Source organism: Plectropomus leopardus, chromosome 20, assembly GCF_026936395.1.
Source record: "Plectropomus leopardus strain MGB_pleo_1.0 chromosome 20, ASM2693639v1, whole genome shotgun sequence".
NCBI classification, from domain to species: Eukaryota; Metazoa; Chordata; class Actinopteri; order Perciformes; family Serranidae; genus Plectropomus; species Plectropomus leopardus.
In genome coordinates this window covers 10,098,206-10,674,921 of record NC_142195.1, presented here as the reverse complement: position 1 = coordinate 10,674,921, position 576,716 = coordinate 10,098,206, and the positions used below count along the sequence as shown (strand labels likewise).

Sequence of the window (576,716 nt, the reverse complement as noted above, 5' to 3'; positions counted from 1 at the left end):
TGCAACCACAGCAGTACATGTCTGGTTTCAATGGTGGTCCTCCTGTCTGCTTTTCTAAACTGGGGTCCAGCCAGCCACAATCTGCTGTAGGTAATACACTGTATCACATACAACGCTGCTTAAAAAAACCCAAATTACCCTTTCAACCATAGCACTGTCAAATTTTAAAACCCATTTATTTGTCCAACAGTAATTTGTGACAGTAATGGAAGGCACAGAGAAATGCTGTTCTCCTGCTGATAAAAATCCTACTTTGTTGTTTTATTTTTGGTCACTTGTTGGAAGGAATGTGAAACAAACATTCACCTCCCCTGACTCTAAGATCTTTTTCTGCTCGTGATTCATCAAATTGATCCATTTGGAAAGATTTATTCACAGACATTTAAATTGCTGACATGTCTATGACTTATCCAAAGGAAGAAAAAAAAGATTAGTAATTCATCGTATTTTTCAAAGTATTTAAAATCAGATGGACTATGATTATTAGCTTATCCAACAGCTGACCTCTTTCTGTGCCTTTAGATCCTTTCAATGTTAAACTGTGCGGGAGCTGTCATTAAAGAGCAACGCCAAATGTTCATGTCAACTCCTTGACTTCACAGCAGTCTCTGTAATGCAGCAGTCTACTTCAGTTAACAGGCTACATATCCTCTTTCTGAATATTGATAGAAAACACATGTTGACGTCTTTTCTTTGACAGAACATTATGTATTATTTTGGGGATTTGGTTTATGATGGATTATGGGATACATTAGACCTTATGGTTGTGTAAGTTGTTATTAAATGTATTCATCAGTTTGTAAAAGCAAGAGTTTATTGCCTTTTATCCATAGAGTTTCTTGTGTAATGCAATGGTGTACATTATACTAGCAACACTCGCTCTTACTTTCCTCTTACTACTCAGTATGGAGTATCACAGTGCTGGGGAACAGTGCCATGTACTTTAAATCATTCCAAGCTTTTTTGATTGGCGTGATTTTCAGTGGTGTTATCTCATTATGCATCTACTGAGGTTAATTCCGGTAAATTCTATTTCACTCAAAGGGCTGTTGAGAAACATCTTGGACTTTTTCCATGCTCCTTCCCACACAACTTATTTACTTTATCATGATGCATTTTTCTGTCTTTTCAAATGCTAAACTGCATCAGCTTATAATGTTGTCATTCCTAAAATAAATAATTTGCGGTTTTAACCAAATCTGAAAGTGTTTTGTTAGTAATTCCAGATGTGGTTTCAATAAATCAAAAATGTGCCTGCTCTGGCACTTAGTCCCTGTGTTTTTGGAAACCCTTAAACCACTAGAACAATGTCTACAGCTGAACAACAGCTACAGCACATGTATTACTGGTTTGCTATTTGCTATCTTGCAAAATCCTCTGATGTGAACTGTACTGCTGCCTTTTTTTCAGTGCAAACAAGACAAGACAAGTATACCTATCAACACTACTAACTGGTTCCTGACGCATATGCAGTAGCACACAAGGTTGTTGATAAATGGATTTATAGACAAATAAAAAACACAAATATAGAGAATGCTTGAGAGTAATCATTTTAAATTGCCTAATATTTTCCATCTTCCTCATGTGCAATCATCAGTTTTCCTCCTTTCATTGTGGAATAACCACTGCATTAAATGACTAATTATGCTGTTTCAGTTTATGTGTAATTTCACCTAGAAGCTCAGTATGGGCAGACGTTAAAAAATGTTGGAAAATTTAAGTCTGAAATTTATAAAAGGACCCCAACCAACCTATTAAACAAATACATTATAATAGTGGATGTGTGCCCATGGCTCGGTTGACATTCATTTAGTAATACTATAACATGGGGGCTTTCCTGAGTTACACATTTTTCCGAGAAAAAAAAAAGCTACTTGTATGTTGTCTGTAAATCTAGACTCACTTTCATTCCAGTGCACAACATTTATAGTTGCATCAGAAATATAGTAGCCCAAAAAGACCAAACAAAACTAACTGCTAAACTCCTTAAGCTGTGCCACAAGATATTCCTCATGGAGCTACAAACACTGGAGGGATGACAATATGGCAGCAAAGAATCCCAAGTGTATGTCTCGTGTTGAAAGCTATTTGAATTGGGAGCAGGAACAGAGGTCCAGCAGAGAAGATTATTCCAAGTCACAGAATACATCTAAATTTGATGCGAAAACCAGATTTAAAAAACTAAGGAAACAAGAGAGACTCAAAGCTTTGTAGCCAGGCTGAATAATCAGACTGATGTGATCATTTCTCTGGAACTGAGCAGTGCCCCAGCAGTGTTTGGATCTGACCGGGAATCACAATATAAATCAATTACTCATTTTGCAGTCAATGGAAAATCTATTTTCAGTAATTCCTCATGACAAATTTCTGGGCCATTTGTTTCACTAGGCTACAACGCGTAAAGGAAGTGAGTAAAAATGAGTAATACCTCTAAAGAAACTCTAGTGCATTTCACTGGCATGAATTGACGGGACATTTTAGGACACAAACAATGCTGTCTGGATCGGCAAACTGCATGAGAAGTATCATGACTATCATGTCTCAGGGGGTGGGTGATGAAATGTTATCCCCAGTGTCCTAACTGTGTAAACGAGAGTTTCCCCTGAATTCCTGAGCAAAGGAGGACGGGAACCGAAGAGAGGAGGGGCAGGGAACGCAACAAAATGCTTAGCACTACCAGTATTATTTGGAAAAATAATAAAGCAACAATTAGAAACGCCACACATCAATTATGTCTAACTGTTGCAGCTGTAGAGTAGACAGACTCACTCTCACTGTGTTCTGCTTCTTTTCCAGAGAAGCATTTCCTTTACGGGTAGGTAAGGCCGACATCGTATACACAATAAATCAAGCCAATGTAATCACTGTTTCATGTACCCTCTTGTCACCTGAGAGAATTTATAAACAAAGATTATTAATGTGCCTCGATGCTGTGATGGCAAACACGTAGGATCTGGCTCTCATCTTGGATTTTCAGAGATGACATAAGATACTTGGCTGAAAAAACAGCTTCACTCTGAGTAAACTGCACCACATTTACTGAGTTTGACGGAACAGCAGAAAAACTAGGTATAGGTATAGAGAACCAGATCCAGTTGAGAACCGGTTTCAAATTGTCCATTGGGATCGTATGCCTCCAGGCTGATCAGTTCCTTTTATCAATGCCGGTATGTTAATCTGACAGTTGCATATTGCCAAACTAGAATTACTGCCTCAAGGTTGTATGCCTTCATGCATCAGTCAAGTCTGTGAAAACATGGAAGCTTCCCACACATCTTCCACCCTGTCGGGTCACACAAGGTCACACTATGACCTTGGCCTTGAGTCCAAGTGGACGCAGTATCAAGAAATTCTCTATAGGCATTCTTGAGATACTGCGTTCAAGAGATAGCGACAGATGAAGTCACGGTGACCTTGACCTTTGACCTATAACCACCAAATATAATCGGTTTATCATTAAGTGCAAGTGGACATTTACACTAAAAGTTGAAGAAATTCCCACATGGCGTTCTTGAGATATCTGTTAAGTCTCAATTAAAAACATTTACTTTTTTTACGCTGCCTCCTCCATCTATTAATGACTGCTAATTTATTTTTAAGCTATATTTTTAATCATTTTAAATAATCTTTTTATCTTTGCACCTCTTGTCTGCATTTTTGCTATTTTTAATTATTTTTATTTAATAACTGTAAATTATTTAGTAATTAAAATTACCTTTTATATCTTATCTCTTTACTTTTATTGTAAATATATAATTGTGTTTTTTATTTTCATGCTCTCTAAAACACTTTGAATTGCCCCTTTGTATGAAATGTGTTATATAAATAAAGCTGCCCTGTCTTGCCTGACATCAAACTCAAGCTTCTATACTGCTGGAAATTTCCAAATAAAAGGAGTCGTGGGGGAGAGACAGAAACAGTCCAAAGTGTGCCTTCATTTCACAAGGACACATGAAAACAATGCTGCTTGTAACGTCAGTAAAATGACACTCTATGCACGAGTGCCACTGCTTTCCAGATGAACAGCGTGTCCATTACCAAGGGGAAATATCCTGTTATAATGACATTGGTGCCACACAGACAGTTTTTGCAGATTTTTTCTTTGACTAAGAAAACCTAAATGAAAATAAATGCTGTACAAATATTTTCTCATTTCATCCATTTTATATGATGAAAGGCAGACTGCTGCTACAGTGAACTCTCAGGCTACATCGAGCTCAACTCGCCAATCACAGCTTGCTGTGCTAAGAGGGAAAATAAGCCAGCAACGAGTGAACAAGTGTCACATTGAGTGTGGTTACATGCACACGAGTAACTTGCTTATGAGGCTTTTTACGGTTCTGATCATATTCAGGATATGGATTTACATGAATACAGAGAAATTGGGTTATTCATACTCCCCGTACACATCCCAGTTTTTTTCAGAGTACTCAGCAGGCATATTTGCATTTCTAATGAAGAGAGAGAACACGCTTAATGCAGAAAACCTGTGCAGGCCCGCTTTTTCCACACAATAACTTGAATTGGACTGATAGGCAGAATTGATAATGGCAGAGGTATTAATAAAATCTTATCAATTCCCATCTCTAAAAGACAATAAAACAATCAACCTTTAGTCCACAAACTCGTCATAAATATCACTCCTGTCAATCCCTACATCCAACTGACAAAGTAATTCAACCTCAAGTAGTTTATGAAAGCTCAAAGATTTGCTGTTTGCCAACAGCAGCTGTCAGGTATATTTTCCCCAGGGGGTCCTTCTCACAAAGCAGGATTATGAAGTTAGCTGGATAACTGCTGAGGAAAACCTGGAAGCCTCTCAAATCTCCAACATGTACTCAAATAAAAACCTCTTCTGGGTTATGGCCTGCCCATCGCATTTGTCCAGCTAAGTCAGTAATCGTCCTTTGTGATACAAGCCACAGAGAGAAAATTCTCTGGACACAGAAAGTGGTGGGTTTATGTTTTCTGCAGCAGCAACTGTGGCTTGGATAAAAATACTCTATGAGGATAAAAAGGTTGGTTAGCGTGACCAGTGATAACCACAACAGCCAAACAACCAAAGAGAAAATAACCACAAACAGCAAAGACAGAAAACATAACAAAGATAAGCCATAGCCAAACAGCAGTGACCGCTTAGCACTTAACATGTTGCCAAATAGGAACAAAGAGCACACACCTTATCGTTTTAATCAAATTGTGCTTTGGATTTTAGCAAAGCATTTCTGTTGCAATCACAGGCAGTGGTGTTTTAAATCAAACTTCTGGAGCAAAAACCCTGCACAACCTTTCACATCCTATTATGAGCCAAGCATATTTAACCCTACAGCCTTTGAGAAACTACACACATAATCATGTAACATTTGAATCAGGAAAATACTGAATCCTTACAAAACCAATGTATGATGATCTCCATATAAAACAACCACAAACGACAGTGGCTACAATTAGATGCACATGAATGTGACCATTTGCTAAACTTGATACGGTCATATAAACAGCATATTCCATTAAAATATTCAGTGTCCGGCTGTTTTCTGAGTTTAGCGTTGTCCAGTTAAGACATGTGGGATAGGTCAGTATTATTTGGGCTTTAAGAGCATTATTTGGACATATATAAAGCCATGCAGAATATGCGTCTCAACTGGAGTTTTCACCGCAGTTTGCAACAGACGGCCTCTCATATGTCTGCAGCTTGCACTGTGCATTGTCATGGATATGTTGCGCACAAACCAATTTGCCAACATTTTGCAAAGCTGTGGAGTAGAGATGCATGCAAAAGATATTCCCACATTTCTGGTCAGAGGGAGAAACACACCTTATAAAGCTTATAAACTTTATCTAAGACTTAGACTCAACAAGTTTTTGGAAACGCACAAATATCACAGCACCGACCTTTTCAAGACATTTAAGTTTTTTCTCTTTTTCTTTGGCTGTGAGGGAAAAAAAAAGAGACCCACAAGTCTGCCACCAGTAGAAAACTCTGAAAAACCTTTTTGATGTAAAGATGCAAAATGACAAGTGGTTCTACCTGTATTAATTCTTCACATTTTAACGTGATAAACGGTATGTCGATGGGAGTATGCGCTGCTGCATGAAAACTGAAATGTTAGTGGAAAATTCATTGTCATTAGCCATGTAAACAGCTTAGTAGCAATAATGTCTTTTTCAGAATAAGGGCAAAAAAACAGAGTATTTCGTGCATGTAAACACACTCAGTGGGAGAAGAATGTGGCTGCACTGACAGTGAGACAGATATGGCCCGAGTCAGCTGAGGCCCTGGTACTTCTCTTGTACTATGACATATGCTCTCTGGGTCTCTGGTGTCTCCTCTGATGCTGTTTCACAATTTGATAAATTTCTCCAAGGATGAGTGTTAAACTGTGCACACAGTGGAATGCCATGGTCAAAGGGAGCTTGTTTCAAAATTTCTTCATGTGGTCCTCTCCTCTCCCACTTAAGCTACAAAAGACTTGGATTTGAATGCCTCTAAAATGTTGGACATTTTAGGAAATTAGTTCCTTTGTTTTGTTTTTTTGCCAAGAGTTAGATGACAAGATCCATGTCCCCTTTACATTTAAAGCCCACAGCTTCTTAGCTTCGCTCAGCCTAAAGTCTAGAAACCCAAGAGCTGTAGGCCTGGCTCAGTCCAAGTGTAACAAAATCCAGCTACCAGCACCTCTAAAGCTTGTTAATTGATGTGCTATGTGTTTGTTTACTTCATAAAAAACAAAAACATAAAAACAAGAATTTGGAGGGATTGGGGGGTGTTTATGTGCGTTTCTTGGCCGAGAGGAGTGACTTCCTGGAGCCTTCACTGTTCGCCTAGTAGCAACTACTCCTGCCATATACGTAGATGTGCACTGTGAAATGTAAGGTATATCAACTGTATTGTCAAATGTAACAAGTAAGAGTACGATTTTTAGAAACAAATCCAGGGTGATGATTTTGTTAACTAAGCAGTTCAGTGAGAACTCAAACATCATTACTAAAAGCTTACCATGATCAACATACTTATATCCATTCCCTAAAGAAAATGCATGCCCATTTTCAATTCCCAGGTTTATTGCCATTTTGTCACGCACGTTGGCGTTACATATCGACGCCAAAGGTACCTGACTATATGAGGAGCATCCAGGCTTTCAACCAACTTCAGTGTAAAACCATCCATGACAACACTTGAAGCTGAGAGCAACAGGCGTAGTATAACAAGAAAAAGTGTGCCCTGTGGGATGCTATAAGATGCCTAGGGGCGTGACAAAGTGTCTGTATTTGACATGCTGGGAATGGGAACGGGTTACAAATGCTAATGTGCACTGTAGGCTGTGCGCAAACTGACGCCCATCTGGCATCTGCAGTTCTACAGATTGTTGCTCAAATATGAAACTGATGTATCAAATATGAAAGAATAATATATATCAATAGTATCAAACAGCTGTAGCTCAGCTGTGAGTACATGCAACAACTTTTAAACAAATACTTCTGTGTTAGAAAAAAAGAAGTCTATTACACTAACAATATGTTCAGAGATGTGTAGACTTCCTGATACTCTACAAAGCCCCTAATGAATGCCATAAGCCCATATTTTCCTTTGGCAACTGATTCTTGCCAACTTAAGTCATGCTTGGTTCCCTTTGAACTGCAACTCAGTCATGCCAAGGCCCAATTGCACTGTTATATGACTGCATTTTGAAAACAAAAATGCAGTAGAATCCACACTCATCAAATTCAGATCATTAATCTGAACCTTTGGCACTACAAAAAAAACCCTCTACTAACCATTACAAGGCTGATGGGCAGTCACCAGCTCACGCCGTGCAGGTGAACTAAAAGGCACCCCAGGACACATTATCTTGGCTCTTAGCTGAAACACTTTTTCTTCTTTAAATAAACATTGTGGGAAACAACTGTGGCCGCAGCCAATAACCATAAACCAACATAATTATGTTAAGAATGTGTTTGAGATTGAAGATCAAACAGGATGTCGCTGTGTGCTTGAACCACGGCCAGTCGTTTGTCAAGTGATGCAGAGATGAAACCTTACAAAGTCGACATTTGGGAGACTTCTCAGAGGAGAAACTCAACAATCTGGCATTTAGTTCTCGATATGCTTTCCCAGAAAGGACATACATGAATAGATTTGTTATGAATCAAGATGATTGACAACATGTTTAAAAATTAGCTCCCTAAATAAGTTGCATGATTTTGTCTCAAAAGCAACAATACAAACAACCTCATCAGCCTGAACCACAATGTGTCTGAAAAAAACAAAACAGCATTACATTCCCACAAAGTGGTGTTTGAGCATTAGTCAGCTGTCCATTATATATATCTTAAAGTAGCATTGCAAGGAGTATGTGGGTGTTGGAGAGTAGCACATGTCTAATCTGATTTATTTTATAATATGATAAAATTTTCAGCTTGTATCCATCACAGAGACAGCAGACGTTTGTCAAACTTTGTTGCTATAAACTATATCTACATAGCAAAGTTAATGAAGTGGCCTTTAGGAAAAGACAGAGTGGATATTTGAATTGATGTTTGACTTAACTACCTCTTTTAAGTCAGCACAAGTTTTTTCATTATGCCTTTGAGGTGGCCCCTCACAATGAAGACAGATTAGGGTTCTAACAACTTAATCCATAGCCTCTGACAGGAGTTTGCTGCAAGGAGACGCTGTGTCCACTGTGTCTGTGAACTGTCATAATTAAAGCCAGTGTCAGAACGCTGAAGTCCAGTCTGAGGGCTCCTGGATATTAAGATTGCTAAGATCAGTTCACAAAGGATGATTAAGAGGAAAATCCACCCATGTGTCTCCAGAAATCCCTTCATTTTGTTAGCTATATCATAGAATAACTTAAAAAGGATTGTGGAGTTTTGTAATATCACTAATGATCAACTGCATCCTGCTTAGGAGGCAGGCAGTAGATTTATTGAAAATAAAAATTAAATCACATGCATGGTTGAAAGGAACACTGGAGGATGTTTTATAGCCTATTCATTTTTGTTTTAAAGCTATGAGCAGCCTTAGGCAATAACATTTTGTGATTCTTTCTGTGCCTCATAAGGCTTAAATGTCTCCAGTGTTATACAAAGTATTAATTAGTTTCCATCTCATTCATCTCGTTTCAACCAAGCACCATTTCAAAAAAATTATTGCTCTGTAGGGAGAGTAACTGAATTTGGGCAGCATCCAAACACATGATTCACTCCACTGTACCTGTAACATGTTGTAACTTCTCCAGTCGACTTCAGGCACGGATACTTTGATGTAGAAATGTTATTCTCAGAGCACTCTTCACTGTAAAAAGAAATATTTTAAAATAAGCATTTTCTTTCGTTTCATTCAAGGAGTCCTCGTGTCGTTTTGCTGTTATTTGTCCGATAGTTACCCGTCACTGGCATCCTCTTCTTGATAGGACCAAAGCAAACCTCCTGAGAAGTACATGCAGGTGACGGCGAGCAGAAGAGGACTCCGGTTGGGTTTTAGTATCATCTCATCGGTCCCGTCACCTGGGTGCTGACAGTAATCCACACTTGTAATGATTACCTCCTCACTGCTACAACTTCAGGGAGTAAAGTGGTGTAGCACAACAGCAGACCCTCCCACTCACCCCCGCGGAGCTAAACGTGAATGAACTGTCACTACAGCGGCTAGCTTAACGGTAACTTTCCCTCCTCCGTACTTCTGACAGGTCACGTCAAGACACCGGGACATAATCATTACTTTAACTTTTCTGTCGTTATACATCGTTTCTTTTAGCCAATGAGTCCCCTCACACATAAACACGCCTTTTGTTTCACCCTTTCTCCTCGGTAAAACTTTGAAAATGTATCGAGAAAGAGCTCTAAAGTTTACCCCATCACTCTCCCCAAACAAGCGCGAGCGCGCGTGCACGAACGTACACATGATTAGAGCGCGCTGTGTGCGTCATGACGTCTGCATCTTTGCTACCACCGCGTGGCTGTTACTGAAATAACTGCTAAATAAGGGACTGTTCGTTATTATTGAGGGTGGAGGCGGGGTTGCAAAATGTGGGAGGAATGTCAAATGTGTTTTTAAGCACCAGGACTGGTGTTCTTTACTTGGGTTCAGGGGAAGGACATGCAACTTTAAATGACTGTATTTTGTATTCAATTTAAATAGTCTCTCCACCCTAAATCCCTTTTAACGGGTTAGAAGGGTATATTTTCTTTGAAAACTGCCAAAATTTCACCATCTAACATACTGATTAGTTGATTTTTTTTTATTTTACAGTAAATCTTTTTTTAACCCTATGAAACCTGGACTGACATCATTTTACTTTCCCATTTTTTGTTTGTATGCCTTTATTTTTTTTGTTTCGTTTTTGTTTTTGATTGGGTTTTATTTTTTGTTAATTTGTTGTTTGTTTGTTTTTTAAAGTGGGATGGGGTTGTTTTTGAAAGAATATTATAAAGATTTTTATAATTATATATTATAATAAGAATATTATAAAATATAAAATAATATATTGAAAAAATCGATGGTTATTTACGGTGAAGGGTGATGCATTTCTCTCAGGTCACTAAGAGAGGCTAAAGGAAAAATTGGGAGGGCCAAGATTTGAAAAAAAAAAAAGTGTACATATATATATATATATATATATATCACACCTCAGACACCCTTTACCTGTGATAAACAAAATACAGTTCCTACGCACAATAATTAAAAATAAAAACCACACAACAAATTCAAATGTTCTACTATGACAACTATGTAACAAATCCATAATCAATTGGACAATTTTTTATTCATTTCTGTGTTTCAGTTAAATTGCAATCTGATGTTCAAGAGGGTGCTCATAAAACCAACACATTAAAAATGCATTAGCAATATGAGCACAAACACATTTCAAGTAATTAATTTACTGTACCTCTATTTGAAGTTGTAAGCATTCATTATTCATGAATTGATTTAACCAAATTTCATAAAATATTAAAAGGGGCACGTCTCACATGAAATTCAGAGAACTACTACTCAGCGTACGAAATCAGTTGTTATAATTTCCTCTGTGGCTTTGGGAAGAGGTTTTGCAATAAAAAAAAAATCAGGTCATGTCATCACAGTCACAATATGACAGACAACTGAGATGAACACAGTGTAGGATCCCATATATGTTTCTGGAGCTTGACAGCTCAGTCGCTTCAATTTTAACCAATTAAAAAACAAAAACTGTTTTAGAATAATATCTGATGTGTTTGAGATGCATAAACTTGACAAAATATTTCAAAATAATTTTGAAGGCATCCCGTAACTGATGATATTATCAGCTTGTTATGTCTAAAGGGAAAAAAAATATGCAGGCTTCATTTAAGGTAAACAAACACAGCATTAACTGTAGTTAATGTTAGCATAATGTAAACAAGAAGAACATATTAGTTAAATGAGCGAGTATGGTATTTACTTACATTTAGCTCAGGCTGCTTTAAATCCCCCTTTACAAACCAGAGGGCATCATTTCTGTAAAAGCAAAGCAGATTAATGTCTTTATTTACTGCTGTCAAAACTCTGGGGATTCATGGTGCAAAATATCAGCCAAGTCATCACAAACAAAGCTCAGCAGCATGATGAAAGAGGGAAGCAGTTTGTGAATTAATTGAGCTTCTAGAAAAAAAATATCTGCTAAAGGATTGCAGGACAAACAGGATGTATTTATAGCCTGGGGCCCAGTGGCACAATATGTGCTTCATTATATTATGTCTGAACATTTATAATCTTAAAATCCAAGCAAAAGAACCTGTGGGATTCGAATAACAACCAAATATATTGCCAGATTATGATTTAGGAATTGTTTATTTTGCTCTCACTTGGTAAACCTCATTAATTTCAACAGATAAATATAATGAATGAAAACAATTCTAAACTTGAGTCCTGCACTGTTAGATAAACTTAGCTCCTCCTCTTAAGTACAATAGCAATAATACTGTGTAATATGGCTAAATTACAAGTAAAAGTATAACCAGCAAAAATGTACCTACAACTGTAGAGATGAAAAAAACAATGTTGCACACAGAATGAACCCTGTCTGAAAATATATAATTATTTGTAATTTGAGAATTACCACTGAGGCATTAATATGTGAGCAGCGTTATTGCAAGGTTAAGGCGGAACAAATGTTGACTTGTAGTTTTGGTTGTTTAAATGACAAAGCTTCATATTTTATATGCTCATTATGGGTTTTAAGATCTTAATCTGTCAGATAAAGGTAACAGAGGAAAAAAGTTCAATATTTCCCTCTTCGGCATTAATTATAAAATATTTTTTGGGGTGTTGGTCCCATTTAATACCCACTTAATATTCAGATATGCTCAAAATATCCTCACCAAAACACTGATGAATACATGTGTAAATGATATTTGTGGTATGCTAGACATGTACCCCCAACTGAGAAAATCAAATATAATCATATTCATAAATAAACATAACAAATGCTATTATTATTACTATTACAATGTACTGCAGTTCTGCTTTTGGTTTGTGCAAGTGGTGCAAGCAGGTAAAATTTCAACCACTCTACTGTCTTCTATCTATCTATCTATCTATCTATCTTCCAGACATATTAAAAAGTGAAAAATAGTGTTACATCGGCTACATCACTGTCGACAGTTATAGTTTTTGTGTTAGTACGTTGTAAAAGATGTCGTAAAAAATGTCATGAAAAGTCATAGTATAGTATGTCAATGTTATAGCCCAGTGTACCATTTTCCTGTGCAGCCCTCAATCATATGCTGGCTCCCTAAAATGACCCTCAGTCATCAAAGCTTTAAGATTTTTGTCTCAAAATCCTCTAAAATGGTTCATTTAGCTGTTGAGTTTCTAAAAATTTCTCCTGGGGAGAATCCTCTCAGACCACTTGGAGGTCTAAAGGTGTAGATTAGAATGTTCCCCCTCAATGTTAATAGGTGATTATGACACTGTTTCCCTCTAAAACATGGAGAAGTATGAAGTTACAAAAGGCAAATACTCAAGTGAAGTAAAAGTACTTCAGAACTGCACTCACGCATATGCGTAGTACTAAGTAGTTATTTTCCATGACTGGAAATGAGCACTATTACACGAGGCATGTCAAACAAGCCATGTGCATCAGCAGGAACTAACTTTTCATGCTCTGTTAACCCGAACTGACTTCACTATCTTGCTCGGTCTTTGGGTCAAGTGATCTAAAGGAGGTTGATGAGAAACACTACACCTGTATGCTGGTTACTTTCTTTCTGCATGACCTTGACCTCTGTGTGACTTCTACCAGCCAGCCTGATCCCAGCACAAACATAATTCACCTGCAGAACCCCTGACTTCTTCATTTTCTTACGATCGCAGTGTGGTGTTACAGGGAGATTGATAGCGGAGCGACTGAGGAGCCTGTAAAGGATATCCCAGTGAAACAAGAGGACGGCGGTGTCATTTACAGCCACAATGGCCGCTTTTCAATCTGTGAGGTCAGTCAGGTATGATTTAACGTTATTCAGAAGGTGAAATTAGTCCAAATGTCTGCTCAGGTGAAATGTAATACAATATTTCCTATTACAATCATGCTTTTTTCCCCCTATTGAAAGGGAATCGGGCCTCTTACAGTATCATTTAGCAGAAAATAGCACCTTGAGCCTGCCTCAAAGGGTCTGCTCATGCATGACCACTCCAGTTCAAGAGAAAGCAGTGTGCCCTGCTTCATTACAACTGAGCCTCCACGGCTCAGCAACCAGCCTGAAGCTGCAGTTCAGTTCCCGGCCACTTGATGGCCCTTTCAACCAAGAGATCCCACCCATCCCGCCCCTCTCTCGCCACTATCGTCATCATTGCCCACAAAATGGATGACAGCTTTTAGAAATACCAGGGTGCGTCACGACTCTGAGGTGCACATGCTGTGCCATTTATGTTCCACCTGTTTTGATGCCTCAGCTCAGCAGCCCGAGAGGCAGAGAGTGATCATGCCGAGAACGGCACAAGTAGCCAATTAATGTTGCAGGGCTGATACTGTATCAAAGCTGCAGGCCTAGTAAACTCACTTATAATGTCTGGCAACATCCACTGCTGTAGAGATAGGAAATGATTATCTGTGACTCTTTAGTCATGTCATCAAATTCCAGAAAACAACACCAATCAACAAAGGAAGCATTTTCACACTTTACTCTGTTACAGACTCTCTCAAATGAATAACTTTTGTAATGTTGTCTTAATTTCTGAGTACAAGTGGTTAAAGCTTGCTTGCCAGGACTCTTGGCATCCTTGATTTAATCACTTCTCTCTCTGTCTGCGTCCATCTGCTTGCCACTTTGCAAACTTAAGGACATTCTGCCTAGCCAATCAGTATCAGTGTTGTTGATCAGAGGCGGGTATTTCCTGACCTAGAAGGATTGGTTCAAGCACAGGCAGACCATTTTGTTTCACTTAGCAGCGCCACATCAAGTGAAACTTTATCCTATCTTAACCGCCTTGACGGGGGGAAAAAAATCTGCACCACGAAGGGAACAAATGGACTCAGAATTAAATCAGATGAAAGAAAAGTGATGACACAGTTGGGAGAAGTTTGGGAACAAACAAACAAAAGCTGATAAAAACTGTCTGTGATGGGACTTGGTTGTTGCTCTTGATTTAGGAGCTGTCCTCGAGATCTCTGCAAGAGGCTGAAAACGGCCTGAGTTGAACTGGAGAAAGGTGGAGAAGATCTGCATGATGTTGTATTTTTTGAAGGTATATGATATGCCAATATATAACGATTCATTTGGCCAATTTATCCACCTAATTTTAGCGATTAAGTATTTTCTGTAGTGCAATTAACATCATATTATGCATACTCTTAGCATAATGGCCCACCAGCAGATGGAGACAATGCATTTAAATGTATGTAATTTTCATTGTTCATATTAGAAAAAGTGCGTTGGGCGATTCCAATACTTCTTTTTAAAGCCAATATTGTTCGATACCAATGACATATCGATATTATCATGCATTCCTACTTATCGTGATGGCCCACTAGTGGCAGATGCAGACATAAAATGCAATGCTTTTCAAAATTGGCAAAAGAAGACAGCTACTATAACTTAGGTCACATGTAAAACATGCAATATTTATTCTTAGATAATAAATTCACAACAAAACTGTAAAAATCCTCCACCTTTAATAGGCTTGGATGGCTTGCTTTCCCTGAGACAATCCCGACAATCGCCACAACCAGAGCAAATTTGACCTATTTCAGCTAATTAAAGTTGCATAATTAATACCTCAGCATATCGGCCTTTCATATCGGCAGAAATGTTAATTTCAGACAGATGCTGATATCTTATTTTGAAGCTGTTATCTGCTGATACCCATAACATGTCGATATTATCGTGCATCTCTAAACAAAATGACTCAATTTGGTTGTTTGCAAGAGGAAATCTGACAAGAAACAAGGTCTAGTTACTAGTGAAATGTCCAATAAACACAATTCAATTCCTTATAGGTTGCTTAAATTTACATTAACCTTTTCCTGCTTAATGGATGCTTCATAATGCGGGACTGAAGCAGTGGACGACACACAAATATGGCCTTTTATCCCCTAAATGTTCTCTCAACACATTAGGATGGCAACGAGAATATTGCGGGGCACGAGCACCCCACTGTCAAAACTCCTCTCTCTCTGTCTCTCTCTTTTCACAGTGCAGCACTGCAGTGCCTCTCTGCACATGCCCAGACAGACTGGGAGAGAGCCACAGCAAGTTTGAGCTCACTAGAAATATTAACAGGCTGCATCGCAGATCATGTACGCCTGAAAGCTGCCTTTGCATCAGGAACAAAAGTCTTACTTATTGAAAATGAACGGCATCTTTACTAAGATGATGCATCGACTGGGAGGCTTTCTTCTGTCTCAAGGTCACTATGCCTCCCACAAGCTTTTTATGCAAACTATTATATCGTCGGTGCTGCTTAAATATACAGTCTCGCACCACTGCAATAGAGCCATATTATTTCACTTGTAGTGGTCTTAATTTCCATTTGCATAATTATTACTTTTTAGCTTTGTTCTATATTTACCTCTCTTTATAGTTCCATACTATGTATGTTAATTATCTTTTTTATCAGTTTAGATCTCAGTGTAGTTCCTTTTATGTATTAAACAACTAGTCTGCCCCAGTTACAATAATGCCATAACAAGATACATTAAACCATTACCAATGCAATCCGAGAATATATTTACAGTCTGGTGACTTAACTCTGATAACCAGGTTTCTGTTTCAGTTAGAGAAGTCTTTGTGGTTGCATTTGTTTTCCATAGAAATAAACTGTTATTAATTTTGCTTGTTGAAACAAAAACGATGCAATCAAGGTGGATATGAAAATGTGATTCACAAGTCAGCAAAACACTAAGTAAATAGGAGAATAGAAAAAGAGAAATGACATCAAAGGAGCCCAAATAATGATAATGAGGGAAAACTTTCCCCCAGGGGACAGATGTTCAGAACATGTGAAACCAAGTGAGTCATTTTAAGGTAAATCATAAGGTACCACCTTTCTTTTTTTTAACCTAACCAATGTAACTTAATGTTGAATGTGTAATGTCATTTGTGGGGCACTTATTCATTGGATTTCATATTGTATGTGCATTTTATACAACACCACACTGTTATATGAGAAAAATATGCGTCGTTACAACTAGGAGAGGTATCAATAAATATCACAGGTAGCTGATGTGCAGCATCCCAAACAGGAAAGCCAAGCAGACCAAATGGAGCACAGCCATCATCACTATAGCTCTCAGTCCTCCACTGTTGTGGCAGCAGGTTTATACAGAGTTTTCTTCCTGTCATCTCAGTGAGAACCATTTCCCCCACCACACGTCACTATGACTCTCTCCCTCCTCCTTCACTTGCACCAGCTGTTCAAAGGCTCTGTGGTGACTCACATAAGGTGTAATGTGATGTGTTGCTTTTCAGCTGCTGTGAACATGCCCATCCACACACAAAAGCAATCCTTGAAATGCTACACAGATACAAGGAATATGATGGACATGATGGTTGTCCTAAGCCAAAGGAGCATCTTCAATAACACGTCCAAAATACATTGCATAGTAAAAATAGCATTTAATTTATTCATATATTTTTGTAATCCTACAAGTTCAATCTTACAGATTTACTGTGGAAACAATCAAAATCGGGACTAAGCCGATTGAAAGCCCCCCTATCCTCCACCCACCACCAACCCCCTGGTCGATTACCAAACAAAAACTGTAACAATTAAGGCATGATGGGAATTTACTTCTACTACAGTACATGTCACTGCACATGTCTCCTCAACCGTGCTGCGATCAATAAATCTAACCTCAGTGCAGTGTCCTTGGGATGGCCACATTTCACAGCCCCTCCCTGCCATTATGTCTCTTCCCTTCCTCTGAATCTCCTGGCTCGTTTTTACCGCCCAACCCTGATACACACGCACAGACGCACACGCACACACACACACACACACACACACACACACACACACACACACACACACACACACGTAAAGCGCACTGCGTCCCTCCCTGAATTCATCCTTCCTTTTTATCCTCCTACCAGATCTAGATACTCATTGATAAAGGAATGTATTGGTCTGTTTCCACTGCCCTCTGTAACAAAGTGGGTGTTTGTTTGTTTTGTGTGTGTGTGTGTGTATGTGTGTATAGCATTTGAATAGAAAAAAAAATTAGAAAACAAGTTATGAGTGAAGTGGACATTACTGACTGGCTTAACCTTCATTTAAATGTATAACAGGACTGCTGGCAGTTCCCAAATCAGATGGACTATTTTTTTTCTTTTTTTTTAAATACACAGAGAATGTGCTGCATATTACTTGATCTGGACGCCCTGAAATATAGAGCCAGCGAACAGATGGTTAGACTAAGGCAACCCATGCACGAAAAACACAAATAAAAGAATTATATCTCTCTATATCTAAAAGAATGCTTTAAGATTGCATCAAAATATGACTACAAAACTGCATGTCTGGGCAAAGTTTCCGTTATCCACTCAGGACAATATTTTACTTAAGATGCTGACAAATGGGCCTCCTCTCCATGTCTTTCTGTGGTTTTCTCTACCTCTTCCACTCTTCTCTCTTGCTCCTGCCTTTTCTAAACTCACACTATCTTAAGGTAATAGCTCCTCAGTGCTGTGGTGATCAGGACTAGCGCAGGTCTGGTAATATGGCTCATCATCATTTAAATTAGTTCTGAAGCATTAGGCAGAATTGGCCCCGGGTATCAGTGAATTTATGGCCCAGTTGTGGCAACATGCACCAGTACACCCGGCCATATTGTTAAACTCGGAAGCTATTATCATACCAATCCGCTTCCTCTTGCTGTCACGCGATAGTTGAATTTGCAGCAGCGACAGTCCTCATTGATTTTCCACTCTAGCAGAGTTACTTCAAGATTAAATTCAAGTAGTTTCGTGTGAACTAAGCGAACACAGTGGTTTGTTTCAATTTGTTTACAAGAGTGTGAGGAAGGTCTAAGGTTGACCTGGATGCACACTTCATTGTAGACAATGATATGCTAATCATTCTTGGCAATTTGCAAACACAAAGGTAAGGATATAGCCTCTGGATGGGTGACTTCCCTGTCTGTCTTTGTATTTCATGAAGGCCAATAGCTTTTACTGAACCAGTCACCTACTCTATCAGGGTTCCTATATCATAAGGAAAGTTAGATTTAAGACTTGTTTAATGCCGCTGGGAATGGAATTAAAGACTAATTTTACAACAGCACAAATTTAAGAAAAAAATATATAAGCTGAGTAATGTGTAATGTGCTTTACTTACATGATTTATGTAAAGTACTTAAATTACATACAATACTTAAGTAACATCACAGACGTACTTATTTTAACCCAAACCAGGGTCTTTTTCTAAAAAAAAACATTAAGTTTTGGTGCCTAAACCTAACAAAACACAACTGATGAATATGCACCTTCTGGCCTCTTGGTAGATGCAGTTTGCCCTGCCTAAAGTGTTATTATGATAGTGAACAACTGCTTATTTCTATTAAGAGGGCTGATAACATTCAAAACACATGTTCACAAATAAACAAATGAAGGCATCTTATTCTATTGTGATGTTACCTATGTTTTGGATGAATTAGACCTGTTAGACCTGGTCTGACTGCCATCACTTCGTATACATGTTTATAAGCAATTCTCATTAAATTAGAAAAAGTCATGAAGTATCAAGCTGATAAAACAACAACAACAACAACAATATCAAATATATTTTTGAGCTGCTGAAGAGGGCTCGTGCTCTCTAAACCCCCAAATATAACACTAGAAATTTAACTAAAATTTAGTCAGTACTTATGAAAAGCTGGTAGTACATCTTGTCCTTCCCTGATGTTAGTGTAGCAAGACATCTATATAGCTACTGTCTGCTGGCCCACTACACTTTGGGCACAAGCTAATGGTTGTATGGATGCTTGCCAAATACTTTGATTGCTACATGTCTAACAAATATAAGAGCAACTCCATATTAGTGTCCGTTTTCTGGAAACTTAGAACCTTGTCTGATTTGAAATTGGTAAACTATTATATGTGCACTCTAGCTTTGCTTTTAGGCTTTATTGCTGAGGTACTTTATATTTTCTCCTTTTTCATTACATTTTTGTGGAAGGGATGCTAATAAAAGCTGAAAGTCATCAGTGGACTGCTGGTATAGAAAGCTTGAAATCTCAGCAGTAACTGGCAGCTTTCGTCAATAACACTTCCAAACACCCGATAATATAATTACTGCCAAAACCCTATGACAGGTTTGCACTTTACAGCATCTACTGAATCAGATCTTTCCTCGTCAGATATTTGTCTCTTTGTACAACATTATGTGCAGACTTTCTCATCCTACCAAATAAAACACTCTGTGGTGCTTCAGCTTGTGTATACTGCTGCTATGCTGTCCAACTGACCTGTCTGAGGGGTCACCAGCTCATCGAATCAGCTAACTATTCTTCATGTGAGCTGGCCAAGGTGTCAATCATAGACCACAGCCAGCATAAGCCGGTTCTGTTGTTTTGATTGATTTACCCTTCAGAAATGTCACTAATTGGTTAGTCATACATTTTAAATGTCAGTATGGTGGCAACAGTTGGCAGAGATGCAGACACAAAGTCAGGCTGACTGCGTAGGTAGTGGCTGCAACTCAAAATTACTGTTGGTCTCACACTGTGGGTTTCTGTCCAGCTGTGTCCCAGTCTCATCGAACTCACAATCAGCACAAATGCTCCTTGGATTCAAGTGGGGAGCATCCTCAAGTGCATATCCCCCCTTTTCCATCATAAATAACTGCGGGCTGTTTGATCAAGATCTACCTGCCTTTCTTTGGTATCCCATCACACATACATACCCACACCCACACCCACACACACACACACACACACACACACACACACACACACACACACACACACACACACACCTCCCTGCATCATGCTCATAAGGTTTCACCATCAGCCAGCTGCAAACACAGCACTCTCATTCCTGGGGGATGCGAAATTTCCATCCTTGACTGCAACTAAGATGTAAATAATCTCAGACATCCACATGCAGCACAGATGCACTGATATTTTAGTATCAATTCACAGCAATCTGACCTTGGCCAGTTACAATATGTGGCCTGATATGCATCTTTACATTCACTTTAAGACTACAGATGAGAAATGGGATTAAAATAACAGGTAAACTTGCTTCCACTCACACTGATTTCTCTCCTTAAAATAACTTCTTTCAATATTTTAGAAGTTTATTCATTGTTTTCTCAACACTCAAATCTTAGATGACAATTCTACAATTAAAAGGGTATATGTACTATTGGCTTCTTAAAAACTGGCGTCTTAAAAATTCCAGGAATCCAAGAATTCAAATTTAGACTTTTTTGGCAAGCCTTTTAATGCAAATGCATCAAAAGATTCCCTTAAGTTTAAGTTCTTATAAACAAGCCTCCTGTTTTCCCACGCTGTTGAGTTTTCCACAAGAGAGCCAGAAAAAAGGCAAAAATGCCTTGAGTGGGAGCTCTTTGAATCCAAACAACAAAGCACACTGTAAAAAAATGGCAAGCAAAGTGCCCAAACATCAAAGGTTACTCGCTATATTTCCCTGTTGCAATGTCAATGAGGTCCCCTAGCCAGAGACCTTCATAGCCCTGCATTTTACAAGTTCGAATCAATTTGTGTAACAGTGTTGTGAAGATAATTCCCCCTTGTTTGTAAGAATTGTTATAGGCCTCAAGAGGTAAAATTGCAATTCACAAGAAAAGGGCAAAGACCACAGAGAAGACAAAAAAGACTAAGACCAAGCTAACAGCTCTGTGAGGCTGTTTATATCATGAATGCATAGAGGCCTGGATACAGCAGGGCTGGGCCCCGTTCATTCCTTTGAAACTTGCTTCTTGTCACATGAAGTCAAAGTTTGACTTCCTGGGTCTAAAATTACATCGATTTTCCGCATTGCTGGGCCTACAGAGCAAACACACTAGAGACTTTCGTGTGCAGAGTGGCTAACTTCTGGTTTAGCCCTCTGCTAACTTGAATGGGTTTTCTGTTTCTCATTCTTCATGTTGGATCTCACTGCCTTAATTCCAAAAAGTTTAAAAGAGAAATTTGGTTAGTTTTGTTTGTTTTTTAAATAGATGTTACTAATAATTTTAAGATTCTACAGAATGTCAGAAAAAAAAAACATCCCTTGTATGAGAATTTGTAAGAGTTCTGAAAGTTTGATTTAACCAATTTAACACAATTAAGGCCTTATTTTAAGATTAATGAAATGCCTTTTAAACTTTTTCAGGATCTGCAGGAACCCTAATAAATGATACGTCACACACTGACATATATCAGAGCTATGTTAAATCAACAGCTACAGAAAATAAATGCTGTTATGTTAAATAACATGGCGGGTAATTCAAGGAAGACTACTATAACAATGTCAGTACACACAACAAAAACCCATGACTTTTCCAAAACTTAAAGTGAATTTTCCTAATTCCATGACTTTTCCAGGCCTGGAAAACAAAAAGTACAACTGATTGTTGATAATCTTGCAACCCCTTAGTTTGATCATCCCTTGACCCCTTCAGGGTCCTGCCCCCCAGGGATCCTTTGACATATAGCAAATATAGTAGTACAGCTTTACCTCTAAAGATTAATTTGCCCCATAGCTAACTCACATGAAATTATAATGCACGTAAGTATTAAATAAAATAATAATAATTCATGGTGCAAACTTCAGAGAAGCATGAGATCAGAAAATGCATATGGCATTGTGATTTAAACTAAAAAACACACCTCTGGTCATCTACTTATATATAATTGACTGTTGCAGCAACTGGAGCATAACGACAAAAGCAGTCTCATTAGATTTGCAGCAAAGATGACCAGGACCTACTGTATACTGCCAGTGTTAAAGCCCTCGGGATTGCATACGATTACTGTCAATACTTCTTCTTTCGCAATGAACAAACATTGCCATCTCATGCGGCACTTTACACTTCAACTGCTTATGTACAAGTGGCAGTACTGTGCAGGCCCCAAAAGTAATAATTACCTTCTAAGTCTGATTTGATGTGATGTATTTTGCTACTGAGGAGACACGAACAACACCATTAGCAGAGAGGCACGCAGCATGACACATGGTGAACTAACTGGCTGCTTACTTGATGTGCATAAACAACATTCTGAAACCATTTTCACACTTCACACATGATTCTCCATGGATACTTGTATTGTGCAATACATGCTGTTTCAGCGAGTGTTGGCACTCCCAGCACTCTGCCTCTCTAATGGATGAGCACCTTTAAAAGTACCATTGTTAACGAGGCAGTGAATATGCATGCAAATTTATACTGTATGTTGTTGAAGCATTACATATCAAACTCTTCTCATTCTCTCTATATTGTTCAGAACACTTGACACCCTCAAGCATTTCAATAATGCATTAAACAGTAACTCTCAGGTCAATGCAAGGAGGCGGTGGTTGTAAATAAATACAGCATAAATATGGATAAGTCTCTTGCAGCCTCGTCACTGGAGTCTTGGTCACTTAGTTCCCTCTTTCTCACCTCAGCCACATGGTCATCTCACTCTCTCACACATGCACTGCACACACGCACACACACATTACTGGTAGGGCCTGATTACATAACACTGACGCTCACAGCTGCTGGTTTATCATTTATTAATGCCTCTTTCAGTGGCATAATTTGCTCTGCTCTGTGTAGGACAGTAATAATTCAGGTGATATGCTGAAATATGTGAGATTGACCTAAGAGAATTTTGGGGCAGTACGGTGTTTTCTTTCATTTACTACATATCAAATTGTTCATTTAAAGGAAACCTATTACTGTAAGCTCATTTTCAGGTTCATTCTTATATTTTGGAAAATGTTTATATGCTTTAATGGTCATAAAAAAACACTTATTTTCCTCATACTTACTTTCCCCACACCAGCAGAACAGGCAGGCAGACAGGGAATGGTGATCCTAAATGGACAGGGAGACACTTCAAGTCAAAGCACATCACACAAGGGAAAAAAACTGAATAATACTGAGCTGGCTAGACTGAGACAATACCAACCATAGGAGAAACAACAATCTTGCGAGAAGTGGGTGAAGAGCCAGGGTTGATATATTGAAGAGCTAATGTGCTGGTTGCAGGCAGGTGTGTAGGTAGAGCCGAGAGCCGGGACAGAAGCCACGTCCACGCCAACACACAGACTGGCAGAGACAGACATGGAGGTGCTGGAAACACAGAGGAAAGAAAAATATAAAAAGATCTGCATGGGCACTGCAATACTCTGTCTGAGAGGGCTCCGTTTTAGTGCTCGTCTCTTTAAGCCTTCCCTTCTGAAAAGCCCAGTCTGCTCTGATTGGTTAGCATGTTCTGGTCCTGGAAGTGACTTAAATGGGGAACAGAGGCACTTTTTACTGTGGACAAATCACCAATAAAAGCCTCTAAACAAAACTGGACATCTTCCAGCAAGAATATAATCTGAAATCAGGGAGAAATTAACTAAATCAGCAACTACGTAAGGCCTCATTCCCACTGCACAAAAAACACTAAAACCCGCTGACATCTGGCTTTTTCAATGCAATGGAAGTATGTACAATCTGCATTCACAACTAGGTCAAATGACTCTGCAGTAGTCACAGGTATTTATTGCCTCTGGTTCCGATCGATGACGATCGTACTTTTGGGTGAACGCAGTAATTTCAGCTCCACTCGAAAGTGCCGCCACTTTTTCCGTCTGTCTCCTCCTAAGCAGCTTAAACACTGATCCATATTAGTCTGTACTAACTTTGAAAGATAGACTGAATAAGTCAGAGAAATATAAAGAGAAGTATCCACCGTGAAGTTTTCACAGACCTCTGTCCACCACTGTTGATCTGTTTTCCTGCCTCTGAACAGACACATCAAAACAACTCACACACCCCCATACTCGTCTGCTGCAGAGCCGTGTACACAGTTCTGCTCTCTGTGCAATGTGAGAGTAGTCTATAGCTTATTTTTAGCGGATTTACTCTTGTTTGAAAAAGCCTGTGTGTACGCTATCATTTAGGTGGGAAAGGGGTACAAAATTACATGTGTCCCTGATGTTACCATGTAGCTACATGTAGCTGTCTGCTTTCAGCCAGAGAATTGCTGTAGAGCTACATTTTATACGTTACAAAACAACCAGGCATTCAAAATTGGTAAGATATTAACATCAGCAACCAAAATGACATGTTTCTGTGACATAGCATAGTTATACGTAGCAATGTAGGCTGTATAATGTAAATACTTTTCGTAGTGTACAAGGAGAAGTAACCAGATTAATATAAGAAAAAAAGCATTGAAAACAGAGTATTCAGAACAATCTTACGCCTGAGGTTTTTGCCCACAGGGATTATTATTACATACCTCATCATTTGAAACTTAAATCAGATATAATATGAACATTCAAGATGGTTACATTATAGATATATATATGACAGAAAATCTGGAAAGGAATAATTGTTGTCCTTTAACAATGCAAAGGCATCAGCATGAGGTAATATGAGCTACTTAAACCATATATTGTTAAACAGCTTTCACATGAATAACTATGACACTATAGTGCCTTATCTGTAATGTGCTGTCGCAGTCACAGACAGGAAACATGAAGCTACCATCAGCACGTAGACATGTGGGGCTGTGCATGTTCTGATCTGTGTACAAAGTTGATTAGCAAACAATGTCAGTCAACTAGAGGACTGTTAACTTTGGAAATATATCAATCGGTTGAAGTACCTGCGTATTTCATCCTGCTAATTTAATTACCAGTGAGTCAGGCTCAAGGACAGACGATGGTGGTGACAAACTTGAAATTCAGAACATGACAGAAAGAGACAGAGAGGAGAAAGACAGGGGAGGGGCGCACTACAAGAGATGACAGAACAACTGAGAAATTTGTTCTTCTTTCTTAGTCCTTCATAACACTGGATAAAACAACGTTATAAGGCAGGACAAACAATACACGTGCAAAAATAAAGCTCCGCTGCAGCATAATGCATGAACTACAAGTATGCAATTTGATTTTTAATTGAGGCAATGACAGAGGGAGTGTTGCAGTAAATCAGCCGTTCTGAGATAAATGCATGAATGACTTTCACCAGGTCAGCAAAAAAAACCCTTTTTTCAGCTGTTCATCAGAATTCAATTTGGCATCATATGTTGACTTATGGCATAGATGGACTAAGGGCACACGCTGTCTCAATGTTGCTACGGATGACTGATGTATGAAGAGCAGGAGTTCATGTTCCAGAACATTCAGCCTGAGGGGAATTTCTGTTGATGAGGCTTTTTCTACATTATGTTGGGGATAAATCCTTCAAATGTAGAGACAGTTCTTTTTAGTCATAATACATGAAAATAAGAAAATATTCAATATATTAATAATATATAATCAATTAAAAGACATAAAAGAACAAATATAAAATACATACAGAGTATGAAGGGGAACTACACAGATTTTCCTCATACAAATGCAAATGCAAGAAAGAAAGGTGTATATAGCCTTTAATAGCTTCTTATAAGGCCTGATAGCCATTCATCTCACATGTTGAGAACTGTAATCTGGATATGATACTATAGTTATGTCTGGACTTGAGTGTTGCTGGATTGTGCAACAAATTTTCTTGTTTAATTTATTTATTTATTCAATTGTTTTCTTGTTTTCTTTTGTGTTGGGAATTGAAGGTGGGATGGGTTCATCAGTTATGCATAGTGGAGTACTAAATCACATCTGTATCTGTACTTCACAAACGGTAAGTGAAACACTGGCCTGACATGATAACTGTCAGAATCACACTTTTCATTGATATAAGGCAAAAATAATCTGGGTTGGGTGCTTCAATTATTATGCCTGCAGTGTTCAGCATGACTGAACAGTTCTCAGAAACATCTAAATAGCGCATTTGAGTACTGAAATGAAATCAGCCTGCAGACCAACATCAGCCTGACAACTTAAATGGTGCCTTGTCCTGACCTGCCCATGTCTTGGCTGAATTTGTGCAGTGCCATTACCGACTGGAAAGTCTATTTGAGCTGTCAAATAGAGTTGCTCAATCTTTACTGCTGCCATTTCGTGTGCAATCACACTGCAACAGCTTGCTGCCATCCACCTGTGGATGAATCCCCAGTCAGTTAGTGCTGATTTTCTGCATGCTCAGTTGGCAGAAAGATAGAGCCTGATGCCAAAATTAAATCTGCATTTCTATGTATTCTAAAAAAGACAAAACAACAACAAGGTCTCCAGCTAAAATGCAAATTAGAGCAAAATCAGGGAAAAAAAATAAGACATTAAAATCAAATGCTATTTTTTCATTTGTTTTCTATAAAATGTGCATGTCTTGTAAAAAGAAATAATGTGCTTGCATATAATCAGGATATAAGTGACTTTATCCAGGAGTCCATCATATAAAGGGATTATGTAATTAAGAATTGATGTGTGTGACTGTATATAAAGTCTCATATGCATGATTACATGAGAAATAATAGACAAGGACCAATCTCACTGGTTGTTGCTGTGTTTACTCTGAGCTATTTGACAAAATGTATCTTACTGTTGGAATTGCATGGATAAGAAGCATTATAAACACTGAGTCATAGACACTCGTATTGTCACTTCCGTCATGCTCTGCCTGTGGACACGCAATGCAAACAAAACAAGAACCAATATCACTATAACAACTCACATCACAACACTTTCCTGTTCTATAACAATGTGTCTGTTCTCGATAATGTGAAGATGACAAGAACAAAATGGATATTGTTCTGTGTGAGATGAGAGAGAAGACTTTGCTGAGCCAGCCACTAGCACTGAGCTTGGACGGGCTCTAAATTACTGTATGTTGCATGTGTTGCAGCAGAAAATGTGAAAGATGACTTGCTGGACTCCACATTACGGCAGTACAAGGCCTCAAGCACCTCAAGTGTCTTCATTTTCACCTTTAGTCCAATGTGTCATGATGAAGCATCTAAATCCCAGCCATGATGCTGACTATAAATCGCATGTATGTGTCCCATTTTTCAATATGCAACTGCAACTTTTCGTGACTATGTTTTTCCTTAGTGGCAGTCGGTTGAGTTTGAGTCGCAGGGAAGATAATTAAGGGACAATCGTTCTGATTATCACATTCAAGACCTCCTTTTGATCAGTTGGTTCAAGTATACTACAAGTGAATGAATGTGTGGGAAACCCTGATATAATCGGCCCCGACCTTGTCACCAATTTCTTGGTATAGGACTTTAAAGGAATCAACTGGACACCATTGTCAAGGTAAATAAATGTTGAGCAGCTGGTCAGAGTTAAATAGCATTACAGCAAATCCAGACAATCCTCTCTTTAAGGAATTTGACCTCGCTTCCTCTCTGATAACAGTTGCAGAAAATAAGAAGCCATTTATCCCATCTGCAGTAAAATCTTGATACACCGTAACCTGCCTCTTGGTTCCACATACAGTTAAACTCCATTATACTCCAGGAGCCACTTTTTTAAAGAAGAGAATCAACAACGAGGGACAGAAAGTGATTGAGCTTGATTGGAGTGCTACGGTTTGAAATGTGCAGTATCCTCACAGAGGTCAGTCCTCAATAGAGTAACCTCAGAGCGCAACTAAGACCCTTATCTGTCTTTTAGCTGCACAAAACAAATCACTAACCCAGCACAGTACGCTGGCTTTAGGTGCGGCAAACATTATTTAGAAATAGTGTATAAAAAGAAGAAGAATAGAATTTGTCCTGTTCTCGTAATTAAAATAAGAATTTGGCTTCCATGAAAGAGTCTCACTTGTGTAATATAATCAATGATTTTAACTCTGAGGTTGTCGTGTTCAGGTCACCTGAGGTTTGGCCAATAGTGCATGTTAAGTATGAGCTACCTAAGTTGGAGCCAAAGGCAAACAGGGATCCAAAAATAGCTTTCCTCCAATATAAGGATGACAAAGAGAAACTTTCCAGTGCAACATCTAGGCACAGTATACATGCCAAGACACACTCACATGAGAATGGGAGAGAAAAAGGGAGAGAGAGCACACACCTGGCCGTTATGTAAATTGATTAAATCAATATGACAAATGTACTGTAAAGGAGAGAAAAATACAAGGCCTTTTCATCCCCACCGGCATTCATCCTTAACCACTGGTCTTATCACCACTCCCAGTCGTGGGCGAATACCTGATTAATGGCTGCCACGTGTCAGCTGCGTAAATCGTCATGGCACGCTTGGTTGCATATGAATGGATGAATCGACAGGGTGTGAGCTGGATAGCAACACACAGCAAGGAGAGCTCTGCGTTTCCACTTCTCAATCTAAAGAAGCTCTGAAGCACCATCTCAGATGATTCATTGGCATTTTCACTTTGCAGAATTTCTGTAGAAAAACAAAACGGTTGATTTACAACTAATATAATTTTTTTGTAACAGTTAAAACCTTAAGAAAGATGTTTGAGAATATGTTTATTGTGTGGCTGAACAATGCCCTTCACAAAAATACTAAAGCCCATTTCTCACCCTACAAAAAAAAAACACAGACGCCTGCTAACATCTGGCTTTTGTGTGTAATGGAAAAGGTAACAATTAGCATTCACAACCAGGTCAAATGACTGCAGCAGTCAGAGTAATTTATCAGCTCTTGCTCTGATCAGCAGAGAAATACAACACCCAGGTGAATGCAGTAATTTTAGCCCCTTAACTGCTGAGATTCAGTGACTCACCACCACCACCACAAAATACTGTCCGTCTGCGCCCAAGCAGCACTGAAACAGTGTTCCAATTTAGTCGGCACCAAGTTTCAAACAGAGACTAAGAAGTAGCCACTATAACATTTTCACTGGCCTCCATGCTGCTTTCTATTGTGTACTAACCTGTTTTTCCTCCCATCCATGACGCCAATCATAACACACCAGTGAAAATACAACCAACAAAAACACACAGAAAGGTATACCCGTCTGCTGCAGAGCCGTGTACACAGCTATGTTCTACTGGCAATGACAGGGAGTCTATCACCTATTTTTGCAGGTTTTCCTGTGTTAAAAAAAAAGTGTACACTCACTTCGTGTGGCTGTACTTAAGCACTGTGTTATTTTGAGTTAATGCTCACAATTTAAGTGTTAATATGCTGTTTAACAGGTTCATTATTTACCGAGTTAACTGTTAATTTAGTGTTAGCATGCTAGCATGTGCTAATTTGCACCAAATCTCTTTAAACAAATATCTGGATACATATGCAGAAGGGAAGGTTTCTGGCTTCTGTTTAAAATCTGAACAGTACTGACCAATCACGTTTAATTGGAAGGTAAACAGTGCATGTGGAGAGCAAAGAGGTGGAAAGCATAGGTCAAAATGAAATCTCAGAACCTATCAGCTATCAATGACAATTTAGCTTTTTCTTATTTATCTGCATTTGATTTGCACACATCTGTTTACAGAAATCAGATGAAATGGCCAGTGCGTGAAAGAGGAAGTCTTGTCCATATCTCCCAAAATATTGTCTGTCATTAGATAGATAATCTATAGGTTTCAAGACTGCTTAGCAATAAACACAAAGTGTTTTAGTGTTCTTCGTTATGAAGGTATTTTACAATAAACTTCAGTAAGATCACTAAAGTAATTACGGTTCATCCTTAGGGAAACATCAATTTCTTTAACAATTTCTTGGCAATTATTCAAAAGATGATGAGATATTTTACTAAAATCCACATATTCCAACCTCTTGGGGGAGCTATAAGAAAAATCAAGACATCAGTAAAATTATTAGGACACAATGTTTGGGAATAATGACTGTTTGCGCAAAGCTTCGATGTAATCCATCCAATAGTTGTTGAGATATCGGATGAATTGCATTATGTAAACAAACTGTTACAGCCCTCTTCAGGTTAGAAACAGTGATCATAATGTACTTTTGCTTTGTGTGTTAGTTAAGGCACCTTTGGGTACAAAGTCGTGCAACCTTGCTGCTGTGGACTGACTGACTGCATAACAGCCACATGGCCACTCAGTGTGCCCATTATTACTTCAGGCAGGTCATCAGTGTCTGGTTGGTTACTTTTCCACCACATCTGTACATGTGCATTCACTCTGTGATGTAATACTTCCTCCTGATGACACGGGAAACCATTTGATTATCGCATAGCTTCTGTCAAAGCAGAGAGGGCAGGTCCTGCAACATGAGGGGGGATGTCAGGTCACGCAGATGGCTTTTCTTTTTTTTCTTTTTTTTTTTAAACACGCTTATGTTTAACCCTTAAAAGGGTTTCCTCTCCCTGGTGAGGCTCCAATCTCATTTTATGTATTCAGGATTTTCACAAAAATGAAACCCTTGACACTACAATTTCCTTTATCTTTAGTTCTACAGTCAGAAATCTTATGAATGCATAAAATGCTGCCTAGTGGCCGGTATACAAAACTGTGTGTGAGATAATTTCACAAAACCGTGGAGCTTAAAACAAACAAACAACGCTGCTGTCTGTCCTTAAGAGTAGTTCAGCGTACTTCATATGACATCTGAGGAACTGGGGCACAGTGAAAACACTTCTCAGAATCTAGGACTTGCGTGTAAAAGATACCACAAATATCTACTACTTAAGACAACAACGACGGTACAAAGACAAATAATTCACAAAGTCTCCATCAGTCCAACCTTAATGCCAGATTATATCAGGATTGCATAAGACATCTGTCATGCAAGGGGCTGAGTCAACTGCACAATATGACTTGTGAATGCCACAGATGGGAAAATTAATCTGTTGACCTAAGAAGTGGAGAGGGAGAGTTTAAGATGTGTTGACACGCTGCAACAGAAATTAAAGGGACTGGGAGTTATTGTCAGTGGTAACTTGTTGGAGAGATAGTTGGGAAATTGTAACTAAAATATGAACTATTATTTAGCTAATTCTGATCAGAATTATGTCACAATTACGGATTTCTATATGGAAGTTGATGGTAAAACCATTATTCATTGCACTATTTAATCATCTTCATTCTCACATCGTTTCAATGATGTGTATAACGTACTTTGCAGTAGTATTATCTTAATTATCATATCCTATATTTCCTCCTGTGCTAGGGGAAATACATGCAAAACAAATCCAATTTTTAGACCACAGAAGAAAGCTATAAGAATAGTAAAAAGAGCTTTACCAAGAAACAACCAACAAATCATTTATAAATCCACAGTCTCAAATTTAGAGATTTGGTAAACTTAGAAAACTGCACAATTATTGTAAAGTAAAAATGAAGATGCCTGGAGTGAGTCAGTATGAAATAAGAGGAACTTGTATGTTTACAAAAAAATTATTATTATTATTCTTTTTTTTTTTATTCATCTAGTTTTTTTTTCTCATTTTCATTGTACAAATTTAAAGGGAACAGTACAAAACAGTGATGTAAAAAGAGTGGGCACAATAAGCCAAGGACTACACCTTTTCAGTCAGCAAAAATAACTTTGTAGCTGTGTCACTGCTTCAAAAGAAACGACTTATTATTTTCTTGTGTGTATTTGAGTTGTATAAATTGGAAAACAATAGAAACAAACCAAACTAATTCAACAATCATATTATGTATTGAAAAAAAAGGTATGTAAAACACAAAAGTTTCACACAAGCATAGGTACACATCTCTGGTAACTTATCCACATCAAAATAAAAGAGAAAAATAGACAAATGAGGGGAAAAAAAAGAAAACAGGGCAGACATAGAATGTTTTACTGTGGGCCTGCAGTTTGGTTTGTTCAACCCTTTTTTATTATCTATTTATTTATTTCAATTCATTGCGTCAGTGTTTTTCATCTTTTTCCATCTTAACTTAAAGACTTCATTTAAGTTCCTCATCCAATATGTTATTCAGTACAGTTTAATTTTGCATTTATCTGTCATACTTGTATTACAATGTGTGCAGCTTTCCTTGCATTTTAATGCCGTTGTTTTTTTGCTAACTACAAGTGTAACTCTACCTGCCTTTGTAAATTGTCACCTTGGGGACAAATGAAGTTTGTATAATGGAATCTTGTAAATACTGAGCTTGAAAAGGAAACTGCACAGTGAACAACAGCCCAATGTTCCTCCCACGTGTGACACTGAACTCTGCAGTTAATGCATTAAGGACACAGCACATGAGGAAATAATGGATCACCTGCACTCCGAGTGTAGGCGCCCCCTCTGCAAATGGTCTGCCCTGTAGTTCAGCCTGGAGTCTGACCTCCCTGAAGACAGGGGAAAGAGAAAGTAAAGTATTACACATACACCAGAAAATTCAAATTCAGTCACGATAAAATAGTATAAGTGGTAGTTTTAGTAATTTCCATGATAACAGAAGTAGTAGAAGTGATAGTAAAAGCACTAGCAGAGAACAGCAGTAGCAGGACCATAATAGAATTACATCAGATCCCTTTCATATTTTATTCGGGGGAAAAAAGCTTATGTAGTCTAACAGACGGTTCCGGATTCCACAGCTTAGACTTAACAGGCTGCAGAGGTCATTCACTTCTCAATCCATTAAATTACAAACACACATTTTGTACATCTGAACGTGCTACGTTAGCCAGCTTGGGTTCCATACACTGTTGTTTGTTTCCCTATGGCGCGATGCGCATACGCCTGATGCTGCTCTGTATGCGCCGACCGCAACAGTCCTGCAATCTGTTGACATCCTTGTCTGGATGATCCACAGAATTGAAAACGAAGCAGAGAATCACAATAATATCATTAATATGGTTATGAAAACTACAACAAAAAATTCAATTCATAAGGGATTTGTTTTAATCTGGCTGGGTTTAACGATGGCAGGATTATTTACTGTTACGTAGGAGGCATTAGGTGTCACATGTCCATGGAGTCTAGGATAGGGCTCCACACCAGAGGGAAACCTCTTACATCCTTTTGCCCTCCAACTGACCAGATTACAGTTTACTTTAGTGATGACTAACTGATACTGAATGACCAGGGTTTGAGTCCGTCTAGGCACACGGGGAAACTGAATGCATCAACACAATGTGTTCCTGCAAAACCACAGCAGCCATGTGCAAAAAGTACAATCAGGTACAAAATGCTCACGCTTTCAATTCACGCTTTCAAAAGTAGCATCACTTTGCTGAGATAATGACACTGCTATTTGCACGGGGAGAAGATGAGCAGTTCAGCCTACTACTGTGGAACAAAATGTCCAAAATAAGTGCTGCCATTATATTTGGAGGACGTGTTGCTGTTACATATTGCAAATACAATTTTTTAAAACACAAAAGTCACATCTCACAGTAAAATCTGAAAAGATGATTTTACCAAAAAAAATATCGAGGAAACCAACTACCTTGAAAAATAAAGTAAGTCAATTTTACTGTTATGTTATTGTGTTAATTGTCTGTAATTGTAATTGTTTAGTTTACTTAGAATTAAGTTGTGTCTACTTAATAATCATATTCAATCATATTTATATTTTCTTAAACATGTTAAAAACAGAACTCATAGATCACCTAACTTCATCAATGGCAAAATCCTCTTGGTCATGATCAAGTTAAATCAGACTGACTCTATTTACTGAAGTTGCTCACACTAAGAAAGAACCAGATAATGACGACTGTCATTTTTAAGTTGCAACAACTTCACAAAATGAAGTAAATACAGCTTAATTTCAAGTAATCTTAACACTTACATATCAAGTAAACATTGATTAAGATATATATATATATATTATTATTATCATTATTATTATTGTTGTTGTTGTTATTATTATATATTATTTTTCAAGGCAATTAATTTTCAAGATTATTAAAGTAAGATCAATTTGTCAGATTTTATGGGTGCAGGAAAGAGGGGAAAATGTGTTTGGGTGTCAAGAACATACACGCAGACTATCATACTTTATAGATCATCAACATAAATGTGGTCTTTCATCTGTATAGAGTGTGAAAACCGGATGCCCTCACATGCGAGACTGTCAGACCAGATTCAGGTCAGTCATGCTCAAAGACAAAGCCGACGTCAGTCCCTCAGATCAAATATAATCCGACAATATTGCACTGTAGTTGTTTATTGTTGTAAGCAGTTCCCTGAAAGAAAGTAGTCATCCACAACTGACCTTATCAACCGGCTGCTCTCTTCCTTTGTGAACTGATGATATAACACACGTCATGATCTGTGGTGCACTTATGTAATCATATATCATTTTCTCTCATTACATTAGAATTCAATACTCTCATCACATGCTGGTAAAATGTAAACATCAGATGCAGCATGAGGCCGAAGTAGCAATTTGAGTAAGTGAGATTATGAGGAAGTATGTGTCACTAGTAGACTTCTACATTTCAGAGTAGACTAGGCTACATCGTGCTTTTTACTATTCTACATTTACCTGACAGCTACAGTAGTTATGCAGATTAAAATTTAACTTAACAAGGGCACCCAGTAGCTCACCTGGTGTAGCGGACGCTCCACCTACAAAGGTTGTGTCCTTGCTGCAGTGGCCGCAGGTTCGATTCCAGCCTGAGCCCTTTGCTGCATGTCATCCCCTTTCTCTCCCCCTTTCAGGCTATACCTGTCCTGTAAAAATAAAGGCAAAAAGCCCCCAAAAAGTCTTTAAAAATAAATAAATAACTTAACAATCACGATCACTTGACTTGACCCATTGTTGTAGATTACAGACTGCCCTGCAATAAACAGTGTTTCTAAAATACTAGCAATAATTTACCTTAATTAATTTGCAAAATGCGGCACTTCTACTTGTAACGGAGTTTTTTTTTCATATATTTTTATTTACAAGTAAATGTCTGGATACTTCCACCCAATACTTTAATAAAAAGGCTTACAATGTAAAATGATTGCAGATTATAATCTAAAATGATTAAAATGTAAAATAACTGAGGATTATAATTTAGAGTATAACGCATTTATTTATTTATTTTCTTTGGTATTGCTGATATTCTGAGTTATCGTTTGGTTGATATAGAAAAGGATAAAATAAGCCTTTGGCTTTAGCCTATTTCTTTTTCAGTTATTGACTGTGAGAACATTTGTTTGAGTTAATCTTTGTTTATCAAGATGTATGTGAATGAAATAAAAAATGTTTATTCATATTCATTTATTTGCCCATGTCAGGGAGCAGTCTGTTGCTTGCAGTTGTTCATAGCGTGATATCATTTGAGCTTAGAGGGGAATTATTGCACAACATGACCCATGTAATTAAATGTATGCTTACAGCTATTGGTATAGCTAGAATGATTACTCAATTGACAGAAAATATTAATGTACAACAATTTGCAAAATTAATTTGTCATTCAAGTTTTTATATCTAGCTGCTGTAACAAACATTCTTTATTTCCAGCTTCTAAAATATGAGAATTTGCTGCTTCTTCCTATTATATCTTTTTTGAATGAATCTTGGTAGGACATTAAATATCAGTAGTGGAAAGCCACCAAGTTCAATTAAGAGTAGTTAAATTTTAAGGTATTTTCACCAGTGGCAGATCCAGAATGTGGCTTTTGAGTGAGCCTGGAAAAAGCCTGAATGGGCCTGGGTTTTTTTAAGCTTAGATATGTATTAAAATGATACAAGATGAAAAAAATGGAGGACCAATAATACATTTTGGTATGCCAAGTACTATAGTATCATACTATATTCCAGGCATATCAACGAGCCGGTGGCTGTTTCCACTATCACAGAGCTTTTCATTGTGTTTTCTAAAAGTTTCATCTGTATGAACATGATTCTGACATAAATGTTGAGAGTTTGAAATAAATACTTAAAAAAAAAAAAGGTTTCTGCTTGGCTGACAAGACAAACAATGACAGCAGATGAAAATAGTAGATCAGTGTGGAGCTATGAGGAAACAAACAGAAACACCATATTTCCATCATGTTTTTACATCACTGTTTGAGGTTTGACAGGTGCTTGTTTATCTTATTGCTCCCTCTTCTTCTGCAGTGGAATCATGGCAGCTGACCGGAAAAGAAGCGCCGCCTGCTGCTTATCTCTCAACCTGCTGTCTGACAGATTGACAGCTTTCCCACCCTGTCAGCATCATGAAATTCTACTGTGACTTGACTGAGTTTTCTTAAATCAAATAGGGTGGGCAACTGTCAATCTGGGTGGACCTGTAGATCCATCCCTGACTTGCAATGTACTTGAGTATTCATATTTCTACTTAAAAACCTTGGGTTGGGTCCCGTTGTACTTAAGATGTTCATCTTGTTTATTTATGAAAGACATTCTGAAAAATCTGAGAAGTAACAGCTACCTATGTTTGTCAGATAAACATAATGCAGTAAAATTATCATATTTCCCACTGAAATGAAGTTGAATAAAAGTATAGTGTAGCATGAATTTAAGTACAAGTACCTCAAAACTGTGCTTAAACACAGTGCTTGTTAATTTACTTTGATAAACGCTAATGATTTGCTGGATTTATAATAGCTATAGTGCAGTAGATACACCCTTCACCTTGAAAATAATCAACATCTTGTAATATTTTTGCAGTTTATATTGATACATTTATCCTTTTGCACTGTATTTCAGTGAATGTAGGTACACTGGGCCAAAACTAAAGCAGTCTAAGACAACAGTCCTGTAATAAATCAAACTGTCATGAAAGTCAGTATATTCAGTATTTGTTAAAGTTGTATTATAGAGGTGTTTATTGGATGCATGTTATTATATGTAAACTTCATATCTTCCATTTTCAATTTGTATGGTCCGTCCCTATCAAATTAAATAACTAACTAACTAACTAAATGAATAAACTGATTTAAAAAACCACAGAATCATTTTAGAGGTTGCAGTTTTTGGCGCTGTTGAATAGTACTGCATTATAAAGAGCTTGTTATCTAACCTGCACTCACTTATATAAATAAATAGTTTGGAGACCATAACAGAAACCCCTGTCAGTATATATTGCAATTAAGTTCAAACTACATCTTATGTACAGTTCAATCAATGGGCAGTAACTAGTTACAGAGTTATGGAATTAAAATCACATAATCAAATCACAAAAAATGCTGTAATCAGTTGCAGTAAATGAGAAAAAAACATGGAATAAAATTACAGTTACTTTACAAAATTTTTGTTATTACAACATCCAAATATATAATTGTCAGTAAAAAGCTCATATGTAAGACTATAACATTAATTCTGTAGCTTTACATCTTTTCACAGTGCAGGAATGCCATCTTTTTGGCATGTTTCTGATATACAAAATTGAGTGTTACACTTTTGCACTTATTTTTTTTTAGGTCTTTTTGCCTTCATTGTCTGTTTTACAACTTTTATTGGAAAAGTAATGGAAAAGTAATCAAATCAAATGAGGTAAATAAGTGTCACATTACAGGATAACCTACATCTCATAAGTAATTTCCCAACCTTGTGTAACCTTCATGAAGTTAAGGATTTATTGCAGGACTGCAGTGATGAAAAGTAAAAGTTCATTTACTCAAGTATTGTTTTTAAGAAGATATGGTACTAAGCTTCTAAATGTGGCTACTGTTGCAGCCAGTTCCAGCATTATATAACATTGTGTATGTTACTGCGTAAATAATTATTTTTTACAAAATCAAATGTGGTAATACACAATAATGTAACAATGGCAAAGCTAATTTGCATAGTGTGTTTTAACCTTTAGTAGATTTTCTTGATAACCGTTGTAAGCTACTTGCACTAAAGAGTGAAAAGGTGTTTTTAAATTGCGGTATTACAGGCGAAAAATCTCGTACTAGCATTACTTATGGCAACTCTTGGACTGCTGTAATACATTTTTAACTAGGTTTAGTATGTATACTAGTATGTATAATGTAATGTATAAACGCGGTGTTGATATTACTCTGTTGACACAGCGTTGCTGTTTTGCTAGCTAACCAGCTAGCTTACTACCTGCTAATGTTAGCTTCTTCTACCTTCGCTGCTTAAATAAACAGCATTTTCGCTATAAAGCTCACCTGTGAACATGCGACTCCAGGCAGAATATCGGTCAATGTGTGCTCCACAGCCGCTCTTCATATCAATTTTTTGGTAACTGTCCTCCCAGCACTTGGCCGTGTTAGCTCCTACCGACCACAAACTTGAAGTTGGGAAAAGTAATCCTGCTGTTGACTTCCGCTTTGACTTCCGGCGTCGTTCCATAAAGTTGTTTTGAGATCACCGCTTCACCAATTTAGGGATTGGACATTATTATTTCACTTGTTGGCTGTGTTCAGTCCAGTTAGTGGATGATTTCATGAGTCTGCAGACCTCCTGGTTTTGGCAGAGTAATTATTGTTTGGTAGTTAACTTTTGCAAAATGATCATATTATGCAGTTGGTTTAGAAAGTGGTGTTAAAATGTGAAAAGTCACACTCTTTTTTTTTCTAGAGATGAGATTGCTCCAAAACATTTTGTGATATCAAAATCTGTAGCTTATACTAATTATCTGTCTCTCTTTAAATAAGTGGCAGATTAATCAGTGATGAAAATAATTATTAGCAGCTCTTTTTTATTCCCAAACATCTAAATTGTGACAACCAAGGAGCAATAAAGACAAACAAACCTGCAATGTATTAGGGGAGAGAAACATTATTATAAAATCCACATCAAGGTTTTACGAGACTGTTGTGCCAGTAAAAGCCCTGGAAACATATTTTCTCACTCAGCTCCTTACTGTAAGTTCAAGAGCTGCAGTTATTCATTATTTTTCTTGTACACTCATGAGTTTGATTATTTTGTCAGTTGATTGATTGCTCTGTAAAACATGAGGAAATTGGCAGACAAGCAAAATCAGCAAATTTTCTTATCTAAGAATTTGGAATTATCCCATTATTTTTAACTCTTTTTTTGACCGAAAATTAACTTAAACAATTAATTTACAAACAAAATAGGTGCATTTTCTATCACCTAAATAAAGCCAGTTTGTTACAGTTTTGCCTATTTCATGTAAGAGATTTCTGTACTTCCTTTTCACTGTCAATCAAGTCTGATCAAATCACATCATCACGGTTTCAGTGAAGCATATTAACTGAGTTTTTGGCTTTCTAAATAAATAATACTTTTTCTATACATTGACTGTTATTAGATCAATCATGAAAATGCAGTGTTGTAGAGCAGTGCCACCACTAGGGGGCAGCCAGGGGATCCATAGCCCCCCCTGGCGAAAATAATTAGAGGCCATTATTAGTCTTTAGGAGGCTGGGAGTTTTTAAGCTACCTTATAAAACTAGACAACTTAAGGCATGCGTTTCTAACAACAATGCCGACACAAGTTGTTGGCGGGGGGGGGGCTAAATAAAGCTCCAAATTTAGGTTAGATTTTGGCAAGGGAACAACTGACATGGCCATTTTCAAAGGGATCCCTTGAACTCTCATCTCAGGATATCTGAATGAAAATGGGTCGAGTATTCATGAGTCTCTGCTAAACTTGAAAGGACTTGTTCTCAGTGAATGTTTTGTTCCTTAGAATCAATGAACTCTTTCAAATTAAAGCTGCATATTTATCTTTTTTTTAAAGTACAACCAGCCTGTTATAAGGAAAAGGTATCACCTAACACATTTATACAGATACATCACTCATTTTAAGACTGTTGTGGAACCCTAAATGTTAACTGTGCTGGTATAAGTCCATACACATCAGACAATCAAAACTGCCTTCTTCAACATGGGAAGAAGGCAATGAGCAACAAAGGAAGAAATAACCCCAAAATAAAGAAATAATTACAAAAGTTCAAGAAATTACCTTAGAATTAGATGAAAGTCTAACCAAAAATTAATCAATAAAATGACCTAGGAAAAAGCACTGAAAAAATATAACAATTCAGTAACATAATTTTAAATATGTAGTATGATCATTATAAATATAGTTTTGAACTAGCATTTTTCTTTTTTCCCTAGACATTTTCCCCTAGCTTTCAAAAAAAGAATTTATGAGCTCAAAACTAGTTTGTTACATCCCCTGTGAACTTGCTGTTGTTTGACATAAAAGCCTGTGGATCAGTTCAGGACTGATTCAGACTTACTGTGTACGAGGTCTTGACCTTCAGAGGATCAGAAGGTGGATGTCAGTTTTCCTTTTGCCCCTACACATTGTAGGCTGGCATTTCTGGGAAAGTATTAATCCTGTCTCATTCAGACAGATTAACGTTAGAGTGGAAGAGTTGGTCTGGTTAAAGGATATTCTATGTCGTCCTTGATGTAGTTATAAGATAATCTGCCGATCGAGACCCCCCTAGAGACCCCCTGCTGCATGTGTGTGGGATCAAAGCCGTGAGTCAGTCAGAGGGAGGGATTCAGATGAGAGGCTAAAGATATGAAGCTTCTCGTGGGGTGGTTTATTCATCCACAGCTAAGCGTGTCATATGTTAGATATCATAGGAAATGTAGCCCAAGACAAGGATGTCTGCATGAAGCGCGTACATTTATAGTGTTTACCCACAGTAACAAATGAATCCTTGTCAAAAACTTGAGAGAAGAAGTCTAAATCACACTTGTGCCTGAAAACGATTATTGGCGAGGCCACAAATTGAACTTTTTATGATAAATTTAATGACATCCCCCACTTACTGTATCTGATCTAATACGCCTCTCCCTGCAGTTAATCAGCAGTTTACGCAGCAATTATCTCTAAGTTGTGAAGTTCAATTGGATTGAGGCAAACCTGTGGTGCTCTGTGCCTTTCTAATCATGTTAGTCCCCTATTGTGTGCGTACTTTACATTGTGCAGATGTTGGGGGAATTTTAATCTTGTTGTTTATTTTGTTGTGTATAGGAACACACAGGAAAAGATCCTACTGATAAATTAATCAGGGCTGTAAAATGTTTGAAAAATCAATTAGCTTCGTTCTACTGCATATTCCCATTGAGATATACATACAGGTTTTGTCTAATTATCAAATAACTCTACGGATCTTCACAATATTATGGTCTCGAAAGGGAGTTAAAGGAATACTTCAACCCCAGATGACCTTTTGTATATCATTTGCTCACTCCTTGTTATGTTCAAATCATGAAGAAAACTTTCTCTCATTACTCCAGTGTGAACAAAGGATGAGCATAGAGAATTATTGTTAAATCAAAGTCATTGGGGTCCACATCAAATAACAGCAAAACTATATCAAAACATCAGTTTGCAAACTCTGAAAACTTGTTCAGTATAATCCAAGAATCATTTATCCAGTCGTATGCTCAGTATTTCCCAAACAGGCAGCTCTATGAAGAAGATGATGAACACCATCTGCTGACAGTTCATCAATAAAAGGGTGTGTGAGTTGTGAAGAGCTGGGAGATGGCAAGGTGGCTAATACACTGATATTCACATTTCATTTTATCTAGTGACACCCTCATGCTGCTCAATTTATCTTTCATTTCTTCGTGTTTGTCCCCCTATTTCTGGGAACGCTCTCGAAATGCTTTTGCTGATAATCAGAATTCAGCTTTTGCTAATACAGGAGATAGAAAGGCTTTTTGCCAAGGGAGAAACAAAATATATATGAGCGTGTGTGTGTGTGTGTGTGTGAGAAAGAAAGAGAGTGCGAGTAACAAGATAACAAGAAGCCTCGAACCTCTACCGCAGGGTCAGCGGAGACGTCCAGCAGTCATATCTGAGGTTAAATGCTATGTGAAGGCAAGGTGCTCGGGAAAGGTTAAAGTGACTCACAGCACATCTGGGTACCACACGCAAGAAACAAGACAGAAAAAGAAAAAAAATATCCAGCTCGGCAGAGGAAATGTCTCTCGTCTTCAGTGTGATCCCTGTGGGAGCAGAGACAAACTGCTGCATGCAGCCTGCACAGAATAACGGTCCACGCGACCCTGCAAGGATCAACTGTCTAATCAACTGAAAGTGAATCGATAACAGGTTTAATAATTACCTAGCACTTGCTGATTACTAGATATTTTCTTGAATGTGAGGAAGATTTGCAGCTTTTACCTGTTTCATATCATCACTGTATGTCAGTTGCATTATTGTGCATATCTATACACGACTGTAATGTGAATATTAGAAATCGGTTCCCTGAGATAAGCAGTGACACTGATTTACCAGTCAGATGAAGATGCACATAATAACAGAGTCAAACCCCAAAGGTGGAGAACAATGTACAAAACATGATGAAGAGTTGGCATTTCTGTTTGTTTCACATATTAAAGGTGCAGATTCTAATCTAATACACTTTATGTCAAATTTCAGCAAAGATCTCCTCATTGTCCACAAGCTGTCAACATGCTAATATAATGAAATATAATAGAACTGTTGATATTACCAGGAGGAATGTATTTGTTTAAGTGTTGAGGTCAAATATCAAAAGTCTTTCCTCAAAATCGCCTTCACTGAAAATTTAAAGGTTTTAATCAGTCCACAAAAATCTAATGTTTTCTTGTCTTTGGTGGGGCAGCACCCATTCCCCAGGATAACTGTTGGCGTTGTGTGTTTCTGTAAACTATAGATACGTTACTTTTGTACATTATTATGCATTGTAGTGGATATATTTATGTTTCTTTATGTTTCAACAATACTGTGGTTAATGTGTGGTTATGTTTAGGCACAAAACCACCTGGTTACAGTTAGGGATAGATGAATTTTTGGCTTAAAATGCCCACAACAAATGCAGTGCAAAAAGCAGCTACAGATCGCTAAAAATAAACCAGTCAGTGATTGGCTACTTTGCAGCTGTCCAGGTGTTTCACCATTCATCATCCCCTTCATCTTCCCATGGTAAAGTCAGCTCATACACATATAATCAGAACTATACCACTTCAGAAACCTTGAACTGTTACATTTGAAACATGCAAAAGTAACGTACCTGTGGTTTGCATTTTCTTCTGGTGACTGAGCTGGGAGCGGAAGCTGCAGTCTGACATTTAAGTAAAACGCTTTTAGTACATCATCGTTTCTTTGGCGAGTATGTTTCCATTGCACGCTGTCACATTCTGCTTTTATCAATACACCAATGTTTCCACATCAGGATTTTGCGATATATTTCATTTTAACAGCTTTCAGCTTCTTTTATATGCAAATCAAAAAATGTGCATAAAACAGGTGGATGAAAAAACACTTACTGAAAAGATCACTTTGGGCTCCAAGATAGAGATAAACACTAACACTGAGTTACCATCCCACACTGAAACTGGCCCCCTGTGAAGCACAGACAGAGACCTCACAGAGCTAATCTCAATCGACTTTTCTGTTGCTGTACAGACTTCAATATTGAGCTCAGCTCATAGAGGCAGCGCTCCTGCTGTGCCCTCTTTGAAGAAGATGGGTAATGAGATGACTCCATTTCCACTGCAATGCATAATAACCTCTGACCTTTTGCTGTCGACTTCAGTGTTTGTAAATAAACAAAGCTTGATCTAAATCAAGTCGAGTATACCTTTACAGAAGACTGTGAAATTCATGTTTAAAAGAAGTATGTAATGAGTACTCTACCTATGGTCTACATCATATCTCAGCATAATATTTATTGATATTACAGTTTGTGGATACAATATCAAAGTGGAATATAATGTGTGTGTGTGTGTGTGTGTGTGTGTGTGTGTGTGTGTGCGCGCAGAGACAAAACCGCAGAGAAAGGCTGGTCTTGCATTCTAATCAGAGTCCACTGTTTTGGCTCCCAGGAAACTCTCGCCCAACAGGCCAGGACATCGTGCATCTCTTGCACAGATGAACAACACAAACACACACTGACCAAGCGAAATGAATCAGACTCAGGACAGTGGGGAGATATCGGATGTGAAAGGCGGAGTGTGACTGTGGGACAAACCAGAAAATAAGGTGACCCCTCTAAATACAGTCCACAATCAATCTGTGGACTGCTGTCGAAATGAAAAGCTGCATAAATATGGAGAATTTCAGAGCAGACCCCGTCAGGTATCACCTTGTGGATTACCACAGTTGTTTCTCTTTGTGGGTGTGACCTTTACGTGGGCATCTGAGGACGGTCGCTCGGTTCTTTAATGTTACAAAATGTCTTGGGGTGATTGCTTGAAATGAAATGCGATGAAGGGAAAGAAGTTAAGCTGACATTGATTTGACTGGCCTGATGAAATTCGATCATGGGGGACAAACAGGACACAAACTGAAGGGGCTGCCTTTTGGTAAACTGACAAGTGTTGCTGTGCATGCAGTGATGCATTGCATGGAAAATGAGAAAAAAGAGGAGCATTTGGGCAGTTTGGGCCTACTTCAACCACAAAATTGTTGTTTGTATATAAATGACTCACTTCATGTTACATCAAATTCATGGAGAAAACTTGTTTTTGTCGCATGTCTCTGGTGAATGAAGAATGCAAAAAAGAGAAAATTCTTGATCAACTCGTGCAGTACAATCCACATCTCATTTATAGTCCAGGCTTACAGTCCAATGCTCAGTACTTTTCAAATGGACAGTACCATATGATGTTTGGTGATTTAAAGGGATAGTTCATATTCACCGAAGTCATACAAAAACACAAAATAACTGATTGAGGCAGTGGTAGACCAGCTCCCACTTTCAGAGACGTAAAATTACTAATAAAAAAAACAAGAACAACCTGCATATGCAGTTTTAGGGTTGCAGTGCTACACAAATTTTTAAATATTATACTTTATTCTTGCAATATGTTTTATTTATTGTGCTCTAAGCCAACATGTAGTTTACATTTTGCAAAATAATAACTGAATATGTGGTAATTTATCTTATGTGTGAACCCTGAACCAATGACCAAAGAGAAATCTGGACACAGTGGCTGGACCAGTTGTCTTAGAGCACGGCACAGAGATGCCACCGAACTCATTAAAGTCCTTGGTGTGGGGTAAGCAGAGTAGCTCATTAAGCCTTTGATAAATGGTAAACTGTTGCCATATAAATCATCAGTTATTTGTTCTACAGATCCATTAGAAACGATGTCCATTATTTCTCAGCAGAACTCCCCACAGTGCATTTTTTATTCCAATGTGACTCTACAGCTCTTCTCTATCATACCGTCCTTGGTATAATTTAACATACATGTTTGTTGACCCCGGTGCTGCAGGTCAAATAAAATGCTTTGATGTGCAATCCTAAATAATTGAATCTGCAGTGTCGGATAACATCATTCTAAAGGACAAGCAAATTTAGTTGTAAGTCATTTTAGTGGTCATACCAAGGTTAAAGCACATGTTCTTTAAACGTGATGGCGAAATTAAAACATCACACAACTGCCACACAAATGTTATCACACAGGGACCTCGAAATGTGTCTGACAGACTATATTTCAGCACAGAAACATGAAACTAACACGCATTATGGCTCCTTCTCTGGTAACGTAAGGGTGGAAATAAAACAGGTCTGGAAACAGTCAAAACGTGATGTCCAAGTAATGGAAGAGTGATTGGGACATGAGGTCTAAAAGGAGAGTATAAGGGGTTATTTTCTCGCCCAATGAGTGAAAAAATAAAATAAAATTCTGAGTCCTAATTTTGAAACAACATATTCCTAAAGCTTACCCTGCAAAGTCTAACCCCCAGAATAGCACCAGGGTTTCAACAAAACTAAAATCTGCAACAAAATCTGTAAAAATGTTAATACATATTTTGAGTTTCTGAATTAGAGAACAATTTTTGTATGCTCTTGGTTTTTCTCAATTGCATCGACACACTTTAATGAATCTGGGTAACATCATCTATGGAGGAAAGAGTTCGAAGCATGCTGGGATATGGCTGCCTTTTGGGCACATATTATATTAATGTATCAGCTAATAGCATGGGCATATAGTACAAATTAAGGTTTAAATTCATACCAATAGCTGGAGATGGGTGGGGGGTTGTATTACTGTTTTCCATTGTGTAACAATTGATTTTTCTTTTAAAATTTAGATACATCTTGGTAATAATTTGTGAATGTTGGCCAGCATTTTTTCAGTTTTGGCCTGATTGTGAACTGTCCTTGTCAAGGAAAAACTGTCATCGTTTTTTATCCTGTTCACGTGTGCGGCCCCTAATCCGCCACAAAATGTTCATAGATGAGTTGCATTTTGCTCGGTGTGTTTTGCTATTTTTGCCATAGCTGCAGTAGCTGGCTTACAAAAATAGCTAAAACCCAAAACTAAGTTTAGAGTTGACCTCTTAACCCGTCCCGTACTAATCCTGATTAATCTACCACTGGATGGAGTGGCTCCAGTGACCCCTCACTAACCCTTAACCCTTGGACTTGAAGTAAGTTAAAACCAATTAAATGTGTTCAATGAAATTTAGGGAGAAAGAATAAAGGCAGGGAGTGTGTTGTTGTGGCAGTGAGTAGAAATGCTTTATACTGTTTAAATTATGGAAAGGTTTTTACTTTTTTCCTTCTTACATGGACAGGTAGCAGCTTCAGGAGCCTATTACAGACATGTCCCATGTGTTGGGTTGTTTCTTTTAATGGTAATTTAAAAACTGGGGATTTTAGAGACTTTACATATTAATGATAATAATATTTTCCACAAATATAATGCCTTCACTCAAGCACATTTGTCAACCTTGAGTTACTGCTGGATCAGTGAGGGTCAAGCTTAAGCCTGTAACCCTATTTTAGTCTTATTTCAAAGGAGATAACCTCGCTAATCCCTACTGTATACGTGGAGGCGTCTATGAGAGGGCAACTAGGCAACAATGTATGACGGGAGTGACAGATGAAGGGATGCTGGGATGAGGGACTTCTTGTTTTAATGATGTTGACAGGTGCACCCTGGGAGTTAAGACCTACTAATGCATTCATAACAACCTGTTTGGAGACCACAGTTCCCTGGAAAGAACCTGAACAGGCCATGGACTGCATGGTGGTGCAAGAAACAAACATGACTGTACTGCAGTTAATGAGTAAAAGTTTTAGTTTCTGTTGAGCGCACAGCTGGCTGCTTTAATTTTCTTGAATAAAATAAATATAAAGGTAGCAAACACATGAAAATGACTGGTGGAAATGATTACAAATTACTTTGACAACTATGTCCTGATTGAAGGTCATGACCTGCAACTAGATATCAGCTTGTTGTGGTTTAAACCAATAAAATAAAGTGAGTTATGGACTTCACTCACCCTGTTCGGCTCTTCTCTCTTCCCCTCGGTTTAACTTGGAAAACTTGTGTTGGTCCTGGATTTTGGTGCCCTGAGCGAGGTATCATTTTAGAGCGCTCTCCCAACCTCGCAACCCCCTCTGTTGCAAAGCAATGCAAGGCAAACTCATTTATATGACATATTTCATACCCACATGCCACCCAAAGTGCTTTACAGGTTAATAAAGTCAAAGCCCAATCACAAAGCATGTCCCAAATGGCTGTGCAAATAGTAATTTCAATTCACTTTCAATCTGATCTACAAAGCCCAATATCACAAATCATAATCAGCCTCAGCCAGCTCACAAATGCCATAAACTGTCGGTACGTCAGCGGTCAAAGACGTACGATTTGTTTCAAAACTGGGAGGAACACATATGCCATTACCTTACACATAATTTCCGGCATTCTGGTGAGATTTTGTGCACCAATTTGTGTTTTTAAATAGTCCTAACAATTTTTGGAAGCTCCAGTTTTTATTGTAGTATTGATTACTAAAGAAAAAGTATTAACATTGGTACATCCTGGTCCAGAGATTAAGGATATGTTTTTTGTCTCCATTAAAAAAAATAAATAAAAAATCCTGTTTTGTTTTGGTACTTACCTTTGTCTCTCATTTCACAATCCTCGTCATTATGCCAGCTCATGCTACTTCACTCCCTGCCCTCTTGATAATGTCCACCTGTCCCTCATTACCTGCCTCCCTTGTCTATTTAGTCTGTGTGATTCCCTTTGTTGGTGCTATTTCAACTTCACTGTTCCTCATCAGCCTTAGGCCGACATTTCAGGGTGGGACACAAGAGGCATGTCTGCCTCAGTGTTTACAACATTTTAGTTTGTCTCCTCCAATAAAACATGAAAGTAGCCAAAAACTTTGTCTTGACAAAACTTTGAGGTAGAAAAGGCACAAACTGGTGCATAAAAATCCATGGCAGAGCACCCCCAGCCATATGTGTGTCCCCTAATGTTAAATTTTTGGGTTGCCTTTGCCTATACTTTTGGACTGATACCTGCAAACTCTACGCACTTAAAGTAAAGACTGTAACTTTAATACCTCGTCTGTAAGCCATGCCTTTGAGTCTAATCTCTGTTGTTTGCCACTGTAAGATAAAAGTAATAGTGGCTATTATATGAAGTTGCAAGGAAGTTTTTCCACAATGGGTGACATTATGGGAGATATAACAAATCTTGATTCTGGCAAAACTGAAAGTGAAGAACAGCATGAACTACTTACTCATGCACACTAAGAGGTCATTCAGCACAGGTAGGGCTGAGCGTTCAGAAAATCACATCAGTTTACTGTAACGCAGCTTTTAAAATCAGGAAAAGACAACACTTTGTCTAATGTCACAGTATCCATATAACGTGGATGTATTGCCCAGCCTTGGGTACAGGGATGAGTACAGTCATATAGTCAAACTGTGTGCACATAAAGTAGGCCTACAGTTTAATTACAGTACCGTCCTCAGTGTTCACAAAAAATGAAGGACAGATGCAGAAATAACAAGAGGGGGGAACTATGAGGAGAATGTTACGTAACAGTAGGTATTTGGTAGACATTAAAAAATCATGTCTCAAAAACAAAAACAGACTCTGGGTCAGGTTGTTATTTTTGTCATAGGGGGTAATAATGTTGGCTGTAGTTCCATTACCAGTGTTTAAGCATGCTAATCAGGCCATTCATTCATCCCATTAAGCCGAGCTATCTCTATAATTAAACACAAGTTGAACAGTTTTACCCGCTGAATGGAAGATGAATGGATGTGCTTTGTTCCTTGTAGAGCCCCATCATTCGCAGAACAGTAACACAGATTTAGAAAGGTCTTTTTTTTCCAGAGCTTTCAATCACATCCCATCAGAGCCATGAGATAATCTTTCAACAGAGAAGCATTCATTAAGAAGTACAAAATGTAAGTTTCATGCTTCAGTCAGTGATGACAAATAAGGAAACTATATTGATGAAGATTATAAAATGATATTGAAAGTTATGTTTGTTTTCTAAGCTAGTAAATTGATTGTTTTTGTCAATGGAGCCTGGCTTTGAAGAGAGCATAGATTGATTTAATAAACTTTACCCATCAGAAAGGATCGGTGTTTGGGAAGTACTGAGTATACGAGTGGATAAATGAGACTTAGGTTATACTGCATGAGCTGTGTGAGAATTTGTAAATGGATGTTTAAATATAGTTTTGCTGTTGTTAAACATGGACCCCTATGACTTCAATCATCAAGAATTCTCCCTGTTTTTGTATTCTTTGCTTGTGTTATCTTGAATTTGAGGAGAAAATGTGAAAAATTCAAGATAACACGAGGTGAGCAACTGATATACAAATGATCATTTGGGTTTGGAGGTCTTCATTTAAGATTATTTGTCAAACCATATGGAATTATTATCAGCTGGGCAAATGAAGCACGTAGACCAAAAAATGCACCAAATAATTGCTTCTTTTCAGCCTAGAAACAGCACATAGAACAATATATGTTTTTATATAAATCATCAGTATCTATTAATGTTACATGACTGTGAATGTGATGGCTCTGGAATCAATACTCCTGTAGCGATGGCTTTGTTAAACAAACTTTGGTTGCATCCTAAGTCATATGAACACATGCTAAAAAATTAATTTCCCTCTGAATACAGTTACTCAGGTTTAATGAAGCATAAATGTCTAATTGAGGGCAGTGTGTCTAATAACGGAGCTGCAGATCAGCTGAAGCGTGTGTCACCCTGCTGTAACCCTCGTGAGCCCGGCTTTCAAAAGGTAACCGCAAACCACCTCTGCAATTTGAGCCGCGCTCAGTTTTAAATTGGGAGGGAAGAGGCGAACAGAACTCAGAGTTCATTTGGAGATTTAATTAACAGTGATAAAATTTGCTGGCAATTATTTGTCAATGTACAGTATTGAACACTGGGGCGCAAGTAATTTTTTTATTTATTTTTTTGCGATTAATTTTAAAATTATTTGGTCAAATGATTAATCAGTCCTTTGAAATGTCAGATGTAGTGAAAAAATGATCATTATATTTTACCAGAGTCAAAGGTGACATCTGGAAATGTTTTGTTTTGTCCAACTAACAGCAGAAAACTCAAATATATTCAGTTTACTAACTAACACGACAAAGAAAATCAGCAAATTCAGATATTTGAGAGGTTAGAACCAGCAAATGTTTGACATTTGGGGTTAAAAAATGGCTAAGACAATTCTCAAGATAGTTGCAGATTAATTTTCTGTCATATGAATAATCAGATAATTGACTTATTGTTGTAGTTCTATTGAACATGCAATAAAAAAAACAAAACACTGCGGCTTTAATAAGAGCAAGGTTCTGCTTTTTTTATGTATAAAAACAACATTAGCATTCAGTAACTGCTCCCATCTATGAATACACAGTCATGCAGAGAAATCTCTTTTGTATGATGACTTTAGGACTGATAACTGGATTTGTGGGTAATGAATGGAAATCCCTGGTGGCCACATGGAGCGATTTTTCACCTCAGCTGTAACTGCTGACAGACACTATTTCTGAATACTCTACGACCCTCTCCATCACCGCTGCATCTCTCAGAGCATTTCTCCTCTTTCTCCCTCCATTAAATTGTAAATGAGTAAAAGCGCCTGTCTGCATCACACGAGGTGAGACCAGGTCACTGTTTTGAATTAAGTTGCAAGTCTTTGCAGTCAAATCACCAGTCAAGACTGACAAGTCCCAGGTCTTAAATTTAAGTTTATAAAAATCACGAGCGCTTTTTAAATTTTGTATTTATTTGTCAAAACAAGTCATCATTAGCTCATAGCATAGGCTGTATAAGAAAAATGGATGACACGACAGCTCCTAAAAAGTGTAGCCAAATCACCCCGATCACCCCCCTGGCGACCGGCTGCAGTACAGGTCATAGTCTCCGCCCCCCCTTCATGTTCGTGGGTGAGACATGGGCCAAACTAAAAACCGTCATGTATGTCAAATACATTTGTTTTTCCAAATATGGTTTCTGTCATTTAGATAAATCTTATCAAGCTGGTGTTTGTGGAAGTAGATTTGATGCATGATTGACAGCTGCGCGCTAACAGAACGCTCAGACGAGTGTATGTGCAGGAAATAGTGTGTGAGGTCGCTACTGTGCAGGCTGTGGCTCAGAACGACATCACCGTGGCAGGATGGCAGTGACGGTATCCGGGATATTTTGGTGTCATTTTTGTACAAGCGGAAGCGGAAACGCATCGTCCATCTTTATCATTAATGGCTCAGTTGAATGAGCTGGAAGCTGTTGTGTCTCTTAATTTTCAACCCGCACATTTTGCACACTGTAATTCGTTTTTTGCTGACATCCACATTAACAAAATCTTTTTTGTATTGAATTTTCTTCCAGCTAGAGCTCAGTAATGTTAAGTTAGTTCTTGTCCTGAGACTTGACTGGACGCCGTTGGAGCAGTTTAAAGCAGATCTGGGGAATTACGTGTCGACCTGCTGGTCGTGTATTGCATGAATTTGTTTGTTGTTTGTTGATTCAGTGAAAGAGGTGAAATCAATTCATTCTTGGCACAAATAAACAACATACTTCTTAATCTGGGGGCTTGAGGAAAGGCAACAAGTATTTTCAAGTCAAAAAGCTCAAGTCTAAGTGACATCACGAGTCATTGTTGTTGAAGTCCAAGTCGAGTTGCCAGTCTTTTCTGATTATGTCAGGTCATCAAATTTGTGACAAGTCTGACTCAAGTCCAAGTCCGAGTCTGCACAACGCACACTGTTGACACCGACAATAGAACGACACACACTCTCGTTTTTAAATGACAATATGTCTTTTATTTTCTATATTTTAAAGGTTTATTATTTACAAACAAAATAAACAAAAAAAAATCAAAAAGATTTTTTGACAAACACTGTTTGTCTGCATATTGTTGTAAGAAAGTTTACATTTACCTTTCTTTCGTCTGTATCAAGTAACCAACTGACAGTTTTTCTCTAAGCCTTGGATTACAGAAATGAGCTGAACAATGACCATGTGAGTGGCGTTTAAGGGGACCGAGCAGCTCGCCGTAGCTTCCGCCCCTCTCTCCACTGCGCATATCATCAGTAAACATATGAAACCTGTGGTCATCCAAACCAAATAAACATTTGGTTTGTCCTCGCTGGGCGTTGTTATTATTCTCAGTTCCTTTTTGCATCTCTTCTTGTTTTTCTTCTTCTCAAACCAACAAAACAACAAACAAAAAGAAATATACAAATATATGTGCTGGTTTGTTGAGTCTCTATACTGCTAATATGTAAGCTCGTTAGTTTGTGTTGTACATCACCATTAATGCCCATTCCAGTATGTTAGTTGTGATAGTGAAAAAAGCACATAGTTGGGAAGCTCTCCCTCCAAAGGCAAGTATCAAAAACAGCACAAAGCAACAGTGCTGCTGCTATCCATCTTGACTGTGTACTAGTTCCTATACACTATGGCATATTCACGATTAAGCGCTCTTCGTTGCAAACAGAACATCCCTCCTGCAGGATCAGGGCAGCGCAGCTTCTCAGGGATGTTGCTCCCTAACCAACTCCTTCAACATCTAACCTAGCTGAAAGAATCTGTACCTTTCCTCTTTTATTTATTATTAAATCAGAAAGTGCAATTCAAAAACAAAGACAATGAATGTTTCGCTTTGGCCAGTTTCTGTCCACACATCAATATTCAACCCAAACATCAGTGGCTAGCTACAAAGAAAGGTATAAAGGTGCTCCAATTTTACACAATGTCTCACTGAGCATGATATTACTGCTAAAGATTGCACTTTTTCCTTTTATTTTTTTAAACTGTACATGACCTCTTTAAATATTCTATATAGCTTGACCGAGAATGTTAAAAAAAAAAAAAAAACAACCTGCCTCTAGAAGTTCACATTGCAAGTAAAGATACCAATTGGATAAAGTTGAGACATTTGGCCATCGTCGCGTACTCCCTTCCTGTCTAAAAACACTGAGACATAGAACACATAGAGTATAGTAAGAATGAATGCGCAGTTGTGTGCAGAAGTGCCCCACCCCCCACCCCACCCCCACCCCCATACGCACCGAGCTCACACTCATAACAAAGGATGGAACATGGCTATAGTTTAGGCACAAATACTTAAGAATGTCCATGTGAAAAAGTCAATGCTTCTGTTCACACACAGAGAAACGTCTAGGCAGACAGACAATGAACAAAACATAATCTAACATTACATTTAACGTCAACATTTTTGAGATAGTATCTTTTTAAGTATTTGTGACAGTGCATGCTTTCATGACATTTGGTGGGTTGACTGTATTGGTACACTATCGACACAATCTGTAGCGGAGACTTGTAATCTTTTTAAAACGGCATCGTGGAGGGCTTAGTCACTTTGAACTGATGGGATGTTTCGGTGCCGCGAAAACGATGACTCCGCACGACTTGCGGCAAAGCGCTTTGTCAGGTTCGACTCGCCGTATGAAGGCCTCGTGCACAGGTCTGCTGTATGTGCAGGGAAATGGCCTATTAGCCGTGATGGCAGGCTTAGTTTAGTTGAGTCATCAAATACTTTTATTACCGTAAGATTAAAATATTCGACAAAGCTCTTACCCTTTTTGACAGAGTCACAATATTCTGGCTTGACCTTGCTTTCCTGCCTTAACATCAGTCCAGGTCAGTTTAGAGTGCCTGAGCCCACAGAATGGATTTACATGAGACAGAAACCTTAATGCAAACCAGCAATTCTTCATCCGACTTGCAGCAGCACAAATAAACCTCTCTGAAAGTGTCCCCACCTTCACACCTGAGCGCCTGGATACCTGAACCTAAAACGTGAGTTGAAAATGTCGTGCTGGGCTCTTCAGCTACAGTAATTGTGATATGACAGCGTACGGTACAGTTATACTCAAGAAGCATTTGGAAAGAAAAAAAAGGGTCTGATGAAAAAAAACGTAGGCCATATTCCCATATTTAAATGATAGATTTTAAAAATGATCAGTCCCTCCAGGATGTTGCAATCACACCAATTAATGCAAATTCAGCAAATCCCCATGAATCCTGCGTCCAATCACTGAACTGTATTGCAAATTTTACTATTAAAACAGGTAAAATCTAATTTCACTGTACAGCTGCACGCAGTGTATTGATTCACTCCGCTTCTCCTTGTCCCACTTTCTCTATAGCCGCATTTACATCGCCTTTTCAAGGTGGGAATATCAAGCCATAATGCTGCCTCGCCGCTCCGTATATAACATCCGACTGCGGAAAGGGGGGACAGAGTGGCCTCACCTTTGAGCTGGGAATGGACAGCAATGGTAGCAGTGCCATAATGAGGTCTGTGTGAGACAGAAAGCTGGAAAAAAAGGACCACGGGCAGCACAGGTGTGACATTTTAACAATGAGTTGATGTGTGCGACCCACCGTGGGAGGTTTAAAAAGAAGCTGTAGCAATTAACAGCTAACTCAAAGAGGAAGAACAGTGGCCACAATGTGTGCAAACTGGGAAAACAATGAGATTAAGAAGCTCTCCGAGCAGAGCACGAGATCAGCCGCCATAAAATAGAGAAGTTAACTGATTGTGTCTGACATGTTACGCCTTTGTTATTGTATAGAAAGTGCTGTCGTTGTGTATATTAGATGCCACTCGAGAGGCGGATGCTCGTGTGTTAAATGTTACGCCGTCACGCTCTTTTTGATCGCGGGATGCTGTGATGCAGTTTATAATCACACATAGAAGCAGAATGATGCACGTTTGGTCCCGTGTGAACCAAAAATGAAAAATGAAAGGGTGGTATAAAGGTGGGACTGCGGCCGTATAGTGTGATCTCTGTGTTCTTGCTGCAGGAGTGTGAGTTCCGCTTCTGGACGTTACACATGTAAAGAGACTGTGCTAAGTGTTAGCATCGCTTTAACACCAAACGATTATCAATGGGTCAAGCATTTTTGGTGTCGGTTTGGATTGTTGGGAGAAGCGCTGTGATGAATGGTAGCCGTAATTGCCCCTGCAATTACACTGACAAAAAGAAATAAAAACACCTGAAAACACTGCAACGTGCATTGTAATTTTTTTTTTTTAAAAGCTGCCTTAAAATCAGGCATTTCAGGATGCAGCGATGCCCCCAAAACCCACGAATTCCTGGAGGGACTGAATCCATTTGAGTGTAAACCAAAGAATCAACCTTAAATGATCCTCGGTAGTTTTTGGGAAATGAGGTGATTAGAAAAGACACATTTACCTATGATAGGATGACTGAAATAAATTTGTGTATCGTCTGCAAATATAATGACGTGAAATGAAAAACGACACCAGACCTAGGAACGGTATACAGAAACGGAGAGAGAGAGAGATTTTCTTGAATGTCCTCCGATCAGACATTTCCCAGCATCACGCAGTGCTAGCTATTGCATTAAGGTTTGCTCATCTCGTATGAAACATATGCAATTTGTCACTAAACCTTTTTCGCGTATAGATGATATCCAGGTTCCTGATAGAAGTAAGACATTGTTATGATAGAGAATGCACCACACAGTATCTGTAAATACTAGATCTACAAAACTATTTACAGCACACATATAGGTAATCTTTATGTCACAGTCTATTGCATAATGGTGATAATCTTTAGTTTATAAATATTATAAATATACACAGAATTTTTAAGCAACATTACGTAACATCTCAGCCATCTGAAATTAGAAATAGAAAACAATAGCATCCATCCATATCTTGCTCCACACTCCATTCTCCTCGGAAAGAAAAAACAAAAACAAAACAAAGAAAGCAGCATTTCTATTATCTATTCCCTTTGGACCCATAACACTGTCATGGTTTGTATGTGAGCCGCTGTGGGGATATAGTGGCTCAGCATACTGTATTTTTTGTTGCGGAGAGCAACATAACACTTAGTTACAGTATCTGTGTTTGTGTCTGAAATGAGGATTCAGGAAACTGGTGTGAGATTCATTTCAGGAGTGTGTGCTTTTTGAGATTATTTGTCAGAGTTGCTTGCATGTATAATTCCACAGTGGTGCCTAAAGCTGCTTAATAGGAGAGGACAATTTTTCTCTTTCTCAGTGGTAAAAACAAACAAAAAAAAAAAAGAAATATGAGTCATTGTCAGAATTCACAATGCATTCCAGCTTAAAAAAACAAAACAAAAAGCAAACAGAAAAGAAATAAATTAAAAAAAAACTTCATACATTGTATATAATTCTTAATATTTCTTTGAAAGGAAGACTCATGTTTATACTACAGCTTTTAAATTGCCATTGCCAAATATTTTAGTTGGATTTTACACACACAGTCACATGCACGCACCCTCTCACACACCCATACATACAGCTGTATATATATATATCTATATATATATACACACACACACACACACATATATATATATATGTATATATATATATATATATATATATACACACACACACACACACCACACACACACACACACACACACACACACACACACACATACATATATATATATGGCGTCAAAGAAAAGAGAGATGTATCTGTATAATATACATTCTTAAGTTTAGGGAGACAATGTGTCTAAAATATAATACAAGGGCTTGTATGTACAGGATTTCTATGAGGTTATTTTAGAAGAAAATTGGAGAGAAACAAAAAATGCTGAAGTTCCTCATCTTTATCTCTTTTGTTGTATCTCCATTTTTAAAAATGAATTGAAACATATTTTAGTTTAAAAAATGAAAAGGGAAAAATGGGATCATAAATTTGATGCAAAACGCATTTTGTCTTGCTCAGTCTCCGTACTGCTCAGGACAGAATCTCTCCTAGATCCGGGGGATTCCCTGTGCTGGGTCGAGGATGATGACGCTGCTGCCACCGCCGCTGCTGCTGCTGCCGCTGCGGCCGAGCGCACCGGGGGCAAGGCTCCTGACGACATCTGCCGGAATAAATTGACACGCTGGGGCACTGTGGTGCGGATGCCGCTCTGCAGATTCATTCCCTGGATCGCCGCCGCCGTCGGTGGCACAATGGAGGCCAGAGAGTCTCCTGAGGCTGGGTGCACTCTGGGCCCCAGAGATGTGTCATGTGGCAGTGATGGTTGGGAGGCCGATAAATGTCTGACATCTCGACTCAAGCTTCCCGACTGCAGAGCCTGTGTGCTCTTGTGGATGTCTCCCCGCTGAGGCGAGGGGACCTGCTGCTGCTGAGGTGAGGGCTGCTGCTGCTGCTGTGCTGCAGAGGCTGCGGCTGCAGAAGCTGCGGCTGCAGAGGCTGCGGCTGCAGAGGCTGCAGTTGACACAGCAGGCTGCTGGGCGAGCGGCGGCTGTGTGGGTAGAGATGGTTGAGCCATTGGCTGCTGGATAAGTGACAGCTGGGAGGCTGTGCGTGAGCCGTACTGGAAGCTCCGGCTAGCCAGAGGGGTCTGCACTGGTGGACTGCACATAGCAGCCGTGAAGGAGCAGGGTGACATGATCGCTCCTTGCTGCTGGAGCGGGGTCTGTGGGTTGACTAAGGAGGAATTGAGGTTGCCGTGGGAAAGACTGGGGGCGGGGTAAACCCCCTGCGCTGCAGCGGCGGCGGCGGCGGCGGCTGGCAGCATGCGGGCAGCAGAGGCATTGGCAATAGCTGAAGCACTGTAGGTCATGGGGACAGAGGACTGCTGGAGCTGATTGGTGCTGAAGGCAGTGGGGAAAGGAGGTTGGGCAGGCGAGTTAATGATGGAGTTTCCTGACATTGGTGTTGAGTTCATCCCGGTGACTGACTGCTTGCGGTCCACCATCATCACCATCTCCCGGTCCTGACGGATAATCTGCTTCAATATCTCGTTCTCCTGCGTGTTGAAAACGCCGGCGTTCAGATCCTTCTGGAACTTCTGCAGCAGCAATGAGTTCTTCTTCCCTGTTGGGGTGCAGTCAGGAGAGGTGAGCACATACAGCCATGGCAAACTTTGGTAGTCCTGAACCACAGGAAGAGGGCAGGAATAATAAAGATGCAGCTTGTATGTTTTAGAAGGAAAAACCTTTTGTCACCGCAAAATCAACAGAGGAGCTTCATCCTCTTGATTCCACGAAATTTAACAAATCCCTAATTTCATCTCTTACAAGCTGCATCCTTTCACGTCCACTCATGTTTGTCATATTGAATATAAATTGTGAAGGACACTGAATGGTAATGACTATGGGAAATATTCAGTCTGAGAGGTGTGGAGGACACATAAGGAGACAAAGATTACTGAAAGTGTGACGTTGTAGCGTCGACAGTGAGGGTGCTGATGTGGACAATGAGACACAGAAGATGAGTTGTACCCACACGTCACATTACTGGACAGCTTTTGTCAAAGAAAAGACAAAAAAAAAGTCTACACTCTAAGAATCAATTTAAAAGCCACAACACTTCTTAAATCACAAAAACAGCTCTGCTCAAACACACCACAAGGACAATTATTAAATCTATAAACAGGGTAACAATTAAAACAAGCAAAGAAAGAGATAAAGATGTATTCCTAACACACTACTACAGTGGGTACAGATTGTGAGTATAACTATACATTAAAAACCTTTATGTAAACTCATTTTACCACAGAATGCTGTTATCTTTATCATTCAAATCTGCATTGAATTCTCTCGAGATTTTCGTGATAAAATATACTTTAGAATTCATTTGTCTGCAAAATTAAATACGCTTTTCTTCAAAACAGTGAATTGCTTTAAAAGATGCTTTATTTCTGCCTTTTAAAGGGCATTTTGAGCCCACAGGCCTGTAAATCTTTCCCGGCCTGTCACAAGTCATAGCTCTTGATAATAAAAGCTTGACAGATGGCTTCTTTAAACACCGACCGTTTCTGTGGCTTTGGGAGCAAAACTGTGGTAAAATGCTGAGTGGTACTACAAGCATGATATATGTTCTTGAAACTGGTCTTTTGTAGAAAGAACAGCCACATTTGACCGTAATAATAATAACGCAGAATTTCATCTATTTAACATCTTTACTTTGAATGACTGCGTCCAAATCTATCTAGAGGATGTGTTTCCTGTAATTACCGCTGACCTCGTCTATCGACAGGCTGTGAAGCGTTACTTGTCCGTAAAGAAGACAGAGTTGACTTTAAGTGCGCTGAAGGCTTTAGCCACAGTCAATCAATCATTAAGCCTCGTCCTTGAGGGCAGAAGAGTTCTGCAGCAAATTTACAGTTGAGCAGCGTTTTCTGGATGGCTTTCTCCTCTCAAGGCTGCCAACAAGCCGTGCATTCAGCTATAAGACAGGATTGATGTTACGTTTTGCAGCCATCTCGACTGCAACAGTCACTACAGGGTCGGGTTCAGAGCTATTGCTAGCACCACGCATGTACTATGAGACTACAGTTAACTTACAATGCTGTTTTGATTGCATTTTTAAAGGTGACAGGGTCAAACTCTGTAGATCGGAAGGACAACACATATTTATTATTCCTCCAAATATAGCCTGTGAGGATCTCAGTGTTAGACACAGGGGTATTCTTAGGATTTGCTGTTCCCGCTGCCCTCCTGGCCTTTTCTTATTTCTCTCCTCCTCTAATCTCCCTTTGACATTTTATCCTCTTTTCTTCTCTTTCAGTTAAGTATGTGCAAAAGATAAGTAGACACTTACCAAATACTATAACAGACCTTTAGAGATATGTATATACAATCACATTTAAGTTATTTTAAGAAGCAAATCAGTCCACGTCACATCCTCTCCTACAAAGCTGTGATTTTCCATGCTACATTATGGCTACAACAACAACAAAAAATTATCTGAATGGTTGTGAAAGTCTATTGCACATTGGTAGAATATGTATGTATGTACTGTAACAATTTAAAGTCAAGATAAACTTTTATGAATTTAATCTTCAGCAGCACAGAGCTGAAGACTGACCTTGAAAAATACAATATTACTTAAACTATATCTCAGTAAATGTCCCTCTGTGTAATACTGTACACACACACACTTTTACAGTGATGTGTGAGTTTGATTTTTGCTGTAACACACACCCTTTTCTTATAAAAACACTGGCCTGCTCTGATCATTAATTTTTTTTTCTTACAGTGAAAATCTCTACAAAGGGATCTCTTGATAAACAGACCATTTATTATGGAGGCCGAAAAGTGACCAAAGTATCAATAGATAAATAAATGTATAAAAATTAATAAATACAAGAATAAATACATGAATATGGAAATAAATAAGCATGTGAATAAAACATAATAAATAAAAGAATAAATGAATAATAAATGCTGAAATAAATACATAAATGCTTAAAAAAGTAGGGCCACCTTCTTAATTTAGTATAAATGTAAATGTAAATAAATAAATGCATTTGTAGAAGTGTAGAAATAAATCTAAGATATTTTATATGTCCTGTTTGATTATCAATTTTTATTCATTTATTCTTTATTTATTTCACATTTTATTTTTTTATTCCTGTATTTATTTTATACATTTATTTATTTCCTGTTTTTATTCATATATTTATGTATTTACTTAAGTCATTTTTCGTCCTCCATACTTTCAACTTTGCCTTGTACTTTATCAGCAGTATTTTTGGTTCTCAATATTCTGGACTGATTTTCTAATGAAGTAGAACTTTCTGAACATGTCTGCAGCATACATTTTACCTGACCTATAAGCTAACTTTGAAACATTATGAGAAGATTGTAAAAAAAGTTATCTCTTACAATCAAAATGAAAACAAACAAACAAACAAAAACATAAACAAAATGTAAACACCACTTATGGGTAAAGAAATGCTTCATTGTTTTACATACAAAACTTGTGAATTTGAAATAAAAATTGATCAGCTATGGGTCAAATCACCAAAATAACATTATTACGTTACTGTGTAACTTATTTCTCTTTACTGGCACAATAGAACCAGTAAGATTAGTTTAATATAGAAACTTCACCAAACAATATAATTAAAAATAAAATTGAATATAATACATTAATTAACCCATATCTGACATCAAAAACATAACCGTTATAAAACAGTCTAAAAGCCAACTAACACACCAAACAAACAAAGAAAGAAACAAACAAGCAAAACACAAACATCATAATTTTCACAAACATCATATAAATAATGAAGGCTGTATTTGTTTAAAATAAAATACACAAATTTTGAGATTACAGAGATGCATTCAAGGCTTTACAGAGACACATTTTTTTCATTCTGACTCACAATGCAATTTTTTAAAAGTAATTTCACCAATAATTTGTAAAAAAAAAAAAAAAGAAAAAAAAAAAAGTGGTTTATTTTATTTTATGAGTCACTGCAGGAAATGTTTTTGTCTCCAGTTTCTTTAAAGGGATATTTTAATAATTATTTTAGAAAGAATAACTAATGAAAATGTGTGTGAGAAAATGATTCCTTGAGGATTAAATAAACTTTTGCTCAGCACATGTAGTTAACATGACATTACTGCAGCTCTGAGTCGAAATACAGTCAAAGACTTTTGATGAATTTCAGAAAAGCTTATCATATTTTCCCAAATTATTTACACAAAAGACAGAATTCATATTTCAAGCCAGACAATCAGAAACAAACTTTTGTTTTTCTATTGGTGAAAACATGAATAAATAATGAAATGGGATTTCTGCATGTAACAAAAAGAGTGTGTGGCATTGCATTAGTAAAGTTTTTACTAATCTGCAGACATGGTTTCGTTTGTGAATACACTTTGAACAAAGGGTTCAAAGATTAAATCAAAATAAATGTCACACCAATAGAGCTCAGCATGTGTTCGCTAATAATTATTCTGTGAAAACTCTTGAAAAATAAACATGAGCATGTGACACTGAATGAGATATCTTTTGTTTCTTTGATTGTCTTAGTTGTTGACATTTTGAATGTGTCCATCAAAACATCTGCAGGACTGGTGTGGGTGACTTGAGTTATGTGTCACTGATGCAGGAATTAAACAGTTAATGTAACCTCCAGTAAGAGGTCAAACTCTTGGAGGATGACTTTGAGACCGGATCCATTTAGCAAGCCTCTACAGGTCAATTTGTCCCTGTTCGAATATTGGAATTGGAATAAAGTGTTTACCTGATGCCTACTCGTCGGCCAGGACACTCTTGAAAACGAGATGTGCTCGTCTCAAGACGGACTCCTGGTCAAATAATTTTTAGATAGATAAAAGATAATGTCAAATGTGCAACACGTTATTGGTTTCAAAGCATGGTTACTTTTCTTCTTTCCTTTTTAGAGCAAGACAAGCATGTAACCAAATGCAGTTCATATATAGAAACGATACAACCAGCACGGATCATGACAAAGTATCTTCCCTCGTATGAGACAAAACCCCCTTCATGGTTAGTCTGAAAGGATGGATCGAATCTATATCACTCTGAGGAGTGTCAGTCAGAGTGGGCAGCTTTTTGTTTTGTCACATTTGGTGAAAACCTATCTCAGCTGGTAGCTCTCATAAAAAGGGCAAATGTAGATTTGGACAGTTGAGGCCAAAATGGCGTTCGGTGTGTTGTGATGGGACTTCAGTACAGGGCAAAGAAAGCTTTTTTATTTTTATAATGCTAGTCCAAAAAAACCCGCAACCTCGTCTCCTGTGAATTACACTCATATGCAGCTATTTCACAATTAGTTATTTGTGTTGAGTTCATGTGGAAGAAGTGGGAGGACGTTTGTTTAGCACAGGGGAAAAATGTGGGTGTTGACGTACACGTAGATAAAAGTCAAAAGCAAGAGATGGACGTTTGTGTCCTGCATCAGTTGGATAGAGACTGATGATGGACATTTAGTAGATTTGTTTAATATTAAAGGGACAGTTCACCCCAAAATCAAAAAATACATATTTTTCCTCCTTTTTGTCGTGCTATTAATCAGTCTAGATAGTTTTGGTGTGAGTTGCTGAGTGTTGGAGATATCAGCTGTAGAGATGTCTGACTTCTCTCCAGTATAATGGAACGAGATGGCATTCGGCTTGTGGTGCTCAAAATACCAAAAATAAATAAATTTAAAAGACTCAACAGCGATGTCTCTTCCCAGAAATCATGACCTGGTTACTCAAGGTAATCCACAGACCTTATTTTAAGCAGTTTCATGTAGGAATATTTTGTTTCTACGGAACCACACCCACCAACCGAATCACCACACTGAAGGAAGTGTGCATCTACTGCTAACTCACCTAGCATCACGGAGCTAGCTAACACTGCAGCTCAGCCGAGGGGGCCGAAATGAATGTTTACATCTAAAATATGACTCACTAGGTACCCTCCTCCAGCAGTTTAGGACGCCAGGGACGGTGTGCCAACTTATGCTTGTTACATGCATTGCGTCTTTTTAAAATACACTTCCGTTTTTACAGGAACTGTACAGTTTCTGCTCGCAAAATGCATAGTATTTTTCAAAATAAACTTACAATGCAGCTAAAAGAAAACTTTGGTTTTATGTTTACTTCATTAGGTTTGGGAACAAAAGTACATTGATAAGTTTAGAAAAAAAAACACTATGGATAATAACATCATGTTGCTAATACTTGTTGCTAACGTTATATATATCTCTTCTAGTGTAGCATGCAACATATACTTGCACACTTTGTTGTTAATAAAATAACTGAAATGACTTTTGGTTTCACACAGGAAACGAACAGCGGGCTCCCAGATGAAAGTCCTGAGTTTGTTTTACAAATCCTATCCCCACTTTCTCGCTCTTTATAATATGGTCACTGCGACAGAAAGTGCTGCCACTTGGTGTATTTCATACCGCCACTAAGGGTGCCTCTGTGCAATGCTATTCAAAGTCGCAGGCCACTGATCAAACATCAAGATCTGACAGGCTGGGAATGAGCCTGAGCTGGAGTGTCATATTCAAGAGAAGGCAGACGTCTCTACAGCCGATTTCTCCACCACTCATAGAAAAACACTTTAGATTGATAAACAGCACTACAGGTAAGAGGAAAAATATGTACTTTTGATTTTGGCTTGGTATGTCCCTTTAACTTTTGCAGACAGGGTATGAACTTTAGTTTAAACATTTTGCTTTTTTTGTGAGATATTTAGATAAATGCAGTCATCCAGCCACCATTTTGTCCCCCCCCAAAAACAGTTTACATATGAACGTAATTCTGAGGAGAAAAGGTTGTCTCAACAGAGCGGTCTTGTTCCAAATCTTTTGTTCGTCGCTGACTTGCCTGACACAATGTTATTTCAATGTCGAGTCAACACTCGGGTTGTAAAGCAATTCAATATCGATGTGCCTGTGTCAGGCAAAGTAATACACAAATAGAAAGCCATGACAAAGAAAAACAACAATAACAGATAGAAAAGTAGATACAGACTTCAAGCTTTAACCACTGATATGAGACATTAGCACGCTGTCATAATGCAAATTCAATTTAACTTATGTAGTTCAGGTAATATTGTGTTTTGGTTAATGTAAAAGGAAAACAAGTCACCAAATATAATGGTTTCTGATGTTATCGGCAGGGAAAAAGTTTGTTGTTTGTCTTATCGTTTTTAACGATGAGCTGCTTAGCTTGAACATGTGGCAGCCATAAAAACAAATGATAAAAATCATTTCTCAAGTAGTTCATTTAACTAATTCCACTTCTTCCAACATGAAAAAATAATGATTGATTAGCAGTAAAAGATTATTAATTTTTGTATTTCTGTGTGACAAAAGCCAAAAGCAGAATTCTATGAAACAGCAGGATTGATGTTTTCACCACCGATAATGTGTCGCCTTAATAGCAAATATTTGTTTACGTAGAGGGTAGGGATGTCAGTTTAGTTTAATTTGACTTTCAATACGCTGACACCCATTAAACAGTAACTAACCAGTTAATTAAAAAGAAAAACAAACAAAAAGAAAAGCCTTTCAGGTGCTGCATTGCCACAGTGAGCTTTAGCACCTGCATTTAAAATGTCTATCTATGTAGAGGTGGTCTCCCTGTCTCCAGCTCACCCGTGTGAGTATGCAGGTTTTTGACTGAAAAACGTGATGACATAGTCAACAATGCTAAAGGGGTTTAACGGCTTAAAATCATACTCACCAGGTTGGGTGAGACGGAAGGGTGGGCACAATGTTTCCATAACAACGCTGTTGGGTCAAACTGTCACTAGCTGATGTCACTAGCGCCAAATGAGTAGCTCTGCTAGCTAGCTGGTTCCTATTTGTCGACTGACATATGTAACAGGTCAAAAATATTCTCAGCGGTTGACCGGTTAATGGTTAACCGTTGACATCCCCATCAGAGAAAATCCGTCTGCTATTAAAAAATTAAGTTTTGTGTTTGCTTGGTGTCACAGGTGGAAATGAATTAGTCAAACTGTTGTCAGAATTTTCAAAAATATCTTTGCTCACTGCCTCGCTGACAGCATACAGTAGCTGAGTAAAAAGAAAACCATAATGTACTGTAAGGATTGAACGTGTGCTATTTACGTGTGTTTATACATTAGTGTGTTTTCAATCTGAACCTGCCTTTTCCAAGTTTTGACATATTGTCATTTTATGTTTTTATTAAATGGGGATAAGGTACTAGATCTTCAGTTATGTCTGAGATCTCAATACATGCTGAAAATAATCCTCATTATACACTTTAGGCATACTGAATAAATCCATCTTTTCCTTGAATGTGACACTGAGATGTCCATGAAAACGGATTCATATAAAAATGTTGATAAAAGGAGCAAATTATCATTTCAAAAATATATTTCTAATGCAGCAGAACATAAGCGAAGACAAAGTCAGTCAGGTTAAACAAAAATGATCCTTTTAGAAAACACTTTCATATTATCATATTCTACATGTTTAATTTATCAGTGTTTCAGTTCCAATCAAAGTATGAGAGCAGACTGAAGGATAAGGAGTGGGAGAATTTGCAACATAAGGGTCAATGCAACCAATTATTGCCCTGTTTGTACTCCATACATGTGCCCCTTTTTTAAACTCTAACAAATATAAGTGTGTCTGAAACATTATCAGTCTATTTCAGCTATAATCTGTCATGGCCAGGTTCTTCTAGAAATCAAACAGTGAAAATAAGGAAGCGTTGTAGATGAGGAGCTGAATGAAACTATACAGGGTCCTGCCTGATGGATGGACCGGATATCTAGAGCCTCCCTGATGTCACCTGGCCCTGCTCTTTGTTTCTTTTACAGGTTGATTTTTGAGGACTCTGATATGGGGTGGGGTGCTGCTCATACCCAGGAGTGCAGATGAGTGGAAAGAGGGCCAGACACACATGCATGTGAGGTTAGCTTCCATCCACTCGCTGACATCCAGTGGGGGGGTCAACACCAAGCCAACGAGGGGGCGAACTGACTCCCTCCCGGACAGCGACATGCACTGCCTTCCAGTTAATCCAACCACAAAACTCTACTTTGGTTCTTTAGAAGGATTAATGCTGGTTACAACAAATTTTCTTAATGTTATTTGAGACAAAGAAAGAGACGAAAAAAACATCAACAAAAAACAAACAAACAAAAAAAAAAAAATAGCATACAGGTCATGCAGCACAAGATGGCAGACACAATGCTTTTATGAAGAAAGAAGGCAAACAAATACTGATAAAGACAAGACAACAAGGCACGATGACAGGCAAGAGATTCGACCAATCAGACAGGACAGGGATTATATGTAAGCAGGTCTTACCGATGCGGTCCAATCGGTCGATGGCGACGGTTTCGAAAGCGCGTCGCATCATGGGGTACTCTTCTAGCACCTCATTGAAATGATCAACAGAGAGGGAGAAGAGTCGACAGTAGGTGTCTGCACGCACGCTCGCAGTTCGTCTACCCTTGGTGAGCAGACAGATCTCTGCAAGGCAGCAACACAAAGGAGAACAGACAGTGAGAGCATAAAAATGTGACACATAAAGAAACAGTAACAAAAGTGGAGAGTGCAGAGGAACATTAAAGGAAATCATTGCAGTAATTGCAATACAGATTACCATAAAGATGAACCTTGAGTACAAAAGGTAGAGCAGCAGGAGCTAATGTGAATGTAAATAAAACGAGAAGCCCATCAGTGCTGCTGTCACTTGCATTATACCAACATAATTCATCATCCTGCAGAGAGCTAATGGTCCCATAATGCAGTACAGTAGCCAGCTTTACAAGAATACAAAAAGAAAGCCCGTCAGGCGTTACTGCATCACCTCATCAATGCACTGCATCAGCTCTCAAATGTAATGCATGACTAAACAGGGGTTTGGTTAGCTAGGATTCCTGTATTCCTGTTCAATCTCTGCAGGTTCTTACATGCAAAAGATGTGACGAGAACACTAGCTTTGTGTTGTGTTTAGAAAAACAGACCAATGCATTAAAACACTTGACCCTGCAGCTCTTCTCACACCTGATAATAACATAGCATACATCTTGTTTCCTGTTTGTGTGTGTGTGTGTGTGTGTGTGTTTTTTTTCATGTTGCTATGTTTTCCTCTAAAAATTAAAGGAATACTCTGCTTTTCAACCAGCTTTGTGTCAAGACAATATATGTAAAAGTAAAATGCGCTCCATTTTAGAAGCAACGTGGTGTGCCTGTCAAAAATGTCATATGGCTTTTTGCTTGCTCTAGTGCCGCCGCTCGAACTACAGATTGTACTTCCTCTCTGTCACAGTGCATTCTGGTAGTTGTAGGTTTTCTACCTCTTGAACAAAAGCGAATGTCACAGTCCTTTTTTTGTTTTTTCTGGTCATGTAGCACCACTTTCAAAAGTATTCACATCTTCCCACACAGCCCAGTTTTATGAAAACACCATATTTTCAGTGGCGAAATATTTCTTTAGATGTAGTAAGATTAATACAATTTTATAATCAATTTTAAGTACTTTACTGTGTATGATCCAAATACTCACTAACACACTAATATTGCTTACTGTGGTTCAAATTTCACTCTCCAAGGGCCCGCTTAACCACAAGTGCTTTCTTTGTGTACAGTCATTTTCTGTCTCCATCACTTGCAGCCATAACTGTTTCTCGCTGTTTGAGTAGACAACACAACCTAGCCCGAGGAACACCAGTTTTGCTGCTGCATTTTGTTGTTTTGACATTTTGTCATAAGCATCGAGGAGACTATGTTTTTCACTGAGAGGCCATGAATTTCTTCATCCCATCTCAGCAGCAGCCTAAGGTGACCAGCTGGAGTAAAAAAAAATAGTATTTTCAAAATGTTTTTCCATATGTTGTCATGTAAGAAAAAGACCAAAAATGGACACTGTTAGCAGAATACCTATTTACCATGAGTGAATAATTTAAACAGCATTTGTATAGGAATGATTCTGTGCCCAGCTTTTTAATCCATATATGCAGTTTCCACTGTAATCCTTTCCTGCAAGGGCGAAAAATCCAGAGAGGTTCAGGACTTCTTTAACAGTGGTTTCATTCTTAATATTGTTATCATATTTTCTATGTAAATCTCCAAAAAGTAGTTAATCAGAGGTACAAAAAGTGAACACAAAATGTAGTATCTCAAAGTTTATCTTATGTATAATAATAATAATAATAATAATAATAATAATAATAATAATAATAATAATGATAATGTACTTAGTTACTGTCCAATACAGATTGTCATTCTCAAAATTCCACACAAACACATAGTGGTCTGTTCGGGTTCGTCTGTCTAAATTAATCTGCTACAAAGGATAATAAAAAAAACTAGTCACCTCTTTGACTGTTACTTTGGATGAAACTCTGGCTCTCAGATTGTGATGCCAAAATTATTTTGTCATTTATAGTCATTTTCATAGTCATTTTCTCTCTGTAGGATACTTATTATTGCTGCTAATAGCTATTCAAGTACGAAGGTCTTTTAAAGAGCAATTCGATGATTGCAACCAGAAATCATGTTGAGAGAAAAAGGTCATGCTGTTGATTCAGCCTAAAGTATTGGGACCTAAAATGTTAATGACCAAAAGAAATGTTTCACTAATGATGTCAATAACACCAGGCTAAAATCCAGGTTCTATGACAAAATGATTAGTCAATAAGATTTCATACAGTGTCTTTAGGAGACTATATCTCAGTAGAGCTGCTGGAAAATTAGCTGCCTGAAAAGGACGTGCAAACCACTCTGCATCTCCTTATCTCATTTAGCTAGCTGTAAATAAATGTGTGTGCGGCTGTAGATGATATGTGATGGTGTGCTTGATCTCCTCAGTGTTTTCATGAATCAGTGACATGAGGCGGAAAGTTCACAATCTATCTATCCGCATCCCCCAGCAGCCTACATTTTTTCCTTCCCCTGATAAGCTTGTAAAACATTACCCGCCTTCTAAGTCTCAACTTCCCTTGGCTTCTGTTCAATCCCGTTCACCCACCGACAGCGCTCCACCTCCGCCCACATTTGCACTTCTGTCCAACCCACAGCACAACTTCCATCTTCGTTAAGTCGTTAAATGTTAACTTGTCGTGATGACTTGGCTACGCCATGAGTGTGCACAAGATGTGAGAGCAACACTCAAGCTGTGGGTGTGAAGGTGTTAGTACTGTTGTGATGGAAAAGCTCCCTTTAAGTGGTACCTCTGTTAACAAGGGAAGATTCACAGAGAGACAGAAAATCCTCCATCGTTTTAAATGTAGTTTCACAAAGATTGGAGAAGCAGACAGACACAGATAGTGAGGGGCCCAAACGCACGGCTGCATGCTGCACTGTGTGGTTACATCCAGAGGTACATGTGTTGCTTGAAAGCTCAGAAGGTGATAACAAGTGAGCTGTGGTGCTGGTAGGTAGAGCAGGGCGCAGGCTGTTCTCATGCACTGTTCATATGTTTACCTAAAGACACCCCCCATACAAAAAGATACAAAAAATAAACCACAATTCATGTATAATCCATATAATCATGTGTTGTGTTTTACCCCTTAAAACCTGGAGCGACATCACTTTTTTGCTTTCCTTTCATTAGTATTTTAAACCTTTGACTTCTGAGCAAACTGGTGGGATTTCATTCAAAAACATGGGTAAAAGGCAGTGATAAGAAATGTTCCACAAATTGCATAAAATTAGTAGTTTAAGAAAATGATTTTTAAAAAAGCTAGGGGAAAATGTCAAGGGATAAAAGAAAAGGTCAGGGAAAACTACTTACATGTTCAGAATTATGTTGCAGAATTATTTTTAATTTCTAAGCACTTTTTTTCCAGGAATGGAACTACTGTCCAATGTGACGGTGACTGAGGATTTTGTATTTCATCCATGTTGTTATCTGCTTATTCTCACTAACATCAGTGAGGTGGACAATTTGCTCTACCTGGTTTTGCTTTGATTGTGTTTTCAGGAGGCCACAGCACCCTAAAAGTGAATATTACCAGCAGTAGAATAAATACTGAAATAAACAACAGCGGGACACTAAACTTTCTTGTCCTTTTTTCTCCATTTTCCCCCTGTTAAAATAGTACCCTCAGACTGTGCTAATTCACTAAGTCAGACTGCACTGAACTCCAGTTGTGAGTGATTGTTTGAGAACATGAGCGCTGACGATTAGCTGACAGAGAGTGGGAAAAGTCTGTATTTTTAGACTGCTCTTACTGCGTTCACTGCTTTAACGCTTCTTCATACATACATTATACATCAGAAATATGCAGCTACACTCCTGATTTCTCTCAAAATACTTATATAATGTTTGGATTTGTGTGGCTACTGTAAAGGGCTGACTCTTACTGATGATTTAGAGTAACTCCCAATTCAGGTTGTCTTCTCTCTTCATATTTTATACAATTTAAACTACCTCTTTTTTAAAATTTTAAGCAACCCCCATTCAATATTGTAACCCTAAAAAATTGCTTTGTCAACCACTGTTTTGAAAAACAAAAATGTATATTTTTGGTTTTTTATATTTGTAAAATTTATCTTGGCATTCTTTCAAAATGTAGGCCCAACAACAAAAATATAGCTGCTTTTAATCTCTTTTTTTGGATTTTTGTACAACTTACAAATATCTCTCAAATTGTATTTTCTCTCCTGTACTTGTACAGGAGAGAAAATACAATTCTCTCCTGTAGAACTTTTGTAAATAGTCTGAGATTGTCTCTGTTTTTGCTTTCAACATTATTTGCATAATTTTAAAATATATTAATTCATTAAATTTTATAGTTTGGAAATTTAAAAACTGTGAACAAAATTACTAACATTGCAAATAGCGTTTATGTATATAACTACTTTTAATGAACTTATTTCATGTAAAAAGTAATAATCAACACCACATAAGCACTTTTTTTTTTCACTATTTCACTGTGCTCTGTCCTTTGCTTGTGGCAAAATTGTCATGATTTAAGAATAAGAATATGCAGACATTTTAAAACTTGTTCTGATAAAAACATTAACACTGACACCTGATAGACCTTTGTGTGTGCACAGGTGTATTGCAAGCTGTGTGTGTGTAAGGCCAGGCCCTGTTAACCCTTTGACTTGAGCAAATTGGTTTCATTTCTTTCAGTAACATGAGGATTATTATAAATATAGATTTCAAAGACATTTTTTGGACAGTTAAAAAAAATTGCCTGTTTCAGAAAGAAATCAAACCAGTTTGCTCTAGTTTCAAAAGGTCAAAAAGCTTGTGGTGCAAGGCATCTGAAAGCAGCTCAAAAAAACTGCTGTCAATCCAGGTTTCAAAGGGTTAACCCTTCACATGATTCAGTTTGACATGTGTCTGTTGCCTAGCCACGAAGCGTCACAGTTGACCCCAGGAGCATTTGTGGAAATTTGCCATCACTTCATGTGTCATATACACTCACAGCAACCTGCTTTTCTTCCCCTTCTCCCTCCACGGCTGTGAGCAAACACAGAGGGAGTCCCACATGACTAAGACATTGAAGCCCAATCAGGATTTTCACTGTCTGTCTGTCATTGTCCTAGCATTACACTCTATTAGTCCCTTAGCCTCAGAGTGACTTCACTACAGAGCTGTGTGGTACCAGTATGTAATCCCATTCAAGGAGGCCCAGGAGTGATTACTATGATACCTTTTTAGCATGCAGGCGCAGCATTGACCATGGTTGGAGGTGCTTTGTGACCTACTGTCCTCATAGATGTCCTGCTCATTACTATGCTAATAGTTTCCTGTGGCCGGGCTCGGTTTTGTTACTCGCTCTGCCTCCCTGTGCGTCTGTCTCCCTCGATGATTTCTCATGCTGGCCACGGTTTGGCCTGGTTGTAAGGGGAGTGTGAATCATCGGAGGAGGAAAGGGGGAAGAGTGAGGTGCCTGGTACAGCCAGCTGCTCCCAACTCGGGGCTCATCCACTAATGCCATAACAAACGGGTAAAAATACCAGCTGGGCAGAAGGCAACAGCAGGTGGCCCCGGCACGCACAGAACACAGCAAAACGAACAGAGCGCCCTTTATTATTTGGACAGATACAATGCATATCTTTTAATTAAAAGATTAAACAGGGACATCTACTCTATGTTCTCAATTTCTCTGTATGCTTTGTCTTTTTTTCATTAAACTGAATATATATGCTGATCTTTCACTGCAAAGTCTTTCACAGTCTGAACTCCTTTTGTATTCTTCTACATCAATCTGCAGTGAGCGGTTATTTGTGAGCACAGGATGAGAGCACAACAGACAGCGAACAAAACAAAACGAGTTTATATTTTGTGGTGCAGAATAACCTTCAAAATGTTTTTAGACAAAGCTTGAAAACCATAATCCAAAAATCCCTGACAAGTACTAACTGCCAAGCTGCCTCAACACATTTCCTGGATTTTTGAATTTGGTCTCCGGAGGTCAATTTTCAGCAGAGCAGTTTGAGAGACTCCTGTTAGTGAACAGTTTGGCGCTTCATCTCCTGCAGGATGCCTAGACGTTCGCCTTTTTGAAAAAAGTATACTCTGTGGGATTTTTCTAAAAAACAACGTACAGTATCGACTCATACAAAAACAGTCCCTCTCGATCATCGCTTATGACCCTCTTGACGTGTGCGGCGCGGCAGTGTATGGGACATTTCTGGGCAAAGTACAGGTGAGGTCGGACTCTATTAAAGGGTAGTGAACAGGTAGTAGCATCCAAAAGGAAGCTATGACAATCATGAACAGCGCCAAAAGGAGTGCAAATATTGTGTGGCGAAACGTCAACAAATGAATGACAAAGGTTGTTCCAAAACGAGAGGGCTTTAGCTTTCATTTTTACTTTACTGGTGGAAGAGCAACGCAGAGTTTTGTTGGACAAGGAGGAGCATAGTTTACCTTTATTCTTCTGTTATGCTCCAGTTTGAAGATGTCACTCAATGAATCAATTAAAAATCAACTAGTTGGAGTCCATTTTCAAGCTAAATCGCCAAACAGGTGATGTTCTAATATGTGAAGATTTATTTGGGTTACATGATAGTACCCTAAAGTAATTTTTTTGGGGAGGGATTCAAATAATTTGAATCATTTTTTAAAGCTTGGGAGATTTCTCGCCATATTCTGACATTTGTTACACAAAATAATTAACTCAATTAGGTGAAAAAATACGTTGCAGATAAATGATCCCTTCATCTGGATTAACTGATTTTGTTTTTGGCCACTTGGATTAGTGAAAACAAGTTATGAACACATAATTTACATATCATCACTTTTTCAATCAATATAGTAGACTTGTTAACAAATAGTTGCTGATTTCCACATCCAGCCTTAAAAAAGCAACACGATCATTTATTTGAGGTTGTATTACTGACCACTTGATAAATATAAGTCCAACTTTCATTCTATTTTAGCTCTAAGGGAAACTTTTACTCTTTAGCAGCTAAATGCTCGCCTAAATGTGTTCGCCTGCTACTCACTGATATTGTCTCTTTGCTATTTGGCACTGAGCACATTACGTACAGTGGGCTTTTAGAGCTCCTTTTCCCGAAAACGAGCAACCCCTTTCACATTATCATATTGTCATTTGATGCATATTTATGACAAAATATTGATTACGGCTGCTTTAACTTCATGAAATATTAGAGCCAACAGAAATACCACCTAGGGGAACATAAGAATAAAAAAACAGTATAGCTGCTATACCAAAGATCTTAAACAGTTGAATTTAAAAGATAATATACAAAAAAAATCCATCTATGAAATTGCAGCATCACCCACCACTGTTCAGTCAACTTAAAACTACCATTAATCATTTTCATCCTCTAACTGCAAACAACAGCCAGTTAAACTGCCAGGCTTTCCTTTTCTTTTGTCTGAAATTGTTTGATAAATGCATTCACACTCACCACCATTAAGATTCATTTGTGAGAGCCTTGTTGGCCGAAGGTTTTACCCTGACATTTCAGCTTAGTTTAAACAAGATCCACTTGTTCTGTGCCACAATGATTCTTTAGCAGAATATCTGTTGAGCTGCAGCCCCAGAGGATTAATTGTTTGAACAGTACTGCAACTGCTACATATTTTACCATATGACATGTCCACTCTGTGCAGAATGTAAAAATGCAACCCCCCCTCCAGCAATCCCATATTTAAAGCAAGTAGCTGTGCACATTTAGTAGCATGACAGCAATCCTGTGGTTTGAACAAGCAGCGAAAAAACCTGACTCGTTTCTTTTTTTTTTTTGATTCACTGCCTTCCTTGGCTCGCCTGCGAGACATGAACTGCATGCAGCAAACACACACCAAAGCGAAGGTATTCTTAGACTCCTCAGCCTCCTTCCATAGTGGGGATGAACTCATGAGATAAAATATGCAAGAACCTCTAAAACAGGAAACTTTGCTTTGCTTTCACATCGACAAAATCCGCAGGCAGACGTTGTCGTGTCCAAGTAAACAACGTGCAATGAAATTACATTTGAAATTTAAAACATTTATGATATCTGTAATGTTTCGGGGAGGCAATGGGACAGAAGCCGAGAGAAAAAGAGAGGAACGCAGAGAACAGAATGAGGGAATAGCTCCTGATTTCACACTAGCTGCTCTTGTTAGTGCCAAGTATATGCAGCAGGAACGTATGGAGGGGGAGAGGAGTTCATGTGTGTGTGTGTGTGTGTGTGTGTGTGTGTGTGTGTGTGTGTGTGTATGAGGGTGTGTGTGTGTATGAGGGTGGGGGAGGATCCTGTGTGTGTCCTAAGGGATGCCTGATCCACGCCTTGGCCTACTCCAACAACCAGATGAGTGGTTACGTAACTGCAGAAGCTGACTAACGTCCAACACTGGTTAATGAGAATCTACATCCACAATAACTTAACTTCAAACAGCATCAAACGCACGACCTCAGGCCAGAGTCGTGTCTCAGTATATAACCGTGCTGTAGGAATGCATGCGTGACTTTTTCTTGCATAGCAGAGCCCACGTATATAATCCATGTTTGCATTTTCATGTGGTAAATATATAAAGGATTATTTTAAATTGTGGCGTTTTGGTTCTAACCTCCAAAGTAGGATCCATCAGTCAGCTTCATCTCCTTGTTGAACTTGGTGATCACACTCGCAACGCCGTGTTGAATGAAGTACATCTTCTTCCCGACAGTGCCTTCACGGATGATGTAGTCATTCGGTTGAAAGACCTCAAACTTCAACTTGCTCAGCATCCCCGTCACGAAGTTGGGGTCCGCGTTGGCAAACAAAGGCATTGTGGCCACCAGCTTTCGGCAATTGAAGTTGACAATTTCCTGATGGATAAAGGAAAAAGAAATTGATGGTCAAACAGATGAGATCATGCCATAAATAATTCAATAATTTCCACCCACAGCTTGAAAAATGAGCATCGGTTAGGTAGTCTGACACAAAACACCAGCGCAAATCCTTCATCTGCTGCTTTTATCTGCAGGCATAAGTGAATTCGATTGCTGCTTTATCCCTAATACTTCTAAAGCACTTCCCATCACTCCTGAGAAGAAACTTTTTGGCACGCGCATCAGATCCTGATGAGTTTGCCCTCTGGTGCCGGCTGCAGGCCATCTCTCTGGTCTCATCCTGTCCCCTCAGACCCAGCAGGAGATTAGGAGCTTGTTGTCTGTTTACCCACACATCTCTGTTGCTGTGCAGATGGAAAGCCGGGGCACTTGGCATCTGCAGCGGTGTGTTGTTGACCCCCCATGAGGGATAACTCTCCTCCAGTGACAACAGGACATTAACAGAAAGATAACCAATCTCTGGGACGCTCGCAAAAAGATGTTAGCTCAGCCCTAGATGCCGGTGTCAGCTAATGCCATGGGGCTCTGACCTCAATCATGCACCAGAACTAATGAATTAGATAGTAAGCAATTTTCATGCCCAGCCAGGAGTCCTCTTGGGGAAACAATCTTTGGCTATGCCTATTTAAAGATTTGTCATATGGTGGAGAATAAGAGGCAGTGAGACAGCGGAAAGGAAAGGGGAGGTGGAGATAGAGAGGACACCAAAACAGTCTGGCTGTTATGTTATATTGTAGCCCAAAAAAAGCAGAACTGTGTATGCTAACCCTTTGAAACCTGAGGAAATTGGTTTGAAAAAGAAAAAAAAAAAAATCACACAGAAAAATGCTGAAAATAAGAAATATCTACGTATTCATTTTATTATTATTTTCCTGTGGTGCAATTTGAAATATAAAATTATTTTACTTATAAAGACAATTTTTTAGACCTTTTCCTTATTTTTTTCATATTATTCCCAATAATGCTCCCCTCTTTTTAAAGTAAGTATTTTTTTATGTCACCTTTTAGTAATTTCTTGCAATTTGTGGATCATTTCTTATCAAGTTGGTCATTGCCCCCCCCCCCGTTTTCAAAAGAAATCAAACAATTTTGCATTTTGTATCAAAGGGTCAAATATTATCGTTACTTTTTTATTAGTTTTACTCAATTGAAAATCAAGTTGCAGAAATATCTAACTTTTTGTGGTAATAAAGTTAAAGCACAGTAAAATTATTCCTTGTTGGTGTATTAATGAACATGTAAAATCTGAGACAAAGCTCCTGCACAGCAAACCTTTTAACGTAAAGCATATTTTCCTTTTCCTTTTCTCAGTTCATCTCTGCTGCTCCGTCGTTGACCAGATTTTGCAATAGCACAGTGTATCAATTAAATGCTTTTGGGCAGCAAACAATCAATCGTTGGATGTTAGAGCGTCCTTGAAAGCAACACCAAGGAGAGTTTTTAAAGTGGTTTCTGCCCACAGCTGCAGCACAGCAACAAAGCAACGTTCAATGTGATGGATTACCCGGGTCAAACAAATGTGAATTAACTGCATTTTCATAGTGGACCAACACAAGCACAAAACAGTACAGGGTACTTGGAAAAGAACTAATGATTGACTGTCTATTTACTACTTTTATGGTGTCTTGTTTGCATGACACAATATAAAATGAATAAGTTATTTAATGAATTATAAAACACTGATTTTAAAGGAGCATTGTGTAGAATTTATTAGTATCTAGCTATGAGGACTGCAGATTGCAACCAGCTGAAACATCTGGCGCTAATTCCTTCAGTGTTCATTGTTCAGGAGATTTTTACCTGGAGCCGAGTTATTCATAGAGGTCTCCTCCTCTCCGAAACAAACAGACCAGGTGATTTAAACTAGTAAAAACGCTAAACAAAGTAATCTCAGTAGTCTCTCGTTTAATATGAGTGTTTTTTTCCGACAGTGTTTGATGGTCAAACTTAAGATAACAACGTTCAGGAGTTTTTTACCAGAAGCCACATTATACACAGAGGTCTCATCATCTCCAAAACAAAAAAGACCCGGTCATTAAAAACAGTAAAACTCTGAATAATGCAGTTCAGTGTTCCATAAATCTGTGAATGTTTGTGAAGCCTTTTGGCTCATCAAGGAGGGGGTGCTAACGGTGGTTGGCATGTAAACACAAATGGCCCTATCTAGAGCTAGTGTTTGATTTGTTCGTTCTGGGTTCGGCTCATTATAAGGTATCAAAAATGCACAGATTCTTATTTTTAGATAATTATACACTAAAGAAAGCATACTTGTGGTATTATATTCCATTTCTGCCAATATATCCCCCTAAATCCTACACACTGGACTTCTTAGTCTCACATCTTTGCAGATGGACTCTAAATTAATTCTACCATTGTCCGTAGTTGCACGCCAGGATGATTAACTGAGGACTTTTCTGTAAGCCTCATTACCTTTGAACTACACATCAAACCCATATCTGTTTTATACACTGAATATGAGTTTTTTGTGAAGTTCAGGTAGTCCTATTGCTTGAGCAGCCTCAATTTGCACACCTGGTTGACAGACTCATTCAAGACTTGTGATGAATGACATGCCAGAATCAGTTAAAGTACACTTGGGCTGATTTCACAGCCCTCCTTCAGTCCAAAGCGAGTCTGAGTGCTTCTAAGTGGAGCTGATTCTGATTCCAAATTGACCTATAAGTCAGCAACCCCAAAATTGTGCTGGACACTCCAGCAGCAATCAGCGCAGCTCAGCTAGTCCTCAGTGAGTCCACCTGGAATGGGTCCGGCATGGAGCTGCATTAAGTGATTTCTGGTTGCTAAATGGTTAGGGACTGGGGTACAGACGAGGGATGCAGAGATTGAAAAACAAACCCCACTGCTCCCTTCCTTTATCCTTAAAAACAAAACATATGGCCACTTTCTTACAGAGGCCAAGTCGACCGAGCCTCGCACAACAGAAAAGGTGCCATTAGTTACGCTGCACTGACAAATCAAGACGTATCTAACCGAGTGAGCTTAAATTTATCACTGTTTGTAAATTGTACGGCTGCTTTTAGTCTGATATGATTCAAATAGGAGTTGGCAAAAGCAAACTCATTTAGAAAGGTGCCACAGGCTTAGAGCAGAGGAGGTGAGGGCAAGGGGTAGGTGGGTAATACTGAAAATTATCAAGCTAAAACCTGTAATTAATGGTTGGATACAGCATTCAGTAATCTTTTAAAGCCAAGTATTTTCCTCACTTTGATTCACTGTTCTGACCTGTTCTTGTAAGCTGCTTCTGATTTTGTTTTTCTTTTCATTGCTTTATTGAAATATATCACAAAATTAGATAATAACACGTGCTCCCACCATCGTTATTATGGACATATTACACAATCATCCCTCAAAGTGACCTAATTCCCCGATGGATGATCAGATAAGAATCTTCCTTTTAAGAGACTGGTAATAAACAAGCATACCTGGAAACAATATATTGTACTACACAGAGTTAGTAGTACAGTAGTAGTAAGGGATGCATCAATCTGACTTTTTCATTCCTGATACCTGAGATTTGGATATTGGCCGATACTAAGTATCGATCTGATCCTGTTGTTTTAATAATAAGCTTCATGTCTCACTGTCTGGAAGTGACTGCCATCATTCTTTTATGCCTATCAGCATCATCAGGCTTGACTGAAATGCTGCTTTCTTGATTTTGTAAAACAAAATGTAACAATCAAATACACTGATATAAATTTGAAATTCCTCCAGACAGATGACATGCTTGTTGTTACAGAAGCTTCAAGCCACACGAACATGGCGCTTTTGCCTTAATTCACCTTTCTATATTAACCTGCTTTGTCGCCCTTCTCTGGGAGGAAACTTGAAGTAATCCATAACTGACACATTTTAAGAAGTGTTATTCAGTGAAATGATGACGCAAGCTACTTTATGTGTCCTGCTTTGCTCTGGCGCGACTCAGTTTGTTTTTACCCGTCTGTCCCATGGGCATAGCTTTCATTGTGCGATGCTGTCTCTATGCAGATTTTAACTTTGCTTGCTGTGCACGGTGAATTTAGCCTGTAGGATTCTCTGTGTAGTAAGTCATACCTTTATATCCCTGCACCTCCCTGGTGGAGTGTCTGGGATAATTCAGCAGCTGCCCACACCGCTGCACGGTGACTTAATGGGGCTACATGAGAGATAGTCCCGATTCCTCCGTGTGCTTTGCTATTTAGTCCTCTCCTGTCCCATCCGCCCCTGCTTAATTACCCATGTAATCTGCTGATACAAAGGGCAAGCATGGAACTTAAAAACTGGTCACTGACTCCACAAATATTCCTTCTCTTTGTGAATAATGTACAGGATGCTCAGCTGATCCTCTAGGCTAATCTGACGACTTGTAAATATTTTAAATAAAAGGGCGACTGTTTATCAGCTCTGGAGCCCAGGTTGTTTATCACAAATGAAGCTCAGGTTTTTGTGCAGAATATTTTCACATCTCTGATAGATGCTGGATTCACCCAGGATGCTGAGGAGAATCCGTTTCACTGATATTTCCTCCTTTGACCTTGTTAGATGAGATGACAGGTGTCGGTATTTCAGTTTTAGGTCCTGAACACATAAAGGTGCCAAATGATGATTCGCTCTTTATCTTGAGGGAATAAACTCATTCATGTTCTTAAAGTAAAACCACTGTTTGACAGCTTACCTGTCAAGATTTTCTTTTTTTTTTTTTTTTTAGATTTGAGGTGTATTTTTTACCTGTTCCTAAAATAAAACCTTCAAATGAACGCTCTCGAAAAAATTTCTAAATGTTGCCGAGTGAAGAAGCCAATGCTTTAGTTCAGTTTCTGGTCTTAATGGAGAAGTTGTCTCACCTCTTTGAGAGGGTCGTTGAGTTCACTCAGGATGTTGTCCTCATCAAAGATTTTGCCTTGGTAGCGATGTTCATAGTAGTCGTGGATTTTCTGCCGCATGTCTGCTGGAAGCTTGTGGAAAGACATGTATTGCTCCACTTGCTTGTACTGGGAAGACAAAGAAAGCAGATGCAAATCAGTCGCTGCATGTGCACCATATGTACACCAAATATTCAACTACTAATATGTCATACAGACAAGTAAGAGTACACCTTGAATAAACAACAAAGCTCAACAAAAGTGTGGTCTTCACCGAGCGTGTACTTGTGTCTCTTTATTGAGGACAAGCCGTGCTCTCACATAGTCACAGTGCCATGCCCTGGTTCTGTGTGTGGGGAGGGAGAGAGAGACAGAACGAGAGAGGCAGGTGGTGGAGGAGAAAGTAGGAACAAGTACAGGCCCGGGGCTATGTCAGGCCAAGGTAGCAGTTCCGATTATCTCACCCATGCAGGAAGCCCAGTCCTAATGGGCAACCACGCTATGATCTGATGTGAACTAGCAAGGTATACCTGATATCCTGGAGAGGTTTAAGAGCTGCACACACAACAAAGCAGATAGAACAGATTGCATGACTGATAATTATTTGCATGATTCCACCTCATTTTTTTGTTGTGGTATCTTTCATTCCAAGCACACGAGCAGCACCGAGTACAGTATTGATTTTTAGTGCCTGCCAAGGCGAAGGGATTTTATTTACTTTTTTGTCTCTCCTGTCAATTGTGCAATTAAGTATGAGTGCTGATAAAGCTGTTAATGAAGCATCATATCTTAAATCTGTGCATTTCTAGGTCTGTATTTTAGTGTATTCTATTTTATATTTTAGAACTTAAGTAAAGTGTCTTTGAGCACCTTGAAAAGCGCTCTATAAATAAAATGTATTATTATTATATTTCATTGATTTCAAATGCGCCACTCAACTTCATATATCAGCAAAACATGAAGAAAAATGATAAATTTCTAGGAACTAGCAGTAATCACTGGATTTGAAAAAAATAAAAGTGGCAAAAAATATTAGTATAAAATAAATAAAATAAAAATTATATATTATATTATATTTTACACATATTATAATTTATATAAATAAGCATGTAATATAAACTATTTTTATGTCCTTTCTATGTCCAATTTAAAATCATATTTCAAGGACACAAAACTTACCATTTTATGTTAAAATATTAAATGTAGGAGAACTATAGTTCCCATTGTGAAAACATGGTACATTCCCCTAAATCCTACACATTGGACTTTTAAATAATTAACTGTTTAATAAGCCACTAGTTGTGCGTTACGTATTTTTCACCAAGCGCAATATATTTCAGTTTTCTTGATTTAGCGGGATGTATCTCCCAAAGAGATGATGAAAATTTGAAAAAAATACATGATGATATTAAAACATTGCTGTTATTGTAGTACTCAAAGTACAGAGGACCAGGGGGAGAAAATAGATAGACTTAAGGATGAAATACTTTGTGGCCTCTCTATCAGAAAGCCAGATGGCCTGTGACTCTACATTTCGTTCTTACTGCACATGCATGGCTGGAAACAGGACCTTTCCATTTGTGCAATACCGCCAGTGCCGAGATGCGAGAATCGTCCTGTTTCTGGCTCATTAATTTCATCTTAGTGGGAGTTAAAATTCAGTCCACATTAACCTGAAGGCAGGTATTGACCCACAGGAGAAGGAAAGAGACAGAAAATACTTCAGCGCATCTATTTTGATCAGTCTCAGTTTCCTCACACAGACAGGGCCAGGGTCACAAAAACAATCTTCCCAGCCAGTCCAAGGCCCTGACACCTGAAAATAAACACGCTCTCCCACACTGCCTCTGGTGATCACAACAGAGCAGTGGGTGAGAGCCAACTGCAGCTGTGAGTCCACCGGCCACCTCTACGGCTCACAAAATGAGACTTGTTAGCGAAAGAGGACTTTTGAGTCACAACGCCTCCTTCATTAGTCCCCCTCTCGGCTGCGGGGAGGTGATACTGTGATTTGAGTGCACAGTAGAAGCTGCAGAGTGTTGCACAGAGTTAGACACTGACATGATGTCCCCAATACATCAGGTCTGATATGTGGCCTTCAGCTTTAGGTCATGTCAAGTTCTTGTGATGATGACTCAATTCCAAAATCTATAATTTTATTGGTTAAGTATAAGGTTGTAGTTTTTAGATAAATGCTGACTACATTTGTCATCATCCAGGTCTCTCTTTGTGCCCCCCCCCCCCCAACTCCCTCTCTCTCCCTAGAGATATTCAGTCCTACACTCACATTGGGATGAACTATTCGGTTCAAGATTAACCCACTTCTGCTCTCGCCAGTGGCACTGTCGGGCATTCCTGTTGATATAATACAGTCTGAGGGAGACTTTGTTATCTGCCAAAGTCAGTATCCCATAGAAATATGTGTTTTCATGTACTTTAAAATGTGGCATATGCCAATGAAATCTGACTTCTATTCAGTTTCAGTTTGTCTAAAAAGGTATGTGCTATCTATGAATGTTTTCTAAGACAAAAAAACACAAAGCAGTGCTTCACAGGATACAGATGCATAAAAGTACGAAATCTACATTTATAGAAAGGATGCAGACAAATATAGAGGTCACACATAAAGTCAGTTGGATGTTTTTTTTAGAAATCTTTTGAAGTAGTTTACAGACTCAGCTCATCTAACAGAGCTGGGGAGACAGTTTCAGAGAGATGGAGCCCTAATAGTAAAAGCGGCATTACCCTTGGACTTGCAGAGGGAACGGGGTCTAAGAGACCTTAATTGAATGATATAAGGAGTGGGTACAGGGATGTAAGAGTTTGGAGATGTATAAATGGGTAAGACCATGTAGGTCCTTGTATGTGATAAGCAATATCTTGAAGTCTATTTTGTACTTTGCAGGGCGCCAATGAAAGGATGTGAGGATTGGTGTGCTGTGAGATCTACAGTTGGATTTTAGTTACCAGCCTGGCTGCAGCATTTTGCACGAGTTGCGTGTGGGACAGCGTGTCTTCACTGAGACAAGAGGATTGATGCCATTCTCATATCTGTGTAAAATATGAAATTAGAGCCTGCTGACAATAGTTTTAGCTCAGCAAAAAAGATTGCAAACAGGGGGAAGCAGATGGCCTGGTTCTTCCAAAAGCTAATGTAAAAACAAACAATGTGTTTTTTATGGGGAGTTGTGTGCTGGATTAGAATATTTCCAGGCCCAGAATGAAGTAGCTAGACCAAATAACTCAACCTGTCATTCTTACACTGTTTGGGGTTTTTAAAGGAGATATAACATGTTAATGCGTGAGCTGTAGAGGTGCTGATGGGCTAATTTTTTTACTTTCTGACTGGCAGAGCAAGGCAAATGCCAGAAATAAGCATACAGTATTTACAATATTCATACATGGTTGCAAACAGGTTTCAGTGTCTTTACTGGACTCTTTGACACTGATTACTGTTGTGATTGGACATTCGACATGTCAAATCACAGGTTAGTGTTTTAAACCTTGTTTAACCAGCACAGTATACCAGGACAGACAGTTAGCATTACGCTAAATAAGGCGTAGATTTATAGATTATATATGTCTTAGAGCCCTTCAGATACTGGTTGACACACAGCAGTCTGCTGCCTTAAAGTGATTCAGCATCAGGAGATCACAGCAGGGACACCATGAGACCATGCATGCTCTGCACCATCATTTCCTTCCACCCCCTCCTGTGATTCCTCTGAGTCCTCTCTATTTTTCCATCTCTTTCCTTCACCTTTGATCATGCATTTTTTTTCATTTCTCTGACTCTAAACACAAGAGAGCACAAAAAGAGTTATATAATTTAAGGAAAACATATTGACAAAAACAATAACTCACATCATTCTTTCTCTTCCTTCCTCATCTTCTCATAAACATCTTCTGTCCTTCACTAACGTCTAACACCAACATCCATCTCTCCATGTTTCCAACCCCCCAGCTGTGGCAGTGATAGATGTATTGACTACAGGCTGAGCACCCTGAACCCATCCCTGCTGCTCCTCAGCCTGCTCCGCTGATATGCACAGCCATGCAGCAAATCAGCCCGAGCTGAATCTGGCTCCACACTGGGGCTCCGTTACAACGAAACACAGCGTTCACAGCCTCAGAGTCGTCAGTTCGATGCCCGGAGGGATGTTGAGAGGCTAAAGTGGAATGTAGATTAAGCAGATTTGCTGTGACGCAGATGTACATCACATACTGAGCAGGACATATGTCACTAATTCAAACGGTGACTTTAAAACGGCTGACTTGTTTGCTGAGGGCGACCCTCTGTCATTAATTTTTGGAGGAATGTGCTGTGACATCTGTGTATCTGGCTCTGATCAATCATATGATTATGTTTTGAATTATAATAAATACAAGTTTATGACTTTTTTAAAATGCTCATCTGATCTATTTGTTCTTTGTCAATCAATATCTCAATTGAGGCTGGGCATCATTTTGATATATATTACTATTACAGGCAACTCTGCACTGCTGTCTGAAATAATCATTCATAAACCTGATCATATTCATAAATAAAGGTAACAATTTGCCAATTTGGTTCTAATGTACTGGTGTAGTGCACTTCTATGGTTTGTTCGAGTGATGTTGCCGTACTCCAGCAGAAGCTTGTGCACGACTGCTGTGAGCAGATATAATTAATGTCGTACACTGTACTATCTCTAGTTCATGCTTTTAAATGCATTAAAGGAATACTTCACACACAAATAACCATTTGTAAATCAATTAGTCATGCTGCTTCAGGTGAATTCGTTAAAAAAACATTGGGGTTCGTTTTTTGGAGCTTTATTTTTTGGCATGCCTCCATGGAAAACAATGAACATATTGATTTATTGATTGATTGGGGTTCATGTTAAACAACAGAGAACTTTATCAAAACATCCATTTACAAAGTCTCCCATAGTATAATTCAAGTCTCATTCATCAAGTTGTATGCTCAGTACTTCCCAAACACGTGCATTTTCTCAAAAAAAGTCTGGCTTTAAGGAGAGCATAGATAAGGGTCACTTTCAATCAGTTTATAAATATTAAGGTTTTTTAGAGAAAATGCATGAGTTTACGACTGGGTAAATGACACTTGGATTATACTGCACGAGTTGTGTGAGAGTTTGTAAACTGATGTTTTGATGTAGTTTTCTGTTGTTAAATGTGGACCCCAATCAATCAATAAATCAATATGTTCATTGTTTTCCATGGAGGCAAGCAAGAAACAGAGTTTTCTTCACAAATTTAAAGTAACACAGCATGACTAATTGATATACAAACTGTCATTTAGTGGGTGACGTATTCCTTTAAAAAGTGGAAAACTAGAATGTAATATAAATGTTACTTAGGCTAAATCACTGTTGATTGTAATAGTTTTTGTGAAGTGTTAGCATGTCGTAAGAAGTCATGTTTGATAATTTTTACTTCATGTTTATGCTCTCAGTCATCAAGACTTTGAGAGCCCCTGATCTGAGATTTTTGCTGTTAAACTGCAACAAAATTCTCCTGGTTGGAATTCCCTCAGACCTGGCAGGGTTTGGTCACAGAAGGTAAAGACTGAACATGGCCCCCTTCAATGTTATAAAGGTGATTACGGCCCTGCAATGATAATATTTTCTTACTCTTAGAGGGTGATAAAACTGATTCCCCTTATGTGGATTTCACCATTTCCACCCTTTTTGTTAATATCTGAGTTGTGGGTGGCTTTGTGCCATAATGATACTGCAGCAATTAGTTTAGTGTTTTGCATAAAGGCATAAAAGCTTGTGTTCCTAATGGTGATTTTTAAGTGCCATGCATAACAACACTGCACTGCACCAAAAACCCCAGACCAAACACAGAGGGGGTGTTTCTTTGGATTTTCATTGACGTAGGAGCAGCTGGCAAGGTCAGGCTGTCTTTTGAGAATGAATTGATAACACCTAAATGCTTTTATGTGCAAGGTGTAAATTAATGAACTGGTATTTTAGCATGTCCTGTTATAGTCGCAGCCAAGGTGACTCTGCTGACACTCTGATAAGAATCATGGCAACAGCCCCCTGCAGGATAATTAATGTGTACTTTGTGTATCAGTCCCTTCCAGTCTGTGTATATGCTAACATGAATATAGGTGGGCTGCCACTAGCAATCCCTGTTTTTCAATCATCATGTCATTTGCTGAAAGAATTAGTGGATTCATTGATTAGTTGACTGATGAAAAATAATAGTTTTTAAAGCCAAAATGTTTTAACATTCACTCAAATGTGAGTATTAACTATTTTGCTACAGTGCTTCAACTGAATATTTTAGGATTTTAGACTTTTGGCCAAATAAAACTCTTGGGAATTTTTTTCATCATTTTTGGACATTTTACAGACAGTCATATCTTTTTCTGTAAAATGTCCATGGCCATTATAAGTCACTTTAAATAAAAATGGTGCTTAACAGTACCCAGAAGCAGTTGGTTCCTAAACTTTAGGAAACCTGTTTTGGTGCTATATGACAGCCATCTTTTAAAGGTGCTGTACCACCCCTTTGCCAAATATTGCTTTATAGAGGTGCCATATAGCATTAAATTGATCTTAATTTTTCGTGCCTGGGGGCCGTTGAATGATGCCAGATAATCCCATAGATAAGTTGATATGCTTCTAAATTATATTTCTATTTTAAGTTTCAATGATCAATAATCTTTCTTTATACATTGTTGGCTTAATGGATTTGCAATCCTGTACAAAATGCTTATTAAGAAAGTCGATAGGTTACATATTCAGTCAATCATAAACAATCAGGAGCTTCTACTTTGTCACAAAATTAAGTAAAAGAAAAAGTATGCATTTTGGAACACAGCAAAGTTGAGCTTGCCAGACACAGAGGCAAACCTGGAGAGCTCTGCTGGTGTTACTTTGCACTGCATGTAGTTAAAGCTCTATACACTGTAGATTCTAGCATCCAGTATATATACGAGACAGTAAAATTACACATGCATTTCTCTGTCACTGCAAAATGTTATCAGATGCAGTGGGCCATCCCAGTATTTTTATCACATTGCATATGCATTAGGACACATTTAATCTTTTTCTGGCATACCTAATGGTATGATTGTATGCTTCCAAACAGACCACGCATAATAAATAAAATCTACATACATGGCTGATGAATCATCTTGTCTGTGCTTACATCATCTATGTTACCACATAAGCTAAAGGTCAACTCTTTATTTAATCCCAATCATGAATTTAAGTAGATCAAGACATACAAAAAAGGACTATAATCTCCTGAATTATATGTGTGTATGTACAGTGCATGGCATTCTGCAGCGTAAGTGCAGACAAAGTTTGGAAGTTAAACTCAGGTTTGTTGCGTGCGAGCACAGGGCGCATCAGTCATGGCCGTGTGTTCTGGGAATTGCCCAGGCCCCTCAGCGGGATCACAGATGGTGACTCGGCTGAAATGCTGGATAATCACCCTCCATGCAAAAAAAAAAAAAAAGAAAAAGAAAAAAAAAACCTGATGTAATTGGGACTCAAATGAAAGTGAAGAATAAAATGTGTTCCCTGGCAGCGTACAGACAATGAGGTTGCTGGTCGTGTCATAGACCTCTTCACCCTGTTGGCCTTATGTGATCTGCTTGAGGGAAGAAAATCCTCTTTCCTAGTCATCGCCCCGGATATTGTGATCTGTGAGAGCTCAACCCATTGGTCCATGGGGCCACTGAGAGAAGACCTAATTTATTTAAGTCTAGCTCCAATGAGCCGGATTTTATGGCAGTCGGAAAGAGCAAAAACCCTTAGATTAATACTTTAAGACCCATCCCTCTGGTTATTAGCATTACTTACCTTAAAACAACAAAACATGAGAGATTTGCACTTCATACCGTGCAGTTTCTTAATTGAAATAACAGGAGCAGAGAGTATCAAGTGAAACGCAGCAGTGCAATGTGTGAACAGCTGAGGCCATTTGTCAGTAAATAAATACTACAACTCTTCCAGATCCCAGCCAGCTCCTGTGTTTTGCTAGTTAGCTGGCGAAGTTAGCTTCACATTGACACTGACCAGGTATTTTTAAGGTGGACTATTAATGTGGATCAGTTATGATCTCAGCTGCTCCTAATCAGATGGTGGAGGAATCTCTGGCTGCTGATCTGAGTTATGGAGACAATAACTGATCCCAGCTTAAAATTTATTTTGGTTATATTAGAACTGTAACTATAAGTGTTAAATTATTGTTGTCGGGTTAAGTTTTGTAGAATTTGTGAATGTGTTATGTGGATTTGCTAATAGTGTTTTGTATCAATTCATATTTATATATCAAAGTGTACTTCAAACTGTGAAGAGGTAATACATTAAATTTCCAGTTCAAATATGCCTTTGCAATAAAAAAAAGCCATTTTTTCATATTGTCTACTGTTGTTTTGTGCTTTATTTTGAAAAAAAACGTATCCGTACTGTTAAGGCACTGGTAAATTTTTAAAAGTATCATTTTGGATTGGAAATAAAAACCCAAATGATAACCAAACCCATTCTTCATAATCTCAGGTATTTCTCATTATAACTTCAGAATGCTTACCTTCTCTTGGTATTGCCTGCGCGAGGAGTCCAGGGACTGAATTAGAGCTGTGGCGTGGCCCACAAACATGGCGTAGCACGTGGCTCCTACAATCATACTCAGCATGGTGATCCACAGGTCAGACATGCTGACAGGTGCCCGGGCGCCGTACCCGATGCACAGCATGTGGCTCATGGCTTTGAAGAGGGCATACGAGTATTGCTTACCCCAGGAAACATTCTGCAAGGACAAAGAGAGAGAGAGCGAGAGAGAGGGGGAAGATAGAGAGAGACAGAGAGGGGTTGGGGGGAGTTACTGCGAGGCAAGGCAGGGAGGGAAGGCTCTCCAGCAGGCAAGATAGAAAGACAGGCTTTCCTTTGATGGATCACTGAATCTCCACCAAACACTCTGCCAGCACGCTCTTCATGCCTCACAGAGTAATGCCCTTACTGAGTGGCTGAACTCTCTACCTGTCTCTTTTTCTCTCTTTTCTTACAGTCTTTCACTCCCTCTCTGTCTGGCTTTATTCGTTTCATTGTTTGCCAAGGGGGGGAAGGGTTAATGTTTGCTAGTGTTCCAACAACAAAAAAACTTGCATTTTTTACAGAAGTCTGTGGAATTGTTTCCTGACATGCCCGAGGCAACTTTCACAGCTAATATTCTATGTATAATGCACCGAGTATGTAAAGTGTGTAAAAATTTTAAACTTTGTACCTTTTGCTACAATGCAAAATATAAAACTAGTATATAAAGTTAGAAATATATAATATGTGTGTGATGCTACAATGTACAACATATATATAGATATACAATAAGAATATATACAGTATGTGTAACATGTTAAACATAGCTCCTAGTTGAAAATGTAGTGAGTCAGTCATGAACAACAATCTTCAGCCACACTTTGCTACAAATGCAGGGAAGTGATTTGCGCGGGGCGAGAGTCATTCCTTTCATCGTTCACTGCATGTGTTCTCATAAAAGTAACGTCGTCCTGTGTGCCTTCAACTATATAATAATATCTCGAGTGGAGTTCATGAGGCCCTTATTATCCAGTAAGGTGTCCAGCTGGGTTTATGTGCAGCCATTTCATTGTCGACTCGTCATTACTCAGACTAAGTTGTTTGAAAACGACCTGATCGGTTGCTGCCCACGGGGAAACAACAGACTGGAAGACGTGCAATTCTGCCACTTGAGATCAGCTCCTATGACTCATCTGGTCTATCATTAGTTTTTGACAATACGTACTGAAGACTAAGGTATTATGAGGCATGGATGGATCATTACAAGATTAGTATGGCTGAACCTGTAATAATAGCACACTAAGGGAAACTAGAATTACTGCCTGACAGGTGTACTGCAACCTTGAACCAGTCAAGCTGCGGTTACAGTGTACGTCCATGTCTGTCCAGAGTTATGTGTAGCCATGACAGTAGACAATGCTTCAAAAACTTCGAATGTGGATAATGCGGCAAAAAAGCTACATATTCTAAATAATAAACACTTCACACACATCTTCAGCCCCGCAGCAAACAGAAGAGCTATACAACCATCACAGTTTCAAGGTGGGAACCAATTCAGAATCCAACCAAATGTCTCCCCTTCTGTTACTGAGATATGACGCTGAATAAAGTTTAAAAAAGTTTTTTTGCAGAACATTATAATGCCAGAGTGAAGTTGACCTTTGACCATTAAATGTCATAATTTCATCATTTCATTTTTAGCAGACATTTGTGTGAAATTTTGTCAGAATTAGTGTACAAATTATTGAGTTATGGCCACGAATGGGGTGGACAGAAAACTCAAAAAACATAATTCCTCTAGCCACAGGTGTTGCTCTGGGTTGTTTCTATTTCTTTAAACCAATCAAAGTTTTCTTAGGCGGCACTAAGCTCAGGAAGTAGCAACTGTGCCTTTTGCAAAATAGTGTCAAGAGGGAACTTGTTATGGTGCAGCATTTGCTTGTGGTGAGGCGAGCAATGGTATTAAAAATCACTGAATCTCTGCAAAAGAAAACATCACATAAGACACTGAGCAATTAGGTTGCTAACTCAAAAGTTATTTTTCAATCACAGCGCCAAAACACAGTGTGGAGATAGGTTTGGCTATGCAAGACCGGCTGCATGTAGCAAGGCTAATTTTGGACGGGGATTTCAGACGCGGCCAGATGACACACTGTACAAACTAGTTTGTTCTTGAACATACACTGGCCTTTGGGCAGCTGTTTCAGATTTTTAAAAGAACTTTGTGCTTATATACTAAGCATTAAGAAATCTTATAAACAGTCTTGCTTCCTCTACTTACTATTACTATGCAATACATAAAAATGAACTATAGCTTTATAGCTGCATTCCAGATTTCAGAAATGTCTTTTTTTGTCACTACTTGTAGGTTTTAAGTCTCAAGAGAAGTAATGTCTCAGATCAGGGTTTAGACTCCTCATTAATAAAGTCCATGTCAAATGTGTGTCTTTTTGCCTGGAGACATGCAAAATCTCTACTGAGTTCCCAAACAGGCCCACTGAGGCTACATAGTAAGTTACTGTCTGGAGACAAATGGGAAGCTTTCCAGTTCAGGTCATGTAGCCAATTTGCTGACTCCTCCAATACATCACCTCCAGTGAAAAATAAATGCTGAGGAGGCGCTCCAAATAGAAAACCTATCTCACCCAAAACAGAATTGCGAATGAAAGAAATATGAAACCTCCGGAATATATGTTTACTCTCTGTCCTTTTTCACTGGCTGACATGCCACACTGTAATAGAGCACATCCCATCATGTTCACACGCTGGTGCCCCCTTTTGTCACGGCATTCCCTGTTCTGCTCGACTCCACGCTGTTCGTCGACTGGGATTTAGTAAATGAGTAAATCTACAGCTAATCAACTGCCCTGGATGACTCACCAATACTCATCTCCATGCTGATTAGTTTATTTTTCCAAAGACTGATTAGAAATTTTGTCCAGTTTGTTGGTTTTGGAAGTTTCAAATTTTTTGTTTTTCGTTAAACAAAATAATGTATTCAAGTTCCATACAAATAGCCACCATTTTTCCTTCAATACACACTGTAATAGAGATATTTGTGGCAGAAATACTTCATATTTTGGGTAGTATTTCACAGTGGCACACAACACAAAAACGATCACTACCTGACCATGTAACGGTTTGTAAGGCCATGAGCCTTTGGTGCCCTTTCTCATCTGTGCACTTAACATGTAACCTGCAGAAACTTTGTGGAAAAGCAAAGAAATCTCATTCTGACAGATGAAAAACAATAAGCTTGTGGTGACTGACCACATCTTTTGCTATTTTTCCTTGTCCATGTGTTTGGTGCACTCAAACAGTTCTACCGGGGATGTCTGCACTGCATGAGCGTGTCATATAATCCTTTGGTATTACAGGTTATATAGGGATTGAAACTGACGTCACATCTTGTTGTACTATATGTCACATTTCTGAGCGTTTGTTTTTGAATAGATGCAGGCATTACTTTGAGGCACATTTCAGTATAGACTGAATAGGTGAACTGTGAAATCTAAGAGGAGTGAGGAAATGCTGTGACCAGTTTTCATCAGCCATCGTAACTTGCTCACTTAGAGTTTCCTAACAGCAGTTGCCAACAATTAGGAATTAGCTTTGGATGATTATTTATCAAAGGAATTTTGAATTTTCATTTGTGTATAGCAAAGGAAAGTGTTGGTGTTAGTATGTACCGGAGTTGGGAATGTTTATGATTTGTAGTGTCAATATGAAATTTGATAACCAGTGCCTGTTTGTTGTGTAGTATGTCACACAGAATGCATATACAAATGACATGACAGCTCCCAAAAAATGATACTAAAAACTGCTGTATTCAAAATTCAGGTCCAAGCTTTGATATTTAAAAGCCCTTATAATACTGTTAACAGCTCTGAACTGTAGCTGTTTGATATAAAATATGCAACATAACTTAGTGCATGTTGCAGGGGCTATAAGACCCCAAAACAGGGGAGGTGGGACATCTATGACAAATTAAATACTGTCTGATTCAACATCTTGGAGACAAATGTGTAAAATGTCCAAAACTTTCAGTTTTAAAAGACAGAAACTCAATGAAAAAGAAAGACTCTTGTTAACATAGACTATAGCAGCAATAACATCTGTATTATTTCAGGTTTCAGTCCTTACGGTTTGTATTTTTCCTTCGATTACAGTAAGTGACTCACAGCAGATCTGGTGAAGTGCAAGCCGCCAATCTTACACTACATACAGTATTGGATTTTTTTGTCTGTTGATAGTAGTAATCAAAGGACAGACATAAACATGTATTTTCTTGCAGTATGTTCAAAGTGTCAAGAAAAGCCAGAATGACAGGATTATTTAACTGTTATTTCCTGCATTGTAGCCTCCTGTCCTTTGGGAAGAGTGAGTCACTGCAGTATTAATACCAGAAAATACATTTTCTACTTTCTACAATCCCCTTGATTTTAATGAATGTGGCTAACACAGCAGATGTATTCAGTTCCTCCAGAGTTCTAAATATAATTGAGCTCTGGATGCAGCAAAACAAGTGACATCAGATGTTGCATATTCATCCCTCAGCAGCTCTGCCTTTTGTTTCCAAGCACAACAGTAAAGTGAGTTCACAGACGTCATTATCACATGCATAAAAACTAATCTCAATGATTCAAATCACTTAAAAGTTTCTATAATCAGCCTGGGCAAACTGTTTGTCTGCGATTGTATGTTTAACAACTTGCCAGCATTTGGATTCATTAGTCACAACGTGGTGCCTCCAACAGCCCCGTCACACAAGATGTCACTGGTTATGTGAGCGGGAAGGCAATCGATGCTTCACCATCGTCCCAGTGTTGAGTGTGACCCAGAGGCTTTGGTTGTTGTCGATACCAGTGAGTTACTATGAGACTAACAGGATGTAATGCACTGCTGCAAAGGACAGAATTTGACCCCTCAGCAGCATCAGCGCTCGTAGAGCAAACAACAAAAATTAAAGTGGTTACTCATCTGTACTCCCACTGATGCACACTGCTTCAATAGCTGTCCCACTTTCAATGCAGCGTTAGTTTTTAGTAAAAGGCAATTAAAAAAACATTTCCTTTGTGCCTAATTTCATCAGTTTTATCTTTCATATTTTATTCCAGGTACGTAAATGCCTCCCTCTTGTGTTTTCTTGTTATCCATATTTGAAAAGAACCAGCACAAAAACATCTGCATTAACTGGTTGGAATTACTCAATCATACCACTCTCTAAAACCCGGCAAGCTGTCCCATGGACAGGAGGGGGAAAAAAAGTGATACACAATATTCTTTTTTTTTTTTTTCAATTACGTAATCAAACTACAAGCTGTTCGCCCTGGGAGTGCACAGAAGGCGCAACAGTCTTTGAACACATAAGCGAGGAAGTGCAGAGGTCTGCTGTCCTGCATGAGTACCAAACTGGAACTTGGCAAGGAGAGCGCAGACAGTGATGTGTCTCAGTGTGAACAAACCTGGACTTGGCCTGACTAAAATTTCTAGGTTTAAACTACACAAGGAAGCAACCTGTTTTATGTGTGGTATCGAGAAACTGCATGCACTCTCTAGATGATTAACAAGAGTGATCTCGTCAAATATCCTGCAACAGCCCCTTAAAAATTAAGCATCACTGTTGTAGTGTTGTTCTTAGCAGCCATGCTTAACATCTTGACAATTCAGGTGGAAAGACTCCTGTATTTCCAAAACAAAGATGCTTCCAGGTCGGATAAGCCTGACAAAAAGAAACACAATGACAACGGATCCTTTTTAGCCAAGCCACTTCAAAAAGCCAAAAGCAAGAACTACAGTATGCAATAGAAGAATATATAGATAACCCCAGTACTGAGACCTCAATCCCAGAATATGAACTAGCATTTCAGCACCTCCGGTTCCCTTGTCTTAAGGTCAATGGGTTTTTAGTTGGATGCCTGTAATAAGGTCTGTGGTTAACACTCGTTTAAGAGACTTTCACGTTTTGTTCTATGAAATAAAATGCCAGTACATGCCCCACTCACAAACTTTTAAGCTTTTATGTCTTAAAAAAGGTGGTTGCAAACAAATGGCCAAATGAGACTACAGAACGTCATCACATCGAGCTACGCCGAACACAGCGTTACAGCCTCGTAGCAGTGGCGATGCAACCATGTAGTAGTTCCTTGTAGCCTAGTGTTAGCTTTTTATTTCTGGCAACTACATTTAGGCTTAAAAAATCTTTAAAGTGGTGTTCATTTTGAATGAAAGCAACGATCTTGCTGAACAAAACGTGTAAGTATCATAAACACTTGTTTACCACAGAGCTTATTTGCTGCAATGATCCAAAATCCAATAGAAAAACCTCATAGGCTTTTTGACAAGGGAACCAGGGCGATGTTAGCTGTTGAGTTGGCCTGCAGAAAAACACTTAATAACAGGAAAGGGGAAACCTGACTGAAGTTCTGCTGAAGCTTGCTTAACAGTCATTGGAGCACAGTGCATAAAGGGGCGGGTCAACTTCATCCAAACAATTGTTCTCTGCAGCAAATAATTAGCCAAAACAGCCAGATTTGTTAACATCTGCAGAGTTAGTTCTGCAAAAATAAAACCAATACGTCCTCATGTTGAGGAAAGTGCCATGAGAGAGGAGAGATATTAAAAAAAACAAGATTTGATTAATTCATAAACTCTGACTCTGGCTGTTGAGAGTGACTCATTCAGGGGTTGGGGAAGAAAGAGATGGGAAAGCAGTGGGTGGTCCAGGGATAAAAGAGGCTGAAGGGGTGTTATGTGCGGTTAGGCTAAGCCTTTCTGTTTTGTTTTTGTCTCATCTACCTACACTATCTGTCTGTCCGTCGGCCCTTAAATCTCTCTGAGACATGAATCCTCAACAGGCTACTGCTCAGCTGTCTCTATCCTTAACATGAGACCCAGGCAGGAACAGTACACACAAAAAACACTAACAAAACTCACATGTTCCTCCACACTCCTAAACACAAATCTATACACTGTACATGCAGACAAAAGCAACATCCCACCACCCTCTCACCCGAGCCAACACAGGGACAGCAGCATTATCTTGCCTGGTGATTAAGTAAATGCAGCCTCTAAAGAGTAAGAAGCTACTCTCAGGCCATTAGTCAAGAAGATAACAGTCCTACACCCTGTACTGCAACACTCAGCAGTATCTGCAGTCCTCGTTGGCCCCACTCTTCTTCTCACAGCTGGAGACAGAAAGTACCAAGCCAACAACAGAAAAAAACATATAAAAAAATGATGCAATCTGAATTTAAAGCAGTCACTCCTTAAGCAACTCAAAGACACGACCTCTGACAGTCCCTCCCCTGACTGGCCGGAGGGATCACATTATGTATTTATATCTGCAGTAAACAGAAGGAAGGAGATATCTTATCAAGATTTTGAGCTTATGAACACTAATGCATCGCGATGGTGTGAGAAGAGGAATCTCACATGTGGGCAGGGCTTTTCACTTTGGATTTGGCAGACCGCAGTCAGCACACAGGCCTCTACTTCTGAGGATCCGCAGGGACCAGATTCCACAAATTGCTCATTCTACCACATTACAGTCAGTAACACTATGTTAGCTGCTGACATCCTACAGAACCAATCACATTCACAAAAAAATCACTTTCAATATTTCTTATGGAGGGCTGCAACTAACGGTTATTTCCATCAATTATGTTTTGCATTCGTTTTGTTCTGCACGCTAAGGTCCAATGCAAGTTTTCAGTCGTCACAAAAAACTGAGAATAAATCAATACAGAAAGCCTTCTGGAAAGTGAAACATATTGACATTGAATTCTTTTTACTTCCTTTATTGATTTATCCTTTTTGTTGTTGTTTCTGTGAGACTTTCTTTGTATTTTGGTGAGGAGTTGTACACTGTATTCCTGGTGTGTATTTGCATTAAAAAGCCAACCCCTTCTCATTCCCAAGGCACCACATATGGCCCCTGGTCTGTGGTCCTGCCTGCTGATACACTTGGCTTTAAACAAAGGGTTCATTTTTTACTGCCTTTACATACAAAAATAGATAAACCATTTTTTAATGCTACTGGCAGAGATACAGTCAATAGATGGCACTAGAGGGCAGTGTCAAAAATTCCACACAACAACAAACGAGGCGGCGGTGGAGGAGGTCGTAATAATGTACCTTTTAACAGAGGCAGCATTGTAGATGGCGGTGGTCTGCAAGGCTATTAAATACATCGCAACGTGTGGACGCAGAATCATTTAATTGCACAAATACAGACAAAGTGAACGCAGAGTACGGCGAAAAGGCTCCATCGGTGTCCCCATACACATCTGATGTTGAGCATATATGTCTGTCCGCAGTACTACAGTTGTGGAAAGAGCGAGACAGTGTGAGTAGGGTGGCTGGAAGGGAGAAGGGGCTGGATGGGTCAAACACAAAAGACATTCCCCCAGAGACCGACATTTGTGTCTTGCATGGATCCAATTTTTTGTAAATCTGTGGCATCATCACAATGTTAAGACCATGAGCCAAGTGCGCAGGCGGGCCCAAAGACAAAAACAGTACTGTGCATATTCAAAGGGTCGCAAACCTGGAACCTAGAAACTTTTTTTGGTATATGCACCAGATAAGCAATTTCATTGGACTGCACAGGCACAATCTTGGGGTCCAGTATCTTTTTTATTATTATATATTTATGGTTTTGTTGGACCATCAGATATTTGACTGTTCAAAATTGTTGCAGATTAATTTTAGGCCTATTGACTAATTAAATAATCAACTAATCTTTTCGGTGCTCTCAACGCTGTCCCAATCTGTATTTTCATACCTGAACACAAGAAGCAAAATTGGGCTAGATTCATGAAATATATGTTAATCCTAATCCAAGAAGTTGTGAAAGTGCTGATATCTGAAAGCTTTATTGTCCCTTCAGATTCCCAAACAGACGAACTCTGCGAGGTTCTATATATAGGCGTGCTATTCTGCAGCTGCAGTCAGAGCATATCTCCAGAAACCTTACATCTGTCAGGAGCTGGAAGACATCTTTGTGATGTTGTTGCGACATACTGCATACAAATGATCTTAGTTTCATTTCAGCAATGTTTTATCTCAACTATAAGCGTCCAGCACACAGGTATCCTGCAGTATATTAGCTCTTTGTTTCAGAGGCCCCTTTGCAATCCCCACATATGGCTGTAGATTTCCACAGTACAAATGATATTGCCACACAAGGTGGGCAGCAAATTAGCCTTCTACATGATTCCCATTTTGTATCGATTTGCGTACAAGAAGGGGAACATATCTGACTCATTCTGAGCAAGAGGAGCAACACAAGTGCAAGGAGACGTTTCTGATTACACTCGGCGATTACAATTTGAATCCAAAGCCTTGCTGATCAAAGGTAAGTTTAAAAAATCTCTGATGCTGCAGTAAACGAAGAAGTTGTTTTGTGCACATAACCATTAGCAGGAATGAATTGTGACAGTTGTGCGAAAAATTATATCACTGCAAATTCATTTCTGGTGCAAACAGAGATAGATAATGTCTGTTCAGGATGAGTAACACATGCTAGTTGGTGCTGGGCTCACTTGGGCAACTCATTGCCTTCAAGTACAAATAAGAGTGGGGGATACAGGGTTGTGATGTTGAGGAGAGCTGACATTTGCACCTCCGGCCTGATGCCTCTGAGCAGTCAGTGTGCATGTGGAGTACAGAAATGTTTGTCAGAGAGAGGGAGATGAGAGGGCAGAAGAGTTCCCCCGGCGAGCATTTACAATCAGTATTACCCGGGAGGCCTGTGCACACTTCTACACTATCACATTGCTCTGAGAGGAGCAACCATAGTCCGTTTGACCCCAACTCAAAGAACGAGAGGGAAAAACTGAAAAAAAAAACAGCCCACACAAGAAAAAGCAGACACAGAAGGGAGACGGTCCCCAAAGAGCTCAAACTCCATGTAGAATATGGAGGGGCCAAAGCGGATTGGGAGTCAGATCTGGGTGAAGACATTACAGAGGAATTATGGCAGTCTATCTTCAAAAGAGTTCTTACTTCTTCAGTCTGTGCCAGACATTGCATAATGCAGTGCAAAATCCTGCATGGCACCCACTGGATGAAACAAAAAATGTCTAGATACTTCCCAAACGTTAGTCCTTCATGTAATCGTTGCAACTTATGTCCCACCACTCATGCTCATATGTTCTGGTCCTGTGCTAAGCTTCAAGAATTTTGGTCTCTTTTATTTAAAACAATCTCAGAATGCCTGAACCAAACTATTGACCCATTCATAGCCGTCTTAGCTGCCCCTCCAGACCCCAACGTAATACGTAAACTGCAGCTGACTGTAACACTTTTGCTTCTTTACTCGCCAGACCCCTAATAATATTTAAATAGGAAGATGCACATCCACCTATCTTTTCTCACTGGATCAAAGACGTACTGTACTTTCTCAAGCACGATACAATTAAATACTCATTAAGGGGCTCCACAAAGACAAATATTTTCTTTTTAATAGTCTTCAAATACATTTGGGACAGCCTATTTTTTTTTTTTTACTATTGGGGGTTTGTTTTGCTTTCGTCTTGTTGTTAGTTTTCTTAATCACTATATTCTGATCTTGTCTCTATTGTTTATATAATATGAATATATCATATAGCCCTATACAACTTATGAAAAGCACAATAACAGTAAAAAAAGAAAGAATGTGGAGGGGCCAGAAATAACATGAGAAGTAACATTTAGAAAAAAAATTCACAGAGAAAGGTCCACACGCAGTAGCTCCCTTAAATGCAATTCATGAGCACAACCACAAGTGACTTGACCAGTGGTTGTGCTAATAAATTGCACTTAAAGGAGCTACGTTTTGTGGACCTTTTATTGCTGTCTTCTTTTGGTCCAGTGCCTGATTTTAACAGGTTTTTTGGATGTGAATGACTACCATATTTTTTGTAGGAAAAAATAAAAAATAAAACTGTGATATATATGTGTGCAAATACTATGAAACAAGGAAAACCAAGAACGTTGCTGCAAATGTTAATCAAGATTTGATGCTAGCTGTGAAAGAAAATTCTAAAATGCAGCCCATTACTGTACAGTACCTCTGCTATTTATGCACTGTAAAAAAATAAGGGCCTCACTACCTATGCTATGTTTCTTTGCTGGCTGGCAGATCAATAACGCACCTGCCCCTGATGAACTGTACCAGCACTTCTTATTTATGATGGACCCTTGAACACCACTGTATTTCAAACCAAAACACTTGGAGTGAACAAGACCAAGACTGTTTCTTATGTTTTAAAAATGCTCATTACTCAGTAACTGCAGTATTTTTTATATCAATAATAATGAAATAAATAGAAATAGAAATACTATATTTTGTTATTTAGGGTAACAATTAACTTAAAACTTGCACATGGGCAGATAATGAGACAACAGGCCCCTGGGCACAGACAGGCAGAAGGCCCCACCACCTCTCCTACATAAGAGCAAGCCACACAGGCTTTGTAGTTGTTTACCTCCTTCTATGTTGTTGTTTTATCTCACTTTGTAGACATTACGCATTTCTCTGTAGTTTTGTGTTTCTTTGATGTTCTTATGAATTTCTCTGTAGTTTTGAGTCTCTTAACATCGGTTTGTAGTCATTTCCTGTCTCTTTGTGGTTGTTTTGCTCCTTTATATAGTTGTTGTGAGTCTCTTTGCAGTAGTTTTGTATCTTTTTGTGGTCATTGTGAGTCTCTTTGTTGTTCTTTTATGTTTCGTCATGGTCATTTTGAGTCGCTTTGCAGTTGTTTTAACTCTCTGTGGTCATTTATGTTTCTTTTGGTCATTTCAAGTCTTTTCGTAGTTGTTTTAAGTCTCTTTGTAGTTGCCTTATGTCTCTGTCTGTTTGTAGTCGTTTTATGTTTGTGTGTGGTCATTCTGAGTCTCTTTCTGTTTGGTACATGTCTCTTCCAGTTACATTTTGCCCAGTAGTAGGCCTTTTCAGTAATACATCCATGCACTTGCACCGTTAAAAGTGTCAACATACAGTCTGAACATACCAGCATTATCTACGAGCTGAGCAGCCACGCAGGGTTGTTTAAGGATGAAATAACTGCCTGCTCTTTGATTTTCCTCTTCATACTGTACTGCCAGAACTAACTAGTTCTACCCTGCAATACAGGAACAATGCTGTTTTGGGCCATGTGTCTTTAGCACAATATAATATATATATATACAATTAAATGCAAAACCCCTCTTACATATACCCAATGCCAAAATAACAAACAAAAGAGAAGAGTGTGTAATACTTACAACCATACCATTTAGGGACACCCAGCAGTCAGGGGGGAAGTCTTGCAGGAGAGGCACCAGATACTGGAGGCAGCCATCCCAGTGACACAGAAGCAGCATCATCCCTATCAAATTAAATATTCTTACCACTGCACTAGCCAGGTCATAGGTCATATGGAAAATCTGTCAAAGAGATAAAGAGATAGAAAGACCTTAATTAGACTCTTTAGCAACTCATTTGTTATGTGATCATACAATATGTTTAAGTACATTATGTCATAAAACAGACAGACAGACTGGTTCAGATTTAGAGCTGTTGGTGTCTCTGAAACATCACATGCGTTGGTATTTCAGAGATACAAAAAGATTTAAGATAAAAGGATTAAAAAGGGACTTAAAACGTTCACAAAAGTACAAAGTCACCTTTGAAGTAGAGGGCATGGTGTGCCTGTTTGACCACCAGAGAATATGTCGTTACCAATGTGTGTGTGTGTGTGTGTGTGTGTGTGTGTGTGTGTGTGTGTGTGTGTGTGTGTGTGTGTGTGTGTGTGTATCTCACAGATGTTGAGCTGTAAAATTCAACATGGATGCTCTCCAAAACAAACTGACCAGTGGAAGAAATACACATACAGCACAGAGTAGGTAATGCAGAGTGAGTGAAGTGAATAATCCTCAATGATGAAGGCAGTGCATTCATCTGGAATAATCAGCCGGGACTTGTGTTTAAATGCATATTATTTTATCAGAGCAGGAAATTTCAGAATAGAAAGTCATCAACTGGGTGACTAAGCGTATGTGCAATGTGAAGCGGTTTCATTCACGTCGGATCTGGGCGTAGAGAATTGACTCACGCCCGGCTGGCTGTGGCACTAATTCAGAGTTTCCCATTAGCATGAGAAACCCATTACTTCTTTCCAGGTTAGTTGTTCCATAATCACCCTCACGCTGGAGCTCAATTTCTCCTTCCAAAAAAGTTAAATATGGAAGGAAGAAGATTGGCAATTGCTGATTGCTGTGTTGTGCATAATAAACCTCCACCATTTGCCAATTTGTTGAATGAAAGATTTCAGGTAATTAGTATCTATTTTTAAGTTTATGGCTTTCTTTTGTCTTTAAACAGCCCATTCTGCTAATCACAAACGTAATGACAATTTAACTGGGCCTCCGGCTATGGTACAAAACACTGCCATGAGGTTACAAGAAATCATGCAAAGTGAGGACGTTTTTGTTTCAGGTATGTTTTTCTACAGCACTGATAAACGTTTCAAAGTTGTACATGATGCTGATAACACAAAATGTAGTTCTTCAAGTAATACATCTACTAAAATAATGCCAGACAGAAGCATGCCAGGGAAATGCCAGCATGGATGACTTACGGGTTGTCAAAGAAAAATGTAACATCTTGTATTTAGGCATATTGTAATATACAGTATCACAGCATCGTGTTGTCTTTAATATCACAATCCAAATCAAATCCCAAGCGTTAACTACTCTTATAAAGCGAAAAGTTTTGGTGAGCAGGCATGTGGAGAACAGAGATGCAGGGGGTGTCAGATCAATGGAAAAGAGGTGGCAAACTGGTTTGTAATCAAGGATTAAAAACTCACTTGTCACTCGTGTTGATTAACAGAGCACTGCAGGTGCAGCTCCACCTGAAGCATCTCTAAATGCACAGTAGGGAGCAGATTCTAGAAATTATTTTTATAACATCTTAGTTCTCATAGAGAGTTAGTTAAAATGGGCTTAATGTCAGCATCAACCATCCCTTCAGTCCTCAGTATATGATTCGAATGCCAGTCAGCACAAGCTTAAAGTGCAATCACTCCAGAAAAGAAAGAGCCTGAGCGTGGACTTCATATTGTGCTGATTCTGAATCAGTTTTGCCATGCAAAATCTGCCATTAACCCCCCTCCACCCCCCTACCCCCTAAACACCAGGTGTTTTAAAAGCTCTTTGAATCCACATCTCTCCACCCAGGCCTATTGTGACTATCCTGTAACCTTTCTGCACAAAGGACAGTGTCCACACACAGAACAGATGAGAGAACAAGAGGCTGAGCTGATGCTCAGATCCCTCTATGGTTCAACTCATCCACAGGGAGATACAGTGCACTGCCCTCACAGACTAAAATTAGCCCGTAGCTTACAGGACGGCTGTCTCAATGCACCCAGTATCTCCTCCGCTGCCTACATCTTTATTCTTAATTTAGCAGATCTCTCTCTCCCTCTGTTGGGTGTGTGTGTCTTCACACTCATCACACTTAGGTGACATAATAGGACAGAACAACAGGCGCAGGGCAGAAGAGAACGGGAGAGATGAAAACAAAGACAGAATGGTAGCTAATAAAGGTGCACATTCTTGGAGGATTGCAACAAGACTGGAGACAGGAAATAGCACCTTGGTCCCTCTTTGAATTGCAAATGATTCACACCAGGCAGAAATAGACCTGGGTCGACTGCTTGTCTGCACTCTTTCAATGAATGCATAATCAAAAAAATACAACAAAAGGAACTGAAAAATTAAGCAGAGAGGACCGGGCTTTAGGGGAAAGCAGATGATAAGGTTACATGTGTCTGAAGGTTGCAGAGAGGTTTTACAAATTCCCAGGGACCGTTTCACTTTGCTGGGAAGCCTCTGTGACCTCTGGGTCACGCTGAGTCACCCAGCACAGAGAGGAAAGATGTAGAAACTCATTAACGCAATGAGGGATTTGTTTGGGTTTGTATTTCGAGGGGGCACCGGTTTGAAAAGCCTGCTAGTGGCAGCAGGTAGCCACGAGGTATTAGTCTATTAATAGAGATGATAATAATAGAGGCTGCAGGTGTAGATCAGTGGTCAGGCCACAGGATTATACAGGATAACCTTCATTGTGAGGTAGGGATCTATGAGGGTGAATTTTAACTGTTTGAAAGAGCGGGGGTGTTGGAGTTGTCACCACTAAGGACATACAATGTATTAGGATTAAAACATTGTCTCTTTATGGCACTTTCTTTGCTGAATATGTGCAACTTTTCTGTGTAACATAAATCAGTTAACCACCTATCAGTTAACCTAACAAACAAGACAGTTAGAGAAGGTACAAAGGGAGAGAGTTTATAAATTCAGGCTCTAAAAGCTGTTCAGAGGGCCTACGTCCCTGCTGTGGAGAACACGTCCTATGTCGTGCTCACGATATGTGTCATCAGAACTAAAGATGCCAGAGACTTCAGTTCCCACAACTTTAAAACACGCACATATCGGATCATTACTCAGCAACTTTCTGTGACCGGGCGTTTATGAGTCGCACTAAGGCCACAGACAGTATTGTGTCTGTGCGGCACACAATGTTGATGGAGAGGATTAAAATATAGGCCAACATGTGAAGGTAGGGAAATCAGACGCGATCTAAAAATAAACGCAGCACAGCACTGATGGCGTTTGAGGATTTTTTTTTACTAAAGCTTTCACATAAAACGACATTAGAGGAAGTTACTTAAACTAGCCTTAAAGGTTACTTGTAAACTATGTTCAGTTTGAATGAAGCAAACTTAGATTATTAATTCTGAAAATGCAGATACAGATTATTTCTCTGTTACTTTACACTACACCACGAAGCACAGCAGTCACCTGAAGAAAATGCTGGCATTGTACTGTACGTTTCTGCAAGCCAAGGATATGTTCCAGTGGAACGTTTCATATGTAACATATCAGTGTTTGTCAAGTTGTGTCATTTTTGATCTAATTTTACAAACAACAGGTAAATGTTTAAATTATTCACTGCTGTGTTTTCATCAGCTTTTAGGCTGTGGATTAGGGTATTTTGTACTGGTCCAATAGTGGAAAAAAAAAGATTTTGTTTTTGACCAAACAGAGTAGTTTGAGCCAAAAAATGATCCTTAACTCACCACAACCAACTCTTTTTGTGCCAAAACCTGAACATACATTAACCAAATTGTTGTTGAAAAATAAAGTTTCAGTGTGTCTGCTACATGATAACATGTAAACATAAAATACCTGTGGTTTGCATTAACATTCAATGCCAAGATATATTTATGGCAATTGGGTTGAGCATAGCAACCCTATTAAAACTGTGTTCAAAAATGTCTGTGGCTAAAATGTATTTTCATTATCTATTAATCTGGGAATTATTTTCTTAATTCATTCATTCCAAGGTGACATCTTTGAATAGCTTGTTTTTTGTGACCACCAAAGTCTAAATGTTTTCACAATAATTTACAATAATATAAAAAAGAAATATAGATATGATTTTTATACGTTGGGACAAAACTTTAAAATTATTTATGTGTTATCTTTATATAATTAAAAAATGTTATATGCATGTGGGAGTCATTTGATTTGTTGACCAAGAGTGATGTTGTTTCTGTAAAAAACTTAAACAAAATTTTAATAATATAAGAAAAATATTTAAAAAAAAGAGAGCAAGTAGTTTATTCTCTCAACATCAAAGGGGGGGGGTGACAAGCTAATGTTTGATTTTTTTGTTTGTTTTTCAAACAGCAATTATTAATAGTTGCTGATTAATTTTATGTTATTGAAATTTCTAAATTGTCTAAGCTTTAACAAAAAAAAGTCTGTCAAGAAGGCAGGTATGTATCTGCTCATCATCTGCCATGTAATGTAAATAGCTGAGCAAGTGCTCCCCCCCCCCCCAAGGGGATTCGCAGCTTCTGATTGGCTGCAGTACCGGCCTGTCATACTCTCTTCTTCTGCATGTTCTGCATGTTTTTGAGAAGATGTGAGCAAAGCTGCTCTGCAAAGCAGCATTAGTACAAGCTTACACTGTGTTATGTCATGCAAGGCCCCGCTTCTTTTTGCAGCTCTGTGGTCTGATGTGTTGTTGGGTTGTCCCTTCGTCAATTTATTGACTCGATTTTGTGACGGTTACATTCTATTAGCACTGATCCATGTAGTTTCTAGCCTGTTTAAAAGCCTTGTATAATCCAACACCTCCACTTCCTCCCCTGATGATTGTGACTGTGCATGGTTGTGCTCTTGTCATGGGTTCAGAGGGGTCCTATTAAAACCTTTAACTGTAACAGTAATGACATTTTCAGAACTACGTCCTAAAGTTAGATACAACAATTGACCAAGCTGTGTGTCCACGAGAACATTTCTCAGCCATCATAGGCGTTCGTTAACTGCACGATGACAGGAAATAGGTAGCACTGACTCAGAGCCAAAAACACCACCAATACTCCCGGTTGGCATCTGCAAAATATAGGCTTAGAATTAAGTGCATCAAGCTTAAATTTGACCAGGGTCAGCATAATCCTCTAATACAGTAGACAGAAACAGCCAAGATTTGATGTGATAGCGACACAAGGTCACACACTGGGTTTGTCCAGCCAGCACGCCACTCATTCACATTTGGCATGTCCCCATCCATTCATCAGTAGTGTACGGTAGCGTAGATGAGGGTTTGGATGCCAACCTGGGGGGTAGTGTGTGTTTACATACACAAACACACTTTTGTGGGCACCAAAACTTGGTCCACTTGTTACAGTCTGAGCATAGTCATCCAACACGTGTTTCACTTCAACTTTTAAAGTATTTTCTCCACTGCATTCTGTCAGGTTTATGTACGTACTGTAGGCTAAAGTTTTGAATCTGATGTGCAGAGAAAAGAGCATGCAGGAGAATTACTCGTCATCAAGCTGTGGGCCTCGAACACGCAATTACAAAGTGTTCTTTATGCATCTTCAAATTGGACATGAGTGACCTCTGTTTGAGGTTAGTGAGGATTAGCGAGGGACTAATTTGAGGGGATTAAATCCACCACTGGCTATTACATTGAAGGATGACAAAACTGCTTCCAGGAAAATCTGGAATTCTCCCGCTTAACATCGTCTTGTAAATCTTCTTTTTGGATCTCTCTCGGTGTTGCTTAATCACAAAATTACAGTTGAACTTGGATTTGAAAAATCATATTATCATGTAATGGGAATTCACTGGGATTTAGCAAGTCTCATGTTTTCTTCCCTCTGCGTCTATATACAAGAAAATTTGTTGGACATTAAAGTCTTCTCAAGATTCTAAAATGTCTGAAGACGATGAATACATCTTATGAGAAAAGCTGAACATGGAATATTTTATATACACTGGAAATAGACTTTCTCTTTGCCCAAAGAAAAGCAGCTTGCTGGAAGTAATTACAGTTTCCATGCCTGATAATGCCCTATGCGCAATCATGTTGATACATGTATAGTTCAGCAATAAATAAACATAAATAGAGCTGGCATTATTTCAGTGCTTCAGGCAGCATACTGTAAACTCTGAGAAGCTCATCAGTCTGCAAATCTATCTACAATGCAGACTAAAATAGACGAGACTACACAAGAGGACGAGAGAAAATCTTTCAGCAACATGAAACTTGGTTTTCTCCGAGCCATGTTGGAGCTGTGTAAAAACTGTTGTTCCTCTGCATCTGCAGCAGAACATTTAGGTAATGAGGCCCAACAGTAATTTGTAGCCGCAGACTTAATTAAAAGGCAGGTGGTGATCAATGGGATCTTTACACAGCCAGAAAACAAGTGGTGATCTATTAATGTAACAGGGAACTCTTTAAAGAGGAGGTCATTATTTCTTCACTGCTTGCACGCTTGCTTTACATGCACAGTAGAGCGTGATATTCATGGAGGAAGTACTAGTTAATACTTAAACAAGGTGTCTACAGGCACCAGACACTTACGATTAGCACTTTTTAAGGCCCTTTCAAGGTAACTCAACCAAATTTAAGACAGAATTTTGGACAAATCATATTATTATCTAAGCATTGCAGGTAGGCATAGAGGCAAGTAGTGTATATTCAGTCAGAGGTCGATTTTATGTTGGAACATGGTTACTGGAGTGAGTTACGTTAATCTACATTTTGCCAACAGGTAAGTGCAAGTATAAAGTAAAAAGACAGTATTAGGTTCATTTGTAAGTTTAAAGATTTGTAACATCAGAAATGTGTACTTTTCTATTTGTCGACTAATTTCGACAAATAGAAAACTAAAAGATAGATCATTAGTTGGTCAAGCTGGAGCTAATTCCGACTATTTATGTACCGCTAGGGAGTTAAATCTATAGCAATGATTCATATCTTTTATAGAGCATAAATGTACTATATTCTTGCTAAAATGAAGTTGGTTAGAAGTATAAATTACTTAATTAATTTTTATTTTTTGCATGCCTCAACAGTGAAGAACAATCTAAAAACTGATGAACTGAAGTCATAGGGGTCCATGCTGAATGACAGTGACACTATATCAAAAACACCCGTTTACAAACTCTCACACAACTTGTGCAGCAGAATTCAAATCTCACCTATTGAATGTGTATGCTCAGCAATTCCCACAGAGACAGGCCTTTCTGATGGGAGTCTGAACTGAAAGTGAAACTTCTCTATGCTCTCTTTGATGCCAGCTTCCATTGAAAAAACAAAACATAACTTTACCTCAATAAACACAGGAGCTGCTCCACAGCTCCCTCTATCAGTTAGTTTGTTTGTGTTGTTGTGACTTTGGTGAATCTGAACTAACTCTTTAAAACACCAAAATTACACTACTCCTGTGTTCAGCGATGTTGCTTTGCTGTTGTTAAATGTGGACCTCTTTGGCTTTAATTGATCAAGAATTTTTTAATTTGGGATTTTTCGTTCACTGTGGAGGCATGCTTGAAAAAACAAAATCCCTTTTATTTTCTTCACAAATTAAACTCAACACAGGTTGAGAAGACCTAATTAATATTCAAATGATGATCCAGGCGGTCAAGTATTCCTTTAAGTAGAGCACTTGAGTAATGTACTTGTTACTTTCCACCATTGCTTATCTTTAAACTATCAGTGACAAAACAAGATTATAAAAAAAACTCCTGTCAGTTTTCTTCCTGATACTGAATTAATATTAAACAAAACATTTCTGTAGCATGTTGCTTATCCCACACAAATTCCTGCCATCCTCATTTATCTTGTAACCACTTTAAGTCATAACAGCCTGATTGTTCATCATTTCAGTGACAAACCTGTAATGGTAAAAAAAAAAAAAAAAACATCTGACAAGCACTCAAATTCAGAATATTTCTTGCAAAGACAAGAGAAGATTTCCACACTCAGTGCCACTAATGAGCCTCAAAGAATAAAAATGTAGTGTTAACTGCACATTACAGCTAAAACTCACTGGTTGTCACACTCTGACGTGCTACCCACAGTTGGCTCTCTTTTTAATTCCATCATTTAATATCCAACTAACAAAAAAAATGATGCACTTGGGACTCATTTTATTGGTTGTTGTTTTTTGTAATGCTGCTCTTGTTTTTTATTTTGTGCAAATTTGCGACACATTTAATCTGCAAATGTTTGAATATTGCAGTGTGACCTCAGCAGATACTTGATCATCAAAGTAAACATTAAGGACTCAAATATCACACCTTATTGTGAAGGTGTAGGATAACAATAGACCGCAGGTGCGGTGCTGTGGAGGATTTGGTGATACTGTCTTTACTGGATTAGCTCTAATACCAACCATCAGTCAATGCATTCATTAAACTGGGAAAGTCATCCCCTGGTAATGTGTCAATCCTGAGTTGAAATAAAGACCCTTTCTGCACATGTAGCTCTTTCCTATGGGAATTCATCCGCTCTTTTCCATCATTTCTGTGTCCATCAGCAGTATTCTCCAGTTCCTCCACTAAGCACATCACACTGTACTGCGAGCGTAGCTGCCTTGCCCGCTGTCTCACCCGCTCTGCGTCTATTTTGGTCGTGTGAGCGTGATAACCTCGACACTACTGTTCTGCCTAAATCCATGCTCAACCATTCAGAGCTGCATTGGCAGAGGCAGCATGCTCTGGGGCAGAAGCTCACACAGCCACAGGGGTCATATTTATGATGTTTTCTGCATGGACACTGTGTTGTAAATAAACATTTACTTGAAATATTAAAGACGAATCCTGAACCTCTTCTATCGGCATTTATGAGGCTTCTTTTTGACTGCAACAATGCTCTAATTTATGCAATTAACGTAATGCGGCTAATTTATGCACTTTCTTTTAGAAATTTCTTTAAAGGCTTAGAGAAGTCTTCTTTGTGCAGGGAAATGCTCAGTGCATCAGGGGAACAAGCAAATTTATTTATGGATGAAGAGGAGGCTGAATGTTCTATTGATTTGTACCTGCAACCTGAGCAGCGGTAACAAAATAACAACATCAGCTAGGCTCTAAGAAAACATGTACACATGACTGATATCTCCAAACACAAGCAGTGCTTTTAGCTCAGGTGGTGGCGCCTGTGCATTGATAACTCATCAGTCCAATGAGAAGATTTTCTGAGAAAACAATTGAGTCTGTTTGGACACATTGTTCCAATAACTCGCCAGTAGGGTCAAGAACAACTGTTTTCGCCATATGACCCATTTTCCCCTCCAATTGTCTGCTTATGCAAGTGTGTTTCAGCAGGTCAGTTTGACTGAGGACACTGACTTAATTCCTGGAATGATGTTGTCAGTCGGTCTATGATGGAGGGAAGAGACAAAGAGCTGAGAGATATCAGGGAGGTGACAGAGAGGCATGCTACATCGATGCAAGGCTGAAAACAAAAATAGATTCATTCTGTAAAATATTTGAAAAGACACAAAGAGTATAATGTGTTTGATATCATTATTCACCTGCAGTTGGCATACATACAGTTTGTACGGTAATCGTTTTGCCTCTAGAGAAAATTCAGTATGAATTGCTTACAGTATATATTTGTGTTGTGAGATAATATTACTAATTACCAACATATTTGGCCACTTTTGAGCAGCAGAGACAAGTTGTGAACACAACACTCACACATCACCTAAATTCATACGTTAAACTTGTTGGCAAACTATTGCTTATTAACAAAAACAGCAGGGATGGAGAAATAACTTCTTTCATTTGGAGTTCTGTTTCTGTCCAACTGATGAATCTTATTCCAAAATTCCCTTTGTCACCTCCGTTTTTGGTTGCTACAAACTCCTGAGGGGAATTGCTGTCTCTTAAGCTGCAAAATGCTCCACTATGTTCATCATAGTCACTAACTGTGTCTGTCTGCTGAACAGGTGGTGTACAGGGAGTTTTTAGAGCTTTTCTTGCTGCAAAAAAGCTTCCAAAACAGCAAAGTTGCAAATCGGACAGTTAAATAAATGAGCTCAAATTACTTTAAAGCTACATAAGGCTGAGAGGAGAAATTTGGGTTTGTCACAACAGCTGGATTTCCATCAAAATGTGACGCAAATTGTCTGATTTTTTTAAAAAATAAAATGGAATTTATTTATTTGTCTATTCACTACTGTCAAATGCCACTGCAGTAGAAGGCACATTGAGATGACGTAATTAAACTAGCACGACTCGAGCCTCAAACGACGGAAAACAATGAATGCATAATAACAGGGAGCACACTGCACAATGGAAAAAGAGAGTTCTGAACCGCTGATATTACAGCGATCTGCTCTGGTAACACAGCTGTGTGCACAGGTGAGCTTGTTAAAATATTCTACTGTACTCAGATGCATTTACCTGTTATTGATACACCAACTTTTTCACCTACAGTAGAATTTTTTTTTGTAATTTTTTTTTTCTTGAACTTTTCGGTTTGTGTCTCTACTCAAGTTTTCTTGTATAAGCGCAAACTGAAAATGCATTTTGTGAGCAACCACTTTCACATTATGCCAAACTAAGCTAAGTGACTCCCAGCTCTTGCTCGCTACATAACATACATACACACATACACACATAAGGGTGGTATGGATCTTCTTCAAGTATCAAAAATGACATTTTTCAACATCTTGTGGGCATTTATTATTTGAATTTGAACCACACTCAGTTCACAAACACAGAATATACTGCAGCGAGACGAGTGAAAGGGAAAGAAAGAGGACAGCAAAGATGCAGTTTTGCAGATGTCATGGAGGAGTGACAGAGAGAAAGGGCGAGTGTTGTAGCCTGAGTTGTGGTTGTGCTAAGAAGGCAGTCAGGGAAGATTAGCGCCCATGTGAGAGCAGGAGGGATTTGACTGGATTGCACAGGGTGACCTGCTGTGCTCATGCAAACATCAGCAAGATGGACCCTTCCTTCAACATTTTACCGGGAGGGCACAGTCTTCCCGAAATACAGATATGGCTTTATATGTAGTAATTTTAGTGAATTGTCTAGTGAAATTATTGATATATTAATATGATATTGCAATTGATCCTCTCTGTTAACTGCATCTGGAGTGTAAATATGATATAGAAAAAGACAAAATATGAAGTGCTATAATACTGCAATCATACTGTAAATGCACAGCCTTATGGGGGCAGCATGATATTACAACCCAGAGTGGAGCAACAACATTATCTAGTCTCACATACCTCAGACTGTGTTAGCTGTAGCATCATGAGCAACTACACTTGATATGCTACATAATCTAATCTGTGCTGCAGTCACAAATGGACATCCATACTAACACTTCTCCATGATGTCACAATAGCTCATTGCCATAGCGACTCCTCCATATGAGACAATATAAATTGTTGTGTTTACATTCATTAATAACAGCTCAAAAGATGAGCACAGCTGCCGTTCTGACAGATGGATGCAGGGTGCTTCGGTAAAATCCATCCACCACAACATTAACTCTTGGGAAGTGAGAGTGGAAGAACTCTAAATGCTTCACTAGTTACAAATTAATTATTGTGCATAAGGCATCATTACAGGATGTCTGCCATGTTACTCGGGATCATTATGTGCCTCGTGGAGAATCAGTCAGTCAAGTATGGAGGGTCTGCAGATCATAAGAGCTTTTGTCAGGGATTCACCAATGCATCTGTTTTCTTTAGTGTAAGCCTCCCGACATACCTCTTAAACACAAACAGAGCAACTACCAACAACGGCCCAGCGAACAAAAATAACCCGAGATTAGCTTAATCTCCACACTTATCACTTTAGCCCTCTCCCAAGACTATATCTGTCATCTGTCTGCTTACTGTACAGTGCACACCATGCTGAAGGAAACTTGTGTTCACAGGGGGATATCCCATGGGGGCGGACAGGCGATCAAAGCCGCTTTTGGTGACAGTTTTTCTCTCTCAGACCTCTGGAAGGGGTTAATACAAATCATGACAATGATTCCTATTTGTGCTGAATATCAAAAGTTTAAAAACAAAATTGTGCTAAACAAAAAACAAAAGCAGCAGATGTTGGCAGAAACAGCAGATGTTGATTCTGTTTGACTGCTGCGGGGCTGCTGAAACAGTTACACCCCGGGCTCAATGACAGAGGATGGCAGTGCATGTACTGCTCTGATTCAGTTGTTCATATAGCATAAAAGCATTTATATTAAGAATTCAAACACTTTCATTTTCGTATTGTATAAGATTTGGCCTCCTGTCTAGACAAATTGTCTCTTCTCTTTTTCTCCATGTGCCCCTCGGTGTCACTGCCTCTCTGTCTTTACCGTGTCTGTTTATATCTGACATCGAATAAAGGGCTGAACTGAGAGACAGACTGACAGTGACAGTAAGAGATGAAAACAGAGAGATATACATATGGAGGTACTCCCAGTGGAAGAGTATGCAACATCTTAAATGTCACATATCTGCTTACAGTCACTGAAGGATATGAAGTGACCTGTAAAGCCTGCAGCGGGTATTATATAAGGAATCTGAGCACAATAAATACGATCTATAAGAAGTTTTTTATTTAAATCAATTGCCTCATTGTGCAGAGAAAGTAATTTATAACAGCATGTCTCTTAGTGCAGACACTAGACTATGGAGGGCCCCAAGCAAAAAGGGTGTTTTGCTTGGGGATGTTTTTGCAGGCCCCTAAATGCAGCGATGGCAGACTCTGAGCTCTTTTTATCCTTAGCAGCACTTATGGGGAGGATAACTGATCTGTCGATCCTGTCAGATCAGATCAGATCAGAGGAGAGGAGCAGCTCTGAGGAGCAGCTGCTGCAGAGGTGAGTGAAAGCAAACTTTTAGACCCAGCGCATTTAATGGTTAAGTTTCACTTTCACTGTGCCTGGAGTTATGCTGCAAAGTTATCAAGTATGCTCTGAAGATGTGGTTCCATGAATAACCAAACAGTAAATATATTCTGATCGTGCTCCTAATGAACGGTCAAACTCCAAAAATACAAAATCAATATGTGGCGGCAGATGTTTTAATCGTGGCAGGCCGCCACAAAAAAATGAATGTGTGGGAATCCCTATATGTTTTGTATAGTTTCACGACAGCGAAAAGATGTTTTCACCAAAACAGCATTCATACTATTAAGTCTAACAGTTATGTCTGTCTTATCAATCATCTAACTAGCAGTTAAAATCTTTATTTATCCTTGTAACTGCTACTGGCCTGTCCATCTGGATATGGTTTGGCTGATCTAAATTTGTTGCTGTCCAAATCATTCATGCACAAAGTGTCAGCTTTTTAGGAAATAATCTTACCAGCTTTGTTTTAAAAGTCCAGTGTGTAGGATTCAGTGGCATTTAGTGGTGATGTTGCAGAACTGAAATGACTCCTGCGTGTCAAGCTTGTAGATAAACTATGGTGCCCAATGTGAAAACGTGTTCTGTCTAGAGCCAGGTTTTGATTTATCCATTTTGGGTTACTGCACAAACAACATGGTGGGCTCTGTGGACAAGGAGCCGCTCTATATTTAAAGAGCTCATTCTAAGGTGACAAAACCACAACAATTCTTAGTGTAAGATTATTATAAACTAGTGAAAATATAGTTGTGAATATTATATGACATTTCAACAAATAGATTCCCCGAAATCCTACATACTAGTTTTTAAATTGTTGGTTTTTAGAGTTGTTTTTTTTATTTTTTGAAGACCTTTATTTGATCCTTGAACAAAACGATCCAATATGAAAATATATTTTCACTGAACACAGTGATTTACTTATTTTAAGCTTGAAGCATATGGGTGCTGACAATGTAGCCTATTTTTAACCTATATTTATTCTCACTTGAATGCTTTCTAGCCTCCTTCCTCCTGTTTGATCTATTTATAAAGATATCTAGAAGACACACTGAGAATATGTGTGATACAGCCAGTATTTGATGTATCAGGAGAAATGCCTGCACACCACCTCCAAGCCACACTTTCATTCATTTAACCAATAAGTTTAATAAAACTGTGTATTGGAGCTGCTGCGCAGGCGTTACTATTGACATACTGATTTTAATTACCTTGTATCTAAAGTGTTGTGTGTAAAACTACCCACAGTTTGTGATTCAGCAACACAGAGGTGATGCTGTGGCACTATAATCAGTGTGTTTAAAGCTATACTTTTCTCCCCACTTTAATGCCATGGGTCTGACAATTAACTCTGTAGTCTACACCATATGGTCAAGCAATTAACACTCTCTACTGCAGTTAACAAGACCCACTAGCAACAGAAGGAGCACTGAGTGACTTGGCGAGGGAAAATGGGTTAAATCTACATGGGATGAGAAGGAAAAACTCTTTCTTTCAGGCGCTGGAGTCTGGGATTTTCCACCCCGTGGGCCAAGAGTGAGCTTCCTGCAGTGAGCCGAGGAAGAACACGATTCAAGGCACATTATGTTCATCGTCAGAGAGCCGTGTCTTAAAACAGAGACGACAACAACACAGACAGCAGGAGAGGGGGAAAAAGCATTGTCCTTCAATTTTGTCTGCGAGACAAAATTGGACTGGAGGAGTCCATTAGGCTGTTGTGTGTGTGTGTGTGTGTGTGTGTGTGTGGGACTTTACTTGCTTGTGTGTGTGTTTGTGACACAGGGTGAAGAGATAGAAATAGAGAGAGAGGGAAAGAGATAATGTTTGTTTTGTAAAAGATTAATTGTTAAATGCTTCATCACAAGAAAGACCTGCACTCCCCAATATGTATGAATTAATCAGAATCAGTTGTGACATTTTAAATTCCCTAATATATTTAATGACACACAATCTAAAGCTCAAATAAAAAACAGTCATATAAACGACAGTACATGGTTTAAAGGCATTTTTTTGTATCTTTAGTATATTTTTTTAGTTCTAAAGACAAAATAACAAATTCTTTTTTGGTTCGTTTAACACTGATGCTGTTGCTATGACACTGAGCTTGTCTCTCAAACAGGGAAGGGTCCCCCTCCTCACAACACGTCAAATGTGTGACAGGAAGACTGTCACACATAAAGACACGTGACAGAGCTCTTTAGCCCCCCGCAGGCTGCAGCTCCCACACTCGAGACAACAAAGGTCTGCTTCCCCTCTGACAGCCTGCGCGGTCATGCTCTGCAGTATTACAAACAGGGTGGGGGTTCCCGAATCTGTTTTTGACAACAACCACCAAAAGGCTACAATACCTATTGCGTCCCCAGACAGCAAAGACTCAAAGCGGAATGATTTGATATAAAATAAATGCCCTCACAAGCTACTTAAAGTCAAATCGGAATAAGAATAAGCAGAACAAGTTCATGAAAATGCAAATTTCTTAGCTGTTTCTCCATAAAGGGGGCTGCTGTTTCAAGGCTTGCTCATTCAAATGGGATAAAGCATGCCCAAAAACAAACACCACTATGGAGCTTGAACACTGATGAAAAATTCAAGAGCGAAGAAGAGGGAACAGTGAATTCACTGTTCCGGAGCCAAGTGCTCAAGAGCACTGGGCAGCAAATTTGCCTCTAGTATGGGTGCAATTATGCATATTGATCGATTGTATCCACACAGCACTATATATTCATAGCAATTCAAGCTGTAGCTTCATTCTGTTGTTCTAGGTGTTCCAGGTGAGATCTGTGACATGGTCAAATATGCACTGTAGCTTTTATTTAAAGGGTAAGTTCTGTATTTTTCAACCTGGACCCCAGTGTCCCATGTTTTGTTTCTATGTGACTAATGGGAAACAACAATCTTTTAAAACGGTCCATTAGTGAGCGAAAAGGCTGCGGCTGGCAGCCGCAAAACAGGCTACAGAGTAACCACCCAGGGCATACGTGCACTGTCAATATACGTCCATTAAAGGTGCTTGCGGGGCACCGACAGGCTCAGATTATTATCTAAGTGTCCGACAACATTATGAAAAGGATCCCTACAGAGATAGGCACAGTCAGCAAACCATAGGTGAAATTTGTCGGTTAATTTCAATGCATTTCAATCCTCAATTCAAATGCACCTGCATTTTTTTGCATTTATTACACATAAAATTAAAATAATATGTATTTACAGATTTGTATTAATGCCAGAGGAGTCATTCAGCATTTAAAGACTAAGTCTGATAAGATATGAGGACAGAATACTGGACAAAAAAAGCGTCAAAAAGTCACTTCAAACAGTAGAGAAGCACCAAAGCAGAGACAGGTGACCCAGACAGAGCTGCTGCTCCAGCAGAAGCTCAGATCGCAGCTGCGTGGAGTGGGTGTAGGTGCCTCGGATATGATTGATGTCTCCCTAGACTCCTGCGAAACTGTATCCAAAATGCACACTATAAATGTCTCATCAAAATGTCATCGTGTGTTGGATATCAAGTTTATTACAGCTGCAACTAGGGATGGGATGATATCCGTTTTTGTTTTTCTTTTATCATTTATCATCATGATTAAAAAACACAATAAGATGAATGTGCTGAACTTTCATTACTGGGATTACTGTGGATATCATGTCCAGTAGCACCCAAAGAGACTACTCAGAAACCAGCAATAAACACCAGACATGCATACACACCAAGCTCAAAAATGCAAAAAATATGGCAAGCATTGGCGTATTTCATATTGAGAAAGCTTTTGCTTTTAAATATTAATTTTTTTTCCCTATAAAGGATGCTCATTTAAATAGATCTGCTCTGTGATGCAATAAAAAATAACAAAATGTGAGGTACAGTGATTGCAGTAAGTATTACTGTCATTTTAAGAGTTTGAAACATGTTACGATGATATCCTAAATTGCAAAAAATTTGATAACATTGTCCCATGTCTAGCTGCGACATTTGCACCTTCTTTTTAAAAGAGGAGAAATCACACTGTATTCTTTAAGCTTAAAGTCTGTAAAGCTCAATTTACCAATCTTCTCCTTTTATGCATAAAAAAATGAAATGTACACTTCCCTCGTGACACATAGGCTGCTGCCTCTGTTTGATGAATGACATGTACATCTCCAGGCACAGACGGGCTGTCCCTTAGTGTCCTCAACATACCCTCGGGTGAAGCCAGACCTTTGTGTGTTCTGCAAAACAACGTCCAATGTCCCGACTTTGTCTTGTTGGAGGACATTAAATATAAACAACCAGCTGTGCAGTCTTGGCTACGTGCACCTCGTGCAGCAGTGATACAGAATCTGGGCTAACTAACACCTGCTCCAAAGTTGAAACATTGTCCGGGTTGTACAACTTTCCCAGCAGAGGTGCTGCGAATCTCCACCAGCAGTGTGTGATTTCTCTTTCAGGATTGATAAATTCAACTACTTGCATGCGATTTACTTCAAAGTTACCCCATTTTGGTTAGTTGTCTTCAAACACTTATTGTGGGTCATTATATTCATTGTTAGTTTTTGCTGCAGCGAACCCTTACATGCTATTAGCAGATTAAAAGGTTTAATCAGTTTAGCAGTTTTTTTCAGTAAGGATATAGATCGACTGCCTGACAGTACCAAGGTGCCATATGCCACCTCTGCACCACAGGGTATGAAATAACCAGATGCACGCACAGACAGAGACATGACACAATCCTGATACAATCCTCAGCCTCACACATCACATCACATCTAATCACATCCCGTAACATGAAACAGTTGCATACAGTCATCAGCCAGCGACTCTGCTCCGTCAGAGGAGAGTCCTGCAGCCGGTCACATCCCTGCTCCTCACTACTTCATGTGTGTACTACATGCCATTTGAGAGCGCATGGTAATGAGGCCAGGTTCCTTTCAGTTACCCTCCTACAAGCATCATTTGTTCTCTGTGATGAAGATATTGTTTATTTATAGATTCATGTTGTCTTTGTTTAAAGTAGCACTGTGATAAATGGCATGTTGGTGCAAACAGAGCAGAGGTTGACAAAAAAAAAAACACTACCAGGTCATAAAAACCTCTGTCCTTCAATTACAGGCTGTAATAATGACAGAGACAAAGAGTCTCAACACAATAGAAAATCAATCAGGGGGACATAGTACAGGAATCACTGTTGCTGCATTGAGATACACACACAAAGATTAAATGTAACACATACTGCCCTCGTCCCTCTGTTTCTTGTCTTCCCCTCTATATCCATCTGTCTTTCTAGCTCTCTCTTTCAACCTCACGCATGATTCAGCACTTCATGATTCAGCACACCTTCTGTGCATGTGTGTGTGTGTGTGTGTGTGTGTGTGTGTGTGTGTGTGAGTGTGTGTGTTTATGCACCTGTGTCCCTGCATGGGACTGGGGTGGAGGCCTCAAGGCGCTGAGGACTTGGCGTGGCCTGTTCAGAGACAAGTGAATCAACTCCGCAGGAGTCTATAAACCAAAGCCAACTAATCTTTTTGACTCCACACACTATCTGTTGGTGAGGTGGCAAATTACAGTTCGCAGTGGCCTTGTCATGATCTTTGTCATCGTATGATGCCTAGATTTCAGTCAGTTTATTATATTATATATAATAAAAATATAAAACTTTGATTTTTTAGACTGTTGGTTGGAGAAAAAAATTAACTCAAAGACACCAAATAGGTATTTGTCAAGCAGCAACCTCCAGGTGTGAAAAATGAAGCCAATGCGGAGGTTTTAAAAACTGCAAGTCCTCTAACAGCCACTTGAGGCTGGCTCCAAAAGTGAGTCAATTCCCATTAATCACCTTGTCCCCATGCCTAATGTCACTGCAAAAATTAACATCTTTCAAAATCCATGACAGCTGTAAGGGAGGTTAATTCTTATATAACTCACCCGTTTAAGTGTTATTATATTAAGGCTTAAAGGTGTACATAATCAAGGGCATGGCTGCTTTTAGCGATGGGTGACGGCCATTTGTTGACATGTCCTAAGTGTAAACGTTGTTTAGGGAATGGTACTATGGCATAAAACCAGGCTCAAAGAAAACAGGCATAGCTTTAAGTTATCCTACGCTATTACAGTGTGTTTTCAGTTCATCAAGCTTAACTGTAACATTGCAACATTTTGGTTTTGTACTAAAAGACCTTATAAGGACTTCTCTCGCTATGTTTATATTGTTTTAAAGGTTTTAAGTCTTTTTATCTAATTTAGCATTAGATATAGCGTTATCACAGTTAGCAATAGCTGTAAATGCACCAATGTAACCAAGTACCAGCTTGCAGTAGCTGTTTTCAGTTTATGAAACATTTTGGTTGTCTATAAAATCTTGTTCAGTGTTTGTTTGTACTTAACATAAATAAAATTCTCAGTTTTTTAAGCCTGTTTTCCTAAAGCACAATTTAGCATTAGCAATAATACATTTAGCCCTGGCTTTAAAGAACTGTGCTAACCAAGCTAGCAACCAGCATTAATTTATCTTTACCCTTACATCCAAATGTTGTAACCACCAGCTTCAAAAATCCAAGATAGCAAAGGCAAAAATGCTAAAAACATGTGACGTCACCTTGTCTACGTCCATTACTTTATATAATCTACGGTATCTGTCAAAGAAGCACAGACACACAGAAAATAATTGTTACTTGCAGCTCTGATATAAACCTGCTCTTGTTCTATACCTTGATGTGAAATGTTTGTTTTCCTTACAGGAATGTATTTATTTTTGTAACTGCACTGTATATTATAATAAATGCTATACACGACAAGTAAAGAAAAGCTATTTTTATCAATATATGTCAAAAAACACCTTTGAAGGTCTGTCCAGGCATTAATTCAGCATGATGGTTAAACTGTGTCTAAAGATGGAAGAGTTAAAAAAAGGTCCTCTGTCAGAGTGTCACACAATAGTGTGGGTTATTTTGCTGGAGACCAAATTTAGCCAGCGTAATGTAGTTAAAGTCTCCTCTACTGCTGCTCCCACGCAGTGAACTAGATACCCAGGTCAGTTGGCTCACATTTTCCCCTCTTTCAGATCAATTTACCAACTGAGCTGTGAATCAACTGTGCACCTTTGTTTTAGACGAGGTATCCCTGCAGACGCTATAATTAAACAGATCACTTGCATCATGCCCTGAGGTTGGCTCTAGCAGACATTGCCAATCTCATGTGAACAAAACAAAAAACCCAAAAAACAACAACTAGGCAGTTTAAAAGACGGATCACAAACCAGTATCTTTTCCTGGCATTAGTGGGAAATAATGGAACAATCTGATCTTGAGAAGTGACTCAGTCTCTCACATCGATGTCGCATGACAGCTCTGTGATTCTGATGCTGACAAACTGGAGCTGAACATAGTGGGCTAGCATGGCGGCCACTTCCTACGGGCAGATGAAATGTACCTCACGCACATTTACTTAATTTCCCTATGAAAAAATAAACAAAGTTCCTCTTGCATGCCACGGATCATGATATAAATGAACATGAATACTTCAGGGAAGGACTGTGCATTTGATTGGCCCTTGAAAAATGACACTTCAGGGCATATTTATACAACAAACCCAACTCTGGTGATGATACGATGGCATGAGATGATGACACAATTTCATCATCAGGAGCTGCCTTAAAAAAGCAGAAAAAAGAAATTGGAAAAGGGGACATGTGAAGAAAAAATAAAAGTGCACCAGTCAGAAACTATACTGTATGTTTTAGCAATGTACAGGCTCTGCACCTTTGGGTGTTAAGTTAAACTAGTAACATTACCTCCTATCTTGTTACTCTAGTATGTTTATACTGAGAATAGAGGGAGGCAATCATAGTGTAACTCAACATGTGTGATAGTGTGTTACTACAGTATCAAAATACAGTCGACTCTGCAACATGACCAGACAAGCTGTACTGTGATACACCTCAATGTCTGTTTAACTAACGAAGAAAGAAACTCCTGAATTAAATTGGTGCAAAATGAATTTACCGCATGCAGTCAATGTATTATGAAGCATGTGTTTTAGTAAGTACGGTTAACTAAAGTCACGGTGAGTAATACAGCAGAGTCGGGGCCATTTAAACACACACAAATGATGTGCCATCACTCAAAGGTAAGGCCTCAGCTGCCACAAAGCAGAACAGTTTCTCAGTTAAATGTCAGTGTCAGTAGGAAAACTCCCCTCAGTATCATGAGAGAATATCTCATTATTTTACAGCCAGGAGAAGCTGCTTTTAAGGCCAAGACACACCAAACCAACATCAGAGAACTACTGGCAACAAAACAACTGTTGCGTTGCCTCCCGTCGACATATCTTGGCCAAAAAGTTGCATATGAATATAATGCGAAGCATACAGCCAACGGGCCATCGGCACATATGTTCTGCGTCTGCGTGAGAGGAAATAACTGTCCATACCAGCAGGCAGCCGACGTCTGTAATCGTCGTTCAAACTGATAAACCATCACGGTTCTAGTTAGCCAGTTAGCACATTAACATCACAATCCAGTGTTAAAAGAACAAAGCACATTTTTTGTGCCCCAGTGAACAGCAACACAACCATCTGGAAACATTTCTGTTAAAGAGCGTTGAGTGGCTAAAGGATCACAATCTTACCTTATATAACAAATGTTTTTCAACCTCACTGCGTGACTTTAGCCGTTTGTTTAATTTCCTCACTTCAGTTTCTCTTCTCATGAGCTGAGCTGAACTGCCAATCAGAATGATTTCAGTCACTGACGGGCTCCGCCATCTCTGACGCTGACACAACATGCTGAATTGGCGGGAGAAAAGCCGGCTAGGACCGATGTGTGCCAACGGTACGGGACACACCGCAGCAACTAGTGCAATAAGCTCATCTACGGCCTAACGTCGACCGACGGCCGACTGTCGACTTTGTGTGTCAGAGCAGTTAGTCATTCTGCAGCACAGCAGCGGAGCAAACTGCCTGATCATCTTAGAAAAGCCCCAAACCACGGCCGTTTTTAAATCCAAACTAAATATATTGTTCTCAAGCATTTTTAAGATGACGTAATTTTTTATTTAAACCTAGGCCTTATTATTATTACAGGTTTGAATATTTTAACTTGTTAATGCTCATTCTCATACCCTTATTTTTTTATTTTTTTATTTTAAATTGTATTGTTTTAATTTCATATTGTCTTGTTTTAAGTTCTTTGTACAGCACCTTCATCCTCCCTCTGTTTAAAATGTGCTTTATACATAAGACTGCTTGTCTTGCCAAGTTTATCAATAACAAATTAAAAAATATAATGTATTATATTGCCATATATTAATTATTTGTTCCAACAGAGGGAATTAGTTAACTCAGTTTGCTGAAAATTGTTATGCTAACGTATTCTTTCAGATTTTCATTGCAGCATTGCAGGAAAAAACAATAATTAGGTCCCCACAGATGTTGCAAAAAGCAATTACCGATGACTCATCTTGCAGAGAAAAGACTGGATAAAATACAACAAATGTTAAAGTAACTCATTAAAATTGATGCTTGTATATTTTTTCATTAAAATATAGCTGCTACAGCTGAATATATTTAGACTTCAAGAAATACTTCACCGACAAAATGACCATATGAGAATCAATTAGCCATGCTGTGTAACGTTGAACTTCCTCCATGAAATATGGCTAAAATAGGTAAAGAAAATATAATTCTGTTAACATCAGGTTTGCTGACTTGTTAGTGATACGTTTTAAACAGCCGTGGAGCGACACACAAATTCTCTCTGGGGCCTCAGAAAAGGGTACAACTGCCCCTGGGGGGGCTGGTATGCTGCCACAAGCCCAACCTGAGCCCTTGTGCCTGAGCTGCGATCTGGCAGGAGGCCTGGTGGCTGTGATGAGCCAGATGTGGCAGTGGGAGCTGTGGGGATTCTCTGCAGCAGTAAAAAATGTGTTATCCCCTTGGTGAGCTTTTGCGTGTTTTTTAGTAAATACAATGATGCAAAAAATGGTGGCAACTAAATCTATTCTTGGAAGATCTCTCTAACATTAGCACATATCCAAAAGTAACAGCAGAAGTTGGAGGAAAAAAACTGTGACTGTAAGGTCATCGGGATAATTAGCTCTGTATCTGAAAGGACATGAAATAATAAGAAAAACATAAGGGAAGCAGGGTTAGAAATGAATAGGAGCAGGGGGCAAAAATGCCCTTGAAAGATCTGAAAATGCCTGTGAAATTACAGATGAAAGGGCAAAATATGCCCCCCGATAACTGTTCTCATTATTTCATTGAATTATTAAGTACTCAGCCATTAAATATAATTCTCCCGTGGGCCACTATAGGTGAGCAGTAGGAAACTATGAATATGTTTTTTTTTTTTTGTCAGAGCTCTCTGGGTGAGAAATATTTAACCATCACATATGAACAGTGGCAGATCTTTCTATAGGCGACATAGGCAGCCGCACAGGGAGCTACACGAAAGGGGGGGAGGGGTACCAAATCTCCATCATGGTCATTCTGTATTAAGGGCACCACGTCTAGTCTGGCAATAGAGTCCACATAAATATGATAATCTGTGAGTGATCATCACAGCCAGAACCAAGCGGCAACCTCCGAGGCTGATGAAGCGGATACAGGAGTACCAAAAACTATAGTTTTTGAGGCTAGTTTAAAACACAATCCCCATTAAAAAGCAGAAATAAACATGTTTACAGCCTGGTAAGAAAAACGCTTTGGTTCCTATAGCTCATTTCAACATATAGCTCATTTCAACTGCGCAGGGGTGAATTTTTGTATACCTCACCCTTGCACATTTTATTTAGGCCCCAAGTTCTGCATATTTAAGGACAGGGCCTCTTGAGTGACAGGCTGTCTGTGAGACGTCGCTACAGTCTGTGGATCAGACACGCCGCTCGCTCTCCACAGCTCCACTCTCTCGTCCAAATATGGCTCCAAAAAAACAAGAACGACATTTTATCTGGAGTCGTGCTTCTGGCCACCTGCTGATTTTAAATCCATTATTCTCTTAAGAAAGTTGTGACTGTAAATCAAAAATAAGGGGCCACAAGACGTTAAAATGCTCTGTATGACTGAGAAATGCAGGTGATAATTTGCTGCAGGTTTATCACTGCAAGCACACTTTTCACATTACATTTGACCAAGTGTTAACATGAAAATACTGGTTTTGTGCAGTGCAAATGCTGATTTCACAAAAGAATGTTTTGATAATTATTTCCTCCTTAAAAATTTGTTCTTGAACAAAATGCTCAAGATCTTGTAAAAGAGGCAAAACAACATGCCCTTGAAAAACATTTCCCCAGGCAAAGATGGAACTACATTTGGTCTACATTTGCTATTGCCCTTTCTGGCACACATACAAAACGCCTAAAACACTTTCTGTGTAGCGTGCAGATTATACATGAGTTAAGCTACACATACTATACAGTGAAAACATGTTTATGCAGCTTAGAATCACTTAAAACTTCTAATCTAAGTGCTTACATAATCATAAGAACATGAGAAAAAAATCACTGCGTTACTTCCAGATGTGTAAACAGTGCACTAGCCCCGATTTGGTTCATGCTTGTTTAAATTGTGGTGTTTGAGTACACAGACCTTCACACACCGTATGCTGCAATTTCCTAAGCACCATGCATTGCAACAATTATGTGTGCGCAAACAAATGAATGAATGATTGAACAAACACAGAGAGAACCATGCATACAGACAGAAATAGTAGCACCTAGAAGCATCAAGCTGGGGTCAGAACTTGTGTGACAAAAAAAAAAATCACAATTTCATCTTACTTGTTATCTTATATAGTAGAGGTAGTGTTAATGCTTATTCAGACTATTGCATCATATATAGATTGTTTTACCATCATTATTTTCATGACTTATTGGCACAACCACATAGAATCATTGAATAATCATCTCTAATGAGTGACAATCAGAGTGAGTTGCTTAAGTAAGATGCATCAGTTCCTTTGTGGGCAGTAATACTGTTGCCACTCAGCTGTTTTTTTTATATGATTATTGCCAGCAGCCGCTTCCCAGCAGTGCTGCCCATAAGAGGTTTCTGTTATGACACAAGCACATTTAACAAGAAAACGCTGAGTAGTTACTGTGAAAACTGGCAAATGAAGTTACATATTAAAGGGTCAGTTCACCTAAAAATCTTTTCCTCTTACCTGCAGTGCTATTTATCATTGTAGACTGTTTTGGTGTGGGTTGTTTAGTGTTAGAGATATCGACTGTAGAGATCTCCCGTCTCTCCAATAAAATGGAACTAGATGCAACTCGGCTTGTGGTGCTCAGAGCGCCAAAAAAAATACATTTGAAAAACTCAACAGCAATGTCTCTTGGCAGAATTCACAACCCGATTACTCAAGATAATCCACAGACATGGTGTGAGCAATTTCATGTAGGAACTGTTTTCTTTCAACCAATCAACACTCATCAACAGAATCACTGCACAAAAGGGAGATGTACTGCAAGCTAAACCTCGCACCACTGAATTAGCCAACGTTACGGCCCCACCGAAAGAGCAGGTATAGCTGCAGCTGGAGCAGCTCTTTGGTCTGGAAGCAGAAGCCCTGAAGAAAATGCTAGGTTAGGGTTTTTTGGTGTTTTGAGCACCACCAGCAGAGTGCAATCTAGTTCCATTATATCAAAAAGAAGGCAGACATCTCCGTGGCTAATATCTCCAACACTTGGCAAGCCGCATTAAAACAAACTAAATTGATAAATAGCACTGAAAGTTAAGGGAATAATATGCATTTTTAATTTTGGGGTGAACTGTCCCTTTAAGCTAACTCTTGACCATCTTTTTTAATATGTATGTATCTGGTATCTGCCACACTACGCAGGAAAATTCTGCTCCTGTGAGGTAAAAGTGAAGCTTGTGGGAGTGTGCGGCCTTTGAGTAGAAGAGACACCACAGAGTATGACCAACAGAGAGTAACTGGCGAAACAACAAATCTGACTTAGCCCAGTTCTGACGCTGATGAAATAACGGCCCTCTTTACTTCGCAGATGGAGGGAAGAGATGGTGACAAAGTGAAAAGAGGGGGGCAGGGAGCACACGACAGATGACTGAATGACGGACATCCAGGCTGGGAGATGATTTATTGCCGAAGCTCACTGTCTGAATAACTAACCGAGTCCGTCCCAAGGCTGATGTAATGATGGTTCGCTGCTTGAAACCCATTATGACGGCAGGAGACTGCATTTGTCCCCCCATTAAAGCGCTAATCCAGCATCCTACACCTAACATGTTACGACAGCTGGGAATATTTCCACCGAGTGCCTTTTCTTTCCTCTAACATCTCCTGTGGATGTGTCTGATTCGCTGTTGTTCCATTATTCAGTGTGTCTTTTTAATGTGGTTACACCAAAATAACTGTATTCATGGTCTATACTGTATTTTTAAGCATACAATGGACACATGTAGACAAAAGACAAGGTGCTAAAGGAGGAGGATGCACCGTGAGTAAATGTGTACAAAAAGGCATGAAAGGAGGGTGAGAGAGGGGAAGAACCAGAGAAGAAGAAACAAGCAGGGAGAGTTTGACAAGCAGAGAGACGACTGGAGACAAAGAGGAATGACTGAGCATGAGAGAGACAAAGTGAGAGTGTAGGGCCAAGGGCTCTACTGTTGTATCTGAGCATTATGACACATCCCTGTATATACTGCACTGCCCGCCTCCCTGCATTCTCACTGCAGATTTTCATTAACCTTGCGGCATCGTCTATTTGTGTTTCTAACCTGGTCCATACCATCTCATCCTCCCACTGCATGGAGCGCTGCAAACTAGAAGGCGATATCACATACAGTGTCGCCCCGATCGGAAATTCATAATCGACTTTCCGCATGCATGCCAAGATAACACCAAGCAATCCATATGGTGCTCACTTTCAGAATATGGTTTGTAACGTGTGTGTGTGTGTGTGTGTGTGTGTGTGTGTGTGTGCGTATTTTACTGTAAATCCACATTTGGAGCTTGAGTAATGCTTTGCTGAAGCATGAATAATGCTTTTGTTTTTCCAAATGCCACATTACACTGTAAAATAACACAGTTTACAATATACACTGACAGAAAAATATAAGATACCACAAACACTATTAAAGTGTGCTGCCTTACTGGTACTCCAGCACAAAGATGATCTTTTCCTGCACCATAAATGTTCACTGATCCATAGCATGGGGGCTGGGAATTGGACACACTGCACAACTGTACTATTTACACTAAATTATATCTGCCAGTGTGCTTGTAAATGCTTTGGTTCATCTTTATACAGTAAACACACTATTTTTATTACTGATATATAATTGAACTATACAGTGTGTGCACTCCAAGTTCAGGTTGAGCCATGAAAACAACTCAATTTGCTCCAATCAGTGTAACAAACAGCATGGATTAACAGCAGTGATAACAACAGGAAAGTCCGACAATAAGGGATGGACAGGGAGCTGCGGAGCAAGGACGTTCAGGACAAGGTGAAAGGGAGCAGCTAGCTCATTAAAAATAGCGACTATAACAGTGTTATAGCCAACCATGCACATTTTATCTAAACTACATTTCAGATCAAACATAATGCCGGTGCTTTGGGTCTTGATGTGTAAAATGTATCCATCTGCTGGAATGGTTCGGTCATGATACAGAGGAGCACAATCTTGCAGTAATGAAATCGTTACCAGGAGAAGGAGAGCTTGGTTAAACAGTCTGAGTCAGGGGGTGCAATGACTCGATGGAGGGTAATAATGTATCGCTCTCGGCTATGTCCAGTGGTATTTAACCTTGTGGATGTTCACACAAAATCCAACAGAGTCGTCAGGTGCAACCACACCAACAAAACGTTAAAGGGGACCTATTATGCTCATTTTGAGATTCATACTTGTATTTAAGGTTTTACTAGAACATGTTTACGTGCTTTAATGTTAAAAAAAAACATTTGATTTTTCTCAAACTGTTTGTGCTGGAACACCTCTGTCTGAAATGCTCCTTTTTAGCACCTGTCTCTTTAAGCGCCCTTCCCAAAAAAGCCTGCTCTGATTGGTCAGCACATAAGGGTCTTCCATATCTCGGCATTTCTGCATCATCATTGTAGCCAAACACAACCGAATGTCTCAGTTTGAATACGATCTCGGAATTGCGGAAAGATTATATGTTTTCTTAACATGTAGCTACATGTAGCAGTGTACTTTGAGCCGGGAAATGATCTCTGATTCTTTTGTTAAAAATCACCAATAAATGCTTCTAAACAGGACTGGACATTTGAAATTGGGGAGAAATTTACAAGACTGGCAACCATGATTACATATTTCCCTTGGTGTTAGCATAAAGCAACATGTAGCAGTGCACTTGCAGCTGGAGAATGAGTGTCATGGAGAATAGCGGCCATTTCTTCTATAAAAAATCATGAATAAAAGCTTCTAAACACAACCTGACATGTTCCAGTAGGAATATGATCTAAAATCAGGGAGAAATTTACAACACTGGGAACCAAGTGTACATGTTTTCCTGACTTAGTATGTAACTACATGTAGGTTAGCACTATACTTGGCCAGGCAATTGCTGTAATTGAGAATAGCGGCACTTTTTAATCTGAAAAATCTCCAATGAAAGTTCCTAAACACAACTGGACATGTTCTGGCGGGATTACGATCTGAAATTGGCCAGAAATTAACAACATTGGCAACCGAGTTTACATGTTTCCCTGATGTTAGCATGTAGCTTAATGTGTAGGTTATGTAATGTCAACACCTACATTAGCGTGCCTGGAGCAGATGACTATATAAAGACATCTGGCACACTCTGACCTCATGTTGTAGCAAGCAAAAACAAGAAAAAAACGGTAGGAAACCTGAGGATTTTGCTCACAGGGATTACTTTTTCATATGTTTACCTTATTATTTGAAGTTTTGCCCGTGTTTACATGAACATCCTTCGTTGCAACACTTTATAAACAGACACAAAATATGGAAAAGTATTATAGGTTCCCTTTAAGAAAGCAGTTCTTTCAGGATGTAGAACATTATCTTCATATTACCTCTTAGTTAAAGAGTAGCGTACATTTTAGTATGAGTCGATATACATTATATCCACTATATAGTGAGAACTAAAGCAAAAAAAAAATAAAAAATTGAGTCAGTTACTTCTGATTTCTGATGGTGAATTAATTTCACTCATCAATGAGCTGAAACTGAATCTACTACTTGTTATCCACTGATAAGCCGTCAGACCAGCGGTGATTGACAGCACCTATTAGTATTAAACATGCACAATTTTATCTGTGCATTAACCTTTCAAGGTTGTTTCCGTGCTGCCAGGAAAAGCACCCAGCCAGAGAACCACCATCTACACAACCACTCTGCATCACCGCTCTCTGCTTTTATATGGATCTTCTTTATGTATTTTTTTCCCTGTTCACTGATGTACACAGACAAACACACATATACTCACCTCCTCCCACTGATGTATGTATCTGATGAGTCGGGACAGTCTCAACAGACGCAGAAGACTGAGGATCTTGGTGAAGCGGACGATTCGCAGGGCACGAGCTGTTTTATATACCTCCGAGTCAAAGCCTTTCTCCACTATTAAAAAGATATAATCCACTGGAATGGAGGAGAGGAAGTCCACAACGAACCAGCTCTTCAGGTAATTCATCTTGATGACCTTGGGGTCGAGGATGATCTCAGAGCTCTCCTCGTTGACGATCCCCGTCCTGAAGTTCATGACCAGGTCCACCAGGAAGATGGTGTCTGAGGCCACATTGAAGACCAGCCAGGTGGTGGTAGTCTGCTCTGAGAAGAAGGTTATTCCCACAGGAATGATGATTAGATTCCCCATCATCATGATGAGCATTATCAAGTCCCAGTAGAACCTGCAAAGCAACACATATGACTCAGTAATGCAAGGTAGAAAACATGTTGGAAAACATTCACATTTCCAAAGGATGTGACTGCACTGGGGGGACTTTGAGAGTATTATGCTTAAGTCCAGTTTTACATCAAAATCCTACATTGAGGCTGTAAGAGTGAGACAGCATTTAAGTGAGAGGAAATTAAGAACATACAGCAGTTCTGCAAGGCATCGCTTAAACACAGTGGTGCTTTGAGATAGACCCTCATGTCAGCATTTATGCTTAACAAGCTAGCACGCTATCATTGCTAATTAGCAGTAAATGCAAAGTTCACCTGAGGATGACGGTAATGATATTAGTTTTTCAGATTTTTGGTCTAGAGCTTTGATACTCTACTCGAACCCAATTGGCCCGATGCGTAGGTTTACTGGTATTTAAGCATTTTATTTCTACATAATTTAACGCAGTTAACCCTCTGGGGTCAAGATCTCACTCTCACTTCATTTGGTGATCTGCTGCTACATCTCCAGGGTACGTTTTGCCCCTCCGGGGGTGTGGTGCTCTGAACAAACCAACGCATTCCAACAGTAACCCGAATTTACAAATGTACCAGTTGATTCCAGAGTGAGTGAGTCTTTAGTTGGGCTCTAGCTTGTAATAAGTGTTTTGTATTTATATTTGGAAGTTTTTTTGTTTGTTTTTTGTTTTTTACACTGAAAATTCAGATTTTTAATCAGGCTTGGGGCCCAAAACTGCTACCATGGCACGGGCTTGAGCTGGGGCTTGGAAAGAAATTATGAGGTTTTAGGCCTGTTTTATACCAAATTCACAAATATCAACTTTGTGACAGCACAACAGCAAAAGTCAGGGGGTTGCTAAACCAGCACGATTCAACCTCCAGAGACTATGACTACAACATTTCACAGCAATCTATCCTATATGTGTGGAGATATTTCTGGTACATATTGGGGGACTGACCAACCAACCAAGACTCCTTGAGCAAACGTGGCTAAACAACAATGTTGGGGTTGTTATTGTTGTCTGACTTTTTTCCTGTAATGGAACTTTAAACATCAGGTTGCCACAGTGTCTTAACAATTAACAATTTTCATGGGAAATTCTTTAAAAACTGAGGTCTGTGGATGTGCAGAGGGTCTTTGGTTCTCATGTGCTATCCTACAAAGGGAAGTAAGAAACATAAGGACCAACTCTGACAGCCTCATGTTTGTATTGCTACCTCAACCTCTTCTTAGTCTTTTGTCAGGGCCCAAACCTGACTATGATTCAAGGACATCAGGAAATATGCTGCTGGCCCTTGCTATATGTATTCAGGGCCCCAGTAGAAAGAGACCCTCTCATCCTTCCTGGCTGTGTTAATGTCCCTGCCCTCTGTCTTGTGATGAACAGAGCCAGAAGTGATTCATCAGCACCCCGCTCTTTTCACGAAGTGTCCTGGGCCTCGATAAAGGCTGGGCAACCGTGAATGAAAATAGATGCTTTCAGGAATCCTATCTCGTGCTAAAAACTCTCCGCTGACGCCATCCCAGCCTGCCTCTGCTCTACCTTGCTGCCTGCCCATTGCTGCTGTTGAAGATGAAAATGGACTGGCTGGCTGGTTGGCAGGCTGCCTGTCTGGCTGGCCACCCGGTAATGGATCCGTTTGAATGAATTAAGACGGGGCCTTGGCTTTATAAATATCCACAGATCATGTGTCCGATAATTGTCTTCACTTCAACTAAACAGCGGTCATCTAGGTGGTTCATAATATCCACCATAGGTATTTTTACACCAGCAGGCATTGAACTGGGGCCTGTGGAGTGGACTCTTCATATAGAGAGCCTCAACTTAACACCTTGAGTGGGACATCAAAAAACAGAACATGATGCACTTTGGTTTATTTGATGCTATTCACTCCTCTCAAGTTTTAAGGGTAGAAATCTACTTATGCAACAATCACAATGAGTCACAATGCGTTCAACTTAGCTAATAACCACAAAAACCATAAATCATACCATTTTGACTACACACACACACTACTGTCAACCTTTCAGTTTACTGCTACCACTTCAGTCTACACGGAAGGATAATGTCCATGCGGTGCATGTGTGAGGTATGAGTTATTCTTTTTATTTATATTTAACTGTTTAATGAGAGGCTGTAGTAAAGACATCTGCAGTGATTAATCTTTTCAATAGATTCATAACAACACACACTGAAAAAAACTAGTCCTTTCTGATGTGAACAAGAACAAAAATAAAAATAAACCATGGTTAGATATTTTGAGTGATCATTGTAGAAAACATATTACTTTACTTTGGGAGTTGTTTAAAGAAAAATAAAAGGGGAAGTTAAAAATCAAGATCTCAAAGAGCCTGTTTACACCTGCTATTTAAATGTGTCCTGAGTGATTCATTCACAAGTAGACAGCTCTTAGTTTGTCTCTGAGCTTGTCTCCACAAGTGACCACTTTTGATCCACTCTCTCGTCCCCACTCTATATGCGAAAATATACACACATTTGCAAAGACTAAATGTTTCAAACCAGCTGTGGGTTTGCCTTAGTATGTGCACACTTCAACGCCAATCTATTTGTTTTCATTGAGGGGACATACTACAGTACACTGTGCAGTGTTATACCCAATTTCTACTTTTGCTGCTGTGTCTCAATGCATAGATTGCTAGTAGCATGTAATTTCACACATGCATGTTGGGACCAGAACTGGTTCCGATCTGTCAAATAAAACTTCTGCAGCGACCACGGTGCCTGGTGCACATTCACCATGTCTGGAACTCTGCGGAACTGCTGCACAAAATAAAATGAGGCATTACTGCTGCAGGAGTGTGAGCTTTGCACTAGGAATAACGGGTGACTGATGACTGATAATAATTTTAATGACAGAAGTCAAGCCATGAAGGTGACGATGTAAATTTGTTGGGACTGTCTAGCAAATGCTGCTCTGTTAGCTCATGAAACCCCCAGCAGACATTAAAGTGACCATTCGCCAGATGGAGAGTGGATCCAGAGATAGTCCATCAGTGTCGCATCCTATGTAACGACAACAACAGACAGTTTGCTCAATATCGTCAGGGAATCAAATAAGCAAGAACATCAGCTGATTAGGCATTCCTCTAATGTGGCCCAGGACACATGAGCATACACAATGTTGAAAGAATGTGGTCATATGGGTCCCAGCCCACCTCTGAATCTGGTCTGGGTGCATTCACACCCCTACTCAAAGCTGTCAGTCAGCCAGAATACATGTTAATGCCAGGTGTAATCAAGGTCAAAAAGTCAAAGTTCATGGTCTAAAATAAATTGATTTATACAATAATGTGCGTAACAGCACTGCTTTGATCAAAACTACTTTTTTAAATACTAAAAATAGAGTATTAACTAACACTAACAATACGGTATTAAATTAATTGCTACAAAAAATCTGTGACGGTTTAAAAGGAAAATCAGAAAGATCCTTATACCACTCACAAATTATTTCATGGCATCTGTGAAATTTCTGTTTTTCTATTTAAATGTGTGATGTTTTCCACTCATATTAATATGTCAAAAGCCCACAAAGTGCCCACTTCTTCAAGATATTTCTGTCTCCTCATGGCATGTGTAGGAAGCATTTATACTGTGCACGACCTCTAAGACACCCACTTATCTCATGAATAAAACATTGTGTTTCACTCCTTGAATTACAAACTATAGATGGGGAAACAACAAAACATGCTGCATTAGAGAGAAGTTGTTTACTTAGTTAAAGAGTAAACAAAATCCTAAAAAAACAAAAAGAATGTCAGGTGTTTGAATGCTAAGTGAGTTGCTCACTTTCTTTTTAAAGTGCCAGTCCCAAAGTGTGGCAATGCAGTCAGCACTAATGACAGCTCAGACTGCACCCAGCTCTTACAACATCACTGTATTAAGCTCTTGCTTCAATGCTTTAACTCTAAAATGCACCCAGCTCCAGTTAAACCAGTAGCTAAGAGCATGTGCGCCCAACTGTGAATGCAGCTCCTATTTTAGCAATGCACTCAGACACCAGTCAAACTCTTGGTTTCAGGCTCAGCAGCTCTGTTGGTGCACCTGCAGCTATGAATTCACATCCAGATGAGCTCTGCACCCTGCACTACCACTAGTCATTTCTTTTGCTGAGTCCTTCAATTTGTCAACCTGCTCTAGAAGACACCAACAAACTGCTGCTCTGATTGATTGAGGTGGGAGCTGCGATCACTGGATCGTTTTCTCCAAACACAGCAGGCTCTGCAATAACACTGCAGACACAGCATTGGGTCCTCTGCCAGATGTATGCACCTTGTATGAACCCATTTTAAAAAGCATCGCCCCAATATAGCACAGAAAAAACCTTTCAGACAAAACAAAAAAACAAAAAGCCATTAAAGTTCTTAGACCAAAAGCTGATTTGCGACTTTTATAGCTTGTTGGACCTATAAAAACATGATATTGGAGCTGAAGAACCCCAAAGCATGCAGCACCAATGATCATAGAGTTGTGACTACCCCTGCTGTAGATCAAAGGACCAGCCAAACAACCCTGCTCAAAATCAAGCCAACTCATTTCTTTTCGTAGGTTTCCTCCCTACAACAAGCACTCCATCATAATCAATGCCAGATCACTCCTGCCAAGCAACACAGGGAACCCCATACAAGCATACTCAGGAGAGCCTGACCCTGTCCAGTCTGCAATGTGATGAGTACAGCATGCTACAAGAGCTGATGTATACAGGGAGAAAAATGGGATTTCAGATCACATAAATGGAGGTCAAAGTCATCTCTGACTGTACGGATCATCAACCAACTATCATTCTCTGTAGATCCATCTCTTGGCGGGCAATATGTTAAATGTTCCATACTGGATCCTAAAATTGAGAGAAAACATGTAATTTTGGGGCAACGTTGAGAGGTTGCCATAAAAGAAACGGCCCTTCATTTTCTGCGTGATATATTCTAGGTAACAAATTAAACGGCAAGTAAAAATATGGCCATGGTCTTGGCCAAACAGGCACCCTCTTCAAAACAACACAGAGAGTCTTTCAGGCTATGACAAAGGCCTCTCCTTAGCATAACCTGAGGTGTATGAGGCCATGCATGGGGCCCTCTCTAAAAATCTATGAATAATGAATATTACTAACCGGCCATTAATCTTTAAGCAGCCACTGTGTACAAAGAATAAGTTGGATATTGAGTTTCAAACACTCCCACAAAGCGATATAAAGCCTGTGTGAATAGTGGTGTCATTCATAGGCTGTACTTACGTAAGAGTTTCATTAAAAGACCATACAGGGTTTTCTCTTTTTGGTCAAACAAAGTTTTTCCACATTATAGAAAGTAATAGAGGAGAGAAAATATTTAATATATAACGATGATAGTGATACACACTTCTGTAGCAAACAAAAAATAATCAGTGGAGAACTAGATTAGCTTTTAAGCTACAGAACAAGAGGTGCTGCCAAACAAAGTGTACCCTTGCACTTCCATCATTTATTCACCAGCGTGAGAGGTAGTTTGAAGCACTGGGATATAAACTCAAATTACAAGCTACGAGGCAATGACACTGGCATAAAGGAGTTGTGTCTTTAAACTGGCTAGAGGACAAGGACTTCCTATGGAAAAAAAAACGCCCTTTGGAAAATGTCACAAGCTAGGAACCTTAGGGGGCTGAGTTAGTGAAATAACAGACCGATCTCCCTGAGCAGAAATTAAATTGCAAAATCCCCACAACATGCTGTTTGTCTACTACAATAACATTATTTCCCATTTTTGAGCTTCTTTCCTCCTAATTTTGCCATCTCTTTCAAAAAAGTTCAGCATACAGTAGATCAAAAATACAGCCTTAAGACAACTAATTCAATGCCAGCTGTGCAAAAGGTATGCATATCACAGGATTGTTCAGGTTTGGCCATCTTGCAAACGGGGGGGTCAATCTCCTTACATAATTGTTTTCAGAGATTGCTAAGCTCATTGACTGTTGTGTTGTGCTACTAATCCTTGCCCACCATCATTGTACATCTGCGTGAGCACATGGGCATGTGCATATGCCAGTGTCCCTGTGTGGGTGAGTGCAGAATATCCTAGTTAGCATTATTCTTTATGTGATTATATGGTAAGTGCACTTTAGAGCTAACGTGATGTGTTTATTGTCACATTAAAATCACTGTTTATCAATAACAGCGATGCAAAGCTACTCAGCTGCAGACTACAGCAGCTCTGAATCAGCAGCAGCAGCATAAAAGCTGAGGGAAACAAGAGCGCTGCAAACTCAGGCCTGTCTCTGAGTTCAGGACCACGGACAGCTCCGGTGTTGAAGGCGGAGAGGGATCAACGTGTCCTGGCAAGTTACATGTAGCTTCAATGGAAAACGGCGGATGATTGTCACCATCAAGCTGTGCCAGGGGACACTGGTGCAGAGACTGGGCCAGATGAGATGCTTAATTGGTTGAGTGGTGAACTGTAAACACGCAGCTTGTGAAGAACAGGTCCTGGCTGTACCTGATCTCATTTGTTTACCATTTGAACACAGTGTGCCAGAAATGTGACACAAATTAAGGCAAATTAGAAGCAGTTTGTCTGAACTCAGTGGCTGAGTTCATTTGCAACACTGCTGACCATACATGTGTAATAATGTGGGGTTTTATCAGGCAGTCTTTACTGTGTTTTCCCTTACAGCCAGGGGCACCAGATTCTGGCCCCCTAGCATAAGCAGTCTCTGTGGGCACCCCGCCCTTCCTCTCAATTTATATATTCCTCCCATGTTTTGATTTGTTTTTTCACAGTCAGTTTTTTTCTTTCTCTTTTAGGACAGGACAGTTTAAGCATGAAAGGGGGCGAAAGAGGGGATGACATTCAGCAAAGAGCTGCAGGTTGGAGTCAGACCCGTGGCTACTGCAGCTAGGACACAACCTCAGTACATGGGGCCCCACTATACAGGTAAGCAACTGGGTGCCCTTTATTTAGAAATTTTTAATTTAGTTTTGGCACTAATTACTTAGAAATATTTAAAAACAAAATGCAAACAAAACCAAAGTTTTCATTCCAGGCTCTTTAAGGGTCCTCCTCCCATTGGGACCCAGGGAAATCAGCCCCATTCCCTCCACTATGACACCCCTGCTTACCTCCAGACAAACCATGTTAAGAGGTAAATATGTATGAATATCAAAAACCATGTCACTGTGGCATTTGCTGCATGCCAAAGGAGGAAGCGTGGCATGATCGCCTCTAAAACAAACACATTCCATCACATCATCTCCCTCAAAAACACATCACTCATTCATCACCAGTCAGCTGTTTGCATGATCAGTTTTGACTGATTAATTCAAAAACACGGCCATTTTCTCTTTAATCGCTCCCCTGCACGATCTTACCGCATTCTGTGCATTTTTTTTTTTTTTTTGCCACACAGGCCCGTCGTCTTATACCGCCGCCTACAATGAAATGTTTACAACCGTGATGCTGCAGTGGCATTGTCACGTTGTGTCCAGGTACTGTCGCCCCTGCACGAGTCGAATATGTCGCAATGAGGAACCTGCCACTGTGCTGTCATTGCGAAGCAATCGGGGGTGGAAAAGGTGTTTTTTTAAATCATGACATTCACCATGCTTTTTCCAAGGACATCTCACTGATACACCTTTTGCTTTAAATGCGTGCCTCTCTATTATAACAAAAATGCCGCAATGAAACACACACACTCACTGAGCACATTTTGAGTCAGTGAAGCCTTCAGCCAGCCTGATTGCCTAAATACAGAGGTAGATTAGCGCTTCGGGGCAGGCTGTGCCGATGACAGAGCGTTATGTGTGAAAGTGTATAGCTTGCAGACCCTCGGGTGACGGGAGGGGTGGGTGAAAAAGGGAGGGGAGGGTGAGCAGGTGTCTTTTCCAGCCCTTACCTAAAATCGCTATATGGATGAATGATCCAGTATCCGGCCGTTTGCACCCTCTCCTGCTCTTTCTCCACGGCTTTCTGACTGCCGAACATACGCAAGGAGAACTTATTGACTCCGGGCTGCATCATGGCCCCAAATTGCCTCTGCATAAAACCATGTTGCCTGGCCGCCCCCTCCAGATCGTCAAAACCGACCATGGCCTCTTCCCGCTCCCCCTTGAAGCCCACTGAGTTGCCGTGGTCCTTCATGTTCTGGCTCCCCGTGTTATTTTTCTGTATCGAGTCTTGCCTCTGAAAAACATTATTCCCATCCGCCTTCTCCTCCTTGTTGCTGGAGAACGAATTAGATTTGTCTTCCATGGCGTTTTTAGTTTTCCCGTTTTTTCTTGCTGGCAAAGGTTTCCGTCTCCTGCTAAGGAGGGCTGCGCGCAAAACTCGAGAGGAGCCGCCGTGAGCTCTCCTGGGCTTTCTCTCTTTTTCTTATTATGTCCTTCAAACTGTTCAGCTCCTCTGCCTTCAGTGCGAGTGCTGCAAACTGAGACAGAGTGCCCGAGAGCCCTGTGGATCAGGTTTCTTGGGTTACCGCCATCTACCGACGGCCCCGGCTTCAACCGTCCAAAGCCTCTGCTTCTGTCTCACTTCGCACGGCACTGCGGTTTAACTGGCACATGCCCCTGCACCTTATTTACATAATGTGGCTCATGATAGCCCCCCTCCGTCACCTCTCCCCTCCTCTCCCACCAGCATCACACATGGAGGGAGGGAACAGACATTATAGGAGCGCGGCGAATGCTATACCAACTTAATGAAGACGTGCGTTTTTGTAATGAATTGACAGCATGTGTGCCTCCTGTGGCTCGACTGGCGGCAGGTCTGTTTCCCACTGAGGAGTGATAATAGAAGACAACACGGTGAAGCAGATTGTGATGTCGGTGTGATCGTAGTTCCACTGGTCATATGAGAAAACTAGTACAACATCTTGTGGAAATCACACCTTTTAAGGTGTTGCAGATATGATCCAACATTTAGAGCGCGGACGCGCTGACTGCACTGTGCTGTCTATAGTTGCAACAAGCACTTGTTCGCATACCAGCAACCTGAGCTTCATTATGCATTCAAAGGAGACAATATGCAACAAATGAAATCATCTGTATGGTGCATTTAAGAGAAGACTTAATCAGGTAGTGTGTTTAAAAAAAAAGGGGGGGGGTCATGACGGATACATTTGGGGATGATAAAGTACTCCCAAAGCATTGACAATTATTTTTTAAATCAAAAAAGGTAGTTTCTCTGTTCTAACATTTAATATTAACCCTTTGAAACCTGAGCAGACTGGTTTGATTTCTCTCAAAAACACCAAGAGAAGGCCATGAGCAACCTAAGGAGAATTTGCCCAAAATTAACAATAAATACTTTAATAAAAAGTTACAAGTAAAATATTTTTAAAAAAACAAAGCGGTGAAAATAAAAAATACATGTATATATTTATACATTTTTTCCATGACATAACTTAAATTCTAAAACTATAATAAATATAAATAAAGTGGATGTTTTTCCCTGGCTTTTTGATAATTTTCCAATAATTCTCCCCCCAAAAACTAATTTTCAAGTCATTTTCTTGTCACCTTTTACTGATTTCTTGCAATTTGTGGGACATTTCTTGCAAAGTTGCTTATTTACTATTTTTCCCATATTTTCAAAACCAATTTGTTCAGGTTTTAAAGGGTTAATTAGCTTGTGAAAGGTGTCTGAATGCAGCGCAAGAAAACTGATGTCGATTCAGATTTTAAAGGGATAACATAAAGCAGCCATCTGTGCACTGTTTTAAAATAAAGGTTTCTTATGTAAAAGTCACTGTCACCGCCCCTTCCCTACTCAAATAAATAAAGTACAATCCCTAATCCCACACTGTAAAAATACTCTGTAAGTTTAAGTCCTGCTTTCAAAATGTTACTTAAGTTGGCTAAAAGTATGCAAGTGCACAATAATGTAGGCTACTTTTGGCAGAAATGATATATAATAATCATCACAATGTTTTCTTTAGTTCATAATCATCTGAAAATAAGAGCTGTGGTGTTTTTGTTAGCTGAGAATAAGCTGTTAATATGCTTTTTCTACAGGCACTGGCTCTAACGGGGCTAGTCATGTTTTTGGGTTGGCACTATAGTTCTCTTACACGCTTGGCACTACGCAGAAGTGTCAGTTCTGCAGCCTCATCACTACATGCAGCTAAATCCTACATACTAGACCTTTAAGTAAAAATATACAAGTACACAATAATGTACTTAAACAATTAAATGTCAAAGTATTCACTGCAAAAAATTGTCCCTTATCACTATTCTACTGCAATGTATCCTCATACATTAGTTTGTATGATATACTACAAATTAGCACTCCGTCAAATGACATCATTTCAATGTAAAGTTGCGTACTTGACATAAATTTACAGAGGTTAGGTTTACGCAAGTAAAGTTACTGAGATAAGGTTCAGGAAAAGAAACATAGTAACATCATACCTTAAAATGACTCAAAGTTCACTCAAAGTACCAAACACCAGTCTCCTGGTGATAAGTCTTGTGCTTAGTGACCCCTCCATCACCCCAACCTGCGTCTTTCCTTCTTTACTCCCGTCAGCACAAAGGTCACAAGGTTTTGAAGCATAACTTTTCACACAAAAACATACCAACAGTGGATGATAAAAGCCTGTTATACATAAAATTACAATATTATCACTTATGCATTAATTTTAAAACAGGATTTTACCGTTGTAGTTGGTTAAGCTACAACAGTAAAAGCTCATGAGCTCATGTAAAACTACTAACTATTAACGATTATCTTCCAAGTTATTCTATTGTTTCGTTTATAATAAAAAAAGACAATAATTATAAATTCCCATCATAAAGGAGACCAAAGTTAAACCTTCAAAAGGCTTGTTTTGTCCAACTAATTGTCCAAACATTGAAATAATTAAAAATAAATTAGCAGCAAGAAGCTACAGCCATCAAATGTTTGGCATTTTATATGAAAAATGACTTAAATGATTATCTAAACAGTTAAAAGCACATCACAATTTGTATGCAAAAAATCTTCATTGGAAAGTGGCTTCTAAAGCTGTCAGATAAATACAAAAAAAACCCCAATATAAACAGCAACACAAACAATATTTCCCCTGAAATACAGTGGAGTGGAACTATTAAGTGGCATAAAAAGGAAATACTCAAGCTAAGTGCAAGTACCTAAAATGTGTATGTCTATACAGCACTTGAGTAAATATGTTTAGTTAAATTTCCACCCCTAAAAAAGTCAGAATGGGGAAAAAGGAGGAAAAGAGACACAGAAAGAATTAAATTAAAGAGATTAAATTACAAACCAGCAATGGAATATTTATCAGAGAAATGAGGTGTAACAACACAGGACAGCAACACAGGACATACAGTAGATAACTGTAGAGATGGCATGGAAAGTCAATTATTAGAAAATTAGTAAATCAATAATAAATAAACAAAGTATCAAAAAAGCTACAAAATATCTGGATGCTCTGTGCCCTCAAGAACTACACGAGTGATATTTGGCTTTTGTCATCATAACTGCTTCAAAAACAGAAGAATACAAGTTTTTTTAATGAGGTTTTTACTGATTAAATGAAATATTATATGTCCAAGCAAGTAAATATGAATGCTTTAATCAAGTACTGTACTTAAAATCTGAGGTACTACTTGAGTATATCGGTCATGCCACTTTATATTCCTTTTGTACGCTACACTTTAGAAGGAAATATTTTAGTTTTTACTCCACTACACTTTTTTAAACAGCTTGGGACTTGACTCGGGATTTGCAGCAACTTAAGACATACTTGTGACTTGCAAGACAATGACTTGGTTCCACCTCTGTGGATAAGCAAATTTAGCTCAATTTTGACAAAGTAAAATAACAAAATGCTGCTTACATGTTCAAGTATCAGAAACACACACATTTTCCTGCAAGATAATTTTAAAAGTAATGCTTTTTTTGACATTATGTACTTTGACGTGTGTAAGCACTTTTACATGTAATGAGGTATTTTTCTGTTGAGTTGTTGCTGCTTTTACTAAAGCAAAGATTCTGAAAAGTTCTTCAACCAACACTGTATGTACACAGATACTTTTACTAATTTCTGTGTATACTTTGTTGTGCCTTTTATTGTGAATTAAAACTCTCATTAACATTCTTGCTTGTTTTTTTGAATATTTAACACGGGCTCTTATACATTTTTTATGAAATAAATAACAATAGAAACTCCACATAGAACAGTCAGAGAGCTCCATTCAGTTAAGACTGTGACTCTCTCCACAACGTGGCATTACATACCCACACTGAACCCACACGCTCAGTCTTTTCATGGCTACACAAAACCACAGCTGGCTGTGTTCATCACCGGAGAGGACATTAGCTCAGATATTTTGCATGTTTGGTAGTGGATTATTATGTAATGATCCAAATGTTATCGTAATTGAAACAGACATCCCTTGATTTTTTTTTTTTTTTGTGCGTTTTTTTTCTCTCAGCTGGGTTTGTGTTGGGTTGGATTAGCTGGCATGCCAACTGTTTCCCCTACACAACGCTTGTGTAACTTCAGTTACACAGTTAATGGGGCAGGGATGGGTACAGACGGAAAAAAAATGTTGCATAAGATTTATGGCTTAAAGTAATACTGATATTGAACAAAGTGCAAATCCCAGATGACTCATTCACATGTCAGCGAATAAATACAAGAAGAATACATTTACCGGAAGGGGAACGTGCGTCAGATGAATTCATGTAGAGTAAAGCTTTATTGTAGGTCTGGCCAGATCTCATTACTGATGCCAAGTGTCGTCATCACGCATCTGAATCTGCAGGATGATTCCTCCACTGAAACAACAGTCAGAAATGTCACAAATGAGATGTTGAAATGTTTTCATCAAATTCAGAGAAGAGTATAATGCAGAAAAAAAAATGAGATAATCAGTTTTGAGATTTCTAGCCTTATGCACTCTGGAAATTTACATTAAACAGCTGAATATACTAAATTAAGCAAGTTCACTCTGTCTTCTTATTTTGATTATTTATTCTGTTTCTTTTTTATCAGAAAAAAAATGTCACAGCGTCAGGTGACGCTTCTGAGGAAAACTGCAGGTGTCGGTCGAACATCTACATTTTTCGTCTGATAAAAAAGAAACAGAATAAATAAACTGAGTACGCTGTATGTTGTATGACGTAGATGATCCCAGTGGGATTTAATCCTGCCTTATAGTTATTACAGCACAGAATATCCAGAAAATGTTGAGCCGAATATCCTGCCTCTGGCATGATAAAATGTGCTCCTGATTCCTTATGATGGTCTCATTGGCCCTGCTGAAATTGCATTGTGTCTCTAAGATTACAGCCAGTCATCTCTGCTTACAGTCAATACCTCATCTGGACATGAAACATTACATACCTCCGCTCTGCCAGCCATTGCTTCTGCCACAAATAGAATCGGCCAGCTACAGGATGGCAGCATTGTGTTACAATGCCCCCCTTGGCCCCTTTTCATTTTCTGCAGAGTCATTCAATGTATAGTGGCTTGATCCTTAGAGAGGTTTTGTTTCTGCTCACAATATTTTGAGGCAACATTTGGAGTAATGCTCACAAGAAAATAGTAAAACAAAACAAAACATAAAAGCTTTTGACAACTTTTTACAGCGTACTAAGTAGATTAAAATACATCATCTCTGGTGTCAATTGTTTTAGAGGTCTTACATAGCAAAGTTAATTTTGGAGGTAAAAGTTGTAAATCACCTCTGGTGTCACTGAAACATCCGGGAGACCAAGCTCAATAACTGACACAAATTAAAAATACAAATCTTCCACCTCCTGGGCCAGACATGACTACTAATTCACTTGTCCTCTTTGGACTCTTGTCCCATGACTGACTGCTTTAATTAAACCATGATTGGGGCTGGGAAGATGGTAGTGTTGTAATAGGATTGCAAGCTTTGGTCCGGCTCCAGCTGAGACTATCAGGGTATCATGGACCTCAGGGATGAAGCTGAGGCGTTGGACGAGGACCAGCTGAGGCCAAGGTTGACTTAATCAGCAAACTGACTGGTATAAACAAATGACGGCATTACGGAGCTCAGTCAAGAAGATGATTACGATAAAATGATGGGGTATAGGTTTGAAAACATCAAAACGAGCAACCCAATTAATGGGGTTTAGAAAAAAACACCGTCCCCTTGTTGCTCTTCCTCGCCAGTGAGCAGTTTTCACCGAGCCATGAACTCGTCCACTTGTCTCATTAGAATATAAGAACACCCGGCAACACTGAAGCAAAAATTTTAAGTTAGAATGAAACACTTGCAGAATACACCATTTCCTCAAGACAAAGTCAGTTGCAACACAGTAGCATGCTGGGACTTATACGCATCAATCAAACAAGTAAACCAGTGACATGTCAGTGGGGTTAATGTGACAGTTGGCATTACCATATCATAATTAGATCCACACAGCTGAGCTCTTGTTTAACCTCTGCAGATTATGCAGCCAAAAGGCTACAGCCGCACTTAACCTTTAAACTTACATCCATAAATTAATGGTCATCTACTGCTTATCAACAGTTTGTGTGAATCAAAGCAAATGAGGTCTTGTCACACTGTCAGCGGCTACAGTTGCATAGTATTAAAAGGGAATAACTAATGGTTTACGGGTGCCTGACCCACGCAGCTGTCCTACAACTTCTAACTTGAAATTGCACACTGTATAACCTGAACATGTGCAGGATTTGAGGCCTGTCATGGTAGAGTTGGGAAAAATCTCCATGTTTACAACCTGTGAGTGTTAACGTCACTGGTCACTACCTTAAGACAGTTGTTAAGTTGGCCATGTAGAGGTTAAAAATACTGTGCATTGACATAATAGCCTTATATCCATTAAATCTGGGTTTGATTTCCTTAAATGGCAGACTTTAGCTGATGTGAGGGATTAATGTTTGCATATTGTCAAGCTCTAACTGGCTGCATTCAGAAAAAGTTTCCCATTTGGAATTATGGCTTCCATACTGATACAAGAGCTAAACACATCAGAAACATTCAGGCAGAAATTACAGTGCACTAGTGGACTTTCACTGGTTGTCAGAGACTGAAGGCAGTTGTGCATAGTGCGTTACAAAAACTGCTGAAAATGTCCCCATCTCATTTAAAAATAGTCACTTTTGTGCTTACAAACAAGTCTGAAAAAGTCCCAAACTCTCAGTTAAAAAATGCTTTTGTCACTTACAGCTGGAAATGTCTTTACCTGTCATCAAAAGCTCATACACATGCAGTCTGAAGTACTTCATACCGTATGTATGAAACATACTAATGTAACATATCTGTGATTTGCAGAAATGTACAATGCCATCATTTTACTTCAGCAACTGGGCTCCAACATGTATATAGTAACATACTGTATATTACAGGACTGAGATACAGCAGAAGTTATTTCCTGATGCCAAGGTGGGCTGCCTGCCTCACCTGGATGTAACCCAACTTTTTCAGACTACAAAGCGGCCGCACACCTGATCCTGATTAGCTTGGAGGATAATTGTGGCACCTAGAATTAAATCATTGTGGAGCTCATTGTGTACATAGTACCTCACCCTGGAATCTGGCCTTGACCTCAACAAGGGAGGGAGCATGTGGCCCGATGACAAACACTGTTGCATGTTTCAGAAACACATATTATTAACACTCCAACAACTGAGTCTGTGCCCCTAAGGTCTCAGACAAAACTCAAACGCTGCAACCTACAATTACCTACTCAATGTCAAATGACAGTATATGCATGCAACTACGTTTATAGTGTATTTTCTTTTTATATTTCTATTTTTCCTACAAAATTAAACTTTTTAAAGTAGCTTTTAGCCTTTTTTAGTTGCCATAGTTCAGTGTAACATGTCACAGGTCAGTTAAAGTTATTCAGTCACAGGCACCTTTGCCCTGAGGACACATATGCCTAGACAGTGGATCAGGTATTGATGCACCATTGACAGCTTTTCACTGCCTAATTCCAGATTTGTGGCATGCACAGTGTCCACTTGCTACGCGTAGTAATCCCAAAGGATTGGTAAGTATTTTTAGTAATGGATTTACTGACGTCCGTTGATCCCTTGATGGGTAGTGTCTTTCAGAACAGTCGTGGACCACCCCAGAATTGCTTGGCAAAGTGTTTACCAGTATGCACGTGTGGGTGGGTGTAGGGATATGTGTGTTTATGTGTGTAGGCCTCTTAGTCATCTACTTGCAGGGTCAACCACAGTGCTTCAATGACAGAGTAAACCCAATGCAATCAAATTTTTCTTTCATTCTCACTTAAAGAAGTCGCCATGTTTCTCTCTGTGCCATCTTATCTGAAAATCATGGTAATGAAAAAAATGTTGGTTTGTCGGACTGTCCTTTCCTGCTCTGAGTTTTCTTCCCTGCTGTGTTATCATCATCATTCCTTCTCCACAATGACCAAATGTTCACAATACCACAGGAAACTGAAGTGATTTTACAACAGGGTTTGCTAGCTGCTTGATTGATGCCCAGCATCTACTGAACTGAAATGAGATAAGTTGAGGAAATCACCATATGAAAAAGGGTAGAGACTCTTCTTTGACTCACACCTAAAAAAAAATACAAGATATTCCATCTTTGAAATAACCAAAAACGTCTTTTAAACATTGCCCACACTGTCCTACGTGTACCTACTTCAAGTAAAACTGTCTTCAAAGTGCCTCTGCTAATGCATCACTAATTGCTTGGGCTTGTACCGTCGCACTTTTGTGTTTCCGTCCCAAAAATCAAGATGAAATGAGTGTTTTTCACCTTTCTGAATCTTTGGGAACAATTTTGTCGAGCAATTACAGAAGCGCTGTTCTCACTATTATATGACCAACCTTGGCTCTGTGTAGTTTAGGAACAGAAAGAGTTTCTTCTCGTACTTTAAACCATATTAATATAAGAAAAAGCCTCTGGGAGCTTTCGGTCTGTCTGTAATATTACTTTTAATATCTGCTGTATTAGAGTGGCTGTTATTTCTCTCTGAGGCACCTGTTGCATGCAGTGGTTTTGCCTCACAGTGGGGCTGCAGTCACATGCTCTTTATGGACGCAGAGCTGGACAAATTCAAAGTTAACATGTTATTATGTTTCTCTATATATTTATACTTATGTCATTGTAAGAAGCAGATCTTCCTATAGGTGATGGAGGCAGCCACGTGGGGGCTCTTGTTTGTGTTAGTAATAAACTAATAATAATAATGATACTAATAATAATAGTAATAGTAATAATAATCTTAATAATAATAATAATAATACAAAAAATGCTTCACAGTTGTTTGCCTCTGCAAACCACTGAAGTTGCAATTGCAGTTTATATCAATGTCTGTAAAAGAAATAAAATTCTTCACATACATCTATACAATCAGCACAGTCTCAAGATTAGTGTCACCAATTCAGTATCTGAACAAATCTCCCCCCTTCTGTTCCCGAGTAACGGCCAGTGTTTTCGCAGAACATTACAGTATAATGTCACAGTGAAGCTGATATTTGACCTAATCAATATAACATCATCACATCCTCATTCTATTCTATTAGATATCTGTGTGAAATTCTGTCATAATTAGAGTATAAGTTATTGAGTTATGACCAAAAACATGTTTCATGCCGTCACAGTGACCTTGACCTTTGATCTCCGGCCACCAAATTCTGATCGGTTAATTCTTGAGTCCACGTGGACATTTTTGACGAATTTGAAGAAATTCCCTCACGGTGTTCTTGAGATATCATTTTTACAAGAATGAGACAGACACAGGGTCACAGTGACCACAACCTTTGACTACCAAAGCCCAGTCAGTTAACTCTTGAGTCCGGATGGACGTTTGTGAAGAAATTCCCTTAAGGTGCTCTTGAGATATTGCTTTCATAAGAATGAGACGGACCCATGAGCACAGTGACCTTGACCTTTGACCACGAAAGCCCATCCTTGACTAAAAGTGGACGTTTGTGCCAAATTTGGAAAAAAAATTTGCTCAAGGCCTTCCTGAGATGTTGTATTCATGAGTTGTGGAGAATACAGACGGACAGATGGACAACCTGAAAAGATAACGTCTCCGGCCTTGGCTGTGTCAGTGGGTGGGTGCCAGGGGGAGCTTGCCTAGGTGCCTGCGGTGCCAAATGTGCTTGGTCTGGCACTGTCCGTCATTAGGTAAGATTTCTTGATATAAATAACACTTAAAATATGTAAGCAGTGTCTTTTTAGGATACATCAATGACCTGCAGTTCAGCTTCAACCTTATCATGTCTAAAATGTTGCGTATACATGTCTGCCATGCTATGAGCAGGTTGAGCCCCCCGGGGTGAAACGATGGCTACGTCATGGCTGGCCGAGTATGAGAAGAATCCAAATGTTAATTATGGCTCCAAAAAGTCAAATCGCCTAAACGTTGAAAGCCAGAGATTTTAGAGGCTGCTGGGAAAATCCCATAGTAATCCATGGTGATCTGAAGTACTCTAGCTCCCAGACAGCGCAGACCACAGCCAGCTGCAGACAGACAAGTGTCCGTCTGTGTGTGTGCATGCTTGTATGTGTGCCTGCATTTGGGGCAGGGAACAAGAGGAGGGAATTACTTTAGATGAATTCTGAACGTTTTAGGGTAAGAGGATACGACATGTTCCTGGTCCAAGGCTGGGGAAATGAAGTGAAGGGTACTCTACAGACGCAAATGCGTAACCTGTGACGTCACCTCTTACCCCATCCATCCTCTGCCTTATCCCCCTTCTTCCTGTCCAAACACTGAGCCTCCCTGTCGACTGTTCCTCTCAACCCATATTTTTAGTTGTGACACTTTTGCCCTCCCCTATCCCCACCCCTTTTTATCCTCCAGTTACCTCTTACCTCCTCATCTGTCCTCACTAAACCCCAGCCCATCACTCAGCTCACATTTTTCCATTCTGTCATGGCAGTAAGGCTTCCTGGTGTTTTGGTCTGCTGCCTCAGCAGCGCAGCAAGGTTAAATCTCCCAAAAGAAAGAGGTTCCCTGCTGCTCCACCCATTACCACATACAGCGCTCTCACCTTGGAAGATTGACAGCGTTCAGGCTTGATTATACATTTCACATACAAACAGGTAAACAAAAGAGTTGAAATAAACACACACTGGCATATGTCCTTAACATACAATCAGTGCAGTTTGTTCAGATTAAAGCAAAAGATGTCCCCAGAGTGGACAAACTCCAGTTAAATGCACTGCAGCAGAGTCAGAGTGTTGTAATAAAGGTAAAGGTGTCCAGATCAGGGGAGGTCAAGGAGGAGCCAAGGTCCTTTAATGGTTACAAAGTCTCATAATCTCTGCACTTTCTTGCTTTGACTTCAGCCCCTCAGGCAGTCTTTAATCTCAAAATGCCCCCAACAAGCTCCACCAATCAAATGATTCCCTTCAGGGTCTGCAAATCCTCACAAAGAAGCCAGGATTTGTGAGCAGGCGAAGTGTTGTATCAACTCGTGACAAGAAAGTCCCAGATTAAGGACCAGAATGAAAATCACTGACTGGTTTTTAAATCTTGTCACGGTGATTGTTTACAATGATGATAAGAAATATAACACCCTCCTTATCCTTTTGTATGAAACATGATTATGTGTTTCTAAAATAAATAAATAAATAAATAGCTATTGCCATTTGGGTGATTCTTCAACTGTTGAAATTTCTTTCTCCCTGTCAGAAAAAAAAAAAAAAATACATTTCTTACTTTTGTCACACTTACTTGGCATCAAAAGCAACATACAAAAAATAATGACAGATCAGTAATGATTTTCATACAAAATATGTCTTATAATCTTGTTTTTTAAATATTTCCTTTGTCCCAAAGACAGATTTTGGACATTCAATCCTGCTTTATTTTGACATTAATATTGATTTAATATAAACTACAAACACAAAAATGTAAATACCCATTTAATGAGCTGTATGTTGTGTTGTAAGATAAGTATGTATTTGATATCTTTTTAAATTAAAATAGTTGTAAAATAGTAGACTAGTAAAATAGTCATGTGACAGAAGAGCACATGTAAGATATAAATCAATGTAAATTTGCATATAATATGAAAAACTTAATTTTATATTGTGTATTTTGTGTACATTTAATGCTACCACAAAAAATGACATTAGCAAGCTAACATATGAGATTTTTTATTTATTTATATATTTTTTAAGTGTTAATCACTTTGTTTGTTGTGAAGGAAAAGACATGGTAATGACAGTGTTAGCATTATATTACAGAATTAACTCTATCAGTACACTTCTCAAAGTTTTTGTTTGATTTTCCAAAAGTTTTCAGAGTAGGGATGTCAGTTTTGGTCAATTTTGCTTTCAAAAAAGTGGCTTTCAAAAATAATCCCTTTAATAGAGAGGTGTCCAAGTGGGAGATTAACAATGGGATAGATAATTAATGAATATTAAGTCAATAGCCAAAAGACATTATTAACATCTTAAGATAAGCAGATCTCAACATTATCATTATTACTATGTGAACGTTCTTAATATTTGCTGTCAGGATTTTTTTTTGTTTTTTCTGTTTTGTTTTGTTTTTTTCTATTGTTTGTTTAGAGATCTACTGTACTGTTTATTAATGACAACTTTCACTGTTTTCAATTCTGAAAAATAAAGTAGACAAAAAAAACAAATTGGTCACACCTGTGCTTATCCTCCTATGGCATGTCAAAATGTCCACTGTAAGAAAGGCATATTAACCTTTTGTAATAACGCAAACTCCTGCCAGAAAAGAGTGGAGAAATGCTGGCAGATAATTAAAAATCGCTTCACGAGGTTGTAACGTTAAAAAGGAGATATTGATTAGAGAGTCTCATGTGGGCTATCTGTCTCTTGATTGTCTTTAACTTAACTGCTTTACAATGTTGGAGCAGGCTCACTGATATGTTTATAAAAAAAAGGGAATCAGCTTGTAACAGCTCAGCATGTGACGAATATGAGTGAGGGTTGGACACTTTTTACACCCACCTTCACTGTTTCTTCTAAATATTAGGACAGGTCTTAATCCTGTCTATCACAGTTAATATGTGGACCATTCAGTATGTGGCTGTAAAAATCCCACACATAAGGCGTTGGAAACTGAATCAGAGACCTGAATGTTAAAATGTGTCTTTGCTTGTCTTGTATTGATGATGAGCCGCATCAGTAGCTGAGTAAACAAGCTGTTTGACTTGGCACCTGTGCCGCCACTATATTGAAATATGACTTGAATTAATTTTGTTGCATTTCTCTCATGTCTCAGGTGGCGAAGAGAAACGCAGTATGCATTTGCAACTTAATACAGCAAATACGTTATCTCTAGTTCATGTATATAGCACTTTGCTGGCTGTAAATCAGTGGTCCAGAGCAGAAGTAGTAATAGTACTTCTGCTCTGGACCACTGATTTAGTAATAGTACTATTTTCCATTTACACTTAAAACATTAAATCCAACACTTTTGTTTTTGATCCAATTTTTGCACAGGTATAAGTTAAAGATCTAAGACTTTTTATACACTCGATAGATACATTTCTATCAAATTTTGGTTACAAATGTGTTAAAATCTATGTTAGTCAGCACCTAAGCATAATCCATCCACATGACAGGTGTGGCATTTCAACATGGTGAATAAACAGTCTTCACAGCTGTGCCTTGGGATGGTCACAATTAAAGGCCACTCTAAAATGTGTAGTTTGATCTCACAACACAATGCCACAGATGTTACAAGTTTTCAGGGAACATGCCACAAGCATGCTGACTGCAGGAATAGTAACCAAAGCTGTTCCCTGTGAACTTAATGGTCATAATAAAACCATAAGCAGTCTCCAATGTCATTTCTTAGAATTTGGCAGTACATCCAACCAGCCTCATAACCATACAAATCAGTTATGATGAAAAATTGCTGTCAGGTCAAGACCCTTCTTTGGTAGGGCAAACCAATCATTGCGTCAGGTGTTGGGGTAGCTGGTCTCAGGTGATCTTGCAGGTGAAGCTGTTGGATGTGGAGGTCCTGAGCTGCTGCTGCTACATGTCGTCTGCTGTGGTGAGGCTGGTTGGATGTTCTACTAAATTCATGGAGATGTCCTGAGGTAGCTAAATGAACATTAACTACCTGTATTCAGAGGCTGTTTCAAATAAGAGGGAGCATGTATGAACTTGTGGGAACAGGTGTGTTTAAAAAACATGTTAAGGACAATCTTAAAGAGCAGATGTGTGTCAGAGGGGTTAACTTGTAGAATGGCTGTGATAACAAATTAAAACTGTGTAGTTCACTCTGCCAGTTTAAAAGAAATATTAAAATATGGTTGTAAACAAATGCAGAACTAGAGTATGATTGTTATTTTGTATGAAATGTCACAGAATCTCGTTATTGTTTCTCCTTTTCGTCCCTCTGTCGTTGTGTTATACTGTTTTTGTTTTTTTTTACAAAACTTTGTCCTAAATGATTTACTCACGAATTTTCTGAGAAAAAAGGGTGGGAATAATAAGCTTCAGCTTTTGTTTATTTGTTTTGTTATTCCTTTTGACTTGATGCCTTGATGTTGTTATGTAAATACATTTTGGAAAATTGTTCATAAGGACCAAAATAAACTGCCATTACCATTATCATTAAGTTCACAGTCAGCAGCTCTGGTGGACAGTCTTGCAGTCAGCATGCCAACGACACGCTTCCTCAAAACCTACAACATCTTAGGCATCGTGCTGTGTGATCAAGCTGCACATTTTAGTACAGCTTTTTACTGTGACCATCCCCAGGTACACATGTGTAGTAATGATGCTGTTTAATCAGCATCTTGATATGTCAAACCTGTGCACAAAATTTGAGAGAAAGATATTGTGTGCTTAAAAATTCATAGATCTTTAATTCAAACCTGAAAAAAATGGGAGCAAAAAACAAAAGTGTGGCATTTAAAATTTGGTCAGCGTAAATTGTTTTTTTTTTTTTTTTTACGTAATCTGTTACTGACGCATTTCTTTGGTTCAGATTGCTGTACCGGTCTGAACCAATGTAATATTTATTGCGCTCTCTGTTTGCGGGGATCAGAAAGTGCGATAAGAAGCTCCTGGTCACACACATGCTGACAGGATCCCTTAATGTTTAATTGACCATGAGGAATCAGGTTTTTAAAGTGTGCGGTGTCCGTCTTAAACTGCCACTCCAGATTAAACGTATCATTTCTCTGTGAGTGATTTATCTGATTTGTGAATAACTGGATTAAGATGATAAGAAGATTTCTCTAATGTGGCCCAGCAGAGTTTACAGAGGTAAAATTGTGACCACCAGTTTGCTGTTTTCATCTGCTGGATCAGCAAGAAATTAAATCGGCTGTTTAAAAGAAGAGAAAACAACTACCGGCCAGTACAATATGTTCTTTTCCATTGTGACATGAAGTGACTGGTTTTTACATTGCCTCTCTATATTTTCAATATTCATAAGAACCAAACTCGGCTCAACACAAAGCTTTAAATCCAGGTTTAAGTTCTTTGAGCTCACCCTTATGAATAATTAAGAAGCCCATAATGGCAAGGTGCCCCAGTTCGATCCCAAGCTAATGAATCCATCACTAATGACTCACTTAGCTCATCAGGCCTGACATCAGTAGACTCAGCATTTAACCAACAACACTTCAGCATGACTCTGTTAGTGTGAAGTGTTAGCTGGAGGTGTCAAAACTCCTCTTCTGTCTCATCTTCTGCAACTCTTATTTCCCCAGAGTAAGAACAGTTAGTCTGTTTTATTATACTGCCTGTCCCATTCTTAAAAAAAAAAAAAAACATTGCGACTTTAACAGGCTGAAGGTTAGATTTACTGACCTAATCTTGTTTTTACTGCATTTTAATCCCTGTTCTCTTTGGGTGGATCTGGATATTAGTCAAGCGTAATTTGCTAATGCCCGATGATCCCCATTTTTAGTTGCCTCTTGATCTGTCAGGTTGTGCACCAAAGAATCTATGTACTTTTTCAGAACGCTCTCGACCTCTTCCCAAAGAAAAGACAGAAGCAGCAAAATCAATCTGAATATAAGATTGAAAATAAGGTTTTATAAGATATTAAAATTCTGGTGTCATGTTATTATCTCAAAATGATAAAATGTTGATGTTAAGCTACAACGCTCATCATCTTAGTTTAGCGTATTAGCATGCTAACATTTGCTAAATGGCACTGAACAAAAAGTTCAATTGACGCTGATGGAAATGTTATTATTTTTGTAGGTGTTTGGCTCTGAACCAAGGTGTTGGACAAACTAAAATTTTGAACCAAAGAAGGAACAACAGGAAAAGTCAAGTTAGTTGGGGTAATTCATACTGAGAGGGACATAATTGTCTGTACCAAATATATATCAGTGATCCATCCAATAGTTGAGATATTTCAGTCAGGACTAACCAACAGACGGACACACTGTTACCATCCAGAGCCATGCAGCGAGCATGTCTGTAAAAGGCTAACCACCTTAGACTGTTGTCATTGTTGAGACAATAACCATATGCTGTGACAGCTATTGATATCATTAGCTGGTTATAAGCAGATTAATGAGCAAACGTGACAGAGTTGCAGCCTGGAGAAGCTGGCAGCAGGATATGAGGTGGCGGATGAGCTGAGAGACACAGGTCCAAGTCAGGATGCATTATGTTTAGCCTGTAGCTCGGCAGAAAATATGAAGCAGAGAAACTACTTGTTAAGAGACAAGTTTAAATTGTCTTTCTTTCCAATAAATAAATAACTTTTCGTGTTTTAATCAGCAATCATACATTGAGGATCAATGACACAATAAAACATCTGATTTTAAAAAAGTATAACTGTGTGCCGCATTTCAAGTAATGATTGATGAAGCATCACTCTTGTCTACACATAATGTATTGTGTACACTGAATCATCTCTGGAAATTGCAACAAAAATATCTGACTGCAAAGAATCCAAATTAACTGTATTTGACTGAATTAATGCAGCACTCAGAAAAGTCCCAGCTGCTTGTAGAAATGTTGTTGCCACCCCCAACTGAGAGGTCACAGTATAAATATTGATTCCTGGCACACCGAAACATTGTTCATAAAACTGTGGGCAGCAACTCTCAGCCCTCAAGCTCATACAAGCTGATTATACACTACCTGGACAGCGCAAAATGGCAGAGAGCCAGAATAAACAAGTGGCTGGTGAAGATAGTAGAATATCAAGCCAGGCAAAAGACTCGCAGGAGTTGGCAGACAAAAACAGAGCTTAACTGTCAGTAAATGTTTAGATTTATTTGTTAGAAAGCGGATTCCAATGCAATGCTTATTATTTTCTGTAGATTACATAGGGCTCTTTCTACTGCCTTTTTAAGTAACTCTAGACAATTGATTACCTCAATAATCCTTTTCTTACTTCCACCTACTCTTTTCAGGAAGTTTGCTTTTTTTGTTTGCAGAAAAACAATGAGTGTATATTCTCTGACAACAGAATTCAAACAGAAAATGACAATACCTGCACAGTAGGCCTTCAAGGACAGTGGATAGTATCTAGGATAGTGGATGTTCCTTTTTTTTTTATCTATTGCTTTCTCTTCTAAGCTCGTGATAAATCTGCTTTGGCGGGACAGACTATGGATGACTCAGAGTCAGTCCACCTACTTACATCACACAGTCATGCATCACATGTGAAAAAACCTTTGGCTCTGCAGCTGTAACCCCATTGACAGAAAGCTATCAAGTAATACAGGAAGACTCCAGCTGAGTGGATACAAACTGTCGCTGTATTTCACAGTCAGCGGTTGCGGGAAGCTGGCAGCGTCCAGCCATTGAATGATGGTATAACCATGAGGGAGCTTTCAAGAAAATGAGGTTTCAGAGCCAGAACATGTACAGGCACTGATGGATTGCACTCAACTTTCCACCTTTATGGACATCGGGGCACAGGGCTCCTTCCTCTTCCTTGTCCTAGTTAGTCGATGCGTCAGACGGTTCAATGGAAGGTCAGTCTGAAGTCTCACTAATCATGAGTGGCATGTGTCTCTTGCCCTGCCTGTAAATATGCGCATTTACAGCCATACATTTGGATCCCAAGGCAAAATGCTGCATTCCACAGTGATGATGTAAACTCGCCATAAACCCAACATAATGCTCTGCAGAGAGGAGCAGCAAACAGTAAACAGCAGCTGTCTGGGACATGTGACTGACCGCCCGCCACACAGGGAACGAGCTATATCATGATTGATAAGCCCAAGCATTGCCTTAATTGAACAGAGTGTGCCAGCCAGGCATATCAGCGTGAAACAAACATACGCAGTCGTACATACTTAATGCATGAATAAACCTCATACACAACACACGTGCACTTTTCTTACTCCCATTCATCCGCTGTTTTTCACTTGCCGTCCGTCTTTGCTTACTGTTTTTTTTCTGCCATTTCGACAGCTTTCTCTTGCTTTTGTGGCTGACAAAAATCCCTTATGCAACAAAAAGCCTGTCTCGATTATATTATCCGACTTCATCATCATACTAATAACGCAGCCAGTGTAACACGTGGTAGACAGCTGGTACAGCTACCAGTCCAAATGCAGCCAGTTCCCACCCCGCTTCCCTCTGCCAGCATCCTAACCCCGGGAGGTCAGCTGTGCACCGCTCCCCTGGTTTCATCTCATTATGCAATTCTTGCTATTAATATGCTTCACGGTGATTCCGGGTTTTTTTCCAAGAGAGATAAGACGATTCCTACTAATTTTGAACCGTTTTTTCGTCATGATACAAAGTGCGATTTTGTTGATATTATTAAACAGTGTTACCATGTATTTCTTTATTTAGGGATAAGATAAATACATTTATCTAATCTCATCTCTAAAGTAGATATAGAAACTGAATCATCTGACTCAATCTCATAATAATCTCAATGCTGATGTCATCAGGTAAACTATAAACAGTGTACTCTGTCATTTAAGAGCACCCACCCACCATCACCTCTTTCTGTGAAAGCTACACTTCTTTATCAGATCAGGGATTTATTCATTTATTTATTATTGTCACATTATTTCATTTCACTGTCATTTGACACATTGTGACATGACAAAAGATATAAATTATAGCCACTTTAAATCTGTAGTTTATAAAAATAACGTTTTGTCTTATTTGCTGAAATTGTCACTATAATCTGAAAGAAGAACATAAGACAGAGCATCTAAAAAACAATGTTCGTCTCATTGCCTCTATTTGCTTGAATCTACCGAGGCGCATCGAAAACAGTAGCTGTCAGTCATGGGAATCAGTGCTCACGAACTGCCATAAAACTCTTAAATTTGGCAGCGCTTCTGCATTGCCATTATCTTTCCTCAGATGTTTTCAGAAATATGTTTTATTTTATTGTTTAGCTGTAAAATGAGGAAGTCTATGACGAGCAGTGATTGACATTATTGACAGCTGCTTAAGAGACTCTTTGGCTCTTCTTGGTTGGTTTCGTTCACACACCGTAAAACCCTTAGAAGTGCTACAAAGCAATAGAGAAGGCAGGGGAGTATGATTTTCTTCACAGATGATCTGTCTCATTTAGAGCTGTGCAAGTAAAGTGACAGTTTCAGCAAACATTAAATCATAAAATACATCATGCCCTAAAGAAGGATAAGGATGTTTCTTAGAATAAGAAAAAATATTAACTATAAAATCTAATCAATAGTAAAGAATGAGACTCAGAATTTTCAATGGTTGGATGAATTTGTGAGCATGTGTTGACCATTTGCACATTTAAATTAATAGTGTTACACTGTCCCTTATAACCCCGACATGACAGCCAGAGCACAGTAAATTTAAAGACCTTTCGGTGAACATGTATGTGCCTATCTGCTCTTATTTTCTTATCACCATTAATGCATATATAACAGTACATATGCACATGTTGCATTACACTTTAAGTCTGTATTCTTTAGATATAATTGTGTAAAAAATGGGAGACATTTGTGTGCAAGCTTAACTTTATGAGCTAGAATTGTTCAGGATTCTTCTGGAAAGGTGGGCAGAAGCTCTCTACTTTCACAGTGCCACTTCTCTCTATCTGTGAACTGGGTTGTGTTTACAAGTGCAGCCAGGGCACCTGACACTTTGCATGTAACACTAGAACAGTATTATCCACAACAGTCACACCAGCACTGCAGGATAAGATTTGATCACAGACACCTCAAGTGCAAAGAAAGGCCAATCCATCTGAGCCGAGACCAAATCTCTGGAATTATTATTTCTGACAAACAAATGCTTTGTGCATGCTGTACTTAATCATTAATATTTACACTACAGAAGTGTTCCTCTAAATGCCCCAGAAGTGCACACTGTGGTACAAATCTGCATATTTGGTCAGTGCAGACCTGTTTTACATAACCACATTGTCAGAATGCTAAAAAAACTGTATCATGAACAGTTCCTCTAGTAACATCCACTGTAAATTGTGCAATGTGAGAATTATTTCCTGTATTTTTATCTTAATCTTACTGAAAATAAACAAAAACATCCTAGGCACGGGAAGAGCTGGTTGCATTTGCAGGTTTTAGATTATGCACAAGGCACAGTTTGCTGTATGATTAATATTGCAGTTAACCAAGAAGCTGAAGATAAATCACAGGCCCTGCTTAAAATATAATCTTCGAGGCTTTGATGTCAGCACAACTGTATACAAGGACTTTTATGTAGGTCAGGTTTATAAATTGTATTTTCATGGATGCCTAACAAACAGTTTAAGATCAGCTCTGTAATAATAAAGTGAAATCATTTAGCTGGTGATCCTTAAAAATTAACCTCATCCAAAAAAATCAAGACAGGGTTCGCACCTTGTAGCCCTGTCTACGTTGTAGACAGGGCTGGAATACATTAATCTGCCTTTGGTCTATTTTCTTTAAAACAAGAGTAAACACTGTTGCAGCATGTGAGAAGTACACATATTTTCAGTCTCTAAAAAATTAAAGGAGCACCGTGAAGAATTTAGTGGCATCGAGCGGTGAGGGTTGCAGACTGAAACCAGCTGAAACTCATCCCATGTGCCACCAATTTTGTCATGCAAAAATATCGCAATAGTGTGCAGTATAATCTAAATCCTAAATCCTACACACTGGACCTTTAAGTACTGATGCCATCACATTCACTGAACCTACAGTACCTTGCTCCACCCATGTTCACATGCCTAGTCTGTTCACACACACAAACACACACACACGCAGTAGTCCTGTTTGGTTGGTGTATAAACAGCACACTCAAGAGAATATACAGCCCATCTCAAGCACTCTTGACCAGCTCTGCCCTTTCCTGCTCTTCAGGCTAAAGCCTCAATGCAACAGCCACTTGTATGTTCTGCACCATTACTCACTGAAGACCCATCCGTCTGCCCGAGATGGCTCTGTGTGCATGACACATTCAGCCTTTCATAAAACCATTAGCCAAATACATTTCAAAAACAACGGCTATTCAGGCCAGCCAACTTCTATTTTTCCTCTTAGACTGAGTAGTAAGAATATATTAAATCTAATATCAAAGTACATTCTCCTGTTTACATTAAAATTCCTTTAAAAAAAAATAGCATTTAAAAAGAAAAAGAAAAAAGCTGAAAAAATGGTATTTGGAATTAATTGCAGTCAAACAGTTTTCTACTGCATGCATGTACTGTTGGTCCTCAGATGCTGAGGTGTGTGCACTTTGCAGAGGAGGCTGCCTTAAACTGCAGTGATGCACGTCTTAATGCAGTATATTGTATGTTCTCTGTGTATTTGTCACACAAACTGTACTGTATGTATGCACATACGCTGACCGCATTGCAGCACTCTACTGCCTCTATCAGAGCCTTTGATGTTTGCTCCATGCAAACCATCCACTGCTGACAAAACATTATCTGCGATACTTTTCTGTAGCGCTCTTATTTGCTATTTCTCTATTCCTGTTGATTGTCACACGATGAAGTGTTTTATGTTTGAGGATGTCAAAATCATGGATCACGTAGTGTATCCACAGAGACAGAGGAGGGGAGGTGTCTTTGAGGTGTCTTGAGAAGTAAATTGTGTACACTGTATAAGAATATAAATGATGTGAAGGGCTGATACACGGCTTTTTTGGTGTGTGTGATTACCCTGCAGACACAGTTTGTCAGCTAAGTTGCTTGACAGTTAGTGTGTGAATGTATGCTGTTTACGGCTCTGTGCAACAGTATGCGCGTTATTCCAGGTGTCAGGTTTATACTGTATGATACTGTATGATAGTCCTACTTTGTTTGGTATTTTAAGCTCACAAGAAGCTGAACTAGGTCCCTCACCAACCGCCCTTCCTTTTTACCTGTGTCATCATCTCTCTGTCCCGACCCTACAGTGTGTGAACACAGGGTTGTATTTTGTTATGGTGGAGATATATGGGCATATTTCACACCAGAAAATATATCTCTGAGGGTCTTAAAACCAATGACAGATACTATTCACAGATGCATCAGAGCATTGTCTCGTTTATTCCTGCTGCCAAACTGCCTTTTTTTTTTTTTTTTTTTTTAATGTCCGAACCACCAAACAAAAGTACAAAAAGTCTTTATTCACATAACACCACCTCCTGTGCTCGGAAATATTTGTACATCACTAATCCCCCAAAAATAGCTCAGCCTAAACCAGCTTGTACATTTATATGTCTCTTTTTTTGACTAATAATCATGGTCAAGCCCATCAGACAACAACATGGCCAGATGGCGTACACCAGATGTTCATGATTACTGAGAATACAAAATGATTCCTGATTTCAACATCATTAGCAAATAAAAAACGAGAGAGAGAGGGGTGGGCGGGGGGGAGAAATTCCTGTTTCTGGCTCGGAATCAACAAAGCAAATAGGAATGCCCTTCGTGTTTTGATCCCGTCGGGGGGGGAGAGAGAGGGAGGGGCTCGCTGGTATTGATGTAATCACCACTGCTTTATAAAAAAGATGGGCTGGTCTCGCAAGGTCTCTCGCCCAGATGCTGTTGCGTAATAGCTCATTGAAAATGAAAGCTCTGTTGTTTAGTATTGGCTTCCAACCTGTGAGAGCAGCCAGCCAGTTTTAGCTGTATGAAGCTGAGCTGATTCCCATTGCCAGCCGCAGGAGGTAAAGCCGCAGCCATTGATGATGAACTGTCTGTAGGACGCAGGATGGAAGGACACTTTTTGTAAGCCCCAATGATATTAGACAACTATAGCTCCGGCGTCACACACATTTAGCAGATGATGAATCATAATGTGGATTGAAATGAATGAGGATATAATGATCCTCACTGGGTATTTTGTATCACTTGCATGCAGTCACGCTAATTAGAAAATGGTGAGACTATGGTTCTGATTGGCTGGCCTCACTTTTGTGACAGGTGTGAGGATGTCAGACTCAGTAACAGTGAGAGGAGCAGGGGCTAAATGCATGAACAATGAGCATACACAAAAACCATGTGTACACCGTTCCCCACACATGAACCGGTATTCATTAAGGAAGATTGTGCTGTGAGAATGTGCGCACCTCACGCAGACATCAGGCCAAGTGTACAGCTCTCTCTGTTTTAGCAGAGATCGCTGCAGGTGACATGATGAGGAAGAATTTGAATATGCTGATAGATGAGTAACATTCAGGGTGTCCCACACATTTATTTATTTGTGGCAGCCTGCCACGATGAAAACATCTGCCTGCCACGTATTTATTACATATTTCTGGAGCTGGACAGCCCTCGGGAGTGCCATTAAAATATACTGTTTATACCGTTCGTTTACTCATTTCATTCTCGGAGCGCAGAGCACTTTGAGCATGAACGCAGCAGTAGAACTGCGGATGCGGTAGAAATAAAACTTAACCACTAATTGCACATGGTCTAAAAGTGTGAGTTTTACTTACCTCTGCAACAGCTGCTCCTCTCAGCCATCGATCTGCTCTGATGATCAGCAACTCAAACTCCACAAATTGTTTCTGAGGAAAAATAAATAAAATATCAGTTAATCAAAGGTACATTTATAGAGTTTGTTTTAAATCTTTTGAGTTATGAATTTCACTTTTTATTTACATTAATCTCCCTGTTAATAATTGTTGAATATTAGCCTCCTATGCAATTTTTAAAGTCAGTTTCAACATGAGCCCTATATGAATGAATAATTGATCGTCCTTTTAACGTTCAATAACAATGATGACTGAGATTTTACCGCAATGATGTTTTGCAGAAATGTGAATAATTAGTGGTACAGATGCTACAAACAGCCACAGCCGTGCTTAATGACAGCTGCTCTGTCACCATTTGAAAACCTTGCGGTGTGACACAGTTGATAAAATTGCATTTTTTTTTACCATATTTTTCACTGACAGGTCTAACGACTGGTGGGGCATATTATTTTTTCTCCCTTTGTGTTTTATGGTCCCTGGTTGAGTTTTTGATAAAAACTCCTGCTTAGACAAATAGCTTGAGATATGGATGGGTAGCTTGTAACGTGAAATAAGAATCTGATGGGAAATCATGTTCACCGTGTTGCACCTAAAATTCATCAGAAATTGTTTATTGCATATTAACCTAATTTGGGATCACATCACAATGTGATCGTTATCTGGCCAAATACATCCACTATGCTCTAAATTATAAGAGTTTAGACAGAAGGAAACAGACACTGTTCATATTGCACTGAAAAGTGCATTTCCAAAGCAAATATGAAGAGAATTACATTTAAGCAAATCTAAGTGATAAAGTGACTTTTAATAGAGTAAAGTTAATTTTAAAGCCATCTGAATTGGCATCCGGTGTTTCATGCCTTTGTGTTTGACGAGCAAAGTGGTGAGGCAGAGGAACATCACTCCTTAGATGAGATTAGTCTGATGACCCACATGGAGAAATTAGATTATTGCAGAGGTAATGGTATTGAGCGGGAAAAGACAAATATAAATACAATGTACTGTAAATGTTGCAACAAAAGATGATGATGCATTCCAGTTTATTTGAGAAAAAGCTAGAAAGGAGAGACAGAGCTGTTTGGTCTCATGTTGTGCTGTGATGAGCCGCTACACAAGAGTTTTTGCCGACTGCTGTGGATGACACATACGATACACATGCTAAAACACGTGTATTACTGAATTATTTCACCACTCAGGTTACTGGTTTCACCTAGTGTGCATGAAAAAATAATAGCCCTCTGCCAACTAATGTTTCACTTGCCCTCTATCTGAGATCTCCATCTGCACAGTTAACATTAATGGCCGCAGCAGATAATGCGAATATAGTTTTCAGCGTTTGATATACACTATTAAGTGACTTGATTTTTTTCTGTTGGTCATGCTAGAGAAAATGTCAGATGGTTACTACAGTTATAAAAATTTAGCCTTCGAGAATTTCATGGCGATCCATCTAACAGCTGCAGAGATATCAGTCAAGACAAAAGTGGTGGACTGACTGGGACATGGACATTGGCTTCAAAGTCGTGCTATAGTTTACCAATACTTAAAAAGTAGCAAACGGTTATAACGTTACCCATTAAATTAAACGGGTGCACCTGTTACAAGTACTTTTTAAGCCGTCTTTTGATTCATTCCACAAGGGTCCAGTTGTATAAGGAGATTGTGTTGCTCCGTCAGACACTGTTGCATTATTGATTACCGCAGTCTCACCAGGTTCCCACCTAGTGCCACTTAAATCCTCCTTGAGTCCCATGACACACCTCAGCTTTTCACTCCAAAGGACATTCATCGGTGACAACAACAAAAGAGCAAGTTGGAAATTGCCATTATGACAGCAACAAGATAGCAACATGTTCATGTTCAAAAATATCAATATAAAAATTAGTTTGTTTTTTTTAATTCTACAAATTTGTTTTGAGATGTGACTTCAAACATGGTGTTTGTGTTTGTCCCTGTCAGATATGTTATTCTTATTGCAGATACACTGGTGGAAAAAACAGGGTCGCATTTAAGGGCCCCAGACTGCAAATTAGAGAATGTTAATGATGGAAATTTGATTAAAATCGTGCTTTATGAGTAAAATGTAAAATCTTCCCTTGCAGGAGCAAAATGTTAGCTGTAAGAGAAAAAAATCTGCCTCAAGATGTTCACTTTCTTGCTGATATTTTGACTAGAAAATCAATACCACTCTTGTACCTAAAGACTAAATATGAAACGCCTGCCAGCAGCCGATTAGCTTGGCCTAGCATTAGGACTGAAGACAGGGGGAAACGGCAAGCGTGGCTCTGTCCAAAAATAACTAAATCTGCCTATCAGCACCTCATAATATGAGATGGTGAACACAGTAATATGATATCATACATGTTAACATAGTCACTCAGAGCATGTAGTGGCTGTATTTTAGTTACAATATGTTCAGACAGAATGCAAAGAGAATTTTAAAGGCAATTAGATGCAGATTCGCCGGGGCTGAAAACTGATGGAAATGTGTGTCCCAACAAGTTCAAAATGATTAGAATCGAGTGAAAAAGTTGTTTCCTGGGACTTTGTGAATATTATTCAAACCTGTAAAGAAATGTGTGAAAAATGGAGGGAAATTGGAGAAAGAGGAGGTTGAGTTGTACGCAAATACACAGGCGCATTCCCACAGATATAGGCAGTGCAGCTGTTGCAAGCTAGCTTAAAGCTAACGTCTATGCAGATGGTACACTGTTTCAGGCAAATAATCGCAAACGTTGCAGCGTTCAAACTGATGTGAATGACCAGAGGCAAAATCACATCTTTAGTTTTTTTTAATCTCAAGAGTAGCTGCTCCCCTGCTTCCAGTCTTTGTGCTTAGCTAAGCTAAGTGTCCGCTGGCCGTAGCTTCCTGTTTAACAGACAGATACAGGATCATCTTACCCCCACCAAGACAGCTATTAAGTGCAATTCCCAAAATACCAAACTACTGTGTAAATGCTTTCTAAAAAGCTGCACAGAACTGTACATGCTGTAAATGCTGGCACTCCCAAGAACGCACATTCAGCAAAGTGTAACTCAGACTTTAAAGCCTTTCATCATGTCCTCCTTCGTGTCGTCTTATCTGGCACATATCACAACAGCCTGCATGTCAGCTGGCAGGAAGGCAAGCACGTCCATATCACATCACCTACTGAAACTGTACCAGAGTCTTAAGTGTCTCTGAGGTACATGGGTCACACACAGTCTGTCCTGTCCTGTAATAAGAGAAGAGAAGGTGCCAGCCAGGATACTCAAACAAGCCCTGAGCAGCGCAGGCACACATCACACCACGGCGTTACCTCAGCTATCCACTGACCCGCGCACAAGTGCCCTTGTTTTCACAGCAGCCCTCACCCCTTCACCGTCTGAACGAAATGAGCTCCTCTGATTTTAGAGGGGAGCAGGCAGAGGAGGTTGGAGGGATCAGGTGACAGCTAACATCTCCGTGTTGCCTCAGTCAGACGATGTAGGTCACACCCTCCTTTGACTGATAAAACATTCAGGAAGAAGATAGCTGCCTAATTCTCTAAGGCATGACAAATGTTTTGATATAAAAAAAAAAGTAAAATCTCCTTGACCGTGTTATGCGTCGATCCTTTAAGTTCAGCTCTGCTCCTCAGTCTCCACTTTACACAACAGGTGACCACATTTGTCAAACTTTAGAGCTCAGTTTAGAAATGTACCGATACCTTTTAAATCTCTCTTTAACCCACTGAAACCTGGATGACATCAGTTTTCTTGTGCTGCATTTGGACACCTGTTACAAGCTTTTAGACGCAAATTGGTTTGATTTCTTTTGAAAACAGCGAGGAAAAAAAGGCAATGACCAACTTGGCAAGAAATGTCCAACAAAATGCAAGAAATTTGTAAAATGTGACAGAAAATTAAACTAAAAGTTAGTTTTAAACAAAGAGGAGATAATGATGAGAAAATTTATCCTAAAAATTGGTGAAAATGTCCAGAAAACTTAATTTATACAAAATTATAAACTATATAAAATAAATACATTCCTTTTTGAAATTTTAAGCACTTTTTAGGTTTTTTGTTTTTGGATTGTTTTCTACTGTTTTGGGTTTTTTTTTCAGGGAGATTTTTCTTGTAACTTTTTAATTTCTTTTAATTTTTGGAGCCATTTCTTATTACGCTGCTTATTGCCTTCTTCCAATGTTTTTGAAAGAAATAACGCCAATTTTCTCTGGTTTCAAAGGGTTACCAATTCTTTGTTAACAAGCACTTTGTTTTCTACAGTTTCATCACAAAACTGTTTTGTCATTGCTGTAATGACAATTGAGTCTATAGAAGAATGCAAAGAAATGATCTGTTCACCTGCTTCTTTCTCCATAACTGCTCTTAAGGGAGAGCCGAAAAACAATGGAGTGGAGCTAATAAAAAGGAGACATAGAAATATATTATTCTAATTACTTTGCACTTCCTTTGGTGATTGTGTAATTTTATGTGAACATCTAAGAGATAATAACATGCTCAGTGAAGCAAGCTCAATTCTGTTTTTTAAGCCTGGGGTTATTTTTCGTGGCAAACACTTGGGGATTTTAGATGTTTATGAAACAGAAGAGGGTAACTGTGGACATGGTGATATTCTGTGTCCATGCTTGATTCTGTTTATAATTCAACTAAAACACAGTAGAAAGTGGAGAAACTGTTAACGGCAGAAAATTGTAAAATGCGAGTAAATTCAGTAAGACCAGAGTACATTTACATTTTAAAGAAATATAGTATAATTACCACCGTTGTGTGCCTCTGCGAGACCGTCAAGTTGCACTTACAGTTAATATCCTTGAGTCTGAGTGGACATCTGTGTTAAAATTTAAGGAAATTACTCCACAAGAATGAGACAGATGAGCTCTCAATGGCCTTGACATTTGACCACCAAAATCAAATCAGTTCACTGTTAAGTCCAAGTGGACATTTGTGCCATATTTGAAGAAATTCCTGCATTCATGAGAACGGGACAGACGGACGGACAACCCGGAAACATAATAATGCCACTATCTTCAGCACAGGGGCACAGAAATATTTACTGTGCATGAACATGCATGTACTGTATTTCTGTGTAAGCCCCGTGACATTTACTGTTTTATTTGATGTGAGACTGAAGCTGCTGACACACCGAGCAAACGCTGAGTTGATTAAAGCAGTTACATGTATTGATAAAGTCTAAATTACTCAGCTTGACAGGAGCCCTGGAACATTGATTGTTGACATTTACTGTTAAAAAGCCCTGAGTGAGTTATTGTAGGAGTACCAGAAAATCTAGCACAGCACCTGCTGATGCTATTTAAAGGAATATTTCAACATTTTGGGAATTAAACTTTGTCTTTTTTTGTGTGTTTGTTTTTTGTAGAGAGATCAGAGAACATCTATTCCACTCTCTAGTCTGGTATATGATGCTACAGCCAGCAGCCTATTAGCTTAGCACAGAGACTGAGAGTAGGGGATAACAGCTAGCCTGAATCTGTCCAAAAGTAATGTCTCATTCGTTAAATCCGTACAAAACCAAAATGGCAATTTGAGGTTTGACTTGGGGTTACGTGCTGGACTATTTCTTGGCTGAGTCTTTGCTGGTTTCCTGCTAACCGTGCAGTGAAAACTCCAGACCAGAGGCAGGCTGGCTGTTTTCCCTGTTTCCAGTACTGATGCTAAGCTAAGCTAGCCCACTTCTGGCAGTAGCTTCATACGTAACCTACAAATATGAGGTGGGAACAATCTTCTCATCTATTTTTGGGCATGAAATTGAACGCATGCATCATAGTGTCATACTGTGTGCATGTTGATGGCACTGCACAGAGCAAAATTATGTAGGCTCAGGAATGAGATATCTGCATGTCAAATGAAGGAAGACTTGTGAACTGCATGATTATTAATTCAAATTCATTTTAACATATGCTAGTGTAAATGAGACGGAGCTCATTCTCGCTTTCACTGACTCCGTGCTGCACTGCTAACACAGTGCTCATGCTGAATAGCTTCCATGCAGTGCACTAAATTATTATGTCAACCCCCCTCTCATTTTCTTTCCACAGTGCTGCTTTGATTCATGCAGCCCACTTTAGAACAAACACCCCGTCCGAAAGGACTGCTCCCTGTGATGCAGGTCATAGATCATCCTGCAGTCTTGGCTTCACAAAGCCAAATTTCTGTGACTTTAAATGTATGAAAAAACACTGGACAAATGAGGAGATACCCATGTGCCTCTTTTAAACTGAGCAAACACATTTTTTTGTGTGAGTTGCACCTGGGTTGAAACAAACCTAGGTGGCCTAGTTAGAGTGGTGACACGCGAGCAGTTCTTCTTGCTTCTTTGTAAAAGTTGATGATGCAAACTAAAGCCAGCTGCACACATTTGGCCTTAACTACATCTCAATCCAAAAAACACGCATGCGACAATGTAGTTAGGTTTTAAAGGTGTCAGATCTGAGTAATTTGAGCACATACTGTTTGTCATCCAGTATGTCATCCATTTGTTCAGATCAAATTAGCTGATTGGGTGAAACGGGGCGACAGAGATTAGCTGACAGTGAGATGCATCATCAGCAATACAGAATCTGTGTGTGTGTGTGTGTGTGTGTGTGTGTGTGTGTGTGTGTGTGTGTGTGTGTGTGCTGACGATCTCTGCTTATTCTCAGTGCTCTCTTGAACTTGCTTTGTGCAGCAGTACACCAAAGTGCAACAACCAGACTGCCCTCCTGTGGGAATAGGAAGTATTACATATTCATAACTGGGTCTGTTCCCACTTTGATAATGGAAGCTAAAGCTGGTCTCACAGTATGTCAACAGTATTGATCTGCCAATTGTGATTACTATATAGTGAAGGCTTTGCAGCTGCAGGAATATTATATGTTAATAAAATATTCATCTTATAGCCTTGGCTTATATGATTAGTGAAGTGCTGCTGAGTTTATAAGAGGTTTCCTATCTATGTCAGTGATCCTGCACAAAAAGTCCTGTTTGGTGATTGGATACTACTGACAAATAATATATATGATTCAGATGCAGAGAGGATTGTATTTTGTTCATTTTTAACCCTTTAAAACCTGGAGCAAGTTCATTTTTCTTATGCCGATTTCAGACACCTTTGACAAGTATTTAAAGGTTTGAACCGTGAGGAAATGGGTTTGATTTCTTAAAAAGGAAATAGAGCAACTTTGTAAGAATGGTTCCACAAATTGCAAGAAATTAATAGATTATTAAAAAAAAAAAAATTTAAAAAGCTAGAGAAAAATGTCTAGGGAAAAAAGAAAAAAAGGCAGGGAAAAATATTTTCATAATTACATATTTTTAAAATGATGCTACTGAATTATGTTACAGAATTATTATTGTTTATTTCTTTGTTTATTATTAAATGTTCTTCTTATTTCTTTTTTTTATATACTTATTTTCAGGTACTTTTCTTGTAATAAATCAAGCCAATTTGCTGAGGTTTAAAGGGGTAAAGTAAGCTATAGTTTATTTCTGCAATCCAAACCGTATTAAATCTCTGTACTGTCTACTGAACTCTCCAAAAGTAAAAACATTTTAAAGTTCCTTTCAGGTTCCTTTTTTTTGTATTCGTGTGGCTTCATATGTATTACAACTTGTGTGTGGTGACGTCCTCTCCAATGCTCCTAAATGACTCCTGTGTACACATACATTTGCAACAGAAATTAAATTAATATACCTGAATTTACACCTGCGTCACAGCAACAACCACCAGAAGCCCGCCTCGGCCTTTCCAAATGTTGTGTACTTGTTAAGTTGATATATGGATGTTATATTTACACCTGGCGAGGGCTCTCATGAAAAAGCCTCCCTCTCTCAGCTGCAGGGCTGCTGACTGCAGGTTGAATTCTGCCTTACTGGCCACACGGCACACAGGGAAACAGATGGGTAATAAGGTCACAGCAGACGTACCTCTCACAAGCACAGACAAATTGCAGACGCACCAGCTGTGCTGACTCAGGACAACATTAGACTCAGGGGAATTGAATTAAGGTCTCTTTTTGTAATGAGGGAAGTTGTTGCTTTGTGTGTTATTTGCCTTTCATGTGAAGGCTATTGGTACGTGGAAATAAAAAATAAATAAATAAAAAAAAGATTTAAGGGTCCTAAAAACCTGTTTTCTCAGTCTGCTTCCTTAATCTGAATGCTGGTTTTCTACACCACACTATTTTCTGCCAAAGTTGCCACAGTTTTAAACCTGAGAGATGAAAGAAAAAATACTAGTGCCACCAGCAGGTCAAAATTTTACAATATACTGAACAAAAATGAAACACAATACATTTCTTTTTGCATTTTTTACAGGTATAAGTAAAAAGCAGTGTTCCTACAGCGTAAAATGAGTTAGATTTAAGACTTTTGTAAAGCCACTAGGAATTAAATTTAGGACCAATTATACAATAACCAGAACTGGAGACACAAAAAATAGAAACCAAATTGATGAGAAATTTTGTCAAAAAGCTAATGTTGACCTGGAGGTTGTGACATCAGCTGGATTTCATTGGTCAAAACATATTTCCACGGGTGGAAATCAAAGAAAAACCCAGTTATATCTAAATATTTTTCACGTGCATGAATGTTATGCAAAGCGTGTACAAGCATGACATATTTTTAGAGTCCTTTAATAAATTACTCAATTAATTCTTTTGAATCTTTTTGGATACCTTTACCTTCATATATCGGTGACATCACTTACTCTAGTCTGGGATTTGTGTGTGTCTCCGCTGAAATTTACCTGTGACAATGGGCTGCAAAAATGTGGGTCCCCAGAGTAGATTTCTTGTCTTCTCCCTTATTTTCCTTGTCCTAACATATCTTCTAAAACACACAATGAAAAATAGAAAAGTCATAATAAAATCATATCCTGACCACTTCACTCTGCATGTGGTCTATACATAGTAATGACACCATGAGCAGTGGTGGAAGAAGTATTCAGAACCTTTACTTAATTAAAATAACTAATACTAAACAGTGAAAATACTCTGTTGCATGTAAAAAAAAAAATTTAAAAAATTAAAAATCAATCAAAACACAAAGTTAATGGAAATAATAGGGAAAAAGACATCTCAAAATTGTTTTAAAAAGAATGAAAATAAACCACCCCCCAATTTGAAATTATGGGGGAAAAAAGTAAAGAAAAAAACCTAAAAAAAAAAAAAAAAATGTAAATTATCAAAAACGAAAATATAATATAATCATAAAAAATTTTAGAAAAACAACTCAAAATTATTAAAAAGAACAAGGAAAAAAGTAACTAAATATATATCAAAACAGTTTGCAATTAATTTTCTGTGACGACTGATTAATAAAACTAATGTGCAGCTGTACTAGTATAAACTGTTCAAAACAGCATAACAAACATATTTTAACTCTTGATGTGCTTGATGCAAAAATCTTAATTTGTAAAGTAACTGAAATGTTCAGTTGAATATACAATATTTCCCTCTGAAATGTAATGAGGTAAACGTGGCATGAAAAGAGGATACTCAAGTTAAGTACCTAAAATTTGTACTTAAGTACAGCACTTGAGAAAATGTAATTAGTTACATCCCACTACTATGTCTGGCAAAGATACAGCATCTAGTGTAAAATGTTTCCCTGTTGTGCAGTTTTATAAAGCCCGTTTAAGTCAATGGTGAACACAGGGTAAATATTTTTCTGTATGAAACGGAAGAACCTACAGCATGAAGCTTGACATTATTTGACAGAGTATGAGCGAAATTATTGGATTTTTAAACATAATAATGAAAAGCACACACACACACACACACACACACACACACACACACATATATATATATATATGGTTACACTTTAGGCTGAAAGACTTCAGCTGGTGCTCATGATAACCATCAGATAACTTCAGAGGTGAAAACTAGTTAGCGCTAACTAACTAACTGAGCTAATTAGCGACACCTGCGTAACTTTACCTTTTTTTAGGACGTAGTTATCGGCGTTTGGGCTCATTTCCTGTCGCCCAGCCTCGTCAGTCAGTGGTGGTATTATCCGGCTCCCTAAATATCGCTGGAGGGCTGTGCAAAACCTACTTTCAGACATAATGCTGAGTTTTATTACTCACAGTCTTGTGATGCTAACAAGCCGACAGCGACCACACTTCTTTAAAAGCTACGAGAAAAATGACGCATGCGCGGAATGGATCTGAAGGCAAACGGCACGCGCGGACAGTCACAGTAAACAAGAGGCCTGTATCATTAAAATAAATGATAAAATAACTAAATAAAGCTAAATTATTTCACCATCAAGAGGAACCGTGTTGGAAGTCATAATAATAATAATAATAATAAGAAGAAGAAGAGGAAACATTATTTATAAAGCACATTTCATACAAGGCAGAGTGCTTCAAATGACAACAGACAGAATCAACATAAAACAGGCTAGCAGGGTAATTCAGTTTAAAAGGACTTAAACGGTTAAAAACAAAAATAAAGTGATTTTTAAAAATCTTTATAATTACTATCTTAAACCTTTGAAATTTAAAATCTTAAAATCATTAGATAATTTAAGACTAAAACCATAAGTAATAAAATTAAGTCATCTCAGCTCACACATGGCAGTGACCTGTGACTGATGTGTTCATGGATTCACTCCTACAGCTCAGTTAAACACAAATGAGTGGAGAGGGCAAAGTTCTGCATGTTGCAACATGAATAAATAAATACATCTCAGGATGTGAAAGAGTAATCAGTACTAAACACAATATAGTCCGTCCTGCATTATTGTGTCTTTCTTTTATAAACATCCACAGTAAAAAAAAAAAAAAAAATTGTATAATTGGCCATTTTGAAGGAAAGGAGAAATAAAATTGTTCTTCTAGTATTTTTTTTATAAACACTGGTTACATATGGAGATGGTGGAAAAACAAACCTAAGGACAAATTCTGGTAACACTGGTATTCTGCAGAAGCTATCACGTAATTATGTACAGTCATTATATGTTGTCAGAACTGTGTGGAGTACAGTAAGGTAGACTTGCTTTCACGTGATGTCGTCTATTTTAATTTTATTTTTAGTTATTCATTTTATCATTTAGTTCATTTATTTTTATTCTGTCCCGGCCATGTTTAATTCTGTTACAAGTACTTTTATTTCTGTGTTTACTGCAAATATTCTTAGAACAGCATTTATTCATACTGGGATGGTTTGCTGTTGTTATTTTTGTTTTGCGATTGTTTCTCTTGTTGGTCTAGCTTTAGTTTGGTATTACTTTTTGGCTCTTTTTGTCATGTTACTTATGCATGAAACTCCTCTCACTTTGTAAACTCTGTTTCTAAAGGTGCAATATAAATAAAGTTATTATTATTATTATTATTATTTTTATTATTATATCCCATTCCTGCCAATATATTGCCCTAAATCTTACACACTGGTCCTTTAAGTTGAGCTAGAATAGTTTCACATTTTGTTATAAAACTTACCCCAAAAAACAACTGATGATTAGTTGTGGTTTATTTGCCTTTAAGTTACATTCTGTATTCACAAAGACTTTTCAGTGCATTTTCTTCTTCACTATTAGCGACTATATCCACTCAAATAGCCATTACCTGTGTGTGCACATTGAATGTTATGTGGATGTGTCTTGGTTTTTTTCACCCCATGAAACAAATACTTGGAACCTTGATGTTCATAGTCTGATTACTCAGTAGTCAGCCACTAAAACAAAGTAAAATATTAATCCATTTATTTATTCGGCTGTAGGAGTAAACACATACGGGGGCAGCACAGCACACACAAGCCACAGGTCAATGCACTATCAGCGCTGAGATGAGGAGTATAAAAATAGTGGCTATATTTCAGGCAATCAGAATTTCAGCTGGACAGAAAGACTGACAGGATGGAGAAATCAATGATTCTGTTTTCTGTGCTGCTCCTGGGGTGGACCTGGACCTTCCAGGGCGTCCCTGCTGACGAACAGGTGACTGACTGAACGCTCCATTTCCTCTCTGAAAATTCATCTCTATCCTTTTTTTTGGTCGATTATATTCTCTTTTTTATTGCAGATAATCACAGTTTTGTCAGATTAAAAATGGATATAACATGTGACAGGATAAGACATTAATGCTGCATTTTTTATTTTTTTTTTTAAGTTTGGGATAAAAACATCTCATTTTATAAAATGTGACTGAGCTTCAGTAAAAAAGCTGGACTATGACTTTACAGAATGTCTCATGTCAACAAAAGTGTTTAACTAGTTCAAGTGAATGTTATGGGGAATATTTGGACAAAAAAAGGTTTGGAATGTCACTGTGTCTCTGAGCGAGTGTGTCTGTGGCTGTGGGACAGGTGGAGGGTACTGAGAGTACAACCACAGACGAGGAGGGTCCCACTGTTAATGCAACTCTGCGCGAAGCAGCTGTGTTCAACGCAACAGGTCAACTTACAAACACTCACTGTTCATGTAGACGCTTTATTCAGAAGCTCTTACTTTTGTCCCCTCTCTGTGCTACTTCCTGTGTCTCTCTCTTCCTGTAGAGGACTGTCAAAAAGCACCAGAAACAGGTCCATGTAAGGCGTACATTCCACGTTTCTTCTACAACTCCACCTCAATGAGATGCGAGGAATTTACCTATGGAGGGTGTATGGGAAACCTGAACAACTTTGCAGATGTGTCTGTGTGTTTGGAGAAATGTCACCATGCAGGTGAGGAGTGAAGTACAAACGTCATGTTTCAATAATCCTGAAAAACTTCCATCTTTAAGACATGTCTGTGATGCAGTTTCTGAGAAAAATGGACTGGTTTCTTTCAAAGACATGGGAAGGAAATGAGCAATGTTACAAGAAATGGCCCAAAAAAATAGCAACAAATTAGCGACTTTTTTTTTTAAAAAAAGAAAAGAAGCAAAAAAAACAACAATTTAAAAAATATAAACATATATATTTCCTTTTTTATTAAGAGTATTATAAATATAATTTTCTGGACATTTCCCAATTGTTTTGTCAATCATCATAATGATACGATACCATACCATACCATACCATACCATACGATTTTTTCCCATTGTTTTTAAAGAACTCAAACTTTTTTTTCAGTTGCGGTTTCAGAGGTTTACATGCTAGTGAAGACTAAAGTCAATGTGAACTTCATATTGACTGTGCAGCACCTACACATCCATTCATGCAAATGTACAGCAAAATCATTTCATGTCATTTCGATCTTTTATAGAGGAAAAAGAAGAAGAAGAAGAGGAAGAAGAGAACCCAACAGCACAGAGTTTGGACTCCTGAAGTTTTGTTTTTGGAGAAGCAGCAGAATCTGTTTCCTGATGGCTACTAATGAAATGAAGAGGCATCTGAAGTAACCCAAAAACATGAACCATATGGAGCATATCATGCAGAATACAAATAAAGCAATGCATTACTATTTTTGACTTTTATCTGACATTTAGAGAAGATTAATGTGGGCGACAGACTTCCTGGAGTCCATAAAATAACAGTGAATTAATCAATAACAAAGACAGAGAAAACCAAAACACTGAAATGAAATTAATGTAAATTCATTTACATTATCTCAAATGCATTTCTTATAAATTAAATCATTTAAAATTATGAAATCTGAAATAAATTTCTTTATTTTAACACATTTCTGTTGGAAGTGTCTCATGCATTTACAATGTTTATAATAAACAATTTGATATGTGGCAAAAATTGAGTCCGTATGGATTAAATTGCAGTAGGATATGGATATATTTATGTAGCATATAAGTAACATAAATACAAAATTTACAAAATTTACTCATCTCAAACTCACCTGAAATGTCTATCAGTGAGTGTTTTTCCTGATCATGTAATACCATGTATGACGCCATAAAGTGTGTGTTTCCTGGGACTGCTGAGGTGGTGGCTGATTGCTTAGGTTAGCAGCCACAGTGACAGGATGAAACTGGCTTTAGATGTCACCAACACCGACAGTCACAGTGTGTGAGGAGACATGTGTCAGACTTGTGCCTGATGCAAGAGCACAGACAGAAAGAAAAAAAAGGTGTTGGTCATGACACTTGTAGAGAGGCTGGTTTTGCAGAACTTTGATCAAGCAAAGGTGAACTAAGCTTTGTGAAACCAATGCAGTGCCTGACTGAAAACATCAGGACTATAGTCTGCGGAGAAGATTTTGAAATCATCCCAAAAATGATAAAAAGTCTTGATAAGACCGTTTTGAAGGACTGCAACAAGTGGGAATCTGCAGAGAAACAAAGATTTAAAAACTGTTTTGCCGCTTCTTTCAAATATCATGTGATGAAAACACCAAAGTGTGTAACTATCCAGCAGCCAATGAGGCATCTATATTTTTATATTTATGGTGACATCACTGATTAGTTTGTGGACTCCTGTTTTGAAGCCTCAAGTTTGGCATTTTGGCAGTCTCCTTCTTGTTTTTTTTTTGCAGCCAGAAGTGACCATATTTGGACTAGAGCATGGTCACTGTGGGTGAGCGAGGGGTGGATCTGACTCATAGATTTCGTCTCGCAGACAGGTTGTCACTCATTCACTTAACAATTATTTTATACAGTCTGCAGTAACAATAGATGAAACGCTTTGGTCATATTGGGGTATTTGCAGCAAATTTGCAAAAACAGATGTCAATGTACTGCACGGCAGGTCAAGTTAAACACCAGGATCTCACAGCCGTGTCATAAAAAAGTGAAGCTGAATGATAATCAGCAGTCAGCTGTGGTGAAAAGTGAGTTTTAAAAACAACACCTCCACTAAAACAAGAGGTCTAACGGAGCTGCATCAGTGAAAAAAAAAGCCAAATTATTCAACCATTAAGCAGAAGAGTGTTGAAAGTCATTACTACACAAAATCAGTAGCCCGAGGCAGTTTATAAGATGTTAATGTAATAATTCTATCCATCAATAGACGTCCAAGTCTAGGTGATCAGCCATTTAAGCAACTCAGATGACACAAAGGTCAAAGTGAAAGATTAACCCGTGTATCTATTTTGCAGTGGGAATGAATAAATACGTGGGCAGCTCTGCAAACATGAGTCACAGATCAATGCACTGCCCGGGCTGAGATGAGGAGTGTAAGAATAGGAAAAGCTACAGAGTGGCTATATTTTAGGCAATCACTGCTTCAGCAGGTCAGAAAAGAGTGACAGGATGGAGAAATCACTGATTCTGTTTTCTGCCCTGTTCCTGGGGTAGACCAGGACTTTCCAGGGGGTCCCTGCTGACAATCAGGTGACTGACTGAACTCTCCAGTTCTCTCTGTGAATTAATTTTTGGTTGATTATATAGACGTCTTCTTTTGCCCGTTGCAAGGCTGCAATACAGGCTCATTATTGCAGATCATAACGTCTAGTTAAAAATGACTATAAAATGTAAAAGGACAAACTCTTTTAAATCTGAGCAAATTGGCTTGATATCATTCAAAAACATGGGGAGAAGGCCATGAGCAACAAAAGAAAATAATCACCCCAAAAGAGCAAGAAATTTGTAAGAAGTACAAGAAAATTACCTGAGAATTAGTATTACTAACTACGTAAATAAAAAATAGAAAATAAAAAAGTGCTTGAAATATTATAATAATTCTGTAACATATTGCAAATTCTGCAAATTCACAACAAATACCCACCCAGGTATGATAAAAGCATTTAACCCTTTGAAACCTTAGCACATTGGCTTGTTTTTTTGTTTTTTTTTTCAAAAACATGGGAAGAAGGCAATGCAATATATATATGTTTATATATATATATATATATATATATATATATATATATATATATGTTTATATATATATATATATATATTTTTGTGCATTAGTGTGTGTGTGTGTGTGTGTGTGTGTGTGTGTGTTGAAGCGCGTTGCATACACTTCTTACAAATGTCGATTCATCCTGAGTTTACCTTCAGTAGTGGCGCTCTGAAGCATCAGTTAACCCACAGCTGCATCTCCCCTTTGGCGTTGCATATGCCGACATGTACTTGGCACATTCTGCATCTACCCTTGAAGACGTTGCACACGGGGCCATTCACACACAGCCACACAGCATCCTCTGAAGGAAAATGCATTTAAAACATCATGCAGCCACTGACCTTAAATTGTAGAAAAATGATAAATAACAACAGCATCAACACCAGCATTTGGATGCAGAGATTTTAAATACAATACACCAAAATCCTTATTTAAACACTCTTTTATTTTACAATAATATTGCCTGTGTGTGACAGGTCATTAAATTATTACATTGTTTTCAAACAGGCACATTAACTCCTTTATTGTGGCTTATTCACCTATATTTTTAAAAATCTTATTCTGTATCCCTGTAGTTTTGATTCAGAGTAAGCACTGCAATAATTACAACAACTCGCACGGCTGGAAAACCAAAATTACACATATCTTCAAATCAACCGACATATAAACAGTACACTACCTTACGGGTTTTGGCGAATAAAAATCTGTGTTCAGTGCATAATGTGCATGGCAAGGGAGAAGATACATTCATCACCAGGTTGGCCACAGTTGTCGCTTCAGTCCTCGGTGTCGGAGCTGTCTGCCGGGTCGGTGTTGTGGGTCAGCATGTAGTTGTCCATGTCGATGGAGGGGCAGTTGTGGATGGAGTAACGCAGACGCTCGGCGAGGATGGCCTGGCTCGTGTACGGGGGCAAGCGGAAGAGGAAGAAGCAGGTCTGTGCAGTAGGGAGGCCGTTGACGGGCTGAATGATAAGCGGAGAAAGTTTATTGTTAGCACATGTGTTTTTCCTTATATAGAGAATCGTTCTTTTATTAGTGATGACCTCACCCTATCAACCTTGATGATTTGGAACTTCTGCGTGATATCAGCTGGGTTGGAAGGCAACCTGGACCGGCCAGAGACGAAACGTAGGAAAAGCACTCGCTCTTCATTGGTGAACTCCTCCAAGCTCTGCCAAAACCAGCCAATAAGCTGGTGGCTCTCTGTGATGTCACGGTAACGCACCAGCTTCTTTAGCATCTCAACGGAGACCTCTGGCAGGCCGCACACCAGCTGCTCCAGCTGCTGCGCCGTCAGCAGGGAGAGGAGGGGCACGGGAATGATGGTGGACATGCCCTCTCTGACTGCTGCCACCTGGACACAACAGAGCAACGTCAGCTTTGATACTTCTGAGGACGAGATAAAGGGAGCAACACCAGCACAACAGACAGGCTGTCTAGTGAGCGCTAATGGAGACTGGTGGGCAGACCGGCTCTTTAAAATGGATGAGTTTCAGATACAATGGAGAGAAATCCACACCAAAATGTTTATTATATAACAATGCTGCCTATGTGGGTCGAGTCTGGTTGTAGAATTTCACGGTTCGTGCCAGGGAAACAGAAATCTATGGTTGCTATAAACGTAACTAAACTGTTAAATTAATTAAGCCCTTCATTACACTACCTTTGACTGAGACAAATTCAATGACACACATTTATGAAATAACCTTTAAAAGAACCTTCTTTTACATGAAAAACATTTTTAAGCAAAAAGCTTTTTTTACTATTTATATCATAAGTCTCTCTCTATCATCCATTAATATTGCTGTGAAAATATCACATTTCTCCTTCAAACAGCATATTTATTCAATGCTATAAGTTACATTTCACAAAATAACATTGAACACATGATGAAAATGTTATAGTTGACCATTTAATGAACAGAGCTTTAACGCATCATAATTTAACTCGCTGCAACCTCCATGAGCTGTTCGTTGCGGCCACCGGTTGCTTAGAGGTAACGTCATTGAGCTCCCCTCCTGTTGATTTCACGGATTTGTTGCATTATTTTTATTTCTCTACACATACACTCCTCTAAGTGGTGTTGTGGTAGTCGATGAGGTGGGTCTTCTACTCAGTAGATGGATGGTTACACAGGGAGGTAAATACACCAGCTCTAGAGAGGGTCGTTTGAGTTTTTGCGTGGGCCGCTGTAGTTAGCAGCCCCTCCACAACAAGCCAAACAGCATTGGGAAAACACTGATTTTTAATGTTTACATGCTTTATTCAATGTTTTTAGCGGTTTAAATTATCTGCTCCATTTGTTTTAGGGAGGAAGAGACTCCTTTAGATAATCTGACTTCTGATTAAAACCTGTCGCACGTCTGGATCTTAAGCTATCAGAGAATAAAGTGAGCACACATCAGCAGGTGCTGGTCTAGTGACCTGTTTGCGACGTGCAGAACAGCGAGGAGAAACACTGATTTGTAACATGAAACTGCTAAATGATTAAAGACAACTTACTGTCATTTAAAATAATCATTTGTTATTTGAAACTGCTTTCTTCAGTGTTTTTACTGGTTTTGATCACCTGATCTGTTTGTGTTTCAGAGGATGAGACTTTTGTGGCAGTAAGGTCCGAGTAAAAACCTTCTGAACAAAAAACACCGAAAAAAATTTAACAAGTTTCACCAGGTTGCAATCTACAATCCTCGCCACTAGATGCCACTAAATCCTACACACTGCTCCTTTAACAGGTCTGCTAAAAATACTTCAAGTTCAAACCTGTGTATCCATTTCATGCAGCCTGTAGTCCAGAGCTCTCTCCACATATTCAGTCCGGTTGGCGAAGGTTAACGAGATGTTTTGACCTCCAGGAACCACAGGAGCCAGCCTTCCATCTGCACTGTGGGCCATAAATGAATCCAGTGGAATCATCTTCGGAGGGAGATAAGGCAGGAGTGAAAAAATAAATTAGTTCGGAAAGAGGAAGTGAGAGGTTTGGAAACAAATAATGAAAGGTAGAGGGGTGGACTCTGCACTAAGACAATTTGCATAATATCTCACCACATGGAAATTATCCTCTGTGATTCCACTGTTTTCCAGGTGAAGGATGCCCTGGAGGGTGCGGTAGGTGAGCAGGTCCACCTCCTCCAAGTCAGGACCTCCCAGTGGCATCGAGCAAAGCTGTTTCCACACCCACGGAGCCAGATGTAGGTCCAGAGGTTTCTTGGTGCGGATAGCCACAGCCATGAGGATGCCCAGGAAGCGAAACTGGACCATGTGATCCTCTGAGAGCGCCGCTGGGTTCAACAGGAACCTGTGAGGATAGACAGTCAATGCCAGAGGTAGAGATTATTTCTGAACATTTGATTCAAGTTGGTGACTATTAAAAGAGAAGACAAAATTCACACCTATCAGTGTTGCTGCCCACATCTGCAAAGCTGTTGGGAGTATGAATCAGAAGATCCACAACACCAGACTGCAGCTCCTGGTGAAAACACATTGTAATTTGTCAATTTACAAAAAGCAGAGGCTATTTCAGGCTTTATTATTGACGATCTCTGTTGCTATTAGACTTTTTCTGTGTGGTTTCCATCCTACCTGGCACATCTCAGTAATGGTGTCATCAAACACTCCCCCGGCGTCGTCAGCTCCCTCTCCGACAAGCTTGACCTTCCAGGCTCGAGATGGAAGCCGCAGCTCCGGAGGATTCAGGCTCACGACTTGCTTTGCAATCTGAACAAAGATGGGCTTGCTTGAACGCCCTCTGTGGAAGTGCAAGGCATTGGAATTACCACCTGGCATTTGTATGCTGCCGTGAACCAGTCAAGCGACACCTACAGTTTATATCCATGTCTGTGGATACATGAAGGCTTCACACACATCAGTTCAGTGTCTCACCAAATATCTTCCCCTCTGTTCTTGAGGTATGATATTGATTATTAGCCAGAAAACTACTTTTGCAGAACGATATGATGTGACCCTTTGGTTAGAAAATGTCATCCTCATTATATCCTATTATAACCTAGTCGTTAGTGTGAAATTTTGTCATAAACAGCATGAGAGCTCTTGAGTTATGGCCAAATACAGGTTTTGTGAGGTCACAGTGACCTTGACCTTTTACCTTCAACCATCAATGTTTGTACCAAATTTGAGGAAACTCCTTTAAAGCCTTCTTGAGATTATGTTCATGAGAATAAGAGAGACGCAAGGTCACAGTGACCTTGACCTTTGACAAACAAATTCTAATAAGTTCATTGTTGAGTCTGTTAGTGTTAAATTTGAAGAAATTTTCTCGAGGTGTTCTTGGGATATTGCCTTCATGCAGATGCAACAGATGGGGTCACAGTGACCTTGACCTTTGACCACTAAATTCTAAATAGTTCATCCTCGTCTAAAGTGGACATTCGTGCCAAATTTGAAGAAATTCCCTCATGGTATTCTTGAGATATTGCGTTAAATAAAAGGAGAAAAAATAAATAAAAAAGGATTGATGAAGTTTACTAGACTTTCATCACAGTTAGCAGTTCATTGTTGAGTGCAAGTGGATGTTTGTGTCAAATTTGAAAGAAAAAAAAACTCTCAAGGCCTTCTGGAGATGTTGCATTCACAATAATGGGATGGACGGACAAAACAAAAACATAATACATTCAATCACGGCTATCGCCGGCATGGAGGCACAACAAAATAAAAGTTGCAGTATAAAGAAAACTTGCAACCAAGATGCCAGACACAAGTCCTAAAATGCAAAGCCCGGCTGACCAATGTAAAAAACAGCTGGTTATTTTGTTATTCTCCTGTTTTTCCAGCATCTCCTCCCTGAAATACATACTCTGCCAACAGAAAGTCATCCTCACCTTGTGGAAATGCGTTTCACAGTGATCTGTGGCCCATACGTTTTGCCCTGGGTCATTGTTCTGCCGATGGATCGCACTAGAGGCAGAGTGTTGACCTTGGGTGATAAAAGACCTCTGAGATCACCGCGGATGATGGCTGTCGTCCCTGAACTATAGCGTGACGTGGATACCTGGATCGAGGAGAGGACAGGGAATAAAATCGGGGGGGAGTAAATGAGCCATTACAATGAAAAAATGACAAAGACTAAAAAGCTGCAGGTGCGTGGTTATTAGCAGGAATTCAATTATCTGTTCTTTTGACACTTTGTTTTTTAAAAGGCAGAAAATTAGATAAAAGATTACCTGATTCTTGGCATCCAGGTTGAGCAGCCTCCAGGACTTGTACATGAGATCAGAAAAGTGGTAGAGTACCCTGAGGCGCATGCTGAGGACATCAGGGCTGCAGTCTTTCAGAGTGTTGTACTGGGGAGGAACTGACTGGGGAAGACCTAGCTGGGAGCTTCCAGAGCCACCTGAAGACAACAAATGGGAGACCCGAGTGAATTCTCTATCATGTACCATAGGTGCAAAGAGTTTTTCTGTTTTTGTGGCTTGCACAATCAGTGACATCTTTTAAATCACTTCTTCAAACTCACCTTTACAGGCTTGCTTTTAAGTGATGTCACCTATACATTTATTTAATTTTTAAAAATTTTTAATCTATATTCATTTTTCTGCTCTTACTCTATTTATCTGTTCCTTATCCTTCTGATGTCCTGTTCTTACCATGTTTTCATATGTTAAATTGATGTACTTGTTTATCTATCTCATATTTATGTTCTTATCTTCTTACGTATTATTCCCTCTGATGTGATGTCGTCTTCTTATATTATTTTTTATTGTATTTTATTGCATTAATTCATAAAATTTTATTCATTTAGTACTTAAACTGTCTTTTGAGATCTGCTTGATTTATCACTTTTATTCCATGTATGTGCTTTATTCTTGTTGACCTTTTGTATACAGATTTTGTTCCTGCCTTTCGACTTCTGTAGACCTTTCTCTGTTTGGCATGCTTGTTAATGCTTATTTTATTATTCCATGAGTTCCTGTCTTTGCTTTGTCTTTCAAGGGACTTGATAAACAATCGTTTTTAAAAATGCCATCGTTACTTTTATGATCGTTATTATGTGCAGTAGGACTGTGGGTGTACCTGAGTGTTTCATCGAGGTAGAGGGGGTGGTCCATGCTGAGCTGTGGCAGCGGCCAGCGGAGATCTGTCTGATGTTCTTCCCCTGGAGGGCTGTTATGAGCATGGGCTCCTTCACAGGGTTTGAGTGCCCAAAGCCAAGCTGGATCACAAACATACAAGACAATACAGATGTGCAGTGTAAGCAAACTTCAGATTGTCGGAGTATGTAATTTTATAGAAGAGGATGTTGTTACCTGTCCCTCACTGTTGCAGCCCCAGGCATAGACGTCTCCAGTGGAGGACAGGGCGAGCACGTGTTCACAGCCCACGGCAATTTCTTCTATGAACAGCCCCTCCAGAGACGGCACCACCTGGGGGCAGGATTTATTCTTCAGCATGGAGTCCGGCAGGCCGATCAGACGCTCTGAATAAACAGAGAGAGGGAGTAACACAGCTGCATAAAGAACTGTGCTCAAACAAATAAACCAAGAAATTTTTATTTTTTTCTGCATGTAGTGTTCATCAGGATTCTGACACCTAAAATTAAAGACTTTTTTTTGGTAGTGGTGACCACTACACCACCATGCCTCCACTTTACAGATTCATTTACAATCCTGATTAAATCTTCATGTATTTATGCTTCTTTTAAAGGGTGAAGTTAATTATCTCTGATTTCATCATTTATTCTTTACCCACATGGGTAAGAAAGCACTGCAGGTGTTTCAAAAAGTAAATGGAGACATGAAACAACATTTTCAGTATAAAACTTACCTTGTCCGAATGTGTAAACATGTCCATCACAGGCCAACGCCACAGAGAACTGAGTTCCACAACAGACCTTCTTAATTCCCTTGTTGCAAAGCTGCTCCACTTTCTAAAAGCAGAAGGGTAATATCTCACTATATTGTATAAAGCAATCCATTAAAATAAAATAGGTGAATAATTTCTTAAAGCAATGGATACAAAGGAGGTAATGATAAGCATGACTTTGGAATTTGAAAAGAACCTGGTTTACTCTGTAACATAAGTAACCTGTGTTTGGTCTTTTGAGGATTCGTGTATTTGAGTCTTTGTCTCTGTTAACTTACCTGAGGGTAGTATTTTGCTGTAGAGGAACCAGTTCCCAATTTGCCATAATCCCCATCTCCAAACGCCCACACAACCATGCCATCAAGCGACAGCACGAGTGTGTGATTGAGACCACACGACACCTGAGAAAGGTAACTAAGTTATCTTTGTTGAGCTAAACTTTAATCATTTTCTGGTTTTCTGGTGAAGACTGTGTCACCATCTGAATGTAAGAATTAAAAGTCCAGTTCTAACCTGTCCGACATGATATCCCTCCAGGGCAGCCACCCTTTCAGGCAGCATCTTGTTTGATGTTGACCTTTGACCCAGACGACCAGATTCACCACTGCCGAAGGTGAACAGTTTCCCATCCACTGTCACCACAGCGGAGTGGCGGAAACCACAAGCGAGCTAGCAAGACACAGACAAGCCATATGAAAGTTTCAGAAAGCATAGAGTTAAACTGATTTTGGAACTTTTTTCCTACACCGTAGGAGTTCACAGCAGGTTTATCTCTACCTGAACAACTTCTTCTCCTTGTAAGGCCTCTATCTGTTTGGGTCTCCTCTGCCTTTCACTGTTGCCGTGGCCCAGTTTTCCAAAATCTCCGTCTCCCCAACTGAACACCTCCCCAGTCTCAGTCAGGGCCATGGAGTGTCCATCGGACCCGCAGGACGTCACTAGCTGAGTCACCACATACCCTTATAATAATAGCAACAATAAAAAATGTTATTTATGGGTGCCTTTCAGGACACTCAAGGTCAACTTACAGATACGACAAAACCAAAACAACAAAACATCAGGACATAAGTAAAACAATATACAGTTAAAAGCTGAAAAATAAGTAATAGTTCAGTGGGTCAGTAAAGCTCGACTTATAAAACAGAGAATAAGAAAAAAACTAACAAACAATTGGGTCAAAGCAGAAATGACCACATCTGTCTTGAGGCCCATGATCAATACTTTACCTTGAAAAGCTGAGATGATTGTTGGGACATAGAGATCATCAGAATTGCCCTGGCCCAGTCTGCCATATTGCCCTTCTCCTACAGCCAGTACTGTCCCATTGGACTGGACCAGGAAGGAACAGTTCTGTCCACACACAACCTGAACGACAATAAAAAGCACCCACAAAGGGAGAAATCAATTAAAAAACAGTATCAATCAAGGGCAAAGATTGTGTCCTGGGTGGAAAAGTTGTTACCTGTTGTGTCTGTAACAGAGAGGGCGCAAGAGTGGGCAACATGAGGTTTGTTCCCATTCCTGCCAACTGTCCATAACGTCCGTTCCCCCACAAGTACACCTCGCTCTTCCCGCCTAGTTGCCAATCCTAAGAAACAGAAATTACAGTTTATTATAACCAGGGTTCCCACAAATTTTCATGGACAAAACTTTTACATGACTTTTCAAGGACCCATAATATTTTTTTTCTTGCCCCACTTGCCTAGCAAAAGTCAGACATATCAGATTTAAACTAATAATATAAACAATATAATCTCAGCTAGCTGGCATACATGAAGGAGAGTAAATAAAGCGACGTATGTGATGGTGCAAAAAATTCTCACAAATAGACTCATTTTAGAGCTACTTGGAGCTACATTGACAGCAGAAAAAGAAAAAATATAGAAAAATATAAAAAAATATAGAAAAAATATTTGCCATCATGTTACATTATGTGGTAGATTATCTACGGAAGATTACAGTGTCAACAATCTAATAACACACAACAAAATTCCATGACTTCTCGAACAGTTTCAAAAAATTCTGCAAATTCAATGACTTTTCCAGGTTTTTCATGACTGTAGGAACCCTGTATAACACTCTCCAGCTAAAAGAAAATACTGTTTCAAAATGGCTAAGCTGTTACCTCTGGTCGGGTGGTGGCCCATGACATCAGCTGTTCATCCATCCTGAAGCTCCACTTACTGTTGTCCTAGAAGACAGAGACGTCTCTCAATAGATGCCATTATTGGGGGATCTTGTGTATATTTCAGTCAATTCAGATTTCTGAAACATACTTTATCAACCATGTCCTAAAAAGAAATCTGCACAAGGGCAACTGCCACCACTCACCAGTGCCTTGCTGATTTCAGTGACATCCACATCTTGAAGCTCTAAAAGATTGAAGGATTCTGGGAAGGCTGTACCGCTGGCAATAGCCTCAGCACTGCGGACGGTGGTGGCGTAAGTGGCGAGCCAGCTCCACTCTGACGGGCAGGAGTGGGCATCAGGACTTGTGTGGTGTGGGGGGCGTGGGAAACGGCACAGGTGTTTCTCTAAGGACAAACCGACAGTCAAGGAGGACAGGCTCTGCAGGAAGGCACTGTGGACTAGCTGGTCACCGGCTGCCACGTGGGTCTGCATTAAGAGGTGAAATTAAAAAATTATGTCTCAGCTAAGGCTCACAAAACAGCACCAAAACAATTTTAAAGGGACAGTTCACTCTAAAATCAAAAATAGATCTTTTCCTCTTACCTGTAGTGCTATTTATCAGTCTTGATTGTTTTGGTGTGAGGTGCTGAGTGTTGGAAATATCAGCCACAGAGATTACTGCCTGATCTTCAATATAATGGAACTAGATGGCAATCGTTTTGTGGAGCGCAAAACGCCACAAAATGCATTCGAAAAACTCTGCAGCAATGTCTCTTTCCAGAAATCATGACCTGGTTACTCAAGATAATCCACAGACCTTGTTGTAAACAGTTTTGTGTAGAAACCATTTTATTTCTACCAAAGTACACCTGATTGTTACTTATTGTTTTTATATTCTATATTTTATTATTTTTGTTTTTATATATCATTTTCTCCTAGAAAAAAATGTTTTTTATGTAACTTTTTCATCATTTTACCATTTTTATTGCTGTATACTTTTCTTGCGAGACATTGCTGCAAGTCATTTGTTTTTATAGACTATTTCCATCATTTTAATATGGTTGTTATCATACACCATGTATCCTTCTACCTGTATGAATGTAAAATCAGGGCACTGCTACAAAAAAAGCTTGCTGCTCAGTCAATTTTCCTGAAGTAAACCACAATTGTTGATCTCTACAGCTGATATCTCTAACACTCGGCAACTCACACCAAAACAATCTAGATAAAAAAAAGAGCAATACAGGTAGAAGAATATGTATTCTTGATTTCGGGCTGATCTGACTGTTTCTTTAAAATGTAGTTTCAGTAATAACCCGCTCATAGCTGTACTGCTCCTGCAACAGCAAGGGCAGCCTCTCCAGGAAGACGGCCAAACAGGGTGCTCGATTTAGACCCAGGATGTTCTGGCTTCTGAGGACCATCCGACAGGAAGCTAGCACGTGGTTCTGACTCATCCAGTCAGGGGTGCAGCAGATCAACAAAACATCCTGGGGAATAAACAATGACAGAACAGGACTGTCAAGTGACACAGGGGAGAGAAAATGTTGCAAGTGCATATTCAACTCACTTTTTTCACATCTGCTCTTATAGTAATAAACCAATACAGAAATGAACATTACAGGATAATGAAGAAAACCACTCTGATATTCTGGGTTCTCTAAATGAAGAAATATGCTTATTTGTCGTCTTGTCAAAAGTCAGTTAAAAATATCAACACCACTATCATATCTGTATGCTAAATATGAAGTTAAACCCAGGAGACAGTTATCTTATATTACCATAAAATCCCCCCAAAAAAGCCTTGAAAATTGAAATTAAAAGTGATCTGAATCACCTTTGACCTCCCAAAGCAAGCAGCTACACCCAAGTTTGGTATCCAGGTGGTATTGACAACTGCACCCAGACCTGTAACAGTCTGTAAGACTGAACCATCCTGCAAGACACACAGAGAAGCAGGAGGATTAAAAATGATATACACTTTTGGCAGATGAATGTTATGAGTGATATATATTAATGATTTCAGGTCAAAGAAACAGTGAATGTTCTTCTCTGACCTGTAAGGACCAGATGTTGAGAAGTCCTCCTATCCCACCAGAGACCAGAGCCAGACCACTGCAGCAGAATGAAAGGGACTTCACTGCTGTAATGTGCCCGTGAAGTACAAGCACACACTTTTCACTCCCATGCTGTAAAAAGAAAGAGAGCTGGGAGATTACATGAGCTAAAAAAAATCAGAGGCAAATGCTGCAAACACCACAAGGCAAAATCAGACAAATAGCTGGCACATAAAAGCTGGGAAAGATTTTCTCATTTGAAAAGCTGAAGATATTAGTGGAACCATGGATGGAAAAAGCAGCTCCAACAGCAGATCCAAACTGACCTTGACATCAGTGCTTTTCTCCTGGCCTGGGGAGCTGTTCAGTATGTTGGGCAAAGATACAAAAGTACCCCCCTGTGGCAGCGTCCACACATGCACAGAGCCATTCTGGCAACCTCTATAGAAGCATGGAGAGTTTTAAATGAGAAATAATGACATACATATTTAAATACACATCATTTTTTTTGTTCTGTAGCATTGTTGCTGTTTTGGTTGTTAACAGCAATGTCAAGCACAAAAGAGAAAGAAAGAAGGATTTGTAATGTAAACTCACGCAGCCAACATGAGCCTGGGATCAGGTGCTCTGCCAGCGAGTGGGCACCATTCAGCAATGTTTACAGTGCTGGAGTGAATGAGGGAGTGGAGGGTCACCCAGGTGCCCCCACAGCGCCCCAGTATCTCCACTACCTCTGACTTCCCCAAACAGAGCAGCAAGTGTCCTGTGGGGTCCCATTTGAGAGAACTCACACCATCCTGAGAGCAAAATAAGCAAGACATCAATAAGAGAAAAGTGGAAAACAATTATATGTATATTTTATGTCAGGATAGGCCTCATGCAAGAAATTATATTTTTCTCTTATTTTTGCTCATATCCACAATTTGTACTTATTTAGTTAGTACCCACTGATTTTGGGGATTTACCAATGATTTCAAATTTTTGCTCTTCTCTCTCCTAAGATTTTTGTGCAAAAACCATATGACAATATATGGGTGCAGCTGAAACAGTTAGTCAGTTAATTAGAAAAATAATTGGCATCTATTTTTATGATCATGTAAGTCCTTTTTTCATGCAAAAAAAACCATTTCTTGATTCGAGATTCTCATGTATACTATGTGTATGAGGATTTTTCATTTCATTTTTGATTTATCAAATTTATTTAAACACCTTTTCATGGATGGTTAAGAATGTTAAGAGTATCTACAGTTGACCTCTCTTATATTTTGTCTTACCAGAAAATCAAGAGAAAAATATAAGAGAAATTTAAGAGAATGCTGCTGCATGAGGCCCGATGTGTAGACAGCAAAGTGAGTCAGAGCTGTTGTTCTTTTACATGTGCTCTGGAGTGCATTTTGAAAACAAACCTGGAAGACAGACAGCACTTCAGGCTGATCATTCTCATAGGTCTCAGTTGTAGCCAAAAGGATCTTTCCACTGGGGTAGCCCACTGCAAAGGGCTTGTCCTCACTGTGCCAGGCTACACACTGGGGAGCTAGAAGAGATCAGAAATTTGGAAAAAAAACAATGCACTTGCTCACTTTATAGCAGAGTTAGATGATAAGATCAATACTCCTGTGTCTTTATGTTAGATATTAAGCTACAGCAAGTAGGTAGTTAGTTTAACGTAGCATACTGAAGAGAGGCAGACTGAAAGTAGAGGGAAACAGCTGTGTCCACTCAAGTAGAGTCATTTTCTTATCAACTTGTATACAATTGTACTACTTTTTGCAACCTTTTTCGCCCCCTGCTGACCATTAGAAAGAATGCAGGTTAAAGGCACTTCCAGTTGGCTTCACTTTTTAGACCCAGAGGTTGTCACTTGGTTCACACACCTAAAAAAACTCCAGGAAGTCAATGCATCCATCCAAGAACTCCCTGTGAGCCTGCAACTTGATGTTTTTACATTCCTATTTGTTTATGTATTAAACAAACAACATATAGTGTGAGCTGTATGCTGAGCTTAGCTAATCACCTGCTGACCGTAGCATTATATTAAACCATGCAGACATGAGACAGCTATCATTCTCTTTATGTCATTCTGTTTCAGTAAGAAGCTGCAGTTTTAGACATTAAACAGTGTGTAGCAGACTCCTCATCTATTATGTTATGTTAATATGTATACACACGTTTGACTTTGTGTAGCACTTTGGTACAAAATCTGCAAAATTTTTTAATTGTGGTATAAATGAAATAAACAAACAAACAAACTTACCCTCTTTTCTGTGGCAATGTTTGAGTTCGGTGCTCGTCACATGCAGGTCTAGCTGCTGCATTGTGACCTGCAGCCAGCAGAGGGTGCCGTCCAGCCGTCCAATCAACAGGCTCTCAGCAGGTCTGTTCTTACAGGCCGCCGGCTGGTCAAGAACCCACAAGCTGAAAGACTGAGCCCAACAGAGGGCTGTGATCCGAGACACCTGAGCCTCCACATGACAGTGAGACCCTGTAAGGTACAGGAAAAAAAAAAAAATGTAGGAACTACTTTGCTGATAGTTAGGCATCTTAAAACTAATGTTGTTAAGAGTTCGACACTTTTCGTGTTCATGTGCTGAAGAATTGAACTTTCTCTGTTCTTAGTAATCAAGTCTTTCTACTGTACTACTTGCAAAAACATTTTGTTTTGTTATATGGTTATAAGGTTAACAACAGTACTAGGAAAACTAATCAACCACAATAATTTTATTTTCATAGGCACTAGATAAGTTAAGAGACAGAAAAGCCAGACTTACCCCTGATGTTCATAATGTTGATGTGTTTGTTCTCTGGTGCAGCCAAAAAGTTACCCCCTGTACTCCAGTATACAGGAGCCATGTGTTGACATCTACCGGCCCTCTCACTGCTCGATCTGTCCGTCTTACTGGAAAGAGAGTCCCAGGAAGAAAACATTTACAGCAGTAATTAATCCTAGTTCTTTGATGGCATAGCACCCCTCTGCAAGATCTTCAGAAATGTCTCAGTTTGTTGCTTTATCTACAAAAGACAAAAAAACTTGCCACTGACATTTCATATGTTTACAATTCACTGATACAAATTTAAATGATTATTCTTTCAAAATTAGCACTGCGCAGTACAAATCTGACTGAAACAAGCAGACAAAACCTGGCAATGCAGGAGAAGGTGGTCTGTAACTCCACTGTGTTCTGGCTGATGCTCCACAGTTGCACCACTTTGTCCTGAGAGCATGTAGCCAACAAACTCTGGTCACTGTTCCAGGAACAGCTGGACACCTGAACAGAAAAGAAATAAGTGAAACCATTTTTTTTTTTTTAACTTCACCTGTCATGATGGGTCATGAAATGCCTGAATTCTCCACAGATCCAAGGAGACTTCAATATTCGCACTTGTCTGTTTTTCAGAGAATGTTTGAGCTGACCTCATGAAAAACAAACTAAAAAACATCTCATCCAGTAGTGAGAACACAGGAAATGCTTTTTGGGCTATAAAGTTACATCAAAAAGCATAAAAAACCAATACATATCCTGTTTTAAAAAGAAGGTTATAATGCAGATTACATTGTAAGCCCCTCACCTTGTTGTAATGTCCTTCTAGCCTCTTGAGAGGACATTTGCGCAGGTCTCCAGCCAGGTCGCTGTATGTTTGGGGCCGATGAGGACTGTCCCTTCCTGTGGCAGCTAAAGCCTGCACCAGCTGCTGTGCTGCCCACTGGCGGTGTCTACTGGTCAGCCTGGCGGACAGGACACACGCTGCCAATGCATTAGCGAGCTCCAGAGGGCCCACTCTGGCACTCAGGTGGGGTAAAGGAGAAGGAGGCAAGGACGAGGAAGACACCCCTTGGTTTGTATCTAGGTCACATATATAGAGAAAAATTACATTAAACACTACAATAAGTAATTACACATAACAACACAACTATTTCAGTATACTACTTCCTCTCACCGTTGGCCTCGTGCTCTGCCTTATCTGTGCTGAGGCAGTGAACGCCCTTCTCAGTGAGCAGGGACACCAGATTTTGTGTGACCAGGAATGTAGGAGGCGTCTGCTCAATGTAGTCTCTCTGTTGCTGGGCTCCCTGTGCTGTCAGACTGGAGCTCAGACATCCTCTCTGCTGCGGGTCACTGATGGCCCCGATGTTTACCCCTGTAGCTGCTGCCATCAGGTCCTACAGGCAGCAATAGTAAAAAGATATTTTAGAATTTTCACCCATTTGCTGGCACTTACATTTGTTCACATTCCAATAATCCCTCAAATCCGAGATAATGATATGTTTAATTAATGGATCAGAATTTCATCATTTGTAATTAGTAGGGCTGAACAAGAAACCAAATTTATTAACTACTTAAGAGTCTTTTACTGACCTAAATTACTCTCATTGTACTTTTAGAATAGGCCCACCAAAAATGCTAACATATAGAAACATGTCTGTAATTTAATTCCTAGTTTAGTACATTTCTAATGTCATGTGCATGGCCATCACAGTTTGTTTTTTTGGTAATGGTTGTGGAAAAAAAAAAGAAAAAAGAAACAAACAAGAAATGGCTCATACGGTTTTCAGGAGAGGAGGTTTTTATCATGAAATTAATATAATTATACCTTTTGCCATGGCAACAATATATACAATGTTTATTTTTGTTGTTTTAACCCTTCAAAATATTAGCAAGTTGGCTTGATTTCATTCACAAACATGGGAAGGAGGCAATGAGTAACTTGAGAAGAAACTATCCAAAAATTTGCAAAACAATTGCAAAAAGTGCAAGAAAATTACCTGAAATTACTTTTAAAAAAAAGAAAAAGAAGGAAAGAAAGAAAAAAAGAGGAAGGCAAAATAAACCAAAAACAAACAAGGACATAATTTTCAATATTTAATTAGGATAATCCTAAATATAGTTTTCTGGCTACTTTTCCCCAGCTGATTTTTAAATGTTTCTTAATCTACTAATTTCTTGCAATTTGCAGGATATTTCTTGCCAAGTAGTTCATTGCTCAGTTTTTCCATTTTTTTCAAAAGAAATCAAAACAATTTGCTCCCCTCTTTCCCCTCTTCTGGGTTGCAGTGACTATCAAACTATCAAAAGCATCAGTTTTTTAACCTAAAATTTGCCTACAAAATTAGTCCATAAAAGTAGGCAGCACAAGAAGGAAGTGTAATTTACTGATACATTCAAAAACATGTTAATCTATTGTTATCAAATGTGACACTTTATGATAGAAGTGATTAAGTAATACAGTTATTGTGATGCAGATTTTAGATCATATCTCAGCACATTAGTAATTAGCCTATACAGTATTCAGAATGAGTGGATTAACTGATTAAAACTGACCTGGGTGCATATCTCTACTAGCTGCCTGTAAGCAGTTGGGCTGTGGGACACCACACTGCCGATGGCTGAGGTAAGGAAGCTGAGGCAGGTGGAGTTGGTGCGCTCTGTCGACAGCCCCTTCACACCTGAATGCCCGTCCACACAGGTGTGAGCCCTGCCCCCTGCTGCTAGAGTCATTAAACGAACCAGGATACGGATATCTGCCAGACCCAAGGACTCCAGTCCACTGGAGTGACTACACACTGTTGCACTGGAGATGAAGATAAAAGATAAGTTTTAAAACCACATTTAACTGATGACAAAAAATGAATCAATAAAACTATGTATTCTGGACAGAAGTACCTGGAGGCAGTCTGAGACAGTGCTCTCATCACCATGCTGTAAGCTAGCAGAATCTGGGCGGTGGAGGTGACTCTTCTCAAAGCTTTTAGTCTATCATGAGAGTCCCTCAGTGACACGGCCTGCTGCCCAAGACTCAGAGAGGTCTTCTGCTCAACAAGGGCATTACCTGGATAACACAAAAACACAGAACAAAAGGCTGACATTATGGTAAATCCTCGGACAAATCCCTGATACATCTTACCAAACTCACATTTTTACACACCACGTTGTGTGGGCATGCAAAAACGTCAAAAAACTGGATCAAATGGGACATCTGGGAGTACATTATGTGTGCTTCAAATGCCCAGCTATGATAAATGAGTGATGAGTCACTCTGCTGCAGTAAGTTTGACTGTGGTTGTACTCTTTTGCTGCCAAGAAGCACAGAGGGAATGTGGGTGTGTGTGTGTTACAACAAGTGGGCTAAATCCTTAATCAGAGACATACAAAAACATTCACTGCGACATGAACAAGAGAAAGATTAGCTACCAAGTAATTGCAATGTAATGCTGCATATATGGCCTGGGATTCATATTTACAGGTGTGCGGATAACAGAATTTTAATTGTGGCTGTTGGTGGTTTATTTGGTATCACACTGTCCTTGAGTCAGGGTAGACTTGCAGAAAAAGTGACTGGAAAATCATGTAGAGGTAATGTAGATTGATTCCAAGGTGTGCTTTGTCTCATCAAGAACTATATTAATGATAACGAATTTTTGCTACATGACCATTTCCACTCTTTAAAAAACAATCATTACCAACCAATTAACCCCCATTTTCAATATGAACAGGCATGTAACTTGGTCACTTGTAGAGTTGCATTATCATGTCAATGGGATATAGGCTGATATATAACAGGATGTTTCCCATACAGGTTTGTTGGGACTGGTTTTTTTTTTTTCAGTTCGGCTGAATTTTTGGATTCTTCATTTACAAGAGGCTTGCAAGAAAAACAAGTGGGGTCTTTAACTACAAAAACGGAAGATAAAAATAAATGTTGAGGTACTTCTGAATTCCTCTACTTTTGAACGCATTCAGCTAATGACAGGTATTCCTATACTGAAATTAGGCAAAACAATAACATAAAGCAAAACACACACCTAAAAAAACACATAATACCTTTGGGAGTTACTGCTCTAGTAGGGTCCACTGAGCTGTAAACCAGGGAGCCCAGGGGATCTGGCTCAGTGAAGGCAATGGGGTCAGGCACCAGCTTCTTTTCAGTCAGCCCCAATGGTCTCAGCAAAAGTCCAAAGTCCTCCAGTCCTGTCAGCTTGTCTGTATCACACTCATCTTGATGGCTCATTTCCCAATCATCTGAGCAAACAGACGCACCAATCACACTATGAAATTCACAGTAAAATCATTTTAAAGATAAAATAATTGTGTTGTAAAAATGACCTTCCCTACCATCAGAAGTGCTGTCTAACTGACCGATCAAATCAGACGTCAGGCCTTTAATCCTGAAGCAAAAGGAAGACAACAAAGATAAGATCCAGGCTACACAACCAGTTTACTTTAACCAACCAAGTCTTTATAATAGTATGAGAACAGAAGACAGTCCAGAGGCAGCATTTTTGGTTCCTACAGTATGTGTGTTGCATTGCATCAACCATCATTTGTGGTATAATCTACTCTACCTCTCATATTTAGAAGTTGGGTCATTCAGGTTTGCAGCCAGATACTTTTCCCTGCAGGAGCTACAGAGGAGGTAGAAGGGGAAGTTGGAGCCACATTCCCCTTTGAACCAGACATCCACATAGGCCCCGGTGCTGTCATAACCCTTACGTGCAGCACTCTGACCACAACCTGGATGACGCCGCTTTATGTGATTGTTAAATTGCAGAGTGAGGGTGTTGCACAGTTCACACTTCACCATCTGACTGTGTTCTTCTCCAACCTAAAACAAAAAAAATAAGATGGTTCACGATATTTCTGCTAATAAGGACAATGAGAGAACAGATGGTTTTTTTTACAGTTATGTTTTAAGCAAACCATGAAACAAAAAGAAAAAGTCCACAAGCAACACAGTGGACAGTGTTTTGTATTTTGAATCATGCCTTGCATATTTAAAGTTATCACAAGTTATATTTTTGTTTTATGTCATGCAGCTTTGGTGATGACAGTGTGTGCGTCACCTCCACTATCTGGAGTGTGTCTCTCTCCAAGCTGAAGAATGAAGGGGTGAGCAGGTCCTCATAACTTTCTTCATGGTATGGGTCATCCATGTAGCCCAACTCGGACTCCTCCTCAGCAGAGTAGGGATGAAACTCCACCTGCTCTGGCCAATCACTGACCAAGCTGTGCTGTTGGTACAGCTGCGGGAGGGGGTTGGGTGACGGCAAGTCTGAAAAGATGGTGTTTGCTTCAAATGAAAATGAACAGTAAAATGTATAGCATGGCTTTAATTGTGAGTCATAGCACAGACTAATCACAATAATCAAGTAATGACAGCTCCAAACCAGCATGTAGACATTTGTTATCTCTATCTGGAGGGGATCATGTGATGTTTGTGTAGATGCATGAGTGTGTGTATGAGTATGTGTATCCATCTGTCCACAGATAATCTCTAAAACTACTTGACCAATACCTTTATATTTGATGTGCATATGAGTACATGCTCAAATACCTCTCACCATTGTGGTGATTCACAATTGTTGAATAACATCTTTAATACCGTCATTTAATGCTGACTCTTCACTAATCTTAACCAGCCAGAAAGGAGCCACACATTTTCTAGAAATCAACTCGGCTAAAAACAAGCCATGCCTCATCTATTGCAGGCCTCAATTTGACCTTTTGCTCAAAAACTGACATCTATTGAAAGGTTTTGTCTTTGCCCAATTTACAGACTTGCAGATTTTGTTGATCGTTGGTCATTTTTCTTCAAAATTTGTGTTTCTACCATGAGTAAGTAAGCAGACTACATATTTAAATGTTTTTTTTGGTCTGTTTTACTCGTGTATTTGTGTTGTTGTTGTTGTTGTTTCCAATTTTGTTGCCAACAGACAAAAAAGAAATGCTATTAAAAATCTAGTGTTCCATAACGTGGATGAAAGATTTGTGGCTGAGTTTTTCTCATTAAATTAACATTGCTCCTCAAAATTATATTATTTCTGTATGACACACAGTGCCTGTTAATGCACTGTGGCTCCATCAAAAATTGACATGGTGTGAATTTTATTGGCTTTTGAAACGCACTGCTGCACGTCTGTTGAAATTACAAGAATAGCCTAAAGTGGCTGCGATAAAATCGGGCAGACCTGTACTCTAGTTAGTGCACTTTTCTTATTTTAATGAATATTTTTTTTACAATGAGTACATTCTATTACTGGTTCAATGCTGTGACTCTGACCTGCCCTTCGGAAAGAGGTCCTCTGACTCGGGCCTGAGCGTCGCCGCCGTGCAGGAGGAGGTCTGTTCCTTGTGAGGTGGACATCCAAGAAGTTCTCCCTCTCGATCCAGTCGAGTCCCGGCAAGAGACTGTAAACAAAATAACAGACACCATCATTCTATTGGCTGCATTTGTAACAATGATTACCATAATGCGAGCACCAGATTAAAAACAGTCAGTGAGTTCCTCAGATCCCTGACCTTTCACTGGGTTGACTGGTGGGCCGCTCGGGACATTGCACTGTCTCTGGCCCATCTGGCGACGGAGTGTCAGGAGCACCCTCCGGTCTTGCAGACTCAGCTGCCTGCTGCTCCTCTGTCAGGGGGTGCTCAAGCATCCAGCTGGCCAACACCTCGATGGTTTGAGAGTCCAAGTCACCTGCTACATCTGGGAGGGACCACAGGGAAGTTGAACTGTCAGAGTTCAAAAAGAAAAGACGGATCATAGAGTGCAAATTTGTGTTGGACATCATCACCAGATGATCATGCTGCTGTGTTCTGTCTGAGGTCAGACCGACACATCTGCTCTGAGTGTGCGATGAGGGTTAGTGTGTGAATTTGAGAAAAAGTAAGCGAGTGAAGGCCTAATATTTAAACAATGTGAAGAGTTTGTGATTTGAAGTGATGTTGAAAACCAGTGTATATTGGTGCACTGTGTACTCCTAGGATCCCTTGTTAACTTGTTATTACACATATTGATCTGTGCCATGCGTGAGCAAAGGATCAGTATTTAATCACCTTTATCATGAAGAGATATTGTAGTCTTAGGGGTCGACATATTCTGTGTGCAACATTTTAGTGAAAACTGGCTTTGCATAAAATTCAAAATGCCCTGTTTTGGGACTTCGAGCCAAAATGTTCAGAGGCTTGGATCATTTTTTTTCCTGCATTTTCCCCATGAGAAGTGATAAATCTGAAAACTATCCCAAAAATTAATTTGCTCCAGAAGGAACAGTCTCTGAGGTACAGACTGTTTTGAGGCAGAAAAACAGCAAAAAGAAAATGTGATGTTTTAACACCCTACTCATCAATAATATGCATCAAATATATGGCATATATTTGTGTACTGGTACATGTTGGTGCCTGTTATTTTTGCATTAAAATATGCTATGTTATACAACTGTGACGCCCCAGTTGATTTCCACCGTAAGCAATTTTTTAACGAATACTTTCTTATATCTAAGAAATACAAAACTATAATTCTCTGTATTCAAAATATTACAAAAGGCTGCAGCACACAGTGAGGGACAGATGTTTAAAATAGAAAGCACATGAAGCAAACGACTGAGTGATATCAGACACACTTCACAAAGCAGTACCTGCAGCCTCCATGGCCCAGTAGATATGTCTCACAGAGAATCCCATTTCTAGCAACCGACTGGTGACAAACATTTGTGTCCGTTCTGGTGGTTGAGGAGAAAAGGAAAAGTACACAAAAAACAGAAAACAAAAAACAAGCCCACAGCTCCATTTTGAAATGTTCATATTTGTAGAATGTGGTCAAATTTGTAAGAATAATAAATGACTTTCACATTTTGTTTAATTTTCTCCCTCCCCCTTTGTTTCTGTTCTGCTTTATTTATTTGTGTCAGACCCATTAAATTTAGCTTGATATCCACAATCAACGACTGAACCTACCAATCAAGTACCCTGCTAATCTTAAAGAACCCTGAGATATTTAAGTCAAAGTAATGACCTTTGGTCTAATGCACTTCCAGGACTGTTCAAAAATAACACCAACATAATTGATGATGAAAAAAATGGTGCCATTCAAGCATGTGAGTGCACAAACTGTGTCATGCATACATCTGATTTAACGATCATATCTGTCGGAAAGCAAAGCAAAACACATGCTGTTTTGAGACAAATACGTAGCTTCACATACAAGACCATGCAAGAGACAGACAGTTCCCACTCAGTAATCATTCATCTATGTCTTTTACTCATTTTCAGATTATATTAGTAGCGTTTGATTATGAAGCCAGCATGGGGAAAAGGTTTGTTTAAGAATGAACTGACCTGCATGACTGCAATAATTAGCAGAGCTATTCTCTTTAACACAGTCTGTCATTTATTTTAAATAAGGAGAGACATTTTTATACTTTTTTGTCTATGTACTGACATCTGGCAGCTTTTTTCCTGTTAACTTCTCTGCGCTTGTTCTTACCCAGGCTGCTCCTGGCCTGCGTGCTGCAGGGACCTGGTTCCATGAAGCTAGTCTGCTGCTCTGTGAAGGCATCACAAGAAGCAGAGCTGGCCAGGCTGAAGCAAGGGTGCAGCACGGGGGGAGCGCTAACCAGGCCGGTAAGCGTAGGGAACCGAGTTAAGACCATGTGCCTGGAGGGAGTGAGATACAGTATTTACAGTAATAATGCTGTGCAAGTGGTGCCACACTGCCGATGTTCAGTCCTAAGTAAACATTTGAAATGTAACATATCTGAAGGAATAAGGTGAGCTTTGATTTTACGCTTGGAGAAGCCTAAAAATCAGGAAGCAATCATCTATGTGTGCTTATATGTCAATTACTTGAATCTAAAAATTATGCTCAAGCCCAGTATTTGTTCATGTGGTATCAACTTCCACTCTGAGAAGGTGGAACAACATGTCATTTATACTGTGAGAGTCTTTGGCAAAGATCTCCGTACTGTTCTAGTCAAATCCCTCCTCGCTAGAGGGCTTTGATTTTACTTTCTCTTTGATTCATAGACTGTATAATAAAGATGGACTACATGTCAACTCCCCAAGAGTGAAGCCAAGACATCTCTATCACCCCCTGGTGGCTGGCTGCGCAAGCTCATGACCCCAACCTGCACAATGTTAGCGGATATAGGCTAAACTAAAAAATGTACGTTTTCTTTATTTGTTTATTTGACAAGGACAAATGCATAAAACATTGCTAACCCTAACCCTAACCCATATATAAAATACAAAAGAAGATGTGATGCATTCAGGTTCATAGCCAATGCTAATGTGCAACCACTGTCCCTGGTTAGGCTTTTAAAATCAAAACAAAAGTTCAGAACACTGAGCTTAGAATAATACTATACAAAAATACATACAATAATTTTTTTTCTACAAATGGCTGCTTTCAGTTGAGATAGTTATCATCACACTGATGTATGTTAAAGTGTTCATTTTTCTAAGTAGTTTGGTCCTACCTAGTTATCTTATGCTATAAAAAGGGGGTGTGACATCATGATTGACAGCTGTGTGTGCTGATTGGTGTGCTTGCAATCAATGGCACTGCTCGCAACGGGTATAGATCTCTACTCCACAGACAAATAACGTCACAAGAGCAAGATGGCAGTGGCCACTTTCTGTATATTTTGGCTTCATTTTTGTAAAGAGGAAGGAAGTGTAAAACGTGTTATCCATCTTTATATACAGTCTATGGTTTGATTGTATTGCGCTGATGCTGTCCGTTTGCTTCTTGAAAGCAGGAAAAAAACACTGACACCATGGTCAGCTGGGTTAGAAAAAGAAGCAGGCAGAGCTGCAGCTGAGGTTAAAGACAGAGTAGGCAGGATCGTAGCTCTCTTTCCTCGTATACGTCCTAACTCACCCATTCCCTGGACTTCAGAAAAACTGCTGCTGCCAAGAGATACAGGTCTGTAGTAATCAGTAACAAAATAGGAAACTGAAGATAACTCTAGTCATTGTGCTTGTGTTCATCAACATGTTTCTGAGAATACATAGGACTAAGCATTTAGTATGAATTACAGTTAAATCAAAAGACAGTAGTTGACAATTAACCCATTCTGTACTCACTGGAGGAGGCTGATGGGGAAAAAAGGGTTGAAGTTCTCAAGGCCATCTGCCTGCAGGCTTGTAGGCAGAGAAGATGCCAAATCAGTATTAGAGGATGAGGCAGACGCTATGTTTGATTGGCCAAAGATGGCAGTGCCCTCTGAACCCGCGCTGTATAAGGACACAGAGCTGGAGGACTTGGAAATGGGCTGAGAGGACGAGTGGTGGCCAGATTCTGGGAGATCAGGGTGGAGAGGACAGTTACTTAGGGCACAGACAGTACTTATTATTATAGCATATATTTAATTCTGACCCTGAGTCCAACGCCCTGGTTCTTGAGGACAAGTCTAAGTGAAAGTCTAAGTGATGCTAGGCTGTCAGGTCTGAAAGTGGAATAATAACAAGTCATAGCATTTCAACATTTTCCAGTGCACAGTGGTGTTAATAATTCACACACCAATTAGAGCTTCAATGATTAGTTGATGGACAGATCAGACTTCTCTGATGTGAGAATTTGATGCTTTTATCGCTTAACAGTATTATACAATGAATATCTTTTGAGAAAAAAAAGAAAGCTGAAGTCATTGGCTAAGTATTAGCTTGCTAACTATGTTAATATTAGCCTTGACTTACCATTCTTTGTTCAACCTTTAATGCCGAACAAAGTTGAAAGTATTTGTGTCTCAGTTGGTCATTGTCAAACCGCAAGTTTCGCATACTGCAATTTATTTTTTTGTGGGCACTCAGTAATGTAACGGTAGTTCTTCATGGTTCTCTCCTGCAACTTATGAAACTTACTAATTGTTGGTTGCCACCCCGACAAACCAAGTCCTTTCACTGCAAAGGCCAAGTAATTAAATATTCATGGTATATGGATAGGCTATGGATAAGGCCTTCATGTCAAATGACAGGTCAAAGTACAAGTCCAAGTTTTAAGTCAGTAGGTCTGCAAAACAGTATAACAAGCTAAAATAACAACTGAAGTATCTTCAATCCTATCCATAAATCTACAAACCTTTATGTTCTTTGTCCTCCTGCAGTCTGCTCAGGGCTCCTTTGTAGATCATGACCTGTGCCCTCTCCAGGTCCACCAGAGACACGCTCTGTTTGATGGGGCAAGGCCTGACTGCCCACTTCACCATGCTCTGCACCACATACTGCAGCACCGATCTCAGCTCAGCACTCTCGTCCCACTGTTTGCTGCCGGCCTTGGCCTGCTCAGGGTTTGGGCTGGAAAGGGGGCTCAGTGAGGAGCTTTGGGGGTCATGTTTAGGCACTAGGAGCAAATCTGATAGCTTCTCACAACTAAAAATTACAGTCAGGGATTTCAAAGCTCCAATGAGAAGGTAGGAGACTCTAACTGCTCTCAGTTCATGTGCAAAGGCATCCACTGTGGACGTTTGTGGTGTTTGGGGTAGACAAGTCAACTCCTGATGGTCACCGATCTTTGTGGCATCTTTGGTCGAGGACGGCGATGGGAAGGGGTCTGTTTCCACGCTGAAACTGATCTCACTCTCTTTCGTGTTCTCCTCTGAATATTTCCTTTTGGGATTGGAGGCTGGATGAGCCCCCAGCCACCCCTGTTCCTCCAGCAGCCCCATCAAATAAATCAGATCTAACAACACCGTCGGTTTGAGGCCTCCGAGTGGGGTGACATCGCAGCAGGATATGTCACAGGGCTCCAACGAGATGATGGGCGTGTCGCTGGGTGACCAAGAATTCATGGAGCTTAGTTATTGGGAAGGATGGGAAGAACCCACAGATACAGCATGGAGTGACACCAGGACGGATTCAACAGGGGTTAATGGATTTAAGAATGAGAAGGAGGAAGCAAGAAGAAAGTAAGATCAGGGGGGTAAATGATGAAAATAAAGTAAGATGTTAGACAGATTACAGAAGAGGAAAAATAAACACTAACAGAAAAGAATTATACAGAGTAATAAACATGCTGAAAGGACCAAGACAGGAAAAATATAAGATTTTTTTTAATGAAAGTTAATGAGAATCATCATTTAAGAAACATATGCAAAGACATATTATCTCATAAATATGTGGGCATAGGAATATATATTTGTAATACCTGACAGAGAGGTCTGCCTCCTCCCACTGGAGCTTGGCCAGGGAGCTTCCTTCTTTCAGGACTCCCAGCAGTATGGCTCTGCGCCCGCTGGGCTTGTGCAGGCACAGACCTCCAGCCCTGAGACCACTGTCCACTCCTCCGATCAGGGCCAAGACCGGCCACACTTCAGTGCAAAGAGCAGCCAGCTTGGCGTCTGACAGGTATCGACGATGAGGCAACACATCCCCCGTGTCATCACCAGCAACGTCTCGGTCTCTTTCGCTCTCTTCCTTCTCAAAGTGTGTGGGACTGAGGCCTGGAGAAAAATGTAAGAAAGTAAGATGAAAAAATGAGTGATAAGTAACAGCAATAAATAAAATCTGCTTTGTAAGGATTGTACATTTCATGAACTTCATCCATTGCCTTTAATATTGATTTTCAAATACTAGATGCCTTCTAACAGTCAGTGACGGATGTTCAAGCCAAAAGAAATGCAGCTGGTTTTCATCCAGCTGTTCTTTACACCTGACATTCATTCCTTGGTCCGCTGTAGCCAGATTGTGATCGACAGGGTTTGCTAACTTCATTTTAGTTTCACATAATTGAATGATAATGAGAGACCCACACTGGTTAAAGAGAAAATTAAACTGCATACCTCAGGGAGGGTACTGTATGTAATGTGATGGAGAGGCCTGTCAAAATCTTAAAGGGGTAGTATTGCACAGCTCTGACTGACTACGATGTTCATTTAAGCCATGGGAAGGCTGATGTACGATTAATGGGGCTTTCACACCGTCGCCTACAGTCATTTTAATGAGGAGAAAGCAGCAGTGATTCAGTGATTTCTGTTGTCAGTACGCAGCTACCAGCTAGCTTGCAATTCTGCCAGTGTTCACCAAAGCACCTGCCTGACATCATAGCCGTGAGAAGTAGCAGCAGCAGCCACTTTTAAAAATACTTTGCTTTATGGGGGAATGCTCTTGCAGGTAGTTACTGTGCATCAGTGTAACTGTTATAATACATATAAATATCAGTTTGGTAGGGTTATATGGTAATCCCAATTAAACAAAAGAGTATCAGAGATTTAGGTAAACAATGAGGGCGGCTGCACAACAAGGTAACCCAAGGTGCAAAATGCCATATGTGCTAAAAACTCTTCAGCAGTATCAGAGAACTGATTCCTTCGCAGATCAAGTAGCTGCTCTCTCCCAGGACAAGTACATCTGCACAACAAGGGTGCAAATTCAGAACAAAGCTATCTCTTCGGAGTTAAGACGTGGACCCTGAGCTGCAACTTACTTCTGTGGTTTGAATCCGACGCCCTCTTTTAAAACTTTCTCCCTCACTTTCATTATTTAATAAAGGCATTAATTGCCAATTTTTTAAAAAAACAAAAAAACTTCCTAATGCAAAGGTACATGGTTAAGGTTGCTCTGTGTAATATAAACAACATTTAGAAACTAATGAGTGACATAACTTATCTATTAACATCTTAATAAGATAAAGGTAAACATTTCCTGTGCTGGCAAAGTTGTTTTTTTTTTTTTATAAATTAATGATTTTTTAAAATAAGATAAAGCTAAACTTGTCGATACTATAAGTGAGCACTGCTGAAACTGTGTCTGACCTGGAATGAAGCTTCCTAAGTCATCCTCTCTCAGCAGGGGACCAATAAGCTCCAAGTGCGCGTGGATGTACTGGTTGATGTGCGAGGCCCACTGGTCACACTGATGGAGCCTTCGGAGGAGGTGCACTGTGGACTCCAGCAGCACTGTGGTCCGAGGGCTGCAGAGAGGCTCCCCGGGAAGAAGATTACTGGGCATGCCTCGCATCTGGAGGTCACGCAATGCCACCTGGAAAAAATACAGACGCACAATTAATTGCGCTATTAAATGTTCTTGAAATACAAATTTTAGAGAATCTCCTGGAAAAAGCCAAGAAAAGCGTGTTTTTTTATGCAAAATGTATGGCTATTGTTTAGCCTCCTGCAGATTGTGAGATTTTTGCAGTCCTAAAAGTTTAGTGCAAGCTACACTGTGTGACATGGACATTAATAAACTTGCGTGCGACATCAAGTTTGATGTACTGTATGCAGACTGTATGATGGCATCACCTACTGAATCACAGGCTACCACCCACATCCATCAATGTCAACATACAATAACAAAACTTTGTCAGCTTGTGACATCCATCTACGCAGCTGTAGTGGTAAGAGCAAAATGTAAACAAACAAATCACGCCCCTGCTAAATGGGTATTTAGGTGTCTCAAAAAAGTCAGAGGAGGAGGAAAATGTGGATGCTGTCGTGGCTGGGGAAAAGAGGCCAATTTGGCATGCTAATTTTGCAAGGAGAGCTTAAAGTAAGTATTAGCATCTATTAGCATTTAGCAGTGTCATGCTAATCAGTGCATCATTTCATGCTGCATTTCTATTGGTTGGTGAGTAGAAGAAGCTCGTAACAGCAGTCACACAGTGCGATGGTCATCCCAAATTTCTGACACTGTCCGAATTTTAATCCAGGCTGTCTTTGATCGACGGTAATCCTTGAACCTCTCTCCCTGTGCAACATTGGACCACTGTTTTAGAGCCATGACCACAGATACTGATGTCACAATGGTTATTTTTTTTCTGAGACAGCCAAAAATCACAGTGTATATCAGGCTTTAAAGGAACACTTCCTCACATCCACTCTGCCTTCACTTCACTTTATGGGTAGCTAGCTCTCTGTTATCCCTGTCTTTAACTTCTAATTGTATTTATTTTTCTAAACTCAACAACTAAAATGTATGTGGCAAAAACACACTGATACCTACACAAGATTCAAGGATGGGAACTAAGTGCCTATACATTATTAAGTACCTTCTCTCCAGGATTACTGCTGTAGAACAACACACAGGGGTACAGTTCGGAGGCAACCACACTTTCAAATGCCAACTTTGGTTCCTGAGGCAGAAAAACACAAACACGTAAAGATTGCAGAAAAAACACAACAGTGAATAAAAGTAAAACCCCTGAATACTGAGAGTGAGTATCTGGTCAGACCTTGTCATTCTTAGCAAATGATATGGTGTGAGCCTCCATGTCCAGGATGCAGGTGATGGTGTCACCCTGGGTGAAGGAGGGAAGTGTGCGGACCAGTTCCCCTCCATGGTACAGGTTGCCACTATAGGCACGATACAGCCACATGTCAGTGGTCGTGTGGTGGTTGTGATCTCTGACCGGCCAGCGTGAAACGCCAATACATGTGCCCTCATTGCCTCGGTTCTCTTTGGTAATGAAGAACTGGGGAGAGATGTTTTGGTCAGTGTGTTAAACAACACATCTCAGCACATTTCTGTGGCAAAAGCTGGATAAAAACCAATAAAGAAAGATCATTGTAAGTGTCTTTCTTTTTCCGTTAGGTAGATCCAGGCCTTACCTTCCAAATGAAACAGCCAGATGTGATGGCTGTAGTTGCCAGGCCATAACCTTTCCCTCCTGAGCCATGGGAGAGGATGTTCCCACTCTCCAAAGAACAGCAGATTAGCTTATGTGGGTCAAAGGAAAAATCTCCAATGGGAATACATTCGTCATAGCTGCCAGGATTCTGCAAAACATGAGTTGGGGAAAAAAAGCACACTTTAGCAGCTTTGTTCACCAAATAAATGTATAAATAATAATGCAATTAGTAATAGTAGTAACATCATACGCCTACATGTTGCAGTCAACTGTAAAATACGAAGAACATTAAGTGCTTCGCTCAACATAATCAGAAACTAAATGTAAAATTCTGAAAATCCAAAAAAAAAAAAAAAGCAAAGCGATACAGATTCATGAAAACAATTACAGCAAACTAAATGGCTGACAGAGTTCTTCTGCAAATAAATTATAAGTCATTAGAAATTATAATGATCATATTATACTTTGGGGTTGTATTTTATGAAGATGCTCTTTGAAATGTGACACTAATTAAATTTCTTGTTATTTCTCTGTCCTCTCCACCTCTCATTCCACGCCCACCATGGAGAACAGGCCCATCTGTTCAATCAAGAGGCCCTGCTGTTTTCAATTTTATGACTGCCAGGACTGCATCTCACTTTTTCCTAAACACAGTATTTTGCAGTATTGAGTCTTCGTTCATTCACAATTGTCGCAAAACATCACTGACACCTTCTTTGATCTCGTTGTGAGGGCTATGCCAGGCTGGAAGCACTTTTTAACAAACAGTGAATAAGCTGGAATGTGTTTTAATGTAGCTAATACAAAGCTTAGGCTAGAAAGTCATTTACATACAGTTTAAATAATACTTGCAATGATTTCTGCAACTCAAGAGAACAGGATGCCTAAATAAAAGCAGACACATTTAAAGGTCAAGTGTGTAGGATTTAGGAGCATGTACTAGCATAAATGGTATTTAATATTCAAAATTCTGTTTTCATTTGTTCCTAAACACCTCAAAGTAAGGAAAGATCTCACGGAGTCTGCTATGTTGTTTTACAGTAGCCCAGAATGGACAAGTTAAACACTGTCTTAAGACGGATGGCTGTCTAATTTTTCCTACACACAAGGTCTGATCAATTTTTTCCTAATTTTGTTTTCCAGGCGGCAGATTAGTGGCTATAATGAGCAAGCACTCATGTGTATGCAGATAATTGGGCAAGACCATTAAAAAATGGTTTCAGGTTTCAATTACAAAAATGCACCTATTCAACCACAAGCCCTAATGTGTTCTGGTAACTGTAACTGATGACAATAATAATAATACTAGATACAGTGAAATCATGATGTTGTCTGAGACAGCTATTGTTCCATGAAATTCTCATACCGTTGCAACCCCACTGCTTGTATAGCAGTTTAATATAGTAAAACACACATAAGATATTGATATTATATCGATCATCTTGGATTTTGGATATTGTAATATCAGCAATAAGTATAGTTTTTGCCTGGTCTTAAGGCTGCACTACAGACTGTTTTATTATTTGCCTTTACCAGATCATTCATCAAATATATCATTGTGTATGCAGCGCCCAGTAGCTCAGTTGGGAGAGCGGGCGCCCCATGTACAGAGGCTATGCTCTTGCCACAGCGGCTGCAGGTTCAATTCCGGCCTCGGCCCTTTGCTGTATGTCATCCTCTCTCTCTTCCCCATTTCACGCTTGAGCTGTCCTATCTAATAAAGGCAAAAAGCCCAAAGAATAATCTTAAAAAATAAGTCACTGTGTAAATATTTTGAGAAAGCACCAAAAGTCAATCCTACAATATCATTGTAATACTCATACTGAGGTCTTTGGAAAAAAACAACAACATCGTGATATTTGATTTTCTCCATTTTGCCCAAACCTACTTTAGAGTGCATTGTATATTGTACTGTATAATACTGCTGTATTACCCCCTTGTCTTTTTCAGCCGTCTCCTCGTGGTTATTGTCAGCTAGTGGTTCCTTCCACATATATACAGACACGAGCTGAAAGAGTTGTTTAACAATCTACAAGAAAACAGAGAAAAGAAATAAATTCAATGGATAACATCTTCATTATCACAATTTTAAACTCATAAATGCATAAATGTCTTCTTAAGCCTCTTCCACATGTTACATTCACATTTTTACACCATACCTGCTGAATTTGAGTAGATTCAGAACAAGCAGGTAACAGTCTTTCTAAAACATGGAAGGCCAAAAGCTTCGTACGAAGGTTTTGGAAGTGTGGAGATCCTGAAAAGAGGACAGTGGAGATGAACAGAGAATTAAAGAGAACCATATTAAACTGTTAGGAACCATGAACAATATTTTAAATTGTCTTACCTGAAGAGCACTTGTGTGAAATAATGGCCATGAGTGGATCAATCCATTTGACAAAAGTAGAAAGTCTTTTCATAATTCTTAATGACAGTACGCGTCTCAGAAACACCAAGAAATCTGCGAGCTGAGATTCAACCACTTTGCTACTTTCCACTCCTGAAATAACAAAAAATAGAAGGAAAACTATGCTCACAAACAGACTGGATATTAAAATGCTTTACAACTGACAGATATGTCTTTAAAAAGAATATATTTCATTGTGCTCTTTGTAAAAAATATTTAAGTAATGTTTAATGTAGTTAAATTTGCAACACCAATTAGATTTGCGCTCTTGCTGCTGGAGTCCAGATCGGTCCTCTCAGCTGTTCCTCTCTCTGCTGTCTGCTGCTGGTGGAAAGTAAACAGGATATTTTGGAGCTGCTCACACATCACTTCCATTAAAGCCTGGGATACATCCATAGGCAGCAAATCCTCACAGGAACTGAGAGCAAAGGACAATTTGACACAACAATTAATCAAAACAAAAAAATGTAGAAGTAATGCACAAATTCTTGCTGCTGTTAATAGTCTCTTCATTCTCACCTTGCAGCCACAGTCAATATCTGAAGTAAACGGGCACAAGCTAGTCTAACAGCCCCACTTAGCAGCAGGGACCCAGATTTAGAGGCTGCAAACCAGCCCTGGTTCATCAGTGCACAGCTGTTGTTGGTCAACGAGGAAAGAATTTCCAGGATTCCACATTTGATAACCAGCACCAGGTCCACTGGTTGGTAGCAGAAATTCAGTGCAAACATTGTGGCGAGGAGAAGGTGCTGGCAGGAACCTGGGTAAAATAGAGACAAAGTTTCAACTGCATGCAAACTAAAAGAATAAACTGCTGCAGTTGGAGGTTATTGTACAAAACATGTAAATCAAAATGAACAAACCTGGATGTTCTTTCTCCAACTGGACTTTCTGTTTGAGGACAAGCACCACCTGCTGGTAGAAGGTGTGGGCTGCAGACTGTAGCTCTCTTTGCGTATCCACAGAAGCTGAATGTGTACCCAACTGGATCAAATAACAGGGATTGGAGAGTCATTTATTCAACAAAATGTTAACGTAGAACAAACATATCAAACGAATACAATATTCAGTGATTCTCCTCTCTCCATCTGACTTGAATTAAAACATTCGCTCATTCTTTTCTTTCCATCTTTTCATAAACATCACAACATTGTGATGGCTTGATTACTAGATGTACCATGTAATGCTGCGCCTCATAATTGGCTCCGGAGTGAGAGCCAATGATTTGTGTTCCCAAAGCAAAGCATCCAGAGAGGAACTGAAGCTGCACGGACTGCAACAACACAGGAAACTGAGGGGAGACGGTGAACCCGCTGCTCTTTTCCTCCATCTTAGACAGGAAGGATGACATCTGACACAAGGCCTCCAGACGCAACTGATCACAACAAAGAGAGGACCTTTCAATTAATTCACAGAATGCATGATGAAACAATTAAATGAACAAATAGCTGCAGGTGTTACAGATTGTTCTAATTTCTCTGCAGTGTTAATAAAGGCACAGTTCACTGTGAAATCAAAAATACATATTTTTCCTCTTACCTGTAGTGCTGTTTATCAGTCTAGATTGTTTTGGTGCGAGTTGCTGAGTGTTGAGGATATCGGTGGTAGAGATGTCTGCCTTCTCTTAAATTTAATGGAAATACATTTGAAAAATTCAACAGCAATGTGTCTTTCCAGAAATCATGTTCCAGTTGCATAAGATAATCCAAAGACCTTGTTGTGAGCAGTTTCATGTTGGAACTATTTTCTTTCAACTGAACTTCACCTGCAAACCATATCACCATGCAGAAGTGTAGTGAAGTGTGCATCAACTCATAAACAATAAGCCTGTACTGAGGTGTAAACATTAACGGTGTACTCATTGGCTGAGCTGTAATGTTACTTAGCTCAGTGGTACGAGGTGAGCTAGAGGTAGATGCACACTTCCTTCTGCACAGTGATTCAGCTGGCAGGTGTAGTTTTCTAGAAATAAAATAGTTCCTGAAGGAAACTGTTTGCAACAAGGTCTGTGGATTATCTTGAGTAAGCGGGTCATGATTTCTGAAAAAAGACATAGCTGTTGATTTTTTGGTGCTTTGAACACAAACTGAGTGCCATCTAGTTCCATTACACTGGAGAGAAGGCAGACATTTCTACAGACAATATCTCTAACACACGGCAACTCATACCAAAACAATCTAAATAGCTCTAAAGTTAAGAGAAAATATATGTATTTTTGCATTTTGGGTGAACTTTCCATTTAACCTGTTTGGTTGCAATATTATGTAAAAGAGACTAATTTTATTACCTCAGCCCTCTGTTGCTGCTGCAATATAGCAAAAGTGATGGCCTTCGGATCCACCTGACTATTCATCTGTCCACCCGGCAGCGTTGGCGATGACAAGTGGACCAGGCTTCCACAGACAAAGTGGAACACCTGGTTTAGAATAGGCAAAGTGTTGCTGCCACAATGGGACATGGTGGTGGACGGGCTGATACACTGCCGCAGACGATCCCAGGCGTCTTTCATGATGCCCAGAGAACACAGAGGTAGGCCTGGAACAGACAGACCACAAGAATAATGGCCAGCATTGCACTTTGTGTTTTCTGATATTCTCCTTCAACACTTATTACAGAATTAGTCATGCAGTGTTAATTCCTGTATGAAAAAAAAATGGAATTTTTTTGTGCTGTCAAAAAAAACAACAATCAAATTAATGAGTTAGCAAGCTTTGCTCAGATTTTCAATAAGAGGCTCAGACTTGACGTTCAACAGTTTTTGCTGATCCAAAGAGACAAGTCCAATATCATTACAATTAAAGATAGGTTTAATAGATAAGATGAGATAACACAAAAAAAGTTTTTTTTAAATCTTTGTTAGGATGACACAGTATTATAAACAGTAGTTGGACATTTATTGATACACCTTAATTTGCTTTCTTGTTGTGCTACAGCCATACAAGCAACAGCTATGTCTCTGTGTTTCCATATTTATCACAAAATTCTATGCAAAACTTTTTATTTTATACGTGCCCCTAAAGATAAAAATGCATTGACTGAACAGCTATTTTAGAGTAAACATATTGCACCTACCCATTTTATTCTTAGAAGATCCCAATGAATTTTTGGATTGGTCAGTCTAAGTAAGACAAAAACAATACATTAGCACTAATAAGAAGGTATGGCACTACCTTTTTTGTAGAGTGCAAGACTCACCTGTTTTCGGCCATCAGCAGTCATCATAAACAATTCTGGTGTTGATTTCCTAAAAGTGGGATGATGCAGATAGTGAGTGCAGTAACAGCAACTGCACTGCAAAAACAAAAACAAACAGACGCTGACAAACACAAACTCTACCTCGCTCCAGCGCTCGTCGCCTGACTGTTCTCTTTATCGCTGGGTTCCACACAAGCAGGCCTGACCCCGAGCAGGAGGAAGAGACAGCGGGACACCACCAGATGGCAGGCGGCAGGGAAAGACAAGCTTTCCTCAGAGTCCCTCTGCTTCTCCCACTGCTGCTTGGGATCCAGCTCCCTCTCTGGGCTGACTGGGCTCTCCATGCTGCTGGGGAGGGTGGAGGTGCCAAAGGATTCGTACACTGTCACGTTCTGCTGGACTTGCATGGCCTCGCGGGTGGCCATGAATGATTCTATGACTTCTGCAGAGACAGGGCAGACGTGTGAGGATCAGATGTATCATTATGATGATGAGGAGTTGTGTGTATGCGTAATTGTGTCTGGGCCTGTCTGCCTGTAAGCACTAAAAAAAAGAAAAGAAATACATTTTTAAGAAAGCTAGAAAAAGGGCAGAAATGTGCATTTCTAACCTGACAGGTTCATACGACTGTTGCCAAATGTGTCCTCCTCTGCCACTTCTTCTTGGTTGTGGTTTGCTGTGGGGGTTGGCGGCACCTGCACCTCCCGGCTGCAGTGACCTCCTGACTGCTGCTCATGATCTTTTCCCACCTGCTCCACTGAGGTGCCTGGCTCCTGCCTGTCTGTATCAGGACTTTGGGGAGATGGAGTGGTCTGTAACACAAGAAACAAGTTAAATAGAGTAAATTTTTATTCTGGGAAAATAAATGATAAAAAAAAATGCTTGTTGAACAAAAAAGTATAAAAATAAAGTGCAATAATTGCGAAAATATACATTTCTTTACAAACTTACTGTGGGAAAATCTTTAGATCACTAATGAGGGTTACTGGGAAATCTGTTGAACCTAATGTGATGATTGCACTGTTTGGTGTAACTCCACCCACAGTGCCACTCTCTTCCCTTGAGGCAACCTTTACAGCCTTTGTCATGCTACTGGCCAGGTGCTTGATATTACTCAAGGGAAATTCTCCAATTCCTCCTTCAGACACTTGCAGCAAAAGGTCGGGGATGGAATTGAACCCACAGCTGCTGCAGCAAGGACACAGGCTTTGTACATGGGGTGTCCACTTTTCCTGAAATATTCCTGAATGATTTACCATGTATTTTAGGGGCATTCTGATGTGACAGACAGTTGTATGACCAACAACCCACCAACAACCATATTCTGTGACAGATTGTGGAAAAAAATATATACATGTTTTTGCTTATACTTTATTATCCATTATAAAGTTGATTTTGATGGTAATGGCTATAGTAGTCACAACGTAATGACACCATTGGCGTTTAGACTGGTTCCCTATAAGCCTCACTTTAACGATGCAGTTATGTCTGCCACCAGGTGCGATGTGCGGGAAAATGAAGGCTTGATTTACAGCGCAAAGAAGGTGCGTCAACCATTGCGCAATTAAAACAGGAATAGATTAACGCTTTTGTTTCCCCCAAAAAAATGTCAATGTAAATTCTTTGCAGCTACTATCCCCAGTGCTGTGAATGATGGATGATGGAACAAACAAAGTAACTCTGGAAACTGGAATTCGCTAGGCTCAGAGGTAAATGTGGAAATTCTTTGTGACAGCAGCACAAACAATCATACCACTTTAAAAACTTCAGTTCAGTGTCTCCAGCTCACTGTCAGCCAGCCAGCATTTGTGTTTGTATTTTTCATGGCCAGTATCATACAGAATTGGCTGATTAAACAAAGCATCAATCAATACTTCAAATACTTCTTTGCTATTGGTTGAGGCTGCAACTTTGCAAGTCAAAGGTCACCAAAGTTAAACTCCACGCAATGCAAAGATGCAAATGTTTTATTTGCCACTCTGCTTGCACTGAATAGAAGTGTAATATTTACACAACAAATATTAAACTATATATTGTTTCTAAATCACTGTTTTGTTCTGAAATTGTTTAACTTTGTCAAAAATAGTTGCATTGCATGGTGATTGGTTATGACATTTTAGTAAGGTTACCTGTTTGACAGCAGTCTGCACCTGGGACATCCTCGGAGAGTTTTTATGGGCCAACAAAGTGCTTCTGATTTTATAAACTGTTTCATAAACGTCTAAAAGCATCTCACAGGGCTCGTATCTGTCTCAAGAAAAGTGGATAAATAAAGGAGATAATTAGCATTGCTCTGCATTGCAGTAACGATCTTACACAACAGGAAGAGGCCTTTCAATAAACATTACATTTTTTACTGACCTGTCCTGCCAACAAGCCTCATTCTGCAGCCCAGTGTGTTTCAGAAGAGCAGCCAGACTGCAGCGACAGACACTCTGCAGCAAACAGTCGCCTGAGGAGCCTCCACTCTCCCATTCTGCTCTCACAGCAAAACAACACAACCCGATTTCAACATAGTCATAAAAACAAAGAAGAGCTTAAGATTCTAAAATTCAAAAACATCTTAGATGAATTGTGCAGCAATTATCTCAGAAAGTACATGTGTACAGGTGCATCATTTTTATAATTTCTGAATTAAACATGAATTTTCCAACATTTTTGGTCAATTATGGATATTTACATTATGAACTTGGAGACATAGGCAAACACAAAAAAAGAAACATGTAAGACAACGTACCTTTGCTATGAGCATACTCCTCCATATTCCTCCACAGACCACCTGCGGGTCCTCTGGAGGATCCCAGCGCCAGCTCCAGTAAAGTCCTGGTTTCCGCAGTCAGACTCAGTTCTGCCAGCCTGGCATCACTGCTGCCCAACAGTACCACCTCAGTCAGCCATGCCATGCTAGAGTCTACAGAACCACAAGAGACATAGGACAAGTAAGCAAGTGAAAACTGCACACTTCGTTAAGAATAGTACAGTTTATTTACTCATTTACTATCATCCTCTTTGCCCACTGGCTTTAAAAACATTTGCCACACTTTCGAGTGGCCAGCACTTAAGTTTTATTATTAGTGGTTCCAAACAGATTGTGGACACATTTGGTGAGACAATTATCTGAGGATGAACATTGCGTGTAGTTGGTATCTATTTGCCAAAACATTGGCACATATGAAAGCATGAAGAGCAGGCAGTGAGTTCTCTTACCCAGCTGTTCAAAGTCCATCTCAAGCCCGTTCCTGAGGAGGACATTTGATAGCCAGAACTCTGACGTTTTTTCTTGAAGTGAGGGCGGTGGGCCTTGCAGCATACCACCAAGGCACCGGCCGACTGCCAACGCTACAGACCGTTCCAGATCCAACAGCCAGACCCACTTGCACTCCTCCTCCTGTTGCTGTTGTCCAATGCATGTGTTTTCTTCACTTTTATCTGGAAGGAAGATCCCTTGTCATTGTTTATCTTGTCTTTGGGAAGAATCTTAAGAATAAAAACATGCCATCTTTAAAAACAAACAAACAACTATACCCTTGACAATGCTGTAACCACTAATAACAACAATTATCAAGGGTAAAATCTATGGGTCAAACACTGATCAAATTTCCACTGACCTGAACAGGTTTTCTGAGCCTCCATCTCCAGTTCTTGTACCTCCAGGAGGCCGGTCTCTGGTAACAACCTGTTGAAATCGTTGAGTTGTTCCAACAAGGCCAGTAAATGGTGCAAGAGGGGTTGAACGGTGCCCAGGGGCAGCAGCAGCAAGGAGTACATTACTTGGCACAGCAGGCTGCCAGCCACTGAGTTGTACAACACCACTGGGACAAGGGTTGAGATGAGAGAGGGTGATTAGAGGGACTGATAAATAATAACTGAGAAATACTGATAGACAACACGCATTTCAATACGCGGTTTTAGAACATGTTCATGTGCTTGTCATCATATCCACTGACACCTCACTGTTGATTGACCACACTACTCAAAAACCAATGGACCTCAACATGTCACTGTATTATTAAGCAAAGACAGATCATTTAAGGGATACATTAATCAGGATCAATACATTGATTCAATGATAAATTAACCAATATCACTGATGCAAAGTGAAAGTCTTTTTTTGGCACGTCTGTGTCAAACTCTCTGTCCAAGCACACCTCCTTCCTCAAGATTCAAGTAGTGCTAGCGGCCTAGCGCCAGACAAACAAAGGAAAGCAGCCAAGAAAAAGAAAATGAGAATATTTACTGATATTGTCTCATATTGAATGCATTCCCCTAAATTGAGTCAAAGCAAAATCTTATTTTGGCAGACTTTGTGGTATCAACACATTTTGTTTCATAATCAATCATTATATATTCTATCATTATGAAACTTATGATTTTTTACACCCTTATTAATTATATCTGATACTGTCTTCTGTATACAGAAACCTACCATATACATGCAGTATATACATAGATAATTGCTTTCTAGATGTTTAAAATTGTCCTTCCACTGGTCTTTAATAATAAAGACACAAAACATTAAGAAAGGGATTTTAAGTGTGTTTTGTGAATAAAAGCACTCTGTACAAACAACTCATATAATGACAAAAATATGTGGGACAGCAGAATAACTGGGTTATACTGACACACACTTGCCAAAAGCGATTATTCTTACTGTGCAGCTTCTTGATTATTTGTTTATCCAGAGAACTCTCCCTCAGCAGTTTGGTGGATCTCCTGAGTGTCTCAGCAGCACAAGGAAGCAGCAGGTAAAGATGCTCACGAAGCAGCGTTACACTGCTGTCGTCCTACAGAATAGCCGAATAAGAGTGAACATATAAGCAACTATATGACTACAGAGCTTTGGGTAACATTTTAGGTTCAAATATATGTGAATACCTCTGGGCTGGAATGGATGTAGCAATGGGCAAGCAAGTGTTTGTGGAGTCCAGACAGCAGCTGGTGGAAGTGACATGGAGGATCAGTCTGTCCCTGATTATCACTTGATAGCTGCTTGTCACTGTTTTTCTCCAATTCCCCAAATGCCCGCTCCTGCATGAACACAAACAATAACAGAAAGCGTGTAGTAGGAACAACTACCTGTATCAAAAGTCAAATACCAAAATCACAGGATCCTCTTTTTCATACCGTGTAAAAGCCGATGCTAAGGAGAAGCGTTCTGAGCAGCACCTCTGCTAAGTGCAGAGGGTCATAGGCCTCAACAGAGCTGGATGAGGAGGGGGGCCGCATGGACAAAGCGGGGGTCAGAGGGGGTCCCAGGGCTGTCACCTCCCCAAAATTGCTGTAACCAAGTAAAGAAGCTACATGGCTCTGATCCTGAAGGCTGCTGAGAACCATATCCAACTGCAGACGCTTTGAGAGACATAGAAGAAAGAAGAAGAGATAACTTTGATCATTTAATTTCAAATGTGCCAAAAACATCTCTGCGGAGAAGAAATCATTTTTTTTACAGCAACAAATTTTTACACCACTCAAGCAAACACATATTGCCTAGCAACGCTCCAACTTGGTGCTGTGATTTCCACAAACACAATGTTTACTAGCTTCATCCATCCATGCATTCATTGCCAACTACCTGAATCAGAGTTTAAAGTTCAAATGAGAGAAGCCAAGCGGCAAAGAAAGAATAAATGTTTGTTTTTTTAAGGAAGTTTATATGTTATTTAACTGTCCCTCATTTACACCAAGAAAATACATTTCTGGCTGATAACGTATTGAGCCACAAATGCACATTTTGACATTATAACCAAACATAATGTAATGTTTAAAATGGCACACAAGAGCTCAACATACCTGTCCTTTGGAGAGGACATTCAAGCTCTGAGGGCCCTGAGGGAGGAGGGACAGGAGCAGTTCAGTTCTTTCCCTCAGGGGAGGAAGCAGCAGGGACGCACCAATGGACAGCGTGTTCAGAACTGCCTGAGGACATACAGAAATGTCAACACAATGTGAAGACACACCTGGATATCAATGGTTAGTATTTATTGCAGGCAATAAGTGAAATAAAATTAGCACATACAGGATCTGCCAATCCACTTCACACTTAGTCTATCAAATCTAGTATGAAACAGACTGTTAGTTTACCTGTTGTATGGATTCTGGCATATTGGTATCTATAAGTCGAAAGAGCAGGTTTCTGAGGGGCCTGCCCTGAGCCCCCAAAACCATTGCACCAGTGCCCCCAGCATGGGCCAAAGATAAGTGGATGGACAACAACTTCATGCACAGCAAGAGAAACTGATGGTGGTCCCTGAGGAATACAATAAGAGCGCATTAGGAGTGTTGGTTAAGTGGTTAAGAGGGAACGTGAAGGGATGGGAGTCTGTGTGTCCTCCTGCGGTGAAGTAATGGGGTGAAAACAGCTCTAACTCATTATAACTGATCAGAGCTCATCGGGCCACACAGAACAGTTTTTAGCAGGTGATTAAGGACTGAATAAAGTCTCAGAGAAATAATAAAATCCTCTACAGCAGACTGTAGTGCTATGTTAATTTCATTTCATACCTTTTAGATAAGAATGGGGCAGGTGGTGTGTCGTCCCCAATGCCGTCACAGTAACTTTCTAAGAAGTTGCGCAGATAGGTGAATGTACTCTCTTCCAGGTCGACACAAAAGGGTCTGTGCCACGCCACCAGTTGCCTGTCAATAAGACAGAGCCACTTAAAAGGGCTGTTCAAGCACAAACATGTCTGAACTAATAAAACAGTTTCGACAGGGGATGGGAAAACAACAGTTCAGCAGTATAAAACAATGCTGAACACTCGATGAAAATGCTGAGAAGCCACTCTGATATATTTGCTGAGATCACAGGAGTTTCTGCATATCTTCCACAATACCAAGGAAACACAAACAAAAAAACAGACATTGACTTATGAAAAAAAAACTTAAATTTGTTTCTGATCGGATGAGGCATTACCTGTCGGTTGGAACTGCGGTCCAAGCCAGGCTGTGAGAAGTGCCAGCAGTGATTTGCTGGATGGACACCCCTTCTAGACCGAGCACTTTCTTGGGTTTGGTAATTGGTGTTGAAGTGTGGCCTTGCCCACACTGGCCCATGGTGTTGTTCCCCCAGGCATACACTTCATTCTCTGACAAAACATGATCAGCATACAATGCAGTCAGAGCACATTGTAATATCCCATTACCAAAACCTATAAATAATATATTTCTTACACCATATAAAAATAATAACCTAAAAAATTCAGAATCATCTGAATCACTGACTATTGTCTGCTGAAGGTGTCTTACCATGCGTCAGAGCCAGACAGTGGCTGTCTCCGCATGAGATATCAATGATCTTGGTGATACTCAGGTCTTCTATGAACCTGGGTCTCAGAGAGGTTGTCTCAGAGGAGCCACATCCTAAACACGAACCACAGCCCCACGCAAACACCTAAATTACAAAGAAAAAAAAGATAAATTTCCTTTTGTCTCCTCATGCCCCCCTCCCACCACCACCACCACAGCCAATAAAAACACCACCAACAACAAATTATAGTAATCCCTCTTTATCGTCACATATGATCCACTAGAAGAGCGTGGCGGCATATTTATCTGCAGAGACTCTACCATTCGCCTGTATTGTATTCTTATTTTTGCTGTGTTTGGGATGTTCCCTGGCACAGTGTGCAGGTGAGGTCAGGACTTTATGAAAGGGTAGCAACCAGGTGCCAGACCGCAAGCAGCATGCATCCAAGAGGAAGCTATGAAAACTGCAGACGCAGCACCAAAAAATACAGTCAATATAACAAATATAGTGAGGCAAAATGCCAAGCTAAGTAAATCTGGCGCTGGCTTTCACTTTCTCCAGTGATACTGTGCGCAGTTGCCAACAATGCTTGCTTATACACCTTTAAGGTGATGCTGGTATGCTTCTTCAAAATATATATAGACGGATTTGAGTTAGTTTAGCTAAGGTTAGTTAAAAATTGGTGAGACATTTTGAAATTCTCACTGCTTTTTTAACGGCAGATCAGTTTTAGACAAAACTGTTACATGGCACTAGCCAATTTTGACACTAGAAATCCATATTTGACTTAAAATGCTGCATCTCACCTGTCCTGCAGAGGTAAGAGCCAGAGATGACTGGCTGCCAGCACACACTTTCCTGATGATGAATCCGTGCAGCGCCTCTATGACCTTGGGCCGATACACGCGATTGGTGTCTCCGTGACCTAGTTTGCCTGCAAGGGTGAGTCATGTCCAAGCACCAGCATTAGTTCACACTAGCTCATAATATTTCTGTTAAGACAGACAACAAAAGATACAACTTTGGTGCTGTCTTTTAAGTAAAAAAGACATGGTCTGTGTTTTTAAGCATTTCTAAAAAAAAAAAAAAATCTTTATCGAAATGAAAACCTTCTAACAAGATTACACACATTATGCATCATGGGCTTAAATCAAGCTAGAAGTCATCTGCCAACATACCATTATCCCCTCCCCCAAAGGACCACACAGTGCGTCCATCCTGCGCCACAGCAATGGTGTGGGAGCTCCCGCAAGCCACCTGCCCGACACCACTGACATCCTTCACCAGCGTGGGCACGTTCCGACTCTGACTGTCACTGTGACCTGCTCAGAGGAGGAACACAGGACCGCAGAGATTGTAGCTAATGTATCAAAGGAGAGGCTCGTTGAATTTGTTGAGACAAATGAGCACAAGTTGAAAACTATGGAGCGTACCAAGTCTGCCAAAGTCGCCTTCTCCCCAAGTATATAGCTCCCCATCATTAGTCACAGCAGCGCTGTGTCTGTAGCCAGCAGACACACAAACAACAACCTGGCAGAGATACCACAATGTATGAAAAATTATGTTAATTCACATGGCTTAAAACTAGAACGCCTAAAATCCCAATCCATTTTTTCCCCAACAAGCTGGTGTTTCTGTAGGCTTACTTTGCCAAACAGCGGTCCTTGTATGATTTTGGGGTACTTCTGTGTTGCGCTGTTGCCATGGCCCAGTTTCCCATATTCACCATCTCCCCAGCTGAACACCTAAAAGAGATATTTTGAAAAATTCATGGTTCATTCAAGAAAGCAAAGAATTACAAATTGTCATCAAATTCTTAATGACACAGTAGTGGAAGTGAAATCATGACTGGCATGCTGTTGTTAGACTGATTTGACAGTTTCGTTGCGATCGAGAATTTACTGTATGCTACATTTTTTAAATATTTGAGAAAAAGTCACCTTAAATGTACTATGGGATGAAAATAGAGTCAGCTGTCAAAAAATTGCAATTGCAGAGCTGTGAAATACAGTATGTATCAGTAGTGATTTTAACTTGTTACCTCTCCTTCTACAGTGATTGCCAAAGTGTGTCCATCAGAGCCCTTGGAAGAGGACACCTTCTTCATGTTCCTGTGTGGCTCCAGTACAAGTTTCTTTGGCATGGACTGGTTGTTGGAATCCCCCAGGCCCAGACGGCCGTAGCTGCCTTTGCCACATGCTTTCACTGAACCGTCTGCAGATACTGAGAAGGTACAATACTGGCCTGCCTCAATCTAAAAGAAAGACAAAGTGAAGAAATATAAGGACATTCAAGTATGAGAGGAAAATAAGAAAGAGGAGGCAAAAACATGAGGGTACCTCAACAGAACCACCCAGACAATAATCATTTTAATTTTTTTTAAAATTGAATTTAAAAAATCCCTTAAATGTCTGTCTCTAACCTACACAAGGCAATGCCTGAGTAGGTATTGCTTTGCTTTTTCTGCATCACCCAGGGCACGAAGTCACCACCTTTGTTATCAAGGGAGAGGTAACTGCCAAGTGAGAGACCATAGATTGGCTTCACACTATGACTTAAGCAATCACCAGGGTTGCATGTAAAGGCAGATTTCAAAATAATGTAAAATTCAATTATTAAAACAAAACTGCGAATTTTCGTTCTTCATCTAGACAACATAGAGGCATCTATTATTTGTTTCTACAAAAATGTATTGCTTCATGAGTGAAAAACTGGTGTTTAAAGATGGTCTTATTTACACTGAGTGCAATAGTTTACAAAGAGGACAGAATTCAAAATACTGTCAAAAATTGTGTTTTTTTGAAACAATTTTGACATTTACCACACTCTTTCTATCATGTCATCAAAACCATGTCCTTTTTTATCATGAACACCTGAGATTTATTTAGAATAAATTTGCAGTGGGTGTTTAATGTACTGTTTACACTAACACATTTTAATGCAATAGCTCATTTGTGGAAGACAGTCTGAAGATGCAGTGTGGCAAGTTTGGTGTCATCTGAGCATAAAATGTGGAAGGAGATAGATTGAATTCATTCTACAGTTTTTGAGAAAAAATCCTGCAGCTCAGGGAATCAAACATTTCTGCTCTCTTGGGCCTTCATTTTGTCGACAGCTACAAAGTGGTAGTATATACAACTGATTCCCTATAAATTGTTGACCTTTTTGTTTTTTAACTCTAGACAGCTGCTAAAGCTTCACCATCAGGACAATTAGCCAATAATGCCAGCATCACAGCTGCCCCGCCCTTAATTCTGAAAACAGTAAGTAAACCTGTAAAGTGGAAAATGCTAGTCCTATCCTGAGAGTATTCATGTAGTAGTACCTACCATTTGTGCATCACTGAAGCCTTGTGTCAGCTTTGGCAGCAGGATTTTCTCCAGAGTTCCCTCTGCTAGCTGGTGGCTGCTGTTGCTGCCCCACACATACACCATGACGGTGTCAGTCTCTGAACCCGGAGCTGCTGCATCAGTGCTGCAGGAGCACAGGCAGTAGGATGCTAGGTTACAAATCTGCCAAAAAGGGAGGAAAGGGGAGGTCTATAAAATCAGTAACTGGAAAGTATAAAAGATCTTAATAGTGCCTATACTGTATGTCACACTGTTGGTGACAAAAATTTATCTTACCTCCTCAAACAGACAGAGAGCAGCCTGGGAGAGTCGACAAAGCCCATCTGCATCCTTCTTCAGCACCTGAGTATTAACGGAGTCCCCACGGAAACCCTGGGGGAAAAAAGATTTATGTTTAGCCTTCCATTGTAAATAGTGTCTATTTTTACTGTAACCTGTGATTTGCTGTGTGTTAGTTATTATGTTGGTTTGGATATTCTGATTTATCACATTCGAAAGGTGCAATTTTTATGCACTCTTTCTTTCTTAACCAGAAGCATATATCACAAAAAGAAAAGCCTCTCTTCCCCAAAGCAGTAACATGCCTCTGGTGAACTCAAGAAAGACAAAGAGGTAAAAATTTGAGATGCCAGTTCTAGTAGATGCTGATCTTTAGTCTGTTTTATGTTGTGTAACACCTTAGGAGTTCTTTTTTATTTATTACAGAGTTATAAATTATGTACAGGATGGTAAAATCAATCATGAGGTTGTTGGCAATACCCAGCCGTTGTTGTCATTTGTCCAGAAATATTGCAAAGCTGATTAGCCTGCTAAAGCATGACTCAATATGCATATAGAGGGAGGGCAGGAAGACTGGCTCAATCTTAATCCTTATCTGCACACTAACGCATCACTCCAAGCTTCAAATGAGACTAAATAAAAAGAACAGCAGCCATGGATGTGGCAGTGAAGAGCAATTTCCCTGCTTTATCAGTATGTTCATAAAGATGCATGCACAGTAAGTTACCTCATATAATTCATTAACTAACCACAATAAATTAATGAAAATCACTTGTTACTAAAGTAACATAGCAAGGCAAAACAGAAAAATCACATTTACAATTTCCAGTGTGCAAAGAACAATCACACATACTGAGTTATTTTCACATCTGAATTACTTCCAAAGGCCATGCCGTTTTTTATGATGCATCCATATTTGGGAATGGGCTCTTTTAATAGATAAAAGCTAACCTTGTTACATAAACTTGCATGTTGATTGGTATGTTCTGTATTTGCAAAACAAAATGCATTTGCTTGATAATGGTGTTTGCACACCAAACTGTGTTAGTGAATCATAGGGCATTTGTAAAACACATTTTCTTTATTTATTAAGTTTCAGCAGGAAACTAGCTTTATAGTAGTCCCTCTAGGATTTTGCAATGCTGCAATTGCAGCAATTAACAAAAATTTGACCAATCCCTGTGAATTCTGTGCAACCTTGCACTTATGGCCCCACCTAATGCTAATTTGACTATTTTAAGTGGTTAAAGTATCATGTCATTGTACTGCCGTGCAGTGTATTGATTTGCTTCTTTTTTTAAAGAAAATCTGCTGTAAAATCAGGTGTTTCAGGCCACAACATTCACAAAAAAAATCCTGCGAAATCCTGGAGGGACTGCTCCATACCAGTAATGATAATACTGACAAAATATAAAAAAAGGAAGATTACTCCAAATTCACCAGAAAAGACTGGAAGGCAACAAAAGACAAATTTGAAGACGTACCGAATATTGCTTCATTTGGAGAAGCGTTTGATGGATGACATCAAAGCCCACACCAGCTGAGTGCTGGGAGCTCAGTGAGGAGGAGGAAGACAGTGTAGAGGTGGACATAGAAGCAGCCAAGGCTACCTCCACCCACTCCAGCAGAAACTTTAGAGAGCCTCTCTGCATGGCCAGGCCGAGCAGCAGCTCCAGCGCAAGCCTCCGACCAGTCGGGTCAGCCCCACCAGTCCCGCTGCTCACTGACGTCTTCTTCAGGAAGTCTGCCACCTGTGCCAGGCAGTCAAGCCCAACTGACGGGATCTTATTTTCATTGGCCAGAGACAGCGGTGGCAGAGAGGACAGCACAGAGGACGCTGTGGCAAGCACGTCGTTGCAAAGCACCGACTCCGGATGCACGGAGGCTGCATACCTCCAGTTCTGCTGCAGTAGCGAGAAGAGCAGACTCAAACCTGTCCTCACACCCATCTCTATCAGAACATCTGTACCCGACTTGACTTTGGATGCTCCCCCTGGCAGGAAGGGCTCTGAGGCCAGCTCAAGTTGCCCACATTCGGTGCCACTATCTGTGGACTGGGAGGGCAGCTGCACGCGGAATTTGTCATGGTATTTGCTGTGAAGTGCGTAGTAGATCCTCTGGAGAACTACCAGCCTGTGATGGAGGCCTAAAGTGTAGGAGGTTTGCGTCAGCATCCGGTGAGCCAGCCATCTCTGGCTGTGAAGCAAGGATGACAGGTACTCTTCCTTTTCTGCCGCGGCACTGGACTCACACTCGAAGTCTGGCAGGCGTGGGCCGACGAGTTCTTGAACAGGTTGGGCCAGAGTCACAACTTCCTTGTTGTGGAGGAGCTTATTGTAGAGAGCAGCAGCTCCATGCCTCCTGGCTGTTTTTACACTGTCTTCTGCTGCCCAGGAGCTATTGAAGTGCTCCTGCCACTTCAGCAACACATGGGTCTGACAAGGCACCATGTCTGAGCATTATCTATACTCCTATGTACACCTGCAAAACAAAGAGAGAAATATCATTAAACGAGCTAATGAGGCCTGTATATTTGCAGATTTATCAAATTCACACCTACTATTCCCACACATTTGATTAAGATAATGAAATGGCTCTTTTTTTCAAATTTATTTCTGTTATAAATCTACAAGTAATATTTGCAGCTCAAAGGCAATGTTCTAATGCGTTTTCCTGCCAAGTAAATTCAAAGAGAAGGTGTCGGGTTTTTCCTTAGCATTGGCACTTTTCCAACATACAGTACATCCAGGCTAGTGGCATAGGCCCAGTGGGTATCACTGAAATAGGTCAGCTCACCCTATGATAACAACTAACCAACACACCCACACTAATGAGGAGAATTTTGTCTCACAAGCTGTTGTGCTACCCATTACAAAAGAGTGTGATCTAAGTATTTGTTTCATAATATAATATGGCCTTGTCAAAGAATTAAACCTGCTATGACAGGTTAGGCACAAGTGGTAATAATCTGATTCCCTTTCCAATTCATTTATATTGTCAACGCAGCCATCATCTCCAAGTTGGCTACCTAGCACTCTGAGATACAACCCCACCTAACCTCCAGTCTGTCTTTATACGTTTTTGTCTGCTTTCTAAGCAAATCAACAGTTCACAGAAACAGCTTTCCTGGAAAAAAAAATACAGATTCTGGTTTTCCCATCTTGCATTTTTAGTTATTCAGATGAGTTTTGTCAACTGGGCTTTTAATTTAGTTAACCAGAGAAAAACTCTTGAGATCAAATATCTCTTTTTCAAGAGGCCAAGACAGGCAGAAACGTTATGACAGACAACATGGGACAAAAAATACAAAATCAACAAGACAAAGCACAAAAAGAACGCAAAATTAAGTCACTACAAGGAACGACTACGAAGTATGTTAATTTATGCTATAAGTGAATTGTAAAAACAGGAAAAATAAAAAAAAAACAGCTAAGAAACACTCTGCCATCGCCATGTAGAAGATGACATACAAAAGCCCTTCAACGGTGCTTTGAAACGTGCAGATTAAAACACGACAGTTCCCATAACAGTCATAATATAGAGACCAGCATTCATATCTTAGAGGGTGATTTCATGGGAATATCAGCTGCATGGCATTCCCATGTTAAATCATATTCAACCACCTATTCTACATAAAACTGAACTATATAAAAGAGCAGATTTAATGCAAGTAAGTAATCAATGCAAAACTATGCCTTCATTGCATACCAGGTGCTATAATGAGTCCAATATAGGGAAGTTGTCATTCCTGTTCAGTAACACTCACATTTTTGAGTTAAATATAGTGGAATCAGCTCTTGAGGTGTAGAGCAGACATCTCCTTTCGGATTGTTCATGGTTAAGACTCATTCTATGATTAAAACTTGCAAAAAAAATATTAACCAGTACGAGCGAGAGTAATGCTAGTTACAGGCTGCTAAACATGTGAGCAGGCCACCACAGAGCCTCGTCTCTCCTGCCTTGCCTGAGGCCTGTGGGGCTATATGGTTTCCACTCTGGCCAAAAATAACAGCGAGCATTGATATAGCAGTGAGCTCTTTGGGTCAGACAACCACCAGCAATGTAAGGCGCAACCATCATTGATTACAGACTATCTGGAATTGTTGGACATAAACGTTTAAGAATATTTTTTCCCATTTTTTTTCAGGTATTTTCTGTACAGCTCACCAATGTCAGTTTGTATGGAGTATTCCTAATTTAAACACACACACAACCACAATACACATCTTTGTTATTGATAACAAATTAAGCTAAATATTCCAGCAACTTGCCATTAAGCTATGAAAATAAAAACATAATGAGCTTATGTGTAGGCCTAAAGACTAATGGTTAAACCACTCATACATTAATAATCAATATCCATGACTGACTTTAAATGCATACAGCACAATGCATGAGCAGAGGAAAATGCCAGTACACGATGTGTATCTGAATGTTGTATATTTTAAGAGTCTTGTTTTTCCAAAAAATTGCCACAATACTGATGGCTGGTTAGTGGGATCAGCTGCAGTAATACATGCACACTCTTTATTGCACTATGATGATGAATTAAACAATATGAAATTTTAACCTTGGCGGCAACTATTTCCTTATTGATAAATGTCGTTGATTATTTCTTATATTCATTGATTAATCGTTTCTTTCTTTAAAATGTTAGAAAATAGTGAACATTTTTTATACCTGAGCAAAATTGCTTGACATCTCTCAAAAACAAGTAAAGAAGATAATGAGCAACAAAAGGAATGACCCAAAAATTAGCAGCATACTAGCAAAAAGTACAAGAAAATTATGTGAAAATTAGTCTGAAAAAAGGGGCAGGGGGATAAGACTTCAAAAAGTAGTTAAAAATATAACAATTATTAATTTTAAAAATTGTAAATTGTCTGGCTTTTTTTCTTTTTACTTCACTTTTTACTTAAAAAATACATCTGCATAATCTATTAAAAAATTATATATATGTTTTGTTTTTTTTTTTTAATCGCACCAAATTGCCAAATTGCTCCGGGTTCAACGGTTTAAATGTTGTGAAAGGGGTCTGAAAGCAGCACAAGAAACGTGATGTTGCTCCAGGTTTAAAAGGGTTTGTGCAGCTTCAGAATGAGAATACATGTTGGCAAAATTATTTTTTTTCCTGCAAAATATCTGCCCTGAATTTTCCTCATTTTCTATTTTGCAGCCCTGTGATGACTCTGGATGGGGGGGAAGACTCCTGAAGCTGACCCAGGACCTGCTGGGGGTGATCCGGGGGCCTGACAGTCATCCAGAATACGCTGGAGGAAGTTGGCTGTCCCAACTGACGTTTGGGTTGCTCGGTTGCCACGACAACCCTGACCACAATATGCATTTAGACAATGGGATGGAGAGACTAATAACATAACTAGCTAATGTTAGCACTGGATATGATTATTCACAACAATAAGAGCTACATAATGTCTAAAAGCAGCGGAATTATCTTGAAGACACTGAAGGAAAAGACAGTGAACTAAAACACACCGTTGCATACTCACAATGTCGTGTTGTCAGAAGTTAGACACCGACTCGGGCATTAATGCTAATGACATTAGCCGACAAAATATTTAATGTAAATTAAGGACATTATCTAGCCGTGCTATCTAGCCTCTTACTTTGAAGCGCCTGTCAGCGTTCAGTAGCGGTATTTTTTCATCTCTGGCGATAGTTAGCTCTGTGTTAACGTTACATTTAAACGTTAGCTATTCGCTACACCGACACAAACTGCTTAATACGTGAATTAGAAACGCAGTTTCCGCCGTGTCATTGACAAGCACCGGTTACATTATAATTATCGCATCTGCGGTGACAGCTGAGCTAACGGCTGGCTGCAGTGCAGTTGCTAGTCTGGTCCATGGCTGTCAAAACCGACCAAGCCCCTCCGCTTGTTGGCTGACAGCTCTCAGCAAAACACTCCCGCGGCTCGTTAACGTCGCATTACCATGTAAACGAGGCTGCGACTAAAATAAAATACACCTTAGACATGGAAGTTACCCTCACTATAAGCCCCGCAGATAAATGGTTTGCGTTACCTGTCCCGTCCCGGTGAGGTCTCCCTTGGACGTGAATATCATATCAACCTTCTCCTCTTTCCTCTTCTTCTTCGTCTGCTGCTGGGGGGTTTAAGCGTTGATGGCAGCCAGTGTTGGAGGACTGCCTCCTTGTGTCTCGGAGTGAGGATCATCAACAATTTTTATTTTTAATTTTTTTTTTTTCCCACCTCATACAGTCCCACTTATATTTCATGTCTATATTAATCAAAGGTTGTTTTGTTTGTTTGTTTTTAGGGAGGTGGTATTAAAATCATTACAATAAAAATAAATGCAGGTTCAAATACATTAAATTATGCTAATTAAAGGGGAAATCAACTTATTTTACACAGTTTATTTGTCATGAGGTTTAAACTCAGATTGTAGATAATATCCTGTTTGACTTGTACAGTGGAGGATTAGGGCCACGTTAAAGAAGAGAATGTTAGATTTTGAGAATAAAGTCATAATCTTACAATAATAAAGTCGTAATGTTATGAGAAAAAAAGTCGTAGTATTACGAGAATGAAGTTGAAGTTTTATGAGAAAAAAAGTCTTAATTTTCTGAGAATAAACTTATAATATTATGAGAATAAAGCTGTAATTTTACAGGAAAAAAAGTCCTAATTTTACAAGAATAAAGTCATACGAGAAAGGGGATATTAGCGTATATTACAGAAATAAACACAGGCTATTGCCAGCAAACTATAAAACAAGCGCGCGCACAGGCAGCCTCCTTGGCAACCACTGTCCCCGGTGTCATGCAACAGGTTGGCTATCTTGTTTAAATTGAAAAAATGTTTTAAAAAAAAATCCCCAATGTGGCCCCATTGTCATAGACGTGGGCACTTTATCGGGTCTGAGAAAATAAACTTGATGTTGCATTATGGGAAATGTAGGATTCAGTATTTTGGAGCCTAAACATGAGGTTATTTCTGCCTCTGCTGCTTTTGAGTCCCCCAACTTTATTGAATTCAAGGTGGTGGTAACAATATATATTGGTGGGGACCCATATCTCCATCATTCAAATATACAAATTCCTAATATACGGGGGAAAAAATCTAAATTAAAAAAAATTGCTATGTTGCAAAAGGCAACCACATATCACCATCTGAAGCAGTCAATATCAAATGTAATCATGATTACAAATAAAGCTTATCATTATTACCAGCTCTAATATTTCGTTGTACTGCAGTTCTGCATGTGGTTCGTCCAAGTGGTGTTGTCGTACCCCAGCAGAAGGGATGGGAAACTTACTGCAGTAACATTGTATCGGTAACTACACTTTACTTCATGCAGTATATACATGAAAAGGTAACAGTAACATCAAAATGTCATTTTGTGCAAGAACTGAAAATGTGGAAATAAACAATATTTTGCTAAAACAAAATGTCACTAATTGCATTAATCCGGATCAACCATCAATAATGTTAGCTATCATAGCTAAGTTACTTGCAGTTAATAAGCCACACATTTGCCCAGAGACCAGCAATGGGTTTATGGGTTTACCAGTACGAGTGATGGGTGTATTCAACTAATGTTAATGGCCTAATCATAGTATATTTGTCAGATAGCTCATATAAAGTCTGAATAAACTGTAAATATCTAGGCTACACACATTTGTGTCACATTTGTAATTCATAATCTGGTTGTGGGTGTTATTCAATGATTTGCTTTATTCCATGAAAATATTACATTTTTCCCGTATCATCAATCAATTAACTGAAAAAAGACATTTTGTAAATTACAATATTTTTGAAAAAATCATCAAAAGTTCAAGACAGATTCTACTTGAAAACTTTAGGCTAGTGGTTTAAACTGCTCTCACGTTACATTTGTTTGCATGTTTTGTTATTTTGTGACTTCTTTTTACTTAATCTCAGTGGCATCATTAGGCCTAAGTGCCCAAGGCTTCAGCCCCGAACATTTTCTAAATAGCCAATTTTTCTAATAGCAAATACAAATATATTTTTAAAAAATGAGAATGGGCTTAAAATAAACAAAAGCGTAACAATCTGTCAGTCCGTTCATACTTTATTTAAGTACCTACTCAGTTACGCTCCACCACTGTTAACTTAAATACATATGTAATAGCAGTTGTTAAGTATTCTGTGATCAGTTACTAAGAAATATGAATATTTTTCCCATTACTATTCTAAATTAATTTGGAAAGTTAAACCACCCTACTGAGGTCCGGGCTGAGCCCCCAATGTGCTAAAATTCTAGAAACGCCCCTGCTTAAACTCAAAAGTGCCCATGATTTTACATTGTTTTTTTTTTTTTGTGCTACTTTTACAACCCAAGAGACTGTAAAGCTCATGCTTGTTAATTCTCATTTCATTTCCACTTTTAAATCTTTTACAAAACCTCATTTAAAATGGCCTCATTCATTCCCATGTGACTCAACAAGATCGTTTGACTGAGCTAAAATGGATTAATGTTCTGTTGTGTTAAATATTGCCACTATGACTTTCAATCATAGGATGTTGGGACTAAAAACACCAAATGTGATTCTTCAAAGCTGAGCCAGGCAGTCACGAGGTTTGGGGGGTTCCGTCAGTCACTAGCACAAAAACAAACCAAAGATAACTTATGACATCAGGTCACACGAATTTCAATTCCTGGATGGCGGTCCAGAGTTAATCCCACTTCCAAGCCGGATTTCTAAAAAGGGGGCTGACTGGCAAAAAGGACGACAACACCGGAATGAGGAAATTGACGAGGGCAAAGCCATGTACAAAACAAAGTTGTTCATCGCTGATAACCATCCAACCTGATGAGCCAGAGGTCACTCGGCACAAGTCTCCCAGAGGCGCTCCGCTTCTCCGTCTCTTCTTCCCGAGGAAAACACAGCAGCCCTGCCAGGAGCTCTCCTACCCGCACCCAGTCATGTCTTTTCTCCTCATCACAGTGTTGTCCTCACTCATAGTGCGGGATGCTGAGGCGTGGGGCGCCAATGTCAAGTACGCGGTGAACTGCCCGGACAGATGCAGCGCGGAGCGGTGCGGCGGGACGCAGCGCTGCACACGGACCGTCCTGGATGACTGCGGCTGTTGTCAGGTCTGTGCAGCCGGCAGAGGGGAGCACTGTTACCGCACCGTGTCGGGGATGCACGGGGTGAAGTGCGGACCGGGATTATACTGCGAGTTCTACAAAGACGAGGACGATTATGGGGACGAATATGGGATCTGCAAAGGTACATTCAACATTTTAATGTGCTCGGTGAGCTATTTCTGCCTGTATGCTGCAGTTTGAATATGTGATGCTCTGCTGCACCAAATGCAGAGTCCCACTAGGTTATTTTAGTCTTTTAGGCTTTATATGAAATTAATCACAATGAATAGATACTGCCATATATTCAGAGGAGCATGTGAAGACCTGTGTGTCCTTGCTTCCAGCAAGAATTAGACATTTAACTTGGTGGTTAGCCCAGTACACTGTAAAATCTGACATATTGATTTTATTTTTTTTTTTAAATCTAGGAATATGATTGTCTTGAAAAATGCAAGAAAATATGATTATTAGTCTTAATTCATGTTTACTTTATATCTAATTGTTAAGTTTGCTTAAAATGTAGTTATATTTACTTGATTCTGTGAAGTTAATGTAACTTCAGAATGACAAGTTTACTTTAATCAATCTTTCTCAGTTTTAGCAACTTCAGTAAACCAAGTTCACCGTGCTATATGTCTGAATTCTGCTGGTCATATTTGTATTTTCTTAAACATGTTAACAAAAAAGAACTCACACATCTCCTAACTTCATTGTTTCCAAAAATCCTCTTTGTTATGATCAAGTTTAGTCAGACTAACTTGGTTAACTGTAGTTGCTAACACTTACAAAGAACAGGGTGGTTTCATTTATATTTATTAAGTTGCAACAACTTCACAAAATTAAGTTAATTCAGCTAGCGTAAATTTAAAGTCAACTTAACATTTAGATATATATCTCAATCACTGATTATCTCTATTTTATATGTGAATATAGGTCTGTAACACGAAAGAATATTGGTCCATCTCAGAACCAGTGAGCTATGTTTTTTTGTGCTTGCTCTGCAGGACAAAGCAGACTATTCTAAAATAATGTTTTCCTTTTTTACAGACTGCCTGTATGGGACCTATGGGGTTGAGTGCCGCAAGACATGCAACTGCAAAGGCGGCATTTGTGACAGGGAGACAGGAGCTTGTCTCACCCTCAAATTCTTTGCCAAAATTGCCAGCAAGCTCAAGACTGACCCTCAAGAAGGTAGAAAAAAAACAAACAAACTGTAATATTTCTTAGAATAACATTTTTTTCATACTGCTGTATTAATCCTTTGGAATCTGGGGTAACATTGCTTTTTCTTATGCTGCTTTCAGACATCTTTCATAAGTCCTTCAAACTTTGAACTTTTTGCAAACTGGTACAATTTCTTTCAAAAACATGGGGGAAAAGGCAATGAGTAACCTGGAAAGAGATGTTTAACAAATTGCAAGAAACAAGTAGATTTAAATTGAAATTGTTTTTAAAAAGTTAAAAAAAAATAAAATGGAATGGATGGGAAAAAATGTTGAGGGGAAAAAAAGAAAAAGCCAAGGAAAAACTATATCTAGAATTATCATGATTACCCATTTAAAATTATTTTACAGACATTTTTTTAGCACTTTTTCCCAGGCATTTTCCATTCTTTATTTTTTTACTATGAATTTTCAACTTATTTCTCGCAAATTTGTGTCTTCTTACATTACTTATTGCCTTCTTCCCATTTTTTGATGAATTAAGACATTTTTTTCAGGTTTAAAATGTTGGAGTTTAGTAAATTCTGGGTGAATCTTAGTTCTGAAAAGTAACGCAAATGAATTCTCTCACTTGTGTTTCCAGGAGGAGAGGCTGGCTCCGGAGAGGTCAGCACTGCCCAGAACACAGTTCAACACACGGACAGATCCACCGCTCCGAAGCGGCTCAACCCTCGCTGACAAGTGCTGACAAGTGCTGACAAGACTGAATATTTTCAGTGTAAATGTAGCATTAACTTATAAATGAACTGAAAAATATATTTTATTATGTTCAACAATGAAAAACTTTTTTACAGCATTTGGAAGTTTTACTTGGTTTACAAGCATCTTTTCTAATGAAAAATGTAGATCATGTTATTTTCTTCAGAGTCTGCATTTCTTCTGTTATTGCTCTTCACTTGTTTCTACAGATTATCCTGTTAGCCTGTACCCATGAGCTTCAGAGTAGACCTGATGGTCTCATTTAGTGTGCCTTCATACATTACTGCTGACAAAATGAGAGTCACAAGAAAAGGATCTCGTATTTATTTTCAAACTGGATGCCGCAATATTTTTCATCCATTCATCCACTGACTATTTTGAAGTTTTCCATCATGATATTTTATTTGTATTGTACATATGAAAAGCGGACACAGAAACTATCATGTATATGACACCAGCCGATGTAAAGAATGCTCTTACAATTAAACCAAAGTTATCACTGACTCTTGTAATTTGATTTTTATTGCCAATTTTGTCTGTTCGCTTCACCTGTGATAACAGGGTAAACTCTTAGTAGTTTTATTTGTTATCAATAATTACAAACTGCAATTGCTGTTTTATGTTTCAGCCAAAGGTTAATGGCATCTGAATAAGTGGAGGATGCAGTAGATTAATTATACTATGATTGACATATCTTGGTATAGTGAAATAAAATAAAAATGATGTACAATAAAAGACACATAAACAATCACCCAAGGGGAGGGACAAGTACTTATTAAATGAAAGTGTGAAGTTGGGTGTAAGAAGTTTGGAAAAATTATAAATTGAATTGAATATTCAAACATGATTATAGCAGAATACAGAAGTAAGTCAAAAGCATTAAAAGCAGGGGTGTTAAACATATGGCTCACGGGCCAGAACTGGTCCACCAGTGGGTCCAATCTGGCCCATTCAATGACTCTGCACTCTAACACTGATGCATTTGTGAAGGCTCAGAGGTGTCAGGTTTCAGGAGCAAGTTAAACAGTGATGTTATTTCATGTATAACGCAGTTTCCGTGCTTTTTTCACTCTGACCACAGTACAGTTATCTGAAAAAACAATAAATACTTATGGCTGTCATATTCAAAGATATTGAAAAATTGTGCAAAATACTGTCAGTTGGTACAAAGAATCTGCATCAGACCACTATCCTAAAAAAAACACCGACACTGCACATAAAGTTTGAAATCTTCAAAAGTGGTAACAGTATCTATTATAGTGGAGCTAGGAGTGTCTGGTTTAAACAGCGTAAGAGGAAATACATTTTACATCTTCTCACTTTACTTTGCTTAACTGCACTATACGTCTATGTCTTTGTGCAAAGTTTCGTAAATTAATCAATGCCAACCTACCGTCATATATTACCTTAAGTAAAAGTTAACTTTCTTCCAAAAAGATGTCTGTGTGAAATGTCTTCCTGTTGCAACTTTGTATTTAAAAGCCTCTAGGCTCTAGTTTTTTTCCAAAATGGTTAAATTTTGCATTTTTTTGCCTATTGCTGAATTAATATATCACTTTTTTCTGAATTTTGCTGTACTAAATATTTGTTACAACTGTCAATTTCATGAAAACAACAGACAAAATTATAAAAAAACACACAACTGTGTTTTGTTCTGTCTTAGGTAGGGGTATCCAAAAATCTAAGGCCCATTTGTGCCTCTACCTCAGGAGTGTACAACACGTAGACAGAGATTTTTCTGGTCCTTCATTAGAAAATGCTGAGCATCGATTTGCCTAGTTAATTTCTTGCAGTCTGGTGAATTTTTATGCACCAATTTGTGCCTGAACATGTTTGATTTCGAGGGGGACGTGTCCCCTGCATCCCCCCAAAATCTACACCTATGCCTGTACTAACTGTGAAACTCTCAGTGGGTCTGTGAGATGAGCTCAACAATAATGAATGTTTTCCTTTAGGAAGAAAATAACATTATATATTTGGTTTTTTTTAAGACAGACTTTATGCAATATCTCAAAATATTATCCTTTCTATTTATGACTTTGTCTGTGTGACTGTGTAGGTCCTGTCTGCAGTGGCTGTATTTTAGCACACATTTATAGGCAAAACTTCTCCATGCAGCTGCACAGACAGAGAAACTTCCCCAAATTCTCTCCTGTCTGTGATCTTTCATGAAGCCAGTCGTTGCTTTTCAGTTCTTCTTATGCTATTAGTGGTGAATTTTTTCCACGACCGAGAAATGTTTTGTGCATGGGAACAAAGAATATTTTGCTATTTGTGGAAGTTGAGAAAGTAGGGCGTTCCAACTAAGACTTAAGAGTCAAGGATGCCTGAAACATTTCTCAGCACTTTCTGCTCCTGTGTTTGGATGTACCACTTCATATCATCATGGGAAACGAAAATTCTTTCTACTCAGAAGACATATTTCTATCCAGACTTCTTAGCATTTTCATCCAGTTCAGAGAAGCCTTTTTCACCTCCCATAAATAAATCTCTCTAATGTCTCCCTGAGAATATCAGTGTTTCCTCCTCTTTTTTTTTTTTTTTACATAAATATTCAGAGTTTAATTTGCCTCAGTGTTTGGATCCATGCAATTTTCATATCTTCCAGGTGATGCAACATGTAGACACATCAAATTCTTTGAAAAATAATGAAATTATTGCACACACAAGCGCACACGTCAAAGATCCTCTTCAACATAAATTCAACATGATCTCAAAATATCAAAAAACAAAAACAAAACTTGTCCATTCTTCAGCCTCTCTTTATACCCATTATATGAATTCAGTTCTCGATTGCCAGTGTTAGGAATGTAATATTTTAAAATATAACAATAAAGGTCCTCTGTAGTCATATTGTGGAATGCCTTTTGAAACATTAAATGCATATAGTTTGGTAATAAATGCAGTAAATTACCACAACTATTCAGTTAAGATTTTTATGCATTTGCAATTGTGACTTTTAAAGGTTATGAAACCTCACTCATGATCAAACATGATAAGTCAGCCTTGATTAAAGGGAGATGCTTTTTCTCTTAAGTCCTCCTTTAATACGTCACTGTGCAGATAAAAATCATATCAAACATTTTGTCCGAAGCTGTAAAAATAATCCTGTCCCAGCTAAAAATATCTGTTATTAGCCTCACCTCTGACTCTTACTGGTACACAAATGTTTTCCAGTATTCAGCTTGTTTATTTCCTGTGCTTCCTGACACCTGTGAAAATGTCCCTTCTTCCTGTTGTTGTTGTGTCTGCCCGGGACAGGAATTTAAAAGCAAGGATTCAAGACACTCTTGAAAAAGCTTGGAATTTATGGAGGTGACACACAACTGCAAAGGCTACGTTCTTTTGTCGAGAGACAGAGGAGGACACTTCCCATCTGCTTCATTCAATTATTATTAAAATGAAAGCTCAACATGTAAACACCCATCAACAAAGAGGCTGCCTATGAGAAATTTCAAACTTTATGCACATATAAATTAAAAAAAATGACAATGTGATATTTTAGAACTATGATCCGCTTCAAATTTTCAAGCCATCTCTTTAGTAAAAAAGTAGGAAACAAAGAGTGATTATTCATATTATTATTTTTTTGGAAGAGAACACATAATTTGCTTTAAAACTACAAAGGCTGCAGCACCAAACTTTGAATTAATGTTTTTTTTCTCTCATTCTGTTTTTTAATTACAACAAGAGTGACTTCTAAAACCAGAGCATTTATATGAATTCATGTATAGTGAAATTCAAAGGCATATAAAGGATAACGTTCCCTGAAACGGATATGAATTCACTGCAGGGATGTAAAATCCAAGGACAAGGTGACACATTCACACACACACACAAACACACACTCCCACACACACACAGTGATGCAAGCAGGTATGGGAGCAGTCTGCGTATGAGGGCCGGAGTGTTCATACGTGCTCGAGGCTCAAATGTTCCTCTGATTCCCCTGAGAACGGACAGGCCGAGGCCTCGCAACCAAACAAAGGACCCTGGAAAATAACAGGAAAGCGTTGGTGAGAAATACCCTTTATCTGACTCCCCGAACACGTCACTGCCGCCTCTGCAGAAACAAAGGTGCGTGAACATAGTAGTAAATAACACTGATTTACTGCAAATAGATGTTCTGGTATTTAGAGCTTGGCGCAGCCTCAACAGGTTGTTTATTGTAGCTGTAGAATGACAAGGCTCAATGGAGACAACACGTAAACACCGCGAACAAGGAAATTAAGTGGGGAGATTGATTACATTGATAGCAGATATCTAAACTGAGGCTTATGAAGCACTTTGACTCACACGCAGTCATGTTACTTGATTGAAAATGGGTCTCGGTCTGATTAATTTACTCTTTGTCTCCTTAAATCCAGGATTCCCCCTTCCTTTTTTTTTTTTTTTTGAAACGATTCTCAGAAACATCTCAGTAAACGTGTGGAGCCTTGACCTCAGCGACCTGACAGATCTCTGACCCCTGGAGGAATTGTCTTGTTTCTGGTCAATATGACGTAAAGAGGAACATTTCCCAGCAGTGTTTTTTTAATCACACATCAAAATTACGGAAGGTCGCAGTGTTGTAACGGTTGCCAGTCAAGAAATAAATCCATAACTGTCAGATAATATATTTGTGCAATTGTACAATTTTAGGTCTGGTTTCCTGTTTAAAGATTGGTGGAGATGCATTTTGATCAGAAGAAGGGTCTGTTTGTTATTTATGAGAGGGGCCCCCTCCCCTCTCATAAATAACAAACAGACCCTGGGGAGGCACTTCAGATCATTTTTGAGCACTGGTGAGGGAGTGTGTGAGATATATCGGCCGTAGAGATGTCTGCGTTCTCTCCAATATAATGGAACTTGACAGCACTCAGCTTGTGGTGCTCAAAGTACCAAAAAATACATTAAAAAAACTCAATAGCAATGTCTCTTTCCAGAAATTGTGACCTGGTTACTCAAGATAATCCCCAGACCTTGTTGTGAGTGATTTCATGTTGGAACTATTTTCTTTCTACCGAACTACACCCACCAACAGTGTCACTGCGCAGAGGGAAGCGTGCATCTAATACTAGCTCACCTCGCACCACCGAGCTAGCTGATGTCAGCTGAGGAGAACACCATTAATGTTTAAATCTCACGCTGTCACAAGCACAATCATCTCATCCATGAGTAGATGCCATTAAATTAATACCAGAATCATTAGATATCAAAATACACTTATTATTAAGAAGTTGAAGCAATAAACTCATCACATCACTCTGCAGGATCTCAGTACAGTAATCTGCAGTGTAGAGCTCTGTTGTGTTTGTTCGGTCGCCTGTATCATGAGCAAACGGTACCGTGCCGGATGACTATAACATCTGCACATTCCAGACATTTTTACTGAAGGTGTGAGACAGAGTCAGGTATAGCATTCATGATCTATTTAGTGAGGCGACTGATTTGAAAGTATGAACATGTACGTTTTTAAATCTTATCTTGTAATACAATTAGTATATTTGGTATCTGCTGTAAGGCTGCACAATTATTACACTTCAAATAATGTTTTTTAGGACTTGCAAAATACAAAAGTTGCATGTCTATCATTATAATATAAGAAATGTCCTTTAGTGCTGTGAAATTTGTAATACAGGGGTTTAGTCCAGAATGGGTTTTTGAAATGAATGTACAACATTTTTGTATGCTCTTTTTACTGTGACACATGGACCTCTGGTGGCTCCTTGATGGTATTGTATCATATAGTTATTTTACATTAATTTGTCATTGAGTTTGGATCCAAGTTCTGACAGATCCTTCAATAAGAGATTTTAACTGGCTTGTCTTCCTTTGGGTTTATGTCTGTCTGTCTGTCTGTCTAATATAATTTTACAGCATTGACCTGATGTTAATTATAGGCTACAGCCATAGTGCCATACGTCTTATTACAAATTATGTCTTAAATAAAAAAAAAATTAAACTTATGAATTTTAAAGAAATGTGTGTGCAGAAGTTGAAAGACAAAGAAATACTGCTCCAAATAAGTTGGAAGTTGTAATTCCAAAAGTTTTATATGTGACCACCAGAGAGCAATGTTGCATCAAGAAAAAGAAGGACATGATCTGTAGAAGACAACCATCCTCACTCAGAAAAAGACCAGCTTTATCAATCCCTGATGGACATTAGGTTATTGTAATAGTAAAGAACAGACTTTGGCAGATGTACAGATGTACAGGTTAAAAAAGACGTTTGATATTTATAGAGTCAAAATCAAAATAACTGATTTTTCAGTTCACCTCAGAGAGGAGGAGAAAGGAGGAGGGTCTATGTGTTTGTGTTGAACCTTTTAGGAGGAGCCAGACCTTCCTTGTATTTTTCTGTCTCCATTGACTTCAGGAGACAAAATGAAATAAGCAGTGAAACATTGTTGGGGCTGACTATGACCTCACAAAACAACAACACAGTGTACTCCCTCACACAGATTCTTACCAACATGAATGATGATGACCTCTCACTTCTTCTTACAGGTGCTTTCACAATATGTTTTTTTCTTTTTTCATTTTATGTATTTAGAGATTCGAGATTTGACAGTAAAGAACTGATAGGAAATGAGGGAAGAGCGAGATGGGGTGACATGCTGCGAAGGTCCCCACCCACTTAAATTGAGTTAATGGCTGGTGCCTTAAACCCCTCTGCGGCCAATAGACGCCTCAGACTTCGAAGTTTTTATTTGCCACTTAAAGTTGTGCTGATGATGGTCTCTTAAATAAAAACTGATTTGGCCATTTGGGGGCATCAGAAGCAAGCTGTAACCACTAATTGAAGTTGTTGCAGTATTTACACATCCAGGAGATATGTGGAAACATTTCTGCACCTGATATTATATATGTATATATATATATATATACACACACACATTTGGTTTGATTTCGCTGCTAAATGCTCCACAATGTTGACTTTGTGTGTATTTTGTTTGGTGCTGAGTTGGTTTTTATAGATTTTTCAATGACAGAAGATGCGCCTGCTGTGATGACAATACTATTGAGAGCGTGAAGAGTGAACCAAAACAGTGAAACTATGGGCTCTAACACCAAATCAATGAGCTGAGGGAAGCTATAAAAGGGTATAGTCAGTGATAACTATCTGTGTGTTCATCACTACAAGCGACATCCATAAGTAGTCATCTGATCCATTGTGAAAGACATTATGAAATCAAAATAGATGTCACTTATGTCTTGCACTGATTGTCAACTGTATGCCAATATCTGGCCCAATAATGAGAAAAAATATTTTTGCTTTGTATGTATTTTTAATGGTATATAAGAGTCTGTCATCTCCTGGAAAATAAAAAAAGTTACTAACTTTGTCTCTAATTAAATGCCTTCTCAAACTCACCCAAGCACTCAGAGTAAGGGTTTCTGAAGGCACCTATAATGGGACAGCATGGTTTTCACAGGAAGCACCCTAAATACGTGAAATCACATAGCACTCTAATAGCTGTTTCATGGGCACTTAAATGCCACACACTAAAACTGCAATATATTGAATATTTACCTAGAGATACAGAGCTGTAAGTACAGAGCAGCGAGGAGACAAAACTAAATACCACATACTAATGAAGCAACATCATAAGTCCTAACATTATGTAACCACAGTAGACGAGTTCTGGTGTCGTCTCAGTCCACTGAGAAAGGCTTCTTACTATCTGCTGCAGGCCTCCAAAGATTTTCATTATCTTTCCAGAAGCCACCAACTGTCCGAAACCTCTGACTGCAAGGCCATGAGAACAGCAGAGCCATTGAGAACACTGTTATTCCCAGAGGCGTCCTCTGTGAGGATTCATCCATTCTCATCTAGTGAGTTATCTCCTATCGGATAAGGTCCCCCAGAGTGTCTCATGGGAGTAGATGCAGCTCCAGTTTGTTTACAGATGGCCACTTCTCACGTCACAAGGTCACAGTGTTTCATGTTCAGCATTCCACGTCCAGCAAATATAATAAAACATGCTGAAGGATGGCTGAGGACAGATGGCTCAGAGCCTACTGTTGTTTGTTCTCAACATTTCATTTCATCTTTGTTTAATCTAATGAGGCTTTTAACAGCACCTAGAAAACTCATCTTCTGTGTGGAGATTAGGTTTTATTGAGAGGAATGGATTTTATTTCATTCTCTCTGTTGGCTATTGAATATAAATATCTTTGCACAGCTGCAAAAAAAATTCTTTTAATGACATACCATTCAATGTCATAGGAAATTTTTATTTAAGGTAATAAAACATAACAAAGAGAAATCTGGAGCTAAAAGTGTTCAACCAAGAACAGGGAATCATTACTGTGTATTAGAGCAAGCGTGCTTTACAAAGTCAGCATGGAAGCTGATTATTTTTTGGCCAAACTGCAGTTAGTGCCAGGATGGCTATTATAGGGTCCCAAGATATATCTGACAGGACTAAGGATAACAAGAAAAAAATCTTTCTTTTGAGCAAAGTTATATTTATTTTTTCTGACTTTCTTCTAATTTGTGTTTCATTCGAGTACAAAACTCAACATGATCTCATCCTGAATCGTAAAATTTTGTGGCTCAGGCCAAAGCCCATTACATTACTAAATTGATGGTGAAGCGGCCTTTATGTGTATCTTGACATGGGGTCGGTGGTTAGCATTTGGCAACAAAATCACTTGGTTATGATTAGGAAAAAGTCATGGATGTTGCTAAAAAAACACGCTTAGAGTAACACAAACGTTAAATTAACATGGGGTTGGCAGCCAGGTTTAGGCAACAAAACTACTTGGTTATAGGTAGGAAAATATTCCCAGTGTCGACAAAAAACACTCAGCTCTGACTGCTCTAAACACCGTAATCGATGTTGTTGTTTGTTTGTCTCAAACACGACTCTCCTGGATGAAAGCCCTGCTTTTGTTGCAGCCATTAACCTCCCTTTCTGCCTATGCTAAGCGCACTTTCATGTTTTTTACACTCTGTTGCTCTGAGCGCAGACGGGTTTACATTGTAGTTAGTGGAAAACTCAGTACGTCTCACACAGACACTGCGTCATTAAAGTGACACCAGGGACACTGCCCAAGCTGCGTGTTTTGATGCTCTGGGATTGAGAAAAGGCTGAAATACTGTATACTTCACATTGAACTGTTCACAAAACACAATTGTCATCATCAATTGGGATGAGGTGTTTCAGGTAAACAGCGATTTGCTTTTTGAAGGGTAAGAAGCCAAAATGTTGGGAACCACCAGTGAACCACCAATCTAGACAGATTGTGCTGTCACAAAAAGCATGTTGACCAAGGCAGCTGCAAATGTGCCATCAATGCAACATGTCCTGTACGAGCACAGGTAAACCTGCACTAGAGAACAATCTAAAAATGCTAAACTAAAGTGTAAACAGGTTATCTGATCAGAAAGTGTCCGTTTGAAGCTTTGGACACATTCTTGCGCTGCTGTTGTCTCTTTCATCAATCATTTGACTGACGCTAATCCAAATGTAAAGTTGACCTCACTTCTGCTTCACCGACAGAGCCTGCCTGCAGTTCAAACAGATCAATCGATAATGTGTTCGGCCTGACTCGACACTTGAACCTTTAACACCTCACTTACCCAAACAAGATCCTGTTTGTTGAGTTATATCACAAAACAAACACTACACTACCCCAGCTACCTTACCCCCAATTCTCATATGTACTGTACTGGATGTGAGTTTGTCAATGAACTAATTGTGACACTAATTTGATTTTGAGGAAGTAATTATTGTTGACACATCAGCCACCTCCTACATAGATTGGAATTTTCCTCCCTCATCAGTAATGAGTACATTTTCCAGGACCAGGGATGTGGCGGACACGTGCCGCGGATACATTGACTGTTTAATGGTTCTGCATGTGTCTTGTGGTGATAATACAAATTGTACCCTGAATGTTTCAGTGTTTTGTAGATAGGAAAATATATATCTTAATTCACTTTTTTTGTCTTTTATAAAACAACATAATCTCAGTCAACATAAACCTCCATCCTCTTTTTTTGTCATCTATACTGAAGTGCTTTCAAAACATTTTATCTTGTGAGCAGTTCTTTGGAAACCCCATCCTTTTAAAGATCCAGTATGTAGGATTTAGGGGCATCTATCAGCAGAAATAGTATTTAATAATAACTATGTCTTCATTTGTTTATTATCACCTGAAAATAACAATCATTGTGTTTTTATTACCTCAGAATCACCTGGGTTTTTTTTTTACACATTGGGTCCTCTTCCACAGAGTCTGCCATGTTGTTTCTATTGTAGCCAAAAACGAACATTTGTATTTTGGCTACCGTACATTCTTGGCACATCATAGCAAAGGTGTCAGTCCTACAGCCTCAACACTAGATGCCACTACATCTTACACACTAGACCTTTAACTTTTTTTTACATATGTAATTACATATAAATACTTAATTTTCATTTCAGAGCCTACACGATAACCGTTCTGTCGAGAGTAACATCTTTTTATTTAATTTTGCCTGCTCTCTTGTCATAAATCAATAGTCTGTGTCTGGTGATCGAGCAGATTGTGAGGAGTCAATACGGAGCTTTATGATGGCATGACTGAGCTCAGGAATGTAAAGTACATGTCAGATGTCCTCACTTTGCGAGAGCAGACAGTAATTTGCTGAAACAACAGTATAAAGGCTTTACCTTTGTCTCCATTTATCATACACATTCAGCATGTTTTGTTTTGTACATTACATGCCAAATGTGAAATGCTCCCATTCAGCAGGAACCACTGCAAGACTATGGAGTAGGAAATTTTTAGACCACTCCCGCGTAAACAAGATGCAATTTCCACTGGTGTGTATACAGCTGGACTTGCACCAAAGTGAGGATAGCGTCACTGAATAAATGTTTGTCGAGCTGCACGCACGCAGTCATTTGTATACGACAACTTGAAGACGCTTTAAACCTGGGAGCTTTCTGTGTTTGTGTACTGAATAGCTCTCGGATGACATATGAGAAATTCAGGATTTATATTCCACATTATGAACCGTAACAAAGTTTGGGAAATTCTTGGCTGTTAAGATTTTGAGGAGAGTTGGACACAGTGTGAGAGTTTGAAAAATGCCAGTTGCTTGTATGTAATCTGAAGAGAAAGTCAGCTGCACTGCTTGAGCACGGCTCAGTCAGAGCTCTCATCTTCAGACTTCCTAAAACATGCTCTCTCACTGACACACACACACACACACACACACACACACACACACACACACACACACACACTTTCCCCTCCCTCTCCTCCCTCCTCCTCCTCCTCTCTGTAACCAACATACACAGTCTGCTCAGACTGAGTGTGAGTGTCTCACCAGCCAGGATGACTGGAGGAGTTAAGTCTGCATAGGCTGCAGTGTTTTGGGAGAGAGAGTGTATGTGTGCATGTGGGTGTGCATGTGTCTGGGTGGACTCCCGCTGTAAGGCTGCCCCATGTGTGACTGTGCTGACCGCGACAGCCATCCTGGTCACAGCGGAGACTTTCTCAGCATGCAGATGGTGTGAGCAGTCAGGGGAAAAGTTTATAGCAGCTCATCTGAGCCTCGGCTAACTCAATCCACTCTGCACACGCTGACTTTGTTCAGGAGGGGAGCAGCAGCAGCAGCTGAGCTGGAGTACAAGTTGAGCTCAGCGCAGGATCTCTATTGATGTTGATTGATTGGCTGTCACTGGATTGGATACAGTGGGTGTGCATCACCACACGTCAGAGCTGAGGGATTCAACCAGGCTGTTTATTTGACAGGTGAGTCTGCTCTTTGTGTTTTATAATATGTTTCTGCCACTGAGGTATTGTTATATATTGGTGATTATGTGACGCCTCTACTCACTTTGGCACGTTGCGGGACTGTGAAGATGCTGTAAGTAAATGATCTGACTGCCTGATTCAATCTTAGAGGCATTGAGTGACATTTTAAGTTGTGTTGTTTCTATTTTTGCAGGTATAACTAAAGCTGAACTAAAGAAAATGCATAATGCACATTCTCGAGTGTAGGAGTACAGGACAGTTGCTATGACATTTAATGCTGATTTAGGGGATCTGTTTCCTGTAATATTTTGCATGTGTTAAAGTACATGCAGCAAATATTATCCCAGACCTCCAGCAGAGAAGGTCAGCAACTGCCTCCAATTTACTGAACAATGACTGTGTTTTTGTTTTTGGTGACTGATTATTTTGGGGATGGGTGGGTGAGGAGTTTGTGTTTTTTTTAACTTCCAGAATTACTCGTTTTGTGATGGATTTGATCACTGGCTAAATGGTTCATTCATGTGATGTATTTCCACTGTGTTTAACTAGTGACACAACTCATTCAGCTGCCACCAGCAGTAAGCGACATCGAAATGTTTGCACAACTTTCAGTTATATATTTAGATGTGTCACACATGAGTGGGCCACAGTGGAATCAGTGAAACACATTTTAAAAATTGCTTAATGCAACATTATCTAGAGCATATTACCTACAATGTCTGCTTGTAACCAATGACTGCTGAAAGCATACATTTCTCTACTTTTAGTCATGTAATTAAAATTCAACTCTCACTAATTCTGGTGCAGACATACAGATGGCGAAACCGTTGCATGTGCCATCCAAAACACTGACCCCCTGTCTGGCTGTCAGCTGGCCAAAAAGAGAAGGAAACTCAATTATGTCTGGATTAATAGCGCCAGTTCTGCCACATGTACAAGGATGACGCTGAGTGCAGTTACTTGCATATCCACGATGGAAAAAGGACGCAGAAAAGATGAGGAAAGATTTCAAATGATAAGAGTGAGGAGGAAAGGAAAAAGGAGGGCTGGTGTTGATAATACAGTAGAGAGGACAGACAAGAGGTCTCTGCAACTTGTTCCCCCCACCTGCTAATGGAAAAGGAAGATGTGAAATCAAACAAGGCATGGGCTGAGGTAAAAGGAGGGGAGATATGATGACCCCCGTGTGCCAGGAATGTCTGCAGTGCACAAGCTGTGGTGCTGGAAAGCCCAGGGATCAGGTTCCCTGTGTCAGCTGCTGTACGCGACTGTTCCCAGGTCTAACTCTGTGATATCTGGCTATTGAGAGAGAGAGGGATGGAGGCATGGACTGAAACTGCAGCAAAACTGGAGACAAGATTAAATTATTGAGAATTCATAGGTATAAGGAAAATTTTAGGAAATACTCTTATTGGCTTTCTGACAGATAGATGATAAGACTGATAACACTCATTTTTGCCAGTTAAATATAAGCAGGTGGTTAGCGTAGCATAAAGACTGGGCATTAGAAAACAGCAAGCCTTTGGCATAACAAAATCTGTCAGCCAGCACCTCAAATGCTCACCAATTAGCATTTTTACTATAATTTGTTCAAACCGTACAAAAACTGACGTGCAAAAAAACAACAACAGTTCAGCATTATTATTTCTTTGCTAGGCCATGGATGTATAAAGAGAACTGGATACCGTGATGAAAGCAGAGCCTCTTTTATTCCAAGGAAAGTTGCTCAATAGTGCTTAAAGCCCAAAAAAGTTTGACTTCCAGGGTATAAAATTACCCGGATCTTCTGCATTGTTGGTCCCATAGAGCAAGTGATCAAGAGACTTAAGCCAGACGAGCAGCTAACTTCTGGACGTCTCTTCCACAATGAGAAAAGTCTTTTGGGGAAAAAGTTTTTGGGCCCAATGACGTGACGTTGTAATTCAACAGTTGGCCACTATGTCAAATTTTCTTCAAAGCCTAATGGTGTTCCTGAGGGAAACATGAACTTCCTGGAGTCTCCAGTAGGTGCTTGGCAACTGCGGGGAGGCAGTCGACAGTCGAACAGATAAATCCCAGCAAAACAATTATTGATCTTTTGACGCTTTTACAGTTTTTGTATGAATTAAACATGAATGTTATTGAGCTTAAGAGGAGTTGATAGCTGGATTTTGTTACTGCTGGACAGAGCCAGGGAAGCTATTTCCCTCCGTTTTCTCTCTTTATGCTAAGCTAAGCTAACTGGCTGCTCACAGTTGTATCAAATTACAGCCTGTTCCCCTTCCCCAACTCCACAAATCGCTACCACCACTTGGGTAGTGATTTTAGCATCAGACACCCAGCCAGATGGCACCGTCTGGGCTCACATTGTAACACGGCCCGACAGCACCTTTTGCACCAGTCTGATATGCCAGTGACGATGTAAAACAAGAAGCTGGAAAATCACTATAGGAAGGGAGGGGAGATGGACTGATCCAACAGACCTAGACTTTGACCCGGAAGCCCACTGTTCGCTTCCTATATGAATGTTGCGCCAAACCATGATGTTTTTTCTAAGCCTAACCACATGCTTGTGCTCGCAAGTAAATAAAAGTAAATACGAGGCATTTTACTGACCTAGTAAGATTCCAACAAGCATAAACTGTACATTTCCTGTGAAAATGGAAATGTGTCTTAAAAAGACACTATGTATTTAAAAGGCTTATATTAACATGCCATCCTGGAACGCCAACAACAGACACAGGAGGATACCCAGTGTGTCATATGTAGACGTGAACGACACCGACCAAGTGGCGATATCTGATGAGTTGGGATGAGACATTAAAGTGGTCTCAATCTTCTCATCTAACTTTCAGCCTGAGCGAGAACAAAATGTCAAACTTCTCCTTCAACATCTGTTAAATTACCTTGACACGGGCTAGTTCACCCAGAGAATCAAGGTGACATTTATGAAGGTTAAAATGCAGAGTCAGCTTTCCTCAAACTGCAACGGCAAATAACATCTCTGGGGAAAATGACTATGATCACCCCTGAGATTTTCAATTCGCCCTCTAACTTTGTGACCGTAGCATCTTGTATCTTATTTCCTTGTATTCACATTACTGCATCATACAAAAGATAGACACATAAACAGTATCATTCGCTGAGTTCTAACAGTGTGTCAAACACATAGAATGAGTCAATGTGAAGTCTTCACCCTCGCTCCTTTCACAGAGCCGCTGCTCACTTTCCCAGACATACTGTGACACATGGCGTGGAGGAAAATAGAGAGGGAGGGGTGGCGATGCGAGTGATGGGGTAGCGGGTGTATCATACCAAAAGGGCTGCATTGTAGACTGTGAAGGGGGCCACATATGGCGTCTAAATTGGTGTGTAGACAAAATAGACACTGACTCATCATGTTGATTCATACATGAAAGCCGGGGAGTTTATTGGCGTTTTAGCAGCGGGAGCAAAAAGAAAATTTATCTCCGAGAACCGATCCTTCTGTGTTTGTGATACATTATATGGTCCAGCCTCACCTCCCTTCCTCACTTCCCCGCTTTCATCCATCCACCTTTCTCTCTGTGACTCACAGTTGTGTGGGTTGTGACTGATCATGGACTACCGCTTACTGAAGGATCGCTTCTCAGATCGCGACCTCACTTTGACCCCCTTCAGCATTAAATCAGGATAGACCTGGACTCTGTGTGCTGGATGGAGCAATGGATCAGGGTTTTTTTCCACGTGTGTGAGTACTTCCATCTGTGACTGCTCTAAAGCCCTCCCTCTTTCACATCCCATCCAACGATTAGCACACCAGCAGCACAGCAAGAAACATGCCCTCCACTCACCTCTGCGACTTTTCAGCAGGAGTCTAACAGAAACAGACTGCTCTCGAGGTAGCAGCTTTGGAAGCGGAGGTTATATTTGTCTTTAACACATGTGGGTCATAGAGGCCCTACTGTGCAGACTTTGAGGGGGAAGGTTGCTCAGGGGTATTTAAAGGGCTGACAGCACTGACTGGCAATTACAAGTTCATGTTTCCTCTTTTGCTTGTTTTTTGCTGTTACTGTGCACATAAACAAACAAACGCCAATCACTCTTTCTATTATGTGAAAGTAGACTATCGCATGAGCTGGTTTTGATGTGGATAACCTTCGGAGAGATGGTTGCTAACGAAACACAGACAGAGTTTATGTCATTGCCAGGTGGATTTAATCAGCTGTCAAACATGCTGACTTGCACACGCTATGCAGTGGGCACATCCCGCTGGTCCACCAATCACATCTTACTGGTAACTTCATATACTTGGGGAAAAATCAGCCCACTCTCAAGAAGAAAATGTTGGCATTGTACGTTCTGCAAACCACAGACATGTAAGATTTTTTTACACTTCATAGGTATTAAATCGACGTTTCTAAAGTGATACATGTGTATGAGATGAGCAAGAATGTATGATGATGGATGGTGTGAGACTTAGTCAAGACAGCTGCCAAGCCAAGCAGCAAACCACTGTTCGAGACCAGCCATGTTTTTTCCAGTTGTGGTTTTTAGGGTTAGGGTCATATTGAATACAGTCAAAGTATCGCAGCTTGTTCTACGTGTGATAGATAAAATGACTACATCGCAAACATCAATTATAAATTGTCACGTCGTTTTTATAAGCCATCAGTGTTTTGGTTCTCTTGTTCTCCTCTGTGGCTCTCTGACAAACACACACAAAGCAGGGCTTTTGCAGAGCTCCAGGCCGTGATAATTTAGTTTTATTTTGTGACAATGGAGCACTACTGCGATTTGCAAATACTATTAATACATGAACTAGAGAGCTGTTACTTTGTCTTCAGCTTACAGAGAACAAATCAACAAAGTTAACAGTGCTGCGGTGACAGTCTAGCTTAATGAGGGGTAGTAGCGGTAGTGTGAGCAGGTGAGGCATGTGTTTGTATTTGCTCCGATCCCAACTATTTAGTAACATATTGCAACCACGGAGCACGAGTGGGAAACATTAGTAATATTTGAACTTGAGAGATGCTAATTTGTTGCCTGCTCACAGTGAATAAATCCTCACGGTTAAAGATGCTGTGTTATCTGTTTACCTGTCTGCTAACATCCAACTGCTGACCGGAAGCTCCGAGTCCACAGCAAAAACGTCAACACTTCAGGCCTGAGACGAGCCGGGTCCTTCAAAATAAAAGCACCATGGGTCCCACTTTGACTAATTTGTTTATAACAATACTTTTTTCTTTATAAAAGCACTTTATTTAACTTCCATATTAATGTTTTTTATTAAATGTTGTTATAACAATAGTGTATATGATAGTAGCTGCTTAATTTAATTTTATTGTAACAGCAGCTCATTTAATAATTTTGTATTATAATGGTTAACATTAGTTTTCAGGACAATTAAAAATATCCAGATATATTTTGTGTATTTCAATATAGAATTAAAATATTGTGATTTTAATTTAAAGCCATATCACCAAGCCATACAACTAGGTATCTATAAGGGGTGTTGGCATTGTTCCAGTGGTGGATGCAGCAACAAAAACCTGGTATTTGTAAAGCGATGTTTGCACTTTCCCAGTGGTGGCTGACAAAAACTGACAATTTTTAAGGTGATGTTGGCAAATTTCCAGGGGTGGTTGTTGCGACACTATTGGGTATTGACATATTCTTTTTTTTTTTAAACCAAAACAAAGGTTTTTTTTTGTGCCTAAACCTAACCACACCTTAACCAAAGTGTTGAAAACTGAAACACAAACAAATATTTTAACATTTTTGCTACATATAAAATGTATAAATGTAACATAGCGATGGTTGCAGAACGTCTAATGCCAACATTTATTCTGGTGTTTGGTTTGGTAAAGGGACATTATGTAATAAAGCTGATTTTTCAGAAACAGAAATAGTTAATCTGTTGATTAATGTGCAGAAATACAGACACATAGAAGATACAATTCTAGTTATCAAGAAAGATTTATTATCATTATTATTTTTTTAAATCTGACCTAATGGGACTAAATGGTACCATTGTTTTAATCCTCCACATTGACTTTTCTGCTTAACGCACTGTTGACCTTTGCATCATCCGAAGAAAAGTTGGCACTGGCTTTACTGGCAGGCACGGGGGCCACTGTGGAGTACAGCAGCTGCTGAAAATGCAAAAACTGAGGACTGAAGACAGACAGATGGCAATGGCACTGTCTGCCACATGTTAAAGCACACAAATAAATGTCTGTTATTCATCAGTGAATCATTAATGCTTCAGGCTGAAGGTTATTTGCATCACTGTGGTCATTGATAACCTTTAATATGAACACAAATGGCACATTAATACTGAGTTTTCATCAACATGTATTAAAAATTTGATTTATTATAGGCTATAAAGTCCTTGGCAACTCTATAACAGACCTTCAGAACAGCTATCATCTATGCAACATGGCACAGGCAACTTTAGCCTCAGTCTTTTAAAATCATGTATACAGGCATCAAGGGCAAATTTATGACCCCTATAAAGATACAATAGTAAAATAAATTAAAACAAGCATACTGGAAACATTGTGTAACCATTTAGAGATTTTTCAACCAACTCATGGAGTTAATGTTAAGTTAATAAGCTAGCTAGCTATGTTTATGATATCTGACAGCACAAGTTGTACTTTCAGCCGAAGAATGAACTGTCTGAAAGGACACATTGTTTCAAAGATCACCCAAGATGTGGCACACGATGTCTGTAAAATGCACTTAGCACATTCTTTTCGGCCTGCAATGCTTTATAGCAACCACAGGATGGGACAAATAGTGGATCTAAGTTTGTGAAATGCTCTTTTCCCTCAACAGAGTGCTCCCTTGCGGCTGTTGCGACCGGCCACTTCCTGTGCTTCCAGAAAATTTCCTGCCACTGTCCTTACCCGATAACCAACATTTTTGGCATTTTGGGTAACAGTCTGTAAAGTCCTAATTACTGGAATTGAATGCTCTTTTTTTACAGCCTAAAATATATGATTTGGGTAACTCTGTTGTATTTTTACCCCCCAAAAACTCTTCCCTAGCACAACTTTAATTTCCCAAAGGATGAGCCAGACTCAATATCCTACCCTCCAAAGCAGCTCATTTCAAACAAAGACGTGTCAAACAGCAGTTCAAGCTTTCTGTGTGCTGTTAGCTTCAGTACTTTCCCATATGGGGAACAAACAGTCTGTGCAAGCACTGAAAACTAGCAACCTCCTAATGCTGTGAAAGGAGTCCTGTGTGCAGGAGGGTCTGCAGTGTCACATTTCAGAGATTTTACAATCTCATCAAACTTTCTTTGTTGTTTAGACCCCTAGATATCCATATTTCAACTGTGTATGGGTGTAATGTTATTCATATCCAACATATGGTACTCCTGACATTTACACATGAAGAAAATATAAAGCATTTATCATGCACAGGCTCATCATCACAAGTATCAGTTTATATCAAATGATTGTGTCCCAGGAAACAATAGAAAATGATTCATTGTACAATTCAGTGCCTTCTTGGCTGCTCTGAGAACAGCTTTCATCACTAAAGACACGTCCAGTAGCTGTATTTTATTATTTCACTGACAGACGCATATTTTCAAACCAACAACAAGGCGTCCCTGATCCTGAGATGGCCTGGCTCAGCATCCATTTTACTGATGGACACAGACAGACAGAGAATATTAAAACCTTCAGTGCCAAAATGAAGATAAACACTAATGGTGGTTTGGAAGATTTGTACCCCTCATAGAAAATTCAGACCACCCCTCCATTTTTTATTTTAGTTGTGGAATCTTTTTTTATTTTGACCGCCACAGAGTCGCAAATAAATTGCATCCTGCTAAGAAATTACAGTGCAAGCCACAAAACCTCAGGAGGCTGATTCGTGACTATCGCTGTGGTGTCCTTTCAAGTGTTTGTGGTGTGTCTAAGTGCATGTGTGTGTGTGGTGGTCTGTGCTTTATACTGAGCTGTTTTTTTTATAGTGAAGGTCAGTGTGGCTCTTCCCACTGACTGTTTAGTATGGTCAAAGTTCTCATCCGTACTGTGAGAAAATTCTGGCATATCCTTATACTCGAGACGAAATCAAGTGTTACCAAACATGAGCAGATGGTAACGTACAGCGTTTATTGCCTCTTTGGAAGTAAAACACTCCATCATACTGCCACAGTCATTAGTCTAGAGATCTCTCTTGATGTCATCATCAAATGTGAAAAAGAAAATTAGGCCAATGTCAATCTTAACTTGTACTTTTTGTGCCACAAAATCAGTTCCCCTCAAGCAATTTTGAGTAACAGTTAAAACATTTTTCTTAAACAAGGAACGATAGCAGCTCTGAAATCATTCATTTGCCTTTTAAACGAGTGGTGTTTCTTTTTTTAGGTGTTCTTTTTTCAACCTTGTTGGCATTATGTGGAAATAATACATATCTAGTTCCGCTGCTTATTTTTGAGACTGAGGCACTACGGCCACACACAAAGATGCAGTACAGACACACCTGCACAGACAGGTGTTTTACAGGGACACAGAATACACCACTGGGAGGCTGTTTGCTGAATGGACAAAACAGTCAGGTAGTGATGTGCTCTTGCAGAGACTTTGCAGTTTGCATCATAAATGTGCTTACAACCACATATGCCATCATTAGTGGCTGCAAAAAGAATGGGCACATATAAAATCCAGGTTTGAAAACCAGGTCAACTCCAATGCCTTTAGCCCTTGTTGGGTTATTGTGTCACAAAAATCTGCAATATCACATGGGAAATATTTCTTAGTCTCTTGCGGGATAACAAGATATGTCTGACATGTACTTGAACTACAGTGTAGTTATAAATACTTTTATTATGGCCCTTGTCAGGTGGTGAGGGTGAAAGGGACTGGGCTTGTGGGATCTTAATTTAATTAAATTTAATTATGACTACTATCATCATTATTATTATTATTATTATTATTATTATTATTATTATTATTATTATTATTATTATTATTATTATTATTTGTAGTAGTAGTTTTTATTGTATGCTGACAAAAAAAATTATGTGTTTTCTCCTTCAGATTGCATTTTGTATGAGAAATTTCAATAAATAAACTGTTTAAAAAAATCAGCTTTATTAACCCAAATAAATGTATTTGCTTTCCTAGCTAGGTCATTGGCCTGGTGAAGTACCCAATGTTATGATTTATTTTAAAATATGCACCAACCACCATCCACCTCAAGATGACAAAGTCAGCTCATATACTATGTCACTTTAGAAACGTTAAAACAATATGAGTGCAACCTAACATATTTGTGCTTTGCAGAAATGTACAAAAACAACATTTTCTTCTGGTTACTGGGCTGAATAGCACTAAAGACAAAGTCAGGGGACCATGAATATCTGTACAAACTTCAATGTTTAATGTTGTTGGTGGACTGACCACCGCACACTAGTGCATGGGCTCTTCCAGTGCCTACTTAAAAACTGCTTATTCCACCAGAGTTCATCTCCATATTGTTCATAAAATATAAAACTCATTACTTTATGGCTATTGTTAACGCATCATTTCCCCATGACTCTGTTGGATATGTCTGCTTGAACCCACAAACTGGCTTTTAGCAGGGACATAAAAATTAAAATGAGTAACTTTCTAAAGGCTATAATTCATCATGCCATCCCTGCATGAGGCCAAAGAACCACTAACTTTTCCACTAATTTTATTCCATTTGTCTGCTGATTTATAGATTTAGTAATGATTATGCCTTCCATCCCTGCATGGGAATTTATTACCACTGGACCAGACTACAGTGTAATGTAAATTTTAAATAGTGTTTCTACTCTCAGCTAGCTTGGAGTTACTCACATTAGGAAACAACTGAGTTATTTACCATTTCACGTCCTAGCAGCACAGGTCTGTCCCTGCAGTGCTGTTAACTAGGCTCTGTGCAGGAGGCATGAAATTGTAAAGGGGCTGTGGCACCAGACTGGCAACACAGCAGGTGACTCCATCAACAGATGGGTGTATTAACCCTAGACTGTGATTTATGCTGTGTGTGTGTGTGTGTGTGTGTGTGTGTGTGTGTGTGTGTGTCTCTGAGACTGTATAATCTAAAAGAATAAAGTGATAAAGTGTGTAACAACCAGCAGGGAGACAGGGTTAATTCCCTTTAATTTCCACAATATGAAGAATTTTCCCTTGAATGAACTCAGCCCAGATGATAGCTTTCACTGCTGTTGAAATATTAGCACCAAACACTTTTTTTCCCCACATAAATCCAGCATGAAAATGGAGCAAGAGATGGACAAAAGATAATATCATGGCCACCACAATGCAAAACAAGCAAAAAAAAACAACATTTTTTTTCCTTATAGGAATGCAGAGAAGTGAGCATGTTTGTGCATGCACATGCACAGAGGACACGCTTATTTGGATGCATGAAACCAGAAAAAGTTCTGAAATCACCACAGCAGCCCTGCTGCACTTGCTGCACTGCTGGGCTGCATCTGGTCCTCATCTGGACCTGTGGGCTGTTTGGACTTCCACCAAGGAAAGCTCAGCCGGAGCCACTGATAACATGGCACTGCTTTAAGCTGACAGCAGCAGTCTGTAGCAGTGGTGTCACTGAATGATGCAGAGGTTTAAACCATCTATTATGGAAACAATATGTGTGGAGTGATTTAATCCACGTGCAGTTTTGTTCATAAGTGTACACATGTATGTGCTATATGTGTTGACGTGTGTGAGGGCTTAAGGTCCAGCTAATGATATCTGTCACATTCGTCTGTATACAAGTGCGTGACCATATTGTAACTTTGGAAAAGCAGGGGCACCACCCTCTTCTTCAGAAGGTCAAGGTTTACCTCCCTGACAGTGCTTTCCCTGCTGACATGCCTTTGATCAAGACAAAGAATTACTACTAGAGGCACTGCTGTTTAAGTGAGATTGACCTTTGACTCTGTTGTAGGGAGGGGTATGCAAAGACTTTACATGTGGAGGCTCAATGGGGAAAAACATTTTTTTTTAAGTAATCTATGACTTCAATTAATCTGGCAGTGCTGTAAATCAGTTATTGAAATAATAGATATATTGAAGCCATCTTGTGCTGTATGTTTGACTTTTTAGGCCTATTGTTTCACAACAGGTCAACACAGTATGCGGGTTTCCAGTACAGAGTTGCACAAAACCTAAGCAATAAATATCAAAATGTCAACACAATTTCAAGATGACTGCGTTTCCACGCGACTTCTCCACGCGTGATAACATTTCAAGTAACATGGCGATGGGTGTTCAAAATATTAACAACTTTATTTCTGTTGCAGCCACCATAGTAGTCGTTGTTATTTCCAATCGAAGGTGACGTAGGTGCGTTATGTGAGCGATAATGGGAAGGCAAGCCCCTTATACATGGGAGCGGCCACATATGAGGGATTTCTGGGAGGTGATAGTCCATGATATCACAGAAGAGTATTAGGAATTAAAAACTTCTGGATGATCCACTCAACTTTTGAAGAGTAATGCAATGCAATAACACCTCTTGTAGTGCCTGCTGCATCATGCCAAAGGGAGCTAGCTACTCTACTCTTCTACTGAGAAGCACATAGCCTCATGCAACCTATAAAAGGGAAAAAAGTGTTTCCATTGCAGTTTTGAAAAATATGGCTTTTTCCAATCACCTGAAATACCACCTCGTGCGAGCATAAAAACCTTTTTTCTTCATAAATGGGAGTTGTTTTATTTTTAAACTGATGTGTTTCCATTAGGTGTATTTTAAATTTGTAATTTTAATTTGCACAGTTTCAGTGTTAATTGTGTGATAGTCTTGTGTTAGTCATCTAACTTTAACTGAGACTTTAGGGCGCTTTCATACTTGAACTGTCTTGCCATTTTAACTTGACTTTTAACCGAGCGTATAGTCCAGTTCATCTGGGCTGGTGTGACAGCTCATATGTACTCTGATGCAGACCAAACAACCAAACTCTGTTTGCCTCCATGAGAGCTCAGTTCACTTTAGGGGTTTTATCACGTCTGCCTTGTTTTTTTTTTGGTTGAACTCTTAAGTGTTTACACCCTTGATGCGGTTCGTTTAGGCAGGTGTGAACACAGTTATCATGCTCGGTTGCAGACCAAAACCACCAGACCGAGACCTTGTTGAAGAGGTGGTCTGCTTGCAAATGCTGCCGTGTGGATGAAAACCAAATGCAGGCCAATATGTAGCTTTGTAACTAACTGGTCCCTGATTAAGACTTGATCAAATGAACAACAGGGGTGAAAACGCCCTGGTCTACAGCCATGCTGTGGCTCTGGAAAAGCCTGCTGGGACTCTAAGTGGAGCTGAGTCACCATTAATGTTTTGAATTTCACATTATTCCTCACTAAAGTTAAGCGTCTGAGGTGAAAAAGGTCTACTGGACATTTTCAGTTAAGATATTTTGACTCGTCATAGGAGGAAAAGCACAAGTGTAAAGAATTAAATTAAGGATGGCTGAATTTAATTTAGCTGCTTTGATTTCCAGGTTCCTTGTGTGCTGGCTCATTTTGTCACTCTCACTTGAACACTTGAATGCAACCCAGCCATCATTAATGTTTTTAGAATTATCGGTGCTTTTCCTTCTATAAAAAGTCCAAATGTGTGCTATGGGAAACGTCAATCCAACCAGTGGTTGTTAAGACATTTTACTTAAAATTGTAAACGTGAAACTCATGATGAGGCTTGAGAAAAAGTCAGAGGAAAATCAGAGGAATTAATCCTTGGGGGACTATAAATGCCTGTACAAAATTTCACAGCAATCCATCCAAAGGTTGTTGAGATTTTTCAGTCTGAGCCAAAGTGGTGGACTGACCAACTGACATTGGCATCTATACAACCATGACGCTAGCATGGCTAAAAATTAGTTACATCTTTCCTTACCTTAAAGGGTAACTTTGGTATTTTTCAACATGGATTCTGTATTTTCATGTGACTGATGAGAACAATACTTTCTGAAACTGGTTCAGTATTGAGCGAGAGGGCTGCAGCTGACAGCTGTGAAACAGGCTGCAATGTAACCACTCAAACATTTGTGCACCATAAATTTACATCCACTAGAAGTGCTTATCTTTGCCACTGTCATGCTTTGACTATTATTTTAAATATCTAACAGCATTAGGTAAAGTACTGTAAAGTACAATAGACCTTTTTGTTATAGAGTAAGAACCTTTTTTATTTAACCAGAAACTGCTACAAATTCATTGGCAACCAAACTCCATTCAAATAAACATTATAAGCAAGCACTTTTATTGGATGTAAACAGATGGTGCAAAAATGCCCTGAGTGGTTACACTGCAGCCTGTTTCACTGCAGCGGACCTGCTCAGTACTAGACCAGTTTCAAAAACTGTTCTTTACTTTAGTCACTTAGACACAAAAACATGAAGAAAATAGGGTCCAGGTTAAAAACACCAAAGTTGCCCTTTAACACTAGTTTCAGTTGCTGAAATATAATTATACACCTACAATACAATACAGACTCCAGATCAGATTTTATCTACTTGAATATTAACAGTTCTGTCACATTAAAACTTGATTGAGGGTTCAAAGAGACAAAATGTTACACAGAGAAAAGAAAAAGTCTGCCGGGCCAACTGATGTAGGTGGGTGACAAAAGACAAAGATAAAAGAGATTAGCGGTTTGGCCTGTGGTCTTGTTATCTGCTTTATGAATTCCTCCTCCCACACTTCCTCTTTTGCCCTTGTCTCCATGCACTCACTCAACACTCAACTCTGTCTGCTTCAAGTTCCATAATATCCCATGACGACAAACCACAGCAAATAAACAGCTCTTCAACATTCCTCCAAACACACACAAAAAATAAAAAATGTTTTGCCTCAAGTGGTGTAGACAGCTTAGGTGTCATTGGGGGTGTTGAAAAAGACAAGTGATGAATTTTGTTAGAGCTAAAAATAACATAGAAAACCTGTTTCCATACACTAGAAAAACAGTTTCCATTAAATGAACTGAATGAGGAGTTTAATTGGACAGACCTGTTGCTGCCACATTTGTGTTGGACTGTAATGACTGTAATTATTACACTCACTATCACTCTTTTGGTTGAAATCTTGCAGAATAGGGAGATTTAAGTTTGAAAATCACTGTTCTTCTTTGTATTTTCTGTTCCAAGCACCCACACTGAGTTTGAAAAGACAGCTTTGATGAATTCTGCATCATCTGTTTGCAATATGCTGCAGAACGTATTTGTTTACCTATTGCCTACTTGGAACTTGGAACTTGTAAACAATGTAAACACAATTATAAACTGTTTTTCCTTTTTGCAGAGTAGACTTGCTGTAATGGACGAACAGTGCGTGTCCCATGGCAGTCCCCAGCGTGGCGGAGGTCAGGCCAGTACAGAGACACAGAGGCAGGGACGGCCAAGTGTCATCAGGTGTGGGTGGCTCAGGAAGCAAGGAGGTTTTGTCAAGACTTGGCACAGTCGCTGGTTTGTTCTGCGAGGGGACCAGCTCCACTATTACAAAGACGAGGACGAGACCAAGGCCCTGGTAAGGCTAAATGATTTTGAAATAATAATGACACCAGATATGACAAATTTCATGGACTGCTTTGTCTCTTAGCAACAACTAGAATTACCCGCCTGGTGGTTGTGTGCCTCTGCACACCAGTCAAATTTCAGATATCAGGTTCAGAAAAGTGTCTTTGCGTGACATTATGATGTCACAGTAAAGCTGATCTTTGACCTTTTGGATATAAAATATCATCACTTCATCATTATATCCAGTTAGACATTTGTGTGAAATCCTGTCATAATTAGTGTGTGAATTCTTAAGTAGCCTTATGGCAAAAAAAAAACATTTTTTGTGAGGTAACAGTCACCTTGACCTTTGACCACCAAATTATAATTTGTTCTTTCTTGAGTCTATGTGGATGCTTGTGCCAAATTTGAGGAAATTCCCTGAAGGCCATCTCAAGATATTGTGTTGACGAGAATGAGGTGGTTGCAAGGTCACAGTAACCTTGACCGTTGACCACTAAATTTTAAACAGTTAATTGTTGAGTCCAGCTGAATGTTTGTGTCAAATTTGAGAAAATCCCTTCAAGGCGTTTGTGAAAAAAAGAATGAGACAGATAAGGTCACAATGACCTTGACCTTTGACCTATGACCACCAAATTCTAATCAGTTCATCCCTGACTCAAAGTGAAGGTTTGTGCTTAATTTGAAGAAATTCCCCCAAGGTGTTCTTGAAATATTATTCACAAGAATGAGACAGACAAGGATATAGTGACGTTGACATTTGACCTATGATCACCAATATCTAAGTACTTCACCGAGCCAAATTGAATGTTTGTGCAAAATTTGAAGAAAATCAAGGCTTTCTTGATATATTGCGGTCATGAACATGGATGACAAGACCAAAAAACATAATACCTCGACCACAGCTATAATGAGACCTTTAAACAAGCAGGAACTTGTATTTGCAGTGGGAATATTCACATTAATCCATTGTGCATCATCAAATACCAGAAATAAGTAAATGGAACTTTATAACTTTATGTTGTCAGCAAAATCAACAAATGTATTTAATCTCTTCTGAGCCGACCAAGCTGCCAAATTGATGTGATTCCAGCAATCAGCTTACTTGTTAGCTAAAAAAAAAAAAAACTTGCAGACTGCGACTATAAACAGCTGATCATATCAGAGGTGCATGCAAGTGGTGAAAAAATTTGGGAGTTATCTGATTCCCATGCGCTGTGCCAGCTCCTGCACCTGTTCTCAGTCAGGTTAATTGATTTGGAACAAGTTAACCATGCTCCCAAGTAAGGGAAAAGAGTCACATCTGGACACACAGCTGTCTGTCCAGTCCGGATATGAATATGAGTAAATAAGAAGCGCTGCAGTAAATGAGTATGTTGATTAGCCTAGCATTCATTGAAGGTCAAAAAGTCCCAGAATTGGACAAGAGTTTTTTTTACATCTCAGACATGTGCAGATATCAGTTTGAGAATATTAAACATTTCAAACACAACATGTTAACAGATAGAATCTACATTCTCTTCACGCGAGATGATCAGTGTGAGCCACAAATCACAGCTCAGCACCAGACTGGAGATTCTATTAAAGATACTCTCCAATGCTTCATCTTTTTCAGAAGCCAATCCTCTGTGTGACCGGCCAAAGTCACCCCCTTACTTTACAGATAGTCTCTCAGCCCTGGATTTAACCAGATGAAAACACTGACAAATACAGCTTTTTCAGCTAAAAATAAAGGCAATGTAGTAAGACAAACATGGACATAAATGAAACAAAAACAGATTGTGTGTCACATATGCCAGATAAAAACGTTGCTAACCAGCTAAGATAAAACTAGAATTAATGAAATAAAAACACTAGTGTATAGTAGTGTTATATTATTATAGAAAAAAAACATATTTCAATGTTGAAATAGAGCTTGGGGGTTTATATAATTTATTCAAATCACTTGTCAATGGTCAGAATGATTAGTATTAACAACCTAATCGACAGAATAAATGCTGGACTTGTACGTTTCTGCGCGCTACGGATTTCTAATATTTGTATGTTATTATGTAATGGATATGTTAATTTTCTTATGTTTCTTTATGTTTCAACAATGCTGCGGTGAAAGTGTGTTTATATTTAGGCAAAAAAATCACTCACAATTAAAAACCCTGCTTTTAGCGGCACAATCCTGGCTGTAAATATTGCCGATGACTTGCTAAAAACACCTACTTTTGTTGGAAAAATCATGGCTGGAAAAGCCACCGATGTCTCTAAAGAAACCCACTTTTGTTGGCACGATCAAGGCTGAAAATACCACCAATGTCTCACTAAAAACACCCACTTTTGTTGGTGCCATCACGACTGGAAATGCCGCAGATGTCCTGCTAAAAAACGACCCGTTTTGTTCTTTGATCTCGAACAAGTAGTCTGCAGTCACACCATCCACCTTCCAATCAAACTTCCGAAGACAAAGTCAGCTCATACACGTGTAGTCAGAACTGAGTCACTTTTAAAGTGTTGATATGATGCGTATGAAAAGAAACAAATGAAACATATGCATGGTTTGCAGAGATGTACAATGACAAAATGTTCTTCTAGCGACTGGGCTGTGGTTTATCATCAAGTGTTTGGCTTATGTCCCGGTTTCCTGTCTTATTTCGACAGACACGTAAAATGACTTTGCTGTGTTCTTGCAAACAAAAGTCAGTCTGTCTCTTTTTAAAGCTTAAGCTGCAACAATATTGTTATCTGGTGCATTTTTTTAAATAGTTACTGCAGTCTGAAAAAATGTGAGAAGGTTTGTGTGAATGTTTTGTCCATCACACTGAATGAGTCAAGAAATACATTCTGTTCATCTCAAACACTCAAAGTGCTCAATGAAACAATGGACACCTGGCTTCTACGCAGCTGACACATCTCACAGGCAAATGAGACAACAAGATCCGACTCTGATTCCAAGGAGAGGTGCTGTTTTGACTGCAGGTCAAATTAAACTGTTGTGAGCCTGTTGTCACTGAAGCCAACACAAAAGAAAGAAGAGACAATGAGTGATGCAGACAATAAGGCCGTTTCTAACGTTACTGTAGCCTGGCAGCCTCTCGCACCGAGCATGTGCAGACCCAACAAAGAAGCAGACAGACAGACTTTTGATTCTCATTACGGTGAAAAATCACAGAGAAACGGAAATGTAGAAGAAAAGTAAATGATTGCTTTTACAGGGCTAGTTCGATAAGGCACTGCATGTTTTCAACAAACTGTCTTTGGTGAAGTTAAACTGGCAGCATGGATAAAAAGGTATTAGAATGAGCTGTAACTGATTTATGTTACTTTTGTTTTAGGGCTGCTTAGAGATCAGTTTACAAGGATTAAGTATCAGGGAGGTAGGGACAACTGAAAACAGACTACCAGTAAAAGAGTAATCTGACATCTCATTGCCTGGAATTAGTCCTAGTGTTAGCAGATCAGCACCTCCGGTTTCCTCGTCTCAAAGTCAGTGGGTTTTTAGAATGGATTTTTCATTAAAAGCTTTAAATAGACTTTTTGTTCAATGACATAAAATACAATTTGAAGCAGTGCGAACAAGTGGCTACATGAGACTGCAGAACATCATCACATCGAGCTGTGCCAAACAGCTTAACAGCGTCATGGTGAAGTGACCATAATGTAGTTCTGCATGGCCTTACATTACTTCTGGTGACTGCATTTAGGCTTCAAAAATCCTGAAAGTTGTTGTCATTTGTGGAGATTATCTTGCTGAACAAAATGTGTAGGAATCATAAACCTTTGTTAACCACAGAGCTTATTTACTGCAATGATCAGAATCAAATGAAAAAATCCCATAGGCTTTTTGACGAGGGAACCAGGGTTGGCCTACAGAAACATGTCACCCCCGAGGCACTCTATTTATTAGTTGGCAGTTATCCTCTGATTTGGTAACTACTCAGTTATTTTTGCAGAGTTTTACCCTTTCAGCTGTAGAAGCCAGCTGTCTCACACCAGAAGCTCTGTTCTTTGTCTGCACACAAAAAAAAAGAAAATCCACAAAGGACCACAGCCATTTCTAATATCTATTCCACCCAAACAATATCCTCTTTTTCCAGAGGAAACTTGAAATCTTCATTCTGCTCCTCTACCCACACATCTTTGTCTGGATGATTTCCCAGCGAGCTCGGCTCAGCCAAACCCAAGCCACACCAGCAGCAGTAGTCTCTGAAGGTTAAAGCTCCAGACCTGAAGGTGGGCCACTGGCCAGATACTGAGAGAGGAGATACTCTTCACTGCTATTTCTGGGTAGCTCCAGTTCTGAAGCAGCGTATTTAAAACAGGAGCACCAACAGATTTGCTTTAGTTCATGGTGCTGTGAATATCCTGAGGGGATGATACAAATGCTGTGGAGCAGTTCTTCACAATAATGTACAGACAAAGACAGGAAACAATTTGTTTTCCTTTGAAATATTCTTTACATCTATATTTATCTTCCCAGAAATATTATTCATTAATGTCCCTTTTACTTCAGCTACTCTTCGATGTTCTGTAACTTTCTTTTCTTCCCTGCTTCTGAAACAGAGCCAACATAAATTTCAGATACCTGGAACTGCTACTTTTTGTAGAGAATGGGAAATTTCAATAAAACTAGGTCAGGCAGAGCAGTGTGTTCAAAGCCCTTAAATCTTTGTGACCTCCGTAGCAGAGCACAGAAACAACCATGACAAGACAGTATCCAACAGAATACAAGATAACTACTCTGGAGTTACCGATGTCCCAAAGTATACATGTATAGCAAAAATGTCCCACTGGATCAAAAAAAACTTTTTTTACCACAGCCCTGTATCCCAAAAACCAATGCCCTAAATGCTGCGAAGTTGAATCTGGGTGTTTTTTAACAATGCGTCCCTGCTTTTCTAATGAATTGTGTGCCACCAAAGTCTGGTGTTTAAAGCCAAAACATGATCTTTTCTTAACAATAATCATGGATTTCACAGAAACGGACATGAAATGGGATGATGGGCTGTCAGAGAAATTGACTTATAGTCCAAAGGGACATTTGTCAGACTAACAGAGCAACCATTGAGATTAAAGACTTAAGAATAAAGATTAAAGCACCATGATCTTGCCAGGAGAAGTAATGCATGGTCTAATGTCAGAAGTCAGATGGGGCTACCAGGATTATGAATAGGCATATGCATATAGTGTACAAACTTGGCGAAATCCAATGCTTAAGTTGGCTAAGCTGTTTATCTATATTAATTTTGCCTACACTCAGTGACAGAGGCTATGCTTAGTCTAAAAAGCATCTGGTCTGAATGGCATTGCAAAGGCCTTCTTTACAAATAAACGCAAGTGCATTGAACTGTACATGAAACTTTATTATGTTTCTTTAAGGTTTAACCCAAATATAAAATGGTCTGTGACTGCAACTACTGTTGCTTAGAGGTCTTATACCTGCGCTGGGCTTTGCCTCTGCAAGTGTCTACACTCTGAGCCCTATGTTGCAGTGAGGGAAGAGAAAACTTTTTATAGTGTGAAGGCAACTTAACACTGACGGACAATATCAGGGGACAAAGATATGTCTCTTAACTTAGAGTGTGTGCAGGGGAGTTAAATCTTCCTGTCCTGAATCACAAAATGCAGGGGTGTGAAGCCGTATTTAGATCAGCTATTAATTAATTCTCTCACGTGCAGTGAAGTCTCCATTTGTTACCTGTCACATTAGCCTAATTGCTGCTTCCTCAGGGGGAGCAGGAACATCTGGCCCTCTCTGTTGCCTTGGAAACACAAATGCCAACAAAACTTGCACTGATTAGACATGAGCAGTCCCACAACAGTATTAAAACACTAAGGCCAAGTTTTCTTTTCCTTATAAGTGACCCCTTTCAGTGTTGTTGACACCTAAATTGGTCCCTTGTAACCCAGGCCAAAAGCTTCCCTTAACGCTAACAAAATAGTCTTAGTTGCCTGAACATAGCCAATTATTAATTTTGCAATAACCATTTTTTTATGGCAACTTAGGGTCAGTGGAAACAAACTGTAAACACAACACAAAAACACACTGATCGCAGAACAGAGGCAAATAGGTGTGGCTCTGCGCTCACAAATCGGTGCTTGAGATCTCTGTGTGAACCATTTAAAGGTGCAGCCTGAGAGCATCACCCCATTGCAGTCGCTCCCCAGATATCTAGCATGTTAATTATCTAGACCTGTCAGGGACTTCATAGGTTAGCTACAGCAAATGAGAACGCAAGACACAAGTTGAGGAAAGAGACAAGGGGGCCTTCAGCGTTTTCAGAGGTGTGTCTGTGTGTGTTTAAGAGAGAGTAAGGGGAAGAGACGGTGGAGGGTGGACTATTGCACACAATGTTTTTGTAAGTTATTGGCCCAAAAATTAACCTGGAAAGCTGCTTTGTCACTTTTGACTTTGATATTTTATAAGTTGATTAATTCCAGACACATGGGGATTCAGTTGAACCATTTTACAGTGGTAGTGTTTGTTGCAAGACTGTTGTAATGGGTCGCAGGTGTTTATTATGTTGCTGTGTCCACCTTTTTTGTGTCTGCATGTGCAGTGCATATTACATAGTAAACAAATCCAATAAAAAATAAAGAAAGCAATACTAGCACATAACTTTACACAGAAAGAGGTTAAGACTTTGTTTTCAAGTGCTGCTGCCTATTGATAAATTCTGATGTTTGCAGATAACATAATTAGGAAGAGAGTTTTATTATTGTCAATATAGGGGACCATGTTGTGTCCCATACAGTCTGGCCCAACCTCTCTAAGCAACTCTTGGAATCTGAAGAATGGGAGTCAGATGGAGGTGAAGGGTCACCGAAAAGCATGCGTAGGGTACGGCACGTGTGGGCTTAGCATCAACATGCCATCTGCCTGCCCTCACTCGCCCATGGAGATGTATGCACGCACAAGCATGCATGTCCTCACTCACATTCTCACACATACACATACACACAGACATGCACTCAGATTTCATCTGGCTGAGCCATAAACAAAGACAGTATTCATTCAGTGGGTGATATTGTATGATTATTGTAATTTAAACTACTAAGCTCTGTATCTGTATTCTGCTGGAGTAAGCGAGTTAACATTATGAATGAATGAGAGAATTGTGAATGAATACATTGAGACAATTTTATTGTATTATTATGTATTAAGAAATGAGAGACATATTAAAATGTAATTGGGATATTACAATTCTGGCAACAACAAGCAAGCTGGTTAGTATTCATAGCATGAGAGGGGATGTGTCTGAACTCAGACAAAATGATCTGCAGAAAAGTACTTTAATGAGAAATTGCATAAAATCAATAATGCAACAGTGCAATAATGCACTGAAAATCCTTTGTTTTCCCTGCTTGAGCTGGAAACTGTTTGACCTTGGCATTTAACGGGAGTAAATAAAATGCCACTGCAGTTCTGTAATTATTCGTACTGCAAGACTGTGTCATCTCGCTGCTGTTTTGATGAAACATTAACACTGTACCGTTTGTCTGACCTTCACTGCTGTAGTTGCTCTGTATTCTCTTTTGACACTGACAAACACAGACAACAGTTAGGCTTGTGACTTTTACAGTCCCATCTGATCACAGCAGAACGTATGTGTACTTGTAAGGTGTGAGGGCTGCAGTGAGTCACATCACATCCAGGCGTGATCTGACTTGAATGTCAGAGGAATGTGGACAATAATGTGGACATTATCCAAACACCCTCTTGTGTACGTCATTAAACGCACACCTTACATCATTATCTGCTTGCAGATACAAACAGAGACTTTACATTTATGTGTCACATTTACCCTACACGCACATTACAAAAGTCAGCATGAGTGATACACTAATAGCTACAGTATATACTACATCTTTTCTGACATTAATACTTTGGTCAGACAATACTATTTGGACATTTTCTTCAGGCTGAATACATTAGTGCAAGAAAAAATTAATCATTACACAGTTATGGCTGTCAGTATTCCTAGTACGCACACTAAATACAGAGACTATTCTCTGTATGGTGACTGCATGTCTAATGAGCTCTGTATTGATGGATGGAAAAGTCAATTAACTCTCACTGGACCTGCAACAAGTTCCAGCAAGTTCTGTTTTCCGAGCACTTTCTCCGTCTCCAATACCTTGAGGTGGTAACAGGGCACTACTATAAATTTTAGGTATGTGCAGGTGCAGTGGTATTTGTACAAGTGGGGGAGAACATTTCCTCACAAGTAGTGAGTATGCAGCTGGTGCAGGAGCTGTATCAATATTCCTGACACAACAGGGGCTTCAGTTGGTATCCCAAGGCAAGAGATCATGTCTGACTTAAAAAACTTTACTTTGTAATGGCTGCATGTGTTAGTCTGTGTGTTGTCCCACTGGATAGAGTCATAAATAGTTTTGTGAACTGAACTTTAAGTGGCACTAATCAATATTTTTATATTAACAATGGATCATGACCTCAAGCCCAGTCGCCAGAAAGTTTTGGCATTGTACGTTTCTGAGAACCACCGATGCATTACAAGTACGTTTCATTTGCATCATATCCATATTTCAAATGTGATGTAGGTAGGTGTAATTTTGATATTTTTGAACCAATACGTTAGGTTTTTTGTGTTAACATAACCATACCATAATTACAGCACTGTTGAAAAGTAAAAAGAACAAGATAATGTACAAATATTACACATCTGTGGTTTGCAGAAACGCACAATGTTAAAGGGGACTGACTCTGTCTTTCAGCTCATTGTTTTGGTTTTTTTACCGTTGACTTTGCTCCCTGCTTTCTCCCAACAATCATTTAAGATTTCATTGTTTTTGGAAAATGGTATAGCTCAGATTTCTCTTACATATGGTGGCGCCAGATAACCTAATATTACTACATGTATTTTGTCTGAGGTTACAAGTTATAAGTCTTGTGATTCCAATGAAAACTAGTTGCAGGTGCTTCTTATTTTGTGTGGCAGGTCGCTGCTCAGTCAGTCTCTCCAGACCTGTGACCTGTCAGACAAAAATGTGCATCTGTAGTATCAGTTCATGTCATTTAATCCTGTGTCTTCTCAGAGGCCCTGGAGGGAGAGCCAAGAGTTGAATCTGGTATCAAAAATGCACAAAAGAGATCTTTCATAGTTCTGTAGTTTAAAAATTCATGAGTTCATCATCTTTATTTCTGTTTCAAGGGGTTTTCTGTGAAGAAACTGACCAATAAATCAAAGCCTTTCTTGAGGGCTGATATTAACTGGTATAGCATGTCTTAGTAAGGTACTCCACACCATCGGCTTTAGAGAGAGCTTAGCAGGAAGAAAGGATTTTAAATTACATCTAAGGGTATAAATTACATTTAAGGTGGAGCATCTAAGGTGAAACCCATATGCAAAGGGACATATATATAAATATACACTATATGCACATATGCAGACAACAAAAAGAAAACATACACACAATGCACAATACACATTCCAAAGATGTTTTTTAAGATGTGTTAATATGGGACCTTGCTGTATTGCAATACAGTATCCCTGATCTTTTTTCTTTTATACCAGTTTCTCTGTTGCAAAGTGATTAACTGACCACATTTTTAAGGGGAAGTGGACAATATATAGAGACTGATATGGTAGTATTGTAGGATCTCTACTGATACTGTCCTAAATTACTACAGCAGCTTTCTGGGATTTTGTTGCAACCATGTTCTTTTAAATTAAAGCTATAAATCTCAATATTTTTCAAGATGTTATAATAACAAATGGTATTGTTGCTTAAGCTGTACACCTTGACCAAGATTGTAGTCCATGAGAAAGCATCCTCGAAAATGAATGATCACATCGAATTTCGCAGTGGTATTCATGCTCCCCAGAGGAAAAAAACCCAGTTTCATCATTTGCTCAGAATGTCTTCGTTTCGGATTAAACTTAACTTTACACATAAGTATTTACAGTATTTTTCACCAACCTAGTTTCAATCTGTGTCATTAATTTCCTTTGGTACATTTTAATTTGCAGACTGTGGACCGCTTTATTCCATGATTTTAAAAACCTGCTACAGTTAAGGTATCTAATGAGGTGTCACAGTAGTATTTATTCATCATTTAATGCTTAGATATTAGTAATTGATCACACAAACAGTGTCGGACACAGCCAAACTGAAATTCAAGAATTAGTTAGTGAACATGGATATGGTTACTCTGCGTCCTGTGCTGGGTGCCGCTGTGCTCTAGTTTTAAAGATGGGACTATACTGTAACAGAGGGTCCAGCTGAACTACATGTAGCTGCAAACTAATTTCCCTGGACAAGAGTCGATGCACAGGAATACACCTCCTGCCTGTTTTGTGGTTAGTTATTTGTATACTTTGCAAGCCAAAGTAGTGATACCTACTGCAGCTGTGCTCCAGTTTTAAAGGTGTACATGTGCTGGTACTGGGAGTTCAGCTGAATAAGCTATAAACTATTTCACAGGAAACACATAAAACTCATAACTCAAACTCAGATTAATGGCCTCTGAAGAAGATAAAGCCATGAAGAACATAAAGTTAAAGGAGCACTCTGATTTTAATAAGGTTTCAGACATTACTCATATATATTTCATACGGTTAAATAAAGTAATTGAAAGACACTCCGGACTGCAGAGGAGGAACCTTTGTTAGTGAGATATGCATTGCAGCTTTGAAGTGCATTTTGTGATACTTGTCCATGCATATAGAGTACTGCATATAACATGTTGGGCAGGGCAGTACCTTGATTTTTTATTGATGTTGTGACATGAGACTAGATGTCGTCTTAGATAAACAGCGACCGTTGGAGGCTGGTCCTATAAGTCATTTTGGAAGTCAGTGGAAATCTGGCTATTCTGTCATTTAGGTATGAGAGCGTGGGTTTTAAAGGCTCATCAGACTGTTCTAGCTGCTCTAATATTTGTTTTTAACTTAATTGTTATATCCATATTACTAATGATTATTTACATTTTTTTTATTTAAATAGTTTGTGAAAGCTCCCAAAGTCAATCCTACAAAGTTGATGCAATATCAATATCAAAGTATTTGGTCAAAAATATCATGACATCTAATTTTCTACATATTGCCAAGCCTAATATGCAGCTTTTGTAACATTTTGGCTTGTGTCACAAGAATGCAAAGAACAAGGTCACAGTGACCTTGACTTTTGACCAACAAACTGTAATCAGTTAATACTGAATGCAAGAGGACATTTGTGCCAAATTTGAAGAAACTCCCTCCACGTGTACTTCACATACGCTTTCCCGAGACTGTGATGGATAAGGTCACAATGACCTTGACCTTTGACCTATGACCACCAAAATCGAATCAGTTCATGGTTGAGTCAAAGTGAATGTTTGAGCCAAGTTTGAAGAAATTCCCTCAAGGTGTTTTTGAGATCAGATGTTCATGAGAATGGGACACAACAACAACCCGAAAACATAATGGCTCCGACCATGGCCATCGCCAGCCTGGAGGTATAAAAATCTTGGAGAGGAGATAGGTCGTACAAGCTACAGTCCTCAAACCGTGACATTCTTTTTCTTTTTAATGCTAACATTTTTACAGAGGACTGTGTCTCCTTTCAGTGTCTTTTTATTTATTTTATTTTTTTAATAAGATTTCACAGTAATTGCTTTGGCATTTTATATTCTCTTTAAAAGAAAAAAACATTCATTCAGCTATCTATCCTTACAGTTCCCTATTTGAGAAAGCTCAGACTAACGGTACGGGTTTCTGCAGAAGATTTTTTATGAAACGTTATATACAGGAGACCTTGTTGGATGAAGATAAAAGATCTCTGCGTCAGGCAGGCAGCAACAGCAGCAGCAGTGACAGGTATTCCTGCAAGAAAGTGACAGGACACCGTGTGTTTTCCAGCTGCTTGCACATAAATCACTGTAAACTTTTTTTTTTCTTAGGGATCTTGTAGTTTTTGATGGATTTGCTTCAGAACATTCTTGTCCTTGTTGTCTGCTTCTACAGCTCCCTGTCAGGATTTTGTTGCACATTTTACAGCTTTTTGGTGGAAGGTCCAATGTTGTGTTTGTATTTAGAGATTTTCATAAAAGCCTGACTGATGATTCAACTCTTTCAGATAAAACAAAAAATACAGAAAGACTAAGTAATAGATCATTAATGTGTGATCATTCCTCTTTGGTTAGTTTTTGAAAATGGTTACATTTTGGTTACAGCCTTGTTTTGCAATTTTCAGAACTTTTTAATTCCCCTTTTGTTAATTTCCTGAATATCATCTTCTCCTGGTTTGTCATGTCTAACTTTTCACATCATTAACACGCAGTTAATCCACAAACTGAATAAAAATTTATGGAGAAGTCCTCTTTTTTTCCACCCTATTGCGTTTGACTGGCATATTAATATTTTAGTGACTGTTATGCAGTCGCAGCTGTGGGTTTACTGAGTGTTTTACTGGGCTTTTGAACGATGCTCAGTCAGTCAGAGCTGAAGATCAGAGCTACCTGTTTTATAACTGTGAAATAATGATGACATTTATTGGATTGATGGACTCAGTGGAGCGATGAAAGCAGAACAAGCGTCAGTAACTCTTTGCCACTTGAATAGACAGGTCTTAAAGAGCAAAAGTAGACACTCGGATAGTGAGGAGAATAAACACATATGCACTTGCGCACATACTATAGTCCACAGGGGCAAAAAGTATAACATCTCCAGGTCTCCCACTGAGTTTGACTTCCCCTGTCTGAGAGGTCAGTAATCTGAGAGGGTACAACAGCAATTATTGGATAAAAGGATCACAGATCAACCAGCCAGGGCTTAATGAGCACCTAAATGACCTGTTACACTAATAACTTCTGCTTAATTCACTTCAGTGTGGGCTTTTATCTCTTTGTTATCTGAAATCAATTTCGGGTCCATAATATATTGCTCTAAATTTTATTATTCTGCCACGTCCACACTCACTCAACAAACCGGGTCATTATTTTTTGAGCCAAGGCAATCTCTTAACCTGGAGAAATTTTAGGGGCCTAATATTTTCTATTCTTAAAGCAGCAAAAATCAATATTTTTTACATAAACAATGGATCACATGACTACTTATATGGAGAAGGTCACTGGTAGTGATTAACCCTCAGAGAATTATCACCCAGCCCTGCTGTTAATCTCCTGCTTTATAGCATCTGTAATTTCACTGTTTTTGATCACTTCAGTTCCTGTAGCATTTTCTCCTGTGGGTAGACAGTGGATAGACTATCACATGTCATGTCACTGTGTCTCCCCAGCCTGTTCTCAATCCCTAGGTTTAAAAATACTGACGCACAGGGCTTTCATCTACCTACAGTGTAAACCCATATGATCAGCACCTGACACTGACAGCAAATGATGTTGTATGAAGAGTCAACGTGGTCAACGTGGATTTTCACCCAGGGGACCACAGTTTAGTTCATTTCCCATGTGAAACCAGATGTCATTGGGGATTTTTTTTGTTTAGTTTTTTTTTTTACTTAACCTGACAAAGCGAACTGGGAATGAGAGCAAGTTGGTCTTCCAATCATTTTATCAAGTAAGCCAATCTGACCTAAGTGGTAATGAGACATTCAGGGCTGCCAGGGGAATTATGAGACACCCTGTTGCACTCTATAACTGTCACCAAACAAAATTGAATGTTCACAGTCTGTTTTATGACCAGGAAGGGCGTCACATTTGGGTTTAATTACTGCTGTGTGTGTGCATGCTGGTCAGACAAACTTGTGGAGATGCCATTAACTGAACAGAGCTGGAGTCACAGTCAGAACGCTGTTACTTGCTTCCAGTTTGAGAAAACACTCCAAATTTGATTTCATTTGGAGCATACTGTTGGACTGAAGCAGCCCCCCTGACAGGCTGGGCCGCTGCTTGAAAACCTGAGCCTCCTGCTGTCGCCTTTCTCAAACAGATTTCACTGAGCCTCTTCTGTCCCATATGTGTGTATAAGAGCTTTTTGGCCGAGAACAAAAGATAGTTGGGTTTGTGTCATTACACCATTTCCAAAAAATGACCTCATACTATTTAACAACAATATAAAAATGCAGAAAACACCCCAAAATGGGTTGGGCTTTTTTTTTGTCCCATAGGGTAGGCCAGGCTACCGTACTCTTTGCTTGGTAAATATTACTCTGTCTGTGGTTGGGTTTGTCTGCAGCAAACAACAGGCCACCAGAGAGGATGTCAGTATGGAAAGTGTGGAAGTGGCTTAGAAACAGAGAAGAGGAATATCAGCGGTGTTGTGGTTTTACAAAACTTCTTTTTTAAGGATATACACAGTCCAAAGGGCTACATTTATGAAATCTATCTCACCCACACAATTCATTTAAGCCATCTCCTGTTTCCTTGGAATCAGTACAATGTGCATGACAAAAAGATCTGTGTCTCTGTCACTGAAAAAAAAGACACCTTAATCCTGAGATACTCACAGATTCTCACAATTCTCTTGCTGACAACCACATCAAACAAGTTTTCTCTCCCTCATTCCTCCATTTCGGAGCATGTCTGTCCCATCTTTATAACCCCATTTAAAGCACTTCATCTGGGGCCTCAGGTAGGGTTTCTACTTCCTGGTTGTCACAGTTATGGCTCATTAGAGAGCTCTCTTTCTCAGCAGGAAGGAAACTGACTCCCCTCAGATCCTGTTAATGTGCTTGGGTCCCTAATACTGACGCTGTCACCAATGCACATCTTGTCTGTGTTAACATTATCCCAGATAGAGGGCACGCTAATGGTTGTCAGATGCTGCATCGTGGGACTGAAGTCCGAGCTGTTAATCAAGTGAAAAGTCACTGTTTGAATACATAAAGGGGTCAGTCTGCAGATGGCTCTGTTGTAATCCTTTTTTATAGTCACCCTTATTAGGGAAAGACCACATGAAGTGAGTAATTACTTTGTCATTCTCACAGGATTAACACAAGCAAGTACTGGGTGATTTACTTGGTATGGTTACCAAATAGATTAGTATGTGGTGTATCCAATCAAAATATGTCTCCTACGTTAGTAACTTTGCAAATAATGATCCGTTTCTGAATCAGAATTATTTTATCAATTAACTGGTTTATCTTTGTCCAATAAAATGTTATCACAATTTCCAGAAGCCCATTTAAACAAATACAAATTACAGCCCAGTTGCCTGAACAAAATATTGGCATCAGACGTCTCTACAAACCACGAATGCGTAACATTTCGCGCTTCATATGCATGATATCAACGTTCCTAAATTGACATAATTACTGAGTTAATCATTGGGAGGTCGAGGGGACGGTGGATGGCATGACACCTAGGCGAGATGCTTGCCAAGCAGTAGACCACTGCTTGAGATCAACAACAAAACCGGTTATATTTAGCCAATCGTTGCTGTGTTCCTCGTGGCTTTTTAGGCTCCACATGTGGGTATTTTGTTTCAACCAGTTGGCAGGGCTAGTGGTTGTTTTTACCAAGACGACGCTGCATTTCTGTCCAGTATTGTTCCCCCTAAACCTGGTATTTGAAACCAAAACATGATCTATACCTAACCAAGTTTTTTTTTGTCCCTAAACCGAACCACACATTATCCGCACCACTGCTGAAACGTAACGTTTCAACATATTAACTACATAATGACATACAAATTTAACATATCTAAGGTTTGCCGAAACATATAATGCCTGAATTTTTTCTTGTTAATGGGTTGCAAATTCTTTGTTTTGGCCAAAAACTAAAGCCCAAAGGTATTCAGTTTGCAATCACAGAACAATACCAAACAACAAAATGATTACATATAAGAAGTCAGAATCAGGGAGTTTTTGCCATTTTTGTGTAAATAAATGCACATAACATTTAATTATTAACACTGCCGCAAATTTCTTTTCTGTCGATTGCTTCAATAACTAATAACCTAATGTGCCTCTAAAAAGCAGGGGTACCATTATGCAAAAATACTTTAATCATATTGCAAGTGAAAGACTAGCATTCATACTTTTATGTAAAAGTGCAGTATCATTAGTAAATGTACTTCAAAGATAAACTCAAAAGTAAAATACTAATAAGGAATCTCAACAGCCCATATAAGTGTTACACGATTGTATTATTACTGACTTATTATTACTGATTACTGATTTAACATGTAACAGAGTGTTAGAACTGGCATGATTTTTTTTTTTTTACATTAACCCTTTGAAACCTGGATTGGCATCATTTTTCTTGTGATGTGCTCAGATGTCTTTCACAAGTGTTTGAACTAATTGAGCTAATTGATTTAATTTTGTTTCAAAAACATTGGTAAAAAGGCAATGAGCAACTTGGCAAGAAATGTCCTTTTAGAAAATTACTTTTAAAAAAAAGAAAAAAAGAAAGCTAGGGGAAAATGTCCAGAAAACTTTATTTCTGATTTTCATAATTGCATATATCTGTAGAGAATTATTGTAATTTTTAAGCTTTTTTTTAGGTCATGTGATTGTTTTTGGATTGTGTTTTCTTTTTACTTTTCAAGTGTTTCCAAGTGCTTTTGTTCTTTTTTGTTTGTTTTGTCTTTTTTTTAAGCTAATTTCTCAGGTAATTTTCTTGTACTTTTTTTTTTCTAATTTCTTGCTAATTTCCTCTTAAGTTGCTCATTAACTTTTCCCCATGTTTTTCAAAGAAATCAAGCCAGTTTGCCCAGGTTTCGAGGCGTTAACAAGTGTTTGAATGACTACTGTGGAGCTTATTTTAATGACTCCATATCTTGGATAGTTTGATCCATATCAGTGTATCATACTTTTATGCAATCATATGTTTTATAGAAAAAATATCAACAAACTACTATGTAACAACTGTAGCTGTCAAATAAATGTAAAAGAGTAATAATTTGTATTTGTTGAAGAAAAAGTACTTCAGTAAAGCAGTGCAAGCAACTAAAATTTGAACATACGTAAGTGCAGTACATCTAAATGCAGTAACTTTTCACAATTGATAATGTTAATGCGGCCCAAAGGGATTCACAGACACCTGCAAACAGACTCTGTGACCCTCCTGATTTCAGCAATATTGGAGATAAACATGCAAACATCCTTTCACTGGTAATGGTATCTCTGGTCTCTCATTATGCTCTGTGAGGACTCAGATACAGTAGATCTGCCAGACGGCCTCCCTAACAGACAGGACCTCTCTCTAAGGTTGTTGAGATGTCGACTCTGGAAAAAGCTGATGCTCCTTGCTGCTATTTAAAGCAGAATCTCTGGCCTTCTCTGTCACACAAGATGATGTATCATTGTGGACAGAGCCAAAGCAGAGACATGATGATCCTCTATAATGCTGCCACTTTGCTGCATTTTGTAACAGCTCAGCTACATTGTCCAGACCTGTCCGTGGGGACGTGTACATCGCCGTCTCAGCTGGCAGAGATGCTCATACATACAACAATGCTGCTGGAGAGGTTGTGCAAAGTGAAGTACATTGATCAAATGGCAAATGTACTGTAAAAATAAAAAAACGAAGTGTGTGATCTTAAACAAGGTGCAATTTTAACACAAACCTGTGAAGACTGAAAAAGTGACCAGTCTTTTTCTTGGATATCCTACAAATCGTTGTGACTACACGTTAAATATGTAACAGTGAAAATAAAGTATGTGGAGTGCTCTGTTTGGGAGTTTGGCCCTTTTCAGTCTGTTCTTTGTTCCCCACAGGGAGCCATTTTCCTACCCGGAAACAAAGTTACAGAGCATCCAACCAGTGGGGATGAAGGGGGGAAATTTCTCTTCGAGGTCATTCCAGGTAGGAAATGATGAAAACAATTTAATAACTTTGCTGAGAACAAAATGATGATATCTGACTGGAGCACAAGCAAGAAAAACAACATATGGTTTTGATCACTGTTTTCTGCAGCAAATACATGAGTGAAGTCCTAAACACTGTGAGAATCATCTGGGGAAGATTTGATAGTATTATTGATATAAGACTGGCTGCTTTGTATGGCAGTCACTGTGTTAACTATTTGTTTGCTCTATGTTTGCTGCAATTGCAGAGTTCTTGTCCTGCAAGTATTTACATCAAATTCACTGGACCATTAAAGGAACAGTTTTTGTTGAAATTATTATTGATTTCTTGCCAGATGAAAAGATTACACCACTATTCATCTCTTATTTTGTGTGGGAGTAAAATACCGTGGCCCAAAAAGCATTTTCCACATCTGTAAAACTTCAGACCGGGTCAATTATGGCTCTATTACCAATTTTTGATCTATGGGGGTTTTATGTTTGTAAGACTTTCTTGAAGCCGAGAAAAACAACTGGAAAATCAGTGATGTCATCACAATGGCTACAGTTACATGCACCACCATGTAACCATATATTCTCCTATTATTCTGAATATGACACTTATTCTGAATATGTTGTGGGTCATGGAAACAGCATATTCCTTTTAATCGGAAAATGCTAACTTCCAAAAAAGAACTAATTCGGAATATTTAAGAAATCTGGGATATGCTGGTATTATTTGGGTTTTAACAGCATTATTTGGACATGTATACAGCCAGTTTGCAATATGCATCTCTATTAGGATTATTACTGCATTTTCTGACGCAAGGCCTGTTGTCTGTTTACTGTCGGGTCTTTGTGTTTTCATGGATATGTTGTATACAAACCAACTGGGCTGGGGTAAAGATGCATGCAAAAAAGCCCACATTTCTGGTTGGTAGGAGACTTGGATATGAACACTTTTTTGGTTAAGAGCAAAAATTGCAGTGCTGACCTTTCTTAAGAAGGTGGTTAAAGGAATGAAAGCAGGAGGCCGAGCTCATGCTCCAACAAGTCCACCACTGGCAGAAAACTGAAAAAATGCTATTTTGATGCAGAGACGCAAAATGACAAGCGACCCTTGCTGTTCTGCTTTTCCATATTTTTACTTGATAAACATGTAATTAGCCATGTAAACAGGTTGGTCAGAATATTGTTTTTTTCTGAATAAGGGCAAAAAACAGACTATTTTGTTTATGTAAAAATACTTGATGTAAAGTCTATGCAACACATTTTTATCCCAACTTGTCACATGTTGCAGCTTTGTCAATGGACTTCCACATGTACATATTACGAGGTATTAGGTATTCTTCAGCGTCTGTTGTTTACACTCCGGGATGCCGCTACCGTGATGACGTGGCACATGGTTGTGTTTAGGCAACAACAGAATGGATGGTCAAGTTTAGGCAACAAACTCACAAATGGTTTGATTTAGGGCAAGAAGGCACATGGTCATCACATTCAAATGGGGAGTAAACACCAAACTCCTGCGTCAAAGTCTGGGTTTGTGGGACCCATCCACCTCCCCTTCTGACCCCCTGTGCTCCTTATATTATGTTGTTCCCTGCAGCATTAAAACTTGACGCCATTCTGATGCGTTTCATGTTTAGCGACAGGTTCTGTCTGGCCGTGTTTTTAACGGACGCCACCCATGTGCGCATTGGGTGTAACATGTGCTGTCCGTCCTTCCACTGGTGTATAATAACACCATGACAAGTTATGTCCGGCATTCTCACTAAAAAGGTGCTTTTTGGTGTCCTGCACGTCGGACGAACTCGTCACTATTTGATGAGTTCAGAATCAGAACAGGCTGGTCTTTGAGCTGAGTGGGCGGGGCCAGCAGGAGAAACAGTACTCAGCTTTTTAGTGGGCCGCATACCCGCTGTAGTAAATCATCAACCCAGAAGCTTTTCTTTGGCATTTGCTCCAAGTGAGAAATTCCAATATACAGGAGCCATACTGGAGTCTGGTATCTAGTTATTATTATACATCTATAGATATAACCCCTGTTTCTCGTCTTTATGCTAAGCTAAGCAAACATGATCCAGCCTTATATTTAACAGACAGATTATGGCAACAGAGCAAATAACTGTGTTTCCCAAAATGTCTAACTATTCCTTTAGTTCAGAAACTTGCCTCAGAAGCCAGCTTAAACCACTGACCACACACACACACACACACACACACACACACACACACACACACAATCATAAACTCAAAGAAGAACACATGCACAGACGCCAGGAGACTGTATGGAAACATGTTCGACTACAACACAAAGGAAGTGTGGGGTATTTTCCCAGGCGGAACCATGCCAAGAATGTGCGTCTATGGAATAGATATTTAAAACACACGTGCACACTGGGGAGATGGAGACAGCTGGTGAAAGATACAGTAGCAGAGTGCAGCAACAGCACCAGTTGATCCACTGACAGTAAAAACAGTGCAAAAAACACCGGATGTGTGCAAACGACTGCTTGTATTTTATTTATCTTGATCTTTTCTCTGGAGTGCATCCACTACAGTTTCAAGACATTATCTCAAATGGTTGGTGGCTCCCACTGAACACACAAACTCAAAAACAGTGTGACCCGGAAGATAATGGTGCAGATAACATTTGTCAGTCAAAGGTCAATTAAAGGCTGACACTGAGCCAAGGTTAAATAGGTAATTTGGGCAGTTGGCCAGAGTTGACAGATTGAAAGTCCAGGTGTGTCACAGGTTCATTTGAAAGACTCTTAGTGGTGCTTTTGTTTTTGGATGCTCATGACCTTGCTGGGCTTTTAATAGTTTCCACATCAGATGAGGATTAAAAGCTCCCTGCAGAGAAAACTTCATGCACTTTCAGCTGCAAGCCCTTTGTGTTCACATTAAAATGAAGCAGAGTGAACTTGCCAGCGTGTGAATAATAGTTTTCATAGTTAGAAGTGGATGTGTTTTGGAGCAATGATACAGTTTAGTTTCCATATGCTTGTGTGCCTATCTTATGGCAGAATACATTTTGATATATCAGCACAAATGCAATGGAACAAAAATAGCAATATAACGCAGCACCTGGTTTCTAAAAGCGTTAGATATGAGGTGTTTTGGTGCTATTTTTGAAGCTGTTTGATCATCTTACAGCGAGGGATAAGGTGTTGCTCACAGACATTCTGACAGGATATGTAGCTGATGATGTACAAAGTGGCTGCTGTACGTTTTATTCATCTATGTCATGGGATAAGCTCTAGTATAATCTTTATTGCTCTAAATAGTGTACAAATAATAATTTGAATTTGGGCATAAAAGTGTCATGGCGTGGAGCAGATGGGCCCAACAGCAGCGACCTGAACTCTAAGAGATCGCTCTTTACTCAAGTTTGGCAAAGGGAAAGCACAAACTGGGGCTAATATAACAAAACTCAAGAATTAAACAAAGACTGAACCGAAAGCCAGGAGTTAATCACAAACTAGTCCGACGAGGGGATGACGCGCAGATGTGTTGAGAGGCTCAGTTAAGGGGAAGAAGAGGCAGGAAGCTGATAGGCGGGGAGAAACTCTGGAGCAGGGAGGGACTAATGAGGCTGATGCAGGACAGGTGTGCAGATGGACTAATGAGGGAAAGGCAGCACAGGAACACAGGAGGGAGAGAACATAGGACACAGAAACACAAAACCCAAGAAAACACACTCCTCTAACTAATACACAGCATGTGAAAACAAAGACAGACTAACTAACAGGGCTGGGGAGTAACAGAATACAAGTAAGTAAGTTGCGTATTTAAAATACAAAAAGAATAGTAACTGTATTCAGTTACAGGTTAATTTGGTGGTATTCTGAATAAGGTGAATGTCTTTAAAAATACATTACTTGAAGGAACACATTTTTTTTTTTACAATTTGTCTTTTCCTGACTGAGTGCATTGCAAGCGAACATCAGTTTGATTGCACTGTTTTCTGTCCTGGCCACAAGTGACGCAGCAATGCCGCTCTGAGCTGAACTTTTGTTGGTCGCTCTGCTTTATTTATTCCTGTTGCTTGCTTTAATAGCTCCGAATCAGGAATTGCCAATGCATGCAGTCAAAGAGGTGTTATTTACGCAACAACTTCCCAATTAACTGCAAAAACCTAAATAATACAATAAATAAAATTATCACATACTATGGATCGATGTTTTAGTGCTGCTTAGGTAGAAAATGACGGTAAATAGTGGCTGCACATCATTGCACCTTGCTAGTTAAAGAGCTAAAATTAGCGCGCTTAACACGTGCATGTTGTGTTTCCATCATTTCCGATCAGAGCCGGAGGTGATAAATACCCGTGACTACTGCAGAGTCATTTGACCCAGGTGTGAATGCCCACTGTATGATCACATGAGGCATGGTTTTCACATAATCAGATTTTTAAAAAGCGTGAGCAGTGCACCAGCCACACAACAATGGCAGAGAAGATGCACAGCCAGGGCACTTGTGTTTTTGGCATAAATACGTATATAAAACCAAGACAAATGAGCTCAACAAGATTTGTAAGTAATTCAAAAGTAATCCAAAGTATTTAGAATAGGTTAATTTAGTTTTTGTAATCTAATAGAATACACTACAAATTATATAATAGTACATGTATTCAGTAATCTATAATATAATATGTTTTAAAAGTAACCCTCCCACACTGCTAGTTACATAGTTAAATTAAATGAGACTATACTCAGTCTGAAGGTCTGTAGAAACCAGGAAACATCAGACTGTGATGAAAAAAGAGGATGTAGTGTAAAAAAAAAAAAAAAATCATTGAAAAGGAAACTTTAAAAATTAAAATGTCATATTTCAATGCACCCCAGCTGAAAAACACTTTCACTAAAAATACATACTTTTAAGTAGTTTACAGTTACAGTTATTTTTATGCAGCTGAGGTTAAACTATCAGAGAAGTGAAACTAGCACATAATTCCACACCCAACATCATTTAGAAATGCATAACCAGAACATATGGTTTAATGTTGCAGCGGGTAGCATCAGTGTGGGAAAACATCTTAACCAACTTTTCTCTGAAAACATGAACATGGTGAGATATTTTTCAGTTGCTGAGGGTGGCATCAGACTTGTTCCCATGCAATTTGCATTTTGAAATAAGATCTTAAATACAGTATAGTAAGGAATTAATTGCACGCCTCACTGACTCATTGAGCCCACTTTCAGTCTCAGTTTCATTTCCCAGTTTCCAGGTGCTTCACTATATGCTGCAGCATGTGAAGCATATGAACAGAAAATTAATAATATGGTAGCAGTTTTCTGCGTGGCGTACTGACAGCCTTTCGATTTGTTAATTATGAGATACATTGTTTATGTTTTCCACTCTCCACCACTACAAACAGTTTTCATCTATTTTCCAACCTGCTGGACCAGGCTGCATAAGCTTATGTAAAAATGCTGAAAGAAGGGAACGGAGAATTGAAATTCAGTGACTCAGTCTTTTCTACCTGCATTGGTAGTCATTACATTATTGCCATAGTTTCCTGTTTTCGGCTGTCATATTCCTCTAAATTCATGTCATGTGTTGGAAAATCTTGAATATCTGTCTCGGATATTGAGGTTTGTTTTTATGAAACTGTTTTTTTGTGGTATTCAGAGATGCTAACTGTGGTCAAATATCTGGTAAGGTTATCAGTTTCAATGTTGTTACATTGCTCATGAGATGGTTTCATTACTGTATGACTCTGAGGCCACAGAGATAATGAACTACTATTTAATACAGTTACTGTGAATGTTTACATATTGATAGGGCACCATATGATGTATTTTCAGTTTTTAGCTATTAACTATGCCAGTGCAGTGTTCACAACAGCCTCACTTCAGTGTACTGTATAATGCAGGGAAAAGTGATCTAACCCTTTAAACCCTGGGCAAATTGGCTTGATTTCTTTCAAAAAACATGGGAGGAAGGCAATGAGTAATTTAAGAAGAAATAACCCAAAAATTAGCAAATAGATAAAGAGAATAAAATTTAAAAAAACTAAAAAACTAAAGGAAATAACCTGAAAACTGCTTAAAATTATTATTTTTTAAATGGTTAAATCATGTGAAATATCAAATGATAATCATAAATACAGCTTTTTTTATTTTTACTAGTTTTCTTTTTCTTTTTTTTTTAATCCCATTTCTACTAATTTCTTGTTATTTGTGGGACATTTTTTGCCACGTTGCTCGTTGCTTTTTTTCTCATATATTTGAAAGAAACCATTTTACTCGGGGTATGTTGCACTGAATGATTGTAAAAAATTGATGTCTATTCAGGTTGCAAAGGTTTATGTGCACCTACAAATACTTATTTTTAAAAGGTTATAATACTAATGACGTGTAAAAATAATAGACCAATAATAGAGCCAATTTGACCTTTTTTGTCCCTGATCCATTATGAATATTCGAGGTGCAGTAATATATTAGTTGTCATTAGGAAATAAATAGAAACAGATGTTTTCCTTCTAGCTTCTATGCTAAAATATTTGTGGTGCATTCAAGTTCATAATTCAGGGGCGGTTACCTGCAAGATGCCAAAAATAATTAATGACTTCACCTTCAGATCTCTGTTTTTGAAACCAAGGTCATCACTGACTGATGAGGCTTTCATTATAATTTGTAACATACATCATTTCATCCTTATTCAGTTGGCATGTGTTGTTTTTCTCTTTTCTTTCTTTTTTGAAAAAACATGCTCCTATATAATATACACACAGAAGATTTAGACTTTGTATTCAGTAAAAATAGGAACTATAGTTATAGGTATATCCTTTTATACAGTCGCATAAGTTAGTAACGATAAGCCCCAGTGCAGGCTATTATGATGGGCCCTTAGCCTTTAGTTATGAAGCACACACGCACGCACATACACACTTGGATATCCACACACAATTAGGCATAGAGTACGAACCATGTGTTGGATTTTACAGTGGGATTATGTTACCTAGGTTATTGTATTTGCAGAGTCAAGAGGTCAAAAAAAGAGTGATCAGAGGCATGGATCATGCCAAGTTCTGAGACACAACAACAAGCACCTGAAAGCAGAGGAGCTGTCCATTTCACTGTCATGCTGAAACTACCGCAGACTTTTTAGGGCATTTTTATTACAATAACCTCACGACTAACGACAACGGCACTCCTCCTCAGCATAAAGGCAAGATATTATAGTAAATGACAGAAAAGAGAGCTGCAATACTTTTCAACAAACAACACCATGTCCTGAAAACTGGCCAGCTACATCTGCACGCACACAGTATACCTACAAAGTCCGCACACACACCTAATATAATGACAACCTTTGAAATAGGGGCACGGCAGCCCAACACATACCCCAAATCCCCTTAAAAAGCCACTTGTACTCACCTGTCTGAGTAATTCTGGCTCTGTCTCTGACTGGTTTGGCCTAAAAACGACATATGTAAATATAATGATTATCTAATGCTAAAAACAACTAGCATCTTCTTAGCTGGCAATAGTAATTCATAGGCTGGCTATCCACCTGGTAGAGACATTAATTTACACACAACTTAGCCTACATAATACATGTATGCCTTGTTTTAAAATTTACATAAAACACAATAGCCTAATTTGATTATTTAGCCCACCGTTTAGCTTGCTGCTAATGTTAGCTTACCTGCTGCGTGTTTGTTGTTGTTGTTGTCTGTGCGCTGGCGACTTAAAAAAAATCCTAAATAATTGAATTTAGAGAGCTTGAGGAGCTTCTCCTCCTGTTTTTGTCTCTCCTGTCTCTTCTTGCAACCGCGTTTGTGGTTAATTGGTCTGACTGCCGGCTTGGCTTGCCTACCTGTGCTCAGCTCACGAGTGTTGACAGATTGTAGCCGGAGTCGCGTCGTCCTGTCACGTGATCAAACGGAGCTAAAGCGCTTCACCTCATAACAGAAAATGGGTTAAAAATGGCGGACCAGTGGAGCAGCTGAAGGGACGGCGAGGAGAGAAAAGGACAACAGGGAGCATATTTCCTCAATTTAAGCTTTTTTTTCTCTGAACTGGCCTCTCTGGAAAAGAGACAGAATATGGCGGCGGGAAGGACGTATTTTTTTAACCTGATACTAATGTGGGGGCCAGCCGGACTCAGGCTCCAGCGGACATGGCGGAGACCCGTTGGCAGGTAGGCAAGGAGTTTAACAACCCCACAATTTATCCTTTTCGTATCTATTTTAGTCCCGAGAGTTTTAACTTACTATTTAAACCATTAAGGCTAGGCGCCATCTTGCCCCCCCCCCCAAAAAAAGTCAATTCAATTTTATTTTAGGCCTGTGTGTGGCGCCGAATCACAACCTCATTTAAGGCCACTTTTCATTTAGAATAGGTCTATAGCATATTTTTTATGGAGTAAACTAAATATGCTCATGTTATTTATCTAATTAATGTTTCAGTCTCTGCTGCATTAGTTGCACAGCGGGTATGTTTAGTTACACTCAGTGGGGTAGAGGCAGCTCTCTGTATACTAGCTTAGTGATGCTATGTAGCACAAAAGGAAACAAAGGAAGAAGACAGCTGAGATAAAACTGTCAGGTGATAGTGCTGAACTGACCTGGTGATCATGATGTTGGAGGTCAAAACGGACTGCGCACTGTCTGTGGGGCACATTTCTTACCACTGTGTGTCCTGTGTTTTACTGGACACCCAACATGCAGCAGCTGGTTAGAGAGTTTATACTGAAAATGCACAGAAATAGTTACTTTTTTGTTGCTGTCTGCGCAACAGCTGATCGATGGATCAGACAGAAAGCTTCCTCTCAGCGCCACGGCATCTGAACAGTGAAATGTTCAGTAATGAAAAGTGACCTCTTCAGACTTCTACAGAAAGCTTAGTTTTAGTCTCAGTTTTAGCCAGACTTTAGATGGAATTCTTTTTAAATATGACGATGCATCGCTCCGTCTCTCATACAGCTGCTCTCCGCTGTTCTCCTTTTCATCAGGGGCATATTTAGTGTTTTAGGGGCCTGGTGCTCCAGCCCAACTGCTTTGCTTTGATTTCACCCATTCTCTAAGTGGGAATGATGGTGGGCTGTTAGCAGCTGTAGAAGAAGTTATGCTTTTCTCTACACTGGCTCTTCCTGGCTCTACAAGACTGAACTTGGTAAATGAATGAATTAATTGCTGCAAATATGTTGTGTAAATCCTGTATGACAGATGATATCTGCAGGTGTTGTCATTCAGGCTGTGATCACAGGCTGCAGCCTATGGTCACATTTTTTGTGAGTAAGTCAAGTATAAACTACAGGTGTTTCCAACAGATTGTAGGCCATGCAAAAGCCTATGATAGTCACATCACAGCACAATGTGTGTATGTATGTGTAGTGAATGGGTGGGAGGGGCATCCAAGATTTCGTGCCCAGGGGCCTCTACATTTTTTATCCATGCCTGGTCACGGGCCCCAGTGCAGCAGCACTATTTGCACTGTCTATACCTATAACTTGGCTTTTACATAATATCTCCAAGGTGTGTAATAATCTTTAGAAGCACATATTACCAGAGACCATGTTACTTGCTCAATAAAGGCCAATGAGGGCACAAGTTACAATTATGAGATAATGTTAGAGTGGAATCAACCTTCTCATCAAATCTCAGCAAATAAGCACATTTCCTAACATGTCAAATTATTTCAAATGCAATTCCTTTTATTATTACTTAGTTCCAGTACACACATTTATTCCCACATGGTATAATTTCTTTGGTTTACTCGCACAGGCTCACACTTCACTTTACTGGCCACAGTGTCCATAGTAAACTGTCGTCTTCAAACTGTCAAAGGCCGGGCTCGTAATGGTCTTGCCTCAGATGCCATAAAATTACTCACACAGACCAAAACATGCAGATTTTAGACGTGACTACCCTCATGTTCACAACAAGAGCCCCGGGGGTTGCTACAACAAAACAAGGACTCAACAGACTTGAATTCCTTAAAATACCACCGATACTAAACTGTTTTCAGCATTCTGCAGCATCCACCATTACGCCTTCATGCTGCTGGAAAACAAGAACATGGCTTGTTATGAGACAGCAAATAAAGAGGTCTTAGAGAAGCAGAGAGAGCAAATGAAAGGAAAACACAACACATATATTCCACTGGGCTAAATGGGGCCGTGCAGCCTGAACACAACACACGGACAGTCTCTGGCAGACAGACAGACGGGATGTGATGGGGGGTGGAGGGGGGTTTGAGCAGGGGAAATGGGGTGGAAGTCAGAGTTGTACAGAGATGTCCGTTGTCTTGTAAGGGTGGTGGCGAGGTCTGAACATGAGTCGAGTATCGGGTGGCTGCCAGGGGCTTGAATAGCAGCACCAGGACATCTGTATGAAGAGGGAGATCGTGCTCTTAGATTACCACTTAGATCTGTATTTTTAGCTTTTCTGGAAAGTTTTAAAAAATGTGTGCCTTAAAAAAAATTGCAGAATAGCTCAGAAAGCATATTTGCAACTTAATTTGTGTTGTGCACGCTCTGATGCTTTTTCTGTTCCTCCCTCTTGTTGTTCCACCACTCTTGTCTTTGTCTCTTTCACTGTGCACGTACACATCTGGATGGTGTGTCTTAACCCTTTCAAAATTGGATCAACATCACTTATTTTGTACTGCATTGAGACAGCCTCACAAGTATTTAAATCTTTGAAAACTGACCAAAGTGGTTTGTTTTCTTTTGTGAAAAAAACAAGAACTGTCTGAAAAATTGCAGGAAATTTAGAGAAAATTTTCAGATACCTTATATTTAGAATTATCATAATTTTATATTTAAAATTAATTTTAAGAATTATTATTTTTTCTTAAGTCGCTGTTGCCATTTACCTATGTTTTCAAAAGACATCAAGCCAATCTCCTCAGGTGTCAAAGGGTTAAAACTGCAGACTGCCAAAGAAAGGGGGTTTATGGAGCAGACCCACCACATGGGTAACAGTATTTAGACTGGTATCATGGTTATGTCTTTATTTTAACTGTCTGACAGAGACACACAGGTACAGACACAATGGGGCTTTTGTTTTTCTCGCCCACATTAAGACTTTGAGTATCAGTGGCGTTCTTCCATCACCCTGACACGTTCCAACATGTGCATGCAGACATAGGCCTGAGCTAAAGGGAAGAGGAATAACATGTTGTCAAAACTTCTGTTTATGGCATTAAACGTTTATTTTGCAGATCAAACTAGAAGGACATTTTTATGCTTTAGGATTACATTATGACAGAAGACATTTTCCGTGTTGCCATTTTTGGATGCACCTGCAAAGTGTTCCAAATTCATAAGGGATAAAGAAAAAGTTGCTTCTTCTTAAAAGTATCTCTCATACACAGGCAGCCCTGTCAGAATAAAAAAACTGGGTTTCTCTCATCCGGAATACATATCAGAACATCCTGCAGCTCAGGATCAGCGTGCAGTTTTATCTGATGTCGGTGAATGCACCAAAGAGTGTCAGGTATGATCTGACTACAGCTGTGTGATATAACACGGCTCAGAGCGCAGAGATCTGGGTTATGATGAGACTGCAATACTGAGCCTGCCCTTAGCGAATGATGAATTTAGACGAAATGGCACATTCCTCATTTGTTTACCTGTCAAAGTTGCATAAATACCTGTAGCTAAATGTCACTCCCAAAACTCCAACTGTGATTAATCATCCCAATCCTATAAAACAAGAATCAACACAGGAAACACTCCCCGCTGGGTTTTTGATGGAGAAACAGTGTGCTCCTCTATCCCCGAGCTCTAATAAACACCAGGCTTTGGCTGCAGAGATCAGTCTCTGTGTTTCTCTCTCAGGTGCATGGCCTCAAGCATAAATGCCATATACAGTGCAAAGCCTGACACTATAACACATACCTGAAGAAGAAAAGAGTTTCCTCCTCTGTCAGTATCAAAGATTATGTTTGGCTGCAGCTTATTGTACAAAATAATGTCTAGGCATTTCCTCAATTTTAAGTGTGAGATGACATGGTGCTGCGAGAAACATGGAAAGCCTCAAAGCCCCTGTCTAAATAAAGAGGACAGTGCCCTCATGTGGGTTTTAAAGTTATTGCAGTACTTGGAAAAATCCTCTAATCCTGTGAGGTGTGTCTAAATCCTGTCTTGCATTTTGCAAATGAATAGATAAAATTATATTGGAAACTATAAAATAGTGCATTTCCACAAATTAAATGTAAGCACTATGCTGCATTGTAACAAAGTAACAGCTTAAATGGCTTACAGCAGAAAAATGTAATATTAAAGTAAAATACCCAAATTTAAATAGAGTGCAAAGACTCAATTCACCTTAAAAATCATAAAAAGTTTTGCAGAGAATTTTTGAGAGTTTTTTGGCGAGTTTTTCCATAATTATTAAAAACCTTCAATGAAGTGGTGGCACTAGAGAGAGAACAGTTTTTTTTATTACAGAATTAATACAATAATTCAGTCTTTGTGAGTTCTGCAAGATTTTAATCTTTGTGCTAAGAGTTAATGTCCGTTAATCTCCATGTATAGTACTGATTAAAGTCCACAGTTTGCTATTAATTTAAACTGATATTTACTGTAATTTTAGCATTGAAAATTTGTAATAGAAGTGAATTATTCAGTCAAAAAATACTTTCTAGAACATTATTTAAATCGCTTATATTTTACACTGTTGGTATTTCAGCGGGAAAATAGTTTAATAGAGCACAATACACTTTTGCTACCGAACATTTTGAAACATTCACTTAGCAATGGCCAAGCAAACTATCTGCTGATGAAGACCAAAAGATGAGTTTAAGTCTGGACATAACAAATTATTATTATTATTATTATTATTATTATTATTATTTTGACTAAATTACTTTAACTTGTAGAAGTGCTTCATATCTTTGTTTAATTGCAGTTCATAACAGCCTAATTTTATTATTCCTCTGCCAAAACTTCATACATCTACATCATATGTAAATTTGTTTTTTTAATCATTTTATTGTTCGATTTATTGTGTCAGTGGATAATGCTCCATCATGATCCCCTGGCTGTCTGTTTGACATGTGTGCCTGATGCATAGCCAACCTGGTGACCTCTGCGGTGACTTATGAGTGTCATATGTCACTGAGGTGAATGTCTTATTTACACAGTGTGACGTGTGTGATTGACTTATGATAATCACGATGTAAATGTGAGTTGGCAGGCAAGGCGGGGTGTAAGTAAATCAGACTCAGGCGCTCACAGGAAGGATGTTTGAAAATATGTAGAGACCCAGCTCATGGTTATTATTCTGGTTAATCAGAAAATGAATATTAACTGTAATTGCATGATCAGTTTAGGAATGTGCCTCATCAGGATAACATGCTACCTTTATAACCAGGCCTCTAATTAAACAGTAATGACTGAATGACTCCTATTGGAGGGTGAAGACAGACATGCAATTATAGTGTTGGACCACTGTCCACTGTGCTGTTCAATATGTGGAGGCTCCTTATAAGCTGGCACGCGGACAATGAGCACCTAAAGCTGATGACGGACTGATGGATGGATGAATTCAATAAAAAAAGGCCTAGCCCAGCAGGAGGAGCTTTAATAACCAAAACAATTATTCTACTTATTCAAGGAAGCTAACAAATGTACGCAGCATGCTGAGAATATTACCCTCCGAGCATCACTGTTTACAGTTAAGAAAGCCCCCAGCGGAGCAGTTAAGAAAGCATATCAATCTGTGGTGATGACATTTCACTGTCAGAATGTATGGATGTGGTTTTCAAACAGGCCCCCGTGTCACATTCGTCATGGGTAACTTCAGGTGCTGGAATTGACTGTATGTGCGTAACTGTGTGTGTGTGCACCCCTTTAAATAAACAAAGGTTCAATGGCCACTGGCACAGCTTTAACAGTAGTCATGTCTATTTCAGAGGGCAGCTAAGTCTATTTTTACCATTTTGTTTTATTTGTAGCTCTACTATGCACATAATATAATGGTGTTTATGGAGTGTCTGAAAGACCTTGGACTATTTTAATCCCACAACAGCCTCACAGCTTCATTTGCAGCTTTATTTAAGGCAAAGAGAAGCAGCTGGTTTGCGCACAAAATTATGAGTTTTCAAATCTTTGTTCTCCTATTCTTCTTCCACGGTGTGCAGGCATGTCACAGTCCATGGTCTGTTAATAAACATGTATGCTCAAGGAAAGACAACTTTATGTATAGCACAGCTGAAAGTGCTTTACTTATGACATAAAAAGGCATTTAAGATGTATTTTGCAGGTTTTTCCTAAAAAATACTGTATGGACTCATACAGGAGTAATCAAACATCAGCTATGATCCACTAGAAGTGTGTGGAGGCGTATTTACCTGCAGAGGCTCTGTACTCTGCCTGTAGTCTCTTAGTTTAGGACTGTCAAGAGTTGGTAACACAGAAATACAGGAACTGAGACCCATATGCACGACACAAAAACTAGATGAAGGGGTTTGGTTCACAGGAAGTCAAGCAAAGGCAGAGCAAATTAATCAAACAAGGAGATGGCTAAGATGAGGGCAGAGTACAGGCAAAAACCAGAAACATCACACACCTGGAAAACAGTGACACAATCACACAGACCAGGATATAAAGACAAACTGGCACAGCAAAGAGGGATCACTAAATACACCATGGAGAGAAGGGTAATGAGGGACAGGTGAAACTAACCAAGGTGAGGTAGACAATCACACAGGTGTGAAAAAAAAACACAAACATAGGAAGTAAAACAAGACATGACACATGAGGAGAGTGACTACAAAATAAAACAGGAAATAGAATATAAACACGAACTCAGGATCATGACAGCAGTGTTTATGGGCGTGTCTCCCCTCAATGCTCAGGTGAAGCCAAGGCTTCATAAATAAGTTGTAACCAGGTGCTAGACCATAAGCAGCAGCCATCTAAGAGACACAGTGCCAAAACCCCCACAAATATAGTGAGAGGAAATGCCAGAACAGAGTGAATCTGGGGTTGGCTTTTACTTAGATTATCGTTGGCAAGTGTACAAACAGTAAACTGTAATCCTGCATTGTATACCTTTAAGAAAAGATATAAAAGAGAAAAAAGACAATAAAAAAGACATATAGATGTGATTTTAAAAGAGTTGAACGAAATAAAAGCTGAAATAAGCTGAAAAATATTAAGATCAGATGCATGTAATATAAACAAATCAAACAGTGTCACTGACATAGTTGTCATAGAGCAGGCAGTGGTGATGTTAGACTCTGGGGGGCAAAGAGGTTACAGTTACAGCTAATGTTGTATGTATGACACTTACAGGTAAAGCAAAAGCAAGCTGACTGTCCTGATGGTATGCAGCTGTCATACTGTAGCTGGAAGCCTCACTCCAGGTCTTTCGGGGGGCAGTGGTGATTTTGAAAATATTTTTATTTTTATTTTTATCTTATCTAATTTTCATTTTGTAATATTTTATCCTTTTTTTGCACTCAAATTACTTTTTTGTATTTTCTCTTTTTCTGACTCTTGCTGCAAAAATATGAATTTCCCTGGTGTGGGAATTAATGAAGTCATCACATGTCAAAAGGAAAAGACGGATGATAAAGGAAACAATTCACAAATAAAAATAAAGAGAAAAAAAATACTGATCAAAATAAAGTACAGGAGACTCAGCTATCGACCTCTAAGGAGCTCAGGGAGAAAGCCCCACCCAGATATAATAAATAAAAAAGCTAATACAATTACTTCTCCACCCAACACACATACACAAGCACCACCTCTTACACCCACTCCATTGTCATAGCTAGAATATATATTAATCCATAGGCTTTGATCACATTAATCTGACACAGCGGATATAAACAAGAAGCAGCGCCCTGTTTCAGACTCCATGTTTTGATCTATAGATTTAATTAGCAGTTGGATGTATAGTGCCCACACAGCCTCTAATGCATCATAAGTCAAAGAGGAGTACAGCAGCAGTATCAAGGCATGCAGTTAGAGGGAAAGAAGTGAAATGTATTGATATTACTGTGGAGCGGCGTGAGTGACAAGATTCTGTTTTGCATATTAAAGTATCGACTATCTTCATTTACCCCACTCGTCCGTCTGTGCAGAGCGTGTGTCCTTTCTCTCTCTCAAGAATCCGCTTTGCGATATGACATTTTAGAAAAGGTCAGAAACTGAACTTCTCTTCCCTCTCTTCCGTTCTCTCCTCTCTTCCTCAGTGTATGTATGTGTGTGTAGACATATTTACGCACATCATGTTTTCCCAGTGTGCATGTAAAGTCAATAACCTGCAGCTTGTGACACAGCGGCATACGGCCTCCTGGAGGAGTTGTGGCCTGGCAATCTGCTGCTGTTGACATTTCTCATGTGGGAGCTTCTAAAATTCACATGCCTTGTTGTTGTTCTCTTGATATCTGGATTTATGACCTAAAGCACTCAGCGTTACAGAGGACCAGCAGACAGACACACACGCAGTGGCTGTCATTGTCCTGGCTCCATGAAGTGAGAAAATAGTCTAAGACAGCTCCAAAAATTATTCAGTATCACCCCAAGAGATTTAGATTTTTGTTCTTACTTTAAGTGAGGACAATGGTAGACTTTCTTTTTCCATCTGATGCAACACAAAGAGTTTTCATATTGAATTAGGTCATTATATCAGCCACTTACATATTGTGCAGTCATTCATGGTCCCCAGAGGATGAATTCTACTGACTTTGATAACCCCCTAACTTTACCTCTAGCTCAATGAGGTTACCATTTGTGGTTTTGGGTACATACACGCCCCCCCCTCAGGATTATTTATGTTAACTTTGTTGACCCTTTAACTGGTCATTTAGTTCCACCATGAGGTCCAAATCTAAAATCCATCTAGTTCTTTGGTTTGCGACAAAATACTAGCAAAAGTAAGAACACCTGCGATCCAAAAGAAAAAGCAGACAGGGAAGATACCCCAGGACATGACATGCCAATACGAAAATGTTAGTATGCTAAGACACTAAATCATGATGGGCTACGCTTGAAAATGAGCCATTGCATTACCCATATTGTTAAAATCAAAGCTAGATGCCAACCAAAATGTCCATCATTATCCTTACTGTTCAAATACTTTAATGGATCCTCATATAACGGCTTGAATGATAGCCTAGCAAAAAGTGGTTCATGTGATAACTAACAAATAAACGCCCCTCAAGGGGTGACGTCACGTTAATGCACTGAATGTTGTTACGTATCTAATTTGAAGTTTATGGGTTAGGTTTAGGTAAATAAAGTTATGTCGGTAAGGGTGATGTCAAATGTTAAAATGATTTAAAGTTCACTTGGTTTCACACAATTCTGAACACCAGTCTATTGAGGGAAAGTCCTGTGTTGCTTGACCATCCACACCTGCCGCCTTATGTGGACTTTTGCACTTTATACTACCTTCTTTTTCTATCAGCGCAGTGATAAAAACCACCCTGATTACATGGATTATACCCAAATATCTAGCTCATGATTACATGTTACATACAAATTGTAATACATTAATATTTTTAGGTATGCGTACAAACAAGGCATGGGAACAGTTTGAATACATGGAGGTGGTACTAGTTGTTGGTAGTAGCTCAAAGTCCTGCTCGTTCACACCAGTAAAGACCAGTGCTAGCAGACTAAAATAAGCCCTGTGAACCAAGTTGGTACTCCTTACTCTTGGAGTTATTTGCAGGCCAGCAAAGCTGCTGCCGAGCTGCCAAAGCACAAGCTTGCAAACAGAAAATGGAGGATGATTTTTATAGGTTTTCTTATCAAGTTTTGGAAAACTACTCTGTGTCCCAGAAGACGAAGCCAGGACGTTGCTCAGTGTTTCTTTGCAGAGGCAGGAAAATGCTCACAATCAACTGGGGAAATAGTTGGAAGGTGTAAGAAGCTGTTTCGGAAAGAAAACCCAGCAGACACATCCTTTATTCAGGAGAAAAAAGAGGACAATGTTGGAGTCTGAGAAAATGTCCTTGGCAGAGGTTGCTGAGATAGTTAGGAAACTCTTGAATGTCAAGTCAATGCATGGATGAAATCTGTCTGGATAATGTTGGTGATTGAAAAGACTCTTCAGTGTCACACAGAATTTAGGAGCAGCTCATCTGTATAGGCAGATGCTGGAAGCAGAACATTTTGGGGATTGTGAGCTCAAACACATCGCAGACAACTTGAACTCCCTCCCTCTGAAAGCCTGTGACAAGGTGCTGGAGAGGGAACTCTGTCTGACTGTCAGATGGATTTAAAAGTAACAATACAGACTCCTGTTGGTTTCCAAAGCACAGGCAGCATCTTTTCTACCCTCTCACAGATCCTTGAAAGGTTTGAAGTTTGCTAATCCTGACTACATGTGGCTTTGTAGATTAGAAAAAGGTCAATGACCAGGTTTCCCAAGGTATCGTTGCAGGAAGTGCCGTGGGAGTCTTGGCTGCCAGAACAGCTGCAGCCAGCTGTTCAGTGATTGTAGACTCAGAGGAGACCTTTATAATGATCAGGTTTGTTAAAGGGGGACTTTCTGACTAGGATGCCTCCCTTCTGCGTTGGATTTTTAGGCTGCTCATTATGGCACAAGGTCTGGAGAGTGTTAAATTCAATGACAGTATGAGGTCTGCAGATTGCAGAAAATATTAGGGTTTTTTTTAAGGTTATTAGATACTGAGTGTAATGGCTAACTTCTCTAATTGGGATGGTCGTTAAGAAAAGAGATGGATTGTCACATCCAGCAGAAGGAAAAAAGAGTCTGGGGGGAATGGGGTGGGATTGCTTAGATCAGTTTAATTGAGACTGGAGAAATGATGATTTCGTAACGGGGTGTGGTAGGACCCAATTGCAGCACAGCAGAGCAGGTGAGTAGTTTGTAAATACCTTTATTTAATCTTTCGGCAGGTTGAAAGGAGCAAATGTGAGTATAATCAGATTGCAGGTAAGTAGGGACAGTGATGAATTCAGAGTTCGAGTGGGGAAATTCTGAACGTGGAGCGGACTGGCAGGTAAATGTATCAGGTAAGTTGCAGAAACACTAACAGCAGGGAGCTTGTGGGGAAAAGTGGAGACTCCAGAGAGGGGCAGGCAGGGCACGTGGTCAAGGAGAAAGCAGAGTTGGTGTCAGGCAGGTAGCAGAGCAGACAAATCCAGTAGGAGCAGGAAGCGGAATCAATGAGGACAGGCGGGGAATTGATGTACCAACAGAACAGTAAACACCAGCGGCACTCACACGGAGGAGATGTTTCGCTCGGTGGGAGGCTCTGAAGACGGCTGGAAGAATGGCGATCTCTCTCAACGGAGCCAAAGCAGTAGAACACCGGACAGCCACAGGCAGACGAGAACCAGAGAATGCACAGCCAAAACTTGTGGTCGGAGACAGAAGGCTGTTAGTTTTACTGGGGAAGAGACTAGGAGAGGTGGTCAGAGGCGAGCCGAGAAAAACAGTCCAAGAGCGAGTGCTGGAAGGTCAGGCATGGAAGCAAAGACAATCTGGCAAAGAGTGAGTGGAGTGGGGCTGCTTAAATACTGGCTTGATTGGAGATGAAGAGCAGCCGGGACCACCAGGTGGAGGTGATGAGGCTGAGGAGGGGGAGTGGCTGGGTGGAGAGAGAGGTGGGGGTGGAGTAAGAGGAAAAGATCCCACAGCAGCAGGAGAGAGGCAGAGCAGAGTTTGACAGTTTGTTCTGTAAGTGGGAGATTACAACTTTGTCACAGCACGTGAATATGATTGATGCTTTTATATTTCGTCAGTACCTTCAACAACCATCTGATCAGTGGTTACAGTCCTCCTTTGTGCCCCGTGACAATACAATGTTCAGTTCATGTACTTTAGTGATGGGAACAAAGCTCGTGGGAGCTCGCATAATGGCTTAAACTCTTTGGCAGATGATGAAGCCCATTTTTCATGAAGCCATGATTGATCAACCACTTAATGGGAAACAGCAGCTGCAATAACAACATGGGAAGATGACATGTGGGAGGAGTAGACATGCAATGTTGCCTGCTCCACTTTTTATATCATGTAGCAGGCAACAAAGTGTTCAAAAAGCTGTCAGAAAATGAAAAGATGATAAACTTGCAGCTTGTGGAGGCAAATGCTTATGTATCTGAGCTGTGAAGGACAACAAATGTAAGGTATTGCGAATGAAATGCAGCTGAACAAAACACAACCTTGAATTTTACACACATTTATTGCAGGTTGTTACACACAATATTTGTGCACCACAATTCGTATATAACCAGCCCATTCTTATTCCAAACTCGTCAAATAGCCCCACTCTGTCAGTGCTTTTGGCACAAGTGCCAAAAGGCACCTTTCACATGTGCATGAAACATTGCTGGACAGTTGAAACACTGCCTGTAACAACATGTTGACATCACGGTAGTAGCATCCTGGAACATAAAGAGCAGGTGCAGAAGGATGCCCACAGTGTAATATGTAAACACGCAGAAGTCCACTGCAAAACAGCCGTATGTATGTGACGACTTGGGATGAGAACATGTTGGTCAAACAAACACAGAACTTTCACAAAGGAGACCGGTATTCAGGACCATATTAAACCCAGTAAACTTTGAATTATTTTAGGTGTGCTGCCATCATGTTTCTTTACATCATGTAATTTTACTTGCCTAAACCCAATCTATCTATCTTACATTAAGTACATAATTTGTGATAAATATGTAATGTTATTCATGGGGTGCTAATTCGTTAGATATTATAGGCTGTATGTTTAATTTTTGAGGATACATTGGTATTTGACTCTTTTACATTCTTTGCATCTCAATCAGACACAGACTCTCGTGTGATGAGCTACTGAACTGCTGATTGATGTATGTACTTGACAAAAAGCAAGAGACTGGTTTAAGTCAGCATGTCCTCATCATAAGTTGCATACCTTTTTTGGTAGATGTTTCAAATATCCGCTTTATTTTCATCTACACTCCTGTAAGAGAATTCCAGGCCTCCTTCTTCCTGTCTTGCGTGTCATTATTCCTGTGTGTGAGAGTCTGGGTGAGTGAGATCCTCCGGAGGAAATGCACTGAGGCCTGCAAACAGGCCAAGTCTCAAGTCAAGAGAGGGACAGGACAGGAAGCTCATATGCTTACATAACAGCCTTATTGAGGGGATCGGTATTTGACATGTCACATAGCAATGTCCTCCATTAGCCTCCCACTCTTACCCCCATCTGCAACCCCTGTTCCCTAATGTATCAGGTTGGCCGGGTCTCAGCGAGGGCATATTTTGGCCTCCAGTAAAGTTTCTGCTGGGCCACTACAGCCTGTTTGTCTGGTGGGGACTCCTAACTTAAATGTTCAGACCAGTGGTATGTAAACTGATTTCTCTCTGGATAAATATTTAGATGTCTCCCGACTATTCCATTTTTTTTCCAGCAGGTAGCGTTAAATTTAATCAGCCTGCAAGCCCAGGTTCAAGAGGGGCGCTCCAATGATGTGTGTTTTGCCTTTAAGTCTTGATGCGATTGAAAAACGATAAGGAGGCTATTAAAGACCTTCCTCCAGGAGGGAGAAACTCCAGTGTCTCAGGGCTTCTTGGCCACCAGTAGCAGCAGCCTCGTCGACCCCGCGCGGCTGTATTTATAGAGCGCTGTGGATGAGTCATTTGGCCGGGTGCCCACTCTTCGTTCACCAGATTTACAGGTCCCCACTTTGGGGAGGGCTGCTTGATTTACGATGTACTCCCTCCCCCTCCACCACCAGCTCCCACCCCACCCCTCTCACTTCCTTCAGAGACAGGCAGACACACCATCTTGCCTTCGGCGTGCTGTCTCACTCATTCGGCCGCTCTCTCCTATACTTCTTTCGTGTGTGACTTCGAAACACGCTTCCTCTGCTCTCTCAGCTGCTTTGACAGAAGTACAAGCAGAGGAAAGGCTTCCTGAGAGGCAGACAGAGTAGCCGAAGACTGACCTTTCCTAAGTGCTGCTGACTGGTGTGTCACATTGACCTGCCGTTGACTTAACAAAATGAAGTTTTAGGCGAAAGAGTTATATGAGGTGGAGGAAAGCGAGAAGTAAAGGAAGGAGGAGGGGGAGAGTAAGGAGGACAGTGGTGAGTGTAGTGGAGTGTGTTACAGCAGAAACAGAAGGAGATAAATCTCTCTGTGGCACTGAACAAGAACAGATGAAGAAGTGGCACCGGGGGGCCGGCGGTCAGCAGCGACAGCGTGGCTTTTGCTCCCTCGACCTCCCGCTGAGAAGGGGGCACGTCTTCCTCTGCACCCCATGGATCTTAACTCCAACCCAGGTCTGTGTCTTTACATAACAGTAATGAATACTAACATGTTTGTGTCTGGTTTGGAGCGTTTCGTTACGATGGCAGGGATATTTTTAGACTTTGCCCTGTTTTTAGTTTCAGGAAGAGGTGGAAGGATTTCTCAGATAGCTTTGCTTGTCTTAAACTTAGTGTTAGTTTCTATCAGTTCTTATTGAGAAAGCGCCTTTTCCACATGTTGTCCATTCATCACGTCAGCACATAGGTGTTTTACAGCTTATATGTATTGCAGCTGTGATCTCAGATGAGAAGTTTATGATGCTTACATTCCTGATTTTCCTGTTGTTAAAGGGTCATTGCTGCAGGTTCTTTTAGACTTGTCCACTGTATAAACATCTGCAAACATGATCTGTGAATAACCGAGTTATTACTTCTCACTAAACGTTTCACTTTATATGCAGCTAGGAACGGGCAGTGTATTGACATAAATTCAATATTGTGATATAAAAAATATATCATCATGTAATTCAGATATCATATATGACAAGTTTTGTCTTTTCCAATTTTTAAAGGCCGTAATGCAGTAAAGTGATGTAATTTTATGGAGGTAACTGTTCTCTGATTTGCCTTTATCCACTTAGTCATTATATCCACATGACTGATGATTATTTATCAAAATGTTTTTGTGTTAATTTTTTTTGAAAGCATCAATAGTTCCTGTAATATCATTGCAATATCAGTGCTGAGGTATTTGGTCAAAAATATAATGATGTTTGATTTTCAATACATCACAGTTTATATACCGCAGTTGTATTTACTTTTCATTGACGAGATACTGTTATCTGGTGATAAGTTAAAAGAACACATTTTACTTCTTACCAGAGGTGTAGGCTCAATTTGAAAGAACTGGGCTCAAGTTGCACTTTTGATGACTTTATTACATTGGGGGGGGGCGAGGGGGGGGGGGTGCTATTCTTTGGTAGGACAGCTTTTGGAGTGAGATGGGGAGAGAGGGGAAGACTACCCCCACCAGGTGAGCTACTGGGTGCCAAATAATTTGATGACTTCAAACTGACAAAATCAGATGGGACTTGCAACACGACTTCGACTTTAACATCAATGACTTGTGTCTTCACTTGGCCTTGAGCAGTTTACTTTGTTAAAATGGCATTAGGTAAAGAGAACATTTTAACTTGTGTAGGACTCAGAACTGGTTTCGGGACTTGCCTGTCTTGACTTGGGACTTGAATGCAGAGACAAAGTGAAATAACTGCACGCAAGTTACAAAAAACGAGGCAAAAGTTCAGAGCCTTAAAAGAGTAAAGCACTGATAAAGCATTGGATTCTTGTCAGTCTCACAATAAACAGGGTTTTTAAGGTGCAAAACTGCAGCACAATCAGAGATGTTCCGTTTTTATTCCACAAATTCTTCCTTGTCAAAATCTGGTGTCTACATTACCCACAATGCCACTCAATTGCCAGCAATCTGGAAAGAGATTGGGATGTTTTGTGCCAGTCACAGAAAATGTAGCCTCTAGCTGCTGGCTTCAAACAGAGTTAAGACAAAAGGCTTTAAACTCATTTTTTTAAACCACACCCTCAGATTTTTTTTTCATTTTCAACTTTGTAGTCTTCAGACACAGCCTGTGCTAACTCAAGTGATATCCTTCAGGGACACAAGAGGCCTTATACAGCTTTTTTTCACATATGCAGTCGTACTCCACATGACCTGACCTGTACACAGACTTTGATGTGCAATGACTCAAAATGAGTAAATCTAAAGGCAGCAATCTATATCTTTCTGCACCTCCGAAGAAGATAAAGCATGATGCCATTAACCAGTTAGGTAATGTGATTGCACACTGAAATGTGAGGCAGTCAGCCAAACAGGTGACACCAGCAAACCCCGTAGATATTTCTCATTAGCAGAGTACAGACAGCATCTCTTTAACAGTAAATGCTCCATGTTTTCATGCTCTGCTGCTCTGCACTCCAATGATCATGATGCATGTATTAAGAAAAAAAATTACATGATTCCATAGAAAGAAAAAGACGACTAAATACAAGTTTAGCAATTCTTACATACACTAATAACTTGTAAAGATTAAGCAATGCCAACAATTTTGTCTTACACTGCACTTTGTGTTGATGGCAGTCCAACACCACTGAAGTGGTTTAACTAGGATTTAACTATCTGAGCCATTAGAATAACTTGTATTATAGCATAAGCCTTTAAACCAAACATGTAGTTTAAATGCCACCCAGGTGTGGTTGTACTGGATACTTGGCTTGAAAAAAATCTTGCCAGAGGAGGGAAATCATGCTAAGCAAAAATTCTTAAAGCTGGGTCAGATTTCACTCTGCTTGGCTGCTGGAGGCAGATAACAGAACACGCTCCTGAATTCATGGCTCCCAGCCTGCCTGTAAATCCATCCTGGTTAAGAAGTTCTCGTGCAAAAATCTGAAGCAACAGACAGGAGAGGGAAGATAAACTGTAAAGTGTAAGAGCATAAATTAGATTTCAAGAATTGTTTATCAAGAGAGAGGTGTTTTATATGTTTGACATGTTGAACTCAAAAACTAAATGTATTAAATACCAGTTTGTGTTCGGAAGCACATCAGAGAAATCTGCTGGTTGAATTTAACACATCTCTCTCAGTACTTGCCTGTTGAGGCAGAAAGTGACTAGACTATACAACTAAAAGATTGACCAATAAATGGTTCTTTTGACAACAATGTTGAAGGGATCCAGCATGGTAATGGTTGCAGGGTTTGTTGAGGTTATTTTGAAGAGAAGAGTTGATACATTAGATGACATGAAATTTATCTAGTAATTGTTTTAGCAAATTTTAAGCAAAAATGCCACGTCCTGCTTCTTTTTATCTAACATGAAGTTATACTGAACACCTTAAGTTCGGGACTGTTGGACTAAAAAGCTATTTCAAGACATCACTTTTGGGTGTTTTCAAGTGAGTAAATGATTAACTGATTAAAAGAGAAAAGGAGCAGTAAATTGTTGATCAAAATATTGGTCACTTACAACTAGGTATGGGTAGTCGATACTTTTTAAGGTTATCGACCAAAATAACCCCATAGCCTACCAAGTAGTATCAAAACATCAAATGATACCTACATGCAGTCCTTTTTGTGCCGAGGGTCTGATCCCCCAACCCCTCAATAGATCAACAACAGATCCATGGCAAATGGCCAGTTCAATGTCTGCCCAGTTAGCACAAGCTAACCCAGCAGCAGCAGCTAACATCCAACTCTGAGCCGTTAAACACTCCTAACAAACTCACACTGACACCAAAACAGGATGACTCTGTTGTTAAACCTGTTAATAACCATGAGGCAAAGTTAGTCTTTTGACTCGAACAGCCCTGTCAGTGTGTTTGGTGGGGTCTAAAAATGTCCCTGACATGGAGCTCACACTCCCACAGCATCAACTTCAACCCATACACGCTGGGTTCATGAAGTCAAGTGCGTTGTTTTTGACAGAGTTGGCAGTTCAGCGCGCCGAGATGCCAACAATACGTGTGAAAGTATGGCTGTACTACACACCACTCAAATGAAGTACTCCATCTGTATCACTTAAAGTGTTCTGGTATTGGTAATGGTGTCGTCATTTTTTTAAACAATAACCATCCCTTATTGCAACCCTAAGAATACTTCTTATTTTTTGCTGCTAAAGGCAGCGACACAATACACAGCGATCTCTCTGTATAGGAAAGACCAAAAACTCCCTTAATAATCCATGCAGCACTGTACAGTAACTGTACACTGATTTAAAAAAAAAAACACATCATAGATAAAACTGTAACTCATTATCAGTATTACAGTGACTGTAAAGTACTTTATTTAGGTGTCATAGAACAGATTTGAATCAAGATAACTGACCAAACAACACCAGCAACAGTTCAGCAAAGCACACATTTAAACTCACTGAGAGCCAACCTCATGGTCAGCATTTCTCTGTCTCTCCACTTAGATCACCACCAATCTTTTTTCTTTGACCCAGCCTGCCTGCACTCCCCCCTGCTGCACTGCAGCCCTCTCAGGCCAACAGTGCTTTGGCCAGCTTTGTCAGAGAAAACAACGAGGATGTGGAGCGGCAACGCAGACAGGACTGCTGTGATGGCCAAAATGAAAACACGCTTATCTTGCCGAAGCTGATGGATGCTATCCATCGGATGTCTAAATAATTGGGCCGGCCAGTCAACATTTTTTGGTGCATGCCTCACACAGATACGTGTTGGAAACACACTGAAAATAACCGGCACAGACAGACACGAGCATGAGTTTATTACAGCTTTGGGAACACTTTCAATATTTCCGCACCAAAAATGGTATCACTGATATTCCACCTCATCAGTCACGAAGTAGAAATATGAAGTGATGAGAAAGGCTCATGCCAAGTGATGAACGATGCATGTATACCACAGTATCTCTGCTTTCTATCAACAATAACCTCTGACACACCCTTCAATCTCCTGAAGTAATCAAGCAGAAAGAGGTTAATATGAAACAACTAAAGGTGAATGAAAAACACAAAAAGCATTTCTCTTAAGACTCAGCTCTCAGTCTTTTGTTGCATCTCTCTGGTCAAAGGTCTTCACCAACCGCATATTCAGCCAGACTCGAGTTATTTCTGTTTCCTTTTTGATCCTCCTTCATCCCTTCTTCTCTTTGGTTCTCATGAGGACAGAATAAGTAGTCACACAATAAACCAGAAGCCGGGTTTCTATAACCCTGTCTGAAAAGTTCAAAGGGCTTCCCCAAAGGCCAGGCTGACTCAACCTACCAATTTAGTGCTGGGGGGAGTGCAGGTGTGCATCAGCCCCGAGGCCCTCATCCGCGCTGAAAGGTGATATTAGAAGGTATTAGTGAGCAGAGCAACAGGTACTTTGTCAAGTCCACTCCTTGTTTCTATCTGCGGCCTGGATAAAGGGAGGTTCAGTCATTTCTCAGAGTGCCAGGATGTTTGTCTGTGTCTGTTCCTGCCATTCTTTGTCTTAGTAAAAATCCCTTTAAATATGCATTAGAAAAGGTCCGCCGGTGCCTACATTGGTATCTTTGCTTATTGTGGTGTGTCAGCAAATACTTCATTTCCCTAAAATCTGTATAACCTAAGCTAAAAGGTTATGTAAGTCAATACACTGTAATAATTGTTTGAAGAGGTGACATTTTGTGTATTAAAAAAAACTACAAAAAAAACCCCACAAAATATTGATCCAAGAGATCAAGAGATTTCTTCATTTAGAGACCGTAACAAAATATTTCTTAATCTAAACTATATACATAGTTTTGAGATATGCTTTTTGTATTAACAGAGTGCAAAGATGTTGTGATGGTCATTAACAGGGAATCCCTGTGCATTTTTTCACAGTTATGCACTACACCTAAAGTAGCCTAAGTGACAATGCAGTGGCATGAAGGACAGAAATCTTAGCTTTCTGCTGCAAAAAGAATGAATGTTTTTGCTATTAGCTATTTTAGATGGATATATACAAGATTATGCAAACAGCAATATTCACAAAGCCATTATGGGAAAATACCAGCATATTTACTACAGAATACTATATATACACTTTGTGTGCAAGGTAACATAAACTAATGATGCAATTGACAGGGAAGACAGAAGCTGCAGAATGAATTTTCTAGCTATTCGTTTTTTTATTTTAGATCCAAATGTACAAGATTATGCAAACAAAATGAAAATTGGTGTCCGATGACAAGGTAAAGCATTGAAAACACTCTCAGTGTAGTGTACACTTAATCTGATAATGTTTTTTTGGGTGGGTAAAATACATTTTATTGCTCACCCATCCACAGAAGTATATTTCTTAACATCCAGCCTCCAGCCTGCTTCTCCAAACTAGGGGCGTGCTACTCTTTCCAATACACTGACTATAGATAAGTAACTCATACAACCCCAAAAAATCTGAACTCCTTTTATGCAAGTTTTAGGTTTCCTAAAGTTAGTGTTCCTACTTAAGTGAGATGGGAACCATTGGCAGCCTTCAGGGCAGGAAATCCCAATCAAACATCTTAAAACTTGGTTTTGGAAAATGGCTGTAAGGTGTGTAAAAAATGTGTGATTTGAAGTCAATGTAAAGAGTAATAATCATTTAAAAAAAAAAAAACCTGGAATAATCCTGTAAGGTTGGGTTTGGTTGTAAAGTATTAACAGCCATAACTGGCATAGTAAATATAAATCACAATTGACATTTATAGACGCCCTCAGCCACTGAAACCACAAACATTCAGTTTGACCCATTTATTTCTGTGGTGACTTTAAGATGAGATTAATCCTAAACATCTTTGAACTATGCTTGACAACACTTTGAGGTTTGTTAAAATACCTAAATCCTTACAAGCGAACCATTAAGACGACTCAGAGCTTCGGTGACTACTGACCGGGGGGATTAATATCCCATTAAAATGTTAGGAGCGTCAAGTTTTGGTGAGGGCTGGCAGCTGTTGTCACTTGAACACTTGCACGCAATGCTGAGACGCTGAAACATTACATCAGCGAGACAAGCCGACTGATACTTCAGAGGAAGCTTCTGGAAAGGTGCAGTGCATACAGATCCAAGAGAAAAACCTTGAGTGGTTCTGCAGGAGAGCTCTTGAAAGTTAGCCTGACGCTAGTTTTTAATGCACTTTTAGCTCTGTATCATCAACAAACTGTCGGAGAATTCATGTTTCATGTGCAGCCAACTCTTTATAATGTGCGTGTTATGATGTGTGTCTGAGTGAAACATGTAGGTGTCCTTATGGTTATGTATCTCACTATGACAGATCACCAAATGGACAAATATATATCATGCACTGATGGCTGTGAGACTGTAAATCTGAATGGCATGTCAGGAATTCATACCTGGTGTTTGCTCTGTAACTGAAAAAATGAATGATATCCCATGATACTCGCCAAGCATCCAAGTATTTACTGCACTTAAGTATCTAAAGTAGTTTTGTTATAATAAATGTACTTAAGTATTAACATAAGAATAGTAAATGCTACTGATAAAATCTGTCCCTTCCCCCCTTCCTTCCCTATTTTGCAGTAAGTAACAAAGATGCTCAGAGAAAATGTAGTAAAGTAAAAGTGAAAAGTGAAAAAAACTGAACAAAAAGAAAAGCTCAGTAAAGTTCAGATACTCCAAAAAATATCTAAGCACTGTAAGGAAGTAATAATACCTTGTTACAGCCCTCTGGACTTTAAGTTAGGTCTGAGCTGTGTTTCCTTTTCCCAAAGTTGAAATCGATTCCCCTTACATAATGGTATATTTACAGCAGCCTTGGCAGGACACACAGACACAGCTCTTTATTTAGTTGGCATGAAATCAGAACAGAGACACTTGGCTTTATGACAGCACTGTGACCTCCCTGAACGGACTGACCCACTGTCCTCATGACAACTCATTAAAACTCTCTCCTACTCAACAGCGCGGTATCATGTTTGCCTTTCAGCACTGAAGAATACAGACAATTTAGACTTGATGTGGCCATTTTTCTTCATTTTTTTGGTGCCATGATCACCTTCGTCCCTATGGGCGCCTGTGGAGGACAGTAGAGCCAAACAATCCTTGTCTCCTTTGACCTCCTCACTCCTATTCACTTTGTTACTCATTCAGCATCAGATGGTAATGGATAGCTGTAGTAAATCTATGGAGTCTGTGTTCTCCACCAGACAATGTCTTTGGGGAGGCTAATGTTGTGGTGTCTGCCTTCAGATTATGCCGATTGACAGCCAAGGACCACCCTGACACCAGGAAGAGAACTAGCCATCGATACCTTACCGGGGGTCAGGAGGAACAGGACACCCATTATAAATACATGGGAAGATGTAGCCACAGCGAGAGAGAAGTTACACACCATGAGATTTTAGGATATTTGATATTAAAGAGTGAGAGTTTGGCAACCCAGTTGCCAGAATAAATGTTGGAATTGTACATTTCTGCAAACCACAGATGCTTTATTAGGCTATACATTATTTTGCAGTGGATATGTTGAAACTTAGGTACAAAAAACACTTGGTTAAGGTTAGGAAAAAATAATGTTTTGGTGTAAAATACCCAATTTCCATGGCAATATCTCAGCAGAAAATATGGTAATGTCTTGGTAAAAACACCCATATTTGTTTGCTAAAGAGCCATTGGAAATACAGGAATGACTCACAAAAACAACTTTGTTGTTTGTTGGTCTCAAACAATGGTCTGCAGCTTGGCGGGCGTCTCGCCCAGGTGTCACATGATCCCACATTCCTTCGACCTTCGGATGACAGCTTTAACTCATAGGCTTTGACATTTCAAAATGAAATGTATCTGTAGTTTGCAGAAATGTACAAAACTAACTCTGCTGGCAACTCCTGGATTTAGATTATTTTAATTATTTAACATTTTGAAATCTTTACATCATTAGAATCAAAAGAATACAAAAGGTGTATATTGTCACCAAGGGCTGCAGCAAACTATTAACCTGTCGCTAAGCTTTGCCCTCAAATACCACAAGCCAGTCAAATTTTGTGCAGTTACACAATGCCCTCGGACATCCTGTTTGTAGACCTCCAGAGAAAAGCATGGGAAATTTTGATTTCCCTGCGGTTTTATTTAAGTTTATGCAGTTATAACCTTAAAAATGGTCAAGCAGTATGCATTGGGTGAATGCGACACTGATACGAGGTAGCCTATGAGGGCAGAGAATTAACTTTATTTTATCCAGTCCCTTAAACATCACGTAAACAGAGGAAAGTGTCTCCTTTGGATTAAGCAGCTCAACATAAAGAATATAAACAAAGATGTCTACATTTGCTCTAAAGTAAGGCATCATGGTGTTAGCAAGTGTTAGTGACAAGTATAGATATAACCTTTCACATTATGTTAGCGACATCGTGTATAAAGTCATTTTGCAGCAAACTTTATAAGGTAACCTTCGCTTACGTTAGCTTATAGCCGCCAACATTATGGCCAACTTCATCTTCGTAACGTTAACTCATTGTGTCATCTGTTCAACTTACTTAGTATTTTTGTTTTTTGACAATTGGACATAGGTGTTTTTAAATGTAGTAATTAAAGCCCACCTGACTGAAAAAAATTGCAGCTAACAATTATTTGTTGTTTACTAAGCTGTCGATTATGTTTTCAACTAATCGAGTCATGGTTTAGTCCGCTGGTTCGCAACAAAGGGTTTGGGGTCCCTGAGAGAGTTTGTGGGGGTCCCCAGAAAAGTGGAGTATAGCTTATTTTCACTATGGAAGTGATCCCAAAGTGAGAAAGAGTCATTAAAGTGACTTTTCCAATCATAGGTTTTACTTTCACCACAGTTATCTCCCCAACTGAAGTTGATAACTGTAAAATTCTGGTCCTAATCATATCTAACAACCATAATCGTGTCAGATAGACGTCCTTGAAGCCAAATCTGATCAAATGGGGATCTGAGATTTATCAGTTTAGGGGATCTTGACACAATTAAGGTTGAGAACCATTAATTTACACCATAAATGTCAGGAAAAAAAGAAAAAAAAGAATCCTAACTGCCTAACTGCCTAACTGCGCATCTTCAATTTGTTTGTTTTGTCTACATTAGTTTTACTTCCTGATTAAAGTTGGTTTAGATTATTTATAAATAAATTAAATAAGAATAAAAGCATGAGTTACATTACAGCCCCATCATTTTAGACCTAAAACTTTGATCAATACACCCAAACAATGGTGGACCATAAGAGCTATGTAACTGGTCCTTCCTCCGCCCCTCCTGAACATGTGGCACAAACCTTTATTGTTCTGTTTTTATTTTTCTTAATAACCATATATGGCTTTTATAAAGTAAACTTGGAAGTATTTTTTTATAGTCCTCATGCATCCATTCAACCCTAGCCCAAATTGTGATATAAATCAACATATAACACTACAATACCAAAACTTTTGAAAATGTAATGAAACTGTGATAATATTAATTACATGTAGCAGTAATAATACTGCATGCACACTTTCACTCCCACATGCAAAAAGTCAATATTATGACATTATTGTGCTCTTGCAGTTTGTGGTTGAAGATGTTAACAAAGCATTGCAGTGTGAATGGGACATCCCATGTTTGCTTATGGGGTCATGCCCTGTGTCAAACCAGTGGCCTTTTTAAACCAAAGCCTTCAGAGAGATCTGCCCATTGTTCCCATTACAGTGCTAAAGAGAAGTATGTGAGTGTGTGTGTGTGTGTGTGTACTCCCCAACCCCCTCTTCAAACCTCCCTCCCCTCCTTCCCTTTCTCTTTCACACCCTCTCAGCTGTGCTCACTCACTCATTCTGAGCCAGGCCAAAAACCTGGCAGAGCCACTCCTCCGTCAGGAACTCCCGTCCTCAAGTTAACCCAGGCGGCCGCGACTTTGTAACCCACTCAGGGAGCTTCTTTTCTGGATTGCCAGAGTCAGGGGTGTGGAGGAGACATGGAGATGGTTCATCAGGCGATACATAGTTTACCACAGTACGGATTATGTGATTTGCTGTCCTCACATCAAGGTAACAATAATAAGTGTGTTATTTGACTATTTCGAGCCTGTTGAATGGATGCATTTCACTGATGTCTTTACTACAGACTTCATTGTTGAACAGCTGCTCTTTGTGGAAGGATTAGATCATCAGGAGGTGATATCACTCATGAATGAAACAGACTGTGTGTAAGGGCGCCAGCGTTTGCAAACCAGAGATGAAAAAGGAGAGAGCTGTAGTTTTTGTTTCCACTTTTAATCCTCGTCATCATTCCGTATGAATGAACCAACATTTTCGCATTGTCGCTGGGTGAGTGACTTCCTGCTCTGCTGGAGGTATTTAGGATGTGTGGACTTCTGGGAAGACTATCATTAGACACAATATTGAATCTCAGCTTGCCCTTGCTTGCATGCAAACAAGAAGACTCTTGCATACAAGAGTGAACAGACACTGATGAAGTCATTTAATCTCCCCCTGTGCACAGACACACACACACACTCATACTGGGGGAATTATGACACATATTTTTGTCATTTGAAGCTAAACAAGGTAGTTACAGTGTCTGCATTGTTTTGTGGGCCAGCAGCAGCTGCTTCCTCCACTTGGCAAGCAGCGCAATCAATGTCTGGAAGAACTTAACATTTTCATTGCGAGTCTCCAACAAAATGTTTTCCACTTCTGCGGATACTGAATATTTTTTAGGTCATTTCTAAGTCTTTAACACCCACTCCCTCCTGGATAATGTCTGCCAAAATTCAAATTTTTTTAAACCCTTGCAATGAGGTTACCATGAGGTTTGTCACATTGCTGGACTGCTTAGTAGGCAGAAATACACAACAGTTTTTTAAGGTTTCAGTTGTATACTCTGCCTTGTACCTAGATCAATTACATGCCGTTATTTATTTATTTATTTAAATATAAATAACCACATTAGAGGAAAAGTTTTACATTTTGGGAATATGTTTATGGATATGGATACCATTTTCAAATCTGTTTGTTAAATATGAAGCTACAAAACAGAAGACAGTTAGTTTGCTTAGCTTAGCTTAGCTTAGCTTTGCTTCGTTTAGTTTAGTGTAAAGAGGCCGGGAGAAATGGCCAGCTTTGTCTGATACGTTGAGTTTGATAAATTCATAGCCGACAAAAACAGAGGTGTAAAGTCAAACACGTGTAGTTTCATGGGAATTCATTTATGCTAAGCTAAGCTCATTTATGCTAAGCTAAGCTAACCATCTTTTGGCTGTAGTTTCAAATTAAACATACATATCTGAGTGTGGTATCAATCTTCTCATCAAACTCACGGCAAGAAAGACAGTAAGTTTATTTCCCAACAATTTCTTTCAGTAATAATGTAAGTCTAATAAGTACACACAGTTTGCACAGCGCTACAGTCCGTTGCTTGCCCCACAAAAAAATGGAACAAAAACAACATGAAAACGTCGTAGAACATAAAATACATTGTGCATTATGGTAACATTTTATAGTATTAGCAAAACTACATAGTGTTAGCATCCTTCAGCGGTGACAGTGGATGGTGAATGATTAATACTGTTGTCTGTACAAAATTAACCCATTTATTCGTTGATTCCTCTGGATGCACTGAGTGTTGTTGTTTTACAGGACTTAGTCACAGAGGTATAGGTCACAGTGAAGTGTATCAGGGCTCCAGGTATCTGTGAGCAATTACAGCACAGTGGGATCCTTTGTTGTCTCCCACCTGTTTTTGAGCCATTAGTTAAAGACTACTCTGCAGCTGGGATCAGCCACTTATTAAGGCTGGTGGTCAGAACAGGAATGAACAGTTGTTAGCTGTTTGAAGCCGACTCAGATAGTAATTATGACACACACACAGAAGGCAGTTATAAATAATTGGAGAAGGTGGAGATAATTTAATACAATATAAGATTGTCAGTGATATGTTAGGGTTTCGTTTGAGGATTTGCAATTACTGAGAAGTGTGTGATGTATAATATGCTTAATATAACACAAGTATGCGTTTCATCTAAGCAATGTCTTTCCTTTGAGGTTGGTTGTAAACACTTGTCTGTGGTTATACTATGGCATAATGCAGCTGGATTACAATGTTTCTTGTGTGTAAATAGCAAAAGAAAAGTACAAACTAAAGCCTTTGAAAAGAGTTTTTAGAGTATAAATTCTTCACCCTTTTACATCTAAAGACAATGTGGGGTTGTGGTCAAACACTGTCAGCATGGGTGTTTTATGAAACAACAGGCCCCTGGACACAAATATGCAATTCACCTCTCCTACATAGGTGCAAGACACACAGACTTTGTGTTTGTTTTGTGTCTCTTTGGGTTTTTTTTAGGTAATTTTGTGCATTATTTGGTCTTTTTGTGTCACTTTGTAGTTATTTTGTCTCACCTTGTGGTTGTTTAGTCTGTTGTTGTAGTCATTATGTGTCTCCTTGCAGCTTTGTTGCATCTCTTTGTGGTCTTTTTGAGTCTTTTCCTGGTTATGTCTTAATTTAAGAGACATTTTGCAGAGAAAGGCCACTTTGGGCCCTGTAGGCCTATTCAGCAATCCATCCATGTCTTTAAGATTTTGCAAAGACAGGATATCCCATCCTGCTCCTGGTGGGACATATTACATCAAACTCCCTCTAGGAAATATGATATGTTAACAGTTCCCTATATGCCTGCAAAAACATCTCTGGAAACACAAGATAAAAGGTGTCACGTGTAAACAGCATTCTTGTCAATTCGGCATCAGTATAATTGATAAAGATAAACTGTATTTGTGCACAAACTTACATTTTGTATTTTGTTGCTCAACTCGGACTGAGTTTATGACCATTTTACACCAAATCATCAGGATCACGGGAGCCCATGTGAAAAGTCATTTGGTGTTAGGCCGGCATAAAACATTAGGTGCTCCATTGCAGAGTATTGTCATACGAATTCTAGCTGGAAAGTGAAAGGGTGTGGCGTTTTCTCTTTTTCTGAACTTTTTTTCATAAGGTGTAAGTCTCAAGGTGAATACTGAATCCTTCTTTAGTACAAGATGTCCTCAGAAGCAGCAGTCTGTACGCCTCTGTGAAGCTGACAATTGTTCAGCGCTGAGTTTCTAAAAGTTCGGAGCGGTGTGCTGAAGCGTGGCGAATCGGGGGAATTGTGACAGCTGTCACGGTTGTCTCTTCAGGTACAGTCGCGCAATAAGTGAAGATCCTCGACTGTCTCTGGCAGGCGACTCCTGCTGGGATTGGTCTCATTTAAGAGGCAGTGATTTAGCGGGGGTGGGGTTGAGACACCATGCCAGTCACAGAGAATTGTGTGCTGGAGAATAATACCTGCAGGCAGCTTCACTACAGCCAGTAAAAAATCTGTCAAAGAGGAGCCTCCAGTCATTTTATTCAGTGAACAGATACGGAAATGTACCTACAGGTGACAGGATGATATTTGAGCTAAACGCTTTCATCTTTCTGCAGCCAGTGTTTAATTGCCCAAAATCCAGATGGCTATGAAAGTTGCAGGCCAGGAATTAATATTCTAATATTTGTTCTTCACAGGAATTTGGCTTCAGTTTTCTCAGATTATCTGTTCATCTGATGGCAGTTTTATCCTATGGAGACAAATCATTGATTGACCTTTATGTGTCTGTCCACAGCAGACAATGCCCCAAGAGTTATCTGGAAATGCTGTGAGTTTGAGATTGGGCTAAAACGAGTCTCTAGACAATTAACACTTGCTCGCCAAAATACTTTTATTGCCTTTAGCTAAAAAAAAAGGTCCCAAAGAAGAAAGAAAGCGTCATCTTTGCCAAGTATGCAAATGGAACACTGTTCATTAATGCCTGGAGCAGTTTATAGCACCTATGTCATTCACAAACTGATGACTCAATCATTGCAGCTGCTAGGTTTCAGTCTGCTTTTCCTATAAAACCAATCTGCCGAATAAATCAACTAAATAGAATTGGCGTCATTCATTTTTGCACACTATGGCTATGTAACATTTTACGTTATTATGTAGCAGATATGGTAAAACCTGTTTTTATGTTTTAACAATTTTAATGTGTGATAATAGTTGGGCACAAAAAACACTTGGTTATCATAAGGAAAAGATCATGTTTGGGCTTAAAACATGCACGTTTCATGGCGCAATCAAGGTAGGAAATTACGCGATGTGTCGCTAAAAAGCAGCTGCATGGCTGGAAATGCTGCATATGTTTTGCTTAAAGACAACCAGTTTTGGGGGCACAATTGAATCATGAAAATATAGTTGTTTTAAAACACCCACTATTGGTGGCAAATTGATGCAGAAAATGCCTCTGATCTCTCGCTAAAAAACAACCTGTTTTGGAGGCATAATATGCTATAGGTGCAGCTAATGTCTTGCTCTAAGACACACTGCTTTTGGTGGCAAAGTGCCGCTGAAAATGCAGCCATTGTGTTGCAAAATAATAACTGGTTTTGGTGGTACAATTTCTGCTTGAAATGCTGCCAGTGTTGCACTAAAAAACACTTTGGTGGCATAATCACTGCTGGTAATGCTAACGATGTCTCGCTAAAAAAACAACCAGTCTCAACAGCACAATCACCGTTGGAAAGGTTGCTGAGGCTTTTGACGGCACAATCGCTGCTGAACGTGTCATCAATGTCTCACTAAGAAACAAAGACAGCTAAAAATGCTGCTGATGTATTGCCAAAAAATACCCGCTTTGGTGGCACAATTGCCACTGGAAATGCCACCATTGTCTTGCTGAAAAAGACCCATTTTTGGTAGCGCAAATGCCGTTGAAAGTTATACTTTGTTAATTCGAATTGTTTCTATACAATAAACTATATAAATAAATAAATATGTTCCTCAGTCATAGAGAAATCTATGGAGCAGCACTTTCACAAGATTTGTAATGCGTTTTTTTTGTCCAGGAAGCTGATGCACTAAGTATGTTTGACTTATCTCTCGTCTTTATAAACAATGTGGCCAATTCAGCCACTGTGGAAGAAAGCGGAGCATCAACAGGAAATGGCAGGGGGAACAGGAGTGTGTGTAATAGCCATGGTATGCTGTATAATCCTGTTGCACGCTTGTTTAACAGCTTCACAACAGTTGTTTCCAAAAGGAAATGCTGTCTCTCCATGCAAGTAATGGAAACAGAAAGGGCTGGTCGGTTTTAAATGTAGACAAAAGCACTCACGGGGGAACCAGGGAATCACAATTACTTTGCATGACAATCAATGCAAATGTGACTGAGAAAGTTGTGTGTGCCAAATTGGCCATTGTATCTAATTGGTGTCACTGTGGCATCCATCCGACAGATTCACTTCACCGCTCCACACGTGAGCGACTGATGGGGCTGAATAATATTGCATTTTGATCAAAATGTACATAAACAAAACTGGTTGGGCAGCTCATAAAAAGCAGGACAAGCATGAATTTTCTGGATATGTTGTCATTTTCTTGTGCATCATTATGCTAATAGTGTAATGATATTTCCTTGTACTTTATGAGAAAAAAACACATTGATTGTAGTAGAATATCTGAGCAAGTTTGTACTAACACTGGTAATTATCCAAAGCAAATGTTTTGCAGCAAAGTGCATTTTCCCACGCACAGCCTAATAAATCACTGCAAAAATAGCCTGCACCTGCTTTGACATGGTAACCTTGTCAGTTGTCAGTTGTAGCTAAATAGACAGAAAGCTTCTTTAACTGATATGAACTTTACCTCTTTCTCTCAAGAACCACAAAATGCTAGCCATATATCACTGTCATCATTGTTTTCATATTTGATATATTGCTATTGAGTCACATTTATGGCTTTTTTGTTGTTTGGTCAAAAATCCAAATATTTCCTGTGTTGCATTTGTATTACTTCAAAACAGGTGTGCACTTTTGTGTTTGCAAAATGGTTTAAAGGGGGGAGAACACTTCTTTATTATTATTGTTTTCAATAAATCCCATGAAAAGACCAAAACAATTAATGTAATATAAAATACATGCCTGTTTGACCAAAGCCTGATATAGCTTATTCCTCTGTGCAACAGAGCTAAAAAAAAACAAAAAAAACAATTGAAAACACATCAATCATATATACTGTATCTTCCTGGTGCTCTAAATACCCAGAGCATCAAATGTGTATAAATCCACGGCTGAAAATAGTCCACAATAAATGCACAATTCATTCCTGATTGCATAAAATGTATGAAAAACGACCATTTTTCCAGAATTATTTTGAATTTTTAAAGAATTAAACTATATATTTTGGGGGGCCTTTTTCAGGCTTGAAGCTGAGTTGCTTCTGACTCTTGAAAAACCGACGCACGCCCCTGGCAATCACACACAGTGGACACACCAACAGTCGATACTCTGTCTCTCACTCTGAATTAAATCCGTTATTTTAACAGCCGCTGTGAGGGGTTGTTACACGGAGGACTTCAGGTTGATAGGATAAACGTGTCTCGTGTCTTGCAGACGAAGTATTTTGGAGGGACAGTGCTTTTCCACCGGCTGGAGAACTCGCACGTGCGAATGTAAGCGAGCTGCACGTTTAGCAGCCGATCAGTGCGTCGTTTCGTTTTGTTGACAAATGACATCTTTGGGAATCTGTTGCGCGTCACATACTGAGGATGAAATGACTTCTTGGATGTGATTCCTGCGCTGAGAGGTGAGCTGAAGCTTCCTCTTTTTTCACGTTTTAGTCATAAACGGACCAAACGCGCAAATAGCTTAGATATAAATGTCGGTATGCTTGCAAATATGGTGCTGTGAATGGCAGAGTTGATCAATTGTGTCCACACAGTGTGAGGTGTAATTAATGGGAGCTGTGAGGCTCAAGTCAATAGCGGGTGGTGGCTAATCACTGGATCAGAAGGGCACGAGCCTGGGCTGTTAAAAGACAGGACTGGCTTCCTGCACACAAATCACAATATGGGTTAAAACTTTAATGAATTGAATGTGAGAGAGAGAGCTTTAATTAGGCATCCTTACTGTTACTGCAGGCACAACATTGATGGATTCATTTTGAATGGTGTATTAACTGCGTTGGCTGTAATGAAGCAACAGTATGCTTTTTACAAAATTGTGTAAACTATTACTTTTCAAACTTGGCAGATCTTGACCTTGATTTTTACTTAAACAGCAAATGTCATGATTGCCCTGTTAACTACTACATTCATGCCATTAATTCTGTTGTTACTGTTTGATTAAGGGCTGCAACTAATGCTTATTTTCATTATCAATGAATCTGCTGAAAATGCTCTCAATAATGCTCTAGGTAACATTGTCAATGCATTGTTATATACAGCAAATAGTACCTCAGTCCAGGGGGGACTTGGCTTTGGAACTGGAGGGTCGCCTGTTCAAATCCTTGTAAGGACCAATCACTGAGAGTGGACTGGAGAGGTTCCAGGTCATGCTCCATGGCACTGCCGCTGTTCCCTTGAGCAGGGCACCAAACCCCGAACTGCTAGGGGCACCTGTCGATCTCTTTGGCTCTTAACATCTCTCCATCAGTGAATGTGTATAGGTCCTCTTTGTGCTTGTGTGTGTATTTTGGGTTTGTGGATATGTATTTTTTTAAGAAAAGTGGGGAAAAAAATCCTTCAAGGGACTAAAAATGAACACTTTCTACTATTACTATTACTACTATTACTATAGAACAGATACAATCTAATCTTCACATTTAAAAAGTTGGACTGAGAGAACATTTGTCAGTTTTGCTTGAAATCATCCAATAGATTTGATTTTGACTTCTGCTCAACGGTAGTCATGATATTGGAGCAGTTGTTAGAATGGTGAAAATTTGCAATAACAATAACATTAAGGTTAAAACAAGGCAATATTCATAAATTTAAAGACTACCAGATATTTAAATTTGTCACCACCTTTCCTTGAACAGGACAGAGAGTAAGGTTTTGCAGATAAAAAAAAACACACTATATCACTACCTGCTTATATGTGCCTTTATGCCTGTGAGTAAATACAATTCTAGAAACAAGCTGTTATGGATCTCTCCATGAGGTGAAGCTACACACTTAAACTAGCACAGAGTGCAACTCTTATTGGTGCTGAGGAAATTACATTATTATTATGCCATAAGAAAACAGACATATTGGCTGCTTTTATTGACTGTAGCATTGTCTGTGTTTGTAAAGTGGATAAACATGGTGAACATGTACTGTGCCACGCAGGGCAAACACTGGCATCTGCTGCCTAATGGGATCTCATTAGGACTGACAGGGAGCATCAATATCACTGTCAAAGTCTGGCTCCAGATCCAGCTGTCCTGGGTTCTGTTGTTCATATGTGGATACATTTTTCAGATTATAATGCCGACAACAAGAGTTGCTGTTTTTTGGAGGGGGTTCTTTTACATTGGATTAAAATTCATCTGGAAGAGCAACAAGTCTGTAAACTGAAACCTGCATAAGTGGCTTATTGACAGTCAGTTAGAACGTGACTCTTAAAGCTAATCCCATTGGATTGTTGGCAGATGCTTTTGTCCAAAGCAATTTACATTTTACATTTAATAAATTTACATGTAAAAAGTACATTTAAACCACACAGGAAGAAGAGCTTGTTATCATCCACAATTGGGAATTTATTTATTTCAAATAAGTAACTTTAGAGAATTCAACCCTTTAAAGCAAACTGATTTCTTTAAAAAAAAAAATAGGATAACGGCAATGTGCAACATAAAAAAAAAAAAAACTAAAGAAATTGGTAAAAAAAAAAAAAAAAAAAAAAACAGAAAAGTACCTGAAAATGACTAAAACCAAATAAGCAAGCAAAAAGAAAAACAAAACAACAACAAGGAAATAACCTGGGAAAAGGGCTTTAAAATTATAATAATTTTGTTACATAATTTAAAATACATAATTCTGATTTTTACAAATGCAGTTTTTCCCTTTTTCTTTTTTTCCATATACATTTTCCCTAGCTTTTTTTTATCCTTGGATGCAGAAATTTAATCACCCTTTTGGTTTGTATCAGAAAAAGTACAATTATTTGCGTTGTTTCAAGTCATTAGTTCTCACTAGGACTGTGTAAACCTGATCCCTTAGCGTGCCTGTCATTTTGTGTTGCTGCAGTCTATAAATATTTTTTGCATGCAACACACAGATCTCATCCCTGGCCACAATCAATGGAGCAGGATCCCTGGTGGTCAAAGTCATGAATAATTCATTGGTTGTGTGACACACCATTTGTCTCTTAATAGCTCATCTCTTTTTGTAATAGAGCAGGTGCATCCCTGTGAAATGACATGAGTTGTTTGTTTGTTTGTTTCATCTCAGTGAAGCTGAAGTGGAGCAGTACAAATGGGTTGTGTTGTCATAGTAATCGCTGCAACCAGATTTGTTGTATGAAACGGGTCCAGACCCTGCACTCCAGTCTGTCTGGTATCACATGGCAGTAGAGTGCTCGTGGCCATTATCCACAAGTTGAATCCGGATAGCCGAGCCGGCCTCTAATGGAACATGCACTTCTCCTGCCCAGAGATATAAACATTTCTTTTGATTTATCACTGCGGCTAAAAAGACTGTGTGTATGTGTCCGAAACTGCCCTATTTTTCTAAAGACACCTACCAGTTAGGTTCAGGTAAATCACTGTGTCATCCAAGCACATTTGAAGTCGTTGCTATGTTGGTTACCAGGAGGTCACGCTCTGCTCAGAGCTTTCACTTTTAAGTCAACTTTTATTCAAAAATGTCTTTTTTTCATTTGGATGTTTGGGCTTCACTGAGCAGAATGATGTATGTTCAGAGTTTAACATCAGAAGGATGGTTTTAATTCATCAGCTGAACGGGGAAAGTTTCTCCTTTAAAATCAGACTTTGATGATTTTGTAACAACAACTAGTGCGGGAGCCGATCAAAGTTCAGTATGCAACTTGCACAAGAAAGTTGAAACCAGCGGCGCACATCAAGCAGTGACCTCCGGGGCTAAAGAAGTGAGGCAGACGTGGCAAAACCTGCAGTTCCTCCAACGGCCACTTGAGGCTCCAAAAGAGAGTAAATCCCCATAGACCCCTAAATGAAAATGCCCAGCTTTACAGCGGAAATAAACATGCTTACAGCCTCTCCCAAACACAGTTTTGGTCTCTATAGCTAATTTCAACATATATGAAAACTGTACAGGGGGTACATTTTTATATAACTCACCCATTTAATTTTATTGAGGCCTACAGTTATTAATAATTAAAATCGCATTGTATTTCCCCCATCACATGTATGCTCAGGGAAACCTGGACTTCACTGTCAGCCCACTTGTCTGTTTCTTTCCATGTTTGTCAGTATGAAGTGTTTGTTTTTGTGTGTTGTAAATTGTTTACAATGCTAACAGTTTTTTTTAAATAGCAGTTGCAGTTTGAGCAGTTACTCTCTGCTTGTGTCACTCACTGTTCTTCTTGTGCTAGGAGAGCACATACTCTGAAATAGGAGTTCAAAAAGTGCCTCAAAATAAGGTTCTAAGAACTATCATTGTTCCTCGTTCTTGCCATGCAGGCACAATAAAAAGGGCCATTCTTAAAACTAGGTTCTCAGAACTATGAAATAGTTCCTATAATCCAGAAATGCCTCCAGACATGATCACTTCTGGCTCCAAAAATCCAAAAAAAAGGCAAACTCAAGGCTTCAAAATGGGAGTCCACAAACCACTGGGTGACGTCGTGGTGGCTAGGTCGGTTGTTTGTGTACAGTCTATGGCATGCATACGCTGAGAAAGGACTTCTCATGTTAAGGAGGGCAGGAGACACTTTGCGTCTGGTAGTTAGACTTTGTCTGCTCTCTACTGGATATTTGAATTGTGAGTGTGTCTGTCTTTTATTTGCACAGGGGGAGACAGAGAGCGGATGACAGCCAACCATGAGACCTACCTTCTTATGGCCAGCACCCAGAATGACATGGAGGATTGGGTGAAGACGATCCGCAGGGTCATCTGGGCTCCTTTTGGTGGAGGTCAGTCAACACACACATTGTTTTTTAATAGCTGAATAACTTGTTGATGTAAATGAGAGACAGTTTGGTGTTCATTTGGATGACTTTTTAAAGTGCTGAGGGATAGATAAGTCAATCACCACCATCTCTGCGAAGTGCTTTTGAGCAAGGACGTAAAACGGCTGACTGTGGTCTGATTTCAGTTACAAATTGCGTCTTTTATGTTGCAGACTGTGTTTAACTAAGAAATGAAAGTACAAACTTTAGTTGTGTGCCATGACAATAGTGTAACCTAAATCCATTTGTGGGGGCACGACAGAGACAAGACTTAGCAGTGATTATCTCCACCGAGCCAAGCCTGGAGGGGATCATGCTTTGTGTGTGTGTGTGTGTGTGTGTGTGTGTGTGTGTGTGTGTGTGTGTGTGTGTGTGTGTGTGTGTGTGTTGATCTGTCTGTCTTCACCTAATCTTGCAAACTACTGGACCAATCAGCCTAATATTTTTTGTGCACATTTATGAGTGTATGCTCAAGGACCTCTCACAGTTGTGGTGATTCACAGTTGTTGAAAAGCCTGTTTCATGCCATCACTGACTGCTGACCCCTCACTCCTCTTAACTGGCCAGTCCAGGCTGCAAGTTTTTGTACTTTGTTTTGTAGTAATTTACTTGGCTAAACACAGCAAGCCTAACGGCCTGTTTGAGGCAACATTTTGGCCTTCATTGTGGCTCAGTCTTCCTTGCCGCTAAGATGACTGTAAGGGAGTAGGGAGGGGACAGTTACACCGGGCAAAAGTTTCCGCGGTCTGCCTGCCACCCAGTTTTGTTCCATCCTCCACACAGCATCATACCGTACTGGGAGCATTTCAGAAGCAAAATGACATAAATCAAAGATATGCGGCTGTGGCATGTCTTCTGGAATTACAAGAATTGTCTGAGGTGGGCGTAATCTGCTTGGGCAGGTAGCTACAGTCTACAGAGTGGACTATCTGAAATTTTGTGATTTCATAATCAGTTGTTTTTTTCATTTTTGCATTTTGCATAATAACTTTTAAGTACTTTATCTAAATCAGATCTAAAACTGGCATGTTTCAAGAGTCTGTTGGCAGATATAGCAACAGGTTGCTCCATCTTTTACTCCATATTGTGGGCATCCCGCCACATGTTGGTTGCCTCACTACAAATACTTGACCTTACTATGATGAGATGCATTAACAGCTTTAGTCCTAGCAATATTTGCAGCTACTTGATTTGTACCACTTGAATCTCTGCTCTTGTGTCAGGGTCATTTTTCTGCATATCTGTTTTCCCCTCCTATCCAGCTCATTCGTGTTAATAAACAAAAGGAATCAACATGTTAAAATTGCATCGCATGTGTAGAAAAACGGCCAAACAATGGTGATGTAGTAATTATCAGATACGCTGTGACGCATACGAAGTGCATGATGTTATAATTGTTCTTATGAAGTTGTTCTTGGGATCAGTGTGATGATTACCGAGCATCCTGCTGCGCAGCTTCGGCTAGTTATTGACTTAACTGGCAGACATTGGCCTACATTGTGAATGAGCGGGGCACAAGTGCGGCATTTGAGACCGGACAGGCAGTTGAGGCAGCTCTCTGTGTCACAGTGAATAGATGAGGCTGAGCTGGCCCCTCTGTTTTCAGTGCAGGGAGTTTGATGTCTATTGCAGTTGACTGCTCTTCAAAAGGACGAGCCATTTGTCAAAGATGCCACAAGAAAGGTGGCTCCAAGTTGGAGCGGAGCCGGGCTTTCACACACACATAAACGGAACACACACACATTTTCTGGGCTTTCACATTTTGCAGTTGCAGCAGAGGCTAACTGAGCCCCGATTGGCTGGTCAGCGTCCCTGAAGTGTGATTAGGAATTTCTGGTCAGAGAGTGACAGAGACGGGAGCTCCCAAAACGAAGCCTGTGTGTGACCCACAGAAGAGTTTGCTGTCATGTTGTGTTGAACACTCAGTATGATGTTGATTTAATCACTGGTCAGCCTGAACAAACAGTTGGACTAGAGAAAGTTTGAAGACAGACCACTGAGAAATGTGCAGCTGTGGTCTCTCCATCTGGATCTTTGGAGATTTATTTCATGGTAATTACAAACTTTTTTTTTTTCACTTTTTTTTTAAGAGTTTGCAGTTTAATTTGAACTATTGGTGCTGTTGGGTTAATGCTATGTAGGGAATTAAAAAGGCTATCCTTCATACTATTTATGTTTTTTTTTTTTATTTCCAGCCATGTTCTATATAGCTTATGTGGGAGAATTTCCACACTGTTTTATTTTGTTTTGGACTGAAAAGGTCACCGCAGACAACTTCCTCCAACCACGTTTACATTTTTCACGTGTCATGTTTCAGTCTGGCATAAACAGCATTAGTCAGCCAATGTTTTTAGCCTAATTTTAGTTCAGTGTAACACCACAGTTAGAGGTACGTCACAGAAAAATTTGATGTTTTGCTGCTTTCTGCTGGTGGTTCAGATTTCCCATGCTGTATATAACTTGCCGAGATTTGTATAATCTGTATATTAGGTGTGTAAGAAAATATCAAAACACTTGAGTATTGCAATATTGTGTCGTTATACTGTATTGATTCTCAAAAACACTACTGATTTTTAATCCAGAGTCTCCATGTAAAGATTTTTGATCATGACGTGTGCATTTGCTTATCTATGGTTTAAAATGCAGCTGGACAGAGAAATCTCACCTGCATGTGCACATCTTTCCTCCTTGACTACCTGAACACAAAAAATGGTTTTAAGTTTCAATTAATATAAAGGGTCTGTTGAACTGAAAAACTGCCATTTTCATCTCTTTAAGGGTCATTGTCACTGATAGTGATCATAGTAATTGTGTTATACCATACACCATGAATCCATGATATTTTCCGAGACGTTTACCATACTAAATCTCAAACTGTTGCAACTCTAGCCAGATTCTTGCCAAAACGCAGCCCTATGTATACAGTGGAAGCTGTTTTGTTTCATTTTATATCTCCATGAATATGTAACATTTAGTTAAGTATGAAATGTGTAAATATCGGGATCATTTTGCATATTTAAAGAACATTCATCGACCAAAACCACAGAAAAAAAAATCAGACAAGAGAGAGGAGATGCCCCAAAAAAGGGTAAAATCAGACAGTTGGTCCGTTTAATACGCATACTACCATACTGCTAAGTATGCCAGAAAGAGATTTAGTATGTCCCTCTACATAGAGTATCAAATGCAGTTTGCCAAAAATACCAGGATGTCCAGCTGCATCCGGTTGCATTTTGCAGAATGTAAGCCAGCATGCCTTTCTGGCTATTCTGACCACAGTATGAGCAATTCATCACATCAGCTGAGCTGCAGACAGATGATAGCTCATTAAAAAACTGGCAGAAGCTACCGTGATAATAATGATCAATCAGTCACAACTTAAAAGTTAAACGTACATACATTGCAAGGTAATAAGAGTAGAGCTGTCGAGGTTGACCTCTGTCTCTGGCGAACTTGGTGAACTGCATTAAGTGATAACATTAAAATCTGCTGCATTCAAAATACTTTATCTTTTTACTTAAAATTTGGCGCTGCGAATTGTGATTGATATACTTAGGTCAAAAGTTCACAGTGCAATATTATGACTAAGTAGTATGTCTTAATTGTATGCATACTCCATGCAACATATGTAGATGTTTGTGTATGTACTGAAAATAAAAATAAAAAGTACATGTACGCTTTTCGGAACACAGCACAGGTTGTGACTGGACCTCTATCCCCTGTGTGTGTGTGTGTGTGTGTGTGTGTGTGTGTGTGTGTGTGTGTGTGTGTGTGTGTGTGTGTGTGTGTGTGTGTGTGTGTGTGTGTGTGTGTGTGTGTGTGTGTGTATAGACATTAGTGCGTGTGCAGCAGTCGGCCATGTAGCTAACAGAACCTGAGAGTGTTGAAGGAACCTGCTGAGTGTTTGTATTGTGGAAGAGTCCCTCTCACGCGCGGAGGTCTTTGTGATCGTGGTACAAGCCAGCAAACATACATATAAACACACACACACACTCCACATAAGCTGGCGCACACGCACAGTTACATGTGACCCAGGAAAACATTCCTAGACTCATGACCAGAACGTCTGGAGGGATGACCTCCTTTTCATCCAGTCACTTTTTCTCATTTGTTCTCTGATGCTCGTTTCGACGCGTGAGGATATTTATTGTGGAGCTTCATTTATATTTTACTCCGTTACAAGAATTGGGAAATGGATACACAGTTTCAAATGTTTCTTGGGAATCTGTGACCGTTCACTTGTTTTGTCTTATTTGGGTTGCTGTAAAGATTGAAGTGGAAAAGTCTCTGAAGCGACTGACCCAGAGGAGAAAGACAAGAACACAAGACAAGCTTTGTTGCCAGTGAAAGATGATTAAAAAAACATTTTCAGAGAGATGGAAATGAAGACAGTTTGACTGACCTACTGTCAAACTGATGCATCTCTTTTATTTCTGCTTTGTTTCTGTTTTGCTATCTGTCATAACTGCAAAAACGGAGGCTGTTTTTTGGAAAATGCTAGATTGCAGACACTTTAAATTCTGCACCTCCGGTGTTTTATCTTACCACAAATATATTAATAGGCGTTTCTTACGGAAGCTTACAAATTGTGTCAGTTTGAAGAGAGGTGAGTATGAAAACAAAGTAATTTGCATCTATTGAAAAATGTATTTAAGTATTTGCACCTGTTACTAGAATAACTTCATTCTGGATTGGTGTGATGCTCCTGTATAAAACAGTGATTTAAACTGCAATCTATACATATTAACAGCAGTTGAGTTTTAAGCCACTTCTTGCTGTGTCAAATGCTGCCAGAAGCACGAGGATAAGCTCGGTTTAATTCAGTCACCGTACGGTACCTTGTCGTACCACGTGTATGCATGTGTGTGAGTAGCCTCTGTCTGTCTCTGGAGACCGGAAAAGTATGCAGATCCAAATCTCTCAGGAAGGCTGCCTTAATCCCCTCTTGTGTTGCATCCACATGAGACGGCTGCAAATGGAAATCAGTCCCTTTTTTTTTTCGTTTTACAGCGACTGCCTCAGACAATAGGCGAGAGGTACTCAGCAGGAAGTTAGAGATTTGATCATCAGACTAAGGCATTGTGGGTGTACATATTTTTTGCCATGACTGTCTAGCCAGCCTTATCAGAAGTCTTTTTTTTCAATCGATTTAACGCCTCTCTTTGATGTGCTTTAAGCTGCAGATGCACCTAAAAATTGCACCTTTTACTTTATTAGAAAAGGTTAAATAGTATAGATGGTTAAATAGTGGTAATATTTTAAAGGATAAACCATAATTATGGAATTATGCCCTTAATGTTGTAGCTGTGAGAAATAAAAGTTCTTCTCAGGGCATTTATTAAACTGCTAAAAACTAATCTCTGTGCATCAAAATGATATATTAAGAAGTTGTTTTTTTTCCCATGAAAAATGCCTTAAAATTAGCAGATGAGGTGACTAGTCACATTTTGCAACCATGGAGCACCTGTGCAGCTTGCAGATATCATTAATATATGCACTGGAGAGATCTGAGTTTGTTTCCAGCTCACAGTGAATAAATCTTCACGTTTAATGTTGCCATTATAAAAGTTTTTTTATGAAACATTTTGCTAACTGCTAACTATTAAGCAGCAAAAACATTCACACTTAAGGCCCGAGAGTGAAACTGAGCTTGCAAAATACTGATGTGTAGTTGCACCTGCATCTCCTCTGATACCCCTTGTTTCACAAGTAAACAGGATTGTTTCTTTTAGGTTTGTGACGTCACAAACCGTGGAACTCAGAATGTGTTTTTTTGAGACTTTCATTGGTACGCCGCAGTTCCACTGTGAAAATGCTCAGCTATGGTTTTGACTACTTATCTTGCTCATAATGTCTTTTTGGCTTATAAATGAAAACAATATGGACATGTTAACAAGGTTAAAAACTAGATTTTCACTGGAGGGGGGTCTTTAAAATCCCTGAAGACACTGTTCTCAGCTTCTTCGATATGGTGAACTCACTCACCGCTCCCTGCATTTAAATGCTTATTCTTCATTTAAAAATAAACAAATAAAAGCTTGATCGTTTTGAATACATGTTGAAATAGGGGAAAAAATAGATCTCCCAATGCTGATTTCTCACAGTGGTAGTAATGTATCAATTTTTATCATGAAACATTTCATCTTGTGTTTCAGGGATCTTTGGTCAGAAGTTAGAGGAAACTGTGCGCTATGAGCGGCGGTTTGGGAACAAGCTGGCCCCTATGCTGGTCGAGCAGTGTGTGGATTTCATCCGGCAGTGGGGCCTTCGGGAGGAGGGCCTATTCAGGCTGCCGGGACAGGCCAACCTGGTCAAAGAGCTGCAGGATGCTTTCGACTGTGGAGAAAAACCCTCCTTTGATTGGTAAGAAAACAGTAAGCATACCGGCTGCTTGGATTTCCTCAGTGCATTTTAATGTGAAGCTGATATGTTGAGACTGTTGACTGGTCTAGCACAGCACCTCTGGAACCGCATGGCTGCTCTTGTTGGCCTGAATCCCTCCAGATGTTTACAAAAAATGACAGTGGGTTTGCTGGCAGAGTTTTGTTGTATCCAGTCGGAGAGACTTTGACACAACAACGAGTTAAAGAGGTTTTCAGTATTCAGTTTGTAACATAACCCTGTATTAGATAGCAGAGACATAAGGAAGGATCCCTTGTGACAAACCAGCGATCCCAGAAAAAAATCTGAAAATTAAAAAAACAATGTAACTCTGGTTAACAAACAAAAGGGTGTTACCTGTTTTCTTTCTGAACAGGTTGTAAGTTTAAAAACATACTTTCTGCGCGTATATGCTGCACATATATGATTACTCAAAGAATGAAGGCTGAATGATTCATTTGATGTCAGATTTGCAACCAATCAGCCTAATATTTTGAGTGCACATTTATGACTGTATGCTCATGGACCTTGGAGTTGCGGTGACTCGTAATCTTAAAGCAAAAGCACAAAAAAACATATGTCTGGAAATTGGCAGCGCTAAAAACAAGAAGCCTTACCATCTGTTGCAGGTTAATTTTGGCTCAAAAACTTACATTCATAGAAAAAGTTTGGTCTCATTTTTTAAACTGGAGTATCTGCAGATTTATTCTAACCCCACATGTAATAATTCACCAAAGTTAGATACTAAACTTGAAGGGAAAAAACAGTTTTGTCATCTTTGTAGCCATTTTGACTGTAAGGGAACCTGGAGGGACAATTCAGTCAGGCTCAGCTGTGTCACAGTATTGTTTAGAGTGGCTATGGTCAGTTACGGTAGCTGCACTACCAAGATCTGCACTTTATTGGGTACGCTTTTCTAGTCTTACTTGTAATAATACAAATCTTCAACTTTTGAACTCTATGGTTAACTAGCAGATAGTTAAAAAATGTTTTATCTTCACACTGAAGGATAACAAATTTAAAAAAAATGTATGTTTTAAAGTCATCCTCCAATTTATTGTGTTCCTCCCTTTCCTCGTTTGATATCATCGTAAAACAAAGCATTACTAAACAGTGATTTAATGTCTTTTTTCAAAGCAGACTCTTTGATGTGTCAGAGCAGGAAAAGCACAGATGTAATTAATCGGGTTAAGAAGGAATGCATTCCATTTAGATGCGTTAGTTTTCAGGATGCTGCTGTTGAGACTCTCCGAAACACACGAAATGTTCAGGTTATTATGCTAAACAAAAATTTAAACGCTTTTATTTAAACTCCCGTTTGTTTCATAAGTTAAAATAAAAGATCTTCGACTTTTTCTTTGCGCACAAGAGGCTTATGTCTCTCAATTTTTGAGCAAACATTTGTTATAATCTGTGTTAGTGAGCACTTCTCCTTTGGTAAGGTCACTCTCCCAGCTGACAGGTATCAAGATGCTGATTAAACCTCCTGATTACCACACAGGTGCATGCTGGGCTGGTCTCAATAAAAGGCCACTCTAAAATGCCCTGGGGCTACAGTCTGCCTTCATGTTGTGTGGTGTTCAGGTGGCTGAACTGAGTATAATGCAACAACCTTCATCCATAACTCAAGATGACAGAGAAATACTGAAGTGATGGAACAAACCACGTCCACATCTCTTCTTCTCTGTCCTCTTTCACCCCCCACCATCTCTTCTGATGACCATAAATAAAACCTGGATATGACTGTCAGGATCTACAGGCCATACATTAACATCTTACCACTTCCTAGAAACACAGGCTACAAAATCACACCATCATGTCAGCTGCAACACACATGTTAGATATTTTACAATTATTTAGAAAAAGGCGACATTCCTGCTAAGATATTTACATGGTAAAATTCTACTATTCCACACTAATCTTCCCGTTTACATGCAGCCGAGCATATTCTGATTAACGTCAGTTTTTCTCCATGCCTTCCTCTTTCATGTCTCCAACATGCTTCCTGAAGAGTTTGGTGTTATAATATTTGCACACATCCAAAAACCTGTTGATATCCAAGTCGTTCACATTGTTTTAAAGTTGTTGTGTTTCTCCTTTCGATCAGAAATATTGGCTTTTCTTTTGGGTTTGCGTCACTTCTCTACAGCCTTGCAAACTGTTGGCTTGTTCATCATCAACAAACCATTATTTATTCAGGGGAAATTGACGGAGCATTGAGCTCTTTACAGCAATGCCCTGAATTCACATTCAGTGGGCTTAAATGATATATAATACATGATAGCAAACACACTAAAATGTTTACAAAGTCCATAAAAACAAATAACTGGCAGCAATGCCTTTCAAGAATTATACACAGTGATGAAAATGGTTAAAAAAGTTAAAGAAAATGAATGAAGAAGACATAACAACAGCAATAAAAACAATAAAATTTAGAAAGTGGAAGGTTTGTGTACAACCAGCACATAGCTGACAAGCAAAAAGCTGTGTGTGTCGCAAAGCAGTAAAACGCTAATGAGACAGAAACTACCTCTTGTTATGACAGTTCAAAATTCCAAATTCCCAGTGGTCTGAAAGATGTCCTATTGGACTGAAAGCCCATTTCTGTGACAAACAGTTATCCTAAAAACGAATGTCCATTGCTTCAAGGCCCCATTTTTCTGAAAATACACACTCCCTGCACTTAAGTAATTCAGTCGCCAGAAAAATGTTGGCATTGCACCTTTCTGTAAACCATGGATATGTTACATTTGTTGACAACGCTGTGGTGAATGTGCAGTTATGTTTAGGAACCAAAACACTTATGTAAAGTTAGGAAAAAGTTTATGTTTCAGCTGATGACACCTGTGTTTTGTGGCACTAAAGTCACTGGAAAGCAAGGACTGGTCATTAAAAACAGTGAATCGGTGACTTAAACGCAGCTGAGGATCTGAAACTAACTGCGGGGAGTGGAGTGTGCATTTTTCTAGAAATGAGACTTCAGAGCAGTCTGAGTTTGTTTTTAGAATAACAGGCTGTCAGAGACATTGGTTTTGGGTCCAATGGGACATTTTTCAAACTAATGGGGTTTCAGAGTTTTGGCCTGTTGTACATGTCCAAAGAATGCTCCTAAAACCTGAAAATATTGAGATATCCCACATGTCTTCACAGGAAAAAGATTCATTCGGACTAAGGCCTAATTCTGAATATCCAAACAGAACATGCTGTGCATATTTCAGAATACTGTCAAATTTGAAATAATTGTGGAATATTAGTGTCGATGTAAACGTAGTTATACACATCTCCGCCCTTCTACATTTGCTGTAACACAGCTCATGTCACACAGTGGCAACAGCTTCACCCTCCTTTGTCTCTACTGTTGTCCGTTTTTTGTTCCTGTCCGTCACCTTGTCGGTTCCCTCGTTAGCCCTGTAACCTCCTGCCTGTCTCACCAGCTGCCCCTCGTTGGCTTGTTAGTGTCTCTGAGCCTCCAGTGTGGATCCTTGGCTCATCATCTTGGCTGCCCCAGTGTTGTTCCCTCTGTTGCTTTCAGTGTTACCTGTATGTCTTCATGTTGCTTATGTCCTGCTTTCTGTCTGTAGTTTGCTAAAAATTAATAATTCAGCCACATAAAATTCTAGTTTGCCATTAAACATTTCGCTTTCTCTATGGATTAAACAAATAAAATATATGGTATTAATCAGTGAGCTGCAGAGGTTGTGAGCGTCGGACAGAGCCATGCTAGATGTCTCCCCATTTCCAGTCTCTGTGCTTAGATATGTAAAATGACTTATGCCCATAGTGTCACATTTAACCCTTTGATACTTGAGAAAATTGGCTTGATTTCTTTGAAACACATGGGATGAGGGCAACTTAAGAAGAAATAGCCAAAAAATAGCAAAAAATAAATAAATAAGATAAAAAACTACAAGAAAACTACTTAAAAATAAGCAAAAGACAAAACAAAATGACCTCAGAAAATGAAAAGAAAAAGAAATTGTCACATTTTACTAATTTTTGGTATTTTGCAGGACAATTCTTGCCATGTTGCTCATTATCTTTTAACTATGTTTTTGTAAGAAATCAAACCAATTTTCTCAGGTTTCAGAGGGTTAAATGCTAGTGAAAGGTATCTGAATGCGGCTAAAGAAACTGGTGTTGATCCAACTGAACCAAAAAGAGTTGCATCAGTCTTATTTCTTTTCATAATGCCAAACCACAAATAAGTATATTTCTCTAAATGTCAAACCATGTCTTTAAACATTACATTTAATTTGTGGTGTTTCACATATACAGTGATCTATGTTTTCGGGCACTTACGGTATTAACATTATTTTTCCTCCTGATTATGCCCATCCCCAACAGTCTTCTTGTTGCAGTAGTCATCATGGTGATGATTTGTGTTTCCCTCCATGTCATGTACCCATAATAAATTCTAACAACCCTCCCCCATCTCTGTCTCCGTCTGCCCTTTATTTCCTGCAGTAACACAGACGTGCACACAGTAGCCTCTCTACTGAAGCTGTATCTCAGAGAGCTGCCCGAGCCCGTTGTCCCCTTCCACAAGTATGATGACTTTCTGGCCTGTGCCAAGCTCCTCAGCAAAGATGATGAAATGGTAAGAAAGAGTGCTTGACGAGTTTCTTTTACCTGTTTCGTACATATTTTATTACTCTACATAAAGTTTTTCAAGTGATATATCAAAGGGTGAGAGTGCTGAAAAGTCCTACTCCATGGAATGAAAGGGTAAGTTTGGTGTTTCTCAACCTGGACCTTAGTTTCCCATGTTTTTGTATCTTAATGATTAATGGTAACAACGAGTTCTGAAAGCTGTCCAGTATTGAGTGAGATCGCTGCAAAACAGGCTGCACGGTAGCCAATCAGGGCATTATGGGGACAGCACATTTTTGTCTAAAAAAAAGTGCGTGAGATCCTTTTGTTTAACCAGAAACAGCTCTGAAATCACTATCACCAAACCTATCAGACTCAGTTTTAATTAACAGCAACTTTATCAATATAAACACACTTCATTCAAAGTCCACAGAACCAAAATAAACCTATAAAAGCCATATTGGGTATTTCAACAAATACCAATTCTGGTAAATGTGAAAACATGCAGGCTATATAATGGCTAAAATTACAGTTTATTGAAATGGAGCCTGGTGGGTTTGGCAATGGTGATTTTGGGGCATTTTCTGGTTAAACAAAAAGGATGTTACTCTTTTACAAAAAGGTCGACCTCTGTAGAGACTCTTTCCATAATGTTGACACTTGAATGATAATCTGAGCCTGTTGGTGGGAAAAACAAGTACTTTCAGTGGACGTAAATTCATGGTGCACAAATGCCCTGAGTGGTTACTTTGCAGTCTGTTTTGCAGCGGTCTCTCTCTGTACTGGACCAATTTCAAAAATTGTTGTTCCCATTAGTCATTTAGACAGAAAAACATCAGAAAACACGGTTCAGGCGGAAAAATATTCACATACTCTGCTCCGCTGTTTCTCAGACACTGACTTTGTTGTGCTTGTCTTGATTTCTAACTTCTAATAGGATGTTTTCCACACAATATAGATAATGCTTCACAGCAGGGGACAAGTCATTATATTCCCCAAACTGTCCAAAACATCTTTCTCTCTTCTTCACTCAAGAGTCGGAGTTTATGCCTGTGTGTGTCCCAGTGATCGGGTGTTTTTTTGTATTTAAGTTTAACATCTCAAGCATGGATCAGAGCAGCCCTTTTTAACCTCTGGGGGTTTTGAACTGAAGAAGGATCACTGTGAGCCGAATCCACGATATTCCTGAAACAAAAGTTAACAGATTGATCATGGATTGCAGCAGGTTTTTGGTGTTAGTAAATCTGTGAGTTCACTTCTGATTAAACAATGCTGATGATACAAATATATAGAAAGAATGTAAATCATCACACTGTTTAATAACTTTTTATTTTATTTCCTTTTTTTCTGAATTTGGAAAAAACAATTACATGGATTTTCACAGGAGATAAAATCCTCATAAATACAAAAACACGTTTCGTCTGATTGTAGAGCATGTACATTTGTGGGAGTACATCTAGAAAGTGATGGGAATTTGAGACTCCTGTTTTTAGATGAAAAATAAATTCTTCTTTTTCCTCTAAAAATAAACATCCTAACATGTTTTTAATGAGCCTGCTGAGCTGTTGATTGAAGTATTGTTTCTCTCATCAGTGTTCTTTAAAAGTCCCCAATCATATTTTTAAGTGTGTGGTTAATTTATTTATTTATTTTTGTCTTTTTCATTGATTTCTTTTATGCTCTCTTTTGTGTGTTAGTGATTGAAATTACCTCCATAATTTGCAGGGTATGAAGGAGCTGAAAAAGCTTGTGGAAAATCTACCTCCAGTGAACTACAACCTTCTCAAGTACATCTGCAGGTATTCATTTATTGTCAAAGAGGGTTTTTTAAATAATAATTATTACTAAACAATCAGAAATTGACATTTTCTTTTACCAGATTTCTAGACGAAGTCCAGTCATATTCAGGAGTGAATAAAATGAGCGTCCAAAACTTGGCTACAGTCTTTGGGCCAAATATCTTGAGGCCGAAAGTTGAGGATCCAGTCGCTATTATGGAAGGTCAGTACTCTCGCTGGTTGCATTCTGTTCAGCATAATTGAATGAGCATTTTCAGGCTGTTCTAGTGCACTGTTCATACGCACACCCACCAAAAGTAGCATTATATGAGCTACTCAGCATTGCTTAATCAGGAGCTAGCAGTTCAAGTTTAAACTGCATAATGACTAAAATCACGTGACCAATGTGATGATGGTGGTAAAGAGGGAAAGTCTGTGTAAGGAGGCAGGTGAGGTTGTGGATAGGTCAAACAAACACAGGACTTTTCCCTAGGAAACTGGTATTTGGGACCGTAACCTAAACCTAACCTATGTAACGCAACCATGTTTCCTTTCAACGTAACATTATGATGACGTTTTTTTTCCAAAACCAAATCTACATAACTTAACTTGCCTAAACGAAATCTACATAACCTTACTTGCCTGAACCTAACCTACGAAACTTTACATAAGTTGCATATATAATGTTACAACACCATTCTTGGAGCGCTAATTCCTAGGATACTATATAGTTGATTTTTTTAAGACATCATACGAACACTTGTATGAGGGTATGTTTACATTTTAAAAGTAAAGATAATGATTTGTGGTCTTGTGTTTTCAGGCACTGTTCTGGTCCAGCAGCTCATGGCCGTTTTGATTGGCCGCCACGATGTGCTCTTTCCCCTGAGTGAGGACAGCCCCTCGGCCCTCGAGCTCGTCAACAACAACAACGTCGAGCTACAACGGCGACAAGCCAGCACAACTACCTCCGCCGTCACTACAGCGTCTCAGAACACCGAGAACAACAACACACAGGTGGTGCGGCAGTGTGTTTGGGAAACACCTGAATCTCCTTCGCACCGCCAACATTTAGACAACAGTGGCTCCCCGCGACCGGCAAGCCCTCGCAATGGTGTCATAGGACGTTTTGACGTCACCCGCAGTCCACCACTGACTGTTAAAAAGAACCCTGCTTTTAGTAAAGGCAGTGGGATTGTAACAAACGGCTCTTTCAGCTCCTCACCATCTTCAGACCCCTGTCAGGAAAAGAGCCAGACTTTGAGTGGTGGTGGGAGTTTACCATTGCGGCGCAATGGGGCGCTTAAGGGCTCTGGTACAAAAATGGGCACCAGTGGCGTGACGAGTGGAAGCAGCTCTGGAGGGAATGGAGTTGTGCGCATGGGAATTTCTGGTACCGATGTGGTCACAGGGAACAGCCGCAATGGTCTTTGGGTACCAAACGGCTGCGTCACATTACGAGAAAGCAACAAAACGCGTGACTGCTCCAGCGGGGATCAAATAACAAATCAGAACCGTCTGTCCACGTATGACAATGTCCAGTTAAACCATCAGAACCTGCAGCAGAACCACGTCACCAGCATGTGTCTAAACAGCAGCTGCGAGGACAAGCAGAGCGTAGACAGCGCAACCTGGTCCACGTCCTCATGTGAAATCTCTCTCCCTGACAACTCCACTTCCTGTCGCTCCTCCACCACCACCTGCCCCGAACAGGACTTCTACGGAGGTCACTATGAAGACCTGGATGGAGCAGCACAGGACAATGAGCCTCCCCAGACTGGTGGAGGAGGAGACGGCGAGGGCAGAAACAGCAACAGAGACGGAAGTGGAGACGGAGCAGGGAGGAGCAGTCGGGGCACCAGCAGTAGTGATAATAGTGATGGTTACACTGTTGGTAACGGACCCGGCAGTCACAGCGCTCTGCACAGTTTGGTGGCCAGTCTTAAACAGGAGATGAACAAGCAGAAGAGCGAGTACGAGGCCAGGATAAAGAGGTAAAGTCCCATCTCTAAGAAATAGCATTTTTTATTTTATTGACATTAGAAGGAACTTGCTAAAGATAAATAAACATGGCTCCTTGTTTTACCTGTCGTGCCGTTTATCAATCTAGATTGTCTTGGTGTGAGTTGCCAAGTGTTGCCAAGTGAGAAATCGGCCGTAGAGAACAAAACATAACATTTCAAAGGCAGTATAATGCAAAGGGAAATGTGCTAGAAAAGTTGTGCGGTGGAGAATGTGTTAAATTGTATATATATATCGTATAATTTCACCCTAGTGTTTATGTGTTTTTGTTTACATTTTAGCCAACATCATAGCAAAAAAAAAAACAGCAGCGTTTAGCAGTATATTGACTGTTGAGGAATAACCTTTTATTAGACTGTGCCAATGTACTGAGGTGCAGTTTTTATTAACAAAGTCTTGTCTAACAAAGTCCATGTCCTTGTTTTGTTGTGTGGTTTTATTTTATTTCTGTTTTAATTATGTGGCATATTTTGGAACAAAAGGGGATCATTTGGTAAAATACTGAATTTGTGATACTGATCTTAGGTGCTTACCTTGAAACTATAATAGTAATAATGCTTGTAATGTTGTGCTATTATATTTTCGTTTTATCTGTGGCATAAATGGGCTTGAATGATTTCTCGGACAGTATACCAAAAGTAGTCATTGTGACAGGCCTAATAAGAAAGCAAGACTGGATGTGGTTTTATGTACAGAATATCCTGTATGATGTAAAAGCAGTGAAGCACAAAAGCTGAAGTGTCATTTGTCAAGCTTAATGAAAATGAAAATGAACTGCAGCTGACCCTTACTGTTTGGTGAATGCTCTCTCTCCTCCTAACTCTGCGTTAAACCTCCTTTTGCAGCTTGGAGCAGCGTAACCTGGAGCTGGAGACGGAGATGGTGAGCCTCCACGAAGAGCTGGACCAGGAGAGGAAGAAATACACCATGGCTGAGATCAAACTGCGCAACGCTGAGCGAGCCAAGGACGACGCTGAGCGGCGAAATCAGATGCTGCAGAAAGAAATGGAACAGTTTTTCTCCACGTTCAGTGACCTCACTGCGACTGGCAACACCCCAGCTGCCGACCCCCGCCGACCAGATCGTAACAACGCCATCTGGATACAGTGAGGGAAGACTGGAAATGGTTTAGTATACGATGATGAACATTGAGAGGGCTCCAAACAGGATTTGGCGGCTGGTTTTTTGAGGGAAAGTTGGAAAGTTACAAAAAGGTTAATGGCATGTTTTAACTTAAGAAATAGGAGGTGTAGGGCTAATGCAAGCCACCTGTATAAATGTGAGCATCACCTGGAGTGATGCCAGACTGACATTATCTGTAAATACAGCATTATTTAAACGGCTTACGGACTCTCTAACTTACACAGAAACTGTGCTGGTGGTCACTCATCTGACTACAAAGAGGAGTAAAGGCACAGTACGCCGCAGTCTTTGACGATAGATTAGTGTTGTAGCTGTTAGAGCCTCATTGGAGGAGAGGCAAAAAAGGTTGTGGTCAGCAAAAAAATAAAACCTTGGACCTGAAAACACGAAAATGACACAAAAATGCCTCCTTTCTTAAGTCACTTTTAAAAATCTAACCAAAAACATCTTGTTTCATGTTATTCTGTATCGTGTACATAGAGGGAAACAATGCAGAAAAACATGTGTCATATGTATGTAAAAAGAAACATAAATGTTTATCTGATATTTAAGCAAAGCTATCAATGTGCGATATTTTCTATTAAGATTTCTCCTTGCACTTGTGTCTGTTTAGTCTTTGCAAGGCGGTACTGAATGTTCTGTCGGTCAATGTGTGCACCATTTAAATTGGACAATATACTGTATTATGTGCCTGTGCTTATGTGCTGTTTCATTTACCCCCATGACCAAAAAAAGAGCCTGTACTGTAAATATTTTCTAGATAATCGTAAACACTACTTGTTAGCCTGCTCTGTGGTTTGATGCGGATGGATTCGGCACGTATTGTATTGATTAAAGAATGTTTTGTAGCTTGTAAAGATACATTTTAAAATTTGCACGTTGTGTCATTGGCATAAATCCCTGATAAAATGCAACACCTATTCTGAAAATGTTGGGACACTGTGTTATACACAAATAGAAACAAAATGCAATGATTTTCAAATCCTTTTTTAAACTATTTTCATTTGCATAAAGTCCAAAGACAAGATACTCAATGTTCAAACTGATAACTGAATTGTTTTATGTAAAATATACTTTTATTCTGAATTTGATTCCTGCAACCCACTCCAAAAAAGTTGTAACAGGACTACCAAAAGACCTGGAGAGTTGTGGAATGCCAACAATGCCAGTGCTACACCAGTTTAGAACCTTACACAGGTAAACTGTATTTGGAAATCATGATTTTATGTCCTCAAAGTTAAAGAGAAAAAAGACTATTCAGATTATTACCAGTGCAAAGTTCAAAAGCCAGCATCTGTGCTGGTATAGAGTTGTGTTGTGCCCATGGCATGACTAACTGAGACATCTGTAAAGGCATCATGTATGGTGAAAGGTTCATACAGGTTTTGGAGCAACATATGCTGCCATCCAGACGATTTTCTTATTTTTAGGGACATCCCTGCTTATTCCAACAAGACAATGAAACACATTGTGCACATTTTACAACAGGGTGTCTTCATAGTAAAAGAGTGTGGGTACTAGACTGTCCTGCCTGTAGTCCAGACCTGTCTCCACTGAAAATATGTGGTGCACTTTGAAACACATAATAAAACTTTGGAGACTCTGGCCTGTTGAGCAACCGAAGTCCTAAATTAAGCAAAAATGGGTAAGAATTTAACTTTCATAACTTCAACTATTAGTGTCCTCAGTTCTCAAATGCTCTCTGAATGTCATTAAATGAAAAAGTGATGCAACACAGTGTCAAACATGCTCTTGTCCCACAGAACACGTTGCAGGCATCCAATTCAGAATGAGTATATTTACAATAAAAAGAATAAAGTTTATCAGACTAACCATAATAATAACCATTAATATCTTGTATTTGGATAGTAAAGTAGGTCAAAATGGATTTATAAATCATTCACACAGCATCTCTACTTTTTTCTAAATTGGGTTTGGAAGAATATCTGTAGAAAATTATGAATTCCAGCTCCCCATTATCAGATGTGTAGCTGCTGTCATATTATGAATCCTATTGGGAATTACAGTCTGAGCATACCAGATGCCAGATTTAAAAACACTCTCTTGTCATCTTCTGACAATTTATTCACCTGACACAACTGGTTTTCCTCTTAAAGTAGCTCAGAATAACAACCTACCTACAGCAGCACTGAGCTGTGTTTGTGGGTCATAATGTGAAAAAAAATGTGGATTACAGCATCAAGTGTGTCAACATTGGGGACATAGATAGCAAGCGTTGTGTGTGCATGATGGTGCATGAGTCCATGCTGGGCCGGTGTACAATAAGTCAATGTCTGCAAAGTGACTGCATATTGATGAAGTCTTTATGAGTGAACTTATGTAGCTTTAAGCCAAATGTAAACACACAATGTGGATTCACTGATGGGTACAAAACATCTGACCCGAGCTGGACTTCTTTTCCTCTGAAGACCAGGTCCAATTTAAAAACCTGCTGCTGGCCAATGCAGGACATCTGGAATGTGCACATGGAGAGGAGAGAAAAAAGTGCCTGAACAGCTGAAGGAAGGAAAAGGAGCCTGCGCTTCTCATTTTGCACCCTTCACCGGGAAGTAATAGGCTTAAGTCGAGCTGACAGTGGCACCTCGTTCTGTGAATTCCACACAAAAGAGCAGATTATGGACACAGGGCAGGAGGGACAGCAGGACTGGGGTAGTGGAATATTTTCATGACATGATACTTGATACACAAAAGGACTAAAAAGGACAAAGGACAAAAAAAAAAGACTTAATATGAATAAAAATGCATTTTCATGTGATACTTTCTTTGTTGTTTACTTTCAAAGCAACTCTTTTAAGGTTGCAACTTTTTTAACGGGTGTGGAGAAAACAGAGTTAGTCCCATATTAAATGCATGAGTTGATATTAGGGCTGGCACCAGTTACTATTTTCATTGTAGATTGTTTTGATTAATGAATTAATGGTTTCATTTAAATGTATGCAAATTTATAGTGATATAAAAGGGACAAAGGCTGCAGATCCTCACACTGGAGAAGTTTGACTAGATATCACTTTTTTTTTTACATTTAATGATTGTTGTGGGTTCATTTCCAAGTGAATCCTGTGTGATAATTAATAAGGCTGTTTGGTGTGAGATAATCCTCTCATATGAGAATATGTGAGTGTAATCAGCCCAAATATTTTTATAACAAACAGTCCACAAAAGCTAAAGGAAGACAACTAAACCACATGTCTTAGGATCCCTTTTTACTAGAGAAAAAGTGATGATAGAGACAGATAATAAGACTTCATCATGTTATGAATCATTTTGTATCTCAGTATTGATGTATTGTAATTGTAATTCTAATGTATTGTATGTACTTCTGAAAAATGCATCACATACAAGACATGAATGTCGGCTTATTTAGAAAATGTCCACCAATTCTAAATACTTAAATATATTAATGCAAAAAGTCCTACAAAAATCCAGTATTGTCAAAAGTAGAGCAGCTCAGGGACATGCTACCTTGCTTACAATTGCCTAAAATACAACCAGGGAAAGTTACCACCAACTACTTGCGATTCCTTAAGTACTTAAGAACAGTACAGTACTTAGGTACTGAACTTATGTTGTTTAGGTTTGTATAAACTTAAGAATATATACGCAACACTTTTGTTTTTGCTCCCATTTTTCATAGATTTAACTTCAGTGTCTAAGACTTTTATGCACATAAAAAAATATTTATTCCTCTCAAATTTCTGTTGCAAATTTGTTAAAATGTCCATGTTATTGAGCACTTCTCCTTGTTCAAGATCCATCCACTCACAGATGCCACAGGTGTAACACATCAAGATGCTGATTAAACAGCATGATTACTACACAGGTGTTCTTTATGATACTTGTACTCCACTACACGTTACAGGCAAGTATTGTACCTTTTACCACCCCACATTTATTTTGAAGCTTTAGCTACTTTGCAGATTCAGATTATTTATTCAAAATATGAATCAACTAATACATTATGATTTATTGTTATGGATTCATCTACCCAGCAGTATACAAAGTTTTTGTATTTCAATTTGTGGTGTTAAATTATGGAATAGATTAAAAACAGAGTTAAAGCAATGCTCAAACATGAAACAGTTTTTAAAAAGTTTATTAAGATATGATTTTTTGTAGATACATGGGCAAAACGGGGGGTATTATTATTAGTATTATTATTATTATTATTATTATTATTATTATCTTTTTTCTCTATTTTCTGCATTTTTTGTCCTTTTTCTAAATAACAATGTAAACATGTTGCACATAGAATATTACATAGAAACTTATTTTTGTAAAAAATGGAAGCAAAGCATTTTAGCATTTTTTCAATAACTGATAGAGGAGGGGTGGGATTTAATGAGTTTTTACTTCCTCCCACTCCTTTTCAGATATGTTTTTATGTTTTTGTATAACTATATTATATCCTTATTCTATTTCATTCTTTTTTTTAAATATACAAAATAAATAAAGTTCAAATTCAAATTAGCACTTTAATACTGATACTCATGTACCTTTACTTAAGTGTTAAATGTAGGATTTCCTACTTGTAGAACAGTTTTTGTCACAGTTGAATTACTACCTTTAATTAAAAAAAGATATGAATTATTTTTTCTTGATAAATTTACATTATTTCATAGTTGACATCCCTATATTCCCCACGTCAAATACGAACATTGCACAAAAGCAGGAAAAGTCATGGCAAGTAACTTTCATGCTGCACCACCATAAAGCATTTTTCCTATTTTAAATGACTCTGCTTTAGTACTTGCTGATGGATGACAGCCTTTAAATTGTGAGTTAAGCAGATGCAATGACTGGAATCTGTGTAGGTGGGACTCAATGTCACTGTGACAGTTTGGACAGATGGTTGTTATGGAGGAGAAGACCAGAAACAAACATAGGCACGAAGAAATCAACCATAGTCACTTCACGTAAAGAAGAAAAGAGTACACCCCTGTCCAAGATCAAAGATTTTGTTTATTTTCAATCACATACATATACTATTTTTACATACACAGTTCCTTTAAAATGTTGTGTTTACAGTAACAGCTTTCAGTATTTTTTTTCTTTTTCTTTTGCATTTGTTTTGACTTTATTTGAAACGCTATAGCCTGAAGCTTTGAGATCAGCGTGAAACAGATACAATTTCTCTTTTTTTTTCTTTTTTTTCAACCTGACAATGTCAAAAGAATGATTCAATAAAACAGCACGGAGTAAAAGAAACAAGAGAGAAGGAAATTGTAAAAAGAATTGAAGAACAACATCACCTGATTCAGATGAGCTATACAGGGTTTCATCATTGTAGAGTTCCACATTTCAGTCCAAATTTTTAAAGACTCTTTTTAAAGATTTTAGCATCACCTGGCCGTCGCAGTAGCTTGCCTCCCTGTCTGAGTGCAATAACGTGTTTATTGCATTATTGGATTGTTGTTATTTACAATATGCCATGAAAGAAAGAGGTTAAAAGCTGGGGGTCACAAGTACTGAGTCCAAAGATTTTATGTTGGCACAGCTGAGTACAAGATGTATCCTAACTTGTGATTGGCAAAAATATTATGGCTGAATGAAATCAGCCACCTTTAAGTTACAATTAAATGGCTAACAAACATGAATTTGGCTAAATCCTGAATCCACAAGATTATAAATCCCTTGTGACCAAAAATTAGGAGCATGGACACATTTCTAATCCTAATGTTTATGTGACTGAATGTGAAAACTCACATGGACCACCTCCAAACACATGACCATACCCACTCTCCATCTACATTCTTAAAAGCGATCCTACAAAACCAAGAAACAAAAATGTGAAAAAACTCTTTAAGAATGTGTTCAGATTGCCAGATCACATCTTCCAATTCAATTTACAGACAGTTTGTGTTGAATGCTGGTCAATTTGAGATCACACACACACACACACACACACACACACACTGATGACAAAGCTGAGCAGCAATGACGTGAGTGAAACAATTCATTTCTACATTCAGTGCTGACAACCCAGCGGTTAGAATCATCTTTCAGGTGCATTAAATGGGACTAAAAGCACCGTTTTGTTTTTTTTTTATTATTATTACAACAGAATTGTCTGGAGGGATGTTTTTATAAAAAGATCACATTCAGAGAAAGAAAAAAAAAGACTCGAAAAGAAGAATGTAGTTCAGATGGTTAAAAATGCCCTGTAGTTATAACTGCAACAGTATTGTGAGTATTTGTGGTTGTAGGAGTCGTCCTGAAACACTTAGACCCCTTTTCACGAGAGATTCATCAGAACATTTTTCAAAACACAAAAAAAAGTTCAAAGTTGCACCCTGTTTTTGAAAGATTGCCCTGGCCAGACCCTGAACAGAAAGCCAAGCTAGCCGTAGCTTATTCTGGAGACGCCTCCCTCAGTTACCCTCTTAGCTCTGTGAAGGTACTGCAAGTCTGTGTGTGCTTCACTGTACACAAGACACAGGCAGATAGAGTGTTAACAAAGTAGCTATTAGAAGTTATGTATATAGTTTTGTGTAGGATGTTTTATGTACAGTGCTTTAGGTAGACTCCATGCAGAATGTAAACCACTGTGCAGCTGAACCGGAGAGTGAAGAGACACAGTTAGACTGTCAAATGACATGTTAAGAAACAAAATATGGTAAAATGTCCACCTAAGTGGTGCCATCTCGAGGATGTCTCGACAATGTCACGACTGGCGTCGGACCTTTGTTCTAAACTTGAAGAGATATGAGTCATGCAAGTTCCATTAGTAGTGTTGTTAACAGTGTTTTGACATGCTAGAGACAAACACAGATGTCCCTGTTTGTTTCATTAAAGGGGACATATAATGCTCATTTTCAGGTTCAAAAATATATTTTGGGTTTCTACTAGAACATGTTTACATTCTTTCATGGTGAAAAAAAAACAACTTGATTTTCCTGGAACACCTGTATTCACCCTCAGTCTGAAACTCCCTTTTAGTGCCTGTCTTTTTAGTTTAGTTAGTTGTCTTTTTAGTCCCCTCCCAAGAAAATCAAGTCTACTCTGATTGGTCAGGGTCTCTGGGTCCTCCACATCTTGGTGTCTCTGCACTGTGTAATCCAAAATCCGCAAGAAATTAACATTGGCAACAAAGATTACTGGTTTCCCTGATGTTGGCATGTAGCTACATGTAGCCAAGAACTTTCAGACTAGGAATGACTGTAATCGAGTATAGCTGCACTTTCTACTGTGAAAAATCACCATTAAAATCTTCTAAACACCACCAGACATGTTCTAGCAGGAATGTAATCTGAAATCGGGTAGAAATGAACATCTTCAACAAAGACTACTGGTTTCCCTGATGTTAGCATGTAGCTACATGTAGCAGTGTACCTGCAGACGGGGAATTACTGTAACGAAGTGTAGCTGCACTTTTTACCATGAAAAATCAATGATAAAACCTTCTAAACCAAAGTCTTCACAGCCTGACATGTTCTAGCAGGAACAGGAGTGATGGAAAAATTGACAACATCAGCAACCAAGATCAAACGTTTCCCTGACGTTAGCGTATAGCTATATGTAGCAGTGTAGCAGTAGCATGCCTGGAGCAGATAACCATAAAATGAAATCCTTCACGAGCTGACATCAGCTTGCTCGACAGTAGAAAACACTTACATACAGACATTTGTCTATTTGTCTGATAATTATGAACATCCGACACTGTTACATTATATATATGACAGAAAATCAGGAAAAGCATAATAGGTCCCCTTTAAGAGACAACGTAAGCATTCTGTGTCTGAAAGTGTTATCGTTGTACCTGATTGTCAAGTAATGACAGGTAATGCAATTTATTATGCAAACTCTGCATAAAGTAGGAAATGATCCGTTTGTTTTGTTCACGCAAACACAGCTTTCTTTTTTTTTTTTTGCACATCTTTCTCTCAGAATTATTTGAACAGAAATTATTCTTTGCTTGTAAAATGTGATTACTGAACCCAGCATCTGTTAATGGTTCGTTGCCCATAAACCCACACAGCCTGCATGAGAACATGGAATATGTCAGTGGAAACCAAGATAACGAGAATTACTTAACTACGGATAAATAACACACACACAGATAAAACAATGTATACTGTAGATCACCTGCTTCTAGTTGGAGTGTATTTTACTGTAAAGCATGAAAGACAGTGGTAGTAACACCTTATTGCAACTGTCAATGCATATTTACAACTGTAGCTAAAAACGTTGTTGTGAGCAGTGATAATTGACCATGTTTTGGACAGGATGGACATCAAATGGCCTCGACTCTGTGTGAAATATCAAAGGTTAGATATGGCCGACAGTGGCAGGTTGTAACTGGACGGCGGAGTGAGAGACAGAGTGCACTACAGCTGCCAAGCCTTTGCAAAGTTCAGTTTGAACAATGCATGCAAGTGTTAGTGCCCCAGTTTGAGAAAATCTGGTCACACTGTGGAGATTCAGTTTGAAGGAGAAATCAATATGAAAAATGGCAGAAATGTGTAAAAACTAGTATGTCTTAAGCCATAAATCTGAACAAAGCATTTTGACTTTACACCACAAAATGTCTCTGCCACTGGCTAAAACCTAAAGTTAAAATGCCAACACCTGGCCAATCTTTGTTTTTTTTTCCCATAAATGTTTCCACCAGCGTTGGTGTTTTGGGGATTTGTTTTAAGGCAGAAAAAGTAGAAGCAGAGGAAAAAATACCAAAAATAATCTAATTTCTGCACTTGCAATGCTTCATTCCAAAAGGCACTTGCCATATTCAGGTTCCATCTATCAAAATAAATAAATCAGTAGATAATATTTCAGCTAAGAAATAACGTCGTCAGTGTATCTGTTGGGTAGCCTCTATCCAGTTCCGTTTCTCATTGACAAAAACATGGCGTTTTTGTCTGGTGTGTCGTGAAATGATTTCCATGAGTTAACAATAAAACGATACATTGCTACGAGGTTAACACTCATCGCCCGCCTTTACACTACCTACTGCATCATTTGTATCCCTTTCCGTGCACCCTCTATGTTTCAGACAGTCAAATAAATAAGAAATAGTCTCCTTGTGGCAACACCACAGTGAAACAGACCAACCTCCTGTGCCTATGAGGGGTTAATGGTACACAATGACATGCAGGGCTGTCGGCCAGCCCGTGGGGTGGTGGAGGGACCGATCATACACTGCCAAGAGAAATAAAAGGGACATTACACACAAATCAGACTTTTTAAAAACCCCTTAAAGGTAATCTTATGAAGTCTGAGCACAATCAAAATAATTTATCTCAGAGTGTACTGACCCTTTAAGTCCCGAACTCAGCCCTGACATTTACTAATGTCTTAATGGCTTGCCTGTGGTTAACACACACGCACACATGCACGCACGCACGCACACACACACAAACACACACACACACACACACAGTCATCCTATCCTGTGCCCAGACCCCCCATGTCTGGAGTTAGTTTACATCGTATATAAACAAAAGTCTCTATACAGACTCATTTTAGCATACAGTGAGATTAGCATTGTTTTAAATCTAATCATGCAGGACTACAGCAATAGGCAGGGGGCAACTGAGGTGGAAAGCGGTGATGTGGCAAGGTGCGCTAGTCAGAAAAAAAAACTCCCAGTGTACTGGCCATCAGTCCCACTCTGTGTGCCCTTCAGCTGTACAGAATTACAGTATTTACAGGTAGTGCAGGGAGCGGCCCTCTGCGTGAGAGCGACTACGTATCCCTGCAGAATAACCACATAAAAACACACAAATCAGGCAACCTTACATTGGGGATTGTGTCGGGTGGGGATGAGGGCGTCGAAGGGAGAGCCTAGAGGTCAAAATACAGCAGTGTCGTTACATAAGGGTTGGATGGGGAAAGGGAGGGAAGGAGAATGTATTGTACAGTAGTGATGAGCAAAATGGCAGCCCACCTTGCCACAATGATTGGAGCATAAATGCTTTTGTAAGGAATTGGGAGACCAGCAGCCAGCCAGTATGCACTTTTACAGGAGATGCAAGTCGAAGCATTTGGTCATTTTGTTTGGATGCCATATACAAGATATGTGGGGTAATATAAGCAAAGCAACTAGAGGATCATTAACATATATCTCATTTACTTCAGTTTAAATACCACTGCTGTTTTTGAATGACAATGCACAGGCTTTAGATTTCATCATTTCAGATTCTGTGTTTCCACAACTCATCTTTTTGTTCTTAATATATTAATTTTGATCTTTACTCTTTTTTTTATTTATCTATATATATTTTTTTTTTTTTTGCATTTTCAGTCGGTCATTTCGGTTCTTCACCTTCGGAAGAACATGGGGTTGCGCAGGCAGGCGGCTAGTCACCTGCAACACCCCAGGGGTCCTGCAGAGGTCTCCAGGCTGCTGTCAGTGTCTGAGGCCAGGGTCTGGTCGGTGGACATGGAGGAGATGTCGTTTATGGAGGAGGAGGGAGGGAGGCTCTCGCTGCTGTTCACGGCTGCACCTGTGCTAAGGGAATCAACAGCAGCAGGGGGTTACAACGTAAAAGAGTCCTGGCTAAGATGGTAGCAGAAAATAAAACCGCAGGAGAGACTTGTTCAGTGCACACAGAGGAATGCTGTAGCTGAAATTTGTTCAGTGAGATCAAGACGTCAACAACAACAACAACAACAACAACAACGCCTATGGGGCACCACAATCACAGTGTGTCTATATGATACACGAGTAAGGAAGGTTTTGGGTCCAATGGATTTCACAGGAAAGATCGTCAGAGGCTGCAGTGTTTCAGCAAACCAGCGGGCTTGTAATTCATGTCAGCAAGCGGCTAATTGATAGTTATTCATTTTAGTATACAATACCCAGACATGGCTAGGATTTTATTTTGCTCTGATGCCATAAACATCTGATGGTGTGACAGTTTATATGATTTATGGGCAGCCCGGTCGCAGGAAGAAAATGTTCGCATTGAACATTTCTGCAAACCACAAATACATAACACTTGCACATTTAATATCGTAAGTGTAGTATATGAGCTGACTTCAGGAGGTGTAGGGAGATGGTTTGTCACCTAGGTGTGACGCCCCCTTAGCTGCAGACCACTGTTTGAGACCAACAACAAAACCGGTTGTGATTTATGGAGTCTTTGCTGTGTTCCCAGCAGCTTGTCAGGCTTGAAAAGTGGCTGCTTTGTAACAAAATATTTGCTGCTTTTCCTCCCAGGAAAGGGTTGGTTGTTTCCCAAAACATTGCTGTTTTTCATGCCTGGATTGTGCCCCTCAAACAGGGTATTTTAAGCCAAAACATGATCTTTTGACAATAACCAAGTGGTTAAGCATTGCTTAAACCTAAAATTTGAATGTTTGTGCTATGTAATAATGTATAAATGTGACTTTGGTTTGCATAAACGTTCAATGCCAACATTTTTTCTGGGGAATGCGTTGAGCTGGGCCTCATGGTAAGCAATCTTTAATGGTGCTTTTTTAAAACTTTTTTTTAAAAACTTTTTTTGGCTCCAGCATTCACCCATTTTTAAATTACGATCCATTTTCTCTTATCGATCTTGTTAAGAAGTCAAAGGTGGAAGCAGCCTGCGGTAAACGTTTTTGAGATTTCATTAAAGAACTCTTAATTCAATCTACTTAGCTGCTTATTTAGTCATTAGTAATGAGATTAACACTTCATTAAAGAGCTTGGATATCCCTGTTTGATTATTCTCTTGCATAAACAGACTCTCTCTGGACCTGATGGTCTATTTGATGTCCAGAATTAAAAAGATACATTTAAATATTTGAATATTATTGAAGGATTGTAGGTCAAAACCACAAACTGTACATAAAGATGGACAACATGTCTGCACTCTCTCTTACTGCACAAAAATAAAGCTAAGTTACCCCGGATACGGCAGCTGCCATCTTTCGCTAGAGACGCCATTTGGAGTCAGAGTCTGCTCAGTAGCGATCTGTGTCTTATTTAATTTCTGTCCATACACCTGTACAACAATTCATAAACAGCGCCATTGATTATTATTATTGAGTATTCAATAATTATTTCTAACCAAATTATCAGAAAAATAAACAATTAAACAAACACCAGCATGATAAGAACTACCTACAATCTTTAGGAAAAATGCATTTGATGCGTTGTTTTTGTCTCATCTGCTGACATGAAGGGGGTGGCCAGCCACCAGGGGGCGATCCAGATGTTTTGGCTTCACTCCGTCTTTATATACAGTCTATGGTTAAAACATTTTTTCAATGTTGCATGGATTCAAAGAAAACCTTGGAATAGCAGATAACACCTAAGTTAATCTCCACTTTCAAAAAGAAGTCGAGCAGTTTGTACAGCACTTTCATTAAATCCTCAGTGAGTGGATTCTGCTGCCTTTGATAAGTTTATGGACAAATCGATATAAAAATGGGCAGCCTGCTTTTGCCGTGTGAGTCAAAAGCCTGATTAAAAAGCACGAGAATATATGAGTATTGCCAATATTAAGAAATTGCTCAAACAACAGCTTTTACTTTCAAGCATACAGGTCCCCTAACCTCCACAGAAGACACGTACAGAGCCGGCAAACTGTAAATCTGCTGTTTGTGTCTGTTCCCTGTGGGAGGTAATTGCTTAATGGAGACTGGTGGGCACTTCAGCTGACCCAAAATAAAACCGAGAACAAAGCAGGATTAATGACTGGCATTAATTCCAGCAGTCACTTCACTTGCAAATTTACTTACAGTAAATACATCAGAAATATCTGTTAAAAGTCACCGTGCGGCCGCAGCATAAGTTGAAATCTTGAAAGATGACTTGAACATAAACCAAACTCATAGTAGTGAGACAGATTATGAAAATGAACCATTAATTATCTTTTAAATCATAAATTAATGGAGACTAATCTTGGGAGAAATGCTGGCCGAAGTTGTGATGTGAGATTATAACTCTTGTGTGCCGTCTTGGCACTGTTAATACAGTCTAAATCATTTCTTAATCTTGTAGCGTACAGCCAGCCTCTGCACTCAGTGACCTCCTCTTTCAGTTTGCACTTTTTGAAGTGATACTTAATGTGTTAATAATATTGTTAATATAGAATTTGGTACAGAAAACAGAAACTGTGGTACGGTGCCATCTCCACAAATCATAATACAGCATTAAAGAAATCTCTTAAAATCTCCATCTCGCACACATAGTGACACAAAAAGATGGACTGAGGCAATATATGTTTGCTAAGCTCTTCTCTTTTACTGCTGCAGTAAAACACAGCCGTCTGCAGTTCCTGCACTGCACTGTGCTTGGCATCAGACACGAGGGCAGCCCCTCTGCTTAAAGGAACAGTTTGCCCCAAAAATCTGGATTGTTTTGGTGTGAATAGCCAAGTGAGATATCAGCCATAGATAGTCTGCCTACTCTCCAGTATAATGTATCAAGATGTCTCTCAGCTTGTGTTGCTCAAAGCACCAAAAAATAAAAAAAACTTTTGAAAAACTCAACAGCAACGTCTCTTCACAGAAATCATGACCTGGTTACTCAAGATAATCAACAGACCTATTTTCTTAAACTGTGTCACCGAATCACCACTTCCTTCTGCGCAGTGATACGGTCAGTGGGTGGAGGTAGGTAGAAAGAAAATAGTCCCTACATGAAACTGCTCACAAAAGGTCTGTGGATTATCTTGAGTAACCAGGTTATGACATTGCTGTTAAATTTAAATATTAATATATTTTTGGCGTTCTGAGCACCACTAGCAGAGTTTCATCTAGTTCCGTTATATTGGAGAGAAGGGAGACATCTCTAAGAGCACCAAAGGTAGGAGAAAAATATGTGTTTTTGATTTGGGGTGATTTGTTCCTTTATTTACAAAAACCAAAACAAATTGGCAAATTGCATCAAGAATAAGAAACATGTAAGTCAGTCTGCTGTGTCGTGATGCTTCAGACTTTTGGGAGGACTGGACTGCATGTCTGTATAAGACTCATTTAGGTTGTTGTCTGTATTTACTTGTTGGGTTTATTATTAAGAGGACTGTGTTCTCTCCCTCCTGTGTGTCTGTGCTGCTTTCCCTCATAAGCCCATCTACACACCTGTCCTGCATCAGCCTCCTTTGTCCCTCTCAGCCAATCAGCTCCCTGCCTTTATTCTGCCTTATTCCCCTCACCTGAGCTTCTCCACACTTTTTCCTCACCTGCTCTCTGTCCCCTCGTCAGACTAGTTTGAATTTAAGTCCTGGTTGGAGTATTAATTTAATTTAGTCATGTTTAATTGCTGTTTTCCTGAAATTAAGGGTCAGCTTTTTGAATTCCTGTTACTTACATTCTCTTGCATTTTGGACCACCTGCTCCTTACCCCCTTGACTACTACAATGTTTAAAGTGTCATCTTTCATCTGTCATATTTCAGCCTAAAGACATGCAACAAGCAGACACACTGCTTATGCACAGTTTAAACTAAAAGTTGTCTCAAATACTCAAGGCAGAGGGCTTACAGTGTAAACTTTCTATAAGAAAAGGGTTTCTATTCATGGGTTTCCCTATAATGAGGGTATATGAGAGATGGTTTCCCTTCTCAGTCACATGTGGCAGTTAGTGCTCCTAGTCAGCAGATGCTAGCTTTAGTTTGTATTTTTTTAATCTTCAAAATAGATCTCTTTGTTTTGTTTTTCATTTGTTTTTTAATGGCTGCATTTATGCTATTTTCATAGTGAAGCGTGGGTGGCCTGGTCTATGTGCTAACATGACTCCATACTGCCTCTCTGTGGCAAACTATGAGAGCAGCACTCGCTCTGCTTGGATGTCCTTTACAGACAATGGAAGTGTTTGAAATGTCAGCTGCGGCTGAGGACAGAAATGTCCTGTGATGGACCTCAAAAGGACCCAAACCTCAAGTCATGACATGTTATACATATACACATACACACCTCTTTAAGTGCACACAACATCTGCTGTTAAATACATAGAAAGGCAATCTTAGCAATTACTGATTAAGTGTCCATCAATTTCTATACACCAGGCACAAACACTAAACAACATTTAAGTTTAAAAACGGGAGATGCAAAAGACAGGGACACATGGTCAACAACACGATGGGTTTCTCTAGTTACAAGTAAACTCCAGTAAGGTTATAGTAAATTCACTTACAGAGCGATTAGGGTTATGCACTGAGAGTACCTGAAGGTGAAGGCTGTCCCTTCACAACGCCATTCTTCGTTCTCTCCTCAAAGTTCATCACCTCTTTGTAAATTAGTTCTGCCAAGGAGCAAAGTCGGGAGAGAAAGTCATTAAAACATTAAAAGTGGTAAAAAATACATCCATATACTGTATACAGGCCTTTTTGTTACAATAACATTTGGTGATTTCCTGTCAACACTCATTATTTGTTTTTGGTTTGAATCAATAATTCTCACCTTTCCATTCATCAATGGAGTGTTCTCTTTCGTCCAGCTGCTTGTCGTAGATCTGAGGTGGAGGCTAAACGGGAGAGAGTACAAAATTTTAGTGATAGTTTAGTTATCAAACCAGCAAACAAGATTCATTAACATTATATTAATATGGCTAATATCACTGGATAGTCCAAACGAAATTATATCGATACAAGTCATACAAAAGTCTTAGGGACTGTTCTGTATTTGTCAGAGCAGGAGGGTGGCAAGGGTGTGACATCATTTTCTTGTTGTTGTTGTTTTTTTTTTTAAATATTATGACCCTCCTCAAAGCTACAAATATTCTTCTTTGAGCCTTCCTGAGTGACTCCTTCCACCATAAATAACCATATTTCACAGTTTCTGGCTATGATAAATGCTGTGATTTTGGAAATTTTTGAAGCAAAAAATGTCTACTTGCTGATTTTGGAGTTCTAACAGTATTTAAAATAAATACAAAGTACAACAATTTCAAGCTGAATCTCCCTCCCCTAAGCAAATTAAAAAAAAAAAAAAAACAGCGCTTAAAAAGATATTTGAAGTGCCTCCCCTGTTTTGCACCACCCCCTCCCCTCTCATAAACAAGAAACAGTCCCTTTGGTAAGTTTACAAAATGATGCATCAAATACAGCAACATGAAATAGTTGACAAATAAATACAAATATGGGGATGAAAAAATATCTGAATATGAGAAATGCATCTGACTATTGATTAATTTGACACTTTAACTTGCACTGTATGAACACAAAGACATGATGGGGCACATAGTAGGCATATGTGAATTATGAGAAAAACAATGAAGAAAAATAAACAGTCCGTGCTTACTTTAGCCTTAACTACATAAAATGGTGACTTATTTACATAATTTGGATGTCAATACATTGTCCTCACACACATATATCAAAATATTACAAAAACAACTGACAGACAGTGAGATAAGAACAAATCTGGTGGGTTGGTTGTCCAGCCGTGATGTCCTTCTGCCATAGGACTGTCATTTTATCTAACAGGACACAAATATGCTGTCTGGCACCCAGTCAACCCTTCTGATCCTGCCCCAGACTCTGACACCATAATCTCACTGTAGGTGACAGGACCACTCATAAACCTCTCTGATGTGACCTTGGAGGGACAGTTACATGTCTGCATTCAGCAGCTACAGCAAGTCAGAGAGGAGAGGTTTTTCCTCATACAGGGATTTATCAAAATATGCTGAAAGTATTCTATTCTACACGTATATTATGATTGTTTTTATTATTATTAAAGATGCTGTTGGTAACTTGTAAAAAAGATAACTTTTTTCATATTTTTCTGATACTGTCATTATATTCACACAGCACTAATGAGACAGATAATCTTTGAAGATAAAGAATCATACTTCCCTGCCTACTCTGTTGCCTTGTAGCATTTCTAATGGCCTTACTGCATATAGACAAAATCAACCAATCAGAGCAGAGGAGTCTCTAACGCACCTGTCAATCATGCCAATAATTGCATGAACTGCAGTCAAACTTTCAAACTTTGCAGCACTGATCAAATATGAATCGAGGTTCTGTTACTGCATTGTCTATTTCTCACTTTAAAAGTTTTCAGGAACATATTTTAGTGCACTGTTTAGATGTAAAATTAGAAAATACTTAGGTCAGGCCAGCTGCTTGGTACTTCAGTGGACTGTAGCTCCTGAAATATGTCTCTGAGAAGGCATGAAATAGGCAATGCAGTAACAAAATCTTGATTCATATTTGATCAGCGCTGCCTAGTTTGACAGTTTGACCACAGTTCACAAGCAATAACTGACATGATTGACAGCTGCTCCTCGACTCTGATTGGACGTTTTTTAGCGAATGCTATTATCAGCAACTAAGAAGAGGAGGAGGGCCGCAGTATTTTCAAGGACTATCTATCTCATGTTCTACTTTCAAAATATAGTGACAGTTTCAGCAAATATGGCACTAAGTTATTTTTATAAAGGTTACCAACTGCTTGACAATGCTGAACCAAATATGTCTACTTTAAAGCTTCAGTTGGTCACTTTTATGAAAATAAATTTATGTCATATATGCTAAAGCTGTCACTATATTCTGAAAGAAGTAACTGTCAAACTAGGCAGCACTGATCAAATATTAATCAAGATTCTGTTACTGCGTTGCCTCTTTCTTCACGTAAATGTTTTTAGAACCATATTTTAGTGCACTGTTTAGCTGTAAGATGAGAAAATTAGTCCAGTTGATGGGCGATGCTTTGTACTTTTGGGCACACACTTTTTCATTTTACAGCTAAACAGTACACTAAAATATGTTTCTGAAAGCACAAGGTAAGAAATAGGATGTAGTGTCTGATCAGTTCTACCTAGTCAGACAGTTTGATCCGAATTTTTGAGCAGTGATTGGCTCAGCCCTGATTGGTTGTTTTCTTGGCACATGGTAGATTCTAGCAAATGCCATTAGGAGCAGTAGAAAAAAGAGGACATGATTATTTCAGTCTTTGTCTCACGTACTTCTTTCAGAATATAGTGACAGTTTTAGCAAATATGGCACAGTTATTTTCTTAAAAGTTACCAACTCTAGCTATCAAGATTGACAGGTCTGAACCAAATATGTCTCTTTTAATCTTCACTCTTTGTAAACAAAAGACCCATTGAATCATTTTTTCTTTGATGCAGGGCGGGCGTTATTTACCATGGATATTTGGATGAGATCTCTGGCCTTCATCAGCATGAGATGACATTAGAGAAAGGGAAAACAGCAGAAAACGTGTTGAAATGCCATTCACAGCCATATCATACATACCACATCAGCTCTAACAACAAAATCATCATCAAAAACCATCAACAGCTAGACACCGTAGACAAGTCATGAAACCCTCTAAAAATGAACTACAATGGAGGTGTGTTGTGTGGCGTCATTACAACCAGCGGGATATTCATTAAACACTAAAAATTCATCACCTGGTCATGCACTCATTAGTGTATTGCTGCAAGTAGAAGTGGTATCTGTGTGAGCTTTATTGAGCTGCAGATGGCTTTTTCCCAATCTCACTGTCACCTCATACTAATGAGGCACTGATGAAGAAATTAGACTTCACCGAATAAACCAGCAACACCACCACTCTTAGGCTACAAAACAGAACAATGCACTAAGTCGCTTTTTTTTTTTTTAAAGCAGCACTAAAATGAACAGCCGTGGAGTAAAAATTGGGGGTTATTTTTACTGAACTTAAAAACTATCAAAGTTCGGATAAAGAATAAAACCATAAGTGAGAGAAAATGAAAAATGAGGTGTGAACCAAAAAATCAAAAATGCACTGATGCAGCAATTATCACTGATACAGATGTCGTATAAAATCTACCATTAGCGTTGTAAATCATAATAAAATGAGGGGAGTCATCATTGTTTTTTGTATGGCAAATATAAAGTTAACAGTGCTGACCAATCAAAGGAGAGAGGATTGAGTTTTGGATGGTAATCAATATACAGCTTTGCCAAAGGCCTACTCACCGCCTCCACCTCAGCTGGATCATACCACACGTTGATGTAGGGGTGCTGTAAGGCTTCGTCCACCGATATCCGTTTAGCGGGGTCGATGATCAGCATCTTAGACAGCAGGTCTCTGGCCTGGCTAGCTGTGGTGTGGAGAGGAAGACAAAAACATTTGTTTGGCATCATGAGGCAAGAAGATTTTCCTCTGCGCTTACTAATGTGCCAAAAGGAAACTGGAACACAACAAAGCAGAAAGGGAGGAAGAGAGAGAAGAGAGACAGAAATGTCAGGGATTAAAGGGAATAATAAACAACAGCAGCTTTTCAAAGGAAACCAGAATCTCACAAAGCCTCAATCACATGTGGATTAGTAAATATGTGCACCATTTTTACAGAGTGAGAGCCTTGGAAAAGAGTATTTGGACTACTTATTATGAATTATGTGGGCAAAAGTGATAATTTGTATGTAGGACAGATAACACTTTATCAACCATTGAGATATCTCTGCCTCTTTTATGTAATTCAAGATTCTGGCTTGTCCCATATACAGCATGTATCCAGGGCCACATCTAGCATACTTGGCGTCCCAAGGAAGCTGCCCTGGCCCCCAGCCCACACCTCCAAAAAATATTATCCTTAATATTTTTCTGCAGTTATTACAAACTAGAACAAGAGCTAATGAAAAATCAAGACAATTAAACAACAGCTATAAAACACAATTAATAAATAAAAGATTTAAAAGAATACAATATGTGCAAATTTACAACTTTATTTTTTGATACAGCATACTGACTGGCTTTTGTATTTTCTTACTCCAATGTCCTCCACATAAACTCCACTCCACTATACACATCATCATTTTTTAATTTAAATTATTTTTTTATAAAAATGAAAAAAAGAGGTGGCTGGCTGTCTGTCCCCTATAGGAAAATCTGCTGCTGTATAGAGTCCTGCTGCTACTATTTATTTCAATTTTATTTTGAATTAATGCTAATTTATTTTGAATTAATGGAAATGCTCAAGCCCCTAGAAACAGTGCTGGGCTTGGATGCCAATTTTAAAAAGTAGCCAAACATGCTATTACAACATCTGGGTCTGTCGTGTGATACCATGGGTCTCAAAAAGACTTATTACCATAGACTTACTTTGCAAAAGACACACATGTAGTTCAGTAAATACATTTTTTTGAGCATCACAACACCTGCGAAATGACTTGTTTCACCACCAGGATTTTCTCATTCGGTCCAATAACATTTTTTAAAAACCTAGAAGAGCCAAATTTTTCATCCCCATTAAAGTTAGCAGAGGGCTAAACCAGAAGTTAGCTGTTCGGCCACCACGATGGCCCTACCATGCAGAAGATCTGGGTATTTTTATAACACGAAAATAGAGATTTTTGGCTTCATGCACCACTGAGCAACTTTTAAAAGAAATGTATAGTCCCGCCTCCAGTGCTGTATCCACTTCTCTTTATCTTTATACATCCATGGTCTTAATCATTTTTGTTACAGGCTGACACAATGCATGAAATCTAAGATATTACCTGCTCCCACTGGTGTCTTATGTAGTATTATAAGGGCATCAGTATGTAGGAGGCACTATATCTTTAAAAATGTCTTCCTACTCCACATACAAAAATGCCATCAGCATCAGCAGTCGCTTAGTTGCTCAGTCTCTCTACCTGCAGGCTTTCTTGGACTGATCTGAAATCGAGAACCCTTAAACTACACACTTTCCCTCTCCTACACATGCTGACCCCATTATAAATAGCTCTACAGGGGCAAATGACTGAAGACACCGAACCGGGGAAGACAGATGAGCCGGGCGCACCCGCTGCATTTTGCCACAGCATCACCACATCAATAACAAACGGATGGTAAATCTGTAAAAAGACTCCTGTGTCGCTCTCCTTCCACCTTTCCTTATCTGTCTTTCTTCTCTCAAACCCACAGTACTGTCTGTCTGTCTGTCTCTTCCTCCCATAGTTCAACATCACCAAAGCCCAAAGGATGTCTGCGTCAGTTCCTACCTGTGACAGTACAAAACATACAAAACAGCCGCACTTCAACCCGGTCTAACACCCTCCCACACCTTCTCTCTAGGTGCATCTCCTTTAACACTGTCACTCCAGCAGAGAGCAGCCAGCATACAGAAGTGATTCATGAGAATTTTTACCAGACAGGAGCTCTGATGTTGGAGCGAGGAAACAGAAAAAGCATATTTCGCTATATCTCAATGGAAGGAGTACCCAGTTTTTAAAATGCACGGGGGAGAGTTTACACGTCTCAGCTGAAGAAAGATATGATGTCTTGGTTAACCCTCTGCATAATAATAGATTGAATTCACAGAGGCAAACAGAATGCCGTTAAAAATATGTTTAATGTTGAGTCTTGAACTAAAAAAGCATACGAATCTACAGCCACACTAGCTGCTCTGTGAGGCTGTATAAGCAGGGTGTTGCTTAGAGCTAAATGTTAACACTATAAACTTACATGCGCATAATGAAAATTGCTAACATTATATTTAGCAGGTATTATGTTTACCATTATAACTATCTTAGTGTTGGCATGCTAACATTTGCTAATTAGGAACAAACAGCTGATGCCGATGGGATGTTATTAGTTTTGCAGGTATTTGGTTATTAAACCAAAGTGTTTGACCTTATGACCTAATGTACTAAGTCAAATATGAAGGGATAACCATAGTTACTGTGATTTATCCTGAGGGATGTCTGTTATAGATTCCATGCCAATCCATCTAATAGTTGAAATGTGAATCTGGTCACAGTGGATTTCTCACCTTTGAGTTTGTTGTGCTCAGAGTCAGCAGGGAAAAGGCAGTCGGGGAAGAGCTTGGGAAAGGTCAGCCCTGCGTACTTTGGCCGGTTCTCAACGTAGTTCCTCACCGTGGGCTGAAGCTTCTTCATGAACTCTGGTGAGGGCGTGCCCAGCTGCTCGATCACTTTGTTCCACTGGTCGATGTCTGGCGTGGTTAGGATTAAGGGAAACACATGTGGAGTATGCAGCAGTATGCCTCAGTGTCCAATCAGGTACTAGTCCCACACAACACTATTTAGGGCAAGTAAAATATGTTCATCTTTTGATTTACTAGTAAAAGGACACATCGTTATAATAACCAAGGTTGTTAAACGAAATAAAATAGAGTATCATCAGCAAAGAAACAAACAAAAAAGTATTTCTTAACTCATAACAGATCATCCAACTCTGAAAGAAAAATCAGTGATGACAAAAGGTTAAGATGTGTCTCATAAAGTGAAAACACCATTCTGAAATTTATGGGCCTCAATATGCAGCCAATATCAATCGATATCAATCACTAATCAATATTTATATTACATTCCAATTCCTTCCCTTGTACTGCTTTCACTGCCATTGGCTTCCCTGAACTCAAATACATCTCTAGTGATTCACTGAGATTACACTTACGCCTTGATATATATATACACATATATATGTAATATATGAATATATATGAAATACTCACTATATTTCCTTTACAGTGTTGAGCTTGTACTGTGTGGTTTTCTTTAAATGTGCAAATGTGGTTGTGGGGTGTGTCTACTTGTGTTTTCTCTCCTTGTTGGCAACAAGTACTTCCTCTGTTACTCCCCCCACACACACCCACACACACTCTGACTGCCCCCCTCCCCGTGTTCTCACAGAGGATGCCAGTTGAGGCAGTTAGCTGCCAGGGCCACCAGAGATCCCCATTACTTCATCTTACTGGAACGCCACACTCTTCCACCTCCCTTTTGTCTCCATTGCACATTGGCCATGATCCACCCAGTGCTCAGAGAGGCATTTTTTTTTCACCCTCTAAGGTTCTTATCCATGGCTCTTTAGCAAGATGTTGGATCCACTCAGACAGCTGGAGGTGTTTCTTTTTCCACAGTGAGTCAGTGCCAGAAAAGCATGATGCTCCATTGTTTGGAGCTGATTCAAGGCATCATCACCTGAATGCAACTTCCCTCAAGAAAATACTGAAGGTTTCTTTGATTTTCAGGTTCACATGTGAAGCTGGGAGTCAGAAGGATACGGTCAGTCCCAGGGAACAGCACCGTCCCTCTTATCACCTCTCCAAAGATGCAGCCGATTGACCACATGTCCACTGTTGTCACACACGCAGGTACATGCACAAGCACACACATACACACGTGCATTACCATCATCTATCAATAATCACTTAACAAAGTTCTCAGCCTGTATTCCTCTATTATTTGCTGCATGTGTATTTTCCTTTCCTGTATAACATAAAAATATTTTCAATGACTCATCTTGAACTTATGGGACATCACGAAAACGTATTTAAATAGTTTTTCATTTAATTATTTTTTTTTAAATTGATCAACCAGGTGTCAGGAGGTCAGTTAGCCAATGGGAAGAGGTCAGGTTTCCAATACATAAAATGCTCTGCTTCCTCTATGGTCTCTATACATGATGTTAGGCTTCTTTAATATTACTATTAATCTTTAATGCAGGGTAGCAGGGTAAGCTAACTAGCATGTTGGAAAGATGAGCAATATCTTGATAGGAGGTGTTGTGTTTTGACTTTAGCTGACCAACACTCAAAATTTTGTTTACATTAATTAATTAATTCATTAATCTCAACCTTGACTTCCACTTAACACTGTGGATGAGGGAAGTTAGTGTGGGGGGCAACAGTGCACAGCTTCCACATCATGCTGCATTCACTGGGCCACACCTACTTTTAAGTGATCCAATCAAAAGTGTAGGATTTGATTTAAATTCCTCTCATAACTAAACCAATATTCTATTGCACACGTTCCATTTCACTTTGAAATAAACCACATTACTGGAATTAAAGATGCTCCAACTTCCATTTCAATGTGATTTGGCACTTTATAAATTGATAACAAATGACAAGATGCTACTAAAATTAAGCAAAACTGCACTACTTCTGTAACAGGACAACATGCATTACATTTCATTTCACAGCAGCACTAGTAATTACCTGTCTATATTTATAGCACACGTAAGCAACAAACAAAGAACTACTCAAGCTCCTTTGCTTTTACTCCATAGCCACTTGTTAAACACATTGTTGTGCTAAACGGCCATCGAACGCCCAGTCACCCTGAGGCTCACTGCGCTGTGACCCATGTACGCACATTGCTCTTCTATATCATCATTTGACAGACACTCAGGAAGGTGCAGATAACTTTAGCCAGGTCAATACTGCAGGTCGAAAAGCCCATGAAGTAAATTAAGATTAGACAGGGTACCAGTCCAGAACTGATCTATAAGCAGAAGATTAACAAAAGTGTGCATGACTACAGTCCATTGATCTACAGTAAGAAAGGATGGAGTGTTAAAGTGGTAAGAATTTCCGGTCGTTGTGAGAGCAGAGACAGAAGGAGAAAGAATATGCAGAGCTCATTGCAGGGGTTTTCTGGTTCTCCAGAGCATTAATCTTTCAGGGACTGCATGTTCAGGGCTGTAGAGACCACAGCCTTGGACAGAAGCACCTGCAGACACACTGCTTATCTGCCTTTAAAAAACTTAAAATACCATCATACTTTTTAAGGATGATGCTGGTAATATTTTATTTATGTTATTGTCAACATATGGCATAGCAAGTCCCTCAAAGGAATACTCCACTCCACCAATGATCATTTGTATGTCAGTTGCTCATCCCATGTTACATTGAATTTGTGAAGAAAACTGTGTATTAATTCAAAAATTCAAACATGGAGTAAGTTGTTAATGAAATGAAGTCACATTGGTCAGCATTTAACAACAGCAAAACTATATCAAAACACCCATTTACAAACTCGCACATGATTTGTGCAGTATAATCCAAAACTCATGTTGTCATTGTCCAGTCGTATGCTCAAAACTTCCCAAACAAACAGCACATAATGACAGGGAACTGAACAGAAAGTGAAATAGATATCAAGGCTAAAAAAGTAATTTTACCTCACTGAACACAAGATCTGCTGCTCTCCTGCTGTCTCCAGCAGTTAATTAATTTGTGTTGCTGTGTGACTTTGGTGTCAAACTAACTGATCGAGGTGGCAGTACAACAGCAATTACCATCTTCAGCGAGGTAAAATTTCTGTTTTCGTTTTTGGACGCTTTAAAGTGATAGCACAGATAACTTTCACATGTGTTCACTATCCTGTCATAAAGGGCTGTCTGTTTGAGAAGTACTGATCATAGGACTGGATAAATGAGACTTATAAAAGTGCAGGAGTTGTGTGAAAGTTTGTAAGATGTTTTGATATAAGTTTGCTATTAACATGTTAAACATGGACCCCTATGTTTTCAATTCATCGAGAATTTTCTCCATTTTGGATTCCTTATTTACAATTTTGGCATGCAAGACAAACCAAGTTTTCTCCATAAAATCAACATAACACCGGGTAAGAAACCAATATGAAAATGATCATGGGGGGTGGGGGGGGTATTCCTTTAACATAAATACATTATTTCTGTCTTATCATCTTAGTTTTGATGCCTCCCCATAATGGAAATTGTCTCTTTTTTTAGCTAACATGCCAACAGTCTACACCTTCAACACCAAGTGGGTTCAACTAAGCTACTTTTAACAGAAGCTCAAAATAAATACATAAATCCCTAATTATTAATTCACTGAATGCTTAATAGCTGTCTGACTCACACATGTGAGTAACCTCAGATTGCATTATACACCTCACATGTGCACACATGTGCACAAACCCAGCATGGGGACTGTTTATCCAAATCCATCCCACTGAAAGAAGTCATCTTGGGGGTGCAATTACAGCCCCCTCACTGCAGGAGAACACACCAGGTAGCACTCAAAGAAACCCTCTAAATAGCACACGCTTAAATATTCAGAGTCAAAGAGGGAGAACTTCCTCTTGGCAAAATATGAAACTAAAGAAATCTTAACCCTTTGAAATCTGGATAGACTTCAGTGTCTTGTGCTGCATTGAGACACGTTTCACAAGTGTTTAAACCTTGGAAACCTGAGCAAATTGGTTTGATTTCTTTGAAAAACGTGGCTAAAAAGGAAATGAGCAACTTGGAAAGAGATCTCCTGATAACTACAAAAAAATAAGAAACACTGACAAGAAAATGAACTAAAAATTTGCATTAAAAAAAATTAAAATGTTAGAAAATAATTATTTAATTATAATTATATATTCAAAGTTAATTACATTTTTATTTTTAGCACTTATTTCAATTTCAATTTCCTTGTTTTGTTTTATGTTTTTTTTTTCTATTTTTCTTTTTTGTGTGCTAATTTTCAGGTTATTTTCTTGTCATTTGTAATAATTCCTTGCTAATTTTCTGTAATTTCTTGTGAGCTCATTGCCTTCCTCGTATGTTTTTTTTAAAAAACAGATTAAGCCAATTTGCTCAGGTTTCAAGGGGTTATCATTAAACATACTGACTTAAAGACAATAATTTATGATGCATATTTTAGGATATTACTGCAGGGTAAAAGCGTTAAAAGAGGATCAGCTGGAATTTCACATGTGTTATAAAGACAGCCAGGTGTGAGTGTAGTTTAGTTCACCTCGGTAACATACAGAGAACATCAGGCCAGAATAATCTTCAGAATAAACTGAGAAATATAAATGTCGGAGCGAAAGCAAAAAAAAACTGACTAAATTACCATGTGAGAAGTATGTTGTGGTTATTACCATATGAATAAAACATTTACATTTTTAAATGGACAGCATGCCTGCAGCTCCGACGTCATTACTCTCCAAGCACTAGACTGAGAGTGTTTTAAAAGCAGCTGAAGCCATCTTGAGTCAGACACTTGAAACCCAACATGGATGGTCGTATTTAGAGCAAAGAATGATTGATTTTTTAATCCATTCGTCATTATATACAGCAGACATAAACCCATGAATAAAAATAGCATTACCATCAGATAACAAGGATACAGTCCCGCCCAGGGAAGAGGATTTTGTGGCGCACCATTTCTCCCATAATGCACCCCACCGACCATATATCCACTGCACGCACAGAGGTGACAGAAAGACGATGAGGGAGCAAAAGAAAAGAGAGGAAGGTTAGTGTTAGACACATCGAGCTCTTTGGGAGAAGCAAAAGTGATTAGCTGTCATTCAGAGAGGGAGAAATAATTAGTGAGGAGCATGTTACATGGAGATAAACTTGAATGAAAAAGATATAGACAGAGAGCAGAGGAAGAGCCTAACCAGCGGCATGAAATTCAAAGCCTGCAGGCTTCTATCCATGGAAGGAATATAGCTAATGAATCATGGCTCAGGCTGGCAGCCAATCACATGTCTGATGTCTGGGGGCTTTTAATTAATGACTCATACCACCAACACTGTAATTCACTTGAGCTTGCAAAGTGCGACTCCCCCAGATTTGTTTGTAAGGTTTCACAGATAACTGGGATCACTGATGGATAACACCTGTGTAATTTTATCTTTTTTTTTTTTTTACTGATCATTAATGCCTATTAAAAGATAAGCAATTATATTTTCTGCTACAGTCAGAAGCTCATTCTGTCTGCTCCACTGCAGATTATACTGCAGGCAAATCACTGGGTGCCACAAATACACTGCATTCAGCTAACAGACACACTGCTGCTGTATGCAATCCAACCCAATCGCCAGAAACAAAAAATGTTGGCAATGAACATTTATGAAAACTACTGATCACTGACCACTGTGGTGGATACGTTAGAATTTTAGGTCTAACTAGCGCTGTGATTAACGTGCGGCTAATTAAGGCACAAAAAACCCACTTAAAAAAAATTATGTTTTTGGAACAAAAGTGTCTCGTTAAAAAAAAGAGTTGTTTTTCAGGTCACCACCACGGGAGGAAAAGCAGCAGTATCTTGATTGTGACACTAGCACTAACTAACTAACTAACACAACTGCATTTCAGGCAAAGATCAGCAATGTCTCAATAAAAAACAAGTAATTTTCAGGCCACTATCCTGGAAAGAAAGGCAATGGTTCTCTGTTAAAAAAAAAAAAAGAAAAGAAAAAAAGTCAGCTGCTTTACGTGGCACTATTGCAGAGGCAAGAGAGCTTTTTGGGCCACGATCACAGGACGAAAAGCAGCGATGTTTCACAAAAAAAAAAAAAAAAAACAGAGATTTCTTGGTAAAAAAAACAAAAAAACAATGGCTTTTATGGTTATGATCACAGAAAGAGAAGCAGCGATGTCTTAGTTAAAAACAAAACAAAACAGCCTTTCAGGCCACAATCAGAGGTGAAACTATCCCTGCTGGAAACACAGTGACGGGTCGCTACAGAACACCCATGTTCAGTACCTAAAAAGCAGCCTTAAAAACATCAGTGAGTCACTAAAACAGCCCTTTTTGTTGGCCTTGAACTATATTCTACAGCTTGGCAGGCATTTTGCCTTGGTGCCATCCACCATCCCCTCAACCCCCGAAGACAAGGTCACCTCATATATTACATCACTTTACACACAGTGATATAATACGTGTGAAATGTACAAAAGTAACGTAGTCATGGTGTGCAGAAATGTGCAATGCCGGCATTTTCTTCTGGCGACCGGGCTGGTTCTTCACCTCTTTAAATGACTTTGTCACACATTTGCCTCAAAAGATGCATTACTTGACTAAAGGTGGACGTTGGCTTGCAGTCGGTATTAACTTTAGTTTCCCCTCTTTACTGCCACAGCAAGAAAGTAAAGGCTCAGCCAACAGCTCCAATAAACTCATTTAGTGATGCACGATGTATGCAAATACTGCTAAACATGCACTAGTTGATCTCTGTGAACTGTTTTCATTCACTGTGGAAAAGTGGGGGCCGGACATTTTGTGTGCATTCATAAGTAGAGCAAAAAAATAGAATGACTCTAGTGTTATCCTTAAAACGTGTCTAAATTTATACCACTCAGTCATGATGACTTCTCACCGTTTTCTTTGTATCCCATGCCGAGGATAACCTCAGGGGCTCTGTAGTATCTGGTCACCACATACGGGGTCATCATGAAACTGGTGCCTGCGGTTCTGGCCAGACCAAAGTCCAGGATCTTCAGGGTGCAGTCTGACTTCACCACTATATTGCTTGGTTTGAGGTCCTGGAGGTTGGAAGAGACTGGCGTGAGAAACTGTGTATATTTCAGAAATGTACAAATCAAGGTAATTAAAATGATAAAACTCATAAAAACACACAACCAAAACCACCTTTGGTAGTTAAACAAGAACATTGAGATGCCTTGCTTTCCTACCCTGTGAATAATGCCGGCTGAGTGCAGATGTTTGATACCACACAACATCTGGTAGAGCAGGTAGGACATTCTCTCGTGGTCAAGCTCCATCTGAATCACCTGGCACAAGTTGGCATCCATCAGCTCCATCACTAGGTACCTGAGAAAAGGTTTTAGGGACATATACGTGCCTCGCATGACTTATCGGTTGATTGACTGTGGTTATTTGATGAGTTAGCTGTTTGCACAAACACAATTTAAAATAATCGCTCTCAGTGAAAGTCAAATTGAATGTTCCTCCGCCATTTCAGTGGCGCCCGCAAAGGAGGCTGGGAAAATACCTTGAGGCTGATATTGTCGTTAAGAGGCTCTGGTGGACACATTTTTTAAGCTAGTGTGAAAGCAGTGGTATTTTTGGAAACTAGACAACCAAAATCTTCAGTTGCTGGCAACTATGTCAGCATAGCGGAAAGAAGTTACATAATGCTCCGAAGTTCGGCTAAATTTGGGTAACACTGGCACGGTCATTCTCAAACGGGTCCCTTGAACGCTCATCTCAAGATGTCTGATTGAGCTAGCAATTTTTGGTTCTCAAAAAAAATGTTACTAAACCAATGCAATGTTTTAGTAACGTTTTTAGCAGCAAGTTTTCTTTTAGTTTCCAGAACGTTCTTTTAAAGTTAGGGTAACATTTTCCATAAACATCATCTAAATGATTTTTAAAAGTACCATTAACATGTCACTTTGCATTTTTATATAAAAATGTTGTGTAATCTGAGGCCTCAATAACATCCTAAATTTCTGAATGTAGCTTTGAAAATGTTTTTCCTTTGTTCACTTGTAACATTGTGGGAACGTTTTATAAAAAGAACATTCTACAATCTGTCACCTCTCAGCATCACCAAAACTTCCTCAGAATGTTGTTAGATCAGTTACAATGTTACGTCTCAGTCAGCATTCAACGTTACAGGAACATTATTTGAAATGATAAACATCCTTAAAACATTCTTTGAACATTAAATTTAAATCTTTTCTCTAAAACATTATTGCAACTTGTAGGTAGCTTTAGCCAATGTTGTTTGAACGTTCTGTGCTGAAACTTGAGAAGGCTTATGTCCAGTAAATGTTTTGTTCCTTACAATGAATGTACTCCTTCAAACTAAAGCTGTATATTTGTCTTTTTAAGGAAAAGAACCAGCCTATGTGAAGAACAATAAATCCCCTCATATGTACATATACATAACATATTAAAACAGAATTGTTGTGTAACTTAAATAAACTTAATATAATTAAATATTAACTGGAATTAATTAGTCTATATGCACATCAGATAATTAGTAATATCAAAGAAAAGAAAAGGAAAAATAAGAAACCAAAGATTATCAGTATGCGTTTTCTAACTCTCAGTATTGACATTGCTTTCAACTAGCCAGTACAGCAATTCTGAATTCCTAAAATTCAGTCACAGTTTTTGGTTTGGTGTGCCACCCCAAGATCTCCACCCCTAAGAAAAAATTCTAGGGGCGCTACTGCACAATTTTTAGCTGGAAAAAAACGCAAAACAGTCCCACAAAGACACACAAATGCCTCTGCAGTGCTGTTTACCAGGAGATTGTTCTAAACGTGACCACGCTCTCATTTATCATTCAGGATGAGAACAGAATACCTCCAGCAGCCTCGGGTTACACCTGCAGTACTTTCACTCACTACACCCCAGCGGTTATGTTCTCCTAACTGCAGATGCTGAGGAGTAATATGCACATAATGCCTGAAAAAAAATTGTTCTCCTTCTTTCCTCTATCATTTGAGACGTGAGATTAAATGAAAATAAGCGGCCTTCCATTGCCTGTTACAAAGGGTTTATTATTATACTCACACATCCTGGAATTCCTCTAATGATTTCTGTGGTGTGAAGACATTTAATAAACTGATAATCTGGAAGAGAGAAGAGCAAAGAGAGGATCAAGAAGTTAGATTAACACTGAAAATTTGAGTCAAGGCAAAGGGATGACCCTGATGAAGGACACTGCTGAGCAAACCGAAGAAGTGAGGTGGAACAAAAGAGTGGGGATAAACGAGGAGGAGGGAAGGAGAAAGAGACGGAGACGGAGAAAAGAGCTCAAACTGCAGCACTGGAGATTACAGTCATGCCTTGAAGTGCTCTCTGTTTCACTCTTCTGCCAGTTCGGTACATTTCTGGAGGCATCGAATTTAGCACGGTCACAACGTTGCAGCCTCTCGTCTCCGTTTTGTAGCAAAGGGATTTATCGAGAGCCAAAAATAGACACTGACTGGGGTCTAGTTTAAAGCTGTGCTTCAGTCTGACAATAGATACATTTTCATTCTTCCTTCACTCCTTCCTCCCCCTGTTACCGCTCAGATGAATCACTCACATTTTTGTGATTGACACATTTCATGAGCACCAACTCCCGGTACGCCCTCTTGGCATGGGTCTGGTTCTGGAAGGGTCTGCTCAGCTTCTTGATGGCTACATTTCTGTCCAGGACAGCATCATAGCCCGCACTGCAGAGAGAGAGGAAAAAAAATCCCCGTTAGTATTCATGGCTGGATGTTTCAATTTGTATGACAATGTGACAATCGAACCTGAATGTCATTGGTCACAAAAACAAAGTCATTACTTTATCAGATCACCGAAAAACAAACACTCATGAAAACAGACGACAGATAACTTCGTTTTATACTACAAATTTTATTTTCAAAAAAATTCTACAGTGTTATGATCTTGTCACTGTAAACATTTGTCCTCATTTTGCCTTATCATATGTTTTTTTTGTCTCGGTGGTATTTTTGTGTCTTATTATGGCAGTTTTACATCATGTTGTAGTCATTTTGTGTCTCTTTGTGGTAGTTTTTCCATCTTTTTGTGATCTTTTTATGTGTCTTTGTGGTTATTTTGAGTCTCTTCCTGGTCAGTTCATTTCAGTGACATTTCGCAGGTGGAGGCCAGAGGGGCCCCTGACCCTTTGGGTCCCTGTGCCTGATAGGCCCATGCATTAATCTCTCCATGATGAGCAGTAACATCTAAATCAAACCTGATGTTAATACAATGGATTCAGCTAATTTAATTGGAGCTATACACATTTTATAAGTGCTTTCAGGTTTTAATGTTCAAATATATAAAACAGCAAGTAATTAATTTAGAGTATTAAACTAATGTGACTACAAGGTGAGCAGCAGGGGTAACCATCTGGAAACAGCGTGTGAATATTCCCAAGTTGATGTAATGGGAGGTTTCCCTGTTCTTACTGTTCTGCCTAGTTTGCATGAATGCAGCACAAGACTCATGAAAGTCATTGTGACCGGCCAAGAAATAGTCTGACCCATTTTATGTTCTGGACAGAGCTAACGGCTCCCAGCTAAGCTAAGAGTCTCCAGTTTGGACAGAAAACCACTATGTCATTTTTACACTTTTATGCTTTTGTACAAATTCACCACCTTTAGAGGAGCTGATATGCAGATACAGACAGGTGACAAATTAACTGCCTGACACATCTGTCCAAAATCTCCCACGGGCGTTCAGCTGAGCAGAGATCTGGTGACAAATCATTTTCATACCTGCCACAGAGCATGACTGGATGTTGAATGCTTAACCATGCAGTGGCCCTGTGTGGAAGCATCTGCAGTCATTCTGTGACTCCACTCATTTATTTAGGCTTTCCTTTAACCCTTTGAAACCTGAGCAAACTGTCTTAAGTCTTGCAAAAACACTGGAGAAGGCAATGAGCAATTTAACAAAAAATAGTCCAAAAGTGAGAAATTAGCTAAAAGTTACAAGAAAAGTACCTGAAAATAAGCAAAAATAGAAAAGTAAAAAAACCAAAACAAGATAATTACATTAAAAAAAATGTTGAAAATTGAAGGGAAAAAAGTATACATTTTTTTGTGTGTATTTTTTTTGTCACTTTCTTTTAAATATGGACATTTTGGACATTTTTTCCTATTTTTTTTTTCTTTTAGTTTGCCCCTTTTTTCTAAACTAATTTCCAAGTCATTTTTTGTAATCCTTTACCAATTTTTTGCAGTTTGTGGGGCATTCCTTGCCAAGTTACTCATGGAAAAGCATCAAGGAAAATGATGTTGATCCAGGTTTCAAAGGGTTAATGACGGAGCCAGGGTAGCTGTTTTGCCCCCATTACCAATCTTTGTGTCAAGATAAGCAAACAACAGCTCGCCTCTGTCATGATCTGCTCTGATCACCTCTTCAGGTCATGTTTTTCCTTTGTTTAATTCTATTATTCATTCATGTTTAGTGTTTCCTGTTTTATTTTGTTTCACATCACTTCACTTCCTGCCATTGTGTTTTCCCCCCACTTTTGATTGTCTGCCCCGCCCTGATTCGTTTCACCTGTCCCTCACTAGTCCTGCAGTGAACTCACCAGCTCTCAGTCCTGTTAGTGCGTCCCTAAAGCTGCCCACTTCTTTTGTTCTTTGTCCTTCCATCTTCATTTTTGGTTTGGAGTCCTGTTACCTGCTTTCTGCCTGCTGTCACCTGCCTGACTCTGGGACTGTAAAGGCTGTGACACACCAAGCCAAGGGTCGGCCGTCTGCCCAGATTGGGCCAACGGCAAGCGTCCACAGCCCCTGCCGCTGTGGCGTGTCTCATACTGTTGACCCTCATCTTCCCTCATGTGCTGTTTTTTTCACCAATTCAGCATGTTGAATCGGCAGCGGTGGAGCCCACTGGCAAATGAAATCACTCTGATTCAGCTCAGAGCACAAGGACACAAGCGTGAAAAATGTCAAAAAAGCCAAGAGGGAGTGAGGTCGAAACAAACTTGTTACATGAGGTAAGATCATTTTTTTTCTACCGCTGACCTCTTTCACAGAAACATTTCCTGGTGGTTTGTGTTATTCTTCACTGCCAAATATGTTTTATTTGTTTGATTGTGTTGTTAATGCGCTAACTGGTTAAGTAGCATCATGAAGGTCTCCTGGTTTCCCTTTTTGACTGACTGTTACAAACAAAATGCTGGTACGGAGGGGTATTTCCTCTCACACAGGCGCAGAATGCATGTGCTGGTTGGCTGTCAGTTTGGTGTGTTCATGTGCAACTTTTGGGCTGAGACACAATGACATTGCGTGACACAGCAGGGGGCTTCTATAGCTGCTATTTCACCAATGCCATTTGTTGTGTCTGGGTCTTAAGCGTTTGGAAATAAATCTTTTGTTGACTGCAGTAGGGTCTAAGCCTGCTACCTGCACTCCAAGACCTTGACAGCTTCATATTTACCCATAATGTTAATTATTCTTTTACATCCACATACAACCATTCAAATACTGCAACACGGACTTCTCCCATTTCTTATTATAATATCAATTAATATGGTTGAACTTGATTACAATATGACACAAATGATAGGTGTTGCTGTATTATACACAACAACAAACAGCATAATGTATTGAAATAAAGGGAGAAATGTGAGGTAGAAGTAGGTGGCTTCTTTTTCCACATAGTGGCTTTACCCATTTTGGAGGTCATTACAGCAGAGTGAGTACTTTGCTGACTCAGCACAACTCCAACCCCTGAGAACCTTTATGATTTCGCCACTTTGTGTACAGCAGTATCTTGATGAGAAAAAGCAATAAAGATGCCACACATATCACACACAGCTATATCTTAGACTGTGCCTTTTACGATACATTTTCACTAAAAGATGCTACAAACTGCACGCAGGCTTACTGCAACCAAGACAGCACTGTGTGTGGGTTTGTGGACGGCTGGGCGGGATACAACTGTGGTTGTCTCTGGAGACTGCAGGCCAGGGATGGTGTGTGCGTGACCATGGAAACAGTGCAGCCTTCATAAAAGCATTGATCCAATCGGGATCTGAGCCTGTCATCACTTTTCTGGCTGAGTGAAAGATGATGTCATGACCAGCTAAACTACTTAAAGCCTTCATCCCTGCTAAGATGCTTCTGAAAGCTCATCCTGACCGAGCGCACAAGTCAAAAGGGCAAAGATATGCACGGACTGGGACGTTTGTGGGCGACAACATTGGCAGAGTGAGTCTGAGCTGCGTCAGTGTTTCCTCATTATCATGTTCTCAGGCTTTACGGGGGCAAGAGTCTGCTGATTGCATAATAAATGCATACTTACTGTACCCACTGGTGATAATCTTTTGGATAACTCCATGCTCGTATGGATATTGTAATTTGCATACAAGCTGTTGTGAGTGTATATAACTGTTAGGAGAAAGGAATTCAACTATCTGTGCAAAATCAGGCAGATGTTTACACTGACAAGATTATGTCGGGGATTATGCTGATAATAACCCTCTGAAACCTGGCAACATCACTTTTCTTGCGCTGCTTTCAGACACTATTCAAAAGTATTTAAACCTTTGAACCCTGAGCATATTAGTGTGATTTCTCTCAAAAACATGGATGATAAGACAGTGAGCAACTTGGTAAGAAATGTTCCACAAATTGCAAGAAATTAGTAAATTTTAGAAAAAATATTCTTGAAAAGCTAGTGAAAAAAAGCTAGGGAAAACTATATAATTATCAAAATTACATATTTAAAATGTTAAAAAATTACTATAATTTTTAAAATATTTTTTTGTGCTTTTATTTATTTATTTATTTGTACTAATTTTATGACAATTTTCTTTTACTCTATACGAATTTCTTGCCAATTTTTGGGTCATTTTATCTTCCTTTGTTCATTGCCTTCTCTCCATATATATTTGAAAGAAATCAAGCCAATCTGCTCAGGTTTCAAATTGTTAAAGAAATAGTTCAGACGTTTTAAGTTATATGGGGAATTATTATGATTATTTTGTTGCTGGTTAAAATCTAAATGAGACTATTTCCATGCTGCGTCCTATTTGATCTCAGAATCAGCAGAATATTATGTCAGTCTTCGGGGTTTTATGTGGTTCGGTCGTGGTAATGCCGTCACCATATGACACCAGCTGACAGCTGTGGGCAGATCCAAGCGGCGCACAGCAGAGCAGGTTAAATTAGATTTGCACTGTCTCCCTGCCATCCATCTCTACAATATCCTTCAAATGGGCACAATCCCAGCATTAGCAGTTACAGCCTGCCCAAGCTCCTTTGCAAATGCACAAAATTGCTTTGGAGCGGAAGGAGAGAAGGGCTGAGGGCATGGGAAGCAAAGGAAGGACAATGAGCGAGGGCGAGTGGAGGGCAAGGGGGTTTAGAGTGTTGAGAGCCAGTGATTCTTCAGACGCTACACGTGAAACATATAAAACATGTCATGTGGGCTCATCCCGGGGAGCGTCTCTGAGGTATAGTGACACTGCATTAACATAAATAGAACTTATAGATCTGTTTGGTCATTTGACAAAGACTGTAAGATGCATTCCTTTAAGTGGAGCCTTGGCAGTGGTGAAGCCACTGACAGGGCAGGCATGAGATGAATTACAATGAATACGAGCTCTCTCTGCAATCCGGATTAAGGATTCCTGTAAGTGCCCATCCTGTTAGGCCCTTATGGCCCAGACGTCCATATTCTAACAAACACTGTATGTCTGTATGTGTCAACTCAGAGCAGTGGGAAGGATCGGGGCCTGTGTCCAATCCAAATACCATTCAGCCTATACTGTATACACTCCACATTTAGTCTCTCTACTTAATAAAGTGCTTATGTTTATTTGTTGATTTGCATGTATATATAACTTTTAAAAAAAATATTTATCAATACAGTGAAACACCACTGGTATTTTAAAAATTCTAAAAACAGCAATAATCTCTAAGATTCACATTCATTTTCCTTGGTGGCTTTTTAAAATTATTTACCCTTCAACTATAATGTAAATATTATTTTTTAATTAGTTCATAGGGAAAAACAGGTACACTGCTAAGCTGCTAAGCCGGGTTTACAGCTTTAAGCATTAATTTAAATAATATATTTTTTATTTATTCAAAAAAAAACCTCTGAAACCCAAATCCCACTCGTGGGTTTGAAAGGCATGTTTTCTTTAAAAATTGCCAAAATTACATCATTTATCTAGTGCATAAACTTTAAAAACAGAAATATTCTCCGGATTTTCAAATTTCCAACTCTCCTATAACACATCCTGCGTGACGAAGACTTGAAAATCACTTTATTCTGCATGCCCCATTTTAAAATTTTGCCAAAAAAAAAAATATTACACTGACCAGATCCTGTAAAAAAAACATGAAATTCCATGCTCCTGCATGCATGGCAAGCCTAATCAGTAAGCTACTTTTGAACCATATTGATTACAAGTATATTCACAGGAATAATTGAAGATGTTGTGAAAGTTTAAAATAAGATTTTTTCTGCTTCTCAACTGATCATGACTCCTGTTCACCAGCAAAACAATACTTAGTCAGAGTTATTTGCCCTTTAAAATGAAACTCAATTGCCAACTTGCCATTACAGGATTAAAACCCAAAATATGTAAAAATAAAAATAACCCTTTAAAGAAACTTGCAAAGAAACTGCAAGTTTTTCACTGTTTCATTTTGCTCATCACATCTCTGAGTCACATGGCGGCATGCTGTGCTTTCTGATGTTATGATTGGTCAGGCATAATGGAAACACATCAGGGTTTTCAACAGAACTGAAAACATGACTTTCTGATTGCCATTTTAATCATGGAAACTTCATACAATTTTCCAAAATGATGTTAACTCGCACAGCAGAGAAAACAATAAGCAGAGATTCTCCTCCTTTAATGTAACAATCTCCCACTGCAATAAGCTATGAGACAATTAGAAAAACAACTAACAGCTAAATAAGATAAACACACATTAAATACTACTTTAAAAAAGTACATCAAATAGTGTGATATGATTTAAAATAGGACATAAAAGAAACACACTGTTGAACACTTACCAGACAATTCCCTGAGCTCCAGAGCCGATGGGCTTTAAATTCTGGTAACGTTTTAAAACTGTGAAGGTGGAGTCTCCCACTTCCACACTGTAGAACTGGTTGTCCACTTTGCTTTTGCTCATGTTGTAATGTTTGGCAATATATGACACATCCACTTGTTTTCCAAAACCCTGCATGAGGCAAACAAAACACAAAGACTCTGTTAGTGATGATGAAGGAGATTTATGTGTTTACTTACCTGGCAAGCAATTCTGCATCTGCAGAGGAATCATCATTTTACACAAAAACAGGTACCACTAATATTCATAATGTACATATTATGCAAGTTATTATTACTAAAGGGACAGTTCATGTCAGAAAATACATATTTTTCCTCTTACCTGTAGTGCTATTTATCAGTCTAGATTGTTTTGGTTTGAGTTGCAAAGTGCTGAAGATATCTGATATCTCTGTTCTCTCCAATATGGTGTGGTGCAAAATTGATATCAATATATCATCAATATGAAGCTACCTTGGGGCGCCTGTGACTCGGCTGGTGGAGCAGGGGCCCCATGTCCATTGGCTGTGCCCTCACCTCAGCGGCCACAGGTTTGATTTCAACCTGCAGCCCTTTGCTGCATGTCGTCCCCTCTCTCTGCTCCCTTTCATGCTTAGGCTGTCCTATACATAATTAAAAGCTGCCATTTAGGCAAAAACAACTCATCAAGCCTTATAAAAAACTAACAAGTCTGCCTACCAGGGCCTCTGAAGCACCTTATATATGGCTTGTATAATCTGTAAAAAAAAAAAAAAAAACTCACTGTGTGTCTGTATCACCACACAGAAAGCATGCATGATGAATAGATGCACACTTCCTTCTGTGCAGTGATATGGTTGGTGGATGTTCTTTGGTCAAAAGAAAATAGTTCCTACTTGAGACTTCATTTAAAAAAAAGTCTGTGGATTATCTTGAGTAACCAAGTCATGATTTCTGAAGAGAGACAAGACGTGTTGGGTTTTTCAATTTTCAAGCCGAGGGCCATTTAGTTCCATTATATTAGAGAGAAGGCAGACATATGGCTGATATCTTCAACACTCTGCAACTCACAACGAAACATTTGATAAATAGCACTACAGGTAAGGGCAAAATATACACTTTTGACTCTGGGGTGAAGTGTCCCTTTAAATAATCAACCAGCAATTAATCAGTCTCTATTCTCTTCCCAAACATGTGTGTCAGGTAAAACTGGAAAGGTAGAGTAAACAGGACAGGACATAGTCTACAGTACAGTTGAGTTTACACTTACTTTGTTTTCCATGCAGAAATATAAACTCTGTAACATCCTTGTAATGACATTAGTGCCACTAATGTCATTACTGTATTCACTAGACTAAAAACATTATTCTTTTATGAATGCGCACACAATAATAATTAGGCTATAATTACTTAGGCAGAGCAGTCCAACAAACGGTGCCACAACAAAAATATCAGTTAATTACAGTCTGGGTAATTACAACACAGCTCACAAACCAAACAAAGCTGCGCCACTGAGTATTACTGAGGGCCACTGGTTTGAAACATTGCCCACAGACGCTGTGAAAAATGTATATATGTGATGTAATAATACATTTGGTGGGCAGATCACCCAAACCTATGATCTGAATATTTCAATATACTGGACTGCAGCCTTTACTGTACAGCCAGCTAAGCAGCTGACATCGAGCACATGCTCCACCAGCCGAGCCACATGCATTTGTAATGCAGACATCCCATGCAAAGGGTCTGAATAATTTGATCTACGGTGGAGGAGCCTGTAGCAAACCATGCAGTCCTCACACACTTGTGATATAGACTGCACAGTTTATGAAAAAACATCCCCACAGGAGTTTTGCATTTAAAATGTCATAACTCAAGAGGAGACGGACGATTAAGCTTCAGTTCGGAAGCCGTCTTATTGTTTTGTCTCTTGTTGAGATCTCAAGTCAGATAAACACTTGAGGTGCTTTTTGGAAAATCAGGTCTACCCAAATTATTTTTAGCTTTGCATGAAATTAATTATCAACACAAGGCTACAAACTCATCAGCTTTTGAAAAAAAAAAAAAATCCTGCAGGATATTAACACCAGAGCTCCTAATCACAACTGGAAATTTGCACTTTGTATTAAAATTGTTTTTCTTTTAATATTTGTCCTTAAATAAATGTTGCTATTAGTTGTAAACTCAAACTGTTTATGCATTAACTCACATTTTACACACAGATAAACAACAATACCACAACATGCAGAGCAGTGAAGGGGAAATGGAAGTGAATGAGTACTGTACCTTTTTTACCTGTAAGGAACACACACCTGACAAAAGGCTATCTTCACATCCAGGATTGGTTGGCTGCAGTTATATAAGAAATGTCGGCTCATAAATACCTAGAAGACACAAACAGAGGAGAGCGTCAAAGACTGAGTGTGTATGGTGAGGACATCAGTGACAGTAAATTATAGCGTAAGTGTAGATTTTAGAGGGGGATGTAGGAGACTTGTCCCCCTCAAGATTTAGAATGTGCATTTGCTCCCTCCAATAAAAACATAAAGGCAGCAGAGGACATTGTTTGGGTAGAATTAAAGATATTTACACCATAAATTTATGCATAAAAGGAACAAATTGTTGCTTAAAAATCCACCAGATGCAGAAGATTAAGTTCCACAATGTTGAAACAAAACCTGCACGCTTGACTTACAACTTTTGAGCTGAAAATTCTTACATATAGAAGTGAGAAATCCTAAACATTATAGAAACTGTATAAACTCTGAGGTCAAGATGGATACAGACAACAAAGAGTAGCGGTACATTCATCTGGATTTATCCTGAAGCACTTGCAACACATTCCTTATAACATAAATTGGAGCAGTTTAATTTATCATGGTTTTCTGAGTAATGAGTTCTCGTGTGCTCTTGATAGAATAGTTGTTTGGGTTCTTGTACTTCCATCCTTCCTGGTGTGGGATTGAATGCACTGCTGTGGTCTCTCCGCTGCTCTGTCCCCATCATTCTCAATAAAAGTGAGAAAAACATAAACTACCTGCCACTACCCACTCCCCTAAACACCAGAATAGACCAGTACAATCGATTCTTCATCAGAGTACAATATAGCACGGCAACAATGACCAATGTATTTGTGTTTCAAGATTCTGGATTCTTGGGTTAAAAAAGCAGCCCTAGCTGAATATAGCCGCAGCCATCGAGGAGTGAAAGACAATGTCGTCCTGGCAAGCTGAAGCCTAATATTTCCCCTCCTAGTACTTTCATTTATCTGTAATAAAGCTGATATCATAACATCATGTCAACATGTTACTACTTTACTTTTTAGTTGGGCCTGATTCGATTAGCATGCTTTTCAATTTCTTACCATGAGTTAGAGAAGATCGATACCATTCTCATGTCCCTTAAAGTGTAACTTATCCCCCAGATCACTTTTTTCAGTTGAAAAGCAATATATATTGTTATTTAATAGTGCTGTTGATTGATTCAGGCCTTAATATTGACATTTGAGTGCAAATTATTAAAATTCCACATATTCTGTGGCAATATATGTTTAGTGTCTGCCCTCTAAAGGTTGAAGCTACCACTTGCAGCTGGCTAGCTTAGCTTCTGTTATTAAGCAGTAAAACCTATGATAAGGAGTTGTGTCTCATTTGTCCATTGTAGTAAAATAATTCTGTATTGGGTTGGAGTCACTGGGTCACACGACATGGAAGCTATTTTAAAAAATGCTGAATTTTTACTAAAAATATTTGTGAAAAATACAAGAAAAATCAATAGAGAAGAGGTATGTCTCCTTTGTCCAGTGTAGTAAAACAATTTGGTATTGGTTTGGGTCACATGACATTGAAGCTACTGGGGGAAAAAACGCAATTATTGCGTCAAGTAAATATTATTACGTCAGTAGACCCTAAGTCAGCCTCTAAGTTAAACACAATAATCCAGGAGGTGATATAACCATCCTCCGTCACAGTGTAAAAATGAGTACAGAAGACGTTGCTGGGTCCGGTGTGAAAATCTGTCAAATATCCAACTTGAAACTAAGCTCACAGTTCTCATAATTACGAGATCTGGATCTCGTAATTATGAGATCAGAATCTTGTAATTATGAGATTGGCCCCCTAAACCCTCCGTTTCTTATGTTTTAGCTAAAAGTTGAAAGAAAACTTACGCCCTTGGATTCTAGTGTCACATTCCTGCACTTTGTATCTCCAACATCCACGTTCGAGGAGACAGGGTTTGCATTATGTTAAGTTAAACTTACCGACTGCTGGCTTTAGCCTCAAATTTAGCGAACAGACATGAGAGCAGTATTTATCTTGTCATTTAATATTCAGCATTTAAAAGCAATAAGCTCATTTCCCAAAAATGTTGAACTACTTAAAAAAAAACTGTAAGCTTTAGTATGTATCCATTTGAAAGTGTACATAGTGTCCTCAGTGCCTGTTGATTATTCAAAGTAGACAAATCTATGACATGTAAGTTGGGCAGCTCCATGCATTTGTAAATTATGTCAATTTTGAGTACCAAAAATACACAGTAAATATTTCTGTTTGATTTGATTGAATGCACACTCACATTTTATTACTTTAACACTAAACTAATTAACTTCCTCAGCCTTCAGTGGACCTATGAGCCATAAGTTTCCAAGGGTTATACTTAATACTTCTTTCATACATGAAGCAAGATTTTAAAGGGCTTGTACCATCAGGCATCACATTTGCATAAAGTAGCACAGTAAGTTTTACCAAAGCTGGAAGGCTTTTACTGTGAAGGAGCAGCTAATGGGTCATTTTGGTTTTAAACGTAGATTTGCACATTTTCTGGAGCTTTTTTGTTGGCAGGTTCATTCAAAAGATTACATGAGGGGAATAAAGAGGAAAGGAAGCTCTGAATGACAGTGGCTTCCCCATAAAGCAGAAGCTAGATATGCTGCCTATCTATTGCCCACAATGACTCTAACTTCAAGGGTTTTCCAGGTAATGAAGCCCCCAGTGTGCTAATGACCATGTCATCTGAATAAACTGGTATGTGACATTATTGTTGGCATCAAAAGTAATAGAAAAGCAGTTTTTTGCTGGCCTAGCGAGAGAGGTTGTGTGGTCATAAAACAGTGATAAATGTCCGCAAATGGTTTGGCATCTTTCACAAAATCTGGAATAGGAGTTGAAAGGATGTGGATTTTTCCAATTTGCACTCCGGAGGTAAATGTAGGACTTTCTGGACACAAATGTATCACTTAGCTTCACCAGTCCTCTAATAATGTCACAGTCAAGACTTTGGTGTCTCTGCTAAATCCAAGGGGAGCAGAGCAGCGTTGAAAGAGAGATGTGGGACACAAGGGCCTGAGATTTCTGGTTTGGCCTATTTAGCCCGACCTTTTCCTTTAAACATCTGCAGTGTCAGAGTACAAAGTGATGGCTGGCATTTCTACTGTTTGCATTTTACTATTGAGTGTGCTGGGATATGAGCCATATGCAGTGCAATTTAAAGATTTACTACAGTGCCCTGAATAATCATACACAGACTTAAACAGGAGTAAAAAGGGAAGTAAAAAGTGAGAAAATATGCACAGAGAAGGGTACAGTTATGAGGAGAGATGTGATTTTTGTGCACAATCCACACATCAGTTACAATCCCTCAAACCACTATCATAATTTCACATCCCAGCTGTACGACAAACGTCATAGCCACCACATTTACCAGCACAATATTTGCTATTAATCTAGCAGACCAACACTGATATAAGCCCCGCCACCTAGCTAGCTACATCTGTGCCGCTTTAATCTTTTGCCATCTGTGTACATAACATATTAAACCTCTCACATGGCCCAAATGTTTGTCTTCCAGCTGTATACACTGTAATAATTCAAACACCAGCACTATAACTGCTGTTTGATAAATGGCCTTTTTTTGTGATAAAATGCAATTTGATATAAGGACATAAGGATTTTTGTTTCTCTTTGCAGTGTCTTTTTGTTTCTCTGTGGTCATTTTGAGTCTCTTCCTGTTCAATAATCCAATCAAAACTCACAGTATAATTATATATAATACTATAACAATTAAAAGAAATTGCATTATTTGACACACCTTTAGTGAGAAAGAGAGAAAAAAAATGATGAAGATAAACACAGGTTATCATTTTTTGTATTAAAAATCAATTGATGACAATGTTATGCATACATATGAATATTTTTTATATGTTTCCTATTTCAAGTGGGTCTTTCATATTCCCTTATACCTGGTAGATTATTTCCGATGTGTTGTCAACCATGCATATGGTCCATGCATATGGACCAGAAAATATAGAGGCAAACCATAAAATTATGCATGCATCTTAACTGGGTAAAGACTATAAAAATTTACGCTGTAGCTGTCTTTTTTGAAAAATGTACACAGCTTAACAATAATGAGTTAGGAGGACTGTCATGTCATGAAAAAGATAATGAAAAATTGTGTAATTATTCGGAAGATTAAATCATGAAGATGGGATGAAAATGGCAAATTAAATCATGCTATAGTTATTCATTCCTTTTGTGAAGCTGACAGCAGGTACTGTGCTTGTTTGTTCAGCCCTCTGACCGGATTCTGCTGATAGTTGTCGTGCTTGAAATGCTGCTCTGGTTGAAGCTAAAACTACTTTCAGCACCATTTCTTAAAATGCCCAGATATCATTCTGACTACAATATGTCTCATCAGTGCAAGCCAATGCCAGATGATTAAGAGGTTTCAAATCACTTTTCTACTCCAGGTTATTCTAAGAGGGTGGTATAGGAGAGTTAGGGGTTTAATATTAAAATATACCAAGTAATATTATAATGAGTCATAATTCAGATCATTTTATGAAAAACTTAAAAACTACCTAAATATACAAGATATGGGCATGGTTTGTTTATTTAATCATGTAACCTATTCCTGCCATTAAGATTGTGATGGACTCCCAACAACTGTGATCCAGTGCGTTCGGTGGTGAGGATCAGTTAGTACCAGGGGTGTGACATATCGGCTCTTAAGATGGCATCAACATAAATTTGCTGATTAAGTAGACACGGTTCAAAAAATTAAAGCTGTGTTAAAACCATGGTGCAATACAGCTCCATGTAGGGTTCAAAATCCCCAAAGATTTGTATTCCCTAACTTCACGTAGTGCGACTACATTGTTTGTTGACAACTCTTGCTTTGTATTGTTTTAATCCCAATGCAAATACCGTAACAGCTGTACATTGCACAGAGCAGATTGATTTCTCCTGCTTAGAGGCACTGTATGTGAAATATAGATACAATGTAATTATGAGGATGAATGTATTTTTAATTACTAACACACAGCCAGATGTCTTCGATCCATGTTGTTCAGAACTGTATTAATTTTGTCTGTAGGCTACAGCTCAACAAAGCAGGAAATAACAGTAATGAACACAATTAAAACAGATAAAAGTTGTGAAGTGAAAAGGTGACATGGTGGCTTGATCTCCAGTGGAAAAAGAAGAGAATCAAGCAAAATATTGGCATTGAATCATTTTTGCTTGATATGAGCATGAACCACAATTTCCGAAGTTTTCCCATGTATAGAGCTGTTGAGACTTGCTCATGAGTGTTGCTCAGTGTTGCATCAGAGTTTAGAAAGCGATGGTGCTTCTGCAGGATGTACAGAGGTCTGGACTCTTTGCAGTATAGATTGTACAGAAAATTTCCAATTTGTAGCTGCATTTCATTATGCTGGAATTGACTGTTCATGTCTGATAGTATAGTTTAAATTTACCAGTCTTTAATCACAGACTCAAACCTGTTTAAGAACTTAGCGCCAAAGCAACACAATAATAGTCTTTGTCTCCTTCACAAAAACATTTCGACACACCAATGTATTGCACAATCACAAAAGGCTGGATTTGTTACACTGATGAGACAACGGTTATTAAGAACAAACTAAAGAAACTCAAGAATGAAACAGAAAAAGACAAGAGAGGAGGTTCTAATTATCTTGAATGGGCTAATGGTTATTACTGATACAGCAGCAGACTATTAATCTCCAGTGCTGCATGGCCATGCTGATGCTGAATTGTGCTAGTGTGTGTGCATGTGTGTGCACGTGTGTGTGTGTGTGTGTGTGCTCTGCAGTTGTGGCTGGTCCTTGGTATTTGGATCCTGGGCATTCTTTTTACATCCACACTCATGGGCACAACAACGCCTCAGGCAAACCAATGATCACTGTGCGTACTGAGCCAGCAGTAGCTCTTAATCCCAGCACGATCTGTTGTAGGATACTTTTAGTTTTCTGATTCACCTGCTAGTTTACTGCACACAACTGGTAACCAAGGTGCATATCAGCCTCTGATTGGACGACTGGAGGATCGAGATCAATTGATATTTAAAAAAAAAAGAGAGATATGATGGTGTGATCGAATGTAAGGAGGCCATATGGCAAAGAAAATATAAAAAATCATGTACTGATGATCATGCATTTAGAGACTGGACATTTTTTACTTTTCAAAAGGTGCAACTAACAGCATTAACAATGGCTGCATTCCCTTTAGGTGTGTCAGTGACAGTGGCCTGCTATAGCCCCTTTTCACGGCAGACACTTAGACTGACAGCAGGTTAAGCACAAGTGTAATTAATTACATTTAAATGCTCCAGTACGACACGCCACTGAGGCCCTGTATACACATGTACATATATTTTTGAGAGTGTATATCTTCCTCAATGTCTTGAGTTTTAGGTCAGAAACAACAATGGTGGACAACCAGTTTGTTAACGTTCTGCTGGCTCTGCTTGGTTTAATGACTTGTTTACAACTGTATTGCTGCACCACTTCATGGACGAGTTGCGTCTGCTGTGCCCAGTGTTATTTGGTCCACCTCAGCATCTATGGTTTAAAGTCCACCTGAAATGACTGTTTTGTATCAGTCCAGAAGATGATGCAACAATTTTAGAGAGAGGATTGTTGTCCAATGAAAGAAGGTAAACTTTCACATGCACAGAGCATCATCTTTGAGTGAGCTCCTCATACCGAAGGGGATGAGATCACGAGTAGTAGGCGTTTCAAAAAAGGTAACATCAGCATGCAGACTTTACTATCTTTGCAACAAAGGAAGACTGCTGAAGACAGCTAGCACCTGTGAGCTTTTGTGTCTTGTATTTGTGTCTAACGAAATAAAGTTTGTAAAAAACACACATTATCTCGAGGCACTGTGAACTTCAGCACAGAGCTTTTATTTTGAAGTGCCATTTCCTGCTGCAGAGTGAGTGAATAACAGACAGCTCCTTAACAAAGACAGCAATCTAGCTTGGTGACATGGCCAAGTGCAAGTATAACACTGAATATACTGAAATGTGTGGACCTTGAACTAATGACTAAGCAGAAATCCAGGTGCTAAGGCTGGATCAGTTAGGAACCACTGGGTTAAAGCCTTTGCACTGAAAATATGTTTTTTTGGCCATGAATCAGAACACCCACTGTCTGATGGGATAAGGCGTTTAAAGCAGGACAATTTACCCCCTTCTCCATCCCTTGAATGATCACACATTTCCTCCCAAACATTACATCCTAAATGTGTGGCATTTTTCTCTACCTTCTCTGTATTCATAAAGGTATTTGGTATATTTTCACATCATGAAGCCCTATGCAAAATTATTCAAGTTCTATTAACCACAACAGAGGCAACAGACCCGACAATAAAACACAAACCACCCATATAAAAATTTTACTATGCCAAGTATGGTAGCCAACAAAATCGTGGTTCTGCGAGTGTCATCAGCAGACAAAAATAAGACTAATATGAATTGTTGCAGACTGCAATGTTTAATATCCAGTCTACTGTTATAATAATTTGACATGAAACGCCTACGGCAAAAGTGAGAGGTTTTTCAGCTCTTGCACAGCAGGTGGGCACACTCATCTGATATAGAGCTTTACTTAGTGTCAAGGTTAAAAACCTACACACTATCACTGAAGCACGGGATATGAGATGTTTCCCGTGTCATGAGAGTCCATTTCATTACTTGTTGAAGCAGTGCAGCCAGGGGACATGCCAATATACTGGAGATGTATTATGACTGAAAGATATGTTTGACTAGAATTAATTTTACAGGAACAGTGGTGGTAAAATATGTCAAAGACATAAAAAAAAGAATATGTATGGTGGCAGTGCTACAACAGGTGTTTGAAATATATAATAATGTGCATCCACTATCCGCCACTCTGCTTGCAGTATGCATTTACAGAGTGTTCCTGACTCAGTGCAGCCCACGGTATCAAATAAACAGGGAGACATGTCATGGTTGTGTGTCTCATTCACTGCAATCCTTACAGCTACATAGAATTCAAACAGAGGTATATGCAGTGCTTTATGTCTGCATTAAAGGAGCAGTGTGTAGGATTCAGTGGCATCTAGTGTTGCAGACTGCAACCATCCCGATTACAAATCCTTCAGTGGTCATTGTTCAGGAGGTTTTTACAGGGAGCTGAATTATACACAGTTTTCTTCCTCTCCAAAACAAACAGACCAGTTCTGCACTCAATCGACACACCCTCCAAACGGGAGAAAACATATCCCGAAGCCCTTTGCACACCGTTTCACAAAATTCTGAGAAAACATGTCACTCAATCCGGAAACCGTAGCAAAATGTTGCATACCGTTTTGAGATTGAACACACCACAGATGCTTAAAAACACTTAATTAAGCAGCTGCACATTTCAAATCAGTGTTTCTCCGACACAGTTTGGCATGTTGCGCACGACCCCCTTGCCCAGACCTGCCCAGACCTGCCAATGCGTGCTCACCTGATTTTTAATCCAGGCATTTAGGTAGTTTTAACCGGGAGCTTAGTTATTTGCAGAGGTCTCCTCCTCTAGAAAACATAGAGACCTGGTGATTTAAACCAGCAAAAATACTGAGTAAAGCAAGTTTCTCGTTGCATATCAGTGTTTCTATGACGCTCTTTGGCGGAAATAAGCTTTAAGTCCAGCACCTGCTAATGTCTGCTCATCTTTTATCTCTGATAACTTAAGATACAGATATTCTTCCTCTCCAAAAACAAGGACTTGAACCATAAAAGATACTGAATAAAACAGCTTGACGTTTTTTAAAAAAAGTGTTTTTTCGAAGCTCTTGCCGCAGAGGGGCTGGTAACTGGGGGCTGATGCAAAAACGCATCGGTTTAGTTATTCTGGGCTATTGTAGAAACATGGCAGTGTAAGATGACAGACTTAAAACATTCCTTTTTAGCTGAATTTATGGCTTTTAAGTAATTTCTTGCCTGTAGCTGTACTTGCATTTATGCTGTTATTTTTTATGACCTTTAAATAAGCTTTTATTTTGGTTGCTTTTATCAGTTTTTTATGCTAATGCTTTTATCTTGTAGCACTTTGAGACTTCTTCCAAACGCAAAGTGCAGTACAAATTCTTCTCCTTCTTCTTATTATTATTATTGCTCCAACGACGAGGACCCGCTCCCTATGTAGATATAAAGGGCTCATTCAAAGTTACTGAAAACACAACTATTCTTATTTTCAGCTGAACACACACTAAAGAAAACATATTTGTTATATTACGTTCCATTTCTGCCATTATATCCCCCTAAACCCTACTCACAGGACCTTTAAACAGCTTTATTGAATGCTATGATAAACCTAACATGCCCGTCTAAACGTCCACTACACCCAAATGTTATTGTTTCCTGTCGTATCTGTCTTCCTCTTCTCTCATCACTCTTCCTCCCTCTGTCATGTGTTCAGGTTTATACCCATTTTGTGAATGTCACAATGCGTGCCCACACCAACCTCCATCTCTGTCTTCATTCTCCCCTCCATCCGATTAGAGCCTGCGTTCTCCCTTTACCCTGCCTGTCTTTTGTCCCTCCCTCGCTCCCACCATTCCTGCTCCCAGGCTCCCAGCCCTCGCTGCAACCGGCTCCCCTCCCCCTCCCGTGGAGCTCCATTGTGAGTGCTTGGTTCAGCAGCCTCTCCTGCAGTATGCAGCCTTGCCTTTTACTGTGCAGCCCGAGCCAAACGCAGTACAGCCTCCCGTTTGGACTCAGGGGAGGGGAAGGGAAGCACTTCAAACTGCAGAGGAAAACAAGACAGCGACGACTCCCGAGCTTATCTACAGCAGGCTGCGAGAATCCCAATGTTCACTGACATCTTATTGATTTGTTTCTTTACAGCTGAAATACGCTCATCCTCTCTGTCTGTGCTCTCGTCTGTCGCCTCACTCACAAACCACTGATTCACTTCAAGTAAACAACAGACATGTTAGCCGAAAAACTGCTTACGCTGCAATTTTTTCTTATAAGCCGCATGGTAGCTACATGTACAGCTTTGGCAGGTGCACAAGCACATTGATCTGATTTACAGCTTTTCCTACAGAACCTGAGTCGGCAGAGAAAGAAGTGGAGCTCTGAACCACTGTGCTTTCAGTAAAACAGCCACTCGAATATTCATCTGTAACACATAACATAGTAGAAATATTTCATTTGACATGATCACAGTGCTGTCCTGGTGCTATTCTCTTTATATCATTTCCATACCTTGTTCTTGATTTATTGATGTTTTACAAATGCCCAAGTCACTCATATGTGCAACCTAATAACAAAAACAATTGTCCTTAATATCTGCTGCTGTGTCTTCAGCTTTAGCATCTTTAATTAAAGTGCATCGAGAGAGGGTTCGGTGATATAAGGCAGGTTTTCAGCATTGTATTTAGTCTGGAATTAATGCCTCTTATGAAATCCCTTGATGGCCTCTAAGTTGCTTTAATGTCTGACCCTCAGTGACTCTTAAGTCTCTTTACAGATGTGCAGCAAGGAGTTTGGGACAGAACTTAACACAGCTTAAACTCTTGCACTCAGCAAAAAAACAAACAAATAAAACCTGCATATTTGTCAGATCAAATCCAATTATGTAACTGCGTATCTCACTCTGCGGGCACATTTCTCTGTTTTTCTGTAGCGGTGAGCAACACTGCAGCCTGGGGGAATCAACTTTCATGCAGCAAGAGTTTAATTTTGTAAATAAGAATAAGACTGTTGTGTTACTGAATCAGTTTCCCACACGCAGCTTTCATATCAGATCCAAACATGGTCAGACAAAACAGCAATTGTCACTTACTGTAATAATAATTACATGTAATTTAATGCCAGCAGTTACGATCATTAAAGTATTAACAGGCACATTTTGATGGACGTCAATGGTAAATAAAACCCAAGTCCAATTATTATGTTGCAGTTTCTTCTGGTAAATATATGAATGTTGGCTCAGTTATATAAACCAAAAAATACATCAGGGAAAAAAACACACTCCTGCTTAGGCAGTTATACTTGAGATGATATTATTCTTTCACAAAGTTGATGCTGAGTGACTTATGTCCTCGCCCTCACATGCAAGAGACAACAGTTGTATTTGATTAACTTGACTTAATATTTGAGCCACCATTACAACATGAAGACTGACAACAGTAATACACAGCAAGGAACAATACTCAGTCAGGATCACTGGGTGATGACAGACTATGACAGTGTTCCTCAGTAATCCATCGTCTTCTAATGGCGACTTTGACCTTCCATATAATCATGAGAACGGTGGCAGAATCGCCACCAAAAGACTGATGAGGGTATTTAAGTAATTGATGATCAGCAAGAACTGTTTTGGAAAAAGTCCGTCACACCCCTGAATTGGACTGGAAGTTAATTGGTATAACTGGTATTTTTTTGTCTTTTTTTTGGTTTGGTTGGTTGTTTGAAAATATTATATTTCAATGATATGAATTTTTCCTTTAGGCATGGGATGATTAGATTGTATAAAAATAATGGGCGTAGCTAACTTGACTACCCACTGGTTTTTTGGATGGCTGTTTTAAAGCCTTGAATTCGGTATTCTGTTTTTTGGAGCCAGAAGTGACCATATTTTGCTAGCAAAGAGGCGCTGTGGAGGAGCGAGGGGTACATGCGGACCTGCCCTTAAATATGCATAACTTTGGACCTTAATAAAATGTAAACTGGTGAGTTGTATTAACATCACTTATAATTCACGTTTACTTAAAATTTCACGACAGAGGTTATCTCTTGGTGCTCTCGGACATGGCAATTATAATGAGATAATGAAAATTCACTACAATAAACTCAATGTGATTGTTTTTTTTTTTTTTTAATTTTTGACCAACTACGAAATATGAAAAATATGAAATTATCAAATCTCCATTCTCTAATTGTTCTAATTTCTGAATTTAAATGAAGATGCTGGCCTGTTTTGTTGGTGTCATCCAGGTAGTAACACAAAACCAGAATTCATTTAAATCCTTCACACCATTCCTCTACTTCACTCTATAGTTAACCCATAACTTTATCAATTTCTAATACATGTAATTCCTATCACTGTCTCATGAAATCTTCTTTTCCTTTATGAGGGGAAGTTGACATTAATCAGCAACTGTTCTAATAAGCTAAAGGTCCAGTGTAGGATTTATTAGCATCTAGCAGTGATTTTGCAGACCTAAAATTTCTCCCATTTGCCAAGTGGCTGACACAGTAACATGAACAGCACCATCTAGAGCCAGTGTTTGGTTTGTCCATTCTGGGCTACTGTGGAACAACATGGCTGATTCAATAGGAGAGGATGTAAACTTGAATGGCTGTTTCTAAGGTAACAAAAAAAAAAAAAAAAAATTTCTAAGATTATACACTAATGAAAACACAGTAATGAATACTATATTTCTGACAATAGATGCCCCCAATTCCAACACACTGGACCTTTAAATGCGAGGATTTGTTGTCTTTATGAAGTTTTACAGCATGTTAAGTGAATATATTTTCAGCTGGTGGTTGGACAAAACAATCATTTGAAGATGTGCTGTTGGACTCTTGGAAATTGAGATGACCTCTATCTCAGGTTACAGACCAAACAAATAATTAATGAATCCAATAAATAATCAGCATACTAATCGATAATGAACATTATTGTTAGTTGCCGCTTTAGCTCCTTACTTTGCTGATTAATCATGCCTGCGATCCCACCATTATCTCATCTTAATGCCTTATATTGTTACATAACAAAGGATTAGTATACTGATGCTCCAAAGTCTGCAGAACAAAATGGAATTAAAATGCAAGCATCATCTGTACCGCAAGATAACATTTGGTCTGCTGTTGGCTGTTTCCATTGATGATTCTCTATTGGACAAACAAGCTGCCTACCTAAAAATCAATAACATTTTGTGTCGACCTGTACTGGCTGATAAAACAGATTTATAAACTCAAGATACTTTCGGCAATAATATTTTTTTTAAAAAAACTATTCAAGACACATTATTTGCCAAATGAGGATAAAGAGGATGAAGAGACGTAAGGTAAAAATGTTTATCTATTAAATCACTCTCGTCAGCTCCTGCAGAAACACCCATAAAAAGCTTTGTTTAATTGTTAAGCGTGTTCCCTGCAGCACTTTCACAGGCATGGAAGCCTGCTCCTGAATAATTCAGCACCCAAGGTCACAGCGCTAAAACCTCTCTCTTTTCCGTCCTGTATGTGGAGAGTTTGTTGTGACTCCTTAAAACCTTCACTGACTCACTGACGGCACGGCACCGGTAATTAGTCCATGACTGTGGGCATGCACCAAAACAAATACGAATGGAAGCATATTCGAATAATAACCAAAACAACTGCTGAAAGCTCAGTTGATGCAACACCTCTTTATACTTATCAGCAATCATCATAATTAAGCCTTAAAACAAATTGGTTTGATTTCTATTAAAAACATTGGGAGAAAGAATTAGCAAAAAATTAGTAAAAAAAAAAAACAACAACCTGAAAATAAGATAAATAAATAAAATGTTACAAGTAAAGAACAAACAACAAAATTATCGTTAAAAAGTGCAGAAAATAAAAAAAGATTTATTTGATATATTCTATTATATTTTTTACTGTAACAATTTAAATATAAAATCATTATAATTATAAATATAGTTTTCTAAACATTTCTCCCTTTTAATGACTTCTTCATAATCCTCCCCTCTTTTTTTAAAACTTTTTTGGGGTAATTTTCTTGTCACCCTTTACTATTTTCTTGCACACTGGTTGTTGCCTTTTTTTCCTAATGTTTTAAACAAATAGTGAACGCAACATGATGTCAGTCCAGGTTTCAGGGGTTTTTTTGTGAAATGTCTTCCTGATAATCCATGTGCAGAAGAATGCCCAAAACAAATTCTGAGAAATTACCTTCCTCTGTGTCTGCATCTCAGTGTGTCCTGCACGCAATGTAACCTACATAAGAGTGAATAAAATCCAGTTCCCTCTGCATCATGAGTTCAGTTTTAATGACAAAGCCTCCATAAATCACCACAAACACTCCACCAGTATCAAAATCACCACTATTAAGAAAAAAATACCAGAACTGATCAATAAATAACCATTAATTCAAACAATTTGCCCGAGAACCATTTGTTTTTTCTGTGATGGATCTGAGGCTGGTCCCACATCATCCCTGGTGAAGTAGTGATGGTCTGCATAATGCACAAGGTGCGCAGCTGACTTCTGAAGGGGGAGGAGGGACAAACTCTGCATGTAGGCCTACAGTATGTAGCCCATGTAAGCCTTGTGTTTTGAAGAGCATCATCCATTTGCACCACCCCTGCACTTCTAATCAAAAATGCATAACTGGATTCACAAGTGTTTATTCACCCTCAAAATAGCTTGTGTGACTCTCAGAAATAAATGGTGCAGATTTCACAGCCATAATATGAAATAACCAAGAAAAGTAGCTTGAATATCATCCCGTTTTGTGATGTTATTCTCCAATTTAGGGACAAACTAATGATGGATCAGTGTGGTGTTTAAGCTTATTGCAGGGTGTCTGTGTGGAGAGATGAAGAGTGGATGGACAACATTTAACGCCATAATGAAATCCTCGCACAGTTCTTATAAAACAACATCCGCGGCGGTGCACGGATCGAGATGGGGTTTATCTCTTTCTCTTTTTATTGTCGCTGTCCTTCTTCCCCACCGAAGCATCGCTACTGGACTTCATTAACCTTCCCTTCCGATCAATATTCATCACTCCACCCTCCAGGCAGCAGCTGGGGTGCAAGCATCGCATCCAGCACATTAAACAAACCCACCCCGGCCTTACCATTCCGTGCCAGCTGATGACGATCCCAGTCCGGTGACAGTCCTTTTCAAAACATCCCGATGAGAAACATTGCGGTGACCATGGCTTGTAGGCTGACTTTATAAATAAAGATGGCGAAGGATTGTGTGGGGAAAAAAAGACTCCAACAAAAAGGCGATGAGGAACGAAAAAAAGCAGAGGTGGACGGAACCGAGGTTTGCTGATGCTGAATCACTCTCCCTCAGCTCACCACCACCTTGCAACCATTGTGCTGCAAGATGCTGGCTGTACCATTGTGGACCTACCAGAGCAGAGAGAGAGGGAGGGAAGAGGAAGGGGGTATAGGGAAATATGTTGCCATGGCAACCGATCAGGAGCACGTCTGACGTCAGAGCCCTTGCACAGCGAGAGAGAGAGAGAGAGAGAGAGAGGGGGAGTCAGCTCTGTCTATAGAGAGAGGTGGAGACAAAGCAACATTTTCTGCAACAATGTAGCGCAAATTGAGATATTTGAACAAAGTTGGGGTTTTGTTTTTTTAATTTGAATTTAAAAAAAAAAATTTTTTTTTCAAAACTATATGTAAACTCCAAGATTTTGATACACATTAAAATGCAACATCTATTTGGAGAAAATAGTGTCAGCGTCCCAGAAGAAGCGAGACATGTCATATCTGTGCATATCACAGCCTAATAGACAATCAACACAACACATAACAGCTGGAGTTCATCTCCTCACAGCTCACACTGAGCCTTCTCATTTATTACTCTTAATTTACATGTATTACTTTATAACTATTTTAGAATTAATATATTAAATTATATTGTTGTGAATTGTTTCTTTGCTGTTGTTGGGTTTTTTTTTTGTTTTGTTTCGTAAACCACTAGAGCAACCACATATTTTTGTTCTTACCCACAAAGGTCTTTAAATGTGATTTTAAGATAGAGAGAGACAACGTACAGTGTAGCACATATTAGAACCAAATTAAAATGTGACATCTGCATGGAGAAAACAGTGTCAGCACCATACAAGCAGTATGATTTGTCAGTGCATTTCACAGCCTAAGAAACAACCAACTCAACAACACATAACAGCTGGAGTCCATCTCCTCACAGCTCACACTCAGCCTTTCATTTGAATTACTCATAATATAGGTAGCTGGTTCTTGTCTATGGAGATTACCATGTTGCACCACCATGTTTCTACACTAGCTACCAGAAATGTCAAACCAAACACTGTCAAGTCAAGTCAGACTTCATTTGTAAAGTACATTTAAAAACAGCTACAGCTGACCACAGTGCTGAACATGCATATAAAAACAGATTGTCGAGCTATTTCTAGCAAGCCTATATAATTTCCAATTATTGGAGGGTCACTTGAATGCATCACCATCTCAGGATCCTCTCATTAAAGGCAGGTGTGTCAAATTAGTCAAGAGGAAAGACCTGAAAGAGGATGCAGTCTTTAACTGCAGTGTTTTTGGATCAAATCTCTGTTTTATTGTTTTATAAATCCAATTTTTGCCCCATAGATTTGAACTTTATTTTTTAAAAGGCCTGTTTTTTAGATGGAATATTAGTTTGGGGTATTTTTTTGTTTGAAAACGACAATCTGACCAATTAGTTCAACAACTCTCCTAACATCCTGCTGTCAATCGACACTTGAAGAACCAGGATCATTAAACAAAAACAGTGAGTAACCAAATACAGCGAGTTGGTCATATCCCATGGTGTCTGTGGGCGGCTATTTCAAGCCTATTTAGAAGCATCAATACAGATAAATACAGATGCAAACGACAATAGGAACACAAGAAAAAATAAACAAGCAGCAAACTGCAGCACAACAGAAGATGAAATCAATTTAAGTTGTCGAACTTGAATCAATTGTACGTTGTCAATACGTACGGGTCTTCAGTAAAGTTTAACTGTTCCAGAGCTTAGGGGCAGCTATACTGCAAAGGCTTGGTCGCCGCTGTTTTTGTGTCTACCTCTGGGAACATCAGTACCCTAACTGGAGTATGAAGATGCAGTTCTGCTACTTAAGAGGGCACCAGACCATTTAAAACCTTGAAAACCAGCAATAAATTCTTAAAATCAATCCTAAAACAGACAAGAAGCCAGTGGAGAGAGGCCTATACTGGTGTTATGTGATCCCGTTTTCTTTTTCCAGATAGAGGATGAGCAGTTGTATTTTGTACTAACTGCAGATGAGAAAGTGTCGATTGATCTACACAAAGAATTACAATAATCTAGCCAAGAGGTAATAAAAGCATGAATAACTTTCGGGAACAGTGGCCCTAGATAGAGCCATCAGTATTTTTGTGTTAGACATTATTTTTGCGTTAGTTATTAGGAAGTGACCTCTCTGGAGGTAAAAACCTCCTGAACAGTGAACACTGAAGGAATTCTAACCAGAAGTTTCAACTGGTTGCAATCTGCAACCTCACCACTAGATGCCACCAAAGCCCCCTAGATCTTAAAAACAGGACCTTTAAGTAAATTTCATTGTATACAGCAACAAGCGACACTGTACAAAGGAACACAAAATGACTAAATTACTTTTGCGCATATATACACAAAAATACATTTATGGTATTTATATATTTTTATATAATATTTTCCATTACTACCGGACCTATTGCTATGTTTCCTTTAGATATATAAGAATCATGGCAAGATTATATAATGAATTATGCTATATTTTGCAAAACAATTGCCTAAAGTGTTCAGACAATGAGTAATTTCATTTTTTTTGGCATCATTCTTCTTAAAAGTGTCTGGATTAATGGCAGCGTACATATACCAATGGCCCTGGAAAATGAGATTCAGGGTTTCATAAACTATTGGGATTTATTCTAACAGATACAAATACAAACACATAATTAACTGGTCATATTTGTTGATCTTGTGGTTAAATTCACCCAGTATCAGTGACATTGTTCACCCTGCTGCTGAATGACAAGCTAATTTCCCTTTGAGACCACTATTGTTACTTTTGCACACATACACCATTCTTGCTATTATCTACTTTTTTTTTAACTTCACACTATTTCAGATGTATGTGTTGGTGTACACATTAACATCAATGTGTCAGGAGAGGAGCCACTAGCAAAAGAGCATTTCAGTGTTCCCCCACACTCAGTCAGCTGGACAGAATAACAATGCATTTATTAAAAGCATGGCAGATATTAGCCTGAAGAGGACTCAAAGGAGGTGGAATTATAATGTGCTAAAGTCAGGATACAAGGTTGTCTGGCTGCTGACAATGAGATATGTCCTGACCTCAGTTTAATAAGAAGATTAATAAAATGTGTGACACTGTTGACCTCTACAGCAGCGACGGGTAATTGAAATAGTTTTCTGTGGATTCCAAGCTTACTTCTGCTCCTCAGACAGCTGCAGTGTCTGTTTATCACACTTGCTTAAAAACTCACTTTTCCAACATTTCTTTTACCATGTTGGTGTGACTATCACACCCAGACTGAGTTGAAAAATGTTAATACTCAGCATCTCCACAGGGCAACTTCACAGTGAGATAAGCAACTTCAAAAGCAGGTAAAACAGTGCCCAGTAAAGTCAGCTAAGCCTAACATGCCTCTGAGTTAAATTCAGAAACACTCATTGTGGGTGGATGCAGTGGTGCTGCCAAGGGGTAGCCAAGGGTGTCCACGGCCCACTCATTTAAAGAAAGCTGTATTTTTGTCCTTTTGAGGAAAAGAACAGTCAGCCTATTTGAAGAACAATGAATCATTTAACACATACAGATACATAATGCATTAAAACAAGATTTTGGTGGAACCCAGCATGTTAACTTTACCAGTATTAGTCTATGCGCATCAGATAAATAGTAACATTACACTATAAAAAAAAGAAACCAAAGTACATCAGCATGCGATTCTTTAACTTTTATATAATTGCATAGTTTTCAGCTAACCTATATGGGCCAAATCTCAATGTTTGTTTACAATAAGTTCTCGGTAGAAAACCTCTGTCATGCACATAAAATGAAATGAGAGAAGGTTGCCCCCATTGTTTAGATTTTTAGCCACCTAAAAAAAGCCAAACTTAAATGTTTATCAGTTTAAGTGTACATTATCTTTAATATTTTTATGGCTATACTTTGCCATCAGACATCCTTTTGTGAGCGGAAACTAAATCTGTAATCTCAAAGCCACCAGACTTGATTGACAAAAACAGTAAATTTACTCTGCAGGGCACAGGAATTGTTGGTCTGCCGTTGCTTCGATCATTAAGTGTGTAAGCTAAATTGGAGATAGTATATGTGTATATATAGTGTACACTGAAAGTGATTTTTAAAAAAAATTCTTTTCATATTTAGGTATAATATGCTGTGGTCCCCATCCATAGCACGTTGCCCATCTTCCTTGCTAAAATAGAGATTAAAGAGATTAGAGTAGATTTGGTTAATCAAAGATGCTATCAAAGCAACACGGTGCATAAATACACAAGCAACATGAGATAGGTGGAACCATCATGTTAAACTATACCTCTTTAAATATTACAGGGACGTCACAGTGATGCGGTTTATACTACAACAGCAAATTAGAATTAGAAAGTGATATTCATTTATGGCTTCTGGTATTGGTGTGCCACCATTTGATTTTTAAGTGGCCCCATCTGGCCACCACTGTGGAAAAATCCTAAAAATTCTGTGTCAAGCGCAGAAGTCTTATAGAGCAAGACCCAAAGCAGCTTTTTGTATTAGATTAGACAAATTTAGATGCTTATGGTTAGGGCACAGGCATAAGAAAACCTTTACACGTTTTTACACCATTAAAGCTAGGCTACATTATATTCTGATGTCTCTCTTGCTCTCTCTTTGATGGACATTTTATCACCATGTTTTTTTAATTTTAACTTTACATATACCGAGGAACTAACTTCAAAGGCTCCAGGAAAGTTTTCAGTGTTCTCCAGCTGCACCCAAAGGCTAAACTCACGAGTCAGCAAACCGCATGCCTTCAATCTACCAGGTGCCCCACATTTCCAAGACTGTCTGAACAGGCATAGCCGCTCTTTCAAGGGTTCACTGAAAATCGCCCTTGGGGCTCAGACCAGCACTGATGAGGAGGTATTAAGGACAGCACTGACAGAAATAGAAGCGAGAAGAAATCTCCAATTCAGAGCGCCTTGGTTGCACTTTATGAGACATTACTTACCCAGACCCTATTGCCCCTCTCAGTATGAAGGCTCTTTGCCTCAGGTAATCAACAGAGATGAAAAAGTTATTGAGTAAAAGGAGACTAACAGATCTGTCTGGCAGCAAACACTGGTGTAAATATCCTGTGGGCAGGGTAGAGCCTCTCCTATTGTATGTGCAGCTGAATGAACCATGTGCAGACTGTGATTTTCCTCAAGTATCTGGGTTGAAACTGCTTTTCTGACCACTGAGTCAGTATGTAGTGAATAGGTCAGGTGCTACGTGATGCGGACACCAAGGTACTTAAAACTGTCTACCCTCTTCACCAAAGACCTTTCGCTTGTCCATTATCCATTAGCATCTCCTTAGACATGCCAGCATTCAGGAGGGTTTAACTATACAACACTGTAAAAAAATTCAGTTGTTTTTACAGGAAAAAAGGCAGCTGTGGTTGCCAGAATAATTCTGTAAGAAATATAGTGAAGCTGGAAACAACTGCACAGAACAACCCCTACATTTAACAATTTAAAACTGTTGTAATTACAACATATTTAAACTGTCAAATTGGCACTCTTCATTTAGAAGGCAAAAAAATAATTTCTGCAATTTCATCACCAGTCACATTATGTGTAAAAAAAAAAAACCCTCAAATTAAATTAACAGTTGACAATATGCACATTCAAAGGTCATATTTATTTTTCTTTCAATTTCAAATAGTAGTTATTGGCAGGTAAAATAACTTATTTTTGTTAGTGTCTTAATATTTATGCCCAAAACATTTTGTTATTCTTTTTTTTGTTTACAGTGAATAACAATAAGAAAGTTCAAGGAACATTTAAATGTTCATTGTTAAATCCATTTGTAGGCTACATATTTATCTCTAAAGCATAATATATGAATTTATCAATGGTGATATGCTTTCTCTCTGCAAAAAGACACTACAGAAATTCTACAAAGAATTATCATAAATTCAACATATTCTTACTTTTAAACCAACAGTTTTGTTGGGTTCAGTGCTTGTTAAATATTGCTGTAAATTGAACACGGCTTCATTTTTTTTTCAATTTTCACTTTTATGATGTCTTGATTTTACAGCACTTTGCTGTTAATTTTACTGACATTTTTACAGTGTAACCAATGACTCAACAAACTCTTCTCTTTATCTTGCAAAGTTTGTCATTCCGTTCCAGTCTCCTCATTGAGGCAAGAAATTTCACTACATGTTAACCATTCACCCTGTAGTAATGGTGCAGTGGAATGCCAGTCACATACTATCTGCACTGCACAACCTTGAATAACTCTTGCTTAAAGCCATCTGCAAAGTTATTTGCTGTCGCTAGTTTGAATATTTATTCAACACCTGACAGGATAATTAAATGCCTCATAGCAGTTTTGGTATGGTTGAGACTACAGTCCGCCCCCAATATTTTTTTACCGCTTTGAAGCACCTCAAGCTGATTGCCATCCATTATCTTATAGAGATGGCAGACATCTCCAAAACTCTCAAGTCACACCAAAACAATCTAGATTGATAAATATCTTCATGGGTAAGAGGAAAAAACTGTGTTGCTTTAAGAAACATCTGTTTGATTATGCCAGCCCATTACACATTAGGCTTTGCAGCTAGATTTCACTTGCTAATGGTAAAGCAACAGTCTACCTGAATAATTGCCTTTAATGTAGTTTAAACTCCTAATAATTTATAACCAAAAGAAAAAGTTCAGTGACATAATAAAAACTGTTTGGTTTTTAATCAACCACCAGCATGCACATTAATAAACACTGTCTAATCTAATGAAAGTGACATTAAAATGTTAAAAATAACAGTCATAATTGTATCAGTTGTTTATCAGATGAAATGGGCTGACATGCTGGTTATGCAAATGTGCAATTTACAATGGATAATGGGTTCCAGTGGCAGTGGCGCATGGGGCTATGGGACATCTGCACCTTAGTATTCACAGCAGGATAATCCATATGTTTCATTACAGTACGACATGGTTTTTTAAAGTGTGTTTTGTTTGAATGTGTATGTATGTGTATTTGTTTAGGTTACATTAAGTGAGTCAAAAATAGCTTCAATAAAGGACAGAAGGACTAAAACACACTCTGTTAGAAAGAAGATTACAGTATTAAAAAAAATCAAACTCTGTACCTAGTGCATTTTTATTGGTGTCCTCTCTGAGATTTTACCAAGTGATAATATATCTAAATAAGGGGAAAGTATGACCACAGAGCACAGCCTCCAAATATTGTACAGTACATCTCCACTATGTTCTGCTGTGTCTTTTCAATCGATGCAATAAAAATGAAGTTATAAAGATGTTCTCAATGAAAAAAATACACTAATACTGGTTTAACAATAAGCTACAGAAAATGGATTCAAGGAATGAATTACATTCAGAAATATAACCGATAAAATTACAAAATTACATCCGTTTTATGTATGCAAAAGTATGTAGTCATGCATGCACAGAAATAAAAGGTAATTTTACAACTAAAAGACTTCAGAGTAGAGAATGTACACAAGAATAAACTGCAGACATTATGTGCAAGGGAATCCACTTCTGAAATATTCAAGAAAGTGAATATCAACTGTCTGCATCTAGGGAGAAAACTTGCGTTAATCAAGTTCCAGTGTTATCGTCCAAGCCCATGGTTAGTGATAAAAATCATGCCTTTTAGCACTGACAGGCACAGGCAGGCAGAGATAACCCTTTCAACACAGCCCCCATTGAAAAGGCAGTGTGTAATGATGACTAACAGTCACTAGATGGCACAAGGCAAACCATAAATGAGGCAGCTTTGAAGTCTTCCAGAGGAAGGAAGTACTCCGCAGTGAATTGCTTCCTGACTCTCAAGCAACTTTGATGTAGTGGGAAAAAAACTACTGAATTACAGCTTGATTTCTATCACGTTTTTAAAATGTCACTACCTTCACATGATCCCAAGAGTTAAGGAGACATAACGTGATACACAAACTAATTTATAATTGATAATGAATCAAATTTACAAGCAGGTAGGTGTTCACTCACAAGGAATTTGCTTTGTTTTATTGGTGCATACATTGTGCATTTAATAAACATGTTGGGAGGAATACAAAATAAGGCAAAGATACTGCAACACTCAGGAATTTAAATATAGAATGGAAAAATTACAATAAAAATGAAAAGATACCTTTAAAACGTAGGCTACTCTAACATATCAAATCTGTGCAAAATAGCTATTTCAGAATAAGCTGTAGCTACAGTTTTATGCAAGATGTACCAAAAGCACCCCTGTTATGATGAATGTCTTAAAAATGAGCTTTAAAATGTCATTGTATTACATATGTATTTTTATTTGGGAATAATTCTGGAGTAAAATAGCTCCAGAGTGATACATTTAGTCATTTATTTTATTTTATTTTATTTATAATACAGCTGCACCTCTGCACAAATCAAATAAAAGTGACTTAATTGATTATTTAGTTAATATGAGCAATAATAATAATAATAATTATAGTAATAGAACCAGACAATAATGCCGAAAACAGGCCAGACAAGAATTAACGTAGCATTAAACAAGAGATTATGGGCAGAGACATGTTAGAAAAATACAATAACAAAACGAAGGCTCTAAACACAGATTATTTATTATTATTATTACTTTTATTATTATTATTATTATTATTATTATTATTATTATTATCAATGTTGTTTTTGTTGCTATGGTTATTAGTAGCAGTAATGATTATTGTTACTGTTGATGCTAATATCAGGATCAAGACACAATAAAAATAAACAACCAAAAAGACAAAAGTTTTTTGTCCTTACAAAAGTTGGGCACCTACATATAACACATTTTTAAAAAATTGATTCTGCATCCAGGACTCAGGCTCACTGTACATTTTACTCCCAGTTGTGTGTGTAACTATAGAAACGGTGAAATGACAGTCCCCTCGCGGAGAGCCAATGGACAGCCATAGTAAGGTGTCTTGTTACTCCCAGTCAGCCCACGCTAGCTGGGCTAAAGGAGGGGTTATTCGGCTCCTCCGCAGTAATGGTGACTCGGCTACGCTGGAGGGGAGCTCAATGCTGTGTTGTGGCTATCAAACACGACCTCTGAGCAATTTCCGAAGAAGAGATTTAGTTTATTTTTTAGCTGCGGACGCCTCGGATAACAGTACCTGCCGGTGTAGTGGATTTTGACCGCGCTGTGGAGAAGACCTGTTGCTCGCCTGCCTCGCCGCATAGTCAACTACTATCCAAGATGTTGCTTTGTGGATGGGATGGCCGCTGGTCCCGGTTGTGTGCGCACTCATAGCCTCGTCGGAGTACCGAATATTTTACTAACAAGTGATTTTGTAGCACTTCTGGACTGGTAAGTTAAAGCGTTTAAAACCCAATTTAGAAAAAGTTAGCTAACTTAAGCGTAACGGTTACTAACGGGAAAAACTAAGGAGTTGTGTCGCGAGGCTCAAACGCTAATGCTTCTTTTATCCAGAAACGTAGACAATGCTATACGGTAGCTACTTTAATGCTAGTAAACAGTATTTTTTGTTGATATTTTAACATGTTTCGACCTACAAGTATTACAACGTATCCTGTAAACAATACTGTTCCTTCTGGTGTGTGACATACATGGGGCATCTGTGATACCCCATTTCAGTATTTAAAGTTTGGGAGGGAGGAGACACCACTACAAAAATAAGAGGCTGTCTGGCTAGCTAACTGCCATCAGTACTATTTGTCTTATTTTGGGTGAAATGGCCAACATTTTTGTTCAGCTTAACAAAGCCGTTTAGAGGCATAATATACCAGTGCAGGGCAGGCTGAAGGTTTTATGGGGGTTGTAGGACGGCTGCTTGTACCCCCCTCCCCCTTCATTACCATAGAAGAGTAGTAAAATTAGCTTAAAGTCAAAGGTCATGAGGGTTTTGAAGATGCCAGTCAAGACTTGAGAGAAAGGTGGGGAGTCTGTGTGATTGATTAATACAAACATCTAAAGTGGTTATGATGGAGATGGTGTGAGCATCATCATAGGAAAGAAATGGGGAAAATAGTCAGTGGGTTGGGTTTGAGTGTGTTGGGAAGAGGGGGGTGTGGAGTGAGGTTTTGCAAAACCATGCTCTGCATGTCACGGTACTCATAGCAACCCTGTGATTAACAGAAATGGAGCGGATGAGGTCGAGACCAAAATGAGAAGTGAGGGCCGTTGGTCCAAAGCTGGGCTGATAATCATGGAATAGTCGTGGCTCTCTTTCCTGACCCTGGTTGAGCTGAAAAACATAACACCAACATCCAGGGTGGCTTATTGGTTTGGGAAACCAGTCCATAACTGGATGGTACCAGGCTCAGCAATGTAATGGCCAACATCCATCAGCAACCCCTGCGTTAAACTCATTGTAAAATAATCTGGGAAAGCATGTCGGCTAATTGACTAAATTGTAAGAGGGTTACGATTAATGAAAACCAACCATCGAGTTCCCTTTCATTTATGTGAGTCACCATTTCTGTTTAAATCCTGCTACAGTTTTCTTAGAAGACACCTAAGTAAGTCACAGCAGTGCATGCAACCACAATCTCTCTATTCCTGTTAGCTTTGCACTAAGCAAGGATACATCAGGTACTGCATATTCACATTCAAAGAGGAGGTTCTTTCACTATTGAGGTATTTCCACCAGCAGGTCGGTCCGGTCTGGTTCAGTTCGGTATGCTTTTTTTTTTACTTTTCCATTGTGTAAAGCTGTGGATGGTACTTTTAATACCTCTGGAACCATCCCTATATTTTGTCATCCCTCAGTTTCAGGTACCTAAAACACAGTACTAAAGCACTAAAAGGTGGAGCTAGAAACGCTACAGTCCACTGATTGGTCAGTAGAGAATCAAAAGTCTGTGCTCAGAGCTGAGTTGTGGCTGGTTTAACCACTGTTTATACCGTGACAAGTTTTCCATACAGTAGTAAACTATAACATGAAAGGATGTTTTGCAGCCTCTAGCAGCAGCTGTAGACTGAGAGTAAAAATAATTTCATTCACTGGGTCAACTGTTGGCAACTTTTAAGGTGAACCGTTTACTTGTAATGTTACTCAATGCATGAGATGATGATGTGAATCCATTAGCACACCCTAAATTTCAATATGACAACTTTGACCTCTCCATCTGTTTTTATTGTCTCACTTGGACACTCAGTAATGAGTGGACTTCAGTCTGTATCATCAGTAGACAAGGAAAGCCAGCGAGTGTGTGACGGAGCAGCAAGTGACTATAACCTCGCCCATGTGTAATAGTACTGTCTGCGGTGGAAACGCTTAACAGATCTAGGGTCTAGGTACCTCTCTGAAGGTGTTACTTTTAGTTTTGAAGGTACTATGCCGAAAGCCTTTGATGGAAACGCAGCTTATATGTCTTCAGTTTATCAGTTTAATATTACGCATTCTGGTTTTGGTTTGCTATGTGCATTTTGAAAACATCAGTCCTTACATCATCAGTCATGTTGGTTCAAAAGATATTCTGATCCAAGCCTTCCTAGACACAGTGTGTGTTTTGAATTTGAATCGTGTGCTCGCAGGCTGCATAATACAGTAAGATTCTGGGAATAGAGGTTCACTCAGAGTTTGTTGTTGAATTTTCCTGGCATAAATGACTTCAGGAAGATTCTCACCTCAATGCTGGCGAAGAGTACCTCTTCTCATTGGCTTCTGTTCCAAATGTGTTTGCCAGCTGAGACCACAGTTCTGATGTTTGGAGGATATGAACAAATTCCTTCTCATATCTTATGTTACGAGTTATGCTTTTGGAAATCGAAGCGGAATCTGGCGTTTTTATGGACCTCAAAAGTGAAGCTACTCCAGTTTTTAAAAGATTTAGGATCAAAGAAAAGTTAAAGAGAGTAAGACGTACATGTTTTTCTGATCTTTTTGTTCCTGGCAATTACAGAGGGATGAGCACGGAAAGAAAGCAGCAGAAACTGACATTATGTGGACCTTTTTGGTGTGGGTCTGTCAGCTGAAGTGCAGTTTTTCAGGGGATTGTTTTCAAATCATTTTCATGGGTTGTAGCTATGTCACAGACAGGAAGGTGGGAGGAAAGGAAAAGCTTCATCTAAGTGCAGAGTAAAGAGCACTATCACGTTTCCAGGATTATTTTCTTTAAAATCCTTGTGACTGTGGCTAAGACTTTCAAACACTTAGCAGCAGCAGACTAAGCCTTGTTTAAGGTTTTCCTTCTAGCTATGGTGTGGGAATACATGGGAATACCTGGGAACAAACATCCCCACTGTTTGAAAAAGAATAAGAGAATGAGGCGCTGAAGTGGTGAAGGCTGTCTGCTCTTGCTGTTTTGGGCCGCTGCCTCCTAAGCCCCCTCAATAATGAGCAGGACCATAGTCCAATACGAGAGGAGCTGGCCTGCGCAGCAGCCTCAGTGTGGATAAAAAACATTCCACTGTAGGTCTCTGTTGAAATAACAAGGGCCGCAAAACAATCAGTCTTCACAGCACCCGCTCTCCCCATTCTCATGGGTAATGAGCAAGATGGGTAGTAACCCACTTTGCCTCGAACTTCACGCCTCCCATTGACTAGAATGGTTAACCTGCATTCCTGCATAAACATTTAGGCCTCTAACATGCTTACTCATTAATTCTCTTCTCCAAACTGAGATTCATAGAATGGATGTTGTTTCACATATTGCTTACAGATATAAGGCCCAACGCTAATGAGGAGGCTGACCCAGTTTATGTAAAAAGTTTATGGATGAGTGATATGCTCAAATTTAGCTCATAATAGAGTGCCCTAGGGATGACGTTTTTCTGTAGGCCAACCTGGAAGCTAATGACGCCCTGGTTCACTCCTCAAAAAGCCTATGGGATTTTTCTATTGGATTTTGGATCATGGCAAAAAAAAAAAGTTCTGTGGTAAACAACCTTTATAATGACTTACACGTATTGTTTAGCAGGATAATCTTTACAAATGAACACCACTTTCAGGATTTCTAAAGCCTAAATGCAGTCATCAGAAGTAAAAAACTAACGTTAGGCTAAATGATCTCTGCTACGGTCATATCGCCACCACTACGAAGCTGTAAAGCAATGTTTGGAACGGCTCAATGTGATGACGTTCTGTCGTGTCAATTAGCCACTTGTTATCTAAAACATTCCCATTTTTTAATACAAATAAAAGCCTCAAGGTTCACCAGTGGGGTATTTACTGACGCATTTTATGTCGTAGAACAAAACATGAACGTCTCTTAAACTTGTGTTAACCATAGACCATATTTCAGGCTTCTAACAAAAAACCTTCTCAAAGAACCTATTGACTTTGAAACAAGGGGCCCGAAGGTGCTTTAACGCAAATTCATTTCTGGATTTAAGGACTCATTACTGGGGTTCTCTATACCAAATGCAACAAAGTGGTGCATTGCTTATTTTTATAATGTTGAGTCAACTTTGGTATTTTTTCACTAAGCTAGCAACATTTGTCAGTCTCTCAATGGTTTCACCAATTTGGTATCAACTGAAATATCTCAACAACTATTGGATTGATGGCACAAAATTTGATACTGACAGTTATGGTTCCTAGGTGACATATCCTAATGACTCTGGTGATCCACTGACCTGTCTTACCGCTGTTTGGGCATCTTTGCTGTTGAGATCTTTTGTGTCGCTTACAGACATGATGTCTGCAGTTTTGTCACACATTGTGTTTTGGCTTTACTTAAAGAAAAAATAAGTTGCAAAACTTGTTTTTTTAGGATAGTGATACTATCTATGGAAGATAACCTTTATGAAATGTAGTCTCATGTACCCATCCCAAACATGACATGTTTGGTTGATCTTGCATAGAAATTTTGCCCCAGTCATTTTACGTGTTTTCATTTGCTATGTTTTTGTGTTTAGATTTACAAAATCCCATCTAGAAGCTGTCATCTAGTGAGTCCAAAAATACCCTGTGCTGTGTTTAATGTGGGTTTACTCAAACTTGTGGGAAAAAGTAAAAGAAAAAAATCAGGCTAGACTGCAAAAGTTCAAAACATCAGGCAATCTGTCAAAACTGAAAATATGGACTTGTTTTCAGTCAAGGTATTATCGAGTTTCACATGTGTTTGGCTAAAAACAGAGTTCCATGTTATATTTTACTCTGTCAGTGTCAAATGCTGTGGTTAAGTATAGGGAAATTTAGAAGCTGCACACCAAATTTTGAGTCTTTGAGGTCTACACCATTGGACTGTAGAGAATGTGGAGGCAGGATAAGAAGGCTATCACTATCAGTAGGTTGTCAGCATTATAATATACAACAATATCATCATATATGATTCTAGAGGAAAAAGCAAAGACAATTTCAGAAGTGGCAATCTCAAACAAGGTGTCATGCACGTTAGATACGTCGGTAAAATCAACTCTGGTCAGGCAGTGAAACCACAACAAAAGGTGGATTTCAGTAGCCTTTTTTGGGCTTTTGAAAACACGTCCTTAAATCATTACATTACAAAATTTCAAATCTATCAACCTAGCTTGAGTCATCTTACTCAGAGAACACAGGCCAATTTTGAAGTTTTTAAAAGGTGTCCGCCTTCTTCTCAAGGGAAGTGATAACACAGTGCAGACGCTGTCGTGGCTGGTTATTTATGTTTCTTTTTGCTTCTTTCCCCTCCCCTCTGTGATAGATGAGAGATTAACTTAATGTGTCATAAGTCTTATCCAGGGTCCCATACAGCTGAATTTCAGCTCATTTATGGCACTTTAAGCCCACAAGCTTTGGAGCTCTTGTTAAGTTTTTTTTGTAGACAGTTATAGTAACAACGAAACGTAAAACTGGATATCCTCTCTCTGTGACTTCATATTAAAACTTGAAAATCATTTGAAAACAAATCATGTCAGACAGCCAGCCCGTGGGTCACATGAGTTCAAAGCTTTGCCTGTAGGCATTGTGTGTTGTGGCATGTGTGCTATCCAAATCCATGTGAAGTACTACAGATATGCCATTGAGTGATAATATATTTCAAAGCAAAGCTGTACCACTGCCATCTACAAGAAAATAAACTACCTAGCCTGACCCAGTTATGGTTTTATGACATGTAATCAGGAAACAGGAGTGTGAGTTATTGCTTCTTTGTAGAGCAGCAGGCAACTTTAAGACCACACCAAAAAAAAGTGGTGTTTTGATTCTCGATTAGTGCCCGCTTCAGTTAGAAGCTGCTATCTTATTTCTCTGAAGCTCCAAGTAATAAACTGTCACTTTGTTGAATAACTTAAGTAAAGCAGGGTGTGAATCTGAATGTGCATGCGTGCATCATGTGCTTGAACTACGTCCTCTATAGCAGAGGATGATAAAACGGCTTATGCCTACAAGTTGTGGGAGTTTGCTCAGGGGCACGAGAGAGAGAAAAATGTTGATGTTAATTGCATCAATGCTTAGGATTATTGTAGTAAAATGGCAATGTGGGTTTATATGCTTTCATCTTGAGATTGTCGGGCCAGTCAGGACAAGTAGGGTGTGGATTCTCACAGGATTAGATTTGTGCTGGATTAAAAAAAAATTCGAGACTTGCCTTGGAAATGAATTAAAACTCAGGTGCATATTGCTCTGAGGAGCCCAAGAGATGTGATCTGCAGATGCTTTGGTTATTTTTTTTGCCCAATTTTACCTTGAGCCAGAGGCTTCTGTCATATTAAAAGAGCATGTGCCCATTTCTCCATATTATGGTTAAAGCTTATTTCTGTTTTTATGTGTGTTCATTTTCTGGTGTAAATCAGTTCTGCTCTCTCTGCTTGCACAGGGAAGATGCATGTGTCTCTGGCAGAAGCCTTGGAGGTTCGTGGAGGGCCGCTCCAGGAGGAGGAGGTCTGGGCAGTGCTCAGCCAGAGCGCTGAGAGCCTCCAAGAACTCTTTCACAAAGGTATGAGCATGTGGAATCAAGTGTGCTGAGACGTTTCCTAGAAATAACTTCAGAAACATAAAACAGAGATAAAATATGTTTGCCTTGCATACTTCACCTTTCCCATCATTATTCAGCTGCTTACTCTCTAAATCTATTCACGCTACGTTTTTTTTAAATGAAAAGGCTGAATGAAAATCTTCCGGTGTCCAGATCCCATGAACTGCAGGTGCCATTTCGTGTCGGCAAATTTATTGCATCAATTACTCTCTCTCTCAAATAATTTGTTAATATTATTTCTTGCCGCAGTGGATTCAGTGCCCAAACCAATCCATCACATTAAATCAAAAGAAGCAATATGAAACAAAAAAAGACGATAAATGCTTTTACACAGGGTCATTTTTATACTTCAAATTATAGATTCAGTCACACTCAAATTTGTAAAAAAAAAATTGGGTTGCCAAATATGTGCACTAATTCTGTTTTGTCAGTATGTTGCAAACTGGTTCTGCATCATTAGTACACTTGTTGACTGGGCTGTTCAGTTGTAATCATTTTTGTGAGTCATTTGTGCCTGTAAGTGTCTGTGATTGTCCTTGAAGCCAAAGACGGATAAGGCTGCCCAACTGCAGTGTCTGTAACTAAATAAACTTCAACAGCAGGTGACTAAGGGAGGTTTAATTCTAGAGACACTAGGCAGGATGTGAGTCAGCGGGCATTGCAGTCCTTGTTGTTAAATGTTTGGGTGGTGCTTAGTCTCAAATGAAACTCCAGTGAACCTGATTATGTTGGCCATAATTGACTTGTGTCATCTAAACTGTTCACCTGGCTGGCTGTGTTAATTACCACAAAGCACATAACCAAGATTTAGTCGTGTGCATTAACCAGACTGACCTCAACTTCCAGTTTTGCTGACTGGTTCTCATTGCAGACAATCCTGGTGTGCTGTAGGAATTCCCTCTCATCAATGTGGCCTGTAAATATGCTGTTAATGCTGAGGTCACATTACAAAAATAGATTATGCAAATGCTCCTCAGCTGTATTCTTAGATAACGTTCTCAGCATATTGAAAACAAAATGCAAGGCTGGATACTTGGAGTATTTTAGATGAGCTTTGTTTAAACTTTACGTGACACCGTGCTGCAGGAATTGTGATAGCTAACATACCCCTCTTTTCTCTTCAAACTGTAATTGTTTAGCTGTCTTGAGTCACATGTGTCCTTTTGTGTGTACAGTTTTGGACTGCTGAGTGAAGCTAAGATTTGGAGAGCAGATGTTGGAACGCTATAATGGAGTCACTGAGCTATGTAAAAAAGTATGTTTACCGTGAGAGTGGATTAATATCAGCAAGTTTTAAACTTCAATTTGACAGTTAGTTAGGTGCTATGGAAGGTAATGGAGAAGTTGATTTTTTTTATGGTTTATGCTTAAAAAGTATAAGAACAAGAAAATCTTTAGTTCGCTGAAGCAAATATAATGTTTGCAGTAAACTGCATATTTTAGATTATTTAGTTTCTGTCACGGGTGCTATGAAAGTGAATGTCAGGCTGTTTCCTAACGTACAATTGACATAGCAAACCTTTACATGAGTCTTCAGTCATTGTGAACAGACTCACATTGTCTAACACTAAACCAACAGCACAGTTTTATCCCTGTGTGTAAACAGTAGCAGTTAGTTACTTTGTTTGCATTGAAATGATTTGTTTAAACAAGCTATGTGTGAATAATTTGATAGAGGTATTCCTCCTCGTGGTTTCATATACATAATATTTAGGATCAAATAGAAACCGTACATCCATTATTTGCTTGATGGATTATTAAGCTTATTCTAAGCATGGTCACAGGGGTGTTGGAGCTGATCCCAGCTGACATTGAGTTAAGGTGTGGTAAACCTTGGACAGGTCACCAGACTTTCAAAGTGCTGACACATAGAGATAGAAGGCTACATAAGCTCCTTTCCCGTAGCACAAAAACCCACCAACAACCACTAACATCTGTCTTTTGTGTTTTATGGGAAAGGTTACAATCGGCATTTACTCTTGGGTCAAATGATTCTGCTCGGGGTCGACTGTTATTGGTTTTTCAGGGCTGATACAGATACCGATTATTTTTAGTTTGTGACACTGAGAACAGACATTTGGAACAGATATGCATTTACATTAAAAATGAAAATATTTCTGTCAATATTTAGAATTTGGAATATAACAAACTCCAACATAAAACTGTTTGAATGGCTATAGCAAATGTGTATCAACACTTAAAATGTTCAACATCATATACAGCAAGTTTCCAGCAACTTTTTTTTTTTTTAATGTCAAGTGAAAACTTCATAAAACAATGAATGAATAGCCACCTGAGGTTTTATAAAGTAAAAGTTCTTCCCTTGTAGACACTTTCTTTTTAATTAATTAATTTTATTGGCAATCATAAAATACAATACTGGTACAGATAATCTGCGAAATGCCACATATCGGCCCCAGTGATTCGATTGGCAGTGATAGAAATACAATACCCGGGTGGTGTGCTAATTTTAGCCCCTTTTCCAGTGTGATGTCATTACAGGCTGCAGCAAAATGGCTTTTATCATGTTTAAAAAACCTGCATATACACACACAAATTTGGGTGGAAAAAGAGTAACAGACAGACAACCATTCACGCTCACATCCACACCTACAAGTAATTAAGAGTCAACAATGATCTAACCCGTATGTCTTTTGACTGTGGGAGGAACCCTGAGAAAATCCACGCTGACTCATGCAAACAACACAGAGGAGGGGCAAAGCCGGCATAATAGAAACCAGTGTTTTCCAAAACTGATTACTGTTTTTGTTGTTGATCTTTCTACCTGCTCTTGTGTTTGGTACTCTGCCGAGGCCATCCACTGCTCCACATCTGCTAGCCTGTCACTATAATGGCATGTTTGCTGCGGCATTGAATGCATGGTTCACCGTACAGTTTGTAAACATCTACTTTTTGAGGGCAGCCTCTTAGCGTAATAGTTCAGAATTATCCCATGGCCCTAATGGCTAAAACAGCAGCTTATCAGACTGACAGACTACATTGTTAAAGGATAAATAACTTACAGTTGTACAATTTACTGTCCTTTAAAGTGAGAAGGGAATCAGACGGTACATTCCCAAGTCGCGTTTCTAAAATTTTTTAGCTTCTACTAGGTTGAGCAGTCAGTCAGGAATAGTTTCTGCTTACTTATGCAGTTTATTGAATCTGTTGATGAGTTTGTTATACATCAAGAGACTAATTTGCCCAGGCTGAGTCATGCACTTCTGCTCAGCTCTATTCTTTGCCTGGCAAAAGTTTTGTGTGGGATACACCTGGTAACCCAGTCTACTTTTGAATAAGATCTTCAAATGGTCACACGAGTTTTAAACAGGAAACTTATATTTACTTAGTAAATTCCAGCTTTTGAAAGCAGATATTTGGTGCCTCAAATCCAGTTCCTCTGTTCCTCTCACTGCTCCTCTTGGAGTTAAAGTATCAGTCAAAAAGAAGAATTTTGCAGCGCTGCTCAAACATTCCTTTGTATATTTTTAAAACGTTCTCTAACCATAGCGCTGGCTGTGGCTTTGTAGGAAAAGAGAATTACGCTGTGTAGCCATTCCTTTCTGCTTCTCTGCCTCAACAGTTATTTTCTTGCAGGCTAAGAAAGCAACATGTGTTTTTGTTTACTTCAATCATCTTGAGTTTCCATAAACGCCGAAGCCTTAGCGAGAAACATCCACTGTGGTTGGATATGTCTACAGTCGCTGCATTCAGGCTGTAAATGCTTAGACAAAATGTGATACTTGTATAGAGCTTGGAAACTGTGTGTGTGTGTGTGTGTGTGTGTGTGTGTGTGTGTGTGTGTGTGTGTGTGTGTGTGTGTGTGTGTGTGTGTGCGTGCGTGCGTGCGTGCGTGCGTGCGTGCGTGCGTGCGTGCGTGCGTGCGTGTGAGAGAGAGAGAGAGAGAGAGAGAGAGACAATGGCTGGGGATTTAAATAATGGAAGTCCAAATTTTTGTGTTTGTTTTCTTGTTTTTGTTCCTGATCTTATCTTATCTCCATTTGTTTGTCTGTTTCCTTCTTCCAGACCCTGCAGCCATGGGCTTCATCATCTCTCCCTGGTCCCTCCTGCTCATGCCCTCTGGCAACATCTCATTCACAAACGAGTATGTCACCCAGCAGGACTTAAGAGCCTTCACAGCCCCCGAGGTCCTTGAGGGGGTCTCCTTGACTTCCATCTCTGATATAGAGAAGGTATAAACCTTAACATAACCCATGTGGTGAAAGAACCTTACAAACTGTTTAGTCTGCATTAGGGGTGGGTGACATGGCCAGAGTCTTCGTGCATGGTATGTTGTTCTATATCATAATTGGTTGAAAGTTGTAAATTCAATTTGGAAATAGTCTAAAATAACCATTCTGCATTTCATTACATTTGATTATTTTTGTCTTCTTTTTAAAAAAAATGTTTTTGAACACAAACAAAGAAATAGCTGCCTCACTAATGACAACACTTGGGTTAGAAACAAAAGACTCAAAATAGTACAACTAAAATTCCTTCAAATGGAATCTTAAAGTTTCCCCCAAGCAATAACTTCAAGTTTTACATGTTTTGTACTTACAACTTCACTTTCTTCCCCCGTGTCTGCCCTCATCACATTACCTTGCAAGGCAGCTGGATTTACAAAACCCCCAAAAAATCACTGATTTTCTACATAGCCTGCCCCGAACACTCCAATGGTAAAAATGGTGATGCTAAATGGATACATTCTACTGTTGCATGGTATATACAGTCATATCTCCTAAACCTAGTTTACATCTTCTAATGCGTCTATGTATCACCTGTTCTCAGATCTTGTGTTAATGATCATATGTTAGTTTAAAATTCAAATTTATTTTAAGCACTGGAGATACACAGTCTTCTACTGCTGCCCATTGAGTACCTTTAAGATCCAATGTATAGGATTTCATTAAAAGTCAACTTTATTGTCAATTCTGACATATGTACAGAACATAGACAGAATTGAAATGCAGTTACTCCCAGACCCCCGGTTTAAATGTGTAAGTACACAAACAACGGTGGAGAAAAGGTTAAAAATTAGGCAAGTAATAAAATTACAGTTCAGGAAGACAGACATGAAAACACACAAGCACCAACCTTAAGCGGGATGCATAGTCAAAAATAGAATATGATATAGTAAGTATGCTTTCTTTAGTGCATGATCACCTGAAAATAAGAATCATTGTGTTTTCATTACTGTAGGATCTGTATCTACGGTGGGTCCTTGTTTATGGAGTGTAGCACAGCCATGTTTCTACAGTAGCCCTGAACAGACAAACCAAACACTGGCTCTAGGCAGGGCCATTTGGATTTTTTTTTTTTTTAACATGAAACACTTTATTCAGTGTTTTAACATGTTTAAATCACTGGGTCCTTTTGTTTTGGAGAGAAAGAGACCTCTATAGATTATTCATCTTGTATTGCACACCTCCTAAATGTTTCAAGTTATCAGAAAAAAGGTGAGCACACTTTAGCACGTGCTAGGCTAACGGCCTGTGACTGACACGCCAAACAGTGTCTGAGAAGCTCTGACTTGTAATGTGAAACCACTTTATCGAGTTTTTTTTACCAGATATAATCACCTGGTCTGTTTGTTTTGGCCAGGAAGAGACCACTGCAAGTATTTCGGCTCCTGGTAAAAACCTTCCAAACAATGAACACTGAGGGAATTTTAACAAGGAGAAGTTTTAACTGCTTGCAATCTGCAATCCTCTGCTAGCTGCCACTAAATCTCACACTGGACCCTGTGCAGTTCTCTTTTAAACAAAGTCATGCTTAGTGTTTCTCATATATTGTGTATGGAAAAGTGCATTGTCTTCCACAAAACATCAGCAAACTCTTTATAAAGACATATACATAATTGGTTTGAAACCTGCATTGTTTACATCGATGTTAACTTGTTCTTCTGATGATCATTTGTCAAAGTGTTGGGTGTAGAAACCACTGTTACTGTGAAAGGGCAAACAGGTGTTTAATTAGAGCACATCTACGCTTGGGTAACACAACACCACAAAACTGTGGAGATAGACTGCTGCTGTTTGGAGATATGAAATCATTGTGTAGTTGCAACATTCAGAACTGAAGTCATCAGCAACTATACTATCTCCTGCAATGCACAGCTTGTTTTACATATGCGCAGAACCACACCCCCTCTTTATGGCTCTGCCCCTCTAAAATCTTGCATGACTGGATTCCCGTCTCTGGCACGGCCCCACAGACCTCAACACAGTTTTGTGCTGAGTCAGTTTTCCAGCCCTGGTCCCATCTCCCCAGCTGAGTTATTTCAGTGTAGAAAGCCTAATCTGTTTCTGTCATTATCAGAGACTGCGGGTAAACATACGTCAGCTGCGAGTGCCACGATTTTCCTCTCACTTTTTCAACATTTGGTGTGGTATTGTTGCTTTTTATGGGCAGCCTTTAAGTTTCCACATATTTTTTGAAAGTGCGAGTGTGTCTTTAAGTTTGCACTCAAGCTCTGTTCCTGAAAGACCTTGAAGGCCGTGTTGCATTCTTTGGCAATCCCTGAATTATTCTTTCCTCTACCAAGCCCAACATTCAGGGGAAGTGATTTCTCTCCCAAGCAATGAGTGCAGAGTAATAAGGAAAGGAAAATGGAAAAATGTTTTTGGATTTAAGCTGAAAGCCCCTGTCTTTTTCCTTTCCAAAAAAGACTGAATTCATCTTTTATTACACTCCAGCTTTAGTCTGTCTCTCTTTCATCCAGGCCACTTTGATTCAGTTTTTAAATTTTAATCAGCTTCAGTGTCTGGTTTATCTGAATGAAACTAAACTTTTATATTCCTCAGCTTTCTACATGCTCACTCTAGCTTTACTCTTGTCTAGTCTTTTGTTTTGGTAAAAATTTAATACTTTTATCTTAAGACCAATATTAAAGGAAGTGTAATGCTGCTAATGAAGCTTAAGTGATGTTTTCTTTTTTCCACAGATGCACATGTACTCTCTGGGGATGACCCTGTTCTGGGGAGCAGACTACGAGATCCCCCAAAGTCAGGTAAATTATTACTGGGGATACTTCCTTCCAGTTGGATAGGGGTTACAATATGGGACCATATTTACACGACATTCATGTTGGTTACTAAATTGTGTTTATTATTTTTAGTAAACTAAAATAGTTTTTGCTTTTGTTTTTACTAAAAATAACTTTCACTACATTGGGTATCCAAACAGTGTTGAACCAAAAGGACAGGCGTGAGGAAACAAGCTGCTAGCACATCAGCATGAAGTGATATTAAAGTGGTTTCTTTGAGCTGATTGATGCTTATGTGATTTGACTAATGATTTGTGTGAAATCAGATGTTATGACTAGCAGACTTGGAATGGTTATTAAGAGTTGAAACCATAAATAATGCACTGCAACAGCCATGTCCAAAGTGAAGTTTTGTCAAAATTTAATCTGCGTTTTTCCATTACCAAAACAGTATGGAAATGCCTCTGATACTGCCAAAAATGCTTGATTGGGTATCGTAGAGGATATTATATACTATTAAAATTATTTACAAACTTAAAAAGTAGTTTCACTTTTGGTTAGAAATGGCAGCATCTCAGGAAATCAGTTCCTCATTGCTATAGACAGTAGCTCAGTAACACACTAAGTTGCACTGTGGCAACTGCTGTTGTAGATTAGTGAGGAAAAATCTGTTTCCAGTAAATCCTGTAAATAGTTTTTTTTAACCCATTGGTAAAGGAACAGTGGGTTTAACAGCATCTTCGTTTCATTGATTTTGTCATCACACAAAACTCAAAGTTATTTAAACATTGACAATAAAAGTTGCGCAATGTGAAAGTGGACAGTGCACTTGCAGGAGCTCGTGTGTGGAACAGTGCAACTTTTAATACTTATTGGCACTGGTAATTTAAAGGAAATAAACATTTCAATCATTCTAATTTGCAGCCAAAATACCTCATAACCACACTGAAAGCTGACAGTATGTTATTCATTGGAAGCTGAGCTTTAAAATGAGAGCTGTATCTGAATGTCACATCTGGATTAGAAAAGGTGCAAGATATAAAAGCTCTCTGGAATGTGTTTTAATCTTCCAAGAGCTCTGGAGATGGTCTGGCTCACCATGCGTTCATATCTCATCAAGAGTCAGCCAGGTGTAACACCCAGTGTTCACATTTATGAGAAAGCACCGCCCACAGGTTAGAGACAGCATGACTCACACTCATGCTTGACATCCTCTTCAGTTCACTGAAGGGCTCAGGCCTCATCCACGAAGGAGGTGCTTTTACAGTGCTCATGGCAGCTATAAAGTCTGCAGCAAATATATAGCCAAATATAACATGTCATGCAGGCAAATAAAGTGTCACATGAAGTGGACACACTGGCTGTATAAAGAAGTCACACTTTCCGTGTTTATTTTTACTCACAGAGCCATTTATGTACCTGCTTCTTTCTTTAAATAATGTGCTTTCTTTAAGTATTGAATGCAGGTAATGTAATTACTGTTTCCATTTACATGTATTTATTCAGTCAACTTTACAAACCTGAAACCATTGTAGCGTGTGAGTATTTCACAAAATGAAATCTGATAAAAATTGGCATATTTATGTGTCACCTACCTAGATAATGTCAAACACAAACTCTTTATAAATGTGCACTAATACTGAAAATACTGTATGTACTGAAATAACATTCGTGACAGAGCAAAATCTGCAGCATGTAAATTAGATGGAAATTCAAAGTAGGTGATGAGTTTGTGCTGGCAAGGCTTAGCTCTGCCCTTTTATCTGAGCACAATGGAAGTCAACATGATATTACAGATATCACAATCAGAGATACCACTGGAACACAATACTCACAGTACATTCTGCTCTTGTCACTGTTTTTATGTTAACCATGTCCGCATGTTCTTTTCACTGTGCAGCCCATGAAGTTGGGGGAACACCTAAACAGCCTGCTTCTCAACATGTGTGATGATGTGACAGTGAGTCGAATGTCGTTGCGCACGGTGCTGGACATCTGCAGCAAACACATAAGAAACTCCACTTGTGACCCTCCCTTCTCCTATATCAGAAAACTGGTCCGGTTGGTACTGGGCAGCCTTTCTCAGGTAAGCACTGTTTTTTTTAATGTAGGTCAAATTCAACATTCCTGTTTAAAGGCCTATATTTTTAAATTGTCACTACATTGACACACAAAAAAGCATGTTTTCCTCTTACCTGTAGTGTTTTTATCAATCTAGATAGTTGCAGGTAATAGGTGTTAGTTGCACAGTGTTGGAGATATTGGCTGTAGAGATGTCTGCCTTGGCCTGTAGTGCCAAAAAACCCCCAAAAAACCATTTGTAAAACTCAACAGCAGTGTGTCTTTCCAGAAATCAGGATCCAGTTACTCAAGATAATCCACAGACCTTGTTGTGAGCAATTTCATGTAGGAACTATTTTCTTTCTTCTGAACTACACTAGCTCATCTAGCACCACTGAGTTAGCTAATGTTACAGCTCAGCTGAGGAGGACGCCGTTAATGTTTACATCTCAAGCTGTCGTGAGAATGAACTTCTCATCCATGAGTAAATACATGCTTCCGTCTGTGTGGTGATACAGTTAGCAAGCTGAATGCCATCTAATTCCATTATATTGGAGGTAGACATATCTGGCCAATATTTCCAACACTGACCAACTCCCACCAAAACAACCTAGGCTGATAAATAACACTGCAGGTAAGAAGAAAAACATGTATCTTTGACTTTTTGATGAACTGTCCCTTTAGTCTGCATCCTAGCTAAGTGTAAGTTAAAAGACAATTATCTGCTCTGTTAAAGCACAGTGGGTTTGTTGTATTACGTAACAGATAATGGGGCTCATGCTGATAGAACATGAGTTCAGGATGGATGACTCAGAGGGAATGACCCTTCTGTGAAACTTAGGTTTTTTTTCTCCTCCTTGCTCTGCCCTTTTTTCTCCACACTCACTTTTTGTTTTTCTTTCTCTCTTACTTCCACTTGTGTCCATCTTTCTCTCAGCTGGACGGTCTGCTGACTGATAGAGAGTCTCTTCCGGAGCGGAGTAAGGAGATTCGTGAGAGGCTAAGGGGCAAGGGCTTGCCCTCAGGTAAGATGAGCTGCACTGAAACACACACACTGAATACAGAGTTGGATTTGCTTGGTGTGTTGTCAAAGAAACTTTTCTAGGGTGTAGAAAGAGATCTCTATTCATGCAGTGATTCAGATGTCTTGGCTGCCAGTGCTTCATGATAAAGAGGTCTGGTTTCTATTAATCTACAGTTGTTTTTGTTAGCATAAGTTTCCTGTATTCTTCATCTAAATGGCACAGACTTTGGAACAAGAACAAATCCCCACATCCTGGATTAGTTGGTTCTGTTGAGATAATGATGCAACTTTTTTTGATAAGAGAGCATATTATCTGTTCTTTCTTTCTACTGATAAATTGAGATTATGCCTGACTGTAATTGGACATACTATTGATATGTTGTAAGTTGTTTGCAATGATCTTACTTTAATGTAGAGAGAGTTGGATGTAAATGCCTTCCCTGGTTGTGAGCAATTCCATACTTACATCTTCACTTTCTGACTTTGTGGGAAAGAATCGAAAGTAGACGAGGAATAACACGCTGCATCCCCGAATCGGATTTAATTCAGGAAAATATGACCAAATCTTCCCAGTGGTTTCTGAGAGAGCTCCGGCATATTTCCAGGCCATGGAAAGGAGAGCGCAGCACAAACATGGCTGTCGTCCCGATTATGTAAGCACGGCATGGCATTGATTACAGATGCATATTTTGGAGTCACCAGTGAAGCTGCTGGTCTGCTGTTTGTATCAGTGCTTTGTTTCCCTGGTTGAGCACCAGCCAGCCCTAGGGAAAGTACATGCAAAGATTATTACCAAGTTCTTAAGCGCCTTTCTTCTCAAGGGGCAGCTCTCTCTCCTGTATGCCAGGTTGTAAGGAGTTCCACGTTGTAATTTTTGCTACAGGAACTCAGTCATTGTGTCTTTTTTATGTTGGATATTTTATGCTGTGAATTCTCCATAGCTATAGTCTGTATAATGCCTAAAACATATTAGTATTACGCTGTTTCCATCAGACACGTTTGTTATAGTCCCCTTAGAATCTGTATGTAACCCATACAGATAGGCTAAACCCTAGATTTGTTTTGCATTTCCACCGCATAAGGCACAAGGCAAACGTACGTACGAAAATAGAGACGTCTGTTTCAAACATTGTAAACGTCACTGCTCTCATACGTCCATGCATTCTTTATGATTGCACAGATATAGCCAATAGATGGCACTTTTTACCACATTACCTTCTGTTCCACAATTTTTCAACGTCTTCATCATCTCCTACAGCTGTATCTAGCTTTAAATATGCTACACTGCCCCCACCCCCCATATCCAAAAGCTTTCAGAAAATATATATAAATATTGACAAAATTAACACAGAGTACAGACAGAAGACCCCATTCATGTCCTTATATGTAACTGATGTTGTGTAAATGAGCTCTTAAATTTAGGTGAGGTTGTTACCGCTCTCATTATACTTCCTGTTCATAGACGATATCGAAGAATGTCTGCACCTTGCTAATCGTCCAAGAAACAGGGTTGTGACATTTAAGAACAAAAAAGAGCAGGCTGGATTGTTTCTGTCGCAGTGCATATACGTATCTAATGTTTCTCATCACCTACAAGGCAGAGGAACAGCTCCACCTTTCTGACTGTCCAGGGAATGGGGTTGCAACATTTTCAGAACAAAAAAGAACAGGCTGGATCTTTTAGTGTTACAGTTCATGGTATATTTTAAAAACGTGGGTTTGTGCATTGAGTCCTTGTAGAGCGAGAGTGACGATTCTCTCTTGACCAACGGACTGCAATGTTTCTAGCTCCACCTTTTAGTATCAGACCAGACTGCGAGGTACCTCACAGAGGGCTAACATAAAACAGGATGGAATAGAACGGTTCTGTTGGTACCATCCACAACTTTTGACAGTGGAAAACACAAAAGTAACCTTTCTAATATGCAATGATTTAAACTGAACTGGACTGCTTGGTAGAAACGAGGCTATAGCTGAAAAAACTTGTGGCAACAATTGACTTCTTTCAGAAATAAAAGACATCCCGTTTTTTTTTTTTTTTTGCTGAATCTAGTCCTTGTGTGCTTCTCTGAGTTCCTGGAAGACAGCCTGTCTGTCTTTGATGTGTTTCCCTGTTAAGAGCGAGCATATGCTTTGTAGATTAAATCACCACATGCAGCGTTTTTACAGGACTTAACATCTCCCTCTGCTCTCCCGTTTCTGCATCTCTTCCTCTTGTTTTTGCTCCTGCTCATGCACATGTTTGCCTTCTGTTTATGTCTTTCAGTCTAAAACAAGAGCTGTCACTGGCAGCCATGTAGATGCAGCATGTCTGGAAAGGCAAAGTTAAAATTTATAGACAGAAAAAGAGAGCAACATAAATCTTTCAGTTTTAAGAAAGGCACAGTGATAGATGAGCTGGTCCGGAATTTGCTCGTTATTGTGGCGCCATATGTTTTATTGTTTGTTTTTAAATAATCAGGAAAAAATACAGTAGCTACTGAACAATACGGAGATATAGAAATGCTCGGTGCCCCTTGAGGACTAAAGCAACATGCTATTTTTCTTAATTTGCTTATCCCTGTGCTGTTGTTGGTTTATTTTAGAAATTAATTAGTTTTATTTGCCATTAATGGCTGCTACATTTCCAACCCTGGGGCTGTTTAACAGAAAATTCCTATTGCTGCTACTAAGTCTAATTAAATGCCATCGAATCCAACAAATTACCATGGGAAATCCAGTTGGCACGATTAAAAACACTGATATTAGAATTTAAGGGGATTTTCAGATGAAAGGAAGTTTCTGTACCTGCAGCTGTGTTCCTGCACTGGATTATTAGACGTTATGTAAGCAGCAGTGTCAGGGTTGTTGATCATAATATATTGTATACTGCATCTCTAATTATAATAGAGAGGGGAATCTGAGGACGTACTGTGTGCCTACCCAATTATTCATTTACTGTAGCTGGCTGTATAATCTTTTAGCAGAGAGGCCATGAGAGGCCTGAAGCAGGTGCTTGGGCTGTTGAGGCCAAGCCAGGGTATCAAACAAGTAAACAAGGGGAGACTACAGTCGACTGTGCCATGTTTAGTTATCATGTCGTGCTGCTGTTAGGAATGGATGCCAGGTTGGACAGGCACTTAGGCATAATGAAGCGTACTGTATTTATTCAAATCCAAATCCTTGTTAATCCTCTCTAGGTCCTCTTCTCGTCATAAATACCACTTTTCGTATTGAGTGTAGTGTTAATAATGACGTGACCCACTGGGAATGATCCATATTTCAGATTATCTCCTATACTGTGTATTATAATAGGAAAACGAGATATGCCAAGAAATGCAATCCGTTAGCAGTCTGTTATATTTTGCTTTTGAGTACCTACTGAACGGTTTTATTTTTTTGGTATTCACATCACTCTACCTCAGAGTTGAATTTGATTTTGTATTTTACATTACAGTTTACATTTTTTCTCACTTTGTTTCCTCAGTTTTAGAGGTTTTTATATTTTATTATATCTTACAGATGTTAGGTTGACCTAACGTAAAGTTTACTTTGATTTTTTTTTTATGTTTACAAAACACTTACATTTTGTAACATCTCATTTATTTATTGCATCTTATTGATGTTTGGTCAGCTTACCTTAGAGTTGGCATTTGATTTTGTAAGTTACATTAGATTTTTTTCCTCATTTTGTTTTCCTGAATTTTAGAGGTTTTTACATCTTAAAAATGTTGATCTACCTCAAAGTTTAATTAGATTTTCTACATGTACAAATTACCTTTACACTGCACACATTTTGTAACATTTTATTTACTAATTTGTAAATCTTTATCTTTCTGATGTTCCGCTAGTTTGCCTCAAACTTAATTTTACTTGATTTCCTTATTGAAGGTTAGATAATTTCTTCTTTCTCCTTTTTCTGTTTATTTATTCATATGTTTTTCATTGTTGTGATAACATTACAGTTATTACCTGTGTGCCTTAATAAGCATGGTTGTTAAATTAATCCATAAAGGTTGGCAATGATTTAAAATAGGTTGTTTACAATTATCAATAATTATCAATATCAATCAATCTAAACTTCATCATGATAACATTTTTGGCCATATTGCCCAGGCCTGCTTCAAGATGAAGATTTGTTTGTTATTCTGTGTTTTGAGTTGTGTTCTGGCAGTATGAGCTTTTGCTCCTGGTTAAATATAATATATACCAAATAACGTTGGCTCTCCTCTGTTCTCAGGGAGGAGTGCCGCCCCCAGGGTTCTGGAGCGCTACAAAGCCAGGAGTCAGGAGCAGACGTCTCTTAACCGGGGCCTTAGTCGTTCCATGGGCTCTCTGCCAATCCAGGACCTGTTGAAGGGGGATGAGGGGGCAGGCCTGCCATATTCCCTGTCTGACTATCATCACAACTCTGACTCCCCCACAGAATTCTATCCCAAACCCCCCTCACTCCAGCACCAGCACTCCTATCCCCATCTGCACCCCTTTCACCCTCAGCAAAAGGGGCGGCCTGTGGAACTGGACCGGAGGTCTTTACCCTTCTATGGTGGGGACGTAGGCATTAGTCAGGCCAGGAAGAACTGGGCTTCCTCTGTGGACTTAGCTTGCATTGACCCAGAGGCTCTTCGTTTTGGGGCTTTGGAGGATGCGCGGAGGGGCAGCAGTGCCATAAGTACCCACTCCATAGGCAGGCGAAAGTCACCCCTGCGGGCATCTAGGGAGAGGGATTCTCGCTTTTCTGAGTTTGGTGGGCTTAAGAGTAGGAGGCCTCATCACCACTCAGCTCTGTCGGTGGGCTCCGGCCTGCCTGGCGCCTATGACAGGATAAAGGAGAAGCAGAGGAAACTTCAGGTGCTGAGGCAAGCAGTGGATGGTGAGTATACCTCTTGATATGGCTGTGCAGTAAAGAGAGGAGGTTGTTTTCAGTCCCAAACTGAGATAAGTTTTTATTTGACTCCTCTGGGTCAGCTGTTATGTGTTTGTGTTGGAGAATTTCTTGTGAAATTTACAGTGTATGTCTCATGTCAGTAAGATGTAAATCAAACTGGTCTATAGGTTTGATTGCATATGATTACTTCTTCAGGTGTGCAGAAGTGAAAAAGGAGTCAGGGTTTGAATTTTGCTGTCAAGCTCTTTTTAAGATTCTTTACACAACCATTTGTCATTTTTTTAATGGGTGTGACTGAGAGCATTACTGTGAATAATTGTGCAGGAGAAGTTGTCTGAAAACGTGGACTGTTATTCCCACATTTGAGCAATATCATGTCTTTCCCCCCTCTCTTTGATGACCAGATTTTCACCCTGCCTGCGAGCGTGGCCATTCAGAACAGCTTTAACATTTTTGCCTTCTGTTGAAATCGGGCAACATGTCATGTAAACTAGTTCCTTCCAAGTATAACTGAACTCCTACTGTGCACTTGACATATGGCGGATGATCTTTGTTTTATCCTTTTCTGATAGTTGGTTTGGAATGCATAACAAAAAATAATCTTCAGTGATTGTCTTTTAGTGTTAGGTTTGTAAAAATTAAATCTCGACAATTCTAATATGATAGATTTGTTAGGTTTGTTAGTCAATGAAATGACTGTCCAGCTCTGTCTGCAAAATATACAAACACAATTGGCCTGTTTTTTGCAGCCACAACTATCTCCACCTTTTTCCTTTTCTTCTTTACAACAGGTTACTCTCAGCAAACACCAGCTCACAAGTATTGCATGAGAATGTGATTTTGGTGACAGGTTGGAGCCTGGGCATTTGCCACCATCATCATTTAATTTGTGGTGCAGGTACTTGTCAGAACATGTAGTTGGCAGGCTTCAACATTTAATGTTGCCACATCAGTGTTATGTGCCAAGTGGCCCACAGTTTCAAAGGGGAAAAGCCCATCAATTCTCAGCTTTAGTCTGCTACTGAGACAATGAGTAAAACCTTTAGGAACACGTAACATTTCGATGACCCAGCTGTGTCATTAAAATCTATATTAAAATTGAAAGATAAAAGATAGAAGTGGGTGATAAAATAAAATTATCAGGCAATAAGCAAGGGTACAGGAGCTTAGGTGAAACGGCTGCAGGGAGCTGTCAGCCGGTCCGATCCGAGAGGTGAAAATGTGACAGCGATGAGATGACGTGAGCAGACAGACACCCGGACTAGTTAGAGGTTGTGTGTCCATCTGTAACTACCATGTGGGATAGGTGCTGGCTCGTATGAAGTATCGTTGGTGGTGGCAGAGCAGCAGTGTTTAGACAGAATGTATGAGTCACTGGTACAGAGGTTTCCAAATGGCTGATTCTAATTACAGACCAGCTTAATTCTAGCCTGCTGCTAACTGTCACACATGCTATATAGCCAAAACGCTCTCTTTTTTAAATTTATTTTAATCATTTAGCCCTTATTTAAACAGAAAAAAAAGATTAAAAATCTCTTTTTCAAAAGTGTCCTGGCTCAGACAGGCAGTAACATGTCACCTTAGAATTAAAAGGTTCTATCTGACATTTTTGTCCAAATTGAGTTATTCATATGTTCTTATTCTTTGGCAACTTATTAACATTATGTTAGGTGATTTTTGTAAAGTTAAATGCATTTTATACATTTTATTTGGAAAACCGCAGGGTTCGTGTCATTTTTGCTGCTTGGAATGGAAAAAACTTTGCAACTCAATATCTCAAAACCTTCAAAAAAATCAAAATATGCATCTCCAAAACAAGCAATATAAAACACAAAAAGACCACAAAATGAAGATATACAAGGAAGGACTAAAATGCTGTAAGTGAACCATAAAAAACAAAAAAAAATCAAAAGACCAGCCAAGATACACCCTAATATTGGCGTTTCATAAATAAAGGCTCTTTTGCAAGACTCCACACAAACCCTAGGTATACACAATAAGACCAAGTTCTGTGAATGGAGAGCATAGCCATTTTCATTTTTTTCCCTTATGTACGCACATAAATATGCCGAAAGTCAGCCAAAAATAGCTATGTAAATCAGACAATGCCAAAGAAAAAAGTCCACAAAGTTTTAAAGACAACCACCCAACCTGAGCGTACAGGATACAGTGACGAGTGAGGGGCTTGCAACCGATAATTAATCTCAATGCACCATGAAACACAGGGTCCAGAGCGTGTTTTTTCTAACATTTAACTTTAAACACATAGATATAAGAACGCATATGTGCAAGGTATTTACAATCTTTGTCTAATCACATGCTTAGACTGAGCACACGCAACGCAATTGTTAAACACCTCAGCAGTCAGCCCCAAGAGCTTTCACTCAGGAGCTTATTGAATTCTTCGTAAAGTCGCTGTAGGCAGACTAGTTTTGTGCAAAGTCACAAGTGGCTGTATGGGTCTGCTGGCCATCTGGGAGCAGTGGAGGAGCACGAGGGATGGATGGTTTCATATAATAAACCCCTGTCTTCTACCTCTTCTTCCCTTTCCTCCTCCTGCTGGTTTCCCAGACTCCCCACACTCTCCAGCTCCCTCCAACCTCCAGCCTCCCTGCTTTTCTGGCAGCTATTTTTAATGCTGACCGAGCCACCGACCGACAGCATTCTTCTCCTCGACTGTGGCTTTTTATCCCCAGCAAGCTCTGCCTTCCTCTCCTTCCCTCCCCTTTGCTTTTTGCTGATTGTAATCAGAGGCGCTTAGCATTTTTTGTTTCATATGATGGTGTGAAAAGGCAAGCTGCAGGAACAAGAAGTAAGAATTATAGCTACACTGTAAAATCTGACAAGTTGATGTTAGTTAAAATAATCAGGGAAACCAGTTGCCTTGAAAAAGAAAAGTAAATATCTCTAATCTTAATTTACGTCTACATTATTTCAAAGTGTTAAGTTTACTCAAAATTTAGATGTATTTACTTAATTTTGTGAAGTTGTTGCAACTTAATAATGACAAGTGACATTACATTGTTCTTTCTAAGATTTAGCAACTTCAGCAAACCAAGTTAATTTCACTTAACTTGGTGATCATCATCATGACAAAGCGGATTTTGACAATGATGAAGTTAGGAGATCTGCAACTTCTGTTTTCTCAACATGTTTAAGAATGGTCAAATACAATCAGCTAGTTTGCAACCAGCAGAATACGAGTATACAGAACATCAAACTTGGTTTACTGAAGTCACTAAAAGATTGATTGAATTACACTTATCATTGTTAAGTTGCAACAACTTCACAAAATTAAGTAAATGTCACACATAAATAGATGTGTGCTTGTTTGGTTAAATTGAGAGGATTATCTTTTGTTTATTTTTTGTTTCAATTGCTTTTAATTGATATTAAATTATGGACAATGTTAGACACCATGCTGATGCAAACAAATGTTCACTCCCATCAAAACTAACTGAGGTCAACTATGAAGACTAAGCCAAACTATTTTTGTATTCCATCCCAGATCTTTTTCACTACAGTATGAACGGGGCCTAATTGAGCACAGACCATTTGCAGGGCGGCATGGATGTGTTACTTGGCAGAGACCGCCCTTTCTTTCCTTTTCTCTTACTTTTTTCTGTTCTTTTCTGCAGGAAAGTGATGGCGCAGCAGTGGTCAGTGCTCTCAGGTTTCACCCAGTTACACACTGGTTCTCTGCCTTCTGTGTGTATGCATTTGCAAATCATGTTCCACCGAATATGTATTACATGAACACAACTAAACATTGTGTGTGTGCATGCCGGTGTGTGCATGGGCATGTTTATACCTGGTCCCCTATGTCTCACCCCAGCGCGCCCGCAACCCCCCCCCTTCGTTCTTCTTTTTGGTGCCAAGGTGCTTCAATCAGTAGAAACTTTCCTTGCAGGCCTAGAGGCTGTAATTGGAGTCATGCGTAGCGGATGAGGGAATTCCAAACATTATTGGACTTTTCCGGCACTTGGCAGCAGGTCATGTGGTTTTGGACCGGGGTGGGTCCAGCTTGGACAACAATACAGAACATTGCTGCCTCAGGGGAAGAGGAGGTGTCCATGAAAGGGGACTGACCCCCGACCCCCCCCCCATTTTCAGGGAAAGATTATAGTGTTTGTAAGGCTTTCATAAAAAGTTCACTACTTTCAGCTTTATTTCTGATCCCTTTTAATCAACTGTCTGACTCATTTCCTCTTCACATTATGCATAATGTCTAAAACAAAGGCACACAAGAATTTTTATGAATAGACCTTTTTCTAGTGGTGGGCTTTTTTTTCTCTATTTGTTCACATAAAAGTTCAGTTTTGCAAAATCTACATTGTTTTACCTCTGAGTCATGTTAACATGGGGGTTTCTGTAAGCTATTATCCCTTTTAGTCACTGCTTTAAAGGGAGTTCCTTCTTTCTCCCTGGGACCACCAGACTTTAAATAACCTCACAGGCTGAGTTTGTGTCTCTTCTCAGCTTGAACAGCCTAAAAGGCCATAGACTATAGAGGCTGTTTGTGTACTCACAGAAAGCCTTTGCAGTTCTGCATGGCAAGGAATCAAGCAGAGAGGAATAACAAAACGTGGGAGAGGAAATGACAAGATAAGGTGAAGGGAGGAGAGAGAAGTCAGGAGATAAATGCATGTTGCATAAATTGTTCCCTGGAGATGATGCTCTTCCAGTTACGCAGACTGTTTTTCCAGTGTGTTTTACTCCCTACACTGGGAAAAAGTCAGTGTAGGGAGTCAGAGTATTAACCCTTTGAAACCTTAGCAAATTTGTTTGATTTTTTGTAAAAAGTAAAGTAAAGTAAAGTAAAGTAAAGTAAAAAGACCTAAGAAAATTACCTGAAATAAGCAAGGTAAAAATGAACACAAACAAGAAACTGACCTTTAAAAAGTGCTGATTATTTATTTTATATACTTTTTTTCTGTAACATAATTTTAAATATAAAATTATAATGTTTATAAATATTGTTTTCTGGATATTCTTTTTCTGTTTTTTGATCATTTTACAATAATCCTTCCCTCTTTTTAAAACATTTTTTTAGGTAATTTACTTGGCACCTGTTATTTAAATATTTCAATTTGTAGGACATTTCTGGCCAAGTCGCGCCACGAGAAAACTGAGGTCGATCCAGGTTTCAAAAGGTCAAACTAGAGGTGAAACCCTGGCCCTTTTTAAACCACAAGTATTTAATTACAACTAAAACGTGCTGACAGTAACTGAAATCCTCCTATTTTCTTTATTTCATTGTCTTTTAGTGAATTAATGTGTACTGTATGTGTGTGCATGCTTGCTACTCACCAACTGTACTCCTTGGAAGAGGAGTACATATTTAGCGGTCTGTGAAACATTTTCATTATTGGCAAGATATTGCTGTTCATCTCTTGAATTAGCTGTCGGCCTTATTGCATTGAGGTGCAGTGGGTGTTTTGAGGTCATGATGAAACAGTGATCCAAGGTTTATCTGGGATGTCATATCTCACAGGTTATTCACTCTCAGGTTGATTGTGACTGAACAACCACACTAGATACTTGTGGCTTGACCAGAGATTTGAATTTTGTACATATTGGAATTTCTCCGCAAGCTACATTTATTTTAAAAAATGACAGAAGTGACATTTTTTGCGTTTCTGCGCTCAATATTCAGCCTAAGTTCCTGTACAACATTATTAACGTTTTGCAATGCAGAGTATTTAAAATGTATAGCGATGTATTGTGATTTATTACCGTTAAGTCTGTTCATCTAATTTCAGTCATTTTTATTGCAATAACATGTATATAGCTGACTGGAAAAGCCTTTTTTAAAACTCTAGTTGGCTACTAAAAGTGAAATTTGTATTTTCAATCTTACCAACGTTAAAAAAAAAACAAAAACGTGGTGTCCATGTATTGATATGTATTGATATAATATTGCCAGGCAAAATATTGCAATACAATGCTGTATCAAGTCCCCCCCCCCCCACCCCTGGTAGGCTGGGTACTTGCATTTCAGCTGTGTTTATAACAGGATTTTACTTACAAGTACAAATCACAGCATCAAATTGTATGACTTTGGATTAAAGCAGCACCTCAGACAACCTTTTTTTCATTATTGTTTGCGCTGGGGTCTTTCCTGTTATTTTTGCCCTATCCAGGATCTGACTTTAACTGAGGATGTTTTTTAATAGTGAAGTTAATGTACGTTTAATACAAGATTTGTTTGGATAATCATAAATACAATCACCCACATTGTCTTCCTGGCTCCTGACAAGCTAGTTTTTTTTTGTTATTTTTTGTCTTTCAATATATGTTTACAAAATTTAGTAGTACATGAAAAACTTTTAGCTCTGTTTCGGTTTCGTTTTCCTGTCAGACTGTAATCAGATCATAAACAGTTCTAATTGGCCCTTTTTGAAAAAATCCTGCTGATAGTGTTGGGCTGTTCTTGTGACAGCAATGGGTTTGATGGTTTTCTATTCTCTGCATTATATTCCCCACTTCACCCTGTATGTCTCCAACTATAAGGCCTGCACAATAGCAACATAGAGGACAGTGTAGGACACGTGTGTGAGTATCTGTAAAAAGATGTCATTCAGTAAGTGTTAATCGCATTAGTGAAGCTAAAATGGTGAATGACTATAAATGACAGAAGAAACTCTTCCTGTCTGTACCTTATTATGCAAATAAAGCTGCTCTCTCATGACTCACTATCCAGCAGAAAATGGAAAAGCTTTTTCCACAGTTTCCTAGTAAAGTTATAGTTGCTACTTGGCCATAATGCTTTTACTCATATAATGTTTACGTAAGACAGACATCATTACAAAGAGACGTTGTACTGTGAAACTCTGAACCAGAATGCCTTAGCAATGACAAGGGAATGCCATTCATTCAAGCTATGTAGCTGATACTGAACAGCAGGACTGTCAAGTTCTGTGTGTAAGCCAGGGAAAAACAGGACACACAAGGTTAGATTTCACACTGTTTTAAACATTGTTTATGTTGTTTTCCTGCGTTGCCACACACTTTCAAGTCATTGCTGAGTTTAAGGAGTATTGCTGAGAAAAAGTGAATAATCGTGGCAAGCTGGTCTGTACTTGCTGTGGTTCATCCAGTCAAGCAAGACAAAAGATTACGCCCTCAACAAAAACCTGACAGAAGGCATGCCTGTGTACACTTGTGCAGAAGCTGCTTTTCAGTGTAGTTACATATGTCTTTCATTAGGAGTGTTTACCAACAGCATGAGTAATACCTACTTTGTGTGCCTCAGTCTGGTTTGGGGTTGCCATCAGTCTCAGCAGGATTTGGAGAGAGTGTTGTGGAAGAAAACAGTAGCACGTCAGTTCACCTGCTGTCCAAGTCTAATAAAAAGTTTTTGTGAAGTTCTGTGTTGAAAAGAAACCGCCTTACCTTAACATCCCTCACAAACAGAAACAAGTCCATTTTTAACCATTTTTGAAGTTGTGTCATGTGCATGAAGTTTGATCCATTTCATTATTTCGCAGACTTGCTCATATATTCCTGCATGGTTATATTAAATTACTTTTAAAAGATGGGCTGATGGTCTTTCTCCTCCCTCAGACCCAGTCCACGGCCACCAGAGGTACCACAGCGACTACAGTTCATCCAGCGAAAGCCCCTCAGTGGCTTCCTCTGATCCAGACTACAGACAAGGTAGAAGATGCCCCTGAGGAATTCTTTATTGTCATTTTTAATCTTTTTATGCAAAGTCAATGGCAAACTACGCCAGGGCTATATCTCTTGTTTATGAAAAAGTTTGAACAAATGCAAATGAAGGCAGTAAAAAATAGCAGTGTTTTTATCCTTTCACTTTTGATATTAAAAAAAATCTCATTTGGGTCACATATCTGCCTTAGGCACATTGCCAAGTGCAGAAAATTTTTTAAAAAAAGCTATCAATGCGTAGAACCATAATAACATCTGTCTGGGGTTGTAAAGGTATGAGATTTTTACGGCATGATAACTGTCTCAGAAAATACTGCGGTTTTACAGTATCACAGAATTATTATTCTTATCAGTCAGAATGACACTTAAAGGAGTGAAAACAGAAGGGTTAGTTTTGATTAAATAAATGTTTTATCACTGTAATTAAGACTTGAAATCATTTTTTAATAGAAGCGTGTGTAAAAAGTTTCCCTTTTGAAAGTAACTGAAAGCAAGGTGAGATTTTCCAGCCAGCTGAGTAATTTTCCAATATCGTAGATGAGCAAATGTACACAGTAAGATAATCATCAACTTTCATATGAAAAGAATACCTTAAAACAGTGAAACCCTGTATCTTGCTCCCTCCCATTCCCTTCTGTCTCACACACACACATAGACACACACACACACACACAACTCACCTCACCTCATGACTTCTTACATCAATGTCAAGGAAAAATGTTCAGGAGGAATGTTTTTTGACTATTCCACCACAAACAACATGTTTTCTAAAGCTACTAAGCATGGTCGGAAATCGGGATCGGAATCGCATGGGTCTAAGTTAATTTGTGAAAGATATGATGAGACACTGTATGTAGTTTAGATCTTTTGTCATACCGATATATAAGATTTATGTATGCTGGGACACTCAGAGATTGCTTCTGGGCTGGATGCGGCTCGCGGGCCATCAGTTGAATAGGCCTGTACTACACCTTGTGTGGCACTTGTGTTTGTGTAAACCTTTGTGTGCAACAGGTAGCACATGCTGCACATCGCATACTGGTTTTGTGCATGCGGCAGAAGCAAAAATAACAAACCAAAGTAGGATACATTTCAGAATAGCCTAACTCTTCTAGTCTTCTGTTACAATAGACTGAATTAATCATTTAAGAGGAAAAAAGAAGAAGCCACACAGTAGCTACATGGTTCTCGGTCATGTTCCTGAGGATTTCTAGCCCTGCTGGTTTTCACTTTAGGAAATCTAATCAGATTTACACCTGGAACGGTGAGTGAATCATTTAACAGGAAAACCAGCAGTCGTCTGGCCAGCAAAGCCTGGGATTGAAAGCCACTGGCAAGGGATATCAATTATTCTTTGTCTCCGCTGACCGCTGACTGTGGTCTGTCCTGCTCAAAGCCAGATTCCCCACTGTCTTATTGCCAAACCTCACAGGGCACACTTTGTAGCCTAAATGTGGTGAGGTGCACCGCTCTCCATTTTCACTTGTTTCCAGGTAACCGCAAAGTCATCTGCTGTCTGTCACTCACCTGCAGCTCTCAATGGAATTAGATCATGTCCTTAGCTAAGTAGGACTGCACAAGATAACACACCGTCAGCGTCACTGGTTGGTATGACAGTGCAGGTACAACTTTCCCGGTACACAGAGTCAGGTGCCAGTGTAAGGCTTGCACTATAGTAGACTGATAATATGTCAGTAAACACGTTTATTAATATCAAAACATATTAGTAAGTACTTATAGAGGTAGTTTCAAATGCAGTGTGATTTGCTTTTGTTTTTATAATCGTGAGTAATCAAGATTAATTCACTCCAAATTTTCAGTGTAGTGGGAGATGAAGCTGATAAAGGTCAAAAGCAGATTTATTCACGATGACCTAACACCATCATCATGTCCACAGGTTGCACTTTTGCACAAATTTTTGACATTGAGCTCATAGATCAAGCAAGTTCATTTTTTTCATTCTTTTTATTTTTGATCGTTTATTCTGTTTCTTTTTTATCAAACAAAAAATGACATAAAAGGTTTCGACTGCCAACTGCAGTCATTAGTCAAAACATGTCAAGGTAAAAAACAACATCTCCAACATATTTTGTCTGATAAAAAAGAAACAATAAATAATTGAGCTCATAGCTGTGAAGAATTCAGAGATGTAGTGGAAACAGTGCCAGTTTTATGTGGAAATGACTAAAATATATTAAAGTCCAAGTGAAACGGAAGTTTGAGCATCTGTGGCCTCTGTAAAGTACTTTTTTCCTTGTAAAAGGAAATATTTCAGCCATGTACAGTTATAAGAGGGATTTTAATAAAATCCTTCACTTTTGATTGGATGGCTAAAAAGTGAGCGTGCTATGGAGCTACAGCAGACTGTTGGCTTCACGTGCACCTCCCTAACCATTAGATCAAGAGAAGGAGGAGGTAGAGGTAATTGCCCCCGATTGCAGTATGAGACATCAAACATTTGAAATCATTTGACCTGATTGAAAAGGAAGGGAAAAGTCGATGATTTTAATGTATAGAATACTCTGATACTGATATTTTTTTAACATGCATTTTGCATAAAACAAAAGATAAATAATGAACTAATACAGGAGCATGGTCTGAAATGGAAAATGTATTTTTCATCTCACAGGGTCTTTAAAAGCGTTCCAAAATAAAGGCTGTTTGAATCACTTTCAGCTGAAGACATGGGAAGGCTCTCGATGTGCTAGATCATTCAGTGTATTTTTGTAGTGGCTGACAAACACTATTGCTGTCATGCAATAATGGTATTTTGTACACAATTTCAACTCATGACAACAGAGCGACCATTCATGGTGCTAATTTGACCTGATTTCTCAAACTACTCCACCTCTGAACACATGTTCATGCAGGTACATTTGGACCACAGTGTGTGTGTCTGGAGGGGTGTGTCTGATTGTGTGTGTGTGAAAACTACATTTATATATATTTATTACATTATTACCCATGTGTTTGTGCGTGTGTGTGTGTGTGTGTGTGTGTGTGTTTGTGTGTGTGTGTACACAGCTAATACTCCCATGTCTCTTTCAGCTAAGAAACCAGGCGATGTGAGGAGGTTTGGCTCCCAGGTGGCACTTTCCTCTGAACATGATGCCCTGTCGCTGACAAGTCATAACACACACAGGCACAGGTAACACACACATAGTTTTTTGTTTTTTTTTTACAGTTTTTAAACAGGTGGCAATTTAACAAACACAGTTCCAGTATTGTTTTCTCCACTAAGCAGCCAAACCACAGCTACTAGTTAGATGATCATATGGAAATCTGTCCTTTCATGGATGTTACAGACCCAACAGAGACAGAGCAGGGAACTCATCGATGAATTGGTCCTGTTCGGTCCTCTGGGTCACACACAGCTGGTGTGGCACAGCAGGGTTAGCCCCATGCTTTGCTAGTGAGGTCATCTAATGTGACATCCACATTCAGCAATCCCTGTCTCTCTAATCTCTGGCATTACAGAGAACTGCTGCCTGCTGTTGCTGTGCCTGCTAACAGAAAAACCATGGTTTCTATCTGTCCCTGTGCACAGAGCACTTGTTTTCCCTAAAAGAAAATCAGCCAGTATTTGGTGACTTTTGTGTGTCACTACATTTTCTGACATTCCCTGCTCATGTTGCCACTTATAGGTATTTGTTTTATGGAGGAAGCAAAAAAGAAATCCAGTAAATAAAAGACAAATTCACAACGCATCCTATTCCATTCAGCTTTTTGACAGTATCAGACTGACACTACCTTCCTTCATCTCTTCTGCCTGCAGGCTGTATGAGGGTGCAGCTGATGAAGGTCTGGTTGGAGCGGAGCTGCTCCTTCAGAGGCAGGAGGAGGAGGTGCAGCGGCTCCAGGCCCACCTGGCCAGCAGGCTGTCCAGGGCGTACCCCACTGATGACCCCCTGGCCCCATCTCGTACTTCCATGCTCGACCTTCGAGATCCACTCCACGCCTCTTCTGTGCCACTTCGCAAACCCAAGGTCTTTGCTCTTTATGGTTTAACAGACTTAAAGATATGCTTTAAATTAGGGCTGGTTTTATTTTCAGTTACGGTTTTGGCTTCCCTCGAGTTTCAAAACAAGATAATCGAGATAAAATGATTTAGTTCAATAGGACGAGTCTATCAGCGCTGCTTTCTTTTAGTCTTTTATTTTGTTAATAAAGCGCACCCCTTCCCAGCAAATGTGCTCGTCCCCCTCCCCCAAAAGTCCAAAAGAAACTTTCAGCATGAGTTAAAAACAGAGAGTCACTGTCTGTTGTTCTGAAACTTTGTTGGTATAACTTTTAAGATGATTGCAAAAATAGAGCTGTTGGTGAGGAAGAAAGGTAAATCAAACTCTTCAGTGTGGAAACACTTAGGGAGTCAGACTTATCAGGCTTAGCTCATTGGCAACTCAGTTGTTGATGGTGTGCTTACTGAATGTTTTGAAATTCAAGTTGCTGACTGTTAAACATAATTCATGTCACCCTCTCTGCTGTAATTACAAATATATGGGATTGTGGTACATGTGGGATTTTTTGGGTACGGTTGCATTCATCCCACCTACTGTCACAAAATGTGTTAACACAAGTGATTAAGTTAGCAACAATCTGCTGATGCTGGCAGTAAACCTTAAATGGAGTGCATGAATTATACTCCTATCAGCTGAATTATACTTCTATGGTAGATTTTAAGTTGATGTCATTTTGAATGTGGTGGTTTTCCAGTTACAAAATCCTTTAAGCTGAAGAAAAGGAATCTTGCCCTTCCACTTCTGGTGAGACATGATTACAACAGAGAAGCAACAAGGAAGCGTGTGTGCAACAGTTAAAAAGAATCACATGAGCTGTTGTCATTGAAAATTCATGATTACAGCAGCTATTAAAACAGGTTTGAACCTGCAGTGTGAGTGTTTTTGTGTGGAAAGATAGTAGGTCATATATGTGTAATACATGTGCAATGATTGTTTTTGTATAGTGTTTCATCACACAAACATATAAGAAAAAAAGGCCCAGGTTGCAAATTATCCTTTAACTTTTCAGTAAATTAAATGTTGTCCCCATGACAATTACTTTCTTTTTTTTTTTTTTTTACACCAATGACAGAACTTCCACGGGCCTGAGTTTGTGAAGATGGCCAGTGAGCCCCCTGTTGCCTTGTCTGTTCCCTCTTCGATAATGGTGAGGATGTAAATTTAATGCCACCTTTAAGCCAATGTATCCATGGTGTTGTCACAGAAACTTCCTTGTTTCCTAATCATAAATACATTATTCCTTCCTTTTTTTCTCTCTGCCCACAAGAAACGTGGTAAGGTGGAGGAAGTGCAGAGGAAGGTGGGTGTGGTGCTGCTGAATGGCCAAAAGCTGGAGCTGAGCTGTGACGTCAAGGCAGTGTGTAAAGACGTTCTTGATATGGTGGTTGCTCACATCGGGCTTGTGGAGCACCATCTCTTTGGCCTAGCATACCTCAGAGGTACTGTATATTGCTCCTGTGTATGACGTTGTGGTGTTAATTTTGTTAATCAAAACCATGACTAAATATGTTTGTCAACAGCCTTTTTTTCTGTTACAAAGATGAGACGGCACTGGCTTCATTAAACACTGGCTGGGACTAAATAGACATCCCATTTTGCTGATGAAAAAAGACAAGACTAAATGTAGTCTAAAAGATCAAAACATAACTAAAATCTCTCTTTATTTTCTTTGACTACCGGATTTCCACAGATCCTTATAAAGACATTTAATTTATTAACCTAAAAAAGGCCTAAATTGGTATTAAAATGTCTGAAGTCGAACTCTCAAAAGGCTTAAAAATGTTAAGACATGGGAAGTAAGATTTTATGAATTGTTTTTCTTACATTGCGCAATATAAATTGGTAAGATCTACTTTTTAAAAAATAATTCACTAAATATCTTTTCTATAACTTGACTCTGAAGTGTACATTATAGAAAAATTGGCTATTTAACCAAGATTTTGTGGCATGGCTGAAACTAGCACAAGGTAATTTATATGAAGGTCTGTGTATTTTATGCAAAACATTTTTCAAACTGGGCACGATGAGAATCAAGGCAGAGGAATCCTACATGCAGTCTTCTGCTTTCCTTTTCCTTCAAATGAAACCTTGGAATAAAAAGAGGAGAAGAAATATTAATTGTTTCTTTCAAGGCAGCATTTCCCTTTCTTGTGCTGTGTGTACCATATCAGTACTACACCTGCAGCACACAATGAGCACAGACTGCACTTAAGTAACTTAAGTTGAAGCTGACAATATCAACAAAAGGGCTTGGTAGAAAAAAAAATGGATGATATCTGGGCCCATTGTTTTATATTAGTGTTAATGAGGGTATATAGCTTTAAGCTACTTATTGAATCAGGTTGGTTCAACATGAATATGCAAATTAGAACATGTTTCACTTCCAGACCAGACACTTCCTGCAAAACTGCATTCTTTATCATTCGACCTGTGTTCTTCAGTAGATTATCAGGTAAAAATCTTGTATGAAATACATTTCTAAAATGACAAGATTATTGGTTTGGGCAAGACTAGATTGACTGATATTATATTGAACATTTTATATTGATTAAATGTTCAGTAAAATCTGAAAGTAAAATGTCAGGAGCTTTCTTGACAAAAACTTTACTAAAATAGTTATTGTTTTGTTAGATAAGACTAAAATGCCCAGACCTTTATTCAACTAAAACCTTTTTTAAAGGACATTTGACACAGGACTTAGACTAAATTAAAAAAAAACAAGCTTATATAAAGAACACAAGACTGTGAGGTATACAAACGTAGGGGGTCAGTCCTCCATATTGTGTGCACTTCCTTGTTACCATAGCTCTTATTTGTTAACCAGTGTTAGCTCTGTCACTGATCCATGTTAACCTTAAAAACCTTCTCGACCCCCTAAGAAAACATTCCAGGAATCCAGTGTTGTTCATGGAAGACCTTCGACGCATCATTTATTTTAGAGAAAATTTTTCCCTTCTTAAAGGTCTAGTGTGTAGGATTTAATGGCATCTAGTGGTGAGGTTTTCAGACTGCAGTCAAAATCTCACATCTACCAAGCATTTAGGAGATCTAGGGGGGCTGACGCAATCACGCATATGTCCTTATCCAGAGCCCAAATTTGGATTGTCTGTTCAGGGCTACTGTAGGGAAAACATGGCAGACTCCATAGAAAAGGGCCCGTTCTCTTTATGTAGATATAAACCACCTATTGTAAGGTAACGAAAACTCAATAATTCTTATTTTCAGGTACACACGAATTTATGAATTTATGCGTAGTTATAAAAAATGTAATAATAATAATAATAATTGCCACTAAATGCAAGGTATAAAACCACGAGTTCACGTCAGGCATACTAGATGTGGTTTGATTAGATTTTGGTGCAAAAGTTCATGTTATTTCCATATAAAGTAATTTTCTACACTTGATGTCTCATTAAAGATGCAAAATGTTGCTGCAAGCAGACATTACTGATTAATTCCTTCTCTCTCTTGACTCCTCTCCATCACCTGAATCCTCTCCTCCTGAAAATCCTACACACAGAAAATGAGTTTTTCTTCGTTGATCCTGATGCCAAACTGTCCAAAGTGGCTCCAGAGGGATGGAAGGAGGATCCCAGGAAGAAGAAATCTGATGTGCCTTTTAACCTTTTCTTACGCATCAAATTTTTCCTTGATGATGTCAACCTCATACAGTAAGTGTCTATTTTGGTAGGTGAGAGTGCAAACTTTCAGGAGTTTCATTGCTACACAACAATGGGCCCATGTGTTGGCATGTCACATTAAATCCTAATAAATCCATATAAACAAAAATGTCTTTATTTTTCGGTGTGTAACAGGCATGCTATGACCAAACATCAGTACTACTTACAGCTGAGGAAGGATATCTTGGAGGAGAGGATGCGCTGTGACACAGAAAATGCCATCCTGTTAGCTTCCCTGGCGCTGCAGGCTGAATTCAGTGACTACCAAACTGAGGTACTAAATCTCTTTGCTACATCCACTGTGTGTGTTAGCAGATAACAACTCTTGACTTAAAATACCGCTTTTAACTGAATTGTGAAATTATTATTTATTTTTTTAATTGCTCATTTCCTTTCTGATTCTTTTCTTTTTATTTCTTACAAATTTTAATTGTGTGTTATACATGTTTTGGCTGAATAAACCTATTTGAAGTAGAATGTGAGATAAACAACTTGTAAAACTAATTAGAAATGGAAATGAAAGAAGCTGGACACTGGTCTCATGAAATTAAATTTCATAAAATGACAAATTGATCTTAAAAATAATGTTCATCTCTGTGCCTCAGCTCCATGGAAAGACCTACTTCAGACTGGAGCACTACCTCCCGGTGACTGTCCTGGATAAGGTTGACCAGACGACTATCAAGGAGGAGCTTCCGAAACTTCACAGCAACTACTTTGGAGCATCTGACTCTGAGGCAGAGTTTGAGTTTCTCAAGGTCAGCAACACCAGACTCTATAGAAATCATGGTTTCAGACAAATGGACCAAAATATTTTTGGTCCATTTGGTCCATCCAAGTTATTGCTACACATGTTTATTTTGTGTCAAACGCTATGATTATTTTGTTTGCACAATATGGCAGGCGCTCTAGAAAAAGAGTTTACTTTGGCAGAAGAAGTCATACATCTGAGTTAGTTTCACAGCAAAGATTGCAACGTCAGCTACAAACAAATGTAGCTGTGTCTTTTTCAGTGTGTTTTGTTTTTTGGGGGTTTTTTTCAGTTCAGTGTTTTTATTTCATCACACATAATAGAATAAGTACAAACAATACAAACTGTATAAACAAAATCAGCAGTCTATACTGTAGTGAATGAAAAGGATCAGGCAGAAGCAAAGGCTTATATATAAATGCCTGTCCTACATTCTTATCAGTTTTGTCAGTCAACTACACTTTAAAGATAAAAAGAAATCAGTCAGACTTGCAACCTGCAAAGTAATCATGTAAATCATTCTTTGAAAACCAAAAATGAGTTACACGTTTTTTATTTTATATCAGCATTGTCCCACATTTTAACTCCAACAACAGAATCGCATCTGCTTTTAATCTCTTTTATAGCTTTTGGTACAGAACATTTTCAAAAACCTCTCAACTCCTGTACTAAAAATCCTTAATATTCATTCTGCAGTGACTTTGTTTTTGCTCTGAAAATTTTTGCTTTATTTTATAAATTTTCATTCTTCCCACGGTTGACTGAAGCAGCTCTATCTTCTTCATGCCACTGAGCCAAAGAGAATAATAACATCATATTGTATGTAATTAGATAAAAAAATCAGTGTACTTTGCATGAAAAACACAATGACATCCCTTGCCTCTTTCTCAGTCAATGTTGTCTGATTTAACATTGTTTGTCTAAAAGGTGAGCCAGAGGCTGACAGAGTATGGGGTCCATTTCCATCGGGTTCTTCCTGAGAAGCGTTCCCAGACGGGCATCATGCTGGGCGTCTACTCCAAGGGGGTGCTCATCTTCGAGGTGCTAAACGGAAATCGTACCCCGGTGCTAAGGTTCCCCTGGAGGGAGACAAAGAAGATTTCATTTGTAGTACGTAAATAAAACTACACCACACTATAGCGAATGTGATTTATTCAATCTATTTTAGCACAGATGCTCCTCACTTTCATTAAAATGTTTAACTTTTCACCCTGAAGAAAAAAAAGATTTGCCTCCAGAACACATCAGACGGGATTAAGCACCTGTTTCAGACGGACAGCAATAAGACCTGCCAGTATCTGCTACAGCTCTGCTCCGACCAACACAAGTTCCACCTGCAGATGAAGGCCCGCCAAAACAACCAGGAGCTTCAAGACCTAGGTAGGAGAGAAGTGAGCACCCACGCATGTCTGAGTGGAAATAGATCACATGATAGATGGGAATATTTTACCAGCAAGGAGTGACACATATTTTCAATGAGTTTAATGTTAACTCGTCACAGAATTGTTTTCGCACAGAGGGTCAAAAAGTGAAATATCACCGTCCAAAAAAAGATAAACCTCTTGATGATGTCAGCACTGAACTACACTGTTTGTAGCCGCAGCTGCATGTGTCAGCCAGCCCACATAATCCTCTCCACATACTAGCTGATGCCCACTCATTTCCGTCTCTGGAATTTTAGTTTGTTTCTATAAATTACCATACAAGCAGTTAATACACCTGAATAAGCTCCACTGCTTTCTACAGACATGCATCTAATCTTTGCCATTTTATGTCAACCATCATGTCAATAGACTTAAAACTCTGTTGAATCTATTCCAGTTATCTAAAGGTGAATCAAACTTGTGGGCGCTCTCATGGTGCTTTCCTTGGTTTGATTTGTTTCACTTGGCAGAACAACAGAACAACTTTGTCTACATTACGCCCCAAACTTTCACCACATTGTTGACATAACGCTCTGACTAGGTTTATAAGGTGATGATTGGCCAGACCATTAGCTGTGATGATTAAGATGGATATCTCCAGGGAAAAAAAAAATAACAATGCAGTGGGCATTACCTGCTTTATTCATCTAGACCAGCAATTTCCAACCTTTTCCCTAGAGGGACCCTTTTCTATTATTGAGAAAAAAGACGACCCCTGACTAAGGAATATATTATGTGGACAATTCATTGTGTTCAATGCATAACAACAACAACAACAGTACAGCTTACAAATTATGAATACAAAAGGTTCTGGGAGTTTATATACAATGAATTTGAGCAGAAATGTATTTTCCTGATATTTTCAGGAATATTTAATACAATTCTCTATATTTTTTTTTGGTAAATTTAGTGTATTCTTTTCTCTGATGGTCAGCCAGTACGCTGTTAGCTTTGGTTGTGTTAACTGGGTACTTTTCTAATTCGAGAGACTGTTTATCAGAGGATGAAAGCTCTGTGAATATAGCTTGCGTTCAGGTCTTCATCCTGCCATTATGCTATGAGATGTGCATTTATTTGTTTCTTGTACAAAAAAAAACATAAACACTGATGATATGGTGAGATTTAGGCCTACTTTGTTTTTATTTTTAAGTTTTCCAACATCCCTAAAAATCAAGAAAGCCCTGTTTTAAACCTTAACCTGACCAATAGTTATGAACTAACCAGTCCTTTTCTGTTGTGTCTGTCCTTTCTCGTCATCAGAAAACTCCCCCTTGAGCAGTTTGCAGTATCCCTTTGACCCTCGGAGTGGAGATTCGGTGGGGAGGACGGTGAGCTCAGGCAGCCTGGCCCCCAGCTTATCGACACGCTCCAACCCGGACCACCTGAAGAGGATCTCCTACTCCGAGGTGGCCCTCCACAAGGCACCGTCTGGCCCAATACTGGTCCAAGATGAGCTTCACTTTCCAGGTTTCAATCCAGCGGCCTCCACAGTCCTTTCCAATCCACGGATAATGAGCCGCTCCCACCACAACCTGGGACAGATGCCAGATCCTTCGGAGCAGAGGGTGGCGGAGTCATATCGTGGCCAGTCGCACAGCGGACTGAGTCAGGCACAACCCAACCAAGTGGCCTCTCACTTCCAGCTACACCAGCGGGCCAGTTCTGACACAGACTCCCTCTCGCACCAACAGGACAAGTGAGTTGAAATGAAATGTTAAGCAGAAGCCTCAATACGCAAATCTATGAGAGAGGGTAGTTCAAAATCAAATCATGACATTATTTCTTTGGTATTTCATTACTTTGCCATCTATCAAACTATTCGGGAGCTAGCATATTTTATTTTAGGTTTTTAAATTATATTTCATGCTCAGTTAAGGAAATGGGATCTTGTGTTTATTAGTTGGCCCTCTGTAAAGTGTTCAGTGCCAGAGTCTCCAAGCTCTCCTCAGGACAGGCTGAGGTTACTAAGTGAGGACTTGTTACTGGGACTATAGCTCTGCATAACTCCACAGAGACACAGACGACTCCACCTCAAGCCTCTAATTAAACCTCTGGGGGTCTGTGGGTGTGTGTGTGTGTGTGTGTGTCTGTGTGTCTGTGGGTGCACACACGCCCTTGTGTCTGTGTTATTGTGAGACTGTGTTTACCACTGTGTTTTCCTATTTTAAATTGGTAACAAACCTGTTTTTGTGCCACTTGCTCCCTCTCGTGTCAGCTTTACAGATGATGTGTGATTTTAAGTAAAGTAGCATTCTGTTTGCATAAAAACCTAAAACACATCAACATTTGTATTTAGTAAGAATAACTGTGTGAGTGTTTAGATTAGCCAAGCACACCTCTTTTTACTCTTTTTTTCATTCCTCTGCCCCTGTTCAGCGAGGAAAGTTGTGTCCTCAGGCTAAATCGTCCTTTACTTTCCTTCCTCCGTCTCAGATCTTTTGGCTCAGTTTCCCACAGCAGCCCGGTCTGGAGTCTCAGCAGGTCCAAAAAAGAATCGGACTCTTCCTCCACAGAGGATACCGGCCAAGCGTATGTAGTTGGTAAGGATGCTGTTCCCAGCTTAAATGAAAAAGCTGTGATCATATAAATCAAACTGATCATAGGTGTGGCAGAGACTCTATAATAGTTAACCAGAATAGTGAATTGATTACACCAAAAGTTAAGATTGTAGTTTTGTAAGAGGGAAAAACGGGTGGCTCATTTTACATTTAGTACTTTGTGCATCAGTTTACATCCATTAAAAGTGCCTTTTTTTGCCAATGACATCCTCAGATTATTTGAAGTGTCTGACAACATTATGGAGAAGATCATTTGTTAGTGTTTCTAACCAAGTCTCGCTTAAGGATAAATCTAATTCTGAAATCTCACAGACTTAATCACATTGTCAAAATCAGCTAAATATTCAGCCATGACATGGAAAATCTTTTAAATAACCCTAAACTACAGTTTACAATTCTTTTATGTAGCTTGGGGCCAGACCAAGACGAGCTTGAAAAGTGATCAGTAAAATCTTAAAATCAATTCTAAAACCAACAGGGAGCCAATAGAGAGAAGCCAGGATTGGGGTGATGTAATGTTGTCTGTTAAAACCAATGAGAAGCCTAGTTGTCATTATTCTATGAAGACTGGTCTTGCTGATGTTTTCCGTTTCTGTTCCCAGGTGTCAGTATGCACAGTTCCTCAGGACCGCCTTCAACCCCAGCTTCTGTTAATGGTATGTATCAAAATTTCTGTCATTTTTTCCCCCCAAATCTATAGACTCTGGATTTTCATGCTTTGTATACAGGATAATGTCAAAGTGCAGGAAATATTCCACTTCTCTTCACCGTCAATCATTTTGTAAAAATCCCCTCCCTCTCCAATCTGTTGAACCATACACTGACCGTGGTTTAGCCAAGTAAGGATACACAACCCAAAAAAAGTCTGTGTGCTAAATCATAATTATATAATGCAGAACTGAACCTCTGTCCTCTCAGTGTTGCCTGCTTGTGGAACTGGCAGTGCTCCCACCATTTAATAGCTTCATGCTTGGCAGTGAACTCATGACCTTCCCTTTCATCCTAGCTTAACCCTTCTTTCAGGCCCATTAGCCAGCAGTGCTGAAGTAGGAGCCCTTCAGCAGCACTGTATGCCTGCCTGAGCTGATTAATAGTTGCAGTGTGGATATACTAATCCGCTCAGAGTGGCCTACTGTATATCCCCAGTGAAATTAATTGACCAAAATTATGATAATGTGCATCAATCAGAGCGAATGTATTTTCCTGTAAATATAACAAATGCCGTGTGTCCTTGTTCTGCACAGATTCACTCAAGAAAAAGCTCATTTCCTTACCGTCTCCAGAGAAGGAAATCACAACTGTACACCTGAAGAAAGATGTGAAATACGGCCTGGGTACGGGTGCATTTTTCTAAAATAATAACTCAATGTCAAACTGTTTGTGCTGCCACTTCTGTCAGATTTGACAAGTATCCCCAATATGTTTTGTGTTTGAATGAGTGTATGTATTTACGTGCTTACATCTGTTTGTGTTTGTGTGTGTTCTGCAGGGTTCCAAGTTGTTGGGGGGGAGAACTCTGGCCGTATGGATCTTGGCACCATCATTAGCTCCATCACTCCTGGGGGTCCTGCTGATGTCAACGGTTGCCTTAAACCTGGTAGGCCAGTGTTTTTTTCCTCTCTTCCTTTTTTTATGGGTATTTTATGGTTTTTGCTGTCTGCTGTGATAATAGTTAGCAGTGTTAGCATGAATGTAACAGCTGTAATTGTTGCTGCAGGTGACCGGCTGATCTCAGTGAATGATGTCAAGCTGGAGGGGCTCTCTCATGCTACCACAGTTGACATTCTCCAAAATGCTCCTGATGATGTCACGCTGGTGGTGTTACAGCCCAAAGAGAGGCTCTATAAAGGTAAGAGCAGGATGTGATATTTCAAAGTTATGTGTATAATGATCATGTTTTTGGTCATAGTTATTCTTTGTTGTTATGTAAGGACTTCATTACCAATGTTGTCTCTTACTTTTCAGCTTGTCGACTAAACTTCCAAGGTGCATTATGGACCCAAATATTCCATTGTTAATCTAAATAATAGCCCAATCAGAATAAAAATTCCTGCTGTAACCACCTCAGTTGGAAGAAATTGGCCCCGCAATTTTCAGTGGGTTGGGTTTGAAAGGGGTGGTGTAAACCTTTGATAATCCATTCAACAGAAATCATCAGCACCTAATAACCACGTAAACACATATTCCCATTGTTTCTTCCTGGTTGGAATAAATTGATTCTTTCTGGGGTAACATTGTGTGAAACAGTGCGCCACACACGACATGCTGCCGCATCTTTTTCTCCCTTCCTCCCTCTTTTGATTTTGACAGAGAATCCTTCAAAAAATCCCCAAAAATATTCAGCGCTCTGCTAGTGCTACATTCTGATGCGAGTGCTCTTTGATGACATCTCTTTGAGTTGCTGGATAAAACAACCATCTTTTGTTATTGTTGGCAGTAGCCTGCATCTGGGACATCTGTTATATTTCTGACAAATTAGACACCTCACAGTGGGCAAAACCACTCTGCACAGGTCAAAAATGTTATATATAGAATAAATCCTCTGGGGCTTATAAACCTACATCTTATTGTATCACTTAATTCACAGCGTTCCCACAGGTCATGAAATTCCTGGAATAGTATAGTAATAGAATGAAACTGGAAAAAACTGTTTTCCAGGCCAGGAAAAGGTTTGGAATTAAGAGAATGTTTTGGAAAAATGTTGATTATACATTATTTTGGCTATTGTTTACATGGTCATGAACATCCAAAAACATGTCTAATTCGTCTCCTGTGTAACTAATTTAAAAAATGTAGCAAGGCCAGAAAGTATTACTGCTTTACCAGCTCAGCAAGCATTTATTTAGCTGCGACAACTTAAACCATTTCTCAGTCAATCTATTGCCGCATCCAATGATATGCTTACCAGTTTTAAACTACTTAAATAAAGTCAAGTAATGTTAATAATTCTAATAATAATAGCTTTATTTATATAACACCTTTAATAAAAAAAATTTACAAAGTGCTTTGACAAACAAGGCAAAGCAGAAGCGAGGGGAGTTTCTTGCAGAAATAACATGACAAATAGAGCCAAACAGTAATACTGAACTAAGGCAGACAAAAGAGAGCAACAATCACAAAAACAAAAATAACAACAGCAACCCATCCCAATATGAATAAACGATGTTTGTTGCAGTAAACACAGAAATAATATTACTAATAATAGAATTAGACATGGCCGAGGCAGAATAAAAAATCAATAAATTAAATTTCCATGTAATCGCAGCTACAGTTGTTCTTCTTTGTTTTGACAGACTCTTCCTCAGGCTATTTTCCCTACCAAGCCAAGTCTGCTTTGAAGGCGCTTAACTCTAGCCAGAGACGAGAACAGGACGTCGATACCTCATCAGAGGAGCAGGTGGGAACAGGAAGTCCCAGTCCCACTCTCCACAGCGCTGCCACACCGTCATCCACCTCCTCCCCAGTCCACCGGCCCACCAGCCCCAGTTCTCAGGACTTCAGGAAAAGCAATGTTCCTAAAATCAGCCCACTCCCTGCTAATGGAGTTCAGCAGGCCCTGGAAAGAGCTACAGCTGCCGCCAAAGCTGCCACCCATGCCCAACATCATAGACCAGAACCTAACGTGGGCTTGGATCCTACGCCACCGGCTCTGCCACCCAAAACTAGAAAAGCTAAAGTGTCAGAAGCTCCCAAAGTTTCCGAGCATTCTGACTGGGGGGATTCAGACATGGATGAGGAGACATATTCCAGTAGTCAAGAGAAACTCAAAGTCAAAAAGGTGCGGCCTTTGTGTTCATGATGTCATTGTTGTAAAAGGATTGTTTGCTTTTAAACGTCATCCTACAGAGAAGTCATTTACTCAGGAGATCTGTGAATCGAAACTCACATGTTTTTCTTCATGGTTTTTGTTAATGGAACAGGATAAGAGTCGTTCCTCTTCTACAAACAAGCATCACACATTACCTCTCAGATGCTTGGCACAACTAACTGCCTGCCATAACCTTTGCCTGTCATTGCATTTCCTATTTAAATGCATGGCAGTTTGTTACGTTTACACTGCATGTTATGACACTTTCCTCTCAGTGTTATCCTGTTCAGCTTCCTCACTCTCCCTCGATCCCGTTTTCTCTCTGCATGTTTCAGCTTGTGATAATTCACCTTAATGCCCTGTTCTCTGTTTGCAGGAATACATCATGGAAAGTTTAAATGGTAATGCCCCAGGGGTCAATAGTCTCCGTCCAGGAGATCTATTTGACGTTGAGCTGTCTAAAAAAGACAGCAGCCTGGGCATAAGTGTCACGGTACTGTTCGGCAAGGTTTTCACCCTCTCTTTGTTTTGACCCTTTCCCCCTCATCTTGTCACTGTTTGTGTTTAAATGTTGCTTGGTTTGGTTTGCTTTCCTAACACTGGATGCTGTCAGTCCTGGGAGCTTTTGTGGCAGTATTGTCCTCCTAATCCTTTTAGCATGCTATCTTTTTTTGTTTGTTTTAATCAATAAGGTTTTTTTTCACAATAACATCGCACAGTATATTTAGTACCTGCACTGTAAGGACCAAAAGCAATTTAAACAGGACTTGTTAAAGGAATACTTCGACCACAAAATGATCATTTGTATATCAATTACTCACCCCATGTAACGGTGAATTTGTGAAGAAAACCTTGTTTTTCTCACATGCTTCTGCAGTGAACAAAGAATCCAAAGATGAGTAAATAAATTAGAGTAAAATTGGGGCACATTTAATAAAAGCAAAACTATATTAAAACATCCTTTTACAAACTTTTACATGACTTGTGCAATATAAGCAGTCTTATTTATCCAGTCGTATGCTCAGTGCTTCCCAAGTATATGCATTTCAGCAAAATCTGAGCTATTTAAAACACTTTTTATGCACACGTTGTGTGAGAGTTTGTAAACAGATGTTTTGATACAGTTTTGTTGTTAAATGCATACCCTGTGACTCTAATTCATCAATTATTTTCAAAATGTTCGAATTCTTTATTCTCTGTGGAGGCAAAATATAGTTTTCTTCACAAATTTAACACATTCCTTTAATGAGCTTTCTTATGGTTTCCTACATGTTTGCTGAAGACTTACTGGAGTACCACCAATACAAATTTCTATAAAACAATTTGAGCACCTTATTGATTGACAATAACACTCAATAACAAATCACTTGACTGTGTGTCATCAGACCAGGTCTCTGTCAAATATTTGTGTTTTAGAACAATAACTGATTGAGTAAGTGTATTGAAACTACCATGAAATTCATCATCATAACAATAAACCCATCATCAAGACTGTCATAACCAAATGGACACTGAGCAGAAAAACTCACTGTCTCTGATTATTAGAATTTAGCCTCACAGTAATTTTGTCAATAACAACACAGTGGAGGATTTTTTTTTCATTTGCAAATAATTCATTATTGTGATGTGAAAAAAGCTTTGTCTAGCTTGTGACGCAGATGGGACAGTTGGAGTAGGTGAAAGACGAGAAAGAAACGTAACTGCTGAAAACAAAAATGCAATTTATTTCTCTCTGGTGAAATAAGTTTCACCAGGCACGAAGCAGCTAATGGCGTTTTTAAAAAAAATGGCAACATCTGTAAAACCCAAATCTGAGCCAGTTATTGTGTGCGTTCGCATGGGCATCAACAAATTCCTGATCTATGGTTAGATCCACAAAACATGCATGTTAACAAACTACAGTATAGATTTTAGGGAAACTTTGGTCTTCAATGTTTTCGCCAGATGGTTTTTCAATACTTCTTTTGTGAAGTAAATGATATTTTCTTGTAGTAATAGTCTTTATAATGAACCAAAATTATATTTCTGAACCCACAGCAAAGACAAAGCATTTACCCTTTAGCAGTTACACTTTAAATGAAAAAAAAAACTCCACCCCAGCCATCAACCCCCATAGGAAATTCCATTTTTCCTTTGGTTTATTAGACTAAGAGGTGTGTTTATTTCTTAGGGAGGAGTCAACACGACTGTTAAACATGGAGGCATCTACGTCAAAGCCATCATACCAAAAGGAGCTGCTGAGCTCGATGGAAGGATCCACAAAGGTGACAGCCTAAATGAAGATTTTGCAAATATTGACATGAAACAGACTTGATTCTAATCTAAATTAGAAATATTGGAACAAACAAGAGCGATCATGTGCTTTTATTTAGACTCTTTTTGTGTTTGTTCTCTGTTCAGGTGACCGTGTGGTGGCAGTTAATGGAAAAAGTCTGGAGGGAGCGACTCATCAGCAAGCAGTAGAAGCACTCAGAGACACGGGCCAGGTGAGGGCTGACATTTACCACAAGCGCCCTGCTGCCAAACTGTTTAGGCTGTGCCCAGCTGCCCAACTAACACTCAGCAAATCATTTTCTCCCTCAGACTGTTCATTTGTTGCTGGAGAAGGGTCATCTGCCTGCAGACAGCGTCCATGCTCCCCTCACGCCTCAATGCACGCCACGAACTGCTGGCAGCGACCAAGACCAGAGCAAGAACAAAGAGCAGCCACTTGAGGTCAAAGAAAAAACAGAGTACAGCTTTGTAACACCAGGTGAGGTGACAACAAGGCACATGATTAATTATTCTGAAGCAGCGTGATTATAAATGCTTGGGTCAGTAGGCTGTGCAACTGTTTTTTTTCTCTAAGAAAATCCAGTCCAGTAAAAATGTTAGTTAGTTAGTAATGAAAACAAACACAAAAACACTGTGATTATTAGCGCATAAATTCTTTAACAGTACTACACGAAATCACTTTGGTCTTTCTAAACAAAGTAAGCTGCTGTAATCTCATTTGAAAGAAAATGAGCAAGTGTGTACAACCCATTAGCTGCACACCGCTGTCTATTAGAGCTCAGTAACTCGTTTGGATGTGGGACACCGTTATACTGCTTTCCTGGAATTGGCTGTTTTTCATTTGTGCATGCTGTAGATGTGGTATGTTATCAATCTGTTCCTGAACTTGTATTTTGCTGTAAGCCACAGACCAGGTTTTCTTGCTGAATAGTAACTCAAAGCGGGAATTAGGTTAAAAGTAGACTGCAATTTTGGAAAATACCAACTTGATTTGATTAACTCAGACTGCTAAAGTTCCATATTAGCTTCAGGTGAACTACATAATGCATCATAGCTCAGAGTAAAGACTACAGATTTAAGGCTCCTCACTTAATTTGGAATATTTTCAAGAGGGTTTCTCTCACAGGAAGAACAATTACAGCCCACAAAGCTGATTTCACTGTTTATATGAGCATGTGAGTAATTTATTAAAAATTAACACAATTAAATAAACACGTTTCCTCTTACCTGTAGTGCTGTTTATTAGTTGTAGAGATGTCTGTCTTCTCTCTAATATAATGGAACTAGATGGCATTCAGCTTGTGGTGCTCAAAGGGCCATAATTTTTGTCACTGTCTCTTGACAGAAATCAGCCATAGACCTTGTTTAGAGCAGTTTTAGGAACTAATTACTTTCTATCGAACTATACCCGCCGACTATATCACTGTTCTGAATGCATGTCTTTGGCTCTTGGAGCACTGCAAGCCGAGTGCTATCTAGTTCCATTATATTCAAGACAAAGCAGACATCTCTTCAACTGATATCTCCAACACTCTGCAATTCACACCAAAACAATCTAGACTGATAAACAGGTCTGCAGGTGAGAGTTAAAATGTATTTTGTTTTTGGGGTGAACAGGCCTTTAAAATTGAAAAATAGATGGTTGATCATCTTGTGCAGAGTCACGGGGACCATGTTGGCCAAATGAGAGGATACGCACTGGACACACCACACTGCCAGTTTATCACAGGACAAACTCATCCAGACAGTTCACATTCACAGATCACACACTGGCAAATAAAATAGTATCCAGTTCACTGTAGATGCATGTCTTTGTCCTCACAGATAACGTGTTTGAGGTGTGTCTGCTGAAAAACACATCAGGACTGGGCTTCAGTTTCAGCCGAGAGGAGAACATCCCTGAAGAACCCCCCGGCTCCAGCATGGTGCGGGTTAAAAAGCTGTTTCCTGGCCAACCTGCTGCAGAGAGTGGTCGCATCAATGTGGGCGACGTCATCATGCGGGTCAATCAGACCCCCCTCAAAGGCCTCTCACAACATGTAAGTAGGATGTCTCTCCTGCTGTGGTCACACATTATTTGTTATCTAATTAGACTGTTTTTTGAGACTATATTTTATTTGTAATTTTGTGTCTGTATGTCTGATTCCTTCACATAGGAGGTGATATCAGCCTTGAGAGGAACAGGACAGGAGGTGACTTTGCTCCTCTGTAGACCTGAATATGGAGTTCTCCCTGAAATGGACACCTCAGCTTTGGTGAGTCACTAAACTTTGGTCATTTTTGTCCAGAACTACTGCATTTCAAGTACCAGAAATAGCTGGAAACATTCTTCTAACTTATGTCTTCCCAGACGCCCATGCCATCACCCCGAAAGGAGCCGGTGACCCAGGCAGAGTCCAGCCTTAGCTTCGGCAGGGGGACCTCTCCTCCGGCTACACAGCGTCAGAAGAGTCAATGCTCTGTGGAGGACGCCCTGGAGAGGCTGCTGCTCAAAACCCCCGGCCGACACAACAGCTACAGCGACAGCACTGATGGGGATGAGGAGGTGGAGGAAGCCTTCAGCCCGAGCCCTGCGGAGCAAAGCAGGCAAGCCTGGGAGCGGAGTGTCTACCACACGCCCAGCACCAACATGGGACTGGGACGCTATGACAGCACCGGTCAGCTGGACGACACCATCACCTCAGCCTTCTACTCCCCAAACCTGTCGATGACGAGATCAGACCTCAGCAAGAGGTGCCCGATTGGTTTTAAAATATCACATTATCTGCCTTAATGATATTCTCTGGTAGGTCATGTCATTTTTGTCTATGTGCTTGTTTGGGCAGGAGTCCTTCATCCCCTGTGACAGCTGATCTGGAGTCATCCCACTTGCGTATGATGTCGTCCCCCACTGCCCCAAGCCCTGACCCTCTACCCCCTCCTCTGCCTCTGCCCTTAAACCTCACCGTGTCCGGCAATGGACAGGACATGGAGGACTTTGTTCCGGTAAGGACTTAGGAAGAAAAAATGTGCATCTAAACTTCAAAAATGCATTCATACCAAGAAACATTTCTGTAATTGAGATTTATTTCTGTTGTCAGGAAGTAGAGCTAAAGGTCTCCTTGGTGAAGTCAGAAAAAGGCAGCCTGGGCTTCACCCTCACCAAAGGTAACGATCATGGGTGCTACATCCATGATATCGTCCAAGATCCAGCCAGAGGAGATGGCAGGCTCAGGCCCGGTGACCGAATGATTATGGTACGAATTCATCCCTGATTATTTACTCTGGTCACAGCCTACAGTGTGTTTCAGCCTGTGTTGTAGTTACATTAATGAAATCCAAAGACAGATTGTCTTAAACTTCAACATTTTGGGAAATAACACTTATTCACTTTCTTGGCAAGACTCAACTCTCTCATGTCTGTACAAGCTGTCAATTTTAGCCATCAGTCCTGTGAAAGTTTAGGAGGGGCGGGACAGCTACCACAAAAACCGACTGTCACATCTTACAAGTGCTAAACAGCAACAATGGAGAAAAAATATGTTAAATATGTTATTATTTCTTCTCATGAACCCAAAACATCAGCAGGTCTGTCCTCTCTCCCTACATGCTTCAGGTTTTCTCTCATCCAGAGCCAGTACTCTACACTGTGCTGACATTTGTACTTCTGCAGATATTGCATATAGTAATCAGGCACAATCAAGGGTCTCTGCTGAGGAAAACGCCGCACCTCCAAAGTGCTCACAGCTGGGCTTTTCCTAAGGAGGGCATGGCGTTTTCAGCTGCGACAAACGTTTTAGTAAACATGAGGCCTTACTCAGTGAAAGAAAAGAAATAAGCATGTTTACCACATTTGTGAACTATACCTTTAAATCCATAATGGTTTGAATCATTTATTTTCTATCTCCAGGTGAACAACACAGATGTGAGCAATATGGGCCACACCGAGGTAGTCAATCTTGTGCGCGCGGCCCCCCGTGTGGTTGACCTGGTGGTAGGGAGGGTCCTTGAGGCTCCAAAGCCCCCCATAGAAGCCCACCTGTTGCCTGACATTTGCTTTAAGGGCAGCCAAAAGCCACTGGGTAAACAAAAAAAAGTCTGGCACATCTGACATTCAGACACTGTATGCTCATATGTCTTGCATCAAAACTCATTACTTAACCGTTTTGCTCCCTGTACTATCTCCAGGTTTGGTGCTGGATGGAGGCAGTGACAGCGTATTTGATGTCTTGTTTGTGAAAGACATCCTGCCCGGTTCAATGGCCTTTGAGGAGGGCAGCCTGAGACCACTCGATCTAATCCACTACATCAACGGTGCCCCAACGCAGGAGCTGACTCTCAGTGAGAGCACCAGACTGTTGGAGTTGTCCCTCGATGACCTCACTCTCAAGGCCACAAGGTAGTCCTAAAGACTGACATTTGATGCCTGTGTGGGATCTTTAAGTCAGTGTTAGTGTTTGATCTGGATGTCATTACAAAGTTTTTAACTAAATATACTGTAGGTGGCATGATTTCAGTGACTTCTGTTTCTTCTTGTGTTTTCTCAAAGGGATGGAAAGCCTGTTTCTTCGGGCCAAAAAAGTGTCTCTTTTCTAAACAACAATGTTAGCCCCAAAGTTTCCTCCAGCTTGAATGGTATGTGTCAGATCTTAAAGGTTTGAAAGTGATGATTGTGTCTATTATTTTACATATATTGCAACTTTTTTTTTAATCTTTCTAAGGGTTTCTCAAAGGAGAAGATCCAAGAGATACAGAGTGTCTTGCAGCACTTTGTCCTTTAGAGGTGAGTAAAGAATATAGTTTTATTTTCTGCTCTATACTCCGTTGATGTTCTTGAAACAAAATGTGCTCTATTGTTGCATTAATTATATTGTTTTTGTTTTTGGTTACATGTGCAGATATTCTCGTCAAAATAATATAGTTATCGCTGAAAGCTCAAGTTTTGCCATCTTATGTCTCATAGCATTCATTACTTCATTGGCTTCTTCGTTAATAAACGCTTATCCACCAAAGTTGTGTATCATGGATTGAAGGTGATTACAGGTTTATTTGTTGAATATGCAGGAGGAGATCATAACGCTGGATCTGGAGAAGCTGCAGTCAGGAGGCCTGGGTTTCTCCGTCATCGGAGGGGAAAGGGGGATCTTTGTCAAGTCCATCACACCGGGAGGAATAGCAGAGTCCTCGGGCCAACTGCAAGTGGGAGACCGTCTGCTAAAAGTGAGTGATGTTTGACATTTGTTGCTCTGAATTAAAGGTGTGTGGCAGTGTAATTTTCTCCAGCGACTCTACCCTGTGTGCTCTGAACGTTTAAAGGTGTGTACCCCCACAGTGCTCAGGTAAGGTTGGGGCTTACTACAAAGCGCCAAAGCCCCCCCCACCCCCTCCCCACCCCCTGCAAACATAGTAAGCCAAAACACCAAACAAAAGTGCATCTGGGGTTTGCTTGTGTTTAAAAACAGTAACCAACATTCCTGCATAGTATACCTTTAACAAGATTTAATGCAAATAATTTGCAGTTGTAGTTTTCTGCCAAATGCTTTTAACAGTTGACCTCTGACCCACTTTGAAATTAATGCAAATAACAAATAATACAAAATGTCAATCTGCTAATTCCATTTTTTTTGTGATGTTGCGTGCACATGTATTTAATACTGTGAACTTATTTGGGGGTGGATTACATATGTGTTAAATCTTCAGTGGTTGTACTGAGATTTTGTCTGTTTTGTGTGCATGTGTGTGTCTTTATTTATTGTTGCTAAATCAATAAAGATATTGTCTGTGGAAAAAAGTACTGTGAATTTTGTCTGTCTTATGCAGGTGAATGATGAACTAATGACAGGTGTGTCCCACACCAAAGCTGTCACAACCATCCGTAAAGCTAAAGGCCTGGTGAATCTAATAGTGTCCAGGCCACCAGACCAGAACCCAAACACATACCTGGCCTATCTGCCCATCAACTCTGACAAGTGCAATGGAAACACAGGTACAAGCACAGACACAACACATGGGAGTTCCCATTTAGATTGTTTTGGGGATTTCATTTGACTCTATTGAAAATTAATTTGAGCTTGTATTAGTATTTGTAAAAATCTGACCTCTCCTCTCTGCAAACAACCCTTCTGTCCTTCATGTCAGATCTGAGCGAAGACAGCGGAGCAAAGACTAAGCTGTTTCCTCTCCATGATAAGCTGAAATCTGGCAGCGTCCCTCCCATACCACCAATAGGTAATTACATACAGGCTAGAAAATGTACTGAAAATCTTGGGCAATGTTGAATGTTGACTAGTTTTTTTTAACAAAGTGAATGCAAATCAAATAATACATTTGCAAACTTGACAAACTTGACTACATTCACATGTTTCACAGACTATGCAGATGATCTGCCAGAACAGAGAAGAGAGACGGAGCACAGCGCAGAGCTCTCAGAGGACACAGACTGCGACGGCTCGTCTTTACCTGAAGACTCCCCCGAGGTACAAATCAAATCCATCACACTCACTGAAACATAGAAACTATATGCAGCTTTATCTGATTTTTTTTTCATTAATTTTTTCATAATAGAGTTCCCGAAAAGTGGAATGGCAAGAGGAGAATGTTGATGATCCAAGAAATGAAAAGTAAGATCTTCCTTTTTGGAAATACACCTGTCATAATTAGAACTGCTAATATATTCACATCTCTCTTCTTAACATCACACTGTTTGTGTTTTGGGATCAACAGCTATCTGCAAATGAGTGCCGGACAGCCAGAGGAAGATGAAATCACTTGGGGAAGTGATGAACTGCCTATTGAAAACATGAACTCCAAAGCGAGAGATGGTAAGAGCGACTTTTCTTTGGATTTTAAATTTGACTAAAAACTGGGGCCATTAGATCTAGATTTTAACATTAAATTGGTTGGTGAGAGCTGTGAGCATTGGAGTCTAAAGAAAGAGGAGGTCAAAGGTCACTGAAATGTAATATCATACATGCCAGTCCATCTTTTCGTAGTGTTCATGTTGACAGAATTGGTTTTGGTAAACATGTGTGCTATGTGTTAAATTTCAGATTTCTCTTAACTGACTAATTTTGAGTTATGTTTGTAATTCAGCTTTAACTGTATCGTTCCTTCATTCAGATGGGCCGATCATCACAGAGGATGAGCTGACCTCTCTGCCCCTCGTCAAAGTGGTCCCCGACGGCCAGTACACGGGACCAAAGCTCAACACTGTGGTCCGCATGATGAGGGGGCTCCTGGAGCAGAAAGTCCCGCTGCAGGAGTTTGAAGTAAGAGCGTGTTTTCACTAAGAATGGACTGCAGCTGGTGGTGGCAGCATGCCACCAACTGCTATCTGATCTGACCTCTGATCTCTCAAGGCCCGATTCACAGAAGATGTTGTGCTGATATATTACTTTTATGGCCGTTTTTTTTGCATCTGATTGCAGCTATCCACATGGCAAAGTCTAAATTTTGCCTTTGAGCCAAGAGCACAGCAGGCAGAACAACGGCACAGAAAAAAATAAAAGTCCTGACTAATGAGGTTCAGAAGCATTCCTCAAAACTTGGAACTGGAAAATCTGGGTGTTACACTCCAAATAAATGCACTTTAATTGACACCAACTCTCTAAAAACACTAATAATTTTGCTGTTAGTGTGTGCGGCTGTTAGAGTTCATCTTTGTGAATTGGACTTTTTTTTCAATGAGGCTCATTTGCATAGAAAGGGGCCAGTTTTTGCCAATTGTTTCCATATGACCTCATAGAATTTTATCAAATAAGCACAGGAGAACTGAGATTATGTGCTTGGCAGCGCAGTCAGGGGTGCACTTCACCCTTTGTGGGTGTTCAGAGAATTACACCGTTCTTTTTATCTTGTTTGTGCAAGTAAAGCAGCAGCAAAAGCCAAGCAATCCTTTGGGAAATTTGGCTATGAATCATTTCATTTGATTGATGTAATTTTTTCTTATCTGTTTTCCTTCCTGGCAGAATCTTCAGAATCTGCAGCCACTGGACGACTGTTTGATAGGTCAGACGAAGGAGAACAAGAAGAAGAATCGCTACAAGAATATTGTTCCCTGTAAGAGAAGTCACTATGTGTTATTTGCACAGTGTATTATAGAGGAAAACTTGAAGGTTTTCAATAAAGCTGGAAAGTTAAAATGTTTGAAATGTGATTTTTTTTTTTATGTATGCGTCTCTTCCAGTTGATACAACTCGGGTTATGCTGGGCAGCGATGGCGGCTACATCAATGCCAACTTCATCAAGATGCCAGTGAAGGATGAGAGCTACATGTACATTGCATGTCAGGGTCCCTTACCCACCACCCTGGGTGACTTTTGGCAGATGGTCTGGGAGCAGAAGTCAAACGTTATCGCCATGATGACCCAGGAAGTGGAGGCAGGGAAAGTGAAGTGTCAGCGGTACTGGCCCGACACGCCGCGCACAGCAGAGATGGTGGACGACAGGTTGCAGATCATGCTTATCAAAGACCAATATCTTGACAATTTTGTCATCCGGCTCATTGAGGTCAAAAATGTCCAGGTCAGTTTAATAAGAACAGTTTTAAACGTTTACGCTCTGTTAACAGACACATTAACTGAAGAGTTTTTCCGTCCTCAGACCAATGAAACACAGCTTGTTACTCATCTGAACTACACGGGATGGCCGGACCACGGGACGCCCTCGCAGCCCGAGCAGCTGCTCACGTTTATTTCCTACATGAGGCACGTTCACCGGTCAGGGCCCATAATCACACACTGCAGCGCGGGCATCGGTCGATCAGGAACCCTCATCTGTATCGACGTGGTTCTGGGTCTCATCAGTAAAGATGCTGATGTAAGCGGACGATCTTTCTCTTCTCTGTATTTGTTTATAAAGAAGCTTCTTGTCTTGTTTTGTATTTATTCAGCGTGATCTCAGTCTAATTACCATTTTTTTTGCAGTTTGATATTTCAGATGTGGTGCGGAACATGAGACTTCAGAGACAGGGAATGATCCAGACGGAGGTGAGTTTTTAATCTTTGATTTTAGAATCAAGTCACTTAACTCCTAACCAAGGTGATGATGGTTAACTCAAACTAAAAACTAAAAGTAGGTGTGGAAATGAATTTTAGTTAACGGAAATAAAAATGAAAAATCAGTTTTAGAAAAACAATATAACTACTAAAGAAAAACAATTTGCTACATTGAAAAATTATCATAATGTAGATTCAATAATGAGGAAGAGGAAGACCAGTTGCATTTGGTTTTTTTTATTATTCATATATTACATGTTTGTGGACTGATATCCAAGGTCAGCCGTGTCTACTCAGCATTTGTTTTGAATTTACACCATTAAACTTTATGTCAAATGTTTCAGATGAGAACCGTCCCAAGATAATAAACACAATTATTCTATTACGTAAATTATTTATATTTAAAGCACCATCAAGAACAAATCTGATTCTAAGTTTACTGAAAAATCCAGTGCAAAGTCTTTCTTTTTCTTTAAAAAAAAACCATTTTCATCATATCATTTCATGTATCTTACTTGTTAAAGATAATATTTGTTTACAACACTTTTTTAATGACATATTTCATGAGTGGGTGTGTCACTCAGTGATACATTGGAATAATAAACAGTAGATAGTCCAACATCATTGAAAAATATCTTCTATCCCATTTTATGTTTGAAATTCTACCTGCTGTATTCCATAGAGATAAATAAATAAAAATTGCAAATACAGTACAGTGCCTTATGTAAATACACACTTAACTTAACTGATATTTTGGAGATTAAAAACAAAAGCTAGTGATAAGTACAACACTGCGGTTACTCTACTCATTACTGTTTTGTTTTAACACCTTTTTGGTTCATGTTTTTTTTAAACATTTCCCCCTTTTTTATTTACAGGACCAGTATATTTTCTGCTATCAAGTGATCCTCTATGTCCTCAGATGCCTTCAAGCAGAAGAAAACATCTCAGGATAATAGAAAAACCACATGCTGCCATCATGTAGAGGCTGAGTGACTGTTACACAAGAGCAAAATAATAATGGAGGAGAGTCGACACAGGCAGAAATTGCCAAATTACACTACATGTTTTTAAAATGCCTTAAAATATTCAGTTCCTCGAGAGTAAATCCTTCAAAGAAGTCTATATTTTTACGTTTGCTTTTTGAGTTTTCTCTCTCTCTCTCTCTCTTTGGCTGCTACTCCTCTTCAATGCATTCATGAGAACTGCTGATTGTATTTCTTATCATCACCTACAAGAGAACACTAGTGTTTATTGTTTTTTTTTTCCCCAGATTCTTGGATATTCTAAAATAATTATGAAAGTGATCCTGGACTTCATATTTTATGTGGAACAAAATTGTACTTGTGTATTTTGAATCCTATTTTGATGCTGGAACATACCTTGACAGAATACTATGTCAGTATTTGCTTTGTAAATCTATTATACAGTAATTGCTCACTGCCTGAGGTAAATGATGAAATTAAAAGTGTACATATTCATGTCCTGAAAATTAAACTGGATACATTTTAAATGGTGTATAGAGGAAATTTTTTTCTTCTTCTTCTTTGTTTTTAATAAGAAGTAAATATGTCCTTGTCTTTTGTAGTGTTGGTGCATATAGCATTTAGAATACTTTTGAAAACAACTTGTGTTGTTGTGTGAACATATTAATTTGGCGTGACTATGGCACACAGAGAGGTTTAAGAATGCACTAAGAGAGAATTAAAACCAAAATGTCAGTAGGCTAATATCCTGAAAAAATGTCATTCCTGTGAATAAACATTCTTGATATATGCAACAAAATTTCCTACTTGGAAAAACTCCAATTTCAGATATCTACAATCCAATTATTGCCAGTCATAAATTTTCAGATATCCAAAACCCCCATATCTTACCAGAAAAAGACTCTGGTAGAAGTTAAAGTCACCTATTAGAATTTTAAAGTGTTTGATATTTACTGCACTTAAGCATAAACGTAACTCTATAATATTAATGTTTTTAAGTACTGAAAGTAAAAGTGTAACTAAATGCTGGTAATAAAAACGTAAGCAGTCAGAATTTTGAGAATTGGAAAATGTGTTTCTTTGTAACATGAACATCACCTTAAAAATGGAGGATAAAAACGAGGTGTTTTTCACAACTTAAAGGATTTAAAGAACATTTTTTTTGTCAGACTGTCCCCTCTATTCCATCCCTTATTTGTATTAAGTAACTAAGATACTCGAGGAAATGTATTGGAATGAAAGTATACTTTTTATTTAGAAAATGTAGTGGAGTAAAAGTGAAAGTTGACAGACATATAAAAACTCGAGTAAATTATAATTACTCCCAAAAATACTAAAGTATTGTAATGCAGTATTGTTACTTCATTACATTTCATCATTGATCCTCATTATGTTTATCAACAGGTATCCACAACACATTTGTGGATATAAGCAATTACATTATTTCTAGTCATAAAGGTGATTGGAGATATCTGAAATTGCATTTTTGTTATTCATAATGCCAATTGTGGATGTCCTAAATGACATTTTACGAGTGAAAATATGTTATAGAAATTCAAAATGACGTTATAAATATCTATCTATATATATATATATATATATATATATATATATAGATAGATAGATAGATAGATAGATAGATAGATAGATAGATAGATAGATAGATAGATATAGATATAGATATAGATATATATATATATAGATAGATATATAAAACTGAAAGCCCAAAAAAACAAACAAACAAACAAAAAAACCTGAATGGCGTCATTGCAACGTGACGTCTTTTTTCCTAGGAAGAATGCCTATATGGATATTTGAAATTTTCGTTTTGAGCAGAAATAATTGAATGACAGATATATGTAACATATATGCAGTCTAGCACTAAAATAATAAAACTGCCTTTTGGTAGTAAGTGGGCGGACCAGCGCCGTTGTATCCCTGAATATAATTGGTTCTTTTCAAAATAAGAGATTTATTCTACTGCGCTAGTTTTACTTATTGCGGCTCTGGTTTTACTTCCCTTCTACACTTGAGAATGAACCAAAACTAATAATTTATGCAAATATTACAGCTTTTTTATATAACTAATTAGTTAAACCTGTGTGTACTTTTTTATTTTCTTTAATTCATGTCTGTTGGGTTTGTACCCAAGTATACTTGTCTCAGTATATTAATTTGTTTTTTTTTTTTACTGATAACTGACTATAATGCTTTCAAAACGAAAAACTTTTTAAAATAATAATAATAATAATAATAATAATAATAATAATAATAATAATAATAATAGCCCAATAAAAATTACTGTTTATTAGACTAGTGCTAACCTGCTAATCGCGTCACCTCGCGAGCGCTTCATCCAACTTAACGTGCACCAGGAAGGCAAGTATAAACGTGGAAGTATACAAAACGTCAGACAAGTGTGACATAAAGAAATTTAAATCATTTTTAGGCTCAAAAACTACAGCTAAAAAAAATGCAGTAAGAGCGGAAGTAGACTACGACATGACCGGACGTGACGTTTCAACTCCCCCATACAAGTTATGGCAGCTTACACATTTGCCACGCTTGTCTTGTAAACGTTGCCGTTTTTCATACTTTTTTCTCAACTTACTAGCAAAAATCATCTTGAACCATGTCCGGTCGACAAAGCAACAAACTGCCGAACAATCTGCCACAACTGCAGAATCTTATTAAACGAGATCCACAGTCCTACGTGGAGGAGGTAAGTGTTAGCCAAGAATGCTAAAGTTGCTAGCTGTGTCAGTATACTGAAGTAAAGAACAAATGCTGGTTTGTGCACAGTTTCTGCAGCAGTATCGACACTACCAGTCCAATGTACAGATTTTCAAACTACAGCCTGACAAACCGAACAAGGAGCTGGCGGATCTGGTCATGTTTCTCGCTCAGGTACAGTAACTACTGTGTGTGTTTAGCTTGTTTTCATTAGAGAGTCTCATCTGCACTGATGGTTGAGTATTTCAGATCTTGCAGTTAAGTTTAAGTACAAATAACACAATGCAAAAATACTACACTACAAATAAAAGTCCTGCATTCAAATTCTTACCCAAGTTATTATCAGTAAAATGTTAAAGCATCTGCATGTGTTCCTCAATACACGTAAAAGTACTCATCATGTAGTAAAATGTTTCCTGGCTGTTTTACTTTGTATTTGATGTGGGGTTTATTTTTAGATTAATATTACAAAGCATTTTCTAGCTGATCCAAGAGGGTTTTTAAAGAGTTTTGAGTAAGAAGTGGGAGCATTTTCTTAAAACATGAGGAAAAACTTAGAGAATCGTGGTTTCTGCTGGACAGGCGGGTTATGATAAAACTGTAATACAAAAAGTAATTAAAGTTGTCAAATAATAGTGGCGTTAATGGCACAATATTTACCTCTGAGATGGAGCGGAGTATAAGTATAAAGTTAGGCTAAAGTATCTCAAATTTGTCCTCAAGTGTAGTACTTGAGTAAATGTACTTAGTTACATTCCAGCACTGCTGATTAGTAATATGTAGTACCTTCTACTTTTTGTGTAGTTGAAGTTCTTGTTGTCTTTCAGGTTGGTCACTGCTACCTGCAGCACCTTTCCACCTTTCCACAAGAGCTGTCTGAGTTGTTGATGAGTCACCACGTGATGCTTGAGCCAGACCTCAGAATGGTGAGACTGTCTTTTTTAAGTAATTGCTCTTATTTGCGACACATGAGTTTATTGACATTGATGCAAATCACTCGTCTCTCAGCATTGACACGTTTTTGTGGGATTCCTGTTTTTGTCAGACTTTCTGCAAAGCGCTGATTCTTCTGAGAAATAAAGATCTGATCGACCCCACCGGCCTCCTGGAGCTCTTCTTTGAGCTGCTGCGATGTCACGACAAACTTCTCAGAAAGGTCAGAGCACAGCAAAGCCTCCCGAATATCAACAGCAGTAAAATCCCTAAGGGCTGGTTAAAAGTTGCCTGATATCAGACAGAATTGTCCACTTATTATTCATGGCACCTGTTGTCACATCCTATGTTTGTAAATGTATCATCAGACTTGTGTTTTTCAGTTATCAGTAAGTTGTATCCTTTGAATTTATATTTATGTAACCAGTCATTTATCATTATTATTTTCTACGTCTTGACTTTTTTATATATTGCTTTAATATTGCAATGTTATGTAATTTCTTAAAATGCAATAAAAAAAGTATAATTTTCTCTTGCTTTGTCCCAAACAACATCGAGCATTTGTTATTAATTTATAAATTTATATATTATGTGTTTTATTACAACCATAAGTAGTTTCAAATGTAAGATAATAGGAACCTCTTGGTAGTAGGTGGGTTTAGAGGGTCAATTTTCGCAATTTATCTGTTAAAATCTTACTGAACTTCGCTCGTAGGCAGACCTTATAGTGTTGAGTCTATAAGTCTGACAAATGCTTCTCTATTATTGTTTGTGTTTCATAGTCATATGCTTAATTGCTGACACGCTCTTTTATTGTTTCCCTCTTCACCTGTCAGGAGTAAACATTTGCTTCTCTCCACAGACTCTGTACACACACATTGTAGCAGATATCAAAAACATCAACGCCAAGCATAAAAACAACAAGGTCAACACGGTAAGTACCCATACTCACGTGTCATATCCCGTTTGTGTGTAATATTGCGTGAAATAGTCACCACTCACTGTGTAACGTGTGTTTCAGATGTTACAGAACTTCATGTACACCATGCTGAGAGACAGCAATCCCATAGCGGCCAAGATCTCTTTAGACGTCATGGTGGAGCTTTACAAGAGGAACATATGGTAGGTTTGATTTATACGCTGGACTTACTTCACAAGAAATTCTCATTATTTTTCATTGCTGTTATCTAATTGACTTTGTCGCAGGAATGATGCCAAAACAGTTAATGTTATTACAACAGCGTGTTTCTCCAAGGTGACAAAGGTATGTTAAAAGCAATATTTTGCTTATTATATTGCATGCTGTATGTGGCGACACAGCACGTCTTCACCTGCCTTTTTTTTACATGTAAATCTACCTGCTCTCTTCCTGTTTAGATCCTTGTTGCTGGTCTTAAATTCTTTTTGGGCAAAGATGAGGATGAGAAAAATGAGAGTGATTCAGACTCAGAGGCGAGTACCAAACGAGATATATACCTACCTTACTTACCTTGTACTCACCCCTGTACTGCTGCAACACTTGAATTTCCCCTCTGGGGATCAGTAAAGGAGTATCTTATTTTATCTTATCTTATATAAAGTAGTTAGAGAAAGGATGCTTCTCTCAGTGTAGAAGGGAGTGATTTTTTTTCTTGTTTAATTTGTAAGATATACAAATATCTTTTTTTTTTTTCAGGCAGAGGGACCAACAGCCCGAGACCTGAGGGTGAGATACTCTACTGGCAAGAAAACCTCCAAAAACAAGAAGAAGCTGGAAAAAGCGATGAAAGTCCTCAAGGTACAACTGTTTACAACTACTCAGGCACGACTCATTTTGTCACGTTTGTGCTCAAACGCATTGAGTTCATTTTTCTCTTTGGACAGAAACACAAGAAAAAGGGTAAAGCAGAAGTGTTCAACTTCTCTGCTATTCACCTTATCCATGATCCTCAAGGTAAGCTCACCTGTCTTATCCACATTAACGACTCAAATTCATTCAATTTTACCACAAAAGTAAAGTCACAGTAAAGTCAAGCATCTCTTTTTATGAAGATTTCTCAGAGAAACTTTTAAAGCAGTTGGAAGACTCTAAAGAGCGCTTCGAGGTGAAGATCATGATGATGGATCTTATATCCAGACTGGTTGGAATCCACGAGGTAAGTGACGTGACCGCCATCGGTTGTAGATCGGTGGTAGATGACTTAGAACTGCCTTCATGAATATTTACAGCATGCACATCTATAATGTGCAGGATAAACTTTGCCAGCGTGTTTCAAGGGTAGCACTTGTCAGTGGCGTCAGCTCTGACTGTTCCTTATGGGCACTGCGCCTTTCACTTTGCATCGATTTGAATGTGATATTTTATACTCTGTTCTTTTGCAGCTTTTCCTCTTCAACTTTTACCCCTTCGTCCAGAGGTTTCTACAGCCCCATCAAAGAGGTAAAATATCTCACAGTTAAAGGTCTAGTGTGTAGGATTTAGAGGCATCGGATCCTCTTCTGCCATGGCGGAGTCCGTCATGTTCTGCTTCAGTTGCCCAGAATGGACAAATCAGACACTGGCTATACATCGGGCCATTTGCATTTTTGTGTCGTCCAATGTAGTTCTTCCACACAGGCACACATGAGACTTTTTCCAGCTCTGCAACATCACTGCTAGATGGACCTTTTAACTAAATGAAGTAGTCTGATCTCTGCTGACGAGACGTTTTAAACAAACTGTTGTCTTTCTAGAGGTGACAAAGATTCTCCTGTGTGCTGCCCAGGCTGCTCATCAACTCGTCCCACCAGAGGTACATTTAGATTTCCACATTTATTCTGTCAGTAAACGTGTGGCTATGTAACACATTAACATTTTTCGCACATTCCCACTCTTGCAGATCATTGAACCTGTAATTATGACCATCGCTAACAACTTTGTCACAGACAGAAACTCAGGGGAAGTCATGACTGTGGGGTAAGATGCAGCTTTGTCTAAGTTCTGGTTTCAATCATTCAAAGTTTGTATGTATTTAAAATGAGACGGAAAAATGTTTAAGCCAAAGATGCAAATCCATACAGTTATTTTGTAGCTACCATGTAATACTTTACTCCGTCCTAATACATTTTACTCCGTTTTGTACTCCAGTATCAATGCCATAAAGGAAGTGGCAGCCCGCTGTCCACTCGCCATTAATGAAGACTTGCTGCAGGATCTGGCCCAGTACAAGACCCACAAAGACAAGAGTGAGTGACTTCTTTTTCATGTTAGCTGTCACAACTCTGAGTGCACAAATTAAAGGAGGTGTGCATGTATGTTCCCTCACAAAAAACAATGTGTTTTTGTCTGTATTTGTTCACAGATGTGATGATGTCTGCCAGAGGACTGATCCAGCTGTTCAGGAGTCTCGATCCTCAGATGCTGCACAAGAAGTACAGGGTGAGACAACTGTGAATCAAACTGAAAACAACACATTTTACTTAACATTAAGTGACAGTGAGTATAGTTTATATTGTACTCTATGAGGAAAAATAATATATTATATATTGTATATGATGTGCCACAATTAAAAAGCACGAGTACCTCAGTGTGCTGTTCGTACATGGTCCTGAGTGGCTGAGTTAGTCACAGAAGCACAAATGCACTGAGGAGAGTAGCAGCAATAGATCCAGAAATATAAGCCTGACAAAGCACTACATAAATTTGTGTTCAAATGTAAGAAATTAAGAAATTTGCCACTTGTTATCAAGGGGAGACCCACAGAGGCGTCAACAGAGGCCAAGATCAAAGACTACGGAGAGCTGGAGGCTAAAGATTATATCCCTGGAGCTGAAGTCCTGGAGGTGGACGAGGAGAACAAAGAGGGAGAGGAGGATGGAGGTGAGTAGCTGTTGTGTTATTGAATCTGTAGGATTTGATTACAGTGGCTTAGCTGAGCTGTAAAACAAAATCCAGTGTCATACCTGTGTCCTTGTGAACGTGTATATAGACGATAATTGCACTTATTTATTGTTTTGTACAGATGGTTGGGAGAGCGCCAGTATTAGTGATGATGATGAAGATGGGGAGTGGGTGGACGTTCACCACTCGTCTGATGAAGACACGACAGAAGTGGTGAGTACAATCACTGCGTGCGCTAAAATGCTGACAGTTAAAGCATTTTAATGCAATTAAACAGTAACTTTGTCTTATTTAGAAAATTATCACTGTATTTCGACAGTAGTACATGAGAGAGATGAAGAAAAATGTGAAGAAAAATCATGTTCCTGTCCCCCCTTAAGTGCTCCTTATGGCATTTGCCAGAATCCACAGTGGATGAATGAGAACAACCAATCAGAGCAGAGGAGTCTCTAACGCGGCTGTCAATCACTTCAGTCACGGCTCGTGAGCTGCGGTCAAACTGTCAAACTTAGCAGCGCTGATCAAATATGGATCAAGATTTTGTAACTGCATTGCCTATTTCTTGACTCACATGTTTTCAGAGAGATATTTAAGTGTCCGGTTTAGCTGTGAATTGAGAAAGTTTGTCACCCGGTTGCATGTTGAAAACAGTCGAGCTAAATCCAAGCAAAAGTTCTGATTTTACAGTTAAACAGTGATTCTTTCAAATGCCATTAGGAGCACTACGATGAGGAGGAACACGATTTTTTTCCAAAGATCATCTGTCTCATATACCACTGTGTTGATATAGTGACAGTTTCAGCAAATGTGACAAAAATTTTTGCAGTATCTTTGCTTTAACAAAACATTCGTGTGTTTATGTAAGGCGGAGAAGCTTCAAAATATGCCACCCGAGGAAAGAAAAGCCAAAGCAGCTGCGATCAGCGGCAGCAGACTCCTCACTCAAGATGACTTCAAGAAGATCCGTCTGGCTCAGCTGGCCAAGGAGGTGAACGCTGCACCAGGCAAGGGCCAGAAGAGGACAAATGTGGACCTGGACGATGAGGACGACAGCAGGTTGGAAAGCTGTTTGAACATGGAGCTTAAAGCATTTCATCACTTAAAAGGAGGAAGTTTGTTTTCAGAATATTTTTTTTTTTGATTGTTTCTTTTGATAAAGATAGATAATGAGGTTACCGCCTGTTTTTTTTTTCCTAAATCTTTCAGAGGGGAGCTGCTGACCTTGAGGAATATTGAGAAACTGCATAAAAAACCAAAAGCAGACAAGGAAACACGCCTCGCAACGGCAATGGTACAAGCTTACGCTAACTGTCGGCTGCTTTGAACTTCACTTACGTGTCCGTTGAAATTGTGGTTGTTTAACAAGTCTACAGTACTGTCGAGTGTTCAGTGATTCATGGACAGCTTGCATGCTGTGACAGCACGCATTAACGTGCCGGGCTGCAAGGAACCATTATTTCCATTATCTATTAGCCCGCTGATTATTTTCTTGTTCAATCGTTTGGTCCATAAAATGTCAAGAACTGTTAAGAAAAAAAAAATTAAATTTTACTATCACTGAAGACGACAAATCCAGCAAATATTCACATTTTAGAGCTGAAACCAAATAATTTCTTCGCATTTTTTGAATATTAAAACATCTCTTTAAAAATAGTTTTCTGTTAACCAATTCATTAATCCACTGAAACCTTCAGCTCTAATGATGCATTTTGATTTTCCAGGCGGGACGCACCGACCGGAAGGAGTTTGTCAGGAAGCGGACCAAGCTCAACCCAAACGCCAGCACCAGCAACAAGGAGAAGAGGAGGACGAAGAACTTCATGATGATGAGACACAGTCAGAACGTCAGAACCAAAGGCAAACGCTCCTTCAGAGAGAAACAGGTGAGTCACGTGTCGGATATAGCTGCTGTATTTGAGTGTGGATGCATTTTTATTGAATATAAAGTTGCGTTTCTACTGAAAATATTTTGATTCTCTTCTCCAGATTGCTCTAAGGGATGCACTTCTGAAAAGGAAGAAGCACTACAAATAGTGCACAGAGACATAATGTTATATTTGCCTTACGGTGGTCATCCAATGGCCATCACAACCAGTGTCTGATAATATTGTACATCCTTCAAGTAGCCTAGAAAACCCGGTCAGTTAATTAATGTATTATTTCCAGAGGATGAACTGCACAGTTTTTCACTGATCTTAAATAAACAATCTTTGTTGTGTAAAGGTTTCTGGATGGGTATCACTATTTGTCTGAAAAAACACCTTGTTATGTTAGAAATTAGTCAACATTAGGCACTGACAGAGTATAAATCTTTCCCTTTAAACCCTACATCTTATTTTTATGTTAAGTATTTGTTTTAATCTTATCTCAAATACAGTAATATTTATTTTAAAAATAGCGTTAAGATTTACACTAGCTGTTGTAACAGTGCTGTGATAACAGTTTCTTGCAAATTTTAATATTTTAGGTATTTAAGTTCTTTATCTATGGGCCTGAACCTCATCAGTGATATTTTGTAGCTATACTTTTAATACCTCTGCACTGGCGATATATGGAGGCATTATGTTTTCAGGTTGTCCTTCCATCTGTCTCATGCTCATAAACATGATTTCTCAAGAATGGCTTGAGGGAATTTCCTTAAAATATGGCACAAACCTCCACTTGGACTCAATGATGAACTGAACAGATTTTGGTGGTCAAACGTTAAGGTCAGTGTGACCTCACAAAACTTTCAATGCTGACACTATATAAAATATATATATATAATTCAAGATTCAAGATTCAAAGTGTTTATTGTCATATGCACAGTATGGAAACATGTTTCCCTGTACAATGAAACTCTTACTTTGCTGTCCACAGAATGCCTAACGTTTAGCAAATATAAAAGAAATATGAAATAGAAATTTAAAAATTTACAATAGAAGAAATTTAGAAATTTATAATAGAAGTAGAAAGAACAGTGCAAATAAAACAGTACAGTGCAAATTTGAACAGTGCAATTGTGCATGTGCAAACGGAGTAGTAAACTGGTACAGTTATGAGGTCGTGTGTGTGAGGTAGTTGCTGTGTGGACTCCTGTCAGCAGTTTAGGAGTCTGATTGCAGCGGGAAAGAAAGAGTTCTTTAGTCTAGTGGTCCTGCATTTCACACTTCTGTACCTCCGGCCTGAGGGTAGAAGTGTGAACAGACCGTGCTGGGGGTGGGTGGGGTCCTTCAGGATGGAGGCCGCTTTGCTGTGGACTCTGCGGTGGTAGATGCTCTGCAGAGAGGTCAGTGGAGTCCTGATGATCTTCTCAGCAGTCTTCACCACTCTCTGCAGGCGTTTGCGGTCCACAGCAGTAGCACTGCCGTACCACACGGTGATGCAGCTGGTCAAGATGCTCTCAACGATGCAGCTGTAGAATAATATATATATATATACATAAATATATATATATATAAAATTCAGAAAAATATCCAATAAGATAAAATGATGAAGTGATGACATTTTATATGAAAAAGGTCCAAGGTCATCTTTACTTTGACATCATAATATTCTGCATAAAACACTTTTCTGCCCACTATTCAGCATCATATTTCAGGAACAGAAGGGGAGACTATATATATATATATATATATATATATATATATATATATATATATATATATATATATATATATATATATATATATATATATATATATATTTGTGCCTGATGTTTACTGCATAAATATGCAGATGATACACTGATGCATAGGCGTACATTTCGGGGGACTCGGGAGACAAGTCCCCCCCCCCCAGTTTTTAGAACATGCACATGTCTTCCCTCCAATAAAAACAGTGACGGAGCACTTTTATTTGGACAAAATTGAGGACATTTAATCAACTTTAAATTGATGCAAAAAAGGCACAAACAGGTGCATGAAAATATGTTTTTCACCCAGACACTAGTTTCACATGCATCTTTCCCCAATGGTGAAATGAAACCTACACCTTGCACTGATGTGCACTAAACGGAGCTCAAATCAGGAAGTGAATATGTTTGTTATAATTCTAGAAAAGATACAAAGATGCAGTCAGAGACTCTAATCTGAAACACTTTTTGTCAAATTCTGCAAATGTCTCCTCATGGTGTGCTTGCTGTCTGTTCAGTGTGTACAAATAAAAAAAAATCTGATGTTCATATGCAGCCCTGGCAACAATAACAGTCTGTTCCTCTTCCATGTCTTCACCCGTGATAAACAGAGCTGCACCGTGACAATAATACATTTTAAATAACGTACTATGTATTACTCAAGCTTCTGAAGGAGCACTGAGGGAAAGGGTTTTTTTCTGTGGATGCTGGGTTCAAATATCAAACAATCTCCCTCCAGAATCACAGACTCCACCTTTAACTGGCCAATATGGTCCTGAAACAAAAGTAATAACATTCCAGCATGCCCTTACTTTGGCATCACTCAGTTTAGTGCTTTATTTTGAAATGCCAGAGAGGAACTCAATCACAACTTAAGAATGTGATGCTATCTGCCATAACTTCATGTTTTTACATAATTTTCATGCTGCAGATCCCATTTGTGGCGATGTTTCAGAACAAATAAACTGTTGCAGTTAAACCATGATGTGACGGGCAAATCAGCTTTGTTTTTAGAGATTCAGAGAGGAGAGGCGGGTCTGTTTATCATTTATTTTAGCAATATCATGGGAAGTAATTTATCCTTAACGTAAGACTTTATTCATCCCAAACCAGGGAAATCCACCCTTTACAGAAGGAGCAAGAGTAAACTTTAAATAAGAAAAGATTTGAGTGCTAGAAAGGAGAAAATAAAAGAATAAAAGATAAAAATAAAAGCCAGAGTGTCTTACAATTAAAAGCCTTTGTAGTTTGGCTTTCAATAGAACTTTAGTTTGGCTTTTTTAATTTATTTCATTTAAGCTTTATTTATACAGGTAATCTCACTGAGACACTGTGTCTCATTCTATAGCGAGACCTGTTTAATTCATCTTTATTTATCTATTGACCATTATTCATGTATTTTAGCCTGCTTCATAGTTTTACTACTGTCTATGTCATTTTATTATTTTTTTAAACATATTTATTTATTATTTTACTTTGCGCTGTTATCCTCTCATTTACCTCTTATTTACAATTTGAGTATTTTACTTATTTATTTTAGTATTGCCATTATCATTTTATTTATTTATTTGGTTAGTTAGTTAGTTATGTCTTCCTTCCTTCATGCCTTCGTACACTTAATAACTAGCTTGAACCTGCCTGCTGTTATTCAGCCCCAGGCACTGATAACTTAATTTCATGGATGTATTATAAGGAAGTTCCCACAGCTGTAGTTCAGGTAATCCCTTAAAACTACAATACCCATGAAGCCCCTGGAATCACAACAAAACGTGCCAATACCAAACATTCCCCTTTAGGAAGCCGGCATCTTAATTCTTGCTGCGACATGAGGTAGCTAAATTAAATATTTTTGACTCAATGTGACGATTATACAACGTGTTGTTGTGACTTGTGCCATTTGGTGTGTAGTATTTTCGCTCAACTCCTCGTGAAATCGTTTCCTTTCCCTGCCAGCTAACGTTAGCTCGCGCACGGATGCTAATCTGCCTGCTCGGTACTGTTAGCAAAACGCTAATCGTTAACGTTAATTTTGTTTCCGTCGAGTGACGCTTGATTACTTTATATTTGTTTTGAGTCTTGTTTTGTCTGGTTTCAGAGAGGGAGACACCGCTATGTGGTCCAACGTTAACAACACGATGTTAAGACGGTATGCGGCTGTATTAACATACCATAACATGTTGATAACCCGAGCTCATCTTCACAAACTGTTATACGTGTGGTTGTTTGCGTTTTTCAGGGTTTATTTCAGCTCTTGTCAACTGCTGTGCCAGATTAACCCAGCTGCCATTAATATGCGTTTGTTTTGGTGTCATAACGTCACCTAAAAAGTATCGACAGGCTGAAAATAATTTTAGGTGACATCTGAAGGTGCTAGCTATCGTTTACATCAAATAGCTAACTAACCAGGTATGTGTGTGTGTGTGTGTGTGTGTGTGTGTGTGTGTGTGATATTGTCTGTAACTGTATAGCTGTTATCTAACATATGTGCATCCATTACCTCTTCTCTTGATATTCTTGTCACTATAAGAGCATGTTTTCTACACATGGGTCACCCCCCTGTTGTGTATTTTGGGCACGTTTGGCACATAGTTGGGTAAATAGGGCTAGTTTTAGGACTAAATATACAGTGATTGCCAGTGGTGGAGGAAGTATTTATTTCCTTAAGTAAAAGTAGTAATACCACACAGTGAAAATACTCTGATAAAACGCATTAAAAATTCTACTTAAGCAAAAGTAAGTAAGTCTAATCAGAAAAATGCACTTAAAGTATGAAAAGTAGAAGTACCCCATACAGAAAAAACTCACCTCCAAAACTTAAAAGTATTAACGAAAAGAAAAGAACAGAAAATGACTTTAGTGATTATTAACATAGTTGCCAAAGTGAGCAATCCAAAAGATTACAAAACACCCGAAAACTCAAAGCTTTAAAAAAAAAGAGATAAAAACAAGAAATTGACTTAAATGTTTATCAAAATAGTTGCCAATTAATTTGCTGGCAATCAGCTGAATTAATATACTCATCATTTCAGCTGTACTTGTATAAGTCATTGTATGGTGTAATTTATACCAAAACATCATATTTCATACACTCTTATGCTTTTTATGCAAAAAAAAATTGTAAAGTAACTAGTAAATAAATCTTAAAGATAAATGTAGTGAATTAAAAAGCACAATATAGAGTGGGATGAAAAGAAAAGACACAAGTAAAAGTACAAGTACCTCAATTTTTTACTTAACTACAGCACTTGAGTAAATGTACTTATTTTCATTCCAACACTTCTAATTGCAGACAGCATGCAATGTGTACAACTGAGGTATAAATAGGTGCAAAACAATTCTGCAAGCTCCTTATGTGATGTGATCGGAGGAAACATCAGAGGTGCTTGTGTGATATGTAATAAGGTGAAGTACCACACAAAGGGTTAAATAAATGTGGGGAAAAAAATCAGCTGACTGCATAACAAATATAATCTTACTTTTTCACAAGCGGCCGCACCCTCAGTGTCTTAAAAGGTGGCGAGGAAAATATAGTAATTCAGTGTCCAGGAAGCAAGCTCATTAGTGGGTAATTACAGTCACAATACACTGATCAAAGGCCAAACCAGGAAAGCATTTAAGAGTAGTTGCTGTGTGCTCCAAGACAAGTGGGTTAAGTAATTTAACATGACAACAGTAGTTTCACATGAGTGCACTGCACTTTGGTGTAGCTCGTCTACCATTGTACCTACTTTGGTATACTAGTAACTTTGTGGGCGTCCCCTTTGTACACAGCTGCAGATGCGTATAAATTTAAAAAGAGGTTGCTGTAGCCACACACTGTTTTTCAGTTCTAACCTCGGTGGAGTTGTGCGATACATCTGTTGTTAAATTATTGATAATCTCGTTCCCTATAAATAATAAAACATGGCGATGTTATCATCTTAAGGCCGTGAAAGTGTTTCTCAATCTTGTCTTTAAATTCAGTAGTTCTGAGTCTCTACGTGTGGTTTCAAAGATGAAGCCAACCCACGAGCCTACAAAGTAGAACAGATTTCGAGGGAGAGCCTTTGATCACTAGTGCATGTGAAGGAACTTGATGTTTCTCCTCTTATAGCTGAGAGGACTAGTGATGAGGGGGCGATACACTGAGTCTATTCAGACATAACCTTAAAGAGAGACAGTGCATCATCTGTAAGATGTGGGTAGAGGTGTGGCCTCTGGCTGTCTTCTCTCAGTTTCTCTGTGACATATCAACTATAGAGATTTTTCATCAGATTCAGCAATAGGTAGGAATTTTTATGGGTTTGATTGCACAGTATTTTGTACATGGTGTGCCTTGTTAGCTTGGAGGAATCTGCTTTTGCTGTTTTTTTGTCCACATTTGGCTCCTGTCTCTGCTGAATGAGTAAAAGGGAAGTGACACTGAAAGGGGGAGAAATACAGACCAAACTTGCTCTGCTGGCAGGCAGTGTCCCCCACCGCTAATTTCTCTTTTGTTTCCTATTGAAGCCTGGAGAATGTTATTTGCACCGAGTTGCAGTTTCTATGTCAAGTTATGCTTACATGATTCATTAAATGGCAGTGGAAATTAAGCCTGCTTTTCGTGAGGAATGGGTGATTATTCTGTTATGCATTACTTTGTTCACAGCCTATCCATTTAATTGTATTGGTTATTATAAATATATATATTTTTTCAATTCCTGAAATTATTTATTTGTAGGGACGGCCTGATCAGGTTTTTTGGCCCTGATCCTGTTCCAACACTTGTTTTTACCTGGATAATACAGCTGCACAGTGCACACTTCAAGTACTGAAGTTCCTTAAGGGTTTTTTAATTTATTTTTTACAAAATAACAAAGTTAACATACTGAAAATATTTTTATATGGCTCTTATCACAATTCCAATCAGTGCAGCATTTTTTTCTTTATAAAGTAACCTAGTAAACAAATCAAAATATGTTTGGAATTTGCTTTCAATTTCACCTAGTGCAGCATTATTTTTGATTAAAATAATTATACAAACTAAAATGTCTGTAGAAATAGCTTTCAAATCCACTTAGTGCAACATCTGTTTTCACAAAGTAAATAAACACAACATATTTTTATATTAACTTAGCACAGTTTTTATTAAACAAAATAAATCTTTTATTTCTCTTATTACAAATCCACATAGTGCAGCTTTTTTTCAATAAAAAACCGTAAACAAACTAAAAATATTTTAAATGGTTCTTATCACAAATCCGCTTAATACTTTAAAATTCACAGTCAAAACAAATAATAATCGGTCGGTGAGTTCCACTTATTCCAGAATTATAGTAAAACCAAAAATGAACAACAAAAATTTCAGTTCCACGTAAAGTGGTTTAGCGGTGTAAGTTGAACATAAAAAAAAACAGTTTCTGCTTACTGGAGAATCAGCATCACAATAAAACCTGAATATCTTCCACATATCATCCCCTCTGTTACCACATCTGTGTGACGGCAGATGTAAACAAAACATCAGGCTTTGCACATGCTCTAAATGACTGATCCCGATCAGTTAAAAAATACATTGATTGGACCATATACCAATCCTTCTCATCCTTATCGGGACATCCCTAGTCATTTTTTTTAAAAACCACAACAATGCCAATTGCAAGCTCAGAAATTGAAGATGTCTTCAAATTAACAAATAAACTGTGATTTAAAAATGAGAAAATCTTCACAGTTAAGAAGTGATCCCTCTGTTTGAAACTATTTGAAACTCTTATCTGTCTTACAGGTGTTGTTACCTGTAGCCAGCTATGGCACCTGGGGATGTGGTGCCAGACCATGCCAAGCAGCTGAAGCCCAAGGAGAAGCGTCCTGGAAACAGAGCATCGAAAGCCGACTGTGAGCCTGATGGGTCATTTATCTTTGAGGCTCACGAGGCTTGGAAGGACTTCCATAACTCTCTCAGGCATTTCTATGAAGTAGGAGAGCTCTGTGACGTCACGCTGAAGGTAGGTCAGACGCTGTCCAGACACGAACGAAGGGAGTTTTGTTTGTCTTATATCTCAACTGATCTTTATTTATGTCGTTTAGTAGGGTTGCAAATTGTAAGCAGTTTCCTCATTTGATTAACAGGTAAAATGAAGAATAGATCAATTAATCATTATTCAGGAAAAAAAATATAAAAATGTTGCTTGTTTAAAACAATACCAAATGCGTTTTATACTTAGTCAAAGCTCACAGCAACATGTTGCATATATTTTGACAGCATTTCATAGTCTGTCGATTAACTGATTACATTTCACATGTTTGATTAAATTCTTAACAAACAATTAATTGATCGCTGATCAATTGTTGTCACCCCTGTTTTTCAGTGTCAGGTTAGAGGTTGTGATTTCACAATGAATATTTTATAAATGTAAGGCGAATTAATCACAATTTTTAGTTGAGTGTATTTTTTTAATGTATTTTCAAATCACTGTACTCTGAACATCCTGTAGAAATGAATAATCAGTGAGCTTATTAGTGCTGTATACTTTTATTCTGATGTGTATTTGGTGTTTGTCTCCTTCTGTAGGTTGGCAGTAGGTTGATACCATGCCACAAACTAGTGCTGGCTTGTGTGATCCCCTACTTCAGGTATGATATCTGAATATATTTTGATGTAGGCCTATAAGAGCAAATTTTCAAAAAAGCATAGACAGAAATAAGTAGTTTTTTTTTTCACTAATGGACATTTAATCTCTATAATGATTTAATGGAACCTCTTGGTTTATACTGTACTTAAAGCCAAATATTATGTAACTATTTCATGGCTTCTTAATTACTCGATTATGATTGATCAATTGTGGCATTCTACAATCTGTTATTTTCAAATAATATACCGCTGCAATTTACACAGTAAAACCATATTTAAATCAATACAATTATTTAAAACCAATGTTTTTTGTAAAATTATTGATTTCTTTAGTAAATAGTAGTGTAATAAGCTGGATAATGTACACAGAGTGGCTCAGGGTCCTGCATCACTCTGGAGGGGTACATTTCACAAAAATGATCCACTGCTTTATATTATTCCTTACATATTACATGCTGGATACACTCTGACTAAACATACAGGAAATAAGCAACAAAGAACTGTCTGTAAACTGCCCTGAGCCTGAATACAATGTCACAAATACATTTTTTTTTTTAAATCAGAGAATGACTATTGTCATGTTTGTATGTTTTTGCAGAACACAAAGCTTTGTGGAGGTTTCTCGGTGTTCTTGTCTAAGTGGCTTTTTCTTCCCTCAGGGCCATGTTCCTGTCAGAGATGTCTGAGGCTAAGCAGGAACTGATAGAGATCAAGGATTTTGATGGTGATGCCATCCAGGACCTGGTGCATTTTGCCTACTCCTCCAAGCTCACATTAACCGTGGACAATGTCCAGCCTCTGCTTTATGCTGCCTGCATCCTCCAGGTAAAGAAACACAAATACCATCAGTCAGCAAGCCTCTGTTTACCTCATCTTACATGAACTATGTGGATCAAAACTTTCAATAAAAAGTTAAAGGTTCTGTATGCACTATTCAAAGCATTAATATAACAGCAAACCACTGTTTGCTTTGTAAAGATATAGTGAATGACATCCTGAGCAGAGAAGTCACGCTCCCTCTATGTGTGTCGTACTGCAACCTTCTCTGTCGTTTGTCGTGCTAAGCCGGTCTGGCCGCACGCACATGTTCTTATAGATAGAAAGATACTTTTAAAAGTGGTATAAAATGTGAAAAGGATATCGAAGAATGTATATAAAAAAACCCAAGAATAAAAGAGCCATTGAATGGGCATTAAAGTGCAGAATGAAAACCATGTGATGTTTGTGATAAAATAAATGAATGAAAATGAATACATTAGCTTACTTTCACAGTGCGCGTAACCTTAATTAACACATTCAAGTAATAAAAAAGTGATGACACTTTGTACCCAGATCATAAGTATATTTGTAATACATTGAGATCATCTGTTTAATTGCTTCATCTGTGTGTGGATCTATTAGGTGGAGTTGGTGGCGAGAGCCTGCTGCGAGTACATGAAAGCCCACTTTCACCCCACAAACTGCCTGGCAGTTCGGACCTTTGCTGAGAGCCACAATCGCGTGGACCTGATGGACATGGCAGACCGCTATGCGTGCGAACACTTCACTGAAGTGGTGGAGTGTGAGGACTTTACGTGCGTGTCTCCCCAGCACTTGCGCACATTATTGTCCTCCAGCGAGCTCAATATCCACTCGGAGACACAGGTGTACAATGCAGCAGTGAAATGGCTGAAAGCGAATCCACAGCACCACGAGGCCTGGCTGGACCAGATCATGTCTCAGGTTAGAGAGTGTGTAGCCAAAGGTTATCACCTTTGGATCCGCTTCTTTAAATGAATGATCCATTTTCTTGAATTTAATTTAAATTCTGCATTTGTGTTTGGAAGTACCTGTGTGTGTGTGTGCTCGTGAAGTTAGATTTTATGACACATTTTACTGTTTACCTGAAGGTTTAGCTTCATAAAATTGTGTAAAATTGTGTTACATGTACGGTCCCAGCTTTATGTAATCACTTTTACGACCATAACACAGTGTGTACGCTGGTCTCTCCTTCAGGTGCGCCTCCCCCTGCTCCCTGTTGAGTTCCTGACTGGAACAGTGGCTAAGGACGAGATGATAAAAGGAAACTTGAGTTGTCGCGACCTGATGGACGAAGCCAGGAATTACCACCTGCATCTGAGCAACAAGGTGGTGCTGGACTTTGAGTATTCGGTCCGTACAATACCCCGGAAACACACTGCAGGTAATACTTGTATGGTATTGTTTGGCTTTGAACATGTAACGACAGGTTTTATGGCATTTGTAGTAACATTCAGCACTTTTTAAAACATACACAGCTACATTCATGAAACTAAATGACTTTCTTGGTGTCTTCGGTACATAAGTAAATTTACAAAAATATAAGAGATTCTCATTTATAGACTTTATGTTTTCTTTTAATTACCCTTTAAAAAAGGTAATTGTTAGGTTTTGTTGGTGTTAAGTATTACGTGTGTTCTCTCACTCTAACAACTGTTGTACTTTGCTGCCACTTCTTCAGGGGTTTTGTTTTGTGTGGGTGGCCGCGGGGGTTCAGGTGACCCGTTTCGCAGCATCGAGTGCTACTCCATCACTAAAAACAGCTGGTTTTTTGGTCCTGAAATGAACAGCAGACGGCGTCACGTGGGTGTAATATCTGTGGGAGGTAAGAAGGGATGTGTATAATAAAGCTACAGAAAGCAAAAGATTTGGACAGTTTGGTTTAGAAACTGCAAAGCAGGGGGAAACTTTATGACATATGTTTCACTGCTTTATCAGGTACAACTAGCTGAAACTGTGCCAGTCTCATGCAACAGTCTTGAAACAAATACTACCTTCATGACAGTTATAATCCTTTTTTGTTTTCTAACTGTTTAATAGTGATGCTAATACTTATATTTTTGGTGCAGTGTTGTTGTGCTGTGTTATACAGAGAGGTGTTCAGTGATTTCTATAAACTGACAACTGACTGTATATTGTACAGAAATAATCTACCATACCCTAATGTTTGAGTTTTTATGAGATAATTTAGAATATAAAATATTCGCTTTATATATGAACTTCAGTGTGCATCCACTATACATTGCAACATACCAACTGAAAACATTTAGTTTGTAAAACAATGATTAGTCACCAGTCAGAAAAGCTTTACTAATTTCATTTTTTCAGTATAATGAACCATGGATTATACGTAATCAATGGACGCATCAAATGTTCATAACCTCTGTTTGACGTTGGTTTCCTCAGGGAAGGTTTATGCTGTTGGCGGCCATGATGGAAACGAACACTTAGGCAACATGGAGATGTTCGACCCCCTCACCAACAAGTGGATGATGAAAGCCTCGATGAACACCAAAAGGTACACAGACAGCACATTATACTGAAGACGAATGGGACTGTCTTCTGTGGCTCACATTTTGGAAGGGGGCGCTATTACAGTGAGGTGGCCAAGTTAAAAAAAAAACAACACTTTTCCTCTCTGTTTTGGCCTTCAAAATCTCATGCTTTAACACATAAAAATTGTGATACAAAAAACAAATTTACAACTTTTAGCTGCTTATGCAGTCTAACTTTTTAAATAACATTGTCAGAATTTTTCTTAAAACTGTTTCTTAAAAATTTGTCTTAAAACTGATACTATTTAACTTCTAGCTCCACTTTTACTTTTGAAAATGTTGACATAAAAGCATAACAGCGGTGGAGCTCACTAAAATTTGCCAGAGCTAGTAGGATTAACTGGGCAACCAAATCCACCAAGCTGGACAAAGTAATTTCAAATATGGGACGTAATCATTGAACATAATGTTCTTCACACTCCAAAAGCTGCCAGTCTGAGTTTTAAACTCTGTGGAATCAGAAAATGTTCCTTTTTACAGCCTTACATGCTCAGAAATAGAGCAGATTAATACCTTAACATGCAATTCTTATAGTATATATACTCACTAGTACTGGGTAATGGCAGAATTATTGCTCTAAACAAGGATGTGTGTGTTTCTCAGGAGGGGTATAGCCCTGGCAGCTCTGGGCGGTCCCATCTATGCTATTGGGGGTCTCGATGACAACTCTTGCTTCAACGATGTGGAGCGTTACGACATCGAAAGTGACTGCTGGAGCGCTGTGGCTCCAATGAACACACCCAGAGGAGGAGTGGGATCTGTGGCACTGGGGGTAAGACTGGGCAGGGGTATCCAATTAAAACTCAAAGAGGACCAGTTATTATTTTTTTTCCCCCAGAAAAGATATTCAAAGTTGTGTCCTAAACATTTGCATATCATTTCAACAATATTGATTGTCAATTTTCAAAGTAGGATACTTTTGACATAAAGACACAGGGAGTTTAAAAACATAAAAAACAAATAGCTATCTTTACCATAAATACAATTCGTCCTAGCATAATGGACCTAAGGCCTGTGTTTAAAGTTAAGAGAGACAGAATCCTGTGAATACAGTTTTCAAAAAAGGAGCTTTGATTAGCTGTTTCTCTCTTTCTTAAAAAAAATACCTTTTTTCAATAAATTTTTTTCAACTTGCTTTATCAGAGAGAGAAATGTTCACAGCAGAGAAAGCTGACTCGCAGCTGTAAGTCAGTTCTAGCTCGATGATGATGTGCGATGCTACTTTGGCTAGAGCAGTGAAAACACACAGATCACTGCCAGAAAGTAGCTGGTCTATTGCTCCATGCTGTCATTTCTCTCACATTTCTTACACTTCATTCACAATGATTGAATCAGATCATTTGAGCCAAGTTTTTGTCATTTTACCTGGGTTAGCTACACACATAGTCTGTAGCCATGACCGTCAGAAAAAAACACCACCCAGTGTGAAAATTCATGTTTTTTCAAGATTCTCTTTATTTTATTTTATTTTTTCTTTTGGCTTTTCAGTCTTTTAGTAGATAGTACAGTTTTTTTGTTTGAAAGAGAGAGAGAGAGGGGAGGACATGCAGCACGACTGCAGGGACGCAGCCTCTGCACATGGGGGGAAAACTATTATTTATTCTCATCCATTCATCAGAACCTGCATAGAACCGTCACTCAATTCAGGTCTTGGCTGCAGTCTACTATTTGGTAATGTCCACTGCAGAGGAATGCCAATCAGCTGTGACCGTATGATATATAGTCCTGACTTCACTTCTTTATACTCTCTCCTTGCTAGAGTTTCGTGTACGCAGTGGGAGGCAACGATGGCGTGGCGTCACTTTCCAGTGTGGAGCGGTTTAACCCACACCTCAACAAGTGGACGCAGGTTAGCGAGATGGGACAGCGACGAGCTGGAAATGGAGTCAGCAAGCTCAATGGCTGCCTCTATGTAGTGGGTGAGAGGAATACATTTTTTCACGTCTTCACATCCGATCACTTGATATTGATATTGCTGGTTGGAGCCACATACAGTACTTTCAAGATGTGTTTTGTCCACATTTAACCGCAGTGGCTGGATTGACACTGATTGTTATTGTTTTATTGTTTCTTCCTGTTAAGTTTTCTTCAAACACACTCAGGTCACATGTGTCTTAGATACACACCCAGCAATTTTATACACAACTGCATGAATCAGGTAGACAATTTTAATGTTTTGTAAAGCAATCTGGTAACTGATTTACTGATTGAGTGAGAGGTTAGGATTTTTATTGTAGCACTTTAATTTGAAGAGTCATTTGGGGTTCATTTAAACGTCTCTTGTGGCATTTTGCCTGGTCAGTAGCTGTAGATTAATTTGGATACATGAACATCCTCTTGTCTTCTGTCTGCTCCATTACTAACGACATAATCCTCCAAAAAGAGTGTGAGTGGTTGTCACTCCTTTAGTGTGTTCATGTGAAGTAATACCCTACATGCCAGTCTCCGGTTTGACCCTCTTCTTAATAGTTGTCTCTTGTCTTTCCTAAAGGTGGTTTTGATGACAATTCACCCCTGAGCTCTGTAGAGCGCTTTGACCCCCGAATGCACCGCTGGGAGTACGTTTCTGAGCTGACCACCCCGCGTGGGGGAGTCGGGGTAGCCACTGTAATGGGCAGAGTATTTGCAGTCGGGGGTCACAATGGCAACATCTACCTGAACACAGTGGAGGCTTTTGAGCCTCGAATGAACAGGTGAGGTGGAAATTCGTGAGGAGCATGGGATGAGATGTGATAGTAATGTATTGAGGTGGGATTTGGGATGATTTTGTAGCCTGTTTTTATAGTAGAAACCTCCCATCATCCACTGCTCTTTAGCAATTTGTGAATATCTGAGAAATGTGTGATACTGTAAAGCAACTGGTTGTCTTTTGTATCTGTCTTTTAAACAGGTTCAGCTACATTCAGAAAACTTAATTTGTCCCTCGAGGGGCAATTTGAGGATTATTAATGAATCTACACACAACACAAAATGAACATCTTTACTACTGAGACTGATTACAAATCGTATTTGTTTAACATGCAATTTCTGAAGGCTTTAGCTTAAAGTAGTCATAGAGAACATGTGGGGTCATTGATAATCCAGTATGACTTTTGAGGACTAAAGACTCTGTGTTTCGACAGTCCTTAAGAGCTGAGGATAGCAGCACCTGCATTTGTCTAATATTACAGCGACTGAGGGACACCAATGCATAAATATATAAGAAAACACAAGCAACATGAATAAAAAATTACCCACTGGCATCAAACGCGGGTCAGGGTAAGAGTGTCAGGGTAAGCCAATTAGAAGAAGAGTAAGTCAGGCCACCAGTTCACTATCCGAGGATTAGCAAATTTGTGGGTAAATGATACCACAGAGATAACTATTTTACAGACTCTAGCTAAAAAAAATGACGCTGTCAGTGCAAGATGTCAGCTGCCGTATCTGGGATATTTGGGCTTCGTTTTTGTATAGTGTGTGAAGAAGATGACTCCTTGTCTGTCTTTATGTACAGTTTATGATTAAAAGCCTGTGTGACTGATCTTTTGGTTACATACTTGTATAATTACACGGGGACCAATTAACCCGTAGCACTTTTCTGTTTCACTAATTTCCAAACGATCTTGGTCGCCGATGTCTGTCACGATATGTAAGAAAATCAGCTGCTTATCTTAAAAATGTAAAGACAATGTCTCTAGATACTGGTAACTTTTTGCTACATAGTGAATCATTTTAATTGCACTTAGAGACCTAGCTCAAAAATATTGCTATATTGAGGGCATTAGTAGTCAAGTGGTTACCGTGCATTACTGCATTACTGCATCACTGCAACATCATCCTGGGTTAGATTTCAGTCTTGGAATTACTGTTGTATTTCATACCCCTGTTTCTCCAGTCTCTGTCAAATAAAAGCAAAAATGCCAAAAATAGTGCTCTGCTGTTCAGGACTGTTATGCTGTCTCTTCTTCTTCTTATTCTGTTGTGATTTCTATGTGTTTGCTGTTCAGATGGGAGCTGGTGGGTTCAGTGTCTCACTGCCGTGCCGGAGCCGGAGTGGCTGTCTGTTCATCTCACGTCAGCCAGATCAGGGACGTCGGCCAGGGCTCCAGCAACGTGGCCAACTGCATGTGACCGCCGCTCCACTTTTTACCAGGTGACTGACTGTCAGGTCACCGTCAGATGTGATCACTGCACAAGCACACAACACAAAGCACACAGACACTGACAGAGTGATTTCATTACTGTCGCCACTGTCTGAACATCAGCCTTAATCCGTTACAGGCTGACGTTCGGTTTGCACACAGTGATTGAGGAATATTAGGGAGGTTTTACTGACTTGAAGTGCACGTCTGACAAATCTGAAGTCTTCTCTGACGAAATTATACATTCAAGACATTTTTTTGACTTCTGCTGGTGTTATTTGCAATCAGTGATGTAGTATTTTGTACTGTATTTTCTTCAGTTTGACTGCCTTGACATAGTTTGGATTTTTTTAAGGGAACATAGTGGCTGAGCCTACTAGTATTTATTACTAACATCTCGAGAGTGAGAGGTGAGTTTGGATTCAGAACTAATAAATGAACTGAACATCTTGAATGCGGACTGTATAGTTGGCCAGTATGAACGCATTTCGAAGGTCCCCTCTTGACGACCGTCTCTGGTTCACTCGTTGGCTCTGCAGTTGTTTTCATGAACCAGAGGCGTGACAAATTGGCAGTTTGAAAACAAGAAAAAAAATCGTACTGGATTCAGCACCTTGTTTGCAGTGCAGTGTATGCAGTTAAAACATTTCTTCAGTCAATCCAATATACAATCTTATGATGTCAAATGCATTTCCAGGACTCCTGCTATCTTCTGCCAGGCGAAGTAAAAGCATCTGTTAGAGCAGTTTGACTTTTAAAGGTGCATTTCAGAATTAATCTATCAAAAGATCAACTACAGCAAGCTGGATCACATCGCAGCAGTTTTAACTGGGATTTGCATGTAATTAATTGTGTTTGAACAATCATTTAAGGCTGTTTGGGGAAAAAATCAGTCACTGGGTAGGATGTAAGTGCACAAACACATAAACAATGTGTCTAGTTCAAGCACCTGCTGAATCCTGAGTCGCTTCCTTAAAGTCCTCCTCCACTCACTAAAAGTGTTTTTCTTCTGTTCATGTCCCCTAAAGTGTCTGACCTTGAATATACTGACATGTGTCTTGCAAAGTTTGTCACTAGAGAGGTGTTTTCACATTCCCCTACTGAAAACCTGAGATTAAAATGTACCCTGCACTACTACGAAAGCCAGACGCTGTCTAATATTGAAAAAAACATATCAACACAACACCAGCAAAGAAACCTGAAACCTCCAGCACAGAGTGGACTTGTCAGTACAGAGAGCAGGATCTGCATAAACACAGTGAAACGTTTTGGCAGCTAACATCGTAGAGTGTGCAGTTTTTGAATGCGATCCTGACCAGTGTGAACACGCTGTAACATTATAGCAGATATTATCGGATGTTTAACAACCACTAAAGCTGCATCAGCAACTGCCAGTTAGCCTACAAGCTAACAAACTACGACACAACATAAATAAAGGAGTGAACTACAATTAGCATTCTGATATTTCTGCTGAGTTTGGTGCACAACAGACTCCTCACGTGAGTCTGGATTTAAGGCTTGAATGTGTATGGCTGAATCTTTCTGATATTTCCTCTAAGGTTAGCCATCTTGATGTGCAAGCAGCTGAATGGAGGCCAGGTCCAGATTTTCTCAATAAGGGAGAAAGAGTATATCCAGCTCCTATTCCAGCCCCTTTTCAGAGTTTTTTTTTCTAATGTATTGTTATTATTATTTTCATTTTTTATGTGGGAAAACCAAGTCAAACAAAATATCAACAATACTTAAAAACGTGGCTGGAGGGGAACTTTAACCTTGAGCTCAGAACAGAGTTTGATGACTATAGGACTGATCCGAGCAATACGGTTGCACCTCTCCGGTTCTTTTTCAGTTTTACATTTTTGTATAGAGGTCTGTTCAAACTGACAAGGACAGATATTCAGATCCGAGATTTGTGTTTGACGATAGCTGGACTGTCAGAAATCCTAATCAGAGTGCTTTCAGGTGTGTATGAGATGCAGCTGAAGTTTGTCCCTACAGATGGTTGCGTTATATTTTAATATATGGACATTTTGTATAATAAAATAGGTGTATCTTTGGTATTATCCTTTATTACACTATCTAATCCTTTGCTGTGCACTATTTTGCTAGAATAGGTGTGAAGTCTGAGAATATTTTTGTCCTAAATGGAGATTTTCATGTTATTCATATTATAAGTTTGAAGATGTTTATTTAACTCTCATGCCTATTTCTATCTAAATGTAATAATTTCGGCGTTGTTTTTCAGAATAGGCTGACAGACCTACTTTAAAACAGAAAAAAACACATTTGGTTTATATGAGAAATATACCCATGATTGCACACTTTTTGTCCTGCAGGTTTTAATTTTAGTGCATATTATTGACCTAATGTTTTACACCAAAACAGAAGAAAAACTTATTGGCAACTTTATTCTAAAATGAGCCAGAATCTTCTTTGGTAAGTCTTTTGTAAACTTTACTGTACTTTGTGTTGTTCTTCCTCCTCCTGACAGCTTCCATCTTGTGCTTTTATTTACATGGTATTGGTATAAATTGGTACAATAAAGTTTTGTGTAAAATTATTGGTTGGAATCTTCAATTTTTTCTTCAAATTTTTGCCTTCCGGTCAGGACTGATAATAAACTAGGTCCAAAAAAAGCACTTCAAGTTTGTGATAATGACCCTTATTATAAAATGAATTATAACTTTTGTTATGAAAAGTCACCATTAACAAGCACATCAGACCGCTCGGAACCAAAGACTTCGGCTCATCCTCCCTCATACTTTGCACCATCTGGTGTGCTTTTTTTTCCTCAATGAAGAATCATAACATTAATATTTTTTGGTAAAGTAAGCATTGGGAGTTTTCTGATTCTAATGTCTCAGAGAAAAACAATTCAGAATTTTATATCAAATTTGCGTTTATTGTTTTGTAACATCCTATTAAAACAAGTTAAAAAGTAACAGTTGGAGGCAGAGGATTTGCAGTATAAAGTTTATTGACAGTTGACATGTGCCTGTTATAAACTGTCTGCTGGACTTTGTGGTTTCACTGTTTCTAATGTGATGTGCACGCTGCCTGAAGCTCCTATTGTATAAATTGTTTACGTAACTTGATTGTTAATGATGTTCCAGAAACAAATTGTATGACATTTGTGTGTTTGTATTATTATTATTATTATTATTATTATTATTATTATTATTATTATTATTATTATTATTATGTACTGTCTTTGGGCCTAAAGTACAGAACTTACAGAATTTCTGCCATTTTTAACAATTATTTTTCAGTACAAAGAATACAGTTGTATGTGGAAAATGCAAGCACTTTAATCTTCTGGTTAGGTAAGTACATTTTATTAATTTTACATAGTCACAAGTAAACTCAGTGTTGTACATTAAAAATGCATTTAGCAATAAGAAACATTTGGAAGAAAAGTATTCTTTGTGAAATATAACATTGTAAAATACATTTTGAATCCTTTGAAAATATGTCTATTTTGCCCAAATTTGTAATTATTATTGGTAATTGTAATTTTTGTTTTCAGAAAATTCAATTCATATTTAATCTACATTATTGCACAACATGGAATCAAAAATATCTGACTGTTTTTAATCATTTAAGTTTTATTTGGTTACTGTAGGTTGTAATTTGGCAAATGAGACAAGAGGTCAAGTGTTTGTCATCTGTGTTTTTACTGCTTTCAGTCTTTGGACCCTGGACGGATGCTGAAAAGAGGAGAACCAAAGAGAAGATGCTCAGAGGTTTGATTTCTGGGAGTTGGAGCACATCACACACACACGCTGCAGGTTCAGAGGAGTTTGGGGAAAAACTTTTTAGGATGTGTAGGAACACACCTTAAGAGGTGAACGCAGAAAAATAAAAATGGACAGAAGACAGAGGATGCTTCTGCAGCTGCTCAGCTTTGCTGCTTTTCTTGCTTGTGGTGAGTCACTTTTTGATCACATTTTTTGTTATGCTCTTTACTACTTAATCCCTGAGAATGAAATCTGCCACAGTATTAACCTGAGCCTTCATTTGTAAATCCTGAAAATAAAAACAAGTGTATTTAGAACATTAAAAAATGTGTACTAAACGTTTATTTAAATTACTTATTCCCTCTGCAATGTTTTGTGTCATAAATTAGGGCTGGGTAATATATCAATATTATATCTATTGTAATATAAGACTACATATTATCTTAGATTTTGGATATTGAAGTGTTGTCTTTCCCTGGTTTTAAATGCTGCATTACAGAAAAGTGATGTAATTTTCTGAACTCACCAGCTGTTTTATTATTTTTACTTTACCAACTTATTCATTTTATCCACATGAAAGATGATTATTTATCAAAAATCTCATTGTGTAAATAGTTTGTGAAAGCACTGATAGTCAACCCTACGATATTGTACCAATATTGATATCAAGGTTTTTGGTCAAAAAATATTGTGTTATTCGAACTTCTCCATATCACCCAGCCCTAATATGAATTACATAAATCAGAAGTGTATGGACAATGTGATGTGCAGACCCAATATAGAAAGGAGACTGTATGAACCAGAATCTTGTTGCATAAAAATGTTGATTAGGCAAGTAACAAAACAATGGATTGAAAAAAAAAATTGTCGATTGATTTTTAACAGTGAAAATCAAAAAGGCTCCGATATTTTATATTTTATTCAGTAGTAATTAGAGCAGTATATTAACTTACAGATATCACAGATGAAGCGTTACTTCAATTTTTTTTCTTCATAATCTATACAAGTAATAGTCTGCTTATGAGAACAAAGTAATAAAAAGATTTATTGTTCAACAGACTTCCAAAACTTTTAAAGCTTAGCTGTTGAACTATTTTTCAGACAAGGCAGTTTTATTTCTGCAGCACATTTCATACAACAGGGCAATTCAAAGTGCTTTACAGAGCAATAAAGTACAGATAGTAAAACATAATAAAGGATTAAGATTTACGAGACAGTCAATCTTAGTTGCTACCACATCTTTTTGTCATAAACTATAATAAAATCCGTGGTCACCAATGCTGAAGGGCTTCATGTTTTAGTCTTTTAAAGACTGAGAGCAGGTTTTTGGTGTCTGATGTTTATTAGGACATTTTTTCGGCGGAAATATTTTGACTTTCCATCGGTGGAGGTTTTCTTGTGGTCTTTTGACCCATAACTGACCCGTGCAAAACATGTGATTCTATAGTGTCTTGTTTTTTACGTTGTTAAAGTCAAACATTACCCAAAGATTTGTATGAGTTGACTAACTGGACTGTGGATCTGTCATGGGACTTTTATGACTGATGGCCATTGAGATGATTCACTAACTTATGAAAGCTCACATCAACTGGGACACTTTTTTACTTATCAACCATGAAATGTAATCTCAGTACTTTTATTGTGCTGACTCAGATGTATTTCCATTACGATTTCCGAGTAATGATGCATCAATTCGACACAAGTGCGAATTTTTTGAAAGCAATCAAATAAAATCTTTAAATAACATAGAATTGTGATGAACAGACCCCTGTGTGTAACATTCAAGCTACATCTTAGTGTTTGACGGTGCAGTGAAACCAAAATGACTTTTTAGTTAAGTAATGACCCTTTTATTGTAAATTATTTTACTATTCAGTGTGTGATGTTTTGTTTATATACGTAACAGTATGTTGTATTGTTGTTTTTCAGCACATTGCCAGTGTCAGCAGGGCTGGAGGGAGCATGAGAATAAATGTTACTTATTTTCAACTAATTTAAAGTCTTGGAGTGAAGCTAATGCATATTGTTTGGAGCAGAACAGCAACCTGATGAGCATCCAGGACATCAGTGAGAGGGTGAGATGATGCACGCAAGCTTCCGAAAATAAGATTTGATAAAACTCTTCACACCCTGGGATCATTTATTTTTAATGTCTTATTTCTAGCTGTGGGTGAGGACACAGATCGGCACAGAGATCTACTGGATTGGCCTGAATGACCAAGTTACAGAAGGCGTCTGGGAGTGGAGTGATGGAAGTCCGTATATACCCTACATAGAGTATGTAATGCTGTTCCAACATCCGAAAAAGAAGTAAACACATCCAAACATCAATACATGTGTGATAACTGCATGCTTAGGGAAGTATTTTTACTGAACATCCAAAAACGACTTGTCTCCTGTTGCAGGTACTGGATGCCAGGTCAGCCTGATAACTGGGGTGATGAACCCGGGGAGGACTGCGGTCAGGTGGTAGGATCCAGCTTTGGACGCTGGAATGACGAGCCCTGCGGTATTAAAAGGAAATACATCTGCAAGCACTTGAACCGTAAGTCCTCCAACCAGAGTCCATACTGTTTTAGATTTTAATTTGTAAAGCTACAAACGCTTAAAACGCCTGTTAGGTTTCTTCTTTTCTTTCTTTCCTTTTTACCCTTTCAATCATAAGTTCTAAAGCAGGGATACCCAAATTGCTCTGACTGGGGGGCCAGTTAACTAGAGAAATATTAATAATATTTATCAGTTTATATAATAAATAAATTGACTCTTTTTGACCCGTCAGTGTCTGCTGTACACAGGGCTGTCTCTTGAATTCAAGGACATTTAGAGCTTAACACAGACTGTGAGATTCTCCCTGGCACTTTATGTAAAGAGACTCTATTTTGATGCTTTTTTATGCATTTCTAGCTGATCCAAAAAGGTTTTAAAAGAGTTTTTTTTAGCTTAAAAAATGTTCTCAACAAGTGAGGGAGCACTTTATCCTTCAGTTTATCCAAAAAAAAAATCCAAATCCTCACATTTTGAGATACATGGTTTTCATATGTTTCATACGTTTTTGTAATTTTTTCAAGACATTTTTGGGCATTTCTCCTTTTTCTCTTTTAATGGATGCCATGGTGCGCACGCTTAACCCGGTGAGTTACCAGCCACTGTACATTTTAAACACATTTTCTTTTCTTCTCTTTAGCGGATCCTGCCCCACAGTGTGACTTGGCGAACGGCTGGAACCCGCACGGCTCCAACTGCTACAAGCTGAAGGCAGACACCCGTAAGAGTTGGGTGGCAGCGAGACATGACTGCGTGCAGGAGGGAGGAGACCTGGTGTCCATTACCTCAGCAGCCGAAGAGCAGTATGTCACAGGAACGATGGACGAATCGTGGCTCGATCTCTGGATCGGACTTTCCACACTGGTGAGAGGAATATTGTGTGGCATTAAATTAAGAAGCCCACCTGCCACCTTGATATCTAACCCTCTGAAACCTGGGTCACCTTGATATCTTTCCAAAAAATGAGGTGAAGGCAAGAAGCAATTTAAGAAGAAATGACTCAAAAATTTGCAAGAAACTAGTAAAAAGTAGAAATAGATAACCTGAACATGAGCAAATAAATAAATAGATAAATGGGAAAGTAAAAAAAAAAAAAAAAACCCAAAACTGTGAAAAATTAATAATAATAACTAATAATTTTGAAACATAATTTTAATTATTTAAGATAATTGTAAATATAGCTCCATTGACATTTTTTACCAACCTTAAAAATAATTTTCCAAATCTACTAATTTATTGTAATTTGAAGGACATTTTTTGTCAATCAAACCAATTAGCTCATGGTTAAAAGTATAGTAATAAATACTCGTGAAAGGAGTCCAAATGCAGCACAAAAAGCGATTTCGATCCAGGTTTCAAAGGGTAAATATTAGATAGAAATACCAGGTATATAATAGTGAAGTTGAGCTTTGTTTTTCTAGAAATGCAACAAGATTTCATGTCAAGTTGAGGCTGGAAACACTCAGTACGCGTGGTCTGATGCTACTTCACTGGGGTACACAAACTGGGGCAACGGCGAACCTGCTGGGTAAGATATCAGATTGTTTACATGTCATTGAAATTTAAATATTAATTTGTGCAAACATGGTTTTAACACGTGTTCTCCATCAGAGACACACAGACCGGCTCATGTGCCGCAATCATCAAAGACTCCTCAGAGGAGTTTGGGAAATGGAGATCACATGTGTGCAGATATGAGCGTCCTTACATGTGTAAACGGCCTATCAACAGTAAGGATAACACGATATCTCTTATTTTCAGTACAACAGCATAACAGTATTGTTTAGATTCTTCTCCCTCTAACCTTTTGCTGTTGTTCCTCTAAAACTCCCCTCCAGCCATCTGCCCTCCTGGCTGGCAGAGCTTCGCTGGCAGTTGTTACTGGATGGTCAGTAATATCAATCTGTTGACCACCTGGCACGAGGCTTTCACCAAGTGCAACGATTTAGGGGCCAACCTGCTGATCATAGACAGGTAAGACGTGACCACATTGGCAGCATTTCGCTTTTTAAAGTTTGTAACAGTGGATTTGTTTAGAGTAAATAATGAATAAATAAGTCTTTAACACAATCATTAATATAATAAGTCATAAGAAAGCACAAACATTTCTTTGATTTTCTGTTAAAGATGGACACACTCATACTCACAGGCCTCAATTTCTATGTCATGTCACAGCACTGACCTTAATGAAACCTCTATGGAAGTTAGAGCAATAAGTTATACAGAGTTGATGATTTTAAGTTGTATAAGTTAAATATTCAAATGATTAATGTGTTGTTGTTTTTTTTATCAAATGATCCTCAAGTCTCGTGGAAGAACCTGTGAAAAACTCATTTATAAAAAAATACTTCACCCATAAAATAACCATTTTTAGATCAATTATTCACCTGGCTGTTGGATTGGCAGAGACAACTTTGTTTTTATCTCGAATATTATTATTATTATTATTGTTGTTGTTATTGTTATTATTATTATTGTTATTATTGTTATTATTGTTATTATTATTATTATATCTCGCTCTTTAGCTGCTAAATGCTCCATAAGTCCACAAAAAATATTTTTTCCATTTGTAGGTGGGTTGGCAGTGTATTGTAGGTATATCTGAGCTTCTTCACTTGAAAGAGCTGCTTACTGTGGGCAGAAAAAAACATAACAGTGAGCTAAAAGAGGCTAAAAAGCTGAGCTGGACTGCGGGAGCACAGTGAAAGTCTCACCATGTCTGCCATTTGTGTCCCATTCCTCGTATACAGTCAAGAAGAACAGTTCTTTATAAACGGGAACCTGCCAGACTTTCACCACGTGGACATTCCCGATATCTGGATCGGTTTATCAGGTAATCTACACACTGTATGTTTCGATGTTTACTGTGAGGCGATAAAATGTCTTTTCAATATATGAGATTTGTGAAAACACTTTCTGTTCATGTTGTGGTTTGTAACATCACCAGATAAGGACCAGGACGGGCAATTCAGATGGGTAGATAAAACCCAGATTACGTTTAATAACTTTGGCCCTGGTTGGCCCACCAACACCAACGGCTTCTGGGACTGTGGACAAATCTTCACAGGTGAACTGACACTTCAGTATGTTTTAGCTGAGGCTGGCATTGCAAGACCAACATCAGTTCATGTTCTCCTCCAGGAAATTATGAGGGAAAATGGGAAACAACCAACTGCTTCAAGAGCCTGGGCTACATTTGTGAGATGAAAGGCGGACAGAATCCTAAACCAACTTCAACTCCTGGTCAGTCAGCGCTCATGTTCCCTCCTCACAGACGGTCGAGTTAAACCTTTGGTAATAACTGTGAGACTTTTTTTTTTAATCCAGATTTCCACTGTGATGCTGGATATTTGTTGTACGGGGACTTCTGCTATCACTTTGAGACTGAGTCAGTGAAAAACTGGCATGATGCTGAGGCTCACTGTAACAAAGAGCAGGCTCACCTGGCCAGCTTCCACTCACAGGAGGAACTGAGCTTCTTAACCGGTGAGAAATCACTCCAGTTCATCCAGTTATCCAGAAATAATTCAGGAAATGATATGGATGATGTCAGCCTAAATATTATCTAAATATTACTGTCTATTCTCTGCAGCTCACATGCCCGGGGAAGCCTGGGTGGGTTTGAATGATATCAGTGTTGAAAACCAGTGGATATACACCGACGGAACTCCTGCAGTGAGTGATAAAGCCCTGTACAGATAGTTTTTTTAATGATTATTAACATCCCCTTAGCTTTTGCATTGCAGCAATTATTCTTTCTGGGGGGTCTGCAAACTTACATGTTGAAAATACAAAAATAAACATTCACACAACATAACATAATATACTAACATAACACATCAAAAACACATCTGCTATAAATAAGACAGTAACAGTTGACATAGTTTACACAGCAGAGAGAAAATAGACCGGCTCCGACTGAATCCATCACGATATAACAGATAAGTATCATCATTAACACACAACAGAATGCCCAGGAAACATTTACACACCAAAGAATACTCATTATTTATTTATTAAGTTATTTATTTATTTATTTATTTATTTAAGAAGTGCAATTTTAGCAGTGTCTTAAAGCCAAATATGTTATTTTGCTGTGTAATATGATGTGGAAGTAAATTCCATCCCTGTTTGGGTAGTATATTCATGTACATTTAACTGATCTGGTTGTAAATTTTGGTAAAGTAGAACAACCTCCAGCAGCGTGCCTTGTTAAATAATTGTTTAACTGCACTAATGGACATTTAAAAAAAAAAAAAAAAAAAAAAAACATGAATGGAGTCTCTGCTGTTATGACTAATGAAAACCATCAGTGAGTACAGAAATATTTTTGTCACGTCAAACCAAGAGAGACATTGATGCATTTAAATGACATTCTACAACCAAATTCAACTCCCAGCCGAGATTGTGATGCGCGTAACTTGAGAAACAATTTCAGTTTGACGTAAAGAAATTAGATAATCATGGGATGCTCGAAACGATCCTATTCTTTCGTCAGTGTTCCACGATGGAGAAACACTGCAGCACGACTGTGAAGCTGCTCATGATAAAGCAACATTTTTATTTTTATTTTTATTTTTTGGACCACAGGATCTCCTCCCATGGGGGCCTAACCAGCCAGACAACTGGAATGAGAATGAGGACTGTGCGCACCTCACAGGGATGACTCACTCTCATCCTGGGACACTCAATGATATTTACTGCACTTACACAAAGGAGTTTATCTGCAAAAAAGGTCTCATACATTTAACGTCTTTTATTCATATGCCTTTTGTGTTATAAGCGTACTGTATCTTATACTTCTTCTTTGCAACGGTTTCTTAATAGCCAAAGGACAAGGACCTCCTCCTCAGCCCCCAACATCTGGACCAGGTTAACTTAATGCTACACTGATCAGTTCACCTCAAGCATGAATAGTATTAGTATGAGTCTTGATATGAGCATATCTGAACTCTTGTTTGTAACAGGGTGGAATGAGAAATGTGGCTCTTGGATGGCCGACCCTTTTAACGACTTCTGCTACCTGTTTAACTACCTGTCAATGAGGACGTGGGCAGAGGCCCGAGCTGACTGTGTCAACCAGGGAGGAGACCTCGTCAGTATCACCGACCCGTTCGAACAGGCCTTCATACAAGGTGTGACCTTCACATCTTTAAGTGATTTTTCTTCTATTTTTGCTCATTTCCCGATTGTACTTATTTCTATGATTGTTTATAATTGTTTGGTGGAGGCGCTGACGGGCTTTCTCCACCAGTGTTGTGATGTTGTAGGACCATGACAGAGAGGTCCTGGGTGATATGGACACCGAGGTATTTAAAGTTGCCCACCCTCTCCACCTGGGCCCCATTTATGCTGAGTGGGTGGTCGCTCCTCTGCTGTATCAACTCTTTGCTGACATTCAGCCTGAGCTTGTTCACTTGGTACCAGTCCACGAGGTGGTTGATCTGACCAACAGGCTGTCTCATCGTTGTCGGAGATCAGGCCCACTACCCACTGAAAATCACCAGTGGTTGTAGTGAAGCTTGACTCAGCTTATTTTGTATTTTGTTGTTTCCTCTCAGGTGTGATCCAGCTGAGTCCCGTGGGTATCTCTCTGTGGATGGGCGGTCATGACTCCATCACTGAAGGCGGCTGGGAGTGGATAGACGGCTCTCCTTTCAGATACATCCGCTGGAGTGCAGGTTATTTAAAACCAGAAATGATCTGTATGATTTCTGTGTGAAACAAAACATTTGAGATTAATTTTCTTGCAAAAAAAAAAAAAGACAACTGAATTCCCTTTCTTCGTTTGACTTTAAAGGTAACCCAGACAACTATTTTGGTGAAGACTGTCTGTCTATACTGATTAACGACGGCTACTGGAACGACGACAACTGTGGCAACAAAAGAGGATACATCTGCAAGCGGAAAGGTGAGACACATTGCTTTATTTATTGTTGACACTTGAAGCAGAAGACAATACTAAGTGTTGATACATAGCTGTAATGCTCATGTTTTCTCATTCAGGAAACTTGCCGGTGCCTCCTCCACCTCATGACGGTAACATTACCTCACTATATGACACAGCTTTCTGCACAGTGAATTCAACAAAACAAAAAATATACATTTGTTATGATCAGTTGTATTTGCACTACAGCTGTAATGACTCAAAACAGTCAAAAATTAAAGTAAACACTTGATGTGCGGCTCCTTCCTGCTGCAGGTTTCATGACGGCACTGGTGTGCCAGGGCTCCACTGCTGTTCTTCACTGCCCACCTGAAAGTGTCATTAACATCCAGTCAGCTTTCTATGGACGAAAGAGTGATGACATCTGTCCACACCTGGGTGAATCAGGAGGTGCCGCATTGTTTATTTCTCTGTATTCGTAAATAAAAATGCCTCTTATTTTCTGTATCTGCACTTTCCTGAGAGTATGTTTTTTTTCTTTCCCGTCAGTCACATCACATCAATATCTTAATATTGATCAATGTTTAACCAAAAGATAAAACGCTTCTCTGCAGGTGAATGCACGGTGGATGGTATCCTTCCTTACTACAGAAAGCGCTGTGACAACCATCCCTTCTGTTTTACTTACGCCCATACGGAGGTTGACCCCTGTCCCACAGTTTCCAAATACCTGAAGATCGTCTACAGCTGCGAACAAAAAGGTGAGCTCTTCTTCTTCTTTGGATCATTTCAGCAGTTTAAAATCCAATCTGCACGTTCCCTGGTGTAACACAAAATGCCCCTGACTTGTGACTGTGTTTTGTGATGTGGCTGCTCACAGTGTGTCTGCACGGCCTGGGTGTCGAGGACGGGAACATCACAGACTCTCAGCTCTCTGCCTCGTCCTCCATCGGTTTCTTCACTCCCAACAAAGCCCGTCTGAATGGAAATTCCTGCTGGATGCCTTCGGGAAGCGGTACGTACCAACCCAACATTCACACATGTGAAATCAAATTTGAATTCATGGTTAAAGTTACAGTTGGTCACTTTTATTAAGAAGAATTTTTATGGGGTGCCCCGTAGCTCACCTGGTAGAGCGGGCGCCCATGTACAAAAGCTATGTCATTGCCACAGTGGCCGTGGGTTCGATTCTACCCTTGGCTCTTTGCAGCATGTCAACCCCACCCCTCCATAATGCTATCAGTCCTATCAAACAAAAGCAAAATCCCCCAAAAAATAATCTTAAAAAATAATAATAATTTTTGTCATAAAAAAAAAAAAAGTGGCTTTATTTTGACAGGGCGGCACGGTGGCTTTGTGGTTAGCACTGTTGCCTCACAGCAAGAGGGTCCCTGGTTCAAATCCCAGTTGGAACAGGGTTCAGTCCGTGCAGGGCCCTTCTGTGCAGAGTTTGCATGTTCTGCGTGGGTTTTCTCCAGGGTCTCCAGCTTCCTCCCACAGTCCAAAGACATGCAGCTCCGGTTGATTGGTGACTCTAAATTGCCCTTAAATACAGAAAAAGACTGACTGACTTTATCCTGACAGTAGTACATGTTAGTTTTCTGCGAGTGGTGGCAGTGTTTCATGTACTACTGCCAAGACACAGTGATTTTAAAATAATTTTTTTTTTTTAAATTATCATCAAACATATGACAAAATGTATTTTTTAAATACATTTAAAGATGAAAGCAGACTCACAGTAATCTTAATGCAAAGGCATTCTCACAGTAATCTTAATATCTTATGTCTTCTCCTCAGCAACCTCAAGCTGGATCGAGGTAAACCTGGGCCAGCCCAGAAAAGTGACAGGCATAGTAATCCAGGGTTGCCCTCAAAATGACCACTGGCTCACCAAATTTAAGATCCAGTACAGTATGAACAGAACAAAGTGGAATGACTACACTGTTGACGGGCCGGTGAGTGAGCAGAGATGGGCTGAGCTTTACTAAAAGGCCAAGACGTTTGTGTTCACAACCAAACTGTGATGATGGAGAGCAGGTTGTCATTTTGGATTTTCCTCATTTTCCAGTTTTTCCCAGGCTCATCAGACAGAGACAGTCCTGTAACTCAGCTGCTGGGAACACCTGTGTCAGCTCAGTACGTCCGCATCCTGCCTGTGGAGTTCAGTGGTCAGGCCGGCCTTCGCTTTGACGTCTTAGGTTGCACACCGGACTGTAAGAAAAACACTAATCAGTGCTACAAATCTTTATATATATAAAAAAAATCTGTCATAATCTGCTGTGATACTATTACAAACACTGATCCAAATGAAAAAATATGGCTCAACAGATGCAATCACATGCGCCAGTAAGCCCAACTTCAACTTTGCCAATGATAAAATGACGTGAGTGAAACCTAAAATATTATAACACACATATTGATGTACTCTACACTACATGATTTTTTTTCTGTTCTGTGCATTAACATTTTTTGTGTTATCCGTTCATCACTGAAGCAACCTATTCTTTGTCTTTCAGTGTTCATTGTCCAGCACGCTGTGCCAATGCTGATTACAGAGTGTATGGCACTTCAATATACCGTGGGGTATGTTCAGGGTTCCTGCCGGTCTTAAAAAGTTTTAAAAGGCATTCATTTTATTAATCCAAAAAAAGGCTTTAATGGGTATTAAAAAGTTTAAGATCAATCTTTCAAACGTCTTAAAATAAGACATTTGAAGTAGGATTTTATGATTTTTTTTTTTAAAACACACATCATACATATACATCATCAAATCTCAAAATTATTGAAAATATGTATTTTTAAAAAATAATTTTCTGAATTTATTATTAGGCAGATCAGAATAGAGAAACCAACAACACTCATATGCATTTACCACATCCAATTAATTATGAATATTATTATTATTATGAAAAACTTTTTTTCATGGCAAACCAAACTTTAATTTACTTTAATAACATAATTATGTTCATTGTTTTCCATGTGTTTCACTCTAGAAAGATTTAAAAAAAAAAAAAATTTTATAACATTTGAAGTAGATCATCTAACTTTTTAACCTGACCAAAAAAATAATGTTTTATGGTTGAAGTAAACATTTGGGCAAAATTGTCCCTAATAGGTAATTGATGACGCTTGTGTTTTTTTCCCTCAGTTATGGTTATTGTAAAATTGGTCTTAAATTTTACTTTGAGTGGCAATAAAAAAAGTCCTAAATCTAACTCGTCTTAAGCTGTAGGGACCCTGATGTTGTGTGTCTTATCTGTAACACAACTTCCGTACATGTTGAGGAAAGACTTTTTTGAAAACTAAATAAATAAATTCTTCGTCTCCTCTAACAGGACTCGAATATCTGTGCTGCGGCGATCCATGCTGGAGTGGTATCAAACGAGATGGGAGGAGACTGTACTCTGTTGAAAGTTGCAGGACAGAACTTCTACGCCGGCTCCACCAGGAATGGCATCACCTCAAGACAGTAAGTAGCTGAGCTTTAAACTGAACCTCAAATCCTGGGAGGCTTACTCAATAACATTTATTTTTTCTTCAGATACAATGGAAACTACGCTGTCTCCTACACTTTTGCTGATGGCGGTGAGTTGAGAAGCATTTATAATCCCTTTAAATTCATGTCTTTCTCCTGAGCAGGCAATTGTTCAAAGATTATTTGCGTCTGACGCCTTGAGCAGGTGCATTTTTCAGTTACTATGATTGCACTCTCCCACAGAGCTGAGGTGTTCGGGACCAGACTGGTATGAGTTTGGAGACTTCTGCTACAAACCTTTTGGAGACAAAAAGACATGGCATGATGCCCAGGACACCTGCAGGGCTCTGGGCGCCGACCTCGTATCCATCCTCTCGATGACGGAGCAGAGCTGGCTCGAGAGCTACCTGTACATGGGTATGGATGTAGAAAAATTAGAGGTGAAAGCTGGTCAAGAAAATGAAAAAAAGGGGGTTGAAGGACAAGGTTTAGGTAACACTTTAAACACTGTTAACTTTGGTTTAAGATTGATAAAATATCATATGATCCTCAATTAGTTTGGTAAAGTGTCAATTTTTAGCAAAACTGAGATATGGCTCAAATAACGTGACCCTTGGTAGGGATGAATCATATTTTTATGACCAGAAATGAGTCCACAGGTGTGATAACTGAGAAATGGATGAATTCTACATGTGTAAATCCAATGGTGGAAGAAGTATTCAGTTCCTTTATTCAAGTAAAAATAGTAATATTTTTTACTAATATATTATTTAGAAAAGTATATTGTGTTCAGAAAAATCAAATCTAAAAAAAATGACAACAGGCAAATACACACAAAACACACACACACACACAATAAAACCAAAAACACCCCAAAATTAAAAATAATTCCATAAATAAATAAAATGGAATTTAAAAAATTCAAAATTGGAAATGACCTAAATATTTATGAAAACAGCTGTCAATAAATTTTCTGTCAGATGGCGAATTGAATAATCAACTAATTGTCTTAGCTGGACTTGTTCAAACTGTTGTGTAGTTTTATTTATGATAATATTATATTTCAGAACTTCTACGTTTTTTGCAAAAATAATACGTTGCAAAGTCACGAGCAACTAAAGCTATCAGATAAATGTGGTGAAGTAAGTGTAAACTGTTTCTCTAAAATGTAGTGGAGTAAAAGTATAAAGTAGCATGAAAAAAAGTAAAGAACAAGTGCCTCAATCTTTTTTTTAAATTACACTAAATGCCCCTCCATTCATTTAATACCACCACTGTGTAAACCATTTCAATGGTTTGTATAAACGAAATATGTTTTTTTAATTTCCTTTTTGTCCTCTACAGCCACCAGTGACGTGTGGACGGGTCTAAATGACCTGGTTGTGACTGGTATGTTCACCTGGTCAGACGAACACATGGTGACCTTCACTTACTGGGCTCCAGGGGAACCCAACAACCACGATGGTTTCAGTGAGGACTGTGTCGAGATGTTACACCAGGTGAGAAGAATGGAAAAATCATTTTATACTACAAATACAAGGCCAAAAGTGTAACCAACCTTACATGGAACCATTAAAGCTGCCATTCTTTGCTGTAAATTTTGATGATTTTGGTGTTTATTTGATCATTTCCAGACCGGCCGTTGGAATGACGTGTCCTGTACTGAACTCAATACCTACATATGCAAAATGCCCAAAGCACATTACCCATTGCCCTCTGTAGCGCCCACAGTGTACGGATGCCCTCAGGTACAAACGCTACTCATACATTTCATTTTCCGTTCCCTTTTTTAAGCTGATGATGTCTGTTGAAAGAGAGATGTTGTGTAGTGAGATAAGAAGCTTCACCTCTGTACCGTGTGTCAGGGCTGGGGTGCGTACGGCTACGCCTGCTACTTGATGGAAGAGACCGCCATGAGCTGGTCAGAAGCTAAGGCTCACTGTACAGAGAGGGACGGTTTCTTGCTGCACATCGGAGACATGTGAGTGACAACTTTTCCCCATTCCTGTTTTATCTGCTCACGGAACAATCCTTACTTTATTTTATTAAGATTTTCATTAAATTATTCCTGAAGTAAGTGCACAAACAGCAACACTTTACATCACATGACTGGCTCACGTATGCAAAAGACAGAAAAGAAAAAAAGAGAAAAAAAAGTGAAGGCATCGCACCATATGATGAGGTTTAAATAATGACTTTTTGGTGCATTAATCTGATTTATATCCAAGTATTTGTTTGACTTTTAAATCACACTGTGTGCAATTATGTCTTAATTCCTAATTGAAGTCTGTATCTTCATTATTTATTCTGAATGTATTAAATGCCTCCCTTCAGCCAATGTTGTAAATTGTTAAAAAAAAAAAAAAGAAGAAAAAAAAGGTTTTCTCCATTTTTGATCATTTCTTTATGTTGCAGTTTTTTGGGATTGTTTTCACGAGCACAGTTGTGTTTGTTACATTTTAACGAGGTGCTATGACTTTTTTCCCCCCTTGCCCTCACCCTTTATGGATGTATGTGATGTTGAGTGTGTAGGAGTTAGTGTTATTGTGATTTTGACCTTCAGGTTGTTTTTGCAGAGATATTATTTGACATATATCTAAACTGTAAATGGGAAAAAAACACAGTATGAGTGAAAGGAATAATTAATCCTCCAACTACCCGTTTCTATTACTCTCCTCTGTTACGCTGAATTCGTGAAGAAAACTGAGAACAATAAGAAAAATCTTGATGCATTAAAGTAACAGGGCATCACATTCAGCAACAGCGAAACTATATAAATACACTCTTTCTATACTCTTTCTGTATAATCCAAGTCTCATTTATTTATTTATTCATCAGTGTTTCACAGTTTTATTCTTATGGGAAAGTGAACTTAAAATAACTTATCCGTGCTCTCTTCAAAGGCAGACTCGAATGACAAATAAAGTCATTTACCTCACTGATAACAGAAGCTGTTGATCAGTTTATTTGTGTTATTGTGTGACTTTGGTAAATTTGAATTTGCCAGTTGCAAGGGGCTGTCCGTTTAGGAAGTTCTGATCATTTGAGTGAAAAAAAAAAATTAAATTATATTGCACGAGTCGTGTAAGAGTTTGTAAACAGATGTTTGACATAGTTTTTCTGTTGTGAAACATGACCCCCTTTTACTTCATTCGTCCAGAAATGCGAGAAAAGCAAAGTGTTCTTCATAAATCCAACGTGACACGGATATCATTTGGGGGGGCGAAGTATTCCTTTAATTATGGCAGATTTAGCATCCTAAAAATTCTGTCATCATAATGAGACAGGCTGGCTGGAGTTTCTGATGGATCGGTCTGTCTGTGTTTCACTACAGTTACGAACAGGCACACTTCACAGTGGCACTGTCGGGAAAGACTGGACTGTGGTGGATTGGCCTGCGTGCTCATGGAGGGGCAGGTGGAGGGGTGGACTACATCTGGGACAACGGGTCACCGCTCACCTTCACTCACTGGGACAGAGACCAGCCAGGTACAGACCCCACTAACCCTAATATCAGCTGGACAGGATAATATGGTGTCTAGGAGGATGTATATCCTGGGAGGATATACAATTATTGTTTATTGTGGACTGTGATTTAAAAAAAAAAACCTCAATAACTCGATTGTGGTTCATTTAAAAAAGGCTGCATACACAAAAACCTCAAGAAAAAAAAAAGAAATCAAGTATTATTTATAAGTTTTGAAAAAGTCCTGGAATTTTGTTGTGTGTTGTGAATTTTTTACTGTAATCTTGTGTGGATAACCTTCCATAAAATGCACAATGGCAAATTTAAATTCTGTAGCTGACGGCGAAACATAGCTTCAATATGTGTTGACGTTTTAGGTTTTGTTTTTGATCCTGCATTTTTCAGAATTTTCTCTCCGTGTTCTGTCTCTCCCGTCATGTACGCCAGCTAGCTGAAATTACGTTTGGACAGAGTTTAAATTTAATATATTTGAAAAAGGCTGGAGGAAAAAAAGGAAAAAAAAAATAATAGTCTTATCTTTGATGTAATGCATATATTTATTTCTTAAAAAGTCAAAGTTAAAGTGATTCCAGTATGTTTAAGGGCCATTTTTAATAGCATACTTTAATGATTATTGAGATAACATCTAGAATCGCAATTATTTTTCCAGTATAATTGTGACACAATATTTTTATAGCGTTGAATGCCTAATACATACACAGAGGAAAACGTGTCCTTTTTTTCTCTAGATAATGGGGATGGCACTTGTGTGGCCATGACAACGGGACAGATTGGTGGTTTCTGGGATGACAAACCATGCTTAGAAAAACACGCCTTCGTCTGTGAGAAACCAAGGCCTGATATCACCCCACCCACCAAGCCGCCCACTCCTTCTCCTGTACCGGGATGCACTGAGGGCTGGATAGCTAAGCCTCACTTCAGACACTGTTACAAGGTTTAACACGCTAAACAGCTACAACCATGATTCTGCGCTCAGTTTTGAAGTACTTATTTATTAGCTAATGTATTGCAGCTCTTCCACAATGTGGACTGGTCTCTGAAGAAGAGCTGGGGAGCAGCACGTGAGGACTGTATCGCCAGAGGAGCTGATCTGATCAGCATCCACACTCAGCAGGAGGAAGAGTTCGTGTCTCTCTACAGCAAAGCCAGCAGCAAGTGGATCGGCCTCAAGCACAACCCTACAGAAGGAGGTGAGTCTAACGTGTGTTTTATAAAGCGGGCCCTGATGGAAACTAAGTGGGATAAAATTAAAGAATACAATACAAAAACCTCAATACTGTTCCCAGTGGTGGAATGTACATTTACTCAAGTGCAGTACTGGAGTATTAATTTGAGGTACTTCACTTCAGTATTTTCTTTTCAGGCCACTTCATATTTCTACCACTAAATTTAAGAGGGAATATTGTACTTTTTACTTTACTACAGTTATCTAGTTTAATACAAGTACAGCTGCCATGTCAGTTGATGAATCAGTCGTTTGACAGAAAATTCATTGTCAGCTATTTTGATAAACATTTTTGTCTTTTTCTGATTTTTTATACTGTTTGTTTTGGGGATGTTTTTTGTCTGTTTTGTTATTTCTTTTTTTTTCAATTTTGAGGGTTTTTTTTTATTTGTAGAATTTTCTGCAGTTAATACTTTTCATACTTAAAGTAGATGTTCAACCTGTGTTTTCACTGTGTGGTATTAGCACTTCTGCTTAAGTGAAGGATCTGAATACTTCTTCCACCACTGACTTTTTCCATCATGTAGGCTATTCTTGGAGCGATGGCACACCTCTCTCCCACACCAACTGGGGCTCTGGGGAGCCCAACAACCACGAGGGTCGTGAGGAGTGTGTAGAGATGGTGAGCAGCACCAACGGGACCATCTCCTGGTGGAACGACCTCAACTGTGATGCTCACCAGGACTGGATATGTATGATTGCTAAAGGAAAGACCCCCATCCTGCCCCCTGTACCCCCAACTCCTCAGCCAGGTAAACTTCGACTTGAATGTTTGAGTGTGAAACTTTACCTTTGATAAAGCATGTTTGGCAGTGTTTCCTTTGAAAAAAGATGTGTTTAATTTTAGTGGGTTAAATAAAGGCTGGTTAAAGCCAGGGTAGGTAATTTTAATTCTGGGTGTCATTCCCACTATGAGCATATTCTAATCTAAATTTGAGAGAAGACTTGACTTATGTGCCTCCTCTTGGCTCTGTTTTCAGGCCTTAGTAATTCTAGCCTGTGACAGGAGACTTTGGCCAATCACAGGTCATTTCAGAGAGAGGGCGTTCCTATTGGCTGCTCTAAAAATGTAGGTTGGCGTGCACGTTGCTTCAAATGGTAAAAGCCTGATTTAAAGTTGGAGTGTCCTGTAGAGAAGTTGCTATTCCAACAACTGCCTACACTGCAAAGCAACCAAAAAAAGGAAGCTGAACTTCTCAAAAACAGTCTGAAAGAGACTGACAATAAACAAAACAAAACCTGTGTCAATAACGGCGAAGCTTCATCTGAAGTTCATGTAACTCACATTAACTAAGGCCTCAAATCACTGCGTCCCCTGCCTCGCTCCCCACCTTTCTGGGAGAAGAGCGGCAGCAACTTGAGAGACGAACCCCAGTTAGCAGCCGTAGCAAACCCCAGCGCCGGGGGCTTGACTGCTCCCAACTCCCTGTTGGATCAGAAACTTTCTGTTGCTGCCCTTGCACCAGAATCACACTGCATGCATGAGCAGCGCATGATTGCAGCCTCACCAAACTGCAGCGTGTTGCACGCTTGTGGTGTCCACACTGGCAGCGTTGTGGAAAAATGCATTACCATGTAGATTATTCTTTTTGTACGAATAATACAAAGTAAATCATCCTCTTAGGAATAATTGTAGGGTAAAATAATAAGGCCATCGTATCGTCTCCATATTTGTTTTGTCATGTTTTAACCCTCAGCTACTGACTGTGGTACCAACCCTGGCTGGAGGAAGAACAACAACATCTGCTACTACTACAACGACACCGACATCGTAGACTTCCACACGGCTATGGAGCGCTGCTTTCATGAGAAGGCCTTACTCGTCTCCATCCTCAACAAAAATGAACAGGCATTCGTCAACAGCATGGTGGGGCTCTATTTTCTCGTACTTATTACAGAAGAATATGTAGTAATAAGTTAACAGTATGTGTCATGTTGTACTCGTCCTCCAGGTGGGGACGGGAAAGGTTGCTGCAGCTTGGATTGGATTGAGGATGTTTGGCATTACAGGTGGACAATACATGTACGTATATTTCTAAATGTCCCCAAAATTGCATGTTATCTTTATAATCATGTACAGCTCAGGCTACTAAACAGTGGGGAGGAGGTCATTACAGACAAGTGAGGATATGGATTATGGATTATGGATTATGGATTATGAAGTCTTTTTCTGATTTAAAGCTTTTTAATCTACACGGAAAAAAAACTTTTTGGATTTGATATGAGTCACTAATTAAGTATCGATAAAAAACTCTTAAATGTATCAACCTGATGGCATCACCAACTCCAGCTTTGATGCTCTGCTTGGCTGAGAAAGCCAAAGTCTGTACAGTAGATGCTGATTTTTTTTTATCCAAATCACTGCTCCAGAGAGGATTTTCTCTTTGTGATGTGCACATATGAAGGTCAGCAACAAGGTTTCTCTGTTTTATCCACACAGGTGGGTGGACTTCTCCCCCCTCACATACACTCACTGGGGGCCAGGTGAGCCCAACAACGCCAACGGAGAGGAACAGTGTGTTCAGATGAACAGACATCAAGGTATTGAAATTCTGTTCATTGGACAATGAAGACTACATAGATCTGTTTATTTACAGTATACATTTGCTGAGTTGGTGATTTTTACATTAAACTCTGGCTTGTGAAGGTGGATGGAACGATGCCAACTGTGGTCGGGTTGGAGGCTACGTCTGCAAGAAGAACCCCGGAGACATCCACACTCCTCCTCCACCCACACAGCCTTGGAAGGGGAATTGCCCAGCAGGTAACACACACAATTTAAATATAAACATGAAATGACCTATAATGTTTTCATATTAAAACATGCAGGTGTTGACAGATATATATATATTTTAGAGAAAATGTCTACAAAAACCTACATTTTTTTGACATTATTTTGTAAAGTACTCCTTTTTTCTACCTTTTATGGCATAATTTAGAAAGTCTCTTTTTTTACTAAATGTTTATGGCATGCTTTATGAATATCATTAATTTTTCATTGCATTTTTTGTTACATACTATATATATTTTTGTATTATGAATTTTAACATTTTATGGCTTATGATTTTTTATGGCATACTTTACTATGATTTCATTTTTATTACATACTTTTATATATTTAGATTTTATTTAAATAGCAAAATATATACCATGAGTTTTTCAGGACTTTTTGTGGCATATTATACTTTTTTTTATGGCATACTGTATTGTGATTTTTTAAAATTACATACTATGTGTACTATACTAAGAGTTGATTTACACTATAACATGACTTTTAAGACATCTTTAATTTTTCATGATTTCATGACTATAAAAAGACATTCATCATAAAAATTTTTGACATACTGTACTTTAACATTTTTATGATTAACTTTACTATGACTATAATTTTATTTTCATGACGCACTACATTATGTCATTTTTAACCAAGATTTTATTATTTATGGCATTTAAATTAAAAAAATACCATTAAAATGTCCTGAAAGTTTGACAGTTTTTGAGATTTCTTCAATGATACTATACTATGACATTTTCATGATTTTTTAGCAACATACTAGGACAGTTGTTTTTTTTTTTTTAGCGTCATACATACTAAAACGTTTTTGATGACTTTCTAGTTACATACTATACTGTGAAGATTTTTTAGCGTCATACTATACTATGAAATTTTGATTACTCTCTAGTGACATACATTATTTTAACATTTTAGATTAATTTTTATTAACATAATTTACTATGCAATCTTTTAAGATTTGTAAGCACCATACTATACTATGACTTATGATGATTTTCATATGACAGAATATATTATGACATTTTCTGACATACTATACCATGGCATTTGTAATAAAATCTTTGACATACTATCCTGATGTTTTTAATGAAAATTCTTGTGACACCGTATGACCTTTTGATTTGAATTTTTATGACATACTTTACTGAGATATTTGAATCAACTTTTTATGACATTTTGTTCTATGTTTTTATGACATACTATATGACATAAACTGTATGTAAGATATTTACTTTTCTTCCCTCCAGGTTGGATGCTTTTTAGGAATAAATGCTTCATGTTCAAAGGGAAGAAAAATGACATTAAAGGCAATTGGACTTTTGCTCGCAATTGGTGCAAAGACCAAGGAGGAGAGCTGGCAGTTATTGACGACCAGTATGAGAATGGTAAGCTAAGTCTATGAGAATTAAACAGTCCAGTGGCTTTAGGTCAAAGAGGCTGCTCTCTATATTTTCATTCTCTGCTCTCCTTCAGACTTTGTTGCTAGTTACCTGAGGGACTTGGAGCTTCCCACGTGGATCGGCCTGTCAGACCGTTTGGAAGAGAATCAGTACACCTGGAGTGACGGGGTCAGCTCTGTGAAGTATACCAACTGGAACACCAAAGAGCCCAACAATGCAGGAGGAACGGTGAGGATATGTGACCTACACTAAGGTTTCTTAACTGATACATGTGTGTTTGTACGTATGAATGTAAACTGGAGCAAAACAGAAAGGAAATATTGTGAATCGAGAGACCAAAACCTCACTCTGTTCTTAAAAAGCTCCTCCTTAGAGTTGTATAGCTTGAAGCTTTCTTAAAATTCTCAACAGGAACACTGTGTAGCGATGACTCACGGCCCCCTGGTGAGCGGCAAGTGGAACGATGACGCCTGTCATAAAAATCACAGCTTCGTCTGCTACAGGAAGAAATGTCAGTAAACACTTGAACTCTTGCTCTTTTGTAAAGAAACATTCATTTCCTTTCAGAACCAGAAATGACAGAAATATCTAAAACATTTAGCAGCTAAATCCTAGTTCGGGCCTAACTAAAATCATTGCTTCATCTGCTTCCACAACAGCGAGCGACATCCAACCTCCACCCACAACTGAGAGCCCCTGCCTGGATGGCTACATCTCCTGGTACCAGAACTGCTACAAGCTGGTTGAGCAGCCGGCGACCTGGGACGCTGCTCGGGCAGCCTGCAAGCAGCAAGGAGGCGACCTGACCAGCATCGACATGAGCTACGACCAGGCCTTCGTCGCTGGAGCGGTCCTGCAGGGCAAATTTGATGCCTGGATCGGACTCAGACGCCAGGTGCTGTCTGGGAGGGAAAGCACAATAGTTTACCCAAACTACCTGCAAATTAAAAAGACATTTAAGTCCCTGAACACTTGGTTAAAACTATCAGAAATACATAAACATGCGTATAAATATGCAACAACATTAAACACATCCTTATGTTCTTATTATTTGAGTAAAACACTGAAAAACTCAGGTCACACCAAACAACCCACTACCTATCAGAAGGAGTATCAGTATGGCAGTGTAAAAGTACTCCATTACAAGTCCTGCATTCAAAATCCTACTTAAGTAAAAATATAGAAGTATAATTAGCAAATGCACATCAAGTATCTGCAGAAAGATTACCCCTGTGGGGTGATGTATTATTATAGATTACATTATTAGGTTGTTCATACCAACTCATCAGTGCATAAGTAAGAATTTACTGTTGTGACTGGCAGGGTGTTTGGGTATTTGCAGGGCCTTGTGGTCCCGTGCGGTCAGTGGTGTTCCCCGTCAGGTCAATGGTGCAGGAGCAGAAATGGTCAAATCACTGAACCCATGCTTTTATTTTCTTCTAACATAGGATGATGGCTCCTACACGTGGACAGATGGCTGGCCAGTTTTCTTCACTCAGTGGGGACCAGGAGAGCCCAGCAACATTAAAGATGAGGGCTGCGTGAGCATGCAAGGCTCACCGTTTTTCCACGGGACCTGGAACGACACCAAGTGTGACGTAGCTAAACCCTACATCTGCAAGATCTCCAAAGGTATGCAACACAAAGAGAAACTGAACTGACTTCTGCTTTTTCTTCCTTTTCTCTCGTCTGTTTTCTTAATTCAAAAAGGCTTCATTTACAGTCTAAAACTCAAAGCGTTGTTGATGTGACTTACACCGTCTCTCAGAGAAACCACCACCGACTCCCGCCGCTGGTGATGGGAAGTGTCTGCCATTCTGGGTGCCGTACGGCCGCTACTGTTACTACGTGTACAATGGTAAGGACGGTTACTCTTGGCCGGACTCCCGACACCACTGCCACGCGGCCAGGACAGAGCTGGCGTCCATCCACAGCAGAGCGGAGGTGGAGTTCATCAGGAGCCTCAACTACACCAAATATCACAACATCTGGATCGGCCTCACCAGGGATCGCAACTGTAAGTTTAAATGCACAAAAGAAAAATGATAGCAGTAATTGTTCATGGGTTAACGTGCACCTGAGCTTTTAATTGCAAATAAAACATTTGAATAAATGTGCACTAACCTTTTTTGACACTGTAACATCGTTTGTATGATTTGTTAGTTGGCTGGGGCTGGACTGATAAGACGTCTGTGGGCTTCCTCAACTGGGCTCCCGGTGAGCCCAACGCAGCATTTCACCCCGGGGATGTGGCCGAGGAGAACTGCGTGGAGATGTACGAGGACGGACGCTGGAATGACAACAACTGCTTGCAGAAAAGAGGCTTTGTATGCCGCCACCGGCAGTGTAAGAATTTTTTGTTTTTTCGAATTATGCTCACTCATTTCAACAGCTTTTTTGGTTCTCAAACCTCTCAGAATTTTGGATATTATGAGCAGCAGATTAAGAGCTTATCTGTTTGAAACTCTATTTTCAGACTATACAACAAGTACTGACTTTAGTCCAGTGTTCCCAACTGACAACCCAACTCCAAGTCCAGATCCAGGTCCAGGGGACAGTAAGTCTGGCAAAATGCTAAATACAGTCTCCTCACTGTCTTTTTTTTTTGTTTTTTATTTGTCATTTTGAAATAAACAGTATGCTTTGGAAACGTTTTGAATATACATTGTTTGACCTTTTGTTTGACATGTTCACAAAATTTTCCCAAACTGTTTGAGGTTGTGTGACATGCTGCATGTAAGCTTTATTACTACTTCAAAATCAAATGCTGCATGTTATAGCCGTTAAAATGGAAAAATATACAGTCATCCAAAAACTCAAGCATAAAAAGTAGTAGTAAAGTTGTAGTTGCATAACAACATTCATAGTGTAGTATGTTTTCCAGAAATGGATAAAAAAGCCCTAATATGCTATGTTGTCTAAAATAGCAACAAAAAAAACTCATAATATAGTACGTCATCCAAAAAGCATGAGGATGTCATAGAATAGTATCTTGTCCAAATGTACACAACTAAATCATAGTATAGGCCAAATGTCATAAGAAATAGCATAAAAAAGTCATACTTTAATATTTCTTCCATAATAACATAAAAAAGTTACACTATAGTATGCTCTTCAAAATGGCATAAAAAGGTCAAAGTATGCTATATTCCAAAATAGTCTATGTAATCAAAAACAGAATAAAGTCATAGTATGATCCAAAATAAAAAAAGACAGTACAGTACAGTAGTAGTAGTACAGTAGTACAGTATATTCTCCAAAAGCATGAAAAAGTCATACTAAATTGTCCAAAAGTGCATCAACAAGTCAAAGTATAACATGTCTTTCAAAACAGCATGTAACAGTCATAGAAAGGTTTGTCATATAACACTGCATTAAAGTCACAGTGCAGTATGTCATTCACAGTACACTGAACAGCATAAAAAGTCCCAGTATGCTATGCCATCCAAAATAACATTAAAAAAAATGTATATAAATAGTATGTCATCCAAAATAGCCCAAAAAAGTCCAAGATTAGTATATCGTGGAAAAAAAGCATGAAAAACTAGTATGTCTTCCAAAAGTCTATAAATGAGACACAGCATGATTCATAAGTCAAAGTATGTCATCTAAATCCGCATAAAAAAATTTATAGTATATGATGTCATCCAGAATAGCATGAAAAAGTCATATTACAGTATGTCGTTCTAAAGTTGCATAAAAAGGTCTTTGTGAAGTATATCGTGCAAAATATCTAATTTATAACATTTAATTGTGTAGTATGTCGTCCAAAATACAATTAAAAAGTCATTATATAGTATGTCATCCATAATAGCACTGAAAAGTGATAGATCGTGTGTCGTCAAAAATAGCATTAAAGAGTTGTGTCATAGTACGTTGTCAAAAATATCATAGTATATGTAGTATGTTTTCTTAATTAACATTCTATTATTTCTATTCAAATTATTATCATGTCGTTCAAACCTCATAGTATAGTATGTTGTCAAAAATAGTATAAAAAAGTAGTAGTATAGTTAATAGCATGAAAAAGTCAGCATAAAAATTGGTTGAAATGTCATAGTATGTCATCCAAATTGCTATAATGAAGCATAAAAAAGTCATAGTACAGTATGTCGACAAAAATAGCATAAAATATCATCGTACAGTGTGTCGTACAAAATGACTGAAGTGTCATAGTATAGAATGTCATCAAAAGGCATTGTACCAATGTATGTCATCATAAGTAGCATGAAAATGTCATACTGTAATACGCATATAAAATTGCAGAAAGAAGTAGTGGTATAGTATGTCTTCAAGAAAAAAAACAGCCATACTATACTATGCCTTTAACAATAGCAGCAGAAAAGCCATTGCATTGTATTTCGTCCAAAATAGCAAAAAAAAAGTCATAGTAAAGTATGTTGCCTAAATTTGAGTACAAAAGTCAAACTAGTATCTCGTCCAAAACAGCATGTCGTCCAAAATAACCTAAAAACGCCATAGTAACGTATTTTGTCAAAGATCTTAGATTATGTCATTGTACAGTATGTTTTTCAAACTAGCATAAAAAGGTCATAGTGCAGCATTTCATCCATGATTGTCGTCCAAAATACAAAAAAGTCATGGATACTATGATACAGCATAAAAACGCCACAATACAGTATGCTGCCCAAACTGGCATACAAAAGTCACAGTACAGTGTGTGGTCCAAAATTGCAAAATCCGCTGTGTCTCTGTTACAGAAACAGACGGAGGGGTGATTGCCGGCGCCATTATAGGAACCATTTTGGTTTTATGCCTGATAGCTGGATTGCTGTTCTATATCGTCAGAGTTCGGGGGTATAAACTCAGCGACTTCAGCCTGCCGACGAGAACGACCAGCGCAACCACTCACGTTGATGTGGTAAGTTGTTGATTATCCTGTTAGAGTTGGCTGTGAACGCTGGGTTAAGTTTTAAAGTGTCAGTGCTAAGTTTTGTTGTTTTTCTGTTGCAGCCGGCTTTCAACAACCCAAACTTCGGAGGAGAATCAGATACATAAACAGTTATCCCAGTGTTGTACAGTACGTTGAAGTCTTTATAAACAAATCAGTGAAAATGTTAATTTAGGTCTCTAGAGTGTAACAAGATTGATTGTAAATATTTTAATACACTAATACAAATAGCTCGTTTTAAACTGTTTTCCTGTGTTGCACTTCCGTTTTTGATGTGCAACTGTTTTTTGTTTTTTTTTTAAATGTTTTGAGTGATTTGTACTAAATGGCCGTAGTAATGCTGCGTTCACATGGACTCAGGCAGATGGGCAATACCTTGTGGACAAGAAAAACGATTTGTCAGACAGAATGTCAGGAATGTAGAACGACACATGCATGACGATATGTAGTGATGGTGATACCGTAATTTTCACAAAGAACAGAATGAAATATATTTTTTGTGATTTTTTTAGTAAGTTCCACTAATTGTTCAGATCACTCAGACGTTGCCTTTGTTAAGGAACTGCGCAACATTTTGTTGTAAGTTGTGTTAAAATATTTTAACTGAGCAGCATTGCTGCTGTTCTCTCATCCACTAAAATGATCCAATTTGCCGTCCACCTCATTCCATGTAAATGCAGCATAAACATCTGTAATTCACTGTTATTTACTTACCATTGCCATCAAATTTTGTAGTTTTTTCAACTACAATAAATTAAGAGTAAACAATACATTCATTTCTGTGTTTATTCATTTGTACACTGCAACACAAATTCTTTACATATTTCACAAAAGGAAAAAAAAAAAAGCATCCTTCAAAAACCTCTCTGAACATAATTCCAGTAAATAATTATTTGGACAGGAAGTGTAAACTGATTGAGTAATCCATAAATGAAGCACCAACAATTCAAAGATGGAAAAGACAAGAAAACCATTGAAGTTGCACTATTGAATGAATGCCAAAATGTCGCCATGTGCAGTGTAGACATCTGCGGTAAAAAAAAAAAAAGAATCTCTAAAGATAATTTCTAGAGCTGATGGTCGGTACATAAAAAAATCCCAGTGTACTCACTCATTACTTAAAAAAAATATAATTTAGTCATTCATGTGAGAAAATAAATTCAGGGACAATCTGTGAACCTCGTCCAGCCCTTTTATCATGTTACTGCAGACACCAACTGAATGAACAAGCACTACATTTCAAAACCCCTTGGTGCTTATTTCAAGAAACACACTTATCTTAAGTAATGTTTTTTTCTTTTTTTTTTTACCCGCTAACTACATCAACACCTCACTAAAAAAACTTGAGCTCACTTTATTGCTTTGAATCAATGTTACAATAAACTTGTAAAGACGAGCACAGTCCTGCCGGTCTCGGGAACGTGGCGTTCCTTTATCCGATAACGTGCTGAAATCAACTACAATACTCAACAAAGTGCTTTCTTTTATAAGCTATAGTTTTGGCTATTCATTCTTCTCCCACAGATTTTAGTAAAACATAGCGCAACTCAACATTTGCTACTCAAGAAAAGTGTGGGAAACAGAGGAAGGCAGCTTACTGGTACAAAAACAAATAAAAGGGAACACTACTGTAGTTTCATGTCTGTGGTCGTCCCACTATTCTTAAACTCAAACTGACAATCACGGCCAATGCTAACCACTACGTCCACCACTATGTCTAAGGAAAGTCAAAGATGTAAACGTAATCCCCCTTTATTTTGTTCTTGCAGGCAGGTGAAGATGTTTTCTGTACTATGACGTTCAGTGAGGAGGAGGAGGGCACAAGTGCAATTTCTTTTACCAGGACGACAGTAAAATCTAGTCTGACAAACTAGACCCGGAGCTGCAGCCGTCAACAATCGCACCAACAAAACCATCAGAGATTTAAGTCCCTCAGGTTCGAGACACTACTATTCAGAATTTATGACGACACAGACAGTCAAGATGCAAACCAAGTAATGTTTATGCCTTGAAATTCCACCAATGCTACACTTACACCCGATAAACGCAGATTTCTTCATTCATAAAGACCGAACAGCTTTTAGGCTGAAAATGTTCTGGAAGGTGACATCGTGAAACTTACTCTCGTTATTCATGTCCAGATATATCTTTGTCATAGGCACAGCACCATAATCTATACACGATTCTACCTTCATTCAACATGTATTTTGTCAGGAGGATAATTTTATGGTATGGCACATTTCATTTATTCCTATAACTGCACTTATTATTGCACAAGAGGTGCGATTCACTCTAATCAGAGCTGTGGGAATCTGGCCACACTCACGAGGAAAACTGAAAACATAGATGCCAACGAGGGATTAGCTAAAAAATAAACTAAATCCTGATTTAATCTAATCATTGGGTGCAACAATTTCCCCACATTTAACTTCTACACCCTGTACAAATGTGATAAGAAATGACGTCACCCACGCCTGAATTCTCGCGGCTGATCCTGCTCACTGATTGGTGGGAGAAACAAAATGCAGAATTTATTTATTTTTTTAATTTTTTTTTTTTTTTTTTTTACAAAATCCCTGAATCCAAATCAAATCCCATCTTCTCAGATTGAAACAAAGGTACTTCCTCTCTTTTTTCAGAGAAAAAAAAAATCCTGATACATTTGAGTAATGATTTTCGTGCCTTATAGTAACATTAATAACAAAAGTTGTGATTATAAATAAGATCTGAGTCTGAACCTGAACCACAACCACATGATAAGGCTGGGGACGCTTATAAAGCCACCAAATGGCACAATTCAATTAAGGTCACTCCTGCATAAACATCCCTGATTTCACTAACGATTCCATGATATCAGCCGATAGAGGAAAAGGAAGGTAACAAAGACATATGTCCAGTACAGCAGAACTAACTCGTGTTCATAAAAACTGCCAGAGAAAGAGAGAGAGAGGGGAAAAAAAAAAAAAAGCAAGTGCAATAATCAGTGTGTTGTCCTTAGGGACACTTGTCACATGAGATCTTTGTCTACCTCATTAACGTCCATGTGATGTGATGCAAACTCGCACTGAGCGACAGTCCAGGTCAGTATCAGAGTTAAACACGCAGAGGTGAAGTAAAGGCCAAGGTGTCTCGCAGGTGTTCAGTGACGGGAGCAGGTCGTTGGGTCATTTTACCTTTTGGCTGTCCAGCCTCAGCCAGTGGACGCCTTGTCTTGTGTAACGGACCATAGAGCTCATGCTCGACGTTAGACCCAATGGGCCCATTACTGCGTCCAGTTCTGTCAGCAGACCTGAAACATAAGAACAATAAAAATCATTAAACATCACGCTGACACAGGCGTCATATTTTTATTAAAGTAACAGTTTTTTTGGCTTAAATTTAAATTAGGGATGTAGAACGAGTGCAGCCACTGTCAACTCTACACTGACGGTTTGTGTAAAAGCACCATTATACCACAAGCAGTTCCAATCACGCAATCTGACATGTGCTCATATATGCATGAACGCACACCTTCCTCATCACTGCAAAAACTGACTCCGCCATTCCTTAACTAGCACTCTTAAAGAAATCATGTGATTACTGTACCGTTTCATGCAGGTGAAAAGGAGCGTTTCTGCTCCAATATCAACAGATTTTACTACATCAAAAAAATTAAAATGTCTCATAAGAAAACACAGCTGTCCAAATGAGAAATGACAGCCAGCTCAGTAATGATGTAAACGATAAACGAATGCAAAGATGACAATAAGCAGCATAAACCACCATGTTCCCACACATATTATAAAAAGGGGTAAAAAGTGACATTTGCATTTATAAATATAAGGCAGCAAACTAAAACTAAACTTAAACTTCATTTCCCATCATGCCTAGATCTGGTTTTAAGTGATTGGGATTGCAGCGAAAATGTTTTTGAAAGGTTGAACGCCATCAAGAAGCAGAATTTTGTAAAAGATCTTTTCATTAATTTTGACTTGACTGCTCTTGAGTTATTGGAAATGTTTGGCATCCTCCATCAGCTGTGTCGTGACGTGGAGTTACTATCCCAAAAATACAGGTAAAGTTCTCTGATGTAGTAGCTAATCTGTGTATGATTTTTTTTTTTTTTTTTTAGCAGATATCTTAGTCGTAACAAGACTGACCCCAGACTCTGTGTACTTCTATGGAAACGAAGATAACAGTCGCATAAAGAGTTTTATTTTAGAGCTATTTGATCCAGAATATGACTACTTTTTGATTATATGTTTTTTTTTGCTGGTAATAGTTGTATAATCGCAATATTACACTCAAGGGTGCGCTTTAATGTAATTTGAGCACTTCAGTGATGCTTGTCTGACCGCATCACTGTTGTGCTCATGAGACGTTAAAGCACACCCTCTCGTTTCATATTGCTTGATTCTTACCGCTGCCTTTTTGTGCCAGATCCTCCGCCTGCTCCCAGATGTCATGAGCGCTCAAGAATAACGTAGTAATGCTGATGTATGTGACTGCCACTTGTCCAATGGACTGGGGAACTGCCACGATGCCACCAACAGGGTCCACGACCAACCCGCCGCCCCTGTGGCTGGAGCCGGCGCCTGAGCTGCTGTTTGAGCTGAATGGAGACGGCATGTTGGGCCTGTAGGACGGAGTGACTGTGACTCTAAAAGAGTAAGACGACACACACTTTTCACGACAGCTCAGTGCGATATGTCAAAACAGAAAGTGTAACATGCAACTAGATGTCTTACTTTGATGTTACTCCTGAGGGATCGTGGTTTGAGCTCTGAAAGAGGTAAAAAATTCATTTAGCAAAACACAAAACACACTTTTTTAACTGAGTACAGATTACATTTTGTGTTTATTAAATATAATCTGAATCGTTTGCAAAAAAATGACTTGGGCAACGAGGAGTTACAGTCCCACATTCATACTTACACTGAAGTGATCAGTGAGGGTCTTTGAATACTTGAGTGCTGTTTTGTGTTTTTGGCAAAACATGGCCATCTGCAGGAGAGACTGGCACTTCAAACTACAAGACAAAATCAAATGTAATGCGTGATATGAATGATTTGTTAGAAATCAGTAACAGACTAGTCATCTCTTTGGTACTGTTTGTGCACTTGATCTAGAATAAAGGTTCACAATATCATGTTTTTCAAGTTATGAGCCACATATTTAATTATTCAACAGAATAACAATGTTATGAGCATTTTTTCATTATATTCTTTGTATCATGTGTTTTTATGAAACACTTTAATATGACTTTTATAATATAAACTTTGACTTTATGGAATTTAAGGACTTACTATGACTTTTTTTGTGACAGTATTTGGACATACTATACAATCACATTTTTAGAACATACTACACTGCAGTAATTTTAATGAGATTTTCGTGACATAAAGACTCAATACAACATACTATACTATTACCCTTTGGTCCGATTTTTAAAGACACACTATACTATGACATTTCAGTTGCGTTGTTGACCACTTACTATAGTATGACGTTTCAGTCACATTTTCGACGACATACTATACTACGACATTTTTGTAAGATTTTTGATGACATACTTAACTGTGATGTTTGGGTCAAATTTTTGATGACACTATTGCACGACATTTGGGTCGCGTTTTTGAAGACATACAACACTGATTTTTTGTTTACATTTTTGACAGCATACAGTAATACGATGCTACATGCGACATACTACACTATGACATTTTGGTCACATCTTTGACGACATGCTATACTATGACATTTTTGTGAGATTCTTGATGACATACTATACTATGAAGTTTTGGTCAGAGTATAGGCAACAAACTATACTATGACATTTTGGTCACATTTTTAACAACATACTATTCTATTATGTTTTGGTCAGAATTCTGGCGACATAATATACTATGACGTCTTTTGACTGTCAAGTTTTGGTGAAACACATCTAGGGCCCTGAGGCGTACAGGTCAAATTGTGGCCTAACCCTCTTACCCGGGACACAGACTTTTTGAGACTGTGGACAAGCGCTCAAGACTAAAGAAGAGTTTCTTTCCCTTTGCTGTCACCATCATGAACAATACTCAGCTGTTTCTGGAACATGTCAACTTTTAACATTTTTACTTGTCTTGGAATTTTGGTCATTTTTTCTGCATGTCAGAATATGATTTTTTTGGTCAGATTTGCAACTTTCTGTGCTATGGCGTGTGTTGGCAGGCTAATCTAAGTTGTTTCTAGCGGTTTTGAGCTACTTTTGGGACATGTCAAATTTTGACAATTTCGCCTTACTATAGTCTTGGATTTTTGGTCATTTTTTCAACGTGCCAAATTATGGCTTTTTTTGCTATTTTTGTAACCTTCTGTGCTATGGCGTGTCTGGGCAGGTTAATCTAAGTTATTTATAGTGGTTTTGAGCTTTTTTTGGGACGTCAAATTTTGACAATTTCGCCTTACTATAGTCTTGGATTTTTGGTCATTTTTTCGACATGCCAAATGATGGCGTTTTTGGCTATTTTTGCAACTTTCTGTGCTATGGCGTGTCTGGGCAAGTTAATCTAAGTTGTTTCTAGCGGTTTTGAAATACTTTTGGGACATGTCAAATTTTGACATTTTCGCCTTACTATAGTCTTGGATTTTTGGTCATTTTTTCGACGTCAATAATTATGGCATTTTGCAACTTTTTGGCTATTTTTGCAACTTTCTATGCTATGGTGTGTGTTGGCAGGCTAATCTAAGTTGTTACTAGCGGTTTTGAGCTACTTTTGGGACATGTCAAATTTTGACAATTTCGCCTTACTATAGTCTTGGATTTTTGGTCATTTTTTCGACGTCTATAATTATGGCGTTTTGGGCTATTTTTGCAACTTTCTATGCTATGGTGTGTCTGGGCAGGCTAATCTAAGTTGTTTCTAGCTGTTTTAAGCTGTTTTTGGGACATGTCAAATTTTGACATTTTTGCCTTACTATAGTCTTGGATTTTTGGTCATTTTTTCGACATGCCAAATGATGGCGTTTTTGGCTAGTTTTGCAACTTTCTATGCTATGGCGTGTCTGTGCAGGTTAATCTAAGTTGTTTCTAGCGGTTTTGAGCTGTTTTTGGGACATGTCAAATTTTGACATTTTCACCTTACTATAGTCTTGGATTTTTGGTCATTTTTTCGACATGCCAAATGATGGCGTTTTTGGCTATTTTTGCAACTTTCTATGCTATGGCGTGTCTGTGCAGGTTAATCTAAGTTGTTTCTAGCGGTTTTGAGCTGTTTTTGGGACATGTCAAATTTTGACATTTTCGCCTTACTATAGTCTTGGATTTTTGGTCATTTTTTCAACGTCCATAATTATGGCGTTTTTGGCTATTTTTGTAACTTTCTATGCTATGGCGTGTCTGGGCAGGTTAATCTAAGTTGTTTCTAGCGGTTTTGAAATACTTTTGGGACATGTCAAATTTTGACATTTTTGCCTTTTCTTGGATTTTTGTTCATTTTTTCAACGTCCATAATTATGGCGTTTTTGGCTATTTTTGTAACTTTCTATGCTATGGTGTGTCTTGGCACGTTATGCTAAGTTGTTTCCAGCTGTTTTAAGCTGTTCTTGGGACATGTCAAATTTTGACATTTTCGCCTTACTATAGTCTTGGATTTTTGGTCATTTCTTCGACATGCCAAATGATGGCGTTTTTGGCTATTTTTGCAACTTTCTATTCTATGGCGTGTCTGGGCAAGTTAATCTAAGTTGTTTCTAGTGGTTTTGAATTACTTTTGGGACATGTCAAATTTTGACACTTTCGCCTTACTATAGTCTTGGATTTTTGTTCATTTTTTTAATGTCCATAATTATGGCATTTTTGGCTATTATTGTAACTTTCTATGCTATGGCGTGTCTGTGCAGGCTAATCTAAGTTGTTTCTAGCTGTTTTGAGGTTTTTTTTGGACATGTCAAATTTTGACATTTTCACCTTACTATAGTCTTGGATTTTTGGTCATTTTTTCGACATGCCAAATGATAGCGTTTTTGGCTAGTTTTGCAACTTTCTATGCTATGGCGTATCTGTGCAGGTTAATCTAAGTTGTTTCTAGCGGTTTTGAGCTGTTTTTGGGACATGTCAAATTTTGACATTTTCGCCTTACTATAGTCTTGGATTTTTGGTCATTTTTTCGACGTTAATAATTATCGCGTTTTGGGCTATTTTTGCAACTTTCTATGCTATGGCGTGTCTGGGCAAGTTAATCTAAGTTGTTTCTAGCGGTTTTGAAATACTTTTGGGACATGTCAAATTTTGACACTTTTGCCTTACTATAGTCTTGGATTTTTGGTCATTTTTTCGACATGCCAAATGATGGCGTTTTTGGCTAGTTTTGCAACTTTCTATGCTATGGCGTGTCTGGGCAGGCTAATCTAAGTTGTTTCTAGCGGTTTTGAGCTACTTTTGGGACATGTCAAATTTTGACATTTTCGCCTTACTATAGTCTTGGATTTTTGGTCATTTTTTCGACATGCCAAATGATGGTGTTTTTGGCTATTTTTGTAACTTTCTATGCTATGGCGTGTCTGTGCAGGTTAATCTAAGTTGTTTCTAGCGGTTTTGAGCTACTTTTGGGACATGTCAAATTTTGACATTTTCGCCTTACTATAGTCTTGGATTTTTGGTCATTTCTTCGACATGCCAAATGATGGCGTTTTGGGCTATTTTTGTAACTTTCTATGCTATGGCGTGTCTGGGCAAGTTAATCTAAGTTGTTTCTAGCGGTTTTGAACTACTTTTGGGACATGTCAAATTTTGACATTTTAGCCTTACTATAGTCTTGGATTTTTGTTCATTTTTTCAACGTCCATAATTATGGCGTTTTTGGCTATTTTTGCAACTTTCTATGCAATGGTGTGTGTTGGCAGGCAAATCAAAGTTGTTTCTAGCGGTTTTGAGCTGTTTTTGGGACATGTCAAATTTTGACATTTTCGCCTTACTATAGTCTTGGATTTTTGGTCATTTGTTCGACATGCCAAATGATGGCGTTTTTGGCTATTTTTGCAACTTTCTATGCTATGGCATGTCTGTGCAGGTTAATCTAAGTTGTTTCTAGCAGTTTTGAGCTGTTTTTTGGACATGTCAAATTTTGAAATTTTTGCCTTACTATAGTCTTGGATTTTTGGTCATTTTTTCGACATGCCAAATGATGGCGTTTTTGGCTATTTTTGCAACTTTCGATGCTATGGCGTGTCTGTGCAGGTTAATGTAAGTTGTTTCTAGCAGTTTTGAGCTACTTTTGTGACATGTCAAATTGTGACATTTTCACCTTACTATAGTCTTGGATTTTTGGTCATTTCTTCGACATGCCAAATGATGGCGTTTTTGGCTATTTTTGCAACTTTCTATGCTATGGCGTGTGTTGGCAGGCTAATCTAAGTTGTTTCTAGCGGTTTTGAGCTGTTTTTGGGACATGTCAAATTTTGACATTTTCGCCTTACTATAGTCTTGGATTTTTGGTCATTTTTTCGACATGCCAAATGATGGCGTTTTTGGCTATTTTTGCAACTTTCTATGCTATGGCGTGTCTGTGCAGGTTAATCTAAGTTGTTTCTAGCGGTTTTGAGCTACTTTTGGGACATGTCAAATTTTGACATTTTTGCCTTACTATAGTCTTGGATTTTTGGTCATTTTTTCAACATGCCAAATGATGGCGTTTTCGGCTATTTTTGCAACTTTCTATGCTATGGTGTGTCTGGGCAGGCTAATCTAAGTTGTTTCTAGCTGTTATGAGGGTTTTTTTGGACATGTCAAATTTTGACATTTTCGCCTTACTATAGTCTTGGATTTTTGGTCATTTTTTCAACGTCCATAATTATGCCGTTTTTGGCTATTTTTGCAACTTTCTATGCTATGGCGTGTCTTGGCAGGTTATTCTATGCTGTTTCCACTTGTTTTTAACGGTTTTTGGGACGTGTCAAATTTTGAAATTTTTGCCTTACTATAGTCTTGGATTTTTGGTCATTTTTTCGACATGCCAAATGATGGCGTTTTCGGCTATTTTTGCAACTTTCTATGCTATGGTGTGTGTTGGCAGGCTAATCTAAGTTGTTTCTAGCGGTTTTGAGCTGTTTGTTGGGACATGTCAAATTTTGACATTTTCGCCTTACTATAGTCTTGGATTTTTGGTCATTTTTTCGACGTTAATAATTATCGCGTTTTGGGCTATTTTTGCAACTTTCTATGCTATGGCGTGTCTGTGCAGGTTAATCTAAGTTGTTTCTAGCGGTTTTGAGCTGTTTTTGGGACATGTCAAATTTTGACATTTTCGCCTCACTATAGTCTTGGATTTTTGGTCATTTTTTCGACGTGCCAAATTATGACGTTTTTGGCTATTTTTGTAACTTTCTATGCTATGGTGTGTCTTGGCACGTTATGCTAAGTTGTTTCCAGCTGTTTTAAGCTGTTTTTGGGACATGTCAAATTTTTACATTTTCGCCTTACTATAGTCTTGGATTTTTGGTCATTTTTTCGACATGCCAAATGATGGCATTTTTGGCTTTTTTTGCACCTTTCTTTGCTATGGCGTGTCTGGGGAAGGCTAACCTAAGTTTTTTCTAGTGGTTTTGAGCTACTTTTGGGACATGTCAAATTTTGACATTTTCGCCTTACTATAGTCTTGGATTTTTGGTCATTTTTTCCACGTGACAAATGATGGCGTTTTTGGCCATTATTGCAACTTTCTATGCTATGGTAAGTCTTGGCAGGCTAATCTACATTGTTTCAAGCTGCTTTGAGCTACTTTTTAGAATATGTCAAATTTTGACATTTTTGCCTTACTATAGTCTTGGATTTTTGGTTATTTGTTCGACATGCCAAATTATGGCATTTTTGGCCATTATTGCAACTTTCTGTGCTATGGCGTGTGTTGGCCCGTAATGCTAAGCTGTTTCCATCTATTTTGAGCTGTTTTTAGAATATGTCAAATTTTGACATTTTTGCCTTACTATAGTCTTGGATTTTTGGTTATTTGTTCGACATGCCAAATTATAGCATTTTTGACTATTTTTGCAACTTTCTATGCTATGGCGTGTCTTGGCAAGCTAATCTAAGTTGTTTCTAGCAGTTTTGAGGTACTTTTGGGACATGTCAAATTTTGACATTTTTGTCTTACTATAGTCTTGGATTTTTGGTCATTTTTTCGACATCAATAATTATGGCGTTTTGGGCTATTTTTGCAACTTTCTATGCTATGGAGTGTGTTGGCAGGCTAATCTAAGTTGTTTCTACCAGGTTTGAGCTGTTTTTGGGAAATGTCAAATTTTGACATTTTCGCCTTACTATAGTCTTGGATTTTTGGTCATTTTTTCGACGTGCCAAATTATGACGTTTTTGGCTATTTTTGTAACTTTCTATGCTATGGCGTGTCTTGGCACGTTATGTTAAGTTGTTTCCAGCTGTTTTAAGCTGTTCTTGGGACATGTCAAATTTTGACATTTTCGCCTTACTATAGTCTTGGATTTTTGGTCATTTTTTCAACGCGCAAAATTATGGCGTTTTTGGCTGTTTGTACAAATTTCTATGCTATGGCATTTCTGGGCAGGCTAATCTAAGTTGTTTCTAGTGGTTTTGAGCTACTTTTGGGACATGTCAAATTTTGACATTTTCGCCTTACTATAGTCTTGGATTTTTGGTCATTTTTTCGACGTGCCAAAATATGTTTTTTGCTACTTTTGCAACTTTCTATGCTATGGCGTGTCTTGGCAGGCTAGTCTATGCTGTTTCCATCTATTTTGAGCTGTTTTTGGAATATGTCAAATTTTGACATTTTCGCCTTACTATAGTCTTGGATTTTTGGTCATTTTTTCGATGTGCCAAATTATGGCGCTTTTTTGCAATTTTTTATGCGATGGCATGTCTTGGCAGGCTATTCTAACTTGTTTCCTCTGTGACTCTCCAGTTTCCACTGTGAAGTCTTTCCGCCTCCTGGGGACCATCATCACCCAGGACCTCAAGTGGGAGCTGAACATCAAGCTCTCTTATCAAGAAAGCCCAGCAGAGGATGTACTTCCTGCAGTAGCTGAGGAAATTCAACCTGCCAAAGACAATGATGGTGCACTTCTACACCGCCATCATTGAGTCCATCCTCACCTCCTCCGTCACAGTTGGTACGCTGCAGCCACAGTGAGGGAGAACAGGTGGCAGCGTATTATCTGCGCTGCAGAGAGTGTGATTGGTAGCCACCTGCCATCTTTGCATGACCTGTGCACCTCCAGGGCCCTGGAGGTGCAGGTAAAACTGTGGCCGAACCCTCTCACCCCGGACACGGACATTTGAGACCTTCCCCTCTGACGAGAGGCTGCGGTCCATCAGGACAAAAATCTCAAGACTCCAGAACAATTTCTTCCCCTCTGCTGTCACCATCATGAACAATACTCCGGCCCTCCCCCGTCCCCCACTGCCCACGTGACACAGACCCTAAACCAGCCCCAGAGTCTGAAAAAATTACACTCATGTTATGCTAAATCAGTCGTTATGCATTACATTAACGCGCACTGGACTGGATTTTTTTTTTTACACGCACACTGTAGGTCAACTTAATTATTTCAATTTAAGATATTTGCACTGTAACTATACTTCTGAAAAACTGTACAATGCCTCCATTAAAAGATTGTGTGCATTCTTTTTTGTGTCCTTTATATTCTATTTTGTCAGTTTATATAAATATATTTATTTAAATTGCTTCTATTGTTGTTTTATCTTATGTTCTATTCTATTTAAATTTACAATTTTACGCTTTCTTTATGTTAATTGTTTTGCATGAAAACACATTCCTTTTATATGTAAATGTACAAAATATGTACTTCATAACTAATAAAACTACATTCTGATTGTGATTGTGATTCTGATGCTACGGTGTGTCTTGAAAGGCTATTTCTTTTGGTCATTTTTTCGAATTGCCAAATTATGGTGTTTTTGGCTAGTTTTGCAAAGTTCTATGCTATGGCTTGTCTTGGTCCGCTATGTTAAGCTGTTTCCAGCGGTTTTGAGCTGTTTTTGGGACATGTCAAATTTTGACATTTTCACCTTACTATAGTCTTGGATTTTTGTTCATTTTTTCGACGTCCATAATTATGGCGTTTTGGGCTAGTTTTGCAGCTTTCTATGCTATGGCGTGTGTTGGCAGGCTAATCGAAGCTGTGTCTAGCGGTTTTAAGCTACTTTTGGGACATGTCAAATTTTGGAATTTTTGCCTTACTATAGTCTTGGATTTTTGGTCATTTTTTCGACGTCCATAATTATGGCGTTTTGGACTATTTCTGTAACTTTCTTTGCTATGGCGTGTCTGTGCAGGTTAATCTAAGTTATTTCTAGCGGTTTTTAACTACTTTTGGGACATGTCAAATTGTGACATTTTCGCCTTACTATAGTCTTGGATTTTTGGTCATTTTTTCGACGTCAATAATTATGGCGTTTTGGGCTATTTTTGCAACTTTCTATGCTATGGTGTGTCTTGACACATTATGCTAAGTTGGTCCCAGCTGTTTTGAGCTACTTTTGGGACATGTCAAATTTTGACATTTTCGCCTTACTATAGTCTTGGATTTTTGGTCATTTTTTCGACATGCCAAATGATGGCGTTTTTGGCTATTTTTGCAACTTTCTATGCTATGGCGTGTATGGGCAGGCTAATCTAAGTTATTTCTAGCGGTTCTGAGGTTTTTTTTGGACATGTCAAATTTTGACATTTTCGCCTTACTATAGTCTTGGATTTTTGGTCATTTTTTCAACGTCCATAATTATGGCGTTTTTGGCTATTTTTGCAACTTTCTATGCTATGGCGTGTCTGTGCAGGTTAATCTAAGTTGTTTCTAGCGGTTTTGAGCTGTTTTTGGGACATGTCAAATTTTGACATTTTCGCCTTACTATAGTCTTGGATTTTTGGTCATTTTTTCGACATGCCAAATGATGGCGTTTTTGGCTATTTTTGCAACTTTCTATGCTATGGCGTGTGTTGGCAGGCTAATCTAAGTTGTTTCTAGCGGTTTTGAGCTACTTTTGGGACATGTCAAATTTTGACATTTTCGCCTTACTATAGTCTTGGATTTTTGGTCATTTTTTCGACGTGCCTAATGATGGCGTTTTTATTATATTTGCAACTTTCTATGCTATGGCATGTTGGCAGGCTAATCTAAGTTGTTTCTAGCGGTTTTGAGCTACTTTTGGGACATGTCAAATTTTGACACTTTCGCCTTACTATAGTCTTGGATTTTTGGTCATTTTTTCAACGTCCATAATTATGCCGTTTTTGGCTATTTTTGCAACTTTCTATGCTATGGCGTGTCTGTGCAGGTTAATCTAAGTTGTTTCTAGCGGTTTTGAGCTACTTTTGGGACATGTCAAATTTTGACACTTTCGCCTTACTATAGTCTTGGATTTTTGGTCATTTTTTCAACGTCCATAATTATGGCGTTTTTGGCTATTTTTGCAACTTTCTATGCTATGGCGTGTCTGTGCAGGTTAATCTAAGTTGTTTCTAGCGGTTTTGAACTACTTTTGGGACATGTCAAATTTTGACACTTTCGCCTTACTATAGTCTTGGATTTTTGGTCATTTTTTCAACGTCCATAATTATGGCGTTTTTGGCTATTTTTGCAACTTTCTATGCTATGGCGTGTCTGTGCAGGTTAATCTAAGTTGTTTCAAGCGGTTTTGAGCTACTTTTGGGACATGTCAAATTTTGACATATTTGCCTTACTATAGTCTTGGATTTTTGGTCATTTTTTCAACGTCCATAATTATGGCGTTTTTGGCTATTTTTGCAACTTTCTATGCTATGGCGTGTGTTGGCAGGCTAATCTAAGTTGTTTCTAGCGGTTTTGAGCTTTTTTTGGGACATGTCAAATTTTGACACTTTCGCCTTACTATAGTCTTGGATTTTTGGTCATTTTTTCAACGTGCCAAATTATCGCGTTTTTGGCTATTTTTGTAAGCTTCTGTGCTATGGCGTGTCTGGGCAGGCTAATCTAAGTTATTTCTAGCGGTTCTGAGGTTTTTTTTGGACATGTCAAATTGTGACATTTTCGCCTTACTATAGTCTTGGATTTTTGGTCATTTTTTCGACGTTCATAATTATGGCGTTTTGGGCTATTTTTTCAACTTTCTATGCTATGGCGTGTCTGTGCAGGTTAATCTAAGTTGTTTCAAGCGGTTTTGAACTACTTTTGGGACATGTCAAATTTTGACATATTTGCCTTACTATAGTCTTGGATTTTTGGTCATTTTTTCAACGTCCATAATTATGGCGTTTTTGGCTATTTTTGCAACTTTCTATGCTATGGCGTGTCTGTGCAGGTTAATCTAAGTTGTTTCTAGCGGTTTTGAACTACTTTTGGGACATGTCAAATTTTGACATTTTCGCCTTACTATAGTCTTGGATTTTTGGTCATTTTTTCAACGTCCATAATTATGGCGTTTTTGGCTATTTTTGCAACTTTCTATGCTATGGCGTGTCTGTGCAGGTTAATCTAAGTTGTTTCTAGCGGTTTTGAACTACTTTTGGGACATGTCAAATTTTGACACTTTCGCCTTACTATAGTCTTGGATTTTTGGTCATTTTTTCAACGTCCATAATTATGGCGTTTTTGGCTATTTTTGCAACTTTCTATGCTATGGCGTGTCTGTGCAGGTTAATCTAAGTTGTTTCAAGCGGTTTTGAGCTACTTTTGGGACATGTCAAATTTTGACATATTTGCCTTACTATAGTCTTGGATTTTTGGTCATTTTTTCAACGTCCATAATTATGGCGTTTTTGGCTATTTTTGCAACTTTCTATGCTATGGCGTGTGTTGGCAGGCTAATCTAAGTTGTTTCTAGCGGTTTTGAGCTTTTTTTTGGGACATGTCAAATTTTGACATTTTCGCCTTACTATAGTCTTGGATTTTTGGTCATTTTTTCAACGTGCCAAATTATCGCGTTTTTGGCTATTTTTGTAAGCTTCTGTGCTATGGCGTGTCTGGGCAGGCTAATCTAAGTTATTTCTAGCGGTTCTGAGGTTTTTTTTGGACATGTCAAATTTTGACATTTTCGCCTTACTATAGTCTTGGATTTTTGGTCATTTTTTCAACGTCCATAATTATGGCGTTTTTGGCTATTTTTGCAACTTTCTATGCTATGGCGTGTGTTGGCAGGCTAATCTAAGTTGTTTCTAGCGGTTTTGAGCTACTTTTGGGACATGTCAAATTTTGACACTTTCGCCTTACTATAGTCTTGGATTTTTGGTCATTTTTTCAACGTCCATAATTATGCCGTTTTGGGCTATTTTTGCAACCTTCTGTGCTATGGCGTGTCTGTGCAGGTTAATCTAAGTTGTTTCTAGCGGTTTTGAGCTTTTTTTGGGACATGTCAAATTTTGACATATTTGCCTTACTATAGTCTTGGATTTTTGGTCATTTTTTCAACGTCCATAATTATGCCGTTTTTGGCTATTTTTGCAACCTTCTGTGCTATGGCGTGTCTGTGCAGGTTAATCTAAGTTGTTTCTAGCGGTTTTGAGCTTTTTTTGGGACATGTCAAATTTTGACATATTTGCCTTACTATAGTCTTGGATTTTTGGTCATTTTTTCAACGTGCCAAATTATGGCGTTTTTGGCTATTTTTGTAAGCTTCTGTGCTATGGCGTGTCTGGGCAGGCTAATCTAAGTTATTTCTAGCGGTTCTGAGCTGTTTTTGGGACATGTCAAATTTTGACATTTTCGCCTTACTATAGTCTTGGATTTTTGGTCATTTTTTCGACGTCAATAATTATGCCGTTTTGGGCTATTTTTGCAACCTTCTGTGCTATGGCGTGTCTGTGCAGGTTAATCTAAGTTGTTTCTAGCGGTTTTGAGCTTTTTTTGGGACATGTCAAATTTTGACATATTTGCCTTACTATAGTCTTGGATTTTTGGTCATTTTTTCAACGTCCATAATTATGCCGTTTTTGGCTATTTTTGCAACTTTCTATGCTATGGCATGTCTGTGCAGGTTAATCTAAGTTGTTTCTAGCGGTTTTGAGCTTTTTTTGGGACATGTCAAATTTTGACATATTTGCCTTACTATAGTCTTGGATTTTTGGTCATTTTTTCAACGTCCATAATTATGCCATTTTTGGCTATTTTTGCAACTGTCTATGCTATGGCGTGTGTTGGCAGGCTAATCTAAGTTGTTTCTAGCGGTTTTGAGCTACTTTTGGGACATGTCAAATTTTGACACTTTCGCCTTACTATAGTCTTGGATTTTTGGTCATTTTTTCAACGTCCATAATTATGGCGTTTTGGGCTATTTTTGCAACTTTCTATGCTATGGCGTGTCTGTGCAGGTTAATCTAAGTTGTTTCTAGCGGTTTTGAGCTACTTTTGGGACATGTCAAATTTTGACATATTTGCCTTACTATAGTCTTGGATTTTTGGTCATTTTTTCGACGTCAATAATTATGCCGTTTTGGGCTATTTTTGCAACTTTCTATGCTATGGCGTGTGTTGGCAGGCTAATCTAAGTTGTTTCTAGCGGTTTTGAGCTGTTTTTGGGACATGTCAAATTTTGACATTTTCGCCTTACTATAGTCTTGGATTTTTGGTCATTTTTTCGACGTCCATAATTATGGCGTTTTTGGCTATTTTTGTAAGCTTCTGTGCTATGGCGTGTCTGGGCAGGCTAATCTAAGTTATTTCTAGCGGTTCTGAGGTTTTTTTTGGACATGTCAAATTTTGACATTTTCGCCTTACTATAGTCTTGGATTTTTGGTCATTTTTTCAATGTCCATAATTATGGCGTTTTTGGCTATTTTTGCAACTTTCTATGCTATGGCGTGTGTTGGCAGGCTAATCTAAGTTGTTTCTAGTGGTTTTGAGCTACTTTTGGGAAATGTCAAATTTTGACATTTTCGCCTTACTATAGTCTTGGATTTTTGGTCATTTTTTCGACATGCCAAATGATGGCGTTTTTGGCTATATTTGCAACTTTCTATGCTATGGCGTGTCTGGGCAGGCTAATCTAAGTTGTTTCTAGCGGTTTTGAGCTACTTTTGGGACATGTCAAATTTTGACATTTTCGCCTTACTATAGTCTTGGATTTTTGGTCATTTTTTCAACGTCCATAATTATGGCGTTTTTGGCTATTTTTGCAACTTTCTATGCTATGGCGTGTGTTGGCAGGCTAATCTAAGTTGTTTCTAGCGGTTTTGAGCTGTTTTTGGGACATGTCAAATTTTGACATTTTCGCCTTACTATAGTCTTGGATTTTTGGTCATTTTTTCAACGTCCATAATTATGGCATTTTTGGCTATTTTTGCAACTTTCTATGCTATGGCGTGTGTTGGCAGGCTAATCTAAGTTGTTTCTAGTGGTTTTGAGCTACTTTTGGGACATGTCAAATTTTGACATTTTCGCCTTACTATAGTCTTGGATTTTTGGTCATTTTTTCGACATGCCAAATGATGGCGTTTTTGGCTATATTTGCAACTTTCTATGCTATGGCGTGTCTGGGCAGGCTAATCTAAGTTGTTTCTAGCGGTTTTGAGCTACTTTTGGGACATGTCAAATTTTGACATTTTCACCTTACTATAGTCTTGGATTTTTGGTCATTTTTTCAACGTCAATAATTATGGCGTTTTGGGCTATTTTTGCAACTTTCTATGCTATGGCGTGTCTGGGCAGGCTAATCGAAGTTGTTTCTAGCGGTTTTGAGCTGTTTTTGGGACATGTCAAATTTTGACATTTTCGCCTTACTATAGTCTTGGATTTTTGGTCATTTCTTCGACATGCCAAATGATGGCGTTTTTGGCTATTTTTGCAACTTTCTATGCTATGGCGTGTGTTGGCAGGCTAATCTAAGTTGTTTCTAGCGGTTTTGAGCTGTTTTTGGGACATGTCAAATTTTGACATTTTCGCCTTACTATAGCCTTGGATTTTTGGTCATTTTTCGACGTCCATAATTATGGCATTTTGGGCTATTTTTGCAACTTTCTGTGCTATGGCGTGTCTGGGAAGGCTAATCTAAGTTATTTCTAGCGGTTCTGAGGTTTTTTTTGGACATGTCAAATTTTGACATTTTCGCCTTACTATAGTCTTGGATTTTTGGTCATTTTTTTGACGTCAATAATTATGGCGTTTTGGGCTATTTTTGCAACTTTCTATGCTATGGCTTGTCTGTGCAGGTTAATCTAAGTTGTTTCTAGCGGTTTTGAGCTTTTTTTGGGACATGTCAAATTTTGACATTTTTGCCTTACTATAGTCTTGGATTTTTGGTCATTTTTTCGACGTCCATAATTATGGCATTTTTGGCTATTTTTGCAACTTCCTATGCTATGGCGTGTGTTGGCAGGCTAATCTAAGTTGTTTCTAGCGGTTTTGAGCTACTTTTGGGACATGTCAAATTTTGACATTTTCGCCTTACTATAGTCTTGGATTTTTGGTCATTTTTTCGACGTCAATAATTATGGCGTTTTGGGCTATTTTTGCAACTTTCTATGCTATGGCATGTCTGTGCAGGTTAATCTAAGTTGTTTCTAGCGGTTTTGAGCTTTTTTTGGGACATGTCAAATTTTGACATTTTCGCCTTACTATAGTCTTGGATTTTTGGTCATTTTTTCAACGTCCATAATTATGGCGTTTTTGGCTATTTTTGCAACTTTCTATGCTATGGCGTGTCTGGGCAGGCTAATCTAAGTTGTTTCTAGCGGTTTTGAGCTACTTTTGGGACATGTCAAATTTTGACATTTTCGCCTTACTATAGTCTTGGATTTTTGGTCATTTTTTCAACGTCCATAATTATGGCGTTTTGGGCTATTTTTGCAACTTTCTGTGCTATGGCGTGTCTGTGCAGGTTAATCTAAGTTGTTTCTAGCGGTTTTGAGCTACTTTTGGGACATGTCAAATTTTGACATATTTGCCTTACTATAGTCTTGGATTTTTGGTCATTTTTTCAACGTCCATAATTATGGCGTTTTTGGCTATTTTTGCAACTTTCTATGCTATGGCGTGTGTTGGCAGGCTAATCTAAGTTGTTTCTATCGGTTTTGAGCTGTTTTTGGGACATGTCAAATTTTGACATTTTCGCCTTACTATAGTCTTGGATTTTTGGTCATTTTTTCAACGTGCCAAATTATGGCGTTTTTGGCTATTTTTGTAACTTTCTATGCTATGGCGTGTCTGGGCAGGCTAATCTAAGTTGTTTCTAGCGGTTTTGAGCTACTTTTGGGACATGTCAAATTTTGACATTTTCGCCTTACTATAGTCTTGGATTTTTGGTCATTTTTTCGACGTCAATAATTATGCCGTTTTGGGCTATTTTTGCAACCTTCTGTGCTATGGCGTGTCTGTGCAGGTTAATCTAAGTTGTTTCTAGCGGTTTTGAGCTTTTTTTGGGACATGTCAAATTTTGACATTTTCGCCTTACTATAGTCTTGGATTTTTGGTCATTTTTTCAACGTCCATAATTATGGCGTTTTTGGCTATTTTTGCAACTTTCTATGCTATGGCGTGTGTTGGCAGGCTAATCTAAGTTGTTTCTAGCGGTTTTGAGCTACTTTTGGGACATGTCAAATTTTGACATTTTCGCCTTACTATAGTCTTGGATTTTTGGTCATTTTTTCAACGTCAATAATTATGGCGTTTTGGGCTATTTTTGCAACTTTCTGTGCTATGGCGTGTCTGTGCAGGCTAATCTAAGTTGTTTCTAGCGGTTTTGAGCTACTTTTGGGACATGTCAAATTTTGACATTTTCGCCTTACTATAGTCTTGGATTTTTGGTCATTTTTTCAACGTCCATAATTATGCCGTTTTTGGCTATTTTTGCAACTTTCTATGCTATGGCGTGTGTTGGCAGGCTAATCTAAGTTGTTTCTAGCGGTTTTGAGCTACTTTTGGGACATGTCAAATTTTGACATATTTGCCTTACTATAGTCTTGGATTTTTGGTCATTTTTTCAACGTCCATAATTATGCCGTTTTGGGCTATTTTTGCAACCTTCTGTGCTATGGCGTGTCTGTGCAGGTTAATCTAAGTTGTTTCTAGCGGTTTTGAGCTTTTTTTGGGACATGTCAAATTTTGACATTTTTGCCTTACTATAGTCTTGGATTTTTGGTCATTTTTTCAACGTCCATAATTATGCCGTTTTTGGCTATTTTTGCAACTTTCTATGCTATGGCGTGTGTTGGCAGGCTAATCTAAGTTGTTTCTAGCGGTTTTGAGCTACTTTTGGGACATGTCAAATTTTGAAATTTTTGCCTTACTATAGTCTTGGATTTTTGGTCATTTTTTCGACGTCCATAATTATGGCATTTTTGGCTATTTTTGCAACTTCCTATGCTATGGCGTGTGTTGGCAGGCTAATCTAAGTTGTTTCTAGCGGTTTTGAGCTACTTTTGGGACATGTCAAATTTTGACATTTTCGCCTTACTATAGTCTTGGATTTTTGGTCATTTTTTCGACGTCAATAATTATGCCGTTTTGGGCTATTTTTGCAACCTTCTGTGCTATGGCGTGTCTGTGCAGGTTAATCTAAGTTGTTTCTAGCGGTTTTGAGCTGTTTTTGGGACATGTCAAATTTTGACATTTTCGCCTTACTATAGTCTTGGATTTTTGGTCATTTTTTCAACGTCCATAATTATGGCGTTTTTGGCTATTTTTGCAACTTTCTATGCTATGGCGTGTGTTGGCAGGCTAATCTAAGTTGTTTCTAGCGGTTTTGAGCTTTTTTTGGGACATGTCAAATTTTGACATTTTCGCCTTACTATAGTCTTGGATTTTTGGTCATTTTTTCAACGTCAATAATTATGGCGTTTTGGGCTATTTTTGCAACTTTCTGTGCTATGGCGTGTCTGTGCAGGCTAATCTAAGTTGTTTCTAGCGGTTTTGAGCTACTTTTGGGACATGTCAAATTTTGACATTTTCGCCTTACTATAGTCTTGGATTTTTGGTCATTTTTTTGACGTCAATAATTATGGCGTTTTGGGCTATTTTTGCAACTTTCTATGCTATGGCGTGTCTGTGCAGGTTAATCTAAGTTGTTTCTAGCGGTTTTGAGCTGTTTTTGGGACATGTCAAATTTTGACATTTTCGCCTTACTATAGTCTTGGATTTTTGGTCATTTTTTCGACGTCCATAATTATGCCGTTTTTGGCTATTTTTGCAACCTTCTGTGCTATGGCGTGTCTGGGCAGGCTATTCTAAGATATTTCTAGCGGTTTTGAGCTACTTTTGGGACATGTCAAATTTTGACATTTTCGCCTTACTATAGTCTTGGATTTTTGGTCATTTTTTTGACGTCAATAATTATGGCGTTTTGGGCTATTTTTGCAACTTTCTATGCTATGGCGTGTCTGTGCAGGTTAATCTAAGTTGTTTCTAGCGGTTTTGAGCTTTTTTTGGGACATGTCAAATTTTGACATTTTCGCCTTACTATAGTCTTGGATTTTTGGTCATTTTTTCAACGTGCCAAATTATGACGTTTTTGGCTATTTTTGTAACCTTCTGTGCAATGGCGTGTCTGGGCAGGCTATTCTAAGATATTTCTAGCGGTTTTGAGGGTTTTTTTGGACATGTCAAATTTTGACATTGTCGCCTTACTATAGTCTTGGATTTTTGGTCATTTTTTCAACGTCCATAATTATGGCATTTTTGGCTATTTTTGCAACTTCCTATGCTATGGCGTGTGTTGGCAGGCTAATCTAAGTTGTTTCTAGCGGTTTTGAGCTACTTTTGGGACATGTCAAATTTTGACATTTTCGCCTTACTATAGTCTTGGATTTTTGGTCATTTTTTCAACGTCCATAATTATGCCGTTTTGGGCTATTTTTGCAACTTTCTGTGCTATGGCATGTCTGTGCAGGTTAATCTAAGTTGTATCTAGCGGTTTTGAGCTTTTTTTGGGACATGTCAAATTTTGACATTTTCGCCTTACTATAGTCTTGGATTTTTGGTCATTTTTTCAACGTGCCATATTATGGTGTTTTTTGCTACTTTTGCAACTTTCTATGCTATGGCGTGTGTTGGCAGGCTAGTCTAAATTGTTTCTAGCAGTTTTGAGGGTTTTTGGGACATGTCAAATTTTGACATTTTCGCCTTACTATAGTCTTGGATTTTTGGTCATTTTTTCAACGTCCATAATTATGGCGTTTTTGGCTATTTTTGCAACTTTCTATGCTATGGCGTGTGTTGGCAGGCTAATCGAAGCTGTGTCTAGCGGTTTTGAGCTACTTTTGGGACATGTCAAATTTTGAAATTTTTGCCTTACTATAGTCTTGGATTTTTGGTCATTTTTTCAACGTCCGTAATTATGGCGTTTTTGGCTATTTTTGCAACTTTCTATGCTATGGCGTGTGTTGGCAGGCTAATCTAAGTTGTTTCTAGCGGTTTTGAGCTACTTTTGGGACATGTCAAATTTTGACATTTTCGCCTTACTATAGTCTTGGATTTTTGGTCATTTTTTCAACGTGCCATATTATGGCGTTTTTGGCTATTTTTGCAACTTTCTATGCTATGGCGTGTGTTGGCAGGCTAATCTAAGATATTTCTAGCGGTTTTGAGGGTTTTTTTGGACATGTCAAATTTTGACATATTTGCCTTACTATAGTCTTGGATTTTTGGTCATTTTTTCAACGTCAATAATTATGCCGTTTTGGGCTATTTTTGCAACTTTCTATGCTATGGCGTGTGTTGGCAGGCTAATCTAAGTTGTTTCTAGCGGTTTTGAGCTACTTTTGGGACATGTCAAATTTTGACATATTTGCCTTACTATAGTCTTGGATTTTTGGTCATTTTTTCAACGTCCATAATTATGGCATTTTTGGCTATTTTTGCAACTTCCTATGCTATGGCGTGTGTTGGCAGGCTAATCTAAGTTGTTTCTAGCGGTTTTGAGCTACTTTTGGGACATGTCAAATTTTGACATTTTCGCCTTACTATAGTCTTGGATTTTTGGTCATTTTTTCAACGTGCCATATTATGGCGTTTTTGGCTATTTTTGCAACTTTCTATGCTATGGCGTGTGTTGGCAGGCTAATCTAAGATATTTCTAGCGGTTTTGAGGGTTTTTTTGGACATGTCAAATTTTGACATTTTCGCCTTACTATAGTCTTGGATTTTTGGTCATTTTTTCAACGTCCATAATTATGGCGTTTTTGGCTATTTTTGCAACTTTCTATGCTATGGCGTGTGTTGGCAGGTTAATCTAAGTTGTTTCTAGCGGTTTTGAACTACTTTTGGGACATGTCAAATTTTGACACTTTCGCCTTACTATAGTCTTGGATTTTTGGTCATTTGTTCGACATGCCAAATGATGGTGTTTTGGGCTATTTTTGCAACTTTCTATGCTATGGCGTGTGTTGGCAGGCTAATCTAAGTTGTTTCTAGCGGTTTTGAACTACTTTTGGGACATGTCAAATTTTGACATTTTCGCCTTACTATAGTCTTGGATTTTTGGTCATTTTTTCGACGTCAATAATTATGCCGTTTTGGGCTATTTTTGCAACTTTCTGTGCTATGGCATGTCTGTGCAGGTTAATCTAAGTTGTTTCTAGCGGTTTTGAGCTTTTTTTGGGACATGTCAAATTTTGACATTTTCGCCTTACTATAGTCTTGGATTTTTGGTCATTTTTTCAACGTCCATAATTATGGCGTTTTTGGCTATTTTTGCAACTTTCTATGCTATGGCGTGTGTTGGCAGGCTAATCTAAGTTGTTTCTAGCGGTTTTGAGCTTTTTTTGGGACATGTCAAATTTTGACATTTTCGCCTTACTATAGTCTTGGATTTTTGGTCATTTTTTCAACGTCAATAATTATGCCGTTTTGGGCTATTTTTGCAACTTTCTGTGCTATGGCATGTCTGTGCAGGTTAATCTAAGTTGTATCTAGCGGTTTTGAGCTTTTTTTGGGACATGTCAAATTTTGACATTTTCGCCTTACTATAGTCTTGGATTTTTGGTCATTTTTTTGACGTCCATAATTATGGCGTTTTTGGCTATTTTTGCAACTTTCTATGCTATGGCGTGTGTTGGCAGGCTAATCTAAGATATTTCTAGCGGTTTTGAGGGTTTTTTTGGACATGTCAAATTTTGACATTTTCGCCTTACTATAGTCTTGGATTTTTGGTCATTTTTTCAACGTCCATAATTATGGCGTTTTTGGCTATTTTTGCAACTTTCTATGCTATGGCGTGTGTTGGCAGGCTAATCGAAGCTGTGTCTAGCGGTTTTGAGCTACTTTTGGGACATGTCAAATTTTGAAATTTTTGCCTTACTATAGTCTTGGATTTTTGGTCATTTTTTCAACGTCCATAATTATGGCATTTTTGGCTATTTTTGCAACTTCCTATGCTATGGCGTGTGTTGGCAGGCTAATCTAAGTTGTTTCTAGCGGTTTTGAGCTACTTTTGGGACATGTCAAATTTTGACATTTTCGCCTTACTATAGTCTTGGATTTTTGGTCATTTTTTCAACGTGCCATATTATGGCGTTTTTGGCTATTTTTGCAACTTTCTATGCTATGGCGTGTGTTGGCAGGCTAATCTAAGATATTTCTAGCGGTTTTGAGGGTTTTTTTGGACATGTCAAATTTTGACATTTTCGCCTTACTATAGTCTTGGATTTTTGGTCATTTTTTCAACGTCCATAATTATGGCGTTTTTGGCTATTTTTGCAACTTTCTATGCTATGGCGTGTGTTGGCAGGCTAATCGAAGCTGTGTCTAGCGGTTTTGAGCTACTTTTGGGACATGTCAAATTTTGAAATTTTTGCCTTACTATAGTCTTGGATTTTTGGTCATTTTTTCAACGTCCATAATTATGGCATTTTTGGCTATTTTTGCAACTTCCTATGCTATGGCGTGTGTTGGCAGGCTAATTTAAGTTGTTTCTAGCGGTTTTGAGCTACTTTTGGGACATGTCAAATTTTGACATTTTCGCCTTACTATAGTCTTGGATTTTTGGTCATTTTTTCAACGTGCCATATTATGGCGTTTTTGGCTATTTTTGCAACTTTCTATGCTATGGCGTGTGTTGGCAGGCTAATCTAAGATATTTCTAGCGGTTTTGAGGGTTTTTTTGGACATGTCAAATTTTGACATTTTCGCCTTACTATAGTCTTGGATTTTTGGTCATTTTTTCAACGTCCATAATTATGGCGTTTTGGGCTATTTTTGCAACTTTCTATGCTATGGCGTGTGTTGGCAGGCTAATCTAAGCTGTGTCTAGCGGTTTTGAGCTACTTTTGGGACATGTCAAATTTTGACATTTTTGCCTTACTATAGTCTTGGATTTTTGGTCATTTTTTCGACGTCCATAATTATGGCATTTTTGGCTATTTTTGCAACTTCCTATGCTATGGCGTGTGTTGGCAGGCTAATCTAAGTTGTTTCTAGCGGTTTTGAGCTACTTTTGGGACATGTCAAATTTTGACATTTTCGCCTTACTATAGTCTTGGATTTTTGGTCATTTTTTCGACGTCAATAATTATGCCGTTTTGGGCTATTTTTGCAACTTTCTGTGCTATGGCGTGTCTGTGCAGGTTAATCTAAGTTGTATCTAGCGGTTTTGAGCTTTTTTTGGGACATGTCAAATTTTGACATTTTCGCCTTACTATAGTCTTGGATTTTTGGTCATTTTTTCAACGTGCCATATTATGGCGTTTTTGGCTATTTTTGCAACTTTCTATGCTATGGCGTGTGTTGGCAGGCTAATCTAAGTTGTTTCTAGCGGTTTTGAGCTTTTTTTGGGACATGTCAAATTTTGACATTTTCGCCTTACTATAGTCTTGGATTTTTGGTCATTTTTTCAACGTGCCAAATTATGGCGTTTTTGGCTATTTTTGTAACCTTCTGTGCTATGGCGTGTCTGGGCAGGCTAATCTAAGTTATTTCTAGCGGTTCTGAGGTTTTTTTTGGACATGTCAAATTTTGACATTTTCGCCTTACTATAGTCTTGGATTTTTGGTCATTTTTTCCACGTGCCAAATTATGGCGTTTTTGGCTATTTTTGCAACTTTCTATGCTATGGCGTGTCTGGGCAGGCTAATCTAAGTTGTATCTAGCGGTTTTGAGCTACTTTTGGGACATGTCAAATTTTGACATTTTCGCCTTACTATAGTCTTGGATTTTTGGTCATTTTTTCCACGTGCCAAATTATGGCGTTTTGGGCTATTTTTGCAACTTTCTATTCTATGGCGTGTCTGGGCAAGGTAATCTAAGTTGTCTCTAGCAGTTTTGAACTACTTTTGGGACATGTCAAATTTTGACACTTTCGCCTTGCTATAGTCTTGGACTTTTGGTCAATTCTTCAACGTCCATAATTATGGCGTTTTTGGCTATTTTTGCAACTTTCTATGCTATGGCGTGTGTTGGCAGGCTAATCTAAGTTGTTTCTAGCGGTTTTGAGCTACTTTTGGGACATGTCAAATTTTGACATTTTCGCCTTACTATAGTCTTGGATTTTTGGTCATTTTTTCGACATCAATAATTATGGCGTTTTGGGCTATTTTTGCAACTTTCAATGCTATGGCGTGTCTGTGCAGGTTAATCTAAGTTGTTTCTAGCGGTTTTGAGCTTTTTTTGGGACATGTCAAATCTTGACATTTTCGCCTTACTATAGTCTTGGATTTTTGGTCATTTTTTTCCACGTGCCAAATTATGGCGTTTTTGGCTATTTTTGCAACTTTCTATGCTATGGCGTGTCTGGGCAGGCTAATCTAAGTTGTATCTAGCGGTTTTGAGCTACTTTTGGGACATGTCAAATTTTGACATTTTCGCCTTACTTTAGTCTTGGATTTTTGGTCATTTTTTCGACGTGCCAAATTATGCATCCCTTAAAATTCCTAATTTTGACATAATGTTCAGTGTCATTTTTTTCACTATTTTGGACAATGAACTGTACTATTAAGTTTTAATGCTACCTTTGATGACACACTACAGAACAACTATTTTATTCTTTTTTGGAAGTGCATGAGACTGCATGCATGAGACTGTTATCATCTCTATCAACATCATCATAGAGAGCAATTAGTAATTTCACACCTACCATTACTGTAATATGACATGCATCTGTTTCTATTATTGCTGTTCCCCCCCCCCCACCCTCTCTCTTTCTCTTTCCTTTTTTGCCATGATTGTATTTCATTTGCTATTTACGACATCTATTGCTCGTCTGTCGGTCCTGGAAGAGGGATCCCTCACTATCCTCTACCGCTCTTCCTGAGGTTTCTTCTTCTTTTTTTTTCCCCGTTACAGGGGTTCTTTTTGGGGAGTTTTTCCTTGGGTGATGTGAGGGTCTAAGGGCAGAGGGATGTCGTACACTGTAAAGCCCTCTGAGGCAAACCATATTTTGTGATAATGGGCTATATAAATAAAACTGACTTGACTTGACTTGGTCATTTTTTCAACATGTCAAGTGATGGCGTTTTTGGCTATTTTTGCAACTTTCTATGCTATGGCGTGTCTGGGCAGGCCAATCTAAGTTGTTTCTAGCGGTTTTGAGCTACTTTTGGGACATGTCAAATTTTGACATTTTCGCCTTACTATAGTCTTGGATTTTTGGTCATTTTTTCCATGTGCATAATTATGGCGGTTTGGGCTACTTTTGCAACTTTCTATGCTATGGCGTGTCTGGGCAGGCTAATCTAAGCTGTTTCTAGCGGTTTTGAGCTGTTTTTGGGACATGTCAAATTTTGACATTTTCACCTTACTATAGTCTTGGATTTTTGGTCATTTTTTCCACGTGCCAAATTATGGCGTTTTGGGCTATTTTTGCAACTTTCTATTCTATGGCGTGTCTGGGCAAGGTAATCTAAGTTGTTTCTAGCGATTTTGAACTACTTTTGGGACATGTCAAATTTTGACATTTTCACCTTACTATAGTCTTGGATTTTTGGTCATTTTTTCGACATGTCAAGTGATGGCGTTTTTGGCTATTTTTGCAACTTTCTATGCTATGGCGTGTGTTGGCAGGCCAATCTAAGTTGTTTCTGGCGGTTTTGAGCTACTTTTGGGACATGTCAAATTTTGACATTTTCGCCTTACTATAGTCTTGGATTTTTGGTCATTTTTTCGATGTGCATAATTATGGCGGTTTGGGCTACTTTTGCAACTTTCTATGCTATGGCGTGTGTTGGCCCGCTATGCTAAGCTGTTTTGAGCTGTTTTTGGGACATGTCAATTTTGACATTTTCGCCTTACTATAGTCTTGGATTGTTGATCATTTTTTGGACGTGCCAAATTATGCATCCCTTAAAATTCCTAATTTTGACATAATGTTCAGTGTCATTTTTTTCACTATTTTGGACAATGAACTGTACTATTAAGTTTTAATGCTACCTTTGATGACACACTACAGAACAACTATTTTATTCTTTTTTGGAAGACATATTGTAATTTTATGTTTTTTATGCTATTTTGAATTCCAATGTATACAAAGACTTTTTTCATGCTATTTATGATGATATACCATACTATGATTTTTCCATGCCATTGTGAACGATATACTGGTCTATGATGACATAGTATACTTTTTTGTGCAACTTTTTGTTAAGACATATTATAATACTAACTGCCATTTTGGAAGGCATATTATACTATGACTTTTGTACACCATTTTAGACGACATCTAAGATAAGATATACAAAGATATACTATAGTATGACTTTCAACAACATACCATGAGATTGTTGTTTTATGCTACTTTGGATGAAATACTATAACATGAATTTTTTGGCTATTTTGGAAGACATACCATACTATGACTTTTTTAATGCTATTATGAATGAAAAACAAGCCTTCCACTTTATATTGTCTTTTGGATGACATACTTTACATTTTTATGACATTTATATTGACATACTATTCTATGAATGAATGAAATCTTTATAACATTCTATACTATGACATTTCTGTGACATTACTAAACTACAACATTTTCATGGCATTTATGTAACATACATTATAACTTATGACGTTTTTATGGCATATTAGGAATTTATTTTAATAACATTTTGTGACCACATTATGAGTTTTTAATGACTTTAGTGACATAAAATACTATGACATTTTTATGACATATTATACTACGAGTTTTATGACATATTCTATGACAATTTTATGACGTTAATTTAATTTAGTTTAATGCAATTTTACATGACATACCATACAATGAAATTTGTTATATATTACACTATGACTCTGATGACATTTTTATGTATATAGTATAGTATACAATGACTTTCTAATTTCACTTTTACTATTAAATTTTCTCTTTTTTATGACATACTATTCTATGACATTTTTGTTACATTTTTATGATATACTATACTATGACTTTTTTAATTAAAAAAATGACATACTTTACAATGACTCTTTAGTTGACTTTTAATATGACATGATTATTTTACTTAGAAATATTATACAATGACATTTTTATAACATACTCTACTATGACATTTTCATGGCATAATATACTATTAAATTTTTTCTGACATTTTAATGTTAGACTTTGAATTTCTGTATATGACATTTTTTATAACTATGACTATTATAATGAAATTTTTCATGAAAGACTACACTATGACTTTTTTAATGACATTTTTATGAAATAATTTGCTATGACATTTTCATGGCATACTATACTATGCTATTTTGTATGACATATTTATGACATAATATCCTTACACTTTCAATGGCATACTGTACTGTGACATTTGTTTCGGCATTTACTACACTATGACTTTTTTATGACAAATAATACAATGTCTTTTTTTTTTTTAATTAAATTTTTCGGACATTCTATACTGTGACTTTTTAATGATTTTTTCATGACATATTATCCCTTTAACTTTTCTTTTTTTTACATTTTCATGACACACTTTACTGTGTATTTTTTATGACATACTAAATATTCTAAAAATACCAAAGCAACCTATTTATGATAAATCCAGTCTTCCAATTAACGGTCAATCATGTAGTAGAATCAGCAACGGACATTATAATAAACACCTGTACTAAATAAATGCTACACAAATATAGTCATTTCAACTAACAGTTATTTCAAACATAAGAGTTGCTGTTGTGTATGTACATGATGTATGTCTTAATAACTGTAGTGTGTATGTATGCATGTGAGTAATGTTTATGTGTATGTATGGATGCATGGGTATGTGTATGGATGGAGGCATCTAATTATGTTAATGGAAAGTGTACACATGGGTATGTATGTCAGTCTAATAATGTTATATGTTGAATCTTTACCCATATGTGCATTTATGTTATGTAAACCCCACTCTCCAGGCAATTCTGCAATGTTATTTGCCTGTTCATTGCTGTAAATGGCAATAAAGTATGGCAATAAACAAAAAAAGATTTGCTGTTGTGGAAAAGAAATTAAAGTCTCCTTGTCTGTATTCTTTACACAAGACCCAAAACAAACAACAATATAACAAATATATATCGAAAGAGACATTCTGGTGTGTGGCGAAACAGCACATTAAGTATAAACTACACCTTACCATAAGGTTAAAAAGTCCTTTTCTGAGGGTGTAGCAGAGGCATCCACTGAGTTTTTGAGTTTCAGTACAAACCTGTGGGAGTGAAGAACGTGGCAGTAAAACTAATAAATACGAATAAAATTCTGTTATGGAGCCAAAGCCTTCGTGTTAAAAGTTTAAATTTAACATTTATATAATACATATTTTTCAATGTCTGTGATTATGACAAGGTGGAATAGCCTACCCTGCACTCTGCAACTTTCCAAACATGCAAACTAATGATTAAAACAATCTTTAAATGGTGCAGATTTTAATGATAGAAGTGGTTTCATACTTGAGCAGTTCCACTGTCTCTGCAAACATAGTGTAGGATGACATTGAAATCTGTGGATCTTTTTCCATCGCAATGCCGCTTTCAACAAAGTACATGGCTGCATCCAGGTAACTGAAAGCTTTACTGAGCTTATCTGACTACAGAGAGAGAGAGAGAGAAAGAGAGAGGGGGAGAGGGAAAGGGAAGGAGAAAATAAAGTTCAGTCGTATGTTACTTGTATGACTGGGTGGGATGGACTGCAGTAGTTTTAATAAACTCAAAACAAACAAAAAAAGATAACCTACTTCTGCATCTGCTTTGTGCTTCAGCTTTTTGGCCTCCTTTATGTAATGCTTCACAGGGTACTGCCTAGAAATAAAAGACACTTTATTCGATGATAAAATATATCATAAGTGCACTGTTCTTCATTAAAACTGTGGCAACAATTTGATTAAAATTATAGGAAATAGCTTTAAGAACAATCCAGAAATGCTGCTCTGTTTTCTTTAGACCATCTATCGCAAAGTTACTGACTTGCACTTTTTTTTGCAATAACAGCCTTATTATCATATTCCTTGTGAAACTCTAAAATCCAAGGATGAGGAGTTTTATCTGAAATTAGGTCTGGAGGATATAGCACAATTTAGGGGGGAAATCCAGCTAGGTTCAGACAGAGGCAGGCTTTCAAAGGACATAACAAATTAAACTTTATTTTAGATTTTTACCTGTCCTCAAATCTGAGCAATGGCCTTTTGCTCAAAGCTTCCCTGGTGGGCTGTGAAGATGATGTGACAGCGAGGCCACTCTTGCGGGGCTTCTAGGATTGCAGGACAGACTTTTTGTGAATGGTTATCGGTGAGACTTTTTCACTGGTTACAATCACTAAAACTATGAGCACTTACAGAAGCTAGTCTCTGTAAAAGAAGCAACATTGTAGTACATGTTACACATACACATGACAAATTCTGTTACCTTTACAAAGTGTGGGTGCTCTGTGTGTTTTCCATTGCTACTCTTGTGCTTGCGGGTGTCTTTGGACTTTACAGCCTCCTTGCTGGACTCCTGGGTCTCCCCAGAACTGTGTTTGTGCACCTTTGAGCCTTTAACAGCATCTTTGGATGTCAAAGGATGCTGTAGATGATCAGGATTTTTCTTGGCCTTCATTTTCTCACGCTCCTCTATTGAATTGCTGGAACATCTGTCAGGGACAAAAATACAAAACCCATGTGATCTGAGTCACAAAAAAAATATCAAAATATATCAATGTTATCCTCCATAATTTTTTTTTTTTAAAAACCTACTCCAGTTTGACAGATGCAAGAGTTGATGAGGTATACTTGTTTTCCAGCCTTTGTTTCTTCCTTGGAAGAGCTGTATTATCTACCTCAGCCTGGAAGACAATAAACCACACATTGAAACAAAAATATTATGAACACATTTGCCAACTACAACAAACCTGTACCCTTGTATTTCTCACATTTTGAGATATACTCTTTTTTTTGCTGGTTTTGGTGAGTTTGTGTGCTGTAGATGCATCACTGCCCCCTCTATCTTGCTCTGTGACCAGCGCTTGTCTTTTTGCACTGCTGGCTATCGCCTGTTGTTTGCCGGAGGTCCGGGGGACTCTTGAGAGCAAGCTTAGATCAATCTTCACCAGCAGGGATCTACAAGGACTGTGGTGGTCCCAAGAACTCTTGCCTGCCCGCCCAGTCTTCTCTGAGTGCTTGTGGATTGTTTTGTGAGGAATCTTTTTGCCCTTCTGGCAGATGGTCTCTAACTTTGGTTCGGTACGACTGATCCTGAGCGGTGGGGCAGGAGACAGCTGGTCAGGCTGAGCAGGCTGAGCAGAACTTTGGGTGTGGCAGGAACAGAGGTTAGGAGATCGCACACCACACGATGGACAACGATCACACAGGACCACTGTGACTTTAGGCTCCAATCTGGCCTTCCGCTTGTCAAGTGTAGTGTGTTTAGAAATCCTTTTAGTGTCCCTTTTAGTGTCCCTGCTGTCCTTGCTCTTCTGGCTACGTCCTGTTTTCGTCTTTACCTTGGGTCTATCTGTAAAACAGGGGTCTTTGACCTCCTCACACTTCACGCTGACAGCTGCTTCCGTGCGATCTGGGTAGTTTGCCTTCGCTGGTTTTGAGGAGTGCGTGCTGCATGAAAGTTTCTTGGAGCTGCTGCAGCTGTTTAAATCTGCAGAGATAGATTCTTGGTTACTTTGATGGTTATAGCTGTCGTGGGGGCTTTCGCTGTGCTGCTGGGGCTTTGTAAGCCTATCAGTGAACTTCTTCCTGTGGGAAGAAAGTTGAGGTTTCGATTCCCTGGTGGAGTCGGCCACCTCTACACTGAGTGAGAGCTTGGAGCTTTGACTGGGCGGTGGCTGTTTGTGAGTAGGGCTCTCAGAGGCATGAACGCCGCTCTGACTCTCGGTGCTGGAGTTCTGCTGGCTGGACCGAATCCAGTTTCCCAACTGCCAATCACTATGGGCCACTGCTGGAGCATCACACTAAAAAAAGGATACAAACATTGTGATTTTAAATAATGCGGGAGAGCAAACCGTTCAGAAAATGCTTGTTTACGAGTCCTTCATTCAATATGAACACATGTCCAAAAAAGCACAAGCAGTAAATTACCTCAGTTTTAACAGAGTTGCTCCGTGGAGGCTGAAGTGGCTCCTCAATGGTGCTTTCACTGTCCGACCCTGATCTTGAGCTACTCTCTGAGTCGCTGGAGCTGGCAGACTCTACCCCTCTGGAATGCGCTGCTTCAAATGAACTAGTGCATACATAAAAAACACCACAATAATGTCACATAGATGTGTTTAGATTATAATGGAATTACACTCAAATAACTTGAAGCCCACATGCCCAGACTGAGCCAGTAAACAGCACATTTAACAAGCATCATGTGTGAAGAAGGAACCAACTGAAAAAATCTTTTTATTTGTTTTTTGTTGTGTTGTTGTTTTTTTAATTTTACAATGATTTTTTTTTCTAAAAATCAGGGCAAGAACAAATGATTGATTAGACAATTAAATTAATCTTTCAAGTCATTTTTCAAGCAAAAATGCCATGATGATTTATATTAGTGATATGAATTTATGTGGGTTTAAGTCTTTGGTTGAATTAAACAAGTCATTTCAAAACATCATTTTGGGCTATGGGAAATTATAAAAAGCCATTTTTTCATTATAGTACACAAAACAATTAACAAAGACAATAATCTGCAGATGAAATGATAAATAATCATTAGCTGCAGCCCTCATGAAAATATGTGTAGAACTTTTTTTTCTGCCCTTTCTTCTAATTGCAGTGTTTGTGAGTGAATGCAGCTGGATCAGAAACTCTGATGGCAAATGGTAAATGTACTGTACTTTTATAGCGCTTTGCTAGTCTTTTCGACTACTCAAAGCGCTTTCACAGGACATGTCACATTCACCCATTCACACAGTAGTGGCAGAGGCTACCGTACAAGGTGCCACCTACTAGGTAGTAATCATTCATACGCATACACACTCTGATGACGTGGCATTGAGAGCAAATTGGGGTTCAGTATCTTGCCCACTGGGGATCTTCCGATTCGAGGATGACCACTCTACCTCTGAGCCACAGCCACCCTTCCTGATGAAGCCAGCTAGTCCGGTTAAGACATTGTTTGGACTGAACTACATGACATCAGTAATTTTCATTCAAGTTCAGTAACTTTCTCTGGTTCTCAGGTCGATGTCATATTTCGAAATAATGGCAAAAAACTGTAAAAGCAGAGTCACTTACGATGAGGAGCTCTGCTGTATGAGCTGGGATGGATCTGCAGGAGATGACTCATAGTTTTCTGGAAGAAACAACAGAGAAAACAAACATTAGTTCCACAAAAGAAACAACACAAGTCATTACATTTACATGTCATCGTAAAAAAATAATCAAACAGGGACTGCTGTATTTTTTTTTTAATTATATCCTGACTACGCATAACTATAAATTATCAAACAATAGAAATACAAAACTTATAAAAGCTAACCTGCTGGTAAAGGTAATGCTTTAAGATCTCTCAAGGCCTGTTTGCTTTCTAATGGTTCAATATTATAAGAAGCACAAGTTTTACTACAACTGATACTAATAATCTAACTAAATATAAAATCTAATGTATCATTGTTGTAAAATGTTAAAGAAAAGGCCTGAGAACAGTGAGAGATCACTTATCCTCCCCGCCTACACGACTGACTCTTACTCTTAGTTAATTTGAGCTAAAATTACAGGGTTGCTTCTCTCTGATATTTTGTGGCCAGTTAACGGAGTGGTCCACAGTTGTTGCACAAGTTGCTACAGAAACGTTTCCTTGAAGAAAACATATGGCAGTGTCTATAAACGAGGTGCTGCTTTAACTCCATGGATATTTAAAATTCAAGAAGAGTGAGGAGAATATTCACATCACACCAGCTTCCACCATCAGGCCTGAAACTTTATCCAGAGGCTACACAGCAGATCATGATGACAGATCGATCTGTCTGCTACCAACATCAATTCCAGACAAAACAGACTCTAAACCCAGTTTGCACTCAGTGTTGATTTTCCATAATACAGTAAAATCCTTTCCATTTATTATTATGTCCATTATGAACTGTACTCTGAATCATTCCCTTATTACTCACTTTGTCCTGGACATGAGGAGACATGCTCTGCTTCCTGTGAGGACAGAGAGAAATACACAAGCAAACTTTAACCTGGGTCATACATTTGTTCGAATTAGTTTTTTAAATTTGTATTTACACTAAACTGATAACTTTATTATGTGCATGTTATAATCAGTACTCTTTGTGCACATCAATATTTAATTAACAAGACAAAGGGCCTGTGTCCATATAGCGTCTTTTTTCAGAGCATTTCGGTTATTTCATGCTGCTGCTCTTTGGGCTTCCGGTTGAAAAGTTTTCAAATGTCGCTGCCATTCCTTTAGCCCTTGTCTATGTGTCAAGCAGTATGGCATGTCTGTCAGAAACTATCACAACATCATTAAAATAAAAAAAACAATATTTGTGGGAGCAGATTGACCTATCACTAAATATTGCTGGCGAGCGTTGTGCTTTTTTATGGATTTTATATTTTTTTGTAAGTGTGTAGTCAACCCTCTGTTAACGTAGCATTACATTAGCTGCCCAGGTCACATCAAGATATTGTAACACAGAAACAAAACTCATGTGTAGTTTGCGCTGAAAGGAAGTGTTCTCCAGCAACATGCAACCACTTTTCTGCCAAAGAAAAACACCATGGGGGACACACAACCTAGAGAGACCTTATAACATGATGATTTTTCCTCATCTTCAAGCTTAAGCATTATGTGCATGGACAGTGCCATGAGTGAGCACTAACTAAAAATTGATTTCAGTACTTTCAGAGCTTACAACCTTTAAGCTCTTACCTTGGCCAAAAATGGGGACTTGGGTGGTTCATCTGTGCTCGGTGTGCGTATAGCTGTCAGAAGAGGGGGGCATGAACGGGTCATTTCCTGTAGAGAGGAATATAAAGAGGGTTGGTGCCTTATTGACAACAGGTAAGAGTGGTCACTCTATATAAAATGAACACTGATGCATGCAGGTGTACGCCCCATATCTATTTCAGATTTCATGCCGACACATGATCTTTCTTTGCACCTGACACAGACAAGACTAGCTGCTCAAAAAATCAATTTATGTGTCCTCAACTCAATATAAGCATGCAAAACGTGTCAGATGTTCAGTCACTCTTCGGAACGGTAGAATCAGCACGATGTGTATAAGTAACATTATCTCTGATGGTTTCTGGTATTTTCACAAAGTACCTTGACTCTGCACCAGAATACTAGAGGAATACTACTAGAAACAAGATGCAGTCAGTTGCATTTCTTTGGATGAATTATCAATGAGAATGGCCAGACTACTCATTCAAACATTATGAGAGGAGAACAAGTACAAAAATGATAGCCGTACACAACAGTGGAGTTCTGTGAATGCACACATCACATCAAACCGTAGAGTAGCTCTGCTACAGCAGCAGAGGATTGTGCTGGGTTCCACTACTGTCAGACACAAGCGAGATACAATGGGGGAGGAATCACTAAGACCAGACTATTGATGAACAGAAAAACCTTCTCTGAAGAATCTTAACTTGCGAAAAGAAATTCACCATTTTATGCTAAACTTATGATAAATTGTTAACCTGTAATTTAAAAAAAAATGGTGCTGGGCACTATACAAAATGCTTGCAGCATGTCCAAAACAAATCATGTTTCATAGGCAAATATCTCAAAGGGTTTGCTAAAATTTGTGTAAGTAACAAACAGTGTGTGTGTTCATCAGACCAGAGTAGTTTGACAAAGCGACAACAGATCAAGATGGGGTGTTGATGTTATCAGCAAACGATCTAAAAAAGGTTAACGAACAGGCAGCAATTAAAAAGGGCCGCACCAGAGGCATGGAGGTTCCTTTGGCATCACGCTAAACAAAGGGTTAATCTATATGAGTGTCAAACGAACATGAATATAACGCAGAGCGGCAGCAATTGGCTAGCTAGTGGGATACACACATGAACTTGCATGCATGCACAGCCAGACCATCTACCACAACAAACAACAGAGAAGCTCTGGTTTATAAACACCGAGGGAATGTGACTTCATTTTCCGCTCCGTAAACCGTTACTTTACCTTATTTTTCAGTGGTTTGCTGCTATATTATGTTCTGAATATCACATAGAGCTCCATGAAATCTTACATGCTGAAAATTTGAACGGACTTAAATTTTAATTGCTTCTGCGACCGGAAGAGTATCAGGATCATAATGTTAGCATATTTGGGATACAGTAAACAGGGCTGCTGGCAGCAAGACTGTGGAGCTGTTTAGTATTCAAACAATACTAAATGCAATTATTTCCAAATAAAAATCAGAACTTAGTTATTCTTACACCAGCATTACTTATCTTGTTGAGTCCACGCAAAAGCTGTTCTGAGGGCCAAAACTGGCACAACATGCGGCTATAGTAAATAGATATATAATAAACTAAACTGTATAAATAAAAACATGTTAAATCTGCTGCAAAGCAACTTTATGATGTTAGATTATTTTTAAGTCTATGCAAGAATAAAAATGTCATTTTTGAAATTGCTCATTATTTTCTCACCATTTATAACTTTTTCATTCGTTCCCCAGCTCAGGTCAGTAGCCCACACGCTGATCTTTGAAAACTCAGTGAAACTGTATAACTAGTGAACAACTGAAAATACACAGAAGTGCAGCCATAAAGAAAATACTGCTGATCCAGAGCAGAAGACTGTTGTAAGAAAGCTAAATAAAAGCTTATCTACAGTTACTCAAGTTCGTAGGGATGTTGAGCAACTACAGTCATGTATGTTTGCTCTTCTGTGATTGGAAAAGCAACATGAGCACAGTCAAATTTTGTTACAGAATCTCAACAAGACAGTCAAATGCTTCAATATGCGAGTACCAGGGGATACCATAGACACATTTTGTAGGAATAAGCCTATCATTCCACCGATTGCAGGCCCATAAATCCCCAGCAACAATCTTTGTGCTGTGCTATCACTTTTTGCTGCAGCTATTCATGCAAATTGTAGACTTCCTGCTGCTGCTTCTAGTCAAAAGCCTTTCAACAACAACTAACCTCTGGAATGCTTAAATGGTGAAGCATCTACTGGAAATATAGCCTTGCTGAGAAAGGCAACAGTGCCAAGTAAGTACTGACAAAATTAAATTATGGACATTTTTCAACACTTTCTAGAAGAAGCATGGGTTATAAAGATTATAATAGAGGAACAGGAAAAGCAGCCAGGGCGAAGTGGTTTGATTACGTTTTGCAGGAACATTGTGTTGGCTAAGTATATGTGAGTAAGAAATATGTGTCAACAGGTGGTTTAGGTGTTTTGAACTCAAACATAAAATGTAAATTGTCCCTTGTCATATCTATATTATTATGATTGTAAAAGACAATAGTCAAATGTAAAGGAGAATTTAAACAGGTGGACTCACCCTCAGGATGTCCTCAACACACTGAACTTCACTTGTCCTCATCTGTAGAAAGGGATGGAATATTCATGAGTTACCAAAAAGATAGTGGAAAACCTGGATTCTCCTATGATCTTAAGATCAAACATAGAGATTTATTTAGGGGCTAATTTTTTACAGGACAAACCACTGAAGGCATTTTTTGTATAACTGTATGTTTACGCCACCTTTTGAGGACAGTGTGGGAAATTATATATATATTATATATTATATGTGGTGAATGCATCTTTATCTCACCTGCACAGAGGCATACCTATACCTGCTAAGGGCATTGCCAGTTGAAACCAAGAGCTGTTATTTATTTTAAAACCTGCAATATGGCAATTTATCAATAGAGAAACTGTTGTGGGATACTGAAAATGCACACAGTGCAGCAGAACACACACACAAAAAAAAAACAGTCAAACAAAGAAAAAATTAAATGTCAGAATTATATAAAACTCATATTACAAAGGAAAATTATTTAGCTTTTTTTCATTAATAATGGAATAAATAGTTTTTCATTGTTACTTAAGTTTTTACATTAAAATCTAGTCACAATAGGAAAGTGAGGATGTTTATGGCATTTTAGCATTGTCCAGCAGGGTGCAGCACAGACCTGACAAGACTAAATACACAACACTGACGAGAGTGTTAATGAAAACATGCAGGGAAGCTTTTTCTGATTTTATGATGCATTTAACTCTGTCCATGACAAAATGCAAACAATCCATTTTCCAATCACAGCTTGGGGGCATGGGATGGCATTTATTAAATTCATAACAAAGCAGAACAACTCATTCCATTATTAGAGACATAGGCTATATAATTTTCATTTTAATCAGTGTTTTTGCCATTTAATTATTGCATAGTATATGCATTATAAAAAGGAAATACAAATAACAATGTGTATCATATTATTCTTTATTTTATTCTTTGATTTCTTTTGATTTAGCGTTCACAGAGCACCAGATGAAATGGTGAGTTTTGACAAAAATGGCCTATAAAGTCTTCATCCAGAGAGGAAAAAATAAACCGACCAACATTACCATATATTCTTTTTTCTCAAATTATTTACATAAATATCTATGAGAAGAATGCAGTTCTATACTGTATCACGCCATCTACACCCTCAATGGGTAGATAAGTGACGCAATACCCTGTATCAGGTGGCAACACAGGCCAACCCTAACATCAGATAAACACTGTATGTCAATGAATGAGTCAACAGGCTACAATTCAGTTTGTTTTCAGGCCTGTCTTTCAGCTTTTCCTTCTGAATGGACAGTGTTTGAGATAAGGTCAGAGTGAATGGGCCCCCAGAGCAGTTATGTAAGTTGGTGACAAAGCTCATTTATTGTTAAGCTGCTGAGCCCGGGGCTGTAGTTATCAGAGGCAGCTAAGGTCATGCACACACACACACACACACACACACACACACACACACACACACACACACACACACACACACACACACACACACACACACACACACACACACACACAGAAACACAACCCACAGGTTTACCACAACCCCTGCTTACCACATATGCCATGCTGTGCACCTGGGCAAGACATGATTCTACATGCATACTAACCGTGCAGTACAGTATCTCTACAGTGCAAAACAACTACATACTACTTCTCTGATTACTTTCCTATTATCTATATTTTCGCATTTGTTTCACCAGTTGAACTCTAATCTAGATGCCTGAACATTTGCCTTAGCTTTGTTTGTACAAGGATGTCTGCTCTCTGATCCACGACACCTTTATATTGACCTGCAAGTGGGAATAACACATTACTGTAATCTCATTACTTCTTCACGACTTCTACTTTTCAATGGTTTGGAAGCTAAATCGACATTTCTAAATATACTGTATATTCAGAAATGTCTTATTGCATATGTGGAAGGTGACTCAGGAGTGAAAGTTGGTAACAAATAGGGAATGAGTAACTGCCTTGGTACCTTGCGCTAGATTAGTCCCAGCTGTGAAAAAAAGAGTCATACTCAGTGCTGCTGTGCTGCTGCAGGAGTGTTGGGGGGAGGTGTGGAGTGCTGCAGGTGCAAGGGTTGTGCGTGTGTGTGTTTATGAATAGAGTTGAGCTAGAGTTCAGCCAAACTCTCCCAAACAAAGCAAGTGCAAGACCTTTTATATGCATGAACAGTCAAGCAAGAATATCAAAACTATGAGGAGGTTTCAGGGAACATCCTGAGATCAGCCGGCGCGCTCTAAGCCCACAGTATGTTTATAGTCCAGACAACAGAGCTGGGAAATGATAAGTAGGACTTCCCTGTCCTACCACCTCCCCCACCTTCCCTGGAAGCACCAAACAAGAGGCTCAGTGGTTTATTATATGTCAACACAATTATTAATACAAGTTTCTGTAAAAGAAAACACACTCGAAAAATATCTTAATATTTTTCGTTCAAAAAGCAGGACATAAATCACATACGATACATACTTAAGTATCTACATCATACTGTACTACAGATGCTTCCTTTATATTTAACTGCTTTCTACTGTTAAGTTTATAGAGAGCCAGAGTAAAAAGCAGACTTGCAGGCTATTCACCAAAATGTATTTCAGAATCAAACTTATATTTGTAGTAATTAATATACATAATGCAGAAATGCAACATAGCCATGCACTGGACCAAAGATGATGCCTATTTATTTAAATAGACCTGCTCGCCTTGTGCAAAGAGGTTTCCCAGCTTTTGGGTTTACTTCTGCAGTATGCAGTCCACTGAATATGCCCACTGGAGTTTCTCCTGCTGGCCCTGTATGTGAGTTGCCACTCAGCTCATAGATTTCACATTGTGTTGACATCGCAGGTTTTTAAATCGCTGTAATCGATGTATAACCACCATGGCTCAAAAAACTCATTATGTAAAGAGTCATAATTGACTCTGATCGAAGTTCCAGGTGTCCTGTCAACGGTTTTACAGAACCAACTTTTACAATTGTGGCCTATGTGGAAAATGCTTCTTGGGCTGCAGGCGATTTTTTTGCTGCAATACCATAAGAAGCCGCTGGGAAAAATTGGCTGCAAGGCTGAACAGCTTTCCTGGGGGCCTGGGTACAACACAGCGCAGTCAAGTCTGGTCCACAGTTGCTAGAAGACTAAAGTCCATAATAAAAGACCATAAACGACCATAAACAAATGCTTTCTATATACAAACTTTCTTTTGTGTATCAACCACCATCCATTTGAGTGTACCCAAAGAGTATTTGAACAGATACCATCCCTTTATTTCTTGTGCTGTCTGCTGTAACCATCAAGATTTCAGTTCTGTTACTACTACTATTGCTATTACGAATAATTCGACATTTTGGGAAACAGACTTAATCGCTTTCTTGCTGAGAGTTAGGTAAGATCAATACCATTCTGAGTGCTAAATGCCAAACTTCAGTCCACAACAAGTTAATTTAGCACTGAGCGTAAAAACTGGAAACGGGGAAACAGCTAGTCTGGCTCCATCTAAAGGTAAATAAAGCTGCCCACCAACACCTCTAAAGCTCACCACTTATTATTTTATGTTGTTGATTTGATCTGTATAAAAATCAAAGTGTAACTAGATATAGCACCATGCAATTCTATGCCTCTGCACACCAGCCAAGTTGCACTTACAGTTCATATCCATGTCTGAAAACATGGATGCAAACATGGCAGCACAGATCTATACAATCAGTGCAGTTTCAAAGTGGGCACCCAAGGTTCTCGAATTATGGTCAAAAAAAAGTTTGATAAGGTCACCGTGACCTTGACCTTTGACCACCAGATTCTCATCAATTTATTCTTGAGTCCAAGTGGATTTTTGTACCAAAAGTGAGGAAACTACTTCAAAGCCATCTTCAGATTTTGCATTCACAACAACTGGACGGATGCCACGTCACAGTGACTTTGACCTTTAAACACCAAATTCTGATCAGCTCATCGTTGAGTCTATTAAAACACTGGTGCCAAATTAGAAGGTATTCCTTTGAGGCGTTCTTGAGATACTGCGTTCACAAGAATGTAACGGACTGAGAGACAGAAAAAAAACCCTAAAACATAATGTCTCCAGTCTCGGCTATCACTGGTGCAGAGGCATAAAAACAATAAGTATCAAATTTATCCTGAGCTAAACTAACTAGTCAAGTTATAAACAATATGATACCATATTACAGTTATGAGATCTAAGACAATATACTCACCTCCAAAAATTGTGGCAGTATCTTTGTTTTGCCCAGCTCAGATTTGTTGATTATCTCTGGTAGAGGTGCATACGGCTCTGGTGAAGGCTTCAGCTCAGGTGACTCATTGACCACCTGGTCCTGACCATCCATGGGCCGCACATACGCTGTTGGCTTCTGGGTCATGACTACACTGGGCTGCTTTGACGTCGGGAGTGAGGGGAAGGTCTGGGAAGGTAGTGCATTGCCCTTGTTGGCTTGAGACGGAGGTACATCTTTGGGGGACTGTTTTAGGTTAACTATGGAAACATCCGTAATGCCGGCAGACTCAGTGGGGTGATCTGTGGACGCTTGAAGCTGATGTCTATCCAAGGTGTCCTTAGTGTCCATGTCAGTGTTATCATGGTCACTGGAATGTGGGAAGGGTGGCGGCTTGGCATCAGGAGACTGAGAAGAGATTTCCTGGGGAAGGCTGTCATGCTCCCTGAGATCTGAGTGGGCTTCACTCGTCTTTGCTGACTGGCTTAGCTGACTGTTCTTCAAAGACGCATTTGAGAAAGTGGACAAATGTCCATGGTGGTTAGGAGAAGAAGACATAGTGGACATCCTCAGGGGCTGAGAGGAGAGACCGTTCAGGGGGGGAGCTTTCTGACTTTGGTTGGACATGTTATGGACCGGGTTGTGGAATGGAGGTTTGGTTGGTTTATCTGTGTTTGGCTGACCCTGATCTGACTGAGAGAAGGTTACACAAGAAGGAATGGGTAAAGGCTCAATGGCAAAGGGATACGGATTATTCACATCTTCGTAACTGCCCAGCATCCTCTGGATTCGATTGGAAAGCTCATCCCCTTTGTTTATCTGCAAAATGAAGGGGCAAACGGTGATGTTAACAGAGGAAAGAAATCCTTCTTTAAAACATAAATACACAGAACCAAATGTCTTAAACCTCAAACAAATACACTGCATAACACTGCTGACAGCACCAATCTTCTTTGGGCAAAAAACACTAAAGCACCAAGACCACAGTGAGTGCGGCTACATTTTTTTATCATGAGGTTTATCCCAGTTATGGTGATATTCGGGAAATGGTGATTACATGGGCACAGAGAAATCAGGTTATTGATATTCTGTATACACAACACAGTTTTTTTCCATAGTACTCTAACTAGCATATTCAGGTTTCTCATGTATGCAATATGGTGTTTACATGCTTAAACACATAAACTGGATACTCCAAAAAAAAAAAACAATCATTAAGAGGTTAACCATGTCCATGTAAATGTACTCAATGATATTTTCTTCCTCTAAAATTACTGCATTGGATGAGAGATATTTGAAATCTTTACAAACTGTGCAGGCTGCCCCACTCCATTTGTCGAGGCTATTTGGACCATTAACAGCCACAAAGAATAAGTGCACACACTACTGAAGGCTGAAAAAACCCACACCATCTCATCTGCATGCATATTATTTATAGAAATATTTTTTTTTTAAATCATATACTGTTTTTTTTAATTAAGAATAGGGAAATTTTGTAGTTTTTTGCTTTTTTTTAATAACTTGCACCCTCATGTGTTCTTGTACGCAGAGCTATTTTATTGTTTGTGCTTTAACGTTCTTAATGTTCTAAATTTTGATAATGTCATAAGGGGGCAGGGGAGGGGCTACATGAGTTTCTGACACCTTATTTTATTCTGTAAACCGCTTTATCTGGGTTAAGTACTTTGTACTTAAGCTTGACATTTGCTATATAAATAAAGATTTTTATTATTATTATTATTATTATTATTATTATCATCATCATCATCATCATCATCATCATCATCATCATCATCATTATTATTATTATTATTATTATTGTTGTTGTTGTTGTTGTTGTTGTTATTATTATTATTATTAATTTGTCATTATGGCAGACAGAACAGTGCTCCTTATAGTAAACATGCAAATATAACATCATCACATCCTGCAGCAAAGAAACTTAGATAAATTTTTAGTAGTAAACTATGAATGTAAATGTTGACAAACATTTGACTTACATGTGAAACTAAACAAAGACTTTGTGGGCAATTTTAAAACAATATTCCTCAGCTTCATAATAATGTTTAGTAGTAGTAGTAGTGGTACTAGAAAATTCATAAAAAAGTATTTGTTGAGATTCCTCTCATACTATGTTTGAAATTCAATGCTATTATGGTACCTGAATCTTTACTACTTTTTAAAGAAAGACTAAAATAAGCATCTCCTTTTCCATAACTTCTACATTAGAGGTTCTTTACCTTGTATGGTTCCCCAAAGAGTGGAACGTTGTCAGGATTGAGTTCTTGGGATTCGCTTGTTTCTTGGTTCCTCTGTTCCCATGCACGGAGGCGAAGGCGGTTCCTTTCTTCATTGTATACACTGCAGAACATTACAAAAGAAAGGCACCTCTTAAATCAGCACTGCATTTACAAGTACATCATTTCAACCTAATACTGAATGCAGTTACCCAGATAAATGCCTGAGGTAAAGATACAGTAGATGCCTGAAATGTTCAGATTGGCCACATGCTTTACAACTCAATACAGCCTGTTCTTTGTTACATCTGTATTTGTTTTCTAGGGTTTTTCTACAACTACAACCCCCAAAACTAATAAATGTGATGCTTATGATTAAACCCGTTCTAGGTAAAGACACCAGGAAATTTAGAGATTGCAAATTTATGGCATCTTATCACAGACTTTGCAACCCAAGGGGCAGAGCACCAGTGTCCAGAGGGAGAAGACAGTGCCCATCACATCAACAGACACGTGTAATTAGACTCACAGACGCCATGAGGATTCGCCACAACATTCACATCTGTTCTCTTTATTCCCCAAAGATGACATGCAGGCCATACAGACATCAGATGGATACTAGTTAGTCCAGATATGATGCCAACGGCAAAAAGGGGTTTTTTTTGTTACACTAAATTACATTGTGGAGAAACAGCAGCCCCCGTGGGATCGGTTGTTGTTTCAAAGTTGACTAAAGTAAAGTTATCCACAGTTTAAAATATTTTCAGTTTTCTTCCCAAAATACAGTGTTGATCACAACAACAACCCCAATGGGACGCTCCCATGGCAACAAGCTGAGCAGCACAGATTTGGGACTAAGCCAAACAGATGAGCACTTAGTAGTACAGCACAAACTGGCAGTGCCCAGTCACAGAGCTACCCAGGGGCAAAGCAACACACAGTGCTTGTATTAAATTACACACTTGTCTTCCAAAATAAACATGAAACATACACGTTGTTGGTGATTGTACATGCTGATGCTGTGACACAGCACATGACTTAGAACAACTCAAAAGAGCAATATCAGGGGTTGAAATATTGATGAGGCTGCAGAATAAACTGTCCAGAATTAGAACTCAAGCAGTGATTTAATCTTCATATTGGCTCAACCTCTGACAATTTAATAATGAGATGCATCCGCATGAGTATTGTGTTAAACAGACAAGGTCAAAATTAACTGCTTGAGATCAATGTCAATGATTTTAAGCACTGTGGCTGCTCTCTTTGCGCTCCTGCTTTTATAAAAAAAAAAAAAACAATTTCATGACATTTTATATAAGATCAACTTAAAAATAATTGATAAATTACATAACAATGAGGATGATGACATCTTTAACATTGTGATAGTGTTGACTAAGTTCTCTCCAGTCTTTACTTCACACTTGTTCCATTTCCAAAAAGGTGGACATTTCTTCAATATTGCTGAAAAGATATACATCATATATTTCAAATGTTTCTATTTGCATTCTGTATTCAAACAGGTACAAATAGGGCAAAGACATATTAAAAACCCCTCCCTGCTATGATGATGCTCTACTTCCCAAAACTAATGATGAGGGATGACACAATTCTTAACAGGGAACATAAATTTTGCGTACACGTTGCTGCCAGTGCACTCATGAGGGTGTTCGACTCTAATAGAAAACATTTCATCATATGTTGGTTGTTATAATCTGACAATGCATGTGATCATGGATTTAAGGGGACATGCATCCTAAATATTTAGAACATGCGCATTTATCCTCCCAAATAAAAACATGAAAATAGCATAGCACTTTTACTTTGACAAATTAAAGACATTTACACCATGGATTTGTGAAGAGAGGGCACAAAGAAGAGCAGAAAAATCCATTCAGTCATCAGAATACAGGAAATTAAGTGTTTGATGCTCAAAATATTCTGGTGAAGGACACCGAAAACCCCTCGTATCATGTGCCATTAAAATGACAAGCACGCCTTTGCATGTGATACTAGACAGCGTTGGTTTGCAAGCAGAGCTAATCATATAAAACCTACATTTCACTCCATATTGTCAAATATAACCTAATGTGAAATGCATGTGCAACTGAAGGCAACAATCTAAAGCCATAATCTATTTTTATTTGCCTTTAAAACTTTAAAGACTCGCTTATAATTAGTCTGCAATAAATCTTGTATCCTGCCCATCTGGCTACCCAGCAGTCTAAATAAATCTGGAGCTGGCATTTAGGTTAACAGTCTGTTGAAGCCACATGAGTGTATTAGTAAACAAGAATTGTGTTGAGCACATTTGTGCCTTAAAGTAGAAAATCAGTAGAAAGAGATTATTGTCAAGAGACTGGAAAACCTAACTGTTTAAATGTCCCTTATGCTTCATTATATTATTTATTTTACTTTTTAGTTTTGCATTATTTCATAATACATTATACGAGTGGCAAAATGCAACATGCCCTGCATGTACCTCTGAATTAGTGGTAGAAATATCATCAGCGTGGCCAATTATCAGGGTCCATATTTGGCATTTTACCTTTTATCTGTACCAGCATTTCATAGCCGATTTCATAGCCGATAAAATTAAGTAAAAAGTGCAAATAAAGTTAAGTTTCAGCATGAGTGAAACTTTTACTTTACAAAACCTCAGGGAGCTATTGTAATTTGTTCTTTTTTATTTGAATTTACACTTTACTTCATAAAATAAGTTGCTGGGAACTTGCTGTATATGATGAAAGTCTCAGTTTTGACTTAAGTGTTATTTGGTTGTTTGTGTGAGTGGGTTTTTTTCTATTATTATTATTATTGTTGTTGTTGTTGTTGTTGTTGTTGTTGTTGTTGTTGTTGTTGTGATGCACTGGTATTAGTGGGGGTGGAGAGTTGGGTTTAGAATAATTTGTCTATGACAAGAAAACGTTTTCTATTTTCTTACTTCTATGATATTTTGAATTTTAAAAAAGTTTTTTTTTTAAAAAAACATATCTCTTCTGGCCAGATTATCAAATCTTAAATTATATGTTGACTTGTATGCTTCCTTCTCAGTCACCTTGTCCAGTCTTTTTTGGGGTGATAAAGACAGGATTCAAACCAGTTAAGTGCCGTTATCTAACTTGTTACCAAAAATCAAGTTTATCAAAACCCGACACGGTCGTACAGTAAGTCACGTGTAAGTATAGTACTGTGTGCTTTTAAGTAATTCAGGATGTAATGGCTCGTATAAACACAGCACCCCCTTTAACCAGCTGGTGAAAATCACACCAGCCTGCTCTTTCCAGCTGATTCCACCTCTTCCTCGAACTGCTTATCAAAGCTAAAAAATTAAAAAAAAAAACATGCCATGTCACTTTTACATTACCGTCACTAAAACTACAAGCACACCGTACCCCCCGATACTTTGACAGAGTTTCAAAGTAAAACTTTACTTGTGTCTAGCTAATTAACGGTAGTCGCCCGGTCCGGCTGTGAAGCAAGCGCCCAGCTGCTAGCAGCTAGCCGCGGCTATGTCTGCCTACCTCGGCTGAGATGCCATGGTGCGCCTCTCACAACAACCAAAGTTGGTTGTCATGTGTTTCTGACAGTCCCCCAACAAGGTGTCCTTCCCGCTTGGTCACATTTTTTCGTTGTCGCTGAAGATAATTAGTTAATTTAGATGGCTGTCAGGCCGACGTTGTTTGATAGTTGTCTGCTAACCGTCTGTGTTTGGGTCCACTCTCGCTGCCTACTGGATTGTTCTACTCTATTCAGCCGTCCGGGGACCGAGTTCAGTTTTATACACTCAATGCACCACAAGCTTCTTAGGACATACCTCTAAAGCAGTCGTGTAGCTTTTCTAAGTGTAAATACAAAGTAAATATTACAAACGAGTCGATTAAAAACTGTGTTATTCCGTATTTTTTCCTCATGTCCGCAGTTTGTCCAAACTTTACACTGTTACCCCTGCGTGGCAGACATGGTACAGTCATCTGTGTTTGGATCCCACAGTCTGTTTATGAGTCCTGATGAAGTTTTAAACGGCGATTTTAAAACTCGTGCATGTTTAAAAATAATCCTAATTTCAAGTGAGTGTTGACAGCTGCACTGTAAAATCCCGTCATATTGATTTTACTTTAAAATAAATCTAGGGAACCGATTGCCTTAAAAAAAAAACAGCCTAAATATAACTATTAGTCTTAATTTATGTTAACTTGATATCTAATTGTTAAATTTACTTTCAATCTAGTTATATTTAATTGGTTTTGTGAAGTTGTTGCAACGTAAAAAATTATATGTGCAATTAAATCAATCTTACTAAGTTCTAGCAACTTCAGCAAACCAAGTATGATGTGCTATATATTGCTATTCAGCTGGTTGCAAACAAATTAGTAATATTTGTGTATTCTAAAACATGTAAAACAAAAACCTCACAGATCGCCTCACTTCATCACTGGCAAAATCCTTTTTGTCATAATCAAGTTAAGTCAGACTAAATTTTGAGAAAATTTAGCAATTAACTATAAAATAACATACATTAAGATTAATAGTTATGCTTCCTTTTTTAAGGCAATCGGTTTCCAGGATTATTTTAAGTAAGATCAACTTGTCTGAGATTCCTCTCCTGAAACAAAAAGGATGGATAGATAAAGCTATTGACAGAATACAATAAAAGGTGGGAAATATGCTCCAGAGTGGCAGTAAAGGCATAAATGAGAAACACTGTAGCAATTATAATTTGGGCAAAAACATAATTAAAAAGCTTTTTGAAAATGTAATAAAATGAGCTGCAGAGGTGCTTTATTAGAGATAATTAGTATGTTTTGCATGCCTACCTGATGAAGTTACTTTTATTTTAAGTACATTTATGCTGATTTAAAAAAGGGAAAAAAAATAGAATTACAGACATTTACACCATAAACCAATGCAGAAAAGGCACAAGTTAGGGGCTCAAAAATTTCTGTGTGGGCCTCTGCATGTTGTGCTTTAACAAACACAGTGCTCACTTAATGGTAAACAATGCAGCACTAAATGGCACGCAGTAAAGTTACTAATGTACTGATATAGAAATTATTTTTAATGATTTATATATGTGAATCAAATTTGCAGAGCTATGGGACAAAAGTGAGTGTGGATCCAGCATAAAACACTTTTACATTTTAAAAAAAATGGTAGCATACAAAATATCAAAGTTTTAATTTAAAATATAAAGAAAATCTTTCACACCCTTTTGTGATTGGTTGTTGATGTGATAACTTACCTTGTTCCCAATTAAAAAGGCAGGACCTCAGGAGCTGGCAGGGATTCACTCTCCTGCCCAGAAACACTGGCACGGATCATAGAGTCGTCTGACTCACTCTGCCGCCTTGGTGCCAGTTTCGGTGAGTGAGCTCAGATTTGATGACACAGAGCTCAAACCTGGCAGCGGTTGTGATGTCTCCTGTGTGTTTCAGAGCTTAGCCTGCAGCAGAAAAACACATAAATCATTAAACACACTTCGACAAGACATGTAGGATAATGACGTGCATCACAAAAGATCCAAGCAGCCAGTTGTCTGCGGACACTGGCACATGCAGGATTTAATGCAGGCCTACAGCACAGGCTGTGCAGAGAGGTCTGTTATTGGACACTCACCCTGGGTGGTTGCTCTGCTGGCTGTCTGCCAGCTCAGAAACACCAACATCATCTTGCTTCATTTAGACTTAACTGGACGCTCGAGACAGCTGAACGGACCATGAGACCTCTTAGATTGGAGCCAATATAAAGATGTAACATGATCATGATATGCAAAATACAATACAAAATAATTATTCAATACTAAAATAAAGATTTAAAAAAACATGACTTTGGTCACTTTTGGCTCACTTAAACTCATTCATGATATTCAGGTGTAATGCGAGACACCCCAGGTAACAACATGTTTTCATGCACTTTGCACAGATTTTGTGATATTTTGTTTCCATAATGTCTTCTTTTGTTGGTCCTCTTTGAGACAAATGTGTGTGTGTGTGTGTGTGTGTGTGTGTGTGTGTGTGTGGAGGGGGGGTCTGTTCTGATAATGCATGCAAAGGGGGATTATTTTATAAGATAGTGCCTAATTTGCATATTGAACTATACAATTTCAGAAAATTGACATAAAAACAAAATCTTACCACAGTGTTTCTGTCTAAACATGTATGGATTTTTCCTAAAATATATCTTTAAATGCTGTTTTCTCAAAATTTGTTTTTCTCCCACCCTGAGCCAAAAATCTCAACTTCAATAGTACTCACAAAACACTTTCCAATCTTATTTCATATTCACACACACACACACACACACACAAAATACTGCACTGTAATAACAAGCGTGCCCTCCAGAGGCTGGACGGTGTGCAGGACTGCAGTTTTATACTTTTGTTACTTGAAATGATAACCAGTAGGTGGCACTCTGTTGTTTCTTGTGAGCAGAGTAGACAACCAATACACCAACAGCAGGTTAAATTTATTTTTGGAAAATGTATGTGCATTAAATGATGACCAGAACAGCACATACTGACCTAGTAGGGAAGAGCAGGGTTAGTTAAGACATTTTTTTATCAATATGAAATAACCTCCAGTTACTCACAGACTGCATGGGAAGTAATTAAATAATTTGATCCCTGAACAGATATAGGCATCTGTTAACAATTGATCAAGTATTTTTATAACCTAACCCAAACTGGAAAGGCACAGTTTTGTAAAATGTACAATGAGTGCATTTTCCCAAATGTCTGCTATCCGTGGGACAGATGTATAGCAGGTTGGGACACATTGATTTGTGCAAAAAAAAGTATAATAAAATCAAATCATTTACAGACAAAAAATTGCAGTCTAAATTTGAACACTGTATATTTACCATGTCACACATTACATTAAAAAAAGAAAAAGAGTATTTCAGTATCAGCTCAATGTAGTTAACATAGCCTATAGATTTATGCAAGTTATTGAGTTAAAGAAAAAGAAAAACTGCCCAGGGTTGAAATGTGGGCCAATATGAAGTTCATACAGTTAAGTAGAATGAATATTTTACTTAAACGGTTCAGATTTCAAAACTGTGAATAAAAACGTGAGGAACTATTCAAAAGTTTCCACTCTGAGATTGAAAGTGAAAAAGGTGAATGAAATAAGTATAGCTGTTTTTTAACTAGCTAAAATGGTTTTGTCCCATCTGTCACCTTGTCCAAACTGGCCCCGTTCTCCCCTACAGATGTGCACGGTAACCAGATAAACAAAGAGATGGTGCACACTGCACATATAGTGGTATATATGGACTGGTAATATATCTCCAAAAATCCCAGCATAATTAGTCCAAACTAATCTGTTTACATTTTGTGTAGGTGCGTATTCTTATTTAGTTTGCAGTAAATTGTAATAGGATTTGGGTTTTCAGTTGTGGTTTCTCATTCTACATCAGGTTACAATTATATCTTCAAATGTGTCTCAACAGTCAAACAGAAAAACACAATAAACATGTGAATGACAAAGGAGAACAAAATGATTCAGTAGTGCCAGAGACACTTACAACCATTAACATTTCATATTAACATTCTTCATTTAACAGAGAACTTTAACATCACTCTAACTGACTTTAAATCCTGCAGATTAGCCATAACGTCTCGCAGATTTACAATAAACGTCTCTTAGTACCCCACAAAGCTCGCTCCAAACACACAAATTGATCCACTTCTGCATCTATGATCACGCACCATCAAATAGCCTTAACAACTAAAAACAGGACACAAAATGTTTCGAGTCACATAAATCAGATCTAAAGACAGATCATTTATTCTGATTCTAAAATGTCTTTATAAAACAGAAAAACAAATCATAAGTTGAAAATGAAAGAATATTTATATACTGTATCATTTTTTTTTTTACAATATCCTGTTAGCTTAACCTGGTATGTTAATGAATGGCAATTTGCAGTAATGGTGCAGAAACTCCCTGCTAATATTTAGTTTGGCAATTAAAGTATCTGTAGAGAATCAGTATCAACACAGATATATAATTTAAGAAATTGTGGTAAGTAAATACAGTAAATGAAAATGTGTCTTGTCAAAAGGAATCTACAACAGAAGCACTTAAACTGAACTCTATAAAACTCTACAAGACAGTAGAGACATTTGCAAGCAAGCATATTGTTCATGATAACAACCTTAAAAAATAAAAACTCCATAGTGATGGTCAGTGATCCTTATAAATTATACGATGGTGGAATGTAACTAAATACATTTACTCTAAATACTGTACTTAAGTACAAATTTCAGAAACTTGTACTTTACTTGAGTATTTCAATTTTATGACACATAACTTCTCAAGAGGGAAATATTGTGCGTTTTATTCCACTACATTTGTCTGACAGCCATAGTCACCAGTAGCTTTAGAAATAGCTTATAAAATATGACGCCTTAGTACAGATTTAAGTATACAACAGTGTATACAATAAGAGCAGAATTGATGAAATTGGAAACTATTTTCATAATCACTGAAGTATTTCTTAAGTAAAACTAACGTTTCCATATTTTCTTTCATATATTTGAAATATATATATATATATATGTGTGTGTGTTTTCTGATTTTTTTGTTTTATGTAAAAATGTTTTAGTCTAGCTTCAAAATTGTGAGGATTTTGTGTTTTAATTATTTTCATAATTTTGATTTATTCGTGATTTTTTTTTATTTTGTTCTATCAGCTGGACAAAACAAGCATCGTTAAGGTGGTTTATTTTGAGCTCTGAGAACTTCTGATGTAATTTTTATACTGCTTTACAAACCAAACAATCTATCAATTAATTGTTAAAATAATCACCATATGCAGCATCATGTAAAATAGTTCAAAATCAGCTAACCACAACAGTTAAATGCTGCTTACACATTAAATCAGGAGTAAAATACATAGATTTATACTAGTATAACATTTACAGGGCTCACCTCTCTGCATTGAGTACTTTTACTTTTACATTTTTAAATACATTTTTCTGATTATACTCACAAGTAAAAATGTAAATCCAGGAGTATTTTTACAGTGCAGTATCAGTACTTTTACTGAAGTAAAAGATCTGAATACTTCCTCCATCACTGAGCTTTTATCTGCCACCTTCCTGGTTGGACTGATTTGGCTTCCTCTGCCAGAAGGTGACCAGGAAAGGAGGACATTTTAGAACATTGTCCCCCAGGACGTGCTCCTGAGTGACAACCTGTACACAGAATGTCGTCCCCACCCTCTCTGTGCTGAAGTGCGATGTGACGTCATAGCGGAGGCCACAGTTGTCTGCGATTGTTATAGGGTTGTTGTGTGCGAGCAGTGTGGTGGCAGTGGGTGCAGTGGCTTTGACTTCCAGCAGCTCATGTCCAACTTTAGAGATATCCACAGGCAGGACAACATAAGCACGCAGAAAGCTCTCTCCAATGGTGCACTTGAGCTCTGTTGACCAACAGTATTCCCCGAGGTCTCCTATGAAGAAAGAAAAAAAAATTAATTAGGTTCAATACACAATAGATTTTATGAGCACATGAGTGCTGGACTGACATATAGAGAACCACTTGCACTGCTGATATCTGTCTCAACATTTATATCATTTTTATAATAGAGCTCCAAATGTGACTGAGAGGCTCCTTACCTTCTGTGGAATCTGTAAGCCGTATATTATGATTGTCCTGCAGTTGTAATTTCTTGATGTATGTCATCCCAGTGCACTCCATCAAACAGTCTGTTAGATGTGTCGCTGACACATGACCGGGGACCGGCTGCAGCAACGATTCCTTCTCTGAACACTCAAATGCCCCTACAGCCAGCAGAAGCGGGGACAGTGTGCGAAAAAACACCCACACAGTGAAATATCTTGACATTCTGTCCAGTATCAATAAAGCATCAAATTGCTGGCAATATTGAGCTGCTGGCCCAGATCTCGCTGTCCTCTTTGCAGAGTAATTGTTTTGCTGCACTCCAGGATCAATATCTTGCTTGCACAACTTGACAGTAAGTTGAGACTCCACTGCAGCCGAGAAAAGACTTACAAAAGTCCAGAGTACAAATGCATGCACAGCAGCTGAAAACGATGAAAAAGAAGTGCGCAACTTGTTGCTCTTCCCCTAACCAGCGTCTGATTTCCTGGAGAGCAGTGCCAACATTTCTCCCTCTACTGTTTTCCTCCCTCTAAACATGTAAGTGTCTGACAGGCACGACAGGTTGGCATGAGGGACAGATTTAACAAATCAAAGTTCAAGAATCATCTAGTCTATAATAAAGGTTGCCAGGGAAAACTGTTGTCAGGGCAAAAAAAACCAAACTGTTGATTTCAAACATCTTTATTCAATAATTGTGAGGAAAAAAATCAAGAAATTGGTACAAATGATTTAGACATCACAGCTGTATTATCAGCAAGACAAAACATGTTTCGACAGAGCTGAATGTGTTTATTGACTTGAGGTAATAAGTCAATAATAAGTATACTTTTACGAAATAATTGCTTGAAAAAGTGAATGGTGAGGTAACTTTGTAAAGTCAGTGGAAGCATACAACAAAATGACACACTGAGAACTTTTACTAATCATGAGAAGTGCTCATGATATGAGGATATAATTAAGGACTCGGCTATTAAAAAATGTAAATAAATGTAGATAAAAGCACACATTATGTAAATCAAACAAAAACCTTAAGGTTATTAAAAAAAAGAACAGACAACGAAATGCTCTTAACCTAATATAAAAAGTAATGATATTAATATTAAAATGAAACAATCAACTGGCCATTTTTTGTTTAAAATCACAATTTAGACATGATTTAATTAGGATTATATTATATGCCAGGCTTTGAGCTTTAATTCAATTAAATTAGTGGCCAAAGTAACACATCGCATCAGAGCACAAACATTTTCTTGAGAAAGTACTATGAATTTTTTAGATTTACACCTCATTGTAATTTAGATACAATCCAGATTTGTTCATTAAAGTTACAACTTTGGTGCGTTTCAGGGCAACATTGTTATCTTTTCTACCTGTTGAAACATGAAAATGGAGCACGGCCAATGGACATTCTTGGAAGAGTACAGCACAGATTGATGTTAACACTTGATACTAAGTTTCAGGTGCAGGGAGCTGAGCTGGTGAACACAATCTTCTTCTACTGCTCGTCCGGCCAAAAACTTTTGACCCTCAACACGGCAATCATATACTTCATTTGTAATTATTAGATTTAATTTTTAAGTATATTAAACAAAACAATTGTTTTTCATTTTTTTCATTTGACCATGTTTTCTTCTTGCCCAAAACAGAAAACAGTCATTTCACAGATCAGTGAGGAGACAACTGGCCTGTGTGAGGATTTGGCTCTGCCCTGTCTCACATTTTTTGGAGGGAACACTAAGTAACAGTTAGTAGCTTTAAATAGAGCTACGTACTCATGAGACTTATTTAAAGATCAACTGACCCCCTTTATTAGAGTGTCAGCTGCACTTTACTTCCAGCCCTTGGTGCAACACCAATACTTGGATTAAAATTGATTTGTTATGTTCCAGTATTATCTATCCAAGTTTAATTTTGGTTGCTGCTATTTACACACAATAGTATGCAAATGTAGATTCTAATTTCAGGTCAGTTATTACTTCAGTGGTAAAACGGATGAGGGGATTTATCTAGAACTCATGATCAGTTTTGTGTTTGGCGTCCTCAGTAGATCTGTGCTGGCACATTTTGGTTAGAAAGGACAAACAAATTTTAGTTTTTGGAGAGACTTTGCTTTGGTTCCCATGCTCAGTGTTGAATACACACTGTGAGGATCGAAGATAAGTATTGTGAGAGAAGATAGGCCTGCATATAAAGTTTTATCCAGCTTTTCTGTGTTTTATGCGTTTGTGTGCATGTGCCAGGTGGCTCACATACTCAGGACCGTAAAACAAACTTTACTCTGTGCCGGGCTGCTGGAAGGTGTCAGGCCCACAGCCGCAGCTGCGGATAAGCTGCACGGAGGACATGACAAGGGTAGCGAATTCATCCACATAGAGAACAGACACCATTTCCTGGGAGGTGGGCTGGCAACAGGACACCTGGAGAGGAACACAGAAATGTAGAAATGCATACAGACAGCAAAAAAGGAAATGCAAACATTTGTTGCATGCTATTGTGGAAAGTAAAAACACAATTACCAATGCTGCCTTTCAAAATATTGTTTTTAAAAGTTGCAGGAATATTTTTAAAAAAAAGCGTATATAAGATTACAATAAGATGTTATGCCACTGCCTGTGTCCACATCTGCTGCCAAACTGCACTCATTTCTGATCGACCAACATTGGGGAGTGCCTCAGCTTGTATTTGGTACATTTGTGTTGGCAGAGGGTATAAATCAGCTTATCTATTGGCAGTTGTTTCACCTCCAGATTACATCAAAGGACACTCTGTGCTGCTCGTAGCTCCAAGACACTAAAACTTTGGCACCGCAATGGAATGTAAATAAGTTGTAAGAGAGTAATATGTGTGATTGAGTATTACTATTATATGCAACTTTGTACTTCTATTATATTCGAGGTAGAAGTCTGTTTCACTGCATCATTTCTTCATGGGGATTTTCCCATATAGGAATTAGTTGCATTTTGGGAGGAAAAGTACTACATCATCAAAATTGTAAATGCTGGTTTGCAAGCACTCATTTCACAACTCAAATGTCTTTGAAGATTATACCTGTGAGTCAGCATCTTGGATGTTGGTGTGGGATGATGGACACTGCACAGTGTTCAGTTCGGGGTTGCAGAGTGCACACTGAACAATGGTAAGGCTGGCAGGGTGGATCACCCAGCTGTCCCATCCTAGATCTGGAAAACATAGGATGGATACAACATGCACGCATGTATTACTACATTTCTTCATGTTGATTTGTATACACACACTAACCAACATGCACACACATTGTTGCGTACCTTTCATAAAGATCTCAGAGGCCATGGAGCAGCACTTCAGGTTTGTTCCGTTTCCAGCATCAGGTGACACAGACACTGCTGGAACTGGAAGGACATAAAAAAAAAAGACACTTTAGGCTGGGTGCAACTTTAAGAAGGCCACTGACGATAAACTCAGGCTGGAAAAATGTTGGGATCTGCAGTAGTTTATTGGAATTTTGGGCTCCAGTTACCTGCAGTGTCCTTGGCTCTATGAGCAAGGGTGCTGAAAGTGTGCCTCCATTGCTCTCTGACTCCGTCCAGCCCACCAGCAGGCAGCTGGGGCTCAGTCTGCAGGTTGAGAGCCCCGAGAAGACCTTTCCTGATGGACTGCAATGACCTGCCCTGACACCTGAAGATCACATATCACTCATGTTATTTAAATGGTGCACAATAATTAACAAAGATAAAAAAACAAACAGAGGAAATACTGGACATTTCACAAAAATGCATGTTATTTTTGTGCATTATAAAGTGCATTAGTTGGTGGCTGCACATGCCAGATACACACACACGCTCTTTCGATGAACTCTAAAAGCACTTTCCAGATGTTTGGCTAAACTGGGAGAACTCTTGCGTTGAAGGATTGATTACACTGCTGAAGTTTAAACAGAACAGTGTGTCACATGTCTGCACAACAATAAAAGTAAACGGTCGAAGCGACCCAGAATCTATCACCCATTTGAAAAGGCCTCAGCACGCAAACATTTCGTGATATGCCATCTGATGGGCAAGTCCGGAGGACTGTCTAGTCTAATTTTACCCTCTGTGGCCTCACAACATGTTTCATAATTCTTTGGACAAGTTTGAGGAGAATAGTTTGAAATGTTCCCTGCAGAGAACTGGCGCAACTAGCAAAAGGACACCAATATAAGTTAACACAAAAAGTTGGATGGACAAGTTTGATACTGACCTGTGATGGTAAACCGGAGAGGCTGCAGGTTCCTCCTTGGATGGCTGCAAGACAAATGCAATCACCATTGAAGAGCCCAGAAGCATCATCATGACAAGGAGTGCAAAGGACATGGTGCTTGAGCCAAACGGTCGATCTAGAGATCAACTGCTTTCGGAGTCAGGATATCAGTGGTCTAAAGGCTGTGGTTGGTTGGTTGGTTCTGTGCGTCTGGTTCGAGGAGGAGATAGGAGTGACCAGACAGTGATGCTGCGCTAGGTATTGTTTTCCAGGGCCTGGGAAACTGGGTTTTTATCTTCTTGTACCCCAGGTTGGCCTTGAGATACTTTACATTGTTGTCATGTCCTCTGTTGTGTGTGAAAGAGTGCAAGGAGGATGATCCAGGAGAGAGAGGAAGAGAGACAAACAGATAGGAATGAGATGGGGGAGGGAGGCCGAAAAAAGGGAAAAGGTATATACTGTTCCACATTACGACATGCATTGTTTCAGTTTCTAGCTGTGATTAGTTTCACATCTGGTGAAAAGCAGGACAGACAAGACAAGACTTAATAGATGAATCATAAGACACTTGCCTCTGTAAA

The 576,716-nt window shown here is 38.9% G+C and overlaps 14 protein-coding genes and 2 long non-coding RNA genes across 43 annotated transcripts in view; 8 read left to right on the top strand and 8 right to left on the bottom strand.

Moving 5' to 3' along the window:
• ccbe1 (collagen and calcium binding EGF domains 1) overlaps positions 1-38,596 on the bottom strand; it is a 72,775-nt gene extending 34,179 nt beyond the window's left edge. For 2 of the 3 annotated variants that reach the window (XM_088070918.1, XM_042509326.2), the window contains exons 1-9: positions 38,444-38,596; positions 34,934-35,059; positions 32,658-32,727; positions 28,704-28,899; positions 23,586-23,749; positions 23,446-23,491; positions 11,431-11,482; positions 9,393-9,520; positions 9,221-9,301 (exon numbers count right to left, since the gene is read on the bottom strand). In XM_088070918.1, coding sequence (XP_087927044.1) covers positions 9,221-9,301; positions 9,393-9,520; positions 11,431-11,482; positions 23,446-23,491; positions 23,586-23,749; positions 28,704-28,861 — 629 coding nt within the window. In that variant the 5' untranslated portion in view covers positions 28,862-28,899; positions 32,658-32,727; positions 34,934-35,059; positions 38,444-38,596. The remainder of the gene's footprint in view (positions 1-9,220; positions 9,302-9,392; positions 9,521-11,430; positions 11,483-23,445; positions 23,492-23,585; positions 23,750-28,703; positions 28,900-32,657; positions 32,728-34,933; positions 35,060-38,443) is intronic. The other variant, XM_042509328.2, reaches the window with a different exon arrangement.
• A 13,695-nt stretch (positions 38,597-52,291) lies between these two features.
• hcn1 (hyperpolarization activated cyclic nucleotide-gated potassium channel 1) lies at positions 52,292-140,024 on the bottom strand. The gene is made up of 8 exons (XM_042509368.2): positions 139,373-140,024; positions 131,068-131,491; positions 101,718-101,879; positions 89,467-89,685; positions 80,890-81,036; positions 75,781-76,021; positions 67,098-67,262; positions 52,292-58,369 (listed from the first exon to the last, which is right to left on the bottom strand). Exons 1-8 carry the CDS (start codon positions 139,726-139,728, stop codon positions 57,228-57,230), a joined length of 2,856 nt encoding a protein of 951 aa, XP_042365302.2. The 5' UTR covers positions 139,729-140,024; the 3' UTR covers positions 52,292-57,227.
• Positions 140,025-143,902: 3,878 nt separating this feature from the next.
• Positions 143,903-173,446, bottom strand: LOC148186175 (uncharacterized). Of its 2 annotated transcripts, none has more exons than XR_015775242.1 (4): positions 173,207-173,446; positions 172,012-172,094; positions 163,245-163,316; positions 143,903-144,258 (listed from the first exon to the last, which is right to left on the bottom strand). It is a non-coding gene; the product is annotated as an uncharacterized LOC148186175 (long non-coding RNA). The 2 variants fall into 2 exon arrangements; XR_015775241.1 differs by lacking the exon at positions 143,903-144,258 and adding an exon at positions 162,181-162,503.
• Positions 173,447-175,050: 1,604 nt separating this feature from the next.
• On the top strand, positions 175,051-176,873 carry LOC121960078 (kunitz-type serine protease inhibitor bitisilin-1-like). Its single transcript, XM_088070636.1, has 4 exons — positions 175,051-175,208; positions 175,577-175,664; positions 175,766-175,933; positions 176,457-176,873. Exons 1-4 carry the CDS (start codon positions 175,128-175,130, stop codon positions 176,516-176,518), a joined length of 399 nt encoding a protein of 132 aa, XP_087926762.1. The 5' UTR covers positions 175,051-175,127; the 3' UTR covers positions 176,519-176,873.
• A 2,540-nt stretch (positions 176,874-179,413) lies between these two features.
• LOC121959444 (putative E3 ubiquitin-protein ligase HERC1) lies at positions 179,414-230,947 on the bottom strand. 7 transcript variants are annotated; one of them, XM_088070634.1, is made up of 80 exons: positions 230,848-230,947; positions 226,291-227,287; positions 224,804-224,899; positions 224,507-224,689; positions 223,219-223,431; positions 222,824-222,922; positions 222,611-222,707; positions 222,356-222,499; positions 221,984-222,111; positions 221,177-221,321; positions 220,845-221,016; positions 220,433-220,567; positions 220,013-220,178; positions 219,722-219,847; positions 219,056-219,280; positions 218,807-218,959; positions 218,583-218,715; positions 217,540-217,743; positions 217,139-217,360; positions 216,669-216,842; positions 216,293-216,407; positions 216,061-216,178; positions 214,542-214,743; positions 214,073-214,373; positions 213,932-213,980; positions 213,809-213,854; positions 213,024-213,271; positions 211,914-212,111; positions 211,600-211,720; positions 211,256-211,496; positions 210,988-211,154; positions 210,677-210,829; positions 210,489-210,586; positions 210,263-210,358; positions 208,310-208,477; positions 207,934-208,173; positions 207,751-207,834; positions 206,519-206,744; positions 204,913-205,207; positions 203,848-204,560; positions 202,854-203,067; positions 202,648-202,694; positions 200,405-200,488; positions 199,287-199,473; positions 199,048-199,175; positions 197,831-198,039; positions 197,333-197,592; positions 197,103-197,155; positions 196,812-197,009; positions 195,654-195,819; positions 195,312-195,561; positions 193,930-194,152; positions 193,561-193,835; positions 193,132-193,259; positions 192,762-192,889; positions 192,248-192,475; positions 191,400-191,527; positions 190,591-190,790; positions 190,320-190,434; positions 189,994-190,125; positions 189,774-189,872; positions 189,253-189,426; positions 188,138-188,422; positions 187,932-187,997; positions 187,269-187,394; positions 187,033-187,171; positions 186,584-186,765; positions 186,320-186,475; positions 186,085-186,207; positions 185,768-185,870; positions 185,251-185,420; positions 185,018-185,156; positions 184,168-184,337; positions 183,826-183,995; positions 182,570-182,735; positions 182,380-182,456; positions 182,033-182,285; positions 181,751-181,903; positions 180,036-180,341; positions 179,414-179,949 (listed from the first exon to the last, which is right to left on the bottom strand). In XM_088070634.1, exons 2-80 carry the CDS (start codon positions 227,254-227,256, stop codon positions 179,764-179,766), a joined length of 14,256 nt encoding a protein of 4,751 aa, XP_087926760.1. In that variant the 5' UTR covers positions 227,257-227,287; positions 230,848-230,947; the 3' UTR covers positions 179,414-179,763. The 7 variants fall into 7 exon arrangements, with proteins under 7 accessions (XP_087926760.1, XP_087926761.1, XP_042364651.2 ...); XM_088070635.1 differs by having other exon boundaries at positions 202,648-202,676; XM_042508717.2 differs by having other exon boundaries at positions 202,648-202,673.
• Positions 230,948-233,509: 2,562 nt separating this feature from the next.
• esm1 (endothelial cell-specific molecule 1) lies at positions 233,510-236,323 on the top strand. The gene is made up of 3 exons (XM_042509615.2): positions 233,510-234,040; positions 234,946-235,089; positions 235,705-236,323. The coding sequence occupies exons 1-3, from the start codon at positions 233,551-233,553 to the stop codon at positions 235,797-235,799; spliced, it is 729 nt and encodes a 242-aa protein (XP_042365549.1). The 5' UTR covers positions 233,510-233,550; the 3' UTR covers positions 235,800-236,323.
• A 10,784-nt stretch (positions 236,324-247,107) lies between these two features.
• On the top strand, positions 247,108-341,966 carry arhgap24 (Rho GTPase activating protein 24). Of its 7 annotated transcripts, none has more exons than XM_088071286.1 (10): positions 247,108-247,558; positions 261,822-262,041; positions 279,648-279,735; positions 323,173-323,295; positions 329,487-329,694; positions 334,177-334,309; positions 336,028-336,101; positions 336,182-336,303; positions 336,904-338,074; positions 338,948-341,966. In XM_088071286.1, exons 2-10 carry the CDS (start codon positions 261,832-261,834, stop codon positions 339,210-339,212), a joined length of 2,394 nt encoding a protein of 797 aa, XP_087927412.1. In that variant the 5' UTR covers positions 247,108-247,558; positions 261,822-261,831; the 3' UTR covers positions 339,213-341,966. The 7 variants fall into 7 exon arrangements, with proteins under 7 accessions (XP_087927412.1, XP_042365394.1, XP_087927413.1 ...); XM_042509460.2 differs by having other exon boundaries at positions 261,817-262,041; XM_088071287.1 differs by lacking the exon at positions 247,108-247,558 and adding an exon at positions 247,616-247,673 and having other exon boundaries at positions 261,817-262,041.
• Positions 341,967-344,205: 2,239 nt separating this feature from the next.
• mapk10 (mitogen-activated protein kinase 10) lies at positions 344,206-394,574 on the bottom strand. 9 transcript variants are annotated; one of them, XM_042509123.2, is made up of 14 exons: positions 394,261-394,574; positions 379,460-379,531; positions 377,132-377,301; positions 370,677-370,806; positions 370,160-370,218; positions 368,305-368,443; positions 367,989-368,154; positions 366,009-366,080; positions 360,887-361,069; positions 358,107-358,231; positions 357,288-357,314; positions 354,595-354,658; positions 354,359-354,436; positions 344,206-349,708 (listed from the first exon to the last, which is right to left on the bottom strand). In XM_042509123.2, the coding sequence occupies exons 1-14, from the start codon at positions 394,261-394,263 to the stop codon at positions 349,566-349,568; spliced, it is 1,431 nt and encodes a 476-aa protein (XP_042365057.1). In that variant the 5' UTR covers positions 394,264-394,574; the 3' UTR covers positions 344,206-349,565. The 9 variants fall into 9 exon arrangements, with proteins under 9 accessions (XP_042365057.1, XP_087927415.1, XP_042365059.1 ...); XM_088071289.1 differs by lacking the exon at positions 366,009-366,080 and adding an exon at positions 362,144-362,215; XM_042509125.2 differs by having other exon boundaries at positions 379,434-379,531; positions 394,261-394,573.
• On the top strand, positions 362,113-389,694 carry LOC148186174 (uncharacterized). The gene is made up of 3 exons (XR_015775222.1): positions 362,113-362,233; positions 372,957-373,091; positions 389,030-389,694. It is a non-coding gene; the product is annotated as an uncharacterized LOC148186174 (long non-coding RNA).
• An 8,824-nt stretch (positions 394,575-403,398) lies between the features above and the next one.
• Positions 403,399-461,925, top strand: ptpn13 (protein tyrosine phosphatase non-receptor type 13). Of its 3 annotated transcripts, none has more exons than XM_042508776.2 (49): positions 403,399-403,758; positions 410,154-410,273; positions 414,339-414,505; positions 417,259-417,324; positions 419,201-419,386; positions 420,299-420,386; positions 424,605-425,237; positions 432,819-432,911; positions 435,972-436,071; positions 436,699-436,909; positions 438,015-438,089; positions 438,210-438,381; positions 440,463-440,613; positions 440,758-440,896; positions 441,228-441,380; positions 442,301-442,483; positions 442,591-442,753; positions 444,058-444,493; positions 445,231-445,337; positions 445,958-446,011; positions 446,600-446,689; positions 446,845-446,952; positions 447,073-447,204; positions 448,649-449,133; positions 449,540-449,656; positions 451,334-451,427; positions 451,564-451,649; positions 451,747-451,915; positions 453,262-453,476; positions 453,594-453,692; positions 453,788-454,170; positions 454,263-454,422; positions 454,518-454,673; positions 455,327-455,498; positions 455,605-455,815; positions 455,966-456,051; positions 456,138-456,199; positions 456,481-456,636; positions 457,237-457,402; positions 457,555-457,644; positions 457,786-457,892; positions 457,981-458,036; positions 458,140-458,237; positions 458,536-458,684; positions 459,384-459,474; positions 459,602-459,939; positions 460,018-460,233; positions 460,341-460,403; positions 461,291-461,925. In XM_042508776.2, exons 2-49 carry the CDS (start codon positions 410,159-410,161, stop codon positions 461,366-461,368), a joined length of 7,725 nt encoding a protein of 2,574 aa, XP_042364710.1. In that variant the 5' UTR covers positions 403,399-403,758; positions 410,154-410,158; the 3' UTR covers positions 461,369-461,925. The 3 variants fall into 3 exon arrangements, with proteins under 3 accessions (XP_042364710.1, XP_042364709.1, XP_042364711.1); XM_042508775.2 differs by having other exon boundaries at positions 449,540-449,671; XM_042508777.2 differs by lacking the exon at positions 449,540-449,656.
• Positions 461,926-463,903: 1,978 nt separating this feature from the next.
• Positions 463,904-471,145, top strand: sdad1 (SDA1 domain containing 1). The gene is made up of 22 exons (XM_042509162.2): positions 463,904-464,120; positions 464,201-464,305; positions 464,959-465,057; positions 465,177-465,287; positions 465,927-465,998; positions 466,086-466,186; positions 466,271-466,328; positions 466,442-466,516; positions 466,740-466,841; positions 466,928-466,997; positions 467,096-467,199; positions 467,426-467,483; positions 467,777-467,835; positions 467,923-467,999; positions 468,171-468,268; positions 468,385-468,461; positions 468,773-468,902; positions 469,045-469,136; positions 469,789-469,979; positions 470,130-470,214; positions 470,645-470,806; positions 470,910-471,145. Exons 1-22 carry the CDS (start codon positions 464,031-464,033, stop codon positions 470,955-470,957), a joined length of 2,064 nt encoding a protein of 687 aa, XP_042365096.1. The 5' UTR covers positions 463,904-464,030; the 3' UTR covers positions 470,958-471,145.
• Positions 471,146-474,264: 3,119 nt separating this feature from the next.
• On the top strand, positions 474,265-489,156 carry klhl8 (kelch-like family member 8). 2 transcript variants are annotated; one of them, XM_042509617.2, is made up of 13 exons: positions 474,296-474,366; positions 474,632-474,682; positions 478,277-478,496; positions 479,063-479,124; positions 479,782-479,947; positions 480,524-480,844; positions 481,118-481,304; positions 481,602-481,745; positions 482,327-482,438; positions 483,079-483,247; positions 484,235-484,394; positions 484,967-485,168; positions 486,462-489,156. In XM_042509617.2, the coding sequence occupies exons 3-13, from the start codon at positions 478,299-478,301 to the stop codon at positions 486,583-486,585; spliced, it is 1,845 nt and encodes a 614-aa protein (XP_042365551.1). In that variant the 5' UTR covers positions 474,296-474,366; positions 474,632-474,682; positions 478,277-478,298; the 3' UTR covers positions 486,586-489,156. The 2 variants fall into 2 exon arrangements, with proteins under 2 accessions (XP_042365552.1, XP_042365551.1); XM_042509618.2 differs by lacking the exon at positions 474,632-474,682 and having other exon boundaries at positions 474,265-474,366.
• A 1,153-nt stretch (positions 489,157-490,309) lies between these two features.
• Positions 490,310-516,827, top strand: LOC121960076 (uncharacterized). Its single transcript, XM_088070637.1, has 50 exons — positions 490,310-490,521; positions 492,263-492,408; positions 492,498-492,610; positions 492,739-492,878; positions 493,518-493,741; positions 494,299-494,405; positions 494,489-494,607; positions 494,716-494,851; positions 495,628-495,710; positions 495,825-495,944; positions 496,019-496,120; positions 496,205-496,363; positions 496,470-496,552; positions 497,468-497,612; positions 497,705-497,749; positions 497,845-498,012; positions 498,439-498,558; positions 498,678-498,788; positions 498,884-498,916; positions 499,080-499,214; positions 499,379-499,525; positions 499,645-499,779; positions 500,562-500,719; positions 500,833-500,977; positions 501,093-501,147; positions 501,281-501,347; positions 502,100-502,233; positions 502,306-502,349; positions 502,483-502,656; positions 503,584-503,738; positions 503,874-503,987; positions 504,105-504,220; positions 505,574-505,728; positions 506,455-506,660; positions 506,739-506,916; positions 507,479-507,703; positions 508,649-508,818; positions 508,904-508,974; positions 509,392-509,492; positions 509,599-509,715; positions 510,993-511,130; positions 511,219-511,373; positions 511,557-511,656; positions 511,805-512,040; positions 512,594-512,777; positions 512,914-513,162; positions 513,309-513,491; positions 513,622-513,702; positions 515,867-516,027; positions 516,120-516,827. Exons 1-50 carry the CDS (start codon positions 490,461-490,463, stop codon positions 516,162-516,164), a joined length of 6,549 nt encoding a protein of 2,182 aa, XP_087926763.1. The 5' UTR covers positions 490,310-490,460; the 3' UTR covers positions 516,165-516,827.
• aff1 (ALF transcription elongation factor 1) lies at positions 516,641-566,067 on the bottom strand. Of its 2 annotated transcripts, XM_042508927.2 has the most exons (19): positions 565,816-566,066; positions 562,298-562,418; positions 560,040-560,876; positions 555,824-555,865; positions 553,225-553,311; positions 552,458-552,491; positions 551,583-551,640; positions 550,443-550,584; positions 549,284-550,315; positions 549,108-549,196; positions 548,779-549,004; positions 548,532-548,623; positions 548,112-548,175; positions 547,828-547,964; positions 547,515-547,586; positions 520,972-521,065; positions 520,785-520,819; positions 520,458-520,696; positions 516,641-519,346 (listed from the first exon to the last, which is right to left on the bottom strand). In XM_042508927.2, exons 1-19 carry the CDS (start codon positions 565,866-565,868, stop codon positions 519,222-519,224), a joined length of 3,579 nt encoding a protein of 1,192 aa, XP_042364861.2. In that variant the 5' UTR covers positions 565,869-566,066; the 3' UTR covers positions 516,641-519,221. The 2 variants fall into 2 exon arrangements, with proteins under 2 accessions (XP_042364861.2, XP_042364862.2); XM_042508928.2 differs by lacking the exon at positions 555,824-555,865 and having other exon boundaries at positions 565,816-566,067.
• Positions 566,068-570,039: 3,972 nt separating this feature from the next.
• On the bottom strand, positions 570,040-572,435 carry LOC148186173 (uncharacterized). The gene is made up of 2 exons (XM_088070671.1): positions 571,914-572,435; positions 570,040-571,747 (listed from the first exon to the last, which is right to left on the bottom strand). The coding sequence occupies exons 1-2, from the start codon at positions 572,140-572,142 to the stop codon at positions 571,380-571,382; spliced, it is 597 nt and encodes a 198-aa protein (XP_087926797.1). The 5' UTR covers positions 572,143-572,435; the 3' UTR covers positions 570,040-571,379.
• Positions 572,436-572,585: 150 nt separating this feature from the next.
• On the bottom strand, positions 572,586-576,457 carry gsdf (gonadal somatic cell derived factor). Its single transcript, XM_042509310.2, has 5 exons — positions 576,136-576,457; positions 575,417-575,574; positions 575,205-575,288; positions 574,969-575,099; positions 572,586-574,337 (listed from the first exon to the last, which is right to left on the bottom strand). The coding sequence occupies exons 1-5, from the start codon at positions 576,246-576,248 to the stop codon at positions 574,194-574,196; spliced, it is 630 nt and encodes a 209-aa protein (XP_042365244.2). The 5' UTR covers positions 576,249-576,457; the 3' UTR covers positions 572,586-574,193.
• Positions 576,458-576,716: the final 259 nt, after the last annotated feature.

Coding starts and splice junctions, on each gene's coding strand:
- hcn1 (XM_042509368.2), bottom strand. CDS start 139,728: ATGGAAGACAAATCTAATTCGTTCTCCAGCAACAAGGAGGAGAAGGCG. Junction 89,686..101,717: donor TGTCCCTAAATGGTATGGTT/GTAAGTATTACA, acceptor TTGTCCTTGCAG/AATGTTTCCTGGGGTAAGCA. Junction 58,370..67,097: donor CGACCGATTGGACCGCATCG/GTAAGACCTGCT, acceptor GCACCCCAACAG/GGAAGAAGAACTCATTGCTG.
- LOC121960078 (XM_088070636.1), top strand. CDS start 175,128: ATGGAGAAATCAATGATTCTGTTTTCTGTGCTGCTCCTGGGGTGGACC. Junction 175,209..175,576: donor GCGTCCCTGCTGACGAACAG/GTGACTGACTGA, acceptor GCTGTGGGACAG/GTGGAGGGTACTGAGAGTAC. Junction 175,934..176,456: donor GGAGAAATGTCACCATGCAG/GTGAGGAGTGAA, acceptor GATCTTTTATAG/AGGAAAAAGAAGAAGAAGAA.
- LOC121959444 (XM_042508713.2), bottom strand. CDS start 227,256: ATGGTGCCTTGTCAGACCCATGTGTTGCTGAAGTGGCAGGAGCACTTC. Junction 210,830..210,987: donor CAAGAGCGCAAATCTAATTG/GTGTTGCAAATT, acceptor TTGTTATTTCAG/GAGTGGAAAGTAGCAAAGTG. Junction 182,286..182,379: donor GTGGGCAGCAACACTGATAG/GTGTGAATTTTG, acceptor CTATCCTCACAG/GTTCCTGTTGAACCCAGCGG.
- esm1 (XM_042509615.2), top strand. CDS start 233,551: ATGAGGAAATTGACGAGGGCAAAGCCATGTACAAAACAAAGTTGTTCA. Junction 234,041..234,945: donor CGAATATGGGATCTGCAAAG/GTACATTCAACA, acceptor CCTTTTTTACAG/ACTGCCTGTATGGGACCTAT. Junction 235,090..235,704: donor CAAGACTGACCCTCAAGAAG/GTAGAAAAAAAA, acceptor TTGTGTTTCCAG/GAGGAGAGGCTGGCTCCGGA.
- arhgap24 (XM_088071286.1), top strand. CDS start 261,832: ATGGACGAACAGTGCGTGTCCCATGGCAGTCCCCAGCGTGGCGGAGGT. Junction 329,695..334,176: donor GAAAAACCCTCCTTTGATTG/GTAAGAAAACAG, acceptor TATTTCCTGCAG/TAACACAGACGTGCACACAG. Junction 336,304..336,903: donor TCCAGTCGCTATTATGGAAG/GTCAGTACTCTC, acceptor TTGTGTTTTCAG/GCACTGTTCTGGTCCAGCAG.
- mapk10 (XM_042509123.2), bottom strand. Junction 370,219..370,676: donor AATGTGTCAATCACAAAAAT/GTGAGTGATTCA, acceptor TCTCTCTTCCAG/ATTATCAGTTTATTAAATGT. Junction 349,709..354,358: donor GGGACAGCCTTCACCTTCAG/GTACTCTCAGTG, acceptor CCCTTAGCACAG/GTGCAGCCGTGAACAGCAGC.
- ptpn13 (XM_042508775.2), top strand. CDS start 410,159: ATGCATGTGTCTCTGGCAGAAGCCTTGGAGGTTCGTGGAGGGCCGCTC. Junction 455,499..455,604: donor GGGCAGCCAAAAGCCACTGG/GTAAACAAAAAA, acceptor TACTATCTCCAG/GTTTGGTGCTGGATGGAGGC. Junction 457,893..457,980: donor TACCTGAAGACTCCCCCGAG/GTACAAATCAAA, acceptor TTTTCATAATAG/AGTTCCCGAAAAGTGGAATG.
- sdad1 (XM_042509162.2), top strand. CDS start 464,031: ATGTCCGGTCGACAAAGCAACAAACTGCCGAACAATCTGCCACAACTG. Junction 466,329..466,441: donor GTTTCTCCAAGGTGACAAAG/GTATGTTAAAAG, acceptor CTTCCTGTTTAG/ATCCTTGTTGCTGGTCTTAA. Junction 468,000..468,170: donor GGGGAAGTCATGACTGTGGG/GTAAGATGCAGC, acceptor TTTGTACTCCAG/TATCAATGCCATAAAGGAAG.
- klhl8 (XM_042509618.2), top strand. CDS start 478,299: ATGGCACCTGGGGATGTGGTGCCAGACCATGCCAAGCAGCTGAAGCCC. Junction 481,305..481,601: donor ACCCCGGAAACACACTGCAG/GTAATACTTGTA, acceptor CCACTTCTTCAG/GGGTTTTGTTTTGTGTGGGT. Junction 483,248..484,234: donor TGGGATCTGTGGCACTGGGG/GTAAGACTGGGC, acceptor TCTCCTTGCTAG/AGTTTCGTGTACGCAGTGGG.
- LOC121960076 (XM_088070637.1), top strand. CDS start 490,461: ATGGACAGAAGACAGAGGATGCTTCTGCAGCTGCTCAGCTTTGCTGCT. Junction 490,522..492,262: donor TGCTGCTTTTCTTGCTTGTG/GTGAGTCACTTT, acceptor GTTGTTTTTCAG/CACATTGCCAGTGTCAGCAG. Junction 503,739..503,873: donor GTGTCGAGATGTTACACCAG/GTGAGAAGAATG, acceptor GATCATTTCCAG/ACCGGCCGTTGGAATGACGT.
- aff1 (XM_042508927.2), bottom strand. CDS start 565,868: ATGACAACCAACTTTGGTTGTTGTGAGAGGCGCACCATGGCATCTCAG. Junction 551,641..552,457: donor CTCCTCATGTCCAGGACAAA/GTGAGTAATAAG, acceptor TGTTTCTTCCAG/AAAACTATGAGTCATCTCCT. Junction 519,347..520,457: donor TCTGGCACAAAAAGGCAGCG/GTAAGAATCAAG, acceptor CTTATGTTTCAG/GTCTGCTGACAGAACTGGAC.
- LOC148186173 (XM_088070671.1), bottom strand. CDS start 572,142: ATGTCAAGATATTTCACTGTGTGGGTGTTTTTTCGCACACTGTCCCCG. Junction 571,748..571,913: donor GCTTACAGATTCCACAGAAG/GTAAGGAGCCTC, acceptor CTTTCTTCATAG/GAGACCTCGGGGAATACTGT.
- gsdf (XM_042509310.2), bottom strand. CDS start 576,248: ATGTCCTTTGCACTCCTTGTCATGATGATGCTTCTGGGCTCTTCAATG. Junction 575,100..575,204: donor CTCTGAGATCTTTATGAAAG/GTACGCAACAAT, acceptor TATGTTTTCCAG/ATCTAGGATGGGACAGCTGG. Junction 574,338..574,968: donor TCCAAGATGCTGACTCACAG/GTATAATCTTCA, acceptor GTTCCTCTCCAG/GTGTCCTGTTGCCAGCCCAC.